General features: G+C 43.0%; 7 protein-coding genes and 5 long non-coding RNA genes across 22 annotated transcripts in view; 6 read left to right on the forward strand and 6 right to left on the reverse strand.

The window, feature by feature from the left end:
* Positions 1-53,425: 53,425 nt before the first annotated feature.
* Positions 53,426-169,732, reverse strand: LRP6 (LDL receptor related protein 6). 3 transcript variants are annotated; one of them, XM_071422318.1, is made up of 23 exons: positions 169,379-169,732; positions 154,494-154,887; positions 122,707-122,904; positions 111,410-111,606; positions 110,544-110,675; positions 101,475-101,871; positions 100,779-100,950; positions 85,925-86,141; positions 84,159-84,448; positions 82,820-83,046; positions 80,443-80,627; positions 77,985-78,311; positions 73,987-74,189; positions 72,319-72,530; positions 71,949-72,139; positions 67,599-67,808; positions 66,241-66,366; positions 64,649-64,843; positions 62,886-62,996; positions 60,859-61,089; positions 59,960-60,096; positions 58,680-58,777; positions 53,426-56,036 (listed from the first exon to the last, which is right to left on the reverse strand). In XM_071422318.1, the coding sequence occupies exons 1-23, from the start codon at positions 169,431-169,433 to the stop codon at positions 55,736-55,738; spliced, it is 4,806 nt and encodes a 1,601-aa protein (XP_071278419.1). In that variant the 5' UTR covers positions 169,434-169,732; the 3' UTR covers positions 53,426-55,735. The 3 variants fall into 3 exon arrangements, with proteins under 3 accessions (XP_071278419.1, XP_071278417.1, XP_071278420.1); XM_071422316.1 differs by having other exon boundaries at positions 64,649-64,885; XM_071422319.1 differs by lacking the exon at positions 110,544-110,675 and having other exon boundaries at positions 64,649-64,885.
* A 12,404-nt stretch (positions 169,733-182,136) lies between these two features.
* MANSC1 (MANSC domain containing 1) lies at positions 182,137-186,621 on the reverse strand. Its single transcript, XM_071422331.1, has 3 exons — positions 186,254-186,621; positions 185,258-185,398; positions 182,137-183,445 (listed from the first exon to the last, which is right to left on the reverse strand). The coding sequence occupies exons 1-3, from the start codon at positions 186,471-186,473 to the stop codon at positions 182,484-182,486; spliced, it is 1,323 nt and encodes a 440-aa protein (XP_071278432.1). The 5' UTR covers positions 186,474-186,621; the 3' UTR covers positions 182,137-182,483.
* Positions 186,622-190,080: 3,459 nt separating this feature from the next.
* On the forward strand, positions 190,081-250,462 carry BORCS5 (BLOC-1 related complex subunit 5). The gene is made up of 4 exons (XM_071422327.1): positions 190,081-190,241; positions 190,687-190,830; positions 230,295-230,452; positions 246,777-250,462. The coding sequence occupies exons 1-4, from the start codon at positions 190,184-190,186 to the stop codon at positions 247,005-247,007; spliced, it is 591 nt and encodes a 196-aa protein (XP_071278428.1). The 5' UTR covers positions 190,081-190,183; the 3' UTR covers positions 247,008-250,462.
* Positions 250,463-252,921: 2,459 nt separating this feature from the next.
* On the reverse strand, positions 252,922-313,699 carry DUSP16 (dual specificity phosphatase 16). Of its 5 annotated transcripts, none has more exons than XM_071422323.1 (9): positions 313,179-313,699; positions 288,223-288,336; positions 285,254-285,331; positions 278,755-279,349; positions 277,478-277,616; positions 265,266-265,429; positions 261,790-261,949; positions 260,980-261,103; positions 252,922-256,599 (listed from the first exon to the last, which is right to left on the reverse strand). In XM_071422323.1, exons 4-9 carry the CDS (start codon positions 278,983-278,985, stop codon positions 255,465-255,467), a joined length of 1,953 nt encoding a protein of 650 aa, XP_071278424.1. In that variant the 5' UTR covers positions 278,986-279,349; positions 285,254-285,331; positions 288,223-288,336; positions 313,179-313,699; the 3' UTR covers positions 252,922-255,464. The 5 variants fall into 5 exon arrangements, with proteins under 5 accessions (XP_071278424.1, XP_071278423.1, XP_071278422.1 ...); XM_071422322.1 differs by lacking the exon at positions 313,179-313,699 and adding an exon at positions 312,892-313,054; XM_071422321.1 differs by lacking the exon at positions 288,223-288,336.
* On the forward strand, positions 312,225-316,802 carry LOC139587770 (uncharacterized). The gene is made up of 3 exons (XR_011678479.1): positions 312,225-312,811; positions 313,695-313,785; positions 314,775-316,802. It is a non-coding gene; the product is annotated as an uncharacterized lncRNA (long non-coding RNA).
* Positions 316,803-320,221: 3,419 nt separating this feature from the next.
* Positions 320,222-320,892, reverse strand: LOC139587773 (uncharacterized). Its single transcript, XR_011678485.1, has 2 exons — positions 320,615-320,892; positions 320,222-320,490 (listed from the first exon to the last, which is right to left on the reverse strand). It is a non-coding gene; the product is annotated as an uncharacterized lncRNA (long non-coding RNA).
* An 8,938-nt stretch (positions 320,893-329,830) lies between these two features.
* On the reverse strand, positions 329,831-331,503 carry LOC139587771 (uncharacterized). Its single transcript, XR_011678480.1, has 3 exons — positions 330,897-331,503; positions 330,463-330,610; positions 329,831-330,269 (listed from the first exon to the last, which is right to left on the reverse strand). It is a non-coding gene; the product is annotated as an uncharacterized lncRNA (long non-coding RNA).
* Positions 331,504-331,584: 81 nt separating this feature from the next.
* CREBL2 (cAMP responsive element binding protein like 2) lies at positions 331,585-347,301 on the forward strand. Of its 3 annotated transcripts, XM_071422330.1 has the most exons (5): positions 331,589-331,749; positions 338,776-338,812; positions 339,989-340,186; positions 341,253-341,400; positions 346,170-347,301. In XM_071422330.1, the coding sequence occupies exons 2-5, from the start codon at positions 338,810-338,812 to the stop codon at positions 346,172-346,174; spliced, it is 354 nt and encodes a 117-aa protein (XP_071278431.1). In that variant the 5' UTR covers positions 331,589-331,749; positions 338,776-338,809; the 3' UTR covers positions 346,175-347,301. The 3 variants fall into 3 exon arrangements, with proteins under 3 accessions (XP_071278429.1, XP_071278431.1, XP_071278430.1); XM_071422328.1 differs by lacking the exon at positions 338,776-338,812 and having other exon boundaries at positions 331,585-331,749; XM_071422329.1 differs by lacking the exons at positions 338,776-338,812; positions 346,170-347,301 and adding an exon at positions 342,119-343,980.
* Positions 347,302-352,647: 5,346 nt separating this feature from the next.
* Positions 352,648-363,983, reverse strand: LOC139587766 (probable G-protein coupled receptor 19). The gene is made up of 2 exons (XM_071422325.1): positions 363,601-363,983; positions 352,648-354,087 (listed from the first exon to the last, which is right to left on the reverse strand). The coding sequence occupies exon 2, from the start codon at positions 354,050-354,052 to the stop codon at positions 352,823-352,825; it is 1,230 nt and encodes a 409-aa protein (XP_071278426.1). The 5' UTR covers positions 354,053-354,087; positions 363,601-363,983; the 3' UTR covers positions 352,648-352,822.
* A 5,800-nt stretch (positions 363,984-369,783) lies between these two features.
* Positions 369,784-376,018, forward strand: LOC139587772 (uncharacterized). 3 transcript variants are annotated; one of them, XR_011678482.1, is made up of 4 exons: positions 369,784-370,000; positions 373,011-373,218; positions 373,442-373,535; positions 373,632-376,018. It is a non-coding gene; the product is annotated as an uncharacterized lncRNA (long non-coding RNA). The 3 variants fall into 3 exon arrangements; XR_011678483.1 differs by having other exon boundaries at positions 373,096-373,218; XR_011678481.1 differs by lacking the exon at positions 369,784-370,000 and having other exon boundaries at positions 370,008-373,218.
* A 36,676-nt stretch (positions 376,019-412,694) lies between these two features.
* Positions 412,695-429,339, forward strand: LOC139587775 (uncharacterized). Its single transcript, XR_011678486.1, has 6 exons — positions 412,695-412,826; positions 416,384-416,474; positions 417,183-417,253; positions 417,846-417,897; positions 425,697-425,838; positions 428,456-429,339. It is a non-coding gene; the product is annotated as an uncharacterized lncRNA (long non-coding RNA).
* Positions 429,340-439,248: 9,909 nt separating this feature from the next.
* Positions 439,249-440,329, forward strand: part of CDKN1B (cyclin dependent kinase inhibitor 1B) — a 4,087-nt gene continuing 3,006 nt past the window's right edge. The window contains exon 1 of the mRNA XM_071422332.1: positions 439,249-440,166. Coding sequence (XP_071278433.1) covers positions 439,692-440,166 — 475 coding nt within the window. The 5' untranslated portion in view covers positions 439,249-439,691. The remainder of the gene's footprint in view (positions 440,167-440,329) is intronic.

Raw genomic sequence — 440,329 nt, forward strand, 5'->3', positions numbered from 1 at the left:
CACCAAATGCCATGGCAAATAAACAAACACATCCCTTCCCCAGAAAGGTGCTACCAAATGCCACAGCAAACAAACAAACAAACACAGCCCTGCTTGAGAGAGATACACCAAATGCCACAGCAAACACATCCTGTCAGTGGCACACAGCCCACAGCCAATGCTCTCTGGTGGGAGCAACTCAAAGAATCACAGAGTGGGTTGGGTTGGAAGGGACCTTAAAGCTCATCTCATTCCACCCCTGCCATGGACAGGAACATTTTCCCCTATCCCAGGTTGCACCAAGCTCTGTCCACCCTGGCCTTGGACACTTCCAGGGCTGGGACAGCCACAGTTTCTCTGGCATACTGTGCCAGGGTCTCACCATCCTCACAGGGGAGAATTTCTTCCTAGCATCTAATAAAAAACTATGCTCCTTACACTTAAAGTCATTCCATCTTGTCCCATCACCTCCATGCCCTTGTAAAAACTTGAACTTTCATGTAGGATTCCTTCAGACAAAATCAAGTCTTTTTAAGGTCTCCCTGAAGCCTCCTCCAGGCTGAACAACCCCACTCTCATCCTGTCCTCTTAGGAGAGATGCTCCAGCCCTCTGATCATCTTTGTGGCCCTCCTCTATCTCATTCAACAGATCCTTATCTTCATGGCAGCCTAAAATGTTTGGATCCCATCTACAGCTCAGGATGACCCATGACAGTCTGGCTGATGTGTGAACTAGGAGCACTCAGCTGCTCCTTGCTCAGTATTTGTTTATTTTTTGTTTCCTTTCACTGGTGGTTTTAAAACACAAAGGCAAAAAGTAAGCAGTAAGCAAACCCCTTTCTGAGCAAAGACATCAAGCAAGAAGGAAACAAGGTGTGTTCCACCATAATTCAGTCCCTTAAGGCCATTTTCCTTTAATTTTAGAAGAGGAAATAGATGTATCCTACATCTTGGCACAGCTTTCTTTTGCACTCTGAACAATAGCAAATGCTGCAGGTCAAAGGCATAGTGGAAGAAGTTCTCAGTGGTTTTGGCTATTGCTCCAGTGAGGATTGGTCTCAGTTCAAGAACTAGTCTTGAGTCCAGAGAACATCCTCTGGATGCTCTGGGACAGAAGAGGCCCAGCATGTTCAGTATATCTTCCTTCTCATTTTCAAAACTGACTGAGCTGCAAAGGGAAGCTCCCAGGCCAACACCAGCACAGGGAACATGGACAATGCAGAGGTTTGCAGACTACAGCTGCCACAAGCATGCTGGTGCACGATTCTTCCATCTGGCTCCCCAGCACTGACCAGGAGAGATTTTTGCAAGGGTGTCAAAGAAGACCTCAGTGACTGTCCACACACCCTGAGGACCTACAGAGAATGCTGACAGCATTTTTTAATTATGTAGGAAGAAAGGTTTTCACTTCTCCCAGATGTGACGCCACCTCTGAGACACAAGCAAACAAGAAAACGCTGACCTCAGTTTGAAACCCAAGCAGCTTCCAAGCAGAGCAGAAAGAGCCACTTAGGAAAGATGTGAGGAGAGAAAGGATGCACTGCCACAGCATGAAGCCCAAAACCAAACATGCTTCATTAATCACCTGAAAGAAAAGGTTGGTGTGTCTGTGTAATATTCCAACAGCACAGGAACAGGTGAATCTACCACACGTCAGGTCTGTCCATACTGGATGCCCACACACCCAGGGGTCTGCTAGTTACACTGGGTTCACCACAGGCACACCTTGCTCAGCTCTGCTGCAGCCTTCTCACCATGCAGAACTAGAAGCTGAGCTAAAGTACATCCACCTGATGAGAGAAAGATGCAATTTCATGAGCTACTTCAGAAATGTCCCACTGCACATTGCCATCCTGCCGTGCCCAGCAAGGGGGAGGCTGCAGAGGGAGGTAGGGAAGGTTTGCAGCCTGGTTCAAGCTCTCACCACCCCGAGCAGCTCCTAAGAGCCCACCAGGAGAGGATGAACTTCCCAGGATCCACTTCCAAAATAACCAAGGACATGAGGTGGGAAGAAATCAATGCCAGGTCAGCCAGAACTCCAGCACAAAATGTAAGGCAGGACTGTGCCAATGGTGAACAAAATCGCATCAGTTTCTTCATTCTAGCTGTCCCTACCTGTTTTCCCCAATCAACTGAGAAGTTTTATGTCATTTTGAAGTCAGAGCAGAAAAAGGAGAGGCAAGAGCCTGTCTTCCCACCTTCATCCCTCCATGCTCTTTCCTCACCTTGTTGCCTTGAAAAAAGGGGAATGGGGTGTGGATGTTCAGCAACCAGCTCAGCCTGAGCTGGATCCAACAGCACCAAGGTCACCAGTTAATGCAACAGCCTTTTTCCTTCTCCCCTGTGGCAGTACTGTTGTATCCCTGCTGTAACAGCCCTCACTTGCTCAAAAGGACATCACTAACAGTGCTTAATGACCATCTTCCATGTTTAGTCATAACAACTCGGGCAACCTCTCTATTACCGGCCATCTCTCCACCCCTGGCTAGATGTCCAGTGAAGGGTAAGGCTTAGGTTGTCACTCTGCAGGACACCCATTTCTTGTGATTCTTGGCAGACTGGGGCAGGCTAAATGTACAAATGGGAAAGAAATAATCTGGCAGTTGCTACAGAGAATTGGAGCAGTACACCTGTTTTCTTCAGTGTTGTCCATTTGTCAACAAAAGCAAGTGTGTGCATCCCCTCCATCCTCAGTGCCAGCACAGGAACCAGGCTGAGATATCAATTTAAAACCAGGCAGACCCTCTTTGTGTGACTGCTGTCACAAACTACAACCAACATGTAGGGGAAAAAAAGGAAAACACAGTGCCCTCCCATAAGACAGTAGAGGTCGTTATGGCCGATACGATCAGTTGTAAAACCTGCAGGGACACATCAATCTCTCTGCCTCCTGCAAACACCTCTGCACAAAGTTTCCCAGCATCTCAAAGTGCTGGAGAACAGCCACAACAGGAAGAACGATAACTGTTCAGGAATTAGAATTGATCTCCTACTGCCTGATAAACACTGTTAGCCTGGGGTTGTTGACTTGAAGCCAAGTTCCGCTAAATGGACAAAGTTTCCAAGTCAACCCTTCCTGGTGTTTGACAAGGTGAAGGGAAGGAACTGAAGACAGCTCAAACAAAGCAGGTATTGTTTCCAGTAGGCTGTGGAAAGATGTGAGTGCATGACCCGTCAGAAGAAAGTGAGGAAAAGAAGCAGGGGTTGCGTGAAAGCTGAGGCAAGCCAAGAGTCAGTTTGGATGATCCAGCAAGGAAAGCAGGGAGTGTTCACCACAGGAAGAGCCAAGGTCAGTAACTTTCACTTGGCCAATGTGAGCTTGCAGGATCTGAGCAGGCCTCTGTTCAAAGCCCTGCAAAATGAGGACTCTGCCTCCTCTTTACCAAAGGTTAGTCATTTCCTGCATTAAAATGTGTCCCTTTTTTTTCCCATTTAACTCCATCTTAATTCTGCTTCCAACCATTAGCTTTCACTGTGCTTCTCTTCTCTAACTTCTGCAAACCACGGTATTCCTTCCCACATGGAGATCCTTACTGACTGCAACCAGTGCAACTCTTACTCTTTTTTTCCAGCTAAGTGTCTTAGGTTGCAATGCAAGATGCAACCAGAAGAATGTATTCTATCAGCATCTGTTAGAAACAGGTGGGGCAGTTTTCTTTATCTCTTCCACAGGCATCCTCCCTCCAGGGGATATCTTCTGTTCATGGGCCATTGAGTCTCACTGCATGGCTGATAAAATTCCATTTTCCCATTGTGAGACGCTCCGCCCAAGGGGAGGAGCCAAGCATTTCTACCTGGATGGAATCTGAGATTTGGAGCACCAGAGACAGCCTTTTCCAACTGTATTCACAGAGGAGCAGCTTTTTTTCCCACTGGATTCCCAGAGGAAGACCAGGCCCATCCACACCACCACAGGACCTTCAGAGGAAAACTCCACCCTTCTACAGGATCCCTGCTCCAACAGAACCACACCTGACACTCCAGGAGGGCTGCAGCCACCATTGAATGGGACTGCTACCAACACCCTGACCCATAGGGTGTCAGGTTGTATTTCTGACTCTCTCAGTGGTTTGGGTTTTTGGTTTTTTTTTAACTACTGCATTTGTATTTTAATTGTCCTAATAAAGAACTGTTATTCCTATTCCCATATCTTTGCCTGAAAGCCCCTTAATTTCAAAATTATAATAATTTGGAGGGAGGGGGTTTACATTTTCCATTTCAAGAAAGACTCCTGCCTTCCTTAGCAGACACCTGTCTTTTCAAACCTCGACAGTAAGCAAGGGAGGAACTTAGTGGCTCCTTAGTGGCTTCCTGGAGGGGCTGCTCCTGGCCCAGAGCGCTGCAGGACACATCCACACTTGTTTCTTGGGGTGCTGACCAGCTCTTTCCTGCAGGAAAGGCTCCAGAGAGCGCATCAGTCCATTGAGAGCTGGCTGATATGAAACAGAATGGGGAAAGGTAGGGACGCACATTGAGGTGTCCTTCTGGTCCCATGAGAACCCAGATAACCCAACAATCATGCTTCTTCCAATCCTCCAGCTAGGGTGGGAGGTTCTCTCTCCAGCTGGGAATGACCTGGGGATTGCCTGCAAATACAGTAGCAATCACATCAGCAAAAGAGGCTGCCTTTGTCTTTAATTTATTTTCAAAATATTCTTAGTGTTGGTGAATGCTCTTTGGAACCTGCTGCCTCACAGATTCTTCCTCCCCAACTCACATTGCAGTTCACTCCTAAAATTTCCATGGAATCATCAATCAAGAACAATTAATGGGCAGACAAATTTCACATGGCCAGGACTTCACCCAGCAGTTAATTCACATAATCTGACCCACCACTGAAATTTCCTCAACCTTACACAGAACAGGAGGAAAATGTGCCAGAGAGATCTACCATCCCACACTAACAATTTCATGCATGAGGTGACACCTTTGCTTTGCTAAAGCCAATGGAAATTAGGGCTGTATAAAGTCTGTGCAACATAGAGATCTGAGCAGTGTCCATAAAATATATCCTACCCAGAAAAAATTGAGGGTTTACTGCAAAAGTAAAACTTAACCCTCACAGCAACCTTCTCAACCAAGTCAATTCTCACCCTGAAGTGAAAAAACACAACAATTTGTTTTGGTGGTACTTTTCAGAGACCTGTATTCAGTCTTGACATCCATCAAATCCCAACACAGATGAAATGACAGTACAAAATCAGCCTCAGACCTCTCAAGGACTGAGCATCCAGTGTTGTCAAGTCATGTATTTCCCAACTGGAAGAGCTTCAATAGAAATAATTTCACAGCAAAAGGCTGTTGTACAAAACAAAGGACCCACTTCAAAAAACCAAGCCAAGTCCGTCTCAAGACTTAGGAAACTTCCTAAAGGACTGATTAACCTACAGTTTTCATTGAAGTCAACAAAACCCATGGATTTTGCATGGGAAGGGGCAGAGGAGAGATGCTCAGTCCCTGCTGAAAAGCCAGCAACAGAACATGGCTACAGGTGTGAGAGGCAATTGTGAAAGAGTAAATGGTTATCCAAGAGAATTTCACAAAGAAGGAAACATTTTTCATTCAGCCATAAGTCTTTCAGGAAATTATTCATTTTCCAAATTAAAACATTTTCTTTAAATTCAAAACAACTCTTTTTCTCCCAACTTTTGTTTACAAAAGAGTGAAGTGCTTCACCTCTGTCCTGTTTCATCCTTCCTCCACAAAATGTCAACCAAGCCTTGCGTCTTGGGCTGGGAAGTCAATTTTTGGAAAAAAAAATAAAAAGAAGTGCTGTGAGGCTTTGCTTGAACAGCTGTAGCTGTAGCTGCTGCTGCTACAGAGGGGAAGGGGAAGGAAGAGAAATTCTGCTCTTCTTCACCTGTTAGTGATGGGCACAAGGCTATTTGTAATGAGCTCGTTAGACCCCAAGGCTTACTGCCAGGAAAACAAAGGGAAAAATCAATTCCTTCACCTCTTCAAGAGCCATTTAAGCAGTCCTAATCAGAAAACAAGCATCTAGTTCACTTCTACTTCTTCCACCTTGATTCTTTTTATGTAAGACAGATGCCTCCTGTGGGTCACAGCCACATGTGGTCTGTATGCCATGAGTGAGCAATTTCCAATCCACAAAATAAATGTCCTCTTGTCTTTTGCTCTCTTGATCTCTTGTTTCACTGCAGTGTTGCCAGCATCCCTAGGAAGCCACATGAAAAATTCACAGGCTTTGTGGTAAAACTGAGTCTCTCCCTAAGCGCAGCTTTGCCAGGAGTGGGGACATCTCAGAGGTGACATCTGCTCCTGTCCTCCACCAGACTAAGAGCTGTGGTAATAATGTGACCAGTGAGGCAAATGATTTGCTTGTAATTTAAATCTTATGGATGCTGAAACAAAACAAAATTGAATAAAAATCACAAGCCATGGACACAGGAACTGTCTCTGAGTTTGTCAGCTGCCTTTTACCTCTGTGAAAATTGACAATGTCTTAATGTGTCACCAAATTGAGAACATATTGGTAAATCCATCCAATTACAGGAATGGATGTGCCTGTGTGGGAGAGAAGAGGTGTCAGCCCAGGGGCAACCGTGAGTAGTTGTTACAAAGCAGCAGGAGACAATACACTGCTTCCAGGAGCACCTGAAGAAAGGAGAGGAACACACAGCTCCATCTGAGACTAACAAGGGGAAAAAGGATAAAAACATAGTAAAGAATGAGCTCCCCAGCACTTTTTGCTCCTGTTGCACGTCCTTGGGAGCAGCCAACACAACCTGCCTCACACTAATCTACAATAAGGAGTCTCTCTCTGCAGCCTCAGATGTTAGTCTGATACAGCCAGGTCCTCCCACGTACTCTCACACCCCTCCTCGTGCCAGCACCAGCCCCTTGGCAGCTGCCACACACACTGACCTGGTGAAAATAATCTGCACAGAAGGGAGAGGCTGGTTTTCAGCTCCTCGGGCTGACTCACTGCCCAACCACACAGCAGTGGTGCTGCTGTAAGATGGATACTGGGAAAAAGCATCCCAAAGTGGGGAGAGGAGTGGGAAACCACAGCCCAGCTGGATCCCACTTGGGCCAGCTCTCCGTGGCCATCTGCCTCCCATGGTGCTCCATGCTGCCATTCCCTTTTTGCTTTCTGACATCTAACCCCACACACCCACAACTGTTTTCACTTTCGAGCAAACCAGGCTGGAAAACTGAATTTCTGGGGCAGTCTTTGCACACTGTCAGAGAGTGTGGCTGTTCTGCTGTCTGTGCTTCAGAAGAGCTCCTGTGTGCACAGCTCTCTGAGGCTTTCAGCTGCAGCTCTCACCATTTACTTTCTACCTTTCAATTATGACCTCCCCAGCTGCTCTGTGCAGCCACCTGAGAGTGACCCAACAGTTTTGTTTCAAAGGAGTCTGTAGCTCCTTTGTTGGGGGGTTCATGGGGGGCAGAGGATCAAGAGTGGGGTAGAGGAACATGGAAGACAAGCAGCACTTCCATGGTTCATAGATAACAGGTCCCCAGAGCCAGACCCTGCTGTCTTTCATTGGTGCTGCCCCTTTATTCACCCAGGAGCACCATGTATCTCCAAACAATACTGTTGTCTGCCACTGGTGGCCTCCTGTGTCAAGACAACCCTGTATGCAGGCTTTAGAGAGAAGCCCCATCCTTTCCAAGAGAGAAAGTTAACTTCAGTACCCATTATATCTGATTATCCAAAACACAGCACAGTCTCCTGGATGCTTCCTTGGCAGTGTGACACACACTTCCAGCGCCATCTCGTCTTTGATGAAGAGTTGGCCACAGGAGTAACCACCTCCACACAAGATTGCTGAAATTTCCAGGCCCTGAAATCCCCATGATATTCACTTGCCAGCTCACACCAGTATTTTGATCTTCACAGCCTCAATGAAGATGAGCTGGGGGAAGATGATGCAAGGTAGGTGGGTGTTGCTCTATTCACAGAGGCAGCAGGTACTTTCCTAATGTTCCTGATTGCCCCTGAGACATTTCCCCTCACCTTGAACCCTTCTGGTCCTTTGCTGCCTAGTAAAGTCCAAGAAAGACACTGAAGGAATTTTGGGGGTTCAGTTTTGTCATTTAGCAGCATGTGAAGGGTCATTAATGAATTTAATTTAACTCTGCAAGCTGCTTTTATTTTTTTTTACGTCTTTACACAAGTATGACACTAGGTGTGCAGATCTTTGTTTGCATTGATAGTCAACAACTTCAGAGCCCTACAGAAGAGCACAAATGCCTGCCAAAGACAAATTGCTTTCGTTCTCTTCACTCCCCCTACAAGGAGGCAAGAAGGATAATTGCAGTAGGTGTTGTATTCCCCACCCACATTTTTTTCTCACTGCCAAACACATTGCATCAGGAACAATTAGAAACTTTTTCCTTGTGTGGGCCCTTAGCCTATATATAAAATGCACAAACATTTTTCTTTTTTAAAACTAAGCAAAACAAAATCCCACCTCCTATGTGGACTCACTTTCAGGGAGCCAGTTCAGCTGATAAGGTGAGCAAGTCAGTGGGATGGCTACAGCCACAGAGGAAAAGCTGATCTCCCAACCTTAGGAAGGGAGAAAAGGATGCTCAGGGACTGCTCATTCCATCAAGGAGACAAAGATAAAATGAGAAAGAGCTTTCTGAAAGTTACAGCTGCACACACTCACCTCAGAAGGACTGCAGAAAAAACAGCTTAGATCTGCAACTACTTCTGCTTCTGCCAGTGATGGTGTGTTGTTCCCCAAAGAACTTACCCAGGAAGCAGGGGTCTGTTACTCTGTGTGATAAACTGGCACAGCATGACTGAAACCAGATGGACAGTAACCACCTGACCCCAGATGGGAACTGGAACATCCATTACCAACACTGAATGCAGAAGCACCAGCTCAGCAGCCATCATCAGCATGAGAGCCCAGCTAGGATCAGTGCTTGGCACTGACCAGACAGACTGAGAGCAATAGGTGATGCTTCATATTTAGACATTAAGGCAGATGCTGGCAGCGCCTGTCCAAAGCAACATCTTCATCTAGAAGAGGTGCATCAATCCCAGCTGTGTCTTGGGATGTCCAGTCCAGACAAAAAAAAAGCACAATGCATAATCCTCCACAAGCAGTTGCAGCAAATATTTCAAAACAGCAATTTCATTTTGTTTCATGCAGTCACTTTTTAATGCTGGTTAGTGCTCATGCCTGGTCCCACTACCCCCTGTCCCCCACACAGCAGGAAAATTGCATCTGGTGTGCTGACACAAGTCAGGTTTTGTTCAGGATCAAATATGTGTGATATCTACATTCCAGAGCTACGACTGTGATGAGGTAGAGCAGAGCAGGGCAGAAGCCCTTGCTGGCTGCTCATGTGCACCTTCAGCCCCCTGCCAAGGGCTGAGCCCAGCAGCTTTCACTACCAAGCTGCTGTGCCTGTCCCAGGCTGTGTTCCCCTCACCAAGGGTTCTCTGGGGTCCCCGGCATCTCCAGGCCTCACCCTCCCACCCAGCACTGCTGGTAGCACTGGTGGCCCCAGCAAGAAGCAGGCACCAATCTATCAGAGTGGGTTATCACTTTCTCTCCTCTGACACAAAATAAAATGATCCCAGCCTTGCTGCCAGCAGCAACCACATCACAAACAAGGAGGAATCTACAGAAGTATTCAAAACATCTGGATGTTGTGCCACCACGGCAATTAAATGCATGCTCACTTTCTCACACGGTGCCTGGGGGGAAACCGACAGCACAGCAGGGCAGAGGAGGACATGCCGTGGTAATTTCGGCATCCTCAAAGCCCAGATCTTTGTTGGAACCTCTGAAAACACCCTTAGTGGCAGGCCTTGTCCCAGGAGCTTTGTCCTCACTGTACGGGGGGGCTGCCTGTCCTTGGAGGACATTCCATGTGCCCATGAGGGACTGCAGTGCCCAGGGCTGCCTCTCCAGTGCTGCCTTCAGCAGTCCCTGTGGAGCTGGGGAGAGCAGCAGGGCTGAGGAAGGGGAACGCCCCTCTACTCAGGACCAGCAGAATCATAGAATCATAGAATATCCTGAGTTGGGAGGGACCCACAAGGATCGTCAAGTCCAACCCCTGGCCCTGCACAGACACCCCAACAATCCCTGCACAGACACCCCAACAATCCCACCCTGAGCATCCCTGAGAGCGGTGTCCAAACACGCCCGGAGCTCTGGCAGCCTTGGGGCCGTGACCATTCCCTGGGGAGCCTGGGCAGTGCCCGACACCCTCTGGGGGAAGGATCTTTCCCTGATCTCCAGTCTGACCCTCCCCTGACCCAGCTCCAGCTGTTCCCTGGCTTCTGTCCCTGGTCCCAGAGAGCAGAGCTCAGGGCCTGCCCCTCCTCTCCCCTCAGCACAAGCTGTGACTGCCATGTCTGCCCTCAGCCCCCTCCAGCTGAACAGACCAAGTGCCCTCAGCTGCTCCTCACACGGCTTCCCCTCAAGGCCCTTCACCATCCTCGTGCCCTCCTTTGGACACTGTCTAATGGCTTTATGTCTCTCTGATATTGTGGCATCCAAAACTTGACACAATATTCGAGCTGAGGCTGCCCCAGAGCAGAGCAGAGCGGGACAATCCCCTCCCAGGAGCTGGGCCTGATGCCCCCCCCCAGGACATGGTGCTTTCATGCCAGGCCAGGCTCCTCTCCCTGCTCTGGAGCTGTGGCTGGAGGAGGAGGCCGGGCAGGGATGCACTGTGGGTGGGCGAGGAGAGCAGCGCAGCTGGGGCGCTTCCAGCGCTCTCCCCTCACAGCCTGCCACAACAGGCCCGCCCGCTCCCTCCTTCCCTGCCTGCTCCCTCCTTCCCCAAGTCCACAGCAGAGCTGGGCTCTCCCCACCAACCTGCCTGCAGTCTGCCCCATGGGAGCCTTCTCATGGATCTCTACTCCATCAGTAAAAATGGAGGTTTTGTCACAACACGGCTGCAGCAGTGCCTCGGCTGGGTGGCATCTCAGAGGGTGCAAGGTGGGTTTGCCCCAGCCCCTTGCCTGGGTCCCCTCTCCTTGCACCACCTGCAAGTGCAGTGTGGCTGGCCTGGGGGAGCAGCTGGGCTGTCCGATGCCCAAACTTTCCAACCCTCATACCTTGGACCTGTCCAAAAAAAATCTGCTCGGAAAGTCCTCATCATGACCACCAATACCGACTTTTATTTTCTGCGTCAGGCACACAACAGAAAAGAAACTGTAAATGTTTAAATCATTTAATTGGCCACATTTTGACATCCAATCTTTTCTATCACCAGCACCAAGTTTCCAGTGAGGAAGTTGAGATTCCTGCTGGAAGGTTCCACAGGTTGTCCCTAGCAGTTACTGCCTGTTATTCTTGAAGAAAATCCCAAGCCAGCATCCATAGGTAGCTCACGTTACCTCCCAGTCTCTCACCTTTAGGTTCTTGTTGCTTTCATTGCCTTTGGACAAGGCACATGCTCTCTCAATTATCTTTTCAGCAGAAGCTTCTAGTTTATTTGCAGCCTTCAAATACCTTTTTGTTCCAGCTGATTTCATTACCTGGTGGAAACAAGCTCTTTGCAGCACGGGTGAGCTTGGCTTTGCATGGATGTGCGCTGCCTAATGAAACAGGGCCCTGCTTACTCACTGCAGTTCCTAGAAGTTCATTCAGCAGAAATAAAGAACAATTTGACAACTTGTCTACCAGGCTACAGGCTGCTGGCTAGTTTACAAATCAGTAACCAACCAGATGAGACTAAAATCCTCTGCCTGGGTTCAGCTGGATGAGCTATTTTTGTGAATAGTGTATTTTCTGGGAAAAAGCCATTTCAGATGGATTGTCAAGAACTGCAAGTTCAGGTCAAGTGAAGCAAAGAGTTCCAGCTGAAAACAAGCAGGGAAAAAAAATTGTAGCATTGAAAAAGTTTAGTCTGGCATCCCTGAAAATTATTTGTTCCAGAAATGTCAAATGGAAACTTTTTGCTTTTTCACTTCAGGATGGAAATTTTCATTTAAAGATTGGCCTAAATTTCTATAAGGAAGATATTAATTAATAGGAATAAGAAGGAGACTATATCACTGTGAATCATGTCTAGCATTTCAAGATCATAAGAAATGCTTGGCTTTCTTTTTTTTTATTTTTCAAGGGGAAAAAAATCCTGATCTTCTTTGCCTTCAACCAGCACTTCTCCCAAAAACATTCACCTTAGGCACTGAGCAAAACTATGACCACCTCCCTACAGGGTATTGAAAACACTAAGAACAGCTCATAGCATGTCTTCAAGACTACTATTTTTGGTGTGCACAACAAGGACCACAGAGAATTTATTCAATATATCCAGGGATATGGGATGGGCAAGGAGATTAAGAAGAAAACTTAAGATCTTTTGATACATATTTTCCTGTAATACAGTAAATATGGCTGTCACTGACAGGGATCCTTTTTCTCCAGCTACATGAAGGCTTAACTCTCATTCCAGGGTCCACTTGAGGAACATTTTAGAGTCACAGTATTATCAACATGGGAAAATTAAATGCAGAGGGGTTTTTGAGCTGTGATTATGTAATAAGCAGCCTGAAAATTCGGGGCGCCTGTGCTTTTGGCTGCCCGACTTCAGATACCTGCAGCCTGATTTGCATGAGCATTAACGCACCCAGAACTCCTACTGAGATCAAAAAAACAACTCAGTGCCTCTGCAAAAACAGGTTGCTGCCATCCAAAAGCAGAGGCACGTGCATTTTTCCAAAATCTGGGTCTGCACCTCTCATCTGAAGTGGCCTCTGAGCCAAAAGCAGATTTCAGACTCAGCAGCTCCTGACAGAATTCAACCCAATTTCTACCTCCACAAAAATCCCACAAAACCCCTCTTAGAACTGCAGAGAGAAAATTTACTCTGCTGTCCTCTCTCTTTTGTTTTGGGTGTTGTTTTTTTTTAATCATTCTGATTTGGGCCATTTCTTCTAGAGCCTAGAGGTACTAAAATTGCTCCACACCCATTACAGGCCACTTACATGTGCATACCCATACACAAAAGCAGTCAGTTTATAGGAGACACCCAGAGGTCTCATTGGAGAGCAGACAGGCACAGAAGTTTGACAAGAACCCATCCTATCCACAGGTAGGTACTGAACATCCATGTTCTGCAGCTGATAACTGGGGTTATCATTGCCAGAAAGCCACAGCAAAAGGAGGTAAATGCATCAATGTGCCAGCAATCTGTGGCCAAAAGAAGGGGGGGAAAAGCACTTCCTGCTTTTCTCACAGCAAGATGGACTCCAGAACACTCTGCATCAGCTCTGTGCTGTGTCTACCTGTGGAGTTTTGCGTTTTGGAGGGGTTTTTTCAAGTGGATGGAGCCATCTCTATTTGGCTTGGAGAAGGAGCACACATGGCCAGAGCCTGGAAAGGGCAATGTCATGCCCAGGGAGCACAACATGCTAGCAGCCTAACAGCGACTGGGTTCCATCCAGCTGTGACAGGGCTGCTGGGTGCCTGCATTCATGTGCTTTTTGTTTCATGTTTATCACCCTGGCATCAGAGCAGGGTGATGCATCTCAGTTCAGCAAGTGCTCTCTTCTCAGGAGGAGGGCAAAGGGTGAGAGGCTGAGTGCTTACAGAGGGTGAGGTAGGTACACAAATTAGCCAAGCAGATTTCATCTAGCCTTGTTTTCTGCTCTGATCTTCATCAAACACTGCTTGATAGCAGGCAAATTACTGCAGCCCAGAGAAAAGTCATCACACAGATGCTGCAGAGGGACCATTTCTGAAGATGCTCAGCAGATTTGCACCCTTTGTCTTTCTCGAAGGCAGCATTAAAAGCCACACTTCCCCATGGAAGAGCAATGATGGACAGAAAGCCAGTAGGTGTTGAGCAGAGGAATCTAATAATTTATTAGCAGGTGGCCCAGGTGGCCACAGGTACTCTGAAAATCTGTTCTGGGCAAGAATTGTATTTCTTGTGAGTGTTTTCATTTTGTCAGTCTGTGTTTCAAATTGACTTTGACACAACCTCAGTGACAATGGCTTTGAAGTCTGAACTAAATGTGCTATGGAGAACATTATTCATAACCACTCAGATGGAGAGGGAATATTTTCCTTTTGAAAGGTCCTGCCAAACCTGTCCTGTGCTTTGTTTACTTTCAGAGGCACTGTGGTCATTCCTTAGGAGGAAAGGGGATAAAGGAAAGAAAGGGCAAAAACAATCTGGCAGAGAACAGCCTTACAAAATCACAGATCAGAAATTCAGTAAAAAAGTACAGGGACGATTCCAGCTGGAAACAGCTGCTTTGTGTGGACACAAAGCCAGAAGTCTTGGGTCCACCTCTGTGACACCTTGGATCTGTATCTATTTTACAGAGAGCTAAGCTGCTGTACTTTGTAGGTCAGTGATTCTATTTGCAGTGGCAAGGTGCAACCCAAACAGTGAGTGTTTACATACTTGGAGAGCTCAAATCCTATTCAGTCCCCAGAGGGTGCAGCAATCATCTAGGATTTTACAGTGCAGGGATTGGCAGGGTTGGGGTTGCATTCATACAGATCCACAAAAGCTTTGAAGATACATTATTTTTACATAGGAGTTATGAGAATGAGTTCTGGCTAAAGTCTATGCAACAGTCATTTCAAATGCTCCAGGCCCAAATCTGCTCCCATTAAAGTCCCTGGAAAGACTCCAAGACAGCAAGCCAAGACCCTTGGTTTCTGTGCCTACTTTACTTTTAGTGCCTTTCCTCTGTTCATGTGTCCTCCACTTACAGCTGCTTTTTTTTTTTTTTTTTTTCCCTGTCTGACCATTTCTGTCGTTGGATTCAACCAAGCCTTCCTCTGGCACAGTGTCATTCCTTTAAAGTTTGTAAGAATTTGTTTCCTGAACTCACTATCTTTCATGCCCTTTCCTCTTCCCTTTCCCTTTCCTCTTCCCCTTTCCTTCCCTTCTCAGGCTTTTTAGTATCACAGCTGGCCCTTCTACCCCAGACTCACATTTGGTATCTCTTTGAATGTATCTTTCCTTCCTGGTGGCTGCTTCCTTCCTGCCCACTCCCAAACACTCGGATAAGCATCATATTGCCTCCTGCTGTTCACTTCTCTTTTCCTTCCATGTCTCTTCTGCAGTTATCTTTCCTCCACTTCCATCTCTTAAGTTTATTTGTTCTGAGGATCCTTTCAACTACCTCATCTCATCTCCTGTTCTTCCTTTCACATCACCCCAATCTCACATTCTCATCTCCCCTCAGTTTCTCTGCTTCTTCCTCCCTGTGCCTGCCTTTCTTTACTACACACATCATTCCCCAACACTTTCTTTCTCAGAGAAGAAGCTGGTCATAGAGGGGAAGGGTGATCTTTTTATTATTATTATGATCAGGGGGATCTATTTGTTACCTAAGTTAGATAAATAAGCTCCTTATGCAATTGGTGGAAAAGGGTAGGACAACTTAGGAGGTTTATTATATGTTGTCTTCCTTTATCGGCTCTGTAGGGAACCTAACTAACTCCACCTGATTTAGTAGCCTGAAATTAATGAAGTCACATGAATATCCTCTGCACAATCTCACTTTTGTTTAGGTTCAAGTGAAGGAGAGAGGGAAGGACAAAATCTCAATAGTACAAGGACAATATTTGGCACTGACCAGGCAGCCTCAGCTCCTGACATACCTGGTAGGTGCTGGTGGAGTGTGGGGAGTGGCAGCTTTTCAGAGATCCAAAAGAGAGGAAAATGTTTTTGCAGACACCTGGGAGGAATGTGTCCCAGCCAGAATGGGGTTTTGGGGTGTGACAGCCAGGTCACCTTTGCAAAAGGCCCCTGGGGGATAGATTTGTTTCACATGAAGGGTAGGGCCAGCAAAAGTGGGAAGGAATCATCCAGCAAAATAAGCAAAGAGATGAGCAATGTAGTGGTCAGAGCAAGGAGCCAAAAAAGAGGTTGGTGTTTAGGAGACTTGAGAAGATCAATGTTGCTGGCACCCAGGATGCTTCAGTAAAAGTGAAGGAAGGGTGGCCATACCAAGGTCCCATGGTCTAGATTTTCATTGTGTTGGCAGACAGACAAGGAGATACTGTATTTGAGAGATGATACACAGAAAGCTCAGGAATGGAACACAGTTTGGATGCTGGAGTACAGTAAGAATGCTGAATCTAAGATGAACAGCTTGCTATTTCAATTCCTCACTCTGGGGATCTCTACAGAGCATTTGCAGACCTGGGTACACCTCTGATGTTTCCTCTGCTTGATTTCCTATGTCCCCACCAGGTCCTGGGCTACAACCGCTCTTGTAACATTTAGTATGTGCTCACTGAGGACAGAGCTCAATGGAGTCAGATCCTGCATCCACTTCAGTCATAAAATATTGCTCTAAACAGGATAATGGTTAGAAACCTACTGTTTAGCTTCTCATGTTTTTCACCTTGTTTGCCTTGACAAGCCCACTGAAAACCAAGCAAGTGGGTGAGTGAAAAGGAATATTAGTCTGGGACTACACAAAAGCTGGCAGACGGGAGGGTGGGAAACTCAAAGGCTGTGCACCCTTCCACAGCTGATGTCTCCATTCTTACTGCTATATCTTTAGATGACTTCCAATATTCTAGACAATACTCTCTTACCAAACCCATACCTGTTAAACAATATTCGACAAACCCCATAGCTATATTAGACAATATTCTCTTACCAAACTCTTACCTATCCTTTACTGAGAACCACTTGCAGCTCTATTTGTTTCACCCACATAGAAGTGTTAGAGTTTCCTTTTTCTTTTAATGAAAAAGAATTTGCTAAGGCCAGCTTTTCCCGGAGATCTGATAATATTCAGGGTAAGAATGGTGGTGGGAGGGCTCTCAGGACTCTCAGAGTGAATAAACATGGGAGTTTTTCAAACCAATTAAGAGCCAAAGAGGTGCCAGAAGACAAATACCATGGAACTATGGACATTTCAAGAGTAAATCAGCCTTTGATCTGAGACGCAAAACAAAACTTAAAAGTTTCTCAAGGTAAGTGTTTTTCCTCCAATCCCCCTATTTTCCTTCCCCCTCAGCAATGTTATACAAGCACCTTGCTTTGTAAGAAGTACAAAGCACTTGGGAGAGGACAATGCATCCCAAGTGACTCCAGAATAAAACAAGAAAAACCTTTCAGCACAAGGATTTGTGTAGGCGGGGGCAGAACACGAAGCACAAACAAATGCCCTGTGAGAGACTGGAGGAGAAGCTGCTTTCAACGTGCAGAGAGAAGGAGCCCTCACCCTTTCTATGGCTTTCTCAATGTAGCTGCAAAGCTCCTCTCTGACTTGCAGCCCTGTGAATTTCCACTCCAGCCTCGCTTTTACAACCAGTACACAAAGCCCTTATCTCCCAAGCACAGCTTTAGATTATAGAGAGGGCACGCTGTCAAGAGAGACTGTCAAGGCTAATGAGCACAGGGCTAACCCAGTGCTGCAGCAAAGGGACACCTCTGGAGCAGCTGCTCCAGGCTGGGTTTGCAGCACAGCCAGATGCACATTTCCATCTTTTTCCACTCTCCCTGGCTAGTTCCTATTGCTCTGAAGCTATGGATTGACCGCCTGATCTCCTAATACCTAGGGAACACTGAGAGCCTTCAGAGCCCACAGGGATGCGCCACTTGTTGTGCACCTGGTGGGATGGGGAGGCACTTCCACGGACGGGAGGGATGTGCCCTGCAAAAGATCCTGGCTGTAAACTCTTTTTTGTTGTGTGTATAGCTTTCTGTTTGTCTTTTTGTTGGCATAGCATGGCTTGTAAGCATTCCAATCAAACAATCAGGGCGACTCATTCTGGAGGCCAATTTTAATGGCAAATGCAAGTGGCTCCTGACCCATGTGGGAACTGATAAAAGCCAGGAAAAATCCCCTCCATGAAGAACACCAAGCTGCTTCCCAGTGAAGGAACATCATACTAAGGTGACACCCACTAAGTCAACATGACCACCTTCTGCCCTATGTTTTGGCATCACACACTCAGAAAATGAGATTTTCTGACAAAACTACTGCTTATTTATCGCTTATTCTGGGAAAAAGCCTCCCAGTCCTCTGTGCTCTAAGGTCATTGCTTCACAGCACAAATTAGGAAAGGTACAGTTGGAAGAGTGGAAAAAAGAGGAACCTTTTGGGAATAAATTGGTCTCTCGTTACTATAAATGAAAGGCAGCCTAAGCCTGTTGAATGTGGAAATCACAAACATCCTGGTACATATTTTCCCATTCATATCATACATTCAGATAAATTGAAAGTGATCTTTTGTATCATACTTCCCCCGCCATCCAATGCAGTCATTTCCCCTAATAAACTTCCTAGTGCTTTGTGTGGTCAAGTGTTAGATGTCCCCAAGGAATGAAGTTTCCACCATTTCCTTGCAAGGCATTGCACATCTCTCCATCGAGGAGATTCCTGAGATTCAGTTCAGAGTTCTTTTTATAGGAGCACTTCCATTACTCCTGATTATCCCCCTCCATACATCCTTAAGTAAATCTGTTTAGCATTTACGTTTTTCTAACACTGGCGACAGTTACCACATTCCCTCTTTGTCATCTTGTGACTACTTCATGAAGAAAAAGATTAGGGATGGCATATTCACAGACAACATCCCCCCTGTTTTTTTGGTTGTTGTTCTTGAATCCCCTCCAGCATGCCTCTGTCTGCCTAGAAGTGCAATACACGGGGTTCAGAGCAATATTCCACATGCTCTGCCTTCCCACATGTAAGAGGGTGCCTTCCCACACATTGCCCACTTCTGCAGCTTAAGAAATACCACTTCCAATCAGCTAGCTGCTATCATTCCTAGATCTCCTCAACACAATTTATTCCTGCTGCATATTTCAGTTTCAAGTTGTTCTTCTCCAGTTTGCATTTTTCCAAGTTGGAACTTGTACTGTTGTTTTCCAGACATTCTTTAATCTCTCTTGAATTGCTTCATATCATTTTCCTGTTTATAAGGGTGTTCACAGTCTTACCCAGAGCAGCATTGATGTTTTTCACTTCTTACCAAAATAAAATAAAAAAAAAAATTAAAAAAAAAAGGAAAAAAAGTGTTATTACACAAAGCATCAGAACACTTCGATATCTGCAGTGGAAGACTACATTTGCACAACACACAATGCTCTGCTCTACCTCTACTCTTCCTCTACTGCTCTGCTTGTTTTCTAAAATTCAAACCACCACTACAGGGCTCATGCAGTATTTAAGTGAATACACGACAACCACAAGATCACCCATGGATTTCATGGAGTGCTGCTTACTCGGTTTCCCAGTGGAAAGCCACCACCACCATCACTATTTCCAACAGCATAAGGACACTCAGGTTGGTAGAGCTCATTCCCAAAAACTGACAACACCAAGTTTGGGAATAAAGCTTGGGTGCTCCCTGCAGAACGTGGTAAGTCAGCCTGACTTTGTCCCTGAGCCCTGTAAGCTCTGTGCTTACACACCCACCCCACACCAGCCTGTAGCCAGAGCACTACACTGCCAGGCCTGGCGTTGCAGGCTGGCCTTGACTTCAGGGCTGATCTGGAGGTAATCTGAATGGGGATGGTGTGAATTCCTCACCTGGTGGCAGGAGCTAAGTCTCTCCAAAGGAGAGGTGATGTGTGGCTGCACAGAGCCTGCACAGTGACTTCAACAGCATCTCTGTGTGTGTGTGCAGAGCTTGCTGCAGCACCAGTTGTGCAAAGCACTTGAGGCAAAATGAGAGCAGCTTGCCTTCCACCACTCTCACCAAAAAACCCCACCATTTTCTTCTCTTAAAACACATAGACAACAACGTGTCACCTTCCTTTTGGGATCAGTATCTTGAGGTCTTCTCAGCACCTCTGTCGAGGGATGACACCAACTATCAAAATGTTCAGTGAAGGAGATTGCATATCCAGGGAAGGAAATTGTATATCCATTTCTGTATATCCATTTCTGGAGCACCAGCTGACCAATACAAACCCATTGGGCACGTGTAAGCTCAGAACTCAGCCAGTTTGGCATGTCTTTGTGCTCAGCACCTTAATTTGTAGAGACCATGCTTCAGGATAATTATCTAGACACTAGATCTCTGGCCTTAAAACTCCACCTCAGTGGCTGCTGTCTGGCAGAGGCTGGGAAAGGTCCATGGATAGTTTCAGAGTGGCCCAGGAGAAGCAGCTCAATTTTAGTGTTCACAGCAATACACTTCCAGTGGAAAATATCTAGATATTCACCCCCTTACGTTAAAACCACTGCCCAAAATAGATCTGTACTTGTGTCATAGATGACAATAAAAAACCCTGGGTGGGTGAGCAAAGTAAGAGTTTTCTGAGTAAGCAGTTTCAGAGTTAGCTGCTTCCCTAACTGGTAGGCACAGAGGAATTTTTGCTGCTTTGCCTTGCAGTAGTCTATTTGATGAGCACTGTTACCCACAGCTGGCCACTCACCTCACCTTTATCACTTCCCAGGGTCCTGTGAACATCACCTTGCCAATTATTCTTCAGAAAGAAGCACAAAATAGTGTTGAGGGGTTTTGCGGTTTTTGTTTTGTTGTTTTTTGGGGTTTTTTTTTGTGGAAAAGAAAGCATCTGTGGAAAATGTGTATTCCCTTCTGTTGTGCAAGTCTCAGAGCTGGGGAGACTGGGCTTGCAAGAGGCTCTCTCCATGTGCTTCCTCATGGCAAGCACAACAGGTTTTTTAAAGGGTGATGGCTACTGCCAGCAGCAGTTTCAGAAATGACACCACTTTCAGTTCAGTTTCACAGGCACACTTTGGAAATGGATCCCAAGGATGTGAGATTAACAGGCAAGAGAAACAGGAGCTTTCTCCTTCTCTTCCCCCACGGCTACCAGGGCCCTCCCCAGGCTGCTGTCCCATTGTCTCTTTCGCATTCTTTTCTTCTCAGTGATCTCTGCAGTGCCCTTGCTGCCTGAGGAGTTGGTGGAGGAGCTTCAGTGTCTTCTCCCCAGGAGGTGAATCCCACAGGGTCTGGGAGAGCTATCCTTGCTGTTTGTGAAGCAGTCATGCCCTTCTGGGGGACAGGTTTTATGTTGGAGTTAGTGGGGGTTGTTTGCTTATTTACTTTTTCTCTATCTTTCCCTCCTCTTTTTCCATTTCCTATTTATCTTTCCTTCCAGAACCCTTCAAACTGTCTCCCTCATTAGAGAAGGCCTCCAGCTCTGGAGTAGGAAATAACAGCTGAAGAGCAATATTGCCAACAGTTTGGAGCCAGGGCTGAAGAAAAATACATTGTCCAGCAGGAAGAAGCAAACCAAATACAGACACCCATCCTGGGACTTGCGCAGGACAGTACCTTTGGACTTGTGCCCCTATGTTTGTTTGGGGTTTTTGGTTTTTGTTTGGGTTTGTTTGTTTGGTTGGTTTTGTTGCGTTTTGGGGGTTTGGTTTTTGGGCGTTTTTTTTGGTTGTTTTTTTGGGGTTTTTTTGCTGTTGGTTTGTTTGGTTTTGATTTTGGGTTTTTTTTACCTAAAGAAAACTGCCAGGACATGTTTTGTTAACGTGCTTAAAGCAGCAACAGCTTGCACCCAGGCAAGCAGGCCTCCAGCAGCAGTGCAGCATGGCATGGGGTCCTCTGGCAGAGCACACAGTACCACCTTTTGTTTAACAGCATCTCTGCCTGCCGTGGGTTCGGTGGCAGCCTGTCCTTGGAGTCCTCCTGTCCACACTCTGATCCAGCCCAACAAGGCCCAGCTTTGACAGGATCACAGCACAGGGACACACGTGCCTGCAGGCAAATTATCACACCAGAGGCTGTGACATGACAGGGCCGGGAGTTAACCCAAGCACGGGGCCTGCCGTGGGTGCAGCTCTGTGTCATCAGAATTAATGAACTGTCTGCAGCACAGCTGGCACGTAAAGGGGATCATTCACACCCTCCTCACATCCACAGCAAGGCAAACCCAAGCAGCCTGCTGTGCAGAGGTGCTGGTGCCCATCTGCCAGCCTACCTGCCACAGGCAGCACAGAGACCAGCAGCACAGCCAAGTGTGAACCAAGAGACCAAGACTGCACCAAAATGGAAGACAGCACATTAACAATGCAGCACTGATCTTCCTGAGCTGCTGCTGCTGATTTATAGAGCCAGCACAATTCATTTATCCAGGCTGCCTTCATTTTATTGTTATTAATTGTTACGAGGTTTTGTTGGCAGGGATGGAGAAGCTTGTCTGATTAAAAATAGCTTTGGGGACGGCAGCTGGCAGAGTCACAATGAGAGAAGGATCCAGCTCCAGATCTTTCTTCAAAGAATATGTTCCTAGCAAGTAATTGGGTGCAATCAAATGCAGAGATAAACACCAGCACTTCCCAAGGTGTAGCTCAAGGCTCTGAGAGTCACTGTTTGCTGGCACACGTTCAGAAGGGTCAAAGACCTGTGCTCAAGTCTCTCAGACTTTCTGGCAGGACCAGTGTCCTACTGCTTTGCAAGGCTGGAGAGAAGAGAGTATTCTACAGAGATCAGGATGCCTGAGCATGGTGGGATTTCAGCTGTACAAAACACATCATAACAGTTTCAAAAATGTGCAGCCTTAAGGGCTGAGAATCTGGTTTCATGTATGTGGATCTTCCCTCTGTGGATGGTGCATGTGTGCTTCTGCAGAGCCCCTATCCACATGCTCCAAGCAGTTTCCACAGCTTTCTCACTTTGCATTCTGTATTAAGCAGGTTTCCACAACTGGAAAAATAAGCAGGATGCTGAAGAATGGACACTGTAAGAGAACAGTGAGTGTGCTGAGAGCTACAACTACACTTCCCCCATTTTTGATTCCAACTGACAGTTTAACTGCAGATCCTCACTCCCCATTTTCAGTACACATCAGACCCACCTGAACACAAATATGAGCTTGTTCCTATGTTGTACACATTTTGATTTCTCTGCCTAAGCTACCAGTGTGGTGCTGCAAGAATGGCTTTCAAACACTTTGAGTGAGCCAGTGTTTCAGCTGCAGGAGAGCTGTGCTGGTAGGTTCTGGCTGATGGAATCCAAGATCCTTGCTGCAGGACGGAGCAAGCCAGCTTTCCAGCATCCAAGTGCTCACCCCATCATCCAGCTTCACTTCCAGCCAAGCCAGAGAACAGCAGGACTTCTGGAGAGCTGCCCTCATCCATAGCCTTTGAACTCCTCATGAAGGACTCTGCTGCTGCCACCACTCACTGGCTCTCTGAAGAATTTGCTTCTTATGGCTCTTGGGCTCAGGAAAACTATGTTTTGCAGTCCCACAGATCAGGAGAGCTGGTCTGCCTTTAATATGTTGCTTTCTAATGCATTTTTGTGCTCACTTCCAGGAAAGTTTTGGCAATCTGTGAGGTTCATTCTTTGGAAAACATCTCACACTATGTCATTAGGTGAAAATGGCCTCTGGAACAGCTGAAAAATCAAAGTGCTTGCCCACATATCCTATTTGCAGGAGGAAACTGCCATGCTGCATCTTTTTGCTGTTTTTTTTTTTGTTTGTTTGTTTTTTGTTGGGGTTTTTGTTTGTTTGTTTGTTTTTACTCCAGCATGTATGAGGAAAACATCTGAAACTCTTAGAATTTATATAGGCAGATCTGACAGCCTTTTGAATTTTAGTTGAACTGTACACAACCACTGAATTTCTGAGCTTGCTTGCTTCTTGAATATGCACTCAGCAATCAGACCAAGTTTTAGCAGCTCCCACAGAAAGCACGGCTGCCGTGGTGACAACAGGCTGTAAACCAAAAACCAGTGCAGCAACACGGAAATCAATAACCCACAACAATTCATCATCATTGCTGAAGTTCCGGCCCTGTCTTTTGATTTTTATTTTTTTTTTAACGGTTTTCTTCCTTTGGCACTTTAGCACGTTTGCTCAGGACTGCCTGGATTAAAGGCGGCAGCAGCACATCGTGCCCGGGAGAGCTGAGCCCTGATCCAGGGCAGCGAGTGCCACCTACTGAAACACGAGTTTTCCATCACCGGCTACTCCCCCACCCCGCTTCCCCCCCAGCTTCCTCCGGTGCCTGGGATACACTTCCAAAAAATACAAAGGAGCAGGAAAGAGGATTTAAGTTGTTTATAAGGCCATAACCCCTATCTTAGCAGGCAAAACCTGGGGGGGGTGGAGGGGGGAAGAAGGGGATTTGTTTTCCAGGTTTTTGGTCTGCCTTAAGCAGAAAGGTACACAAAGAGGGGAAAAAAGTCCCTGCTTGAAAAACATTTCCTTTTAAATGGCATGATATGCCTTTAAGGGGTAGGTAGTAGGCAATGATCCATCTTCACCACATACAGACTTGCCTTGTTCTTCCATTCTGGCTGAGTGATAAAACGTTAAATGTCATTTCCTGTATCAGTGGTTAACCACTAGATGCTGGATCAGAGATTTACCAGAAGTGCAATATTCAAAAGTGGACCTGCTGCTTTCAATAACCCTTTCTTGCACCCTGTGGGAACCGTTTAACCTTTGAGAGAGAGGAGAAGAGAAAAAACATAAAGGGATAACAAAACAAAAATACCCTGGATTTTGGTAAGGAGAAAATTCTTGAGCTTGGTGTCAAGGGCTCACACTTCATACAGGCACAGGGAGAAATCCTTCCCCAGCCCAAACACCAAAGTTTGTGAGACTGGGCTGTGCCTGAGCCCACAGTTCTCTTGCAGCAGGTGGAGATCAGGCACTGGGGGATGCGGCTCTTTGTTTTGCACTGATTTTCCTCCACTAAAAGCCATCATATTTAGCAAACAGACTGATACTGGAATCTAAAACATGCCCTCCCTACCAGCCCTTACTTTCTTTACCAGCTTTACATTTTACACTGCAGAGGAGAGCAGTTTATCTGCCCAGGCTGTATTCATTTTATCACCGTCATCACAGTTTTGGGGCTGCAGGGATGAAAATTCATTTTGGGAAGAACAGCTGGGAGAGTTAGGAGCAGATAAGGAAATTTCAGTTGAGGCTGCATTTCTGAAGGCTGAATTTTGAACATGTGGTTGTGCAATTGCCTGCGCAAATAGAGGGTTATTTTCCTAATTACATAATATTTGTAAAGCACTTAGAACATGAAATGGCTGAGCACACATCAAGAAATACCAGTTAGAGAAAGTCGTGGCCAAATAGTGGTGGACAAGAATATAGAAATAATAGCAGCAGGTGTTTGGACATACACCTGATGTCCAAACTGCCTGTGTATGGCACTTGGCTGCAGCAGTACCCCTTGCTTTACACTCCAGCCCCTGAATCCCTGCTCTCAAAGGGCTCAAACAACTTGCCTCAGCTGGAGAACAACTTTTTTCAGGGTGGGGAATGGCTCTGCCTTTGCTGTGTGCATGTACCTTGCACAACACAGCCCTTGCCCCTGAAGGCAGCCTGCAGGGAGTATTGCAATGGAAATAATAAATAGTAATAACTTCAGAGTTGAGGTACTTCACTCCTTTCTACCTCTGCCAACAGGAAACCCCCACATTTCTTCTGTCATTCCTATTTGCTCGTTTGCACGGCAGCAGCAGCCAGCTGACTCAGCCATGAACCTGACCCCAGCCATGGTAGGTGCTGTGCAAACACTCTGTGGCCACACAGTTCCTCCCTGGCAGGGCTGGTGCTCTCAGACATGAAAGGAAAACACTCCCAGCATCCCAGGCCAGGCACAGCTTGACCACAGGTACCCGTGCCCTACGTGGAGTTTAGTTCCTGAAGCAGACTCGAGGAGGCAATAGGAATTGGGCCAATCTGATCCTGGACTGTCCAGGCAAACAAGGGCAGAGCTCAGTGTTTGCACAGCACAGCTCATGCTGCTGCCACAAACAAAGCTGAGTCCAGGGAGGAGGCTTCTGTGCCACTCAGGGAAAAACTGGGATAGTGGAATATCCAGGAAGATTCCCCCAAAAGGCGAAGTGTTTTTATTCCTCGCTCCGAAAGTAACAGGAAATCTCCAGATTACTCATCCTTTCCCAGGAACCCTGGCTGGAAAAAAATCCAGGGGCCTTGCTATTTTCCTCTACACACACAGACACACACACACAGACACACACGCACAAAGGAGCCCTGCAAAGACCTTAACACCAGCTGTGCTTGCCCTTGCCAGAACTTCCTGAATCCACCCCCGGTTATACCCTTGCTTGCCAAGCAATGCAAATATTTGAGAGGCCACCTCAATTCTGCAGGGCCTGGTGTAAAAATCCGCATCAAACCCAAGCAGTAAAGGCTGAGACTCACAGCAACTTGGCAGCCAGAAGTCTTGTCAGGCAGGCCAAGGTTTTATATAGCAGGAGGTCACTGGAACACACTCTGGCTCACCTATCTCATCGATCAAAAGAGTGCAACTGCTTAGAAACATCTCCTGCTCGCCTTCCCTTTTTAAAGTCCAATGCTAAAAAGCTGCTTGCTAGTGGGCAGAGAACAAGATGACACAGATACGGTATCTCAGGGAAAGAAAATGTAGTTTCATCTCAGCAACTGCTGAAACTCACAACACAAATGAATTCTGCTGTGCAACCCAGAGGCTGTAGCCAAGAGAAACTTGAGTCAGAAGACCTGATTTCAGTTCCTGCCTCTGCTACTGACCCACTGTTTGATCTTGGGTTAGTCACTTAACTGCCCCTGGAAATAAAGACTTCCTTTGATGACTACTGCTTGGGAACAGCCTGGACATTGTCAAGGACAGGGAAGGGCTAGGTGACATCTGCAGCTGAGGCACAGACTGGCCTGTTGCTGCAAGGTATACATGGAAGGTGGGTGGTGAGGAAGGACTAAGGTAGAATAAGGTGTGTGCACAGCTTTTGAGGAGTTAAAAAAAGATTTCACAAAATGGGGACACCGCTCCTCTCCGCATACATTGGGAACATGGAGTTTCTGGGCTTCCAGTATGCAGCACAAGCAAGACAAGTCTCATCAGAGAGCCAGGAGATGACTTGCCTGCCATGCTCCAAGGGTCAAATCTCTGACCACATCAGCAATCCCACACATTCAGGAACTGTGAATCAGGGCTTCAGAAACTGCAAGTCTGACTTCAACTTCCCAAAGTTTCCAAAGCATACCCTTGCTTACTGTTTCTTTTTTTCATATGAGTACACAGATTATTTTCCATATTTAATTGACTCCAGAAGCTGGAATTAATGATCTGTTTGTCAGCATGTAATGCTCAGCACAGTATGGCCACCCCTTCATGCTTCATATTTGAAAAGCTTTTTCTGCTCCTCTGTAGTTCTGTAATGGACCACACCTACTGCACAGAGGAAATAATTTCTGACTAAAGACTAAGAAGAGACATAATCTCTTGAGAATTTTATTTTCTTTTTATTTTAGGTCTGATTTATACCTCAGAATTGTATTGATTTTAACTCAGTCCATGGCAGACTGAGGACACACAGATTCATTAAACCACGTGAAATCAAATGTCTCAATTTTTAGAACCAGGAGTGGCAAATTTAGCCCTCAACACCTACATCTTCATGCACAACCTTTCAAGGTGGTCTCTCCCCACAGCACACAGTTCCAGGCTGCAGCTTCAAGCCTGGCTTCCCTCTTTGCTCATACAAATGAACCACACAGATCTGTCTCAGAGGTGAATATGCAGCCTCTGTCCCACGTGTGTGCTGCCTCTCAGCAGCTTAGCTGAATTCTGACCCAGCCACACTTCTCCATGCCTTCACATCTGTCTTTTCAAATATCCCCTTGCCAGCTGCAGGAAGGGGTGGCGTTGCCATCTGAAGGTGTGTGGAGGCCAAGGAACCCAAGAGAAACACAAGGTGAGGCTGCCACACCCCTGGGGCTATCACGAGTAAGCAACCCTTTGAGCTGGCTTTAAGCAGGGAATAAAGGAACACAGAGCTGCCTTGTCCAGAGGTTGTTTCCACAGGTATAGTCATAATAATCCCCACAGCAAAAGTAGGGAAAACCCAACAACATTATGCTTATTCAGGAAGACTTGTGTTGATGTCCTCCTGCAAGGCCCCAAGCTGAGCTGTGGTGGTTTTTTATCCACCAAAAAGCAGCAGTAGAAAGCAGCCTGGTGTGTGTGCCTTCTACCTTATGCACTGTGTGTAAAATTTAGGTTTATACTCTTTGGATGGTCAAGGCTTCAACATGTGAAAACAGCTTTGAGGGCATAACGTGGATGCAAAAGACCCATTTCCATGGTCTAGACTTCCAGGAAGTCTAAAGTCTAACTATGGTCACCCGTGAAATATAAATTAGTTTCTTGGTCAACAGTTTCTGATGTATAGAGATTTTTGCATTAGAAGATGACAGGTTTGGCTGTCTTGAGGTTATTAAACTAAGGGTGAGAAGCTGAGTTATGCTTGACAGTTTTTAATTTCCCAAAGGAATGTAAAGATAGTGTTATGGGGGAAAACACAGAGCTAGGGTTTTTTAAGAAAAATGTCTTGCAGAAGGGACTCAAAATTAGAAGTTGATACTCTCAGAGATTCTAAGAAATTTAATTTTCCATTATACTCTCTATAAAGGGCAACATTAGTGTCATTTTTTCTTTTAAATCTAGATTCTTCTTTATTGCTGCAGACCATGCTTTGCAGCATGGCCATTCTTATCACTGTGCATGGATTCAACTAGTAGTTTGGAAAGCACTGTAGGCTGTGACCTAAGCAGACAGAAATGTGCTGAAATGTAAACTATCAGATTTGGTAGCATCTGTCTTAAGAGATTGGACTGAGCTGGGGCTGTCCAGCCTGGAGAGGAGCCCCAGCTGAGAGGGGCCCTCAGCCCTGGGTGTCCCTGTGTGCAGGGAGGCTCAGAGCAGGGCCCAGGCTCTGCTCTGGGGGCCCAGCAATGGCCCCAGAGCCACGGGCAGGAACTGATGCCAGGAGGTTCCACCTGGACATGAGGCAGAACTTCTTCCCTGGGCAGTGCCCAGGCACTGAACAGATTGTCCAGAGAGGGTGTGGAGTCTCCTCACTGGAGATATTCCAGACCCCTCTGGACACAATCCTGTGCCCTGTGCTCTGGGATGGCCCTGCTGGAGCAGGGAGGTGGGACCAGATGATCACTGTGGTCCCTTCCAAACTGACCCATCCTGGGATTCTGTGTAACACAAGAGAGTGACAGAAGTTATTATAATTTTGCAGAGAATCAGTTCCTTCCATGATAGTGCAAACCCTCAGGGCTTACACATCATGAACTGGTTCCAAAAACTAAAACACAAAAATAATTTCCATAATATTTTTTTAAATTCACTTGCTACAGTTTACAATTTGAAGATTTTCTCTTTAAACACAAGAGTTATGAGTTTGCATTAAAAATAAAGTGGTAGTTTAATCGGGTGATTGCAGTAACAAGGGTGTAATGGGAGAAAACCCCTACACTTTTCCAGTATGTAGCTCACACAAGACAAGCACCAATACCTCAAAAGTAGTGCTGATTGCAAGCAGATCCTGCTATAACCTAGAGACAGAAGCCAGCAGTGCACTGCAAGAGATGGGCAGACACAAACAAGAAGTAAACTGGGGAAACTGGCCATTTGGGGAAAGGAGGTGTACTGGGCAAAACTGGGAGTGTTTCACTGTCAGGGGCTCACTGTGGGGGTGACCTGTGGAGCCCATGAACTGCCTTGGGCCAGGCACAGCCACCTCCTGGGGCTTTGAAACAGACGGGACCAGTCCACAGTGAGCAAATGTCCAACCAAAGCAGAACATGGCACCTCCACTCAAGCATATTTAAGCGTGAGTGGCAGCTGTTAGGAGAGAAGTGAGGAGACCTGTTTGGATTCAGGTGAGGAGATGCAGGAAAAACACAGAGAAGATTTGTGTAGAAGAGCAATAGAAGGACGTGGAGGGTGAAAATGTTGAGGGCATGGCTGAAGACTCACTTTCCAAGAAGGCAATTTTCACTGAGTCAGAGCTACCCCTGAGTGATTGCCTTCAGTGGAGGTCCCACCCCACAGCAGCAACTGTGGGAAGGCAGGAGGAACACTGCCTAGGAAGCAAAAAGCAGCAGATAAAAGCCATTGAGCACTCAGCTCCAGTGCTGTGTGCCACCATTCCCTCACTGAAAACACTGGGAGGGACTGTGTGTAACCTGTAATGAAAACTCATTTCAAAGGCAGCTGAGCCTTTGGACCAGCGAGGAAAAAATCTTTGGCAGAAGATCAGCTTGGGGAAGGAGAAAGAAAGGTGAATGACAACAGGGGACAACTTCTTTTCTCTGTTCCTAAAAACAACAATAGCTCATAGCTTATTACACGAGCTGAAAAACTGTTTCATCCTGCTCCCTGACTCAAGCTGCTGTAAAATGCAATTATCTAGGATGCCTTTCTAGGTCTAATGCTCTAAACTTGGTAAGGCAACCATCTATTCCCTTATAAGGTTCACTTTGCAACTACCCACTTCTTGCAATGTCTCCCTGCCTTCCAGCTGGTTTATTTTCCCCAAACTTTCCTTACTTCTTTCCAGCAAATGGGATAAAGTCTCTCAAGTAGCTTTACTTCTCTCAATTCGTCACTCATTCCCTCACAGACCTGAAATTATAAACAGCTGTCTACAAAAACACAATTGCTTCTAGAGTACCCAATGTTAAGGAGTCCTGGAGAGGGTTATGACTTCAGCCTGTGTACAGGGAGAGGGACGGGGTGCCGGAAACAAAGATCCTGTTGCAGTGTAGTTTCCCCTCAGCCTGAACAATAGAGGGACACGTGGGATGTACAGAGAATTCCTTATAAAGAAAACGCCTCTGGGTTTACTCAGGAAGCTCCAGGAAACCAAAGGGGAATAAAAAGCCCAGCAAAGCAGGTCTCCCACTGTGTCCCCCAGGTATCTGTGACAGCAAGGAGAGCGACCCATGCAGATGTCCAGGGAGCCTGCCAAGGAGGAGATGCCTGGGGCAGTGAATCAGCTTCTCTGGGGCCAAATGACTCCATCCAAAAACTCTGAGGTGAGGGGGACAGGGTCACTGGCAGCAAGCATCGTCAGAGGAGCACCTGGCCACTGTCAGCTATTTGGGCAAGAAATGTTGTTGCATTTACCCACATTAACTGCTCAGGAGTCAAGATTTTCCAGACTTACACATGAGCAAGTAGAAGCACAAAGGTTATTTTTGTTAGCAGAAATTAGCTCCAAATAAAACCCAAAGCTACTTCCCTGCAAACTGTCAGGAACTTCCTGTGGAGAAACCCAAGTGCTGAATGAGAAAACAAGATTGACTGTTAGTGTGAATGCTTTCAAGGTTTAGCTTCTCCATAACTGTTTACGTGAGTGTATTAATGTAGACTTGAATTTTTCCTACTCGGTGGCTGATGACTCTGGCCAAGCAAGACTCAGTGGTTCCAAAGTGCCAATATGTAGGTGACCTCAGCATTCCTATTCACAAAACCACTGTCCACTCTGGTATTCCTACCTACCCAAAGAGAGCTTTTCCCTTGCAAACAGAGCATTCCAACTTACAAAGAATTGCAACAAAATCAGCAGCAAACATCACCATAAAAAGCAAAGTCTGTTGTCCGCTTTCACACTTTAAAAACTCTTTGTATTTTTGGTCGTGAGACAAAGCACCTAATCTTGTGCAAAAGGTATTCCCTAAATGCAAACCACTGTCTGCTAGACAGATCTCTAGCAAATTATTTTTCTGAAACAAATGAGCATTCATTTGTTTTGCATGCAGGCATGAATCTGGATGCAGATTTCATCAAACTATCCATCACAGCACAACTGCCTCATGATAAAGATGATTCCAGCCTTGGAGCGTAGCGCCATCTGCAGAAGTGCTGTTTTCCTTGGGCTTAGACAGGCCATACAGTGTCTTGAGAAGGGAAGAAACATCTGTTTTCATCCATGATGCAGTAACAAAGAGACAACCAAAGCAACATCTTCACAAGAATCAACACAGCACCTTTCCCCCCTGCCCCTCTCTTTAGGTCCATCTGTATTAAGATGCTTCTGTATTTTGCCACAGGAAGAGGGGAGGGGAAAGGGAAGTAGAAAAGGCTTCTCCATTCAATGGTGCAGCACTAGAAAAATAATCTAGGAATAGAATGACCATATTTTTTAAACTGAGGATTTTGGTTTGTGTTCCTTCCTTCCTTCCTTCCTTCCTTCCTTCCTTCCTTCCTTCCTTCCTTCCTTCCTTCCTTCCTTCCTTCCTTCCTTCCTTCCTTCCTTCCTTCCTTCCTTCCTTCCTTCCTTCCTTCCTTCCTTCCTTCCTTCCTTCCTTCCTTCCTCCCTCCCTCCCTTCCTTCCTTCCTGTTGTATTCCAGGGAAAAACACGCCACCTTGTGAAGACATGTTGATACCACCACTGCCAGTTCCTCTACTTCCACCTCAGTGGGTAAGATCAGGAATATCTAGGTGTGGAAGATTATGTCTCAACTACTTTCATGTCAAGAGCCCTCAGGGTATCTTTTGACACACAAGTTAGCAGTACCAGTTTTAGCTGATATGGACACTGTGTTCCCTCTGTGCCCACGCTGTTTGTTCCTGTGCCCAGGCCAAGTCCTCTGTTTCACTTATGCAAGTGTTTGGAGCATGGAATTGATCCCACTGAAGACTAACTTCCCCCCTCCCTGCCCTCCTCCACTTTCTGTTTTTTCTGGCTCTCAGATCACTTTGTGTGCAATCACACAAAGGGTGGTGCCAGCAAGTAGAGGTTGGGAAGCAAGGAAGGGGTTGCTCCTCTTGATGGCAGTGGCAGCAGCTGGACTGACAGTGACACTAGAGGCACACACAAACCACCACCCAAGAGCAGGAGAAAAAACATCACTCATTGTTCACTCACGCTGAGGGACATCCAGCTCCAGGCAAACAACCATGGCAGAGGAAACTGTATCACATAAACACTTGAGAGTAAGATCAAACAGTTTTAAATGGACCAACAGAGGACACTTCACATGGCAGCAGCCTGAAGCCTCTGAGAGAGGAGGGAAGGCCACGCTCAGCTGTGAGCTGTGATGGAACTGTGCAAACCCCTCTGGGCCCGCTCTGCTCCAAGGCTCCTCTGCTGCACCATCCCACAAGGAAGGCCCTTAATACTTTGGTGATAGATCAGCTGCTCCAGCTGGGTACAAACTGCCCTCCGTGGGGTGAGAGGTGTGAGGAAGGCAAACTTTGATCCTAGGAAATCTGTGGAGTGAGGCTTTAAATTAAAATTGGTAAGGGAACAGCAAAGCACAAGGCCGGAACAGATGAACAGACAGCAGGCAATGGCAGCCACAACCACAGTGTGTGAGGCAGGAGCAGGGAGGCTGGAAAAGCTGCCTGTGGCTAAGCACACACATGAAACAAGGCAAGGTTTCCTTTCCAATGTAGAAAAATAAAAACACCTGTTCTCCCCTTTCTCTCCCCCCTCACAAAAATGGTTAGCACTAAAGTCTGTCTCCCTAAAGCACACCCACCATACCTTGTCTCCCTCAGCTTCACTGCCGCTTTTGAACTGATGCAGCCCATGAGAGGGAAATGTCACGGGTTTGTGTTCTCCAGACAGAGGATGGGATCCTATGGGAGCACGGAGGGAATTTGGGGGGTGCTGAGGAGGGTGCACAGGACCCGTGAGGCCCAGGGCAGATGTGCCTGTGTGCAGCTGAGGGGGACAGCCCACACTCGGGGTGACCAACACCCCCGGAGCCTCCTGCTCCCCAAAACTGCGCTGTGGCACCGCTGTCCCTCACGGCCACCGCCCCGGGATGGCCCGGGGGTACCCAGACGGTGTCCCGGGAATGGCCCGGGTGTACCCAGACGATGTCCCGGGCTGTACCAGCACCGTTCCGAGGGTGTCCCAAGGGTATCCCGGGCTGTCCCAGCGCTGTTCCGAGTCTGTCCCAAGGGTATCCCAAGGGTATCCAGGCAGTATCCCGGGTGTATCCCGGGATGTCCCGGCACTGTCCCTATCACGCTTCCATGGCGCCATCTGGCGCCGCCGCGGGAAGGGGCGGCCTCGCCGGGGGCCTCTCCGGAGTCAATTAAAATGTAAAAATTAATTTAAATGAAATTAAAACAAAATTTTGACATGCAACTAAAAAATAATAAAAGTTAAACAAACCCTTGGCCTGAGTCGTGGCTTTTGCTGAGTCCTCCAGACTGTCAGCCGGCTGTCAAAGCAGCCGTGTCACCTTGACAAGTGGTGGATTAAAGCACCTAAAAGTGATCTTGGTCTTTCTAGGAATTTTCCCAACAGCACGATGTATTAAGAAACACAGTGCTGTCACCTGAGGGTGGGTAACACCCCGAATCCACAGAGGAAAGCCCCCAAAGAAAGGGGCTTACCTCCCATCCCAAAGCCTTCTGGTGGGAACTGCACTGTTACCTTCTATGTCAGAGCATCCCTTCCTCAGGAACACCCACCAAACCCTGCCTGTTCGGCTGTGTTTGCAATATTGTCCACATTATTATTCAGCTAAGAATTTCCTTTTCCTAAAACATGATTTTAAAGCCATGGTGCCTAAAGCTTGCTATATCTTTGGAACCAACAGCACCCAGTTATGGAGCTTCCTAAGCTGAATTCTAGGCTGCAGGTGAAACTTCAGTGCAGGAAACACTGCATGAATTTCTGCCCATGGTGGCACCTAAATAAATACCCCGGATCTGAGGATGACAAGGACACGTGCAACTCCCATGTAAATAATTCATGGATTGATCTATGGCCCTGTGGTCTGTACAAGGCTGGCCATTACTACACACTGTGCTGCCAGTTTCTATGGAAAACCAGGGAAATAGACGTTATAAAGCAAGAACTTATGAACATATATATTTATGATAAGTATAGATATGGAAAGGTAAGATATACTTGCAGGACAAGTATATCTTACCATTTTCTGTAGAAGCAATTGTTTCTTCTGTTGTCTCTGTGCTGTTCTCTTCTGGCTTTCCAAGATGCATATGAAGGAAGAGAGAAGTAATGGAATTTCCTCAGGCATCAGTGCTTCATGACACCAAAATGTTAATTTGCTCAGCACACATTGATTCTACTCACCAGCATCCAAAGTGCTGCTCACCTCCCCAGACTCCCTCCAGTTCTGAACAGAGGGCACAACAGGCAGCTGAGACTGGTCCTGCCTTGAGTCATCACAACACATTCCCTTACAGCCTTCAGGAGGTTACAGAAGGGAAGGGTAGGAGAGAGAGCACCGGTGAGTGAGTTTGATGTAGTTTACGTGGCACAGGGGTAAAGGTGCACCCCATGGCTGGCTTTTACTTCTACAGCCTACTGCCACGGGAGCAGCTGCTGAAAGATGTCAGACAAGTTGTGAGAGTGAAAAATGGGACAGCACCTCTTGCTGAGAAGCGAAGTGCCAAGCAGCAGAGTGTTGTGCGTTCTGCCAAAGCTGTGAGGAGAAAGAACGCTTTGCATTCTGCAGAAACCTGCCACAATGAACATTTAATAAAGTGCTTATGTCCATGTTTAGAGATGGGCTCCCACAGCTGCGGGTTACATTTTCAAGAAGCAAGAGCATACGTAGCTGACTGTGCTTGTGAATGAGCAGTTGCTGGATTTTTGCAATTCTGTTCACTGCACACAAAAGCCCGGTGCTCTGCTGCTTCATTCCTCACCCTCTGTGATCTGCACAGGACTGATGCTCACTGAGAATATTCATCTTTGCTACTTTTCAGCTGTATGCACTGTGACATCTCTCGGGATCTCTTGCCTTTGCCAGGCTGGAATGTGCCCGCTGGTATTCGCGCTGGGGAGGAGTGGGCAGAGCGCACGCCGATCTGACAGCAGTTTGCAGGTTGTGCTTTATCTCCTAAAATTGTAAAAGATGGTATTTGCCACATAGCCCTTGAGCTGTGATTGGGGCTGGCAGGGACCTCTCAAGGTCCTTCATACCATCCTTCCTGCTGTCACAAGTGGGCTGAATATATCTTTTTACTGAAAACAAATTCACAAGGTAGAACCTCCAGGGCATGAGGGCAAATGCTGTCATGAGAAAACCGTCACTGTCAGTCTTCCTGGCGTGGAAATGTCTGTTGGCAGAGGAAAGCAGCACTGGGAGTGAGCTTGGATGTGGGAAATGAGGTGTTCCTCCTCCTGAGATGAAGATGAAGAAATGTAGTGGATGGTCTTACTCAGGCTGCAGTGACCAAGAGCCATTAACAAGCTGCTCTTTTCTCCCTGCTGTGATACAAGTGCAAAAATGAGTCTGTTCCCAGCTCCAGAATGGGGAGGTTGATCTTTAAAAACAAAAGGCTAAGGGATTGTGGGGAAGGGGCTCTGTGTCTTTAAAGCCAGGCATGGACGAGGCTACAGGTCATTACTTTATTTTTATAGCCATTATTGTTTTCTGGATTGTTTAAAAAAATGCAGATGTTTGAAGGGCTTAAGCAGCCCTCAGCAAATAAAATGCTCTTTTTTTTGCCAGTGACTGTAAGATTTTCAGGAAAGGACAAGTATCCTCCCATGTGTGTGGATGACATTCAGCACATGATAAACATAACCTGAATATAAATGATTGGTATGAAAACTGGTAATAGCCTGACAGCCTGACTCCTGACTTGGTTAATAGTTGTTCTTACTAACACATTCTAGACACAGAAAAACAATGCTTATGTAAAACATGTATATATACATATACATATATATATATATACATGTGTGTGTGTGTATATATAAAGAATCCATTATAAAGCTAATCTCAGGCAGCTTTCAGAAAATCTCTTCAACATTTTCAGCATTTCTATTTGGTGAATATAACTTATTGCATATCTCTTTTTTTTTTATCATGTCTTAAGAAAAGAAAACAATAGCCCTCAAAAATTGTACAAATCTACTAGAAATAGTGACACCTGAAAATCCTAGGAGCTGCCAGATATATAATAACAACAACAACAACAAAATCTTCTTACATATAGATGCACAGATTTCTGTTAAAATAAATTGAAAGTCACTTTGAAATTCAGATAGTTCTCACCACATCTGTCAAGAGACTTCAGCACAGAAGTTGACTCACACCTGATATTCTACTAATTAAATCAAATAGAAAGTCTTCTCCTAATAACTAATTAGGACCCTAATTTTTGTTTTCAGTTTTTTGGGCACTCCTGACTGCAAGGTGCTTCAGAAAGTGAGACTTTGCCTTGGACCCTTATGAATGTAAATACCCAGCACCATTTCTCAAAAAAATCCCAAACCCTCACCTTGATCTCCAGAGCACATATCCCTCTGCACCCTGAAGATGACATTTCATTTATGTTGTACCAAAAAAGAAGCAGCACAAGGCACAGAATGGGAATGGGGACAAATGGAAAACAGAGTTTGAAAGTTGTATGAATTTCTGTTATTTAAGTATCTTGCTTTCTCCCAGTTTTGGAATGATTACTGTAGACAATTTTCCTTGAATAAAATATTTTGGGTCAAAGCAAAGGTAAGTGTTTTACCTAATTCCATTTCTGCATTTCTGGATATTGTCCCCTGTGTAACCAGCCCAGCCAGAGGGGAGAGGTTGTTCCTTAGGGAACCAAACCCAGGGCACAAAATGTGACCTAAACTACAACTCCCAGGAAGCAAAGCAATACCTGACCAGGCAGTTGTAATGTAATTTGATTTCAGTGTCATTGAAAACACATGTCTGAACATACCTTAGACCAAAGATAAAATACCACAATTTGGTCTGGGAGGAAAAAGACATTTCAATTTCATATCCCCTTCAAAAAGGATTTTTTCAGTATTCACTGGAATAATACCAGTGAGATGCCACTCAACCAACTTTACTGGTGAGCAAGGTGTTCTGTGTCTCCATGTAAGTAAATTGGGTCATTAAATAACCCTCACAAAGAGCCTCAGATCCAGTTTCAAAGGACAATAAAGCAAGTCTCAATGCTCACTAAAGATCTCTTTTCCTCCTTGAGAGACCAGAAGTTCCAAACATTGTTTGGAATGACAACATTGACTCTTCTTTGCCATCAACTACATCTTGGAGTTTCCATCTGGAAAAACACGTAGAGTACAACACTGTGATCAGGAGAGACCATAGCCCAGGCCTCAGACCCACTGACATTCCCAGGAATGTTTTCCACAGGCCTCCACCCAAGCCCACTGATCCACCCCCTTAAATTCATTTACAGAATGAAGTCCCTCATGGTAGCAGGGAGTTTTGGAGATTTACAGCACCACAGGAGTGCTAAACCTTATGATTAATGGAGTAACAAGTGCCAGAGAAGTAAGAAGATTGGAAACTCAGTATCCCTGTCTCAGATGAAAATACCCTTATGCACAAGGATGATTGGTTTCAACTTAAATGGAAAAAGCAGCTTTTATTTTTGATCTTTACAAAAGGGCAGTGAGTCCAAAAAGGATTGCTTAAAATGGATATCCCAAAATGCAGAAACCATGGTTCTTTTTGAAGAAGTAAAAGATTTTATCCTACATTTTCCTTTGGGAAGTACTATCTTAATTTCACACAAAATAATAAATTATTTTAATAATAATAAATCATAATAATAATAAATTATTTTAATTATTGAGGCTTATAGATCTGCCGTGTTGAGGCTTATAGATCAGTGTTATCCACCATGGCTTCTTCCACTTGCTAGTAGCTGTGCAAATCGTGGCAGTTTAGCTCACTTAAGGGCACTTCCTATTCTGATACAGCATTTTTATCTGACTGGAAATCTTGCTAAAATACTGCTCTTTTTTTTGAGAAAACTTGATCAAAGAATTTATTCCATTATTCCATTTGACCTGTGAGGAAAACTAACCAACACAGACTGCAGCTGTGTCAGCCTCTGAGCCTCTTGATTCAGATGGTTTCACTCAGCCTATGATTTCCAGTCCTACTCAAAACCATTTTTACATTCACAACCATCAGCTGTACTGTGTTGAGTTGTGTAAGAACAGTGTATATATTTTCTGCTTGAAGCTCATGAAAGTCTTCTCTTCTACAAAGGAATAAAACCAAACCCCATGCACACTTACACAAGGATGTGTTCACACCGTCCCAAACGTCAGCAGTGAACAGGAGGAATGAAAACTTTCCCTTGGGCTGAGTTACCTGATGGACAGTGAGTTCACCTCTGCCTGCTGAGCCGTGGTAGGCACATCCATCTAGGCAAATCTTTTTATCTACATGTGCCAAGAAAATACTTAGGAAGTTACTGAAACTCTCTCAGTGTGCCTCAAGAAATTAGCCAATAAATGGGATCACAGAAGAATCATGGAATGTTTTGGGTAGGAAGGGACACTGAAGATCCTCTAACCCAACCCCCAACCTTCCACTATCCCAGGTTGCTCCAAGCCCTGTCCAACATGAGCTTGGGCACTTCCAGGGATGGGGCAGCCACAGCTTCTCTGGGCAGCCTGTGCCAGGGCCTCACCACCCTCATCGTTAAAAATTTATTCCTTATATCCAATCTAAACCTGCCCTCTTTTTTATAACCACTGTCCTTTGTGCTGTACTGCAGGATCTGGTAAAAAGTCCCTCTCCATTTGTCTTTGCCCCTTCTATACACTGAAAATTCACAATAAGGTCTCCTCAGGGCCTTCCCCAGGTTGAACAGCTCCCAACTCTCCCAGCCTATCTTCACACAGGAGGTGCCCCAGCCTTTTGTCCATCTTCGTGGCCTCTCCTGGACTTGCTCCAACAGATCCATGTCTTTCTCCTGCTGAAGGCTGGATGCATCACTCCAGGAGTGGTCCCATTACAGTGGAGTAGCAGGACAGAATCCCTCCCTCCCAAACAGGAATGTACAGTAATGGATAGTTCAAGAATCTGAAACAGCTCAATGACGTCAGGAAATTCAACTCAGATGAGAAAATAATTTCCACAGACAGCTGTATATGACTTTTTAGTCAATGCCTCTCTCATATTTCACTATTAATCCAGAAATTTACATATTTTGTGGTTTGGGTTTATTCTTATAGAAATAAAGGAATTAAGAAAAACTTGCTTAGAGGGATTTTGTCTCAGTGGCTTTTAGGGAAACACTGCTAAATGTCTTATTGAAAAGGCTGGGAGAAAAGAGGACGATAGTCAAATGTTTTGCTGACTCCCATGCTCTGGAACATATCCTTGGCACTCAGGACAGATCACAGCCTACAGTATCCTAAACCAAACTGGTTAAAGGGCACGGTGGTGGAAGACTGCAGTGTCCTTACCTTATACCACCTGAACTGTGCTGAGCTGCCAGTCAGAAGAAAGACAAGAAGTGACTGTAAATAACAAGAAAAATAAAAGAACATGATTTCCACCATGCAGTGTACCAAAAGAAATCCAGTCCAGGATTACTTTTCTACTGGCAGCATCATGGCACAACTGTGAGGTTTCTGAGAGCCTGGGTGTCACCAGAGCAGGCTGCTCCATAGGAAAAGGGAGCCAGGAGCTGGAGATGACAGCAAGCAGCCTGGAGTAGCATCCTCATGGGCACAGGACAGCCCCCAGTACCTGTGCAAGGTGGGCAGAGCTGGCTTGGTGATCCTTGGGACAGCCAAGAGGCTCAGAGGAGTCAGGTCTGGATAGGCAGAGCTGCAGCACAAAGAGTGAGGGCCTGAGTGAGATGTGACCCTGAGCACACCAGGGAAAAGCCTCCTCCCCAGTGAAGGCTCCTACTGTGGCTTTCCCTGGCATCCCATCTGGTGTCACACCACATCTGGTGGCCTGGAGCATCAGTGCCAAACCCTGGGGAGAGGAGGGAATGCCAGAGGGTTATAAGAGGAGGAGGAGGAGAGCAGTGCCTCCCTGACCCCCAACCTCACTGTGCCACACCACTCACTCCATTGCTATACACAGAGAGAAGATGAGACAAAACACTTTGGAAAAGCTCCATCATTTGGTAACTTAAAAAAGGAAGAAAGTTTCCATCTAAAAGTTTCCATCTAAACCAAAGAAGCAAGGGTAGCAGCACCTCTCAGAAACACGCTTTAATGCGCGGTGTATCTTTGTGTGATCTCCCCTTGCACGTTTCATTTCAGGTCTGGCACAGTGACAAGGGCCAGGAGGGGCACTCAGCCGCTTTTCGGAGCCTCGGGCTTCCCTGGAGCTCAGTGTGTGTTTCACGGCTCTGGCCGGGCAGAACTGCCCAAGCCCCTCACGCCGGGTCGGGCTCTGGCCCTCTACGGAGCCATCAGCCCGTCCCGGGCTGCGAGTGCCCATTCCGAGCCGAGGGAGGGCGGCTCTGCCGGGCCCTGCAGCCGCTTCCCCCACCGGGTGTCGCTGCCCGACGCCTTTTCCCGGCCGGGGCCGGGGCTGGGTTGGGGCCGGGGCCGGGTTGGGGTTGGCGTCGGGACTCGGCCAGGGCCGGGCCGGGGCCGGGCTGAGGCTGAGGCCGGGGCTGGGTTGGGGCTGGGGCAGTCCCGGGGCCGGGGCTGAGGCCAGAGCCGGGCCGGGGCTGCGTTGGGGTCAGGCCGAGGCTGAGGCTGAGGCCGGGTTGGGGCCGGGGCCGGCCGAAGGCGCTGCTCCAAACCCCCCCGTACCCCCGTGAGCTCTTGCTGAGCAGCCCGAACGCCCATGGTGGCAGCTGCTGGGCAGAGATGCTGGTGTGAAAAATGCATGTATTTTATGACTGGCTTTTCGCAAATATTAAAATGAATATTATATGTGTTGTGTTAGAAAGTAATGCTGTATTAATTCTCTTAAGTAGTGTGTTAAATATAATTTTAGGTTATAAAAAATGTTAAAAGAGAAACTATGCTATGGAGGATACTTTTTTTAAAGAAAGGACTCGCAGCGAGATAGCAGCCACAGGACACCTAAATCTTTCGGAGAAAAAGAATTTATTGCCCTCTTATCAGAAGAAATGAACTTCTTCCCGCCTCGAAGGCGCTGTTAGGATTCGGAGGAAGATGTTGTCGATGACAGAATCCTGTATTTGAATGGAATTTATGCATCATGTGTGAGGTGTATGAATATGCAACAGGCTATTGTTTTTAAGGGTTAATCCTCTGTTAACGTGGGTCCTTTTTCGGGCTCGTGCTGCCCAGAAAAAGGTACCCAGACATCCGTAACTCTTTGTCTCTATTGTCTCATATTGTCCTAATTCAAATTGTCCAAATTATTATTACTCTAATTGTATTACTATTTTCATAACCATTTTATTACTATTAAACTTTTAAAATTTTAAAAACAAGTGATTGGCGTTTTTCACCCTGGCATTCGTTGGCAGATGATGCGCGGAGGCACCGCTGAGCCGCCCGTGCCCAGCTCCGTGCCCTTGGAAAGCCCCTGGCACTATTGTTGCTGGTGAGGAAAAACTGTAACCCAAGCCTTTCCATCTCTCAAAAGAAGTTCTTTCCCTGTTTGATTTATTTTTCCCTCCTGGAAACAAATATTTCCTCTCAGCAGAGCTCACAGTCTCCTCCTATTTTTAAAGGGAATCTTCTTACACTTTTGGCTCGATACATATCATAAAAATCAACATAGTTTTAGTCTTAATGTGAGAAGCCTCATGAAGAGACTGAGAAGCTGAAAAGAAACCAAATGTGAACATCGTGGAAAGTGGGGAATAATACTGCCATTATTCAGAATGTCTGCTCTTCTATTGTCTTCCAGGAAAGGCTCTTTAAATAAATTTTCCTTGTGAGACAAAGCAGTGGGATGAAAATAGATAAGCACAATGAAGCAAAAATAATTAAAGCACATTAAAAATTATATTGTATTGTCTCTATCAGAGTTTCCCCTTTACATCCATCTTGCCTACTCTGGGACAGTTTCCAGTTCTGTTTGAAAAAGCTACTGCTGAAATGAAAGAAGGAGTCAGATCACACCTTTCCTTACACCCACATCCACCCAGGCTGGCTTAACACATTTAGAACTAACTCTGTTCTTATATTGCTCCATAATAGACAAAGTCAGGTCCCTCCACCCAGAGGTTTTAGGAACCCAGAGCTCCAGGCAAGAAAGCAAGCTGGCTACAGCTTCTCCTGTGTGCAGCCAGCGCTGGCAATTTGCAATCATGGGCTGATGCACTATTCCCTAAATACCACCAGAGATTTAAAAGAATCAAGCTGTTTTGTTTTGATTTTCAGTTTAAAACTATGGGTAGAATGGCCATCTCAAGGGTATATTCTGAGGTGGAAAGTGGCAGAAGATGATGGAAGTAGCGGGTTGGGTTGGCTGTATGTCAGAGGAGGACTTTGCTCCGTGGGTAGTGATGCTGCCTCAATCCAATCCAATCCAATCCAATCCAATCCAATCCAATCCAATCCAATCCAACCAGATGAAATTTGTTCTTTGTCAGTATATTTCAAAAGTTATGCAGGACTATAAATACAGGTGTGGTTATAAGATCAACACAAATGCCAAGTGGAAAATGGCCAATTTTCCCCTTTTTTGTCGTGATAGGACACAGAACAAAGCAATAATTTCTATGGGAACAGGATAGATAAAATGGGGCAGAGTTGACATTAGCTTGGTTTTGCTCAGTCTTTTCTCTTTCTGACTGTTTCTATAAAATACAAAAGTACAAAAGTTCACCTTTAAACCTGTGGTTTAGTTCTTTTTTTCCTGTTCCCTTCAGGCTGCCCTTCCCTTTACTGGGCCTCAAGTACCACTTCCCTTTCCCCCCACCCCCTGCCCTCCTTTTAGTGTTGGAGCAAATATATTCTGCATCAGGATATGGGGTATGTTTGAAAAGAAAACAAAATTTGAAGTTTTTGCAGTTCAGGGCATGACAGATCATTAATAATCCTTAATATCCAAGCTTTCCATCTGCTATTCTTGCTCTGAGGTCAGCTGGTCCAAGGAAAGCAGGAAGGAAATAGGAAGCTTCAGTGAACATGAACAAAAAGCCTTCTATAAGCCTGCAATGTATATGTGAACTCCAAGCTGCTATTCCCTGGAAAATCCAAAGTTCATTCTGCCCATATTTCTGCTCCTACTAGTAAATTCCTCTGTTGGCAGGAAAGGCACCAGGATGAGCTCATCCATGCAACAGCCTCAGATGAAGGTGCAGCCTCAAGTGCTTTTGTTTTCCTCTTGGACCTGGACAAAACAGAGAGATGGGCAGTCAACAACCGTGTGAAGTTCAACAAGGGCAAGTGCCAGTCATATTTCAGAGTGACTGGCCGTGCCTTCATTTTACATTAATCTTTCACAAAACATCTTTGTGTTCTGTTGTAGGACCCTCTGGTGCCTATTTGGGGTATTCCTGCAAAAGGTAGAGAGGTTTATTGTTAATACAAGTGCCAGTTGGGATTTTTTCTTGTATATCCACCCAGATCAGCATCAGTACTTGTTGTATCAGCAAGATGAGGTTTAAAACTTGCTGACTGCATGGCCACAGTGTTCCTTGCTCCAGCAAGTAAACAGGAGGCAGAAATACTAGAAAACAGCCTTCAGTCAAACCCAAATATTTTACTTGCCTGTTGCTTACCTTTGCTTCAGCTCTCAGGAAATGATGGTAAATCCAGTATTTCTCCAAAACCAGGCTGATGAGTCATAGAAGGCATCCTTGGTTCTTCTCACAGCATCACACAGTTTTCTGTTGTAACATGACATGAAATGAACGACACTCACACACTGAGATGTCCAAGGCAAAAAAGGCATTTATTTCTGGACCTCGGTATTTACAGAATTCCAAAAGTGACCATGGAATGGAGGATGAAATTGCCACCTCTCCAACCACACTGGTCAAACCAACAGTCCATCAATTTTCTCTTCTTCCAGAAAGGAATGCAAAACAATCATTATTTACATGAAAAGTGAGTGAGAAACTCCATTACAAAAATGTAAGCCTCAGAAGGCTTAGAAGAACTTTAGAAGAACAGAGTGACAGTCTTCCCTTTCTTAGGCTGCCCAGGGGTGAGCAGGATGCTGCTCCCAACTCCTGTGTGAGTGGGCAGAAAGGCAGCAGGCAGGAGGGAGGTGAATTGCAGGGAGGCACAGAGGGGAACAGCTCCATTCCCCTGTGCTCAGGCACTTGTCTGAAAGTAGATTTACTGCCTGGGACTTGTCTGCTGCACAGGCTCACAATCTGGAACAAGTTCAGGGTTAAAAGTTCACAGCTGGGGTGTTGCAGTGTGAGTGAAGGGTGAGAACCAGGCACAAACCATTAGAGCTGATGCTGTGCTTGTTTGTTATCTGAACATGGGGCACTCTTGCCAGGGGTGGTGCAAACTCCAGCAGCCAGTCAGGATTCTGGTGCTGTTGCATGAAATCCCACACAGCAGGTTGTGGGCTGGGGTTAGGAGACATCTGGGCTTGCAGCTACTGCAATCCTTCCTAGCCAGCCCTCAAGAGGGTTTCTCCTGTGTCCCATGTCTTGCTCCACTGGGTACCTGCTGCAGCCAAAGTAGAAAACTTTTCATTGTACAAAATGCAGAGATGATGCATCTTCCTGCCTGGGGAGGTGGAAGTGATGGGTTCCAAAATTTTCTTGCTGGAGTCAGCAGCTTTACTGACTGATATTATCTCTATGCTGACTTTTAAGCTAGTCTGCCCCTCACCTTTCCACCCCAGAGTCCTTTTGGAAGGCCCATGCCAAACATGGCTCTTTTCTCTTAGGGGAAGCTCAGATGCTTCCCAACCAAAGCTGGCATGCTGAAAGAGAAACCAACCAAATTCATCCCTGGTTGCTGAAGGGAGATAAATTTCAGAAGTCTAAAACCCAATGTGGAACTTTCTGTCTGCCACTGCAGTGGTCCTGCCTTAAATATTAATTACACACAGCACTGCAATGGAAACTTTGGATTATGCTTATGATACCTTCCCTAGAGATCTGAACCTGGATTTCCTTGAGTGCCAGCATGGGTGGTTTCCATGTGCCTTTTCCCCAGGCAGTGCCAGCACAAGGACAGCCCAGCTCCAGAGGGGAGTGTTCCCCACAACCTCAAGCCTTAAAACACAATACACAGAGCTCCCTTATTAAGCTTAATATCTAATTAATAACTTCCTAATATCTCGCTAGATAAACTTTTCTGCAGCTTGGAGAGTTATTCTAGACAAGTGTTAATACACAGACCATTGTTCTATTTGTCTTTACTTTTCTACTTTTTACATAATTTTTCTGCTGACCTATCTCATAACTGCTACTTAACTCTAATCACAGTTCTGCTGTCTCTGAAGCCTACCTTTTGCAGCTTTCCCAAAACCCTCTGATTTTATAGATTCCCACAACTTCTATACCCCACCCCTTCAGCCCCTGCTGCCTCCTGGTTTGCAGCATCTGTACACCAGTTTGGGAGAGCGAGGCTTCCTTTGTTACACTTCCACTGTGGCCAGGCCAGGGTAGCTACTGCAGAACCCTCCCAGTTCTCAAAGAAACCCAAGGGCTGCTGAACACCAGAGGTCCTGTGCTGAAGTAAGTGATGGGACCTGAGCACACAAAGTCCTAAATTTAGTCATGGAAAGATGGAAACCCCAAACCTTGAAGGTTTAAGCACCCGACTCCAAGCCTGAAACCCAGACTGGACATTTAACAGACCACAGAATATCTACTAGATCCTAGGTCCTGCCTGAAAATGGAATTCTGTCCCCCCAGGAACTTGCAGGTGCTCTGTTGTGCCTTAGCATGAAGCAATATGTGAAGGTCCTAGCAAGGGCAGAGTTCAGGGCTGAGGCCACCCCTCTGCTCTCAATTAAGGCAAGTAGGAAAGAAAATATCCTATTTTTGAGTGCTAGAGCCTGTCATGTTGGACACAGTGTCTGCATTCAATTAAAGAACACAAATTGGCCCTTAGTGCCAGAAGAAAAACCAAAATGAGGGCAAGCTTGATGGACCAAAATAAAATGTGAGACAGGAAAGTTTTCTTACCCCCACAAAAATGTTTGGAATACACACTGGAAAGAAACTTCAAGAAATTAGTGGAAATGCTTTGAAAGGGGTGTGACTCACCATCACTTTGAAGGCTAAGTTTTCTTTTTATTTTCTGCCTTAGGAAAAGGTTTTAAGATTCAGAAAGTGTATTTTGCTCTAAGTGTGGGGGCCTGGGGTAACTTTCCTTTCCCCTCAGCACCCCAGCACCTTGTGTTTTGTACCTCAGCTTTGGGGAAGGGAAGTGGGTTGAGGCTGCCACCTCCTCTCCTGCTTGGACAGAGCACAGGACAAAGCACAGGAGACCTGTATGGAATCACTCACCAGGGCTCTCACACAAGGAAAAGGAGCAGGAAACCTGCAGAACATCCTAAGTGCCAGAATTAAATACTAGGGGTGTTCAAATAAAGGGGTGGAAGGGGTCATATTTTACCTACAGGTAGTGGCTCAAGCAAAGCAAGGATGAAACTGGAAACAACTCTGGGAACAAATCTGGTGTTCATACCATGCATGTGAGCTGGAAATTTATTCATGAGGATTCAGTAGGGACATTATCAAGCATCTCAGCCTTAAAGTAAGTCAGCTAATTACCTTCTGGCCTCAGGGTCCCTCCTTCTAGCAGCCCAAGGATGGGTGAAGATTGGTGCTCTCACAGCTAGCACAGAGCTGAGCATTTTTGCTGTATCTGTTCCCAAGAAGGATGGCACATCAGCTTCTTGTGCACATTCTGAAATGAACATCTACATAAAACCAAAAATCCACCATCTGTGATTTTTTCTGAAAAAAATGCAATGAAAACAGTGGAGATGGCTGTAATTACAAATAAGGCATTAAGTTCTTCTAGGCATATATATATTTAATATAACATACACTAAAAGCCCACAAAGAAGTAAAAGATACATCAGATCACTGAACTTATTATGTCTGGAAGGAACCAAAGTAGAAATCATTAACTATAAAACTATCACAGTAGCAATGCAGAAGGAACAGAAAGAACATTCAGAGGAACATTCTTCTCTTGACGCTGCATGTGAAATTCAATTCCTTCCAAGGATTTTTAGATTTACAAGAAGCAAATTACTTTTGGACATAGGGGAGGGACCTTCACATTTAATATAATCTTTGCCTGCAGTGCTTTTTGCTTTTCACCAACTCTTCCATGTCACAAAATAACACAGGAATAGGACTGGCTGGGGATACTCTCAAATATGAACTGGTCTCACACAACTGTGCAATAGTGAAGATCATCTGCCAAAAACAAAGCCAAAAAAAGCTCACCCTAAATCCTTTTCTCTGGAACAATCTTTTTAGTGGCTTACAGCTGGCTTCCAGTGCATGCTGGAGACTAAATCCACCAAGAAATCCACCAACAAATCACCAAGTACCTGCTGACAGCAACTGCAGTTAAATGTGCACAATGACAAGTGCCAGCTCCGTTGGGAAAAGATGTTGGAAGAAATCCTACATTCAATGATGGATCTGAATGGCCAAGCCCTCCCAGCTCTACAGGTGCTTTGCCCATTATCTTTTACTCCCATGGAAAGACAGAAGTTTACTAACATAAAATTAACTGGGACATGATGGTTGCATGTCTTGTCTTTTTAGTCCTCATTTTGGAGCCATCCAAAGCTGAAGGACAATACAAACATTAAATGAGAAGAGGAAAGAAATTCCCATGTGGTCAAAGGAGCCAGGTATCCCAAACAGCAGAACTCCCATCTCTCCCTTTCCCCCCTGTTCCCACATGCCTTGTGCTGACAGAGACCTGCAGTTCTCCCTTACCTGCTGCCATTTGCCAAAATCTGTCCCTCCAATTCCAGCTTTATCACAAGCCCATACTTCTGATTTTTTACTCCTAAGCATTTTTGGATCTTTTTAGGAGTCAGAGGGATGCCAGTGAAGGAGACAATTGGTAACCCTACCCTTCCTTTTTCAAAATTTGAGGAAATCTGGTTTTCTTCTTCCACTACTTAAGCTGCAACACAGAGTGGAGTGGACCTGTGGCCACTTACCATCACACTGAAAGGTAAGAGAGAGAAGTGAATTTTTTCAAGTACATCAACCTACTTTATTAGTGCTGCTGGTGGAACAGTTTTTTATTAGAAGCATCTGAAATTGGGTTTTCTTCCATCAAATAATGAATCCCTCACAGCTGTGCTTCAGAAGATCAGCCCACATGAAGCCATCTGCACAGCAATTCTGCAGCCACAGGGTTTCTTAAAACATTTGCAGGATGGAAAGAATACAGTGGCATTTAGGGAGGAATCACTCTGTCTATATCAAACAGAGCATTCTCAAAACCCACAAAGTTAGGAAAAAATACACCAATGGATTTTTATTTTTTAAGCATCTATTGCCTCATGAGCCATTTAAATTAAAAATTCATCTCCAAACTCTTCTCCTGTCCACAATGGGTGTCACGTCCTGGTAGTTTCTTCCCTGACTTTTCAGCACAGGATGTGTTTATCTAAAATCTGGCTCAGTGTCAGGACTCCCCTGCTGCTCCCTCTGCACAGGAAGCAGAATCAGTGCCAGCAGCATTCCCAGGGGTGTGATTCCAGAGCCAGGACAATGGCTCGTGCTAAGGAAGGAGCCACAAAAGCTCAGGGAATGCCCTTGGAGGCCAAGGTCTGGTGTTCCTTAGAGAGGCGGGGGGGGTGCAAGGCAGGAGGGAGGCTGAGCACAGGTGCAGCTCACAGGGGAATTTTGGGAGAAGGAAGGGCTTGCTCAGATCATTCCTGATGCCATCTCCTCTTCTAGCTTGCCTGCTCCCCCCTCTGGCTGGCCCCAAGCTCTGGCAGCTGGTCACCCTTGGTGTATTACACAACAAATTACAACTGCACAGACACCAAATGTAGCCACCATCATTTCAATGAAGAAAAAAATAAATAAATAAAGGAAGGGCTGTTGAGCCTTTTGCAGCCCAGCAGCAATTCCCAACTGGCACTTTCAGGGAAAAACACAGCACCCTGCAGCTCCAGACTAAAGGCTTGTTTTCCAAGGTGAAATCACTGTAACACCTTGAAACAAAGTAAGCACAGCACCCTGGCTGAGAGTGAACAGGAGGTGTTTTTACACTGCTCTGGGAGATTGAGAAATGCAGACCCTGACTTCCTGACATGGGAAGTGGGTGACTTGTCCAGGCCTTCATGCAGGAAAACTGGAGCTGCAAAAGAGTCTCAGTAAGCCAGACACAAACCAATACAAAAACATGCATTTTTTTTCCAAGACCAGTGGATGCAAGTGGAGTGGGGAATTCCACTCCAGAACTGGTTCTTCTCCAATTACTTGTTACAGCAACAGGATGAGGGGCTGGGGGAATTTCTTTTACATTTTGAAGTTAAATGCTTCTCTCTTGCTGAACATTTCAATAGAGATTTAAAGAATCAGCAGTGTCCAAAATGGTCACCTGGCACCTGATAAAGATTCATTTGGTAAAATAATCTGGTTGGTTTTATCCAGTCAACCAATCTCAGGGATCAATAATTGAGACTTTAAGCTTTAAAATATCATCAGTTGCACTTCAAATCCATGTGTATGCAGAGCCTTCTACAGCATTAGAAAACTCAGCTCATTGTGACTTTTATGGAGAGCAAAGACACACATTGTACCTTTAATCACCTGTCCTCCAGATGCTGAAATAAAATGAAACATACTTCTCCTTTTTCACTCTTAGTTTTATTATAAAAATCAACATTTCATTTGTTACAACTCAGTTTATAGTAATAATTGGAAAGGATTTTTGTACAAGGTTTATATACACCGTACAAGTAAAGCACTTTATTTTACAAAAAAAAAAGTTAGTGAATGAGTGAATAGGGCTGGCCAAATGTTGGCCATTATAATATAAATACATCCTTGCAAAGCACCATCATACTGAAGTTGATGAACAAGAGACACCAGCTGGCTTTAAGACAATGACAAACAGTGATTAAAGCTTACAAAAAAAAAAAAAAAAAAGAACAAACAAAACAAAGCAAAAACAAAACAAAGAGTTAAAATCTGAAAGCAGCACCAGATCCTTCACTTGCAAACAAGGCTAGTTCAGCTTAAGCCTGGTGGTATCCTCTTTGCAAAAAAAACCCTTCCCTTTTCCACTGACTCTTCCCTGCATGGCTTAAGGCTGCAGCCATTTTAATCAGGACTTCAGAGCTGCTCCTGGTTCATTTAGTGGGGAACACTGGCTCTCCAACACTTTGTAACAACTAGGACAAACCTGAATGAAACACCAACACTTTACTTACCCTGCCCTGCACAGTTCTGGTGTGAATCATCGGTCCCTATAAATGCTACAAATCCCTTCCCTTTTTAAAGACGGAAAAGAAAGAAAATTTTGGGTCACTACTGTATTTTGACTTTAGAAAATAAATCTACTGTTTTGTAACCCTTTTCAAGCTATTAGTTCATTCCTAACTTAATGGCAACATTTATCTGTCACCTGCTGTTAAGTTAAAGGTTAATTTTCAAGCCATACCAACACCAAAATGCAATTTAAAAAAACCTCATTGCTAAGAAAGCAATTTCTGAATAGCAATGCATAAATTATTTTTGCACTCAATGAGCCAGTTATTTTTCTGCTGCAGAACTAATCACAGTACAGGTTCAGAAGCAGATTCTGTCACTAACAATACTGTGTGACAAACATGCTCAAGGCAGAAAGGTCAGGAAAAGAAAGTGATTGATTTCTTCTAAAGAGGTATTTTGAAGAGGTCACCTGATCCAACAGCATGTGTGACCAGGGAGTTCTGTAGCTCAAGCAGTTCCCCCAAGAATGGTCCTAATTAATTAATCTGACATTTGCCAAGCAATCAGGAATGGAAATAATATTCAAGACAGTATCCTTCTCTTCATCTTAGCACAGGTTTAACACTTTAAAGCTTAAACTGTGTTTAGGACTTACCAATGAAGCCATGTCTAGAGAATAAATAGAGAAGCAATGCAGAGCTGGAGACAACAACACTATCAAGGCCCATTAGTGTAATAAATAGGAAAGACAGGGATTTTCCATGTGCACCTTCACTTGCAGCTGACTGCAGCACCTGCCCTGCCAAGCAGTTTGGGTGCAATTTTCATCATAATTACTCTAGGGCTGCAGCAGACTGCTTTTCCTGTCCCTACAAAACACAGAGGAGCTTTACTCATCTGCAAAATGGACTCCAAAAGTAGGGGAGCAGTTTAAGAAATGTGCTTCCTCTCCTGCCTGGCCTGACAGAGCATTAAGGATTCAGGTGCTCTGCTGTCTGTTGTAAACCTGGCCAAAAGGAGCCCAGGGCAGATGAGACACAGCAGGACTACACTCTGGGAGTCAGGGAGGCACAAGAGAAAATGACCAGCTTTGGGTAAGTGCCTGGTACAAAGATTTGGGTACCTGCACACCCACTTGTACTTGCACATGAGGAGGGAAATGCTGGGGCAGAAATCCGGAATTTACAGTGCAGAAAGTTCCAACTCACAGCAAAGGGAATCCTTTGAGATCAAATGGCTCACTTATGTATTTTGCATTACTGTAAATATTTAATTTAATGTATGTGCACAGGTTGCATGAATTTATATTCATGGAAATCATTCTTTATTTCAAATGCAGATGCCATGTGCCTGTTCCCTTTATCTCATCCAAGTTATTTGCTAACAAATACCTTGGTATCCAAAAGCAGTAGCCATGAACTGCATGCACCATGACACCCCAGGTATAACTATAAAAGGTAGACTTGGGTCTCATTAATGCTGCCATTTAAACATGCAAAGTTAGTTTTCAACAAATGATGCTGTAATTTGTTGATTATGCTGTAATTATGCTGTCTTGTTTTGGTTTTTAGCTACAACAGACTGGGCATTCCAGCTATTCCCATCACCAGCCAGCCAGCTCAGAGCTGCCCAGTATCTACAGAGAGAAAAAAGTACAAAGGTTCTCTGTGTTAATGCCCTACTGAACCTGATGCTGCAGGATAAGGAGCTTTATGCTTAACTGGAAGGACAAGGAACAATTTCCACTGCCATCAGTGAGATCTAATGCTACCAACCCACTTCAGCAATCTCCTGGATGGGCATGTCTGGGTTATCTATGGTCCCAATACCTCAGTCAGCTGGAGAAGCAGGAGAAAAGATGATCCTCACTGAGGGAAGGAGAGAATATGAATCACAACTGGTTCAGTGCCAAAGGGGAACAAAGAGAAAATGCTCAGTCTCAGCATTCATCCATTGATAAAGTGTCAGGTGTGGGTACTGGTTGCATCAATACTTTTGTAATTTGGAGATCTGCCCAAGGGGAACTTCACAGATCAGAACCTCTTTCAAAAATTTACTCCACATTTATTGAGAAAATACATGTATTTGCAAGATCATATCCCAGCTTCCTGCTCAGAAGAGGAACAGCCTGTTCTCTATGCTGGGCATTTTCACTGCAAAACCCCAGCCTGTCCACTTCCCCTCTCATGAACCTCCCAGAGGCACACAAAATATTTGATGCACAAACTAAAACATCTGTATCAGAAAAACCTGATCAAATCCTACATGGAATTCTATGGCAACCCCACTGACTTCAGCTGGGTTATGTGGATGTGAACCAGCATAGGAGGCAGCATGATCCATATGCAGAGAATGTCTTTCTTTTAAACAAATCCTTGCTTATAATTAACATCCAGATTTACCTGCAGGAAGCTCCCTCCAAGGGGATGCCTCAGTGAGGCAGTCCAGCTGCACCAGAAAGAGGATACCACTCCTTAAGCTCAACCATCCTGGAGTTTTTCAAAAAGAAATTGGCACACTGAGAAAAGCATTTTGCAAGAAGAGACCATTGCCATTGCAGTACAAGCACTTGGACTGAAATACAACAATACAATATTCTTCTGAGTTCATTAGTGCAAGTTTCCACATGTGAACCCCACACGGAATGCTGCACATGAAAAAATGTAAACAACAGAGAAATTCTAATTCTCATCGGTGTGCCAGCCTCACCCCCACCCCGACACACCCGCCCTCCCCCCCTTCATATAAAATGGTTTGCAGTTCCCTTATAGTTCACAACACCCTCCTCAACACCCACCCTGCTGGACAACACAAGGAGGCTTCTCCACCAGCAAGGAAGAGCCAGAAGAACAGCTACCACAATTCCTAGAAACCTAGAATGAAGCTGGGCAAAAAACCCCTTAGTACACCATCTTCAGAGACCAACAGCAAGAGCCTGGAGATCACCAAGGCTTTTTAAAGGTATTCTGGACTAGTAGGAAAAACCCTTTATTACAGATGGAGTCCCAATGAGACAGTTTTCCTTGGAGCTGAAACCAAATGAGGATCCAGTGCTCCAGATGAGTGGCAGCTAGCAAGAGTAACTTGTCACTAATTTTGTCAACAGTGTCAACTGCGAGCCCATGCCGTATTTTCAGATAACTTCTCTTTTAGGTGAAACTGGCTGGCAAGGAAGCAACAGAGAACAATAAAACCCCAAAGGCGCCTCTGGAAAGTTGCCATCCCCATTCCATAGCCAAAGGTGAGGAGGCAGGAGCTCTCAGGACCTTTGTTTTGAGAGAGAAGACTCAGAGGGCCAGTCTGTGAAGGCACTGAGCACCTTGAGTGGATGTGATGTCAGAAGAAGGTGCAAATGCACAATGCCATCTAAGACCAGGTATACTGTGTGCTCTGCTGCAACAAAACAAATCCAAAGCACTGCACTGGAGTCCAAGAGGAGTTAACAATATCCTAGGTTGCCCCTTAAACTACACAAATAATGTTTTCACTTGATTAATAATCTCCCTGTCAAAACCACCATGGTGAGGCTGATGGGAGAAGGGGCTAAATATGACAATATACAAAAATAGAGATGTGAATATAAAATGGTTTGGTTAAGAATATCTTAAAATTTGACATTCACAGCGGTTAATACCTAAGTATTAAACTCACACCACGCAGAAGAGGAGGTATGTCAAAATCATACTGAGAAAAACTGGCTTTACCTAACACAAAGAAAACAGAGCAGTTAATACAGCAGGGGAACCCCTTCCAATGATCAAAACATCTATTTTTCTTATGGACAGTTGTTCCACTGAAAGTTAAATGCTTCCTTACTAGGAAAAAATAATATATATATTTATATATATATGATTTGTATACTGTGATATCAATATACACTGAAAGTACTGCAAGGATATATTATTCATTTACAGTAAAACTAACAATCCATGGTTAAATTTATAGATTATAAATATGCTGTCTATATTATATGTGGTATAAAAATATTTGACATTTTGTGGGCACTAGGTCAAAATAAGATTTTCTTTTTTAAGGGACTAAAAATCATTCAGGTATATGCATATTACCCTTGTCAATAATGTGAGAATTGTACTGACCTGGTACAAAACAGAGTCCTACCATGCTGGCAAAATGAGGAGGGTAATGTATAGCATGATTAGCATAATAATCACTGCATGACAAGGCTAATTAGGAGAAAACCCGGCATTTACAGCAGCCCAGTTCTAGCAGTACTTTAAATAGAAATACCATGAATTTAAGTGACACGGGCAGGAGGAAAGGATGAAGAAAAGACAAGAAAACCTAACTGGGATTAAAAACCAAATTTTAAGATACACCCAACAAAAATAATTGAAATTCCAGAAGCGGGGAGAAAGCTTTAAACGCTCTCATTTGTTAAATGCATTAAGGAAAAACAGAGGTGCATTCATTTAAAAAAGTGTGCAATTGATTTTCTGGATTCACTGCTACGACTGCTGTATTCCTGTAGAAAACAAAGCCCTTTGTGTAAGGTTAATATCTGTCCTGACTGCATTTTCAAGTTTAACTTTAGTTGCTGGCCCTCTGCAGTTAACATAGAGGTTATTTGGCTACTTCCAAGTATCTATGGTATGCTGCTCTGAGACGGACTTCTTTATTATTAATTACTTTAAACATTTTTGGTATTGACAAAACCCACGTATCACCTCACCGGACAAGAAACACATCCCAGTCCTTCCATTTCCTTATGTGCTCAGTCACTTCACTGGATTAAGGCATGTTTTTGTGTTCCATTTGCAAAAATAAAAACTTTTTGTACAAACGTCTGGGTTCTTTTATACAAAAATTTCTTTTCTTCTTATGGCACAAGCAGCAGCTGCTGTTTAAGAAAATATATAAATATCCTTTTTTTTTTCTTTTTGTGTTTGTGTTTTTTTTTTTAAATTCTTCTGTACAAATATCTTCAGTGCTCCTCCTCCCCACATTTACCTGTACACGCTCGGCTCCCTCCCCCCGTCCCCGGCGGAACCTTTCGTATTTACAGCGCGGCGGGCGCGGGGCGGGGGGGCCGCGCCTCAGGACGAGTCGGTGCAGGGCGACGGCGGCGGCGGGTACAGGTGGTGCGAGTAGCTGCGCTCGGTGTACGGCGACGGCGGGCAGCTCTCGCAGTTCTCCTCGGCAGACAGGTACTGGCTGCGAGGCGTGGGCGGCGGCGGCACCGGCTCCGAGTCGTAGTTGAGGTCGCTGGTGTAGCCCTTGGCGGCGGCGATGGCGGCGGCGGGCGGGCGGCGGCTCGGGCCGTAGTCGCTGTCGCACACGTCCGTGCTGCAGGGCGTGGTGGGCGGCGCGAAGTGCCGGTAGCTGTAGGGCCGGTAGCTGTGAGGGGACATGGAGCGGGGAAAAGGTCACTTTTCCTTTCTCAAGGTGGAAAGAGAAAGCAGGGTGACCTCTGCAGAAATGCACAGCATCTCCTGTCTAAACTTCCCTGAGTGAAAAAGGCACCTATTTTATGACTGGCTTTTCGCAAATATTAAAATGAATATTATATGTGTTGTGTTACAAAGTGATGCTGTATTAATTCTCTTAAGTCGCGTGTTAAATATAGTTTTAGGTTATAACAAAATATTAAAATAGAAACTATGCTATGGAGGATACTTTTTTAAAGAAAGGACTCGCAGCAAGATAGCAGCCCCAGGACACCTAAATCTTTCAGAGAAAAAGAATCTATTGCCCTCTCATCAGAAGAAACGAACTTCTTCCCGCCTCGAAGGTGCTGTTAGGATTCGGAGGAAGAAGTTGACACGGACCAGACAGAATCCTGTGTTTGAATGGAATTTATGCATCATGTATGGGGTGTATGAATATGCAACAGGCTATTGTTTTTAAGGGTTAATCCTCTGTTAACGTGTGTCCTTTTTCGGGCTTGTGCTTCCCAGAAAAAGGTACCTGGACGTCCATAACTCTTTGTCTCTATTGTCTTATATTGTCCTAATTCAAATTGTCCAAATTGTTATTACTCTAATTGTATTACTATTTTTATTACAATTTTATTACTATTAAACTTTTAAAATTTTAGAAAGAATTGATTGGCGTTTTTCACACCTGCAGAAGTGCTGCAGCACTGGGCTTTACTGGTAGAAAATGAATTTTGTGCTCCAGACTGCTGGGATTGGACAGCAGGCCGCGTTTGGTGTAAGTTTTCTCTCATTGTGTTCGGGTTAATTTAATCCATAATACTGTGGGTTCCCCATCCCTGGAGGTGTGCCAGGCCAGCCTGGAGTAACCCAGTCTAGTGGAAGATGTCCCTGCTCATAGCAGAGGGTGGAACTGGATGGGCTGGTCATTCCCACCCAGTTCCCTCCCAGCCACTGCGTTCTGTGATGCCAAGATCACTGCAGAGCCCAGGTTTGCTGAGTGCTTCCCGGTTTCCAGCTGTTCCCAGTGACCCTGGCACTGCCTGCTCAGAGATGCAAGGAGCACCTGTGACTGCTTGAACAGTCTCTCACACAACAGGCTCCCTAAGGACTTCATTCAGGTAGAAAAAGTTGCTCCTAAGACAGTGGGGCAGGGGTGTGCATATGCCTCTGTAATAGCTGTGTTCAATTATGGAGAAGATAATTCTGTTTCCATTACAAAGTTTCTGGATACTAACTTCCAAAGCCAGACAGAAGGACTGAAAATTACCTGGGCACACTCAAATCACTCAGGAGAAGCATTCCTTAGAGAAGTAACAGGGATGAAATTCTCAAAGGCTGCTACCACAAAACATCTTTTAAAACGAGCCCAAGATAGTTTCAAGGAAACAAATTAGAAAGGGAAATGCATGGTAACTACAACTCCCAGCATCACAGTCAGTGGCTGGGAACACCAGGGGATGCAGCTCCTCTATAGTCAAGTCAGAATACTAGGAAAGAAGTAAGATCAGAAGCAGCAAGAGCAGTGTTTACTTTTGGGTGAGGGAGCATTTGGAAAATATCAAACCCTCTGCTACATCCCTAATATAATTTATAATACTGAAAGTCACATCAGCTAACCAGCAGATGACCCATGCTGGTGCCTGAATTTGGTTTCTTTCATTAGAAAATTACTTGTAATTTAAAAAGATTTTTCATATGGCTGCAAGGGATCATTATAAACATCTGGTCTGACCTTCTGCACAACAGAGGCCATATTTTCTGCTAATGGAGAAGAGATGTCTGCTCAGCCCCAGAGACCTCATTACCCAGAGCCCCCAAAGGCTCTGTGTTAGGGAGGCACATCTTTCAGACAAATACAGCACACTCTTCTCACTGACCACACATCTACTGGTGATTTGGGAGGGGAACCTTTACACCCTTGGGTAGCAGGGGTCTGTTGCTCTATTTTTGGTAACTTGTTATAAAATCATAACTAACTCCAGCATTCTTACAGGGAAAGTAAGAAAAATACATTCAAACAGAGATAAAATGCATGCTTATAAATACTAGTCAAGAGAAAATAAAGCAAAAGATAAGCAATCTTTTCCAGACATTAACCCTTCATGTGTCAACTAGAAATTCTGTGCTTTATCTAGACAACAACATTAATGTTACTTATGACTTATTAGCCTTTATATTGCCAACTTTTCCTCCACAGGGTATTTGCTTATAATTTCTGATAATTACATAACAAATTATTTATGGCAGAAGCCTAAAAAAGGCAGGGTTCACTGCAGGGTAAGTTATTTTGGCTCAAAATTCTCATGGCATTGCATTTCTTTTGGCACATAGCTTGTTTTGTGATGAGTGCTCTCACTCTCCCTAAGGAATATACCCCAGGGATGTATCACTACCCCCTTAGTGTATGATTTACCTCAAACAGTGCTGCACTTCCACACAGGCAGCAGTGCCATGGTACACGTGAGCCCATTTAAGCACCAGTTTAGTGCTTGCAGAATTAGGGCCTTTGATTGTAATTCTTGCAGAGCAGAGGCTGCCTTTATTCTGCATTTTCTACACTAACTGCTTTGATCCTGACAGAAGCTATTGTAATAGTAATTACCTGTAGGATCTATGAGTGGATGGGCTGTTTGAAGAATAACCAAATTCCATGGTGTAGTGTGAACGTTCAGTGGCTGGTGATGGTGGTGGGTTCAAAATCTAAGGAGTAAGAAAGAAAAAAAGGCACTTTTAAAAAGGGAAGCTACAAAGGGAACTCGAGAAAACACCAGTTTATAGTTTTTAGTACTGTCTAACAGGAACCTGAAGTAAAGAACTGCATACATAGCCCACCCAGCAAATGGGATTTTTTCCTGTTATTGCCCAGCTCTTAAGCAGACCCTGGAAATGCCATTTCTTGCCTTTCCTGTTACTTACTTGCTACTAAGCTCTTCTCAAAAAACATTGACTGCTTTGGCCATTTTGACATAGCCAGTGCTGAGAAGTAAAGTTGCAACAAGCTGTTCAATTCTAGATTGTCACTAGGGCCATCACTGCCCCAGACTGTCACTAGGGCCACCACTGCCCCAGGCAGACTGGCAGAGCTCTGCTCCTGCCAGCTGCAGTCCCCAAGTATTGCTCTGCTTACAACACTTGCAGCGTGCTGGCCAAAGCAAGCATTCCTCCCCTATGCAGGCATGTTCTTACTCCATGTGTTTGGATTAATTTAAAGCTGATTTAAAGCCTGATCAGTTGATTCTCAGAACTGAAAACCAACCATTGGGAGATTCCAGCCTTCACAGACCAAGCATGGGACTCTTTAACACTCCACAGTGGTTTGGTGAGCTCCATAAAAATTCCCATCACCACAGATGCTAGAAGTGAAGAGGCAGGGAGCCCTCTAGGGCTGGCACCAACTGTTACACAGCAGTTAGTGCAGCACACTACACATTGGTGATGGAGCTGCAAAACACTTGTTTACTTATTTACCTGTCACTTGTAAGACACATGACACAAAGCTTCATTTTAATTCCTTGAAAGGTCTGTACAGAATCAACCTTAGCTTTACCTTCACAGCACATGGCAGAGCAAAATGAAAGGAGATCTCTCTGCCAGAGCTGCTCAACATCTGCAGGGATTTTTTCTTCTCCCCTGACAGTCAATCTTATATTTTTCTTCCTGGCACTGAGCTCTCTCACAACTTTTTTTTTAATTAAGTGAAAATTTCTAGACCATTTTGGAAAAGACAATCCTCTTCCCTTTCAAAATCACTCCATATCCAAACAAGTTTATTAGACTAGAATTCTAAATCAAAACATTAATCTGTCAATTGATTAACCTTTAGAAAGACAGTGTGACTTCCCTGAAAGTTATTAAAGGTTTATGAACAACAGAATGACTTACTGGAGGAAAGTAAGTGCCTTTGGTACTTGAAGAACTGCTGGAGGAGGCTCCTGTAACATGGGCCCTGTCATAGGGTGGGCCACTGCTCCCTCCCATGATGCTGAGGGAGCTGATGACAGATTTACCTCGAGACATACCTGAAGAACAGAGATGTATGTCAGTATTCAATTTTTCCTCAATTCACAGACAAAAGGAAGCTTAAAAAATAATCTGGAGGACAACAGCAGTATAAGCACAACTTGCAAGCCCAGAATTAATTATCTTGGTATTAAAACCAAGTTATGCTCTGAGAGGAGCCTGCTGGATCTAAAAGCCACAAGGTACAGTACATATTTAATCAATATATACAGAAGCAGTGCATACAGATGAAGTGCAATGTTGTGGTTAAGTTTTACTTTTTAAACAGCAGTAGCATCATGTGCTTGGACTGATATTGGAAAATTCATCGTTAAATGAAATAAGCTGAGACCAAAGTTATTGCTGATCATTACAGACTTGGCAAGAAGTCTCACAAGCATACAAACCTAGACTGCAAACCCACCAAGAATGATTACATAATGTTTAAAATCCCGTGAATATAACTCTGTGTAAATTTACCTATACTGTTGTGAAAATTTGCTGCTGCTACAATGGCCCAAAAAGGGGATTCCTTAGTAGCAAAAGAAGAATATGCACAGTGCATGCATTTATTTAAACTTAAGTTCTGCTAAGTACCTAAATGCTTGGGTAAAATAGCAGTTCATTAGTGTGAAGAAGGATGGCAACAAGCCTTGGCAGTCCTGGCTTCCCACAGCTTCCAAGAACTGCATCTGGAGCAGATTCATTTCCTGTACACAGATGCACAGCATCCTCAAGTACAGCTGTGGGGTGCCAGGGACAAGGATCAGCCCTTGACTTACCAGGCAGAGAGCCTGACAGAGAGCTTGGGTGAGGCACGTAGCCCAGAGGCACCGGGGCTGGCCCGTGCACCACGTAGTCATTGGTCATGGTTTCCCCATCGCCCTTCATGCGTGGGCACAGCACCCTCTGGCAGATGAAGTACATTGCTCCCACCACAAAGACTGTAAGGATCACACCAATGATGGAGCCTATGGTGTTGTTGGGCTGTGGTGCAGGTTCCTCCGTTGTGTCTAAAAGGGAAAAGAAAAATCAGACCATGGAAGTTTAGACCAACATTAGTTTTTCTTGCATCCTGCCACTTTGCTCCTCTTCTGTAGGCAGACAACAACTTTCAAATTAATATATGGGAGGAACAAACAGGCCCTAGGACAGGTCTGTTCAAAGACTCTGAGTGTCCATAAGGGCTACCTGCAGCCTCCAAGATGAGCTCCAAACATGCCATGAGGTTTTTTGGATCACAAATGACACAAAATGAGTAGTAAGTGCATGCATGTCTAGGGGGAGTGATGGCCCTGCTCTTGCTTCAGGCTGACAAGCAGAGCTTTCCTTTGAACTTGATGAACAAGACCTGCAGCCACGTCTCCAGATAACACTGTGCAGGGGACTCCTCTTGTGCTTTTCTTGTCACTGAAGATGGCAACAACTGCTTTTCATGTCACCCTCGGCTATCAGGGTAAGAGACTGGCACTGCCTTTTCTCAGCAGTGTAACAATCACTTATGGTGCACCACCTGGACTGTTCAGCAGTGATGAATTTGGGGAGTGCTGCTGTTTATTAAGCTACCTAAAGTATTCCACATCTGACCCACCCTTCTGGTTACAGATACAGCTGAGCATCAGCCTGAGAAGTGCCATCTTACGAGGAATCTGTACCCAAAACAATTATTCAACAGTCAAAATGAGTGGATTTCCCTACAAGACCAGTTCTAAGCAATGACATTTCTGGGAGTAACTGACAACCCCCTGCCTGTGCTCATGAATTTGACAAGAAAGGCAGACTTTAAAGTATTTTCTGTTCTAGTCAGTGTTTTACATCTTAAGCATTACTGAAAGTTTTTTTTCTCTACACATTTTCTTCTCCCTGAACACCAAACCCACACTTGAACCAGCTTGTCACAGTCTACAGATATAAGTAAACAGACTTCTGATCATAGTGAAAGAGGGATGGTGACAACTGCCATCTTATTCTGGGTGGGCCAATTTTCCATCCTCTGTTAAAAAACTGGAGAACATACAAACTCTAATAAAGGGAACTAGACAAGCCTGTGATAATGTCACTAGTGACTTGGTAGCATGACAGAACATCTCTTAATACTCCTTCTTAAGATCAAGGGTCCAACTCTGGCTTTGCATTTTCAAATTATCTGTGTGCCAGCTGTGATATATGGATCTCTAACACAAGACAAGATGTCCCTATTTACAATTTCTTTTAAAGCACCAACAGTGAAAGTGAACTTTGGAGTTTGAATTTTAAAGGCAGTGGCTTTCTTGTAGAGCCCTGGAGATTTCCAGGTAGGGGATATCACATGTTACAAATCAGAAATCAAGCTCAGAATTACATCCTTCCAAGATTAAAAAAAAAGAAATTTTAGAAGGTTTGCTCTATAAACAGAGTGTTCCTCTGATTCTAAAAGCACCTGCTATTAATTCTCTGGATGAGAAAACCATGAAGCAGAGAAGTTACAGATGAACGCCTCATGCCAATAGATATTTTTTAACATTGCAGGAACTCAGCATATAAACATTATAGTAAAACAAACCTTTTACTTCTTTTAAAATTTGAAAAAGTAAGAAGAAAAATAACAGGCATTCTCTGCCTCAGAAACTACTTGTTCAGAATACTAATTATTTTTGCTATTCCTATTCCACCATGTTGTGCATTAATTGCATGGCAGCAGTTACGAGGCATTAACTATGGGAACAACTAATTCAGTCTGCTTGGCAGAATAAAATCAAACTCATAGGAAAGGTGAGAAGCAAATTTTGGATGCTGCAACCAAGTCTCCAGTCTCAGGCAGTACACTTACAACATCCTTGCTCATCAGAGCTGTCACTGCAGTCCAGGTTGTGATCACACTTCTTGCTTTTCCCGATGCACTGCCCACTGGCACAGCGGAACTGATCCGTTAAACACAGCACTGCAAAGAGCCCCCAACCAACAGTCAGCACCAGAAACTGCTCTTGAAAACCATTAAGAAATAAAGACACCAAAGCACACAATCAGGAGTATCTTGGGAGAGCTTGGAGTGCTGCAAGCTTCATTTCTGGAAGTGGCCAGCAGCACACAGAGTCCCTCACGTGAACCAAGCAGATCAAGTGACTCAGTGTTCTGTTGAGGATGGTACCTGGGCTTTACTGCCTGCCCACAGTAAGAACACTACAAGATAAAGTGACCCTCATCTAAAATAGCTCAGAGGCCATTGAGAAGACAGGCACTTATCCCAGGATATGGTTATTGCAATATTACTATAAGAATCTCCAAACCCAAGCATTTACAATATAAAAGAGAATAGTTAGGTTATGAAAAATAAATCTGCCAAACGACGATAATAAAATTGTTTAAGAAAGATCAATGTCCTTCTTAATGTCCTTGTGCTCTTCCTGTAAACCAGAAAAGTCCTCAAACATGAGACAATATATTGACTTGATATTATGTTTTTAAACTGAAATGAAGGACAAAATATGAAACTGAAGCTTTTCTAGTACCCTGAAAAAATAAAAGGTGCTGCAGGCAAGATGTTGGCTGCTGCTGTTTCCACATATTCCTGCCTCCTGTTTCTCATAAATCCAGAAATCCATTTTTGTCTTCAGCTGAATTAAGAAGTTAAAGTAAAGGCTTTTCTGATTTGTAATGAACTTGAATACTCTCAGTAACAGGACCCCTTTGAAGGTGATAAACAGCCCCTAGTCTGACATCTCCAGTTGCTGAATGACAACTGGAAGTTAACTTGCACAACAGATTTTCAGATGTCAGCATCTCAGCTGGCTAATAATCACCTTTCAGCACACAGGAATTTCAGCTCTATGTTTTTGTTTGAGCTGGAGCATATCTTTTGGAAAGAAATTTAGCCTTGATTTAAAGTCATTTCAACAGTCTCCACAAAGAAGGAATATGCACTGAAAGGATATAAAGAAGAAGCATCCTTTCAAGCTTACAAGCTGTCCCTACAACTCTTCACTACATCTGCAATAGCGAAAAGATGAGTTTGCTCAGATTTCATGTTTTGTAGTGGTGGGGCAGTTCAGATTTCACCAGCAAAACCTTTCCAAAATGAACTAAATACTCATTGTGCTGGCAACAGCACTTCCCTCTGTAAAGACAGCTTAAATACTCTCTTTTGCTGTGCTCTACAGGAAGAAGAGGTTTCCAGAAATCTCCTGTCTCTCACTCCTGCTTACTCAGAAAAGCTAATTTTGTTCAGGTATTGTAAAATAAACAATTCCAAAACCTTTACTCGGTACAAGGCACACAAAAAGCTATGAGAAGGATTTGCTCCACTTTGTAGTTCAATCCCAGATACTAGGTTTTTAGAGCTTAAAATCATGCCATTTTTGATAGTACTTTTCACAAACAGCATTTAAGCCACTCTGCTGGAGATCACTCTTAATTTCCACTTCACATGTAGAGAAACAAAAGTATGGAGTTACGAAATAACTTCTATTTAACAGAGCAGTTTAAAAGCTAGCAGAACTTTGGATTTTTTCAAATCCTACTCAGCAGTAACACTGGTACTCATCCCTGTTCCTGTGACAGGTACATTCCCATCCCGGTGGGCAGCATCTCCCGTACCTTCGCAGTTCTTCTCATCTGAGTTGTCCTGGCAATTGGCTTCCCCATTGCAGCGCAGGGCACTGTCTATGCACTGCCCACTCTCACACTGGAACTGGCTCTCAGAGCACACTGGGCAGTTCTTCTCATCACTATGGTCCTCACACTCAGTGAAGCCATCGCAGCGCCAGGCCACCGGGATGCAGTCAATCTCACCTGTGAAACAGGTGAACTGCTGAGGGGAGCATGTTGGTGGTTCTTTGGAAATCAAGCAAACAAACAGAAGTTAAGAATCCAGGTGAACAAAGAGCAGGACAGGTAAGGACAGGTAAGCTGCTTTCCTATATCAAAGCAACTGATGAACAGTGTGCCACATCATAAGGTCACTTCCACAGCCACTGCATTCACAGCCACTTTTGCAGACCTCGAGGCCAGTGTGACTGATGCAGGCTCACAGCAACAGGGGCTTGACAGATGAAGAACAAGAGGAACAGAGAAACATGCACACTCAAAACACAATTCTTTTCTTCCCTTCCCACTTCAGACTGTCACACCTTTCTCATAGTAAGACTTCATGTCAAAGTCATCACACTCTTCAACTCCCCCTTTCCTGCTATAACACCACTGTGTACATAGCCAATGGCTTACCCTCTTTTTCAAGTTTGACAGCCATTGTATAGAAGATGTTAAAAGGATGTAATTTGCTGCAGATGGATGCACTGTGTGACTCAGTGTCTAGTTATGTGCCCTTCACAGCTCCATTCAGTCAAAATTATTTAAAACAAAAAACTGCTCCATCTAGTCAAGTTCCACTACCTCGAGACATCTGTTAGCTGTTATTTAACATTTACTACATTAACTGTTAATCTCAGGCAGTAAGTAAGTGTAGATCTTTTTCCTTTTTTAATCCCCCTTTTCCTCCTGCAGCTTTTTGGCCTGGTATTAAACTTGCTCTGAGAAAATATCTGGCTTATGTTCGCTCTTGTTCCATTGTGAGACCACACGTCGCCTCGATGGCAAGATGATTGCATAATAAACCCATTCAGTCCAGTGGCACCAAAGTGCCTGTCCTCTCCCCCATTCCAGCCCCACCCCTGGAGACACCAGGGCGTGGGCTACAGTGGCCATGGAAGGAGGCAACTCGCCCTTCTGGGATTGCAGTTCAGAAAGACACGCACAGGGGGAGCTTGGGAAGGACAACAGAGAAGAACAGAACAGCACAGACTGTGCAATGTGCCAGAATGTGAGAATCTACCACTGCCTGAAAAGGCAGAACATGGGGAGTGACAGCAAAAAGTAATAAAAATCATAAAATTAAAGAACCAAGTTGAAATAATTCAAGTTAAGTTGAGTCTTAAGTGTAAGTCTTAAGTAGAAAGGGTGAACAGAAATCCTTATTCAATAGTTAGGGATTCTTTTCCTCTTCCCTTACTTCTTCTCAATACTTGCAAATTTAGCTGGAGGGTGGAGGGAAAGAGGTGAGTCTGTACAGGTGTGTAACAGCACCTGGTGCACTGTCACATTCCTTGGCTCAGAAGCCATCCCTGAAGATGGAGACACTCCCCAAAGCTGAAGCTAAGAGCTCAGGGACACAGAAGTGGGGAAGGACTCACCTCCACAGGACAGCTCATCCTGCAGCAGCACCAGGTGCACGGGGCAAGAGCAGCGCGTGGAGCCGTCCCCCTTCACAATGCAAATGTGGGAGCAGCCACCATTGTCCTGAGAGCATGGATGTTGTCCTAGGGTTTTAGAAATAAATAAGAAGTAAGAAATCCACAACTATTTTATGACCTTTCAGTCATTTCTTCATTACCTCCTACCCCCTGGGGAGAGGATTAATGAAAAATCTCTGGTAATGTTGTATTTTGTACTGTGTATTTCTCTCTACACACATCTAAAATCATACATGGGTAACTCTCCATGATCTGAAACTACTCTAAGAATTTATACTAAAATGTACTCAAAGCATTTTGCTTCTTGTGCGAGGTAGCAGTAGTTCTCTGCAGCAAATGGCACATTAGTAATACAAAAAGATGTCTTGGATTCCCTACTTCATTTTCTCTACCAAAGACCATTAAAAAAATAAACTTTTCTAATTTACGAATTCTGAAGCTTCCCCACAATCTCTGAAACTCAAATTAACATGCTCTAGATAAATATGTCTCTTCATTTTAATGTTTAATAAGGACAACATACTTCTCTTGGAACTCCTGACAGATTTACTGAGATTAATAGCACACAAAACTAGTAGTAGTCTGCACTGATGTTTTAATTAAACATCCCCAGACATTTTTCTACATATTTCTCCAAGGCATGCACCAGAGCCTACTAACCAGGCCTATTTCCTCCAGGATGACAGCAACTCCACTGCTTTAACCATTCACCTCCCACCACTTCAAGCATGTGTGTGTGGAAAGGCCTGGTAAGCAGAAACTTTTTAAAAGTGCAGCCACAATCAACACAAATTGCTATTTAATACACACTTCCTTTGTGCAATGCAACATTGCTCCTCTGTCAATTCACTTTCAGTATGAAATACCACCACCAAAAGTTGTTCACTTTGCCTTCAAGGCAGGCAGTCCACTGAAACATTGACAGCTAGTGACAGGCCCTGAGAGCTGTGCTTGCCTAAACAGTGAACACCCAATAGCAATGCACTAGCACGATCCAGAAAGTCCTCTATTAGGGATAACAGGATGTTTCCACTGTGTCTAGAGACACTCAAATGCCAGGTGCCTGCATGGGACTACCAATCAAGTTGTCATCAGCAACAAAACACGATGCTGGGGTTGTGATAGATTTCCAGTCTGTTGCCAAGTGCCTGAAGGAAACAACCTAACAGCAGCGATACCAACTCCTCACCCCCTCCATCTGCACTGATGTGGATCAGCAACAAGGCACGACAGGCTCGTGTCTCTTGGCTCGAGTCTCACAGGCCCTGTTTGCACCTGCAAGCAGGGATTGCACTCACTGTATTCCTGCAGGTTGAGCTCCTTCACAGCATGGATGTCACTGAGTTGTGCAATGCGAGCCTGGACCTTTGTACGTCCTTCTCGACCGGTCATATCAATCTTCTCAATCATCTGCTGCTGCCTGTCAATCCAGTAGAGCCAGTTCTCAAAGACAGTCAGTCCCACAGGCTGCAGGATATTGGAGTCTTCCAAAACGATCCGGTTAGCACCTGCAGAAGGGAGACAGGGCTTTGGTTCAGCTAGGCAAAACTATCAGAAACATCTCCATCACTCACACCACTATTTTTCACTCCTTTTATGCTATTGGGTAAGCCTACTACAAAACCCCAGGCAATTCTGGGCCCTCTGATGCAAGACTGATGCATTTTGCAGACAGATGATCAAATTTTTTTTTCTGCTTTCACCAAGAAGAGAGTTTTTGTGCACAAAAAATATCTAGCGTATTTAAGAAGCACCTGGAATGGAGGGGCTCATCTCTCATGAGCCTTTCCAGTCTCTTATCAATATGATGGAAATCAGGAGCTCTTTTCATTCTTCTTTCTCTTTTTGAGAGATTAATTGCTTTGTCTTGCCGTACAACGGGGAATAAGAAGATGGATTATTGGCTTCAGCTAACCCATACAAGATAAATTCCAAATGAAAGGAGGGTAATTAGGACTTCTCACATGAATGATGAGATTAACACTTTTGACTTCCTCATGTTCTTTCCTTTCAGCTATGTTACCTTCACTAAGCTATTAGTGCTAAATTGGGAATGCTCCTTTCTTTCTAGCAAAGACTTACTTTCCTGAGTTCCTTTAGCAATCACCAGGAGCAGACAAGAGGCCTTACACCTCTGAAGAGTGGGTGTTGATTTCTCTGCCAGATTTTCCGGCATTAAATACAGTCAAGAGCAACTGTCACATTTCATGGTTTACTCTCCACATGAACAGAACACAGCAAACAGTTGTTTTAAAAGTATCACTAAGGTCTGTCTGAAGACAGTGAAGACTTTGTAACTCACACAGAAGAAAAATGTTAGTCAAAACCTGAGGGCTCAGGAGGGAGGCTTAATCCATGCTTCCTTTATTTAACATGACGTGGTCATTAACAGTCAAATATTCAGTGAGTGGATCAGATTCTGAGCACAAAATTACTTGCAAAGCACATGGAATCTGCTTCAGTTTTGAGAAGCTGAAACAGGATCACACAAGTCAAGCTAAAGCTTGAAAATTTACCTCTAAATCCTGGTATTTCTGATATGTAAGCTCACTGCTGTGCTTTTTTTTCACTTCTACTACAGCAAACAATAGCTTTACATTGTTCATCCATAGAATGATTTACTGTATTTTTTTTATATTTTTGTTCTGTACAAATATACTGGAATTACTGAATACCAGGGGGAAAAAATCTACCTTAGCCACACAAGATAACCTTAGAGGACAAAAGACACATGTACTTCATGATTTTTTACTTCAAATAAATTCTGTCCCTCTCTGCTTTGATTAGTAGCATGAAGGGTTTTTTTGCTTAAGTAACCTTATGTCAATTATGGTGACTTAGAAACAAATTGAGCTATGAAAAATATATTTCTCTCCTTTTCACAAAATGCACAGAGAGCTCAGAAGTTAAGTAACATTCCAAACATTTACCAAGCATTAAAACCTGAAGGAAAACATGGGAATTCAAATCAGCTAGGCTGGGCTCTCACCACCACTTTGGAGCAACACCAGCAATGATCTGATTAAGAAAAGACGTTGATGAATTCTGGAGGAGGTTATACCCAGACTGACGTAGAAATTAATAGACTGAGTGATGTAAGTCAACCTAAATAACTGCAACCATCTATTACAAACTCCAATAACATGACTAATTCTGTCAGGAAAAGGTAAGAAACAGAAACCTGCATCTTGAGAAATAAAGTTAAGCTGGGAATAGGGCAAAATGCAAGGAAGACAGGAAGGAACACAAAAGGTAAAACCTTGACCTACCCAAATGGAGTCTGTACACGCCCTGCTCTGCCATGCCCACGTCAATCAGCATGGCATTTTGCACTATGTTCCTAAAGCTCTGAAGCTTAATATTTTCATTCCCTTAATGTCTTAATCTTTCTTTTTAATATTTGTGACCAAGTGTAACTGACTATTTCTGACTAAACTGAGACATTAAATCCCTTCTTCCATAAACCAACAATGAAACCCGAAGCTGACTCATCAGGGTGCTAGTCTCCTTTATTGGGAATGTCAGATGAAAGGGAGACATGATTAAGAGGAGCTTTGTCTCCTGGCATCACCATCCCCTTTCCAGCAATACCATTTACAAAAAGACTTAAAACCAACCAAATAAATACAAAAATCAGGACACACCCGTAGCTCATTCTATTTCCAAATAAAAATTACTTAATTCCAGAATCATTAGACATTTCCAAATCACACTAATTATTCTGGAATAGAAGAACTAATTTCCAAATAGTTTCCATGGTAGGGAGCTAATTCCAGTCATCTTTTCACAAACAACCCCTTAATCATGTGAAGAATCTGGTTAACTTCAATAGGATCTCCCATTTGGGCAGAATAACCAAGTCCTAACTGCATGCCTGAAGGACAGGGAGGAAAAGAAGGACTACATCACATAAAAGGCATCCTAGCTGTCCTTGTCTTTATGGGCACTGGAATCTACAGAATTGACAGAGCAGGAGACTGAATGTTTTAAGAAGCTAACATGCAGAAAAATTACTCTGCTGGTCAAAAGAGCTTATTAATCAGCATTCCTAAGCACAGGAATGCATCTTAGCAGTTAGCAATTTATCCTGGTGATTATAGCAATCTATCTGTGGTGCAAATGCCAAAAAGCAAGGGAGGTTTTGGAACATTTTTTCTTCGAAATATGGTTTGTAAAGTAAATCTTTTACTACATAACATTGGTGATCCAACAGCCACATCTTTAAGGAAAAAAAAAAGAAGCAGAATCATTAAACCTAGACTGAATTAGAATTTAGACCCATCTCCTTGTCTGATGTCCTAATTTCAGGCAGAGAACAGACAAAGACAGAAATAAAGCACAGGTAATATTCTCCTGCCTGTTACTCTACTCATGCAAACCCTGGATCTGGGACAGCTTGGAACGTACTGAGCAACACCACAGCACTTTTTTGTTGTTGTTGTTGTTTAATAATTCACTAACTCAGGTTGTGTCTGCATTTTAAAACAGTAAACAATCATGATATCACAGTTCAGTAGTGACCATGAATCTTCCAGTGACACACCACTGAACAAAAATTACTGTCTTTCTGAGCTTTAATTCCAACCATCTAGGAAAAGCAAAATGTTTTCCAAACCAAAAGCTTATTCTAGGAACTTAACAAAAGGCTGAAAGTCCAAGTGGTGTCAACAGGGTTACATGCTGCCACTTTGAATGAAGGTGCCATGTCATAAGTGGAAGACATTACTACAAACATTACTGCAAGCTGTCATAACTCCTTTTATGTTTTCAACTCTCACTTCCAGCAACAACATCCAGCCCAATCTGTATCACAAATTGGTACTGATGTTACATGAGGCAGCTGAGCTGATCCAGCACTTTGCTGGATTAGGCAAGTAAATGAAAGACATTTGTCTTTCTTACCCAATCTGGACCATATAATTTTCCCCTCTTCTCTTGCTCCACTTCTGGTTGCTTGCTGGACTCTTTCCTGAACTAGTGCAGCTTTCCAAGCTAACAGAACACCATTCTCTATCTGTCTTTTTCTGTATAATGTTGTTAGGTTATTGTTAAATGGGCTGAATGAGCTCATAGAGGAGGTCAGACTAACAGCATAACCAATCTTGGGGAGCAAGCAAAGAGAATTCCACAGCTGGAAGAGGGAGGTTTTTGTCTTTTGAGGACAGAGAGATGTTACATCTTCTCTATCCTTCTCACATCTTTTCACCCCATATGACAGGTACAAAAGTAAACTGGACACCTGCTGCTTCAACTCTGCAGGACATATTTTTCCACTAACAGGGAATTTTCCTCTGATTGACAGATTACTGCACCAAAAACAATGCCTTTGAAAAGCAAAGCCCTTTTTCTCCTCTTTCCAAAACTGCTGCTATTTATTTGTCAACTGACTTTGGGAAACTACACAAAGGTTTTGCAGTGAGAAACCAAAGTAAGTAGCATGTGTAGCAATTAATAATGCAAATCACAGAGTCATGAAACTGTAAAGACACGCTGCATGAATCATGCACATTCCCTGGCTGGGAATTCAGGGAGTGATTAGAATCATAGTACAGACTGTTTATAGTAGGAAGGAAAAGATGACACCTTTCTCTGCATTCCCCCACACCCACACCACACACATGAGTCACTGAATTAAGGTGCTACTCTACCTGAAAGGTCACTGCTTTCAATCCTGCGCAGATCTGAGTCAGCCCAGAACAACTTGCCCAGCTGGCTGTCAACAGCTAAGGCGATGGGCTTGCTCAAACCACTGAAAAAAAGGACTTCTCGCTCAGTTCCATCCAGTGCTGCTCTCTCAATTTTAGGAGATCTCTCCTGCAGGTTGGTGAAATACATGTATCTGGAACAGGAATGATTGGAGGAAAAAAAAGGTTCATTTGATCTTTCCACATTTTTGCTACAAATCCAAGACATCTTAACAAATGTCAAAGTTGTTTTTCATTCTGCCAGACAGAAAACAAGCTGCAGCAAGAAAATAACTTGATTCTCAAAACCCTGGGCCTGAGTTTTCCCACATACCCTTTCTCTGGATTGACCACAATGGCTCTGGGCCTATCCTGATCCCCCTTGAGCACCACTCCCATGGGTCTCCCATCCAGGCGAGTGACGTTGATGACGTTGGTGGCCTCGCAGGTCCAGTAGATGTAGCGGCTGTAGATGTCAATGCTCAGGTCATAGGGCTGCATATCCAGGTTCTGATTGGGAACTGGACTTGTCACAACAGTGAGGCTCTGCAAAGGAAAGAGAAGCAACATACATCTTAATCTAATGTGAATAACTTTATTTGCCATGGATGCACCATTTCTACTGCTCAGAAAAAGGAGACAGTCAAAATATTAGCATAAAGTAAGGAGAAACCCAAGTTCTGTTGCCACACCAACACCTTTGATAAGATAGAGACATTTAGTCCTGATAGTTTGCTGTAATGGCAATCACACAAGCTGACTGCAGCTTGTAAAACTTTGCAAGTTTGACCAGTAAGTCCAAATTGTCTCTGTGTTCAAGGTCCAGAGTCAGCTCCTGTATTTCCTCTACTTTTTTGACTATTCAAGAGTTTGGATAGACCCAAACCCAGCACATTTAACACTCTACAATAGAAATGGACCACCACTAATTCCCAAAGCTGCAGTTGAGCAGAGAAAAACAAAGGCAAAGTGAGGCCAGAGAGCACTTGAATGCTGGCCTCATTCTTCGCCACCATTGCTGCCATCTCAGTTGGAGGACATGAGGGTGGTTAATAAATGGAAGGCAGCTGTGCCAAAGATGGAAAGGACATCAGCTAGTGTACAACACTGACTTCAGAGCACTTCCAGCTAACACCTTACTTGTTCAAGGTCTTGCCTTCTAGTGGTCTAGACTTCTGGAGTTGGCATGCCTTTTTCTTCTTTTTTTAATTATTACTACTTTTAGAAAGAACCTCATCAACATATTTATGGACTTCTCTAAAATTCTGAAGAGGATTAATAAATCAGTAAACATGGCCTACATAAACATTTTGGAAGCAATGGTTATGAAGTGAGCAGCACATCTACCCTCTCATCCCCAAATTAAACTTCACCAGAAAATTTGCCTAACTTTATTTGGCTTGTCACCTCTATGGAATGGTGTGCCTGCAAGTCTTCCATTTGTTTATTCTGCTGAAGCTGGCAAAAACATGGTGGCTTTGACTAGTTTTCGGTATTATTTAGATATTCCAAAATTAAAAGCATTGCTAAATTAAGAGTCAAGGCTGAAGGGCATACAGCAGGATCCAACTACTACCACACCCACCACCAGAAACCACACTCTTAAAATTCAACTGAATATGGCACCTCTCCTGTGTTGTGTTGCTCATCTTAGTCTCTCGCTTGCCCCACATTCAAAAAATCAGGAAGAAAAGATCTATTTTTAAAATGCAAAATTGAATAAGCAGTCACTGGTCACACTTAACCTCACTAAACTTCACCATTCTACGTTTGGTAGCTACATACCTTCCTTTCTCTTCCTCCCTCTTTTCTCTTATTCTCCCCTTTTTTCCTCATTTCCTCCCCAACTCATTTTGCTGTAGTCATTCAATAAAGGCACATTGGTTTTTGATTAATACTGCTAAAAACACCACGGTGTTTTTTTTGCACTCTGAGATCAATCCACGAAGCATCACGAAACCCATTTGTAAGGAGGGCTCCTGACAGCACCCCCTGAGGATACCTGGCTGCCATCTTCCTGTGCCTTGCGGATGATGTTCTGCCGAGAGTCGATCCAGTAGAGCTGCTTGTCCAGGGGGTCGTAGTCGATGGCGCGCACGTTGCGGAGGCTGTGGATGGGCAGGATGATATCCGGGCTCTGCTGCTCGTCGATCACCATGCGGTTAATGGCGTTCTTCTGGCTGAACAGCAGAAAGGTGGTAGGAGCTGCATGGGTTGAAAAAAGAAAAGGGGTTGAAAGGGTTACATGTGGCAATAACATTTTTATGTTTAAGAATGACAACCACAATCCATAACCAGACATTCATTTCATTCCCCTTTTCCCTCTTCCTTTGCCAAAACTAAACAAAAAATCAAAACGTAACAAGCCCAATCTCTGTTGAGTACGAATAGCCTTTCAAATTAACTCTTTTTACAATAAATGTCTGTATGTGAATGTGATAGGCAAAGATCAGATTTTTTAAGTGGCAGGACTTGTGAATGTGAAGACTTCTGTCAAAGGCATCTCAAAAAAGAATGGTCAATTATGCCTCTCAAAGAACTGTCCATTTTCTTTCCAAAGGGATCTCAGGGAAATGCAGCTCCACAGTATTGAAGTGAAACCCTTTGCTAGGTGCACTTCTACGTGCAGAGGAAGGTAAGAAAAAGCCAGCACTGGTTCCTTATTTAGATGTTTCAGGGAAAAAGAGATTGAGAGTGGTTCAGTCCTATTCCTACAAATCCTTTTTCTGCCTGTACTGGAATGAAACAGCTAATTCATAGGAAAATTTCTGAACTGTGTGTGAGGCTGTGTTTTGGAGAAAAATGCATGTGTTCTTCTCAAAGCTATGTATCTTTACTATTTCTAGGTGGTTGAGAAAAATGAGAAAAAGAGATCCCATGCAATGAGAATGAGATCCCCCTGCAAAGAGAAAAAGAAATCCCATATTCTGTCCTGCAAAAATTTCCTGGACAAATGTTTGTTCTTTGTAATTAGAAACACCATCAAAGAGCAGAAGGTAAGATTTCAACACCCCATACAGCTGTAGTTTACCAGCTGTAACTTACAATAAATACACAAAACATTTAATACATCATTGAGAAAAATTATCTGTGTATTACATAGCTGGGTCAGAAATCAGAGAAGGTAGTGAAAGCATTTTCCTTTTTCAGAGGGTTCTTTTCAATAATGCTCTACCTGAAGCCACTGCTGTGCAAGATGGTACAAGAGCAAATTGCCAGAAATGCAGCTTGAAGCCTCCCTGAAGTTTGTACAATCAATTCTCTACAGCCCAAGCCTGTAGAGAGATTAGCAGTGGGACACTGCATTCATTTACCAGCCTGTAAAACAGGTAATGCAGCACCTGGGAAAGGGGAGGAAGCAAAAGTCTCCTAGAGAACATCATCACCTTGCTTTGTTATTTTAGCATAGGCTTTGAACAGCTATTCTGACTGCTGGGAAAAAAAAAAAGGCAGGGAGGAGTTTCCTTGGAAACCAACACTCTCTCCTAACATCCTATAACAATCAGGCCTAATTGCAAGGTATTTTTGCTTTCTGGAAAATCTCTATTTTCCCTCCAAGCACTTCTCCAATAATTTAAGCTGCCTTCTACTTAACTCTAAACTGTGTAAGAAAGCACAAAAAGAAATAAAGTGAAGACAAGTTAATATGAATGTGTACAGCAAAATAATGGATTCAGAAACATCAGAATTCTTACCAAGAAATTATGATAGAAATGGAAAGGGGAAAAAACTTAAGGTAAAACAATGCAGGTAAACATATAAGCACCTAAAATTATTTCTACTCTTCCCCAAAGATACCCTCTCACTTTCTAAGACTGCCTGGCTTACAACTTTGAATTGATGGCTCATTATAAAAAGCAACAGTAGAATTTCTCCCCTTGAGACTCCACATCTCTGAAACAGTACCAATTTCAGAAATCCCTTTCCAGTTTTCATCATTCTCCCTCCCAATAGTCACATATTTTAACTGTATTTTTGGCAGCAGGCAAATGCAGTGCATTGAGTATGTCTCCTGTGTAACCCTGCCTTCCAACTTCATGACACGTGGTAGGTCTGAAGAGATCTCACCAGAGTATAATTAAAAGAACCTATGCATGCATGAGCAGGGGATTCTGGAAGGGAGGATCTCTAGACAGAGCCTGGACTAATAATGTTCAGGAGGTACATAAGCAAGTAATACAGGCAAAAGAAAGTTAAAACAATTCATGCTCCAATTATGGTGTCCAAAAAAAGGAATTAAAATATACACAGAGAGGCCTAAATCTCCAATTAGCTACAAATGAGAAGCTGGAAATTTCCCAGGTTTGAATATAGCAGAGGAAAACTCCAAATACCACACAAAGAGCCCTGAACTGTACCATGGGGAAATGGTTCTATTTGTTCACAATATATTTCCTATATTTTGCTCCTTGCTCTGTTTCCAGGAGCATTTTTGCAAGAAAAACATGACCTTTGATCTTTCTGCTACTTTTTCTCCACTGAAAGTCAAATTCCTCCACCTAGAAGATCACAGTCACTATCAGAGAGATGCCAGCTCTGCCTCTAACTTGCACAAACACGTGAAAGTATCAGGGTGCAAGAATCCAGCTATCATGCAAGGGGCCATTTTAGTAAAAAGGAGAGGAGAAGTACAGAACACATGGGGAGTAGAAAAGCACAGTGTTTTGAAAAGCATGGTTTTCAAAAAATGCCATGAGGTGGCATTTGTGCAACAATCTGCCCAGCTTTTGGCTTTAAGACAACAGTTGGATGTCTCTACTCATGCATAATGTGGATGAGATACAATCTGTCTCTCTGTACCAGGAATCTCTTCACCCACTGACTAATGTGAATGACACCAGTGGAAATCAGCCATCCAGAGTCGCTGCCAAAATTATGAGAGCTTCACTGCAGCCAGTTATTGAGAGATGGATAAATTATTTGGTTAGAAACTAATTACACACAGCCTGAGGGGCGTTGTGGTTTGTATTCTGCACAACAATAAAGAAAAATGGGGCTTGGCTGCACTGAAATCAGGAACCAGACTGCTGGGGAAGCCACGGAGCCCAACCCATCCTCACTGAGGAAAAACACTTGTAGAGGTCTGAGAGTGGCCCACCTCAGCACCTCAACAGCCAGCAAACACAGCTACTACAGAATGAAATCCTGACCCCATAAAAGCTGCACAAAGTCCAGAATCCAGACTAAAGTATCACATACCCTTTATGCCAGGCAAGACTAGGAATATATAAGCAGATACATAAACAAGCAAGCAAGCACTTGAAGAGGGTCTGACAGAGACACAGAACCAAAACATTTTTAGCTTTTGTGTTTATACAGATGTAGCCAAGCCACCAGAAAAGTTCACTAACAGCCATTCTTCTTCTTTAATTAAGATATTGGTATGTTGCAAGATTATTTTCTTGGGTTTTTTTTTGTTTTCAACCTCCTATGTTGTCTTAAAACTCAGTAAGATATTACTACTGGAAAACTGTAAAACTCTTCTTTCCTCCTAGTACAATGCTGGCATGGGTCACTAAACACATGTGCTCCTGCATTTCCTGTTCATTCCCTATGGCTTACTGTCAGAACCCAGGAAATTCCTCTGGCTGCCCTGGAGGACTCAAGCCCCTGGCCAGGGGGCTCAGAGACCTTGGCACAGAGCCCAAGACCCCTGTGCCTTTGATTTAGCCCTTGGAAAAACCAATTACCAACCTTATATGAAGAATTACAAGCCACGAAAGTTTAAGTAGAACGATAGTGAATTTATCATGGGGTGAAAAATAGATTTTTGGGGTTTTTAGAATGGGGGTGCAGGGGGCAGGCAGAGTGCCTCTGACTGTCTTGCTGAGCGGACCTCAGCAGGCCAGGAGAAAGAATTTTATGGATAAGATACAATAAACAACCTTGAGACTGAGAAATGAAGAGTTCTGACTCCTTCTTCGACCGCCAGGCTGGGAAAAGAGACTTTCTAATGTATCTTGGGGTCACTCTGACCAGCGAGAGACCCCTATGGCTTACCACTGCAGGTCCTGTTGTCAGAGTTCAAGGAATAGTGAGCTGGGCAGCCACAGACAAAGCCTCCCACGGGGACAGCCAGGCACAGGTGAGAGCAGTGCCCGTTGCTGGAGGCACACTCGTTCCAGCCCGCCTGGCGGGAGGAGTGGAACACCAGGATGTCCATCACGTAATCCAGGTGGCCCTGGATGATGGTTCGGTTCTGCCCGCTGGTCTTGTTGGCCCGCTCGATGCTGCGCCGGCTCCAGTCTGTCCAGTAAATGTAATCCTGGTACTGGGTCAGGCCAAAGGGGTGAGGCAAATCATCAGCTATGATCTCACGGTCCAGGCCTGTGTCCAAAAAGAAGGGACAGAAAAGTGAGGTTACATGGGCACAAGCAGAGTACTGTTGAACGTGTCCCCTGCCCAGAAAGGTTACCACACAATTACTTTAAAGTTATATTTCATCGTTGCAAGAGTAAATTACAAAGTAATGTACAGTAGTCAAAAGGAATCTCAGCCTATCACAGAAATGTGCTAATCTTGCTTTCCATTCACAGAAAAAAAATGTAGTTTACTGAAGAAAATTTTGAAAATTATCAGGGTTCTCAGAAAGATTCTGTCCTTTCCCTCCTGTGGTATTTTTTGGGGTTTCCTGTGGCAGGAAGGAATGAATTTGACTCTATGTTTTTAGAAGGATATCATATATCGTATATCATATCGTATATCATATTGTATATCATATCGTATCTCATACTAAACTACACTAAACTATACTATGCTATACTAAACTATACTCAAGAATAGAGAAAGGATACAGACAGAAGGCTTAACAAGATAATAATGAAAAACTCGTGACTCCCTCCAGAGTCCTGACACAGCTGGACTGTGATTGGTCATTAAGTCAAAACAATTCACATGTTGGATTAAAAAATCTCCAACCACATTCCAAAGCAGCAAAACACAGGAGAAGCAAATGAGATAATATTGTTTTCTTTTTTTCTATGAGGTTTCTCAGCTTCCCAGGAGAAGAATCCTGGTCAAGGGGATTTTTCAAAAAATATAATGGTAACACCCTCCTTCCCAAAACTGACAGGATGCCTCTCAATCTAATGCAGGATCCTAACACTGTATTTCCAGTTGAGCATCTCTTGCACCACACTTTTCCCACTGCTTATAAAAAGAAAATTGTTATGAACTTAATGAAATACTCCATTGCATTATGAGAAAAATTAAATGTACAAGGCTAATATAAAGTGTCTATGGAATGTCACAACATTCCAGAGCAGCCAGAAAGTCAGGACAGGGAACAGCTAATTGTGTATACCATGGAAATGTTAAGAGACCTTAAGGAGCAGGACATGGCGGGGGATATTATTTTAACTGTTTTATTAACTACTTCATTACCATGGTACCTCCTGCTGTGTGGTCACACAAAATGAACAGGAGATTATGAAGCACAAAGTCATTCCCTCTTTGCATACAGGAGTCAAGGATGCACAGCCCCACACTCCGCTGTCACCAGCCACAGGCACAGGGAAAAAGAGGCTCTAATGCTGTTTCCAATCCCACATTTCAGAGGGAAACATGGAGCAGGCCTCTACAGAACATCAAAATATATGAGAAGCTGAAGGAAAATTTTTCTATCACACAATTCCCATATTGCATTTTGCTGTTTTGATCTCTTTCTAGCTTTGTTCCACTACTGCAAGCATACTGCTTAAAGCAGACTAATTCTTTAGCATTAAATACTGGCTAATTATTAATGCTTAAATATTGACTATTGTTAATGCTAATCTGAATAATTTAGCACACAACAAGGCAGTTCACTCCTGTGGGTGCTAAGAAGTTAAAACAAGGTACTGTGTAAATCTGAGAGGGCCTAGGTTCCCCACACAGTACTCTGGAGCAGTGAAAGAACAAAATATTCCACCTCCATTTAGCTGCAATTACCAGTTTATAAAATCATCACAGACCCCAGCACAAGAGAACTCTCCTGCTGATAAGCACTAGCCAGGCAAAGGTCCTTAACATGCAGAATACACGGGGAGAAAATGCCTGAGGATACTTACAAAGATATAAAACCAAATTGTATTAAACTGCATGTTGAATAAGATGTTATCTTCTTGTTGACTTTCTTTCTACCTTTGTTATGTATTTTCTAGTGCTCCAGAGAGTAGCAAAACAAGACCCTCCAAAGCACTGCAAGATGATGTCTTTGTCCTACATATAACTGGAAATATGTACACCTTGTGTAATTTTAACTTTCTGAGCAACCCAATCACAAGAAAATTGAGGCCTTGCTAACCAGTGTCACATGAACATGAATTACAGAAGCAAACATTAAAGGCGTGCGAGGTTGGGAAATTTTATTTCTGTCTTATGATGTGTAACTTTGCATTATTTAAGCCACAATTTGCCACGAGGGAGCTGCAAAAAGCAGCATTGCCCTGAGGATGCTGCCCAGGGCTCTGGGGCTCACCTAACATGTTGGAGGACTCGATCAGGTTGGTGTCCAGGTCGGTCCAGTACAGGCGCCTCTTGGCGTAGTCGATGGTCAGGCCGTTGGCGCGCCCCACGTTTGGGACCAGCGTGGTCCTCTCACTGCCATCCATGGCAGCCCTGTCAATCTTGGGCTTGCCACCCCACTCAGTCCAGTACATGAACCTGAAAGAAAAATAATTGCATTCAATCCAAGAGAACTCAAGAGGAAAAAACCAAAACCAAAATCCTTAGAAAGCACAAGAGAAAAAGAAGAGCTGTAAATTCAAGCATTTATTAAGACCCATTGTGGTAAATGAGGTTGGCTTTTTTTTCCAAAGTAGAGGCAAGAAAGTGAGTCAAGTTTCCTCAAAATGCTTCCAAGATTCCAATATTTTTTCCCACTTGGACCTGGATTTTCACCAGCAAGTTCTGTGTGACAGCACTTTGCTAGTAACTAATCCAGGCATGTCATTTAAGAGGCAGAGGCTGGCACTCAGGCACCTTCATTTATACCTGGCTATTTAGCAGGGTGTTTTTGCAGAGCACTTACTTATCTTCTATTTCTAGTCAGTTGTCTCTCAAATGAAGGAACACAAAAAGGTAGATTTGCAGGGTACTTTTGTTAATAGGTGCCACTACTCATGTCCAAACAACTAAGTTAACCAGCCATGTACACAAGTGACTTACATCTCAGCCAGGACACACAAATCTGTATGGCATTTCCACTGGAGCAAAAATACAATTATTACATACTCACATGCCAGCTTATGCCTCATTTGGAAGAAGGATAGACTTGCACATGTTTACATTTTCTTTAGGCACTGCACAGTAGAGTAGGATGTATATGTGTTTGTTATATATTTGATGGCTAGTTAGTAACTTCTTCCAAAATATGAAGCTGATACCATTCAAAAATAAAAGTGAGAGGCAGCTATCCAATATTTATGCCTTTGGGTTTTAATAACTCTAGTGACAAACCCCTGGGAAGTCTTTCAGTTCCAACCAACTGCACAATAGGAAAGGTTGCTTCAGAAACTGATGATCAACAGGGAGAAATTCACTAGACACCAGGAATACTTGCAAATTTTTCTTAAAAATTTTGCAAGTATTTTGTGTATAAATTTTGCAAGTAAGTCACAGCATGGAGCCAAGTGTTGGAATTGCCCCCATGGCAGCAATGCCTTGAAAACTTCCATTTAAAGTACAACTATACTATATGTATATTTATATAAGTATATATACATATATAAGTATACAGCTAGACTATTGCTGTAAGGAAAAAGAGGCATTCTGACCCAAGTAATTTTTTTTCTTATCTGTAGTGAAGACACAAAGCACTGAATGATGAAAATCCTTGGGAAAAACCTACTTCCAGTATAAAACCAGAATCATCCATCACAGCCTTTTGTTACAAATTAGTAAATGGATCTAAGAATCTGATGTTGAATTCTTATCCAGGCAACCCCTGGCACATCTGAGCTGAATCCAATCTGGGATCCCACTGGAGGTGACCATTGCCACCACTTTGTTGAAATAAAACAGAAGGAATATGTTTCAAGTTCTCTGTATTGCTGTAGCTCTCACAACGTGACTGGGAACTGTGATCATGTCATAACCCTTGTAAATGAAGTTCCTTCATTTGAAAAATAATGCAATATTGGTATAACCTCAAAAAGTTTTTGCAGTAATTAGTTACTGTCAAGTGAGTGTTTCAGGGTAGAAGAGCTATTTCAGAAACTGAATAGTTAGCTTGATTTGCCCCATTCCTTCCTCCCTCTCCCTGTTTATTGCCCTACTTTTGCTATTCCACTTCAATCCAACTGAGAAGTTTCTTCTCAGAAAATCTTTCATTTGGGGCATAGGTGAATATAATTGTTTCTGCTCCTTCTCTGTCTCTCTTCCTTTGTCTGTACAAACTAAAAGGTTTCTTATCTGAAGAAATAAGTACCTTCCTCATGCTCAGACTATAAACTTTGCTCTCCCACCCTCAAATTAAATCATTTAATACGTTTATTGGACCCTAACTTGTGATAAAAAGAATCGAATCCTAATTTCTAAAATGATAAATATATTCCTTTCAATGCTATAGTCCTTTTCTGATTAATGAATTCCATAAACCTAAAACTACTTTGATTCTGTGGTTAATTAAAAATCTAAATATAAATCCCTTTCTAATGAGCTGCTCTGATTTTTTTTTTTATATTTTTAACAATTATTCAGGACACTAAGAGTGTATTTCTCTAAATTACCAGGTTGCATTCCCCAGCTCAGTTCTCTCAGGGTTTACAGGCAGCGCTTAACTACCATGCCCTAGAGGAAGCATGACAACGTTGTTTTTCTCTGTTCACAAGCACAGAATTAAATCAGTGAGTTACCCCTCGGCAGGGTCGAGTGCCAGCGCCCGGGGACTGTCGAGATCCTTCCAGACGAGCACCTGGCGGTGCTGCCCATCCAGCTTGGACACCTCGATCCTGTTGGTGCCAGTGTCAGCCCAGTACAAGTTCTTCCCCAGCCAGTCCACAGCCATGCCCTCGGGGTAATCCAGGCCAAACTCCACCACGTGTTCCAGCGCACTGCCATTCATGAACGCTCTGCTGATGGTCTGCAGGGATGCAAAGATACACAGGCAAATTAGAAAACTTACCAGTCTGTCACTGGGCTGCTCGTTTTCTTTGTTGGATTTTAAACACTTGCAGATTTTAGACATCTCATAGGAAAGAGGATCTTACAATATGCTACTTATTTGCAAAGCAAACAATGCTGCTATTCAGAAGTAATGATTTACTGCACTCTGTGAATGTATTCTGTGTCAATTACAATAGCATTTCACTGGGGAAATAAATGGGATAACTAGTCTGTTTGAATTAAGCATCTACATGACAAAGTGACCTTAATAATTCAGTGCCAACTTCGAGGGGGAAATATTTTGGCTCTCCCAGGGCTATACAAAAGCATCAATGTTATAGCAGGGAACACTATTTAAAGCAGCCTAATGAAAAAAAACTGCAGGACAGAACAGCAAATAGAAGAAAACAACCAAATGACTGATGAGCTCAGTAGCTTCAGTACTGATGGCTAAATTTAATTTCACTAAACACAAGCTCTTCCTGGACTTTTATTCAAAAGACTTTTTAAAGTCTGCCATCAGGATCAACCTGTGATAGCAGATACAGCCACAATTCCATTTTAATAATATAATAGAGTTTAGGCATTCCCTGATAAGCCTGAAAATGTTAGAATAGTACAGAATTCTTTTGGCAAACATGGGCTACCTTTCCATGTCCTCAATATTTTTATCTGCACACACTCCTCATACTCACAACCAATCAGAAGTTAACAAATCACTGATTTTGGTTTACTTCCTAGTTTGAACGCAACCTGCTAATTATGCCAGTTTGTGACAGCACACTGCAGGGCAGTTTACAGATGAGTATTCATGTGTGTCACTTATGCAGCTCAAAAGAATATCATGCTTAGGGGGTTCAGCCAAATCACCTCTTGCAGACTCATTTAAACTTTGTGTTTTTAACTATTATGACTCTCCAATTGCAAAAGTCCATAAGTTATTGTTGGCACATGTCTCAAGTCAGTTACAGAAAATGTAATTAAAAACGAAACTATTTTACATATCCCTTGAATTTTGTAAACCCTAATAATCAACCTACTCTTGAAGACCTCAAGGAGTATAACAGCCAACATGGACTGAATCCCTACCTTCAGTGAAATGTCAGTCCAGTAAATGCGATTGTCTGTCACATCAAAATCCAGAGCAGAAGCTTCCTTGACTCCGGTGAGCGGGATAGCAACGTTGTTATTGTTGGTTTCTAGGGAGATGCGCCTGATGTCTGCTCTCCTGGAGAAGAGCAGGAAAGCTTCTGGCACGATGCAGGTCCTCATGTCACTGATGAGCTCCAGGCCGATGGGGCAGGCGCAGCGGAGGCCTTGGGGTCGGTACAGGCACAGGTGGCTGCAGCCGCCGTTGTCTTCTGCACAGGGGTTTGTACCTAAGCAGGCAGCAAGAGGAAAAGCAACCATGGCAAACTGCCTGCAGGTGAAAGGTGAAGCTAGTCCTCACATGCATCAGCCACACTATGAGTCCTCCAAGCAAACATGCAGTTTTTCTCCTTGTATTCTCTGATCAAATTATTTTTCATTCCTTTCCTGTAATCCTTTAGACAGACCTTACTCTCCTTTCCTCACACCAAGAAACAAACCCAGCACTAGGGAAAGGGATCTGGGCTTCAACAGCTGCTGATGATCCCAATTCACAGCACAAGCAGTGAATGCATGGTAGGTGTATGTTCTGCTGCCTTTTACAGTACACTGGTCCAGCTACATAGCCCCTTGCATTCCTGCAGATAAAAAACTTGCAGAGCTATTTTCACATCCATTCAATGGTCTCTCCAGGATGCAAGGGAAGCAGCTCTTTGCAATACTCACTTATGTACATGCTGGAAATTGAACTAAGAGAGGCTTGGCACTAAGGAGTTCAATTGGCCAAACAGTTGCAAAGAGGGCTGCATTCAAAACATGGTACCTTGGGGCATCATCCACACAAAGATACACATCAACTATATTTTACTCCTTTCCTGCAGTACAATCCAGATAGCAAGAAGCTGCAAGCCTTATCCACATAGCAGGATACTCAGGTACTGTGATGAGTTCTGTGATGCTGCAATTATACTGCTACTAGTGCTTGGATAGCCTAGGGTAGGCAATTTAAAGCTAGATGCTGCTTTTTTACAACACAAACACTACAGGGCAGGAAGTACTTCTAGGTATTTTTAAAGATAATTTTCTAATATTAATGTAAAAGCTACTGAATGGACTGAAACTGGCTCATTCTTAGCTTTTGCATACTGGGAGCACATGTTCAGCCTGATATTCTTCCAAGCTATAGAGCTGAAGCTCCTCTCAGACGACCTAGCCTATTGTATTTCCTGGGAAATGTCCTAACAAAGGCAGGAATGATGAATCTGACTCCATGTTCTCAGAAGGCTAATTTATTATTTTATGATACTATATTATATTAAAGAATACTATACTATACTAAAGAATGCAGAAAGGATTCTAAATTACTAAATACTAAAAAGCTAATAATGAAAACTCGTGACTCTTTCCAGAGTCTCAACACAGCTTGGCCCTGACTGGCCAATGAGTCAAACAACTCACACCAGAAACCAATGAAACAATCACCTGTGGGTAAACAATCTCCAAACACATTCCAAAGGAGAAAAACACAGGAGAAGCAAATGAGATAAGAATTGATTTCTTTTTCTCTGAAGCTTCTCAGCTTCCCAGGAGAAAAATCCTGGGCGAAGGGATTTTTCAGAGAATGTCAATGCTACACTAACTCACTTTATCGAGCTGCAGCCTGCATTGCCATAGGACTGAATTCTGCCCATTTCTAAAACTCTGCAGGACAGCACTGCTGACATTTTCTCTCCCTTTGTCCCTTGGCTGATTAGCAGCCCACTCACCGATGACCTGGTGGACGTTGGTGGCTTTCAGGCCCATCAGATCGGGCAGCTGATCGATGATGATCTCTCTCTCTGCCGTGCACTTGTGCACGCGCTCAATGCTGCGCCTCTGCCAGTCTGTCCAGTAAATGTAGTCTCCCAACAGAGTGAATCCAAATATATGAGGCAGCTTGTCCTCCACCAGGACTCTCCTACCAGTTCCATCAGCATTCATGACCTGTGAATACAGACAAACTTTTTAGATATATAGAATTAACCTGCCACTATTTGGCAGATTAACAAACAAGCTACTTCATGCTCAGACTTCAAATTAAAAAATAATCTCCTATGCATTATGATGCCATTAATGTTACACAGCACCCTAATAAAAAAGAAGAGACTCTTTATTAACAGGTACTTACTCTAAAAGCCTTATTTAGAGGTTAGTCTTGTAACCAGATCTTAATGTGGAATTCTGACACAACACTCGTTACCTTTGCTTTAGGAACTATTATTATGTAATAATAGTTACTCCTGTTATGACTCTCTCATTTCTGACATGAGTTTTGGTTCAGTTTTAAAGAGGAGTCACTGTGTTTTACACAAATGAAGACAAATTTATAATGGCGAAGGCATTCTGGCTCAGCATCTTCTAGTCCACAGTCCCTCCCAAGTGAGCTTTGCCCATATTACAGAGAGCATTAAGAGGAGACCCCACAAAAATACTGGGAGGCAAACAGTGAAGAGTAGAGAGTATATTTATATTCCCCAGTATATTTATATTCCCCAGTCTGAATATGGAACCAGTTTTACATTCTTCAAAATTAAGTACAGTAATTTTTTTTTACTACAAGGAACAGCTGTAGTCTGTAAATAATTGCATGCCTTTGATCAAGACACTTGAATTTACTGTGTCATTTTTCTCTACTGCTGAAAAGGAGTAATACCTAACTTCCTCAGTGAGGAACTGAAAGGATTAATTAAACATATGTATGCATGTTCAAGTGAGTGAGTGCCTTATGAATGCCAAGTATTATTATAAAATGTACCATACTGACAGGAGTAAAGAGTCCTGTGTTTTAAGACAAGCTTAAAAATGGTTCAGTGCTGCAATTTTTCAGAAAAAATCTATCTGAAATATTTCTACTTGTTTCAAGGCCATAGCTTAGGTTTACAGTATGTATACCACCCTTCCAAAATCAGGAAAAAACTCCAACCAACCTTAATATAAAAACTTTCAGAAACAATGTGATTCATAAAATCCAAGGTAGCATACTAATTCCTGAAACATTAAAGCATCCTTCCCACCACCCAAGCATGTTCTAAGTGAATGACTGGAAAAGGGGTGGTTTATTAAACCACTGTTTTCAAATCTCTCTCACTTATGGAACTGAGATAACCACAAACAAATCTATATGGCTTCCCATCCTTCCCATGGCTCAAACCCAAAGATTTATGCAATGACAACCTTCAGGATCAACTGGTTTAGTACCTCAGACTAGACTGATGATAGCTGGTGGCCAAAATATCTTCCCAGATCACAAGAAATGTAAAGGCTAGTTTGGAGCAACTCCTACACAGACACATATGAGAAGAGAGGAAAGCAATAGAGAAATGGAACTGAAACATACACCTTTCCCAGGACACAGTATAATAAAATATTTATTAACTGCCTTTAAAAAGTGGAAGAAATGCTATTACCTTCACAATAATTCAATTCCTCCTTAAAACTGTACCTTGTCAAACTTCCCAACATTTTGGCACTTACTCTCAGTATCTTAAAATAGGAACTGAATCTTTATGTGCACATCTCCCTAAAGGGACACTGCATATTTGCTGGATTGTAGGAATAAGCTCCATATTTACTTTTGATGAAAGGTTATAATTACTTGATGGAATTACCAAAACCCTTCAGTCCAGCAAAATATACAGCATGCTCCTACAAATGCATTAATGCATATGTATCTCAAAAATAGATGACTTGTCTGTGGTGACTTGTTCCCCCTCCCCCTTAAACTACAGAGATAAACCATTTGTTTGCAACTAATTAATACATGGAAATTAGTGCTTGCTGAGCAGACCAAGAAGATACACAGAATGGAAGGATGTTGAAAAGTGAACCAACTAAAACCACACAGTAAAAAGCAATAAAACATCACCACACAAAGTGACATTTTTTAAAATTATATTTTTTGCCTTGTATTTAAAAAGAAAGAAAATTCTCTATTTAAGGGAGTGCTTAACTACTGGCAAAGGAAATTAGTTGGAAGGTGTGTGGTGGGAGATGAACTTTCTCTGGCAAACTTTAAGAGATGTTCAAATAAGCTTCCCCCTATACTGAAAAGAGTCAGGAAAAGAGAAGGGACTTAAAGATTAAGTATCTGCTTTTAGGTTTGATACATAAAGGCTATTTTGAAAGACAGCTTTACATCTCCTAGACAAAACATGCAGTTTTCTGAAAGTATTTACATATACCTGCCACTCTGCTCCCACTGCAATTTTACCTGATATACACATATACATATATATATATATATATATACACACACACATACATGGTAGCAGCCAACTACCACCATATATATGTATATTTCCATGGCACTAAGTTGTCTGCACTGACTTTGGCTGCCTGTTAGGTGATTTCAATAGAATTACATCCATTGGCTACAGAATCAAAGAGTCTGGTGTAAGGCAGAAGGGAAGTGGCAAGGGATATAGGGGTGATACGTTCAAGAAGAATAAAGCAAAAAGGAACAATCACTTCACAACCAGTTTCAAGGGATTTCAGCATCATCTTTTCACATACTCAAACTCAGACAACAACCAAGTCCCAGGCTAGATTCTTTCCCCTTCCCCAGCTCCACATGGATCAGGCTCCTCACAGTGAAGCCCCACAGAATCCCCCACAGAATAAACCCACTTTCAGCTGCTATGAGGCAGTGTCTCCAGAGGTTTTATGCTGCTTTTAACCACAATGTGGTGTGAGTTTCACATTCTGAGGCCATTCTGAATACTGCAAATCACACTGAGAATATAGGCTGTAACAGGAAACAGATGTGGTGTAACCACAAACACCACCTTTACTGAAAGAGCGAGTAGTTCCATGAAAAAAAACCCTAAAATTGCAAAAATTAAATGGCCTCAGACAAAATACCAGATATCCTGCTTGAAGAATAAGGGCTTTGTTTATCCTAAAACAATAATGAATGCAAACCTATAGCCTCATGAACACACAGTTTATTCAAAGTAAGTGAATTACTGCTGAGAATGTAGTCACATTTTAAAATGCTGTACTTAGTGACCAGCAGGAACAATAAAATAACAACTTTGAAGCACTGCTTCTAATTTAAAGTTACAGACTGGAATGCACAGTGACATATTCTAAGGATCTTTCTTGTTAGAAAGATACCTTGCATTCAATTCACTTCTAAGTAGCAGTAATCACTGGGATAAATAGGCTAATGCAGTGAATTTACCTTTTTGATAATCTGGGATTTGAATATATGGTAGTTTAAACTTGTCACTTGACTGCTTTAGGTCTAGAGTTTCATCATGAAATCTATCTCATTTATGAAGACCATGTTCAGCTCTGTGTGGAGGTTGAGCTGGGACCCTGGCAGAACCACAGACTAGCAGTTGCAGTGCACCAAGGGCAGGGGCAGCAGACACTGAGCAGATGTGCACAGGTTTATGTGCACAGCACTGAGGAGATGCCCACCACAGAAAGGGTCTGCCCCCACCAGGGATGCTGAGATCAATTCCAAACTAAGAGCCCAGTCCTACAAGGTGTCAAGACTGAGATCAAGGTGACAGAGGGCAGAGTGCATTATCTTTCATCTTAACTCATAAGCACAGTTGAATGTTCAGTACAGAACCACAGAATCATAGACCAGCCCAGGTTGGAAGAACCCCTGAAAGATCATTTGGTCCATTTTTCTGTGGGAAAGAAGCCTAGATAAGATTATCCAGCATCCTTGTCCAGTTACATCTTGAAAACTTCTAGTAAGGGGAGGGACTCCACTAGATGCCCCAGTAAAGTATTTCTTTCTTACATTAAAATGAAACCTCCCTCAAGGCACCTTGTACCAGTTGTCCCTGTCCTCTCCAATGTGGCACCATCCATGTACTGGGAGAGCCTCCCTCCTCCTCCAAAAATACTGGAAAATTGTGAGCCTTCTCTTCCCCATGGAGAAAAGACCAAACCCCTTCTGTCTTTCTTCACAAGGTGGGTTCTCATCATTCCTTTAGGTGCTCTCCACTCTCCCTGCATCTCTGTTGAATTTGGGGACCAGAGCTGGGTATGGCCTGACATCCCTGGGAGGGATGATCCATGTCCCCATGGATGCAGCCCAGGATCCTGTTTGCCTTCATTGCACAGCATCACTGGCATCATTTGCCCTCAGTAAACCTGCACTGGCTTGTCCCAACCCCCTGCTTCCTTTGCCTTGCAGGTTTCTAGGAGAACTCTTTCCATGGACTGGAATAGGACTAATGGGCCTGGAGCTTCCCAGGTCCTCTTTTGGATGTACTTGTAAATGATCAGGGAGCAGGTTAAATAGCATGCATGCTAAGCTCTTTCTCTGGCTGACAGGAGCAGAGCAGGGCAACAAGCTATGAAAATTTATAAACAACAACTGGTAACACTATGTTAAAAAAATATATTACTTGTGAGCATGGAATAGGCCTCTGTGATGGACTGTAAGTCCCCAGCTACACTACAAGATGTCTCCAAAACTTTATTTCTTTCACAGACACACATCAGTAAAACAAAAATCCAAGCCCCCCTAAAACAAACAATCCTTCCAGTAAAATCCATAAGCTCCTCTAATTTCAGATACTTGAACCTAAGCCCTGATTTTTAAAATCAATTTTTTTAATTTGTTTTTGGACAAATGACAGATACCTTGTCCATTACTGATTCTTGAACTTCAGCATCTTTACCAGCACCACCTTACTCATCCTCAGAGAGGCCAGAAGACCTCATTTAATATGCAGGACCTCAATTGCTCTGCTCAAGTACTACTGCCATCACTGCTCCAGCTCTACAAAATTTTTATCAGGCATCACAGCTGGAAAGGGTCTTCCCCCACTGAGAGACAGGAAGCATGCAATTGTAGCATTCACTTTTCTTCTGGAAGGAAAAGGAATTAGAAAGCCTTCTGACCCCATGGTAATGCTTGGCATGTCATATGTGCCACAAGTGCAGAGCACACTGGCTTGTTGTTTCCTTGGAACATGTTGAAATAGACTCTGGATATATAGGTGTGGTTTACCTTACAGATGCACAAAACCCCAGACATTTGGCACAGGCTTCTATGGTGGAACTGTCACCAAAAAAAAAAAAAAAAAAAAAAAAAAAAAAAAAAAAAAAAGCTAAACCTTTTCTGAGCAGATTTTAAATTCTTAACTCATTCCAATGACAGCTTGGGTTTCTCCCAATACTCCCAATAGTTTTAAAGCAGCAGAAAAATAATCAGAAAGCATTACCACCTTCACAATTTCAACGTGGGTCATGCTAATGCACCACAGGAATAGATACAACTTAGAACAATGAGGTAAAAAGGAAAATTTCTCATGAATTTGATCATTAACACTGATCTACCCAAGAGGCATTACTGTAGAACACCCTGAAATACTGAGTTCAGTACAAATGCCCCAGATATTCCAACATACCATGGTAAGCAAGGCTTGCATTATACCTGAAATAATTTAGGAATGCTCACACTCAAGGCTTAGTTACTTCAGCCCTGATTATCCAGAGGTAAATGCCTACACATGCTGTTTGATGCAACAAGTAACAACTCAGTTCATGGCAATGCTCATCAGGGATATGACTGTTCATTGTCTACCTAAATGCACATGAATCTTACTTTACAAGGAAAGTGAAAACCAACACTACATTAATTAGATTTATTTGGTTAAAGAAAAGAAAAGAAACTTGGGCAGCATCTCTCTTAAAAATAACTCTAAAAGATAGCTGGAATGCCTTATAATCATTATATTTGCATTTTTTCGGACTGGGTTTAAGAACAATGTATTTTCAACTTCTCTAAGCAACATAAAACAGACTAGAATTATTTCACTGTTATGGCTGCAGTAATATCATATAATTAACATATGTATTTACTGCAAAAGAGCTGCTGTAAGAGAGAAACAAAGAGATATCTTGTCTAAATTTCCAATTTTATTAGTCAAAAAAGTCTTGATCAACTATACTCTCTTTAAGTGAACAACTGAAGCTTTCAACTCAGTTTGAAGAAATCATGCTGTCAGTGTCATTTACTTACTATTAACAGCATTTCTCCTCAATTCTAAAACATTAAGGAATGAAACGGGAAGTCCTCTCTTCATTGTGGTGAAATCCTGAGCAATCAGCAGAAGGGATCCCTGGAACCCTTTGGATTTGCTCCAGAAACCAAATGCCTCCAGCCAAGTCCAAGATTTCTTACTGTTAATTATTTTATAACAGCCGTTAACAATTCCTAATTTAACAGTTCCTCAGCACCCTCAGTTTCCTTTAGAGCTCTAACAATTTTTCCAAAGAATTCAAAATATATTTTTTCTGACCATGGATAATATTCCTAATAGGACTGCTGTGAAGATAAATATGTACAAACAGTAGAGAGATGACTTCATAAACACCCTTTCTATCAGGCTACACACACTCTGTAAGCTCATTTCTTTCACAACAGGATAACTTTCTTAGCTCACTGACCAATGCCAACAGCAGAAATGTTTTCTCTGTGATGGAATTTAATTTTAGAAACAAGTGGTTCAGTTTTTAATGGAATGGTTAAAGTCAGGTAAAGTTACAAGTAGGCAAGGAAAAGATTTTAGAACCATTGTGACAATCACAGATGACATCTCCTAGGCAATTATATGCAACACAAAAGAACCCCTGCATTTGTAAAGAACAGGCTAAGACAAAAAATGAGCCAAAATGACAAATAAGATGAGAAGAGAGAAGGAGGTCCTCTGAAAAGATTCAGTGGTAAAACAGGTAACTAAAACCACTTTACTATGAAGATTAATTTTGGTATGTAATCCATAGGGTGGAGAGGCAGCAGTCAGGGAGTGTTCTGTTACCTGGGCATAGGCTGTGGGGGCAACAAAGAAAACTAATGACTGCATTTTGCAACTTACTATTTAGCAACTAAGACCTGTGGGCAGCTGTACAAAACACTTTGGAGAATGTAAACCAGACTAGCCAAGACCAACCTGAAACCTCACAGTGGGTTTGGGGGAACAGTTTTACAAGTTCAGCACAGCAACACCTGATGCTCTTGCATATGGGCAAAAGCCTCTGTGCTCTTCTTTACCAGGGTTCTTTCTTTCAGTGCCTTGCCCCAGAAACTTATTTTTCATTTGTTCTCTACCTAACCTGATGTTTTCCACACTCTTTAGTGAGCAACTATAATTGTTTTTTTATAGAGGAGAAAAAATGTGGAAAGTTTTTTACTGTTTTACCAAGTCCAAGTGGTTCAGGGAATAGTGCAGTGAGAGACTCAGCCAGTTATGAGATACTTTTCACCTTTGGTGGCAATAAGCTTTCAAGCTGATTCAACTGCTTCTATTCACTAAATCACTTCAATTCCAAGGGTCTTGCATGTCCAAGAGCTTGGTTTTTCACCTTTTTCCACAGACTCTTTGCTACAAGATGATGCATGGTACCAGAAAAGATATTCAGGTTAAGACGACAAAATCTCCCAGCAAAGTAAGAAGCCTGTGTGAAGAAAGCTAAATCATTATTGAGAGTGATTGGAGGTCAGGTGAATACTTCCAAAGAAGCCAAGGTCCAAGATCAGTACAAGGTTTTGCACACCAATGCAACTCAGCTTGTGAAAAGGGGAAAAAAACAAAGCCAGAATTTTGGAGACTAAGGGATAATAGTGGACTGACAGACAGTACTCAGCTGACTCAGAAACACAGACAATAGCTCAGTATCTCTTCACATTGCTCCTCAGCTTGCCATGGAATATTTGAAGCATGTCAGACTCAGCTGAGCTGATGACTCTGGCTGGCTTGGTTTGAGGGATTTCAGTGTTTTCCCTTGGGTAACTGATACTGGCTGCTAGCAGAGGCTTGTTGCTTTCTAGGTGAGACACCTGGGTAAACCAAAATACAGTTTCCTAACTGCAATGTGAAAAATCTGGGGAGCATGTATGCCATATGAATGTGGATCCAGCAGTTATAGTCCCATCAGCTGCATGCTGGGCCATGGGGACCATGAGGCTTTCAGAGCTATCAGCAGCAAACCAGGACTGCTCATCTTTTAGCAAAGGTTGTGAGAAATGTCTCTGAATTCCCAGGGTGAGCCAGTCAGCACAACTTTCTGCTCAAATGGGTCTCAAGCATGGATACTTGCCTCTGATATGGTGATTCCAGGCTCTGCTTAGAGGTAACAGGAAAAAACTCAATGCTTTCAGAGTAGGACTCATCTAATCTATTCCAAACATTTTCAGTGTGGAAGTGCTGATTTCCAACATTTTTATAAAGGCAACATAAAGGAATTTAAATGAGCTGAATGTATCTACATCTCATGAGATGAAACCCACTACAGATTTCAGGATGAACTGCAGATCTGTGACAGAAGAACCATTTGAAAACTGAATGCCAAAGTCTTCTCCACATAATTTTTAGGGCAGTAATTTCACTTAGAAAATTACCATGTTTGGTACTCAGATCAGAGAGTCAAGTTACTCTTGGGCAGGAGTTCTGGCTCCATCTCCCCAAGAGCTTCCCTCAGTAGCCTCTTTGGTAGGAACCTCTCCCTGTCCCATGAAGCATGACAGCCTGGGATAGCAGATCCCTCAGGACTTCTTGGAGAACTCCTCAGCACAAGTGGCTTGCAATGTAAGGTCTCAATATTCATACTTTCCATATCTGAATTTTGTTTAGGTAATCTCAATTTATCAAAAGTTAATTTTTTTAATGTTCCAAATTTGAAACTACCATGGATGTTTTAAATGTTTCTTTTTTATTTTTGCATTAAAACACCTGGGGTTGACAAAATGATCTCTAGAGGTCCCTTCTAACCCTCAAAACTCAATGATTCTAAGTGATAATTCTGTAGCCCTATGTTCAAAAGTCAAAATTAATTTTTTTTTTTTTTTAATGAATAGTAACAAGCTTACAATGCCAGGAGGTCCTAACTCAGCATTGGAGTCCATGACAAGGGACAATTCAAATCCTTGTATCCAGCTCTGCAACAGCCAGGAGACCTTACTAATATGTTGTCTGTAGCTGTCATTTGTTTGCTTTTCAATAAAGCTTTACTATCTTGGTCAGCATCACAAAATTTCATTCAGAAGTTCAAAAGAAACCTCTCAAATGAAAATAACACCAAGTATAAACTAATACTGATTTGGAGGTTTTTTAAAATAAATCCTTATTCTACTACTAATTTCAAAAATTCATATTTTTTCTTAATACAGGCTTAGCAGATGTTAAGAAATAGCTGGAAATATCCCAACAAAATAAGCTTTAAATTTCTGAAAGTGGGATGGAGTACAAGAATCTGTCCCTACCCTCTACAGTACATGCTTATTTTTTGTTGAATGAAATTCCCAAGTGCCACAACTATCCAAAGCAAAAGTAAACAGCAAAGCAACTTCAGGTATTTGTTTCAACTACCTTACTTCTCATACCTGCAAAAGTTTAATGCAAGTACACAAAAGCAGCTGTATTCAAGAGCTAGGAATATAATGGATTCTGCTTCTCAATTTTCAAACCTGTGCTTCAAGTAGGCTGGATGGGGTAGGATCAGTAACCAGGCTTGCAAGTCATCAGCATTTCACAGTACAAAGACTAATGGTATGAGACAAAAATTCTCAGTCAGAAAATAATTGGTGTATACTTAGAAAACAAAATTTCCTTATTAGGGTGGCAGTAAAATTGAGGGAGTTGTCATCAGAGGAAAATATAGCCCTGCAATTTCAGGATTAAAATATGAATTAGGGCATTCTCTAGATGCCAGACTATTAGCTCCTAGGTCAAAGACAAAAATGTCCTCTCTGTTCAAGATTTCTGTGCTCTATAAAGTCTTAGCAGCATCTGCTTTTCTGTTGTCCAGCAAGGCTGAGTTCTGAACACTGGTGGGTACTTAGGCTGAAATACAGCAGGATATAATACTTTCCATGTTAATCATGAGGATTAGAGACAGTAATGCCAGGCACAGCCAATAGATTTGGGAATGCACAAACACTTCAAGTTGGAGCTGCACTCAAAAATCACCAGATAAAGGTTGGCTCTGAGCAGGAGGCACATCCTTTCTTTGCACTCACCACTAGTAGGTGTTAGTGGGTGCCATCTCCGGCTCTGAGAATGGAGAATAGGAGAGGATGAATAAAGAAAAATGAAGCAGAGATTGAAAAACTATGAGAAATCAGCCATATCATCATGACTTCCCCTTAACACACACAGCCACACATGCATGCAGCCATTTATAATTGCTTTATCAATAGCAGCTTTGCTGACCATTTAAAAATCCAACCTATGCCTTAAAACAGGTAGCGTACGTGCCAGGAACACAAATATTCACTAGAGCAGGAAAACACAAGACCAATTCAACAGAGCAGATCATACATTTTTAACCTCATAGCACGGCAGGAAAATGCTTTAAACCTGTAGCAAGTCAATGAGAAATCTTCCCCACTGGTAAGCACAATAGCAGCCATCCATTTCAATAGAAGTTTATCAGCAGTGAAACCTGACCGAGATAAATGACGAAGCTGTTGAGCCACAGCCTGCTTCTGCCTGCTGCAGGCTGCCAGATAAAATGGGAACAAAAGCTCCCTGCTGTACCCCCCACCAGTCTCCATTAACCCCTGCTGATGCTTTATTATCGTCTGGGGGCTCCAGAACAGCATAGCATGAATCAGTGGGTAAAAAATAAATAATAAAAGCTCCTATGTAGCACAAACAAACCAGAAACGTGGTTTGCAAGAATGACATTCAGTTTGGTACCCCTGCAATTAAATAAAGACTCTGAGGAATCCCACATGCAAAGGCGAGAAAAATGAGAAGAGCACCAAGTATGTAAAATCATGTATGAAAAAGGCAATAAAGGCAAGTACACAAATGCATTTCTCCTGCTTTTACCCCCCTTTTCAACGATACACAAACACATGAAGCAAAGCAGGGACCAGGGATTTTATTCTGATGCCTTCATGTCCAATTCCAAGTTTCATCTTAGGAACCCGTCACAAACACCTTTCTTCTTGCACCTACGCCAGTGTCCTTTCTTCAAATATAAGTTTAAAATATTTACTGAAGGCCAAAGCATCTTCTATTACACAGATATAAAAAAATGGATGGTGAGGGCATGGAAAGTGCAGCAAATCTCCTCAAGATTCCTGGCTGTCATTGGAGAGTAGGCAGTGTGAGCAAACTTGAAATGTTAGTAGTATTTTAGCTATCATAGATTAAGATAGGAATGTACATTTAGCAAAGGCCACCTGGTTAGTTAACACCAGAGGCTCTACCAGTCCAGCTGGCCCTGCCCAATCGAAATCTCCACTTACTGTAGAAGGGGATAAAGTCCTTGTGGTGTCTATGAGGAATGTGTTAGGGAAGACAGTTTGGATCAGCTCTGCCTCAAGCAAAGGCAAACCCATCCATGGGTTTGTTTTTGGTCAAGACTGGGGTACACTTGGTGAGTGATGTGGAAACAAAATGGGTACCTCAGGGGGATTTATTTTTTGGGTGAGAACAGTGTGTGATGTTGAGCTGTATAATATTGGTTGCCAAATGACACTGTCACTGCATGCCATAACTCCATGGACAGTGAGGATGGACTGCCCCAGACACACCAGTCACGAGCTCCTGATGTAACTTGCAAGCAGCCAACATCACAACAGTCCTCTTGTTCAGGAAGACACTTGGGACAGATAAAACCCACAGCCATGGACTAAATTAATAGACCTTTTGGGGGGGATGGCCACTGACTACAGAAATGAGAGCTGTACTTTGTGTGTGTATATAGTTGGAAGGAGTAGGACTGGGGCATCATGTACATGGTATAAAATAAGGGGTAGGACATGTCCTGGTTCTGGCCAGGACAGGATTAATTTTTGCAGTAGTCAGGAGGGGGCATGGCCAGGACCTGGAGGTTATTCTGTACCCCCTCAAGTCATGCTGAGAGTGGGGAAAAGGGACTCTCTTCCAGGGAGAAGTGGTTCCTTCAAACTGAGGAAACACAGCAGAGGAAGCCATCCAGTTTTTTCTATTGTCAGGGATAGTCTGAATGAATCATTTCTTTCTGTCATTACTATTGTGCTGTTACTGTTAGTTTTCTTATCTCCTCACTGTTCTCAGTAAATTATTCTTATCCCAACCAGTGATCTTTACTTTTAGTGCCTCCAATTCTCCTCTCCATCCTTTTGGGGGAAGTGAGAGGTGTGTGGTTTGGAGAGTCTTGGTGGGAGCACTAAATTGGGGAGCACCATTCCTTAATCATGACAGGTGTGGATAAAAAAAAAAAAAATCCCCTTTAGACTGAACCATTCTCTTGGACACCCCCACTGCATCCTGCAGAGCCCTTCCATGCTTTACTAACTGCAGAAGCCACACTGAACATGTGTGCTGATCATTACCAGGGTAGGGTCATTGATTTTCAGCCCCTTTCTGCCCCTGTGAAGTGCAGTTAGCAAGCAGCAACACTGCATCTAAGGAAGAACATGACAGAATGGCCTCAGCACAGGAGAAGAGAGGCTGTATGGGTTCCTTCCCAAGGTCTACCCATCCCAGTATCCTTTCTCAGAGAATAATCAACACTTACACTCACAGAACTGTATAACAAAGGAAAGACATACAGAAACTTTTCAAGAAGACTCCTTCCTTCTACAGCAATTTACAGTTCAGTGATTTGTAGAGGCAATTTTATTTGCCACTAAATTGCAGTGGAATTCCCTTCCACAAACCTACTCAATCTTCCTAGTAGCACGTGTAAGCTTTTAATATCTACAACCATTTCCACAACTTACAACATCTGCTTTTGTTTGTTCTGCACCCACCACCTAACATTAGTTACAAGGACCAACATCTTGTGTCAAAAAAGGTGTCCGTGTGGGAAGTGTTGGTCACCTTACACAAAATTTTATAGATCTGTGTCACATATGCCTAAATGAACACCTTCAGGAACCAAAAAATACAAACCCACATCCTCAAACAAAACTAAAATCCAAAAGCACCAAAGAAAAACTGTGGGAGAACTTCTCTGTTTTAGCCCAACTGTTTCAACATTTACTGCAAGCTGATAAGAGTTAATAAATGTTAACTTTTTATAAAAAGCAGCAGCAGTAATAAAACTCTAACACTTGGAGACTCATAGGAAAAAATAACTAGTAATTCTGAAATTCTTAGAGTGATAAATCTTTTCTGACGCCCTGCAGAGATGGTACATGACAACCTGGAACAAACTCATTTTGCTGGCTTACACTGATTTAAGAACAATGAAATGGAAATTGTCCCAAAGAACCTTTGTGCCAAATCAGATATCTTCTGTCCTGCCACAGACACTGTAATGTTGATATAAACATTCTATGATGTGTTCTAGCCAGTTTGACAGAATTGCAGCAATGAGCTCATGCCTGATCTAGATGAAAATTTCTGCCACAAACTGATCCAGCACTGAATAGAATTATTATTAATGAATAAGGAATCTCAGTGTTCTGGCAAACATGAGGGTGAAGAATGCCTAACTTTCCTTTTGAAAAACACATTCAAGGCTGAGACAGTATCAAAGCTGAAGTGCTCAATAAATAAATCTCTACACATCACTAAGACTATTGTCTCCTCTTTTTTTCAGAGCTGGTGTAATATTAGGAGAATTACAGATTATAAATCTTGTTTTCAGGACAAAGAAAATTCTGCTCCCTGAGGCTCTCTCAAGGACTGCTTCAAAGCAACTCACCTTGCAGGACTGGAGTTACTTTGGCTCTAAAGGAGAGCTAACAGTTATGTGACCTTCAGCACATGACTGTGACTTCACCTTGACTTATTTGTAGTTATAAATGAGTAAAACCAACTTTGGAAGTCTAGAAAAGATATGATTGTGCCAAATATGATAAGTGCTCAAAGTTATTTGCAACGGTTAGGAATCAACAAGGAAAGCCCTAATTTCTCAAAGGAAGGCAAATCTACCAGGATACAGCACAGGCAGACCTGAGCACCAGGTAGCAGTCAGGTCTTCCATTTCCATCAAAAGCTTTTGACAGCAAACTGATCAAATGCTAAACAATACCATTTTCTCAAAGACTGACAGATAATAAATGCCAAATTTGTTTCGTAACTGTTACACAACAAAAATAAATGCAAGACTTTCAATGTGGGAGAGAAGAAAAAGTGTCTTTTTTTTAAATTAAAAGTTTCAACTGGACTTGTCAGAAAAAAAGGAAAATCTATGCTCTTGCTGAAACTCTAATTAAACAAGGGAGATGCAAAGTATAAAGGACTTCTGGAAGTATAAATAAGTACATGTGAAAGAAGATTTATTTCTTTAAAATATATTTTACTAGGCTCTAAATTGAGCAGTGCAAAGACTGAAAGATAATTTTTTTTAAACTACATACATTAATCCCAGTAAAAAGCTTTTTCCCCTGATGACCTAAGAATTTACTTATTTAACAAGTCCTTATCACACATTCTTACAAAGACAGCTCTACTACATGGATATAATTTCTATTTTATGCAAAAAATTGTGGGAAGAATAGCAAGTAACTTGCCCAAAGGCTGAGAAGAACAGAGTTGTTTCTAAAAGCACAACTCAGCCACCATCCCATCACCCTTTCCGGCTGTATCAGAACATGAACACCTAGAAAAGCAAAACTACATTCTATAACTTCATGGAATAAAAAATGCAGGTACAGTTACAAACCTCTATTTTGTCTGTTTTGGCATCTCCCCAGTATATTTTGCTTTCTGCATAATCCAGTGCCAACCCGTTTGGCCAGCCAAGCGAGGTGTTCACCAGCACAATTCTGTCTGAGCCATCCAATGCTGCCCTCTCAATCTTTGGGATTTCTCCCCAGTCAGTCCAGTACATGTACCTGAAAAGGAAACAAAACCTTATTAATCCAAACCTCCAATATTCTTATAGCATCTTCTGGACTGCTCTTCCCCAAAACCACATAGCACACAAAAAGTTACATCCCTAAAACAAAAATATTTCCTTACCTAGGTAAGAATGCCCAAACCATTCAGAAAGAATTGGCATGCAAACACACAAAATTCCTGTATCAGTCTGCTCAGCAAGACAATATAACCAGTGCTATTAGCTAGAATAAACAAGCTGATTCACGCAGTCTACAAAAATATTTTTAAAAATAATAAAATACAGACACATAAGGTGACTACCCAGGTGGTCAAAATAGAGCAGCAGTGCTTGTGCCTCAGAGCCTTAACTTTCAGAGAATCCCAGTATTTTCATTTGGAAAGCTCAGAAGTTTATCACTACACAGATAGTAGATAGATAAACTATGTAGATAGTTTACCACTATCTACACAGAAGCAGACAGAGGTATCTTCTTTGCATGATCAATATGTTACAAAACGCTCCCAAACAGCTCCTCACCCAACCATGGGATCCAACACGATAGCTCTGGGTTCTTCCAGGTCTTCTGATATCAAGATTTTCCTCATGGTGCCGTTAAGCCTGGTGACCTCGATGCGGTCCGTGCCGGTGTCCGTCCAGTAGAGGTTGCGGGCCACCCAGTCCACGGCGATGCCGTCGGGGTGCGCGATCTGCGCCGTCACCACGAACTGGCTGCCCGAGCCGTCCAGGAAGGAGCGGCGGATGGCCCTCACTTCGTCGTCTGTCCAGTAGATGTATCCTTCCAGAGGGTCGAAGTCGATGGCGATGGCGTGGCGGATGTCCTCCAGCGGCAGCACGATGTCCGTGAAATCCGGCGTGTCCAAGGAAATGCGCCTCAGGTCCGTCCGGCGGGCCAGGAGCAGCAGCGCGGTGGCACCTGCAGGAACAAGACAAAGCATCTTGGAAACACTCCTGGAAACAGAGAACCTGAGTCTGTTCTTTCCCAACAACATGGTCTAGCCACCTTGATTTCACAGTGTTAAAAATAGGTTAGATCTTGGGATTCTGTGGTTGAGATGACCCCCGAGGTATTAGAAAGGTTTTTTTCCCAGCCCCATGACTGCTGAAGAAGTTGAGATTCATTGGTTCTGTTTTTCAAGGTTGTTTATTTTCTCTTATCTATTACATTCTTTCTCTGATCTGCTGAGATCTGTCTGGCAGGTTGGGTTGTGGCACAGTGGCTGCCCTTGGGGTGGTGATAACTTTTTATACTACGAACTACGAGTACTTTATTTACAATAATTTTCCAATACCTATCACTTATGTCAGACAGTCTGTCTCTACTCTAAACCAAGCGAAAAGTGTCACCATCCCAGCAGAAGATGGAGGACAAGAAGAAGGAGAAGAAGGACAGGACACACCCAGATTCCTCCATTTTGCCTCTTGAACCCCCATTCTAAACCCCCAAAATTCTACTTTTTCACCCTGTGACAAATTAATTATCATTCTACTCAAACTCTTGTGGCTTGTAAATCTTCACACTAAGTTGGTAATTTTTTCCATGGACTAAAATCAAAGGCACAGGTGTTTTTGACTCCATGCCAAGGTCTCTGAGCCCCTTGCCAGGGTCTCAAATCACCCAGGGCAACCAGAGGAATGTCCTAGGTCCTGACAGTTAGAAATCGTTGTAAAAAATAGTTGATAGATTGTTAAGCATATACTATTCGTTTGGTTGTTACATTGTAAAAGGGGTTAAAAGAGTAATACACCTAAGTAAAGTGCACCACCCCCCAAAGGAAACCTGCCAGCCTGGACAGAACTGTAATGGGCCAATCAAGCACCTTAAACCTTCATGCAAATGAAGAATCCAAATAGAAACCAGTCCAAAGGGCCAAAAAAAAAGGATAAAAAGGGGCTTCTGACCCACTGAATCTGTGCTGCTCCATGCTCCATCTGGGACCGCTGGGCCGTGGGCCCCCTTGCTTTAGGCCTTTCTCTTTTTTTATATAATAAAAGCTGAAATCACTTTAGTACCAGGAGCCTGCTCTTGTTTTTATCAACAGGACCCAACCAAACTGCTGGATATCAGCAGAGAATTCCACACTAAATGTGAAGCTGCTCACAATATCTCTGCTTATTCTTCAGAACAAGTCAGATGTGTTTACAGAGAAAATTCAGTGGTCCTTTCCTTTCCCAGAATGTATCATGTTGCACATATTCTCGATCCATATAGTTCCCTCCAAATTACTGAAACAGATATGCAGCAACTATGCTGCTATTTTATGCAAATCAACAGATGGCCTGCAACCTCTTAGATGAGAAATTAATTATTTACTGACTGTTTGCTGTTGGTGAGAGGACAACCATGACAAACAAGCTGTATATTTCAACAACGCCTGATAAATGGAGAAAATGTAACAGAACACCACGAGTAAAACTCTTTTGAGAAACTCTTATTGGAGAAGTCAGATTTGGGAACAGACCACTGTGCAATGACCATGCAGAGCAGGAGGGCTGTGACCTTCTCCCACATTTGCTAAGAACAAGCTTATTGAAGACATAAAGATAAATAACAGTGTCTTATAAAGTAATTTTGAGCCAAAGCATACAAAAGCCTTGCTGGCTTTTGGGTGAAAAGTCAGAATCACAATAAATAACTAAGATCAGCTTGCAGTGCAGAAGATGTTTTCACATAGGCAACTCAGCATGTTTAATGGTACTATCAACGACAGTTGCCTTTATTGTCTAATCTAGTTCATTTTCATTTAATTTTCTATTCTATGTCCCCAGTTTTCAAGGTAATGAAGGATAAACATGCACCACACCCCATTCCAATTAAACTGGCTTATCAGTTTGGAGTCTTAGGGAGATAAGAGCAGCTTAGGCCCGAGGGAAGCCTGAGCTAAGGTGAAAAATGCATGTATAATTGCAGGGAAAGTGTGGTGCAATGGCTCTCCTCAAAGAGTGAGAGGACAGGCTTTGGCAGGGACTGATGGAGGATGAGGGGGAGGGTGGAGAAGGCTTAGGAAAACAAATGCATGAACATGCAGTGAAAATGAGCAATTGCCAAGCCACATTGTGTCCATGTCTCGATTTTGATGTGTAAGAGGTATAAATAAGAGCTAGAAGACTGAAAGAGCTAAAACTGAAGTAAATTGCTGATGAAAGAATAATTTTGGTGTCTGATGCCAAATTTTTTTTTTAAAAACAGTAATTGATGTCAGTGCTAGCTGAAATCTCACTGCATGCTAAACCTTGGAAAGATGCCAAAGCAGCCACTGCTTCATTTACAGCAAGTTTTAGGTGTTAAAAATCTCTAAGACACTTTCACAGTGCTGCAGGAAACAGCACCTTTCAACAACTGAAGTTGAGGATATTATTACAAGTGTTTCTGATTGGTTGTCCAGAATGGACTAAGACCAGCTTTGGGATCCTCTGTCCTAAAACACCTTGTGTTCAGAAATACATGTACACACTACTCAACTGTTCTTCTAGTGAGTAACTCTTATGCATTAATTAATCAGGAGGGGAGAACCTGTAATTACATGCCTATGTATCCTTCAAAATACTGTAAAAGCATGAGACACAGCCAATGGAAAAAAAGGCCTGGTTGAGAGGGGTTTTTTTTTATAATTACAGAAGCAATTAATCTTGACACAGCAGTCTCTGTGTACATCTGTATTTGCTGCTACTACATACAACAAAAAATTCAGCATCAAGATTCAAGCAGACAGGTGTATTATGTTCATAGAAAGTCTTAGTACATCACTAATCCCTACAACTTAGGTTCAAGGAAGAAAGAAACCCCTACCACATTTTCTTAGCAACTTCACAGTTATTTATCCAGCATAAATGGATTAAATATGATAATGACAAACATATTAAAAACACCAAACAATGATATCTTTTGTGCATTATCAAGTAAACCTAAGGTTGAGGAAATGCCCTAACCTCAGAGTTCAATATATATATTGTCTACCATATACAGAAATAGCGTAAGGCATAATTTAAAAATAATTTGTGTGTTCTGGCTGAAGTTGACAGTCATTTCAAAGAACCAATGCCAGGTTTCCAGAAAGACTCAGTTCAGTATAACCATACCCTTGCTCAAACTCACCCTTAAAATTGACCAATTGACCTTCCCATTCTTCCCAAAGTCAACCCATTTCAATAGCTTCAGTATCCTGCTTTCAGCCTGCAACCCTGTTGTTTAGTCAAACAACCCATGTGTTTAAACTTGAATTCAGCACTGGGAAATGAGTGGCTTTCAGCTACCCCGTGCTGGACTCTGGACCCCGAGCTAAGAATTTCATGGTCCTTATCTGGCGGCTTTGCCAGCATTCCAATCCCTCCATCAAACACCAGCCCTGAGCCCTCCAACCAGGCAATAAAAAGTTGAAAGCTTGCTTCAGAGCTATTACCCAAACATTTGCAAACCAACACCTCAGCTGCTCAGTTAGATCAGAAGTCATTCAGCCCAGGAAAAAGAAACCCGCAGCAGAGAAGCATCACACCTCCAGGCAGGTTGAGGGAAAGATGGCTCTGAATAGCTCCAGGCTTGTCCTGACAATAGCAAGAGCTGGGAGTATTTATAGACTGATCCCATTACCGCCTTGAGAACAGCTAGGGAAAAGAACCCCAGGTGGTCTCAGAAGTGTGGCAAACACCAGCTGTGCAAAGTTTACCTGGCTGGGCACTGATCACCACTCAGAAGATGCTCGAGGTACTCAAGGGTATCAGGACATGACAAAACCAATCAATTTTGTTCACTTCTACTCCAAAGATCAGTTATGAAGCAAAAGCTAAGATGACAGCAGGATCTCCAGACCTCTTGCCATGCCTAAGAAAAATCAAGCCTCTAATGATGAGCATGAGGGAGAGAGTATCATGAGTACAGAATCATATTTCAAAAAAAGAAAAAGACAATGCAGGCTGCATGCAAGCATAACTTTATTTTTGGCTTTAAAAAAAATTTATCAGCACTTATTAGGGGAACTGGAACAAGTCACAAACGTATAAAACTCCTCAAACCTCAGCTGGCTCAGATGTTTTCAAAGGGCACATGGAGGCTGCAGCCAGAACTCTGATCTCACACACATATGCAGACCTGAGGCAGTTTTCCCTCTGTTTCTAAACCATTCAACTTGTGGACTAAGCTCGAGATTCTTTTCAGCACTGCCTCAAGTCACAGGATATTCAAGAGAGTTAGCAATTTTTTGAAAGTCAAGTCCCTTACTTGTCTAAATATGGACATATAAGCCTTACTACTCCAGACTCTTAGTTTTGAGAGCTTTAGCCTACTTTTATTAAGCACTTTGAAAGCTGGGATTACAAGCTCATGGACGGTGCATTACATTAGTACTGGAACTAATGCTTGCCTCAAAAATTCACTATTAAAATTCTAAATAATTTAAATCTGTGTGCTAGCTGAAGTCAAGAGAAGGGGGAGAAAGGGGGAATCAGAGCAAGCACGAAGATACATGCAATGGCACAGCTTTAAGTCCAATGCCCTTCTAACCTTTATAATTAATTACATCTTCTCAATGATATACAGGCCTCAGTCATTTGTAAGTTATTGAACTTTAAAACCATCAGTGGTTGCTGAGCTACACAGACACATGCTCAGGAATGCATACAAAAGAAGTGCTAGACCTAAGACATGTATAATGCATTCCCTGTATCTGAGAAATCACGATTATTAATACATCCCAAATAGAATTACTTCACATTTGGCCAAAACATTTAATTCCTAAATGTTTTCCCCCAGTTTTCCCCCAATTTTGTGAATTACTTCACATTTGGCCAAAACATTTAATTCCTAAATGTTTTCCCCCAGTTTTGAAGTCACTGTTGTCAAAGAGTCCCTGATACAACAATACAAACTAGAGATTTTCATGCAAGCTCAACCTTAAAACTACAAAGGCAAAAGAACATGCATCTGCAATTAATTATATATTTATTCTTTCCTTTAAAAAGAAATGAAAGAATGAAGGTATGAAACTAACATCCTGATCTGTGCCTGGCTATTTCTGACAAAGCAAATTAGGCAGTGGACAGCCCTAAATTGCAAAAGGAAATGTAAAATTCTGCTTCCTGCCTCCAGGCCTACCAGGGAAATAGGATGTGAGTATCCATGGGCAAAAAGAAAGATTCCTTTCCTGGAAGAGAACAGAATGGCCAAAGCATGAAGCATGAAGCACTGCTTTTTCTTTGTGAGGCAACACACACCTCCTTGCTCAGCTGAAGTCGCCACTGGTTTTCTCAGTTTAAACCACGTTTCACTGTTGGCAGAAGCAACTGCAGGACACAAATCAAACTCCTTACAGGCAAAGACAGAAGCTGAGCACATGCACAGAGAGATCTTCATGTACTTGTAAGAATCTAACTCCAATGACAAACTCATTGATATAAGAAGATTCAGGTTTGTCTTACAACTATCAAAAGATCATTTCAATGTAGCACTGCCAAACAGGACAGTAGAACACACAACACTGAAAAAGAAATTGCAGTATGTTGTGCAGAAGAGCAATACATTACCAAGAATATGACACAAGGTGCTAAAAGCTCTCTGGCAGAAGACCCAAGTCCTGCCTGGGTGCTCAGAAAGGACTCTTTGCTTCACATGTTACTGAGAGAGGACTATCTGGCCATGAAATAACTTACTTTGCCTCTCTTTTGTTTGAGGGACAGGGATTTACAAACTTTCACCTAGGCAATGGGGGAGCTAAAACCTCGCTAGAAGCCCACATCTCAGTATACTTCACTGTTTTGATTTGTATTATCAGGTATTAGAACAATAGTTAGTTTTATTCTAAGGCATCACCCCTTCCTGAAACGCTGTGAAGAAATATTTCAAAATTGGAACGTGTGTGTGTGTGTTATTGTATTCACAGATCCTACCAGAAATATAAAACTCCTCAAAGGTATGATTAAAAAAAAACCCTACAAAAATGAAGAAACTAGCACTGGCAGAAAGGCAAGGGAGGAAAAGATTTCCTATAAACCAAGATTATTCAAAAACGCTAGGTTGTCATGGAAACTGCTCAGGGAGGGTCAGCCAGCCTCACCTTTGGCTGCCAGCATCATCTGTCAATGCCAAAGCACTGCAAACACCACAAACACACACTCAAAATTCACCCATCAGAATCTCTCCAGCACAGCCCAGTATTCTCCACAGCACAGCATGAAATAAAGCTCTCTCCTCAAAGAGGCTCATTTCACCATGAAACAATTTGGTTTAGGAACCAGGCTGATTTTAGTCTACTGCTAGAAAACAAAACCATCTTAATAAAGAGAAACTCAGCCTAATTTTTCACCTTTCTTCACTTCTCAGTCACCAGTCTCTCCCATGGTCATGTACACATTCTAATTGCAAATGGGGATTTAATCAGCACTGCAGCATTAGAGATGTATACTGAAACTATTTGAAGTAAAAATGTTCAGTTCTCAGGGTTCTGCTCTACTTTCACAGCAGATATAGAGAACAGGCAAGTACAAGGGGAAAAAAACAGCCCAAGAATCAATCTGATCCCACCTCTGCACACTTAAAAATGAGAAAATAAATTTATTTCCCAGGGGTCCTAGAGGAGCCTAAGAAAGGAAGTCCCCACAGAGACAAATCCAGATTTACATCTTGAACTCTGGTCCATGACTACTCTGGCTCTGTTCAAGTGCCCTGCTCTCCTCCCTCCCCCAAATCAATAATTGCAGCCTTTGCACCTACAGGAAGGAGTTCCAGGGGATCTGTGCCTTGAAGAGCTCTGGAAAGTTGTAAGTCACTCACAAAAGCCCTAAGTCTGCTTAGGGATCTGCACCTCCCTTCAGGGAGAGAGGAGTGAAAAAAAAATCAGTTTTGGAGCATGCTCAGCTCTAAATGCTGAACTTCTTGCATGAGTATGTCAGAAATTAGCCCTGCACAGGATCAAAGCTGCACAAAACCAATGGACCTGATGAATAATTTGAGTAGGTTGTTTCATCTGGGTTATGTGCTGTCTCCTTTCTAAGACCAAGTTAAATAAACAGTCTCAATTTTCTCCCCTCTTCCCACCCTTTTTTTTCCAGAAAAGGCAGAGGCAGAATGTGCCCAAAAGATAAAGCAGGAGAATGGTTGTTTAAAATGCAACATGATATTGACAAGCATAAGAGAAATGCTCCTGTATAAAGTTTTTTGCATACAACTGGACAAAATACTGTAGCAATTTGGTTAACAATATTTCTAGTACAGTGGGGGCTTATATTCTGTAAATCAAATACGTATTATGACTGACTGGGAACAGAAAATTTGGCTTCTCATGTTCAAGGAGTGGAAGAAAAGAGCAACAGTTCTAAATTCTGAGACATCAGAAATGGCTAAAAAAGTGAAATGATGATTCTGAATATCTCTGCATGAAAAATCCTTTTAATAAGGTTCTGGGGTGGATTTTTAGTACCATTCTTCTACTTACCCTTGGTAATTTACTTTGATACACTGGAATTTATCTGTGCATATCAAGTATTTTTGAAAAAGCACATGGATTTGTGTCACATTCTGACTGCATACAACCAACCCAGAGCAGTATTATTAAAGCTTCTCCTTACACCAAGGGAAATGGAAGAAAAACATCTTGTTTGTGTATTGGGAAATTCTTATAAACAATCCTGCCAGGCTAAATTGGGAGCTGCTTTTCACATAAAAGCAGCAATTTATTTTAACAAGGTTCACAGAGACACTCAAAAATAATCAGCAGAGAGCATGAAATAGCATGAAATTAAAGAAAACTCTGAACATAGCTGACAAACCTGAAATAATTTTTGAAATATAGAACTCCAATTAAAATAATATTTCTGTATCCATTTTATTTGGCTTCTTTACACTAAGCTCTGCTGTATCATTTCTTCTTCTATTTACTTCTGTCCTAGGGAGATGATCTGCATGAAAGATGGTTATTTATGATCCAGCTAATTATCTCCCAGTGTTAATTTTGAGCCTGTTAGTGTACTACAGCAACCACAACACAACATCACAAGACCTACACTTACAAAATGTAACAATTTAAAATCATGTATATTAGCCCACAATGAGAAACTAAAAGCAGTTTTTGGTCAGAGATTGCAGCTCTAAATCTTGATCATGTCTTGAGTTTTAGGGCTTTTAGCGCCTCTAAAAACATGTCATTATTTTCAGAGAGAGATGTCAGGTGTGTGTATAATAAATGGACATCAGACTTGAAAAAAAAATTAAAAGGAGCTATTGTACAATCTAATTAACCAAATACTTCATGATCAATGTCAGAAATATTTTAGAGACAGCAGAGGATGTAGGTATCTTTTTCTCTAAGAAAAAGCAACAGCAGAGCCCCCCAAAACTTAAAGGGAGTTAGTGACAGAGATAGAACTGCAACTTAAATTTTGTAACTGGAGGTAACCTGCCCTTCAGTCATGAGAATTCTTCCTTTTTACAATGTAGAGGGCATTTTCCAAGCACTTTTATCTGTACTTCAAAATCATACATAGTTTCAGAATTTGCCACCCCTAACACGCATCATTCATATAGTGCAGCTGGAAGAACCCCTTTCCCTCCAAAAGCTACTTTGTGCTTAATCTAAAGGATTTTTTAAAAACAAAGCCTACCATCTTTGCAGGTCTTTCCATTCTCAAGAAGTCTCACACCAGTGGGACATGCACATTGATAAGAGGGCTTGGTAGGAGACATCAAACACAAGTGGGAGCAGCCACCATTATTAGTTCCACATGGGTTTGTAGCTGTTAAACATAAATCACACAGATTAATGCTTCTGATAACGAATGACCTCATATCATGTGTTAAGACACAAATGGCATTTGAGTGGTAGAATCAGTGGCAGCAACACAGATTAAAGGAGGAAATGATAAACACAGAACAAGTAAAAATTACTTCCAAGTGTTGAGTAGTGGGGTACTTATGGTACCAAAATGCACGGATGTTGAATGTTTCCCTTCTTGGGAAAGTAGCACTTGGCTCTAAACAAGAACTTTGTTTCAGCTCTGCTCTTCTCATTTTTACAAACTCTTCAGCATGCTGGTGCTGAATGTATATATAAAAACAAAATACAAATACAATAAATTAACACAACGGTTAAGACAGTGAACAGAGCTAGTCCTGCTTAATATCATCTGTCAGATTAACACTCCTTTCCACTCAGGAGCTACCACTTAGAAAAATAAAAATACTGTGTTGCCTGAAGTTATGGTACAGGAGACAGAAAAATACGACAAGAGCATAAATGTGTCGGGCAGAAAAAAAGTGTAAGAGATGGGGGGGTTTCTTGCACTTAAAAAGCCCTACAAAAATGCAGAGAATATCTGGTTTTCCTTTGGGTCTTTTGCTATTCTCTGCACTGGAAAAATTGCATCATGACGTGGTTGAAGCCACCCAGCACCATACAGAAAGACTAATTAAAGATTTTTGCAAATCAGTTCCAGATTGCAATTAAAAAAAGAACAGCAAGACAGCTTACCATTTGGCTGCCTCTTCTGGCTGAAGGCATGGATATCCATGGGGGAGAAGATGTTGGAATGGATCTCACGCAGGTCCTCCCCGGAGTACTTGCTGCAGGCCAAGATGGAATGCGTGTTCCAGTCCGTCCAGTACAACGTGTCCCCAAACAGTGTCAAAGCAAAGGGATGTGGAAGGGAGCCTTTAACCACTGCTTGCCTAATAGAGCACAAGGAGAAAATGAATGTTCAAACACAATTCATGTGACAGTTTTGCCCGAACACAGCTTCTGTGAAAAGATGTTTGGGTATTGTTGATCAGAACTTTGTGTTTGTTTATTTCTGGGAAACAAATATAGTGGCCCTGCTTTGGGGAATGATATGAAGGAACAGCACAGGAATGCTATTTTCAGGCTGCCTACTGATGCTGAGAAACTCAAGAGATGCTAACTGAAATCCTTACTGAGATCTGTTGGTACTTTTTATCTCTGGAACAGTCCATGCCTGTAGGGCTCTCTGCCACCACATGAACACCAGCTGATTTTATGCAAGTCTGACTGCTACCTGCTGATACACCATGTCCACCAATTCCAGCCTCAGCAGATTTCACACTGAGACAAATTGGTCAATTAGCTATCCGTCCATCTCTTCCAGTTCTTCTTTTCAACCATCAAAAAACACTATAAAGTAGTTTTTCACTCTAAAGAAATCCTTAAAGTTACTTCTATTATTATGAAATTATTAAGCTATTGTTTTTACTGTAAGCAGTGCCATTAAACAGAGTTCTAGTGATTTTCTGCCATGGTAATGATATAATTTCTGAGCAAACTGGGTCACTGCCTCTCTCCAGGTTCACAAACAAAATTAAAGCATATACTCATATATTTTATGTATATATACAAAGACATGCTCATTAGCCATCACAAAAATGCAGCACAAACATTACTGAAGACAGTTTTTCCAGGTTCTTGTGATGTAGAAACTAATTATCTGTACCCAAGATTCTCAGAACTGGAATTAAGTAGCTCAAGTCTTATTTTTATTTTATTCAGAATCACAGAAAATTTTAAGATGGAGAGGACTACAGAGGTCATCTACACCAACACAAAGCATGGTCACCACACAAGTACCACTTACAGGAGTGCTTCTTCCCACCTCCTTTCTTAACTGCCTAAGTGGAAGTGTGTTCCCACCTAGGCAAGGTCCTTCTGAACAGTGGGGATCACCATCCCTTTCCTGAACTGGAAGCACAAGGGATTGATACACAGCCCTGCTACTCCTTCAGAATAAGACCCACTATGAACACCAGCCTCCCATTTTTCTTCTTGCAGAGAAGACAGTAATCATCCATACATTTACTGAGAAAACACCCCCACACCACAGGCATGACTTCTGGAAATAAGTCTAACTGAAATGGTTTAACAGATGACAAAAATACTCTTATTTTCCAAATATTTGCTGTTAAAATGTAACAGAAGAGTACATTAAAGCAAGAAGATTGAAGGTGTCTTCTGAATACAAAGAAACTACAGTCATTACTGTCCTTTCGCCTTAGCTTCTGGAAAAAAGATGCATTATCTTGAAAGCTTTTTTTTTTTTCTATAGATTCCCTTGCTTATCACTCTAGCGTTCCAATTCTACACGAAATGAAATCTTCTATTTCTTGGTATTTTGCACTCAAAAGTAGGACATAGTATCTTTTCTTTCTTATCTCTGTCTGGAGTCAGGTATATATTTGCTTCTAATTAAATGCACCAACTAAGCATCTTACAAAAGACCATTGTAACATAATTTAAAGCTGAAACCTGCCAGCCAAACAGTGAAGCCAGAATGACACAAAACATTCTGGTACCAAGTATAAAGGCATTCTAAATCTGCAAACATTTTAACCAACCCTACCCCCAAACCCTAAATATCTTCAGATTTGAGTTTTAGTCTAGAGCAGGCTAGGAGACTAAGTCTTTATGTATGACATTTGACAAATGACACATACAGCATTTTGTCATATGAAACAGAAGCAATCAAAGACTCTCACTATACCCAAACCTGCACCAAAGACAGCATTCCCATAATAAAGAAGCCACATTTTTATGAAGCATTCTGGCTAACTTACTTTAAAACAAAACTGAGCAGCCAAAAAAAAAAACCCCAAAAAAACACAGAGAGGAATTTTACATGGGATTTCTACCCACCAGTAGTGGGAATAAATCTTTTAGTACAATAGCTGCTGTTAGACATACCTCACTTTCAGACAAGTCTCAATTCATATGACAATGCATCAGGTGAACTGTGACCCTTATTCAAACCAGCCCTTATCTGGAGAGATTCAGAACCCCTTCATTTGACTGTGCTGTCAGTCACAGTCTTGAAGCAATTACTCCTCAACTTGTATTATTTTTCTCAGCAATATTTTTCTCAGCAGCCTTATACCATTGCAGGTATAAGGTTGCAATGCATGAAGATGGCTTTGGGTCCAAACACAAGAGTATATTTCTTGCATCTTATTAAGATCAGTATTACCAGTAACATGTACTCTGTAATCTTCGTTTCCAGCAAGCCAGTACAAGGTGATAGCTCACTTCCAACCAGCAAAACCCGCAGGGCTTTTTCCCAGGGCTTGAGTTGAGCTCAATGAGTCTCCACACCCTAATGAGGAGCAGGAGGAAGGGGCTGGAGAGCCCAGCTATTAGAAAACAGGAAAAGAGAAGGTGCAAGAAATGACCTTCTGATGGCTGCTGTGAGCTGCTGTGCTTCAGCACAACCTGCACTAGGAACTGCAGAGCTCTCTCTGCTTTTGGTGAGCAAGATGAGGGGCCCTGACTTCTTCCTAGACCAATTATTTATTAAACACACCCAGGTGGATGAAGGTGACCAGTGTCACCTGTAGCACTCAGCTGCTGCACAGTGCTGATGGGAGCCTGCAAGAGCTGAAATGAGGGATGTGGGACTCCAGGCAGCTCTTCAAAATGCAGTTTATTACATCCAAGGCATTACAGCAGTCCAGGGTCATGGGTGACAGAGCCTGTGCCTGTAGCTGTCAGCTCCAGCTGCAGGCAGGCCTGGAGACCCGTAGTTTAGGTTACAAATGCATTTTATACTTTGCTGAGCATCTTAATACAGTAGAAACAATCTATATTTTAACTTTTATCTATAGCCTATCATAACTACTATAATTACCATATTCATGTTACTATTCTCCAATCACTAAAAGTTAGTACATTACAGTTTAAGCTAGAAGTTATTTTTCAGTTTTCTTGCAGTGGAAAATTCTGAGACCTTTTTTCTACTTGCAACATCTGTTAACTTGTTCACCTGTGCTATCTTTCTGCTTGGTAAAAACATCTTCTTGTTTGAGGTGGGTTTATCCTTTGCTCTAAGCCATAAAAACCCCTTCTAATTAACCTACCCTTTGCTTCCTAGGTTACCCAGTAAGATTAGCTCAGCAATTCTTCTATATCAAAACTTGCTTGCATCTCTATTCCTTCTCCAGATTCTACATTCAAAATCTTTCTGCTAAGCATACACATCTGTGAGACTTCCTTGTCAAACTTTCATCCTTCCCAACAGAAGCAGGTGCCTCCCACCTCCAGGGTGGTTCACAAGCACCCATACAGGGCTGGGGAGCAGAGAGGTCTCCCCATTCCTGGCCCTAATGGGTTCCAGGTACAGCTCTGCAGGTGCAGTTGGGCTGATAGGAACTGACAGACAGCTCCTTGCCAGGCTTCACTGCAACAAGTGACAGGACAGCAAAAGGCTCTCCACCCTATTATCCTTCATCAAGCTCCTTGGTTCCTTCAGACTGCTGCACTTGTGTCATTAGTCTCGTTTAAAAGAGACGCCAGAGACAATGGGAAAGTGAGAGCTGGGGATAAGGAGTAATGTTATTCATTCAGGAGACATCTCCAGGGCCTCAGCAAGATGCAAATTGGCTATATATTAGATGGAACTAAGCACACACAAACTTTAATAATCTTCCCTGCACCAGGCATATAATCACATAAATTTGCTTTAAAAATCTGGATTGTGATTGACATTTAAAAGGCCAACATCTCTGTTGAGTTGGCTGGGAAGGAAATGTGTAAAGGGACAGCAGAGAAGGAAGGGGAGGAGAGAAAGAGAGAGAGAAAAGAAGCAGTCTCCACAGAAATGAAATTCAGTCTGTGTTGAATGTCATGATTTCCCAAACACAACTATTTATCATCATGGTAATCAGAGATGCCATTACAATAAATATTGGCTATGGTAGAGTTTTCTACTGTCTGGAGAAAATATAGATTTGATTTAAATATATTCACCTTTGTTCTATTCTTATTCTGTTAAAGAGTCCTGTGAAACACTTTGTGAAGATAAAGGAAACAAACAATAAACAAGTAAAGCAAGAATTGCAAAAGGAGCTACCAAACTCTGAAATAGAACAGACACGTGAAACTTCATAGACAGTCTATCCAGTTTTATATAAACAATGACAAAAAAGCTTTTGCTTCAGGATAATATGAATTTCAAAGATGAAACACACTTGAAATAAAAATTAACAGCAAAATTACCAAAAACCATTAAATTCATATCTTTTATTTTAACCAGGATTGCCTCAGTCTGCCTTTATTTCTTTTTCGACTAATACTGGCATTCAAAGCTATGTTATAGCTATGAAATTTCATAATTCAGATCACCAAAAGAAAGCCAACAATAATCAAGATAATTTAAATTTAAAATATAATAAGAACTACTATTCCCCCCGAGAATATTAACAGATGTTTTATATCCAAGCATAACAGCATTTTTCCATCAAAGTAAACAAGTAAACAGCATCCATGAACCAACTGCCTTTTATTCTTGCTGCATTAGTGTCTTCTAGTCTCAAGACCTGATCAGAACACCTGCAGAAAACCTGGGGTACTTGAGATGTTCTGGCCTGTATGTCCCTGAACCATCAACACTCCAGCTCCACAGTAGCAAAACTCCTTTCAGGTGACCCCTGAGGCTGCCTTTGTTCAGTCTTCAGTACAGGGTGCAAGCATTTTTGACATTTATGTTTCACTCCATTTCTCCAGTCTCCCTATAGGCTATCCCATACCTATTACCATCTCCCAGGCTATCAGAAAGGGGGGGGAAAAAATCTGCTTTTAGTGGTCATCATATTAAAGAAAGCATATAAGAGGTTTGCATGAAGCAAATTAAAATATTTTAAACAAAACCTTATTTACCAACTACAGAATGCTTATTGATTTGAGTATTAACAAAGCTGCAGGAATACACATCTTCAGCTTGTGACAATTGGAAATATTAGCAAGTGGCCAAAGCACTCAGAGCATGAATCAGATGAAGCAGGATCAAAGACTAAGATGCACCCAAAAATACCACACAAGGGATGCCACAGGGAGGGCAGGGAGCTCTGGTTCCCTCAGCTCACAGGATCTCCCTCTCCTGCCAACCTAAAAACATTTGCAACACAAACTCAGAAAAGTAATGCATTTTTATGTATTTTTACCATGAATGCTTATCCAAATATTCCTATCAGAAGACAAGTCTGCTTTTAATTAGCTGAGAAAGTAAGCAAGAAACATGATTTGTGGGATATAATGCTCTCTTTTCAGACTGAAGTGTTTTTGCCTTTTGCCACTTCTTTAAGCCACAACTGCCATGTGTTTCCAGAAAGAATATATAATAAACAGGTCTAGCCATGACATTTCAAATCCCACCTGCAATCAAAGTCTGAAAAAGTCAATCAGAAATCGAATTATGGTCAAGAAATGAAGTCATTCTGTGGGTCATTTTTCAGGCAAACAGATGCTTTGAAGCTCCAATTTCCAGCATTTTTGTCTTCAGAAATACCATGGGGAAGAACCAAGAAATTCAACCTAGCTCTATGTTCAAATAATCTAATTAATTCTGTTTATGCAGGATTCTCTAGCAGTTTTAATTAGGGCATTATTTGGCTTCTGCACTGGCCTGTGTTGGTGAGGTATTGAAACAGGCTTCTCACCACTGACTGGTTCTTCATTGCTTGAAGGTAAGCAATTTCATCACCCAGAAATATACAGAAAGATATGAACAGAACATGAGATTTTATACCTTGTACCTAATGTCATGTACTGTACACATTATAGGCAAATAAGGAAAAAATCCTCTTCTAAATGCAGGGATACAATATTTTCAGTGTTTCAACACATCTGCAACTAATCATCTGGCAGACAGACATGAGCTGATGCTTGAAAAGAGGAACTAGAAAAAAAATCAATGCTCAAGTGCAAACTTGAAGACATTCACCTCTTGCAAGAGCTTCCCAGCTTTCTGACAGTTGCTGAAAGTATGTTTTCTTACAGTGGCCTCAAAAACCATCTCATTAGCACAAACACTTCCTGGGGGACCTTGTAAGTGCATTTCCCTTCAGCCAGTAACGTGTTAACTTATTAATTAGAACTGCTGCTGCAGGGTAAAGGAAGGGGAAATTAATTCAAGAACTGCTTTAGCAGGCCAACCTATCTTGGGGACTCTACTCACAGGAGAGCTGTCTGCATTTCAGTTTTGATTAATTAGTCCCACAAAAAGCAACTGTTCCTTCTGATAAGAGCAGGGCAAGAGCTGCAAAAAAACAAAACCACCTCTTCTATGCATCAATTTAGTTCTGTAATTATTGCATTCTGACATGAAAAACTGTTCATTCCTTTCTCTCACTGGCAAATCAAGGGCATTAGTCATCAAGTTCTTTGCTCTTCGTCTTTATTCTAATGAGCCCAACACTGGAGCAGCTAGGGCTAGTAAATCCCAGGGCTAGCAGGTAATGAACCATAATCATCCCTGTAAAATTTGCTAGAGAGGTTTTCTCACGAATTTATGACTCTACCACATATTTAACTGAGTACTACTGCCAGAGCTGTCACGCACACTGCTTTAGTGGCTCACTGTGACTCCACTCCTACTGGAATGGGTGAAAAAAACTCCACCAAACCCCAAAATCAAGGCTTATAATTTGTTTCTCTCTCTGCATAATCCTCCCACCAGCCTATTGTACTCTTTCACTTTCCAGACCTCTGCAAACAGCAAGTAAAGGATTCATGTCCATCATGCACCTGGGATGGGGCAGCCCTGGATACACTGGGAGTGAGAGGCTGGAAAGCAGTGCCAGGGAAAGGGACCTGGAGGGGCTCCTGGTCAATGGCCAGGTGGACCTGAGGCTGCAGTGGCCTGGAGCCAGGAGGGACATCCCTGTCCTGGGGGCACCAGGCCTACCTGGGCCACAGAGGGATTGTCCTGCTCTGCTCTGCTCTGGGGCAGCCTCAGCTTGAATATTGTGTGAAGTTTTGGGTGGCACAATGTAAGAAAGACATAAAGCCATTAGAGAGTGTCCAAAGGAGGGCACGAGGATGGTGAAGGGCCTTGAGGGGAAGCCGTGTGAGGAGCAGCTGAGGGCACTTGGTCTGTTCAGCTGGAGGGGGCTGAGGGCAGACATGGCAGTCACAGCTTGTGCTGAGGGGAAGAGGAGGGACAGGCCCTGAGCTCTGCTCTCTGGGACCAGGGACAGGAGCCAGGGAACGGCTGGAGCTGGGTCAGGGGAGGGTCAGGCTGGAGATCAGGGAAAGGTTCTTCCCCCAGAGGGTGTCGGGCACTGCCCAGGCTCCCCAGGGAATGGTCACGGCCCCAAGGCTGCCAGAGCTCCGGGAGCGTTTGGACACCGCTCTCAGGGATGCACAGGGTGGGATTGTTGGGGTGTCTGGGCAGGGATTGTCGGGGTGTCTGGGTAGCGATTGTCGGGGTGTCTGGGCAGCGACTGTCGGGGTGTCTGGGCAGCGACTGTCGGGGTGTCTGGGCAGCGACTGTCGGGGTGTCTGGGCAGCGACTGTCGGGGTGTCTGGGCAGGGCCAGAGGTTGGACTCGATGATCCTTGTGGGTCCATCCCAACTCCGGATATTCCATAATTCAGATCAAAGTACTTCTTGGAGATATAAATCTTAAAAGTTTTAATTCTTGCGTAGTGTCAGGTGTAGAGAGCTAATATTCAGAATATAAGAATAAAAGAACAAAAAAGTTTTGGATTTCTTACAGATTTAGAAATACATCATAAATTTCTGGAGAGAACTTCCAAATTTTAGATCTCTGAGGTCTGAACTTCAATACTTTAATACTGTCAGTGACATCAATTAAAATATTTTCCTATTTACACTGCATTTTTTCATTTTCCAAACCACAAAGTCAGTTTTCTCTAAACGGTTTGAATTTTTTTTTAATAGAAGGATATTACTTCCTAACAAATTTTTCTCCCAAAGCAATTAAAACTTATGCCACCCTACTTTACATGAAGGTTTTACAATTGCTTACCTGCTACAGACTCTTTCCCACCTCCTGTCATGCAGCAGTAAAAAACTTGACAGATCACCTCTTTACTCATCTGCTTCCTTTTCTAAGTTACCAAAATTATCCAGCTCTACAAGATCCAATTTTTATGAAGATATATGTCTTTCAGTAACCCATTTGCCTATTTCAATAGGGCCAACTTCCAGAAGTTTTTTTCCAGAATATTTTCCCAGACATGACATTAGATAAGGTATCAGAAAAATTAGTAACACTTCACAAGGATAAAAGAATCTGTTCTGATCAAGAGAAATTTAGAAACAAAAACCTCAAACCAACTAAGTATAAACGTAAAGCAGCAATTTAGAAAAATGGTCTAAATACCAAGAAAAAAAATCACCAGAACTGGCAGTTTCTAAATAAACCAGAGTCTGGTTTAAGTGAGATTAGGCACTTGATAATGATCTCCTCCACACTTAACTCTTAAGGAAAAACCCCTAACTGATAGCCCTCTTAAGAAGTGGTGGAAAACTGTAGGTGGGGTTATTTGTAGGTTGCTTTTTTTTTTTTTTTTGAGGAGTTGGAGATGGCTAGGAAAAAAGACTAAAGGCTTTGTGGATTTTGGGTGGTTTGGCGGGGTGATTTTTTCCACAGAAAAGTAATATCTAAAAGGCTTTTGCTTTGGCTGCAGAATTAGAAACTGTGTTTTCTTTCCTAGTATTGGTGAATCAGTTAGTGAAAAAGATGAACAAAATAATTAAGAGATAAAATACGAATTACAGCTATAAAATATCACATTGAAAAAAGCTGAATTTCTTGGATAGCCAAAAGACAGTATCTACACAAAAAAAAAAACCCCAACACTTTGGACAGCCCCAGAAGATGTTTTTTCTTAATACAGGCAGAGGCTAAGAGGTCACAGCAGAAAAGCAACCATCCCATAAAACCCCACTATAGAACAGCCTAACTTCTGCAGTTCTTTTTTCCCCCCCTTATGATGTAATGGCAAAAAGAATAAAAAATGAAACCAAAATGCCTAGATACAGATGTTAACTGCTTTTTGAATCTTCAGAACTTTCTCACATGCCTAGGGAAAAACACGTGCTGTTAGAATTGGTTTGTGCCTCTGAGTGCTTAAGGGAAGTCAAATGTGCTTTCCTTTCTAGGAACGACTTCCCTTTCTGCCCCTCAAATAGTAATATATTAGCATACTGCCACGACATATTGCTGATACTGAAATGTATGAATTTGAAAAAGAAACTTAACCTAAAGCATTGGACTGCTTAGGGTTTTATGGCTGCATAAGAAAGAATTAGTAGATCTAAAAATCTAAATTACTTGTCTATACAAGTCTTTATTACAGGCTTAAGTAATTCCAGAGAATTTAGTGTGGAATGAGATAACTGCTGGGACTCAGGTGATTCCAATTCTGTGCCACGAGGCAGCTGCTGGACACAGCTGTGTATGCACAGACAAGGCTGGTCAGCCCCTTGCACCCAGAAAATTCAGCACCTCCCCAGCCTCATCCCCCAGGTTAACCCAGGGCAGACCAGGGAATAAACAGCATGAAAATAAAAACAGAATACCAAACCCAAATATATTTACACCACTGTGCAGCAGATCACCAGCAAGAGAGAAACTGCAAAGAAGTCAGCAGCAAAACAAGACTGAAAAAGCAGAACTGTCAGCAGGAAAGTCTGAAGTAGCTCTGGAACAAGAAAGGCTGGAGACACCAGATAAAATTAAAAATACTCAAATTTCTACTGTATATGGTAATTTCTATCCTTTGCTCTCCATTACTTGAAAACTTATGTGACAGTCTTCTTTTTTGAAAGAATCTCTAGGAAATATTTCTGTGTTTTTGGTACTAAAGTTTTTTTTCTTGTGAAACAAACAGCAAATGAAGGACTACTTCAAAATACATATCCACAACCCATGTTTTTTATTAATCAAGCTAGTCATAATACTAATACCCAAAGACACAAATTTAAAACTGCATCCAACTCCGGGTACTTTCCATGAACCATACTGCATGAACTTGTGATCACTTAAAAGGCAGAACTTAAGAGAAAAGTGATGTAACCTTTCAAACCAGCATTACAAAGACATTGTGGAGTTGAAAATAAATATCACAAGAAGACAGTGGGCATGTTTCATACATGTTGCCTGTGGTCCTACTTGTCAGTCCATGCAAAAGCATGATCTTATCAATAGAAATTATTTCTTTATGTCAAATTAACATTTGTGGTGAAAGGTGGGCAAGTCCCTAAGAGGCCAGAACAAAGAGCATAAGAAAAGATATTTCACACCCATCTAAACTAGCTGAAACATCACAAAAATTTGCAAAGAATAACCCCACAAAAAATCATCTCTCCATATGACACCTTGGGCACAAGCTGTGATTTGTGTGTGCAAGCAGTAATCATCAAACCCATCTAATGAAGAGAGTCATCAGCCAAATTCGAGATGAACACATATACACAAAGTACCAGTTATACCATAATTAAGAAGTAGCCATGATTGGATCAAAAAGAATCACTTGATTGCTATAAATCTGTTCAAGAAAAAGTCATTTTAGCATAGCTCTTCTTTAAGGACTGTTTTCCACTAATTTCCCAGCCCCTAGGATTAATGAAATTGAAATATCAATATATGCTGATACATTTTATCATATTATCTTCTGCATTTCTGAATACCACAGCAACACTGCACAGAAGACCTACTGAAAAGAGACAATTTTGCTATACAGTCTTACACTATTAAGAGCAGGATTTGAGGATTTTTTTAATGGAACTGGTTCCGAGAAAAGTCTTTGGGAGAGTTACAGGGTACCCTGAAGAGAAGGACACATTCCACTTCACAATGCTGGAAAGGTGAGGATGGTGAAGGATAAGTTTCTGACAGCACTGGTTTGCTTCAAATTTTGTGAGTGCTAATGTGACAATTCGCTGCAACAGAGATTAAAATATTGCTTAGGCAGCATCTTCTAAGAAAATCCCCACATTACACCCATAAACCAAAAACCTCTTACCTATGACTTCCATCCAGATTTGATTTGTGGATGAAATTCAGTTTAGCATCTGCCCAGTAGAGTTTCTGTTCCTCATAATCCAGGGTCAGTCCGTTTGGCCAATATATGTCCGTGTTAACGATGATGGAGCGGCTCGAGCCATCCATCCCAGCTCGTTCTATCTTTGGTGCTTCTCCCCAGTCTGTCCAGTACATGAACCTGCAGTTATTTGAAAAAAAGACAAAAAAAGAAAGCAATCATGTATAAATCTACACTTTCAGTAAAGGCACTCTCTGTTCTGCAGAGACAATGTCTGTGGAGCTCTGCTCTACTGGGTAAAGGGCACATATCCTGGGAAACAAAGCCAAGTTACTTTACAAAAAGCTGAAGAAAAACAACTTAAGACAAACCCACAGTACTGTATCAGGTTATACTTCCATATGTTTCTTTCTTTCCTTGGGTCAACTAAGAAAGTTGGAGATATCCAACAGATCTCAACAACATCTCAAAATGAATCATTTACCAGCAAATGCAGATATTACAAATTGTCATAAAAGTACAGCAGCTTCTCTAATATGGGTCAGAATTTAGGGGGGCACAGAAGAGGGTGTGCAGACTTATGGCAGACATAGTTGCATGTGATGCAGTAAAGTGGTTTTGATGGAAGATCAATTCATGCCCTTTTATTTCCAGAGAAATTCTGAGCCAAGCAGCTAAGTCAACATGTTTAGAAGCACAGCTTGCATCCAGTAACTGAGAAAAAACACTCTATAAAATCTTTTAAGACTAGACAGGTAAGTTCTAAAACATGTAACATGCATCAATATTTAAACATTTAACACCTAGTGGGGAGAGGGAAGCTACTCAGTTGCATTGAAGATTGAGGCAAAGCAAGGGAAATCACTTTGTTTTGGCTGGAGACCAGCAGGGGGTAAGAATATTTGTCCTTTTTCTGCAGGTGGTAGAAAATGGATTTACTTTTGCAGGTTGTTGACAGAATGCATAATTCTGAAGTAACATAGAATATAAACTGAAGTAACATAGAATATAAACAGACCAGTCGAAGTGTGTCCATGGTGCTTGCTCTGTTTTGTTGTTGCAGCTGGAACAGACTACTGTCCTAAATTGCTTCTCATAACCTCATGACATCTGCCAGCATTACCTGCTTGTATCTGTGCTCCAAAGCCTGGCTCAGTCAAAACAATCCAGATTAGGAAAGACCTGAAGCCTTTAATCAAACTCAGATCATCACACAACCACAACAGGTCAGTATATGGTAGCCACATGTGAAGAGGCCTAGCCACCCATCCTCTAAAGAAAAACAAATGTGCAACACATGTAAGAAACCCTTGCAGATGAAGTTATTCTTGGCAAAGGTTTAGTCTTATTCTTTTAAAGAGTCAAGAAATTCCATGTCATATCTTCCCCCTTAATTCATGTCTACAGCATGTTTGTTTTAATGTGCAGCAAAATCTGTGGACTATAGAAATGCAGCTGATTAACACAAATATTGTCCTATTTGATCCCAAGTGAGTAATTCTTCACGGAGCAATACGTTTATCCTAACACAGAGCACAAACATATCTGAAGAGAACATGTGAGATTTCTGTAGGCATAAACAAATGCCTCAGATAAATTGGTTTTTCATCAGGAAGAAGGACAAACCCCAAATAATTTTCAGATGGGTAGCACAGTAGCAAGGCACCGGGTCAAGCTATGCAATAAGAAATCACACTTGAAAAAAGAAATGTTCAAAAAAGTCAGGCAGCATTTCACCAGTGAGCATGTGAGAAAGAGAAGAGAAAAAGAGAGATTTACTTATAACTTCTTTAAGACAGCTCTGCTTTGCCCCAGCTGTCAAGTCTTAGACTTCCAAATCAAGGTTAATAGGTTCCAAGGCTCTGACCAGCCTGCTGGACTGATTTTTTTGGGGTTGAAACAGCTCATTAATTGCTGTACAGCCTCATATTCTTCCCTGTCTCATTCTCACCTCTCATGCACGCTGCAATTATTCAAGCAAAAACAGGTAAAGGTAGTTTGGTAAGAAAGTAAAGGCTTCCCAGACATCACAAAACCAGCCCTATTTCATTTGTCAAGAGGAAGACACATACACACACACACAGAACTGGTTTTAAGATTCAGTAATATTTCCAATCAGCTCCAGTGACCTCTGTGCACTTTCTTCAACGGTTTGGGTTTTTTTCACTATCAGGTTTGTTTTCCTCCACCTTGTTTGAAAGCCTGTGGGTCTTAATGTCTCCATTAAAAAAAACTCTGGAACCAGCCATGCTCCAGCTGATGACAGCCATGCAGACAAGGTAAGGGCCATTCTCTCTCTTCCCCATCCTCTTCAAACACATTTAGTTATTTCAATTAAAAAAAAAAAAAAAAAGCCACCACCCAAGCCCATGGGATAGAGCAAACTATTAAAAGAAAAGTAATGTCTTGTGCTAAATCATCTAATTATACCTTGCAATACAATTCAAATCCAGGAATCTAGATTTTAATTTTACCAGCAGAGTCTGAAAATGGTTGTGAGCTGTTATAAAAATCTAAAAACAGAAGAAAAAAAACAACAACAACAAATGTATTTCTTTTTATATGTGCTTGTAACTTTCAGTATTACCGAGGCATGCCCCCCTCCAAAGAGTTAAGGAACATCAAGTATTTGATATACTTATAGAAGAGAGGAAGGTTCTTAGACTTAAATAAAAAATATTAGTTGGTGTTTTGTTTGACTGTGGCCAAAAATGTTGGTTTATCTTAAAGTTTATCCCATCATTAAAAATTATGAACAAACAGAGAAAGAGTTTTGATAGTTTTTCCCTACAAACTGTTTTCTATGCCTCTTATGCCTCTAGCATTTTTTGATTTTTGCATTCTGGTGCATAAGGTGAATCCAGGCAATAAAACTTCCTTCTAAAAGGCCCCTTTGTACTGTATAGTTGTAACTTCACAGTTTTGATTTGCCTCAAATAGAAGGTTTTGCCACAGGAAAACAAAAACCCAACCAAACAAAAGGATGAAACAGCATGTCACAGTTCATTTTGCTTGATGAACAAATCTAATAAGTAACAGAGCTTTTTTCCAAAAAGCCCATGAAGTCTAGGCACTCTGATTGCAGAATATCCCCCATCCAGAGGAGGAAGATCACAGACTACCAATGCCAAGATTACATTTAGCAGTGATTTCCAACAGTAAGCAGAGAAGGAGAGAAATTTATTGCCAGCACCCATCAGCTTTGCAACTTCCTGATCCACAAACGTTCACTTTCCTGAGTGTTACTCAGCTGCTTAATTAGGGCAGCTAATTATTTGGTGAGGTCCTTCACAGTGAAGGCCCCAACTCTGCAATTATGCTTGGTTCAGGGCCCTAAGAACTTGTGAGCTCTACCGGGAGCTTGCAAACTTCAGAGCTTACAGCAGCCCCTGTGGAGCTCATCAGCTCTGCAGTGGACCCTGTGAAACACAGCCTGCTCCAGCACCAGCAGGACTGGCACTCCTGTAACCAATAAATACACAGTTAAACACGAGGCACTGGAGTAGTTCAGGAAAACTATGCACAATAAGTATGTTTGGTTCTTGAAAATACTGAAATTTCTTCTTGGCTCAAGAAGAAATGTTCAGGAGTTTACAAAAAGACATTTGAGTCAAGTGACCCTCCAGGTAGCTGAATGGAGACTCTTTCTGAGGCAAGTTCACAAAGGGAGGGAAATGGCAATCCAGAAGCACACAGCAGTAATGAAAGACACAGAAAATGGATTTTCAAATAAGTATGACAGGAAGGTTTTAATAACAAGTTTCTCAACTGACTGCAAAAGTCAGAAAATATTTTCGGTCCTCCAGGAAAAGCAAAAAATGTACATATAAATTAAATATGGAAATAATTCTCCATAAAAGAGAGGAAGAAATATCCTTTGGGGATACAATCAAGATAAACATGAGAGAAAATATGTTTTTAGCTAGCTGAGAACTGTGCTCTTTTACAATAGCTTGTCTCTCTAAATAAGTATATTAGTTGATTGACTAGATTAGTTGAATGTAATTTTCAGAGCTGCTTTACAATAATATCTTATGTTAATATTCAGTGCAGTCAACATAATTTTCTGTGCAAATTACCCTATCTGCAGCCTTTTGGTTGCCTCTACACTGCTCTTGCACATACTAAGAGCAGCTATGTGAGGAATGGATGTGAATCAAGCAGTAACACACTGAATCTTTTACTTTTTACCCTTGTTTTGGGTTCAGAAGCCAAAGGGTTCCCAACAGAGCTGCAGTTGCCCATTTCAGGCAGGTTTTACTCCCCTACTCAGACCTTATCTAGCAGGAGAAATAAAATCATCACAAGACCTTCCCTTTTCTTGGAATCCATTTCTAATATAAGGGATAAATGCAAATATTCCACTTTTGGAACGAAGAAAAGCTGTGATGAAGAGATCAAAAGGTGATGCTTTGTTTCTAGCTCAGTATCAGGAATGAAGTATAAAACTAGAACGAGATTTTGTAGATGGCATTCATAAACCTTGAAAATAATGCTTTAGAAAAGCCACTGACAATCTTTCATAAGAAATCAACATAGAAACATAGACCTACATGATACCTTCATTTCATAACCAAAAAGACAAAACTCAGTGTTCAAGCTAGTTACCATGGCCTCTGTTTTCAGGTATTCCAATTTAAAGAAAATGCTTGGCAATCTAACAAAACAGATGAGAGATTGTTTTTCATTTTCCCCCAGACATTTCTGAGGCTCTGTAGGAAGTAAGGTTTGACTTAGCTGTCAAACCAAACATACACTGATGCACTGCAGAGTCTCATGCCTATGGTTGTCCTTTTGGCCACAGATCCCCAGAAAAAAGAGAAAGATTAAGAAACAAGAAGCAGCTATTTTTTGCTGAATGCTCACAAAGGAAGAATTTTAATTGTTTGAGCAGGTGGAAAGGTCTCCTGCTCCTTGAACTTGTAAATTAACCTTTGCTATCTCCTGACACAAAAAGTCTAATGACATGCCTTCCACAGTTAGGAAACAAAAGCTATTTCGTGGTTTCTCCTAGAGCAAGCAGGAAATAAAGCTTGTCAAAACTTAGCAGCATTTGAAAAACAGTATTTGAAACAACAATTTTCCCAGTTTATGCCAAAAAAATAGAGAGGGATACAATTTCCTCTCTCTGCTAGATTAACACCATCCCTAGACTCTTGCTGACCTCAAAACAGAAGCAAGATCCAAATGTGCTTTGGAAGACTCCAGCCAGCCCCTTGCACAGGAGCCTCTTCAGATATTATACAGCAGACCCTGCCAAATTCACACAGCAGGTAAGCCAAGAGAAAAACAAAACATAATTAATGCAAGAGGAGATGGACAAAATAAGAGAAGAAAATTCCTTGCCTTCCAACCTACCTTGGTTCTTCAAATATAACAGGAAAATAGAGGAAAGAAAACCAGCTGGCACACTTTCAAAAAAAAACAAGCACACAAACAAAAATACCACAAACCAACAACTGTGACAGAGTCTCTCAAGAGACCAGGAGAGAAGCTGAGCCAGGAACATGTGCTGGGTAACTGCAGGGCTGAGGAGTCTCACAGAGACTCCAGCATTGCCCAGGAGGAGCCCACATACACAGAAGGACATTTTCCCAATAGTTCTTCAAGAATCTACCAAAAGGTGCAGATCTCTATGCACCTGTGAACTGAACAAAATTGTGAAAGCTAGTATGAAAGAATATTTCGCTACATTAAAACTACAAGTGGGGGAAAGCAGTGAGAAAATGGTGGGATCACAGTTCTCCATATTTCTCAGATAAAATTTACCTTCTTCATACAATGAAAAAAATCTGTTTCTTTACAGGGACTTGCACTAAAAATATAAACATTTGCATTGCACATATTTAGTTGGTAATCAAAGAGCTTTGGGTTGAAACTAGACAAATTAGCTGCTACAATAATTTTTCACTCTTTGCTTTTTCAGCTCAGACAAAACCAAACTTGTTTCTTACACTTCAATAAAAAAATCTGGGAGAATTGTTCTCCATATCTCCCTATACATCCTGAATGCAGGAAGGGCAGAAAGATTTTTTTCCCTGTACTTGTATCTTAACTTGAAGGCCTAGAACTTCTAGAATTGAAGCCCCTGAACTTCTCCATGGCAAGAGAGCACAGTCATTTATGCCAATTGTGTTGCTCAGTGAATGAGGGCAAGAGATAAAAATCTGCCATTTGGCATTCTGGGCTGTTTCTCAGAAACAACAACCTAGGCATACCCCACTGCTGTGCAAGGCTTGGAGTGATGAACTCCTCCATTCCAGCTGCTCCACAGATATGTCACCTACACCCAGCAAACAGAACATACTGTTATCACCATCCCAGCAATGCAGAGTCATCTTACAATGAGAACAGTTTTTAACCATGACCACTCATTCAACTTTACTCACTGATTTAATGGATGTTTACTCTGAGTCCCATCAATCCAGCTGCAGTTCACCTCAACATCAGAAGATACCTGTGCTAAAACATGGATGGGCAGGATGGCACAGCCAGGAACAAGAGAAAATTAGGTCAAAAAAAATATCAGAGATACGACCTGTCTACCACCACCTGAAACTGGGGAACAACATGTTCAGTATCATGAGATCTTTTTGCAACTTTTCCTCTGTGAGATTTCTTTTTTAACATTCCAAGACTTTAATCAGTAAAATACCCTCTTGTTATTCAGCCCCTCTATCAGTAGACAGCTACCAACTGGATGATTTTTATGTTCTTGATTCCTCACTCCTCCAAGAAGCCCTACAGAACTTTAATGTTCTGCTGAGCCATGCTGAATCCTACACTCCATATCACATTTCAGCACCCTGCTAATTCTTTTTTCATAGTTTTCATCCTATTGTCTGCTATGTAAATCAGGCTTACTTACACTTACATCATTCCTTAGGCTTTTTTTAAAATTCAATTACCTCACGTCATCTAGGGGTTCAGTACATTTTCAGTGCAGCTCCTGTCCTTGTGATTTATCAGTTTGTTGATATGGAAACCAACCTGATGCCACTTTGATCTTCCACCAGAATCACTAAATCACTTATTCTCTTGTAAGAAAGTGGCACACACCAATTAATCTTTTCACACCACAAAATTACATGAAATATGGCCTTGTTTTTAACGAAAAGCTACATGATATTCATTACAAAACAAACCACCAAAAAAGGGGGTGGGAAGAGGAGAGATTCCTCTATAGCAGGTAAGAAAAATAGAAATAAAGGATGCATTGTAATTAATGCATAATTAGACAGGTTACATTACACAAGATTTGGTTAGAGATCTAATTCTGGAGATACAAACCTAGGTAGACTTGGCTTTTATTAAGAAACTATGTTTGCCCATAACATTTAGAAAGGTCCATGAAATGTGGTCTGAATACTGGCCAAAGGCTTCATACACAGATGGAACAAACACCACTTAATTTCTATACTGAAAACATTATTATAGAAAACCTTATTATAAAAATAATAATAAAACAACATTATTATAAAATAACTGAGATGTCTGAGACTCCACTCAAGCTTTTTCTAGGTTAGATTTTGCTATAAAGGAAGTAAGAATGCTTCTACTTTTCCATTCCTACTGAAAACAGCTAAATATTAAGTACTTGGATTCAATTTTTATGTAAAAAGTGGCTATGCATTCTACAGCAACTATTACACACCTGGAATTCTGAAGTTAAAAATCAATTAACACAGCTTTAAACCCAGGTCATTAGCTTTTTCTCCCTACAGGTTTCTTTTGCAGGTCACTCACAGCTCTTCAAGTAAGAGCCACTTACATACAAATTGCTTCCAGCACAGAGATACATCAAAAGTGGGAAAAAATTCCAAATCCTTGCCCTAGTACAAACCTCATTCACAAGGCACACAAAAAATGCCCACCAAATATTACAATAAGGGAAAAACCCCAAGTTTGTTTCCAGTCATGCATGACTGGTCACAGGGTCTCTCACTTTCATAAGTTCTGGTCCATTAAGATATTGGAGTTAATGGTCCAATGATAGCTTTAGATTATGAAGTCCCATCCTTCTTGTTTTTCTCTCTTCATTCTGCCATTGTTTATGCTCTTGGACCCGACATTTGGATTGGTTGTCCTTGGTCCCCAGCTAGAGAAGGAGTTGTTTTGTGTCCCTACTCTGTGAAGAGAGCTTACTATCCCTTAATATGAAGCTCAGAACTACACACTAAAGCAGTACAGAATCTGAAAAATATAAAAGCTAAACCTGAGGCATCACTACTGATGATCTTTGTTACAAACATCTTGATACAACCCCCCAGAACTACTGCACTTCAACAGCGAGGACCAAGCAGAAGAAATACCAACTTAATGATTAATAATTTAATCACAGAGAAATTGCATTTCCCAATATGTAAACTTGTGCCACATTCTGCCCTGTAATCTTCATGCTAGGCAAGATCAACTGTTCTCTAAAGTAGAACTGCAACAGGAGTGCAAGAGGAGAGGTGCTGGTGTCAGCTGCCACAGAACTCCTTCCTGACCACTGACACACAAAGGTGGGGTGCAGTCCTTTTTCCACTACAGAATTGCACTAGTGGCATGACTGAGTGGAAGGATGCAAATTGTCAAATTTCTCATCCCTCAAACCACACTTTATTTATTATTGCTCTCCCACTATATCCCTGTTACACCCAAAAGCAGATGTTTTAGCACTTGGTGTAACACTGGTCCTCTCCACTATAAATTAGTTGTTTCTCAAGCTGACTGAACACAGCATCTATTTGCCATTAATGCAAGTCCACCAAGCAACCATGATTCACTCTCTTGGAATCAGGACAGCATTAGCACTGTTTTATTGAAGAGGATAAAGCACTTGTATTCCAAAACTCTTACAGTCACAGTCTTCAGATTTGCAACCAAGCTGTAACTTACTGTAAAACTTACAGGTTTTGCTGTATATTATTTCTTCTGAAAGCAAAGTATGGTTAATATATCTGTGTTCTGGGTTTTCCTTTGAGCTTACATCTTTCATGGAAATGTGTAACATACTCAGCCAGTGCTTGTAGAAAAACAAACAAAATCCCCCATGATGTGTACATATGTATGGATGTTCTTCCCCTCAGGAGCTGAGCTTATGTCCACCAGCGATCAAATCAAATCCCAAGTGCAACAATTTCTGAAAACTGACTGCATACACTTCCAAAAAAATTGTCTTTTGCTCTACATTTAATTTACTCCTTTCATATCAGGTCCCCTTTTAGTCTGTCCATTCCATGGTCTGCTTCAGATAATACTTTCCTTTGTTATAAGTCATGAACAGTAATCCCTTCACGGTTGTTATCCAATTTTACCAAAGGCTTTAATCTGCTTATTGACAATAACTCTTTAACTACTCTTCTCTGAACTGAATCGTAGTAAAATGCATCTCCAGTTCTGCAACTGAACAAAAAACCCCAAAAACCCAAACACATCAACAAACAACCCAGAGTTTAGAATCACCACTGAGGACAAAAATATGTTTAGAAAATCAATTATATGAAGCAATTCAAACAGAGTATTTCTAATAATATACACAAGTGGTAGCAACAGTAAAAATTTCCCCCCAAGTGTTTAAGAAATATAGATGGTTAATTGATTCAAAAGAGACTTAACTCTTTATAACCTTGCTCTTCTTCTGTTCCATGGACTGCTGTGAGCTGCCAGGACAGGTTGGTTTTGCATGATTAGCAGTGAGAAAACAGAGGACCAACCCTTTAGATAACAAATGGCACAGGGACTTGTGACACAAGGAGGTGACCAGACACTCAGAGACAGCAGTGACAGCCCCCAGACTGTCCTGCTCTTAGACTGAGATGGTATAAAAGGCCAGGGTTTCCTTTGTTCAGGGCCTCAGTGCTCAGAGGCACTCAGCTCCCTCTGTTATTTAGCTATTGCACCAAGATAAAATAATTTAAGGATTGACACCGTGACACTGTGCTATGGGAAACCTGGTCTGCCTGGGTGAGTGTGGGGCTGCAGCTGCAGGGAAGGAGGTTTGCTCCCAGCTCAGGTAGTGCAAGAGCTCAGGTGGTGCCAGAATGGTCCTGGATGGTCCAACAAGGAACTTCCCTCAACACCAGCCATTAAGAGCTTGATAGAATCACACCAATTGTATAAAAGGGATGGCTAGACCACAAAGAAACTCTGTTACTTGGTAGTGGAAACAATGCATATTTAGCTTAACTTTACTAATTAAAAATGCAAGAAAACAGGCACTGCAGCTTTGTCACAACATGAGGAAAGAAAATTGAGTTACTGACAGCAGTAGATATCTCCTAAAAGCTTCTTCTAATCAATTCCCTTCCCACCCAGTAGCAATACCAATCCCTGAGTCACAACTCAGAAATTTGAAGAAAGGGGGTAGGGGTATCAAGGTACTTTTTCCACCTCAAGTCTAATTGACTCATTTCTACAGGATCAACTGAGTGAGCTGACATAACTACTTGCTTGAGAAAGGGCTTTTCAAGCACAGCAAGAATTCATTCTGTAAACAAGCCCTTTTCTAGGATAGTATTCAATACCATGCTCTGTACTCAGGGAAGCTAAGAAGCTGAAATTCCAAGTAATACATAAAATTACATGGTTGTACATACTGATGACTTTATTATCCCCTTAAGATTTTCAGTATAAAAATCTTCTCAGAGCTCTTCAGTGCTCCTCTACACTGGGCTGCAATGCCTAAAAGAAGATTTTCCAAAGCAAATTCAGACATCAGTGTATAACAACCATGAGGACTCCCATTAAAAAGGGGATGGGGAGACTCCACACCCTCTCTGGACAATCTGTTCAGTGCCTGGGCACTGCCCAGGGAAGAAGTTCTGCCTCATGTCCAGGTGGAGCCTCCTGGCATCAGTTCCTGCCCGTGGCTCTGGGGCCATTGCTGGGCCCCCAGAGCAGAGCCTGGGCCCTGCTCTGAGCCTCCCTGCACACAGGGACACCCAGGGCTGAGGGCCCCTCTCAGCTGGGGCTCCTCTCCAGGCTGGACAGCCCCAGCTCCCTCAGCCTTTCCCTGCCAGGGAGATGCTCCAGGCCCTAAATCCTCTCTGCAGCCTCTGCTGGCCCCGCTCCAGGAGCTCCATGTCCCTGCTGTGCTGATGATGCCAGAGCTGGACACAGCTCTCCAGATGTGCCTCCCAGGGCTGGGCAGAGGGGCAGGATCACTGCCTGCCCTGCTGGCACTGCTCTTCCTGAGGCACCCCAGGGTCCCACTGCCCCTCTTGTCCCCCAGGCACTGCAGGCCCAGGGACAGCTCGCTGTCCACCAGGTCCTTCCCCACAGAGCTGCTCTCCACCAGATCAGCCCCACACCTCTACAAGTGCTCAGGGCTGCTCCTGCTCCTGCCCAGGACCTGCATCTGCTCTTGGTGAATGCCAGAGGGTTCCTCTCTGCCCATCTCTCCAAGCTGAGTCCCTCTGAAGGGCTGCACAGCCCTCAGGGCTCTCAGCTGCTCTTCCCAGCTTTGTGCCATCAGTGAACTGCTGAGGAGGCATCGACCCCTCAGACAATCCCTGATGAACAAGTTAAACAGCACTGAGCTCAGAACAGAGCCCTGGAGGACACCACCAGTGACAGGCCTCCAGCTAGACTCTAGGCCACTGATCACAACCCTCTGGGATCTGCCACTCAGCCAGTTTTCAGTCCACCTCACTGTCCAGCCATCCAGCCCACTCTTCTGGAGTTTGGCAGTGAGGATGTCATGAGAGGCAGTGTCAAAAGTCTTGCTGAAGTCAAGGCAGACAATACACACTGCTCCACAGCTACCATCCAAGCAGCTGCTTCACTGTAGAAGGCAATCAGGTTGGTTAAACATTACTCACTTGCAGTGAACCCATGCTGACTGCTCCTGATCACCTTATCTTCCATGTGGACAGAGGTAGCCCCCAGAATGAGGCATTCCATCTCCTTTCCAGGGATTGAGGTGAGGCTGACTGGTCAATAGTTCCCAGGGCCCTTCTTCTTGCCCATTTTGAAGAATTGAGTGACATTTGCTTTCTTTCAGTCCTCAGGCACTTCTGATCTCCATGATCTCTCCAAGGTGATCATGAGTGGTTTCACTATGATCACCTTGGAGAGGTCATGGAGAAAGCAAGATTCCCCTCTTCTTCAGTCTTTTACATCACATTAAGAAATTGTCTAATAAGCTCACATTTATGGTGTTTGCTTTATTGTAGGGGCATTTCAATTTTTCAACTCAATTGTTAAACTATAGTAATTCTTCAAAATAAGAACATATATTTTTTCCTCCATTGTTTTCTCAATCCATAGAAGCAACTGTACTCAGCAAATCTGGCACTGAAACAAATAGTTATTAATTCTAAATAATCAGAGTCCTTTGAGGGTAAGTGGCATTAATCACAAGGTCCAATTTTAAAACCCAGTTTCAAAGTGTGAGCTCACCAGCTAGACTTCTCAAACAAAAGGTGGAAAGTAGCTTTTTGCAACTGCTCTGAGTCAGCCCAGGAGTCAGAGGAGAAAGGAGAAAGCCACCCTGCTCCAGTGACTGTAAAGGCAATTGAGGTGGCTGTAAAGGGAGTTGAGGTGGCCAGCTCAGCTCAGGGAGTTGGGTACCTAAGCATGGCAAAAGAATATCTCCCCTCAAAAATTGCTTTCTGACTGTCAAACAGAAAGGCACAAATCCTGTTTCTTTCTTGAAGTCCCAGATAACAGTGAAAGAAATAAGGCTGGCTTAGAATTCTTGGCAAGAATTGAACTTTCATTTATATCCTAATGAGAGATAACCATGTGGGTTTTTTTGCTCTTTTCAAAGGTAAAGAGTCATCAATCCAAACTGATGTCACTGAGGCACTTATACCTGGACCAAGTGAAGTCATCAATTTCTGTATTTAAGCAGGGCCATCATCTCCTCTGTGGATAGAGAGGTATGGAAACTTCTGTCAAGGCAGAAACTAGAGGGTTTTTTCAACACAAAACCCATGTGACTGTGTTCACAGGGGTTCTTGGATGAGGCAAGAGACGAGAAGGTTGACTCCATGTTCAGAAGGCTTGATTTATTAATTTATGATAGATATATATTACATCATAACTATACTAAAAAGAAATAGAAGGAAAGGTTTTGTCTCTCAGAAGGCTAGCTAAGAATAGCAAAGAAAAGAATGATAACAAAGGCAGCTGGCTCGGACAGAGAGTCCGAGCTATCTGGTCTGTGGTTGGCCATTAATTGTAAACATTCAAAATGGCCCAATCACAGACACACCTGATGCATTCCACAGCAGGTTATTTGTTTAAACAGGTTAAACAAATAACCATTGTTTACATTTTGTTTCTGAGGCCTCAGCTTCTCAGAAGAGAGAAAATCCTAAGAAAAGATTTTCACAAAAAGATGTCTGTGACAAACCCAAGCAAATCTTTCCTAGATTATTTAAATAAAGTTCACATAAAGAGACTGTTACAAGAAAACACAGTAGAGATCTATTATGTTTTCTGTTGTGCATCCCCTGCAATGAACTGGATGTTGACTCATGTTGACTAATGGGCAAAACCCCTGAAAACAAACAGAAAAAGCCCATAAGAACTTTCTCTGTGAACAATGGAATGAAGACAATTTGATCATGTAGAAAGAGGCACATCAAGCTAGATTCCTTGAGTTTAAGCTGTGAATACTGCTTTTCTCAGCTGCACAAACCTCAGATGCATAAATCTGTAACCTCAGAGGAGCTAATGAAGAGTACCACAAAGTTGTGCAGCAACCCTTTCCTTTGCACTCTTCCATGTGACCCAAGGTCAGGAGGGAAAACTGCAATCTATCACTAACAACTTCTGGCTTTTAATCACATGGGCAGAGGTAGCAAGAGGCTCTAGATATCCATGCATGAAATATGTGGAAAGCTAGACAGCCAGCAGAGTTCCAGAGTTCTTGATAAAACTTGGACATAGCAACATTAGCTCCTGTAGTACTCTCATGGGAATGGCTTGCTGCTCTTTGGTTCAACCCTCCATGGGAAGCACTAATCTGTGTATATTTAAGACAAAACCATCGGAGAAAAGAGGTATTAGTTTGCAGAATAGCCTGTCACTAACTATGCCACTCCACCACAGCAGTATCCAATCCCCACACCACTAAGCAGCTGAAACACTCAGCTAACAGTTGCTCTGACAAGACTGGAGTGGTACATGAGGCCCATGAGCTATTTATTTTGGCATAAAGTGATGCTACTTCTTTTCTGTTCTCCCAATCCCACCTGTAGAAGCAAGAATGCATCCTGTGCTAGAAGCTGATGGAGCAAGAACATCTAAAAAATTATTAAAAGGGTCTGTTAATAACTATGTATATTTCCTCTTTTGCATCTGCTCCTATATTTAAAAGTAAACTTTCACAAAGTAAGCTGCTTAGTGCTGAGACAAAAGATGAACAAATCAAAAAGTGAATTAGAAGGCTGCTGTAGCAATTTAATGACATTGCTTTTGACAAGTAATAAAGTTAGATGTTTCTGCATTTCATAGTGTGGACTTTAAGCCAGCAAGAAAATCAGACCTTTAAATAGGGATACCATGTAACTAAAGTGTCTTCAAGTCTGCAATAACCTAAGAGAAAAACCACCAGTGAGCAAAAATTAGAAAACTGATATGACAGCTTAGTACCTATTAAAAGAAAGATTGCCTATGAGAACAGCAAACAGATAAATACCATTCCTGTATGTCAACCAGATTATACAATGGAAGTATACAGGTCAGAAGCACTGGAAGCTAAAACTTCTGCCAAGGGGAAGAGGCTCTATCTCTCTTCAGCTGCTTTGTTTGTATCTCATGAAAAAAGACCTCAAACCTATAGTTTTATCACCCTCTTGGCCTTCTAGGGTCTACAAGACAGGTATAAAAATTCTGGTGAGCCTGACAAGCCTCGATCCTGCCTTCCATCTAGGCAACAGGCAGTGTAGGACAAACCACAGAGCCAGAAATGAGGAAGAGCTGACAAAGGAATGAGGACTGGGGATGTGGAAAGGGCAGTATGTTTTTTTAGAAGTAGGCATTTCACTATCATCTAAGCATTGCTTAGTTGTCACTGCAGTGGAACAGCATGTGACAATAACATTTAAAACTGAAATATCAGTGTGGATAGAAACACCTAAGAAGGGTAAGATCACAATGCTGCCACAGCTGAAAATCCTCATCCACCTTATCAGCTACCCACTGTGGAATGACTGGAAGAGAGCAGGAAACTCAAGGCTCCCTCCACGTGACCCAGGATGTCAGCCTTATGGAAAGCTGTCAGAACAAATGCTCCACCAAAAATGTCGATTTTGATGAATCAGCATTCCAACTAAAATAAATGGTCAGATAATTCTACACCAACTTCAACTAACTTCATTAAAATCCTTTAATGAAAGCTTTAGCTCTTACTACACCATTTAATGCAGTTTATATGATTTATCTCTTCATTAAGAAAAGATAAATCATATAAAATTAAGACAGGTCAGCACCTCTGTTTCTTTATATGCAGTTCAGCAGCACATTAGCACCATGTTTTATAGTCATAAGGATGCAGCAATGGCAAAGAATGCTTTTATCACAAGCATTCCTAGAGTTCATCTCAGAATCTCCCAAAGCATTCCCAAAAGTGTTTACCTTAATTCTAGGTTTTGAAACACATTTTTACTTTTGCCTTTTTAATTCATCTAAACTGTTTGACAAGCAGTGCTGTTAGAATGAGTACATAACAGCACAGCTGCTTCTCCACACATTTTAAAACCATCACAAAAGGCTGGCACAGCTTTGGCCCAGGCCTATCCCATTCAGGCAGAGAGAATCTCAGTACCTCTTCCAGCAGGAATCTGCAGGAGTGGAAGATGAGAAAAAGAAAAACAGAGAACCACACTGTGCTCACAAACCAGCTAAATAACATCAAATGTTTTGAAAAAGAAGGTTAAGTCAGAAATAGTGATTTGCTCAGGATTTGTCATCAAAAAAACCACCAAAACCACAGCAAAGGCACACAAAGAAGAATCAGAAACAAAATTCTCAGTTATCCACCCCTTGAAAAATGTTGTAGTACACAGAGTCTCTGCTCTGTGATACACAAATTACTCACTCAGCTATAGTGATAGGGCAGACTGCACCACTACTAAAACTCTTGTCTTTTAATATCACACCACTAAATATGTGATGTTTTTGTAAAGTTCCATGCTTGTAACTATTGCCATTTCAGGGCATATAGTCTTCATCCTAATCAGTACCTAAACGTTCCTTATCTAAAGAAGTTCTGAAGCTCAAATGATGCAATGCTACCATATACAGTTATTATTTTCTACACACTGACTTCCTTGTGTAAACCAGCTGTTGGCATGTTCAGAATTATTTCAGATTATGCTGTCTGGATGCCTGATACTTTATATCATGGCCCACTCTGCTGCTCATCACAGGAGCTGAATATTCATTATAGCAAGAGTTACGCACAGACACCTTCCTTTGAGACATCATTTGTTTATCTATGCAAGTGGTTTGACAGCTTTTAACTTAGATTTAATAGCATCTCACCCTCAACTAAAATATTCAGTTGCTAGATTTCCTGACTTCATTTCCCAGGTTACATTTAGACCTTTACAACACCAAAACCTCTCAGCCTATGCCCTTTTGGGTGACAAACCATCAATTAAATGCTCTCTTAAGAAATTGTCTATTTAAGGCTTTGTGCTGTTCTGTGATTTTAAAGCTGTCATTGATATAAAACATCAATATAAAATATATTATAATAAATATATTTTATATTTATTATATAAAACCACTACCCACCAATTCAGAACCAAGTGCACATGACAACAGATGCCTCCAAGCAGTCCCTGGTTCCAGCCCAGCAGCCACCATTTCCATGTGTTGGTGTAACATTACTCACAAACATTCCACAAATCACACAGCTAAGTGTTTCTATGCAAAAAAGAACCTACACATAAAAAAAAAAATGTGCCTAAGTCTCTGTGAACAGCACTCCCAACAGAGTTTACATTTACCTCACACGCAGTCACCTTGGCAATGGTCACAGATTTTATTACTGAAAATACACATCAAAATGCCAATTCAATCAAATGGTACTTTTTTTCTGGTAGCAACAAAAATTTGTCTGTAGGATTATTCAGCTTACTTTTGCTGACATGTTTTGCCCAAAGAGATAAATAAAAGAACTGCTTCTCTAAACAAATTCATCCAATGCACTCTGGAACACGCCAAGAGTGACACAGACAAAACACTACAATGCACACTAAAAGCCTGAAAGAGCAGAGGGAACTCTTAAAATATGATTGGCAAAAAAAAAAAAGGTTTTGCTTCCTCTTATGATATGTGAAAGCAACCCTACTTCTTACAAGAAGAATAGTAGTAAAACACTTATGTTGAAAAGAAGTGGCAGAAAGGAGGAAAAACAGAAGTTGGTGTTCACATGTGTTTGTAAAAACATCTTTATCAGGTCACACTGTCTTCACTACTACTTAGTTTTATTTAATGTAAAACTAAACTTCCTATCTTCTCACTCCAATTTCATACCTTCCCACTTCTTACCATGGTGATAGACACAAACTTAAATTCAGTGAAACTTGTGAAAAATAGACCAGGACCAAGATAAAACTGAATTCTGAAAGAACCAATTCAACTCCTCCACTACTAAACTGCAGTCATACCCTCACTGAAGGGCAGCTCTGCCCCAAACCAGAACGCTGTCCATGCCCACTACTACCTCCAAAATCACCAGCTGACTACAGAGAATTTCAGTTTCTGAAAACAACTTAAAACACCTTGAATCCTAAAGAGAGTAACAAATCTATCCACAGAAAAAGTAAAGGAAAAATAAGACACTCTGAAATAAAACTGGGCATGGCCATTCCTGTCAAACAGTTCCTACTGCTGAAACACTGAAACACTGAATGAGGTGTTGTAATCAAATTAACTATATAACAGGGCATGTGAATTGCATAACCCAGTCTACAAATGTCTAGGTGGAGACTGCACCAGGCCCTAAATTACCACTTTCTTAACTTACATGATTTCTCATCAGGCATAGAAACACAGCTACATTAAAATGGTGTTGTCTTCAGTTATGCAAGACAGGGTAATTCTAGGTGAAATAAAACTATTTAAAGTCAAAAGCTTTATGTACACGGTTTGCCTAGGAATTTTTGTTGACTTTCTAGATATATATTAATCAATAAATCAATATCATTCATATCTCATTATGATTTTGGAGCATTAAATGGTTTTATTTTTTTCCTTAAAACTTCACAGTTAGTGACACAAAGAAAACACCAAACCATCTCTGTGAAGATTAGTACACAGCTCTCAACAGTATTGAGAAAATAGAGCCAGTGACTTTGTAATTCCAGAGGGACAGGCTGAAATGAAGAAACAAGTCATGTAATATCTTCAAAGTCAGACATAAAAAGGCTAATTGTTCCCATTGATTTTTCTTATTGTTTCATAAAAAAGGACCCAGAACTTTTCCATCATAAGAACATTAGTCAAGCATTCACTCAATATATGTTTGACAAGCTTTGTCTTACATTCATGTGAATTTCTTGACCATGCTCCCACCAAAGGAAACCTACCTAGAAGCAATAGAATATCATGAAAATGGCAAGTTTCATGGTTCACAATAACCATACATTTGCCACAAAGATACATGTGCAAAAGAAAAAAAGTAGCCATTCCTTCTGTTGAAATGAATTTTTAAAAACTTCAAGCATAAAATTAATTACATACTTGTTTCTAATTACGTAGCTTAGGCATTTTTCAAATTCCCAGCTAAACTCTACTTCATTAACCAATTTTGGCACACACATAGGGGAGAGCAGTCATCACACTTTTAAATGTGATTTTGGTCAGAAAAAATTCATAGATTAAGCTTAATTATATCCTTTACCATCTCAAGGGGAAAACCCTTGAAGTTCATATTCAGCACTTCCTGAAAAGGAGTTTTATAGGGTATCTAGGGTCCTGTACTAAGAAAACAATCATTCAAGACTGGACACTGGAATGCCATAAACTCTTTGTACAAAACCAGAGCTCTCTACCTCAACAGCATGGTCAACACTGCTATGGCAAAATAAGGATTAATACCGTGATTTTATCTGTCCAAGCTACATGGTCTACCAAAACAAGCCAGCCTGAAAAACCAGACAGGTGACAGGACAGATTCTAAGGAGCATCTTAAATATAGTTGGGAAAGTAGAACTTGAGAAAGAAAAGCACTCAAAAAGCCACAAGCCCAAAGGATATCCCTAATGCTTACATTACACACATTCCCTGCAAAAGCTGATGGCAAAGCACACTTTGAAAGTGGGAAAAGTGGATGGTGTACATGGTGGAGACAAATGGAGGGGAGAGAAGGAAAGAAGAATGGCACAATTAGATGATCTTGGTAAATATGTATTCTAAAATAGTCTCATCTTCTTCAACCTTAAAACCTAGTTATATTTGCTTATAACTAGGTGTTTTTAATGCAGAAACTTGACTGAGTAACCCTATTTTCAAAATACTGCATGCTTTTCCATTAGCAGAATTTTTTCTTTTAGTATATTTACTCCATAAATTTAGTTTATAGATAACTGGCTCTGCAGATTCTTTCACTGAGACAAAACATTTTCTTTTCCCTAGCTAAGCAGGTAGTTGTAAATTTAGGAACAACAATCCCTAATCAAATTTAGTCCTGAAAATCAGCAATAGAAGAATGATGCCAAGCCACTCATGAGTTTAAGATTAGACAGGCAGTACTCAAGACAAGGTTTAAGCATCAAGTAATTCCCATAGATGACTTTCCACTAGATTTCAGGAGTGTTATCAAGCCTGTTTAATTGTTTAGGGTCACTGCATTTGTTTTGTCTTTTCTTACCTTAAATATAGGACTTCTGTTAGTCTATGAAGAGCTGCCAGGCAGCATGTTCCAATATGACAAATTTTACTTCTGATCTTTATGAACTTACTTTTAGAGTATCTTAGGGAGTTTCTCTCTCTTCCATCTTTTCCAAACATCCTGATAGCTGTTCCAATCCCTTAGCTCCAGGACCACAAAGTGTGAGGTGAAACAAGCAGCAAGGAAGGATGCTTGTGAAGGCTTCCAGATAAAAGTCTAAAGGCTTTGTGGACTGTGAAATAATTACACCCAAACCAAGCTGTTCTGCAACTACATTCTGTTTTTAATGGGTTGGCTTCTGTAACACATTTCAGGCACTTCTTATTCATAGATCATTTGGTGTATGTACTGCTAACATTATACTGGTGAACTCTGCAGATAAAATATTCAGCAGTTGTTTGCAGAGGTCACTCTTTGCAAGCAAAAGAATGACAAAAAACTTTGAGCCAAGGCTCAAAAATCTAAAACCTCCCACCCTGTTGCACAGGTGGCCCTTGGGCACCTGGAATCCTATTCATACTGGAGAAAATGTCAAGGTTATCTCTTTATGGATGACCATAAAGCCCCAAAACACAAAAATTACCAAGCCTTTCTCCCAGTCACTGCTTGGCTCTATTTCAGGTGTGTCCTGCTGGACATTTAAAATTGCTGATGCATAGAAGTCCTCCAGGTTCTGGATTCTCCTTTTTTAATTTTCATAAGCTAATTATCTGTGTGTGACAGCAGTCATTTTATTCTGAAGAGGGATGCAGAGAAGACAGGACTTGCAACAATAGGGCCACAGTTTAATGAGAACCTGCCCCAGACAGGGAAACTTGTGACTGCAAGCAAGGAGAACCTGTTTACATTTCATGGCTATCAATAAGGCTGCCCTTTGTCTACTTAAATAGTGGGCAAAATGCTCTGGTTATACAAGCTGATGAAAGATTACCATTTTTAATTACATTAAAACAAATACATTTATATTAAGGACTCAGCTTTCCAAGTCTCATTTCTTTAAATAGAAGAACATTCTTTTATGCAAGGAGACAATTCTTCTCAAGTTAAGTAACACATTTCTGTCAAACCTCAAGAACACATTGTACTTTCATGCTTTCATAGTATCCATCATTTAAATCCAAATTTGGTTTGTAGTTATAAAATGTTGATTAGGACTATATAATTTATTTAATGCTAAAGCTTTTAGTGGTTATGAGCAGCAATCAGAGCTTTACTAAAACAAATCTCTGGTTACAGTGCTGACTGGTTGGCCAAGCCATGCTGTGCCTGCCAGCTCAGCACTGAGGGCTGGCTTGGACACCACATCCAGCAATGCTCCTGCTCAGCCAAGAAATTGCCTGTACACGTGTTGAGAGACAGGGCAACAGAAATGCTCAGCCAGAACCTCCAGCTACCACTGCTGGCCACAGTAAGCACATTAAAAAATACTGATGATTAAAACAGCACGCCATCCTATTGCAGTAAAACAACAAATTGTTTAATCAGGAAGCACAGTAAAATTACAGCACAACCTAGACTTTTTATACAGCTAATAGAGCGTTTGTGTGACATCTCATGATCAGGTGAAGCACCAGTTCAGCAACGTAAGCAGGGACAATAAAACCAGACAGCTCTGGACTGTTAACAACTGCTCAAGCTCCATCACATTTCAAGTGTTTTCAGTAAGAAATAGGCAGGTTTTGGTTTATGTATCTGAAAGTTCTTCCAGGATGTACTTACAGTTCCTCTACATTATAAACTATATAATCCTCTGGAGTAATTTCCCTCCCCTGCTTAGTTTTTACACCAGGCTAGCCAGGCTTATAACCAGATCTAAACCTGTACTTCACAGAAACAATTTTTTTGCATATACAAGAAAAATGCATGCTAAAAAAATCATAGAAATATCAAAATAGTATATTTTAGTACAAGAGTAAGTTTGTCAGAATTTAACCTGGAGGTTAGATCCTTATATAAGGCACAGTTTTATTCTATGACAAACATCTTGTTTATAGTAAAGGAATCTGCTTCTACTCGAGAATTAAAGACTTTTATATGCTTTGCTACAATACACAGCAAAAGAATCACACAAGCTTACACAATCACACAAACAAGACTATTTTCTTGAATTTTAAGGGAATTTTTAAACAATGGGCCAGAGCAGAGATCTTACTTATCCTTTGAATAAGAAAAGCAAGTTTCACACTTAACACAGATTTATTTAGGAAAAAAGCTCTTAGACTTAACAGTGCTCTTAGCTGCATAATTTCCTATCTTTACTACTTCTTGCTTGAAGTGACAGAGAAAACTTAATACAACTAATACTTTATGCTGAAACATGAAATTAAGATGTAAAAGTGAGAAACTACACGGTTCCCATGAGAAATGAAAATGAGAAATGAAAATGTAAAGTATGTGTTAAACAACCCTGGGGAAAGAAAGGAGGCGGGGGAGGAGGGTGGAAGAGAGAGGCCCAGAGTGCTGACTTTTTTTTTTTTTTAGGAGAGTGGTATTAGAAGGATTCTAATTAAACCATTAAGGTCCAGAAAATGTGTTACTATTCTTTATATTTCCACTCATCAGTTCAAGGGGAAAAAAAGGGTTCCATATTTATGGACACTTATGGTTTGCTGTTTGTGTTTGGTTTTTTGGTCAGGGTTTTTTGGGGGGTGGGAAGGAGATGTTCTGTCAGTTTGTTTGGATTTTAGGTTTTAAGGTACAAACCAATTAGACTGTTTCAAGTATGAGATACAATTAACTAGACACAGACACCACAAACACATATTACATATACATTCTCACCCACACATATGCATTTAAAGTACTCTAGTCTAAAATCTAGAGCAATACCATGGGACAGCATCACTGGCTCATCTAAGTGACTCTGCTCACACCTACAAGGCTCAGGTTTTCTATTACCTTCCCTCATTACAGAACACCCACAACTGGGCCAAAATGCTTTAAAAACAACCTAGAAGGGGGAATCCACTACCAAAGAAACAGACTAACCAGAAACTCACAACTTAGAAATTACTCCTTTTAGCTCCTTTTTGCTGTACAGCTATAGCCTTTCTCCAAGTGTCAAGCAGAAATCCAAAGCAGTAATTTTTGTCTTGCTCAAGCTGATTTTTAGGACATATATACACAGATCCTAAAATGGTAAAATAGTACTGGTTCAGATATAGGCTCAACTAACAGCCCTGACATCCTGTAATGTGAACCAGCTCTAATCTGCTCCTGTCCCAGGGTCACTGCACAAGTTCTCAAAATGCTTATTTAGGCCACCTCAGCATTTGTCCCTGCTATGTCCTCCTTTCTCACTGGCTGCACTGTAAAAGCTGCATTTGCTAAACATCCTCCATACAATGTATTATCCTGTAACATTTTATCTGACCACTTTACAGAGATGTCAGAACTGGAACACATTCATTCTCCACAGGGACAGTCTTATTTTTTTCCAGGAATGCAGCCAAATAAAGATGGTTCTTCTGCAGACTATTTTCTTTGTTAATAATGCCAAAAATTCATACAGCTGAGTGCTCTGATTTCCATTTTTTAAAAACATGTAATCCATAGTTTACTTAAAGAATATTATCAGTCTGTTTCAAAACAAGCTAGCAAAATAATTTATCAGCTTTCTTCAAGAAATGAACCATAAATCAATCCTTTTTTTGTCAAACACATAAATCCCATCCCCAGTTATCAATGTCCTCCAGAGGAACAAAGGCAACTTTCTGCTCTACTTTCTACAACAGAGACCAAAACCTTTGTTCTAAAGTTTGGACCAAACTTTACACCCTAAAATGACCACATTTCAGTAACTCCCCAAAACATGGATGGAGGGCAGACCCAATCCACAACCAACCAGTCCTACTTTGATTTTAAATGAAGGAAATGTAAGATTTCTTCCATCTGTGCACCCCATGAAAAGGCCAGACACCACCACGCTCCTCTGACCTGCTGTGACTCAGGCTGGTCACAGCTCTGCACAGCCACAAATGCCCCTGGTCAGCTGTACAGGTGTATTGGCTGACACAGCACAGCAAGAACTGGGAGTATCATTTCATTTTATGGCAGAAGGTGTGTTTGTGGTGCTGCAGCTCACCAAGACAGGCATGAAGATGGTTGCAGGATGCAGAAAAAAGTTTAAACCTCACAGCAATGAGTTGTAATCACTAAAGGCTAATTTTGTCTTCTGGTGCAGATCTGCCTTAAGACACACTGTGTGCAAGGCTCATCATAATTTCTGAAAAAATCCCCTCTGTAATATCCTGCTTTGAGATAGTCAAGAGATTACAAACAAAACTTTTTTCCAAGATGAATTATAAAAGTAATTCCTTGTGATTATTAAGCTCAGTCAGCTGCAGTGGTTTTAGTGAGCAATCACAAGCTCCCGGCTACGGGTCTTAACAGCTGTCATGGATTCTGAAGTTATGATTTCCTGACAAACACTGCCAATTTATCCAAGTTACATTTGAGGGAGGGAAGGATTATTTGTAGAGTTTTTGGTTTGTTTGGGGTTTTTTGACTTTTTTTTTTTTTCACTCTAGCCCTTTCCTCAGAAACTGCAGGGACTTTTTTAAAGCCTCTCCACTTCCTTCACAAGCAATGCTACTTTGGACTTCTCAAGCAAGAACATAGAATGAACAACTTACCAGATTATAACTCTCTGCTGTAAATTAATATGGTCCCTTTGAGTTCTTGTTAAGTTATTAAAAGTTATCTTCATATTTTCATTTTTAGAAGTGCGTGAAAAAACATTTTTAATTAACATAATGCATAACAGAAGCTTAAAATCATGATTTTTCTTTTTTTAAATACAACAGGTCTTCATAGTCTAGACTTGGATGCTAAATTATAATTGCAGGGACTGAAAATGCAGATACAAAGACTCATCACCAGATGTTATTCATGCAGAGCAGAAATTACTACCTCACTTTAAATACTTCATTCTAACTTATTAAATAAACACTGCATGCAAATCTGAAGTATACTTTGATACATGAATACTTTATAGCAAGATGCATGAAGTTAACTAATTCCCGTCACCCTTATCACTACAGCACTGACCTATTAAAGGACAGGACAAATCCTACTCTTGAAAGTCACCTTAAATTGCCAATAGAACATCATTTTATACATGTCTCACCCAAACAAGTCTGAAGCTGAAGATAAAGTGGGGAAAAAAAAGCCAAAGAACTTGAAGTGTTCTGACAAACTCTACAGTGCTGCAAGATGCTATTGACATTCACAGGAAGGTTTGCAGGAGCTGGAAAGCACAGCTCTCAACTGATCCCCTCCACAAGTCTTGTTTTCTAGCCCAAGAACTGAATGAAGGAGGTAGGGATGTAAGACTATTTTCCAACTTGCCTACAGCTAAAAGCATCTACAACTTTGTTATACAAGTCTATAAGAAAAATGTTTGTCCTGCACTAATCAATTCTGTGCATTCTGGTTTGATTTTTAGCAAGCCAAATCTCTCCCATCTCCTCCCACAAGGAAAAAACTAGGTAAAACAAGTGCAAAATAAAGAAAATACATCAGCAAGCATGTTCCTCTGAGCACTTGGCAACCTCTGGCAGTAGGGTGAGGACAGGCAGACAGTGGCAGTAACATCTAAAACCAGCACAGCAAGATTTACAAGAGAGGTCACTCTCCAAGTCCTCACTGTTTTAAGTATGTGGGTTTCTGGTTACCTTCCTTCACCTCCTCCTTCACACAAGGAGAAAAAAGATGATGAGGAAGAAACTAACATTTTGAGCAGTGCAATAAAATGACACCTTTACAATTTCTGCATCAATCCTACCATAGGACTAGAAACTAGCATGGACCATACAGGACCAATCTCAGACAAACTTTGCAAAGTTTTGCCTGTCAATGAGATTAAAACTAAGCAAAAAAACCCCTAAATAATAACAAACAACCCCCTAGAGTTAAAATTCAAGGCTATTACAGTAAATGAATAATGTCTGCTCTTGTTCCCAGTAGCCACAAAGACCTTCATAGGACCAGGAGCCAAGCTCCAAAGAGCAGCAGTTGAGAAGCAAAGGGAGCTATAGCAGCTCTGGGGCAGGAGATGGCAAGAACATTCCAGATGCTGTGCCAGGCTCTTGGCAGTCTAATCCTGGCCTAGGCAACCTTCTCTGCTCTCAAAGGCCATGCCTGGAGATTAAGGTCAACCAGCAGAACAAGGATCACCCACCTATGAGTGACAGCAGAGCTGCATTTTAGATCTTCCCAGAGCTACATGCAGCCCCAAGAGGCAAGGTAGGCCACTCCTGGTGCAGTCTCATCAGGACAATCTCTGCAATGCTGTTGCAATCTTTTAGTAATGAAAAAGTACCTTGTGGTTTGTTTAATATCCCAGCTATTACCCGAATTTAGTGATGTATTTGCAATCATCAACATCAACTGATCAACAGAGCCTCCTTAGGTGAAGAAAGATGAAATACACCTTATAAATCTCTGTGCCATAATCAGAGGAGTCTGCAGATTTCATATCACCTGCCTACATGTCACCTGTAAAACCTCAAAATTACCTCCTTGGTACACAGGCCAGGCTGTACAGCAAATGATCAGCTGAGTGCACTGATCTGTCACCTGTGAAACATTACTGTCAGGAGAGGAACAGCAGAAAGATTTCCAGTCAGAAATCACCTGCTCAAGGGAGACGTGGCATCAAGCAACAGAAGGTATGAAGCAAAGCCTTCAGTTATTTGCCTTATTTTTGCAATTTACATCCAAAGTGCCATTTTATGTAATGTTAACTTGCCTGAAAGCAAAAGTATACTGTACAAGTGAATTTACTGGGAAATCCTGATTTTTTTTTTCCCAAATCAAAGGTACTGTAACTGGTAATAGAACTGTTCATTTCCCTTTTCTTATTCTGTTGTATAACATCTATCACTCAGCAGAAGTACTACCACTTCCCACAAATCTTTTGTTGCAATGCTAAGATGTAAGCCCTGCTCTACAGTTGCTTTTGTGCTTGACATGCTCAGACACCAGTTTTCAACTTTCAAAAAACCAACAGAAGTGGGTCCATTTAAAAAGTATATGTTCCCTGCAAAATTTTGCATGAAAAAAAATGCAAGTGTGCTGGGGGAAGGGTACCCATTAAACCTGAAGATCTTCCCCAACATTCAAAGTACTTCATCCAGAAATCAGCTTCAGCTGCCATAAAAAGTGTTGTAGCTCTTTGTACTCTAATTCCATTCATTAACCAAAACCCTTTACAACCCAAAAGTTTTACAAGACCTTAACAATTAAGGTAACTCTATATAGTCACTTGATTTAAAACATGTACTGAAAAGCAAGCAATTAGTCACCACTTCTAGGAGACACTTAAAATTCCCTTTGTGGTGAACAATACACACATAAAAGTGAGAAAAGCCAGCTCATTCTGATAGTGCTCCTCATGAAGAAAGTTGATTGTCTACAGGGTAATTTCGGGGGAACTGAAACTATGATAATGAAGTCTTTACCATAAGGACAAAAGGGCTGCTCAAATTAAAAAGCAAAAATAAACAAACATACCAACCCCTCAACAACAGAAAACCCCAAGACAACAAGAAAACAGCAGTACAAATATACAATACTGCACTTTAAAGCAGTACTTGCTCAAGAATCTGGATATGCCTTTTTTTTTTTCATCTTGAGTGCTCAAGCAGAAAAATCTCTTTTCTACTTGCTCAACTTTCATGTGAGGTGCTCTTAAACACAGTGCTCTCCTGCACTTGGTGATCTAACTCCTGGTCTTCTCCTGGAAAAAGTCACCACTAAAGTGTCAGTGTTATCCCCAGCTGCAGATTTTATTAGAAAGGGTCTTGTGTTTAACACCAGTCAGGAAAACAGTTCCAGAAAGGATGGATAGGACCAAGGAGCCTTCCTGGAACCTGCCAGCTCACTTCAAAAGAAGGCTAAACTAACACCCCATTCCCCTCACCTTCATCTTGGGCCCTTCTCTCTCCTGCTACACACAGAGCATTTTATTGAGTATCAAGACAAGTAAAGCAAGGAAGTTGTAGTGTATGAACATGAGCAATGAGAAGCTCCAACCTCAGAGTGTACAAAGGAGATGGCCAGTGAGAAGAATATAGATGTTTCAGATTGTAATGCCTTCCTACAGAAAATAAAACAAAACAAACCCAGACTTGGCTGATGTGCCTCAGTTACCCAATAAGAAATATTTTCCATTAGTAAATCCACTGCATTTCTTATTACTGATAACAGACAGGGGAACCAAGTCCAACTTGTACTCCAGTATCTCAGTTACACATAGAACCTCACACACAATCACCTGATGGTTTTGGCAGTGAAGTAAATGCTGCCCAAACCACTTATACTTTAGTGCCCCAACTGTTTCTGTAATGTGCTCTGAAAGAGCCCAGTGACATTGTTCCAAAGCATCATCAAGCAGTGACCTTCACAACCCTGGAGTACCCTACAGCAGCAGCTGTGAGAAAGACCAGAGCACTGGTGAAACACTGAAATTTTACTAAATTTCACTATGTGGGACACTTCCAAGAAAATGCATTATTCATCACTGTGTATCTCTGCTAGCTTATACTGTTAACATTTCATTTCCAAGTAGGCATTCTCATGTTTTCAGCAAGACAGATACTTTTAATAAATATACATCCAACCCCAGAAAACACTAGTAAAATAATAGTTTGGGACTTACATCAGCTTTCAGCTTTTTCATGAAACACTTGATGCATGCTATGTTAGATAAACTATTTTTCACAATTTAACTTTGATGAAAAACTGAACTAATTGGTAAAGATGACCTAAGTGTAAGTTTTGCTGCTAAATTATTTCTTTTCATGAATTGCAAGTTTAGAAAATTTTATCTGAAACAAACATCATCTGAGCATAATAGAAGGTGGATTAGACTGCAGGAAAACATGAGGGGGTTTGCTTTTCCAGGTTTCATATTTTATTAACTGCTCTTAGAATTTTTTATGGCTTACTCCTACCACTATTTGCCAGGCAATATCTTGAAACCAGAAGACAATTACAGGACTAAAAAAAAATGTAAATACTAGTGAAAGAAGCATCCATACATGAACAGTTTGGGGAATTATTTTTCTTTTTAAATTTACACCTCTGTGCTCATGCCACTCTTCCACCTATATTTCAAGCTTTGGACGGTATTCTGAAATGAAACTAAATTTATTAAAAGCTGAAAGGTTTTCTGCTATAAAATTGCATGTGAGAACTGCAATTTTTGCACCTGCAATATGGTAAACCAGAAAGTGGATTTACTGCTGTATTACCTTCTTAAAACATACCCTTCACATAACAACTTAGAAAGTGACCTTCAAATATTTGGAAGAAAAACTATTTTGTCCTTAAATTACAGTTGTTGGAGGGATTTTTTTGCTTTGGTCAGAGGGGTTTTGTTTGAGTTGGGGAAGGGGGTTTGGTGTTTGCTTCTTTTTGCTTATTTTGGTTTAAATTTCAGCATATTTTTAGAAGTATTTACTCCTACTGCTTTAACAGATCATTAGTATGGAGAAAGCTACAGGTTTGCTTTACGTTTGACCTATTTCATTTGTCTTCTTGTATTTTCCTCTTGGTGTAAAGTATTAAGAAAGAGTAAGGAGTGTGCAAACATCAAGTTGGGATTACTGAGCATACTACTCTGCACGTTCAGAAAATACAAACACTGTTCTAAAAAAAGACCAGCTGGCTCCACAACAGAGCTTTACTCCTAACCAACAAGAATCTCATTCTCTCTGGTTACAAGCCAAATCAAAGCCACTTTAAATGTGGGTTTCCTTCCTTTTTCTCTCACTTTCAGGATGGTGGGTAGAAAATACACGAACATTACACTTTCTTTACACTCTTAAAGAGTTTTAGAATCTAATAAAATACACCTAACACTATCATTGCCTCCAATTTACAAGTTGGGAATACATGGAAAAAGCATACATCCTTTTGTTATTTCCAAAGCTTGAAATATAGGTACAAGGAAATAAACAGGTCTTCTGTTTATAAATTGACAAATAACTATTCAAACTGTAGAAGAAAATACTCAAGATATAGTGTTTCTATGAAGTTCAGGAAAGAAGCTGTGTTTTGCAGAGATTTTCTTCTTTTGGAGGAAAAAAGCCAAACAAAAATTAGAATGCAAAGAAATGGCAAGCAGTGAAACACAATCCTCATCTTTCCAAAAAAACAAGGCACTAATTTGTTGCCCCCCAAAAAAAGAGTTGACTGAAAACCACATGTGAAATGGCAATACAACAGATTAACTTGCTTGTTCAAGGAAAAAAAATATACAGTAAAAACTCGTTCCATACTACAGATATAAAATATTTCCAGAAGGTGACACAGCATCAAGGACATTCCATTAGTATTCCAATTTGGCTCTCCCAAATGCTTTGTCACAGATGACTGCCTTTGGGGTAACCTCAAGCCAGCCACTCATGTAACATCACCAAAACCCCACTGAATTTTCCACTGCTGGCAACCACTGCTTTGTCCCAAGAGCAGAGCAAAAAGAGCCACATCCAGGGACTCAAATGGGAGCTGAGAATATAACATCAGTTCCTGAAGGAGCTGAGACAAAACCACAGCATTTTTAAAACAGGAGTTCCCCCAAGGGTGGGGAAAGGAGCCTCTCTTGTAAATTTTCTGATTAAGCTTCAAAACACATCTCAAGTTGTTATTAATACAGTATGTTGACTTCTCCTATTTCTTCAGATGCTTCAATAAAGCATGAATATCAACAATGAGTAAAGCTCCAAAAAATTTCATTTCCTGACACTTCAGAGAGGCACAAGTCTGTCTGTTCACAGGCAGCTGACACAGCTTTTTAAGGAAAGCAGATTTTATTAAATTTTAGGTTAGAACTTCTCCATTTCTGCTAATCTTCTGCACTACTGCCAAACTAAGTTTCTAGTGCTGTTTTCTGAAGTCTGATGATTCCTGATTGCTCACAAACCAATATGAATGGAACTTCACAAGTCTGCAAATCACACCATTAGAAAGAGAAACAAATGATGCAAAATGGCTTAGGATAACTTTGACAACAGCATTTGAAATCATTCAACAAACAAGTGTTATAGTAGCCTCTTTGAGCCAGGTCTCATAAGCTCTCAGAGGTCTAGAACACACCCAAGATACCTCAGCTACCCTTGGAGGCATAAAAATCAGCAGGATGGCTTCTGTTGCAGTGTTGAAAATAAAAAGGTTTAATAAAAAGGCAAAATAAAAAACAGAGAAAACCCAAGCCAGGTGGCAGAGGCTCTTGCTCCTGGTAAAACACCTTACAAAAGCAATTAGTTTCTTTGTTCACTTCTTTTTCTAGTAAATTGCACAAGTGGGACTTTTTGCTTCTGTCCAGCTAGCTATCCTTAAGTCTGAGGTGAAGTCCCCTAGTGTAGCCATGATATTTTCTGAAAAATCCTTTCCTTAGGATTTTTTCTCCTGAGAAGCTGAGAGGCCTCAGGAACAAAATGTAAACAATGGTTATCTGCTGCTGTGGAATGCAACAGGTGTATCTGTGATTGGTCTCATGTGGTTGTTTCTAATTAATGGCCAATCACAGCCCAGCTGTCCAGACTGTCTCAGTCAGTCACAAGCCTTTGTTATCATTCCTTTTCTATTCCTTGCTAGCCTTCTGATGAAATCCTTTCTTCTATTCTTTTAGTATAGTTTTAATATAATATAATATATATCATAAAATAATAAATCAAGGCCTTCTGAAACATGGAGTCAACATTCTCATCTCTTCCCTCATCCTGGGACCCCTGTGAACACCATCACACCCCTAGGCCTATAAGGTGGCTTTGTCACCTAATCAAAGAGAGAAACTTCTGGGCTTCTTTCCTTTTTGAGGAGACAAGGGATAGTTTTGTCACTCTGTCAACAAAAGGCACAGTCCTATAAACAAGAAACAGTACAAACTTAGGTCTTTGTAACTATTTTAAAAAAGACTTACCCTCTTGCAGGATCTAAGGCAATCGCTCTGGGTTGATCCAATTCTTGCCAAAACAAAACTTTCCTCAGTGATCCGTCTAAGTTAGAAACCTCAATCCGATTTGTTTCCGAATCTGTCCAGTAGAGTTTCTCCCCCAGCCAGTCACAGGCCAGCCCGTCGGGCGACAGAAGCCCAGAAACCACCACGTTTTGCACGCTCCCGGACCTGTTGAACTCTGTCCTTTTGATGGCTTCCTCGCTGACATCACTCCAGTAAATCAAGCCCTTGAGGAACACGAAGTCCACGGCAGCCGCGTCCTCCAGGCCGCCCACGATCACCGTGGCGTTCTCCTTGCCGTGGGCGGCGTCCACCAGCCGCAGGTCCCGGCGGTTCGCGTACAGCAGCAGCGGGGCAGCTGCACACGGGACAGAGACGGGGGGACACACAGACAGACAGGTGTTAGCATCACTCACATTCATCACAGCTTGCACTGTCAGGTCATCTGTAGCTACAGGTTTAAGGTATCTTTACAAAATTAAGAAATAAGGGAGAGCCGTTTTGAAGTTCGACTAAAAAGCACCGACTCAAACCTTTTCAACTTGGTTACGAGTCTTCGTAATGGGCAGCTCGCTATTCTGGGTTGTGCATTATTAAAATAACATTAAAGAAGAAGGAGAGAACAAAGAAAATGGAGGTTTGAAGTGCCCAAATGACACTGCTCTGTAGAGAAGGATCAGAAAGACAAGAGTAAAGCAGTTTTCTAAGCACTCACGACTGGCTCACCTGAGCAAGGATTACTTTTCTTGATAGAATTTAGTAATATGCACCCCATCTCCACAGAAGCATAATTCATGTCAAGCTATCAGAGCCACCTGCGTGTCAATATTCCCTGAAATTATGTATCTCAGACATTTTACATTTAATACATAAAAATACAAAATTCATTGCACAGCATGAGGCAAATGTTGGTTTAGAGTGTTGAAGGTAGTATGAAGAGGTAGGGAGAAAAATAATTCTACAGGAACGGACAATACAGTTCTTTCAAACTCAACTCTACAATTTCTGCTTAGTTCTCTAACATAAAGCCTTCATTTTATATGCTTTATTTGCTTACCCTGTCTGTATATTTTTCATAACACCTAAGATGACTAATGTAAAGCAGTAACCATGAAAAAAGACAGCTTCTTAAATGTAATATGCCTGCTTAATTGTCCTTAACCACAAGCTATATATAGCATTATGAAAATTCCAGCCTCATTCCTACTTCAACAAAAGGTTCAGAAAAACACTACATTTGTATAAGGCAGACAATTACACACTTTAAAACCCACCACCAGAAAACATTTCTGCCTTTCCCTGCATTTACTCAGAAACTGTAGCACCAGAGCTCTACACAGGCATTTAGATCTATAAATGCTCCTCTATGTGTCACCACACAAGTTTCATAGGAATCTTGCAGATTTACTCTTCAGCATAGGTGGGCACTTCAAATCTGCAGCAGGATGGATATCCTAAGCAAAAGGTCAAAATTTACAGAGCCAGGGACATGCATAGTTCAGTAATGTCAAGGGCCACACTGCCAGAAGAGGAACAGTTCCCTGTAGGTCAAACTCACACTGAAACTGGAAATACTCACAGACTTCAGTAAACTCAAAAGCTGGTTTCCAAGATTGGACTACTCCCCTCATTATCTTATCACAAAGCAATTTCTCAACGACCCTGTCACATGTGAATTGGGAGAAGCTGAAAGAACTAAGAATATTCCTTCACCTACCTGCAATTAAATGAGTTCAATATATGTTTTGGGGTGGTGGGAGTTTTGTTGGTTTTTAAGAAAACTGAATTGCTTAGACTGTCATCCTAAATTTAGAAACACTGAATATAACTTGATTTATGCTGAACTTTAGCTAGAACAAGGGAGGGGTGAAACTTTGTTGGTTTTAATAATACCAAATTTGTATTTGTATTCCCTTCTCCAGAAAGCAATTTTTTATTGTGGAAAAAACCATGCAAGTTTAGAGATTATCTTCCCATGGAGAAGGAGTAGACTTTTTAAAATTAGATGGAGAATCTTTATAGTAAAGTAAGTTAATAATAAATTCTTAATATCTCCTCCCCTTCCTTGCATAATTTCCTGCCCCCTAAGATTTAAAATTAATTACAGTACATTTTCTTGAAGGGCAGATTGCTTATGAAGACCACATGTTCCAGAAAAAAAAGTATTCAATAAACTGCAAGGTGTAAAAATTTGTAATACAATAAAAACCTTTGCTTTTTAAAGCCTGCCTACAACTGTAACCTGAAAAATCTAGTTAACAGCCAGCTCAGCGTCATCTAGTGCACACAGGGGTGTGCAGCCAGCTGGCACAGCTTTCTCTGGTAAGACAGCGTGCCCAGCATTTGGAGAAAAGTAAATCCACGCAGCAGTGAGTACAAACTTCATTATTATGTGCACCATGAAGCACCCATGCACACAGCATGCACTGAAGTGGAACACCAGGTAACCAGCCAGGCCTGGAGGCACTGCTGAGCCTCCCACAGCCATGTGCACAGGTTACTCACTCCCTGCTGGAGCTCAGACTGGCTGAGCAGGGACCGCAGACAAACACCTCTGCATCAACCAGACAGCTTAGCTGAATGACAGCTCAGGAGAAACACAGCCACACTCAGGATGTGTAGCTTCATGCAGATTGATACAAAGCCTCAACTTGTAACACATTCCAAAGGGCTGGCAGATGAGCGCGTTAAGCTTTCCAATTTGTTGCGACATTCAGGAATGAAGCCTGCATCACCAAAATAATAAAAACCAGGTTTGTTCCCCACTGTCTCCAGCCCTTCCCAGAACACACTAAGGCTTCAATGGGCTATAAAACCCAGTTACTGAAGTTGGCAGCATTAGGACTGTGAGTATCATCTCTGCATTTACTTCACCCAGGCAGCGGTGCCAAGAGCAAAATTGTGCCAGAAGATCCCACCCTGTCCCAGCTCCAAAAGCACAGGCCACTGAAGAGATGGAGAGATGGCTTTCTTGAATAATGAAGTTATGACCTGTGCTAATAATCTGGGAAGAAATCCAGGAGCATCCCCTTTCAAAGCTGGGCAACTATTTGGCAGTTAAGTTACAATGGGGCAAAAAGATAAAATTCAGATTTTATTTTAAAAAGCTGAACTCTTTACATGTTTTTATATCTCTTTCTATAGACATAATAATAAAATATAGTGTAACTACAACAAACTACAATACATTGAAGAGAACCACATATTCTTGAAAGATAGAAACACCTATCCTGGAAATCAAGAACAGAAATACTAATGAATATCACTATGTCCTCTATGACCTGAGAGGTCTACATGCAGCTAATTCTTCTAATTAAAGTACCCAATACTTTGGGTACTCTTACTTACAAGAGTAAGAGCTATACTTAGTTATAAACTAAGGCTTTTTTTTTTTTTTTGTATCCACCATCAAGAAAAAATATTTCCTTAAAGAACATAAAAATTACAAAAACTCAAGTTCAACACATTTCAACCACAACAAAAATAAATTTCATGGTAAGAAACTTCTGCCAGTAGTGGTCACTGAGTCTGTAACTGTTTCTTAACTCCAATGTTCAGGTAAAACCTTTCCTAAGTTTACCACATGCAGTATTAAACTCCAGATTTTAATATCTTTTATCCAGACTTTAATTATCTTTTTTGCCTTACTTGTACATCTAGAATTCTACCAGCATCCTTCTTCCCACCACCAATCTCCAGTTCTTACACCATGTATTTCTCTTGGCTGCAGCTCCTGTCTCTCTTACTGAAAGTTGCTAATCCCCAGGACACTCAAGTCTGCTTTCCCTTGCACTTGTTTACTCAAGTCTTGCTTTGTACATCTGACTTACGAGCATCTGTTACAGGCATAAAAATGCTACTGCCCACAGGATGCAAAGTGACAAACCAAGATCAAATGAGCATTTTACCAGCTAAAAAGGATTCTTAATGTTTTTGGTGTTTCAGTGGCAATTTTAAGCTGTCAGAATTTGTCATGCTTTTCTTTAACTAGTCCAGTGGCCTTTTCCACAAATTCCCACTTTCTCCTTTCTACCTTCAGTGATCCAGGACAGCTCTGGGTGCCATGAGGTGAGAGCAGTGTTACCTTCAACATGCTCATTCTCTTCCATTGACGTGGAGTTTTGCCTGGCTAAAACAATTAGCACACAGTCATTTCCCCCAAATCCTTTTTTCTCAGTCCCAAACCCCAGCAGTACTGTTCTACCCCCTCCCTCAGTTAAGGGCCCCCTCCCAAGCTGATCCAAATCCCTACGTCAGCGAAAGGTTTGACTGGGTTAGCAAGTTGAATCAACTCAAGAAGTGCTTCAGCAAACTCCAAAGCTGACATAAGGCGAGCAGCAGGGAGCTGGAAGGGGGAGCAGCTCTCCCCCCTCCACTGGCAGCCTGCTGTATCTGCTCAAGATGTGACTGCAGCCATCTCCTTTCTCCCCAGCTCCACTTCCAGCTGTCGGTTCCGACCCCTCTTTTGCGCTGGCTCAAGCACTTGTCCCGTGCCACAATTGCAGAAGGGACAATGCAGGGAACTAAACCAGCAGAAGGATACTGAGCTCTCCCTACCACCTGCCAAAAAGCAATTTTTAGCCAGCCATCATCCAGAACCAGTTCAGACCAAAAATCAAATCAATATAAGCAGTAGCACAGCAGGGAAAGAAAGAACTGCATCAGCTTTGACTAATTAGCTGAACCAGTTCCTCATGAACCTCCAGTTAAGGAACAGGACTCAGAGCAGAGGTGGCCACTGATAAGTTGTGGCAACCTGCCACAGAATCAGAGTGTGGATACCACTGAGCAGCTGCTGACATTGTGAAAAGGAATATCCATGTTGAAGTCACGGGAAGAAGCCCCCTGGACTGTCACACTGAAAGATGATGTTGTTGAGTTGGGAAGGGAACACTCCCCCATCTTTTAAAAGTCTTGCTGAAGAACTCTGAGTGTTTAAAGTGAATTGGCACTGCCAAGCACACTGCTATGAGGACTGGAGAGAAGAGGAGACAGTGATGAGATGTACCAAACAAATACATGCTGACCTGGATGAGGCACAGTAAGCAAGGACTCCAAATGCCTTGCCAGAATGACAATGCACTCACATTCAGCTCACAAGAGAAGGAAAAGCAGAGGAATGGACATAGATAACCAGCAAAGAATTGCAATCTCCCTAAAGCCATTCAATACACAAAACTCCTTGTATGCAATACAATAATCATCCCCAAGATGTCCCACAGAGAACCAACACAAGAATGTAAGGAAAAGTTTCTGGACTGGCACAAGGACTCTGGAGCAGTCAGTTGTGAGGACTGTCCCTTCACTCCTTAGGTTTCTAATTTCTTCTTTGCTGCTCATGCTTCTAAGAAATTCTGTATATTTATTTTCTGCAAATGTTTGAGCTTTGCTGCTCACTTTGGAGAAGCAAGAATGCAAAGATTGAGGCAGCATTGGGAATAAAGCCTGGGAGACTTGTATCAAATAAGAAGAGAAACAATTTGAAAATTAATATAAATTTTTCCAAATAGCAGGGAGCCAGCCTCAAGAAACTTATACAGAGATGGTTTATATTTTCAAGCAAACAATAAAATCACCAGGAAATATGTAAGAGTTTTAAAGCACAGCAAGCAACAGGCCAGGATTTTGCACCCAGTTATCTGTTACAGCACTTTCTCAGTTTTTTCCACACGAGACACAATTCCATACATTTTAAAAAATAAAAATAATTAACTGACTTACTAATGCCCACCATTCCTCTTTCACTGTGAACAGAGAGCACTCTACTCTGTGAAACTACTTATTCTCACAAATAAACTTGCAGAACACAGCAGACAACCAGGAATTTAGTAAACAAATATGAGGCAGCCCAAACTTGGCGGAAAGGGATCTTTCTCCTTTCAGCTAACCTTAAATCTATTCCTCAGGTTAAAGCCATACAAGAGCTGTTCAGATGGTAACTCAAAAGGTCACAGGAGCAGCAGGCCAGTGAAGGAGATGAGTAGCCATATCAGTGCAACAGCAAACACACCAAGCTAGGCAACAACAGCACTTGGATTCTGCACTAAACTTTACTTTCTTCAGGCCTTTGGCCAGATACCAGCCTTATAGACCAAGACATCCTGCAAGACTAGCTGGTACAGAAGCAGTAAGTCATCCTTTAGCCTGCTAAATGCAGGGAAAAAATTACCTTACTAAAGCTAGAAGGATGGAGACATGAGAATGAGAGGAGGAAAAAAAAACAAAAGAAAAGAAAAAGGACTTCAGGAAAGAATAGAAATACCAGGTCCAGGCATAAAAAGCCAGTAGACCTGCCAGATTATAGCAAAAGCACTCATGATTGAAATACACCATGAAGTCCAAGCCTATGACAAGCAAAAATCCTTCTGAATAGCAGGTATCACCTGGCAAATCATCCCACTGGCAACAAAGCCATAGAGCAGGATTACCAGAGCTTGGCTCTTCTCAGTGCTAGGTAGCACACTCACACAGACCTTTTGTCCACCTTTCTGTAACATGGACTCCCCTGTTCTCAAGTTCTTTTGACTGCACTCTCATGGGGGTGGAACACAGCACTTTAGTTCTGACATTTTTCTATCTTTATATTCTGAATCTACCTGGCTGACAAGAGGATAAGCAGAGAGCTGATGCACCATCTCACAGCTGCACTGCCATGAAACACTACTAAAATGTAACACCACACAGTACCACCTTCTTCCTTGACCCTTCTGGTTACAGAGCAGCAGCAAAATAAAGGTGGCTTGGCACTTTCCAGAGCAAACTGCAGGCTATGGAAAGCAGGAAGGCTCCTTAGGGATGTGCCATGGAGTACTTCCGTGATCCACATTAATGTCTGCAGAACTTCAACATTATACAGCTCATTTTCTCAGGTGTCCTCATAATTTTCCTTCAACACTCTTCCAGCCTCTCAAACAGTTGTCAGAATAACACACAGGGCTGCAGATGAAGTCATACCAGTTCTACACACATTGGCAATAGTTCCCCAGTTCTACAGGCAACACCCATGTTTAAATCGACACGATCTGTTTAATGAAAACGTGAGTTAAAAGCACCTCTGCTCCTGCAGAAAAGCCTTGTTGGGCTCCACCACTGAGAGTCCCACATCTCAGCAGGGATGGTATTCTGCAATCTAAACTAAGGGAGGAGAACTGGATCACACTGAAACAAAATACTGCCCTTCACACCTTCTGGCATCACCTTTTCCTACAGTGCTCCTTTTCCTAACAGTGACAAACAAGCCAAAAGCCTTGATCATATTCCTCAGGAAGCTGTTGAAGCTGAGTTCCTCTACTAAAGGACAGCACTGAGACACAACACTGTGCTGCTGGGACAGCTGGAGCCCATTTTCCAAATTCTAGGAAGGCTAAAGGCCACAAGACACACTTTGTACACCCTGGCAAGCCAGGGTGGGAATGCCCCAAGGTTTGTTGCTACTCTGGAGCAATTGCAGCTCATGATGTGTTCCAGCCTAAACAGCTTATGTTTGAGGGTGCACATCCAGTCAGGAATGGCCTGAAAGTGTCACTCTCTGTCACTCACCTCCTTTGCTGGAGTGTAACCCAAGCACATGGGAACAGCCCAAGCCATGGGGTCCTATCCCAACTGCTCTCAGTTCCACATGGATTAAAGAATTCACACCCTCAGCAGCAGCACACCTCCAACAAACAAGGCTTTTCTCCACACTGACAAGAAGCTCACAAGCAATGAGCTACTCTCAGATGACTTTTCCAACAATTTATCCAAGTTGCACAGCAGTCTAAAAGATACTAAAAAAATATTTCCTGAAGTGTGTCAGTTTGTCTCACCAAGTACAAACCAAATCAAACAAAATGGGTTATTTAGTCTGTTTGAGGCTGGGGATTTTGCTAGTTTAGATTTTTTAAGCACTATCAGGAAGCTGCTGTAAAGCAGGAACATAGAATTTAGCACAAAAGACCCCATTTAGAATGAATAGTTATGGACTGGTTTTAATGGGTAAGGAAAGATATGCACATACGTCAGTAATTTTGAGAATTACTGGACATTTAATTTTTATTTTGTGAAATAACTGTTGTAGCATACTTTTAACTCTCATACTTTTAATATCCCAGCACTACTAATGTCAAATGTTGAACAGGCTTACATTAGATGTAATGACACATAGGGAAAAAACCAAACAAACGACCCCATGAAACAAAACACACACACACACACATAAATGCAGGATCCCTTGGAAAAGGTGAATGACCTTGTCTTTTTCAAATTGAATGGGACTCATTTCTGGAAATTCAAAAGAAAAACAAATAAACCCATAAATACAAAACCACCCAACTTGGAATTACATTATCCTTTTACCCTGTAGGTAATGGTAAAATGAGTAACTGCTGAGCTTCAGTTAAGTTTTTGAGTTACAAGAACATCACTGCATTTTCTAAATGGACATAATAAGACTCAAGGTCTTAGAATATTAAGAATAACAGAGGAGGAGGAATTTGTAGACCTTGTAAATTATAAGGTCTACAAAGATCATATAAGATACAAGGTCTACAAATTCCTACTCCTCTGTTATTCTTAATATTCTTTCTCTATTAATTTGTGCATAGACAAGAGGATTCTTGGATTTCCAAAGTGTTAATATTTTAATTAACACTGTAATTAATTTATTTTAACTAATACTATGAGTATAAGTAGGAGTTTTATTCCCTGCTTTGATAGAACAACTAAGGGAATATAATTCTATAACACCTTAAATTTCTGTTACTTTCCACATATCCTTAACTTCCAGAATTCCAGCAAACATATCAGCTACTTTCTATAAGCCTGAACTCTGACAATGGACAGAGGAGAATCTTAGTTATTAAGGAATTCTAAAGACATAAATGGTTTAAAAACCCCAGCACACTACATACAAACTGCATTTTTCCTCTGGGAACTAACTGGGCAGAGAGGGGAGGAATAACAGGAAAAATATAAAGGTATCATAGAGAAGAAAACAAAGCATTTTTGATTATGCAAAATTATATAGCTAGCTGATTAAAATTTTCTGTCTCAAATATGATTACTTTTCAAATTGGACATCAAGAACTCACACATGGCCCTCAAACAGAGTTAACACTATAATCCCATTATTGCTGCATTGATTATATCACAAGGGAGTAATTCTATTTAGGTAATGTGATCCTGTAACAAGATACTAAAAAAATCTGTATGAATGTTGCCATTTTCCATGTCTGTTTATACTAAAAACGTTTCCTTATTGTTCTCTCCTTAGAAATACTGAAGCTCAAAAGGCATTCCAGCTTTTAAACTAACATGCTTCTATCTCCAAGTAGTTTATATAACATTTTGCAAAGGAAGCAAAGTTTTACTAACTAAAGCATTGCCTCTTTTAACCTAGACTTTGACTGGTTAGTTTCTTAAAAGTCTATTAAGAATAAGGTATTACAGACAAAGGTATTAGCAGCATTCTCTTTCTATTCATAGACTGGTATGTTTGACTCCATTTCAAAGTTGGTGGGGAGCTGCTCCCACTACATGGAAATCAAAAGGTCTCTAGCAAGATAATAATGAGACAAAAACCCCACCCTATTTTCATAACCATTTCACCAGAGAATATATATCCAAAAGCAGAAATGACAACAAGATCATTTCTACTTGCAAATGCAAGCACTGTGTTCTGAGTAAGTTAGTCCATGTGGAGCAAATAGCAAGCCTTTCACATTGTGAATGTCCTGACATAAATATTTATCAACTACAAGGATATCTAGAGAGTTTAATGAAGGCTTTGTCAGCTTGCCTGGTAAATATATAATTTGGAAAAGGTTGATTAATATTTAGGGTGTCAATACCCAGCATTTATGTATAATCTGTTAAAGATCCAAAGCTTTCCCCTTTCAAGCCTTGGACAATGACCACAAAAGAATGACACAGCCTCTTTGTTTGGAGCACTGTGCATTCTGTAGCTCTGCAAGTGGTACATACTCTGAAGCCACACCTGATGTGTGAGCTGAAAAACTAAAGGTTATTAGGAGAGTACTTCGTTCACTGAACAGCAGTTACACTTTGGAAGAGTCATCAGTACAAAGTGCTTGGCACAGAAGAAGTGGAATCACTGGCTGCTGGCCCATCCCAAACTTCATGTGCACACACCAATAGCCACAGCATTTAAAACTTCAGGGCCCAGTTTTAAGTGGGGAGCACCAACTGTGAACACGAACAGACCATCCCTGAAGCCTGCAGGGCAGCTGCATCCCCCTCCACATCTTTCTAAGCAACTTACACCTCTGACTGGTACAAGTCCACCTGAGGGAAATTCCTTATCAACCTAAAGTCTGCCCAAGGCTCTCAGGTGAGGGGGTTGAAGCATGAGGGCTCCCCAGCAGGAGAACTGGAGAAGGAGCTGAGCAGGCTCCCAGACCCAGCAGAGTCACCAGCTCGGCCAGAAGCAGGAGTGTCCAACAAAGCTTTAGTTCCAAAACTAAATGAGGTCCATTTCTGGCATCACAAACAGTAATATGGACCCCTCCCTACAGTACAAGTAGCTTTGGAAGATAGCACCAGCAAAGCAACCCAAGTATTTTAGATTTCTTAGGAAATTAATGAGGTTAAATATGTGGGAGACAAAGAATACAGTATTTAAGTCTGCAGACCAGCTACCAGAGGAGATGAATGGTGACAAATCAGAAACCGAGACCAGTTTGTCCCTGTTTTCCTGCCTTAGCCCACTCCCTCAGAGGGAAAAACAAATATCTTCACTGTAGTTGGTTTAAACTAAAAAGTAAATCCCATATTACATGCACTGCAGCAGATATTTTTGAAGCTGGCATTTTTGAAATGCGACATCATCATAAAGGTGAATTGCAAATGTCCAAAGGAATCAGATTTCTCCAGCTCCCAAAGACAGAGCTTGAAAGGTTCCTATATGCCCAATCCTTAAAAACAAAACAAACCAAAAACAAAACAGAAACAAAGCCCTTCTACATATTCTATTGCTTATAGCCAAATTCCTTACCTAGAACTCTGAGAATGCAGATAGAAGCAACTCTTTAGGGAAAAAGGAAACACAAATACAGTTCATGCCCCTCTAACCAGTATTGCTGTGAAACAAAAACAAAGCTTTCCACATGAATACTTTCATATAACTCATGCTGAAGGATACAAGAAGTCCTTTACCTGCATAAACCCCTGACCAGAACTTCCCTATGTCTTGTCAAAAATGCTACTTTACCTTACCTCCAAGACAGTAAAAACTGCCACCAAACTTTTTAAGTCCTAATTTTTCATTTTTAAATAAAAGCTAAAGCAATCTGATGATTACTAAACTGTATCAGAGAGATGCAATTGAAAGAACTGTAAAATTAATAGTGGATTTTGGAACAACTTAGATCACACTAATTTTAGACTATTCTATGAAAAGATGAAAGAGGAAAATGGCAGACAAGGGCACACTGATTTCTGAGGAATCATACAATGAAGAAACATGACTAGAAAATTGTTGATTCAAGTTTGGGAGAAGAAATAGACTATGATTATTTAAAAAATTATATTTCCAAGTCCTACTGCCATAGTATTGCACAGTCTCTAGGTGAAGAGACCCTTCACCTGAATGCAAAAACACAGCTCGACCTGGAAATGCCACACTTGGTCTCCAACTTGAGTGCTTCAGGAGTAAAAACCTACTCTGTATCCCCTTCTCTGATTTCTGGTAGAAAAATATGTGCACACAGCACCAAAGTTTAGCAAAGTTTCGAAGACACCATCACTTAGCAAAGTTCTGAACATTAAACTCTTCTAAACAACACGCAAATGGATCTAAAAAAAAAAAAACACAAAAAACCAAGGATGTGTTTATGAAAACAGAAACAATGGATTAAAATCAATTTAAACAGTAACAATATTACAACAATAATGGATTCAAACAAACTCTCTTCTGAACTCTAGGAAAGCATAGTTTGAAAATACCCATTACCAAAAAGACATTTTCATTTCTTCACTATCTGACCCTAAACACAGAGGTCTGTAACATTCAGTAGGTTTTTACAAATGTCTTTTATAAGATTTCTATTCAAGCAAGAGCTTTATGCACTGCTTGCACGATCAGGGTTTAAAGCCAAAACAAAGCAGCAATTGCATGCTGACTGGAGAGCTATTTCAGGAAGAAAGCAAGTCATGAACACTGGTGGAGGAAGAACTCTATTTATTACTTTTAAAAAAGTTGAAATCTCAGTTCCACGGTTATCTGTAGTGTCCTTACAGATGTGATGACACTGCTTTTGCCTCTCTGCAGCTGAGAGTTATCTAAGAATTCTCTCTCTCTTTGGTGTCAGAGCTGTCCTGAAGAACACCTCAGAGTGCCATGGAGCAGCTCTAACTCCACTCCTCTGGAATACCCTGAGGGAGTGGCTTCACTGTTGGTCAGAGAGGTGGAAGCCAAATCTCCCAAATCAAATCATGGGCCAAGGGGAGAGAAGAGACCAGGGACATCTTTCTTCTAGCAGCTAGAACATTAAAAAAAAACCCCAAGCCCAAACCACAGAACCTCCACAGCATGCTGTCCTAATGGTAACCTCCTGTCTCAGAAATTCAAACACTTGCCCTGACAACATCAGTAGGATCTGGTTTATTGCAGTCCTTGGATGATTTTTGAGACAGGTGCCTCGCCCTGTGCATCCATTTCTAGCCAGTAACAGCTTTATACTTCTTCAAGTCCTTATGCATTTCCAGGTACTGATTTTTTCCTTTCCAGGCTGGTAAGCAAGTCTAGCACAGTTTCTTCAGAGTAATAGGTCAGTTGTCATAAACCTTTTTCCATTTGCCTTTTCTATGAGAATGGGAGGCTGGCTCTGGAAGCAGAGAGGATGCTGCAACCCACAAACACACACCAACTACATTTGCTGAGTTTCTGTCTCCAGCACTGTCAGCCTGGCATCCTCTACAGCACTGAATTCACAAACTAAACAGTGAACTTCCTAACTTCAACTCTACTTTCATGTATAAGCTTATTCATACTCATGCTGGCACTGCCTCTGCCTCATTAAGGAACTGCTGACACCTCTCCTGAACTCAACACATCTTACTCCAACCTACCCCTCTTGCACAGATGCTGTTTATTAGGGAGGATGCGTGCATTAAAATTTGATTTTTGTTTCTTCACGGTTCAGCTGTTCCTGCTATTTATCTCTATCTAAAGTAACAATTAGACAGTAGGAAAATTACTGTCATGTCACAAACAGAGGATTACAACTTCAGGTAGGCAATCAAACAGCAGGGCACCATGAACACAGAAGAAACAGAAATGCTGCTGGGATACAAATGTCCTTGGCAATAGACAGAGGTGAGAGACGAGAAAAGAGATGACAGCCATATGATTTATAGACTTAATGCTTCTTTAAAGTGTCCCATTAAGCATGAATTATACAAAAATTTGCAGATGCACATACCGCTATTTTGAGGTTAATTTGCAAAAATGACTGTAACAATATTGTGACATCACAAACAACAGCTATTTCTGTGCTGTCATTTGAACTAGACTGAACATCAAATTAAAGCCAAATAGATACAAATATTAAGCATGGGTGTGATTGTTACTTATTAAAATAAACTAATCAGGAAACAGTTTCTCCCTATACTCCAGAGCCAACTTAACTTTTAAAATTTGGGGTTTAACAGCCACATTGTAAGTACGAAAAGTTACACATGCCATTTAAATAAGTATATTTGTATCTCTGCAAACAGGATACAATATGGCAAACAGATGCACAGGGTAAAAAAAAAAGGCTATGGATGAGATGAAAATCTTTGTTTTCCAGATTACTGAGCAACTGGAGACTGAACACTTACTTCAACCTACACCACCTTTAGACTAACTTTCCTCAAAACACTCTAATGGAGAGGAACTCTCTAAATCAAAATGTGGATGATTAACAGTTAGCAATCAATCTCTTGCTCATCTAGTATGAAAAAAGTCAAAATCAAGTAAACAGAAACATCATGTATGCAAGCACCGCGGATGATTTCTTCCCAGAAAGACTGAACACAGATAATAGTTACTGTAGTTAGGTCTACAGCATTTAAAAAATATATAAATAAATAAAAATCCTGTTTTCTTTCAGAGTGTGTCCCGTAAGACAAGAAATTTTGTTGGAGCAAAATTCTCAGCTACTTTAAGTAACATCCCCTCGTAAGGCACTCGACTGCTCCTTTAAAGCTGCATGGACATCCGTGGTGTTTCACCAGAGAAACACAAACTTCTCCCAAGTCCCAGCACAGCAGCGCCAGCCGAGCCGAGAGCTGAGCCTTCCCTGCTGCCCTGGCTGCGGGGCGAGGGTCGGAGCAGCAGCGGCTCCCGGGCATTCCCCGCTCCCGCAGCCGAGCCCGCGGGGGCTCCGCGCTCCCCGCACGATGGAACCGCGGGGGGTGAGCGGGACCAGCCCGGCCACGGGCACAGCGGGACCAGCCTGGCACCGGCGGGGCCGAGCTCTGCCCAGAGCCGCCGGTGCCCACGGACTGCTGGGCTCGCAGAGAGACACGGCGGGAGCGTGCGATAGTTTAGAGGGATCCTTAAAAAATAAAAGAAGGAAAAAGAAAAGAAAAAGGCAAAACTTGAAAACAACAATGGGGCGGCTCGGGACGCGGCCGGTGGCCGCTGGCAGGGCGGGCTGCTCCCGGCGCGGCTCGGGAAGTTGCTCAGGAGCCGCCGGGGAGGCGGCAGCGGCCGGCAGCGAGGGAGGGAGCGCTGCCCCCGCGCCGGGCCCCGCGCCCCGCCGGCAGCCAGGCCTCGCCGCTCCCCTCCCGCACGCCCAAACATGGCCCCTCGCCACCAACCCGGCAACTTTCCCCCTGCCCCTCCCGCCGCCGCCCGCCCCGCTCACCTCGCATCAGGGAACAAAAACTGCAGGCGAGTAGGCTGCGCAGGACGGCCCCCATCTTCCCTCCCTCCTCGCTCTCACCGGCGGGGAGGCGGCGGCGGGGAGCAGCACCTCCGCTGCCAGTTCATGCTTCCAGGCGGGCGGGGGAGGCGGCGGGGAAGGGGAGGGCGGGAGGCGGGGAAGGGCGGCCGCGGAGATGCCCCCTCGCCGGTCCCTAGCAGGCCACCGGCCCCGGCGTGCCGCCGCGGGAGCGGGCGCTGCCCTCCATGCCGGCTGCTGCTGCTGCCGCCGCCTCACCGCGACCGCCGCGGTCCTTCCCCCATCCACCCCTCCGCCTCCGCCGGGCGCGCACAGGCGCAGGGATACAGTCCTCCTCCTCCTCCTCCTCCTCCTCCTCTTCCTTCTCCTCCTCCTCCCGCGCCGTGCCCGGCCGGCTCCCGGCGCAGCGCCCGCCCCCCGGCACCGCTCCCGTCGGGGAGGGCGGGAGCGGAGGGGCGGGGGCGCGCAGCTCCCCTCTCCCGGGCGGGATCGCGCACACCCCCGGCAGCTCCGCAGCCGGCAGAACCCCGGCGGGGAGCGCGGCCCGGGGGGGTTCCCTAAGGGAGGGAGGTGAGCGGTGTTACGGCACCCCCCGAGCGCAGGGACGGGGCGAGCTGGGGGGCAGCCGCATTCCAGCGGGACTACTTTGCCTCCCCTCGCCCCCTCCGCCGCCTGCGATGCGCTCAGCCCTGGCCCGTGCGGACGGGACTACTTTTTGCCACAGAGCTGCGGCGGCGTCCGAGCGGCAGCACAAAGGCTCCGATCCCGATCCCCGTCCCCATCCCGCTCCCGGGACGGGCCGTAAGGCCGGAGCATCGCCCGGGGGGCGGGCGGCAGGCAGAATGAAGTTACGGTCCGTCCCCCCGGGGTGCGGGCTGAAAAGCGATAAATCCCGGCCTTTCCCAGAGCACAGGGAGCAGGCGTTCCTTATCAGCAGGAATTGCTGCCCGGCTGATGTAATGATGCGTGATTGATTTCCCAGAGATTTTGGGGGGTGCCCTGCGTTATTGTCCCCCTTGCTAAACTAAATGTGGTGGGCTGGGTTTGGTGTTACCAATAATATGAGTTTAAACGTAGTCTTTTTCCCTTTTGTATAGCTCAGATTTTGTAATACACCCTCAACTGAAAAAAAAACTTCCCTCCTTACCTTCTTTGTTTGCTCCTAATAAACAATGTAAAATGCAGCTTTCTTGCACTTCCTCTAGATGAGAAAATCTACTTCATGATTTCAGCGTTTTCATTCAGTCTAGACGTCTACATCACATTCTCCCTCCCTCACAGAATGTGACAGCTGCTGAGTAGAATAATGATATGAAGCAGAACAACTTAGAGCAACATTTGAGGCACTTCCATTCCAAAATTGGTATTATTTTCTGGATTATTAGAAACTCACAGAAACATTTAACTTTTACCTTCATATGTGTTCGACATATATTTTCATAGCTTTTCTTGTTATTACAGTAGGAGATAACATCTGGGCCAGATTAAAGGCCTGGGCATTGTAGGCTGACTCTAAAGGGCTCCTGGTGTCATGTGATATTATCAGACTCTCAGCTTTTACTGGGGAAAAATTTTTAAAAATAGAAGAAAACAGAGGAATTTTTAAAAGTGAAGTGTATTTCGAACCTTCAAGGTTGCAAAAAAAAAAAAAAAGTAAACAATTCAGCTCAACAGCAATATCTGCCTGAGGCCAGGTCTACATTACAAAATTTGTCCTTGACTGTCTGCTGGGTGAAATAGCCCCCTCTGTTACAGTGCTGTCAGCTGGGAGGATTAGCAAACTCGAGCAAGATCCACATAGATAATGGATGGGAAGAATTGCCATACAAAAATGTACCCTGGAGAAGAGAGAACCTGTGTCCAATCCTTGTCTGTCACCTCCAGATTTTGCAGGAGCAGGCAAAAGGAGCACACTTTTATATTTATTTTCACTGTTTAAAAGGAAAATGAAGTTGTTGTTGTTTTGGGGTTTGGGGTTTTTTTTCCCCTCACAGTGTTTCCTTATACTTTTTCCATACTCACAGTGTTTCACAATCTGTCATTAACCTCTTGAGAAGTATGGCAGATCTGTAGTGAATTCTTTGTATCTTAATCATACAGTGCACAGCTGAGGAAAACCTCAAGCCTGCACCCCTGCATCACAAAACCACATTTCTCCACATGCCATTCCCTCTCACATCTTATCTGTTTCTGCTGGAAACACTCTGGCGTCTTGACTATCTCCCTTGGGAGCCTGATCCCCCGCCTGGTTGCTCTGACTCTTAAAGACATCTTCCCTGCTGCCCAAGCTGACTGGTTTTATTTTTAGCTTTTGAACACTTCTATGCTATCACTTGTGCATTTTGCCATTTTTCTATAATTCAAACCCTTTCCTACTTGGATTTCCTCTAAGCCAGTTAATGATTATTGGCTTCACCTCCCTCAGCGTAGCCCCTTTCCCCACAGCCTGCCTAGAATCCTTCTCTGTCTCTTCCAGCCCAAGTATCATAAAATCATAGAATCACAGAATGATTTGGATCAGAAGGGGCCTTAAAGAACATCTAGTTCCAGCCCCCTGCCATGGGCAGGAATACCTTTCACTGTCCCAGGTTGCTCCCAAGTCTAAGTCCAATCTGGCCTTGGATGCTTCCAGGGATGGGGCAGCCACAGCTTCTCTGGGCACCCTGTGTCAGGGCCTCACCATCCTCACAGAGAAGATTTTCCTGATGTTTGACCTAGACCTGCCCTGTTTCAGTTTGAAGCCATTGTCCTATCACAGTATGTTCTTGTAAATAGTCCCTCTTCATCTTATCAGCTCCCTGCAGGTACTGGAAGGCCCCAGTTACATCACTGTCATGGTTTAGGAATGGTGCTCCCCATTTTAGTGCTCCCACCAAGACTCTCCAACCATGCACTGTCATTCACTCCCCAAATCCCTTCTCTCCTCTGCAGCAGGATGGAGAGGAGATGGCGATAAGAACCCAAAGATCATGGGTTCTTATCATGGGATAAGAACAATTCACTGGGAACAGCGGTGAGATAAGAAAATGAACAGTAACAGCACTATAGTAATGACAGAGAGTACAAAAAAGAAACATTCTTGCTCACTGCAGGAGCCCCAACAACAGACCAGACAATAAATTGTTCCCTCTGGTTTAGAACCTGGGCCTCCCCACTTCTCTATTCAGCTTAGTAACTTGACTGGAAGGAGCCCCTTCTCTTCAGAAGAGTTCCCTTCCCCTCACCCCTAGCACTGACAGAAGGTGTATGAGATAAATTCCATGTCCTTGCCATGACCTCTCCTGGCTACTACAAAAATTTACCCTCTTGGGTGGAAGCAGGACAGTCACCCTGAAGCCTTCTGTTTTCCAGGCTGAACAATCCCAGTTCTCCCAGCCTCTCCTCACAGGAGAGGTGCTCCATCCCTTTATTCATCTTGTTGGCCTTCTCTGGACTCATTCCAACAGGCTGATGCCTTTCCTGTGCTGGGACTCCACTTCCCATGGGCCGTTTCTGGGGCTCATCCAGGTCCCTCTGGACTGGCCTGTCCTTCAGGTGTGTCCCTGCCCCCTCAGCTTGGTGTCATCTGCAAACCTGCTGAGAGTGCACTTGATCCCTTCATATGTGTTATTAATGAAGATATTTCAAGAACTCTGGTCCAATGTGCACTTGTGCACTCCATCCCTTCATCTATGTTATTAATGAAGATATTTAAAGAACTCTGGTCCAATATGGACTCCTGAGGGACACCACTTGTCACTGAGGTATATCAGGACTCTGGGCCATTGATCACTACCCCTGCAAAAATGGCCTTTTTTGAACCCTTTTCCCCATCAGTGCTTAGGATTCAAGACCAAGTCTGTCTCCTAAATGTTTGTCAGCTTTACTTCTAATTCATCCATGTAGCATTAACTTCATAGCAGAGGCTTTTACAAAGTAAAATAGGAGGCAAGATTACCACACACAAAAAAGCCTCCAACAGGCATGATTTCTCTGAGGTGATTATGTTCCTTTACTTGAGCTTCAAGTCAAAGTAAGTGGAGAGGGAATGTCTCTTTTATTTTAGTAAGAAGCTCCCCTTGTTGGTCACAGTTATTTTCATTCACCTTAGAAAGAGAAACCTTGGTTTGCTGGCTCAAATCCAGCTGAGGTTGAGAAACCTGGACAGCTTTACTCTTACCTCTGAACTTGGATGGTGGCTCGATGACACAAGAGTTTTCATGGGATTTTTTTTAAACTTGGGCAAGTTCCCTGGTTTAGTTGGTGGTCCAGCTTCACGAGGAGTTGTGTCAGCTCCCAGGACAGCAAAGGACAGCAGCTGGAGCTCATGAAACCAGCAGTGACTGCCAAAGTCCCTCTGCTTTTGAGATGTGCCTTGAGTTTGAGTGGAGTCAATGGGATCTTCTGTAGAACCAGAAACAAAGTCCCTAATGAGCAAAAGCTGTTAGAAGAAGATGGATGCTCAGCAACTGAATTTGTGGCTGCCCACATCACAGAAGCCGCTATCATAATCAGCTCTCTCATGGAATGTTTCCACAAGAATTAATGGGCATAGCATGCTGAAATGCTGCTCCCTCTGAAGGCAATGGTGAAGTTCTCACTGATTTCAAAAGGGCCAGGGTTTCATACTGAAACTCAAGCTCAAGTCCTCATGCCCCCAGGAGGAAAGTCTCCAGCACAGGAGATGGGGAAATGGGATCTAATGTTGCCGTCCAGTGATGCCTGTTACAAGCATTTCACAGAATAAGATAGGACACTCTGAATTGTGACATCATCATCATCATCTTGCCACATTGCTTAGATCTTACAGTTTATAAAGAAAAATGTTTCATCCAACTCTTCCTCAAAACAAGGTCAGTTCTAATAAATGTGATAGAAATGTCTGACACAGTTTATCCTATTCCAGGAGAGCAATGGGTTCACCACAGCACTCCTTCTTCAATGAATAGAGGATGAGATCATAGAATAATAAAGAATTTCTTCCTAATATTTGCATTCTTCCAGCTGGAAGCCATTCTCCCTTGTCCTACCACTAATGCCCTTGTGAAAAGCCCCTCTCTACCTGTAAGCCCCCTTCAGGCTCTAGAAGGCTTGAAGCCTCCTCTTCTCCAGGCTGACCAACCCCAGCTCTCTCATTCATGCAGAGGTGCTCCAGCCCCGAGCTCATCCCTGTGCCTCCCCTCTGGATCCAGCAGGTCCACATCCCTCCTATGTGGGGGGGCCCAGAGCAGGATGCAGGGCTCCAGGTGGGGTCTCATGAGAGCAGAATCACCCCCTCAGTGATCAAGTTTTCCTTCTTGAAGTTCAGCCACAAGCATTGATTCTTTTCCCCTCACTTTTCCTCCCATGCCATATGAACTGCCTCTTTTTACCAGGATATAGGTGCCTTATAAACAGATTTCCTTGAGCAGAGAGTCATCTCTCTAGTCCAGCAATTTTTTCCAAGCATCAAACCTGACTTGTTTTTGCCATTACTATCACCACAACCAAATAAGAGCAAAAATTATCACTTCCACTAATTCTGGGGCAATTTTCCCATCAAATAGCCCATCAAATCCCCTTTTTTTATCACACATGGCATTGCATTTTCTCCTTGCATTTCAGTACTACTTTATTATTCCCCCAACTCTCCCCTCCCTTTCCCCCCATCCTTTCTTTCCCATCTTCTCTACCAGAAGAGGTTGCCTGGTGCCCAGGATGAGAACTGCATTTCTTTGTGGCTAAAAAAAAATCCTTGCAACAAAAACTTCACAGAGGAGAAGGTGCTTGAGTTCAGCAGCCTGTACAGGCAAGCTAGTCTAACAGAAATCCAGCAATATCCCCACAGGGAAAAATGAAATAAGATGACCTGGAAGGCTTGGGCATTTTCTTTGTGACTTTGGAGGAGTGTTTGGACTCCTGCTGGTGGTGCATTCAAGGTCAGGCTGTCTACCTAGTACCTCTTTTCTCCTCTCCCATCTCCCAGGGAGTTGAAAATAGCACTGCCTGAGGATACCCTTCTTCAGCAGTCATGTTTTTTAGTGTGAACCATGCAGGATTTTGATTTTAATTTGGCACTGCCCACCACCAGACCACAGGGCAAGTCCAAGACTTTCCTTAGGAATATTTAGCTGTGGCTACATTTCAAAGCCATATTACAAAAATGTCATTTGAGAAAGTTACTGTTCTAAAATTTGTAAAGTGCTTTAATGCTATGTTGATACAGCAAAAACATCCTTTTAAAAGAGCTCACATTTCAGGCTGACAGACACCAAAACACTATTTTGTTTTAGCTTGCTCAGCTTTTCAAAACCAGTCAGCATCTGGGCTCTATTAACCATAACGTGCGTGCCTTTTAAGCAACAACAATTTAAGAATATTTCCTTTTCAACCCCCTTTCAAACCCCTTCAGCATTTTGCAATATGCATAATATTTAAGAATTCTGCTTTGCACTGCAGCCTTTGAAGTTTAAAAATTAGTTACTGGTAAATCCTTGTACATTTTCTTGCACTCTTTTAGTCACAGGGATTAGTGACTAGAATTTATGCCTATAGAAAAGACAGGTAAGTCACTGTGTCACAATAATTAGCAATCTTTCCTCCAATAGTTTTCAATCTTTATGTATGTCTTATGGTGTGGCACACCATGTGTGTGCAGAGAAGAGCTCATTTGCCACCTGCAGTAGCCACTTCTGGGCAAAAGTACTCTACCACAGAGTGCAGTGTATGGCAAGGAAACAGACCCATCCCTCTTCATTCTGACTTTGTGAGGAAGAGTCATATTCGTATTTCCTATTTGTATTTCATATTTATAGCTCTGTTCATGTTATATTTATATCAATATTAATATCATTATTTTTATGTTCATATATAAATTAGTCTGCAGTTCAGCAAAGACACTAAGCACCTCAAGAATATGGGTGTGGAGCATCAACTATGGTATCTCTTCAGGGGTGTTGTTTTTATGAGCTGTTAGCCAAGTTCTCAATATAGGCTAGAAAACCATGCTGAGTTCCTCAGAGCAGGAAAGATTGCCCTCTAATGGTTAATCTCTAGGTTTAATGTCTGCAGTGTTTTATGAAGTGCTCCTCTTCTACGTGATTTGTAAGGTAAGGCCACACAAATGCAAGATGTTGGAACAATTTATTATTTCAAGGAAAAACCGAATCTTTCTTATACTCTTAATTGATGAATAAATAAATTATTAAAAACAAAGATGAAGGCATATTCTTGGTAACATTTTCATTAAACTACCATTAGCCAGGGTAGAAGGAAGAGGAAGAAGGAGGAAGAAGGATGCCTCTGACAATTCAGAGCTATTACTCATACTGGATTTGACAAATTTTATATTTCACAGTGGGAAATGTTTCAAGGTCTGAAAAAAATGGCATGAAATATATCCAGTCTATTTCAGTATCATAAAAGTTATTGTGAATGCCCTAGAGATTGATCTCACTCTTGCAGGAGTAAACTTCAAGGAACAAAATTCTTAAGAAAGTCTTTAAATCAACTAATCACAAGGCATTGCCTGTTAAAACAGGGATGCATGTGGGTCCTTAAGCTTGCACTGGCTGCATCTATAAAGGTTTCTGTGGCTTATGGCCTGTAACTCATTCTTCATGTGGTGAGGGGATAGAAGAGGCAATTATACAGGGCTGAAGTGTCATTCACTGCCTTTCCATTTTCATCAGTTCTTAGAATAATTTCCTTGCAGTGTAGATTTCAATAAATGCTCTTCCAATGTAGCCGGCAACTAAATGTAGATAAATGACAAAGGAATACTCAGAAAAAGCAAGACCCAGTTCCCAAATATATTTATTAAAAAAGTAGTGGCTGCTATGAAGACATTATTGAAAGATAATATATTTTGGAATAATTAGATTATATTTTCTCCTTTCAAGAAGAAACAGTGATTAGAGTGAGGTTACCCAATCCATTCCTCATCCTTCCTTTTTCTACCCTCTCCCCAGTCAAAACCACAAAGACAGTATTTGGTCACATGGATCTTTGCATAAAAGACAGGGAATTGTGTCTGAATAGCCCTGACTCGTAAAGCTCCTTCCAATGCCTTTTTCAGTGTCAGAGCTTTGCAGTTAATGCAACTTCTACTATTTTTTTCCTTATTTCAATTGTGAAAAATCTAATACCTTTACAACAATTTGAAAAGGGCTTACACAGAGCAAAATCCCCGTTTAATCTCAGCATATTAAGAAAATTTTTCTTAACAATACATTTAAAGTGCTATTTTCCCAAAACACTTTTTTCTTTCAAGATAACCAAAGCTCTAAAAGTGTTGAAAGGAACTATGATTTAGAGTCCTATCTTCACTTGTGGTTTAAGAATCCTGGCACTTTAACAGGAAGAAACAGCTAGTTTATGTGTGGCCTAAGGTACACTGTAGCAGTAAATAATTCAGTATAGGAAAAGGTGTTCCAGTCACCACAGTTACAAACCCAAAACAATGAGAACCACAGACCAAAACCACTTAAAGACAGGAGACAAAAATGTTTGCAGACACTTGGCCTTGTCAAATTTCTGACTCTGACATTTGTGATTTAGGCACCCATTGCTTTCACCCTGTGCACCCCAGAGACTACAGCAGACTCCTTGGCACTACATGGGAGAGCTAAAAAGCCCTTCCAAGAAAAGAGAGTAAAATGAGACAGCTTTGGCTAAACCAAGAGCTGATTCCAACTGATGCTGGCTTTAGCTGCATAAGCCCACTGTTGGGTGGAAAGGTTTGCAGGCTTCTGCAGCGTGCACAAATTATCTGATTACTAATCCTGGATATTATTGATATGACAGAATTTTCAATTTTCTTCGTCAATTTTCTATTAAAACAAAGTGAACCAAAAAAAAAAAAAGGATCAGAACAGCTTGAACATGGCATATCGAAACTCTTGCCACTTACAAAAATGACATTTTATAGGCTGGAAGGAGAGGAGTAAGAGAAAAAGAGAAAAGAAGTAATGCATGGCCCTCACACCTTTTTTTTTTTTAATTAAGTGAGCCAATATACAGGAAACAGTGATACAGCATAGTTGTACTGAAGATTAAAAATACTTTTATACATTGTTTATAATACCAAACACACAGGTGACAAACAGCAGCAGTTTTATGCTTTGTGCTTTGACATTCTCAAGAAGTGTAGAGACCTAAAGGAAAAAAAGCAAATTTAGACTGTGAGATTGAATGTAGGCTTTCTGAAGAGGAAGAAAAATGTTCAATATATCCTAGCCCTTCAGGGGACATACCTATCAAGACACTGGGAAAGCATCTGGGAACAACATGTATGCTCCTGAAGGGATGTGCAAGACCTCAAGGATTAGGGGATGCAGCTATCCCACAACTACCAACGAACAGGAATTCACTGAGAATTAATGTAGAGAAGTGCATTAGCTGTGTGAGAGGATGAGTAATGCACAGGGAGAGCACAGCTGTCTAGGCCCATTTCAGGAGGGTGACAGAAAGAATTCTACAGGAGTATAGCTCTCTGTGTGATGGGACACTGCCTGGGAACTGCTGACTGCAGCACTGGCACTTTAAACTCCACATTTTTATCAGCATGGAGTGTGGGATGGTGGGATCAAAGCATGTCATCAGATTCAAATCCACTAAGATGGCTTTGCAGGAGGCAGGAAAACAAGATCCAGTTTTGAAACTGTCTTCTCATGTATTTTTTTTTTGGTGGTTTTATTTCCTTGTTTGTTTGTTGGGTTTTGTTAGTTGGTTAGTAACTTACTTGAAATAATCCTGAGTGTAAGCATTTCCTGCTCCTACAGGAGTTAAAATGAACTGAAGCACTATTTGCAGAGAGCACACCATGCTGAGTTTGCTGCCCTTTGAGGTAGGGACTTTGCACCCTCCTCATCCATCTCAAATAGAGCTACAGTTTATTTCTTTGTGATTGTTTGCAGTGGTAATAAAATTTGGGCTATTTGCTTTACTGTGCAATACCACAAGATAGTTTTGCTCATGACAGTCTATATTTACACACCTTGTGTTTGCTCAGCACTGTAAAGCAACAACATGAAAACAAGCAGCTACAGGATTTATGACACTCTCCAGGTGACAAAAGTCAATCAGCTTTTGGCCTGCTGCCATAACAGAACTGGTTATGGCCAGAAAGAGCCACCCCAGTGTGAGACTTGTCATCACAGTGTGGTGATTAATGATCCACTTCCATGTGTGGTGCACAGTGAAGACCACAGGAGATGTCAGAGGAAAAACAGAAGAGTGCACAGAAGTTTTAATGTTGGAAAGCATAAAAAACTGGGTGGACTTTTTTAGTTACTTTGTCTCACTCCTTTCTGATTCAAAATACAAGTGCATTATCCAGGCAAATAAATAAGCTCCAAAAATGCATATAATAAAGCATCATAGTCAAAAGGATGATGATGGGAAATCTCTTTCTCTATTAACTGGAAATGCCAATACATAACTAATAATGCAACCTGATTCAATTTTATTGAAATAGAGAATATGCTTAGTTTTGTCTTCTATGTTATATGATGCAGTAAAAAGTTTTAAAAATGTGTGTATATAATCCTCCACCCAAACCCTTTCAATAAACAAAAACCTTTCCTATAAAACCTTTCTGCAATGAAATAGCCATAGTTTGGGAAGTTAAAAAAAACAATCTTACTAAAACTTTTAAAAATCATCAAAAATCCTCATAACTTGTCAATTCTATTTAATAAACTGTTGTTGCCCTCTAGTGTTCAAACACAGCTTGTAAAGGCCCCTCCAGAAAGATCCAGACTGGCCAGCTATCAATTAATTCCCTGTTAGTTCTTAATCCAACATGACAAATGGATGGGAAAAATAATTTTTTAAAAGTGTTTCAGTACACCTGCCCAATGCCTTGATTTCTTTACTGGATCATAAAAGATCTTTCATGTAATGACTTCTAATGTTATTTGTTTTATTCAAATGTTGTGAAAGGCCACTGAGGTCAGCATCCTCACCAAATGAGTGAGCACCTCTCAGCTTTACCTCTGCCAGTCACTGTGCTGGGTGTGCACTGCTGACTGGGCTGCAGGGCAGCTCCTAATGACATGGGCCACACTGAGGAACCAGAGAGTGCTGTGGGATTATTTTGGAAGGGATCTTAAGGATTAGCTCATTCCAACCCTTGGCCATGGGCAGGGACACCTTCCACTATCCCAGGTTGCTCCAAGCCCTGTCCAACCTGGCCTTGGGCACTTCCAGGGATGGGGCAGCCCCAGCTTCTCTGGGCAACCTGTGCCAGGCCCTCACCACCCTCACAGGGAACAATTTCTTCTCAGTATCTAATCTAAACCTTCTCTGTTTAATTTAAAGCTATTGCCCCTTGTCCATCACTGCATGTCCTTGTAAAATGCCCCTCTCCAGATGAATGCATGACCTGTGCTCTGAACAACCCTGAGATACATCTGCTGGTTTCTCTTGAATATTTTGCTACTGTACTGTAACCATATCAATTAATACCAACCATCTTTCCCTCCAACAAATTATTTATTGCAGCAGAAATGCACAGTGAGCATTCAGGGATTGTTCCCAGCACCTCTCCTGCTGTGATAACACCAGCAACATAGAAAGTTTCTCATGAAGGTTGCAGTTCTTATGAGAGAAAATTATGGTGAACCTCAGATCTGCATCTGCATTTTTACAGCTAGGACTAGTACTTATCATTCTGTGAACTCATTTCCCAAAAATGGTCCTCCTTGACCAGAAACCTCTGAAAATAGCTATTAAAATAAAAAACAAAAGAAGAGAAAATTAAGTTAAAGCACAGTCAAAAAAACAAGCTGATAAATTTGAGGTACATTTCTAAATTTGAGGTACATTTCTTCAGTAATTTCGTTCACTTTTAAGAGGTTATCCAGACTACTTTTCTTTTAACCATTGTCAGACTTAAACAATGTAGCAGACCAGCTGTTTTTATATATATAAAGCAATCTGCAGCCTCCATATAGTAAGAATTCAAGTTCTTGACACAAGGAACACTGACTTTTCTTTGATCTCTGAATAACGGAATTTTCAGAGAATTTTCTGCATTTAGTTATTTAGAGCTTTCAGAAAACTTGCCTTGAGGCCATTTTTTGGATCACACCTGCTTCCCACCACACTAAGCTCGACAGATCTAAGAAAGTCTTGGATGTGAGTCAAATTTCATATTTTGTAATAGAATTGTTTCCTTGCATTTGTGAGACACCCTTCCTTCTCTGCTGTGACATTTGCTGTTGATCATGCCACCTGACATGAACACTTTGAAATCCAGCCTTTCATTCTAAAACCAGGTTTAGACTGAGTGCACATGAAGGGAAATTTAAATAACATGAACTGGAAGCTGTGTGGCAGTAGATGCTCCCACTTACTCTCCCTGCTGAAGGGTCAGGAAAACATAAAACCATAGAGTTGTTTAGGTTGGAAAAACCTCGAATATCAAGATAACTGTTAGTAAGCAGCCATGCTTATTACCAGCCACATGAAGGGGATGCTGGAAGTGAAGAGGGTGTGCTTTGAGAGCACTCACATTTGCAGTATGTAGTTTTAAGGATACCTGTGATGTATGCAGAAGAACTTTAGAGATATGTATATAACTGTCAACTATATTTTGATAAGGAAAATTAAATTATGTCATATGTAATATAATTTTTTCCTGTTTGTACCTAAAACCATTTGGATGCAAAGCTCTATTACTAAGTATTCCTTTAAAGCTGCAAATAGGGTAAATAGGATTGCACCAGCATTTGGTGCAAATAGCACTGAAAACACCCATGTGCTGCACAGGTACTCAATTTATTAGGTGTACTTCAATTTCACTAATCTTGTCACAGTACAGATTAAGCTCATGAAATGCTTTTTCTCCTTAAATATAAGACCTTCTTAGCTTAAGTTGGATTTAGATGTTTACTCTCAGGATTTAGGAATAAATCAAAAATGACAGACATTATATACAGACAGAGCATTCCTTCTCACCACCAAACCCATCTCCTGTCTCCTGCTTTCCCATTAGAGCCCAAAAAAGGAATCCATCCTCTTCTGAGATTTCAATATCTACTGTTCCATTTCAGAGTTCTCCTCTCAAAAGTGAGAGATGCTCCCCAAAATTTTTTCCCTCTCCCAGTCAGACATCAGAATAAATTCCATTGATCAAATAATCCAGCCTGGTGTAATGCCTCTTCTGAAGAGATTCATGGATTTTCTTCCCCGTCAGCACAATAACTAGCAACAAGAACATCACCCCAAAAAACAAAGCTGCTACAAGGCTGCTCTTTTCCCCCAGCTGAAAGACAGCTTTCCCTCTCAGAACATCTTCTGACAGGGAGCTCTCAGAGTCAGATGGCTCATAACCCTGAAGGTCATTTTGGGAAGATGTGGGGGAATCGCTGGACAGAATGAAACCTGGAAAAGAGAGGAGGGTCACATAGCTGGTATCGCTGGAAGTTGTTGGCTCAGGAGCCATGGCTGGAGTCCTTAGCCCTGACAGGGCAGTAGCAGATCCAGAATTTGTGGTCACCTGCACAGTTGCAGAAGGAGAAGCAGAATTTGTGGGCTTGGAAAGAGGGACATGAGTAGCAGTGATGCTGGTGGCAGGGACAGCAGGTTTAGCTGCAGTGGCTGCAGCAGGTGGAGAGGCAGCTGTGGTTGGTTTGGCAGCACCAGGATGCAGAGAGGTTGTAAGAGACTCCAGCTGGGCTGTGCCTGTTGGCAGAGCAGCAAGAGAAGCACTGCTGGTTTCAGGGACACCTGCCCGAGCAGTGGTGAGGATGGAAGCAGTGGGGTTTCCAACTGGAGCAGCAGAAGGAGTGCTTGGTGGCACTTTAATTACCTGCTGCCTTGAGATGGGGTCTAAGCCCTCAGATTCTTTTGCTCTTTGAGATTCAGGAGCAACTGTATGAAGTTCCATGTTGTCCAAATGCTTGCCTATGTGGTTCAGGAGTTCAGATGCCTGATGAAAGACAGACTGCTCCAAACTGGCAGTGTAATTCTGATGGATGTCCTGACTGTGAGAAATAAAGGTTTCAGCATCCGAAGGCAAAGAATGCTCATTTGAAGAAAAGTTCTCAGTTTTGATGGATTTATCTTCTGGAAACAGAAATACTTGTATTTAATTATTAAATCTACTTTTGACTAATGTAGGCATACTCTATTTGTATTTCTTAGAAATATTTATGTAAGGGGGCTCTAAGAGATAATGACTAATGAAACTTCCTTTCTTTAAAATATGCACAGTGGCATTTAAATTCTATGTTATAAAAGCTGTCAGCCTCAAGCCTACTCACATAACAATGTTCTGTGCAGAAACACCATACAAATAATAATCCTAAAAACTACCTGATTTTACAGTATTTTTTCTACAGTATTTACCTCAGGTACTTAGGTAGGTATTCACAGGTATTATAGAAGGTATTTGGCTGAGTAATTGTCAATTCATATTATATATATAATTTTATAATTTTATTTATAAAAATATAGAAATATATATAATATATTCATGATAACCATTCAGCTGCTGCACAGAATATTTAAAGGGGAACATGCTCTCACATAGTTCTGACTCTCACTCATCTCTTTTTAATATTGAAACAAAAAGGTTTGTTAAATGCACTGGAATTGAAATAAATAAAGTATCTTTCCCCTTTTCAGCTTGGTTTTCAGTGTAACTACATACAGATTCTCATATGAAAGAACAAAGTTTGATACATTTGTTGCTACCGACACTGCTCAGGTGCTACCTTTGAAAACTTACCAGGAACATTAAACAAGCTAGCATAATCTTTCTGCAATTAAACGTTCACAGAAGATCAAGTCTCCAAAAAGAAAAAGAAGTGTTAAATGCAATCACGTTGTTCACTCAGCATTGCATTACAAAGAAGTGTTAAATGCAATCACGTTGTTCACTCAGCATTGCATTACATGCCGAACAAAAGCACAAGCATGATTGCATTTCTTGTTTCTTTGTTTGAAATCCCGATGTTCTTCTAGTGGACAAAAAGCTGGAGGGAAATGTAATTTTAGTAATTATTTTACAGAAATGCAGTTCATTTGTTGCACATTGCTTTTGCATGATTCCTGTGAGACTGTGCTTGCACAAAAATACTTGGTAACATTACGTGAGTAATATCATACTGTTGCTCCTTGCATAGTTCCTCTTGGAAAAGTTCTCTTTTTCAGCAAAAGTTTGGTCTCTCAAGCAGCCATACAGAAACCACCTTGGCAGGACATTCCAATTATCAGTTTCTTATTTGAGCTGTTCAAACAGGTCTGGTGCAAGTCAATGTCAATCAACAGGTAGGCCTTGCTGTTAAAAAAAAACAGCACAGGCCAGAGAGCAAGAAATTCCTGAGTGTGCAGCCCACATGCCATAAAGGTCTGAGTTTAGAAAATTTGTTTTTGCACTTCAGGTTCCCTAACTGAATGCAGAAAATAATGATTATTTATTATTATTGCAAATTATTCATCAGTGTAGCATGGGTCCTTTAAATACACAGCTGGCTACAAGGGTGTGGTATTTTCATTGGTTTTTGTGATATTTCTCAGTATTATGTACAGGAAATTTTCCTTCCTGACTATATCTAGATGGAAGCAGCTTCTTTTTGTTTTAAGCAAGGACAAATTATGAGAATTTCTGACTCTAACGTGAAGGAATATTATAAGGGTTGGGACATTAATCCAAGCTGGAATCTGGGCCCACAAAGCAGCTCACTACACACCTGCCCATCCGTCCTCCACAACGAAAAAGAGCAATATTTTTAAATCATAAAGCTTGGTTTAGAACACTTTACTAAAAATATGACCCCCCCCCCCAAACAGTTCCTGGTCACTACTGAAAGTTCACAGGTGCAAAAGTAATTTTGCAGTGTGGTGTGGGGGCTGATGGCTCTCACTATGATTTACCTGTAGTTATCTTGTAGGTCACAAGTCCTGCTGCAGGTTTCATTGGACAAGCTTCAGTGCTAGGACAGTAAAACAAGTAGCAGTTTGGATGTGTACTTGTTCTTGCAGCATAAAAAATAATCAAATTACACTTCTTGTCTCCTGCAAAACAAAGTAAATACCTGTTTCAGCAGTAGGAACTTTTATAGCAGTATGGTAATGAGATCCAGTTTGTTAACTTTTGCTCATGTGAGTAAGAGGAAAACTACTAACACATAACATTCCTACCGGAAAAAACCGCCAAGGACTGCAGAAGAATGGCCCAGGGCCAAAATATGAAAGGTCACACCTTCCTTTTCCTGTACAAATAAAGTTGGGGAAATTATGAGTCTAAGCTCTCATCCTCCCCTCACGCATACCACACTGGCACCACTTTATACAACAATTGCTCGCTTACAAATCCTGATAAATCTGAAAACCTCCTCGATATACTCATGGGAAAAAAAATTATTTAGACATTTTTCCTTATTACATCCCAGGAATCGCTTGGCTAGTTGCTGGTTCAGGGAGTCACCTTCACCACTGCCATTTCTACTTGCTTCTTTGCCTCCTACTGCTCCAAGAGCTTGATTCAAACCAGCTCTCTCAGAGGAGGGTGAGCATTCTCATTTTTGGCTAAAATTAAATACAGTGCAAAACGTCAGCTACTTTTAATGCATCTACTAAACACAGCTTATGCACCTTCGGGGTTGGGGATCTGGGAGGTTTTGACGCCTAAAACTAACGCTGTTTCAGTGATGCAACTATTTTCCTGAACATTTTAAGGAAAGTCTTGCGTTAAGTTTTAACATCCACTGGCAAAAAGAAGGTAGCAGCTGCAAGCTGGAACTAAGCGCAGCCTGAATGAGAGGGTAAACTCCGTGCTGAATAGGGAGAACACCGGCAGCTGACCATCCCGCGAGCCCAAACTCCAGAATTATCCTGCCAGGCGGTGGCGGAGAAGGAGGCCGAGGTTACCTGAGAGCCGGTGCCCCGAGCAGCAGGCGCGGACACACGCACCCGCGCCGGGGACGCGCAGCGGCTCCGCGCCCCGGACGCCGCGGGGCAGGGACAGGTGTACATCGATGATGGAATTCTCCATCTTCTCCGCCGAGCACTCCTGGCTCAGCGCCGGCCCGGCCATCAGGCAGGCGATCACCAGCAGGCGAACCGGCCAGCGGCTGCCCCCGCGGGACATGGTGACCCGGGCCGGTCCCCGGGGGCTCCTCCGGGATCGGCGCCGGGAGGGCTCCGCTGATCCCGGGGCGGGAACGCGTTCCTGGGGCACCTCCGGGCTACCCCTGCCCGCAGCGCGGGGTCGGGAAGGCAGCGGCGGAGCCTGGCCCGGCTCGGGGGAACCGCGGCTGTCCCGGCACGTCCGGGAGGAGGGGCCGGGGGAGGCGGGCCCGGGATGCCTGGTGCCCTTCTTCTCCTGCCTGCCTGCCCTCCTCCTCCTGGAATTCCTGCTTACCTGCCTACCTGCCTTCCTTCTACCTTTCTCCTGCCTTCCAGCCTGCCCTCTTCCTCTCTTGATTCCTTCTCACCTGGAATTCCTGCTTACCTGCCTACCTGCCTTCCTTCTGTCCTCCAGCCTGCCCTCCTCCTCTCTTGCTTCCTTCTCACCTGGAATTCCTGCTTACCTGCCTACCTGCCTTCCTCCTGCCTTCCAGCCTGTCTGTCCTCCAGCCTGCCCTCCTCCTCTCTTGCTTCCTTCTCACCTGGAATTCCTGCTTACCTACATATCTGCCTTTCTCCTGCCTTCCAGCCTGCCCTCCTCCTCTCCTGCTTCCTTCTCGCTGCCCACCATTCTTCTGTCCCATTCCTGCCTTTTCTCCTGCCTTTTCCCTTGCTTCCCCCCTCCTGCTCTCTTCCTCCTGCCTGACCTTCTCCTGCCTTCCTTCCGCCTTCCTCCTCCTGCCTGCCTAGCGGGGCTGCAACTACTCGCCGGCACCGAGGGTCCTTCCTGAGCGTCAGACACAAGGCAAAACCACCTAGAGAAGCTCTTGGTGGTCAGGCTGAAACGGCTTTACCCACAGTCAGACTTTTCCTCCACCTGAGAACTGGTTTTGGGAGCTGTAATGAAAGAGATTAATATGCATATCCTGGACTAAACGGATGTGGACGTATTTCTGTGTGGACTCCTTGCTACCTGAGTAATCCTGTTCAAATCATAAGCAAGCACAAGGTGTTTGTGGAATGGGAAAAAAAGTGAACAAGAAAGCCTGTCTACTGGAACCCTGACTGGTGTCTTGGCCATTCTTCTGTCAGCTGTCTCAGTGCAATTGCTTGCTTAAGTCATGGTTTTGCTCGGAAAATTTTCATTTCCTCTTTTTAGTTTTTTTTCCTTAATATTTTGGGGTAGTGTTTAGAAGTAAAAGTAGACCAAAGGAGTGCAAAGAATAAAAGGATTATAAGACAGATTCCTTCTTTTTCAGGAAAGAGACCATTTTCTTTTCAGACATGTGCATTACCTGAAGAGATCCCAAAGGGCAGGTTAGTTTATGTATGGTAATAGTTAGATGCCAAGGCATGGGTGGCTGTCTTGTTTTTCATGCCCAGTCAGTCCCCTTTGTCAGTACTGTTGGGTTTTGGCTTTTATTTGGACATGAGTGTTGTAAGAGACTGAGCCCACCATCTTATTTTGCATCACATGGCCATCTTGGGGCAATTAATAAATGTTTGTTTGTGATTCCCACAGTCTTGGTGGGATGGTTTCTTCTAAAATTTTCAGCTGCACTTGTTTAAGAAAATATTCCTTTCTATGTAAACTGGTGACGTTATTTTCACTGCTAAAAGAAAAAGTCCCAAGAGAATCTGAACATTAAGGTGTTGCCTGCTAACTGCATCACCCAGTGAATGAACAGGAGAATGAATAGTAAAGGCAAGCACAGGTATTACCCCTGCTATGTATTAAACAAAGTTGCAGCTTCTACCTGCCTTTGCTTAAAGTAGAGGTGGTGGAAGAGGCCAAGCAGAAAGAAGCTGAAAAATAAGGCTAAAGGTCTGGCTGAGGTGGTCAGAACAGCTGCTGAAACTGGTTTTTCACCTGAACTGTTGGGATGGTGAATGTGAGAATATGCACAGAGACTGCTGGGGTCAGACAGGCATAGATGACCGTGGGGAAATGAGAAGGGTTGATGTCATCTATCATATAAGCAGGGCAGAAGAGATACTGGGGATAACATGACTGCCCCAGTCCAGCCACCGTGGCAAATTTCTGCTCTTCCTGGTGGGGAAGTTACATATCACTCCTAATATTATTTCTTTTGCTACCTTTAATCGAGGCACCTTGATATCGTGCACTGTTTTATGTTATGCTGTAATCTACCCCTAGTTGTTTTAGTTTTATACTGTGTAGTAAGTAATTCTGATTAAGGTATTTTGGCTGTTTATCACTTGTCTGCTCAGTAAATAATTCTTATAAATTTTTTTTTCTTATAATTTTTATAAACAGACCTGATCGGCCATCACTAGAACTTGCAGGCCAGAGTTGAGTCCTTACATTTAAACAGTTGCCAAAATCTGAGCTAGGGCAGAACTTATCTCAAGCTGCCGCTCCTCCCATGGCACTCTTCTTATAGGAGAGGTGCTCCAGACCCACATCATCCTTGTGGCCTCTGCTAGACCCTCTCCTCACCACAAACTGGGAAATGAGCTCTCTCACCTGAGAATACCAAACTCACCCAGTTTATTAGGTTAGAAAGCTGACATTACTTTATTCAGCACACAGGTACATGGGTATTGCCTCGCCAAACATATTAATCAGTTATCAAAACTTTTGACTATTTATACATTTTGGTAAATAAAGGAATTAGTATTCCTTGGTTACCGGTAATGTAGTTCTCTAATTGATTAGTATTCTATCTTCTATTAGTTAATGATTCACTTGCTTTTCATGTTAATTAGTCCACATTCTCAGTTTTTCTCTTCTTTTGGGTCAAGGAGTTTCTTGGGTCAGTGGCCTGTGATCAGTGGTCGGAGATCCCCCCCTACCAGAATTACCTTTTCCCAATTGGAGCTGATTTCAGCAGAAATACTGAGCATCCCTGGCCAGGCCAGGGAGGGATTTTCCTGCTCTGCTTCAGGCTGGGGCAGCCTCAGCTCGAATATTGTGTGAAGTTTTGGGTGCCACAATATCGGAGAGACATTAAACTATTAGAGAGTGTCCAAAGGAGGGCAGGAGGATGGTGAAGGGCCTTGAGGGGAAGCGTGTGAGGAGCAGCTGAGAGCATTTGGAGGCTGAGGGCAGACATGGCTTCTGCTGAGGGGAGAGGAGGGGCAGGCCCTGAGCTCTGCTCTCTGGGACCAGGGACAGGAGCCAGGGAACGGCTGGAGCTGGGTCAGGGGAGGGTCAGGCTGAAGATCAGGGAAAGGTTCTTCCCCCAGAGGGTGTCGGGCACTGCCCAGGCTCCCCAGGGCATGGTCACGGCCCCAAGGCTGCCAGAGCTCCGGGCGTGTTTGGACACCGCTCTCAGGGATGCTCAGGGTGGGATTGTTGGGGTGTCTGGGGAGGGATTGTTGATTGTGCAGGGCCAGAGGCTGGACTCGATAAACCGTGTGGATCCCTCTCAGGATATTCGGTCACAGGCTCCTTTTTAAAGAAATATAACTTGTCCGGCAACACCGAGGAGCACAGAAGGGGACACAGCACTAGAAATATTGTCCTCACTAGGGCCGAGCAGGGAGGACGAGCATCCTCCCATGCCTCACAGACCGGCGCTGCTCTGCCGCCCCCCGAGGCCCCGGGCCGCCGGTTCTGGCGGGGCAGAGCCGGGCAGAGCCGAGCAGCCCCGGCCCCGAGCGGGGCCCCGCCCGCCGGGCGGAGCCGCCTGACCCGGCGCAGCCGGAACCCCGTGGGCGGCGGCGGCGGCCCCCGCGCTGCGGCGGGCGGGGGACGGAGGCAGCGCCATGGGCGCGGAGCAGAGCGCCGAGGCCGAGAGCCGCCCGGGCGAGCCCGGCGCCGCAGGTCGGTGCCTGGCGGGGAGCGAGGGCTGTGCCGGCACTGTGGCTGTGGAGAAGGGCACGGCTGTTTCCTTGGGAGGGACGGCGGCTGTGGAGAAGGGAAGGGCTTGCAGAAGGGAAGGGCTGTTGCTGCGGGAGGCAGCGGCAGCGCGGCCCGGCCCTTCCTGTGACGGCGCGGGGGCACCGCCCGGGCCGGGGGAGCCGAGCCGGGGATGGGCAGCGCCCCGGGCGCCGTGCGGAGCTGGCGGGGCCGTCCGTGGTGCAGGTGTTCGGAATCAGCTGTTCCCCCGTGGGGAGAGGGAAAGGAGCTTAGAGCCCTTCAGTGATCTCGGCGATACGCTATAAAAAGCGTGCCTTTGCAATGTTAAATAGAGCAATATTCGCATAGGGTTGGGTTCTGGTGTAATCTGCTTGTAAAGTTGGTTATTCCCTCTCCATCCAATATCCAGCATCTCCGTTGCCAGCCAAGCAACGAGCAAAAATGGACGACATTGTGGTCGTAGCCCCAGGAACACAATCCTCACGGAATGTCAGCAATGATCCAGATGTCATAAAACTGCAGGAAATTCCAACTTTCCAGCCCCTTTTGAAAGGTAAGTGATTGTTCTTCCTCTGTTTTTAAATGCCTTCTTTTTTGTACTTAATGGCATTTATGTATCCTGAGGTTTCTACTGAAGTTCATATTTCTGTCTCTGTTTTTCACTTCCCCTCTTATTTTAAACCTTACTCTCTTTTGTTATGCCATAATTAATCCCAGCCTTCTAAACAGTAGGTGAACTAGTTTAGAGGTGTGCTGGTAATGTTCTCTGCAGTGGAAACATCTACTGTGGAGACAAAACAGCTCCAAGCATACCAGCTTGCCCTGTACCACTGGTTGATGAGAGATGCTGTGTTATGTTCTAATATATAATAGATGACATTATATATAATCCTGTTTTGCTCTAGTTTTTTTAAAAACAGATTGTGTGTTACTCTCAGAGTCATAGCTACCTGTGTGTGCATTCAGCTGCTTGAAATCAAGGTACCTTGTGGGAGTTTTCAACACAGAGCAGGTTTTATTCTTGTTTTTTGTAGTGGGGTAGATGGGCTGAGACTTTTCTTTGTTTCTTTTCCTCCCACTCTTTTTTTTTTTTTTTTTTGCTTTCATCCCTTGCACTCATTCTTTGTTTCTTCTGTTCAAAGGAAAGTGGTGAAGATTTCAGTCATAGTTGTTGAGCCTGCAGTTTAACAAAAAACCTGGCCTGTGTGTTTTGTGGCCTGGCTTCTAGCTATCTCTTTTTGAGGAAAATGCAGAGTATCTGAAAAGGCATCACTAGAGGTAATCTACGAGAGGTAGCATCAGACCACCACTTTTTGGGCAGAAAGTATTTACTTTTTGTTTGTGTATGCCTACTGCATGAGGGTACTGAAACCTGGTGACATCTGGTGACTGCTCAAGACTTTTGCATGCTGAATTACTTTGGTGAACACCTTTTTCAGCCTCAAGTACTTGTTATTACTTGAACAACCAGACTGTGATGCTTGTGTTCACTACAGAAAGCAGTGTGGGCCTGTTGAGTGAGTTGGCTCTTGAGAGGTGTCAGATCTACCACAGGCCCACTTGAGAAACTGTTCTGGACTGGTCTCTTATCTTTATTCTTCCCATGCAAGATTGTTTCTGGAAGGGTTGCAGAAGTTTCAAGATCTTATAGGAGTTCATTCTAAAAGCTTGTGTCTTGTGATCTACCAGCTTGCAGGTGGACTTATAGTCCTCAGTGAAGTGGACTTCATTGTTCTATTCAGTTTCTCCTTGCCTAAGCAAAGCCAGTGGGTTTTATTCTGCTTTTGAGTTTCAAAAGGGGAATAATCATTAAATAAATGGACTGGCAAAGTACATGGTCATGTAAACACTGCATGTTCTTAAAAATAAATGCCCTTGTTCCTCCTAGCTATAGTGAGGTGAGCTTATGATCAGTGAACCTGGAAATCTTTACCATTGTGTGCTCTCACTCGGAAGAAAATGCCAGTGTCCTGTCCATTACATCTTTCATGCTTTCCCTTGACTTCTACAGGGAGAATTGCACCTCAGAGGTACAGCTAGGACCCCTTCTAAAAAGTTCTTCTCTGTATTTCTTGTAGGCTCACTTCAGGAACTGGAAAGCTGCTGGCAGGTTGCTCAAAGCTCTGTCCAGCTTCACCTTGAAGAATCATGGTCTGGACAGCCTGTTCCAGCCTCATCATAAAAAATTTCTTCCTTATGTCCATTTAAACTTACCCTCTTTGGTTTAAAACCTATGTCCTTGCTCATTCATTGCAGGCCCAGACCAAAAATCTTTCTTTCTTACAAGCTTTATTTGTCTCTGGAGGCTTTTTGGGGAAAGAAACATTTTCTTGCTTATGGCTAGAATTGTGCACTTGTAAAAGGTATTCAGCATGAAGAAGCAATAGAAACAGAGCTTCCTATATCACTGCAAAGGCACTGTGTGAGCAGCAGAACCTTCTTTACATACTGTGCCTCCTCCTGTTCCCATAGGATTTTGTGATTAGTTTCCTCTCCAATCTCATTTCATGGTTCTTCAGGTCAGCCTGGTGTTCTTGTGACCATCAGAGAATCCTGACTGTTTGACAAAAGCTGCCAGGTAGGCAGTGACTGCCAGCTGCTGCTGGCAGGTCAGGGAGGATTGTGACCTCCCTCTCGTGGATCTTGTACGTTAAAATTAACCCCCAACTAAAACAGCACCTGTAGTAACTTGGAACAAACTTTTGGTAACTGATCCACTGTAAATACTGATTATGTTTTTGTGCTGCCCTTTCCCTTGTTGTTTCCTTCTTGTTTGCAGGAAGCTGTTATGGCAGCATCCCTTGGAAGTATTAGAGATAATTCAGCAGCCCCCTTTTGTGTTCTGACTTATTTCTTAGTACTAGTAACTTTAGTACTAAAAGAACAATTTTAATGCTAGATATTTAGCTGTTGAAGCTGTTGGTGGTGCCTGCTTGGCTTTCTGCAAGAACTGTAGTGATGTACTAGTTGAACAAGTAGTGATGATACTTTTCTTTCTGTTTTGTTTTGTCTGATGGTGTTTGGATTGTTGTGTGCAGGTTCCCAGGAGAGCAGGGATTGTTTCTGTGAATTAAGCAATGTGCTGATGTGCTGCTGAAGACTGGCCTATGAACAGTCCAGCTATGTCACATGCAAATTACATTTGTCATGTGCAGCATGCCTTCTCTCATAGGAACTCCTGGTGCCTCAAACACTGAGAGAAAAAAGGTCAGCAGAGGCTGCTGAGGCTCACCTGCATTCCAGATGTATCACATAAATGTCTTTTTTGTAGGCATTCAGCAAGTTACTTGTGCACTCCATTCCCCTTTGTTTTGAAGACCACTTTGTCTAACATAGGTGGTCTTCATCTGACTGCCTTGTGAAGGGTATTGTGTGCAGCTCATTAGCATCCTCTAGCCCAAAATAACTGGATTCTTGTCCTACAAATAATCTGCTGTTTTTCTAAGAATAGCAAGTAATGGGAAGAGGTTGCTCAGTAAGGTTGTGGCATTTCTGCCCATAAAGTTTTTAAGGGCATGTTAAGCAAAGCTCTGTCAGTCATGAACTGGAAGTAAATTAGCTAATTACATTAAGGAGTATGCAGTGAGAACTTTACTTACTGTGCTGCTTGTTACCCATATTTATTATTGTCATTTATTTATTAAGAAAGGCATTTCATAAAGAACACAGTGAGACTTTGAAAAGTTGAGGCTATAGGTTACCTGGAAGTAGTGCAACAAGGAAACCCAGGTTGCATGGCAGAAAGAGTAGGTCCAGCATAAGGAGTTTCCTTTTAGGCTCAATATATTTTGAAGTGGAAAACTTGTCATATATTACAGCTGGTGTACATCTTCAGCTGAGAAGAGCAGGGAGATGCTGAGAAATCTGGGGTGGAACTTGTGATGCTGTACAGATGCTCTGTGGATCTTCCCTTGTCCTCCAGGGTAACACAAGCTTGTGTTACCTTGAAATGATTGTTTATACTTTTATAACTTCTTTTATGAAGTCTTTTTTCAGGTAGGAAAGCTACTTGTCTAAAAAAATGCCAGTGTATTTTTCTTTCTAGCATAGTGTATAAAGGAAGGATGGATGTTTAGACTTCATTGCATTTAAAGCAAGATTTTGTCACATCTCACTCCTCAGTATTTTCCTACATCCTCTCTTCTTCCCCTTTCCTCACTGTATGCTCCTACTGCAATTTATAGGGAATTTAGCTAATAGCACATGTCAGTGAGCTTTATTCCTATAATTCTCTACACATGGTACTTGAATAGTTTTATAATTCTGTCCCTGTGTCTTACAAGGAGAATCTGCTGCTTGCAACTGCTGAGGTTATAGGCCTCTACTAGAATTTGAAACATCCAAATTTGTTGGATGCACCCCATGCCCAGCACTTGTAACAAAATGTGCATGTTGGGTGGAAAGAGGTACCAAGAATGTGAGTACATCTGCCTGGTGAGTTTGAGGTTTTTTAATTGTTATTTTGTTTGTTAGTGGGGTTGTTTTTTAGGCGTGGGTTTGGTGTTTCTTTGGGTTTTTTTAGGCTTGTAGAGCAATATTCTGTATTGTAGAGATCTGTCTCTCCATTTTGAATTCATGACTTGAAAGTAGCACCTGAAATCAGAATCTAGAAGGTGCTTCAGTTTTGAGGAAAGGAACTTTCCCTTCAAAGGACAGCTGAAGGAGTGGATGAAGATGTCTGACTTCCATGTATTCCTCAGTTGTTTGTTGGCTCTTTGGAGACCTGAACTGAGTTTCCTGTGCGAGGGGACTTGAGTCTGTGGTTAGACATTTTCCAGTCAATATGCTCAGCACCCACAGGGAGAGCATTAGGAACTGCAGATACTGAGTTCTCTACCTTTCTACCTTTCCCTTCCCCTTTGCCAGCCGTTCCACACCCCTTGGTGTAGTTTGTGTGTTGGCTGATGAGCAGAATGAGTGTAAGCTTGTCTGCCTAGGGGATGAGCCTGGCCTCTTCCCTGGCTGGGGACCTTGAAGCTCCAATTTCTACTGAACCCAACAGCTGTGACTCTTACCTGGATCTCCTCAGGCACACACTGCTCCTCCCCACCATCTTGCTGCATGGGAATGAGCCTTGGTGGTCAAGTCTCCTGCAGATCCTCCTTCCTTTACCTTCACAGAGCCTGGCAGAGCTCTTCAGCTGGCAGTGCTGCCCTTGGGGATACATTAGAAGATGTGCTGAGCAAAATAACCACGTGGGAGGGAGTTAACTGTGTCCTGGCTTATCAATTTGCCACAGACTTTAATGAGGCTTTATCTGCATGCTGGCCAGTGTATCTTGAAATCACTATTAACAGGCTAAGGTGAAGGGCAAATAACTGCTTATAACATCCAGAATATCCAAGTGTAATCATAAATGCTAACAGAATGTGTAATCTCTTTATGTTGGGAGGAGACTGGAAATCAGATGCATCTGATTGATTTGGCAGAGGAGCTGGAGTGTGTTCTGCTGGAGTGTAGATGGGGAATCTTTCCAGACAAGGATAAGCATGTAATGGGAAAGCACATGGAGAACTCTTTTTTGTCCTCAAGGATTTTAGGCATCAAAATCTGGATGGATTTTTTTCTTTTCTCTATCTCTCCCCTTTACATTTGTGTATTTTATTCAGCATTACTGCCTTGCTCATAAGTTAAGACTTGATTGAGGGGCCACGTCTTTCTCTGATGGATGTCCATCTGTTGAATGTTTCTATAATAAAAATTGCAGGCAATGAAATGTTCATGTCAGAAACATGTCTAGGAGATACATTTATGTATCCCTGCACATCTGTACTGCACAGACCTGTCTTTACCTATACAGTAAAGACCTGTCTTTACTGTATATACCAGCTGTACATGTGTAGGTTGCTTCATGTGATGCTGTGTGACCCCCCCCCCCCCCCTACCCCTGTTAATATTTTTTCTCTTGACTGGTGGCTGGTTTTGGAATGTTTCTGTCTTACTGCTGGACCAGCAGCAGCGTTGCATTGCATCACTTTTGAAAATTGAATGTTTCTGTTGGATCTCAGGCTTTATAGGAATTAATAAGTTTATCCAGATCCAGAAGGTTATTTGGTTTTGGGCCAGTTAGTTTATTGAGAAATGTTATGCTTACCCAAGAGGGTGTAAATTATTGCACCCTAATTATTGATTTTTTTTTCCCCTATGGGTGCTGATTCAGTCAAGTGACTATGGTAGAGGTAAAAGATGAGAGGATGCTTCTGTATGTTCTGCCTGTCTGCAGTTAACTGCACTTTCTGTAACATCGCATCATTCAACAACTCCACTCTTGTATTTATTTCCTGCCCAAACCCTATCAGCAGAATAAAGAGCAGATTCCAGAAAGTCATATGTGTAAGTAATATGTCCCTTTTCTAATTAGTGTTTGACTTACTAAAATAGTATAAAAATGAAAAGGGTTTTAAGGTACAAATGAAAAAGCAGGTCTGCTCCAGCCCTTAGCCTTGTTATCAAAGCAGTGTGGTGGGAGCTCAGCTTTAACCATGTTCTCTCTGGATGATTGTGTAAGATGAGATCAACAGCTGACCAATAAAGCACAGGTCAGCAAGCTCATTGTTATGAAACCTTGAAGTTTAGAATCAAATTTGATCTGCCTCTATTCCTTTCTTAGGGCATCTTAACAAAAGGGAAAATAGGAATTTTGTGGTTCATTTGGCTTAAACAGTGAGGTCTGACATACTGAATATTCCCTCTATTTTCCATGTGGGGCTGGCCATGGTATGCTTGGCTTGTTGACACCCTTGCATAAACCAGAACATGTGCAATTGCAGATTGCATATGGAACCCTGAGGTGCAGATGATCTCCTGGACACCCTGATTATCAGTTTGCAGTAGTAACAACAAAGTGATGAGTAGTAATGTTAGTAGGGAGTGGAGTTGCTGCCTGTTGTAGCTGTGCTTAGGCACCACTCTGCCAGCATGCCTGCAGGCTGAGCTGAAGGGCTCCAGGCAGCCTTTGGTGGGAGCTGCTGAGACACTGTGGTCATCCTTGGAATACTGTAATGCTTATTAATGTGGGAGATGTTTTTCCTTTTTATGGTGGAAATTCTTATCTTTCAGCAATCTTAAGCCACTTGAGAAGTTCTGAGGACAGCACTGAAGCGATGTGAGCACCTTTTGTGTGTGAGCTGGTTATCTTGGATGCTTGTGGAGTTTTTTGTTCAAGGTTTTCTTGTGTGTGACTGTTTACATGGATGCTTTTACCTGTGTTGCACATGTCTACTTCTCTCATGTTTCAAAATATTTATAATATTATAACTACGTGTGTGATTGCGGCAGTAATTTCGGAGAAGACACAATATGCCCAGGCTGCCCCTTGATGTGTTCATTAAATGCAAAATGTGCAATATTTCCTGCCTTCCTGTTGTATTAAAGATCCACTATGAGTATATTTCTTCATGTGGTAAAGGGTTGAAGGGCAAAATTAAGTGCACTTGCTACTTATGAGAGCTTTTTTAATGATGTTACGGGCAAACAGTAAAAAATACCAGGCTGCTGTTTGAATACATTTGTGTGGGGGTTTTGGTTTTGTTTTTTTTTTTTTTTTTTTAAATATGCTCATGCATATAGAAATTAAACTCTTGAAAAAGGTAGGTGAGTCTGTACTAACACAGTGAAAACTGAGACTTTGGGATCCTGTGCTGCAGTTGTTAGTTAGGATGTTCCCTGGAAGTCACTTGTGGAACTTAGACAGCAGTATTGCAGTGTGAAGTATCATTCGGTGTTGCAGTAAAAGACCTGAGAAGCTCAGGCATTAACATTAGGTTATTTTCCCCATGCTACATCAGCATGGCAGTGAAGTATTTGTACCCAAGGGAAAGGTGTAACAGCAAGTGGGATACTGGGACAGCAGTGGGTAACTGCTGTGCAGGAGAAATCTGTGCATTTGGTGCCTTGGGAGTAAGGAGTGCACCAGCAGTCCTTCAATTCAGGCTTGCAGTGTCCTTTCTCTGTTTTCTGCCTTGCTGTTTTTTACCGCTGTAGTTAAGGAAATGGATATTGAGATTGGAAAGCCTGCAGTCTAGGTAAGTGCCACAGGGTGTCAGTGGAATACAAAAGAAGTAGCAGACGTGGTTGAAAAGGGGTGGAAACCTTGCTGAAACAGTACGCTGGAAGCTGCTTTCTCTTCAGGCTCTTTCCATGAATATTTGTGTTCTGTTTGCACTGGTACCAAGTGACCAAGGTCTTGGTGACCTTGCTGGGTTTAGTAGCCGTTGGAGCTGTGAGTTGAGCCACACAGTGCTTTTTACTGAGAGGCAGCTACAGGCTGAAACAGTACTAAGTCTGTGAGGAGGAGTGGTGCAGTGATCTTCAGCTGAAAACCTTTCAGAAAGCTTTATGGCCTTGAAAAATAGAAATTTTGGGTGCCGCTTATTTTCGGTTGTTGTTACTAGCGGGCTTCCAAGTGTATGTGGTAAGAAAATGTGAATATAGATCAGCAGTAATTCAGGTGAAAGAATTTGAGTTTCAGAGGCTGTCCATGGCTCTTGATCCTCACCTCAGTACACCATCTGTAACAGGGAGTTCAGTAAATTTTTTTTGACAACACTGTTTTGATCATAGGTGTGTTGAAGACCAAGGTGATCTCATGCCAAGAGTGGTGCATAGTAAGTGCTTCCCTGGTGGCCCATTGTGCTGAGAAAAAATGTTTATTCAGCACAGGGGATGGAGCTCCATAACTGTGTCTGGAAAATTATTGCAACACTCTTCCCTTCTCCCCAGCTCAAAAATGTTCAGTTCAAGGAGATCTTCTTTCCAGTTCATCACCAGCTCTACAAACCAGTGTTGCTGCAAGAGTGCAGATCATGGAATAAATTTCATGAGGGGAGAGACACAAAGTGAGAAGGGGAAAGAGGAAGAAATAATGTGTCTGTTAAGTGATAGCATAAAATCCCAGGCTTTTACCCCACCTTCCTTGTGTATGAGTACAGGTAGTCTCACATAAATGAAGACATTTGTTTGGGAGAATCTTTGTATTGATCACATATGTCTGTTCAGCTAAATCCAGTGCTTTGCTAATTCCTAAGTTATTTTTAGGAGAGGGAGTGTGGAAGAGGAATGTCTTGAGCCTTAATCTTTCTTGCCTTGGAAATGTCATGAAGGTATCTTGTGTCCAGTCTATCATGCCAATAAAAGCCCTTTGAGTTGGCAGGGGATTTATGTGATTCTCTTCTCATCAGTGCATTAAGGGGAGGTCTGTACCACAACATCTGGACATCAGCTGGGGAGTCCTGTCCTTCACTATATGCTGCCCAAACCTGCTGGTGCTTGGGAAGGTTGTTGGTGCACACCAGGAATTTAAGATTATAACCTATTTGCATATAACCATTTAAAAAAAATTAAAATGCTAATATAGGCAATGTTACTGCTTGCCTAAAGTTGTTCTTGGTGAGACACCATGCAAAATTACTTGGGCATGTTCTTTTCCCCCTGATCTCAGCTGTCCAAAGTGAAATCCCTGGCAAGGCATGCCTCATCAGCACATGGACTTTGGTGTAAAAGTACTGGAGTCTGAGTTTCTTTATTTAAAATTCACTCTTTCTGCAGACTTTTTCTAAACTCCTGTGCCAGCTACCATGGATGGGAAGCCATGTTTCAAATTAAAATAAGAAGCATAGTGCCAAGGAAAACCCTTATCCTAAAGAATCCCTTTCCTTTTCAGATATTAGCTGGCCAGACAAGTGATTGTCTCTTCCTGCTGTGTTTTTACTCTGCTGTGTCCTTATTGGGGTGGGTTTTCTGCTGTGCATCCTCCACCTTCTCTCTGACTGTTGTGTGTCATTGGAAGCTGACCTGGGATCTGCTGCAGGTACCATTTGCAGTTGTGGTGCTGTAAATGGAATGCTTCCAAAGAGCTCCTTGGAAAGTGTGATATTATGGACCAGGGAATTATAAATCATGGTCATCAAGAGATTTCAAAAAACATAATTTTCATCTGGAAGTATTTCAGTGAGTAACCCTTTGATTTTAGTTCTTAGTCAAACTAAGATGGTGTTGACAAACTGGGAAGAACAAATCCTGGTGACGCTTCACAAATTTTACATCAAATTAAAGGGTTCCTTTTGATACTGTATCAAACACAAATAAAACTGCTGGAAAGGCCCTACTGGCACTCCTGGTGCTGGCTGATTGATCTCTCTGCAAGGAATGGCTCAGGTTTGGCCTCAGCTGGCTCAGGAGGAGGTTGGGAAGAAGGTTGGTCAGAATTTTATCCATTCTCATTCTTTGTAGGAATCTTGGAAGATTTCTGTCAGCTAAACAAAGCCTGAACCTAAAGGGGAAGCTTGATTTTCCTTTTAACCCTGAAGTCTTGACTTCATCTGAATAAACAGAACCTTTAATAGGAAGTGGAAGAGATACTGGAAATAAAACTTCTTAAATACTTCATGCTGCTTTGCCTCCCATGAGAGCAAATCTCACTTTTTCTGTGATGTGAAAGTAGCAAGATGCAGGTGACTGAAATGGAGGTACATGTTTGCATTTATACATTTGCAGAAACAGGACAAATCAGGATAGAATACTTACTCTTGGTTTTGGTTGTCTCCCCTTCAGGGAGTTTGTCACCAGTTTTAGTATGAACTGAAATTTGGAGTCACTTTGGGTGGTGGCTGAATTGCTTTTTTTTGCAATAGTTTGCAATTCTCCACTGTTGTACATTCCCTCAGTTATTCATCTGATTTATTATGTTCTGTGGTAGAGAAGACAGAAAGAATTTGTAGATTAATCACTTGGAACATAAATGATTTCTTTTGTCTAATGATCTCTATTATGACAACTGATGATTAAGCTACAGTGGTGTTTTAGACTTTCACTTCTTTATTTTAAATGCCAAATGCCTTTTATTACTATCTGAATCCAATTACTTTTGTGGTCAATGTTTGCATATGTATTTAGATGAGGAATGTAAAAGCTTGGCCTAGATTTTAATGCCAGGCAACGGGACAAATGTGGTTGGAGCAGAATTATTTTTCATGTCATAGCTCTTGCCTGTGCAGAGAAAATGGTGGTGGTATGGCAACCTTTGTACCACCTCAACTTGCAGAAGGAAGCATCTAAAAAGGTTAAAGTTTTGATTGCATCAACTATTTAAGATATAAGTGAAAATAAAGCAGTTTTCTGTGCTGTGGAACACAGGAGTGTGAGTTGGATACTGAAGTACTGTACTGCAGGAGTAGGATTGATGTGAAAAAAGGTGGTCTCTCCATAAAGATACAGTGAAATGGTTGAGTGAGTTGGCTAAAAATGGGCTATGCTGATCTGCCATCATGGTCAATGTGCAACAAAGATAAGGGCAGTGCATTCAGGACAAAAGAAAAGGTAGAAATTGTTAAATATTAACAGACTTGGTAGAGTTTTGGGAAAAGGTGAGAAACTGAGGATGTTTGTTTTCCATCCTCCAATCAATTAATATTTAACCAGTGGTCCTGAGTGACTCATCTCTACTCCTTGTAAACAAAATTTTAAGATGAAAGGAAGATAGGGTGATCAGTGTAACCAGGGAACTCCCTGGGAAACAAAAAAAGAAAAACACTTCTGGGCAGGCAAGGAACTTGATTTGGCTCACCATGGGATCTGGCAGGCACTTGGGCAGGTGTGGGGAGCAATTCCAGGGGTTGTGGACTGAGGTCATGTGGGCACCAGCTGAGGTCAGCTCTGCCAGCTGTCCCAGTTAGGTACTTTAGGACTAAGGCAAGCACATATCCAAAATTAGTTTCTGGGCTTGGTGCAGGAGAAGATAACATGTGCAGGATTTATTGAGGCACTCTGGCCTCCCACAGAGTGTCCCTTTTGGATTCACTGATGCTTTGCTGACCAACATACTCCTCAGGAAAGTGGGACAGGGTGGTTTTGAAGCCCTGGGTGGTGATGCTGTGGCAGGAGCAGAGACAGCTGGACTGGTGGACTTGCACCTTTGGGGCTTCTGTACAAATATTTTGTATTCTGCTCTTTAATCCTCAGTTCTGTTTGGTGATTTTTCCAAGAGCAAGGGTGAGCAGAACAAGCTAAACCTAATGGCTTGGGACTCTTTTCCCTAAAACCAGCAGAATTGGTCTTTACTTTGGAAAGCTGCCATCCAGAAGGAACTGAGGTTGGAAAAGATATAAAACATGCTGAGACTGTTCATAAACTTTTTGTTTAGAAACTGTTTTGATGCCAACTATTTTGATGGTTTTGATTTTCCTGCTCCCTTATCTTCTTAACTGAAGGGGCTTGGTAAGAAAACAAAACCTGCACTGCTTCTAATTTTTAATCCTACCAAAGTTTTGCAGAGGACTGATCAAGTTCTCTGCTGTGCTAAACTGCCTCTTTATTATCCAGATTGCTAGGCTTATTTTTCTTGCAAATCAAAATAAGGTACAGTGAAATCAAGATAAGATAAGATAAGGTGAGGAGCAGATGGGCTGAGGGGCACACAGGTTGCTGTCCCCCTCCTCAGGCACAGAGCTGTGTGCCTCCTGCCATGCTGAGCTGGAGCAGAGACAGCCAGAAAAGCAGAAGTAACATGGGGTGAGATGCAGTGAAAAGGGTCAGGATCCCCTTTTTGAGCACTAGGGAAAGAATCAGTGCTAAAGTTCTAGGTTGTAACAAGCCTTAGTGCATTTCTACTCCCTCTGTGTAGTGGTAAAGTAAGGTAGTACAGTCACAAACTCGCTGCACAAACTCTGTTGTCTCTCTAGAACTGTAATTTCAGGGAAGAGTGAGTTCTGCTGGTGAGCTCTTAAGTACTGCTTCATTAAACTTTGGTTAAGAGCTATTGCTGTACCTCTTTGGATTTTCAGCTGTGGGATATTTTCTCTTGAAATTAAGCCAGGCTGTGCTCACTTGCACAAAGTTGTGTGCAAATGCCTTTTTTTCCCCTTGAGTCTCAGTTATCAAAGTTTGGAGTTTACTGTACCTTGTAACTATTTTTATTAATTTAACACACTAGGGTTGTTCCAGCCAAAATGTTGGTCATGAAACAGTGCTAAGAAAGAAAATTTTGTATTTCTTCCCCAGGAAATGTAATAAGTGACCTTAAAATAGTGTCTTATCTCATGTTTATACTGAACTTCAACTCTTGTTTATCAATATTTTCTTATGAAAGGAATGAACATTCTTTCAATCCTTAAGGATCAGAGAGCTGAAAGACTCCTATGTTTGTATGTTGTTCTTCCTTGTATTTTTTTCTTCACAGTGACATTTTAGGACTTGCCTACCTGAAAAGCCTTATCCTTAAAATACAACTGCATTAGGATGTGTCTTGGTGAAGGAGCAGCTGCTCCCTTTGGAGTTCCCTGTAGTTCAGGGACACTCAGAGCCAAGGATGCTGCTGCTGCAGGAGACCCTCATCTGAGCTGCTCCCTCACAGGTGATGGTGTAGGTATTGCTCTTGTTAAACAGGTCAGGAAATTGAGATGTGCTGCATCACTGCCCTGAAAACCTTAGTTTTGCACATAATTTGGGTCAATACAGATGATTTCTTAACAGATTCAGTGCCTTGTTGGGTTTTGTTGAGTTAGGTTTATTTTTTGGTTTTGGTTTCAGCAGTGAGCTTTTGAAATGAGACCTGGGATTTCTGACTATAGTAGAAAAGCAGTTTAGTAGCTGGTTTTAGTTTTCATAAATATTTACCATTAGTCAGAAATGGTTCATCAAGGTTTCTGCGCATTAGGAAGCAGTAGGACAAATGACAGTGCCAACATTTTTTTTTTTTTCCTTATTCTTTAACTATATGCTCCATGGGACAAAAGAGAGAACCACTTAACAATGGGCCCTAATGTGCTAAATGGCCTCAAGTTTCACTGTGGCAGCTTTTTATGTGGAGCTGAGCTAGGGAGCTCACCTCAGTACTCTTGTCCTTGGAAGGGCACTGATGTGCCTTCACTGAAAAGCCCTCACAGGAGGATGATTCCATCAAAGACTCTAAGATTTTAAAGGCATTTGTTGCCTGAATGTAGGTAGGGGTTAACCTGTGGTAAAATGTACAGATTAGTTCACTGCCTTACTTTCTCATTCTCTTGTGAAGTGACACTGAGGGGATCTCTTCTGTCCAGGAGGGCATACTGCCCAAACCTAGAAAGGGAAAAAAAATCGTTAGATTGATTTTTTTTTAATAGTGGTTTTTTTTTTTTTTTTTTTTTTTTTTTTTGTTTTTTTTTTTTTTTTGGTTCATACAATGTAGAAGACAATTAATTGCTGTAGCCCCAAAGAGCTCTGCTCTTCTGAGGTGTCATTGAGGAGTTTGGCATGACAATAAATAGGTTTGCCCTCAGGCATGTTCTTGTTCCACAGTTCATGATTCTGTCTAAAGGAGATGCTGTAGCTAATGGATTTTTTAAAAACTATGTGAATGGGTTGTACTTATTCCTGTCCCCCTGCTTTAGGATAATAACTATAGGTTTGTGTTAGGAAGCTGTTCTGTATTGAGAAACTTGTTCCTCAGGTGGAATAACTGACAAATCTTTGACATATCTCTGTTGAATTTATTTTTTTTGGGATGTTGGCGTCTTGCAGTGAAACACATAAAGGTGACTGTTTGTGATGTGCTTTGCTGTCTCTGCTTCTGGGAACAATTAAATTTAACCAAAAAGAACACTTTCCTGTTAAGAACATCCTAAACCACTGTAGTCTTTTATTCAGCGACTATCTATCCCTTTTCAGTGAATGTTAAAAACACAGTCACAAAGTTGAATTTTCACTGTCCCCTGCTTCAGATACAAATAAACAGTCATTGCATACTTGTTTTCAGATGTCTTTGAAAGGAAGCTATTTCTGCACAGTGAATACAATCTCTGTTATCTGAGTGAGCAGCTATCCCAGTGCATGGCTGCATCAATCCCTGCACAGAGAGGATGCCTGGAATACAGTTCAGAAATGTTTTAATAGACAGATCAGACTGATGCATTAGTTTTGCTTTTTGGGCACATCTGATGAACTAACCCTCATGGAAGATGTGGAAAAATAAAATAAGGAAACATGCTACTTTTTTTCCCCTTAAATGAACATTTGATTCCTATCAAAATAACATTTGTTGCCTTGCAGTCATATAGCCCCGTGTTAAAGTGAGGCTATCACTGAAGAACTGCAGGTTTAAAGGGTATTTGCTCTGCAAACTTGCAGAAAGCAAAATTCCTCTAGCCTGTGTATGGAAGTGCTTGGCTTGGGCTCTGCCTGTAGGATGGGTACCATGGGGAGGGACTGTTGTTCACTGCTTCTGTGCAGGTGGTACCTGGGGTTCCTGGAGTTCATTTGCCTGTGCTGATGGATGGGAGAACATTAAAATGGTGCTGAACACTGCATGGAGAGGCTGATAAGAGAGGCTGATGGCCCCTCCAAGGCAAAGTGAGGCAGTCTGGCTCCTCAAGGTATGCAGTGTAGCTTGAGCTGATGCAATAGCTTAACTCTCCAAGGAGGAGAGTACACCCACCCACATTCCTCCTTGGCATGTCCTCCATCCTCACCCAGTCTGACATTGATCTGACCTGTGTGAAACTGATTTGTGCTGCTAACCTGGCAGACAACTCTTGTTGTGCCAGGTTAATTTTCCACTGTTAATAATCTGCTTTGGTCTATTGGTCTATCAGACAAATGCCAGGGCTGGTAGAAGAGAGGAGGTGGGTGCAGGGCCACCACCCCTTTGTGACAGTGATGAACCTTTGGGAAGGAGCTGATGAAGCTTCATGCCAAGGCTTTGCTCCTCTGGTACTGAGTGTTGCTGTTTGATGACCCAGTCCTTTCCCTTTACTCTGTGCTGGTGCCAGCTCTTGTTTGGGTGATGTGCTGAAACACACTGACGCTGCCATGAAACTATGGGCTCCAGGTGTGAAAAAAGAGCTTTCCTTGTTTTTCCCTTGGTGGAAATCATGTTTCACAGAGAACTGAGCTCCACGATGGCATTAGCCTGGCCATGTGTGTTCTGGCATCCTGTGGCACACATGTGCTGTTCCTGCTCAGAACTCCAGGGTGCATCCATACCTTTAGATGAAGTCATGGCTCCCACATCTGATTGCAGCATTTGCTGAGTAAAATAGGTCTAGTAGATCATCTTCTGCCATTTATATTATCAGCCACGTGTATATTGTCTATTTCAGCTGAACTGTTTATTTTTATCAGCAAACTTCAGTAAGACATTTGGACCCAACAGTGAGTCCCTAGTGGAATGAAATTAGATTTTTTTTTTTTGGCCATGACTGCAATTGTTCTGGATATCAAAGACACTCTTAAATTCTTTTTTGTTTTTAATGACATTGAATAGCCTGTTCATTCTTGGCTGTTGTTCTCTATTTCTCCCCCTGTTAAGTGATTGCACAACTTGACATTAAAATCAATAATTCCTCATTGATAATTGCTCTCAGGCTATGACATCAGGATTTTCTGGAAATATAAATTCATAGTGCTGATAGCAGACTATATGATTTCACTCTGGAAACTGGCCAGTACAGTTGGGTTCCCTGATGTGCAGGAGATGATACAACAAGAGTCTGTATATGTGCCTGACACATTTGGTCTGTGTTTTTGGGGGACTGATGTGTTACAAGAGCCCAGTCTGTAATTCAGGTACACTCTGATGAAACCAGAGCACCTCCTTGCTGTTAACTGCTGGACTATTTTGCTGCTCTTATTCAGCTGTCCTGTTTTCTGCCTTTGCATTATTTATTTTTGCCTAGCAGAGTGATTAAGTGCTTCTTCCAAATATTGCTGCAGGGATTAGTCTGCCATAGGCTTTTTCCTTCTGGCATTCCCACAGTTCCTGGCAGTTTAATACCTTCAGGAGGCCTGGTGCAGACCTGCATTGAGGCAGTGCTCTGCTCTGAAGCAGATGTGTTCACAAGGATTATCAGGAACATTCTTTGCTTGCACGTGGGTGGAGTGGGCTCAGTGTTTAAGTGAGACAGACCGCGGCAGGCGGCTCCAGAAGTTAGGAATTGCAATTAGATGCTGGAACAGTCAACCACAGGATGCTGCTGGGGCCAAGAATTTAACAAGGTTCAAAAAGGAGTTGGATGCTTGCTTAGGGGTTAGGAATAGAGGGAGTTGTCAGAATAAATGATTACCAAACGTTTTGGAGGGAGTCTCATGCCTTATATTTCTGAGTCTGTGCTGGCAAGGTTACCTGTCTTCTGCTGATGCCTGGGCTCCTAATATTCCTGTTAAGGAGTATTAGTGTGACCAGAATTATTCATTCCTCCTAGGGTACGGTGCAGCACTAGTCAGTCCTCTAGTTATGATCCACTTTGGCAGTTCTCTTTTTGAAAACTATGCCTGAGGCTTTTGGGGAACTGGGAAAATTAAATTTGCAGGTTTGGCGTGCGATGCAGTTACAACCTTTTGCTTTTATGTATTTTAGGGGAGGGCTGCTTGTGGTAGGGGAAGGTACATACACCCCCAGCAGTAATACCATTGCTGTGAACACCCAAACTGCCTTGGCAAGGAGTAGATTTGGTGTTAGGGACTAACTTTTGGGCCATGCAAGGCAGTGTCAGGGAGTCTCAAACCAGAGCAGTGGGGCAGAATCACTCTCAGCTAATAAAGTTGTTGCCCTGAGCTTGGGCTGTGTATTTCCCCCAGACCTCAGCCTGTATCTTTTGCAAGAGCCTATACTGGGCTCTGTAGCTTTGCCTGCTTGTTCAGCATTGACTTGTACCTCTTCACAAAGCTTTTTAGTTTTACACATGTGCATTGTACACACCTCAGGCACTGCAGTGGTCTTTGGGGAGTGGCATGAGCACAGCAGGTTTCATCTCCTGACCTTCCAGCTGGCTCGCCAAGTTCACTTGGAGCTTAAAGCTGCTTGAAGGCAGTCTTGTTTTCCCTACTCCCCTGTGTTATCCCTGCCTCTCATGCAGCCAGACAGGCAGCTGAGCCAACTGAAAACTTAACCCTACCCTCTCTAAAACAGCACTGGTTTCTCTCAATCTCATTTCCCTGAGCTAGCTTTTCACCTAGCTGTAAAAGCAGCAGTGATGTGAAGGAGAGGTCAGTATAGTGTATTTGGCTTGCATGTGGGGATGTAGGACAGCAGTTTTGGCTTAAATTTGCCTCCCTTGTATGCTGAAATACAGAGTTTCTTCCAGCAATCCTGAGCACAAATTCAAAGGAGAAAAAAGTTTGGGGGTTTATACCCTTACTTTAAGTGTTTGAGCTTAGGTTTCCATGAACTGTCCTCATGCCTCAAGGGGTTATTTATTTATTTATTTTCCTGCCAACTTTAAGAGAAAAGAAAATAAGTAAAAAATCCTAAATCCTATGGGTTAATTCCATTGCATTTGGATAAGAGAATTTTCATTCTCTTCCTATGCTTGCTGTAAAGACCTGTTGCAAACAAGGGCAGTGATGTTGTCGAGGGCTGCTCATTAATGTTTTCTACAGCATCAGTATGATTTCTTGGTAGCTAAATGGTAGGATTTTACACTGTACTTCTACTAGTTCTAAAAATTTTCCTTAGGAAATAAGAGTAGGATGGAAAGAGACTTCCAAGATTTCAGGGTGTACAGCACCATGGATGAAAGAATGAATGAAGCCTTGCAGAATATGGTCTAATGGTTGTAGGGAAGGTGACATTTGGAAAGTCACCATTCTTTAAATAATTTCAGTGATGTGAGTCAAAGACGTGGTTCCTTCAATATAGTGTCATTAAAGAAGGAAACTTGACTTTCTTTACATTGTGATTTTTGTGCTGCAGCCATAGCTGAGAAGTGATTTGTTTCTCCAGAGTTAGGGTTTTCTGCCCTGTGTTTCCAGCCTGTCTTGGTGTCTGGCAGTGGCTGGGTGAAGGTTAACATCTGGGATGCAAACTGCTTCCTCTTGTCCAGGTTCTTTGCTGACATCACCGTTCTCTCAAATGGAATTCTTGCAGTGAAAGCTCAAGGATGCAGACAGAACTGCTCAGCTCCTGCCCCAGCTGGTTAAACCAGGACAGATTGGTTAAAGCATGCACAGAAACGATGGTGCTATTGCAAAATGTTCAGCCCTTGCTTCTCCTTTTTAAATTGTACTGAGACATGAGAGTGTTTTGGTCTCAAAACTGGTGAAGTCTGCCAAACATGTTTTGTGGTGTTAGTCTGGTGGAGAAGAGATTGTCTTCTTAAAGACTGAACATAGGCAGGTTGGAGCTAAATAGTTGTGAAATTTGGTGTGCTCTGAGAGGGGAGAGGTTGGGTTAAATGAAGCAAAGGAGTGGCTTTCAATCATAGATCTTGGAATGATTTTGGCCAAGAGGACCAGAGCAGGGCTTCATGCTCTTTGCTTGGAGGAGAGAAGGGTGAAGCTGCTCCTGTTGGAAAGACAAGCTCTGTGTGATTGCTGAAGCCAGTGGGTGCAGGTGGCAGGAGGTGCATGACTCATGCAGGAGGGGGAGTTGTAGCTTCTTCCTGTGTGACCTCGGGGGAGTGTTCCTGTGCACAGCTCCTTTGGATGATAGTCACGCATGATTTTGAAGAACTTACGTGGGCATCACAGAAATTTTAAGTTGAAACGCCTGTGTTTACCTTAGTTCTCTCTAAGAAAAGACTTGATGTGGATTGAAGTGTTCTGGTTGAATGACAGTTGTCTATATCAGCCACAAGCACTGAAGAGTTGCATGCTAACCACAAAAATTGCCACTTAGACATTTTGCTTTGTAGACAAAAATCAGAAGGCAAATGGAGAAGTATGGGAAGAACATGTGTTTTCAAGCTCTGTGAAGCCAGCATGTCTAGAAGGAGAGGAGCTAGTCCTATAACTTTGCTAATGCTGAAAGAAAAAATACTAACCATCCTGAAATTAGCAATGCAGTTATGGAAGTAGCACTGAGTCTCAGAGTGGGTGATGGGTGCATGCACACATTCACATGTACAGTAATTACAGTGGCCTGATATTGTGTCCTGACCACAGTGAGCTTGCTCCATTTCTCAGTAACTAAGAAAGGAATTTGGCCCTGTGAATGAATTTGAAATGCTGTCAGAAGCATTATTTCATGTTACAGGAAACATGTGCATTCTGTGGTTGCAGGCAGTGATGGCCACATACCAGAATGCAAATGATGTGCTCCTTGCTGCTGCTTCTCCCACCCAGGCTGCCCTTGGCCAGTTTGCATTAACCAAGTGGGAGAAAAGAGGCAGAGTGCAAACACTGAGTTAGAGCTCAGTGTGAGTTAAAAGTTCTGTCCTGGTAGCATTTCTGTGGAGCTCTTTGTTGGAAGGATATAGAATGATCCTACTGCAAAGGCGTGATGTGCTCAGAAGTTTTGTAGTGTTCTTTAGGAGTAGCAGGGATTACAGGAGCACTGTTTTCAAGTCATCAGTGCCCTTAAAGACTCTAACATTTGTCTTTGCCTGTTGCTCAGAATTGCTGAAGGTGGCTGGTGCCTCTGGAGACACACTAGTCCAGTTTCCCTGTACAAAGCTAGGACAGCAAAAGTGGGTTGCCCAAGACCCTGTTTAGTTGTGTTTTAAGTACCTCCAGGGATGGAGACTCCAACTTGGTATCTGATCCACTGTTGGATTGCCTTCATAGTAAAAAAAAAAAATCAACAAAACAAAACCTAAAGAAGCTTATGTTTGTGCATTTCAATTTTTGTCCACCATGTCTTATCCTTTCACTCCATACTTGAGAAGAGCTTGACTCCTTTTCTACCTCCCATCAGGTGTTTATCGTCATGGGATTCCCCTCCATTCTTTTTCTTCTTGAGGATCAGCAGCTCCAGCTTGCTCAGCCTTCCCCTGTGGGACAGTTTTGTAGCCCCTTAATGATCTCTGTGACCTTCACTGCACTTCCTGCCAGCATGTCCATGCCTGCCTTGTACTGGGAAGCCCAGCACTGGACACAGCACTGGGCTGTGCTGGGCAGAATGGAAGGACCACCTTCCTTGATCTGCTGGCAGCTCTTGCCTGTGCAGCCTGGGATATCTTGGCTGCCTCTGCTGCAGAGGCTTGCTGTTGGCTCATGTTCAGCTTGCTGTCTGTCTGTCTGTGAGTCCTTCTCTGTGAGGCTGCTCTCTCTCTCCCCCAGCATGAGCTGGGGCTCGGGGTGGCTGCTCCCCTGGTGCAGGACTCTGCATTTTGTGTTGCTGAACTTCATGAGATTCCCATCAGCGCATTTCTCCAGCCTGTCAGGGTGCCTCTGAATGGCAGAGGTGTTTTCAGCTATTTTATATAATCTGAAAATTTGCTGAGGAGGCTCTGTCACTTCATCTGGGTCATTTATAAACATGTAAAACACTATTGGCCTCAGTAGCATAGTCTGGAGTCACACCACCAGTAACTGTCCTCCAGCTGGACTTCATTCCACTTACCACAACCCTTTGAGCCTGGCAGCTCAGCCAGTTTTCAATCCACCTCGCTTTTCTCCAACCCATTTAGAGGTTGTAAGAAGTTAAAATCTGTGTCACTAAATAAGGACCCATTGAACCATTGCTAATTAAAAGGTCCAGATAAATATTTTTTGAAACAGGAAATTAAAAAGAAATAGTAATGCAGAGACAGAAGGTTGCAGAAGAGCAGGGAGAGGAAAGGAGGTGTGGATAAAAGTATGGTTTTGGGTGGGAATTCTCTTAATGAGCTGTGGCTTAGCTTTTCCTTTGTCTGTAAGAGACTTTGGAAATGTGGACTCATTTTTGGAGGAAAGTAAGTCAAAATGTTAGGAAGGAAAAGTTCACAATCTTGTTTGGAGATCTCAAAAAGCTGCACAGAAAACCTGAGCTGTGCCATGGCTCAGTTTCACAAGGACAACTGGCTGAAATAAATGTACTGGATTCAAACCCTTCTTGTCCCCATAGGAGAAAAACTTTCCTTTGATTATTGTTGATTTATACAAACTTTTCTCTCTTGAGTATGGGAAATGATCCAGTACTTAATTATTAGGCATTGTGAACCTCAAGGTTATGCATGCTGTGTACACGTTTATCTCAGCTGGTTCTGTTTCAATTGATACTAATTGGTTTTGTTGAAAGAAAAGCTTCTGATAAGATGTCTTCTTATCAGGCTTCATTTGAAGCTAATTAAACCCCTGAGACAGCACTGCTATATGTTTTTTAATTCCTGTTGCGAAAAAAAATGTGTTTATTTTGTTCCCAGGCATGCGAATTGCTGTATTGCAGCTCTCACCTCCCTCGTTGCATGGCCTGCATCCTACTGGAGGAGAGCTCTGGCAATTTCTGCAGTCTGTCTGTCTCTTGAAACAAGCCAGCCAGGGAGGTGTCGGTCAGCCAAACGCCACTAAAATTAGATGGTTAATTATAGTCAAGGTCATTTGGGAATTTGTGTTCCTGTCAGTATTTCTGTGACCAAACATCCTATTTCTGGGTACTGGAAATGCTCACATACTTCAAATGCTTTAAAAAAGATACCCTAGAAAAGAACTCAACCCTAAAATGAGCACAGGTGGGACCTGGCACTCAAGTTTCCTATGGAGCTGCATCCCTACTTGTCAGCCAAGGTTTGTCTCACCTTTAGGACAGCAAAACAACCACTGATGGGGTAGCATCAAATGGACATGCTTCTCTATTCCTCCAGAAACATTTCCCCCTTTTCCACTCAACTCTGTCTGGACACTGTATTAAGATATGTTTCAATGCAAATGCTTGTAAGCAATTTTGTGCTAAAAATGTTCTTTGTGTCTTCTGGAAATCAGTCTTTTTAAAATTTTGCTTTAAGACTGGTGTGTATGGTTTCTGTTTGTGTGGGGTTTTTATGGCATGCTTGTCCATATTTGGTTAAAGGTTTGTAGTGTTTCTGTGTGAGGTGTTGGTGCATCTGCCTGCCTGTTTAGTCATGGAAAGGGACAGGATAACCTTGAGGGCAATCTGTTACAGTAGTGGTGTAGCATCTTATCAGGCCTTCAAGGCAAGAGGAGAATTTCTATTTATTTAGACTGGCTGTTTTATTGGAAAGAGAGAGAGGATCCCAATAAGATTAAGCACACTACTTTGCAAAATTTGTATTCAATGGTTTTGTTTTTCAGCTGCTACTAATATTTTACAATTTTGAAATAACTGTTAAGAAAAGAAGAAATAAGACCTTGATCTTCCAAACACTTCTCTACAAGATGACAACCTTCTCACTGAAAATGGAGATTAAAAACTCCCATTTGTTGATTAAAGTTAATTTGAGAGCCTGCATGTTACTTCCTCATGGTTTGAGAACATATTTCTTGCCTGACCTTGATTATGATTGTTACTTGTATTCTGCCTTTTTCCATTATAGCAGTCAAGGCTTTTAGAAAGTCAGGTGATGAGGAGGAACTATCTTGTTTGTTAACATTTTCTGTGTGAACTAGGGAAAAAAAAAAGGGAACTACACAAGAACAGAGGTTGCTGTTATTATGTGAGAGGATGTTGCAGGGACCCCTGTGGCAGCAGTTACCACTGGGATTTGTGAACTTGAAAGTGCAGTTGGATCCAAGTGATGGTAGAGACACCACTGAGAACTGGAAAGGTTGAAGAACCCAAGGACAAGTTGAGTGGCCTGTCTAACCACTGGATTCCTGTGCTTTGTTTGAAGCCAGGTTGTCATCTTGCCTTTCCTCCTTCTAACAGCCTTCTCTAAGTTATGGTAGCAGGGCAAGGAGTAATTTCCTGTGGGTTTTTCTGGGTACTTCTAATGCTCCAGTACAGCTGGCATATGTTCATGGTAATATTCAAAACTAAATTTTTTTCTTTACTTTCTTTCTGAAGGTACTTGTTGTTCATTGTGTCACATAGAAGCTGAAAGAACATTGTTTTCATGAGCTGTTAAGAACAGCTCCAGCCTTTTCCTGAACACTGGGGGAGATTTTAGGATGGGTTTCCTGGAAAAGCGGGAGACTGTAGGTTGGTGCCAGCAGAACATCTTCCATTTACAGCAGACCTTTCCTTCTGGATAAGTGTACAGATGGATTTTTCTGGCTCCCCAATGACCCAGTGAAGGATGCAGTTCTAGTTGCAACATATCAATTATCCTGTAAGTCAAGGGTTTTGTAGACTGCTTGCTCTTTGATGGAATTATATGTAAGAGCCAGTCAGGGTAAAAGGTGTCTGTATCCAGTCTTTATTCACTGCTAGACATTTCAGGGCTCTTGACCTTTAATCAGCCCTTTAGGTTTTGTCAAAATTGACTCTGCTTCTTGCTTTAATAGATTGTCCATGGGCCCATGGACAGACAGCAATGCATTTCATTCAGCACTAGTTGTCTGTAGGCACAGGTTGATGTACTTCAGATAAATGTCAGCTTGGTTAAAGGGGATGGGGAACATGCCTGGAAAAGGATCATTTGCTCCCCTTTTCTCCAGAAAGCTGGTGGCTTGTGAGGAGAGGATGGATAAAGGAGGGAGAGGAGAAGAGGAAATCATAGGTTCTCCATCAGGTGGGAGGAAGGGACACCAGCCCATTAATCAGCTATGGCTCTTCACTGACTTTAGAGCATGCTAGGAAAGGATATAAGAAATTATCTTAAAAAAAAAAAAAAGAAACCTAAGGTTAAAAATACATAGGTCTGCTCTCCTAATTTTTTTTTCATGTTTGTCCTTTTTTTTTTTTTTTTAGCTTCTCTGCAGTATCAGCTTTTTCTTGTTCACAGAGAGACAAACAGACTCTTGTTTCAGGGGAAGGGGGTGGTGGGAGACCCGGGTAAGCAGCAAGGAATGTCCTGTTCACTGCTCCAGGTCGGAGACATGCAGGGGGGAGGATTTTAATGTATAACGAGCAGCAAAGTGTCAGCAAACAAACAACAATGAAAGCAAAACGCAGCCAGTAACCTTGGGGCTCTGACACTGAGCAAATGTTTATCAGAGGAAGATTCTGCTGGACATCACCGGATAAGAATGAGTTGATGTCACTCTTGGCAAGGGCGGGAGCTCGTTTTTTTCCACACAAACAGCACAACACAGCAAGAGGAAGGAGAGGGAACGGTGGGAAGGAGGGGAGGGGAAAGAGGAAGAGGAGGAGAGAGCTGTTTGCTGTAAATTGTTCTAATAAAAATGTAATAAAGCATGGCTTGTTTTGTTGGAAGGGGTCTCAGTGCTGGGACATAAATAGACAGAAGTTAAGGATGGACCAGGGCTCCTCCTGCACTGTGGCTCTGCAGACCTGTACACAGATTCCTGACAGCTGTTGTGTAATTTGCTTTGACTTGCTCCCAGTCCAGAGTGTGCTACAGGCTTAATTCCTGTGGCCCTCATTCAACAAAACCTCATTTGGCTTCAATGGGAATTTCTGCTTGAATAAAGAAGTTCAGCTTTTGTGACCTCTGGTAGTTTCTGTGCCTGGCCAATGAATAGGAGGACATCCCCTCACCCTCAGTCTCTGTATGTCCTTATTTTGAAGCTTCATCATATTTTATACTTCAAGTAATGCAGAGTTTTCTCTGTAGAAAAAGACTTGTATCACAGAGGCAGCAGAACAGTGAAAACTGCCTTTCAACAGGGACCACTTGCTTGCCAAGAAGCCACAACTGGTAGGTATTTGAATTTCAAGGTGAGCAGTCTTGGAAAGCACCTCAGAAAAGATGTAGGTATGATGAGTGGATGTAGTGATAGAACAGTTCTAGAAAAAACTGCTCCTAGAAATGAAACAATCTTCTAAAACCAAAAAACCATGGGAAATCTTTAACAGCATTTAATCTATGGGTTGTCCATGCTGAAACATGTACTGCTCATCATCCCCTGTGTGAATGCTCCTGCAGAGCACAGAAGTGACAGGAACTCTAAGAAAAAAATGTTTTAAAACATATAACAAGAATAGGAGTTGTATGGTGTTTGCTCTGTGTTCATGCACTCTAGCTCAGAGCAGACCATTTCTAAAGTGGCTCAAGTTAAACTAGAAAAGAGCTCTCCTGGGCTGGAAGAGATGCCAGTACTGAGCCTTCTAGCAATCTGTCATGTATCCTTCCCTTTCTCAGCCTCACCATGTACACGGGTTTCTATCAGCAACTTGAGCTATGCAGACATCTCTAAGGTGTTTGTGGGGTTACCAAACAGCCCTTCAGGATACTGAGCACTTGTGAGAAATGGGGCCATTCTCTTCCAGAACCTTACAGGATTTAAGAGCTGGGTTGTTTAGAGCCCAAACTTTTCAGATCAGTTCAACAATGTTAACATGTTCAGCTGGCTCTCACCACCAGCCTTGTAAGGAGGCAAAGCTTTACATTTGACCCTCTTACCATGGGATTCCCTTAGGTATTTGTGACCCTCTGGAAGCTTTTCCATTTGATCACTTCCTGCTAGACCACACTGTGTCCTTCAGAGCACTCAGCTAGCATGGTGTGGAGGGAGCAGACTGGGGTGTTCTCTGCTGAATGACCTTACTGGACTCGTGTGCACTGGAGACCTTTGCAGTGACTCAGCTCTGGGCATGAGCAAAGAACCGTGCATCAGCCCTCGAGGCACCCTGGACAAGGAAAAGAAAAAGCTGTTGTGTTTGTATTGGCTGGAGCCTTTCATAAATGCAGGCAGTTTCACTTGGGAAGGAGGGAGCAATCAGGTTTGTTGCATGTTCCACTCCTTCACCAAAAGCTTTCAGAATCGAACAAATAATTTAGCTGCTGCTGCAAGTGCTGTCCTCCTCTCCTAAATTAAGTCAAAAGAAGGGGAAAAAAAATCACACATTCATTACCTACACAGTTGAATGAAAATATTTAAGGTTCTAGTGAATTTTTAGGAGAGTCTTAAGAAGTCAAAGCTCTGGGCTTTAAGGTTCTAACATGTTACAAATTATTTTATACTTAATTTTAAATAAGTTCAATAGGCAGATGCTGTTACATGTTGCTGTTGCTCGTGTTTCACGTGCTGTTGCTCGTGATTTTTAGAGCTGATTTTTCTATTCTTTCTTCTCCAGTCCAGGAAGAGATGCATATGTGTCTGCACTACCACAGTTTGTTTTCTTATTGCTTTTAGACTTTCATTGTTAGAGCAGAGATGTGGAGTCAACATGTTGATATGTATTTATATTAGTAAGAAATGCTTCATAATTTCATAATTGGTTACAGATGATCCCAAATGATCAAAATTTCTTCCCCTGCAACTTCAGAAAATGTGTGGCCTTTACTGAAATCTACCTGTCAGTCTGTTTTTGTGTTGTTTGAAAAAGCAGTGCTAAAATCTGCTAGAATCTCCACTGCAAAAGTGGAGATGTTTGCATATGCTGATATGAAAACAGCATCTGGAACAGTTGCTTTCTGTTAATAGCTGCAGAATTAATTGTTGTCAGTGTCACAAACCAAGAATTATTTCAATGAAGAGAAGGTGAGCTCTATGGGCATGTATATATATTAATATTAAACTCAGCAGCTGAGTAACTGTTCAGTGTTTTTAGTTCTATTTGGCTGTTGTGCATGTTTTCTAGTACGAGGAGCATCTGGTATTAGTACGTCCTCGTGTACCACAATTACTCTCCCTGGTGGTATTCCAATGCTCTATGTATCCATAACATGATCTTCCTCACAGTGCAGGAGGATTATGCCAAGAGTGAATTCTATGCTCAGGGAGGTGCTTATAAAATAAGTTTGCATGCCAGACTCTGCCCCAGACTGTGGAAGAATGTCTGTCTGTCTGTCTGTCTGTCTCCAGATCATCCCCAGAGCAGGAGAGTCGATGTAACAGCTGTGAGGAGGGAGGACATACCTATGGCTTTGTGTGAGCCAGCTTGGCTCAGGGGGATGAGGAGAATCCAGGAGGGACAAGCAGGAAGTTTTCTGGTAGGTCGGTGGCTGAATCCATCTCTGCAGGAGCTCAGTGAGAAGCAGAACTGGAACAAGAAAGGCAGGGAGGGGTGGCAGAGCAACAAGATGAATTCCACTTTTGGGACAGCACCCCAAGATCTACTCAGGGTGTCATTCTGAGAGTGTCTTTAACAGGGACAGGGGATTTTTCCAACTGCTAGGAGCCTTTTCAGTTAGAAAGGCTTTATAGGTATTGTAATGGACCTTATAAGTACCTTTGTGGAAACTTCGAGTATTGGAAATATTTTTGTTTGTTTGGGGTTTTGACTTTTAGGGAAGCACTGACTTGGACTTTTATTCATGGCGAAAATTTCTTAGACTTTAAGACAGACTGGAATCTATGAAAGTGTAAAATAGATTATAGAGAGTAGTGTAGGCGTATCACTTAGATGAAATATTTAAGTTTTGAGATTTTTAGTATGTTGTAAATAGAAGCAAGATAGAAGACACAGAGTGTTGTCCTAGGTGTCTTCTTCATGCTTCTTCTTCCTTCTTCTCCATGGGTTTGAGTAGCATTTTGTAATTAAGCAGAAAAGTCTGCATTACAGACTCTTGGGAGTCAGTTACTGGGTTAAAAGAAAAAATAATCTAAGTGTCACTTCTTAATTAAATTGTTTAGTCTTAAAAGACCTTGTAACAAAAAATTGTTAACCATTTTGTACCTTCTAATGAAAAGCTGCCAAACTCACAGTAATAAAACTATTTTACTAACAAAAATAATAAACACTTAAGTCCAAACAGAAACTACCATCTCAAGTGCCTTCAATCCAAACCCAAAAAAACCAACAACTAATACCCCAACATACCTCGAGGGAGATGTGAATTAGGATGAGCAAAACTCCACCTGCCAATTATTTAAAACCTTTGTGGTGACATTTTGCTGTAAAGTGACTGATACTTTCCATGACAGACATAGGAAACTGGTTCATGCTGTGTGTGAGCACACCATCAGCAGGCTGGATATAGAAAAATAAAAAATAAGGGGGGATGTTTTTACAGCTGCCCTGTTTTGAGGGGGCTAAGTGGAGGAATGAATGAATTGTTATATTCTGGCTATTTCTAACTGCAGAGAAGTGGTGCACATGCTCCAGTCAGGCTCAAGAAGCTCCCAGGCTTCCTGAGCCTGGGCTGTTACTTTTGCTGTAAAAGCAGCACTCCTAGATTGCAGTTGCCTAGAAGGACAGGATCACACAAATGTTGTCATTAGGTATTCAGAGCTTGCTTAAGTAGCAGCTTATTTTAGTAGTGAGATTACACTCTTTCATAATATTTTTACTAATGAGTTCATTTACTGAACTGCAGAAGGAATGTAAACTGAGGAGGTGCAGTTTGCTTTATTTTTCCCCCCCTCCTCTGGGAATTTTAAAACACTTTATGCTAAGGATTCCTTATTGTGCTTTGCCTTTCTTCAAGGCACGTTGCACTTGACAGTATTTGACAGAAGATGATAAATACAGAGGTAATACAGAGCACAGAGGGCCACTTACTTCTGTAAGTGTAACTGTTGAATGTTTTAGGTGCCATAATAAGGCCGTCCAAGCTGAGTGATTAGTTTCTTAAAAATACTGTCAGAAGTAAACAGTGTGTGTGTTGTAGCCTGTTTCCCTCCCCAACTCAGCTTTTAGGTCATTTTAGTATCCTAAATTTGGTTGTTATAATTTCATGCCAGCTCCATGTTTCTCTCTGAACTTTTTAGTAGATAACCACTTACCCTAAAAAACAAGAGAATCCAGTTAAACTTGTTATAAGAAAAAGTAAGGAGCCATTTCTTAATTTCTGTAAAGTATATGATGTATGAGCTATGTATGTATGGATTATAAAATATCAAATGTTTCCTCAGCCCCACTTGGACTTTGCTACTCCTGAGTAGTGCAGCCATTTCAAGTCAGGCTGGTAAAGCCTTCAGAGTAGAAAAGTGTCATTCAAATTAAAATTGCATGTGACATGGCAGCCCACATTGCTAGCAAAACTGCTGAGTGACAAGTTGGGTTGCATGTGAGAAAAGAAGATAAAGTAGAAATTGTCAACTCTGTTGCATTTACAAGTTTACTCCTGTTCTTTGCTGTGTTTTCCTGAATGCACATGGTAGAGATAAATCACTGTTCCTAGTACCTGTGGATAGAACATGCCAATAGTATATTTTGGACAGTGCTTCTTTAATGTACATTTTAAATAGTGCTCTTGAAAAATAGGCAAAGGCCACAATATGGCCATAATTCTTTTTATCATGGCAATGTGCCATCATTCTCTCCACTGTATTGTGTGGGTACAAAACTGGTAGGAAGTAAATGAGTTGGAGTTGATGATTGTTTTGAGTCCCTTCCAACTCAGAATATTTTCTGGTTCTGTGAAAAGTACCAAAGAGGAACTGGGTTTCATGAATATAAATGATGGTTATACCAGCATCAGCACCAGACTTGGTTTGCAATTATACAGTACTGATAAAACATTCACCAAGAGATCCTATTACTTATATAAAAAGGAACTCTTTTTGTGAAGGTTTTCTCTACCACTTTTAAAACAGTTTTCTCCATGCATGGAAAAGAACTGAAATCTTGGACTTGCTGAACCTGTTAGTAACTGGCCTGTTGATCAGTCTTGCTCTGTACCATGCTGTGAAAATTAATTGCAAACAAGACTCTGAGATTTACATCTGAACTGAAGAAAATGCCCAAAAGTAAACTGACACTGCTGTCTGTTAATTTTCTCCAAACTTCTGGGCTCTTGGTGTCAGCAGCACAGTGCGTGTGTCCCCATTGTTTACCTGGGGTTAGTGTGTGTACACAGGCTAGAACAGCAATTATTATTTGTTATTGTGGAATGTTATTGTGGAACAGCAAGTGTACCCCAACTTCACATGGGTGCCCTTGTGCTTAGAAATGATTTTAGATGTCACCTTTTCTCTAAATCACAAAATGCTGATATTTTGGGGCTTTTTTTTTTCTGTTGGTATGGGCTGTGTTGTGGATGAACACCCCTGCACTTTTGCCTAAAATAAAATAAGCATTGCTGTGAGGCTTATCTTTAATACTAGTAATAGAATCAATTGCATGGGGTTTGGCTTGTAGATTTTTTTTTTGTAATTCTTTAAAAGAAATTGAGTTTATTTGATCCTGCTGTCCCATTTCTCATCCACCTACAGCCTAGAAAACTTTGCAGCAAGAGAGACACAAAAGATAGTTAAGGTCACATTATTTTAAGGAAGATGGATGGGCAGGTAAAGTTGAGACTCACTCAAGGCTTTGCACACATAAACTCACTCACTTTGCACACATAAAATAATTGAAGTGACATCTTGTTGCTGCTAGAACAGAGAAGTTCTCCTCTGTCCTTTCCTTCCCCCTCTCCTGCCTCTCCTGGGACTAGCTCTAGCATTTGATCTTGTGGTGCTCTGATTCCTTTTGCTACCCTAGAGAAAAGAGAAAACCACAGGATTAGTTGTCTGTGGTTTCAGTGGAGTGAATAATTTTCTGTGCAAGAGCTGTGGTGAGGCACATGATGAGGAAGGTGGGAGTTGGACCTTCCTTTCTGTGGAGCATGAATTTGGGAGTCAGAAGGAAGAAGCTGTTGATTTGGCTCTGGCTTTTATGACCCTTTAGTAGGTATCTGGGAATCTGTGTGGGAGAGGCTGTGTCAATGCTCAGTGTTCAGCCCTTTTGTAGGAAATGAGGCTCCTCTGCTGCCTGTCCCTCTGGTGTTTGGAATTTGAGGGTCAGAGAAGGGGGAGGGATGTTCTGGTGCTGAAGTCATCAGGCCAAGGGACAGCAGCTTCCATTTGGTCTCTGATAAATAATCTAATGTCTTGGTGTCTCAATTCCTCATCTTTTAAGGTGATGTTAGTCTTTTAGCTTTTGGGTTTGCCAATTAGTTAGAATAAAGCTCAGAATATCAGCTGCAGCCCTTGGCTATGACATGCTTGTATGATCAGGTGATTGTACCCCATGGGTCTCTCTCAGTGTTTTCCAGAAAAAAAGGGTGTTGCAAAGCAAACACAGTTTATTGCATAGCACAAGAGCATTGTGTCTCACTTCCCTGTGAATAACCCTGTCCTTTTTTCCACCCTTGTGTCTATTTTTATACTTTGAGGTCTGTTGCAGGAAGTTGGCCCTATGATATTGGAACTGTGTAGTCAAAACCACTTCTTTTCCATATTACTTCTGTGCTCTAGAAGTGAAAAGTTCATGGGGAGATGGACTAAGTAGGATCTTGACACTTTTAGTTGACAAAGTGCAGCTGTGTGCTTTCTTCAGAGTATATTGTGTACCTTTTTCCCTACCTGAAGCTTCCAAAGAAGTTTCCAGTTTTGTGGCAACCTCTAGGAACTTTTTGAAGGTGTAACCCCTGGGCAGTCTCCTACTTGCAGAGAGGCACATCTTTAGTGACTCCAGACTGAAATCTCAGCACCTGCAGATGGTGCACTGTTTTTTCCTTTTCTTTTGGACATTCTAACAACCTAAATGAGGCAGCATTTCTGATTTATTTCAGCTTCACTTCTTTTAAGTATCACAAACAAATACTTAATGTAAATAATAGTAGCAGCAAATTCCCCTCTGAATCACAGTTTCTTTAATGTAAGTTATGTGACCTCAATAGGTGGAAATGTATAACAATGTGGGGGTTTTGTCTTAGAATGGTAGCAACCTGCATTTTTATAGAAGCCTAAATGTCCTCAATCCTCTTAATGCTTGTTTTTTAAGCACATGGTGGAGGGACAAAAGGGGAGGTGATTTTATATTTATATATCTCAATGACTAATGTCTTGCAGGCTGTAACTTAGGGAGTGTTAGGAGACCCAGGTGGGGAATTCACACTCAGAGCATATTTGGGCTCTGTGGTCAGAAAAGTTGCCTCTTAAAAGATTTGGCAAGAGGAGAGTCCTCAGCCCATGTGTCACCCATGCAGAAGTAAATGGTCACATGGTACCCACTCCAAAGAAGAGGGAAAATCTGCTGCTGCAGCCAACATTCTTTGCAACAATACAAATGTGTTCTTTGCTCACACAATAGCTATTCAGTTTGCCTACAGTCGTTGTGCTCCCCCACTAAAGTTCAAAGGAATTGAAAATATACACAGGCAACAAAGCCAATTTTGTTTTGGAGTGAATAGGTGTTTTAGTACAAGGTATTTTTTCAGGGAGATTTTGAGAAAATTAACTGCTCTGCGTAAAAGATCATGTAGTCATGAACACTTCAGCTTAAAGATTTCTGGATGAATAGTAGTGATTTTATTTTTATTTCATTTTTCAGCTTCTTTATTATTGACTTTCACTAATTGCCTTTTTCTTAGGGGTGGCCTGAATTTTCAAATTTGAGTGTATAAATATTGATGTTTCCTAACTCAGGTGTTCTTAAAAACACACAAACAAAACCTTCCTCAACCAACCAAAAGCAAACCATCCAAAACCCCACAACAAAACTAAAACAACCTTCAGAAAAATTATTTCAACTGTTCAGGCTTTGCTGAAAAATTTAGTCTTTTCTTGGTTTTTGAGAATGAGAGAGGAAGTACAGAATTAGAATTCAAAGCATTTAGTCAGTAAGAGTCCTGGAAATCTGATTACAAGATCTGTATGCAAATATTTTAATAACTTTTATTCTGCTGCACGTAGGTGTGCCATTCTTTCTTTTCAGTGGATGATATTGAAGTGCACCTGCCTAGAGAATATATGGAAATGAGCTCTCTATTGCAGCTAATAACAAGCTGCTGCCTCCAAACACGAGCAAGGAGCAATGGTCAAGAAACAAGACTCTGTCTTCAGGGATGTAATTTCATCTGTTTCTTGTGTGGATCTTTTTTTAGTACTTAGGAATCTTGAAGGTACTGGCAAAACAATCTTGCCATGCAAATAGCAACAAGGAAGACAACGATGACAGTTAATCTGGGGCCACTGAGGCCAGACTTTATTTAAGAAGCTGACCAGACTGGGTAGCTTCTACCTAAGAGCTTTGGAAATGCTTGATGAGGCAAGTTGTGGGGTTGATAGTTTTTAAATACCCTTGGAACACAGAAAAATTCCTGGAGACTTGAAAAACAGTTATTTTTGAGCTGGAACTAATGTTGCCTTGATGATAGTAAATGAAATTACTCTATTATATATATACATTATTATTATTATATACTATAGTAACTGTAATCTACTCAAATTCATGTGGAATAGAAGAGCTGTAAAATTTTACTGTCTTGGATTAATTTTATGAAGAGGAATATCATAAAAAAAATGAGAGTGTCAGGAGAAGTGGGGAATGGCTATAAGTTTCAGGCAGTACAGGTGGGCTTGAAGAATGGTAGAAGGAAAAGCAGTGTAGTTAAAGCAGTATGAAGGGACGTGTAGGCAAAAAGATACCCACACTCTAAAAACAAACAAAAAAAACCCTCCCAAACACAAATAAAAAGAAGCTTGTGTTAGGAGAGTGAAAGGTTAAAACTGTAGTGGATTACTTAGAAATTACTTTCTCATCAGAAAAGTAGAACAGAAATCTCCTTCAAAATGACTTGAAGGAAAACCATTTTCTACTTGTATGTACTAAAAAAAAACCCTAAAAGCTTTTTAGGTTCTCTAGAAGCTTGCTGGAGAGTCTGTGGGATTGTCTTCAGAAAGGACTTTCAAAAAAGCATCATTCTTTAGGAGGATGAATGAGAAGTGTTCACAGAAGAGGTTTTAGAAAAAATGGTAATGCCCATTGTAACAATCCTCCAAAACCAGGTACCAGCACCAGGAATGCCTCTGTAAAGCTGACAAGCCATTGCTAAGCATGGTGTGCAATCTGATGCTTTATTTAACCTTGGGAAGAAGTGATGATGTGCACTGGAATGCACACTCTTAAAAAGGGTGTTGGTGATTGGCAGGTCCTGCAAAGGGGTAGCAGTTATAAAAGCATCTGCATTTTTAGAGGTGTGACTAATATACTCAGGAGAAGAATTGACTTGGCTTTTAAAGAGAGAAGTAAGGCCTCAGGTTAGAGGTGTTTGAAGGTATTACAGAGGTAATAAAAAAAAATCAGTTATCTGTGGGAGAGGAGACTGATCCAGTGGGGTTTTTGAGCTTGGAAAGATATTGGAATGAAGTACAACCTGCTCAGATTTCTGTTGTTTCACAGCACAACTACAGAGCATAAAGCAAATGAGAAGGGGTTTTTTCATGCTGTGTAAATAAGCATCATACTTATTGTCACAAGACATTGTGGAGATAAAAATACACCTTTCAAAAAGGAGTAGTGAAATTCAAGTATCCACAGCTTCACTGAGCACAGTCTTTTCTGCCTGAAATTTTTATTAATACCTTGTGAGGCATGAAAAAGATGTTTTTTTTCCCTAAATGTCCCCTGTTGTTAGATGTTGGAAGCAGTATTCTGGGCAAGGCAAACTTCTGGTCTGATTAAGGAAGGCCTAACTTCTGAAGTCCTCTCTTATATTCCACAGAAAGATTGGTTAGCTCATGACAGCAACTCCTTCTGGCCTTAGAATCAGTAACAAGACCCCACAACAATCATATGCTTTGCTGTCTGTAATAATAAATTAACAACCTACTGGTTTTCTTTTTGTAATGCCTGCTGTTACTGGTTGAAAAGGGGATTGACAAGTGGAAGTGCAGAAGTCAAAAAGAAATATTAATGCTTTTCAGGTTGGAAAGCACTCAAAATGTTGTTGGGATTGCCCACTAAAGCAGCAGAACATGACCATGGTGGGGTCCTGTGTTCTGTATGTGTGTAGAACCAGTATTGCGTGAAAAGCTTGCTTTCAAGAACTTCACTTCTAGTCATAAAAATGCTTTTTAAACTAACAGCTTTCTTCTGCTCAGTAGGATATGATTTGTTGGACGTGTATGTTGACCTGGAACCAGCAAGGAGATGACTAAGTAGGAGGAAAATGGTTTTAACATGCCTCTGCTTTGCCAAGGAATATGGAAACAATAACAGATTTGTCAAGTCTGTGGGTCAGCTAGCCTTGTAGTGATATATGATATTTCTCTGTGCACGACATACTTGGTGTATTGAGCTGGTTTCTTCTGTAGCATCATTGTGCTTTAGAAATGTGACTCCTTCTTTGTCCCAGCTGCTGTTTGTCACCTCCTGGTCGTGCTGTTTACTGACCACATGTGTGGGTAGGTGGGAGATTTGCCATCTCGTCATCATGGCAGGCACAGAGGTGGTCTGTGGTCTTCCTTGTTTTATGGCGTAATTGAAAAGCCAGGACTGTGCAATGTTTGGCACTTGCCAAACCCTTCTGCTCCATGCACTGGAGCTGTGCAGGCCTTCTCCTCTTCTCCCATTCCTGTTTTCTCCAGCCACGACGCCCCCGTGGAGCCCTCCCTCCTCATGCTGGGGTGTGTTGTATCACTCATGTGCCAAGGAGCCTCTTCCCAAGGCTCCAGACAATCCTCCATACAGAGGATTCCTGGTGTGCTTCCTTCTTTGGAAGAGAACCAGCAGCTTGAAAAATGAGCATTCGGTTTAATAAGAAGTGAAAGCTCTCGATGCTGTTTTCTTTCCATTTAAGAGCAGAGCTGTGCTCTTGTGGGGCTGGGGAGTAATAATCCCACAGAAGAAATCACAGGAACACCATTTCCTCAGTGCAGGAGGGATAGTACACCAGTGATTGGTCACTCTGAGATATGCCGGTGGCCAGGTTCAAGTTCTGGATGTTTCAGGAGCAAGCCTGAGCCACTCAGTGACCTCTGTCTCTCCCCTTTTTGGCACTTGTAAGAGTGACCTAATAAATATGTTATTGCAACAGATGTGATCTCATATCCTCTTACAAAGCACATGTAGACCAGCCACTGAGGGATGGCCCTGTTCAGTGGAGAGGTCAAAATGTGGGACAAGGCTTCAAGAAGGAAGCAATGATTTTCAAAAGGAGATATTTTTACTAATACATTATAGTAATATAAATAAGATTTGCTAAAAAACAAAAGCAGCAAATTAATTAAATCATGGAATGGTTGTGGTTGGGAGGATGATCAGATGGTTGGGAGGTTTTGGTTGGGAGGATGACAAGATGATCTTTGAAGATCACTTAGTCGAACTGCCCTGTCATGGGCAGAGACATCTTTCACTCCCTTTCACTAGATGAGATTGCTCAAAGTCCCATCCAACCTTACCTTGAGCACTTTCAGGGATGGGACATCCAACTTCCCACCACACTCATGTTTACCATGTTTAAAGACATGTTTACAGTGTCTTCCTTATGTCCAATTTAAATTTCTTCTTGTTTAAAACTATTGTCCCTTGTTCTGTCACCTGGTAAAAGTCTCTCTTTGCCTCTTGGACAAGCCCCTTTCAATATTGACAAGGTCTCCCTGGAGGTTTCTGTTTCTCAGGCTGAACAACCCCAGCGCTCTGTCTTTCCTCACTGGAGAGGTGTTCCAGCCTTCTGACCATTTTTGTGTCCCTAATCCGTGTCTGTCTTGTGCTGAGTCCCCAGAGCTGGATGCAGTGCTCCAGGTGGGGTCACACCTGAGCAGGGCAGAGGGGAATGCCAGTAAGAAATGTTAACATTTATAGTGTGGTTAGTAAGTGGTTCCTGCCAGGCTGCATGGCCTTTTGGGGCTCTTGTTTACTGTACTTTTTCCTTTCTTGCAAGTTGAAAATAAGCTAAATTGTTCTCTGGCACTGTCAGCATTACCCCGGAGCTCTTTGGAGAAGCTAAATCCTTTGGTTTCTCCCTACTGCATCACCCAGAATAATACCATAGTCTATCTTTAAGCAGCATATGATGTTTGTTTCTTATCCCTAGTCCAAACATTTGTACTGGATTGTATTTCCCCCTCTGCTTCTTATGAAGGAATTCCAGCTGAATAGGGAATGTCTCCCTTTGCTCGAGCTTGTGTTTTTCAGGATAGGAAATGAGAGGCTTAGGTTTATTAATTTTTGTTTTAGCATTATGTAACCTGTGCAAGGCTATAAGTACATGAGTTTAAGTAGCATGTTCTTTATTAGCTCATTTTACAGCCCTTGGCCTGTTCCACTTCAAAATTCTCATAAGCAGCATAAGTTGGCCAAAGTACATACTTCATGTTAATTAAATCTCTCAAGCACTGTCTAATTTTCTTTTTCCTCTTGAAGTTGGTGAGAGATTAGTAATAAAAGAAAATTAGTTGGCTGATAGCATCGTGCATTTGATCAGTGCAGAGACAGGATAAGTGCCTCAGGTGTATGGTGAACTCTTCATTCCTGTGTGAACATTCAGCATATTAAAAGTTGACAACATTATTTGAACATTCATCCTGACAAGATGATATTGTAAAAGATCCCAATTTGTGAACTGAGGAAGCACTAGAATATGAAACATAAACAATTTTTAAAAAGTCTTATTTCATTCAGTGGGTTTGTTCCTGTCAGTTTTGTACTTTACCTGAAAATAGATTTGAAAGATCTTCATCTGAGATTTTGTTTGAGATTATTCCCTCCAAAATATAAAAAATAACTTGACTGTTGCTAATTCAGGGTTTTGAGACTAAATGGTTTGTTTCCTCTTCTGACCTCTTGACTGAGGCAACACAATTGTAGTGGACAAATCAGTAAAACAAAATTACCTTTTTTTAATCTCTTATGATGAGGTTTTGTGTAGAGAGCAATTGAGAGCATCCAGGGAGAATAAGATGTTGAGCGTTGATAAAATGTAAACCTGATTCTTCTTCATATGTGATGAAGTTACTGTCCTAGTTTTATTTTCATTTTGGTCTGCAAATGTTTTCAAAAAGGTTTAACTTGCTCATATTCATAAGATATTTCTGACTTGCTTCTTGGTTTCTATTTTGTTCTTGTGCTTTAGCTAGAACTCAGTGTCACCAGTTGTAGCTTCCAATAGGCACGGGGGCCATTCAAAATACTTTCCATTTTCCACTGAGGTACATTCTTAGAAGAGCTTTTCCAATCCAAATAACTGGCATTTATTACTTTTTAATTGCTTAGTGTGATACTTGCTTACATTTGCTGTTTTAATGTCTTTTCCTGTCTGTAAAATGAGAGTCCCAGAGGGCACATGCGTGCAGTCACTGAATTCAGTTTACATAGCTTGATGGATGTTTTGGGAAAAGCACATTGTGTGTATGTGCAGTTTGTCACAGATGGTGTCCCAACAAGAAAAGAGTTGTGCTAATGCTGAAGGAAAATCTTTTCCAGCTGCTGTGGGGAAGGTGGTCAGTGTGGCACACAAATGCTTGAGCTCAGCAGACGTTCTCAAGTTGCACTATGTAGGCAACAAACAATGGGCAGGAGAAATTTCTCTGGGCAATTTTGCTCCTCTGAATATTAACCAGTGTCCCACTTTTAAGTCCAATGTCTTTTTTTTTTTTGGTGAGCTTTTTTGTGAAACCTGGTCATGAAAGTATGTAGGGATCTTAATTTCAAACTAAAGAAACAAAAAGAGGTATATTGCTAGTCTTTGAGAGTGTAAAGAAAGGCCTTAGAAGGTAGAAGAGTTTTGAAGCTTTAAAAAAGGCAAGGTAGGCAAAATGCAGACAATTCACACCTAATAATTTACCTTAAGGTGGGCCATTTGTTTACCCAGGTTTATTTTGAGGGACCAGTGAATTTTTAGAGCTCTGGTCTTGGCAGTGTGAGTCTGGTGAAAATAGTATGACTCCAGTGCCCTTCTGAGAATGCAGATTTCAACTCCTTCCTCTGCTGTTTTACATAAATTAGGAGAGGGCTCATTCTTCACAGTTTAGGATTGCTTGTGGAGGAGAAAAAACAGGACTTGCATATTGCTGAAAACCGAGGAGATGTGCATGATGGACCTGCATTTAGGCTCTATTTAGGCTCTGTCAGGGAGGACCAAGCTCTGTGGCAAACTGTTCTATGCACTGCTGTAAATTCAAAACATCCTTAAATGATTCTGAATTAGCTTTTCATCACTCCTCATAAATCTTGTCCGCTGGGTTTGTTCTGCTGTATTGTATTTGCAGGGTGCCCCATGGCAGGAAGGAATGATGAATCTGACTCCATGTTCTCAGAAGGCTAATTTATTATTTTAGGGTACTGTATTATATTAAAGAATACTGAAGAATACAGAAAGGATACTTACAGAAGGCTAAAAAGATAGTAATAAAAATTTGTGACTCTCTCCAGAGTCCTGACACAGCTTGGCAGTGATTGGCCAATGAGTGAAAACAACCCACAGCAGAAACCAATGAAACAATCACCTGTGGTAAACAATCTCCAACCACATTCCACATGTGAGAAAGCAGAGGAGAAGCAAATGAGATAAAATTGTTTTCCTTTTTGTCAGAGCCTTCTTAGCTTCCCAGGACACAAATCCTGGAGGCAGGGATTTTTCAGAGAATGTGAGTGCCACGCTGCTGTCTCTTGGATCGCAGCTGAACCAACAGCATGAGCAGTCAGATTAACTCTGGGCCTTCTTTGCTCTGCAGGGCTCCTCAGTGGGCAGACATCTCCAACCAACACCAAGCTGGAGAAGCTGGACCCGCAGCAGGTGCTGCAGCTGTGCCTGCGCTACCAGGAGCACCTCCACCAGTGCGCCGAGGCCGTGGCCTTCGACCAGAACGCGCTGGTGAAACGCATCAAGGAGGTGAGGGCAGGCTGGGGCTGGGGCTGGGGCTGTGCTGCAGGGCTGGGAGTGGTGCTGGATGAGCTGCTCTGTGAGCTCAGTGCCCGGCATGGCACTGTGGGAAGGATGAAAGTTTGACAAGAAAGTCTCACAGATATGTATACTTAGCAGAAAGGTTTTTAAATGTAGAGTCTGATGAAGAGATGGAAGCAAGTTTTGATATAGAAGAAAAGAATTGCTGAGCCAGTCTTACTGGATAACCAAGGAGGCAAAGGGTAGGTTGGTTAGAAGGGGTTTTTATGGCTTAGAGCAAAGGATAAACCCACCCCAAACAAGAAGATGTTTTTACCAAGCAGAAAGATGGCACAGGCAAACAAGTCAGCAAAGTTGCAAGCAGGAAAAAGGTCTCACAATTTTCCACTGCAAGAAAACTGAAAAACAACTTCTAGCTTAAACTGTAATGTACTAACTTTTAGTGATTGGAGAATAGTAACATGAATATGGTAATTATAGTAGTTATGATGGACTATAGATTAAAGTTAAGGTATAGATTGGTTCTACTGTATTAAGATGCTCAGCAAAGAAAAGTGTATAATGCATTGTAACCTAAACTAAAGGGTCTCCAGGCCTGCCTGCAGCTGGAGCTGACAGCTGTAGGCACAGGCTCTGTCACCCATGACCCTGGACTGCTGTAATGCCTTGGATGTAATAAACTGCATTTTGGAGAGCTGCCTGGAGCCCCACATCCCTCATTCCGGCTCCTGCAGGCAGCCCTGTGGCTGTGCCCTGTGAGCTCAGGGCCTGGGCTGGCTCTGCAGCTCCTGCCAGGCTGGCTGTGCCCCAGGAGGGCTGGCCATGAACAGCGGCTGCTCCTCTGTGGGAACGGCAGGTGCTGCAAGCAGCTCTCCAGGAAGTGAAAGATGAGTGAAGGTTTTAGGTAGCATTCCTGATTTAGGTCTGTACAGCATTGTGGTGGTGTTCACAGGGGCCCCAGGATGAGGGGAGAGATGAGAATGTTGACTTTATGTTTTAGAAGGCTGATTTATTGTTTTATGATATATATTATATTAAAACTATACTAAAAGAATAGAAGAAAGGGTTTCATCAGAGGGCTGGCTAAGAATAGAAAAAGAATGATTACAAAGGCTTGTGACTGACTGGGACAGTCCAGACAGCTGGGCTGTGATTGGCTATTAATTAGAAACAACCACATGAGACCAATCACAGATCCACCTGCTGCATTCCACAGCAGCAGATAACCATTGTTTACATTTTGATCCTGAGGCCTCTCAGCTTCTCAGGAGAAAAAATCCTAAGGAAAGGATTTTTCATAAAACATGTCTGTGACACAGCATAGATTTTATTGTGCTTCATGGTTAGGCTCTAATTTAAGGAAGGAAGCAGTTATCTGAACATCTTCTGTGGCTGGACAAGGTAGTACTTCAGGGGATTTGTTCTCAAAGTCCATAACATGCCATCTCATTTCTGACCTCTATGGCAAAAAGGTCTCCTGTGCTACTGCTTTTATCACTAAACCATCATTTGGAACACTGATCTGTTTAAATATTGAATGATACTGTTTGGGGTTGAATTAATTCCTGGGATGAGCATCCTGCAATGAGATTGTCTTTCTCATGTGTGACTACTGATGTTGGAAGCAGTAGAATGGCTGCCAGATTTTTTATTTTTTTGAAATCAAGAGTCTGGCGTGACAGGGAAATGTTGCTTGAGGTGTTTCCTCAGATACTCCCAGATGTGTAGAAGAGCTGGTGAATTCTGCATATCTCAAAAGTCCTTGAGACCAAATACCTTTTCAGTGTCAAAAAAATGTTTTTGAGCGTGTGGTTAATTTTTATTCACCAAGTATAAACACTGACCTTGATTTGTTGTTGCTCTATTGGCTCAGAGTTAAGAAAATCCCACATGACAAACTGGGTAATAAATTTGATTCATGTGCTGTTTTGAGAAGCTGCTGTCATCATGAAGTTGTAAGTCCAAAATAATGTGGGAAGCATTAAAAAGGCCTTTTTACTTTGGTCTATCAAGATCTGAGGCCAGCTATTACACAAGATGTAAAGATATTTGCAGATGTTGGTGACTCAGATCACACAATCTCAGAAATGGGATTTAATTGCCAGCCTAATGACAGTGTACTGCATTAATCCAAGCAGATTGTAATTCTTTTGGCTGTTAAAGTGTGAGAGGGAATAGTGACATGATTTAAAGTCATGGTAGACACCACCAGAGCAATATTCATTAATTGGGTCTGCCTTCTGTAGGGCAAGTGGCAGAGTCCCTTTCAAATTAGCTATGATGGTTTTCTTCTGGTTCATAAGGCTTGTGATTATCTTTCATCTAAAATAAATTAAATTGTGATACTGATATTCTCACTAGCTTCTTTATAACAGCCTCCTCTGATAAAGTGATGGAGAAATGGGGGATTCTGTAAGTCTGAGAACTGAAAAATCAGCTGAGGTTTGTTTTTGGTTGTGGGGTGGGTTATTTTTTTTTTCCTTTTTCTTTTCTTTTTTGGGTTGTTTTTTTTTTTCATTTTCCTAATAATTTTAAAATATTTTTCTTGCTTTGGCTGTTCCACATGTGTGTTCTGGAGGATCTGGGTGGGACCCACTTGGCTTAAATCATTCTTTCCAAATTGTTTGGGCTCTCCTTGATGCACTAAATTGAACCACTGCTGACAGTTGTTGACAAGCCAGGGTGCAGCTGAACCAGAGCAGGGGATGTCTCTCCTTACAAGTGCAGACAAAGGAAATTGCCTTTGGCTTCACCCATTTGTCAGCAATGATTTCGTTTTGCCATGTACACAAAACTTTGACCCTTAGTAAAGCATGAAAATGAAAGAGAAAATCAAGTGTATTGTGAAAAGCAGAATGTGTGCACAAGCTGGGACAGTAAATTCTTTTATCCTCATTTTGGTAGCCAGTACTTCCCTTTCCCTTTCTTTAACCCTGTAAATACTGAAGTGTTTTTCTTCTGATAATAGATTTGTCAAGTGACTGATGGTTTTAACTTTCTACAAAATGTTGGTCAGCTTCAGTCTCTGATTTCCTACCTTTTGTCTGAGGTCTGTTCACTTCTCAGACTCTAACTGTACTAATAGTCCTGCTGTATAATATGCTACACTCACACTGCTTGCAGCCAGGATTTTTTTAGCCTTTCCTTGACAAAATGTCCAAGAGCAAATATCTTTTGTTCATTGTCTGTGTCACCAGGAAAGAAGTTTCCTGGATTCTGTCAAAACCCAGAAGCAGTGCTGTAAATTAATTGGCCCTCAATAACTCAGAATTAACTGTGGTGGTTTGCACAAATCAGCACACAGTCTGAATTACAATGGTTCTGAATAGGAAAGAGAATGAGCTAAATAAAAAAACCCTACTTGCATGGCAGTGACTGCAGGTCTGAGCAGAGCCATCTGTGCCTTCAGGGAGCAGTGCAGTCTGGCTTTGCTCTCCATCCCATTTCCCAGCGTAGCCAGAATTTCTTTGCAGTGTTGGCTGGATCCATATCTGCTCCTAAATGTAGAGCCCTGTGCAGCTTCCAGGTGGCTGTGACTGTTCTCTCTTGAGCAGAAATCCATTTATCCAAGAGTTCCTTGAAGGGGGAAGAATTGAAGAGAGGATGGAAGGTGATTGACTCAGGTGCCTTTTTTCATGCCAGAGTGAGTTTTGCTTTTGGGAGGCAGTGATTTACTTATGACAAGAGGCTTTGTCTTCACTGTCAAGAAAAAAAAAAAAAGGAGGATGTGCTTGCTTCTTTTTAAGGAAAATACTACAGATTTGGACTGTAACTCATTGGAAGTTTTGAGGAGCTCCAGCTGCTGTGGGTTTGATAGAGCCACATGTGCTCTCTTCACCAGGAGTGTCTGCTCCAGTTTTGTGATCTGCAAAACAGAGGTTTTGACAAGATTAGTTTGAAGGCAAATGTTGACCAGCTCTAAAGGTTTGAATGGGGGGAAAGCAGCAAATAAGTGGGGAGAGGACTACTTTACATTAAGTCCTTACAAGGGAGGATATCTGTTTTGGGTGCCAGGGAGACAATTTCAAGAGTCATGTGATGGAGGATGGTGAATACCAGGGAATGGGAAACAAGTAGAATAGGGAAAAGCTGGGGAACAGAGCTAAATTTTCAGAAAGTGTCCATGATTTTTTGTGCCTTCAAAATAGTCTAGTTTCAGTGCCTTAAAAAAGGATTATTGTGTGCACAATGTACTAAGCTTCTCAAAAATCACATCTTACAAAATATCTGAAGGTAAGCTTATAAAAATTGCTTGTCACACATGAAAATTGAGGCCTGTCTTCTTTCTGTGAAAGCAGAGAGGAAACTGAAAGCCCTCTAAGCTCCTTTCAAAGAAGCTCTGAGTGAAAAGATCTTCAGCATTTCTTACTAGACCTCCAGCATTGTCAATGGGGTTGTGCTTTTGAAGTATTTGATGTACCCTTAAAGGCAAATGTAATTCCTACATACTCCATGCTTAAGATGTATTTGAAAATGGGTTAGTGGGAGGGCTCTGATGCTTTGCCTTGAAAACAAATGTTAATGTAGTGTTATTTGTAGCTTTTATTACCACCACAGGAAGCCCAGACTGCCAGTAATTTTGAAAACAGAGCAGTTTTTATAATACAAGGTGAAATTTCAAATGTCTCAGTCTAAGCTGCCACGCATCTATGGGTGGGAGTTGGGGGAAACCCCCCACATTTTTAAATATAATAAATATTGCTTTTATATTAGTGATAGTTAAATGAATCTTGTCCAGGCAGGCATTATGGCTTGTTTCATACCTGTAAATGCTTTGGGAGGGCTGGCTGTGGTAGGGACAGCTTGTAGCAGTCTGATGTTCCTGCTGGAAATTGAAGGGCAAGGTCCCTTAAGGTGGTGGTAAAGGGGAAAGCTGTCCTAAGTGCAGGAAGCTGTTCCACCACCAGGAATGAATGAGATCTGGGCCAGAAACTTTGGCTGGACATTGCCTGGCTGGGGACTGTGTCAGCCACAGCTGCAGTGAGACTCAAGGTGCTCCTCTGCTGTAAGCACACAGAGCTTCTACTGTGTGAGACACCACAGACACTTCTCCTAACTCCATCCCTCCATGGGCAGAAAAATCTGAAGTGCCTGGGATTCATCCCATGCTCCAGTCACAGCTGAGCTGTGTCCCTTCAGGGAATAGACTCAAATGAAGAGCAAGTTTCAGGGAGGTGTTTTTAGCCTGGTCTTTGGTTTGTTTTGTTTCAGGACTCATCTGAGTGAGGTGTTTATTGCTATTTCCTCTTAGTTATGGTTTCCCTGTAGGTGGTTTCAGATCTGAATTTCCAAGACTGTTTGTGAAATCTGTTTTCAGCAGACGTGCCCTGAGAACTTCTGACTAAACTGAATTAGGCCAGGAAAAGATGAGTGGCTTTACTAAGTCCAAAATGCATCTTCAGCTTCAGGCCTTTGCTTTAAGGCTCATATGGACCAGCCATGAAGGTACCTTTCAGCTCATTAAAAGGGAGGGCTCAGGGAATCAAAACTAAGCCTGTTGAAAGAAGCCTGGCCAAAGTGAAAATGGAGATGTGTTTAATTTTGACACTACATATAAAGATGTTCTAGATGAAGCTGTGTTAACTTGCAAGCAAAATTGAGCCTTTTGGTTCACAGACTTAAATTACCAATGCCCCAAATCCAGGGAAAGGGGTCTGAGATCCCTTGTGCTATAATATTTCTGAAAAGGGGAAGAACCTTGGTTGAAATGCCACTTGTATTTTCAAGGGATTTAATGCCACACTGCCCTTTAGAAAAAAACTAGGGAACGTTGTGTTCTGTAAGAAATAAATAGCTTAAATTTAGTCTTTGGCATCTTGGAATTTGATGGATGAGGACTGTGGCAATCTATCCAGCTCTTTATGTCTCCTCTCATCAGCAATGAAGTGTTGTTTATAAAGACTGGAATCTCAACAGGCACCATCATGCAGAAATAAGTGCACAGGATTATTAAGCTGGAAACATGTTAATCTTCATGTCCTTTAGTTGATCTTGCTCATTTTTCTCCAGTCTGCTGTGCAAGTAGCTTGAATACCTAAGTGGTGGGGTGGTGTCTTAACCAGCCAGCACCAAAATGTGAAAATGCTCTTGAAAAGGCTTCACAATTGTTACTTAATATAGAGAATTAATGTCTAGAAGTGTATGCCTGAGGCAGATGGCCAGTGCTCTGCTGTACCTGAACTTTATGAAGGGATCTAGCAGTTTTTAAGGAAGAGGAAAGATTGTTTGCACTGGTGGCAGTCTGAAATCTGTTTTGCTGACATGCACTGCTTTGTCTGGTGTCATAAAAAAGACCAGTCCCTTGCTCCTAGAATATATGTGTGTAATCAGTTCCAGCATGTTCCCTTGTCTTGTGCTTTATGGACTTTTGAGAAAAGATCTAAACTGGAATCCTTTCCACAACTGAATTTCCAAGGAAGAAAATTAAGCTTGAACAAGCATCTAGCAGTCGGAAAGGTTTGTATTATTATAGAGTTTAAGTGCTTAAGAGACTGTCACTGAAGTTCCCAAGTTTAGCATGCAAAGCCTTTTAGTAACACTTTCATTGGGATTAGTGCATGGAGTTTATGTTCATCAGGTACCAGAAGGAACATCATTCACTTCCTTCTCACAGCTTACTTAAACTAGGAAACTGCATTTCTTATTCTAGCCTTGTTTTCCCAGGTGGAAAAACTCTCCAACAACCCCCTGCCCCAAGTTTGTAAAACTTCAAATAGGAATACAAAGTGCTAGATTTCATTACAGAGCTAGCAGACTTGATGGTGGATTTGGGCATGAAAGGGGTTTGAGATGGGAAGAAAGCAAGTATTAACCTGGGGTACATCCCAGCTTGCACTTGCAGGAGAAAGGAGAGGATGCTGACTGTCTTGCACAAAGATGAGGGATCTCACCTGACACACTGTGTGCAGCTCTCATAATGCTCAAACACAAGGAAAGGGCTGTGGGGATGTGTGGGGAGTGGAGAACCTCGGGAAGGAAACTGGAAAAGCTTTGCTCATTCGGCTTAGTCAAATGATGACAGAGATCTTTAGAAAGATTTTTCTTTCTGAATCAGTTTGGCATTAATGTAGACTAAAAATGGCCTTCTCCCTCCCTGAAGGATTGTGTTGATATAGGAAAAGCCAATTCACAAGTTTCATTCTTAACTATTATGTCCTCTTGCAGGGTTGAATTGAAATTTTCAAGGTGTCAACTCTGCCCTTAGGTGAGAATTGGACTGGGGTGTGGAGGTGCTAGGAATGTTGGCCAGAAGCTTTTCAGCACTTTAATCTTTGTTTTAGACAGGTTAGCCAGCCTTACTTGCAAATATTTGGAGTTGCACTGATGACTTTTAGATGGTGGTTGGTACTTGGGGGAGCAGGGTGGGCCTTGTGTTGGCAATCCCATAATGAGCATTGTGGCAATATTCTGATGTGATCTGCAGAGATGACTTCATGTTGAAAGCATTACAAAACCTTAGTGCAAGTAATCTGCCCATCTTGCTTTTTATGGAGGGAAGGGTTTCCTAAATGTTTCTGTGCCACTGGGGCATGAATGCCTCTACATGAGAACATTTATTTGCCATTATTGCAACACTGCTCTGAGGTATGAAACATATGATTTACTATTAATTAATTCCTGTGGGCATTGCTCCTAACTGGATGTGTCATCTACCTCTAGAAGCCTGGATAAAATGCTGAACTATAATATAGTAGAATTCCCTGTAATCACATGTATGAACTGTGCCAAAACTGTAGTGAACTGGGCAAAAAATAAACCTTTTAAACTTTGTTGTTTTTTTTGTTTTTTTTTTTTTTTACCTGGAACAGCAAGTGATGCTTTTGAAGAGTGGCTGTTGGACTTGCTGCAAATTGTCTGAAAGATAAAATCCCCAATCAGATGAGTTCCAGCTGAAAAAGAGGCTCAGGTAGCAGTTGTAAAAGAAATCAACATAACAGCAGTATATGGTAAAGAATTTATAGGAGTTTTTAACATCAGAAAGGATTCTGGGGTCATAGCTTTTCCTTTTGCTTTATCCAGTCTAGAGAATTTAATTCTTCCCTATGCCTGACATAAGACTACACAGAAACAGAAGTACTTATTTTTCAAGTACAAGTTCTTCTACCAGACTGTAGTACAAATTTTCAAATGCCTTCTTGCATTTGATCAATTTATTCTAGAGATTCATTAGTAGACATAAAAAAGAGGAAATAAATACTCAGCTTCCTGTGAATCTTGGGGCCACTGCAGCTGAATACAATAAAAATGAATGCTCAGAGTGGATCAGAGATGACACTACTGCCACATTGAACTTTTGTGTGAATCACTGATCTCTGATGGTTTGTACTCTTCTTACTGTATTTTGAACAACAGTCTATAGCCTCAGAAGAGCTTGGTCTGTAAATGATATACAGTGCTTGAGATTTCCTTGAGGCTTTCCTGAAGCTGGAGATTTACTGTCCAGATGTTGGGACCTCTAGAAAATTGCTGGGATGTCTGAGCTTCAGCACTGTGGAAGTTATGGTGGAGTCAGCCTTGGAAGTCTCTCTTCTGGGAATGAAGGAGTAGATCCTCCCCTTAACATAATGGGGTGTGCTTGGCTCATTTCATGTGCTTCTCAAACATGGAAGGAAGAGCTACAAGTAAATATTTCAGGTTATCAGTGACTGACTTTGTTAGAACTGACATGCCTTTGAGTTTCCCTGGTGAAGGGAAGTTGATTTGGGCTTTCATTGAGAAATGCAACTGGCAGGAGAAGAGCAAAAGCTTCATCAGGGCTCTCAGGTGTCCAGAAATCCCCAAATCCTGACTGCTGGGCTCATGTCCATGCTCATCTGACACTGCAGCCTTCTTGCATGTCTCCAAGGCATGCAGAGCACATGGAGGGAGGTCTGATGCACCCAGAGGTGTTGCACTGGCAGGGTGAATGTGTCAGGGTGTGTGAACCCAGCTTTGTCTGCAGTTCCCCAGAGAAAAAAGAGGGAGTCCTAGATAATCCTTTTAGCACTTCACACACAGTAGGAAATAGTTAAAGCTCAGCTCCTTTCCATTCTGTGTGAACAGATTTAAGAGCATTTTCTACTTAAATATAATTTTCTTTTAGTGTGTCCAACCCTGACTAAACACAGCAATATCATTCCCTTCTGAAAGACTTCTGTGGAAAAGAAGACCTACAGCTATCAGGTCCCATCTGTGAAGCTGAGAATAAATAGCAGATGGCTTGCAAATGTAATGGTGCTGACTATTTTCACTCTGAAATGAGAACGGTGGTGTTTTCTGAGAAACATCTCATTAATGATAGTGGGCATCTCTTTTCAAATCAAAGCTTACTTGTGATGGGAAAATCGACTTGCTTTAAGCTAGTCATTGTGACATGCTGAAAGTACAAAACTGAAATTTATTATAAAATAACCCCCTACATAACATTTATAATAAATAATGTAAATAACATTTATAATATTCAAATAGTGTGTCAGCAGCATAAAATCAGGAAATGAGGAGATGGAAGGTTGTGTTTTCTAGCAGAATTATTAGGTAGCCTGAAATAAGAGTTGTGCAAGTTGTCCTTTAGGCAATAGATCTGTAACAGATACATATTTTTTCTTTTCCAGGAACAGCTGATTGAAGACAGATCAGGAATGTGTTATTAATTACTGTGGAATTCTATTCCACAAAAGAGAGGTTTTGTGAGAATATTGCACACACAGGTGCAATAATCTTCTTTGGGTGGGGCATTTGTATTTATTTTTCTTAAACTTGGTTATTTAGAATAGGTATGGAAGCATTTCTAATGCTCAGGATGTAACTTAGCATTTTTAGCCATGATAAATTTTAGAGGTGAGTTCTTAGATGGATGTAGATTGATTAATATGAACACCTTTATAGAGCTGTCATTTGCTGCTATTGTAGAACAGAGACAATGAACTAGAAATTACTAGGACTTTTTCTTGGTGACAGTTTAGAAGGCTTACTAATAAAATTGGGTCTTTTGCGTTTTTTCCTTTCTGCTTTTTCAGGAATCTTGTGCATTAAAGTCTGATACAGCCACAGCAAACACTGGGTTTGAAGCCAGGATCACATGCAGGGGCAGAGATGGTGCTTTTAGCCGTGTGACCCTGCTGGTTTGTGACTGTCAGGCTGGTAGCCAGGCCAGCTCATGGGCCAGAACACCAAACCACTGAAGAGAGAGGCTGGGAAGACTGGGAGGTGTGGGAGTGACAAACACCTCCTGTCTGATAACACAAGAGGTAGGGAAAGACTGACATAAAGGTGGAAAAGCTTATTTCAAGAACAAGCCTTCTTATTCTTTGAATTCTGAATGTTTTTGTGTGTCCCAAGGCCTCCCAGAATAATCAGATTTACAGGTGCAGCAGCTTATGTTGATACATGTTTTCACATATCTACTGTAGAACTAAGGGACTAAACATGGATTTAATTTAGATCTTTAGGAGTAAGGGCCTTGATGTACCTATTAATATTGCTATAATTCATTTCCAGAGCCACTTAAAATGGTTGCTCTTCGTTCTCTAGCTTGACTGTGATCTGTGCAATGCTTAGCCAGAATAACCCTTGGCAACTATTTACAGAAATGACAGATCACAGAGGGGGGAAAGGGAATATTTTGGCAGTGCTTTTGATCCTAGATAAGGAAATCCTAAACACAAACTATAGTTGTTTATGTGGCAGTGGGGCAGAGGAAGGGTACAGCTCCATGAGAGCTGAAGCTGGGGTCTGTGGCTGGGCATCTCTGTTCTGTAGCCTGGCACAGAAGCTGCCCAGTCAGGTTGTCACTTCCCAGTGTGTGCTGGGTGGGAGAAACAGGGGATGCTCCCAACCATCAGGAAGTCATTGTGATCTGTTGTGCTGACTTTGCGTGACATTATCAAAGAGAAAGGGGAAGAGAAAAAAAATTTATTCATTGAGCACATTTGTTTTCAGGCAGTAGAGAAAGAGGAGCTGTCTTCAGTCTGAAGTGTGTTGATTGAAAAGTATTTTCACACCAGCACAGGGTGACTAATATTCCATGCAGTCATATTCCTGCCTGCTGTCTTCTGATGTGGCTTGTGTGCAGCTGCAGGAAAATGTTCCTTTAACCCCAGTCAAGCACCTGACAATGGGAAGGAAAGGCTGCTTGTGCTCAGAGTGCTCTTCTAGAAAAAGAACTTTCTGGAATAAGGACTGCACCTTAAGAGCTGTGTGTTTTGGAGGGGCAGCCATAGGGGAAATCCATAGGATGGATTTCCAGCTGAGAGGAAATTGTTGGGACAGAAGGACACATGCATGTCTGCATGAGCTCTTGAAGGCTGTTACTAAATGTGGGGGGAAACAAAAACATCTTCTTGACTTTTGGGTATTTTAGGAGGGATTGGAGAAGCTGGGAATGTCCGAACATCCTCTTATGAGATGTATTTGTTTTATTATGAATGTCAGCAGTGCCTCTCTAGAAATTTGATTCCAAGTTTAATGAACTTCTGATTGCATTTGCATGCTCTGCAACCAGGGAAAATGTGTCTAGCTGCAGTTTTCAGTCTCTCAGTCATTGACCTAACAAGATATGACCTCTGTTTCTGAGAGCTTAAGACACTCATGTGCCCATGACAGGGGTACTGTAAAACCATGCCAGGTAAGAAGTGTGTATATATATATTTGTGTGTGTGTATTATATATATGGGCACTGGTTTGTTTTCAGTGTGGTCTCTTGAAAAGAATTGGGCATTGGCCAGTGCTGACCTCAGTCTTTTTGTGGGCTAAATTAATGTCTTTATTCTGCTTGGCAGTGTGGGCCAAGAAGAATTTTTAAATGAATGCAAGAATTTATGGTGTGCAAGATGTCTGACAGTATCCTCAGTTGTTTTTGTGTTTCACCAGTGTGGTGTTACAAATGGGCCTGTGTAATGCAGAGGAGACTCAGGGCTGACAATGTGAATGGTGTAGTAGGAGGGGCTGTGCTGGGGCCCTTTCAAGTGAGGAAATATCCATCTTGCAGTGTTGTTGGAAGTAATTATTAATCTGTTTTCATTTGATGATAGAAAAGCCCAGTAGATGTCATTTCATGTTTAAATGTGAAGCTGAGGCACAAATTAGTGTCCTGCTGATGATAATCCACAGAGGAGGCATGAGCTTTGAAACAGAAACAGACACAAATTCTGAATGTAACTGGCTGTACAAAAAAAAGTGTGCCATGCTGGAGGGTGAGTTTTAGGCTTGTCTATTTTTATGGACCTGTGCTTCTGAAAGAAAAACTGAAGAAACGCCTCCATCCTTTTTGACGTAGGAAGGGGAGAAAGATCCTGTCTTCTACTCTGGGCATGTCCAGCCTCAGGTTTACTGCTTTGACAGGAAGAATGACTTCTGTGAAGAAATAACATTTGCATTAGGAGCTCTCACCCCTTCATTGAAAGCACATTTTTTTTTTTCTCAACTCCAGATGGGGCAGAACCTCTTGGTTTGATGAAAATTAAGATTCTGACATCACATGCTGGGCTCTGCCCTCTGCTTTGTTCTGTCACTTCTTAACAGGCTTCAAGTCCAATCTTTTAACTCTCCACAAACTCATATACCACTAAGCTGGGGATGTTTGTAGCTTACTGAGTGGTGATGTTTGAAGGACAGATTGGTTGTCAGGGGCTGGTGACAAAGCTGCTGCTTCACATCTGTCACATTTGATGGGTTCAGGGCAGTAGGGTTCAGTTGTCTGCAGCTCTGGTGGCCTGGCATGGTAGGAAGCTTGGAGCAACCAGAGCAGAAACAATGGCTCAAATAAACTCTCTCAGATGGTTTTAGGACTGTGAAGAACTGCTGGCTCTGGGGTGTCTTGCTGGGCTTCCCAGAGAGCTTCACAGTCTGGGATGGGCAAGAAGGCTGAGAGTTGAATGTTTTCCAGATGAGAATGTTGGCAGGACTTTGTGGCAGGGATGTGGGAGTTGATGGGAACTGTTCAGAGAAGGCAACTTCACTCACTGACCCTCAAGGGTGTCTTGGACTGCCTTGGCTGTAGGCAAGGGACCAGACTCTCCTTCAGCTCCCCTTTTCCAGGTTTTTTATTGCTACTGTATGAGATATGGAATTAAATAGATAGGAATGAGGTGCATTCTTATGTGTATTTCCTGCTCATTATGGATTCCTGCAGGCCAGTGTTAGTCTCTGTGGTGGGTAAATAGGGCTGACCCTCAGAACCTGAAAGCCCCATCTGAGTGCCAGAGGAATGGGACTGCATGCCAGGAGAGATAAAAGCACAAGGTCTGGCACTGGAGGAGCTCACTTGGAGGGGGAGGAGGTAGGAAGGATGTAAGTGTGTACTTAGGCTTGCTTCAAGGAAAGCTGAGAGAAACATTGGCATTTATCTCCAGGAATTAACATGTAGCTTCCTTTCTTTTTTTTTTTTAATAGTTAAAAAGACCAGGTTCAGACTGAGTAAAAATTGACCTTTCCTCACAATTGCTCCATTTCAGTTCTCCCTGTTGTGTCTCAGGCTGTGCAGCTGCTGTGGCCTCCCTCAGCAGGCAAACTTGGATGGTAGGTGTAAGGAAACACTCACTTCCACCCTTTCTCTTTCTTGTGAGGCAGCTTTTTTTATGGCTCTTGTGAATGTGTCCAAAGGTAGCAAAGTGCTTGGAGGCCACTTTGCATTTCTTCTTCCTACTGCAGGTCAGTATCAGCTTCTCCCCTTGTTCCCCATCAGTAAGTGGATATTACTCATACTTACTTACACAAGGAGCCTAAAGGCAGCAGATGGAAATAATTGGAATGGAGAGAAAGGGGGGCCTTGTGTGTTTTTTGCTTGGAAGCTTGGTAGGTGCCAGCTTTGCTTCTTGTACAGTGCTGTGAGGCCATGTGGAGAACCTGCCAGTGGAGGAGAACTTCAGAACCAGAGGAGGTTTCTGCCTTGGTCCCCGTGCTGGCCACTTAATGAGGCATGCTGGCTTTTGGCAGCTTTCCCACTGGCTGCCCCTCCAGGCCACTGTCTCTCATTAGGTTGGATGTTTTCAGGCACTGGATTGAACTCGCTGGTTGGTGGTGGTCTGCTTTTTACACACTGCTCTTTACAGAGCTAGCGCCAAGCTACTAAATTATTAAGCTGGGGTTTTAATAGAAACCCCTGTGTAGGCTTAAATTGTTTCCACTCTATTTGGAGTTTCCTGCTCTGCTGGTTTTTATTTTGTCCCGTGCATGAAGGCATGGAGGAGGGAATTCACAGGAAAGCACAGAGGCAAAGAGGAGGAATTCAGCCTGAGAGCAGTAGAAAATGCAGGCAAAATAAAAGGTCAATTGGTACCTTATGCAGCTCTGATGGAGGGGATGGGGGAAAATGCCCCCTAATCCCTGTGACAGTTCAGCAGAAACTTGTGTGGTTTTTTCCAATGCTGTTTGTAGCTTAGGTTTCTCAATAAAATATTTTCTTGCCTGTTTTTGACTTGACCTCTTCCCCAGGGCTTCAAAGGGACGTTGGTGAGCACATCCAGCTACAGCAGTTTATCCCTAGTGCCAAGCCCTGCTGCCACCAGTGGGATGGCGGAATTCTCTCTGCTGCTCTCCCTCCTCAGTGGGGCTTTCCACTGTTGTACCACTTTGACCCAGTCCTCCCTGCTTGCAGGTTCTCCCCTACAGACCCAGAGCACTGGACATGGGGTCAGGGTTGAACCTGCCTGCTCAGTGCTGTGTAACTCAGGTCAGGTCAGCACCTTGTGTTTTCTTAGCACTGCACTGATAACTGTGTGTTGTTGTCCTGGGTGACAGGTACCTGTAGGGGGATACAGTGTGGGTAAGTGAAGGTGGTATAGAATGTAATCTTATCCCCTAAAGAGTTGCAGCTGGGTTAATTACTAAAGATTAGGAGCAGGCCTGATGTTAACAGGCCACACCTGTAGCCAATCAGCAGAGTGTTATAAAAGAGTGGATTGGTGGGAACTGGAGTTAGTTGGCTGCTGTGAAGACAAGGAAGGGTCAGTGCTTAGAGGAGCTGCCTACAAGAAACAACAAGGGGCAATATGGAACCCTTGCAATGTAATGACAATAGAACTCTTGCACTATAATGACAACAGGTACAGTCACTGTCCTTCATCAGATGGGTTGATTCTGTCACACAGTTCAGGAGAGGGATGTTGTTTGAACCTGTGCTTCTTGGTAGACCAGAAGTTCTCAGCATTGATTCCCTGAGGCTGCTTCATCATGAGCAGTGACCTCCTTCCTCTGGGAGCAATTAGATGGGAAAGGTTTGAGAAAACAGTGGGAAGAGGTGGCAGTGGGCTAAAACTGCTCAGAGTGTGTCCTCTCCTGCCCTTCACTCCCAGCCACTGTGGGCTTGTACTGAGTGCCAAGCCAGAGGACTGCTTTCCACAAAGACATCCCAGCTGGAAGAGCCAGTGCACTGGAGTCACTGGGGTTGTTAAGTACAGCTGCAGGGAGCCAAGTAACCGAGCTTGGAGTGTGCACTTGAGGGCTTGGAATAGCCCTGTTACTGAGCTCTTGGAACATGTGGTGCACATCTTAGGATATGTAAAGGATATGTATCTTAGCATGGTTTACAGCTTAAACCATCTGACTGGGCTTGTGTGTAAAGTACTGGCTGAATCCTGCCTGGAGATTGCAGGTCTGGCTGAACAGAAAAATGGGCTGTGAATTATAAAGGCTGCCTTCACCACTCAATGGCAGGAACAGCACTGCAGTTCCTGTCATTGTCATCATGCTCGAGCCATGTTTGGGTACTGACTGTGTTTAATTGCATGGCTAATTTACTTAATGTCTCTCCTGGGGTCACTTATAACACTCTTATTTTTGGGTTTCAGGGAAATTAGGGACACCAGCAATCCATTGTGGTTCTCTCAAGGCAGGAGTTTTCCAGATGATGATGGTAATAACAGCTGTGGCTTAGTTGCAGAGTAACCTGGCTAAACTGAGAAAAATTAGCACTGGCAACTGTGGTAGAGCTTAATGCTGCAAATGAATGATCTCCAGTGAACATATACTTCAGGTGTAGGCAGAGGCCATGGGTCCCCTGGGTTTGGATAACTTGGAGGATGTTTGTTGGTGTATTGGGAAAACCCTGGCAGCACCTGTTGGCTCAGTCATGCAAATGAAGAATTTTCTGATCAGATATTTAGGTGTTTGGGTGGAGAACTGAGGTCATCATATGTCTTCCCGAGCAGACAACTATGAATCATCCCGTTCCATGACAGACTGGTTATGTGCCTTTCGAGGAGCTCCTCTGTACCTGCCTGTTACCTCCTGTTAGTGGAGCATCCAAGGTGCTTGCTTTTGGGAAGGACAGTGTGCTGAAAGGTCTGTGCCAACAGTTGGCCTAATGAGCCCTGCTGTGCTCGTTGTTTTTCCACAGATGGACCTGTCTGTGGAAACTCTGTACAGCCTCATGCAGGAGCGCCAGAAGAAGTACGCCAAGTACGCGGAGCAGATCCAGAAGGTCAACGAGATGTCGGCCATCCTGCGGCGGATCCAGATGGGCATCGACCAGACGGTGCCGCTGATGGAGCGGCTCAACAGCCTCCTGCCGGAGGGGGAGCGCCTGGAGCCCTTCTCCATGAAACCCGACCGGGAGCTGAGGTCGTAGCGCTCCGGCAGCGCCCCCTCCTCACCTTCCAGGCTCCACGGAAGCGCTTCCAGCAGGCTGCACCGGCAGCGTTGGGAGCGGGCAGCGCTGCTGCCAGACTCTGTGCCAAGGCAGCGGAGGGAGAGCGGCGGCAGCTGCCGGAGCCACACAGCCAGGAATCCAGGAGCTCCAGGAGGAGAGGATTTACCCTGCTCTCAGCTCCCTCCTCTTGCCCTCCTTTCTCCTCTGCCACTACACCGTCTGTGAAGACACATTTGTTTCATTGCTGTGACTAGTCGGGGTTTACAGAGGAGGAATTTCCTTTTATCTGATTTAATTTTTTTACTAAAAAAATTCAAAGGGATATAGGGTGTGAAGAACCCTCTAACATGTTTTTTGTGCCATTGGGGTTTAGACAATGAGATGGCTGGAAGGTATTTCTGAGATCCCCTGGCCTTGAAAATATGTGTGTTTTAGAGGTGAAAGTGTGGGAGCCAGGAACTGGCTTACTAAAATCTGGCCATTATCATAATTAACATGGTTTGCACGGCAGGGTTTTGGCATGTCCTTGAGGCTCCTGTTTCTGTGGGCTCACTAATTTATAAGGCTGTAAAGGAGTAACTGTTCTAGATATGTATGTCTGTTAATGTAAAGCAGACCTTATTGTTCCTTTCCCCCTTGCCCTGGCAATGTCCCCATGCCCCAGCTGGTGGCATTTTGTGTCCCTCTGACAGGCACCGGTACCAACCTGCTCACTTTGCATCTCAAAGTTGGACATAAGGTGTCTTTTTTTTATTGGGACACTTGAGTTACCTTGGTGCTGTCTTTTTTACCACTGGGGTGCAGCTGCTTCTTCAAGTCCTTGAGGGTGGAGGGGAGAGACACAAGAAGTCCTCTGGTTCTTTGTCTTAATTTAGCTGCCCTTTGTGCCAGGAGCTGGTGGTGGCATGCTGCTGAATGACTGAAGCCACGGGGCCCTTCTCAGCCACTGCTCCAAAGGCAATGGGATGTTCTTGCTTCCTGCCAGGCAAGCCAAGGCTGAAGAGCTCATGAACCCCAGGGGCTGTTGTGTGTCAGGAGTGCAGCTCCAGCAGTGAGGACAGTCAGGGACAACCCAGCTTCCAGTACAGCACAAGGTAGGGGCACTTGCCAAAGGCAACTTGCTTCCATACTTCTTAGTACTTACGAGCATTTATTAAGCAAAAGGTTGTCTCTGAGCATTTGGAAGTAAGAGTGCAGTAGGTTTTTGACTGTAATAATTATTGCCTGGTGGCAAGAAGCAAGAGGCTGTTCTCTTGTGGCAATCCCAGAGGTGATGTAGTGTGAGTTTTTGTCATGCAGACTGCAGCCAGCTTAGATGTGCATCTGAACCACAGTGGTGGCTGGATCCCAGGGCCTGCTGAACACTGTCTAGATGCAGAGTCCTGTAGAGGTGAAGCCCCCTGGAATGATGCCCTGGGAAGTGGGACTGACTGCTTCAGGGAGGGCAGGGAACTCAGCAGGAGGGTTTTTAGCAAAGGCAGCAGGTTTTCTTGCCTGCTACTCCCACCCCAGAGATTTTACACAGTTGTTGGTACATAGGCATATGCTGTGTGTTGCCCAGGATAAAACATCAGAATTCAATCCTTGTTCAAGCTTCCTGCCATGCTTTAGACTTGGTTAAAAGCCTTAAGTTAAAAGCTTACATGAGACCTAACCTAGGAAAAGCTGCTTGTCATGGCCATGCTCTTGTGGGTCCTCATTGTCCATCATGGAATGTGTCTCTGCCTCCCACCATCAGACACAAGAATATTGAGCTGCTTTAAATAGTGGCTGCAGCCATTTTTGTCCTCTTTGTCCAGATGATGCTGTCTGGATGTTTAAAATGTGCGACATTCAGCTGTCTGCCAGACAGGATCGTGAGTGTCCCACACCCTGCTGTGCTGGAAGCCTGTGCCAGTGGGAAGATCCTGGTACTGGATGTCAAGGCAGATGCTCTCTCCTGTAAGACACTTTTCTGAGGCTTGTGGACATTTGGCCTCAGGCCATTAAGTATCAGATCAAAGCACTGCTCCCTGCAGTGCTAATGAGGGCAAAGCAATAGTATTCCCAGCTGAAGGCTGCAGGAGGAGCGCTGCAAATCAGTTCCTTCCTCATTTGCCAGAAAACACCAAGGCACTGGGCTGGGAATGGGAGAAAACCTTTGTTCCTAGGAACAGTGCTCTTTAAACTTGTAGCATTTGCCCTCATTCTGGCAAATGCTGCTGGGCCTCACACACAGAGCTTCTGGAACAGCAAGGGCAGGTTGTGGAAGGTGTCCTAACTGAACTAGAGAGAAATTAGAGCTGAAATGTGAAGGCCAACCTTTTCCAATGCTCACATGCCACCACCTTCATTCCACAGGTGATAGTCTCTCCTATGGGTACTGTAAGAAGCATGCACCCTGTAAATGCCCTTGAACGATGGTTTACAGTTTTATTTAAAACATTGTCACTGCCTTCAGGAGTGACAAGTCTTTGGCCCTCTTGCTGAGGGGGAGATGTGTCCTGCCACATCTTCTTGAGCTGCTGTTTGTTGCTTGGCTGCTCCTTTGTTGGCTTTGCTCCATGTGCTGCTTTCAGCTTCAGCTCAGATGCAAGTGATGCTCAGGGTAAGACTGACGCAGGAGCTTGGAGATGTGACTGGAATCACCTTTCTGCGCGTGAATTTCCTTTTCCAAGCCAAACGCTCTTGGAGGAGGCCTCAGGTATCTTTAGTGAATGTACCAGCTGTTACTTCTGTCACAAATTTAGCGCTATGAACAGTGAATAATCTGGTGTGCTCCCCTGAAACCAGACACTGCTGCCCTTTTCTGCTTTCTGGTGGTGTGTGCTCTGGGTACAGGCTAAGCTTCTTGATACCTGATCTTGGGAAAAGCTGGGGAGCAGGACGAGTCACTGGAGCTGGGGTTCTCCTCTGCCCTGAGCTGCTCTGGCCCTTCCCCTGACTCTGCTGTTGCCACTCCCCCGTTGTGCTGCCTCTGGTGCTCCTTGTGTCTCACACTGGTCACTGTGCTGCCCAGCAGAGCAGGTTTGCTTTGTTGTTTCTGTTGTTTTTGTCACTGTATGCATTGACAGGGTGCTAAAGTGCCAGCCTACCTGCAGGGCAATTCTGATGAAGGGGAGAGAAAAAGAGTTTTTGTTGTTGCTTTTTTTTTAATATATGTATTTTAAATTAAATATATTTAAATATCCTTAAAATTTTCAAGTGTGTGTAGAAATACATGTTTTCACAGGCCCATTGGTTGCATGAGCCAGCCCCTCTCTCAGACTGTGTGCCAGTAGTTTCCCAGGTACTGCTGTAACATCCCTCCTGTTCCCAAGTGCCAGAGGGTATTTTGATTGCCAGCCTTGTGGCTGAGCACTCCATGGTTTATGGGTGGTTACCCTGTTCAGCTTCCTACATGCTCCATGTTCCACAGCTCCAGCATTAAAACTCCTGGTGTGGCTCTTTTCCAAGTGTGTTGTTTCTCCAATTGCCTTATTGCTCATTCTTCATTCCCACTTCCCACCATGGTGTCTGGGCAGTGCAGGCTGATCTCAGCTTTACTTTGCACCCTCTCTGTGACATGGAGGTGGCTGAATTCAGCTGCCCTGGGACTGCCTCTGCTATGGGATTGAAAGGAAACATATTCCCAGAATGAAAAGAAATGCTGGTTGGTTTTTCCCCCCCGATGCTGTCCCAGTTATGGTTGGCACTGGTGTCCAGTTTGAATAGAAGATGTGAGCAGCAATGCTTGGGGCTTGGCATTGGGAAAGCAGAATGGTCATGAACTCTCACCTGCACAGGTGATACTGAATAGAGAGGCAGATTTACAGGGTTTCTTTTCATTTTGCTGCTGTTTTGTTTTTGCTTTTGGTTTCTTTTTTAATGGCCTGATGCCCCAGCCTTATCGTTGCCTGTAGTGTCACACTTTGGCATTGTACAGCAGTGGAGCACGGTGAGGGTCCCTGGGAACGGCAGCTGAAATCCACTGCTCAAAGTGAGCAATCCCTTGCAGCAGGACAACTCTCCAGGAGTGTTTGGCAGCATTTTACATGCCAGGAAAGCAGCCCCTTCCCAGAGGGGTGGGTGTTGCAGAAGGCAAGAAATAGCTCCCTTTCCTTTTCTATTTATGGTGACTCTTATTAATATTCTTGGAAGTGCAGAACTAGCTCAAGGCTTTACTGCAGAAACATTTCAGTTTGCCTCAGAGCAACCATTTGGACCTGAGGGCCAAGAAGTTCTTTGCAGGCAGCATTCAAAGGGCAAGTGCTGTTGCCAAGCAAATCTGATGGATTAGGAACACTGTTCTACCTGAATTCTCAATTGTGGACTTGTGTGTGTAATGTAACTGTGGTATTATGTATGTTACACTGTCTAAAAGTGCTAGAATAACCACTTTTATCACAGATTAATAACAAATACAGACTAGCTAGGTGTATGGCTGGCTAATTAAGATGTCTGGCTAGGTAAATTTGGTTGAATCACAATGATTTTGGATTTAAAAAGTAACAATCTTATTAGAACCCTAGTGCTGTTCCCCTTGTTCTGGTAGAAGTCAGTTTGTAACTTGTGCTGTGAATCACAGCATATTGAGCACCTAGCTGATGAATACAGGTAGTAAAGACAGTAGTTCACCTGATTACCACATTTCTATTCTCTTATCCTCCCCAGCCCCCTCAAAAGCAGGGCTACCTGATCCCTGCTGGGAGGAGGTTTGCTGTTTTCAGTTCACTTCATTCTAGGAATGCCATTGTGATGGTTACATCAGGAGCCCGGTGACCTTGGGGACCTCTTCCCAGTAATGCCAGGCAGAGAAATGAAAATGACATGTTGGTGACATGCATGAGGCAGATTTCAGTTGCCCCTTGGGTTTTTACTGGAGGTGGAGTTAGACTGTCTCTTCCCAGAGCTGGCTGGTGGCAGGGCCAGGGATGCAAAGCAGGCAGGAGGAATGGTGAAAGCTGAAGTGAATGCTTCAAAAAACAGAATTTGAGGGAACAGAGCTACTGCAATCAGAAGTGGGCTTCAGAGTGGGGTGAGCAGCTAAATCTTAGAAGATTGTCATGTCAACCTGTTGTGTAGGCTCGGCAGCTGATGATGCCATTGAATTTGCATGGTTCTTTTTTGTTCTCTAGGAGCTGCTAGATCTTGTTTGTAGAAAATAAGCACAGAAACTCACACAGGTTGTTCCTTGTGCTCTGACGGATGGTTTGGTTTCTTTTAGAGAGGATGAAGATTTTGCATTTCCCTTTCTGGGATTGTGCTTTGAAATTCTCAAAAGAAAAGGCTTTGTTACTGCACCCTGTTTGAAGCTGCTGTTACATAAGCTCAGAGCTTTCTCCTCTAAGGATACAACTGTGGCAGCCCTCTTTAATTCTAATCTGTGCTATATTTGTGTGAGCCATTCTCTGAAGCAGCAGTGGGGGTGTGCTCCAATCTCAGTGAGCAGAACTTGCCCTGAATTCTTCAAGACTGACAGCATTAGTCAAAACAAGTATTTAAACAAGTAATTAAATTATTTTTCAAATAAGTAGTATGGGAGGGAGGCAAGAAAAAAGCATGGGGTTCATTCTGGGTAGCTTCAACAATTTGAGATACTTGCTTCACCAAGACCACACCAGCTGCCTGAGGACCAGGTTACTCACACCTGGATTAGACAGTGGGGGTGTTAATGCAGGCAAGTGCCACTGCTGCTCATCAATGGAGCAGAAGAAGGGGGATAATCAGGGACAGGTGAGAGCCCTAAATGGTTACTGGTGCTGTAAAATCACTGCTGTCTGTGAGCAGTGGTCTAAAGCTGCTCCAGCCCTGTCATTCATGACCACACCTGCAGGGAAGGGGTGTCCCATAAAGGACAAGGCCCCTGCTCTCCTGGCTGCTGGGGGAGTGGGTCCTGCTGCAGGTAAGACACTCCACAACTCCTTCCCCAGCCTTCTGTATAAACAGGTACCATTTCTGATTTTATTTCATCATAACATACATGTAATGCTCATGACACAACAAGATGAGAAACTCACATCTCTCTGAACCATTTCACCAGCTTGCCATACACCAAACATGCCAAGTATGCCACACACCAAATGCCATACGTTATATTCATTGTGAATATGTACACATTTTTCCCTCTCACATCCTCCACTTTGCTTTTCAGCCTTCTGCAAACCATTTCCAGTATTGTTCAGGGACAGGACTCTAGTTCAGGTATGAGCCAGGGCACCACCCTGTGCAGGACATGGGGTTAAGGCTTCCTCCTCTGGGAACCTGCCCCCTCTAAGTACTGAGCCTACACCTTGGATTCATCCAGAACACACTGGGAATCACGAGGAGCCACCAGACCAGATTTCAGTTCTTCAAAAGGCAATCAACCAAACCAACCCCAAACATACAAAGAAGGGGAGCACACACATGTCTGAGGAAGCACAAAAGAGGAAGAATCAGTTTCTGCCTCTAGGGGTTGATACGTGTTCACTCCCATTAACTGGTTTAAATCAAAGCCACCCGCTTTTCCTGAAATGTGGCTGAGAGGAGCCCTGCTCAGCTGTTAACACAGGCAAACACACACACAGCTGAAAATAGCTGTGATGTCATCACTTCCACTGGAGATGTAAACAGAGACAAGTGGCAGCACGTTCAATGAACAGCCAGCACCTGACACAGTGGCCAGGGTGGTGTCAGCCTCTCCCTTGCCCAGGCCCTTTGTCCAGCCTCTTGTACATGCAGCACAAAGAGCCTCTGGGCTCAGGGACTCCTGGTGCCTCCTCTCTCTGTGTCTTTTGCACTTTTTAGGATCAAGTTAATCAATGCTGTAGCTTTCAGTGCTATTTTCAACGGTCCATTGTAGGAAATTAAAGTCACATCCTAGCCACAAAACAAAACAATGACAAAAATCTTCTCCACTTTTCAGTATAGTAAAACCTGAGATTTGAGTCACAAACTAGCTAAACTTACAGTAAAAAAACCCCAAACATAACCCAAGCTGCTGACTTCAATTAGGGCTTCAGTTTGCTGCTGACAATTTTTTTTTTTTTTTAAAGCTGTTGGTCAGGGTTAATTATTTGTTACTACAGTTTTCAGCTGCCTGCACTGAAATGGGACAAAAGAATGCAGTTTCCCCTCAACATGTTCTGAGGAGAGCTGGGAAGGCCCTGAGGGCAGGAAGGATGCAGCTTTACACAGTGGCTCTGGTACCATCCCTCGCTGCCCATAAACCTCGTGGCAATGAGCACACGGAGCCCAAGGTGAGCAGCAGCCAGGGTGGGAGGGGAAGCAGCTGGGTCGCTGTTAAAAACATGAGCAGGGCTGTGCCTCATCTCCTGTGAAACCTCCATCCTCGAGATGCAGGTGTCTTCCCTGGGGTGCAGAGGGTGAGAACGTGGTAGAGCCTTGAGCATCTGCAGTTCCACCCTGGAACTGCTCCATTAAGGACAAAACCCACCACAGCTCAAACTTTCTTTAAGGTTTCTTTACCTTAAAGAAACCCCAAACATTTGAATTGTTTTTCAGCAATTGAATTGTTAATGGGCAAGAAAAGTGTGTTGTGGCCACTCGTACCAGCCACTTCTCTTGCACGTAGCTCTACGTAGCAACCACTCTTTTATAGCTTAGAAGCCAAAGCAGCTACCCCTCTCCCAGAAGCCAGTTTAGTATCAAAAATACAAATACTTTATCAAAAGACTGGGGGAAACAGTGCTAAGTATGGTTCATTCATCTTTTAAGATTAATTGCTACTGAGCCAACTGAGACACTTGTGCGTGGACAGCTTTAAAAAAAAAAATTAAACGTGGCCAGTCATTACTTGTTCACATTGTTTATGAACTCACTACCAGCATGTGGCAGCCATAAAGCCCTAGTTTATTTTATGTATTTTTGAGGTACTGGGGTTTTTTCTTTCTCTGAAGCAGCTCTCTAGCGAATCACCTAAAGCCTATTCATTAGAACAATAGTTACACCAGTATTTACATTTGTCTGAACGGTGTGTTCAGACCAGCCTTGCTGTAACCGGTCCCTATGGCCTTTGGAATCGCTCCCAGTCTCCTTTTCTTTTAGGAAAAAGGTCTCCCTCCAGAGGTTGGCTCAGTGTCAGGGCTAAGGTGCACTGGTGAGGACGTGGGGCACGGGGAGGGAAGAACAAAACTAGTTCTGACAGGTAGGAGCATGGTTCAGTGGAAGCAGAGAAAGGGTTTGACACCAGAGAGCTTCCTTGTTAAAAGCCACTGAAAGGATGGGCAATCCATTGCACAGGGTTGCTTCCTCTGACAGGGAAAGGTCTGTGAAATGTTCTACCCTTCTACCGGAGAGGAGAGAAGCCCAGCAGCAACCTCGGTCTCCCTGCAGTACCACACCCTTTCCCTGGCTCCCAGCAAAGCCTCCGGTTCTTCCCTCTCCCCCCACCTTTTTACCCAAAGTTTCAGATTTACAGGGACCTCTCACACGCCGGGGGAGCAGCTCTGCCACAGTCACAGGAGCCTCCGCCCCTCAGGACACTTCAATGATTTCCATGCTGCCTGAAAAGCTGGACTGACTGCCCACTTTGCCCAGTTCCTCTCTGGATCTGTTGTCCGCCAGGATGCTCTCCCCGAACTCCATCTGGCAGCTCCTGCGCTTGAACTGCTTCTCGAAGGAGCTCTCCTCGTGCCAGCTGCGCCGGGAGTCGCCGCGGTCGGCTTGGCGGGCCCGGCGGCGCACGGCGCTGGGCTGCTCGCAGCCCGAGGGCAGCTGGCTGCAGCTGTAGGCGGGGAAGGCGCCGCCGCCCCCGAACACCGCCGAGGCCGAGTAGAAATGCGAGGAGGACTCGGCGGCGAAATACCAGCTGTTGGTGAGGGACGAGGGCTGCGGGGCCAGGATGTCCGAGTGCCAGCCCTTGAGGCCCAGCCCTGCGGCGGACTTGGCCAGGTGCTGCTGGCTGGTGGAGAGCCCGAACACGAAGTTCGTTCTGTAGGTGTCCTCCACGCTGCCGCTGCGGTGCAGGGGGTACAGCAGGGGCCGGCCCGCGTGTGGCCGTGAGGCCGCGCTGTCCAGCGGCCACGGGCCCGGGCCCTCCTGGGGCCGCGCCGCCTCCTCCTGGTCGGGACTGCTCTCCGGGCTCTGCTCCGACACCTCCTGCACGGGGGAGAACTGGCACAGCTTGCCGCTACCCTCCAGGGCAGCCGCGTGTTTGTAGTACTCCAGCGTGTCCTCGGAGGAGGCGAAGCCCTGCACCGATGCGGTGACGCAGCTGCTGCTCGCTGAGTAGGACACGGATTTGATGTCCAGGGAAAAGGAGCGCTTCAGGCGGTTGCTGTCCTCCACCTTGTCCAGGGAGACGTGCAGCCCGTTGATGCCCTGCACCAGCGGGCCGTCCTCCAGCGGCGCCGGGTGCCCGCGGGTGTCCGTGGGCTTGGGCTCCAGCAGCTCCGAGGCGGCCGAGAGGCAGAGCTGGCCGGGGGAGAGGCTGCTCTGGCCGCCCTCCAGCACCTGCACCTGCTCGCTGCTCTTCTCCAAGTGCAGCAGCTTCAGCTTGCTGATGGGGCCGGGCTGGCCGCTCTGGTTCTTGAGCTTCTTCTCGAAGTCCAAAAGCTGGCCCAGGAAGTTGAAGTTGGGAGAAATGGTTGGCCTCTTTTCTTTCACAAATCTGGTAAGAGGGGACAAACAAAGGGAGAATTAATTCAAGAGCCTGCTGCTCAGGTATAAGACAACCCTACACTGAATGTTGTGCCATCCTATTCCTAATTTGGACTAAGGTTCAGTCAAGCATAAGTGACTTGAGGATGGAGTTTAAAAAAGGCAAGTTTAAAGCAAAATGATGTTTTCTGCATGCTCTCAATTGTCTCTGTGAAACATGCCAATCACTTCTTTTTAAAATTTTAAAAGTTTAATAGTAATAAAATGGTTATAAAAATAGTAATACCATTAGACTAATTATAATTTGGACAAATTGAAGTAGGACAATATGAGACAATCGAGATAAAGAGTTACAGACATCCAGGTACCTTTTTCTGGGCAGCATGAGCCCGAAAAAGGACCCACGTTAACAAAGGATTAACCCTTAAAAACAATAACCTGTTGCATATTCATACATCTCATACATGATGCATAAATTCCATTCAAATACAGGATTTTGTCATCGTCAGCTTCTTCCTCTGAATCCTAACAGCGCCTTCAAGACAGGATGAAGTTCGTTTCTTCTGATAAGAGGACAATAAATTCTTTTTCTCTGATTTAGGTGTCCTGTGGCTGCTATCTTGCTGCGAGTCCTTTCTTTAAAAAAAGTATCCTCCATAGCATAGTTTCTATTTTAACATTTTTTATAACCTAAAACTATATTTAACACTTCAGAGAATTAACACAGCATTACTTTCTAACACAACACATATAATATTAATTTTAATATTTGCGAATAGCCAGTCATAAAATACGCATTTTTCACATCTCTATAGTTTAAAGGTGGCTAAAAAGTGTGGAGGGAAATAAACATTTAACTCTCCATGATGCCCACAAGTGATTCAAGTGAATAATTTCCCGTATTTACTTCATCACTGGGATCTTTGCTACCTTGGTTTCTGACCAGAGTAAAGAACTCCCGGAATTTTGCATGAACAGCACTTGAGCTTTAGCCAAGAGACTACTTCCCATGTGCTACAGAGAGTGGACACCTTCCCCACCATTCCAGTGACATCACCTGTTCCTGTCACCCCTCTCTTGTCACCACTGCACTGCCCACCCTGTTTGTCACTGTCAGGCAGGACAGAGAGCCCTGGTGCATTCTGACCTTGTCCAGCAAGTCCAGCTTGCTGGATTTCTGCCCCACACTATAACTGACCACTGATGGGGTGACCAAAACTAGAAAGGTGCAAATGCAGCATTAAAACAAAAACCCTCTCTCAAGCCCTGCAGGGGTTCAGCACTACAAGATTGCCAAATCTCTGGAAGAGTTCACCTGTTTTGGGTATTTTTGGGTGCTGTAGGAAGCAGCCTGACTAGCACAGGTGTGCCCATCCATTCATGCACTGCAAGTGCAATAGTAGGGAAAATGTTTTGCTGAACCAAGATTCTAAATGTACAAAAGACTTGTATCACATGATTGCTGTTATTTATTTCAAAGTTAACATAAATGCTTGTTTCCTACCTGTCTGATTTGCAATACAGATAAATAAGTACTTTGCTTTTAACAGGCTGCAAAACAGAGGTGTCCAAATCCCTCCTCCTCCAGTTTTGGTTTTGGTTTTTTTAAGAAACATTCCTGGAACTATGCTTAACCAGATGACAAGAGAATTAACAAGGAAAGAAACCTTGAGGAACTAAATCTTGTACAAACACACATATAATGTGTCACTGGGAAAATTAAATACCATTAAAAATAAAACCTGTCTTGAGGAAGTGTACAGAAGATGAGTGTGCAGTCATTAAAAGCAGTGTGAGAAAAATGGAAAGGTGTACTTGTGTATGTGAGTACATGCTAGCACATGAACAATGTCAAAACTTGCATTTTTTTATTACTATTTTTTTTAATTTGCCAGAGAACAAACAATCCTAGGAGTAGTCAAGCTGACACTATGACCTGGAATACCAGATTGCACAAGCTGATAGTGGAAACTTCCACCAAGAAGTGTAACACTGGCAAGTGGAGAAATCTAGTGAGTCTCCTCAGGAGAAACTCTGTAGTTTGTCCTCTTAGCATTTGATGTGAAGTTTTTTAGCAATTTGCCCAAGAATTCATAGTCTTTGTTCATTTTTTCCCAGTCAAAATTGTTGTACTTGGGTTAGTTATTAGAGGAAGGTCCTTCTTGCCTGTGTTCTGGTAGCATCCTCAACACTGTTCTTTCCACTTTCTCCTCTCTCTCCAAAATACTGGGCAGTCCCAGATTTAAAACTAGAATTTTTAAAAATGAAAAGAGTAGGGAAAGCATGCTGGATCCTCTGCTTTGCAAGCTTTTTAATCTCAAAATATGCATTATTTTTTTCCAATTGGAAAACATGTATAATGTTTAATTCTTATGTTTATTTCTGTTAAATAGTCCATTATACAAAAGATTTTAAAAGTTTATTTCTTTGACTTTGGCTTCAAGTAGTAGTATCACCTTTTTATTTTTGTAATTTTGTCAGACAAACATTTTATCTAATGACTTCCACTAATTCAAAGAAAAGAATTTTTCTTTTAAGCTTGGCCAACAAGAGATCCCAAACCAATGAGTGAAATGTTCTGCAGATGGTTCTCCCTGAGCCATATCAAAGGAAATATGACAGAATATAATCTAAATTTCACAGCAGTTGCTCCCTCCTAAGAGAAAAAGACTTAGTGGGATTAATCCTTCACACTCTGCTCATGCTTTTGATTAAGATACAAACTAGAATTTAATGCAGAGATTTCATGGAGGAATTTAGAAGCTCCCTGAAGAAGTTCCTTGAGGTATGTGCATTTTAGCAGTGTTTGGTTCTCTACAGCTCTGCCCTCAGCCACTACAGCCTCAGACCAGGCAGGTTTTTCACTGAGCTCACACCTTGCACAGTATCTGTCCACATTGACTATAATTCATGCTTGTTATCTGTACCTGAAAAACTGAGCTTTAACTTCTTAACCAAACCTGTTCCCTGTTGAAATTCCTGCACAACACCAAGCTACCAGCAGGCTCTAGTAAGGAAATGTGGAAGTGTCCCAACACAGCAGGAGAGAGCTGTAGCTCAGGCCCCTCTTACATGCAGCTTTTTCACTGCACACACAGCAACATTCAACAGCTTAAAAGAAAATTTTCTGTGGAAATCACACTCCACATGGCAATACCCAGTGCTCATCTCTCTGTCCTCATCCCTGTTTTGGGGATGGTGGTTTGGAATCACACACAGGTGATTCCAAAGGGGCTCCTCTGCCCCTGCTCCAGGGCAAGTGCTCAAACTGGTTCTGTGTAACTCCTTACAGTGATGCACTAGCTGTGCCAGGGAGCCCAGCAAAAAGAAAATCACCATTTTCTGTACAACACAACAAAGCAGTTGGCTAAAGTAAATAAAGTAAGAAGTCAACCAAGACACCTGGTGGAAAGTGTTCACAATCCAAGTATAGAAAAAATGGTATCTGTAAAGGAGGAAAGGGAAGGGGGTCCCCACAAACACTACCAAATGCCAAATGACATGATACTTCAAAATGCTTTCCCACACAGTTTTTGGTTCACTTCAAAAGCAACAAAGAAGCTCTCTCCATTCCTGGGCATTTCACTTTCAGGCAGCTCTTTGTGAGCACTACCAGACTGCAGGAAACAGATCCAGCCCAGTATTTGTCCTAAGTGTGGCTCTAAGTACCAAATTACCCTCAGTTCTCTCTTCAGCCTTGACCACTCTGCTGTCCCTGTGGCTCACAAGATGCTGTTACATGTGTGTGTTTGTACACAACAGCTGTGGGTCAATGATGCTCCCACCAAAACACTCCCAAACCATGCACTGCTCCTCTGCAGCAGGATGGAGAGGAGAGCTGGAGGCACATGGGCTGAGATAAGAACAATTTACTGGGAGCAGTGATGAGATTAGAAAATGAACAGTAACAGCAGCATAGTAATGGCAGAGGGGTGAGAAAGAAGGCAAATGATTCACACCATGTGGGAACCCCAGAGCACACAACCCTGCCTCAGAAGGGACCCTTCCCCTGCTCCCAGCAGTGACAGGAGGTGGCACAGAATAACCTCCAGGTCCTGGCCATGCCTCTCCTGGCTATTTCAGAAATTAACCCTGTCCTGGCCAGAAGCAGGACAAGACACATACATTGAATAGGCAGTTTACATACCATGTGTTTGCCTGCTTGGATCAAAGATCATTCTGCAGTGGGAAATTAATATTAGCTGTGTGATGTCTATTCAATACCATTAATCTGTTTCTGGAGGAAACCTATGCTTAAAACAAATGTGGCCAGTGAACTACCAGATAAAATGTCTGCTTCTACCCTTGGTCATAGAACCTTTTATAATCCACCCTATAAAAACAGGGCAACAGGCACAAGAGTTAGTAGGAAGGGAAGATTTGTCCCTACCTGTAAGCTTCATCCAAGGACATATCCATTCTTTTCATGATGTATGCAATGGCAATTGTGGCAGAGCGAGATATCCCAGCTAAACAGTGCACCAACACATGGCCATTGGATGCTTTTGCTTTTTCTACATGGCAAAAGAAATTGGCAACTGTCAAACTCAGCAGCATCATACCAGGATAAAAAGTTTTTAAAGAAAGCAGTGTTATTGAAAATTATTCAAAGCTTCCAATTGAACTGCTAATTGCAAATCTCATGGAAGCCTTGAAACAAAACTCACTTATTTCCTCTAGCACTGTGTAGTAGCATTGAGTATAGAAAAAGCATGACTACACACAGGAAATATCCTGCAGTCACAGCATAGCTCATTTTAATGTGCACATAAACAGCCCTATTTAGATGTCTGGGAAAGGTGATTGTTTCTAATTTTATATGCAAGTAAAAAGCAAGCATTCATGATGGAACAATCTGGCCAGTTCAGACATGGCTAGTTCACTTCCCAAAGGTAAAGGCAGAAGTTGTGTGTCCAGATTTCTAACCCCCTCTCTGCAGACATACATCAGACATCTGAGAGGCTGCCTGAAAGCAGCTCTGAAGTGTCTTTGTTCTGGAATGCAGCAACATGCAGTGGCACAATCTCCCCACTTTTTGCTCCTGTGCTTATGGAGTGATGCTGATCATGTCCATAGATCCTGAGGATATTTTCACACTACCCAGAAAGAGCTCTGGGCTTCTCCAGCCCAAAACAGCACAGCAGACACACAGAGAAACCCAAAGACTGTTTGAGAGAGAGAATTAAAATTTTCCACTCACCTATAAAATCGACTGATTTATCCAACCAAGGCAGAATTTTCTCACAAAAACTGTCATTCACAGGCACTCTGAGGAAATGGGATTCTGGAATAAAATCAGGCTTTGGACAAGTATTGCTGGCATTCAGGACGTAGCCAATGTCATTCTGCTGCATCAGCTCCTAGGAAAGAGAGGAAGATTGAGCCTAGGAAAGTCAAATGGTACCTTTGGCACATTACAAAGCTAAAGACCAAACTGAAATTTGTGTTGGAATTGCTCTAGCTGTGTAAGGGACATTCTTCTAGGAAAAAGAGAACTCCTCAGCTTTGAATTCTTTTAACAACTTCTAATGAGACATCCAGTGTGTCCAAATAACATATGGCCTGCAAATCCCATAAAAATAAAGTTAACAAAGAACAGAAGTAATGGTAGAATACCTTCTGCTACTCTGAAACATCACTTCCAAGAGAATGAACTTTTTACTACTTTAGTTTAAATTCTCAGCATGCAAGCTGACAACAAGCACTTCCCACATGCAGTTTGCTGACCTGAATATGTGTTTTCCAGATCACATATCTGGGACTGAAATTGCCCCATCACAGATATTGGTGGGAAATAGGAAATGAAATGGATGCTTCCTGCAGTCACCTCTCAAGTCCAGGAGTTTCTTGTTTCTAAGTGAATGTGCAAAACTCTCTCAAAACCTCAAGGAAAGAGGTTAAGATCCTGAATTAAACCATTTCCACACGGCACTGAGTGGCATTTTATAGGAGTCCTGTTCTGTGATGTACAATTTCAGTTTTCAGTCTCTAGGCCTCTTGCCTCTCACAGAAATGTCACAGGAACAAGCAAAGACACTCAGTGTACATTTAAGAGTCAACTGGCCTTTTAAGTAAGTCAGTTTCCATGACTGAAATAAAAGAGAGGCACCTCTTTTCTGCATCTCTCCATATGCATGGTATTCAGAGTTGTGCAAAGTAGTTTGTGATGCAGTGGGCACCTAAGAACAAAAAGAAGAAGTACTGGAAGAAAATATGGAAGAAGTACTGGAAAAGTAAGAGATGGCTCCACCACAAGCCATCCAGTCTCCTCCAAGGAAGCATCTTGACACAGAAAAGCAATTTAGCATGTTAGAGTAATGCTTATCAAACTGCCATGGTTCAGAGAGGATCTGGCAGTAAGTGACATGCAACACGGCTTGGACACTACTTACACTGAACATAAATACTGGGGAGCTTTTGGCCAGATTTTTATGGAAACTCTTATCTCAAAATAAACATTAAGAAAAAGGAAACAATGAAAAATCTGTTTTTAATCCTTTTTCTTTCATAGCAGATATATAATAAAGTTTGCCAATCTATAGGAGCAGCAGCATGAACGAATTCTTACAATGCTGATTTCAACTCGAGACCTACCAGCAGAAAAATACAAAGTCAAAAAGCCAAATGGTTGATTCTTCCCCAGATTCTTTCTACAAGCATAGACATCTTTTAGTGAGGAGAAACAGGGAGATTCTTATTGAGCAGAAGAGCCAGAACTCTGTCCTGTTCTGTCAGAGCAGTCTAACCTGTGATGTTGAGCTCTGGTACCCCACACTCATCGCACAGTATGGACAAATGGACTGCCATGGTCAGGTTTGTTAAGAACATAGCTAAAGGGGGGGTGATGAATTGGGAAGAATAGAAAACCTTATTATTTCTTTTAAAACATGATCATTGATGAGCTGCACAGTCCAGCCATCACAGTTATGCCAGGTTTTTGATGTAGGATTGATTATTCGTATGGAACAAGAGGCTGCAGATGCCAAAGTCCAAAATCTGCAAGCCAAGAAAACCACCCCAAAATATTAGTGCTTGTCTTTCAGACTGAAGCTAAAGAAAGAAGTTATGCTTCCTTCTGTTCTGAAGAATCAATCATTCCCACTGTGACATGCTCCAGTGCAATAACCATAACAGTGCCTTCATTGTAAGGCACCCAAGAGGAAAAAGTGAATTACGATGGGAGGAAGATCCAGAAATCCTAATACTAACAACTCTGTGACAAGAAGGTAAATGCTCTTTTGTAAGCTTATTTACATTTTATGACTTGTTTAATCTGAAAATTAATAGCACCTTAAAATGCTATTTTGTTCCAGGAAATCAAATCCAGGTCTGGAAGAAAAGAATAGTTATGCAAGTGGGAAGGCAGAAAATTACACATTTTAAATGCTGGCACAAGCCATGAGGTATAAGTAGGAAGCTCCTTCAGGGCCATAACCACACTACAGATTGCTTTCTGTCACACTAACTTTCAGAAAAGACACTGCCACTCCTATGTAGGTTAGAATGCAATTTTCCTCTCTTTCACAAAGAGCAAGGAAGATCTTCTGTAAAAGTAAATACTGTCTTGCAATGCCACCAGTCTATCACAGGAAAATAACCACAATGTAGCACACTGAGAGCCAAAATGAGCAAACTTTTCTTAGAACTCTTAGGGAGTTTAAATGCTGTTTTTTCCTAGCACTTGAAGGAAATACTAAAACCAGACAATCTTCCTTTGTCCTGCTGTAACCATGAATATAATTGTGTCAACCTCCAAGACCTGCCAAAACAAGCGGGTCAGAGCTGTGACAGGAATGCACTTGACCGCGGTCATGGCAGATGTGACAGTTGGGTTGATAGGTTCCTGAGGAATGTACCATTCCATCTGCCCCAGCATGAAGGAGAAAGACACCCAAGTTTCATATTGCATGACCCAAAGATTAATTACATGGTGTGGGGATCACTGTTTCTCCCACAGCTTTCCATGGCTTGTGCATTACTTGCCTCCGCTGCTGCTGTTTCACAGCTGTAACGAAACCCCATGATGGGAGATCCCTGGAGATCAGATCCTCCTTCCAGTGACCCACATGGCACCCAGAATGCTCACCTTGTTGAGGACATCGCCCTGAGGACATCCAGTGACCCACATGGTGTCACCCTGATTTTTTAAGTTCTTCTAAACCTTCTGATGTTTACATTCTTGTAACGAACTTTCTCACACACTTTCTGTAAATAACTTATTGTTTTTCATTCTTTTATGGAGGAGGAGAAATTTGATGGACTGTTGGTTTGTCCAGTGTCATTGGAGAGGTGGCACTTCCACCCTCCAATCCACTGTCACTTTTGGAAATCTATAAATGTTGGAGTCAGAAATTAAAAGTGCTTTTTTCACCTTGGGAGAGCTGCTTGCCCACGTCGTGTTATTTCGTGTCCTATAGCGACAACATGGCACCCAGAATGCTCACCTTGTTGAGACATCTCACTGACAACATCCAGTGACCCCATGGCACCCAGAATGCTCACCTTGTTGAGACATCTCACTGAGAGCACCCAGTGACCCCATGGCACCCAGAATGCTCACCTTGTTGAGACATCTCACTGACAACATCCAGTGACCCCATGGCACCCAGAATGCTCACCTTGTTGAGACATCTCACTGACAACATCCAGTGACCCCATGGCACCCAGAATGCTCACCTTGTTGAGGACATCTCGCTGACACCCAAGGTAGAGATGAGGCAGGATTCTAGTTGGGCCAGTGTTGGAAACAGGTAGGCAGGGTTGAGAAATGCAAGTAGGGATGAGTGTGGATTTTCCTTCACAAAGACCAGGGAAAGAGCTGGAGAACTCAGCAAATCCACCTGTGAGAGGAAGAGCAGGTATTTAATCTACAAATGTGGTGGTGCCCATGCCAGTTCTAAGAGAGCAGCATTTAGCATGGGAGATGGGGAGGCACTGAGGGGCAGCAGGAAAGCCTTGGCAGAGAAGCTGTGCATGTGCCTTTCCTTAGGTCAGCTTTGTGGTTCTCCAGACAAAAAGGGAAACAATAATCCTTGGTTTTTCACTCCCTAGAATATGAGAAGAAATACACTTCTTTCTGTGGAACCATACATCAGCAGCCAAGGCTGGCTACATATTCCCACTCTGCCTGGAATATTTATTTCTCTCCCTCCACTTCTCAGAAGTTTTTGATCCTCCTTCACATTCTTAATATGTGGAAATGATTCTTCAGAAAAACAGGTACAGCACCCACCACACCATAAGCTGGCACACCTTTTAGTCTCCACCCTACCAAGGTGCTTTCTAGACAGTTCCTTCTCCCATATTAGCTTTATACTGAGAGCTCATTAAGAAAAAAGTCATGTTTACTCCATTTGGTAAAAGCATTAATATGCATTTGGTAATGCTTACTTTTAAAATCCTACAGTACTAATTAAAATCCTGCAACTATTTTGTGTGCTGCTCCACAATTAATGTATTTCATCCAGGACACTGGAAGAAATTTCATCTTTCAAAACCACAGCAAGCCAAGGCTTCTCAATCTCGAGTGGGGGAGGTGAAGCAGAGGGAAGACTCACAAAGCACAGTGAAAATCCCCAGCTCTTTCCTCCCAGATGAGCAGAGTTTTAACTGAAGGAAGAGTAATTATAGCCTATTCAGAATGGAGCACCTTTTTATCATCAAGGAATTGAAGCACTGACATGCTCAATCTGCCAAATGCTATGTTCACTATGATTACAGTTTGAAGATGTGAATTAAAATTACTCAGGAATAAGCTAATGTACTGTTTTGCCAGGGCTTGCATTACCATTGCCTGAATTATGCCTATTCTTTAGCTTTTAAAGCCTGTATCATTAGTAAATGTTGAAATACCAAGGCAATAGTGTGTAACAACCCATTTTATCTAATAAAAAAGCCAGCAAGCAGATTCTAGAGCAAGCATTTTATGAATTAATTCCTGCTCAGTCTCCTGAATAAATAAATAAATGAATGAACAAACAAAATAAATAACTTGACTATTTTGTGAGACAAGCTAAGGCACTGCCCATCAGAAGCACAGATCCTGCTAGTTCCATCAAATGAGAGGAAGAGTTTGCAAAACAATTCTCTCACATACTTGCTAAATTGTCTTCTGTATGGCCCAATGTTTTCCTTTCTGTTACAGGAAGCATTCCTTGAATTTATAGGCAGTATATACCTCTGAGATTGAATGTATGCAGTTATTTGAGAGGATAGTGAAGAAGAGGAAATCAAGTATTTTCCTTGCTTTCATTTGCTTATCCTTTATTTTCTGGGAGCATTGTTGGCTGCTTTGTGGATCCTCTCACTGACATGGCTGGAAATAGCAAACTCCTTACAAAGAAGCTGCAAAAGCAAGGATTTTACATCTGTGCTGTCTTTGCAAAACACTGTATGGGAAAAGTTCAGCAAAAAAGGCCTTCCCAGCTACCTAGGGATTGGTCTCATTTCTGTGTGAAACCTGTGGCAAGAAATTAAGCAGGAAGCTAATGTGCAAAACACCTGAGATTCTGGGGAGATGAACTCATGCTCTGTCACCCTAAGATAAGTAGCACTCTTTTATTTTATTTTTTTTTTATTCCAGAACTCTTTCAAGGCCAATTGAAATGATTCAAGATTAGATGCTTCAATACTTCCTCTATGGCATTCATCCTTTCAAAGTCATGTTTTGTCTTTTCTACTCATGCTTTCCTAGTAACATGTTGCTTCAGGATCTTTACAACATGAATTACACTCACAAAACTCAAATCTTCAAAGTCTGACATTATACTGCCTGCCTTTACATGTGCACCAAGTGAACCCTCCTTTCCTCTGAGCATATTTTAATCTGGTTTTAGTATCTGTACTGAATTGATTTGAGAAAGCACAAGCCCTGTGATTTTTTTTTGTTTCAAATATTAAGCTGTCTTCCCTGCCATCCTCTAGGACCAAGTTCCCAAAAGGTTAGCAGCTTTTGAAGGAATCTGCCTTTGATTTTTGGCACTTCCCAATATGAAAAATCCATTCTAGGTTAATGTGTATGGAAAAATTGCTTTAAAAGCCCACAAGCAAGCAAATCCCAAACCAAGAAAACACACTCACATATGCATCCTGTTTAAGTACCAATTTCTTTAAGTGCCACAAACTATCAGGGGTCTGGAACAACAGCATCTACATGTACAATCTCTGAGCTGTCATGGCATTATGAGACTCATTTCTGTTCAAAAGAACTGTACTCATCACTCTTTGCTTGCACTAACTTACAAAATATACATATTTTTAAAATACACGGGAAATGTATTAAAAAACTCCTCAGCATCTAAAAATGTACAGAGTAAAGAGATTTATTTCAAATGTCTCTGTTTTCTAACACAGATGGTGGCTCCCCAGATGAACTCTATGACCAGTCTACATGAGGAGCCTCTTATGAGGAAAGTGTTTTAAGCACTCAGACCACCTGTACACTTCTGCTGTAAATGAAGCACTTTTCAAAAAATAAACCTTAAACACTTGGAAAATTAATTTAGTCTACAGGTAGGAATGCAGAACAGAAAATTGAGCCTTGAAAGAAAAATGGGCCAGGTTTTGTTTCATATTCCATAATTTGGGGATGACCTTTGCAAGAAGGCAATTTTTTTCCTTTAAATCTCGTTACCTACCTCAGTTGGAACAGGGACATTGGCAGCACTGTGCAGTTTGTTTTAATTAGAGAAAATACACTTTTCTTCTGGAGCTAGTTTTTAATAACACCCTTTCTCCCACCACTGCTCCAGCCTCATGTGAATAATAAATCAATTGCAAGAGCATGTTGAAACTATGGGGGGGAGGAAAGCAAAAAATCCACACATCATTAACAGAGCTGCTGGGTTAATAGAGTTTCACTGAATTCTTTGATAAATGTCACTGGGCCTTGGAAATACATGACTGACAAATAACTCCAAAATATTCTCTCCTCAATAGCTCTGAACCACACAGGTTTTCTGTATTCTTAGTGGTAAGCTGAGCTGAAACAGCTCTCTTGACATTCAACAGGATGTCTCTACAAAAGCATGTCAAGGTGCCAAAAGCTCTCTGCTTTTGCAGCCCTTGTGTGTGGCAGACAACCCAACACCTCCCAGTCCTTACAGCAAAGTGTTTCTTGCTTACAAGCCTCCACATCCATTAGCAGAAATCTGGCAAGAGCCAGTAAACCACTTGATTGCCCTGTTGCTATGGTTCTGCAAAGTGGTGACTACAGACTTCCCTTTGATCAAGGCTTCCCTAACTACAGCTGGGATCATAAAGGTATGATCTCTGAGGGAATCTTGGTGTCAGAAGTGTCAGCTCCCTTCTCAGCCAGCTCAGGAAACAAAACGGGGCCAAACCCAGAACGGATGAAAAAAGTTTCAGCAAAATTCTGTGGTAAAAGTTAGTCCTCCTTATAGATTCACTGCCTAAGTCCTTATATAAACAGAATTCCCAATTAACTTTGCTAGAAACAGGAAGAGGCAGGGAAAGAATATGGGATCAGGAGGCAACAAATGATAAATACTGTTGATTTGGGAAGAGCTTCCTTTCACTGAGGGAATGGAATCCATCCAGATCCTTATGATTAATTAGTTTAACTACAACTAAACACAAATCACAAATTAATTCAGAGGAATGACTCCTGGGAAGCACAAGCAGTTACAGCAGCTCATTTCTCTGTTCTGTGGAAACAGAGCAGGAGCATTCCAGTGCTGCCAGCTGCTCTGCTGCAATCACAGACAGAACTCTGCAAACCACTCTGCAGCTTTGCAAATGAAGGATCAGCTAAGCCTCAATGGTCTGGATTGAACACTTTGTTGTTCAATCAAAAGTTGTGAAGTGCAGATCATATTTCATTGGTTTTGTCCAATATTTAATAAAAACTTTCCAGTTAAATGACACCCTAACAGGACAGATGGATGGTTCTTAGGTTCATTCCATGTTACACTGCTTTCTCTTCTTCCTCCTGGTCTTTATATTTCCTTCAATGGGATGTCAAACCAGAGATGTGACCATAATTAGATAAGACAAATTCACAGGGACCATACTAAGTATTGATTTGGCCCAGGGAAGAACAAAAAGGTTAAATAGAAGGATCAGTTTTCAAAATGCAAGCATTATTCCTCATTCACATCACAAACCACAGATGCTCCCTCATACATCCATCCTATCTCTCAACTTACATTCAACTTACATGTATTTCTAACATATAGAAAAAAAAACCCCAATAATCAGGAGGCAATCCTAATATCTCTTTATAGTTGCTCATAACATTAATGTTGAAACAGCCAATTCTTGAAATAGGCAAGTTCCTTTTCATCATCAAGTGTCTGCAGAAATGTGCACCAGAATTTTTATCTTAATCATCTAGAGAGAGCTGTTCTTGCTAATCAGGCATGTGCATACTGGCAAAGCAGACAAAGGAGCAGAGATCTGACTGCGCTTCAGAGAAAAGTGGGTTAAGTTTGTGTGTGAAACTGAAGAGCAGCAGCTGAGGTGCAACTCTGAGTTTCCACATCTCTGCAAGGAAAGGAAAAGATGAAAAGAGGGGACCTCGGCATTAGGTGTGATTTGTTTTTTCTAACTCTCCATCCAAGTACAGAGACAACTCCTACAAAGTGACAGCTCCATGCATACACAAATCCTAACAGTTAAAAAAGTAGAAACAAGCTGACAGTGCATTTGTACCATGAGGATTTTGTACTATTTCTTTGCAAATGCAGTCATGAAACCTAACTTGGAATGAAAGAAAGGTGAGAAAAGAGGTGTTCACATCCCTTCACGTGTTTGCAGTGAGCCTGGCCAGCTACAGCTCAGTGGAGAACCCCAGCAATTGCTCCTGAGCCCCAGAGCCTGGCAGTGTGGCGAAGGCAGAGGGGAGAGGAGATGTAGCTGGAGAAGAGGTGGTAACCAGGGTGAAAGTCTCTGGCATCTTCTCCAACTAATGGAGACTAACTCCAAAGACCAGAGGAGCAGATTTCCACTTTCAGGCTACATAAACATGTTTTTCATCCAAGTACCTGAGGGGCTGCAGAACCAAGGAATCCCACCTGCCACCAGTGCCCATCTCACAGCAGATCCTTGCATGCTTCCAGCCTGAGCTCCCTGAGCTGCTTGGTCACACCAGCAAATCCACTCCCAGCTCAGCTTTTCAGGGAGAGCCACTAATTTGAGGCTCTGCACTGTACCAATGCTCATTTCATACAGCTCACAAGAACTTCCATTATTTTTTTCATTTAATGACTCCTTTTGTCAAGCCTTATTGAAGCTGAGGAATAAGCTTTTGAAACATCTTTTGTGGGTGACAGCAGAGTCACAGACAACATGGCAACCCCTAAGAGCTTGGCTTCCCTAAAACTCCAGGCTAAGAAAAGCCTAAGAAGTGTTTAATACAACATCCCTGCAGCTCCATGTGCCTCACCCAGGAGGCACAGAAAGATCCTGTCTGGTGCTCCTGATGGAGATGTAAGAGACAGTGGATGTGTCCTTTTTTCACACTGAGTCTGCTGGAAAAGACCACAGACAAGGCACACTGCTAACAGAGTAAACTGGCATTTTTCTGAAGTGACATTTAAATCAGAGACTGCTCCTTTCCCCCCGTTTTGGATTCTGACTGTTCTGAAAAAGCCAAAGAGAGAAATTGGTTTTCTTCAATGAATTCTTGAAAACAGACTAGAAGCTACTTCCTTCCTTTTCCCACAAGACCTAATTGTCTGCCAGTAGTACATCAGTGTTAATTCAGCATCAAAACCCATTATTTTAAAGCAGGGAGTGGAAAAGGTCTGAGACCCAAGTGATGAGTCAGAAAACCAAAGACTTCATGCATGTACTCAGACAGCATTGCAAGAAGGAGAATATGAAGCTTGTGGATTTAACAGACAACTTCACCTTTTTAAATCCAGTATTTTCTTCTTCATTAAGGGCACTAATTATTCACAATTTTATATAATCACACAGTAATAAATATTATATTGCTATCCCTTTCTAAAAAGGAATATTGCCATACTTTTTTTTCCTTTTTCATTTAATTTTACCTTTTAAAGGAAATAAAGAATAAAAAAGCAGGAAAATTTTCAACTACCTCTAAAACATAATATTTAGCCCCTATGATTCTAAGTAAGCCTCACCAAACGCCTGTATTCACCAAAGGTATGTAGTGGAGTAACTCATATTTAGCTTTTGGGGCTTTCTTTTCCTCTTCTAAATAGCAATTAGAATTTGTTACTGTAAATACTGATTAGTGCCAGGGCAGTAAGGTAACATTACCAAAAACTAGGCTAAAAAAAATAAATCAAACAACACTACAGCAAACACAAAATATCCAAACCCTGAAGTTTTCAGTTTGCTTTGCCTCGGAGTCTCTTGGTGCTCTTTCCCAGTCACATTCCTGTTGAACATTAACATGTTTATCTAAAAGCTGCAGTATAGATTTTTTCCCTTGCCTTAAGGAAGGAAAGCTGTAAACTTTCTGACTCACAAGTTTTATGAATCTGCAATGTTTCCACTCTGTTTAAACGAGGCACTACAATTGCCGCATTCCAGCCCCGCTCCGCAGGGACCCGTGCCATTTTCCATTACATAAGCTCAGGCTGGAGAGCCCTGTTGGGAGGGCTCCCATCCCATTCCTGTCCCTCCTCCTTCCACAGGATCCAGGGTTTCAGAGTTTGGGGAAGCCAGGGGTGTTTTTATTCCAGTGGTGTTGAGAAAGCGGCCCCGTTATTCCAGGTGTTTTACAAGCACAGTAGCCGGGGAAGTTCTTTGCCCTGGAGGGTTTCTGCCTTTGGTAAGACAAGTTTAATAGGCAGGTTAAGCAAACAAGGAAGGGAAGATGTGTGAGAATGGGCTCAAGCTTCCCATCCCACCCAAGTGCCATATTCCATGTGGCATGGCAGGTACAAAGAGCAGAGTGGACACCCTCACTCTCCCTTTCTGCCTTTAAGGGGGAAAAAAACCCAAAAAAACCTTCACCATAATTTCAGTCAATTAAATTTCACAGGCATCCAGAGGTATCCAAAACAAAAGCAAACTTAACAAGTTATTCTTGGGTTTGCGAAATGTTACGTGAGCTCTATTTTAGTCAAACCTTGCTCTCTCTCAAAAGACAGGATACACATATGAAAGTAATAAACCCTACTCCCATTCTTCAAGTCCTTAAAACAATTATGGCACTAAATGAACACTGAAAACTGCATTTTAAGTACAGAGGGTGGGAGGATAGTCAGAGGCCTGGCTGTAGCCAAGGGTACTTGCTTTTCTAGGCTCTCTTAAAAATTGCTGGAGAGGGTAACTTTTCAAGGGGGTGATTCAGAGCTAAGCTCCTCTCTCACTCTCATCTCCTCCCTGCCAACACTGGCTGTACTCCATGGGTTATGGGACCACTTGGGAATATTGCATTCCCTCAGCAAGATTTTACCTCTCTCAGTAGAGGTTTCCTTCTGATGGAATCAACCAGTCAGAATATCAGGAAAGCTGGCATCATTGTGCCAATCTCTCCTCCTCCAAATGGTGGCAGGATATTTAACAGCTCATTCACACTATACTTATTTCAATTTGCAGATAACCTGATTAATGTAATTGATGACACCACCATTTTAAGGTGTGCTGGGGTACTCTGCAAAGACTTATATGTAGGAAACACTCAGAACATCAGTAAGCCTCAACTGAAAGCTCTAAAGCTCCAAATCCAAATGTTTAAAAGGTGTCAGGATGTTTGCCAGGACTTTATCAAACCCTGTGCCTTCTTTCAGTCCACGCTGAACCACCCTTACTTGCCATAGGGGACTGCAGAAACTTGGAATAAAGCCCTTTGTCACAGCCCTGGTCCCTTTAGCACATGGAAATGACCAGCTCTACCTACAAGAGAATATTCTTCAGATTTCCTGCTCCCCTGCCACAGGGAATGCTTCCTTGGAGATAAAGCAGGGAGAAAGCACTGGGTTTTTCTCATCTGGGCTTTTCTTCAGGCAAGTAACACAACACAATGGTGAATATACCCTAGAGATACTTCAATATTTTTACACTAAAGATTTCTTTAAATGTGAATATACCCTAGAGATACTTCAGTATTTTTACACTAAAGATTTCTTTAAATGGGCTTCCAATTTCAAATATTTCTAAAACGAATAGCAGGATAAAGAAGACTGAAGAAGAGTTCCTGACTTGCTTCCTTCTCCTCATATCTTCCATGCAAGTCTTCCATTTGTCAGGTGAGGGACAGGTCAGGGGAAAACAAGGAGTTGGGAAGTTTCAGCAAAAACGTACCTTTTGCCACACTCCCTGGGTAATCACTCATGGCTTTGTTTCCAAGACCTTTGTCCAATCTCACTGAACTCATTCTGCCTAGGATGCCCTTCACTGTCCATGCATATGACCCCAACATTTGTCACTGAATAAAAACCCAATAACTTATTTATTTCTCCTTATTACTCCTTCTCCTAGGAAGAATCCACTACATCCCATTACTGCTGATATTTTTCATAGGCAGAAGAGATTAGAAGGCAAGTCCCCACCAACCACTGTTTTGAGAGAGAGGCACACAGTGTTTCAGTGTTAGGCTATCACAGTTTTTAATGACAGTTTGTACATATAGAAGGGTTTTGTTTAAGTTTTTTTCACCTTCCATTTAGACAAAGTGTTCTCAACACAGATCAAAAAAAGTTTTAAAAAAATCAACGCAAAATGAAAAGCTGGGCTTCACCTTCTTCATAGGAAACATTTGAAAGGTGACTGTCATGAAGACATCTGTGCTTGAATGAGCAGAACTAAGCCACATTAAAAGCAGGGGAGAACAAGTAAGGAAAGCAGAATATGAATGCTTCCATTCAGAAAGTGGAATAGAATTTAATCAAGATGTTTACTGCCTTAATAATGATCATTCAAGCAAAAATTACTAGTCTCTCCTAAATGTTTCTGCAGAGCAAGCAGGAAAATCATAACATTACTAACTAGGAAAAGGACTCCATTGCAAGTAAATCCAATTCTCAAAATATGAGAAGGAATCAGGTGACATCCCTGTGTTTAAATCTTACTTAAGTCAGAGTAGAAGATGCCAAGATGGGAAAAGCATTAAGCCCTTGGTGTCCACATTTCAGTATTCTGTGCACTGTTAAAAATTAGGTACCACATGGAATATTTAATTCCTGAAAACATTCCTCACCAAATTATAAGTATTTTTATGAGGTAAGATCTTAAACTAATTGGTAAGGGTTCCTTTGAGGTCTTTACAATAGTTACTTCAATCAAAAACAACCTCCAGGGCAGAGCACACCTTTATGCACAACCTAAATAAAAAACCATCTTACTGAGTGCTCAGTAATGGGGGGTTTCAACAAGAACAGAGGCAGGAATTTCAGATATTTGTTAAACACTCCTTATTCCATCCCAACAAAAAATATTTTCCTACCCCAAAATGTTTATTTAAGGTCACTGTTTTAAATAAACCAGATTTAGTGGTATATGGAAAACTCAAGTCCAAAGGTTCTTCTTTTTACACAGTACACTGACCCCTGTCCTCATTATGGCCCATAAACATTTATTAGATTTCGTCATCAGCTTGCTGAGACAACATATTTTATCTAGTTTCCTATAGCCACATATCAATAAACTCCAAGGAGCTTTCTGCAAGACTGAATTCTCTCTCCAATTCTCCTTCACCCCACATCCTAAAAGGTTTCTTGAGTGTGCATTGAGTAGCTAGATTTTTAACAGATGTAAAAAAAAAAAGTACATGAAATAAACACTTAACTGTAATAGATCAGTAGTAAATAATTTCCTTATATTTCCCTTTTTTCTTGTCCTCCTCTTCCACTGGTTTTAAAGCCATCACTTGTTTCTGCATTCATAAATATCCCCATCCTATTTTTAAACAAAATGTAACAAATATATAAACAAATATACAAAAAATAAACAAATTTCCTCTTATGTAAACAAAAATAAGAGGAAATTCTCAAACCTGATGTTTGCCATTTGACACACTAAAGTAAAAGTCCTGTTTTTTATAAGGAGGATTTTGACACATTAGATTCCCAAACTAACCCTTACCAGCTGTGTGTGGCTAGGTTCACCCCAGCTCATGTGCACTCCCATCCTGCTTGTGGCTTAGGTAACATTTTCATCTTGACTAGAAAACAACCACATGCTGGAAATGAAAAGAAAACCATTTCTCCCAGTATCATCATGATACATGCAACTGGTGATTGGCCAGATGATGCACTGGGAAGCTGGGAACAGCTGGGAATAGCTTCCCTTCCTGGTCCTGTGCATTCCTAGGAGAGCCACAGGCAAGTCTGGGAGTGGAGACTCTGAGCACTTCTTTCACAGGGTCCAGCAGATGAGCCAGAAGATGAAAGACATGTCTCACACAAGTGAGGAACAGAGTGAGGAAGGGAAGTTCATGACACTTTCCTGTGCTTGGCCCCTTCCCAGCACATCCCTGCCATGAGGTCTAATTCTCAGTTGTGAGAGAGGTGTTTCTGTCATGGAAATTAAGTTGAGGATAGTCTGATTCCTGCCTGGAGCTGTTATCTGCTTCAGGTTATTTAAAAACCCCTCAGGACAGCTGAGCAAAGTTAGGAATTTGAACAAGAAAAGGATTTCTGAGGAGATACTGTTTCTAGACTGGCTTCTTTTTCAAATAACAATTTTCACTTTAAGGGAGTATTACCCACTTATTTCAGCACTTTTGCATTAAGCATTTACTGTGCCTACACACCACACAATTCTTGGTAGCTCATATGTAAGATGAGTTACTTAATCTGATACTGTAATCCACCACCCACAGGTGTAATTCTTACCTAGACAGCAAAGAAAACAAAATCACCAACCCTAGCCAAAGCAAAACCCACTTGGCTTACTGTAAGTAAAGCTCACAGGAGCACCAACCTCATGTCCAAGTGCAGAAATTATTGCTTTTCTCTGCAATCACTTTCAAAACAAGTTGCGAAAAGTTCTCTCAGTACCACAACCTCTCACTGTCATGTGGAGTCACTACAAACTGTAGTGAAACCCTGTTGCTAAGAGGAAACATCTCTCAGGAGTTATTTCCTTTCTCTCACCATTATGCAGTCCCTGTGTTTCAGCATTTCTCAGACACTAGGTGTACATTTCATTAGATCACTGATCCAATCACTGCAAGGGGTTTCCTATTTAAATTTGTCATTCCCTCTTCTTTCAGCCTTGAATCTACTTCACACCCCTCCTTGCTCCTTCTTGTGAATACTGTCTGCTGTTCCATGACAGAAATAATGGCACTAGCACATGCTGAGAGCAGCAAATCCTATGTTATAAGGAATTGAATTTCTATAGGTGCTTTGACCTGGGATTTAAAATTAAAAAAAAAACCAACAAAAAAACCAAAAAAAAACAACAACAAAAAAAAACCACCACCAAAAAAAGGAGGGTGAAGGAAAAGACCTAAATAAAGTGCTACCACTTAGGGAGCTGAAGTTTAAAATGTCACACAAACTAATCTCTGTAACTCTGGGAGATCATTTCCTTTGTTCTTATTTTAGCAATTACCAATTCAGTAAGGAAGAGATTTTCTTCCTACCATGTACAATACTTAAAAAACCAGGGAAGCCCATTTTTTTTACTATTTTTTGACCCTAAAGTAGATGACATCTGCGTCTAAAAACCTCTGCATTGCTCCATTTCCATTTACACAGAATAATGGTGTAATATATCCCCTGTAAGATGGAATTTCTAAGCACTGCATGTATTCAGAGTGTCACTATGTGCAAAAAGAACTACAGAAGAGGCTCTGCTGTAACTGAAGTTTATACCAGCACTTGCAAAACTGTACAGGTCTGCTATACCAACAGCATTTTATTTCTTCTCTTTATTCAAGTGTTTCAGAGGTTTCTTTTGGTACATGTCACCTGAAAGGGGTTTCTTTTGTTACATCTTACCTGAAAGCAGATACACAGAGCTGAAGTTCTTCTCCAGTTTGCCCAGGAGCACAGTAAGAAAACAGTCAGATGAGAGAGAGGTCACATCTTTAGAACTTTGGTCATACACCACCACTTCCTGCTTGCAATCAATTTCAATCTGAAACACAAGGAACTCAGAGTAAAACAGGAAGGAGGAAGATGATTAAAAGCCCCACATTATCACCTCCATCAGGGTTCCCACATACTTGCTATAAGACCAGTTCAGATATATAGATTTCTTATGTACTTGTTTCACCAAAGAGTTTTTATTTTATACTTCATAAGCCTTTCAGATTTAATTCCCTGGAGAGTTTGTAAATTGATTATTTGCTGCAAGTTGAAGCCCACTCCATGAATTTCTATCATTTGGTAATTTTATGTCACTTGTGAATTGCTCTACCTTCAGCTAGGCTGGTGAATTTGTTTAAAAGCTGAGCTTTTGAGAAGGTGGCCCGACCTCACTTTCTGCTTCTGAGAGTTTTGTACATAAACAGTAAAGAGACCTGAAACTGCCTCTAAGCCACACACATTTTGGTTACCTGCACAACTTATATATAAAATAAAGTTTCATTTTTAACATGTCAAAGCAAGAACATAGTAGATTATTTTTGTACCCTAAACACGTGAAACAAATATCAATGGATAAAACCCCCCAATATCCCTTCCATACACACACACATTAATTTTAAACAGCATAGCTATTTTCTTTTCACTGATAACACTATTTGGAAAAAACCACACCCTTTCTCCCAAATAAACAAACAACAAAACAAACACCAAAATTCATCAAACTACCCCCATGAAAAGCCCTTTAAACAGCAAGTGGGAGCCAGGACTGACAGAGAGGCAGTTTCTTTGCAAACCAAATGACCACTTGCTAAGCAAGCCCTACCACCACAGACCCCCAAGAATCCTTCAAAGTTTAAAAGAGAATGTTTCCTCCCTTAATTACATACATTTGAGAGACTGTGCTTTGCAAGACACACAAGAATCCGGAGAACATTCTTTGAGTAATTTCTAAATCCCTCCCCTTTGTCACTGATTCTAGAAAGAATCCCAATGATAAAATCAGTAGTAATCAATACCCTCTTTGATCAGGTAACATCTCAGCTAAACTCAGCCCTCTAATCTTGTTGGGTTTTGGTTGTTGGTTTGGTTGGTTTTTTTTATTTAATTAAATATTTACGGAAAAATTATTACAAGTTGCTTTCCAGCCTTTAAAGAGATCCAAGGAATAAGAGGAAAATGATCCTTACCTTGTGTTTTGCTGAGTGCTGAATGAGCTCGGTGATCAAAACTTTGTCCTGCTGCAGCCTGCGCTTCATGAGCTTGGAGCAGTTGATGTTGATGGCATCCAGGATGTGGGAGGTGTTGTACTCCACAAAGGGGCGGCTGTCAATCAGCAGCAGCTTCTCTGTCCCACTCTCCAGCAAAGCCACCAGCTTCTCAGGGACAATGAGCTGGGTCCTGATCATCTCATGGGCCATGACAACAACGAGGCCTCTTTCCCCACCACCCTCTCTAATTTGCTGCGATGATGTAATGGCTGTGTACTCAAAGGCTTAGCCACACCATTGTGCTGGAAGTGTATGAGGTCATGCTGGTAGTGACTGGCAAAAGAAAAGTTAAATCCATTTTCAGAAAGAGCTGTTGGACTGAGCGTCTCCTCCTGCTCCCAGCTGATGTACAAAGGGTTGGATCCACAAAGCGGCCCCTCACGTCTGATTCATCGGGACATGACTACGGAGTGGCCATTGCACAATTCACACAAAAGATGCTTTCTGGCTGCTGCTGCATTACATCATTCTTTACCTTTGCTCCCACCCATCAGCTTTACACCAGATTGAGAGCCTGTAAGAAGGGGAAGATGAAAAAAAAAAACAAAAAACACAAACCAGATGAGGCCATGAAACTTTGCAGAACAAAACATTCAGCTCTGAGGCTTAGCTGTACAGTGGGCCATACATGGAATAAACACATTCCTGAGGAGTTCTCCTCTCTGCTGGATGTGCCAAACACCTAGAGAGAGCATTGGCAACTGCAGGCTCTGAATCCATTCCAAAGATCTTGCCTGGACAATTATCTTGTATTTCAGGCAACATACCCTGCCTTAATTGCAGACTTTTGTTGCCACTAGCTCTGCCTCTTCACAAGACTTTGTTAGAACATAATTAAGAGATGCTGCCCTAAATCATGGTATTCCTTTCAATAGCAAAACTATTTAAATGCATTTCAGCACTGCACCACTTAGTAAGAAGTAAAATTTGCTTTTAAAACGCTTAAACATTTTAAATATTAAACATTTCAAAGTTTAATGACTTGGAAAATATTTCACAAAACAGCACTGCAAGCTGGAAAACTGAAACTACACAAAGGAAAGGACCAAATTTACATCCACCTCTTTGAAGGAAATGCTTGAATAGAAACCAGGACAAGATGCCACATCAGAACACAAGCATTTTATTTGAATTAATCACCAGAGATGGACGAGGTCTCACACTACTGGAAGGTAAAGCAGTGAGCTTTCTATTCTTTTTTTTTTCTGTTCTTCCTAGAGCTGTGTGATGCTTATGGTGGGATGTGTAACCCCCAGCACTCATGCTAAATAATCTTTGAAACAAACTATATTTCTCTAAAATTAGATCCTGACAGCATCTGAACAACATCAGCTGAAAGAGTGGCAGCAGCAGAGCAGTCAAACCCCAACACCTTTACCCCCTCCTTGTAGCACTGCCTCACAGCTGCCTTTAGGCTCCTCAGGGGGTCCCAAAACACGTTCTGATGGCACAAGTCCTCATAGGAACACTCCTCAGAAAGGAGCCACCACAGGGCTAGGTCCTTTGGGGATTTAGCTCACATTTGAACTTAGATTTTATGGTGTTGACTTGCTGCTTCCATTTGAAATGTTTGTTATTTACCTTAATTGCAAGACAAGTAAAGAATTCTAACTATCAGTAGATTTATATTAAAAGTCCTGTTATACCAACAGGCCACTTGCATTTGGCAGTGGGAAATGCCAGGTGTGAAAATGTTTTGCTCTTTAGATATATTGTAAAAATCTACATTTACACAATGTTAATAAATAACAAAATAAATTCTGCAAAAAGTACAAACTTGACGTTAACAACCCAAAAGAGGAAACTGGAAGTTGTTTCATGAGTTTCATGTGGCAATACAAGAAAAACATCAGCTTCCACGTAGACAGACATTAGGCTGACAAAATGTGATCTTCCATTTGTCCTGATTTAGTGCTGTTGTGACAGTGCTGTTAAGCTTGCCCAGATAAATGGAGGCACATAGCAGTGAAATACACATTGCTCTAAACTACAGTAAAAATATTGGGAAATATACAATACCAAGTTTTAATTAAATGTTTTAAAAACCTGGTTGGCAGGTGTGCTCCCCTCAAAGAGCAGTCATTATACACTAGTCTCAGGAAGGTATCAAAAGACCATTGACTATCAAAATGACATTTTGCAAGTGGTGGGGGAGGTGGGGGAGGAATCTTGATAGTTATGTCAAATTTTCCCCCCCCAGGAAAAGAGTATTCTGCAATTTAAAAAATTTCTCTCAACATGTCCTGTCACAAATTTTGATTCTCTTTTATTCACATCAAAGGTTGCCAGATACCAAATCCACTGAACTCAATGAAAACTTTTCCACTGGCTCTAGTGGGAATTGGCTCCAGCTCCTTTGCAAGCTAGACAGTTTGTTCATGAACTAGACAGTTTGTTTTGATGGATAAATTGCTGACTTAAAGCTCAAGTAATAACAGGAAAATATAGCAGCTGAGAAAGTACAGAACTCTAAAACGGATGCTGTTAGAAATACTTAATCTTTAATTTGCAACTTTCAGTTTGGGTATGCTTCTTATCTTCTAAAAGCTTGCTGTTTGCTTTCTCAGCCTTCACTTTCAGACAACAGAGGTTTGTTTCAGAAGACTCTTGTGAAGAACTCAAACCAGTCATATCTGGTGACAGAGTAAAGAGCATGTAAAGAACATAAGGCAAGTGGGCTTCAGTCAAGAATCCTTTAAAATATCCTTATTATCTTAACATACCAAGTAGCTTGAAAGGATTCTGCCCATGGTTTGAAAGCAATAAACTTAGCAGTAATGTCACCTTAAGTTATTGCAACTGAAGTCCTGTTTTGACAGGAACATCTCAATGGTGCTGGGGAGAAACAACATTTTATGAAGTACAGGATTTTATTTTAATTCTCTCGGTTTCTGGAACTATCAGTATTTGGGAGTCTTTCCTGGGACCTATCTAAACAAGAACTGGCAGCCTCTTGCTTTAGATAAACACTTGAGCACTCATCCCATTCCTCATGACTGCTCTTATCATTCAGCTTCCATGAGGTGTTGAAACATCTGTTTAATTTCTAATGCATTTGTAAAACAGATAAAATTAAATTTCTTGACTGTTCTCTTTCTACTTGTGACTTAGATCTCAATGGTATAGGATCTCTTAAAATGATCTCATGTAATGCATTGCCCCAAACAGGCCATTGTGCTGATGGCCTTAAAGCTAGGAAGCCATCCTAGTCACAAGGTGTTCCATGCTGAAATCAGGATTATGAAAAGTGATCCATAATTGAGCCATGAGAATCTCCCACAGGTTCATTCATGTACCCACTGGGAACACTGCATGTCTGCTTCCTCCTTCTAGAGGGACTGCAACACTGGCACTTTTAAACAAGAAAATTAAACATCTAACTCACTATGAAAGGAAAAAGGTCTGTTCTGCACTTTTCCAGTACTTTTACAGCTTTTCCTTATTGTTTAAAGAACCAAACCAACAATCCTCCTACTATCTTGCACACAAACAACAGTGGATGACTAATGTTTACATGTATGTTTAATTTTATAGGATCTCTTGCCTCAGGGATTCCTGTCCCCATCCCAACTGGTTCAGATGCAGTGAAATAAGCAAGTGCCACGTTTTTGGTTATGTGGTTGTGTTTGGTTTTTCAGTCACTATAACTCACATTTTGTATGCACTCCTTTAATTTCTACTGCTATCACTTTGACTCCAAGCAATTCCTTTCCATCACAACAGGATGATTGTTTGAGTTCTCAGGTTTTGGCTCATAGAGAATCACAGAATTATTTAGGTTGGAAAAGACCTCCAAGATCATTAAGTCCAACTGTTAAAGTAACATTGCCAAGTCCACCGCTAAGCTATATCCCTAAGCTCCACATCTCCACATCTTTCAAATACTTCTGGGGATGAGAGGCAGATGTGTTAGGAATATATTTTAAAAACTCTCAGAACAAGAGTCTCTAATTCTACCCCAATTAAGGAACTAGAAAAGAGCTTCTCAAAGCCTTGCTGCAATCTCTGAAAGATTCTGCCTCACTTAAGATAACCTTGAAGTTGAACCTTGCTGTCATAAATGTGTGGCTATGTCACTAATGCCTGCTTTGTCAGGAGCCTCAGCAGTGCTCCCACGTCATGCATAACTCTGACAAAATCACTTTACAGCACCTGAACAAGGTCCTGATGGGCAGCCTTTATGGACTCAGCTGAAACACCTGACAGAGTTGGCTTTTTTTAAACTGTGTATTTTTCTACTTTTAACAGGCAAACACATGTACAAATGAGAAAAACGTTATCATCCCCTAGAGTCCTTTTGATGGTTCTTAGGGTGGGCACCCTTGTAAAAGAAATACTGAAAAGCTGAATTAAAATGCAAATGTAGAACATCCCAAACTGCAGGACTCCAGCTACTGCTGGCTGTTACAAAAGGGGTGTTTGGCTTCAGGGTTACTGGGAGTGGCAGTGGTTCATAGCTGGTCCCAACACCACCAGCACCAGAGCCTGTTACCACAGCCACACCTGATACTGGACAAAGAAGTGTACACAAACCAGAGAGAAACTCCAGATCCAGGGACCAGAGGGTGAATTCCTACTCCTGCAAGAACCATTCCCTCACCAGCCTCAAAAAGATGGAAATAAATTGTGTTCTGGATGGTTCCTTTTCCCAGTGCTACAAGAGACTAAGTGACAGCTGAGAGAGGTCCAATCCTTGCTCAAGATGCTACTCAGTGTTCAGAAACACAGAGTGTCTATGGAGCACAAGGGAAATAAAATTTTTAATTGAAATTGAGGAATAGCTGTTCTTTTGAATGCAGCAAGCAAGCCAGTAAATTACAGAGATCAACAAATGTGTAATAATGTGCAAAGACTGGGGGAAAAAACAGTAGCTGAAGTTAGAGAAGCACATATGTATTACCTGTCATTGTGCAGAACACATAGGAGTGAGATAACAAATGCTCATCAATTCAAAGAGCTCTGTTAGCAAGGGCTCGTGTCATTCCCTCAGCTCAGGGGAATGAGGGTGTCTTGGGCTTTTTGGATGATTCAAATAAGCATCACTATCTCATAAACACATCATTTCCTCATGCTTCCTGGCAGGGAGGTTGAAGAACAGACAGTTTCCACCACCCTCTGAGCACTCTTCACTGTGGTGCAAGATTGGACAGCAGCAGAGAAAGTAATTTAAATAGAAACACATAGATTTAACATTTTTTTAATGTCACTAATGTACCATGTTCATGAAAAAGAAGCAGTTTAAAAAATTTCACCCTGTTTTCCCTTGCTTATCTATGGGTGCTCCCTCTTCTACTTTTAACATACCTGTACTTTTATCCTATATATGCAGTCAAAATGCAATGTGTTAATTTTCTCTTCCTTGTAGAATAACCAGCCTTATGCATTTTAGATTACACACTCTACTACCATGAGAAAGACAAGTGTAATGCATTGGCAAAACCATAGATGAGGGTGGATTTTCTTTTCAGTACTCTTGTCCTTCATCCTGCTTCACTAATCACTCAACTTTGATTACTAGTTCTAAAGAAAAGTCTCCCCACTTCTTTGTGCTCACCAATGTGAAAACAGATGCAAAGAGAGTCAGAAAGGAAATCAACCTCCCACAAATACACTGCATAAAAGATGTCCAGTTAAGATTTTTAAGCTCACTCTATTTCTACACCTATGGCTCAGCAACATTTTACCACTGGCACCCTGAGACAGCTGGGCTGACCAAGGGGAATAGGCCTTCCATTTAGATAACAGATATTTCCTGTCACACAAATAATCATATTTGAAATAATATATTATATTATTTCAAAATAAAACCAAAAAGCACACCAAACCACCACGTTTTGCTGACCTACTCAGCATAGCTCTCAAACATCTGCAATGTTCTTGCAAATATCATCCATGCACCATCACTGTCTCTAAACAATAAGCCAGATTATCATCACTTGTTTTTACCAAGGAGCCAATCTCTTTGACATTCCCAGTGAAACAATAAACATTTATTAAATGTGACTGCAGGGAAACCTGACTGGCAGAACGTGGCCTCCTGGGAAGCATTAGAAGATGCTGTTGATATGTTACATCACTGTATTCAAATGACACTCAGACTTAATCTGGGGACTCCCTTCTCCACCCAATCGAGTGAGAAGTTCTTTCCATTTCAAAATACTTCTTCACTGCAAGTTCACAGCATATAGGTCTGTGGCAACCATAATGAAAGATTAAATAATCTGCTTCAAACATATACTATAATACATTACATTTTTAGGTTCCTATTGCCCAGGACACTAGACAACCAGGAAAAGTGTCAATGGATTTTTAAAAAATGGTTTTCCCTCTATGACCTCCAAGTCAAAGCAACATAAAATTTTGGAGTATAAATTTTTTGTTAATTTATTATTATTTCATGTCAAAAGCTGTTACTCACCTACATTTAAGTCACAATTTATATGGCCTGAACAGGACAGAAGGTGGTCCACATACAAAGGCCGGCAGAAGGAATTACCTAAACACAGGAAAATAATAATATTAATAATAACAGTAATAAAATCCTTATTACAAGGTTAAAAGACACCAATAAAAATCCAAACACCCCCCAACCCAAGCCAGGAAATGGATTTTACACTTTCAGTGCAGTCATTTGCTGTACAACTCCCCCAAACACATGAAAACCTAGGTGAGAAGTTATTTATGAATGCTGGCATTCATTTATATGGAATGGGTCCAAAATAGAAAGTTACACTACACTGACTTTCTAAAAGAAAAGAGAAAAAAAACACCACAGCAAATCCCTGTACTATATTTAAATTGAAATTTTAAAAAAAGTTGGAGATGCTTTAAAAACCCCAATAAACACAAAACAACCATCAATAGCCTTCCAAACTCTTTGACACATCTCACTGCTAGAAAACCAAAGTACAGCTCAGCATTAAAGGTGATGCATTTGCACAGAATTAAACCAATTCACAATCTCCTGATCAGTACCAATTAATGTGAAAGATTGCCACAAGTAAGTGTGAATACAGCTATATTTTGTATGGACAGAGACCAATGAAACAGGACATTTGTGTAATTAAGCCCACCTCTCCACACTCTAAAAAAGGCAGCACTAGTGTCACCAATCATTACACACAGTCATACCCATACAACTTCTACCCAAAGCATCTGCTGTTCAACGGGAACAAATTAAATTACAGCTTTTACACAAGGAAGCAAAGACAAACACATCAGCATCAGTTCCAAACTGTTTCCTGGGCAGCTAAGCCCAAGATTCAAATCATGGCTGCCAAGAGATGACGGCTTCCCTTAATCACTGTGATATAAACCATGACAAGAAATTATTGCCAAGCAGTGCCTTGCTGTGAGATCCAGGAGAGGCTCTGAAGCACAGAGTAAAGGATATGACAACTGAGAAGAGCCACCCCAGCAAAGGGCTGGAGGTGTTAAGGAACAGCCTGAAAACCCACAGCATCCCACAAGGAAAAGAACTACAGGGATTAATCACCTCCCTGTCTTTTTCCATAATCCAGTGGCAAAAGCCTGGCAGAAGGCAATAGAGAACAAAGAGAAAACCCATCCTACTTGTTGTACTTGTGGCTATCCCTTTTTCTAATCTCATCCCAGAAATGAACACTAAACTAATGCTCAGCACTGATGAGGCTCTGCCTAGAGACAGGGCCCTATGATCTGAGACCACCTTGTGACAGCCCAAGAAAACAAAGTCCTGAGCCAAAAAGCATCTCCTCTTTTGTTCCTCCTCACATGCAGCTCCTGAAGTCCCCCTGAAAGCTGTCAGGTATCCTTCACACTCACCAGTGCCTGCCTCTCTGGGCCATCCATGCCATGCCATGACTCCTTCTGCCAGCCACACCTCTCTGATGTTCTTACAAACAAACCAGCTCTCATCTCAGGACACTATATTCTTTTTTCCCCACTTTAATAAATACATGTAAATCAAGTATTTAAAGCAGCCCCCAAGAGGCGTCATTTCACCACAGGGAATGATTAATTCTGCTGAAGAGCAGATGAGAAACAAAGCATATACTTAATTTCAACACAGTTTACTGGAAGGAGGTGTCACATTTTAAGAACAGGATCCACTCATTATTGAAGACTGAACTGGTGTAACTTCAGCCATAAGCATTAAGCATATTTGGAAATTCCCTGGCAAAGCTGTTTAAGGAAAAGACATTTCCTGTAATTTTCAGAAACATTTTATATCCCTCTCCCCTCCCCTTTTCAGTCTTGGTGGTAAGGAAGGGAAGAGAGAGAGAGAATACCATATTACCATTAAGAGAAATATGAATGAGCCACCCAAGTTTAAAGTGGAAACTTCAGCCATTTGTGCTTAGAAGAAAGTTTAAAAAAAAGTCTTTCATCATTAAGAGGCCAGGATTTTTCTGCTGACTTTAGAAAAAGAAATATACATCCTTTCAATTAGGGTGAGTTACAGAAGGATATAAACTTGTCTTTATACTCACTTCTGGCAAATAAGAAGTCCTCCAGGCCTTATTTAAATACCTTTTTCTCTTTTCCAGAATTAAAAATTGAAGCCTTTTTTCTCCTCTCTTGCTCAGGGCCTTCCCTAAACTGCAGCTAAACAACCCAACCAGTGGGGTCACGCAGAGAACTCCTCCCACGGCACAGAGTGAGGAGAATTGAGCAAGAGAGAAGCCAGGGAGAGATGGAACAGTCAAATGTGACAGCATCTCTAAGGACATCACCACCTTCCTCTTTTTTCCAAAAATCTAATCTTGTATGAAGTATCTGATATAATATTTATAAAATTTACAGTAATTTAGAAAATTATTTAACTTATCTATGTAATCCAAGTCTGAAGAGATCCAATCCAAAACCACAGCATATAACACATGAATTCACAAACCAATTTAAAACTGAAGGACAACTGAATGGCAACTGCCTATCCCCACAAAACACATCACAAGTGCTACTTTGGCCCTGCACACCAAGTGGCAAAGATTGATCGTGTAATTGTGACCAATTGCCCACACCTGCCACCCTCTACCAGCAACTGTATGGTAGCTTTCAAAGGCACAAAGAAAACAAAGTAATGCAATGAAAAACTTAAGGTGTTGAAATAATTCATAAATCCTCAAGCTGTTGCAATTCCAGCATATCTTTGCTATTTGTATGACACAGTTGCTTTACAGCAGCATCTTTCATGACACCAAGGTTTCCATCTCCTGCACAAGCTGCACGTTCTGAATCACCTGTTCTGCAGCTCTGCAGACCAACACAAACAGTGACTTCTGTATGTTCATGGTCATCTTTTTGCTGAGAAACAGATTGAAAAGAGGAGTGCTCTGAAGAGTAGTGCTAAATAAACATCAAGCACAGCTGTTATAATAGTCCATGCTATTTCTTTAAAAGGCTTACCAGGAAAGAGGGAAAGATGGGATCTCAGAGTCTTCAGAGAGTGGTTAACTTTTAAACATAAGGCATTCTGCCTAATGAGAGCCTTTGAGGGGGAGACATCCAAATAATATGTCCCTGCAAATAAGGAGCCAAAAACTAGATTTAAAAAAGGGTAACTCTGATCTACTTCGTGGTCACTGTATGATAAAAACAGAAGGTGGATCAGAAACCAAGAACTAGGATGGATTAAAGACAGAGGATAATGATGGTAATTCTATTAGGGAAATTAATCAGAAATTCATCCCTGCCTTCTGGGCAAGGCAGGGATGAATTTCTTGCAGCAGACTTTTTATTCACTTTTCTCTTAAATTAAACTGAATGACTAAAATGAGTCAATCTCCTTTAAGAACAGAGACTTGTAATCTGCTTGTGTGGTATGGAACAACGTGGGTTAAAACGTTCTGGTCTTTCACCCATTTGAGGAAATGACTCCAGCTCTCCCGGAAGGCAACATGCACATTCAACCCCTTCACATCAGGGCATGAGAAAGTTTGAAAGGAATTTTTTTTTTTTTTTAACTGTCAACATTAATACTTTGTTTCTTCCTGCTTGTGTCTGAAAACACAGTGCTGCACTGCGCTGCATGCATGTCCTGTCAGCTGTACAGGGAAATATCTAGAAGTTAAAAAAAACCCTAATAAAAGTGTTGATTAAGTTTGCTGTCAAACTCATTTTAAAGCCTTCTGCATGCTCTATACAAAGTAAATATTTCCACCGGTGTATGCTTCATAGTGATAAAAGCATGCAGAAGCATCTTCAGAAGGGAGGCTGGGCCAAATAAACATTGACATTACACATATGTAAGCTCAGTCCTACCCATTACAGCAGTTAAATTTAATTGGGTTTCTCCTTAAATGACATTTACATGGCAAGGAAACAGAATAGATGCGGGAAAACTGCGAGTCCACAAACAAGGGACAGCCCAACTATCTTCAAGTGGGAGTAGAAGAGGAAACTTTGAGGAATATGCTGTACAGCAATGGCTCGCAATTAACAGGGAGAAATAAATCAAGTTGTTATAGTTCCCAGAAATTAAACAGTTGCAGTAATCCTGCTCAGAGGCCTCCCATTCTGGGCTGTTCAGAGTACTGAGTGGTTCAGACTATGATATGGAGTGATGGCTGAATTGCAGATGAGGCACAGAAAACAAATTAACAAACCCCTAGATCCAGATGATTGTGACTCAAATCTCTCACCATGGTATAAGACAGCTCACACTCTGGGAACAGAACATGTTTTCATACCTAATTTGTACCCACAAAGGTAATTATGATGGCTTGCTTATTACAATTGCTTTCAAATATTAACTCAATTGACAAGATGGTACCAACAGGGCCTCAGTCAGGAACAGAACCAAGAGTCATGGTACCTCACTGAACTGTGATCCCAGTCATGTGCTCTGGTGTGTCTTTCCCAAAGGATCCCAAATGTTTCTTTGAATTTGAACCATGAATTTTACCAGACCTGCAGTGGTGCCAAAGTCACATTTCTAACATGGTAACCACGTGGCTGAAAAGAGAAGCCACACACATCTCTACAATGAGAGAAGGAGGGCAGAGGATGACTTCTGTTCCCCAGCTGTGCCTCTTGCATCACTACAAACATTACCACTGAAGTAGGATCACAGAGTCAAAGAATGGTTTGGGTTGGAAGGGACCTTAAAGTCCATCTAATTTCAACCCTCCTGCCATAGGCAGGGACACCTTCCACTATCCCAAGTTGCTCCAAGCCCTGCCCAACCTGGCCTTGAACACTTCCAGGGATGGGGCAGCCACAGCTTCTCTGGGCACCCTGTGCCAGGGCCTCACCACCCTCACAAGGAAGAATTTCTTCCCAATCCCTAAATACACCCTGCCCTCTGTCAGGTTGAGGCCATTCCCCCTTGTCCTATCATTCCATGTCTTTGTAACATCTCTTGTAGGTTCCCTTCAGGTGCTCCTGCCTGATGTAGAGGATGAAAAGTGACCTAACCATGAAATACAGAAACCCCCTCAAGAACAACTGCCAAAATGTGACCACTGTTTTATGTAGTGGGAAAGAACCAAAAGGGACCAGGATTTTTGTAATTTTGGAGGGAAAAAATGAACAATACCAAACCAAGGGACTTAATTATGTAGTTATTATCTGATAGGCATCTTACCCAAGGACCAGGGTCAACAAGCAATGTTTTATAGCAACCTCTCCGGTTTATAACAGAATTCTGAATATCAAAGAGGAAACTACTCCCTTAAAATACACCCATATTATCCCATTTGATGTGTGCTTGCATGTATTCACAGCTCTGTACAAAACTATAAATGTTACATTTCTTCAGAATCTGTAGAGGTGTCTTGTTTTACAGTCCTTTAAAAAGCAACTGTTGTCGAAGTAATCCCAAGCTTGGAGAGCTTATAATATTTCTGCAAAAACTGAAGTAATACATCAACAGAATGGATCAACTTCAGGGCATGCAGAGCCAACTAAAATACTTCGAAAGAAGTTTATTATCTGCAAACTGCAAGATCCTTGTATTTCTTAAGTATTCAGCAATGGAAGAAGCATTGGTTCCTTGTCAACAATCATGGATACATCAATAAATGATACTGATTGGTTTTATAATAGCTTACTCATTCTATATAAATTCCTCCTGATACCCTTGGCACGTGTTCTGGCAATTTGCAGACAGACTTCCAGTCTGCATGTGAGCAGCCAATAAGAAAGAGTTGGGATTTGGTAGCAGTCCTGAGGTTTTTACCTCCAGAAACTGATCCTGAAGGATGAAGGTATATGATGGGTGGTCCTTAATCACTTCCTTTATGTGCAAACTGAGGTCAGAGTAGAAAAAGAGCCAAGGAAGGAAGTCTGCAGCACCCCTCAAACACCCCCCACCTTCCTGAACGACTCTTTTAACAGTTTAGAGGGTTAACTTGCAGTTTAAATGAAGTAGTCAGAGGTTGGGATAGAAATAAACAGCTTGCACAAGCAAGATACTGTGCTATTAAGTTTTTATAAGTGACTTAAAAATTAGGTCAGTCTAATTTGTGGCTGATACTTTGTTCTTTCACTACTATGAACTCACAATGATGTCAGTCTCATGTTCAAACATGCCACATTTAGCAGCGCACAGGCTTCCTGAGAGACTCTCTCAACCTTCCTTTGTGCAAAAGGCTTCTGCCAGGTTCTTAGCTCATACTTCACTGACTCAGGCATGCCACTCCAGTTTCAAGGCAGTTACACTGGCTTCCCGTCAAATACTGCACAGTTTGGAGGTTTTTTTTTTCTTCCTTTTCTATTTTTTAAATTTTCTCTAACTTTACTAACTAGAAGTTTAGGAATATGTATCTGTACTCAGGTTATCATTTTAGGCCTCACCTTCCTCACAGTATCCAGAAAAGAACCACTCACTAAAAGGTGTGGGAAACAGGTGTTTTTAACTAATTCAGCCCAATAATTTCAATAATTAAAGGGGGCCTACAAAAAAGTCAGGGAAGAGCTTTTTACAAGGTCATGTAGTGATAGGACAAGAGAGAATGGCTTCAAACTGAAAGAGAATAGGTTTAGATTAGATATTAAGAAGAAACAGAAATTGTTCCCCTGTGAGGGTGGTGGGACCCTGGCACAGGGTGCCCAGAGAAGCTGTGGCTGCCCCATCCCTGGAAGTGCCCAAGGCCAGGTTGAACAGGGAACATTCTCCCAGACAGGCACAATCAGGTTTTTGTGTGAATATCCTCTTAAGATGAGAGCACAAAAATTCTTAGGTGAGAGTAAAGGAAAGCCCTCTATAAATATAATGGGAGGTTAAAAAAACCACAAACCAGGTCACTGTTGAAAACTGGTCACCTGCAAGTCTGTTCTTAGCAATTCCAATTCTCACCATTTGACTCAAGTTTGTGCCTGTCACTAAACAGCTATACTAAACATTACTGCAGTGGAGATGCACACAGTCTATGTTTCCCACTGCAGAGACTTTACCTATAAACACCAAGCTGGAGCAGAAGGAAAAGAGGAAAAAGTGGCCATTTTTATGCTGCTAGAGCATTTCTCTAGGGGCTATGCTATGAGACATGTAATGCTAGCCCAAGCTCTCCCACTCTCATTCATGAGGTCATGTTCACAACTTATACAGACATTTTTATTTTGTCATAAATCTATTTTGTAGATTTTAAAGCATCATGCCAGTATGTTCAAACCTGTATTACATATTCATGCAACAATGCTATTGCATGAACCCTTAACATCCTTAGAAAAGCATCTCACTCTGTCTCAGGAAAAGGCACATCAACCCAGAGTAATTTCCAACACCACAGTAAATCCCAGGTACTTTATGAAAGAAAACAAACAGATGTAGTCCACAAGAACTGCATATCCAACAGATCCCTGCTGTTCCTGCTGCATCTGCAAGTGCCCAAGGATACAGGAAAGGCAGGTCTTGCAGGGAGAGGTGATATCTTTTATGAGAGAGGTTAATATGAAGTGATAAGGAGAGGGAGGGCATGAACTCCAGAATGCACAAGCCCTTCCTCACATGCACTGACGTGAAACAGAACCAAACTGTGACACAGAAACAGCAGCCAAGGCTTCCAAAACATCTCCAGAGCCTGTCCCTCTTCCCAAACAGGAAAAGAAGTCCAAAGCACATCCCCAAGCATGTAATAAATTACACAGTGAATCATATTCTTATGGAAACTGTCTGGCTGAAGTCACACCACTGGAAATATGTGATAAAAGACAGAAAGAAACCTAAAAGATAGCCTCAAAAAAGAACACTCTCCCCACCCAAATTCTTGAAGTTAATACCAAGACAGGAAAATCCTGGAGTCATCATGAAGTTACTAGATTTTTGGTAGATTTTTCCCATAAACAAACTTTTCCCTGGATTATAAAGTTGTTTATTGCTATTAACTGACACTTGACCTAGCTTTATATTCACTGTTTTTTTTTTCAAGATTTAAGTGAAGTTTGTGTTCCTGAAATCTTGCCTGTTTCTGCCAAATAAGTCAGTTGAAACTGAAAAAAATCTTCTCCTTACAAACCCTTCTTGCAACCTGCTTGAAAATACAAAAATATTTGTATTTTCTGAAAAATTAAACAAACAAAAATCCACCCAAACAAATAAAAGCCCTCACAAAAACACCATAGGAAAATTACTTTCTTTTAAAGTGTTTTCCAGGTTACTGCAAAACTTTGACCATTTCTACATACAACTTAAAATGTCGTGCATTAATCAAAATTCTAGAACTAGAAGTTTCATCCTGCAATGCAATGAGGAGACAGTAACTTAGGTCTTTTAAAGTAAAACAAATTTTCTTCTCCTGGAGTTCCAAGCTGACTTAGGTAGCAGTGAAAAAGACAGCAGGTGAGATTAAGCATATTTAATAAAGATAGCAGGGGAAATTAAGCACATTTACCTTTATAAAGTCATGACAGAGATAGATGTAGTTGATGTGTTTGTTACCTGGGGTCATTCTGCTCATTTTTTAAACTTTATCTGGAACTGATTTGCCCCGGGGAATGGTGTATGCACTTAGGTTCTCCCCAGGAACACCAAGTGGCATGAAAAGATTAACCCTGGTGCTTTGAACCACAGAGCAAAAGGAGCCAATTCCTACCAATGAACACCAAAAGCAATTCAGACCAAGGCAAGAAATGTTTTCCAGCAAAGACTTCATCCCTGACTGCAGCTGCCCTCTGTGATAGGATTCTAGCACGGGTCAGAACGTGCAGGAAGAGAGCTGAGCACACGCACAGAAGTGGAGGTCACCAGGAAAGGGGGGAAGGAGAAGGGCTCCTCCCACCCTCTTCAGCCTTCTTCCTCTGCAGCCACACCACCGGGCTCAAGTCAGAGCAGGAATGCCTGGGGCATGTGCTTCCAAAGGCAAGTCATTCACAACCTAGGAGATGGGAAAGATCAAGCACAAATCCAGATAATTCTTGAGAACATCTATGTTTTAATGTAGATTCGACTGCCTTGGAAGAGGCAAAATAAATAAAACCTATGACTTAGTTCTAGAAGAAAATGTATCTAGGCTACAATGCCTATCCAGGACTAAAACATTCTTCCTAAACTTGTTCTCACCATCAGCTTAAAGCCCAGTCTTGCCAAGGTTTAGCTTTCTGGCACTCTATTGAAAGCATAACCACATAAGACCTTACTCAGAACCAGCTTTAGGTTTGGCAGGGAGACCACCTGACATCAAAGGTATGCTTAAGGCCATATCCATGAATTTCAGTGAAAAAGCAAGAAGCTGCAGGTTTTAGAGGTTTTTTAAATGGGTTTGGCAGCTAAATTATTCTGATATTCCATGCATGCTTCGGTGCAGGACAGCATGCAGGGGAGATGCTTAAACCAAAGACTTATGAGCTACCTCTGAGCTAAACCACCAGAGTAGAGCTCAAGCCAGCCTTGATAAAAAGGAGGGTTTATTTGTGCAAGCTCACCTCATGGCACAGCTAGAGAGCTTTACATACCCAAACTAAACCCTTCCTCCTTGGCAGATGGACCAGGCTGAGCATCTCTAGCTGCACCATCCCAGAGTGCCAGGTCCAGAATGATTTGTTCAGCAATTGCTGCCATTACAGTACCAAACACTGGACAAAGCAGAGATCTCAAAGCTCCTGCTCAGATACACAAAGAGTGTAAGGAATGGAAAATAAACCTGCCACCAGCACAAACAGGTTGCTGCAGACAGCAGGGGCTGCATATGGAATTGAGTGAGAAGTATGTTGGAATAACTGAAGGAGAGGAAAAATACCCTAGTGCTCCAAGAAGATCAACCCAGCCACCAGATCTTAGTCTGTAAAATGTACAGTATTCCCCAGGATACACCTTTGGTTTTAAACAAAGTTTGCACTGCTTGGATGGGAAAAGGGAACTTGGCCACACAGAATTCCCACTCCACTGGTACAAATGGATGGTGCCAGGGCATGAAGGTCCAAAGTCCTGCTGCAGAGTATGAAGTACGGTATTGTCCCATATGCTGGACTGCCATGGATTTTTGGTGTGTTTGAGGTAAAATTGAAGTCAAGAGTGCATTTCAGCACAGGTCTGTAGGGTCAGGTATGAGCCAGCCCCAGCGTGATGATTGCTCACAGTGTCAGCACAGCGTCCTTGTTCTTACACAGCACAATAGGGACGCTCATTATTACATGAGCACCTCCCTCAGGGCTGTTCCCTCAATCGAGGAGAGGAGTAATTATTTAACCGCAGTCCCATCTCCTTTGCATTCCCGTTAAAGAAATTCTCATGCAAAAAGGTAAGAGCTTGGCTACCAGTCCTTGGCCCAAATATTCTCCTGCTAGAGCTGTATTGCTTGCCAAGCCCTCACTGTTTTTACTTCAGGAGTTTGCAGCAGACAGACTGTGCCAAATCCAAAGAACTTTGTCATTAAAAGAAAAAAAAAAACCTAACAGTAGCAAGTGCTCTCCATGCTTTGCTAATCTTGTCAAACTGTACGGGCAATTACAGTTAATAAAAATTTTCTGAGGAAGCTTAATGACCATTTTAGAGCCAGACCAACTGTGCTTCAGGTAGACTGGTATGAACAAAGCAGCAGGGAAGAAACTATCTCTTGCTGTACCTTGAGCCCCTCTCAAACAAGAAAAGGACTCCCCAGGGAAACTGCCCTACTTTAGATAGCAATTTAAGTAGCACAGATCTACCCAGGAACATCAGCTTCTCTCTCTGCCTGCCCAATGAAAACACCCTTTCTACCAGCACCTGAGCTAGTAACCACAGAAAAAGCATGATCCTTCTCTGCATGAGCTGCTTAAAAGCACTTGAGGTCCTTCTTCCAAAAGAATAAACAAAGTTCACCAGCTCCAAGAAGAACATGTGCAAAAACACTCACCCTATCCCAACTCAACAAAGATAGAGATGTGCAGTAAAATGCCCTGCTCCACTACACTTGGCACCTACTACTGCATGTGACACCTACCACTTAAAGCAGTGGCTCCCAGATGGGGCAATTAATAGGCTAGGTAAGTATTTTTTAAGATGTCTAGCTTGGAAAAATCATAGTCATATCCAAAATTCTTTTGGTGAACAACTGACATCAAGTGAAAATTTACTGACTTGGAACTCATGTTTCTTTTTAGGGATAAATGATCACAGAGAACCAGACTAAGAATTCAAATATGGGTGCCTTCTTTTTGTATTTTTAAGGCATGGTCAAATTTTTAAGGCATGGTCAAATCCTCCTGAGGCCTTTCACAGGCTGTATATCCATCCAGCAAGGCTAAAGGCAGTTCCCATGGTAATCCACCCCACCCCTGGGTTTTTCAGACATTCAAATGCATTCAGGTCTATTCCTGAGAAAGCTTTTCTAAGGAGCAAGTTCCCTGTCTGAACCCAGCAATTAGATTACCAGCACTTACAGACACAGACAAAATTGCAAAATCCACCTCCAGACTACTGATGCCCCAAGCAGGAATGGTGATGCATCCACCATGGCAGAAGCATTTGAAACTCCACAGAGAGAGCAGCCTGGAGGAAACAGTGCCATCAGGTTTGCTGAGATAGGCATCTTTTGATTGTCTCACAACAATTAAGAAAACCTTAAAGTTAAATAATTATGAAGGAGAAGAGCAACACTGGGCCACCCTTTATGATTCACAGATCTCAACTAAACTATAAAGAACAAGAGATTAAGCCTCCTAGAAGGACTGATAATTTTGTTACCCTATTTACACTGTCATCATGATCAACTGTGATTTGATTTTAATTTTTGAATCCAGAGGAATTATTTATTCTGCTATAAAACTATAAATATAGCTTAATTGTTTGAGGTTGACATCCTCACTAAGAGATAAATAAATCTGTGGCAACATATACAAACAATTCAGTGAACACCTAGCATTACATATTAGCACCCAAAAAGACACAGTCAGATCTGAAAGTTCCACCAGAAGACTTGGCCATTTGTTGTAGCTTTGAGTTTTCTAAGAAAAACAACACCCTGAAAATAAACCTCCATTCAACACACACCATATGCACTAAGTTCCCAAGATAACACAGCAGCAACACTGCTCAAGGGATTTGTCCTGGTAGAGAAGAAAAAAGTTTACATGAAATGTTTCAGGGATTGTCGGCAACCATCAGGTGTGAACCAATCACCTTGAAAGCTCATCTCATCTTAGACTGGGTGTCTCAATATTTAGCTCTGTTAAAACCTCTACAGCAAACCTAATCACATGTTAAGAAAAACAGTACTGCTTGTAATACAGTCTCAAGAGAAAAAGCAGAAGGACAGGTATTCACACCAGAAGTTATAGAAAAAAATGTGGGTTTGTTTGTTAAAGACTTACTTTGAAAATGTCATCTTGTGCACGTCAACTGTTGGCATCATCAACAAAAATACATTTTTTCTTTTAACAGAAGTAACTGAAAAGACAAATAACTTAAGATGTCATTACACTTTCTCCTGGATTTCAACCACCACATGTTGCAATAAAAGCAGTGACAGAAAGAAAACATGATTAACTGATGGCCAGTCTAGAAAAATGCAACACTAAGTAATGGTTTCACCTTCAAATCAATGGTTTCACCTTCAAAAAATTTCCAGTACCCTCCTGAAGGAATTCAGCTACCTGCTACAGTCAACAGGTTCCCCTTTTTCAGTTTTCTTCTCTTATACCATTTTATGTGATGGATTTCTCCCCAGACTTCCACATTGAAGTTAGAGTTCTTATTTTTCTACTTCATCCTAAGACACTTCAAACACACAGAAGATGAGAGATGCTCACCTAGGCATATGATTTCTTCTCTAGTAGCACAGTAGTGTTTCTTTTTGCCTTAACTATGCTGCTCACACCTACACACTGCAGCAAATATAATTTTTCAGACCTATTCTTAGACCAGATGCATCTTTATTTTCTTCTTAAGCTATATAAAACAACATTAGACTGTCACCTCTGTCACACTCCCTCCAAACCATCGTTTGCTGAATTGTCTACAAGGACTTTGGCATCAGTACCAAGACTATTTGTGCTGACCAGAACTGCCTAGGTGAACACTTTGCCTCTGAGACCACCAAACACAGCAGTCCATGGTCTGTGCCTGGCCTCCTGGGTTCTGTAATAAATCTCTTTAATACTGTACGGAAGGGATACTCTAAAAAAAGTGTACACTAAGTAAAAATAAGCTGTGTCTTTGGTTTTGCATGCCAAAGCAAACAAGATTAGTACTCCACAAAGAAAATAACCAAGTTATTTACCACTTTGGAGTTTTACCAAGTATTTGATACAACCAAGATAAAGCTGAGGATTTTAGCCTATTTTCATTACAACTTGTTTTTGAATAATTGAGTCTCAAGACAGCATTATTTTGCACAAAACAATGAAAGCTCCAATACCTTTTCTCTACTTTTGGAGTAGAATAATTCTTAATCATTTCATTTCACAACAGTGATCAAAACAAGATGAAGAAACAAGTATTTTGATAGCAAGGTCTCTGTGTTCAGCGTTTCATAACAATTTTGTGGCTGCAGAGATGCTGTGTCATTCCAGACAGAGTGTATCTCAAAATGGAAACCTATCCAGAGGGAAAATGAAATGAACACAAAAGAAAGAGTTGACTCTACTGCTGTACTGCAGCCCAGCCTTCCTTAGTTCCATTGGTGAAATGGCACTGAAGTCAACTGAAGCCCTCTGCACACAAGGAACCATAAATTGCCATGAGGACTGATGAGGTAACGTCTTCTCCTAGGGGAAATAAGAACAAACCAGCTCCCAAGAGAGTCCATCAGGGCAGGAGGGGAGGAACAACAGGAAGGAGGAAGAACTCCCTACGAATCTGGCATCTTTAATTCAGAAAAACATCAGAGCTCTTGCAATTCCCACAAACTAAACAAGGAATCACACAGTTACTGTGGAAAAGGGGGAAGGGTCCAGCCAATTCTGTTTAGAGAAGGAAGTGAGGGGAACACTGAGCCAAGCACAAGAGGAATTTAATTTGGTGGAGAATCTACATTTCAATTTAGCCATTGAACCACTGCAGGTCATGCCAAGGGACATTTTTTGTTCCGTGTTTGTTCTTTACCTGGCAATAGGAAAATAAGCCTTTCCCCTGCTCTTCACTAGAAGGATCTTACAATATGTTGGAAAGGCAGGTCACTGTTTGCATCAGCTCACTGTGAATGACAGTGCCCATAACACAACCAGCTCACCACGTTCCTGGAAGTGCTCCCACCAAAACCCCTGCCATGCTGCTGTGCTTCAGAAACAGTGGTTTAGACACTGCTGGTCGGTCCAAAAGATCCTCAATTCGAGAAGGGAGAGGAAATGAAAAGCTGCGTGTTTAGCTCCCAGCTGAGTCTGGAAGTTGTGGAAGGTATACATACCACTTCACAAGGAAAGGGAACAGGAAGCCATGAAAGAAAAGAGTCATTATGTTGAAATGGTAACATTTTCTTGAGGTTACACAGGCCAAATGAGCATATCCCAGAAAAATGTGAATCAAAGCCTTGGTAAAGAAACAGAAAGCAATATAAGTGACAGCAGATAGAAAAAAAAAGGAAAAAAAGAAAAAAAAAAACTTTAGAAGAACAAAAAGTATCATATATAAGAAAAATTCTAAGCGCTTATACACAGAAATAAAAGAGTGCAATTAAATTTGATATCAGGAATTAGATAATAATTGAGAAAGCAAAAAGAGGTTTCTTTGCAAGGGCCTGTCCCACACACGGTGCTGGCAAAAGGTAAGTTCAAGATGGATTAAGTCAGGACTGACACAGCACAAGAGGAGGGGAAAAAATTGATTAACTAAGAGTAAAAACGTTGATTAACTCAGAGTAAAAAAGTTGATTAACTCAGAGTAAAAAAGTTGATTAACTCAGAGTAAAAAAGTTGATTAACTCAGAGTAAGGCACCATGTTCTCAACACTTATGAGGGGATTAAGTATTTAAGGGTTGAGCAGAAAATAGAAATATGTAATGGTCACTAATGGTCACAATAGTCACAAAGCAAGCTATTCAACCATAGGTACAAAATGGTTGTAGAAAGTATTATACATGGCAGAAAAGAAGAAAAAGACAGACAGAAAAGATTGCTGAAGTTCAGTACCAGAACAAGTTACTTAAGAGCAGCCACGCAGAGCTTCTGACAGACCTTATGACAGGCATAAAGGAGGATATGGCAAGAAAGGAGGGAGGACACAGAACAACCCTTCTCTCCCAGACCCAGAGCCACCATTAAATTTCTTCATGTGTCTTTGAGCATGTCAACTCCATTGTTTGAAGGGACTTTATGTAGACTTTCTGGAAAGCTCACTTTGAAGTCTATAGCAAAAAGTTTTAAAAAATATAAATTTTAAGATAAATGTAATATTTACAACCATATGCATCCACTCCCTACCCGAGGAGATGGGAATAAACCCTCAGTAGAGTGGTAGAGGGGAAAAACCCCCAAATTTATGTGTCTGTTGATAGTAGCAACATTGGATGAAGCCAATGGGAACTAACCACTTTAGATCTGCACCTGGCTGAAGGGCAGAGCTGTGCTGACATGACAGACAGGCTACTTCAGTTAACTGGTTTGCCAAACCCACATGCAAATTTGGCACAAGTTAGCAAAATGCAGTCTTAATGATCTGGCAGGGGAGGAAAAAATCTCTTCCCTGAATGACACAAACCCTTGAGCTGACAAAATGTCACCAGTAACATGACTAGTCCCAACATGCTGTGGGGATGGCAGGCTCACCAGTAGGATGTTCTGGATTCCCATCTGCATAAGACAAGATTTTCTGCAACACCACCTCTTCCAGTGTGGACACCATCCCATTACAGCAGTGCCATGCAGCACCAGGAGCTCAGCAGAGCTCCAGCTGAACCTGCAGAATCCTTTTACTCCAGGCAGGACTCCAAGAACACGGTCCTGGTATCACCATGCTCTTACTTAGAGTAAATGTAAGGAATACTCAAAAGCCCCAAATGACTGAGATTGAAATGATATAAAAATACAGCATTAGGATTAAAAAGAATCAGACACCACCACTTGAACAGGAATGGGAATGCTAAATGGAGTTGTAGGTTTAATCAAAACTTCCCCCAGAGCAGTGGGCAGAGATGACACAAGCTATTAACAAGTGAGAAAACTGACAACTCTGAACACACTGGCAGCATTTAAGTTAATATGAGAAGGGAAAAAAAAAAAAACAACAGGGTAAAATATGAATAGACATTACTAGCTATCCATTCTAATGTCAGAAAAGAGATTTTTCATTTTACCAAATAAGTATGATACAAAGCAAATTCTTTCCAGTAGGAAGAGGTTTTTATTTCACTTTCCTTTGAAAGATAAGTAATGAATATTCTTGTGATTTCTGGTGAGACAGACACACCATAACCTACCAAATGTACAAAATTTACCTGCCTACTTCAGATAGCTATGACAATAAAACTACCTCCTACATAAAGACCATGTAACCAGATTTTCTCTCAATTCATTATCCCTAGAAAGAGCCTAAGAAGCCTTATCATCTGCAAGGCTATTTTGTTCTCCTAGCTAATTAATTACTTCACTTAATAATTTTTCTTATCCTATAAGCCATCAAAAAACCCAAAAAGAAAATCACATTGAGTGAAAGCTTTATAAGATACAAACTCTGGAGAGAGTATATGGGTATATTATTCACATGTGCGTACATTCACATTCATGTAAATAGCTTGTATGTGGATGTAAGTATGAAAACACTTACACATGTATGTCTATATTCTGGCCATGTTTTAGAGCAAAAGTAGAACCCAAGCTCTAGAATTGTCAGGTTGCAGACAAGGGTTTCCAATGGAGCACCAAGCTCCTGGAGCCCTGGGAAGCCAAGACAAGCCAACTTGAATGTGCACTGGCAAACAAAGAGTAATCAGCTTAATAGCAATGGCTCCAGCCTTGGTTTCCAGCGGGTAAATCCGTGCCATGAATATACTTCTTGCTGCCTCTGCAGAAGACAAGCTTGAGGGGGTACATTCCATGGCAGCTTAAAACAAGTGAAGTCAGGGCTACCAGTGAGCAGCCTCCCTCATGCCAGCTCACAAGTTAATCCAGCAAGCTGACTCAAAGAGCTACATCAGTCACAAACCGACTGCACAACCAAGTAGAATAAACAAATGCAGCAGTAAACGACAGCCAAACAATCTTCAGGCATTTCTGGTTCCCAGCTCTGGCTCACTGTGGGATCCTGACAGCCATTAGAAGAGTGAGTTTGAAAAGACAGTGGCTGGGAAGACAAGAAAGAATCTCAGTACCTGCAAGGCTTTGGTGTTACTTGCCACAGAAATGCACTCTGTGTCATCCTCACGTGAGAGAGAGAGTTCCACTACTTTCAGCAGATCCATGTTAATGTTCTCCAATTCCACTTTTACTGTGACTGAACCCACTTTTGGACAACAAAGATAACAGCCAGCTGGGCAGAGCACTGAAGAAAGGAAAAGACAGTCTACAAAGTATTTTACTTCTAAGATTTTGAGAAGGCAGGTAATTTAAGGTCTGGCATGGAGCAAACAACCACCTAGAGTCTATGGAGCAAACAGTATGATGGATTTCTGGTCTGCTTCAAACCAAACAAAGAAAATAGGCTGCTTGTGTATTTATTCCCAGACTTGGCCTCGAGTGAAGTATGAACAGTCATACAAACTACCCTAAGCAGCAGGCTTAGGGTAGCAGCTACAGGCAGAGGGACTGGGTCAAGCAGCCAGCCATGGTAACCTTCTCTACATGCACAGCTGGAAAAAGACACTTTGTCAATAATCTTTAGCTGCTGTTCTTCTGCTTTGTGTATTTAGGTTAAGGCTCCTTGGGGCACTGACTACTTGTACTTACAAAGCACTCCCACCAATGGCACCATTTAGCATAACCCCAAAATGTTAGAAGAAAAACAGCAAGGGCCTGGGGGAGCTGGCACATTTGTACCTACGATGTATTTAGAGGATATCAGCCTTTTGTACTCAACATATTCTAGAGGCAAACACAAAATTTGCCAACTTTCTTCTTTAATATAAGTTTCTCTTCTGTCTAGAATAACTCCATACATACCAGACCCTAAAAGAGCCAACAATAAATTACTAACAGCACAAAGAAAAATAGCAACTCGCAATAGAAGCATTCAGACAGATCATTTTCCACACTTCTTCCCATCCCCTCAGTTGCACTGACAGACATGTCTTTATGTGAACACAGGAGCATGCTATTTGAAGCTTAAGGCTCTGAAACTGTAAACTTTTCAACATGAAGATATGGTTTATAATGAAAAGTTCTGAAGTCAACTCATGCTTAAATATTTACAAATCCCTAGTGATAAAGACCAAATACACAAACCCACACAATGTTTTTTTCTCAAAAGTCACCACATAATCTCACCCAACATTTCTAGGTTTTAAGGTGTATCTTCAGTTCCATGAATTATAAATCAAACAAACAGTTTAACAACCTTCAGAAGATATTTTCTAGATGCACAAATAGTATTTACTACTATGAACTTCTTAGAAATTACACTTTTCCCTGTATTTCCTGAAACTTGTCACTAAGACTTTATTTAGACAGCCTGTCAAAGACTTCTCCTCATACACACAGAAAAGAACTCTTCTGTTATCTACTCCTGCAAGCCTAGCATTACCAGCCAAAGTGGAATGATCCTATTCTGTTGTCAGACAGAACAGACATTAGAACTACAGCTTCTGTGATTTAAATGAAATGTCATTTTCATGTGCAATTTCTTCCTTCTTCTTAGTAATAGTTTTAGTCTCCGTTGACTCTACCTTCTTTTATTTAACAAACATAGGTATATTTTCTCAACATCTGATCAATACCTCTTCTTTCTATTGTGCCCTGTCCTTTCTCTCTCTCTCCAGTTCTGTTCCTTACACATATTCTCCTTTTCTAGTATTTTCACTATGACAGAAGTTGACCTTTATAACATACAGCTTTTGAAACTGGATAAACCGTTTGAAATTTCAGCTTGAGAAACTGATAAGACTGAGTATTCCACTGTAGTACAATTTAAGTGCATTTTGAGTAAAAGCAGGATCACAGCTCTGTCCACAGACATCAGAAAATAGAACTAAATTTCAAGTTAAACATTTAAACATAAATCAGAACAAAATGTGCAGAATTTGGAATTCAAGGAAGCCCATTTTCCTGCTCTTGGAGAACCTGAAGGATGTGGTTACATGTTGATAGTTCAATTTCTTTATCAACATCTTGTCCCAAAGCAACTGATCTACTTAACACCCATCCCACTTCACCTTAAAGAAACAGTAATTCTATTTTCTGGAACTATTCCAGCTGTGCTTTCATGTATAACAACTGACAATTGAAAGGGAGAGACATTTCAAGGAGGAAGTAAGATTTGTATATTCTCATTTTGCTACATAAATTACAAAAATAGGTAAATAAGTAATAAATAGCTAAGTAAGCACAAGGTATGACTGTACAGAAAAGCAGCACCACAAGCTGAGCCAAATACTAAGCACTCAATAAAAATGCCTTACTTTGGTGGGTATAACAAAATGATTTTTGTAAGTGCACTTAATAATTCAGTTAAGCTAAGATACATAAAAATGCTGCTACTGGATATCTACTCCAGAATCAGGCAGGTTCTACATCAGGGCAAAAGCATATTAGGTAATGTCTCTTTTTTTCCTTAGGATCTCTAATATCTACCTTGTACTGAAAGGTTTGTTTTCTTTCTTTTCTTTTTTTAACCAAAATTGAACTGGAGATCACATGTCAATACTGAGGTGTACATATATATATATATATGCACTGAGCATGTACATACACAAAAATTTATATCCCCAACATTGCTCCCAAGTTAATTCATGACAAATTCTTGGCTTTGAAATAGTGAAATACTTAAATCATCAACACAGTCTTACTTTTTTTTTTAATTATTCATCATGCCATGAAAGCAATTTTTCAGTCAAAGTAGACAGCCTTTACAGGGGAAAGGGGGAGGAAAATAAAATGAAAAAGAAAGTGGGAAAGCCACTATCAAACAGCTTAGGAGCCTTTAAAAATTTCCAAACCAACTCATCTCTCTAAGGCAGCATTTGCTAAGAGTGTCACTGTATCCACTTTTATCTGTGCCAGTCACTAAGCAGCACATTCAAAGATATAGTCCCAAAGGCTTCTGAAAGACCAAGACCTGAACCTTTACCATGAAGCAGTCCCCACTTCCCACCCACCCACCTCTTCTACTGCATTACCCCCCTATTGCTGACTTAAACAGCAATAGACAAAATCAGTGACTGAAAAGAACATTCTGCCTATTTTAATGCTAAATCCTCAAAATCCTCACCATGACTCAATTAGAAAGATTAGATGATCATTGGTTGAACCCTCAATATCATGGAAGTAAAAGAAAAAGATTTAGTGTTAAACAGCAGCTGTATTTTCACTTAGCTATGCAGACATTTCATAGCCACTTTGCCATACTGGCTTATGTCTGGGGGTTTGAATAAAAATAGTTAATGTGCTTGCTTGTTACACCATGAAATGAAGTGCACAAAGCAATTGCCAAGACTGGTTTTGCCCATGAAAGGCAATGGTCATTAATAGCTTGTATTTGCAGAAGGCTGTCAGAGGAGCAGTGTGCCTGTGCTTCCTCCAGTTTTCTATAGTTTAACCATACATGAGGCAGCAGGAACAAATGCACTACACATTTCCTCATTTCACAACAGGTCATGCCTGCAGGACAGATGACAAGTCATGCAAGCCTCAGTTGCAGAAAAATATTCAAATCCTGTAAATTTGAGGGGGTGGAAAGGTGTGTGTCTCTTCATGGAAACAGTATATTGGGAAAATGTGCAATGACAGTAATAGTTAATCAGTATTTCATCACTTTCTTTTGCTGTCCAGACCAGTACCTTGGAGATTTGAACTCCTGTTCTTTTTCATACCTGTTTTTCTTGAAGGAGATAAATTTCTTTCAGTAATATTTAGACAGGAAACAGGCAACAAATGGACTACTCATACAATCATGTCTGGGCTGGACAGGCAAATTTTTCAGGCATCTTCAAATAGGTCTACCTGGAAATCCCAGCAGACAGCAAAGTGAGCCACACTGATTCACCTGGATGGGAATCACACATGGATCTGTGTCCATGGTTATTAAAAGTGTGGCATTCTCTCTCTAAGATTATGAATTATCTAACAAGCAGAACAGAGGACTGAGAAGATGACAGCATGCCCACACTGTGTCAGCCATGAGAAGTCAGGGATTTTCAGCAGCTGGACAAGGAAAAAAATAGACCAGGAAAATCAGACCTATTCAGCTGAAAAGTTACATGCAAGAAAAACCAAAACAAAAAAAGTGACATTCTGAGAAACAAACAATGTAGCAGCAGATAGTACAAGTACAAGCAGCTCTCTTAGCTTTATTAGACTTCAGTGTAAGTCTCCTACTAGGCAGGAGAACATGAAGTTTACCAGCTCTCATAAGGATGGCGCCTTCAGCTGCCCCTGCCTTCCTGAGACACAGGACTGTGAACATACAGACCAGTTGCTGGAGATGACCCTGCTTCAGTAAGGCCTCCCAACACCCACTGTGTAAAAGCTGGAGAGCTTTTAGGAAACTGAAAGGACATGGGAGTAGCCTGGGAGAAAAGGGAAGAAGGTTCAGGGTCCTCTTGCTAGGAAAAGAGACTTACCATCAATGCAGAACTCTAAGCAGACTATGGGAAGAGAGTCTTTCACAGCCTATCCTCAGTTTGGAGCACACCTGCCTTAAACACAAGGTCTTCTGACAGGTGGAGAGAGCCCTCCTAAAGTGGTGACATCATTTACCTTCTGCTGATCTGGATTCAGTCTATTGCATATTTTCAAACTTACCAGAATCCAATAACATGTCAACCCAATGCACTAAGATTACTGCTGTACTCCTCTGCTGTAAGCTGCAATAGTTTTTCTTGCTTAAAAATTGGCAAACATTTATCAATCTTTGTAGAAACCAAGCTGAAGCTTATTCTGTTTTCTCCCCAACTGTTCTTAGTAAGAGGCCTCTACCTAAATTCTCTTAGTTTGGAAAGGCACTTCTGAGTATGATGGCATTAGAATGACATGTAACACAAAGTTTCTTCCCTCTCCACCTCTCTTCCCCCACAGTTTTCCAGAGTTCAAACAGATTCTCATGAAAGTCAGGGAGAGCAAAGCTGGAAAGCAAGAGAAAACAGTGTCCCAAGCACAAATTTTCAAGTAGGGAGGTATGAAACCCCAACACCTAAGCACTTGTAACAAAACACCTGTGGGAACTGGCTAGGTGATAGGTGCTATACCTATTGCAGGTGACATTAACAGAATGAGCAGAAAGTAACCCCATGCCTGTTCTTCAGGTGATTTCAATCCACCTCTGACATTAAGGCTTGTTTCAGTGGCAGGATGGCTGAGAGAAGCCCTGTGAAGTGTAGTTCAGACTCTTTGCATGTATTTGTAAGATGGTGTTTAGAAGATGGGTGCCTGTCCTGCTTGAGGGGCTGCACAAACTTAGTGAAATATGCACTGTGGAGAAAGGCACACCCCTGCAAGGACCATCTTGCAGGTAAAACCCCAAGTTCTGCCATGGGATTTGAGTCTACAAAATCTGGGATGAATGATTCTTACAGCTAGTAATCAAGAAGCAAAAACAACATGCATGCTATTAAAAGTGTGGCATTTATATCTCTAACACTATGAACTATTCAGCCTAAACAGAACTATAAAGCCTAAACATGCTTTCCTAGGGGTTCAGTAGGAGCAAAATGCAGCACTGAATCAATTTTATCCGGAATAGCGTGGGAGGAGGGAGAGTTCCTTTCCTATTTTGAGAGCAACATCTATGCTACACATGCAGAGCCAAAGCCTTCTAATCCAGCAGGCTGAATACATACTAGTTATTCAAACTCAAGAACGTGTGCATAAAAGGAATTTCATACAATTAGTCCCCGTTGTCCTCCTCAGTTCATGCTCTCTGTAAAGTTCTTATTCCAGTGTTGCTACATTACACACTCAGACCCATCTTTTTGCCTCCCACATTGCCTTCAGTAATGTAAAAACATTAGATAAGCAGGCAGGGATGTGTAAAAAGAGAGTATCTGTACAGCCACTGATCTATCATTTAGTCAACAGGCGCCATTCATAGACCATTTTAGCAAAGCAAAAATCAAGTGAGGCAGAATGAAAATGGGTAATGCTATTTCAGTCTCAATGTTAGGAAATGTGTCAATTTTCTGCCAAACTAATGTAATGGAACACAGTTCCACTGTGATTTTATAAAGATTTTTTTCATACTATTTTAGCAGACCATCACTCTGACCAGTGTGCAAAAAGATCTTATGGAGAAAAAAATTACATTTATTCTCAACTAATGAAAGATTCCGCACATCTCTTTTATACAAAGATACAAACTTTTGTATCTTTATTTGCTAAACAAATGACAGAAGTTTATATCTTCAGCTTGAAAGCAAAGAAGAGTGCAAATGAGGAGCACTGAGCAAGGAACTGATCCTGGTTTATGAGAAACAGCATGAAAACTAACACAGCACAGGGAAAAATTAGTTCCAAAAACACACTTAGAGAGAAGCTGTGTAAGTCACTGGCAACATAAGTATCATATTGTAACCAGGAAAGAGAAGAGATAACTAAATTCCCCTCAAAGAAGAACCTTGTTTCAGGAGTTCCTTTGATACCTTCCAGCTTGGGACAGTGGAAGTACAGAAAAGCAGCACGAAGGGAGCTTGGGAATGTTCCCACTGAATCCCTGCAGCCCCACTGGAAACCTCCCATCACTGAAACAACACTCTTTCCCCTCTTTCCTAGCTTCCCCAATTATTAATTTTGGTGGGGTTTTTTCAGCTGCTGGAGCATTTCATAGGGACACAACATGGAAGGCTGCCAGCCTTCCCAGAGCCAGCTCTGAGTAGAACACTCTTGGCTCAGCAGCAGACCACAAAGTGCAGCAGAAGGAAACACAGGGCCTTGAACTCACACCCATCTTGCTCTTGCCCTCCATACACACCCCCTAGACGCAGGTCTGCTCTGAGTCCTGAGCAGTAACTCACTGGTGCCCAACACCATCTCTGCTGGAGACCATGGTACCTGCCAGCAGGCCCTACCCATGGGCAAACCAAGAACTGCTCAGGTTAAAACTAGGCAAATCTAGAAGTTAAGATGCCAAATATGACCATTAATATGTACTTTTTGCTTCCTTCAGGAGTTACAAGAACTTACAGAGTAACTATAATAGAGACTCGTTATTTAGAGCTGACAGGACAACACCAATGCAAAGATCAGGCATGGTGGAGCAGAGAAGTGGTGATAGGAGCTGCCCTGTTGTCCTCAGACAGCAGGAATACTGCAGGAGTACAGGGCATCCCAGCCTCCTCCCTTGCTCCAGAGGCAGTTTGATCTCCATTGGCTTTAGTATTGGGGTCAGGATACCATTACAATAATGATAAATTCCTGGGAATAGGGTCTCCCAAGTAACAACTATGAAGCAGCATGAACTTAGTGTTCACTTCACTTTCATGCCAATGACCCCTGGTCTTCAGTCAATTAAAAGCTTTATTCTAGAACAACATCCTGACACATACCACCAGGCCAGCCATCACCAGTGGCTTTTGATTTGTGCAGAAATAGAGGCCATGTATGCAACTGGCAGCCCTAAAGGATGATACACTTCCCTTTGTTTATAAGGGGAATACAAATAAACCACAGATATACTAGCAATACTGATATGTACTTATTAGTATTTAAAATATTCTACAGAAATCCTCCATGTCACAACGATCATTCTGGAAGCCATCCTTAAGGAATTCTAGGGAAAGTGAATGTGCCATTATTAGGGACACACTTTCTTCCCTGTTACCAAGAAAACCAGCTTCTTGAAAATTCTTAAATAATCAAGGATTTAGCATTACACAACCATGCACAAAATACTACAAGATTGCAAGAAGCATTCAGTCACTATCATAACAATAAATCCATAGGGGCGGATTCAGTGGAGTCACAGACCAAACCCATGTTTCTTTCAAAGGCTGGAAAAAAACGTGGAAAAGAAAAAGGAAGGGATGTGTCAATCCTTCCACACCTCATCCTTTGACAGTAACTACTCTATGCCATCTGGCTATTAAGGACTGTCAGCACTTGAAGAATATCCATGATGCTTTCCTGACTGCTTCTACAGAAAAGAAAAAGGAAAAAAAAAAAGTCCTAGAAAATTCAGCTGACATACTACAAAGTGAAAGCTATCATCCTGCTGCCTCCTTTTTCTTTGGGGGGAAAAAAATACCTCAGCTGTACTTACTGTATTTCTTAGCAAAATTGCATTTTGAAAACAGTGAATATTGCTGAATTGGTGTGAGGATTATGGCACTGAATATTAAAAACCCAGGTGACGGAGCAAAGCCCTCACCCCGCGTACACCTCTTACCGCCCAATGCGTTGGAGCAGAGCTCACTTGAAGGTAAATGCAAGTAACAGAAACCAACACCTAACTTGTCTATTTGACATTTCTTACGAAGGCCGGCCTTACAAAGAGAGCCTGAATTCAGTCCCCGAGGGCTTCGGCGGGCCTACGTGAATCTCTTACCTGATAGGCAGAGGAGCGACTGGCCCATCTCACACCCAGTTGCCAGTGACTCCGAATGACTTCACTGCCGCTGTGGCAGCAGCACAGGGCTCGCAGGGCAGAGCTGATTTGCCAGGGAAGGTGCACGGGCACATGGCAGATACAACCACAACTCCTCCCACGGGCTGAGGGAGGGCTGGCATCCCGCCGGGGCTGCCTTGGGAGACAGAGCTCCCAGCGAAATCCATTTAACACATTCCTGCACAGCTTCTGCCGATACCGTCCCTATGGTCAGGCCAAGCTAAAAACAAACACCCCTGCCCGGCCAGCTGTCTTTGCTGGAAGAGGAGCGTGCATTTTTACAGAAACAAAGATAACTGAGCTCGCTATCTTCTACAGAAGTTTTTCTGGTGTGATTTTGTTCCATTACATCTGCTTGGGTAGCTAACAAAAGCAGAGCTACTGGAGCAGGAATGTACTCAGGTATCTTCATACAACATGTTACATTTTTAAATGCTTGGTTTGTTTTTCTGGACCTTCCCATATGTATTAAACCAAAGCATTTCGAAGCTACCATCTGTAGCACAGGAACTGACACATTCTCTGCTGCTTTTATGTATTTGTTCATTTAGAATTGTGTATTAAGATTTACTAAAACGCTATTGTATTAAGCAAGCGCAACAAATGGAACTTACTGCAACTCAGATATTTCTTATAGATTCCATCCTCACAAAATATTAATGAGCATAGTCAGTAAGTGCAAGATTTACTTGTGAGTATCACTATTCTTTGTATCTTTTGTCATTAAAAATGAAAGCTAAAAATACATGTACACCTCCCTGCTGCATACTTCAGTCCACATTCAAGCAGAAACTCCCAGACAACCAACATAAACAACTGTGATGAATGTTTCAATCTCCAATGGGCAGTGGGATGAACACCATAAAAAGAAATTAAGACTTACTATTTTCCACCTCCCCTCAAAACACAAGAGTCTAAACCAACTCCTGTTTGGTCAGTTGTGACTTTGTAAACTCTGTATCTACCAAACCACACACTGCTAGGAATAGCATAAATCTCAGAGCAAGGATTACAAAATCATTCTCAGATTTTGGTTGGGGTTTTCTCTTTTAAGAACCCTAACAGACATCCCTGCAAAGAGAAACAGTTCAATCTGCTTTTAGGTTTCAAAACTAGCACAGATCTATTTTTTTCTGCTGGGTATACACTGAATGTTTGAACAGAAGATTAGTCATAGGTCAGACAATATAGCTTGTTATCACTACACCCTTCATTTGAAGGAAAACCAAATAAATTGGGTATATATTTCAAACAGCTGAAACGATGGTAAAAGAAAGTAAATTCTCCTGGGTTTCCTTTTCTAAAAAAAAAAAAAAAAAAATTAAAATAAATTTTTTAAAAATTTAAAATCCCAGCTTCTCATCTGACATGTAACCAAATGTTTTTTGGCCGCTGAAAAATCCTGCCATTGGTCAGGCTCGGCAATAGGCACATCCCCTACACCTGGTGATGCGCGCTCAGCCCCGCATCCCGGCCCGGGGGGGGCCAAGCCGGGAGCGGGGATCTGTCAGGCCGCGTCCCGGCGCCAGCCCCGGGCCGGCAGCTCAGGCGAGCGCGATGCCAGGTTAACAATTTGCCTCCCTCCTGGACGCCGCGGCAGCCCTCCATTTTGTCAGCCGCCTCAATTTAAACGTTTTCCAAGGCGAAGGCAGAACTTCAGCATTTCTTCGGGAGCCTTCCGGGGCTTTAAAGCATCCCCGACCATTTTGCGGAGCCAGCGCTCCGGGCTAAGTTTAGCAGGGCAGCGGCGCACGCCGCGGCTCACGGGCAGCGCCGAGCCCCCCGCGGGGCAGCCCGCGGGCTCCTTCCCATCGCTTCTCCCGGCGGCGCCTCCTCCCGCCCCGCGCTCCGGCGGCGCCCGGCTTCCTCCCCGCACGGGGAGAGGCAGGTGGATGTCGGGAGGAGGGCAAGGAAGGGACGGGAGGCAGGAGCCGCCGCGGGCAGCAGGGTGCCGGCAGCAGGTAGGGAAGGCACCGCGGGGCGGCCGCCGGTGCCGTGCGGTGCCTGTGCCGTTCCCCCTCCCTCCGGCCCCCGTTCTTACCACCTGCGGAGGCGGCCGGAGCCCGCCCGGGCCGGGGCAGCGACCTGTCCACTGCGGGCGCTCTCCTCCGGAGGTGAGGGGGCGGCGGGGAAGGGCATGCGGGAGGAGGGAGGGAGGGCTCCCGCCGCCCGCCTCTCCCTCACCTCCCTCCCCCTCCTCCTCCTCCTCCTCCCCGCCCAGGCTGGCCCGGCCCGGCCCGGCCCCCCCCGCGCCCCTCGCCCCCCTCCCGGCTTGGCTTCCGCGGTGCGGCCCCGGGTCGGGGTCCCCTGCGCTGCTGCGGCACTTACTGTGTCACCCCTGTCAGTCTGGCTGCCTGTTCCCTCGGCAAGGATAGGAGCAATTGCCCACTAGCCTCGCCGCTGCCGCCCGAAACAACTTTGTCTTCTTCCAGTCGCTGGGAAAGCTCCTCTTTTTCCTTCTTCTTCAATAAGGGGGGAAAAAAAAAAAAAAAACAACCAAAAAAAAGTCCTCCCAAAAACAACAGCCAAGCCTCAGCAAATTTAAAAATTAGAAAAGAAAAAATATATTCGGCTTTTTTTTTTTTTTTTTAAGAGTGGGAAGCGTGAAGGTGGGAGGGGAGAGGAGCAGAAAAAGGAAGCATTTGGAGCTTTGGAGCTCTTTTCCCTCTCCTTCCCCCCTCCCAAGATGGCTTGAAAAAATTAAAAGGGGACAGTGGTGAGGGGGGCACACACACGCCGAAAAGCTCGGGAGGAGGGAAAAAGTTCGGGAGGTTGGGGGTTTTTCTGTGTGTGTTTGGTCTTTTTGTCTGTTTGGGGTTTTTTTGTTTTGTTTTTTTTTTAAAGCCTTAGAATCCCAGAATGACAGAAGCGACTACAAACACCCGGGAAGAGCAGGCACAAGGAGAGGAACGAGCGAGAGAAAAGAGTTTTGCTGGTCAGTAAACTTCAAGCTGCTGCGATGAGGTCATTGGTGTAAATATAAAGCGATGGCGTCATTTGAAACCAATCCCAGTGAATGAACTCAGCCGGGGGGTGAAGGTGGGGGGAGAGGGTGAAGGAGAAAGAGGAGGAGCAGCGAGAGAGGATCCCTGCGGGGCCCGGCGGCAGCGGCGGCCGCGCAGCCCCGGCGGCGTGAGGCGATGGCGGAATGGGGGGGGGGGTCTCACTGTCCCCAGGGGAAATACGGGCCCCGCTGCCCACGGCCTCCAGCGACAGCCGCCGGGCCGCCCCTGGGAGGAGCCGCGGAGCGATTCAACCGAGCCGCCGACACTGCCCTTCCCCGCCCTTCGCCCGGCCCTCGCTCGGCTCCGGCCTCCCCGCAGGCCCTCCCCGCCCGCGGCCCCTTCCCCGCGCGGGCCGGAGCCCGCCCGGCGTGTGGCGCCTCACGACGCCTCGGGCCCGCAGCCGTGTCCGCTCGGCCTTGTCCGCTCGGCCGCCTCCCCTCTCCTCCCCTCCTCTCTGCCCTGCGCCAGCTGAGGGGGCATCCGTGAATACTGCCCTGGCCTTTGCTTTCACGGTGTGCCGCTGTGCGGTGCGATGCACAACCACCTGGGTGTGAAGGCGTCACATCCTCCTGTGGTAGTGCTATGGGATCGTACAACCACAGAGTGTTTGAGGGAAAGGAGCTTAAAGTCATCCAGTTCCAGCCCCTGTCACTGAGGTGGGCAGAGCACCCTGTGGGTCATGTGGAACACTGGGGGCCTTTGCCCTTTCAATAGCCTTCTTAAGCTTAAAAATCTGAAGCCACACATTGAAAATCTATGCAGATCCACAGAAGTAGATGTTATTTTTGCCTGACATGTATCTGTTTGGGCTAGTGCCAATCCGAACTGGCATGGTACATCCTTCAGGGGCTGCATGGGTCCTGTGTGCCATGCATCCCTCTTCCAGACAGAATATTCTGCAGTACACTTTCTCCCTTAGGGACATCATTACTATGGGGAACTTGCTGGCACTGCTGGGCATGCAGGACAGCTTGCACACCAAAATTCAAACTCCAATCCATCACCTCTGACGGCTTTGAATCCCTGTGCCAGAAACCCTTGGAAGACAGCACCAGTAAGAGGATTAACTGCATGGATCCTTACATTCTTGGTGGCTGTCTCTTCCAAAGTGCCATCGGAAAAGCATGTGGCTATCGCTCACAGTAAAATGGTTTGGGTGTTTGGTGTTTCAGGAAGAAGGTCATTCAATAAATTGTATGGGGGGGAGGAGGCTCTGTCCTGTCAATATTGACCAAGAACCACCTTGATGAAGGCCCTCGTGCTAAGGAGTTGTGAGCTGTGTCATGAGAATGCCTCGTTGGCACTTGTACTGAACAGTCATGTCCCGTGTGAGGGAGTGCAGAGCAGGCAGGGAAGAGAGAAGCCCAAGCTCCACGACAGAGACAAAAGATCAAAAGCAGTGAAGAAATTATGGTCAAGCAATTAACATTGGGATGTTCACTGTTTTGCATGTGTCCCTTTCCAGTAAATGAAAAGCAGTTTTGCCCTTCTGTCTCAATAAAGCAGTGGCCCCAAAGATGCCTTTCTCAAACCCCCAAAGTGCCCACAGCATTAAAAATCTGCACAATTAACTGCTGGTTAATGGAGCTAGAAGTGACCCATTTTGACTAAGGGGATCAGAGAGCGTGCCAGAGGAACTGGAGGTGACAGCCAGTGCCCCAGCTCTTTCAGTCCAGAAAATTGCAGGAACAAACAGTTCCAGCATGGTTATCCTCACAAAGAGAAGTGGGGAGCAGTGGAGAGAGGTGCGTGGTGAGGAGGAAAGCCATTTCAATTCTCTTTTCCCTTTTCTCATCTCAACTCAGTAACACCTTATGTAACAGGTTTGGGTTTTGTTTAAATTGTGAGGCTGTGAAAATTTCCTGACTGTAAAACTGTAACAATAAGAAGTACTTGTCATCTTTTGAAAATATTTTTCTTTTCAGAAAAAAAAAAAAATATATATATATATATATATATATGCAGAAAAGCCTGTACTAGCACAGCAAATTAAAGCTTTTTCAGTATAGAGTCGGGATATTTCTTTTCCTAATATAATAAAAGATGTGACAAAACCAGTGGTATCACAATTAATTCCTGCACATTGAAATTATTACTAAGAATAACTTTTCCTTTTCAGCCAAGCTTGAGCCAAAAGTCTGATTTGGGAGAACATTGCAGGGTGAAACTGGACAGGTTCATTGCTAACCTCAAGACACAAACAGGAGGAGTCAGGAAGACTCAAACACAGCAGCATCAGACCTCACTTCATTGAGAGTAGAAGCTGCATCCTTTGCCTCCTGTTTGCAGTGGCCAAACTGTGAGCTTGTTGGCAGCTGACATCCCTCAGCTGGCCATGGCCACTTGAGTAGCAGCAGAAACTCCTTTGCATGTCAGAGTTTTAACATCACTTAACTCTTTTTTTCCCCCTGTCAGAGCCATCTGGGAGAGAGAGTCCCTGGCTTTGCTGGTGTCCCTGGCTGCTGACCTCCTCTCCCCAAGTTTTTAAAGTCTGTCAATTCTATGAAACGTATTTTGCTGCACTTCTGGTGATGCACTTTTTGGCCTAAGTTCACTGTTTTTGAGAAAATGGTACTGAAAGAGTTAAAGTTAGTGTTCCTTTCTTGTGCCTCCTTATGAGGCTTATGAGATAAGAAGATCAGAAGTGTCTATATGGGGTGAAACAAGGGCAAAAGACATTGTGGTGGCTATCCAACCAGCTATGCCACAGCCCTTGAACTTTGACACTCCCCCCTGTCCTACCCGTTCAAGCCTCACTTCTGGCAGGAGTGGCTCCAAGTGTGTCACCCCCTGTTCCTGGGGGCCAGGGAGGGGCAATAGCTGCGTACTTTCAAGAGCTGGAGGTCATGCACCTTTTTTACAAAGGTTTCTCTTTCTTTATTACTAAAAGCTAGTGCAGTTTTTTGTTCCTTTTCCAGCTAATGGACTTTGTGGCACTTCATTTGGTTAATCAGTTAGCAGTGATTAAACAGGGGAAAGATAAATGACAGCCTGAGTAACGTCATCATGGTTTCTGCGTGGTGGAAAGGAGTGGTTTGCCAGGGAAACCTCTTGTGAAATAAGTGAGAATTGAACTATAAGCACGGAATTTACCATGCTTTAAAATCCCCTTGTGGGTACTCACTTCCTCCAGAGGCTGAAGTGGAGTTGTTGAAGAAGTTGCCATTCCCACACAGCTCCCAGTCACCGTCATGGCTGTCTTCTGCCAAAGGCCTCCCCTCCCTACCTGCAAGCTGCTCACTCAATCCCTCCCAAATTAGCTTTGGCCAAAGTCAACCAGAGCAGCTTAAGAAGTTTAAATAGTAGAAGTCTGTTGCACTGGTTTGTTTTGGCTGAGATGGATTAGGGGAAACCCAAGTCACCAGATGGGAAGTGAGGTGATGACTTTTTCATGGACAGCTTCAGGGGCAGTGGGAAGTTGGGCCTAATCTGCTTTCAGAGCAGGCTTCTGTACCAGACATAACTGCTAGCGACTGTTCCTCAGGGTATTTAAAAGTAGAAGTGTTGCTGAGATACTCACATTGAAACATTTGTAGCATTTTTAGATACCACTTCCTTTGTTGGCATGGAGAGCAGGGTGAAGCAGTCAGAGCAGCACAGGTTTGTGGGAGAGCAGCAATGGGAACACGAGGATTTGGAAACCAGCAGCTATAGGAGATGTAGGACTGAGGGTGGGGAAAGAGCAGAAGAGAGAAGCTTGTGGCTATAGATCAGTGGGAGATCTCAGAGCTCAGTCCAGAGAGGAGGGATTTGAGCAGCATGGGAAATGCAGAGATCAGAGACCTGGGGTGGCGAGCAGCAATGCTCAGGGACAAACAGCGATTCTTCCCTTCCATGTGTGCATCCGAGCTTGGAAGCTCCATCCCTGTGGAAAATGGTTGAATGAGAATAGCCTCACTAGTCTGACACTGCAAGTAGTTTTCATAGCTCTACTTCCCTGCAGCTTCTCCAGGACTGCCAGATTCACAGCCCATCCAACAATCTGGGGATGGTATGCAAGTGGAGGGGTCTAGGTTCGATGCAGATATGGGCTTTGGGCTGGAATACAGGACAAAATGGAGCAATATTCTTGTTGTCTGAGAGAAAACAGTGGGTGATTTGAAGCAATGAAAGAGAAAAGAAGAATTACAGGAATGGGAGCAGCAGAAAGTACACAGAACAAAGGAAGGAGAGCATCAGCTGTTTGCTTCCCTGTAACTCCTTACTTCATAAACCCTGTAACCATTACTCAATAGAAATGTACATTACTCCTATCTCTACAAAACCCTTTATTTTTCTAAGCCTTTTGTGGGACAGAGTAGCATCATGAAACCATGTTTTATGGATGTAAGATTGAGTTACTGACATGAAGTAAGTCATCCAAGGTAGTATAGCAAGATGGTTACAGATCAGAGAAATTAACCAAGTTCTCTTAAATTCCAAATCTAACCACTAATTCATCCTTTTCCCTCTCCTCTCTTGCATCTCAGAAAAAAAAAAAAAAGGTAACTTTTGCTTTTCTTACCTGCACAGGCAGTTATTAAAATTAAGCACTTGCACAAAAGTTTGTTGGTTAGCTTGCAATTAAGGGACACACACAAACACACAAGGCTATAGGTGAGAGATATAACATAAGACAACGTGAAAAGACAAAGGAAGAAGTAATAACAATTTCTGGTTCTATGGATGGCCTTTATCAAGCTTAGGGGGTTTTGCTAAAATTCTAGTCATCTTGGAAAAAGAAGTTACTATTTTCACGGTCAAGCCACTTCTCTATGAAACAGCAAGATGAAGTTTCGAGGAGGCATTTGAAATTGGAGATCATAATAAATATTATTTACAGAAAAGGAGCATAATAACATGTTGTCATCAGGAAACAGAATAATGAAATACTGTTCTCAAGAAACATCAAGTTCAGACAAATCTATAGCAACTGAAAAACTTAACTAGTAACATTTCTCACTTTCTAATATATCCAAAGAGAGAATATTTAAATAAAAAAACCAAAAAAGCTGATACATTAAAAAAGATCACAAACACATTCTAGAAATTAAGATAGTTGTCACAATAAACACCCACCTCACTTACTTTTTGCTCTTACTCACTGTTAGTCACTTGTCTGTAGGCTGGTACACTTCTATGGAAATGAACTGCTAATGGGCTGTAAGCACAGATGGTGTAAATCATCATTGCTCAACTCACACTTCAGTTGCTATCCTAATTTATACTATCTGAGAATGGCTTTGTGTGTTCATGTTTTGTTTGTGGCCAATGATGAATCAGAAGTAAAATGTATTTGCGTTTATTATGAGGGCAGGAGAAAACGTATGAGGTCTTTGACAATTCATAGCCTCTTTTTAACTGCTTGAGTACTTCAAATTATGTGGGATATAGTAATTACCAGCTTTAAATAAATTTTAGACTTCCTGTTTTTCTAATAATAAATATTTTCTTAGGAATACCAAGGATATGATAAAAAAAGTACAGCATTCATAAAATGCTTTAAAGTTGTGATATGTGAAATGTCATCTGGCTCAATATAAACCATTAAGTACAAAGTTACTGTCTTGACAGCATGCTAAAGTGAGCTCACAACCAAGAAAATAGTTTAAAAGTCTCATGTAGGAAGAGAATATACAACCTGTGGTAATGAAGACCAGATTATTTATGTTTATTTATTTTAAAGTACTTTATTTTCAAGATATGTACACAGGAAAGGAAATCTTCAGACAGTTTTAGAATCTTTAGCATTTCTTGTAATACATTTTGTTGTTTCTGCCAACTTTTAACATCTCTTGACACTTACAGGTATCCTAAACTTTGTGGATTTGATACACTGCTGTTTATTTAATTCTAAAGTGCAGTTTGGGTCTTGCAGTAATATGCCAGTGAAACTCCATTGTTATTCAAATGGATTGTGAAATAGATTTAGATTCCATGGGGTCATTAAAATGTACTTAATCGATAAAAAAAAACCTAATAGGAAAAAAGAAAAGACAGACAAACCCGTACTGGACATGAAAAATAAACTTGAGTTATAAAAGGGGAAAGAAAACGAAGTTAATTACAATTTGTTGTTGCTGTGGGAAAGAAGGGCATGAGCACCACAGTGACCTGCATTTATAAGCTCTCATTCATATAAACTTTTAAGTGGATAACACCCAGAACATCAATATTTTGGCCTAACAGTAATAACATTCTTAGGATAAAAGACTGTTAGCTCTGAACAGAGTCTTATTTTGTTGAATGCACTGGTCAGAAAATTGTCAGTCTGAGATTAGCTAAATTGTCAACCATAGAGAGCAGAGTTTGTTGAGAAAGTCAGGTGAAAATATCAGGTTACAGAGAAAAGAAGCATGTGAAAATTTCAGAGCGTGTCTTTCTTTCTTGTTTTTTTTTTTTTTAGATGTAAGGTGGAGGTGAGGTGAAGGACTGCTGGTTTATTTTTATATTGCCTCCTTGACTACCCTTCCATGGTCAGGAACAAGCTGGCTTCTGTGTGTTAGCTATGGGTAGAAGTCTTTTAGTTCTGCAGAGGAGTTGAAAATCTTGCAAGAGCATATCTGCTTCAAAGCAGTTTGCCATTTGTTCCCCTTGTAGCCAGGGAAGAATCATGATTGTATTAAAAATGTTTAAAACCCTGGTTTACATTCAGCCTGCAAAAAGAAGGGGAGAAGATCAATGAAGGTGAAGCACAGGGCTACAAATATAATGTTTTATTTTCTTTGTGAAGGTCTGCCTCAGACTTCTCATGACTTATTTGAAGCTGCTTGTGCTTACCTCAGATATAAATTTGGCTTGTTGACTCTCCAGTCACTAAAAATTGTTTCAATCCATTGATGAAATGATGATGAGTTCCAGATAAAGTTAAGCTGAAGAATGTGCCTCTTCATGACCATTTAAAAATCTGAATGGGATATTATAAAATCAAATAGGGCAGAAGGTTTTTTAAGAGGGGGAATTTCAAGTAGAGGATGTGACTTTCCAAGACATTTTTTCTCAGCAGCTGTGAAAGCTCAGAAGAACTTCCTAGACAGGAACATATGAGGACACAGTCTTTTGTGAGCCAGTCAGTGGAGACATTTGTGGGAAAATGGTGGATGCAACTTGAGTTCCAGAATATAAAAGGAAAAAGAAGCCCCTGTTAGGAGAGCCTGTCTAATTACTAAGTTGCAGAAATTATATGTTTATTCATCTGTTATTTTGTAGTAGGACCTACAATTAAATGATGTCAGCCACAGTTTAAGAAAAATGGCTATTATAACTGATGATTCATTGAAAATACCTTCTTACCATCTAATGCCAGCAGGACAGCAGGCTGCAGTTGCACTAATGCTGAAAGCTGAAAAAAGAGCAAGGTTCTCCTTTGGTTAACAGCATGTGAGCAAAGGCTTCAGCCACAGGAGAGGAGATGGCAAAATAGGAACAAGGCTGCCCAGCAAGTGGTAGGGAAAGAGTGAACCAACATCTGTCAGTGGCATGGGTGTAGAGAGCTTGGGAAGGTGCCTTGGCTGAGCCCATCTATCAGGTGATGTTCTGCCTCACAATTTCCTGCCCTCAGCTTCTTACTGTGTGGTCCTGACCCTTCCCTTTCTGTGGATCTGGCACCGTTATAATGCAACATGAGCCAGTCCTTCTTGCCAATCCAGCAGAATTAGAGTGAGTTACTCTTTTTGTCAGTCATTCAGTTGACATCTGTTGTCTGACAACAGAGAAAAGCTCTTTAGAATGAGAGTGGTCAAACACTGCAACAGGCGCCTAGAGAGGCTTCCCCCTCCTTGGAGATAGTTAGTGCTGGAACAGACAGGGTCCTCAGCCACCTGGTCTAACTTTGGAGCTGGACTGAATGTTAGCTTGGCTCTGCTGGGAACAGGGAGTTAGACCAGCTGGCCTCCAGAGGCCCCTTCCAACCTGATTTGTTAGAGGGGGCACTCATGATTCCTGTATCTTTTATTTATTATTTATTATTATTTATTATTTTACATTGAGAAATCTTAGTGCATCAGTGTCCCTGGCTGAAGCTTTATCTGTCAAACATCAGGACAGTCCTGTCACTATTATGAAATTTCAGTGCAGGAATTTCTGTGTTTAAATTGTTGTGAGCAAAGGGATTTCAAGAGGAAGTCAGTTCTTTTCAAATATAGATGCTGTAAGGTTAATCCTATTATTGCTAAACCAAATATTCTAAAGTCAGGTTATTGAAGATGAATTTATGCTGTAAAAATTACTAAAGTAACATGTACACAAAGTTTACAAGCAAGCTTAACTTTATGTTAAAGAGACTGCAATAACCATACAATAATACACAATGTATTTTAACTGATTCATCTCAGTGGGTGTTAAAAACATACTCAGATCCTGTCTCTGCCTCTCTGAGGCATGCCTGTGATGCAGTAAGGCTTGTAGATTTTATAGGACAGATAAAAGTTGTTGTTGTGCTTAGCAATTGGATACTTTTATGGTAGCAAATCACATTTACATCCATAGGGAGGATTTTTTACATTGGTAAAGGTGTGAAAAAAGGCCCAGAACTAAAATGAGTCAAGGCCATATATAAGTAATTTAAGGAATGAAGGTTTAAAATCCTTCAACAACAACAACACTACCAAAGTCCTTAGTAACAAATGGAAAGGCAAATATATCTTCAAAAAAACCCAGAGTCTTATTCTGAATTACATACCTCACTCTCCATGGCTGTTCATAAGCGGACAATGTAGCTGCACAGGGTATATTTACTTCCAGTTAAATGTTTCTCAACACTTCTAGAGTGATGCAAAAGGGCTGTATTGTATTAGTTTCTTCTCAGTTGTGCAGCCAGATTGTGAAATGTATAAGCCAAAACATACAAAGACTAAGAAACAAAGCCATCTGGATTGTTTATGAATGATTTGTTATGTCAAGGAGCTTTATAGTTTTTTAATAATTTTTAACTTTAATAATTTTTTTCATTTATTTTTGCAGACTGCCAGCACTACAGAATCAGGGACATCTGTCTTTTCTGCAATCCATAAGGCACTTTTTTTTTTTCCAGTGGTTTACACAGGTATGCTCAAGTAGTTTGAGATTCTTGTCTTTCAATCAGACTTTTCAGCAGGTATGTGCTTCCTAATGGCACTTCCATGTATTTTGATGGGAACACAGCTATAGAATGCACATTGTGTTCAGAGAGGATGGCAAACCACACTGTACATTGTCTGACACCAGGGATTTGGACCAGAGAGGTGCTGGACAGATCATGCATGATTACCCCACAGTGCCCACCAGACACATGTGTTGCAGATAAATTTGCCTCAGGGTACTTGCGTGCAAAGATTGTGTCTGCCCGGTGAGAATCTGTACCACACTGATAGTGAGGGCAACCTGTCTGGCACTATGTGTTCTTTGCTGAGAGTTTTCTGTATTCACAGGGAGTTGTTCCAGGAATGTACACAGCAGCACTTTTCTGGGATTCCCTGTGAGTTCCTGTCTCACAGGATGCCCTGTGACACATCCATTAAAAGTCGTAATCTGCTGCCAAAACTGATGAAAATCATCAGGAATTGAGGCAGATGGGACTTCCAGTGTAACTCAGAAATTCCAGTTTCACTCCTTGAATTGATGTGTAGGACATCAGTCACCAACCTAAGTTGTGAATCAACCATTCGTTCTTGAAACTAGGAATTAAAAAATAATTTTTGTTTGGGCTTCATTTTGAAAATCCCAGTTGTCTCTGAAACATGCTGGGTCTAATCAGGTTTAGAGCAATTTAAGATCTCATTTATCAGGTGTGGATCTGTGCTGCCTCACAGCTTCTACACTCAGTTAAAAATTATGTCTAAGTGGGAGTCAAATGCTGGCACTAGAAGGCAGGCAATTGCATCTTGGTGGTATTCAACATTTGTGAGTCCCTCTTTTTCCTGGCCAAAGCTGTGTGGAAGAGGAGATTCTGCCCATAAAGCTCCTCATGGAGCAGAGCAAATAAGAATCTTTCAGTACACAATATAGTACAAAGAGACAAAATAATCCAGTTTATTTTGGATGATTGATTAATGGGGATATTGCTCATACACCCAGTGTATGACATTTCCTATTACTTGTTCATATCATTGGAGACTTAAAGGATATAAATATTTAGGAATTTCCCAGCAGTTGGGTTGCCACATGTCTGCTGAACACATTAAAGGGGGAAAAGGGTGAGTTGTATTCCATTTATGAATGCTGTAGCTATCTGAGCAACTCTGAATAACATTTCTGACACTGTCAAGGGAAAATTTTCCACAGCAGTCTCAATACAGATTCAGCAATAAGGTCTTGTCTCCCTGACACAGCTAGACATTTAAAGGATGTTAACAAAGGCAGAGGTAGTGGGAAGGGAGTGATGGCACTGAAGGAAGTTTACAGTGCTCTGAAGCTGATGCTTCTTTCCATAAGACAAGTCACAAGAGAGCTAAAGCCTCTGTATATGCAATCAAAGTGAACATTTAGCAAGCAGCTGTCAAGCTCTGTATAAATTCATCACTTCCTTGGTTAATGTTTATACCTGGCACCGTAACAGTTAGTTAATAAATAGCTCATTTGTGTGAAGAACTGGAGATGGTAAAAACCAATAAATATCTGTAACAAACACCCATGCAAATCCCCCACCTGCATTTCTTTTTGTGAAACACCTGTTGAACTGATTGCAAAGCTATTCTGTGGCATGACATCATTCAGTTCTATGAAGTGACTACCACTGGGTCTGCTCACAGCATCTATAATTAGCTCCTTACCTCTAAGTTTCAGTGATTTGAGCAGCACAGTGATGTAAATGTTTTAAATCAGCTCCTGGAAATGCCTTTGAAACCAAGCAGCACCTAACATGGGCATCAGCACTACACATGTATGTCAGGCTTTCTCCTGCAGCTTAACCTGGGCCTTACAATTGTGGGAAATACTTGGAGAAAACTCCAGAATGTTCTGTCTGTGAACACATAGCTGTGGATCTCAAGGGATCCTGGAGAGGATGAAAGCTCTGCTTGCTCTAGGTTTACCACCCCTGAATTACCTCAGAGCATCATTTAGCATTTTTGTAGAGATATGTTCCAGTAGATAAAAGCCAGGAATGGTCTCTCATGGGGAGGGGGAGCCTCTCAGAAATTGGTAAAGCTTTAATGTCCACTGCTCCTGGGTGTGACAGCAGAACTGCTGGACACAGTGCAGGAAAGGGGCACAGACAGAACCACCCTGCACAGCCTGACCAGGAGTGGTTTGTAACACCAGACCATACATCATACATCATATTTTGTATAGTTTCTAAAACTCTAGTCTTAGTTTCCAGTTCTGAAGAGACAATACAGTCCCCAGTCACAAATTCTAACAGGAATTCATGAAGTAGAAGTCCAAAACAGACCACTTGCTTAAAAACCAGATACCTTGATTTCAGTGCTTCTGTTTCACAGAGTCTGTTTCCTTCTTCCCTTGGATCAGTCTTGTCTGACATTTGTTTAGCAGTCTGGTAAAATTCAAAAGAAAGAATAAGAATTCAGTGTGTGGTTTTTTATTATGGTCCTTTTAGATGTAGGGGAAACAAATACACACCCACCCCACCCCTGCCCTGATCTTGTACTGAAATGCTTTTTGCAAACTAGAAAGTATTTTCTAATTTTGATCTTATAATTTCAACTAATCCTTCAAATCTTCAAACAGTTGCCACAAATCAATTATGTTTTCAAGTCAGAGATAGTATGGAGCTTACAATTGTTTTGTGTCCAATATGTGCGTGTGAATGAGAAAATTAGATATTTATGTGCATTTGTAATCAATCTTCTTGGTTGTTAGATTTTTGATATGATAGTTTGAGAACTATCAGCAGTCCGACTTGCAAATTTAAATGCCATTTCTTCCAGTGGTGCCAAGATCAAAGTGAGCAGAGTTAGAGGCATATGCCTGACTGAGGAGTTTAACAGAACTTCTAAGTCTCTCATTTTAGTTGTAACCTAAATTACTCCAAATACCTGAGAAGCCATTCCAATTTGCTTTGGATTTCCAAGAGAGAGGCATAGGGGTATTTACATTCATTGTTTAAGTGTCAGTAGTACTTTTCAAGGAATCTGACAAAGCATCAGGTTGTGTAAAAGTAGAAAAAGAAATTCAAGAGTATCTTCACATTTTTAGTGGGTTGTACATGGCCCACCTGATAGGCAAATTTTTGCAAGCTCAGTGAAGTAAAATGCAAAATTTTATCAGCCTATTTTTTGAAATACATGCTTAAAAGAAACATTCTCTAAAACCAACCTACCCATGTGACTCAAACTGTGGTAGCCCCAGTCATGTTAAAAAAAGTGTTACCTGTTATTGTTCTTCCCCTTTCATCTACTTGGAGCCTTCTCTTCTCCAGGATGAACAACCCCAGCTCTCTCCAAAGGAAGGGAAAAGCTGGTGGATTTTTTTTTCAGGAGATATTGTTGGAATGGGAATGCTGGGACATGACAGGAACATTTTGGGAGCCATGAAGAAGGGAGCTGACAACAGGCTAAGGGGTAACAGTGCTTTTTGCAGTGTATTTCTGAAACAACCCACTTTTATTTCCCCTGCATGGATATAGATGGGTGAGGCAGGCAGCCTGTCACCTCCCAAGTACCTGCTGCATATTTTCCCTGTTGCAGTGAAATTCCCTGTGAATTAGTGTGTGTTATCCAGGAGTGTATCCTTCATTTACATTTATTACAAATTAATGCAACACTTTTTGCAGTGCAGATTTGATGCTGTAACTGCTGTTCACATGAGCAGTCTCATTAAATACAAACCTCATTAAACACAAATACAAGGCTCATGGGCAGCTACAGCAACACAGGAAATCCAACACACTTAAACACAGTTGCAAACCAGAAATTAGTAGGTATGATGCTGAATGAAATGGAGTGAGCAGCCCAGACCAGGGCAAAGTGCTGTATATGATGCCCCAACCCTTCACATAAGGGACAATGGCATTTCTGACAGTAGTCAAGGTCATTGTGGAAGTCCTCTGACCCAGTTACAGTGCAGAGATCCAGCTTGCCATACAAGTCCTTCAGTTTTTTCTCAGGCTGTGCAGAAACCTTGTTTATGCCCTTGGACAAGGCAACAGTATCAGACTTAGATTAGTAAATCTTTTGAATGTGAGCACAGCCTATGCCACAGAATCTGGGGCTGGACAAAAGTGTTTAAAATGATTTTCTGTCTTGTGGAAAGCAACCAAAAATGCTCTTACCAGAAAAGCCAGCTACTGACAGCAGTTTTGAGTGGCTCTAGTAGGTTTGCATATGCAGACATATTTGTTTGCGTAGGCCAAAGGGGAGTAGCATGTTGCAAAATATTTTAAGAACCCAAAAAAAAGAGACACTGAGCTGAAGTGGATTTGTAAACCTCTTGAGAATGAACAATATGCCTTTTTAGTAAACCAGTTGTGCATAGAGATCAATGTACACAATTAAAAGACTAATCCTGCTGTAAGTTCACCTCAAGTATTTCATGAATTTCACATGATCCACCCACTTTTTTTTCTGTACCTCTGCAATTACCATATCAGCAGCAATAATTCTCTGTTGTTCAAGTGCCAGATACAACATGGCTCTCACATTCCTGAACATGGCACATTGTGCTGTTCTGTTTGTTTGTTGTTTCAGAACAAGGTAAAATTTTACTCACTTGCACACCTCACTGAACTTCAACCCACTCTTTGTCATCTTCTTAATCAGTGATTTGTTTGTCTTGATCCTTGGCTCTCCGTTTCTTATATTTAGTTTAAATTTTGTATGAAATCCATGTCAATCAAATGACTTTTTGAACCACTTCTAGTTTTCCCCTCTGATCATAAGTGTGAAGTATAGGATCATCTAACTTCTTTTTCTCCCTTCCACAAGCTAGAAAATATGAAGCAGCTCCTTTCCAACTGCAGCATAAACATTTTCATGCAATATTTTAATTTACAGATACTCTTCAGCAATATAAAAGCATCATGAGCACCGTCTCAAGATTTTGCTTATGTAGTAAAGTTAGTCTGGGTAGATAAAGCAGTAACTTTCCTGCCTGTGTGTATGCACAGGACAAGAGCTGATTATTCCAAATTATCTTACTTCCAGTCCATTTTAGTTGAGAAGTACATTTGCAATAGCTGAACAGAAAGAACTCCCCTTGTAGATGTGAATTTACACATTTGCAACCACAGAAGGCGCTCATCTTGCCACAAAGAAGAATTAAGCAAATATGAGAGTAACCCCCTTATCAACATTTAATTATACAGTGTATAGGAAGCAGTTGCAGATCAGGCTTCCAATGTGCTGTGCTTTGTTCAAGCACTGAATTAGGTTTTAAAAACCATCTTTCAAAGAACGTTTGTTTTAATTTTTTTTTAATCATACCAATGAGGTGATCAATCACTGAATTTGTGATCATGTGCTGTTCATGTGTTTACCAGGTCTTCCAGGTCTTTAGCATATATAGCTGATTTCTCTAATGTAAGAAAAAAACAACAAACCAACAACAAACTGGTATATATCCTAGTTATATAAACAACAATAAGATATACAATATTAGGTAAACAAACTTTTTTGGGTCTCTCCTCAGTGACAAATACTTTAACTGGTGGGTTTAAATGACAAGTTAAAGGTGTTCTTTCTCTCAGTGTGAACAGAGTCTACAAATTGAAAGATAGAATTTCTCCTATTTCCAGAAACATTTCTTGGGTATCATAGTAAAGGATGAAGAAAAGTGCAATTTCTCTATCAGTTCCACAAAAAAAAAAACCCAAACCCCAAGGGATTGAAAGACAGGCTGTTCTTGCACTGTCGTTGCCCCATGGCAAATGAGTTAGCATCTCTATTAAAGCAATTGACATCTCAGTACATTTGGAAAACAAACAAGAGAATATCTTAGCTTTATCTTTGCCTGTGCATCCATAAATGAGCTCATCTCAAAAGCTCTGAATCTCTAAAGACTCCACAAATCTACAGTGGAGCAATTTCAGCAAAATGCTTGATACCAAAAGATTGCAAGATTTATTTTTATTTCAGGCAGGATTTCAGAGGAACAGATTTTGAATTGCCTGAATTAACACATTTACAGATCTGGGGAGAATAAACGCCCTGTCGGGATGTGTTGAAATATGAGCACACGGTGCAAAACCACCCTGTGAGTTATATCTCTTTTTTTAGTCACACTGACATAAGCAATGATTTTTTAAGCTATTGCCTGATTGCTGAACTCAATTTATTTAGCTTCCTCAAAGTCTCTCTGGATCTCAGAAGCACAACCCTTCTTTTAAAAAATATTACTGATTCCATCTGGGACCTGCCAATAGTTATTGCACAAAACAATTTGTGACAGCAAATGTAACACAAGGTAGGATTTCCTTGGTGTGCATCACTATGGTTTAAATGTTTAAACAGTTAAAATCAGTTTAAGATGTCATAATTTTATCCTCTCTCTGTGCATATATATATATAAATAATACCCAGTTCCATTCACAATTGTTCTTTCTGACAGACTCCCACTCAACTCACAAGTCCGAATTCACCCAGGAGGACAGCAGAGCCAGAGTGGAAAAGCAGAATGCAATGCTTAGTTTGAGTTGTTCCCTGCTAACATACAGAAGCTCTTAAGTGCTGAGGCAGGGAACTTGTGCTTTATCCTGGTCAGAAGCTGGGAGCTCTGCTTCTTACGTGACATAAAGCAGGATGGGTAGTGTGGGGCAATCGAGTGGGAAGGAAAGATGCAGCTATAACTTTAATTTGCTGGTTAAAAGGATTCTGGCCTTTCTGAATCAGCACCAGGTCTCTGTCTAATCTTCTTCCTCCACTCATGTTGCAACAGAGAGTTGCCTAAGTGAGCTATGTTGGCTCTTTGCCACTCAATATTTCCCTTCACCGGGGAAACCCCCAGCTGGCTTTTAAAGCCAGCTTTATGGCCCGAGGATAGTGCCAAAGGCAGGAGGAGGGCCTCACCACCCTCTGGAAGAATTTGAAGGTAAAGATGGGGGTGGGATCACAGGAGACAAGCTCATAGCAAGCCATTCCTTCCACTTTATTAGCTGATGTTTGACACATTGATCATCCCTGCTTTTTTTACTACTATTATTTCAAAGGAGAGTTGCCAGAACTGATTCATTGTGTTTGGACAAGCAAATAGGAAGCATTGTGCAAACTGCCTTGTCTTTGACAACATATAAGCTTATAGAGGAAAAAAAAAAAAAAGCTTCAGAAAGTGCTTTGTCTCTGCCATCTAGCAAGCATATCCCTCCAAGAGGAAGGTCTGTGATTCAGGGGGAAAATCCCATGACAAAGCCTTCAGCCCTAATAATTGCATGTAAAAGAGATTAAGTCATGGGAAACTCTTGCATGAATAAAAAGAAACATGCAGCAACATGAAACACGCCAAACTTCAGGTTTCACCGCCAGCTTGAAACGTGGGCCGTGCTTAAGAGCGTTGTGTCCTGGGGTACCTGTGAAAAATGCATATTTTTTATGATTGGCTTTTCACAAATATTAAAATGAATATTATATGTGTTGTGTTAGAAAGTTATGCTGTATTAATTCTCTTAAGTAGTGTGTTAAATATAGTTTTAGGTTATAACAAAATGTTAAAATAGAAACTATGCTAGGTAGGATACTTTTTTTTCTAAAGAAAGGACTCACACTGAGGTAGCAGCCACAGGACACCGAAATCTTTCAGAGAAAGAGAATTTATTGCTCCATTATCAGAAGAAACTAACAACTTCCCGCCTCGGGTAGGACGACACCATTGGGATTAGGAGGAAGAAGTTGACGATGACCAGACAGAATCCTGTATTTGAATAGAATTTATGCCTCATGTATGAAGTGTATGAATATGTAACAGGCTATTGTTTTTAAGGGTTAATCCTTTGTTAATGGGTGTCCTTTTTCGGGCTTATGCTACCCAGAAAAAGGTACCCGGACATCTGTAACTCTTTGTCTCTATTGTCTCATATTGTCCTAATTCAAATGGTCCAAATTATTATTACTCTAATTGTACTACTATTTTTATAACCATTTTATTACTATTAAACTTTTAAAATTTTAAAAACAAGTGATTGGCGTTTTTCACATACCTGTGTCCTTCCAGCGAGCACAGGGCTCATTTGGAGGCACAGACACAGGAGGATGGCCTGGATTTACCTCAGGCATTCCACAAGAGCCCTGTGCCTACATGGAAATGGGGGCAACTGGGTATTCTCCAGGAATTACACGACTGCTGCTCCACGCTTGGGGGAGCTCAGTGGTGTCCAGGTGGCCTGGAAAATTCGGCTGTGTCTTCAGGAACTCTTAGGGCAAAGCAAGGCAAAAAACAGCAGAAAACTTAAATTTGTTGTGTTATTGGTTTGGATTTTTTTCATCTAGCCCGTGCTAGGGTGGGAGCCGGCAGCCCTGGCCCCACCAGCCCCTGGTCATCTTTCCGGAGCCATTGCGGTTGCAGCAGAACAGCCGTGGAATGGTGTGAGAGATAGAGAAAACACAAACAAACAAACAAACAAATAAGCAAACAAACAAAAGCAAAAAACACCAACAAAACAACAAATTCAGTTTCGATGAGGCGGGGGAGCGCCCGGAGCCTCCTGGGAAATGTAGTTCGCCCAATCGGCGAGACGAGGACCAATTGCCGCACCACTCCTCTGCTGGGTGTGCTGGGAGTTGTAGTTTTCTCCGTCCCCGTCAGGGCGGTGGCCAATAGCGACGGGGCCAAGCAAGACTACACTTCCCAGCGTGCACCGCTCTGCCGGCGCTACCGCTCCGCTGATCTGTAAACAAACATGGCAGCGGGTGATGGCGGCGGCCGCGGGCGGCCCTGAGACTCTGTGAGCGCCGGTGTCTGCCGGGACTGCGGGCGGGCGGCTCCGCCTGCTCCTCGAGCAGGGGCTGCGGTGAGGCGGATCGGGGCTGGCGGCATACATGGATGACAGCAAGGTAAGGGCCTGCGGGGCCCGCCCGGGAGCTGGAGCCGAGGGCAGCCGGTGAGGCTCTTGGTGCAGGGAGCCTTCTGAAATCTGCTCTTGTTGAGCTCTGCTTGCCGCAGCTGATAGCAAGGAAGGGTTGCCCGCTTAGTTCTTGCTTGCAGCGCTTCGGTGCTGCTTCTGCCGTTTCCTTAAACCTCCAGGCATGGACAAAGGCTGGGTACCAGCAGTGGTGTGGTGCAGAACCTCATGCTCTCAAGAGCAGCCTGGATTGATTAGATAAATAGCAGCTGTGCACAAAAGATGAGGTACGAGGGCAGCAGCGTGGGCTGCAGCCTTGTACTGCGTGCTGGAGCTTGGATTCTTCCAGCATTGGAAGAATTTCATGAGAACAGCACAATAGCATCCCTGAAGGTGTGAGGCTTCCAGCTGAGCAGAGCCGAATGTGAGAAGATGCCCAAGGAACGGATCTTCCTCCTGCTTCCTCCACCCTCCTGCTTAGGGTGCCCCTAAAATTGGGCCTGCAGGGACAGCGGCTGTGCCTGCTCACTGCAGGGCTGGACAGCACAGATCCAGCTGCGGCTGGCTGTTTCAGCTCCCTGGACTGCTGGTTATGGCTTATCCACTGGAATTTTGGTGGAACAAAATTACACTGCCTATGAAGATCTGCTTTAATTCAAAGCAGGAAAAAATGCTTGACACGATTTCTTACGGAATAAAGAAATTTAGAAGTGATCAGTAATTTGACACTCCACGATCCACAGAATGGGTTGTTAGGCTGTGAAAGGTTTACGGTGATCTGTTGTTTTAACATGTATGCTATTTTATTTTATTAAGGCTTTGCCTGAAAGCTGTGAAGGAGGTTGGGGGAAATCTGCATCACTGATGTCTCACAGCTCTGGGAATTGCATGAAAGTTTGTGTAATTTGGGCAGTAGTTTAGAAGATCCAGAAGATTTAGTTCTGGAGGTGTATATAATTCATGAACATTATCTGATTTTTATTTCTTTTTATGTTCTTCTCTGAATTAGGCTCTTTTTATTACCCAACTTCCAGATTTTCATTTAAAAATAATTTTTGGTCTACCATTGTGTCATGTGGAGTCGTGATAGTATGCCTTTTATTTTTTCCCCTGAAACATTTTTTGACACATTTACTAAATAAAATAAATCTTTTTACCCAGTCAGTAAGTCAAATCTTTGGTCTTTTTTTTTTCTTTTTTAAAATGGATGTTGAGTTGAATAAAAAAAAAAAACCAGAGTGGAATATTCACTCTTCTTGCTATCTTCACCCCCAAGTACAGTTTTTATAGTTCATGAGGCTGCAGTTCACCTTGAGGGGTTGGTGACTCCATTCAAGAGATGCCATTTCCCTTAGGGGGGCTCTTCCTATTGCAGGTTGCTGTGTCAGGATGAGGCAAGCACTATTTGTACCTCATTTTATGGCCACTGGAGTCAGCATGCCCTTGAAATCTCCTAAAAATTCCACTGAGTCATGTTTTCCTCCTTGCTGAGGGGGTTGGCCTGTGGAAGGACTTTCCCTGCAAAAACTCAACCAACTAAATTGTGTTGGTAGTGTAGTGACCATTCTGTAACTGCCTGCAGCCAAGTTCAGTGTTTGCCTTCATCTAACTGGCGCAAAGAATTTAGAGCTGAGCTTGCAGGCTGCAAAGTTTTCCCTAATTCATAGTGCATTTTAATTTAGCCTCTTGTCTGATTTAAGAGGGCATTAGAAGAATGGTTCTTGTCAACACATTCCTCAAGATTGGAAGGAAATAGCAAGAAATAAAGGGAGAGGTAGAATATCTTAACATCAGATCTAGAAAAATTTCATGTTTCATTTCAGAAGGATGTTCTTTAATTATTCCCACACAAAAAAAAAAAAAAAAATCAAAAACCAACCAAACAAAAAAACTCCAAACCTCCCAAACAAACAAACAAAAACCAAACAAAAACCCAAACAAACAAAAAACCCCAAAGAACCCCCACCCAAAATAGGACCTCCTTTTCTTCTATAGAACTGCTTTTAACCTAGGGATTGTTCAGGTACTGGCCTCACTTCTCGCTGTGATTTGAGCTATTGGGTGTGGAAGGGAAAGAATTTAGTGATGTAGCTGTTACTTGCAATTAATTCATGTTAAAACATCAGTTGTGCATCTCTGAAGTCTTTGGACAGAGCAAAAAAGAGAAGCTCTGTTATGGTGGCTTCAGCCTTTATAGGTGAAATTTCTTGGTTATTTTACAAGACTACATATAACATTTGTATTTGTTATCTGCATTGGGAAGCAGAGAATAGAGACTAGGGTAAGAACTTGATAACTCTTGCTAGTCAACATTAAAATACTGTTTTATACAGCTAACTGCAATCTTTTGTATTAATTACAGAGTTTTTTATAGGGGACACTGACAAGACTTACTTTAGTAATTAGCTTTTCAAATGAGAAACAGAAGTTTGTAATGTCACTTTTGTTATTCCAGTGACGTTAAAACAAAGCAAACAAAAACCAGACCACCACCAAAAATGGTTGGGGTTGTTTGTCTTTTATTACAAATATTCTTGTCTTGCACAGAAAAGATATATTACTATATTTGTGGGTCCAGCAAGTGTTGATTTCTTGCTCTGGTGTTCATGCAGCTTTCCTTTCCAAGGGAGCACATGGTGTTCCAGCAGGGGAAGGCTCTCAGCAAAGAGCTACACCCAAAGAGCTGGGTTGCTTTCCACACAGCCTGCCTGTGAGACATCAAATACTCAGTCCTGTGGTCCTGAGCCATAATTATGGGGATGCAAGTGTCCCTTGGAGGGAGTGTGGGAGCAAGCCAGGTGTGAAATCTTGTGTTTCAGATACAGAGCTTGAGGGGTCTTTGGCCATGAGCTGTCTTGTAGCCCCTGACCCTCACTGCTGGGGCTGATGGGGATCAGGGAGAGAGAGATGTCCCAGGCAGTCCTGGAGTCAGCTCTGGGTAATGCTCTGAATGCCACAGCAGGAACACAGCTACTGTGGAGATGACCTCAGTTGCTAAGGGGGTGGGCTGCTCTGTCTTCATCCTTCAGGGCTTTTTCAGAGTGTGCAGGTTCTCAGTGTGCTGGAGAAGTCTTCCAGCCAGGATCATATCTGTGAGAAACCATGCCTCACGTTTTAGAATTTTAAAAGTTTTATTGAATCATAACAAGGGACTGGATAAGGAAAAAAGGGACAGTGCTGGGTGCTTAGCTACAGCCAGAGGCACACCACCCTCACCCCTCACAACCCTACTTATGCTATTGGTGAGCCAGCCCTCCCCACACTTGTACATCTGTCACTCCTCCAACCCAGCTTCTCCTTCCTCCTGCCTCTTGGAGTGTGCAGTCCTTCGTGCTTCAACCTTCCCAATGGTTGGAGATCAACTTTCAACATTACAAAACTTATTTATAGATAAATATTAAAAAAATACATAAGTATATATATAAAACTAGGTCTTAGCAAAACTTCTTTCATCCTTATAACATACAGTCAACATTCATGAGAACTAACATCCCACTATCCATTTATTACGATGTCCAAACATAAAGCATTCTCATTACTGCTTGCTTGGAAATATAAAACCTTAACAGCTTTGGTTATAGTTTGATAGGAGCAATTTCAAATCATTAAATGTTTTAAAAAGCTCCTGCTCAGCATTGCTTAGATGACACATCTGCTCATATTTGCAAGGAGCCATTAAAATGGAGGAGGTTCAAGCCTCTAAACAGTTTTATTTCATTGTTACAGTGGACTGGGAGGATACACATGGTAGAGTTAGCTGACCCTCCCTGAGCCCGAGTTCTAACAGAGACAGCTTTAGGACAGTGCCTGGTTTCTGTTAGTGAGAACTGAGAGAATGTGTAGGGCCCAGTGGTGGACATAATTCCTGTGTGAGGCTGTAAGTCCTTCCTTGGGGAAGAGCAGGGCTGTCACCTGTGGAGTGGCAAGGTGGCATCTGAGTGACTGCTGCCCTGAACTTCAGCACTTACCCATCTGGATGCCTGCCTAACACTTCATGAAAACTTGACATTTATCCCTAGCTCATGCTTTTTTGAAACAGACCTTGCAGCAAAGACAGACGGTATTTTTTATGCCTCTGTGCTGAACATGGCATTCTTAAGACATGAAGCACTTTGTATGGTGAGAGTTTCAGGATTAATATCTGTTGACACATCTGCTTAAGACTTAGATTGTGTTTGCTCACTAAATAGTATCTTACATTTTTGGATCATTATCGGATGCAGTTTGTCTGCCAGTGAAAGTAAAAGAATTGTTTTGGGCATATAAAATGTCATGAAATGGAGGAATAACAAGCATGCTCTCTAGCTGGGTTTTGTACTGCTACTGTGAGTGGTATGCTTTGAATTGGAAGATCAGAAAACTTCATCTTTGTTAGCAGACTTGTGCCTGGCTTAATTTACTTTCTGATTTTGTAGAAAATGTTTGCAAGTGGGAATAGATTCTTCCCCCCTCTCCTGTAACACAGCCCTTAGGTTTTATTTCTTACTAACCATTTTAATAGTTTTATATAAATTCTGTAGATGGTCACCAATTCCATGCTGCATTAAGTTCTGCAGACCTAAACCTTCAGCTGCCAATGCAATGCAGAGTTTGCCTCAGATGGATCACAAGTACTGGTTGATGGGGCTGCTTGTTCATTGGTAAATGAGCTCAGAGCTTGTGGGAGATGCTGACCTGGTCAGTGTGGTCAGCACTGCTGGTCAGTGGTGTGCTGAGCAGTGCCTGGGCTACTGTTGCTTTAATCTGCTAAATTGATTCAAACTTGCAAATGTCATGATGAGGCCAACTCTAACCCAATCTTCTATCTGAGGGGCTCAGCTCCTCAGGGCTGTGAGTGAGGAGCTGATACAGTGTAGCTCTATTATGTGGGCACCTCCTTCCTATGGAGGACCCCTCTGCAGTGCATTTTGGCAAGGATTTTGGAGAGATCTGCTGCAGGCTTCTAATAAAAAAACCCAGAAGTCTGAGGAATTTTCTATATCAGGTCAAGTAATTGCAGCTATTTCCAATTCCAGGTCAAATAACTTTGTGCCTGAACACTGATGGGAGGCAAGAATGAGGTTATGATCTAAGCAGAGTATTAAAAGGAAATTGTGGAGTCACAGAATAGGCTGAGGTGGAAAGGACCAATTGGGATCATCGTGTCCAACTCCAACCCTGTGCAGGACACCCCAAGAATCACACCATGTGCCTGAGAAAAGAGTTATGTTCTTCTATTTCTGAAGTCTGAGTGAACTGAAATGGGAGCTTGGTCAGATCTCTAACTATTGCATGCCTTTATTAATATTTCTATGAAATTTTTTATGATTACTGTTGTTCTGAGTCTTGATTGCATATGACCCCCTGAAAAAACCCCAAATCTCCACTGCTGAATGCTAATAGATCACATTTCTTTATAAAATGCAGAGGAATACAAAGGGACAAAAAATGTTTGCTTGGTCTGTTGCCATGTTCAGCATCAACTATCACTTCTGCTTTGTGTTCTTTCTGTCACATCAGCACAGCAGTTGAGCAGGCAAGCAGGAATGGAAGCCAGGGAGATGTGGTAATGCTGGATGGGGGCAAAGGACTTCTCAGACCTTTTTTCAGCTGGGTTGCTTAAGGTTCCAGCAAGAGCTTCTAAATATTGGTGAGGCAAAACTGATGAGGATGCAGGGTTTGATTAAATTGCTTACCATTGCTGCCTTTGCAGGGTGATATGTAATTGTGTGGTGAACTTCAGGAGCCATGAAGACAGTCTGAGTCTTTGGGGATGGTGTGAAGGCAGATTGTTAGGGTGTTAGTGCTTGGAGTCAAAAGGGAAGGAAGCTTTTCATTATCTCCATAGTTCTGGTGGTTAGAGCATTGGCAGGTAACCATGGTTGAATGGTTGAAGAGGTACAAACCTTTTTCCTGCCCTGAGGGAGCTTGTGTGCAGGGCTAAAATATCTTGTAGGGAGAGCAATTGGCACAACTGTCTGTAGAAAGGTCTCTGGAGTGACCAAAGGAAAAGCAATTTACAGATAATGGTGGATCCAGAATGCATTTGCCATGTGCTAAGCAGTCTTTAATTTGCTGATTGTGAGAAATGGTGTGCTGGGAACCATTCACTGCCTGAGGCTTTGGGGAGAGGGCATGGCTGTCAGTGCTCCTGTGCAGGATTAGGACTCAGGGTACTTTTTGGTTCACACAGCAGTGTGGTGTGTGCTGGGGGCCCAACCTTGAGTGGCAGCTCACTCTCGTTCTAGAGGGTCAGAACCCAGAGTGGCCAGGGCTTTTTGAGAGAGCTGCAGTGTATGTCTCTACAAGACCTTATCTAGCTCTTGAATTCAAAGATTTACTTTGAAATATCTTGCATCAGCACAGAAAAAGCCTCAGGTGCTCAAAGTCTTTGAGAACTGAAGTACTTTGGCTGTGGTGTGTGTAATGTAATATCCATCAATCTTCCAAGTGCAAGTAATAATAGAGAGCAAATTGTGCCTACAGCCCCACCTGGGAAGATTCTGTGTAGTTCCACCTTCTGCTGAGCTGGGCATGTGGATCACACCATCCATAGCCAGGAGAATGTTTCCATGAGAGGACAGACCTTGCCATGCCTGAAAGGGGACAGTCACTTTCCCTTCCTTAGAGCTCCTGCCCCCTGCCTTGGCCACATCTGGTTAGTTTTATCTTACTTTGAACTACATTAGATTTTCTGAACTAGAAAATCTTAAGGGGAGCACCTTGATAAAGAATTATTTAAACTGTATTCATCAGTTCAAGTGTAAAAGAGCTTCATATTTTTCCCCTTTGCTCTCCTGAATGTATTGTGTTTGTTTCATTATATAGATGTCCATTAAGTACTTTCTGTTCTTTCATTTGCTTATGGTAGGCAGCTACTCCTGAATAAATCAGGAGGGACAATACAGAGAGGGTAGGATTATGTTGGCATGTGATTGTTGACTCACTTTCCAAAGAAAGAATAGGCTCAATTGTATAATCCTTTCTTTCCCTCTTCATTCTGGCACATCAACTCACTATGTTATTGTTTTTATTGCAGCTTGCTAAGTTTGCAGAACAAGTGACTTCTTTGAATGGTAAAAATTACTTGTTTTGTAGCTTTTCACAGTAATAGTGCTTTTTTAAAAACGATGAACTCTGATATTTTAAACACTGCCTGTCAGAAAAAGTCTGTCTGTGTGCAGGATGGTGAAATACTAAGGCAGCAGTGAAATTCTTGTATGCAGGTGTGTGTGTTAGGTGTATTTCTCCACACCCCCTCCAGTCAAACAGTGTGGTCAGAATGCAAATAAAGAGAAATCCTCACTTCAGAGGGAGCTGGGGTGTGTGGCTGATGTAATGTTTGCTGGGTGATACTGCCCAATACCAGTCAACTAATCTTCAGACCATATTTAAGATTTTCTTGTGCCATGCCCCCATGTTAAGAATAAAATATTTGAGTGGGGTAACACAGAGTAAACTGGGGTTTATTTTTTTTTTTGACTTTTTATTTGTAGCAGGAAAAGCTCTCAGACCTGTAAAAAGGAGCTACAAAGAAGAGGGGAAAGTGATTGCAAAACCTGTGTTCCATAGGGCAAGAAACTAGAGAGTTACATTTCTGCAAGGGGGATCTACATTAGGAACAGGGAGAGCTCAGCACTGGCAGGTTGTGTGAGGAGACTCACTAGGCTGTGGAGTAATGTTTTGAAGGTAAATATGGCCAGAGTGGTGATGTACTGCTGGAGCAGAGGCAACAGAGATAGGACTTGGTGTGACTGAGTTCCCTGTTTAGTAAAATTCCTCAAGATTCCTTTGAAAGAAATCTAGCCCAAGGAAGCTCAGGTCTAGTGAGGAATTCTGAATTTAGTGTAGGCTGAAACTGTTGACTGCAGCAAAACTAAGTTTTGCATTATATTGACAGAAACAAATACATTTTTTTCTAAATTTGAGTGTTAATCTCTATAATATAGTGTTTCCAGACCTGCTAGAGCAGGGGCTGTTGGTGATATGAAAGCAGTTTCACTACAAGCTGATTATGCCTCCTCAATAACCAGATACCCTCATAGTGTGTTCAGTTCTGGGCTCCCAGTATGAGAGAGAAATAGAGCCACTGAAGAGAGTCCTGAAAACCTCAGAGCTCAACATTCTTATTTCCTCTGTTGCTCCAGGATGGATATGCAAGATTGTATGCTTGAGACTCCTAGTAGTTACTGTCACACGGTTCCAGCACTGCCTTTGCAGAACAGGATCCTTACTGTGCCCTTCCTTTCCAGGTGGTTGGAGGCAAGGTAAAGAAACCAGGCAAACGAGGTCGTAAACCAGCCAAAATAGACTTGAAGGCAAAACTTGAAAGAAGTCGTCAGAGTGCAAGAGAGTGCAGAGCCAGGAAGAAGCTGAGGTACCAGTACCTGGAAGAGCTGGTTTCAAGCAGAGAGCGAGCCATCTGTGCTCTCAGAGAAGAGCTTGAAATGGTAAGGAACTATCATTTAACCTAACCCTCAGTATTGTCTGGGACCTGTCCTCATGAACACCTGTTCTCAGGACCACAGTGACTGACAGTGGCATTTGGCTGGCCAGGAGGGATCAAAACATCAGATGCATCCAGCTGTTTGCCTGCTTTGGTGTGTATAATACAAACTGATATCACAAGTTATCTGCTGGTTATGAGCTGGAAGAAAGCAAAGGGAGTGCCATTACATTTGAGTCTGTTGTCTTTGAAATGTCTGCTTTTGAAAGACCTTTGACAGAGGTAGATTGTGGGAAGAGGTGTTGAAATATCAAAGGGCAAGCATATATCCACAGAGTGTCATTGCTTCTCTGTTGGGGAGGTGGATTCTTGCAGCATGGTTCTAGGATGTGTAAGATGGGGGTCTTGGCCAAATAAGCAGCATTAACCAAAGAGAATGTTTCATCTGGAAATACAGACACAGTGGTGTCATTGAAACATCAACAACGCTGAGAATGCTGTATTGACCTGACTTTAGGTTTGTTTGAATAGGCAGGGCTAATCACTACGAGTCAGCAGGTTTAGGATCAGGTGAAAAGCCAGCCAACTGTCCACAGTTTTTTGATGTGCCTCAGGGTTTGGCAATGAAGGATTTAAGATGAAGGAAGTAGGAATAAGGCACGTGTGCTTCCACTGTGCCTTGCACAATTGGAAAGGACCGCTCAGTAGTCCATGAGCCCCAGAGTCATGTGAAATATTTGTTTTTAATAGGCCATGAACTGGAACGGTATTCTCGCATGCCAGCAGTGCGAAGTTGCACAGAGTGTTCCATGTTGTTTAATAATTACAGCATTCTGTCTAGGGCTGCCTCTGAGTAGCAGTTTATTGACTGAAAGAGGCTTTGCTGGGGCCAGGTATGCGGCCGTGGCCACGTGCTCAGCTCATTAGGGCTCTGCAGTTTCGTAAGAGGCTTCAGCTCAGTACGTTCAGACCTTACATGAATCTACCGGAAGGTAAAGGTTCCAGCCCCGTTTTGGCTGCTGATGTGATCCTGGCAGTTTGCTAAGGCCTAATGTGTTTGTGTGTTTCAGTACAAGCAGTGGTGCATGGCCATGGACCAAGGGAAAATCCCCTCGGAAATAAAAGCCCTGCTAACTGGAGAGGAGCAAGGCAAAGCACAGCAGAACTCAACCAAACTTGCCAAGGCTGCAAAGACAGAGGCAAACAGCAGCAATCCCTGTAAGTATCCAGCCTGTGATTAATTCCTGTTTTGTTACATCTTTTGTGGTGTAGGAGGGTGGCTGTGGTGTAGGAAGAAACATAAGGATGTGCTTTTGGGCAGAAATAGTTGATTGAAACAAAGAGCTTAGTGGGTGGTACAAAGACTCTGTGTAATGTTTACATGGACAACACAGAAATTCCACTATAGAGGAAGCTGGGCAATTATTTTAAAAGACTCTCTGTGTTTCAGCAAAGCCTGTGGAGACCTGTGAAGACCTTAATTTCTTACAGCATTTTCTGTTTTTTTTTAATGCAAGCTAAATGGAGCACATTAAACATAATTGAACTTTAAAAACTTTACTAAGAAAAATTTATTCTAGCTGCAAGCACTTCAAGAGAGAAATGCTGGACTGGGATTTCCTATGAAGTCTTCTTTCTGACTCCTTTGTGCTTGTGCAGGGAATGGAATGGGTTTCTTCTGGGAATTGGAAAGTGAGACGACCATGTGATATAAAGTCATATTCCTGATAGATATATGCAAAGGGAGAGAACTAAGATGTGGCATGGGCAATTCTGTATCTTACTTCTAATTTTGTAATAGTTTGTGCTACAGGCTAAATTACACTTCTCTGAAATTTTTAAAAAAATAGGAGTTTTTAGCTTTATGTTTTTAAGGATCAACATGAAAACCACTTTTCCAACCATATCAATTTTCCCCCCCGTGCATCATTCTCAGGAGGGCGATGCAGAACCTTCCACGCTGCAGCAGAGGTGGCCTGGGAGCTGGCAGGAGGGAGAATGCTGTTCTGAAGAGTGGATGCATCCCCAGGTGCAGGGGAAAGGATCCCAGTCTGTTCTCTTCTCTTTGCTCCTCCCCACATGAAATTCTTTGATTATGGTGCTCCTAAGGCTTTGTGGGTGGGACTTTTGGAGCAGCAGGTGTTGGTGTAAGTGGAGCCTTGTTCTTCCTTTCTCTACACTGCCCTCCCCAAATACAGCAATGGCAGCTTTGGGGCATTCCCAGCACAAGAGTGAGGCTGCTTTTATATCAGAGCCCAGAATTAGGCTGGCTTTGTGTTTGGTGGTTATGTGGTTGTTAACTGTTGTGGGAGTGTGGGAGGTTCTGTAAAAGAAAACCAAGAGAAGGATCTTGTAACAGCTTTGCTAAAGCCAAACCCGGTATTGTAGGGTGAGGAGAAGGAGCTGGATCAAAATGTTTCAGTAAGATTTATAGCAATGTCATTTGTAACCTAAAGGCAGGTGTTGCTCTTGCCATCCATCTTTAAATCAGCATGTCTTTTGTGTGACTGGGATTCTTAAAGAGATACTAGATACATTTCCTGCTTGTCCTGGTTTAGGGCAAATTTGGGAGGAAACTTCCAAACAGGTCCCTCTAGAAAGCAGATTCAAGCGACCCCCCTGCCCCCCCCCCCCCCCAACTGGTTTGGGAAAAAATTTCCTTGGAGAAAAGTGGAAAAAGTCTGTTTGTTTAACAAGCAAAGTATTCACAAGCATTAAAAAAAAAAAAAAGAATAATATTAAACAATAAAACCTCTCCCTGTTGTGAAGAGATGGCAAATTCAGAAAGTCCTTTTCATCGGGTGTGGCTTGGCTCGCCCAGGCTCTTCTCCTCCTGCACTGCAAAATGCTCCATCCCAGGCCCTGGTGGGCTACAGGTATGAGCTCCTGGTGTTTTTCTGGGTTTTCAATTCAGAGCAGGGCCAATGACTTCCAAGAAAAAGAAATGCCACAGTGTGGGGAACTTTTCTGCCTCAGCTAGCTAAAATAGCTGACCAAAGGCAAAGGAGAGCTCTGCCCTGCTGTCCATGCTGCAGACAGCACAGTCTGTGAGAGACAATGCAGGGGAGCAAGTGCAGTTTCTGCAAACAAGCTGTGCTCTGCTTCTCCTGCCCTTTGCTCTCAGAACCAGTCTTAAAGGTGCAGAACTTAATATCCAGCATAAACAGAACAGACAACTGGGGCTACAAGCATCATAAAGTCACCTTAGGGCACTGCTTCTGCCCGTCCTTCTTCCAGCGGGTGCATTTTCCACGCACTGTGCTCCTGGGAAGACAGTCAAGGTGTCCCTGCAGCCTGCTTCCAGCAGGGGAACAGCTGCCATTCCCTCTCACCCACTGCCCTGATACCTTTCCATAGCTGCCTACATTTTGGGCCCTGGTACCTCTCTGGACAGCAACTTAATGTGAGTTCTGCAATGCTGTCCTGGTTTCCCAGCCGAAGACAATGCCAGGAACTGGGAGCAGGGAAAGCAAGTGGAATCAGTTTGGTTTTGTAGCAAGAAAGGTGATGGCAAAACTCTTGTGGGCTGATGACCAAGACATGTACTCATCCAGTTATTGAGAGATAACCTGCCACTTTCCTCAGACTGCTCTTTCTCCTGGATATGCTTTTTGTATTCATATGATGCAATATGGAGAGTGGAGCTCCTGGGATTTTCAGAGGGTGTTTGGCTTGCTTATTCTGTTTTGTTTATGACTGTGTCTTTCTCTGTATTTTATGAAATGCATGGAACATTTTTTAATCTTATATTTTCAGCATTGTTTCATAGAATAAATATAACAATGAATGACTTTGCTAGACTGAGTGTTGCCTTTTTTTTGTGGAACTAATTGGGTCTGTTTAGCATTGTGTCAGTTCAGGATGGGGTGAAGACACTGAAGATAATCAAGTGCTGTATTTCAGTGTACAGCACAATTGTTTTCAGATTTCCATTTGAAGCACCTATATATTGAACCTTAACACATGGGTTTAGGATTATTCTTTAGACCCTGCAACCAGGCACTCAGTTAGCAATTACTAAAAATGTTGCACTGACACACAAAACTATTAAGAGAGGTTGAGTCTCACTGAAGTAGAGATGGGGAGGATGTCATGTTGTGTTGTCCATGTCCTATCCTGCCCACCCCATCCCTATCATCCACCCTCTGTATCTGAAGATCTGTGCTGCAGTTTGTCCTGAAAGATAGTGATAAAACCAACCCCTAAATTTGGGATTTTTGTTGATGTTGAATCCTTACCTGTTCATTTTCCTGGATTTTCTGGAAGAAGAAAAACCGTAGGCCAAATGTTCAGAACTATAGTCTGCCAACCTTGAGGCTGGCCTTTATAACATGAAGTGTAATAGATTATTTTGGCTTAGAATTAGTCTTACACAGACCACTTTCAGATGTAAACCATGTCTTGTAATTAGACACGTTTCAAATGTTATGCAGATGCTTAAGTGTCTTTCAGAATCAGGGATGTAGAAAACATTGCAGAGCAGTTGTGATGTGTGACCAGAACAGCTCTGCCCAGCACTCAACACGACAAACACAGCTCTGATCTCGCCAGAAACACCCTGCTTGCTTTCTTCCCTCTTTGTTTCACATGCTGTGAGACCAAACAGGAAGCCTTTCAGCAGAAAGGTTTCTTTTCTGGAGGAAATGGAGAGTGGGAATTTCTCATTGTGGTGAGCAGCAGTTTCTTCTGTTCCTTGTCATGGTGGCTCCTGCTTCTTGGCTTAGTCAGCACTTGACATTACAAGGCTGTGTTTGGCAAGCCTGGCCCCAACTCTGTGGCACAGATAGTGGTGCCCATGCTCTGACAGGTTCCTTGTGCTTTGTGCAGATGGGCAGGAGGTCTGTTACTGCCTCCATCATCCTTGATTGTCTGCAAGCAAAAAAATCTGTCACACATAGTTACAGCTCTAACTGCACCTTTTCCATCTGCACTAGATGCTGTAGTCCATTACCAAATGTAGGATTCCCAGCAGCAATCATTCATTCAAGTTCTATGGCTTCCATCATGTAGCAGGTCGTGCTGTGTTATACATTTTTTGGCCTAGCTGGGTTTCTGGGAGTCCTTTATTTTGAAACTTGAAGTCTAGCAGTTCCCCTTGAAAACCAGCAAGTGTTTGTGGTTCATGCTTGTTTGCTGCTCTAATGCTCATACTCTTCATCCTTGTTAGGGTGGCTCCTAGGAGTGATACAGGCGAGTCCTCTGGTCAGGAGTCTCATCTAGTTCCCTAAATAATGTAGGGTGGTATAGTCTTACCCTCTTTTTGTGTAGGCTGGGTACAGCCTTTCACATGTTTCTCCTCCAGCAAGTGAGCACAGCTGGTTCTCTCTCACAAGTGCTGAAGAAAGCAAATGAGCCTGAAAATGCCATTCATTTTCCCACTTACCATGGAAATCTAATCTTCAGCCAGACTCATTTGGCAAGCTAAAGGTGGGTATCTCTTGGAAACTGTCCACAGTCCTAAAAATTGCTATCTGTGCTATTTGGTGTTTACACCAACCCCACAAATCATGTTAGGGTTAAGTGTAGTAAGACTGAATTCAGTGGATGATGATAGACTAAGCACTGCACTAATCCTTTTGGGGAGTGTAAAGCAAGGATGGACCAGATAGTGGCAGCTTCATAAGACAAATGTGCAGTAGGTCTTGCCTTTTTGTTGCTGTATATATGCTGCATGCACAGAAACCTGCAGTGAAGGGGATACATTTAATTGACTTATCACTTAACTGAGAACATTTTGTAATTATGTGTTAAAAAAAAAAAAAGAAAATAATCACAGTCTGCTTTCACAATCTGATAATAAGTGTTTGTCAAAGAATCAGTATCCTGTTAAGTGCTTTTCAAATACTATCTTAACTTATATCGGGTTTATTTTAATGTAGTAGACAAATTTCAAAAAGCTTCTCTCTTTCTTGAAAGCTGAAATCTGGCCAACTTTGAGAGTGCCTGAGACTGATTGTTTTTCCTTTTCTTTCCCTTTTACATTTTAGGGTGAAGACTAACTTACATCAGGAGTGAATCTAGTTTTTTCTGAAGAGGTAGAGAAGGTTTGGGATCATAACTCCAGTTGCTGCTTTCCAAGAAATTGTAATCTCTATAACTACCTATAAAATTACTGTTTATATAAGAAGTAAATGTTTGAGACAAGTCTCAAAATGCAGACAAAGCAGAGGAAAAGCTGAAATAAGAACCATAGTCCTCCTCATTGTGCTCAAGAGTTACAGCAGGGGTGACAGAGGATGGGCTGATGTAGAAATCCCTGTTGGAGGTAAGCTGGGCAAAATACCAGTTTGTCAGTTCCTGCTCTTTGTGTCACTGAGCATTAATTTCTCCAAAAGTCATGTCAATAAATTAATTTCTTACATGACTCCATTGTGAATTTGTATGAGAAAACATAAGCTTCTAATCCACAGTGATACCTGAGGTGTCCCACACTGAATAGCACATCAGTGGACTAAAATTCAACTGATGCTGATTTTTGGATTGTGCAGATTTTTGTATGTAGATCTATCATGGCCTTCCAGTGCCTGAGGGGAACCTGCAACAAAGATGGGGAGGGACTATTGACAAGGGCCTGGAGTGTCAGGACAAGGAACAATGGGTTCAAACTGACAGAGAGGGTTTAGATTAGATAGCAAGAAAAAATTCATTACTGTGAGGCCTATAAAAGATTGCCCAGAGAAGCTGTGGATGCCCCATCCCTGGAGGTGTTCAAGATCTGGTTGGATGGAGCTCTGAACAATCTCTAAATTTCAACTAGAAAATGCTGTCATTGGTCAGCTAATGATTTTCAGCAGTGCTTAATAAAAAAACCCAACCAACCAACCAACCAAACAAAAAAAACCCTAAAAAACTTAAACTGCTTTTCAGTTTGGTTTTTTCTTTTTTCTCCATAAAAAGCATTTGGGAGGCAGGAGTTTTGCTTCCATAACTAGTACAAGATTAACTTTGCTTTTTTATGTATTAGCCTGTATCTCACAAATGGCTGAATCAACACAACTGCTGCTTGAAGCAATTCTTGTGTATGATCTCTGTGTTTGGGTGGGTATTGGTGGCATTCCTAGCTGTGCTGCAGCTGATTAAATAAATGTGTGAATAAAAGACTAAAAGTGAATTATAAAATGTGTGTTTTCATGAGACAGGCTGTTCAGTGTGAATAGAAATAGCCCATGAAAGGTGACTTATTCCCATACCTTCTTTCTCATGGCAACTTTCAGAACACATTTTGATGAAGTTGAGCAGTGCTGCCAACAGAAATGCTGGTGTTTCCAGCTTTGCCATCCTTCCATGGCATGCTCTGAGTGCTTGCTGATGTGAGAGCAGTCCTTTCCTGCTCCCTATCAAACACACACCTGGCCATGTTGCTAGGTCAGTGTTTTCTGCTTTGCATTTCTGGGCTTTTTCTTTCCTCTTCCCTTTCAAATCTCCTTTTTGGAATGCATTCCTTCTTTGGTACAGAAAAAGACTATTCTGTGAATCTCCTTTCTTTCCCAAGTAGCCTGGCAGCTATTTTCAAAAGCTGTCCAGGGTTCCTTTTTCAAAGGACTGTGGATGGGTAACCCTGAGTTACTCTGCAGTTTGTGCCTCTGCACATGTGTACCATACCCACCAACTCCCCCCTTCTGCATTTCACACCCTGTGACATCTGTAAATACCCCTTGTGCACTGCACTGAATGATAGCATCACCCTTTGTAGCACAGGAGCCTCTTGTTTCTCAGCCCAGAGTGGTTTTTGCTTGCTCAAGCATTCTGATGAGCTGTGTGGTCAGGAGGAAGGTGACAGCATTAGCAGACAGCAGTGATGTTGTTCAGTAGATGCTGGGTGTGCATTGAAACAGTTCTGCAAAGGGTAATTCTTCTTGCACTTGAAACACTGGGATTTAGATGGTTCTGTTACTTGTGTTTCTGTACAATTCTAGGTTGCCCAGCATTTTCAGCAGTGGTTTCAAATGAAAGGGTAAGTTCAGTTTAGGTTGATGTACCTGAAATAGCCTGTGGAGTTAAGGGAGGGATTAATTTAAAACATTTTGGCCCTAAGTAATTTATTTCATGAACATAGCCCAGAAAAGGTTTCATCAAAGTAAGTACAGTAATAGTGTTAATTTTCCATTTGAATCTGGAATCATATCTGGCATCTCAGATAGTGAAAGGGGAAGGAGGTATTTTATAGCTTTCTAATTAGCTAATTACTCTTGTGACATGTCTGTGTGCAAACCTTCCCAAGGTGATGGTGCTGCAGGGATCTCTGGATGACAACAGTGTTACTATTCTCACTTCAGCAAGCTGCATTTCTCATTACTTTATTCTTAGGGTTCCTCACTTTCTGAAATAAAATAGTAATTAGCTTTTTAATTACTGGTACACCAGTGGAGCCAATGTTTTTTGATAAACAGCCAATTAACCAATTAACTGTTTCAGCTTTTTGGATTTACGTAATATTTTTTTTTCCTACTTTTTTTTTCATTATCCACTTAATGTTGTCATTTCAGTCCAATGCCACTAAATGAGTGGCATTGTTAATGGAAATTATATTGTCTACACATGCTGGCAGATAAAAAAAAGGCTGACTGACAGCTGGAGAACAATTATAAAGGTTGTCTGATTTAATCCCTCCGCCCTGAGCTACTCATGGAATGAGCACAGTTGCAGTTCTGTGAATGTATTCATAAAAAAATGTAGGCAGAATGATGAATGGGCTCTTGTGATTTCTTGCATTCACCTTGCAATTTTTTTCTCAATCGTCTCCTTTGCATGAAACAGGGCATTCAAAAAAACCAAATGTACCTATTACTAATACAGCTTGGCATTGATCTGTCAGAAATACTACCACCAGCTGTAACTTTAAATATCACCTATTAAAATTATTTTCTTTATTACTCTAAAACTTCTTTTCCCATCTTTTATTAGCATATAACTGTTATTGGATATCAGTGAGAATTTTATAAAGTATCAATTTCAAATTAATTATAAGAGATAGAGAGAAGTGCAGGGATTGACAAGGATGCTTCTAAGTGCTAATTTGTTCCCTGTGTGCCATTTTTCTGCCATGCTTGGTTGGAAGACCTGCATGGGGGTGGTAAGACTGGTGCACTCCAGTTTTTTTTCTGATGTCAGGAGCCTTCCAAGGAGCACTGAGAGCCTTTGAGGACACAATTTTACTGTAGCAAGGGATAGGGAAGGCTTTAGCTGGTTATGTTTCTTCTATAGTGATCAGGCTACAAGAAGAACCAAGTGAGGGGACCAGTGCTTGGCAGCAATTGTTTCTCCTGGATAAGGTGGCATTTGGAAGCCCGGCTCCCTGCAAACTCCTCTTCTGCCCTTCAAAGAAAAATGGAACTTGAGTTGCTTTTCATTAAATATTTCCCTTGAAGACCAGTCTCCAGTGATTTGTTATCTGGTTAGGAATTTCTTCTGGCAGTAAACATGTTACACGTGCAGGAAGTGATCTTTGAAGATGCAGTTGTGCTGAGGGCCACATGCTCAGCATCCCTCTTACAGAAAAAAAAACCAAACAACCCTACAAGCCCAAGAATGACGATCCTGACAAAGATGCTCTGAGTGAGTGTGAAAGACCAAGTCAGTAATGTGGCAAGAGCTGTTTCAGAGTTTGCAAAAAGCCAGAGAGGGCAGATGAGCTCCCAGCATCGAGTTAATACAATCAGGGCTACTCCTGCTGCATTTACAGCTAGCTGGTGGCTAATCTGAAATCTTGCTAACTCTGGATATTTCTTCATCATTTTCCTTCCTGTGTTTGGATCAATATGGGGAGGGTCTCTGTGGAGTGTGTGTAGAAGTGGAGATGGTAAATCTCCAGGGCTGAAGAGAAGAGCTGTAATGCCTTTGGAAATAGGTGGGTAATTACATCCATCTGTATGTGGCTTCTGCTGCCTAATTCTACATGGCTTCAAAAAAATCAAGTCCTTGATCAGTCCCTCTTCCCCAAAAGCATCTCTTCCTTTTACTGGTGCATGCAGAGAAAAAGCTTGTGTCTGCCCAGTCATGAGACAAGAACAAATCTAATTATTTAGTGGTGTAATATTTTTTTCTTTTTCTATTCTCCTGCAAATGTAGGACCAAATTGAGAGCTGGTGTAAAATGGTTGTGATGCTGCTCACAAAAGAATTACTGCCATCTTTGTCACTTCTGAATATTATCCAGGGACCAGTTTCATGAAACAAATTAAAGACTTTGTGTGTGTTAGCAGTAGTGTAGAAAAAAAATCTGTGGTTTAGTCCAGACTGCTCATCAGGAGGTGACATTTATACAACAATCTTCCTGTAGGTGTGTTATGTTTTACTAGAAGCCAGTTCAAATAAAGCTTCTGTAATTTATAATGGCCTATTCCACAACACTTGCTAAGTTGAAAAGAGCCAACTAATAAAGACATATTAACTTAAAGAATCACTTAAGGAGTTAATAACCCTTCCTTTGAGCATTTGGGTCTGGCTTTAATAAACTTCAAATCTGCTTTTTGTTCTTTAAACAGGAAGGATCTGATATTGAGAAGGGCTGAGCACTCAGAATTTCAGCTGCAATTGATGGCGTGTGTTCAGCACCTTGGAAAACCAACTCCTAAATCAATGTCAGTTAAATCTGAATTTAAATGGGTTGAGTTGAGGAGACTGAGAAAACTCTGGGGATTCTTAAGTGGGCATATGGAAACCCTTAAGTCCAATTATTGGTGATAGCTACTTTGGTGTCACCTCTGTGAGGCTGATGGAAAAATAGGTACAGGTGAAGTGAGTCTCTGCTTCTCACTAGCCCCAACCCCTCAACTGGAAATTTTTAAAGTATACTTAACTGAAAATCCAACTTTCTGCTGAAATAAAAAGGAAGGGACATAATTGGACAATTTGTAATAGGAATTCCCAAGGGCAAGCCACTTAATACTGAGTATAAACAGCAGTGATGGAATTTCTACTTAATGTATGTCTGCTTAATGGAAAAAAAAAAAGCCTAATGGTTGGCACTGTATAATGTTCTTACTCAGGAAACATTTAAAACAAAGGAATGGATGGGCAAGAGGCCCAGGAGTGCTTTCTCCCAGAACCTCCCCTTTGTAGATGGGCTTGAGATGTGTTTGTGGAGTTTATTCTGTTTGTTTTGTGTCTATATTGATCAGGCAAATCCTACAGAATTTTCCATTTCTTGCTTAGATAATTCATGCTCTATCTGCTGTCTCTGGCACCTCTGGGGCCTTGGCAAACCAGGAGGTACCTGGCATTGGTGCTACCAAACCCATCTGTCCTAAACCTGCCTGTCCACCAGTCCATCACCTGTCCTGAAATCATGGAAGGAGTGAGAAAGCTTTCTCCTTGCTCTTGTGGTTTTACCAGGGTAGTCTGGGTTAAAAGAAGCCACCGCAAGCAAAGCCAAGCTCACTCTGCTACAAGTGGGATTGAGATTTTACTGATGTGGAAAGGTGGTTTAAGAGACCCAGCCTCCAGACTTCACTCATGGTTGCACGGCTGGTTAGAGCCCATGATGTCAGTTCAGAACTATCAGCTCTAGTAGAGGAGGGACATTGTGTCCCTAGCTGGTGTGTCAGGGCAATCCTGGACTTTTCCTGGCCACCTTCTGAAGTGAAAAACCTTTTGAAAAGTGAGGAAACACGGTAGCCTTGAAGAAACAAGTGTCCTGTGTGCCTCTGGACTCTGACCTAGCAGGAGGTGGGTAACCATGAACTGTGGTCCTCTGTGACATCAGGACTCATTCTATCCAGTTCCTTTATTGTTTCTCTAATGAAACTCCTAACCAAAAGAAGAACTGTTGTGTTTCAATCTCCAATCCAAAGTTGAAAATCATGTTGCAAAATTGCCTGCTTAGCTTAGATCTGATTTTTCTGTGTCAGAGGCCATTAAATGTCAAAGGAAAGCTAAGCATATGGTGGTGTTTCAGCAAGAAACAGCCAGGTCAGAATCTGAACCAGACAGAAAATACTGGTCTTGACTCACTTTCAAGGTCCTCTCATCTCCTAATTCATGGGAGTTTTTTGCTAGTGGCTTTAATGAGAAATATCAGATCCTTCTTTAATGGGGATTTCTGAATTTGTGAAACACATACTGTAAGTGTCCCTGTGGTCAGTAAGGGTTCTTCCAACCCTACTTTGTGTCGTAGAGGATGAGGAAGGAAGTTTTTTACCAGACATGTAGGATTATTTCTCAACCAACAGGGCCCCACATATGGACATCTTACCTGTGGGATCTCCATAGGATGGACAACCCCAGCGCAACTGTGTTTGTGGGGACATAGTGGAAGGAAGCCTGGATGGCTTTGGGTGGATTTAGGCATTTATGCACCGTGGCCCATCCTGTAAAGGGATTAAAACAAGCAGTTTTTCTTTCTTCTCCTTTTCTCCCTACAGACAGAGAGTGTAAGGACTCTTGTTTTGCAGATAAGCTCTGCTTGTGATTGTAGGAGAGGAGTTTCCCAAAGCAGAATGTAGTAACCGAAATGAAATTGAACGAATGCATCAAACCCAAGGCATTTAATAAAATAAAACATCTCTTTTCCACCCTCTCCCCCCTCCCAACCCCTCCACAAAAAAACTGGGTTAAAAATATGTAGCTATACATTGGTTCCAAAGGAGAGAAAATTCCTTCTTCTGGGGGTACAGAGTAACTTTTCAAAACAATGCAGCCCACTAGACAAACGTATTTGGGGGGTTGGACGGAATAGGCCAGGCGAGCTTTCTTTCCTTGGCTTCTCTGTTAAAAGCGTCATAGGTGGAGTCTTTGGTGACACTTTTGGCTGTAGCTGGAATATCTGCAATACCAACATGATTTTTTTTTGCTATCCTGGAACTGGTGGTGATGGTGTATGCATTGCTTCTGTAGCATTTCATGGCAGACATGCAAAAAGTTTCTTTCATCCCTCTTCTGAAGTTTGCATTATAGATGGAATAGAGAGTTGGCTTGGAGGCTGAGGAACTGAAAGAGATCCAGGTGATGGCCAGGAAAAGCAAGGAGCTCTTTCTGTAGTCTGTTTCCTGTGGGTGCCACAACTGTACCATGAAGAAAGGCAGCCAGGACAGGAGGAACATCGAGTTTAACATTAAGAACATCTTGATAGTTTTCACTTTTGTTCTCGGAACAATATTTGTTGTTCTCCTGACAGTCATTCCATCCGTGCCTATTCTCCAAATGTACTTAATGACTTTCTGGTAAAAAAGGATAATAAAGAGGGATGGGATCATAAACACCAAGAGGAGGTGGATGATACTGTAGGCAGATCCTTGCCAAGAACTGGGGAGAAAAAAGTTGCAGTGCTGGTTGCTGTTGGAGCCGTAGAGAAAGCAGGCCGGTGACGCAAACAAAGCACCACAGAGCCAGGAGGCCAAAATCATCTTTTTGGCTTTCCCCCTGGACACTTTGAAGCTCAGGGGGTAGACAATGGTGTAGAATCGATCCACGCTGATGGCGAGGAGCACGTAGAGCTGGACCCCGGGCGTGAGGTACTGGATGTACCTGGCCAGCCGGCACACCCCGCTGCCCAGCACCCACCGCCCGCAGCTCAGCTGCAGCAGCAGGAAGGGCGCGCTCCCCACGCTGCTCACCAGGTCTGCACACGCCATCGACGCCACAAAATAGTTGGTGGTGGACTGTGTCCTCCTGCTCCTGTGGATCACTAAGCAAACCAGGAAGTTTCCCATGACAGAGATCAGCCACAGCACTCCCCAAACCACGCTGGCAGCTGCGATTTCCCCCAGCTTCAGCCCATACTCTACCAGAGAGTGGTTCCTGCTGGGGCCGGCGCCTGGGAATGGAGGTTCTGCCATCTCGTAGCCAGCAGGAGGGGAGGAGGCTTTGGGGCTGCTCGTGTTCTGCATCAGGAGCAAGGTAAAGAGAAGAACAGGACCACTGCTGTTATCCATGCTGCGAGAAAACTCAGCTACGTCTTTTGCTCAGGCTGCGGACAGAGAGGAGAGAAAACGTTCTCTTGAACAGCTGTCTATGAAAAGCCCTCCTTAACCTACAAAAGAATATTCTCAGTAGTAGAAATATATCCTGTATTTCTGTATATTGTATATTCTGTATATTTCTGTATATTTATATTGTATATTTCTGTATACTGTATATTGTATAGAAATATATTCTGTATTTCTCTGCTAACACCGAAATACAGTTTCTGGGTTCCAGTGTAGCTGGTGGTACAACACGCTGTGTCAGGGCGATCCCACCCCATTCCCTGGTTTGAGGTGGCTGCCAGCCTTTCATGCCCTTTCACATCCTTTCACTTTTTTTCCTTACAGCCCCACTCCACCTCTGCATCATGTGCACCATGACCCCAACACCTCCATGGGGAGGATGAGAAAGGCAGGATCCCTTGGCCAACACAGAGGGTCCACAGGTAATAAGAGACCTCAGTCCAGAGAAATTTCTGGACCATTGCCATGTATGTCCACAAGCCCTGACCATACCAGGTTATGGCCCCCTTTTTTGTGTGGTTTTCCTTGGAGCAGGATGTCTGTGGTTGGAAGCCCTTCTCTTGGGGCTGCCCAAGGAGACTTCCCGGGATTGAGCACCCTCACCAGCAGCCCCACACCTCTGGAAGAATGACTGTTCTAATCTTGAATGATCCTTAGACCCTTGTGGACAAAGTGAGCTGAATTTCTGGAGCCCTTCAGTGAGAGGCCTTCGGGGTGTGCACTCTGGGCCATTGTTCTTGTCCATGGAGTAACAATGTCCCCGAGTGGTGACACCGAACCTACCACCTGTCAAATGTCACTGCCTGTGAGTTACAGTTTGTCTGAGGGTGTTACCTGTGTGAAATTGTTCTCCTGCACCCTCCTGGCAGACACACCACAGATTGTGATGGGTGTGGCCTCCCATTCTCTGCCTATATTGCTAGATAGCTTCCAGTGTTGAGTTTAGCCAGATGGTTGGGTTGGTTTTAGCCTGTCGCAGGGATAAAATGGAAAAATAGCTAATTTTAGTGGCTGTACATATGCAAACACCCTGCTGCTGTCTGATGTCCTTCCAGTCATCATCCTGACATGCAAAGCCTTTTACTCACTAGACATACAAAGCCTTTTCGATGGGTCTACTGCGAGTATGCTGAACTCCAGAGCCTGATGCTGTGCAAGATAAATCAGGATTAAGTTAATGACTGGAAGATCAAAAAGTTCATCCAGGAAGCCAAATGAACAAGCTCAAAAAGCCACCACCATCCTCCTCAGCTTTCCAAGTGATCCAGATTCCCAGGTTTGCCATCTGATGGGCTTTTTCCAATGCTTCACTGATGCTTTTTGCTATGCCTACTCTGGCTCTGCATCTACCACCTATTATTTTCTCCTTGTCTTCCTACTCAGAGTGAGGCCTGAAAGCACAAAGCCACAGGATGAATTTGAGATCTTGCCCCTTGTGCTGTATTGCATGTCTCCTTCAATAATGTGGTGCAAAAAAAAATGTCAAATGTGGAAGAAGAAAAGAAGTAACAATTTCTTGGTGTGGTTATAGAAGATTTTTGTCCCTCTAGCTTTTTAAGGCCTGGACTTACTGTGGCTGTTTGTGTCATGTGAGGGGGCACTGTCAGCAGGTCATACATTGCCCCTTGACCCCTCCTCTGCTGCAGGGCTGGGGGTGCTGCCCAGCCTGGCCTTGCCTTCCCTCTCATCCTTGGTTGCTCTCCCTCTTAGTTTCCTTAGTGGCTTTGCCTGGCAGATGATTCCTGATTTCTCAGAGGGCTCCTGCTTGTCTTTCCCCACCCTCCTTTGGATGGATCTGCTTCCTTGGAGAAATCCAGCTGGCAGGGCATTTGGGCTGCTGTGTCTGGCAGCGTGGCAGCATGCATTGTCAGTGCAACCTGCTAAATTACCTGTTAGAATTATCTGTAATAAAATAATACACATGGAGGCTATTAACTAGATAGAAAGGAACATTATGGGATAATTTTCTTCCTTAATTTCCCTTCTTGCCATGCAGAAGTATGTGCCATTTAAAATTAGCCAGTTGTACAAATTAAGCCTCGTAGAAGAATAATCAGATAAAATGTCTTGACCAGTACTGAAAAGCAGTGGAAGTCTGGTACAAGAATGAAATGGCCTTTCCAAGCTGTTAAAATAGGCTGAGTTGCTAACACTGTTCGTGTGATATTTCTCCTTGTGATCCAAATCTGCTCTCTGTGTCTGCTCAGACTTGACACATTTAGTTTTGCAGGTGGGTAAACCCCAAAACAGTTATAGGGCTGCAGTGCCAGATAGTACTTTTTGGGTTTTTCTGATGCATCTTCTCTAAGAGTCAGCCTAACCACCGTTCAACCACTGAGCCTGGGTTACCTGCAAACACACCTTGGAGAAGAGAGGAATTGAGCAGCCCTGGGCAGAGAACAGCATGACCCCAGTGGAGAGCAACCAGTGGGTGCCCAAAGGAAGGAAAATTCCAGGAGAAGAATCCAGCTGCCCTGGGCCAGTGCTTGGCTGGCAGAGGAAGCAACATGGGGGTGGAAGAGCTGCCCATGTTCAGCACAGATGGTTCTTGTGTGCTGCTGCTGCTTTCCTCTCTATCTGTGGAACAGGAGAGGCACCCAGCAGAGGGACAGCTCATGCTGAATTCCTTGATTCTTCTTTGGAAAACTCCCAGGTCATTTAGCCCACTGCCCACGAGGCACAGGTGAAAATATAGTGGCAATTATAGGGAGTTGAACTAACTTGAGCCTAGGATTTCACTGGTTTTACAGCAATTACTTGTTTTATTTTTCAGAAAAGTAAAATGCAATCTGATTAACCACTGTACTCTGTCATTCCTGCATTCCTAGTCATATGGAATGGACCAGAAACTAATCTCTTTTATTTTAAATGCTCTCTATTCAAGACTATTTTCCTTATGTGGCACTGAGATCGGGATCATGCTCTGATTTAATACTAAGAATCTGAGTGTCTATGGTGCAGTATGTATTTTTCTTCAGTGAGCAATTCTGCTTTTTATGAGTCTGTTTTTTATAGTGGAGATTTGAACTTTTGCATTATGAGTAATGCTCCAAAAGGAAACAGCATCATAAAAAGTTCAGCATAGGCACAACTCTGTATGGATCTGAGATGCAAATAACTGGAGATACCATGGCTTGCTACATTATTTATCCCCAATTCCCATGTCTATATTTGCTACATTGTTTGCTGAAATATGTTTAAGTGTTAGTGAACTATTCAGCTTACAAATATCAGGTCCATAAAAACCAGTGATGAGTTCTGTCAACTCCCTCTGCCCTGAAGGTCCATAAGCAAAAATTTAGAAGCACAACAAGTAAAAATTATGTATAGCAAGTAGGAGAGGCCTAATTCAATTTTAAGTTAACAAAAATGCTTGTATTAATTTCCCCTTTATCCAATATAATACTGACCTGAATGGCTGCTTTCCAGTAATTGTGGGTTTGCGTGGATTCAGCAGTGCCAAAAATCCCACTTTGTCTTTCAAGCATTTTAGATTGGGAATTCTTTTAAAACTGGTATGAGGGAGGCCTTTCTGTATTTCTGTTTAAAACCTACTTCTTTGTGCATTAGCTTTGGAAAAGAAAGAGCATGAGAGATGACTCATAATCATTGAAGAGGGATTTCCTGGTGCCACAGTTCCATTTTACTGACCTTAATTTGCAGTTTGGAAACCAAATAGCTCCATTTTGAGCTGATAGCTCTCCATAACAGATCTGTTACTTAGAGATTAACTGTTTGAGCCACAAAAACTTCATGCAAGCACTGCCACGTCTACTTGGCTATTGCACAAAGCTCCTGTGGCATAGTCACTGTGTGTTTGTATGTTCACTGTCCTGCCTAAAATTGCAACACCCATTGCAACTTGGAAGAGCAAAACCTACTAAGATTCTAAAAGGAATGCAGTAAATGGGATTTTTAAAATGTTTAATCAAAAGAAAAAGTATTTTGTTTCCCAAATAGTATTTTTCAATATTAGAAGTGCAGCTAAATAAGCAGATCATTGTATGTTACTTGACCTAAGCACTAGCAGAGGGGCTTTTTTATTCAACATTTTTTACCTCTCTGTATCATAGCTGCAAAACACCAGGCAAGCATTGGCCCAGCAAATTATTTCAAAAGCATTAAGCTGGTCATTTACTGCATAAACTTCTCTCTCTGGAGAGTATCTCGGGAAGAGCTGCCAGGATGGAGGAGAAATGCTTCATCTAACTGAGTGTAATCAACATTAGGAGTGTGAGTTAATTGAATCAGAGTGGGGGAAGGGGGCTTTTGTCTGGCTGTGAGATGCTAGAAGATGACATCCACCCTGCCTAAATTCAGATGAACTGCCCTGTGAGTGCAATGTGCCAGTGCAGAAATCCCTTTGTAGAAGAGCACAGAGTTTTAGCCTCTCTCTGTCCCTTGCTGTGCAGAGATGCTGTTGTGCATATTGAGGCCATTTAGTCCTCCTGCTTCCTGCAGAGGGATGCAGATGCACATGCTTCTGTAAGCACTCAGTTTCCCTGCCAGTCCTTTCCTCTGCTCTGGTGCTCATAAAAATCCTCAGCTCTTTGCCCTGCTTCTCTTATGAAGGCATTTCTATTCTCTGGGCCTTGCTCTGAAAAGCTCTCCAGGTGAAGTGTGTTCCTCCTCACTCTCTGCATTCCACCATGTGGGGATAGGAAACATCTGCCCCTATTTTATCCAGAGAATAACATGTTTTGGGTGCAGCAAAGCCTTTGAGATCCATACCCACACCTCACGTGCTGCTGCCTGCTCTCTAGCTTCACCCAGCCGGTGGAGATCCTTGTCCCACAGCGTGGATAACCAAGGATGACATGGCTGTAAGCAAGGATTGGCTCATGGATGGAGCTCTCAGTGCTGGTGTGGACATGGCTCAGCTGATGGTAAAAGCTTCTGAGCTGAACTGATGGAGTAATTCCAGTTCTGGGCCCTCAGTTTGGGAAGGACATTGAGATGAGCACATCCAGAGGGGGCAACGAGGCTGGTGAGGGGCTTGGAACACAAGGCCTGTTGTGGTATTTTCTGGGTCCCCAGGACAAAGGAGGAATTGAGAATCTGACTCCATGTTCTTACAAGGCTATTCTATTCTATTCTATTCTATTCTATTCTATTCTATTCTATTCTATTCTATTCTATTCTATTCTATTCTATTCTATTCTATTCTATTCTAGAATGCTATACTAAAACTACACTAAAGAATAGCGAAAGGATACAGACAGAAGGTTACATGATGATGTACAAAGAATGATGATGAAAACTTGTGACTGCTTCCGGAGTCCTGACACAGCTGGATAGTGATTGGTCATTAAGTCAAAACAATTCACATGAAACCCAGCAAACAACCACCTGTTGGATAAACCATCTCCAGACCACATTCCAGAGCAGCAAAACAGTGAGAAGCAAATCAGATAATTATTGTTTTCATTTTTCTCTGAGCCTTCTCAGCTTCCCAGGAGATGAAATCCTGGCAAAGGGATTTTTCAGAAACTATGACAGTGACACCCTGTGAGGAATGGCTGAGGGAGCTGGGGGTGTTTAGCCTGGAGAAAGGGAGACTCAGGAGTGCCCTTATCACTCTCCACAACTCCCTGAAAGGCGGCTGTAGGCAGCTGGGGGTTGGTCTCTTTCTCCAGGCAGCACTGACAGAACCATAGGACACAGTCTCAAGCTGCATCAAGGGAAATACAGCTTGGATATTAGGAAAAAGTTTTTCACAGAAAGAGTGATAAAGTTCTGGAATGGTCTGCCTGGGGAGGTGGTGGAGTCACCATCCCTGGATATGTTTAAAAACAGACTGGATGTAGCACTTGGGGCCAGGGTTTAATTGAGGTGTCAGGGAATGGGTTGGACTCGATGATCTTGAAGGTCTCTTCCAACCTTGTGATTCTGTGATTCTGTGAGTAAGCTGATCTGTGTTTTTGCATCTTATATCAGGATCTGAAGGCCTAGCCTGTACTGAGGGGTGAAGTCATGGGAGCAGGAAGTATGGATGAAATCAAATAAAAGAAGGAAATGTTCAAATTTTCAGCATATCTGAAGAATATCTGCTGCATGTTGGAGGAAATTCAGGGCACCCAGGCAGAGTCAGCCATTGGCCTTCTTTGGCTCTTCAAGTTCTTTTCTGTTTTAACAAGGTGTTGAAACTGAGGACAAGGATATAATACTGCAACAGCTGCTGGGGCTGCAAAAATTTTTTATTTCTTGTACTGGCTGCTTGAGGAAGAGTCCTTTCTCAGCTTCATCCTTCTAACTGAGCTTAGTGAGGAGTGAGACATGCAGTAGCTAACTGGAACAACAGGGTCCATCTCTTCCTTCTGGGTCTGTCAGCTCACACCTGGAGCACTTCTGTGACCTGGGGTAGTTAATTGGTTAAGGGCAATTCCACAAAGTATGATTTTGATGAGAAAGCAGGATTCCAACCCCTGCACAAGTCCCAAGTCACTGCATTTTGGCTGAGTCTCCTTAATAGATGTTGCCATCTCCTGAAGTTCATTTTGGTTTTAAATGCTCTGGGAGCAATGGCTTTTCCCTGCATTTGGAATGAGTTTTTCTCATGTATTTACTGGGGGTTAAGACTGACCTAGAGGAAGTTACTGCAGGTCTCTTAACCTGGGGTAAGTTGCTAAAACCCAGTAATTATTCATGCACCTAAACCTTGAGATGTTTATTCTCTTGGCACTGAGAAGGAGCCCTCACTGTAACTGCAGATACACCCAACACCATGCTCTGGTCTAGGTACAGGCAGTGGTAGAATGTGAGCCAGGTCTGTGCTCAGTGTTACCCAGACAGACACCCCCACCTCCTCAGAGGGCACCACACAGTTTACAAACAGGCACACAATGGCTGCAGGTCTCTTCTTGGAGATGTAACTCTTGCCCCCAAAGGACAGCCCCTCAGGTTTAAGTGTTTCAGGGCTTTATTTTATCCTCCCACTGCTGGGATTAGTATGCAAAACTCCAGATTAGCTCTAAATGTCTAAAAATGATGATCTAAAAATGGTGGCAGAGCCCAGATCTGTGCCCAGTGTGACTGTGGGGGCATGAAAAAGTGGGAGCAAGCAGAAGAAGGACTGACCTAATTTCCAACTCTGCTGTCACAGCTTCCACCTACTGGAATTGTCCAAGAAGAGTGTAGAGAAGCTTGAAATACATCTTTGGAGGCTTTTTGTCCTCCCTGATGGGGATGGAGTGTGTCCTTGGGCATGGCTAGCCTGTACCCTTCCATGATTCAGAGGTAGAAATATAGCTGCTCTCTCCCACGGGCTTGCATCAATTTTTGGCAACACCAGGCCCTGCCCACAGCACAGCACATCCTTCTGCTCCATGTGAGGAACATGGTGCTTACCAGGGCTGCTTTGCCATGGTGGGTGTTGACAGATAAGCACTGGTGAATCTCATGCCTGGCTGGTTTCTCTGCCCATCTCTTGGAAATTCTCACCCTCTCCCCCACAGGGATAATGCACCAGCAGCTGCAGTGGGCAGCTCTCTCACCAGCAGGGAGCACAAGCTTTCCCCCTAAGAGAATCTTAGGAATTTTTTTTTTTTTTTTTATTGTTGGTTTTGTGTGGAAAGGTCATGTAGAAAGAAATTCTTGAGAGGACATGAAGTGAAAACGGGTTTCTCATCACACAAGGTGTTTGTGTGGCAGCAGGATTTTTGCACTGGTGTGAACATTTGGGAGAGTTCCTGTCATGGGGCTCTAGACCCTTCTTGGTAACATGGAACTGGTGCTCACAGGGCACAGGTGACAGGGAGTGGGGTGGCAGTGGTACCTTTATAACCAGAGATGCCTGAGGTGCTTCCAGGAGGACTTACCTGATAGGAATGAGAAGAGCAGGCCTGCATGAGCAGTAGAACAACTCTCACACAGGCCTCTGCCTGAGGATACAGCCATTAGGGAGAGCATTCCAGTATTCCCACACCAGCTGGGCTGGAGAAGCTGGGAGGGCTGAAGGTCGTGCACAGCCCAAAGTTGGGTTGGAAATGCCTGATGTGGAGAAGATTGTGGGAAGGGATCTCTCTGCTGGGCAGGGCTCAGGGAGGATAAAAGCAGCCACTGAGGCAAGGTGTCAGCCCCTGACCTGGAGATGCCTTCATGGAAAGGGTGCCAGTTGCAAGAACTGTTTGCTGCCTCCCATCTTTCTAGGGAAGGATGGAAGCTGCTGGAATGCAGAAACCCCAAGCACGCAAGGGCTGCGTCATGTTTTGGTGCTGGGAGAACTGGTGGGGAGGGAGAGCTGATTCCACTTGAGGATGTTGGGGGTCTGTTCTGCATGGTTTGACTGCAATTGCTCTCTGTTAAACACCTGAGAGAGGGTGCCTGGTGAGGCTGCAAAGGAAAATGCAGGTGGAGGTCATGGGGTGAGAGCCAGGTGTGGAATTGCACTGCACAGCTCTGCAAACAGGGGACTCACAGGAGAGCTGGCGGGAGGGAGAGTCTGCGAGCTCTCACTTTGAGACAAGGAGCACAGCTCCCCAAATGGGTCTAAAGAGTAGAGATTCCTCCCCTTACTGACTCATCTGAGACCAGAATGCTTAAAATAAATCAGAAATCAAGCTTACTCATAAATCAAGTTTCAAAAAAATTCCATATTTAGACACCCAAATAAGCTTTTAGGATGCTTCTGGGTTGGCAACCAGTTTTTCTGCAAACCAAGCCACTTGTTTAGGTGGTTAAGAGCGACTTTAACAACAAACCTTCAAGAACCACATCTGAGAAGCTTTGCCAGAGAGAACTGGCTATGAATCCTGCCTTATACACACAAATGGCCTTTTGAAAGCAGAAGGCAGCTTTGCTTCCCCCTTACTCCGTGGAGCCAACATACTGTTTGACATGCTGGAAGCCAGCTGGATAAATGGGAAATATTGCTATGCATTCTTAGAGAGTCTGTGCCTGAATTAGCTAAACCAGAGCAGCCCTCTTGCCTGTGCTGGCTAGGGATAAACAAAGATTGCTCTGCCTGTGGGGTTTCCCTGAGTAGCTGCACCAAGGCACCCACAGAGAAAAACGGAGACAGCGCATTCAGAAAGGATGTTTTCAAATTAATGACTGAAAAATACAAAAGCAGCTGTTCCACAGCAATAACGTGAGGAAGGAAGAAGCTGCTTGAATTTATTCAGAGACAGAAAAAGCCAGATGAGCAGATCGGTCTGCTCCATTGCTGTAAAGTAATTTTCTGTTTTCACTGAACTGATTGTTTCAAACAAATAAGTAACATAATCGAAAGATAATGAATATAGATAGAGAGAATGTAGATTTGTCCAGAAAATATAGGTACTTATTCTGCAGTAATTCTACACAGCCCCCTGCTTTCAGCACAATAAGATTAAAATTCAAGCCCCACAGAACATTTTCTCCTGAGGAATGAGTCCTCCTGGCTAATCCCCAAGTGATTTAAATGCACATCAGATAAATTACCGGGAAAGATCGGCAGGGAGAATTACCCCTTCGGCTACAGCAGCGCTCAGCACAGCCCCCATGCACCCACATACCTGCTCCAAAGCATAATCCCAGAGGCGCTGGTCTCCTCCTTGCTCTGCTCGTTATCCCAAGTGAAGTCCCGCTCATCCTGGGAACCCCGGGCTGCCTCCAGGGCTGCAGCTGCCTCGCAGAGGGAGGGACGGGCTATTCCAGCTCTCTCCTGCACCGGAGGAGAGGATGACGTTGGCCAGGGGTGGCCGCTGCCCGGCCGCTCTCGGTGCCGCGCGGGATGCGGATGGAGCGGCCGCCCCCGGCACTGCCCGGGCGCCGCTCCCGCCCCGTCGGGGCATCAGCACCGCGGACAGCGCCGGAGCGGCCGCGCCGGGGACACCGTGGGGACACCGTGGGGACACCGGGGGGACACCGGGAGGGCCCCAGGGCTGGGCCGCCCCCGGCCCGCGGCGGGGCCCGGCTGCCGGCGCTGACGTGCCGGTTGCCATGGCGAGCGCGGCGGCGGGAGAGGATGCTTTTCACCCGCGATGGTCGCCATGGGACCCCGCCGATTGAAAGGAAAGGAGCGAATGAATAACAGGAGGGAGGTGGGGAGAATGTTTAACTAGTTTCCTCCGGGAATTCGTGCCTTCTTTCTTTTTTCTCCTTCTTTTTATTATTTTTTTTAATTTTTTTTAAATTCCCATGTGGATACTGAAACTCAGGCAGCCTGGTCCGTATCCCTGCTCTACCCCCGATTTAAAATTCAGCACATTTTTATTGTTTGGGGAATGTCACTGGCACAATCTCCTCATGTTCTCTGTCACATATACTTTATTATGCAAGCTGGAATAATAACAACCCACCCCCCACCCCAAATCTTAATCAGCCCTCTCTCACAAACATTTTTCCCGCAGCTCCATAAATTGGATTACACTGGAAGTTTGAGGAAGGAAGGGATCATTTTAGCCTTGGCAAACTTTCTGCCTGTGAACTAAGCAAGAAATTTGTTTGGAGTATGGATTTCTATTATTTCAGGATTTCTGACTTGAAGTACATTGGTAACCTGAACCAATAAAGGCTGGGCATTCTCCTTTGTTTTCCCTCATTTTTTCAGTGAGAACTCCAAGTTCTCTCTATTTTATATATCTCTCCAAGAACTCTATATTTTTATAATTGCTTTTAAAAGATGTCTTTAGTGGAGAAAAAGCACAGTTTTTTATTGAAAAATACTGTCACGGAAGAAATAACCAATGTGGTTTTTCCCCCACTAACTGCAGTGGTGTAGTTCAGTTTCCTATATTTTACACTTTTAAGATACACTACTCCCAGTGAAGTGGGCAATCTGGGAATCAGGTCAGAAACATGGAATAATAGACTGGGCTAGAAACAGGTGAGGTGTGGGCAGACTTTTTGACTGAATGACATGGAGAGTGTCAACGAGAATTGTTTGTTCATCTTCCAGTGGAAAAAATTGGAAGGGAGCATCAGATGAAGGGACCTGGCTCAGAAGACAAGGAAGGGGAGTAGGGGGGAGTTCCTCAAAGTGTGGGTGCAACCTCCTGGGGTTCCTTGCCAAAGGATGGTGTGGGTGCAGAACTTCACGTGAAATTGAGGAGAAATTGAACAAATGTTAGGAAAAATGCTAAATAGAACCAAAATCTCTAAACTAGTAAAACATATTACTTTCAGAAAATCATCTACACTCAGTGCATTGGAGGCTGAGAAAACTCCTGGAGAAAGGATTGTACTGAGGCCCAGTGGAAGGTATTTTTATAAACAAACCACTTATTTTATGAAGGAGCTGGGAGTGTGACTTTTGGAATACACCTACAATATGCCTTTGCCCTGTTAGAGAGTGACAATAGTGATGGCACTACACCAGCTTCGTTACCTGGTACTTCACACAGGGCTTGTCAAAGTTTGGTGGGTTTTTTTCCCAGCAAATTGGGTTTCATGTGTTGTTGTTGTTGTTGTTGTTGTTGTTTTTTGTTTTGTTTTGTTTTGTTTTGTTTTGTTTTTTTCTCTTTTCCTCCCTGTGATTGTCAGTGTTAGAGGAAGATAATAACTTTTGCCTACTTTCCGGCTTGGTTTTCCTGCAGGAGGGTAAAGGAAAATTGACATCTGTGTCAAGGAAGTGTTTCCCAGGGAGATGGAAGCTGCTTGACTGACTCACACCTCAGTTCCTCCAGTTCAGGGGTGGAACCTTTAGCAGCTCTAGATGCAGCATGTTTTGAAAGAAAACAACCCTGGCAGTTGTTTTGGGGTTCACTTTCTCCTACTTGCCCCACAAACATAAGGATGAGGGCTTGAAGTATTTAGTGATGCTAATTTTTCATGAGCTTTGCTTACTGTTGGATCAGTCAAGCCTTTATAAAATTCCCAAAGCACACCTGTTATTCCAAACCTGATGTCAGTTGTCAAACAGATGTCAAAGACACTGTTGCTGTTGATTATTTTGGAACTGCTTTTGCAGGGCAAAGTAATTTTCATTCAGCACTGATCTGATTTTATTGTGTGGGGGTTTTTTGACCAATCCTGGAAGTAAATATCAGATTTTTATATTTTTTTTAATTTTTTTTTTTTGTTACACCTGCCACATTCCTGGTATTAAGGAAGCTTTTATAATAAATCCTGTAAAGGGATGAGAGATAATAGGTGCAAGTTAAAATGTATGGAGTGTTGTGCCTTCCATGGATTGGGATCATTATGGCTGAGTTAATCCTGGGGTGCAGCTCCACGTGGAGTCTGTGTTTGCAGGGGAAATCATTGTCATTTCTGCACAGGGCAGGACTCTGATCTGGCCTTGATGGCCCCTATGGGTCCCTTCCAACCCAGGATATTCTGCCAGGCTGAGTTTTCCCTTTTGTTCAGGGGGACCAGGCTCTAGGGCTCAGCACCCCAAGGTCACCAGCCCTGGGCTGGAGGCAGCTCTGGGTTGCACCAGGAGAAGTCTGTTTTAGCTTCCTGCCCCTGTGGGTGCCCCAGATGTGCGGTTCTGGATCCATTGCTTAACATCCCTGGGTCTGATCAGGAGAATCTGCACTGGGGTGAAGTGAAGCTGCTGCCCAGTCTGTTACTGGTCAAACACATCTCCACTGGCTGTCCTGGGACTGAGTTTGGCTCAGGGCCTCAAGAACTTGGCCCAGTGCATGAAGCACTCCAGGTTCTCTAAGAACACTGCATTTCAGCCTGGTTTTGTCCCAGGCATGAACGAGGATCCCTCAGTGTGAATTGTGCCACTAAAAGGGAGCCCTCCAAGAGCAGGGCTTTTTGTGTTGTTGTTTGTTGTTTTCACCTGTTTAAATCCCAACAGTGGTTCAGAGTGTAGTGGGAAATGCCCCACAGCTGAGCTAAAACCATATCTTCTCTTGGCTGTGTTCAGACCCCTCTAAGATCTGACCTTGCCCCTCTGGGGTCTGAGCACAGACATGTGAAAAGAAAGTGAAATTCTGGGATAACAAGTTCTGGGAACACCTTGCATGGGCTTGGTGTGGAAAATAGCAACTTGCCTGGAGGAAATATGACTCACTCTCACTGGTGTTTGGGAAAGCAGGGGGATGTCTGGGTTTCTGTTCAATTAAAGCTCGTTATGAACTCGTTTACTTTGCCTCCTCCCCAAGCACTGCACGCAAAGCAGGAGGCCCTTGGAGTGAATATACTGCACTGTGCATCCTGATGGATGTCATTCCACATGACCTACATGCACAGAGAGCAGCTGGGATGAGTCAGATCTCTGTGGCTGAGGCTTCCACAGCTCCTGCATTCTTGAATTAAATGTGTTTGAAGAGAGCGGGGCTGATGTGGAACCATTCATTGTGAAGCTGCAGTGAGGTCTGTGGCAACTTTAAAGAGGAACTCATTCCCTGGAGACATTGATCCCTTGCCTCTGATTCAGAGAGAGCTTCCAATCATGTGGTGATGTCCAAGTCAGGTCAAGAGGCTGAGGGCAGAAAGGATTGCTGGCAATGCCAGTCAGGGAATCCTAAACAGGGAGGGAGCTATGGCATCAGGACCTATGACAAGGAAACCTGGTTATCCCCAGGAAACAGGGATAATGCAGTGCTAAGGAAAACAGAGTCACAATTTATTATTTCTGTGCACACTCCTGGCTGAATATGACTGATTTGGTTGTTGGGGTGGCTACCTCCTGCCCAGCAGAGCAAAATCTGTTCTGCTTTCCTGATAGAGCCAGAGAGCCCAGGATGGCTCAGATGTGGTCAGTGTAGTCTGGGGGCCTTGTATAAGCAGAACTGGGGATGTGACCTTGCCTTAAACCAAAGACCCCAAATTCATGAATTGCTCTCATCTGCCTACCTCCTGATAAGAAGCCTGGATCCCTGCAGGCTTCCATGGCTCTCCCTGGCAGAACTATCCCCACCAGAAGTTTAACAAGCTTATCAATAGGCAGGATTAGTTGCCCACAGTGCCAACCCCACTTTAAAGCCCCACCTGAGGGGCTGCAGAAGGAAATACTCTTCCCAACAGCAGATCTGATTTCCCAATAACATGGAGGGTGAGAGGAGTTGGTTTTTAGCTGCTGTGTTACATGCCCTGGCTCAGGCCAGGGTCATGTCCAGCCCTGAGTGTGTGCTCCAGCTTGGCACAGCAGCTCAGGGGTCAGCCTGGCTCAGTAGGACAGATATTTAAACACATAATCTTACCCAAAACTGTCCCTTGTGCCACACAGACTGTGCAGACACAAAGGCATCCTGCCAGACAGCAGCCCTTAGTCCTCAGCCTCTTTCACCCAGCTAAGACTTCTATAAAATTTTGCCCTGTGAGCCAAAAATGAAGTAAGCACTGAAGAGACCAAGCCTTCCTTGCAGTACAGGGAATTGGTCTCTTTGGTGCTGAAGTGACTCCTGAAACGAGAACGAGAGGCTTGCTATGTTGACAAGAGCAGTGGTAAAATAGATTGCCAAAATCTGGGCTAAATTCTGATGAGCTCTGTCTTATGCTTGGGGAAAGAGAAGCAAAAGGAAATGAAATGGTAGAACTGTGAATTGAGCCCTTATAACCCAAGCCAATGTAGAGAACATGCTTCCTTGAAATTCTGAAATATTACTATTTTGAATAATCACCAAGATTCTGCATATAAAAATTCCCATAAACATTTTTACACATTCACATTTAATGCATTGGCTATTTTCAGGTATTTTTCAGAAAATCCCTGTCTTAGCTCATCTTTGGTGAAGGAGAGCAAGGGATCCCCATAAAGTAATCTCATCTTAGGTACTTTTCTTTCTCATGCTGCCCTTTTAAACACAAAGACAATTGCCTATGCTGTGATGGAGTCTGTTCAGCAGATCTGGCATTGAGCTTGGGAATTCCATGTGCTCCAGCTGTCCTTGCTCACACTCTGATCAGGGCTGGTTGCTGCTGATGGCTGGAAAACCAGATCCACCTGTTCCCTCCAAAAGATGCAATAGAGTGGCTTTACAAGGAAAACACACCCAAGAAGTGCTGCAGGTGTGTTTGCTTTGAGCCTGATGGCAATCTCATTAAAACTATCAAAAAGGCTCCCCCCTGACTTCAGGAGAGAGATAATCCCCTCCTCTGGAGTTATCTGTTGACTTGCACAAAAGAAGCAAGGCCAGGCTTTATCCTGAGGGTGTTTACACAAATAACTTATTCCAGGTTTAATAACTGGTGGTTCAGCTCTTGCAGAGCCCCAGAGGTCAAAGGGTTGCTCATGACAAGTGATGAACCAGCCCTGGGGGGTGCTCTGCCAGCATCCCTGACCATGCTGCTGATGGGCATGGCATGCTTATCCATCAGCCTTTCATGGGCTGCCTAGAAATGATTTTTGGCATTTGCAGAACGCTCGGTTGGTGGATTGAGCGTTGTGAAATGTATTTCTGGGAGAATGTGAGAGCTGTTCCTGCCGCCAGGCTTCCTGATGTGCAGAACGAAGCTCCCTGAGCCGCCCTCCCGCGCTCCGGATCGCAAATCGCTGCTGCCCTCCCGCGGCCCCGGCTCCGCGCGTCCCGCAGCATCCCTGAGCAACCCTTAGCATCCCTGCACATCCCGCAGCATCCCCGCATGGCCCTCAGCATCCCAGCATCCCCATGTGTCCCGCAGCATCCCTGAACAGCCCTCAGCATCCCCGCGGGTCCCGCAGCATCCCTGAGCAACCCTTAGCATCCCTGCACATCCTGCAGCATCCCTGCATGGCCTGCAGCATCTCAGTACAGCCCACAGCATCCCCAAATGGCCCTCAGCATCAATAATTGTTGTTTTAATGATTGTTTTTCTTTTCCTCTGAGGCTTCTCAGCTTCTCAGGAGAAAAGTCCTGGCAAAGGGATTTTTCAGAAAATATGGCGACACTGCTGTGTTGTCCTACCCAGCGTTAGTACATTGCCTGTGTTCTTACCCTCCTTGGACTGACCTGCAGCCACTTTGCCAGCTTGGAAGGACAGCTGATAAGTGTATTTATGGAGCAATGCTGCCTTTATAAACAAGCTGTGAAGCCCATGGTGAGTATCTTTCAGATCTTGACTGGGTAATTGAATGGGTGCAGGTCTAATCAAGTTGTCCTGCTCTGGGTTGGAGGTGGCTGCCTGCAGCAGGGTGATGGATGTGACTCAGTTGTGCAAGCCCTGCTTCTGAAGTGCAGAGCTAATGAAATGGCAGCGGCAGTGATGGACTGAGTTAGAGGCAGATGGGATTTTGGATCTGCTCCTGCCAGTGCTCTCCTGTTATCTGCAGTGAATCGTGCACAGCTGTGGCTGCTGGAAGATGAGCTCTGGGGTCTGAGCTAAAAAAGGAGCAATGAGAAGTTCTCAGCTCCTGCTCTTCAGGCGGGAGAAAAATTTTTTATATGGTGAGTGAGATGTGCTGCCTTGTGCTGAGTTACTCAGAGAAGGGAACAGAATACAACTCTTATTTCTTTTTAATGACTCCTTGCAGGGAGCCAAAGCCTGGCAGCCTGAGAACAGGAGGTCTAAACACTCCTTCAGTCTTCAAAATCACAGAAATATGTCTATTAGAGATGCCTCAGTAGGTGGTTTAACGATAGCTTTTAATCCTCCTGTGCCTCAGCTCCCTCTTTTTTGAGACACAGATACGCTTTGCAGTATAAATATCTCAGGGACTGTGATATTTTCTGCTGTCCTGTTACTGTGGTGGCAAAATATAGAGGCAGGGCATTACTCTTTATTGTTAAATTCCCAGAGCTGGTGTTTTAAATGAGTGTATGTTTTGGAAAGAGAGTGAGGAAGGGCAAGAGACAGAGGGGACTTGCTCAGCCTGGGCAGGGAATGGGCAAAAAGGCTGCTCCCAATCTTCCCCTCTGGTCATGGGGCTGTGCTGGTGGATTTTGAGGGGAAAACCTCAAATGTGGGTCTTCCAGGCAGTCTCTGCTGCAGCACTGAGCTTGGAAGGTCTGGAGCTGAGGAACAGAGGTGTCAGACAGCTGGTCAAAAACCATCATGAATCTGCTCAAAGAACCTTCATAAAAAAATAGATGCACCTTGACATTTCTGAGCGTGAGGGATGAGAGGAGGTCACGGAATTTTGGGGTCCTGCAGCAATGCCCTTACAGGCCAGCAGTATTTTGGATGTTTTGTGCTGTACCCATAGAAGTTACCTGTGATTAATCCACTTGTGGGAACCAAATGCTTGACTTAAGGAGAGAAGGGATCTAATGTGGGGCTTAACACCTCAGGTGGAATTCCTAGCAAGCCTAGGCATGAGATTTTCCTTACAGAGATTAGTTAGATTGCTTGGTAGAAATGGAAATCAGAAGACAAGGGCATGGTTAAAGAAGGAAACAAGGAAGGGATGGTGTAACTTCACGTTTTTCTATGGGCTACAGGAAGATAAGAATGAATTTTGGGAAGTGGAAGGCACTTATTGTAGTGATGGGAAACAACTGTGCTTTGAAAAGTTTCCATCCCTCATGATATGAGAGGGATGGAAATGGAGGATATGTGGAAATAAAAGGCTCTGAGACCAGGAGAGTTCATTTATGAAGTGTAGCCAAGTGAGGAATAATATAAAAATGAGAAAGAAAAGAGGCTCAGCATTCATTCATACAGCTGCTCATTCTTATTCTCCTTTAACATCTTCCTGGCATAACATGGAAGAATCACAAAATAAAATTTCCACTTCGTGCCATGTTTCAGCTTCTACCTGGGACAACACTTGTTCTGCTTCTGATACAGAAATCTCCAAAATCTGCTGTCATTTAACCCCTGTGTTGGTAACAGCATCTCTGCAGGTGACCAGAGGGGTTTGAGCAGCTTTTGGCAGCTCCAAGCCCAGGCTGAGCCTCACCCTTCAGTGGAGCTGCATCAGTGGTGCTACACCAGGATTTGGAACTGTGCTCACAGCACAGGACACGCTGCACACGCTCATCCCAGGAGAATTCTCCCTGCGCTGGCCTTGTCCTGCTCTGCACCCCCAGCTCTTTGTCCCCCGCTGGAGGAGGAAGATGAGGGGTCCTCCTGTGGCTGCCGCCTGCCTGGAGGCTGGGATGAAGCTCTCGGAGCGCTGCGTCCCGCAGACATCGCTTGTGTGGCAGGCTCAGCAGAGGGAGCCCCGCGTTCAGTCCTGGAGCTGAGGAGGGCGCAGAGCCGATGCCTCTCGCAAAGGAAGGTCGCCCTCCTCTTCCTCCCTCCCCGGGGAGCCTGAGCGTGCCGCTGGAGCGGGAATGCCCCGGCAGGGTGGCACGGATCCATCCCTGTGGCAGCTCTTTGTGCTGCTCGTGGAGCTTTTTGGAGCACTCAGAGCCTGCCCCTGTGATGCTGTGCTCCCAAACCTGGCTCTCCCACCACATCCCTGGGGCAGCATTCTGCTGGAAAAGTGATGGAGGAGGAGGAGAACTCTGCATAGAGCCTGAGAACAGGAGGTCTAAACACTCCTTCAGTCTTCCAAATCACAGAAATATAAGTCTCCTAGAGATGCCTCAGTAGGTGGTTTCACTCCAGCCTTTAATCCTGTGCCTTGGCTCTCTCTTTTTTGAGACACAGATATGAGACATGACTTTGCAGCCATGCTGGCACTATAAATATCTCTGCATTGTCCAAACTTGTTTGCTACTCAGTGGAGTCCTGTCACCCTGAAGCTGCCCAAACATCCTGCAGCCTGCCACTGGCTCTGCCACCAAAGAGCTGCTGTGTGCAGCCTGGGGAGGGAGGTGATTCTCCTGTACAGCCCCCCTGTGTTAAATATTAACCTATTACTGCTGATCTTCCAGGCCATTTTGCTCTATCTCCAGTTCTCTTGACACACAAGGAGAATATTTGGAGTGTAATTTGAATTTTATATGCCTGGCTACTTCACTGTTAATTTTTTAATTGAAAAATCAGGCTTTCAGCTAAATAAATATTTTTAAGAAAACATCTTACTACTCATAAAATATTTTTGGCCAAAACCTGACATGTTTTAACTTTCATCTGCAAGGCTTTCATATTTGTGACAATTGTTGTGTGAAAGCATTTACTTCTCCTGTTAACAGATTTTTTTTCCCCCAACAACAATTAGGATTTTATCTTGGAAACTTCCTGTTTTCCAAAGAGTTTTCTGTTTGAGCAGCCTGTGTGCCCAGCAAAAGCTGTTCCTATTCCAGGCCAAGAGGCAGAGGAGAGGATGGGCAGCAGTGGTGATTTTGTGGCTGTGCATTGCTCAGGACAGCAATAGTTAAGAGAAGCTGACTCTAAAAGAAAACAAGCAAAGAACCAACCTCAGTGAGGTATGTAATGAACATTTCTTGCTTCTTTACCCCAGAACTTCAGGGTCTGAGACATTCTCAGGTGGGTGTGTTTGTTTGTTTGCACATCCATGACTTAGCTGAGTGAAGGAGTTGCTGTCCCTGGCAGGCAGGAGGTGAAGCCCCAGCCCAAGGCATCAGACAGGATGTTCCTGTCACTCACTTTTTGTTTTCCTCACTCCTTATCTCTCTTTTCCCTTTGCAGTGAAGGAGGAGCCTGTCCTCTATGGGGTCCCAAACTGAGTTTTGACACAGTCACCCTGCAACTTGAGCTAAAACTGGTTTGCCTGTTCCAGTAGGTAAGACTGAGGAAAAAAAGGCCTACCAGAAAATGCATTGGCCTGCCTATGATTTTAAACCCAATTTGGCTTGTCATTTGATTCTCATTGAAACAGGCCAGCTGGTAAAAGTCCAGCTCCAACAGGCACTTGAGAGGAATCTCAGCAAGTGAACATGCTTTAAACACACCCTGCTCCATCATTCATAAGGACCTGCTGCAGAGCAAGCCACTGTGCTCTCCAAAAGTGCTGGCTGGTCTGCTGGAGCACACCAGGCACTTTCCAGTCTCCAGCACCACCCTCTCCTCTGAAACAAAGAGCCACAAACCTGAGGAACAGCTTGTGAGCCTCTGTCTCATGTACAGCTGTGACCTGATTGAACAGGACAGTTCAGTCCTGTTAAATAACCTTAAATAGCAGCATCCATGGATGGATCTCCAATAACCTTAAATAGCAGAATCCATGGATGGATCTCCAATGACCTTAAATAGCAGCATCTATGGATGGATCTCCAATAACCTTAAATAGCAGCATCCATGGATGGATCTCCAATAACCTTAAATAGCAGAATCCATGGATGCTGTGATGGATGGATCTCCAATAACCTTAAATAGCAGAATCCATGGATGGATCTCCAATAACCTTAAATAGCAGAATCCATGGATGGATCTCCAGTAACCTTAAATAGCAGCATCCATGGATGCTGTGATGGATGGATCTCCAATAACCTTAAATAGCAGCATCCATGGATGCTGTGATGGATGGATCTCCAATAACCTTAAATAGCAGAATCCATGGGCTGGATCTCCAATAACCTTAAATAACAGCATCCATGGCTGCTGTGATGGATGGATCTCCCTGCAGAGGTTTCACCCTTGATCAGAGCAGGTCAGCCATGACCATCATGGAAAATTGCTGTCCTGGGAGGACAGTAAGGACTCCAAAATGCTGGTGGGAGAAAAGAGGGACCTTGAATCCCCTGCCCCCTCTGGATTAATACAAATTGATTTTCCCTGCAAGCACACCAGGTCTCCTCAGGGGACCACAACAGCTCTCTGAAGTTGAACTGGCTGAGCCCATGGGCTAAAATCCTCATGGGCTGGCAGGCAGCTCATCCCTCAGAGAGTATTCATCCCTTCATGCCATTCCCTCCTGGATATGGAGAACTAGCACGGATTTCTCCCACGGAACAGGCAAGGTGGGAACACTGAGGTGGGCTGTATGGGAAACAGAGGAAATTCAGAGGCACTGCTTGGATAAACAGGAGGGAACAGCCAATTTTCCCAGTACCCTGCAGGTGCTGTGCTCCCTTGGCAGGGGCTGGACATCTCTGCCAGCTCTTCTGCTCTTCTGCTTTTCCACCAACCCAGCCAACATGCAGTGCAAGGATGCCTTTGGACTTCACCCATGCCAAAAAACCCATCCAAAAACCAAATTAAAATTCTGTAGGGCTGACTTGCCCCCTTGACTGGACCCCCATGCCCTACACATCCCCTGCACAGCTGGGCAGACCCCCAGGCACTGCTGGCAGGCCCTAGTGCTGTTTGCTTTGGGGTGAAGAGCACAGCACTGCTGGAAACCCCCGAGGGGAAGGAGACCAAACCAATCTCTGGGTCCTGGAAAGCGTGAAGATGTGACCAACAATTCCAGGAGGAAGATGGCAGCATTTCAAAGTGAACAGCAGTGCACAGCACCAGCCCAAATGACTTTCTTTAGCCTGGTGGCTGCATTGAGTCATTTATCATATCCTGAGCAACCAGCCACCCTTCAGCAGCAATTACTGCTCTGTAACAGCTTCCAAACAATGCTCCCTGCAAGCTGTGCTTGCTGTCAGGACCTAAAAAAACAGAGGGTGAAAAATCCCTAACCTAACCAAACCAAAACACTGCTTTGCAGGGGGTTTGTGCTTTTCTTTTAAACTCAACAGGTGTTCCTGGTCACCCTGCAAAACCACAGGGGAAATATCTGCATGCCACTGAAATGAAGCAACTCCAAACTGATCTCTGTGAAGATAATCCCATCTTTTGCTTTTGTTTGGTAGAAATGAATGGAGAAAAAAAAAAAAAAAAAAGAAACAGAAAAAAAGCTTCGACTCTGGGTTTTCATGATGATAGAGTGGGGGCTTTCACCACCATTCCAGTTTTGGACTGCATCTGATACAGGCTCATGGAGACAGGGGACTGTTATTAGAGCTGGGTGAATAATCTACAGCAAGGAACTGAATGGAAGTGTTTGGCCTTTTATCTGTTTGCAAACTATCTGTGAGCATGCCTGGATGTTCTTGAATGTGTTTGTTGTTTGAGATAATGCTGCCCGTGATTTCTGTGAATAATCATTTATTTGTGGCCTGCCCACGAGCATTTAGATAGTCAAAATGTCATTTTTGTTCCGTGGTTACATGAGTGCAACCCTGAGGCTTCCACCAAGAGTGCTCACAGTCAGGAGTGGTAAATTCACTTTCTGTAAAACCCTATTGAAATCTTCATGGGAAATGTGAGTTCATCTGCAATATTGGGAGGGGGGGGAAAGGGAGAAAAAAGCAGTTAAATAATGGAGGGGGGAGAGGGGATTGGGGGTTGTGTTAAACAAAAGTGTTGACCACCTCTGATGTTTGTCTTGATCCACAGTTCATTGGTTACCCTGTGTGTTTGGATGGTTTTGTGGGGTAAATTGCAAAAGGATATTAAGGAAAAAATAGTCAATGCTATAGACAGGCTAAGTACCTGCAGCATAAATGGAGATTTGTTTTTTGGAGAAAAACAGTATTTTGCAAAAAAAACAAGCAGGGCATGAATTCATTTTGGGTGCCTGTAAAACTTTCTTCTTCAACTCCTTCAACAGAGGCTTGTTGTTTATCCATTGCTTTCTGAAAGCAATGTGCCACAGAAAATGATTTCCTCTGCAAATATTTCCTGACTTCTGAACCCTCTGCTTCCAAATAGCTTTTCACTGAACTATTGTATGTGGGTAAGCATTTCCAAAACATTAGATCTCTTTTGGCTCCCCAAAGAGCAGTGTGGGGAGCTCCACTTGTCTTGTACCTCATTACAGGCTGCTTAGAAAGCTGATGGACAGCACATCAGAGATGGTAAAATCTAAAGCAGTGTGGGCAAAGGTGTGAGCAAAGGTGTGAGCTTGGTTTTGGGAGATGAAATAGGCTGTGAACCTCATGCAACTCTACTCTGTTTCCTTTCCCAGGCTTTGTCTTTACCACTTAAAACTGAGAACATGTGGGGTTTTCTACAACAGATAAAGAAAAGAAAATTAAACTTTCTGTAATGGAAAGGGAAGAAAAAAAGTAACACTGTTCTTTCTTACCCTTCCTTCTTCTCTCTCTCTGTGAAAGTACCTTTTACTAGGTACTTTCATCTTCTTCTGTTCTACCTCTCATTGTGACTCATTTATTGCCCCTTTACCTTGTCTTATTCCTTCTTCCCCAGGCAGATTTTAGTGGAGGAGAGTCATTTGAGGGAGTAAATATCTGCTCATCCAGCTTGGGACCAGTACAGACTGAAATAAGAGTCGCACTGAAGATGAGGCATTTTTGTGGAAAATGAAAACAACAATAACTTTTTCTCATATTATTGACATTTTTCAGAGGATATCATCATTGGTAGAGTAAACTAAAGCCAGAATTTAGGCTTTGGCCATTGAAATGTTTAGATGAAAATTTGCCAAACTCTTAATTTATTTTTCCAATTCTCCAATTAAAGAACCCCCCCACCATGATTATTTAAAGAATCTTGCCCACACAGCTCCCTCCTTCCCCTGTTTTTTTTTTCCATTTTAGTCAAATAACCAATTTTCCACTTGCACTAATTCAATACACTCATTTTGTTTCAGAAGCCACATTGCAGTGATGCTGAGAAAGGAGTCCAGAACCAGCTGATTTAATGCTTTGCTCATGGTTGTTTGTATTGTACCCTTTTTATTTTGCTTTCCCTGTTTTTGAGCTGCATTTTCTGGGGAATGTTTTACATGCCCAAGTACAGACAGCACTCTCCAGTCCTGCTTTAATGCTGAGCTGTATTTAAACCTGAGCTGTGGCTGCAGGGGGGCATTGTGAGGTCACACCATCAGCTGATAGCTGATGGTGGAGGTTCATATATGCATGATCTGCAGTTTTTTCCTCCTATGGAAGAGGAGAAAAAATATTTTAAAATTGTTCTCAAAGAGTTGGGCTGAAAGGCAGTCTGTCATTTTGGGCACTACATGATTTGTGTGTGTGTGGAGGGTAAAGGAGAGTTGAGATTGATTTGCAACCTTTCATACTACTTTTGCACCTGACAAAAAATGGTATGAAAGGTTGGTAGTGAAGTCATGGAGCTCAAGACCAATAATTAAGCTGTGAAGCTTTCCTCTCCTGCAGAGGAAATTAATTAATGTAATTTACTTCGAAAGCCTCAGGTTCTGTTTTTTAAGTAAGGCCTTGGGGTCATGTTTAAAACTGAGTGCTGTGAGGGGATGTGGTGATGGAATCCAAAGCTGTTGTAAAGGACATGCAAAGACAAAAATCAGTGGCTGAAATGCTCCTCCTGAAGAACCTACAGATCTTGTGTGCTGGCACTTCATCACCCTAGGAACGCTGTTGAGGGTTGGCCCAAAACCAGCAGTGCCTCAGACCAGGATGGAAGTTTGCTGACCAAACCATGAGGAAGAACACTTGACTGTGCTCTAATTTACTGTCTTGCACTGCTAGCAAAGCTAGGTGCATAAATCATAGTGATTAATAAATCTGACATGTCCTCCTTTATTTCCTATTTGCAAACTGCCCGAGCAATTTTCTCATCTGCATTTGTTATTGAGAATTTTTCACTCAGTAATTTCTGGAGATAATTCTTGTGTTTTTATCTTGTCTGGGAAGTTGTGCTGAGTCTGACATTGGAGCTGTTTTCATTAGAGACATAAATCTTTCTTCTGTTGTTTCAAAATCACATTTCCCATGCTACCATTTGCAATTACAGATATGAAACTTGCTTTCTTTGACTGCTCTTCAACATCCATTTATCACTGGCTGCTTCAGCCGCTGTTGAAATGCTGGTAAACTGTATCACCCTCACATTTGGGACCAAACACCATAAACACAAGCATGAGTTTACTTGCACAGAGGTTTAAAAGAGTCAATGAGCATCTGTGAAATTTTGGAGATGGGGGGGTGGGTAAAGAAAAAAGAAAGTGAACATGGACTACTATTCACTACTATTTCACTACTATTTCATTCTGTGCTTTAAAAGAAAGTGTTGGCTGCCATGGCTTTTTGGAGGGGGAAGAATCCTGAAAATATACCCTGAGAATGGCATCTAGGTCAGGAGTCTCAGGGAAAAGCAGAGCAGAAACATTTTGTTCCTTCCCCGTAACTCAGCTTAGGCACTAACCAGCTCAGAGAGCTTTGGGAAGGCAGAAATGGAGATTACTTGTTTCTGGGATCAGGATTCACCTAAGAAAAAGGTTCTCCAAGACAATTTTTGCAGCAGTTGGTGGAATAAGAGTCTCTGAACTCAAAAGGCAAGCCAATGCATGCATGCAAAAACATTTGCAATTGTTTAGTGGAACAACGACAGCCTTAATAGCACAGCATTAGGCAGAGGGCCAGGAGGCAAAAATATTTGTAAATAGGGTTTGCTAATTTTTTCCACTGGCAAACATAGCAAAAGAAGGAGGGAGGAGTTTAGTCCTCTGAAGAGACAGAGTTGGGAGCACAGGTCCCTCTAGGTTTTTGAACAGAATCCCTCTGCAATCCACATCCCAAAGGCAAATAAGAAGTTTGTCTCTGGGTGTTCATGTTTTTGTGTGTGTGCGTAGCAGGGGAATATAAATAAGGGGTAAGGAGACATTCCTCCAGCTCAGAAACAGGAGCTGTGGGGTAGCAAGAAATAGAGAAGGAACTTTCCCTAAATGGATGTCAGGGACTAATTGAGAAGCAGTCAGTGCTGGATATTTCCTCCTGGAGGCCTTTGGAAGACTCTCTCATGTGTTGGTGGTAGGGAGCTGGTGGGGTGGCTGTGTCCCTACCCCAGCTCTCCTCCCTCCTCTCCATGGCTTCCTCCTGGCTGTGGAAGGAATTGTCATTCTGGAGTGACTGAGATAAAGGGATTGGGGAGGTTGGCAGCAGGACCCCTCAACAGCTGGGCCTGGGGAAGGTTTTCTGTCTCCTTCTTACAGATGGCTCAGAGATGCCCCTTCCACCACCCCTTTTCATTTAGAGAGAAAATCTTTTGCTCAGGTTCTGTCTGTTCTGTGCTGCTGCTGCTGCTCCCACCTGTGTGGTGAGCCTGAGCCATGTGCTGTGGGCAGAGAAACACAAGGAGGCCACCAGTGGTGTCACTTCCATAGAAACCCAGAAACTGAGTCCAAGCTAACAGAGCTCTTCCAGTTGGTTCTTGGCTGCAAACAGAAGGGCTTTTCACAGGAGTATCAAAGGATGGGCTGAAATTTTGTAAGAGCATTCATTTCTCTACATTCTGACACTTGCTCATCACATCTACTTTTGCACCCACCTGTGCTGCTCCTTGCCACAGCAAGAATAGGCTTGACCGAGACCCAACTTTATTGCAGAAAAAAACAGGCTGTAAAAAAATCTTTACAGATTTTTCTAAATTGAATGATCTCCTCAAATTCAACATCCTGCTGTTAATGTTTCTTCTTGACCTTGAAGCACAATAATTTGTCTCTTTGATGTGCACAGATTTCAGTGTCCAAACAGGTGATACTTGTATCTTAACTGGACAAACTGAAAGCTTTTGAGGTTTCCTTTTGAGGTGGAGCTTATCTGAAGGCTGAAATCGGTTTGGCTTCAGATTAGACAAAACTCAACCTGTGAATAATTTGTATCTAAACAGTGGAAAAAGGAATCTTGCAACACACACTGTTCATGTGAATAATATAAACTCTTACAAAAACTAAAGGTGGTTAATGATAAACCTCCAGTTAACATTTACCTAAAAAAAAAGGCATCTTAAAGGTGATGAGAAGGAACTAATGTTTTACACAAATAATGCCAGTAGTTCAGCAGAACTCTCTAAATCAGGATCTGCTCTTCTCCCTTCCTCTGAAACAGCCTGACCATGTGCAAATGAAAAATAAATGAAAAGAAGAAGAGTCCAAGGAAGGGAGGGCTTGCACACATAGCACCAATTTCAGAGGGGACTGGGAGCAGAGGAAAACCAAAATGTGTTAAGCTAAAATCATCACATGTTGGCTAACAATGTCCTGCTGGCATATTTAGGTTTTCTGTGAAATATTTTGCACCACAAACGCCTTACTTACACAAGAGCCAAAAAATGTGTGACTGTGACAGAGCTTTACCTGTCCCTCCTTTTTAAAGCCAAACACTGTGCTGCATCCTCAGTGAGGAGTGAGGAGTGGGTTCTTGGGGCAGTCAGACAGCTTGGTGAAGGCCCAAGCACAGGTTTTTACATCTCCTTTTCCACTTCTCCTGCTGCGTGCCTGAAGACTTCATGTTTTACCTATCTGGTTGTGGGAGCATGAGCCAAGCTCCCTCTCCAGTTCACTGGTGTTCACTAATTAGGGGAGCATGCAGCACCTTTGCACCTTCCTGATTTGGGAGGGGATGTGGGAGCCACACAGGAACGAGGCAGGGGAGTTAAACACCTTTGGCCTCCACCAGACCTCTCCTGTTCTTCCAGCTTGGTCTGGGGGCTCTGCCGCTTGTGTTTGCCTCCAAACTTGGGGCTGCAGAAGGAACTAGATCCTGTGAGCTCTAGTTGTGCTTATTTAGTGATACATTTTATAAATATTGAAAGAGGGAAAGGTCATGGGTTGACCCTGATGTGAAGGTTTTGCTCTTTTCAGAGAGCACAGAAAGTTGCTCACAGGGAGATTGAGAAGGAACCCCCCAGCTCACTGCTTTTGTGGCTTGTGACAGGATCCCACTAAAAACAACTTGTGATTTATTTCAGCTGCATAATAATATTACAAAGTAATAAAAATAAAGGCATATTTAATGATGTCCTTCCATTAAATGGTATGCCCTGGCTGTCTACCAATGGCTCTACAGACCTACTGGCGCCTGTGTCAAGACTCTTTTCTTTCAGCATGGGGAGAGACATTAAGTACCATGATAGAGTCCTATGTACCACCAGGTTATGCTGCACAATTCATTTCCATTAGGCAAGTCATTTTTTCCTTTCCTTGGCCATTGCTACTTTGTTATGCCAATAAATATGCTTGTGCAGTGGGACCCAATTTAAACAAAGACTTGACAGTAACTTTGCTGGACACAGCCAGGATGGGACATTTGGGTCTCATTACAGTCAAAGGTCTCTTCCCTCACCCTCTCATCTTCACAGCATATCAGTGCTCTCAAGCACTGCTCTCTTCAAGTCTCCAGAATGCATTTGTTATTTTCATTATTAGCTGGAAAAAAATCAGGCAATCCCCGTTCAGAAGAGGACAGCAAGAAGGATTTTCAATTGTAAAGGACACTGGAGAAAAAATGAGGAGAGGAATCACTACAGTGGGATAGAAATAATTTGTTGACTTCCTCGGAAGCATTTTACAAACTGCATCAGATCATTCCTCCAAAACAAGCACAGAATGCTGCTCTCTCTTGGGCAGGAGCACAGGGCTGTGCTTGCTGTCCTGGTGTGCAATGAGATGCATGAGGTGGATCCTACCCCAAACAGCAGCTCAGAGCTGGGGGAGAGCAGGCAGGACTGGTGCTCACCAAAGGCTCAAAAACCCAGTTTCTGGGGAAAGTTCACTTGCACGTGCTTGTTGGAATCTCCATTTTCTGTCTTTCCTGAGCCATTGGGGAAAGGCTAGAAGCTCCTCTCAGAGTGAGGTGGGCATCTTGTACTCCCATGTGCTGACTGGCTGCAGAAGGAAATGGATTTGTGTGTTCTCACATGTTGTGCAGTGTGAGGTTAAAGCCATGAAGGTCCTTTCTGCCATGGAAAGGGCTTGGCTCATCTCTGGCTCAGGGATGGTTTCCCAGAGTTACCAGAATCACTCTGGTAGTGCTTGTGCTTCCCTTGAAGGTTTCCCATCCAAGGATCCAGGAGTCTTGACCTTGGTTAATTATTCCTAGAGGGAGCCTGCACACACAGCATCCTCCCACATGAAACTGCTCTGCCAGGTGAATCCCAGCCTGTTCCAGAGGAGAACAAGGAGCCTGGGGGCAGGTAGAGGAGCTCTGCCCACTTGCTGCATCTTGGTTTCCCCCATTCTTAAGCCAGACCTCGAGCTACCCATGCTTTTAGGCTGAAGAAGAGAGTTTGGCACCTGCCACTTTTCCATTTACAAATTAGTAGCCAATGCTGAATGTGTTTTGTTCATTTTTATCCTCCTCTCATAAGATATTTGTTTATTATTTATACTGTTCATAGAAACAAAGCATAAATGATGACAACAAGGTTTCTGCCAAGCAGTTTTGGTGCACTCCAGAGAGAGCCCCTTCTCATGCCAGGATGGTTTCCAGTTATCAGTAGTGGAGACCTTTTTGGGAGAGGCAAAAAGATGAATTCTTCAAAGAGTCTTCTGGCTCTTCAGGTCCTCAGCTGGGGAGGAGGAGGAGAAGAGGAGGAGGAGGAGGAGAAGGAGAAGGGGAAAGGGAAGGAGGAGTGAAGAAGGAGAAGGGGAAAGGGAAGGAGGAGTGAAGAAGGAGAAGGGGAAATAGAGAAGGGGTAGGAGAAGAAGAAAGACAGAAGGGGGAAAGAGGAGAAGGAGAAGAAAAAGCAGAAAAAAAAAGGAGGAGAAGAAAGGAGAAGAAGGAAGAGAAAGTGGAGAAGGAGAATGAAGAGAAGGAAGAGAAGGAGGAAAGGAGAAAGAGGAGAAGGTGGAGAAGGAGAAGGAAGAGAAGGAGGAAAGGAGAAGGAGGAGGAGAAGGAGAAAGAAGGAGGAGAAGGAGAAGGAGAAGGAGAAGGAAAAGGAGAAGGAGAAGGAGAAGGAGAAGGAGAAGGAGAAGGAGAAGGAGAAGGAGAAGGGAGAGCCCAGCATTTTTCCCTTTCCACTTTTCATGTTAGTGGAATTGCAGGTCTGCCCAGTCCTTTGAAAAACCCCAAGATCCCGAGCAGGGGGTGTGTGACTCAGTGAGATTGGCTGTCTGGTGCAGGGCCTGACCTTTTATCTGCCTTGATCTCTCCTCCACGACCTCTTTCAAAAGCTCCTTTTCTGCACTGTAATGTTCTGCCCATCATAATTTGCATTTCTGAACGCACGAAAGAACCGTTTCCTGTCTCTGGTGGAAAAAGGGACCGGGGGGGGGAGGGTAAAAACTATTTAAAGTCAAACTGAGATTTTTTTTTCTTTTAAAGCCTGCTACGGGAAAACAAAAGGCGTTTCCATTCTGGGCACAGCTCTGGGAGCCGGCAGGAGGGTTACACTCCACTGCCACCCGAGTGCCAGGTGGGTTGGTGATCTCTGGCTGAGAGCATCGCACAGGTCTGATGGCACACTCCATCCATCCATCCATCCATCCATCCATCCATCCATCCCTGGTTCCATCCATCCACCCATCCATCCATCCATCCATCCATCCATCCATCCATCCACTCACCCATCCATCCATCCCTGGTTCCATCCATCCATCCATCCATCCATCCACCCATCCATCCATCCATCCATCCATCCCTGGTCAGTCCTTGCCGGGAGGGCAGCGCAGACCCCCCAAGCCGAACCGCTGGGAATTCTCCTCTCTCCCGCAGGTTCTGGGGGGAACAAAATCCCTCTGGAGATGCCGGGTCCCGGTGCGGAGGTGCCGCTGTGCGCGCAGCAGCAGCAGCTCCCCCAGCGCTCGGCTAATCTCTGCTACATATCTACAGACAAAACAGCCTCTTGGCACCGTGCAGCGGATGTCTGCAACTTCTGCCAGGACGCTGAACAGGGGCCAGGAACTTGGGTGGAGACAGGAGCCAGGAGGTCATCTGGGGTTGCTGCTCTTTGTTAGAGCTAAATAACGCTGTGAATGTATTAAGCTCCTTTCCACGCACCGATTTTATTTTTTTTTTTCCCAATGCCTTCAATAGTCTTTCTTTTTTTTTTTTTTTTTCTTTTTCCACTAGGCTGGATTCATGTACAAATACGCAAGGCAGAGCAGTCTGCTCATTTGCACTTAGCATGAAACCCTGAGTTTGAATTTTTTTTTTTTTTTTTTCAGACAAATGAACCAACATACTTCCTGCAAAGGTTTGCTCTGTGAGAACAGCAGCTTGGGTGCTTTGTCATTTCCTCACTTTTAGACACTGATCAGACAGTCACTTTCACAAAGCTATCAGGTGATCTCATTATTGTTTCCTAAGATAATAAGTTTTTTTTTTTTTGTTTTTTTTTTTTTTTTGTTTTTTTTCCTTAATAAAGGTGGGCTGAAGCAAATTGTGGCACCTGGAATTGCAAAGCTGCTGCTGGATCCCAAAACCCTGCTGAGCACAGGAACATTGCTGAAACCTGTGGGGACTGAAAAATGGCAAGAGTAAGATCTGCATTTAATACAACTGATGCTATTAAATGACTTCTGTGGCTGCATGGACATATCTGCTTGCTCTGACCTATTAGATGCCAGTGTTTGTGTATATATATATATATATATATATATATATAAATTGAGTCATTTTTGTGGATCTCCTTCTTAAAACAGCCTGCAGGTGAAATCACAGCTCAGCAATCCAAATGACAGCTTCTTTCCATGTCAAATTACAGGAAAATGGTTACTTACATGGAAAGGGTAAACCATTTACTATCAAGAAAATCAAAGTGCCTGGGTGGGTGAACACATGGAGTTCAGGGTTTCATGGCAAAGTCTCCACTGCTGAGACTGATGCTCCCATGGCTTCTTCCTTTTTTTATTCAGGTATTCTTTTACCCAAAACCTGTGCTGTTAGTTGAATTTCACCTACCCCCTGCTGCCCTGCCTGAGGTTCACAGTCATGGGAGATGTGCTGTTAAGGTTGACATAACGAGGCTTTTTTGGTGGTGGGCAACAGCCCTGTTCTTCTCCAGACTGGACAACATGTGTGAACATCCCCATTCCATTCTTCCTTCAGCCCTGTTATTTTAACCCGTCCTTTCCCTGACAGATAGCACAGAGTAAGACAGGAAAATCACAGGCCCTAAAACATCACAGGTATTCTCTGCAGTCACCTCTGCCGAGCTTGGCACAACGTGGTTGGGCTGGGATGCAGAAAATGCCACTGGACACCACAAAAATCCCATCATGGATGTGCTTGGCAGTCCTGGGGGAGGTGGTAGCACATCTCCTGCAAGGCTCCTCTCTCAGGAAAAGCTTTGTGTTGTTATAAAAAAGGCATCACAAGCATTATGAGCCACCCACCTGCTGCTCCTGTTCACCCCTGGAACAGGATTGCTACAAAAAAATCCTTGAGTCTTAGATGCAAATACACCTGTTATCTGCATATGTTTATATAATCATATAAAACATCTTATTATTTCTTAAATAATAAATACATGCTTTTATAGCTTTTTCCCCCCTGGAGCCTTGCTGGATGAAAGGGGTCGTTGCATAAAATATTTTATTCATGGCTATGTTTATCCAGACTGTGACACCCTTTTCCAGAGACATTATCTAATTCTAGCATCTGAGAGAATCTTTGGATAAGATTTTGTGGTAACCACAAATAACAAAGGGAGGAAGATTGTGGAAAGGTAAAAAGGCTGATCTTGATTTGCAGCAGGCGAGCTAAGAATTCCCTGCAGTCCCTCAGTCCTACATCCCAGTCTCTTTGTGCTGCTTTGCTCTTTAATAATGGCTTCTTTTTTTTTTAAAAAAAAAGGACAAGACAAATTGTCTAGCCACAAGAATTTAAACAATGCTTTTAATCTGAGTGAAGAAATGTACTGCACTGCTTGGCTGCCTTTAAAGCATACTATTGCAATATGTCAGCAAAAGGTGTATTTGTAGAAGGGAGAGCTGTAACTTAATGTAGCTGCACCATAAAGTTATTTATCCCTGCTGTGCTTGATTTACAATTCTCAATAAGTTCCTTGACATTTTTTTTTTTCTGCTGAGAAACCTTGAGGTGGTGCCTGCAGAGGTGGAAGCAGGGGGTGATTCACTGCTCCTCACCCCTGGTGCTGCCCTTTCCTCTCAGCCAGACAAGCTGGTCCATGATTAATTTTAATTCTTCTTTAAATAACCCGAGTTTTAGGAAAAGGGAAATTTCACTGCACCTTTTCATCTGAAATGCACTGAACAGCACACATTTTTTTCTTTAATGGAAATAAACATTTCCACCCTAAGGGCTGGTGACATCTTGATGCTCTTTTTGCACAGATCAAGTGCCTGACATGGGTCTGCCTCTCCCCCATTGGTCTCCAGCTGTGTCCTTCCTCCCTCAGCCTGAAACATTCTGCTTTACAGGGCCCCCACATCCCTGATGGGATCTTGTCTGCACATCTCTCTCAGGCCACACCAGTGGGCTGTGGAGGAGATTCCATAAATCCATGGAAAAGGACAGGGACTCTGATCATGTCTCATTTCCCATCAGGGGAGCCAGTGCCAGATGGTGCTCTGGGACTCAACTCAGCCCCATACCCCAACAGACTGGTTGGGAATCAAAAAGTGTTTCCCATTAATTCCTGGAGTCCTCAGTTTCCTGGACACAAAATGTGCACAAAATGTGCATCTTGTGTTCACAGCCTTTGCAAAGAACGTGATACATGGCTTGTAAGGCCAGAAAGTTTGGCTGTTCCTGGGTGCACACATTTTCTTATCACACATTTGGGAGGGTCTGTGCACTCCCTTAGTGAGAACAGCTCTGCACACAGATATAAATCCATGTATTGGAAAGCAGGGAGACAGATGGCCTCTATTACCCCATGTAACCAAACACAGGATGCAGATGATCTGAAACAATTAGAATGGGAGTTTTCCTATCTTAGAGTTTTAAAGAGGTTTCATTCATCATGTGCTTAGTGGCATGGCTCTAGCTCCAAGGACGTATCTGAGGCAGAGATTTTAAAATATTAATAATAAAGCTTTTCTGCTCACTGTACCATTATGATTGTGAAGTGTTTGCATGAGCACTTAACACCAAAGAAACTGATATGCATCACCCCAAATCCTTTGAGTTTCCCTTTTTCAGGGGATTCATGAGAGTGCTTCTCCACTTCCTTCATGCCAAAGCCACCTTAGTTTTTAGGAACAGTTCAGCAAACACTTATCTGGGACATTCCAATGACCAGCTCACCTTGGCCCAGCAGTGATGGAGCAGGGAAGGCTCCTGTTTTCAGGTGTGGGAGGAATTGGCCTGTTCCAGGGAAACTGGGAGAATGTTTGTTTGGCAGGTGTGTGTGTGTGCTGGCTTTACCCCTGTTTGTTTGGCAGGTGTGTGTGTGTGTGCCAATTTACCCCATCCACAGAGGCTGCTCAGCCCTCTGGAATGCTCCTGCCTGCCCCAAGGGCATTACTGGGCAGGAGGAAGGTTTTTGTCCTATAAACACAGCTGATCACATGGAGCCACCACTTCTCAGCACCACCTTATAAGACAAAGGGATGAGCTGGGAAGAGATCATCTGAAAGAGGGACCGAGAGAATCAGAATCCTTAAATCCATATTTAGTTCCTGAGCTGATTTTCTCCTGAGTGTTGCTTCTGAGTAACTCCTCCTGTTCAGCAGAAGTCACTGTGAAAAGAAAACCAGTGTTTGTGCACGCCATGTGTCATAAATCACTTCATCACACACTGAAGTGTGGCCAGTCCTGGGTGAAAAGCAGGCAGATGTTTGACATGCCATGGCACAGCAGCTCCCCAGAGCAGATTGCAGTGGGGCAGGAAGAATGCCACAGAACTGCAAAGAAAGATTGAGTTAGGAGAGTAATTACCAAACCTGGACTATGTCCAGGACACTGGGGCAAACCCTCCTGCCTCTGCAAATTTGATTTTAACAACTTTAATTTTAAACACCTGATAGTCGTATTTCTTGCCAAGGGAACAGATTGCTGAGGAGGCAGCATTTCCTAAATAGAAAAAAAAAAATCCTTAGAAAATTAAGAAAGGAAAGAAGAAAAACCAACAAAAGTTTCCTCCTATAAGATTTGTGACACCTCAGTGGGAAACCCATGAAATATCCACTACAAAAACACATTTTCTGGGTTGTAGGTCAGTTTAACTTATAGCACCCCACTGCTCAGGCCAATATTTTGTGCATGGAAGTGATGAACTGGAGAAAGTGAAACCACACAGGGGCATCAGCAGAGGGAGTCCAGGTTAGAGCAGTACAGAAAAAAACCCAAGAAGAACCTGCCTAAAATAGGAAGAAAACTCAGCTTATTTTGCTATTGAGACATATTTGTGCACCAGCATTTATTGGTGACATTGCAAAAATCCACCTCTGACAACCAAATGGTTCGACACACCAGGTTGCTTATGTGGAATTCAATTGTGTCTACAGCCCTGCAACAAAACAAGCAAAGCAAAATGAACACCTGAAAGAAAACTTCTTGCATAACACAGACTCTCAGGATATTGGGAGGAACACTGCTGACCTTGGCTACCCCCGAGATTTGCCATGTGAGCAGAGCAAATCAGTTCTCACAGCAATTTGCAAGCTTTGGAATAAGCAAGTCCTGACCTTGCTTCAGCACAGGGGGATGGAGTAGGTGATTTTCTGGGTTCCCTTCCAGCCAGAAATTTCTGTGATATCAGGGCCCACTCCCAAAACCTATAAACCAGGTTCCAAAAGATAATGGAAAAATAATAAAGCATCTACTACTGCAAGTTGTTAGGTGCTGCAGGAAGCCAGTGCTGCCCTGCAGAAGGGTGCCCCATAATAGTTTGCAGACAAGTGGCTTTAAGTAGAAGAAGCTGTACTTGCATCACCCTGAAGTAACTAGAAGCACATGGAGAATCTATTTTCCTGGCTTTTTCACCCAAGTGAAACAACCTTCTCCAGTTGCTGCTGAAAGGAATTTAATGAAATAATCTATATGTGAGATTATTTCCATGTTTGCACAAAACATGAAACAAGTGTTCGGGACTTGCTCCGTCCCATTTTCAGGCTCTGCTTGTGTTGCACATGGGACACATTTATTTCAGATGGAAAAAATCTGCAGCACTGATTTCCCTGGTGTATGTGCTGCTCACACCAGGGTGCTGGATACCTCTGGAAGAGCAGAGCCTGAGCTGTGGCTGCTGAGCACGTGGCCCTGGGTCACACAGGAGCTTCAGTTCCCAAAGGGAAGGAAGAGGAGGGCTCAGGCAGGTGCAGCTGTACCTGTGTGCCATGCTGAGGATGCTGCAGCCTCCTGCTGTGCAATGCCCACACCAATCATTACACCAGACCTTCAGTTCAAGGGCTGCATGAAAGCTTGCACTGTCACTGAGTCATAATGAACTCCTTGCTCACAGACTATGAACTGTGGCTCGTGGGGTGAACATCCTCACACCAGACCTTACACCAGCACTTCCACCCTGCTCTGAACACAGCCACCATGAGAAAGTGTCACTTTGGGGTTTGGGGGGTGGCCACAATGCCCTGCAGCCAACCAAACCCAGGGCTCAGCTTTGTTGTGGGGTTGGCTTGGCATGTCCAAGGCAGTGGATGCCCAGGGAATGCAGCAGAGCCAAGCTCTTGTGTGTTGCATTTTTAATCAGCTCTGCTGCCTCAGTGCAAGAATGGGAGTGTTTACACTCACTATCAAAAAAGGCAGTACTATTTTTATAGCTTTGCTACATACTGGCCTGTTCCCAGGTGCACACTGTTAAGCAAGAAAGTACAATTCACAAGTTGAACAAAATAACAAAGTGTTCCATGTTCCACAGTTTCTCCAGCAGCCTGGGAACAAAACATACTTATATTTTATCCACCCTGCTGGTGATGAAACTCAGACACTCATCACAGGTTTGTTATTATTTTTTAGCCATGACACAGAGAAAACTATAGCAAAAACCATTTTTCTTTCCCTTTTAAAACCCTTTTATATAGAAAAGAGGCAATGGCTTTACACAGCTATTTGTCCATTACACAGCTGCTTGTCCAGAGTAATGAAAAGGACCAGAGCAAAACTTCAGCTTCAGTTCTCCTCTGGTGTAAATCAAGACAGTTTCACCACAGAGCAGTGGAGGTGTCAGTGCACACCAGGATGGGGTTAGGCCCTCTGATACAGATGTAAGAGATTAATTGCAAACACTGGGATGAAAACAGCATTTCCCTCTTCTTTTGTGCTACCCTATATCCTCACCTCTGATAGTCTGTCTCTTCTAGGACTATTAATGAATTGGATTTTTTAAATGCAAAGATGACTTTAATGAATTGGCAAGCAGAAAGACATCAGCTTCTCTGACCATCAGGAAACCCCAGCCCTGAGCTCTCAGTCACACCACAGCTGAGGCTGTCTGTAAACATGGACAGGCCCAGTGTCCAGCCAAGGTCTGCACCTTGCAGTCTCAGCACACTGAAATTCAACTCTCAGCCCATTGGTTTCTCTGGGTCTGGATTGAAGGCACTTGAGATGGTAGTTCATGTTCAGACTCAAATGTTTATTGTTTCTTATCAGTAAAACAGTCTCACTACTGCTGTGAGTTCAGCAGCAAGGCACAAAATGGCCAACAATCTCTTGTTCCAAGGTCTTTTAAGACTAAACTATCCAATTAAGAACTGACACCTAGATTATTTTCCCTTTTAACCCAATTACTGATCCCACAGAGCCCCCAATGCAGACTTTTCTGCCCAATTACAAAATGCCACCCAAACCCATGGAGAAGAAGGAAGAAGAATCATGAAGAAGAAACCAAGGAGGACACCCTGTGCCCTCCATCTTGCTTGCATTCACAACATACTAAAAATCCCAAAACCTAAATTTCTCACCGAGTGATACACCTGCACTACTCTCTATAATCTCTATTTCACACTTTTGTGGGTTCCAGTCTATCTTGAAGTCCGGGAAACTTTCTCCATGAGTGAGGGTCAAAGTAAGGGCTCCCCTGGGGGTCAGGGCACCCCAGAGCAGAGAAATATTCCCAGTGCCCTGGGTTTCCACATAAGCCCATTACCTGCACTGGTATCCAAAACCTGTGTTATTGATGACTTAAACAGTTGATTTACTAACTCCTATGACACTTCACTGTCCTGGTTTCAAAATATCTAAGGAGATAATTCCTTTTAAATATAGCCTTAAGCACTGAGGTGTTTTGGAATTAATATGAAAACCAAAAATACCTCTCTTGTTTTTTGGGACAGCAGTGCATTGAGTCATTATTTTTCCCAATAAAGAGAAGCATTCCCTTTTCACTTAAAGACTTCATGATAACCTCATGCATGGCCAACTTTAGGGCTTTTATGCCCAGCTCATATCACCCCAGTCAGAAAGTAATTCTGCAATTAACCCTTCTACAACCCCAAAAGGTGCACAGTGTCATTGATGTGCTTTAAAATTGCAAACACATGGAGAAACAGTGGTGCAATTTTTCTTAATTAGAGAAAATGACCACACTTGAGAAAAAAAAATAAATTACACTGTTCTAATCACAAGCAATGCTTAAAAATTGACCCAAATATACAAAAAAGCCCAGCTCCACACCTTCATGCTACACCCCAATAGTCTGAAAGGCTTGTAACAGACTGGCCTAGCCCACAAGGTCTGTTCAGAAACAACAGACTGAAATCACTGTCTTGTGCCATTTGAGGGAACCCAACTGACTCCTTTATTTATGTCTAAACACTCATAGCTTTTATTGGGAAAAAAAGAAACACAATAAACCCTCAGGATGTTGCCCATAAGGTATTGCTTCCAGCACTTCTCCTGCACACACCTGACACACACACACACACAAGCATGTTAATTTTTAATTTTTACTGCTCAGGAGAAACCTGACTTTGTTTAGATTTGAGACAAAAAGCAGCAGTCCATCACCTCCTGGCATTCTAAACCCCTGACATTTACAGAGCTCCTTCCAAACCAGTTCATTAAACACTGCATGCATCTTAAGGCCATATGCAGCAGTATAATTTAGAGTGTATATTTTATAGGTTTCTTTTTCTGGTTTGCCCGCTGATTATTATGTGCTGTAAAATTTCAATTATTCCAACCAGTCAGGGGAATAAAAAAGGGAAATAAAAAGTAGGTGATGGAAAAGTGTGTGTTAACAAATGCCACAGAAAAGAAGCCAGTGCAACACTCAGATTTCAGTGTTATTAATGCCCCTTTCTCTTCTCACAGACAGATGAGCAGTAGGAATAAAAAGCACAAAACGACAACTAAATCATCCCCCTCATTCTCACATGCAGCAGATATTTCAAACCCATGTGTGAAATTTTTCTTAATGTGGACAAACCCATGGGTGAAATTTGTCACAGCTTTCCCTGTGCAAGCTCATAGGTCTAGGAGGAACAGCACAGCCCAAATTTAGGGCTGAATTTGGCCCAGCTAGTAAAAGGAAAGACTCAAAGGAGATGATAATGTGCCTAAAAATTTTCCACATAACATCTAAGTTAACCCAATTCTTGAGTGTGGGGCAGATGTACAGGGCTAAAATGGCTGCTGATATAGAGGGAAATGTTCCCAAATAATTTCACCTTTGTCCATTTACATCATTTACATTGACACCCAATGCCCTTAAGAGCTGCAAACACAAAGTGTTGTACCTGAAAAAATAAATAAAAATATCACAGAAAGGGCTGGGAAATTTTATTCGGTGTGCCAAACCCGTAAAGCTGGGATGGTGAAACTTAGTAAGGTGTCCCTGCTAAACCCAAAATAGAGGGTATTTAAACATGTGACAATATGAAAGGCCCCAGCTGTATAGTGACTTGTCCAAGCAATTTATTACACTTATGCAGTTGTTTTAACTGTGTGCCACTTTCTCATGAACAGTGATTTTTAATGCAGGTTCACCTGGTAATCTTAAGCAATTTCTGTAGTGTCCAAGCTTGTTAAGGCAAACAATTTCCCACCAAAGGGATTCCAGCTGATTGGGCCTGGCCCCAATCCAATGTGTGTGTTTTCTGTTGTCACTGCTGCTGTCAGGATCACACCTCTGTGGGATGCCCCTAAGTGTCCACAGCCTGCACACCCAATTTTTGAAGGCTGGGGAAGCTTGGCAGATGTTTCCAATCTCTCCCTGTTTTCAAGAAGTTGATTTCTTTGCAGCAGCTTGCATATTCATTCTGACTTGCTTCTTTGCTGAGTAGTAACCTGGAAAATGCACAAACAGAATTAGGGCAGGACACTGAAAACAACTGCTTTTCAAAAAATCTCTCAATTCTTGTTTTCGTGTTGAAGAAATAATTTTGACTTCTCTACAGCTCCTGAATGAACGAAACTGATACCTTTAGCATGTCCCACATAAAGTTATGTAATACCAAGCAAAACAAAGGAAACGTGCTGGCCTTTATCCAGTTGAGATCAAAAGCCTTTGGACTCTCTTTTGGAAGATGAGCAATGCAACATTTCACTCTAGCACTGAGATCAACTGCTACAGTGCTTTCCTGGCAGGAATGGGACTGGGGATTTTCCCCTCTCCTTAAAAGTAGCAAAAAAATGTAATATGTAATATGTAATATGTAATATGTAGTATCAGAAGAACTATGTATATGTGGAACTTTATTTCTGCTTATTAGGTCAAACTGCAAATTCAAGGGCTGCATAAAATCTTGCACTATCACTGAGTTATAACCAATTCCTTGCTCACAGACTATGAACTGTGGCTCATGGGGAGAACATCCTCTGCATTTTTATCTGTAAGTGCAGCTGAATCTTTGTTTCAGGTGCAAACTTAAGTCATCCTTAACTACAGAAATGTGATTATAACACAGGAGTTCCCCTGTGAGTTCCTCCTCTGCTTCCCAATCTTGCACAAAAAAAATCCCCCAACATAATTTTTTCAGGTCATAGGGCAGAACTAGCTGAAATGGAAGGTAGGTGAGTATTTATCTTTAGAGTTCATGGGGTTTACCTGGTATAAATTGTTTATATTCATAGCAATGCATTTGTTTCAATTTCAGTTCAGGATGATATTTAAACCTGAGCTTTCTACACTGTGAAATTGGCAACAGCTATCAGGTCCTCTCAGCATGAAGTCTTCCTTTCATTTCAAAGCAGAACATTACTGGCAGCATGACTGGAATTCTGTAGGCTTTGACTGCCAAGTTTGTGCAGAGAGATTCCTGCAGCCAACTTCCTTCAGCATGTGTCTGCATGGCACAGTGGTACCTGAGCTAGCCCTAAGGCAAATTTCTGGAGCAGGATGTGCTCCCGAGGAGAATGCACTGTTAACTCTTGGTAGAAAAGCTAATCCTGCTCTTACCATAACCCTCTGTAGTCTCTTGGTGGAGTAGTAAGGAAAAAAACCAATCTAAATTACCAAATGTGATCCTTACTATTTATTTCTTCCATTTAAAAGGCTTCTCTATAGCTAGCCTTCATTTTGTTTTGGGGAAGGAAATGCATTAGGAATTATGCTTAGCAGACGAAATTCAGAAAAGACTGAAAGAGTTGGTTCTCAGGGTCTCTAGCTGGTCAGAATGACCCCAAGATGTGTTGGAAAGTCTCTTTTCCCAGCCTGGTGCTCGAAGAAGGAGTCAGAGCTCTTAATTTCTCGGTCTCAAGGTTGTTTATTGTATCTTATCTGTAAAATTCTTTCTCCTGTCCAGCTGAGGTCTGTTCAGCAAGACCGTCAGAGCCACTCTGCCTGCCCCCAGGGTGGTGTTATGTCTTTATACTAAAACTACATGTACAATATTTACAATTACTTTCCAATACCTATCACCTATGTTAGACAGTGAGCTTCTACTCTAAACCAATCTAAAAGTGCCAACACCACAGCAGAAGATGGAGGCCAAGAAGAAGAAGAAGAAAGGCTGGACACACCCAGATCCCTCCATCTTGCCCCCTCAACCCCCATTCTAAAAACCCCAAAATCTACTTTTTCATCCCATGATAAATTCACTATCATTCTGCTTAATTTGTCGTGGCTTGCAGATCTTCATCTAAGGTTGGTAATTTGCTCCATGGGTCATAGTCAAACCCACAGGCATTTTGGGCTCTGTGCCAGGGTCTCTGAGCCCCCTGGTAGGGATCTTGGCTGCTCAGGACAGCCAGAGGGATGTCCTGGCTCCTGACTGTTGGTATTCCCATTTCTGCCAGTGAAGGTTCTTAGCAAGAGCCCAGCAGCTCAGGTGCCCACAGGATGAAGGCTGATTTCAAACCTAGGCAGCCAGGAGGATGCAGGTTCCCCAGAGCCTGTTTGGATGGTGTAGCCTCCACCTAAAATGCCACACAGAGTCCATGGGAATTGGCTGGTTTGCCCAAGGAGCCTCAAGGGGGAATTGCACTGGCACAGATAAGTGAAGGGGCTGGAGCTTCTCAGAAAAAAGCCTGACTAGAGAGACCCAGGAGGGAAAGCTTCCTGTTGTTGAAATAAACCTGCCCAAATAGCTGCTTCCCTTTCTCCCCAGCCATCTTGCATGGACTCTCTGCTTCACAAGTAGGACAGCCTAATGAAAACACAGGGTTTTTACCAATTTTCTCTTTGACTCTTAGCAGAGGAGGCAAGGATTTATGGATGTCTCCCAGGAGAGCCAAGGTCTAAATGTAAGAGCCAGAGGCAAGCCACAAATGTTGGAAGGGAACAGCTGGCATGGAGCACCAACCTTGCCAGTGGCAGGGGAAAAAAAAAAGGAAAAAAGGAAAAAAAGCTGCATTGGACCTGCTTTTCGAATTTGAGACTCTCCCAGAAAACAGAGCAGAACCATTCTGAGTCCACATCAAAAAGGAGCAAATGGAAATGGAATATATCTATATAAAAGGGTTGGGAGTAGGAGGAAAAGCCTACTTTTGTGCTGGTTGTCTCTCTGCATGACTGAGGAGTCAAAAGCAGCAGTAAAAACTCTGCTTCTTCCATTCTGGAGGCTCCAATGTCCACAAACCCCATGGCTGGGTTCTAATATATTGATATTTATTTATTGCTGCCTTTGGTAGCCTAAATTAAAAGCACATTGTTGGATCTCAATGCAATGCATTACAGTGTTCTTGTTGACCAGAGCAGGACACAGATAACCAGGATCAAACCCAGCCTCAGATCCTAATCCCAGAGCAACCTTCCCTCATGGGATGGCAGAAGGTGAGCAAAGGGATGGAAGCAAGGGGTCAGACCCTGTCTGTAGGTGTGACTTTCCCTTTCCCTCCCTGAATTACCTCAGTTGTGCCCAGAGGGACAGGGTGACACCAGAGGGACACACCTGATGCCCCCCTTTAGCTGGCAGTGAGGAGGATCTGTGCATGTGAGAGAAGGATTAAGAGGCCTCATCTCCAGGCACCACCAAAAGAGAAGGCTGCAAATGATTTTCCTGGCCCATCTTGCACACCTACAGTCCCTGGGGACAAGAGGACTGGTTGCAGGACTAAAGTGCTTTCTCTTATGAAAACACATGTGAGAAAGTGTTAAACTGCAGCGTGGTATTTTGGTTTCTACATCCCCTGATGAAATGTTTCTTGCCTGGGGAAAGCAGAGCGGAAGAAAAATATCCCCTGGAAATATCTGCATAATTTACTCCCACACACCTTGTGAGAGATTTACAATTGAACAGCAGTTCCCCTGAAACCATCACCACATTGTGCTCTGAATTACACTTTTGTACTCCTACCTGCAAATTATACTGTTAATTAGTTAATGGCTGTAAAGTGCTTTGGAGAAGAAAAGAGCACTCATTAAATACCATTGTTCTGCTCTCCAGTGTGCAATGTTCCACTCTTCATTAATCTCCAGCCTCTTCCCCAACCTCTTGCTGGCAATTAAGTTTCATAATCTCAAGTAGCAAATTAGTCTGAGATCTGCATCACTGTTCAGAATGTGTTTCCTGAAACTTTAGCTTCAATTGTATTCTAGAAAATTTCAAGCTGCTGTCTTACGTGAAATTCCCAAATGAATATCCTAGACCTATGTCTTAAAAACCTCCCTTTGGATAAACCAAAACTTGGTTTCCTTTCCTTGTCCTTTCCTATAGACAAGGGAAACCTAATATATGGGATGAGATTTTTCAGAGAAGTTCAAACAAGGGCTCAGATGCTCAGAAGAGCTCAGCATGCAGAATACTGGGAACTAAACCTTTTTTCATAGTGCTGAAACCCACTCCTGGCAGCACACCCTGGTGAGAGGCATTTGAAAACTTAGCCCCTTCTGCCACCCAGCCAAATTTAAGATCGATTTGCCCTTAAAATTCCTGGATGCCTTCACTGAGTACAATATCCAAGCTGAAGTTAGCAGGAGACCTGGCTGCTCTCTCTGGTTTCTGCTTTAGATGACTGAACTGTGCTCCTTGCTGGACTTGGGAAAAGATGCCCACAGCCAAACCTACAGGCAAGCAAAAAAGCCAAAAAGGAAGTGAAAAATGTCCTTTAAGGCAGAGCAGCAAAAGACAGACAGCACAGAAGTTGTACCTGGAGAAAACAACCATGATTATCACCTTAGACAAGGGAAAGGGCCTGAAAAAATAAAGATTTCCATGACAACAAAGTCTGGTGGCCACCAGTAAAGTACAGGAAACAGGTTTAATTTACAGCTGAGGTGGTATCTCTGTTCTGACTGCTTTTACCACAATTTATTTTGCCATGTCAGCCAAGATGGAAGTTGAAGATGATCTGGGCAGTCTCTTGATTCTTTCCTGATATTTCCATTCCCTTTTCTTTTAAGCAATTCTTGCCTGAGAAATGGTCACAGTCCACAAAAACAACACTGCCTTTCCTACAATGGCAAATCCCATGCAAACAACCAGTAGGTGGATTTCCTATTTCCCAGAGGCTGCCATGAGGACAGAAGAGATGAGGTTTTTACCTCCTCTGGCTGTTGAGATGGGGACATGGCAAGACAGAGAAAATACAGGCATTTTGCAGGTTTAATAGACCAGAAGGGCATAAATATACCAACACAAATTCCTGCACCAGGTCTTCAATTTCTGGAAGAGCTTAAAAATATATCTTAAAGGTCATTAAATTCTTTCTCTCTCTTTGGATCAACAAAATTCAGCCCCCACTCACAAGCAGTGGATAGTCTAAAAAAAACTAAAAAAAAAAAAAAAGAAATCACAGAGAAATATTAGCAAACAGCCAAATTCCAGATTTGTTGTGCTACTGAATTCTAAAGAGCATAAAGAGTCTGGGAACAGAGCTGAGAGCTATTAACTGGTGATTTGTTTCCAGACCATGGAGTCAGGCAGAGTTCCTGCAGAACCTGAAGCTTCAGCTTTGGTCCTCAAGACCTCAAAGGGCTCTTCTGCTACAGCAAACACAAATGCACCTGTGGCTGGAATAAACATCACCCCATGTTATCTTTAGATATCTATCTTTAGATATCTCATCCTCCTGAGCTCTGGGCATCCCCTCACAATCACACCCCAAGTGCCTCTGAGAATGTCTCTTGGTGGTTTTGGTACCAAGGGCCTGTCAGGGACAGGGCAGTGCTGGCACTTAGGTGGTTCTGCACAGAAAACTGCCACAGAAAACTCAGGTACTGAGGGATTGGGCTCCTCCTCTTAGGTGGATCAGTTCTGCAGCTGATGACACTGATTGCACACCTAAGCAGGAGGTACAAAGAGGTGGACTGGCTCCTGCATCATTTATAAATCTTATTCCTCAGTCAGAGCCCTTATTCAGAACCCTTAGTGGCTCTGAACCAGCATCCTGCAAACACATGGCACACAGGAAATGCAGAGAGGGGCAGGTCTGGGTCACCCTTCTGGCATGTGGGGCGATTTCCAAATATTACTTGTGGTTCTCTGGAGGTGGCTGGAGCTCCAGGAGGGAAAAGGGAGTGTGAGACACCATCTGGGGCTGACCATGAGGTGTGGTGGGACCCCAGCCAGGTCCCACTGGCGATTCTGCATCCTTCTGCATGGTTCCACCAGTGTAAGGATGCTCCTGCCCACGGAGCAAAGCTGGCAGGAGCCCACAGGATGTTCCTCACACCCTGCAGGGCCTAGGGAAGGTGGGGAGGCACTTTTCCTAAGGAAAAGCCGCAGAGAGCACAAGGACAAGGATAATCCTCTAGGTGGCATCCAGAGACTCCAAACTTCACGCAGAACTCCTGCCGGGGCTGGGCACAGCCTTGCCCTTCACCATCGGATCCTCGGCACGCCTCGGATGCTGCTTCACCCCGTGCCAGCCCTCGGCAGCTTCAGCTGAGCTCATTCTGAGGCAATCAGCTCTTAGGAAATGGCAAGAGGTCGAAGGAAGGGTGCTTAACAGGATCTCCGTGTCAGAAATTGCCCTCCTTCATAGGAGGAACTGGTTGAAAGCAGTGGGTCAGGGCTGGGAAGAAAGGGGGTGTTTGTCAAACAGTTATGGCCTTTCCTATTAGCACACTTTAATAACACACAGGAAAGAAGTAGAAAAGATCTTGTTTTGCTCTGTTAATGACTGTGAATAGATTCCAGCACAGCTTGTGAATCCAGTGCCTTGTCTTTAACACTGTCTAATTCCAGGTGTTTCAAAAGAAGATGAAATGCCTGCAGAGAGGATAATTACAGAACAACCTTTCCCTATGGAAAGTTTCCTCCTAATGTGCTTGGTTATGTCATCAATCACAAAGGTTCTAACTCCTCTAAGCTTACATCATCTGCATATAATGCCTGCTGTCATTGCCATTATTTGAGGTGGCATGCAGGGTGAAACCGTGGCCCTACAGAGTCACTGGGAGTTCACTGCAGCAGAACCAGCATGTGGCTCCTCACTTTTTTCAGGACTCTTTCCATGTCTGGGCTCCAAAGCTGCACCATCACTATTCCCACAGCTTTGTCTGGGTTGTGTGGGTGTATTAAAACATCTGTAAAACCAGACCAAAGTGTTTCTGAAATGCAAAGGCTTTACTGGTGGGGTCCTTTCTTTCTCAGCCCATGATTTCTGTGCCACCTAAGAGCATGCTGTCAGGTGAACTTTGTGGGTTGAGATATGAACAGGTTAACAGTGAAAACAAGATAATACCTACTGCTGTGACTAATTGTAATGAAAATGCAAGTGAGAGATAAATAAAACCCAAAGGAAACAATTAATTCCCAGTACAGCTGTTCCCCACCTGCTGATTGATGCCCAGCCTGTCCCTGAGCAGGGGTGGCTCCTGGCCAGCTCCCACCAGTTTCTGCACTGACCATGAGGTTCTGTGGTGTGGAACATCCCTTTGGCCAGCTCAGGTCACTGTCCTGGCCATGCTCCAGCCCAGCTCCTTGTGTCCTGCTCGCTGGCAGAGCATGAGACACTGAGAAGTCCCTGATTGCAGTGAGCACTGCTCAGCACCAGCTCAAACATCCTTGTGTTATCAACATTCTTCTCACCCTGAATCCAATCCACACCACTGTGCCAGCTACTAGGGAGAAAATTAACTCTATCCCAGCCAAAACCAGGGCAATATCTACCCCTTATTCCATGGCATTTAAGGCATGCCAGCTCCCACACTTCCCAATACCTGACCATCTTTCCTGTCTTTTGGTATATATATATATACACATATATATATATACCAAAGTCCCACCAGCTGCTTCCTTCATGCCCTTTGATCCCTTGGGATTGTCACTTTGGGATGCGATGCTGCCTTTATTGTTCTAGATGGGAAATGCAGACTAAGAAAGGCAGGGGCACCAACACAGTAAGGTCTTTATAAATACCCTTTTTTCTCCTCAGTTTTGTCTGGGTAGAGTTTTGCAGCTTCCTATTTCTTACACCAATAAGATTTAAATGACAATTAAAAAGTGCAGTGTTTTTATTCCTGGATATTGTGTGACAACTCAGACCAAAACCCAAAGAAAAATGAAGGATGATGGCAGGTTTGTTAACTTAAGGCAAGTGTGATAAATGTGAAGAGAGACAGCTAGGTTATTCTATCAGTTCTGGTCTCTGTGCAAAGCTAAGGGCTTGTATATTCTGTAACTTGTAGCCTTTATGAAGTGCCAGTGAACCCAAAGACAAATTGCTGCATGACACCAGTGCTTTCTAATAGTGTGTGCCTTGAAAAATGGTGCTGAGTGAGTTCCTATTTTCAATTAACTCTATAAGTGAAAAGATAAATGGAGACAGAGGAATCACCACTCCATTATCTACTCACCTGTTCGCTGGAGATTAATTTTCAAATAGGCTTAAGAGTATTGACTATAACATAAAACCCAGAGGTAAACACAGGAAAAATTAGGGGCTAGGCAATCTTTCACACTCCATTTATCCTCCTGCATTTAAAACTCACTCTAAAACCTCTAAGATTTGGAGGAAATAGAACTTTCTCCTCCCCCCCACCCACCCCAGAAACTGATTCCCCATTAGGTTTCATATCTGCAATGTCCTTCACCTATTGAAACAAAGCTACTTTTGCCTTCTGAAGAGTATGTGATTTAGTTAGCCTTTAGAAAATATAGCTAAGTATATTTCTGAGCAAGTAAACCCCATTTTGGGGATGGTGCAGTTACTTGACCTTTTGCCTGTTGACATATCCCTGAACAAATACTGAAAAGAAAGCATAGGTATAAAACAAAGAGGAAGGTTGTAGCTATAAATATCAAAAATACTTCTGTAGATGTAACAGAGATGCTAATGCAGAGAAAGCTTGCACTGTATGGAGTAGAGGAAAAATGCATGCTCACGTGGAGGGGTGGTAAATGTAAAAGCACAGCCTCTGTTATGGGAGGGAGGTGGAAAAAACCTTCATTGAACCTGTCCTGCACACCCTGGCAGGACAGCTGAGATCCAGGAAAACAGGCAAAGTTCTCTTCTGCCCATGGACACAGGGCTTCCCTGGGACTGTGAGTGTTTGAAGGGGATGCCTGGAGCTGCTCAGTGCCACCTTTGAAGCAAACTTTGGCCCTCAGTCCTTGAGCAGCAAAATTCAATAACTCCTGCATTCTGGTCATCTTTTTCTGAAGTGACATTCAGCAAGACTACACAACAAAACTGTGTGAATTGATAGTGTCCTTCTGGAGAGGAGTTCTTGAGCTATTTATTTGTAATTCCATCTGTCTTCATTCACTCCTGTGCAGAGATGCCAAAGGTGTGAACAGGAGATGGAAACACAGTGGTGCTGAGCTTTTGCTTTTCTTCTTCTCCTTTTTGGACAGCAGGAGCTCCAGCTGCTCTGTATGTGCAGGTGTTTTTTGCTGGGTCATGAAGGATGATGGCAGGTTTGTTTCCTGAACACCATGGAAAGGGCTGTGCAACCTCCCAGCCATTGCCAGATGGCAAAGCATGAGCATCAGGAATAGGTGCAGTACCCAAGGAGCACTGGCATGACCCATTGCTCCTCAAACTGGTGCATTCTGAGCCATGAGCTCAGAAGTGATTAGGGGACAACTGACAGTTGACATCACCTATAGCTTGTATTTTTGTTTCTGTATTAAAAATACTCTTACTTTTACCTTCACTTTCAATATTGTAACCTAAAATTTAACTCATTCTAATATGGTGGAAACTACTGAGTGAGCTCTGCAGATACAGCAACACCAAATTTATATAAATTGGTTTTGTAAAGAAAGCTTTTGGGCAAGTTTAAACACTATGGAGATCCAAAGAGTCCCCCTAAAGCTGGGCAGCTGGAAAAAAGCATCAAGTGGTAGGAGGGAAACTTTTCCAGGCAGGCTCTGTCCCATGCTTGTCCTGCAGTGAGAGGAACTCCACAGCTTCTGTTTGTTTCTAATACAACATTAATGTTTTTCCAGAGAAGCTGGGGATGCCCCATTCTTGGAGGTGTTCAAGGCTGGTCAGGGCTTGGATCAGCCTGGTTTAATGGAAGATGTCTCTGACTGTAGCAGGGGGGGATTGGACTAGATGATCATCAAGGGTTCAGTCTGACTCCAACCATTCTTTTCTCCTAATCTGACAGCATTTCTTGCCCTTTTTTACCCACTCTCCCTTGAGCATGTGGAAAGCCAGAGGGTTTCAGTCATTTTCTCTCAGATGGACACCAGTGTCACCACTGTTCCACAAGTGTCAGAAGAGATGAGCCTGGTTCTGAAGGATTTGAGCCCTTTGCCCACCCTCTTGCCCAGAGAGCTGTGACACACACACAATCAAGGCTAAAACTGTGCATGCCTTGCCTGAGCAGCTGGATGCCACTAGATTAGAGTACATGACTGAGCTCTGTTTGCCTTCTGCACTGGCACTTTCATTTGGGGGCATTTCCTTTATTCAGCTGCCAGGTTTTACAAAACTTGTGAAAACATAATTTTTTTTAAAATGTGTTTTTTTTTTTATCTTACACCAAATGTGCCAAAGCTGTGAGGGGATGTTTGGGGTGAGGAGAAATTTCACTGGCTGTTCAGCTGTGGTCCTGGATTTGTAAGAACAAACTGTGCTTGGCCAAAGTTACCTGTAATCACACAAATGAGCCTATCTAAATCATATTAAATATATTTTCTACAACCTCAGGAGCTAAATAGATTTCAATTCAATTATAATCAAGATGCTGCATAGGGCAACTTGGGCCAGCATTAACAGTGAATGAGGTTTTAAGTGATAAGGGGATAAACATACTTGGTGTGAACACAGCCAATGTCCTATAGCAACTTCTCCTCTGATCTAAAACTCTGAGAAATGGTCCCATTGTAGATGTTGTCCTGGAATTACATGTTTTTCTACTTGCTAAACACAGTGCCCAAAAGGGAAGGATTGGTGTTTATTACATACATTAAAAGCATGATTTCTTAGAACCTATGGGATCTGGGTTCAAAGTTTTTGGTCAGTGTTTGTAGCTCTGTTTGTCTTTATGTCTGTACTTAAGAGGGGGCCATATTTTAGCAGAGTGGATGTGGTATTTCTCACAGACTGAATTTCTGCTAAAAGGGCTGTTTTCTGTGTGAGATAGAGAGAAATGTGCCATATAAACATGGCAGACAGCCTTAACCCAAGAGACACTCTAGTTTGGAGTTTGTACTGGACTCCATGATCAGGCTTTGGAGGGACTTGGGAATGAAACTGAATTCCTTGAAGCTAGTGTGGATAGGATGGGCAGAAAAGGGCATAAAGGGAGAGAAGCACACAGTAAGGAGCTGTCTTGTACAAGTTACAAACTCTGACAGGCAGAAGACATCCTGCATGGTCACCTGAGGCTGACAGGAAGGTAGGGAGTTCCACTGCAGTTCTCATTTTTGGCCAGCCAGAAGAATCCAATTTCTGTAGCATCCCTACCATGGAAACAGCCCCAGCTCTGCCAAGTTACTGGAGAACAGCCTGGTCCTCAGAGACCACAGACTCATAGAATCAGAATGTTAAGGGATGGAAGGGACTTTGAAGGCCATCCAGCCACAACTGGATGTGCAGGGACATCTCCCACCATCCCAGCTTGCTTAAGGCCTTGTCCTCAACCTGGCCTTGGACACTTCCTGGGTTGGGGCAGCCACAGCTTCCCTGGGAAACCTGTCCAGATGCTTCAGAGCTCCCACTAGGAGTACTACCAACATCACTGGGAGACCTCTGCTCAATTTTGACCACTTTTCAGCAATTTTGCTCTCACCTGGGGCCAGGGTGTGTCTGCTTTTGGCCACCAAGCTGCACCGGTGGCTACGCTGGCCAGAGTGAGGTCCCAAAAAATCATGCCCAGCACAGTGTCTGACAGGGCAGGGCTTCCCTGCTTGCATGAGGCTGTTCACATAGGGCTGTGGGTGGTGTTTTCTCCCTTCCCCTGGAGCACCTGGCCCTGGTCACTGTCTGGGCCAGGCTGGGTGGGTGAGGCACGGCTGCGCTCCAGCGCTGCACTGCCGACGTTGCTGTGTCCCTGGTGGGCTGCAGTCCTGGGATATCTCTCCAGCTGGGAACATGCCCAGGACAGAGTTTTAGCACCATCCAGCACTTGAGCTGTTTGCAGCTTTGGTGTAACATTACCAAAAATAAGGCTGTTTGAATGAAACAAGTGTTGGGAAATGAGCTGTCTCCCTCCTGCTCTCTTTATCTCTCCCTGCTGAGGGTGGCAGAGTGTGCAGGAGCAGAGGGAGGTGAGGGGTCTGGTGAGGCCTGACCAGGCACAAGCTCTCCCTCTACTCCCTCCTGCTCCTTCTCAGGGAAGCAAAAATCCTTCCACCTCCCAGAACACGCTCACTAAAACACTCGCCCTGATTTCCTCTGCCAAAAGGAACTCTCAGGATCAGGTTCCCATCCCTTAACCCATCACCTGACACATTGAAAGTGAAGAAGGGGATCAGGAGCCAAACACAACATTAATCAGATTAGGACCTTTCTTGGGACACCGTTATTTTTGCTTTGGTTTCCCCGTTTCAGTTACTTACCTCATCTCTCCTCTACACCAGGGGCAGAATCCCAGACAATGGCCTGTAACATCCCTCATGGTGTAGATTTTCTAATCTCCAGCCCAAATGTTTACTCCTAGTTCTGGCTAGTCCCCAGCTGAAGCAGTTAGTCACTTGGCTGGGTATCTTTCTGTGCTGTTTGTGCTTTCATCAGGGGCTGCAGTGAGCCTGCACTGTCAAGGCAGACAGCAGGTTTTTTTATGCTGTTTTCACATTATGAGCTCTGAAACAGCTCAGCTGGGACAAGTTAAGTCTTTGGGGCATGTGCATTGCTGCAGAAGTGTCAAGGAAGATTAAAAACAGTCACAGAAGTATGACTGCTAGACTAACCCCCAGAAAATGCTAGAGGGGAGCTTTTTGTCTCCATGCAAGGTAGATGGAGGTTAGAAACTCTGAGCACAAGACCACCTTCATCTGCTGCCTTTTCATTCACACAGTGGGTCTGTAGGTCACAGGTATTTATGCCTGATAGTAAAAGACAATTTTGCCTGTTATAGGGGAAAAAAGGAGGAGCATCCAGCCAGCTGTTCAGGTTAGAAAACACCATGGCAGGGGTGGTGCCATCAGTTTATCAGCACAGGTGTGTGATGGAAACACCACAGTGAGGCTTCCTGCACTGCTGTCCCTGGGTTCCCTGTCTGGCTGAGCAGAAGGGATGGATGAGAAGTGACATCAGCATCGTTTTGTTAGAAGAGGAGGGGCTGGAGAAGGGAGCAGTGGGAGGCTGGAGCAGCCTGCTGGCATTTCAGTGCAATAAGGCAGAGGGGGAGTGTTTCCCATGGCACATCACGAGCAGTGAGGAGTCAAAGGCTGGGACAGAGGATACACAAAAGGAAAGTTTAGTCTCAGTCTCAGGAAAGATGTTCCATCAGCTGCTGTATTGTTGACTGCTTTCCCAGGGGAAATCATGAGGACAGGATTTTTTTAAAACCAAATGGGATAAAGAATGAGAAAATTCACAATCAAAACCAGTCCTAAACTGGCTCCTGCGTGAACAACCGACGTTCCTTCCCTTCTCTCCTGACCTCTGTTCTTGCTCCCAGCTAATTCCTCCCTTTAACCCCTGCTCATAAGAACAGCCTCAGTGTCTCTGTGGATGTGCCATGCCTCCTGCTTGTCCCACTCCCCCTCTGCTCTGTGCTCTCCATTCTCCTTCCTTCCCTTGTTCTCTCATCCTCTCCCACCCTGCTGCCTGCCACCAGGGTCCAAACTTCTGGGAACCTCCTGCTTCTGCTTTCATCTCTCCCCCAAATTTCCATGAATTTCTCAGTGTGGAGGACTGCAGTGTTCCCAGTCATGGGTCACTGGCCAGGAGACAGAGTTTTCATCCCTGCAGCTCCATGCACCTGGCTAGGAGCAGAGAAGGCTGTGATCCATATTTTGCTTATATGAAGAAGCTGAGAGGCAGCCAAGAGAAGAGGTTTACTTGAAGTGGGATGCAGGAATGGACTGACTCAGTTCTCTGGTATTCCATCCCAAATCCTTTCCACTGGCTCGTGGTTCCTGCACTCCTGCCTGACCTATTCATCAGGAAAGCCTGTAATGTGAGAACACTCCCACCATGGTAGGCAGTACAGAGGGAAAAACATGATAAAAAACACGATAGAGAAGGACATCAGACTGAGGTGTGGGGCTGGAAACTTCCCACTTCCCTCTGGATCAGGCATTTAAACCATTGTTGCCATTTCTTGCACTAAACAATAAACAATAAACAAGGCACATGTAGCATTATTTACCAAGTAAGGAAGTCGGAAGTCTCCATAAAACATTCCCCAGATTTGAAGTAATCATGTTTTTCAATGGAATATTTTTTTAAAAAATAAAAATCTGGCACACAGCATCTTTCCTGAAGTCTAGGCAAGAGGCACATATTTATTTGCAGTAGCAGCACAGACAGTACTGACTGTAACTAGGTGAGAATGCTAAACAGACCCAGTTTCCTTGCTGGCCTCTGAAAACAGGGATAAATTCTTCTGCAGACAAAAGACAGATGGTGTGGGCATTGCTGAGATCCTGCCTTCCCAGAATCAGGAAGCTGGACAAACCCAGAGGTTCAGAGTGCGAAAGGTGGTTAATTAATTATTATCTTTATTGGGATGTTGTCATGCTCTGCCAGTGGTGCTGAGGTCTGGCAGAAAGCTCAGCCCTCTGGCCAAGCAGGGTATTTCTGGGATGGTCCTGATTTATCTTCCCTGGGTGACTCATGTGCTGTTTCTTGTGCAGAGGAAGAGCAGTCAGGCTGTTGTTCCAGAGGCTGGGGATGCTAAAAAGGACCAGAAAGCAGGATCTTTGACAGCTCTTGTCTTCTTGTTGGACTGTGCTGTCAGAGCATGAACCAAGCAGCACCAAGGTGGGGAATAGGAGCAGGTGATCAAATGTGGAGCTGAATCAGTGGAAGGCTGACTGGTGGCCAGACTGGGGAGGAAGGCAAACTGAAGAAGGGCAGTGAAAGCAGAAGCACAGAGGGAGAGTGGGAATAGAGCTGGCAGGTCTGGTTGTCTTGCTGGGAATCGGAGATGACAGAGCTACTTTAGCTAACTGGCAAAAAAAGGCCTGGAACAGGGAACCAGAGAAAGAGAAGGGATAAAACAGGACAACACAGGGAGGAGTTTATGTCTAATGGTTTGCAAGAAGTACCTGTCCAAGGAGTACAGTGCCCTCAAACCCTGGAGGGAACCAGAGTTTGCTGTTCTCTTCCAGCTGACAGGTCTCAGTGGGACCTGAGGGCAGCATGTCCCATCTGTCTGTGGTACAGGGACAACTTTTGGACTACCTGGTGCTCAGTTCAGGTGACAGAAGTGTCCTGGGCATCAGGAAGCTTTTTTACCATGAGGCAGACTGAGCACTGGCCCAGGTGGCCAGGAGGGGTTGCAGAGTCTCCCTTCTTGGAAATATTCAAAAGTCATCTGGACATGGTCCAGGGCAACTGGCCCTAAGTGATTCTGCTTGAGCAAGGGTGGCTGGAGCAGAAGACCTCCAGAGGTGCCTCCCAGCCTCAAGGAGTCTGTGATTCTGTGGTTCTTGAGACTCTCTCATCCTCACACACTGCCCTTCTGCCTCTCTCTACATCATGACCTGTTATACCAGCTGATCTCTCCTCCCTCTTATAGCTGGACTTGAGTGCTTGAGAGGCCCTGAGTATTGAGGAAGACTCTTGAGAGGTCTGTGGTACATAGATGGTATGTAGACAGTTGAGAAAGTGCACATGTATGATTCTAGTTGTTTCTTTGTGTGGCCAGCAGTGTTTCTGGAAAGGTTTGTTTTACTTCAGTGCTCATAGATAAAACAGCATCCAATCCTGCTAAGGGCTATATCTGGAAAAACATCAATCATGGCAGCCAGATGGCCAATTGCAGTGACTCACAAGGGCTTCCCAAAAGGCTTCTTAGTGCACCTCATAAGGGTGACATAAACATTCCTTTGATCCTCTCAGAAGTTGTATTGTGATTTCTGCCTTGTTTGATTTGAAAACAGCCTCTGTCCCATTTCTCAAGTACTCCAGGCTTTTGCTTCTTCTAATTTTACAGCATATTGAAAAGCTGAAGATTTACACGTGGCTCCCAAAATTTGCACAGATTACAGGACGGGGAGGAGGTGGAAGAAGGAAATACATCCTTTCACCACTTCTCCTTCTCATGCTGGAGGCTTCTTTCCAGTCAAAACATGGCATTGTCAGCTTCACTTATCTCAGGGATCTGAAACGTGTTGTGTGTGCTTCAACAGCCTGCAGGCAAGAGACCTCACTCTCCCTGCTGGGCTGCAGGGAAGTGCTGATATTCTTGGAGCTGATGCCTATTGCTCCACTTGAGAGGTTTTACAGCACCAAAACATTGGCTCATTTGCCACCTGCTCCCTCCCAGCCTCTGAGGGAGGCTTGTGGGTCACTGCTGTGCATCAATTGTGTTCAGTATGACTGCTGTGGCATTTCACTGCTGTTTTTCTTAGCTCTTTTTGTCAGGGTCCTGAAAACTTTGCATTCGTCATCTTGGAGGGAGGAGAAACCTCAACCCTCTCCCTTCACATTCTCATGGTGAATTTTCCAGCCTGAATTTTTTTTTTTTTTCGAGATGCAAGCTTTGGATACACACATGAATTTTTTTGCAGTCATGAACAACCAGGTCAGGAAACCATGGTTTGTGAAAAAATTGGGTCATTTGGGCTTCCAGGTTTGTGGCTCACTTCATTTTGCTGCCAGACTACATAGCACTGTCTTGGCTCTGCCATGTGAGCCACGACTGCTCAGCACTTCTGGACATGTGGGCCATTTACTGGTAGGGGATTGAGAAACAGATTTAAATTCCTGATTTCTAGCTCTCTCATTTTAGAGAAGGTATCTTTGGTTTTTGTGCAGGACACCTAACACCAAACAGTCCCTGCTATTTTTAACAAAATTGTGAGAATAGGGCAAAAACCTGGAGGTCCCCTTGAGGTTCTTTGGAAAATCCAGGGTCTCTAAACTGAATTTTTATTTTTCTCAAAGGGATCCTTAGGTACTTTTTGCACTAAACTGTGGAAGATGAATCTCCAAGCTATTGTGGATGTAATCTCTTAAGGGAATCAGGGCTTGACAAGGCATTTTTAGCCAAAGAGCACCACCTTTCCTCCCTGTCCTTGCTGGACAAGTAGATGTGCAAGGTTAGAGACACCCAGCACTGGGGCAGGTGCCAAACTCTGCCCAGATGCTGATTCCAGGTGGCTGCTCACTAGAAATATTAAGTGTAATGCATAAAGGGCTGGGTAAATCAGGCCTCTGAGGTGCTGGGGAATCAACACCATGGTTTGGGGTGGGCTCAGCTCTGGGATCCAATAAAGAAAGCAGAAGCACATCCTAAACTGTGCCTCTTTCTTATGTGTTAGTCTTCAGCCCCCCTGCCTGTGATCCCCCCTGGCTTGGTCTTTGCTTCACAAACATCATATTCAGAGCCACAGAGGTTTCAAACTAAACCACTAAAGGAGGGAGTTATTTGGCCATTTGGTTTTTGGTTATCTCAGAAGAGATCAGCACTGTTGCTGGTTAGGACCACTACTCATTTCCAGGTTTTCTCCCACATTGCCAGGTTTCTCTCTTCTCTGCATCCCCTCCCCAGTTTTCTCACACTTTCTGTCCTCCCTGGCCACCCTTCAGTGCACGTGGTGTGCCCCCATTCTGGCAGCAGGACAGGAGCTGGGTGGGAGTGGATCAGGGGCCAGGAGGATGCTGACACCTGTTGTTCAGACAGCCCCAGGGGCAGCAGTGGGTTAGGGGAGCCAAGCTGTGCCTGTTTTCATGCCTGTGCTGCCCCTGCACTGGCCTGCCTGTGTTTGGGGTGCTCCCACTGTGCTCCTGGGGGACCCTGCCTGGCCTGGTGTCAGCTCATGAAATCCCTGCAGGGCACTGCTGTGGTGTCTGTGTCCTCTTGGCTTTTCCTTTCCCTCTCCCTGGACATTTGCAGATCACACAGGCTTGGCATGACCATGGCTTTCCTTGTTCCAGGTTTTTATTTAGGGAGAGATTTCCCAAAGTGGCCCAACCCCTGCCTTTGTCCCCTCTTTGGGTGACATGTACTCTTTATAATGGGAGGATGGTGGCCCCACCATTGAGGTCTTGCCTCCAGCATCACCATGGCCCCACATCAGCCCCCCCATTCCCTCTCATTTCCCACTGAATCATTTCATACAATTCAGTGGGGATTGGGATGAAGGTGCTCATTGTCTCTGAAAAGAGGGCATGTTGTAAGCAGAGAGAGGGAGAGAAAACCACCAGCACTGACCTCCTTACCCTGCTAAGCCATGGCACCATCAAATAATGAGCAGGGAAGCGCCCATTAAACGCTTGGGATCATGCAGGGATTTGTGTGGTTGGTGCAGGAAGTGAAAGGCAGAAGAGCAGGAGACCTGGCTGGCGTGAGGTGAGCACAGAACAAAAAGGAAACCCAGCCCTCCCTGATTTTTCCCTAGAAATGCACCCATGGGTGAAAAGCAGTCATGCCCATGGCACAGCTTCATGCTGAGGGTGAATTCCTTTATCCCCCTGCAAGGTGAGTTCTCTGCAGTCACAGTGTGCTTGAGCACACTTGGTATTTCCAAACCAAGCCCTTCATGTGAGACTCTGAAATCCTCCACTGAACACACAGGAGATAGGATCCCCTTTCTTCTTACAGCCTAAGACTAGATAGGGCATGGTGGAAGGAGAGGTAATTCAACACCCCAATTCAACAATTTTTTTATAATTATAAGGTGTCCAAAGGCTGTTTCTAAAATTCATATTTCCACATCCCTGCAGGTGAGCCTTTGCCAGCCCTGGCTCCTCTGTGACCTGCTGGTTCAGCTGTGCCTGGGGTGCCTGGAGTCCCTCCCTGTGCCCTGCATGCACTGAGGGCTTCTCCCCAAGCTCTGGGTCAGAGCCCTCTCCACTCCTGGGTAACTGCTCCAGGACAGGCTGGAGCCTCAGATGCTTTGGTAAAAGAAGGAAGACAGTATCAAAGTCTGGAAAGAAAGCTAATTTTCCATTAAGAGCCATCTAGAGTCTAGAATTGTACTTAGTGTCTCATTAAATGACACTACTGTGTACTGCTCTAGCACAGAGCTGCCTAGAAATAGCTTCAAAGGAAGAAAGGGAGAATGAATTACAGAGCCCAAGGTACAGATGTCCAGCCAGCAGAAATCATCCTTCTGACATGGGAGCTCATTGAATTGAGCACTTTTACAGCTGCTGATCTTCTGACCATCCAAATTGATTTGCACAGAATTAAATAATTACCATAAATTAGAACACCTAAACAGATATTGGGCTATGCTTTACTTACTGTTAGAAATCTGTGGTGAGCTAGAACAAGACCCAGCCACCTGAAATTGGTACCACAGCTGTGGTTGCCAGTGGAGGAAGCTACTGTGGGCTGTATTCCCTCAGTTCTGAAGAAAAGGGACCAGATTTGACAACTGCAGTGCTGGAGGTGGAGATCTGTAGGTGCCAAATGAGCACATTCTTCATCCTGGCACAAAAGGCAAAGCCTTGGGCACATCTGCTGCTGCAGCAGCAAGGACAAGGCTGGGTCTGGTGTGTGCTATGGAAAAGGCTTTTGCTAAATGCAGGGAAAGCAGGGAGAAGGAATCTGTTAGCTCCTGGAGGATGAGTTTGCACGACAGAGGAAGAGGTGAGTAAAGAAAGAATGGGTTTGGAGGAAGGAAAATGCTTTTGGTGTTGACTGTATTAATCCTGATTTGTCAATAACAAGCTTATGAAGGGTAAACAGAGACAGGGGGCTGGCACTAAGAGATGGAGATGGGATGGGGAGGCCTGGGCATCTGTGGCCCATCAGCTCCAGGGGTGCAGCTAAAGCTGGGAGAGGATGATCCTGAAGGACAGTGATGCCCCAGGGCAGGGCTGTGCTCCTCCAGCTCCCCTCTCTACCCTTGTGTCATCTCCTCCAGCCCAGGGAATCACTCCTGGCACCCCCTCAGCAGCATTTGGCTTGGTTTCCACCACCTCTGCTGTGGCCCATCCCACCATCTGGGATGGAGGGGTTTTCCCAGCAGGTTTGAGGCTTTTCAGGGCACTCAGCTTCCACATGGTGGTTCAGGTCCCAGAACTGTCTCATTACTGGGGGGGGGTGTCAGGAGCACAGATCCCTTTGAGGGTGCTGGATCTCCCCATTTGGATGTGCTGTGGATGAAAGGGAACAGTCTAGAGCAGCCTGACTGATTTGTTCAAAACCTCTCCCAATCTGAAATTGAATTAGCAGGAGATCTGTGCTTTGTTTTGGTTCTTAAGTAGAAGCAGCTGGGTTGAACGGGTGGGGAGGGGGAATAAAAAGAAGCCTCTAAATCAGCCTTGCTTTTGGGCAACTGCTCAGAGATCTCCTCCCAGGGCTGGGTCCCTGCTTCCCATACTCATCTAGTACCATGTCTTCCCAGGGTTTTTCTTTTTCACTTTGGCAGTATGGGTCATGGAGAGAGCAGGAGTTACAACACGCTGCAATATGTAGGTCAGGAAAGCTGTACCAAGAAAAGAAAGGGGAAAAAAAAAATTTACAACTGCTTCCAGCAGGAAAAGGCCACACTGGGATTTGGGCTTTTGAATGGGATATCCTCTCCTGATCCAAGTGCCCCAGCTGAAAATGCCCAGCAGTCTGTGGCCAAGAATAACAGGAAGATCAGAGAAGGGGGAGGGGGGAAAAAGGCAAAGGCAGGGGGTCTGACCAGCTCATATGACCCTCCATTAGAGACTTATAAAAAGGGCTGGTACGAGCTCATTTTTCATGAGTTTTAATCCCTCCTGCTTATGATGCTGAGCCAAGGGTTTTTTCTGGAGAATCTGAGTCACAAGGCTTGCAGCTGGAAAGAGAGGATTGATAGCAGAGGCTCAGCAGGCACAACCACGTCTGGAGAGCTGGGAGGGGAGCAGCAGAGCCACCAGTTTTTAACACCACCACAGATGTCTTTGAAGGAACGGGGCAAAAGTGGGATGAACACACCAAAAATTTTAGGAAGGCAGTGGTAGTCCTTATGTCACTGTTCCTGTTGCTCTCAGGAGCTTCTGGAGCAGAGGATTTTTACCAAGAGGGTTGTGCATGTGTGTGTGCATGCAGGGGAAGCTGGTGCTGTGATTTCACAGTAGGCTTAGCCAGAGGCATGCTTGGGAGCAAGGAGATCTCTCATGAAGACTGGTGTCTCAGCTTGTGTTTGTCTGTCTTTGGCTTCATTTAGAAATTGATGTGAAAGTTTTTGGTTCATTTTTTCATAGAAAGAAGGTTTTTTTGCTGGAGCTTGACTGACTCTGGAGTCCTGTCCCCTGTGCTGCCAAGTCTGATATGTGAGCAGGAGAAGGGAGGAGCAAGGAGAGATGCTTTTGTCCTGGCTCAGCCTCAGCACATTCCCTCACGGTATGGGCTGGGCTTCCTTTAGGCAGGAGAGCATTAAAGCTGTTTGGAATAAAACACAAGGCCCTTTCCCTGTCCCAGCTGGGGATCTGTGTCTTTCAGTCAGTGTTTCACTATCCTGTTCCATAGCAGATGCTGATGAGGGACACGAGGTGCCTTATGTCCTGTTACACCTCTCTGCCTGCTCTTGCTGCCTGACAGGCCCAGTCCTTATTTTCTGCTATCCTTTTCCCAAGATAGGTGACAAACAAAGGTCATCATAATAGCTGAGTCTTGTTAACCCCAACAGGAGTGTCTTGGATTGAATGACTTTACTATGGCAGTGGGAAGAGCATCCTCCTGGGTGTTAATCAGAACATGTCTCTCCTCAATCCTCACTGCAGACTGATGTGTGCAGCTGGTGCTTTCTAATTCATTTTTCATTGTGAAATCTGATGAGGGGTATCTGCCAAAGGGCATTTACACACTGGCAGGGCCCTTTCTAGAGCCCTGTGTGTGGTGAGCATTGCTTACAGTGAATGAGTCCCTGACAGGAGGGGCACATGATGGCATTACTTCCCTGGCCATGGTGGCATTACTGTCACCTGAGCAAAGCAATGTGCCCAGACAAAAACACTGCAGCTCTCTTCAGACAGTCTCTGCTTGAACCACTCTTTTCTGCCCCTTAAAGGAATTCCAGTTCATATGGAAGAAGGAATTTCATTGTCTGTGCCACCAGAGCTGGCTGAACAAGGCAAACCCCAGGCTGCAGCCTGCCTTCATTTCACTGCAGGACCTGGGGATGCCTGTGGGGGTTTCTTTCACCCTCCTATCCAGGCAAATCTGGGAGGGGGCTGCTGCCTCCTCTGGCAGATCTAGGAGCTCCAGACCCCTGGAGGAGCAGGGCTGGGGCACACCAAGGGTCTGTGCTGCAGTGCAGGCACAGTCAGAATGCTGGACTATGCACAGCAGTCTCTTGGCTCTTCCCATGGGCCTGCACCCTACTCAGCTCCTTCCCATGGCATTCCATCACAGCTGACCTCCCCCAAGCATCCCCAGCCCTACAACTCAACTGTGCTGCTCTTCTCATCCCAGACCTTCCTCCCCATCCACACCATACCATCACCATCACCTGAGCTTCCCCTGTGACACTCCTGGCTCTGCCCTTTAGTCTCTGCCCTCCCTTCTGAACCTGGCAGCTTCCCTCTCCTTCCTACTTAATTCTGCCAGTCTTAGAGATTTCAAACTGCTCAGTTATATCCCAGTGAGCATCCTGAACCAGCACCTGGTTCCCTTGCCCCTGGTTCGAGGCCAGCTGTGGCTGTAGAGCTTATTGAGAGATGTTTTGAGCTATTTGCCCAAAAAGGCTGAAAATTTTAGGAAAACATGGTAATTGCATGGAAACACCATGGTACAAACTTTCCTATAGCATTTATAAAGCAGCTTTAAAAGAATCCCCACCATTACTCTTGAGCAGCTGTTGCTGTAAAATTTCAGGATCTGAGCCATGACCTGCTTGATAATTTATGTTTACTACAAGCCTGTCAAACTACAAATTTTTCTGTTATTTAAAAAAAATCCTCCTTTGCTGACCCATCCCTTCTCTGTCCTGTATTGAGAACATTCTGCATTAGGGGCTGACTGGAGCTCAGTTTCCATGAGCACACCTGTGACCTCAGGAATCACCAGTTTATCAGTGTGAAAGGCTGAATGTCTCTGGGTTTAAAAGCAGATTCATCTGGCAGACTTTAGGTCTACTGTTTTACCCCAGGTGCTGAGTTAACTGTAAAAGTGGTAGCTCTTTTCCAAATTCAGATTTGGTCAGAGTTCTGAACAAGTGTCTGCATCTGCAGGTGGTACCATTGCTGTACATCTAGCTGGACTCTTCAGGTGATGAAATAAAGTCAGAAAAAAAAGGTTTAAAGTTACTCCTGCCATCCACAGGTAAGGTGTTAAGTCATGTCTACTCCTGCTCCTTGGGAGGTGTTTATTAGGGGGCAGAAGATGTCAAATGAGGAGAAAGTTTCCCTAGAGTTTGTAACCATCACCAAAAGGTCAGGGGCAACCAAAAGGACAGCCAGAGATTGATGCTGCAGCCATGAGCTGCTCTGGCCAGGCCATGGGAGAGTCAAGAGGGAGCCCACTTCTCTCTGGATTTTTTTTTTCTTTTTTTTTTTTGTCTCTTACTACAGAAGAAAGCTCAAAATAACACTGCTTCTTCCTCAAAGCAGCAGCCCCCACGTTCCTTCTCTGCCCAGCTGGGCATGCCCTTCCTCTTAAAGCTCCTACTGCAAATGTCTGTCAGACCTGGAATCTCAACTCATTTATAAGTGACTCACCCAGGAATTGCTCCATGCTAGGAATATCCTGATCTTTTGTTCCAACTATTTGATCTGCCCATGCCCTTCCCTTCCTGGCTTTCTCACCCCAGGTTGCCTCTGTCCTACAAAAGTAAAAAATTACACCCTCGACAAGGGTAAAAATGATGCACTAATTTCAGGCTTCTCATCCTGCAGTGAGCCCAAGGTTCTCTCTGTAGAGTAAGTCTCTGCAAACACTCCTGGTTCTGACAACAGCAGGACAAAAGAATTCAAATTCCCTTGTCATCAGCTCTCAAACCAGGTATTTCTTTCTTTCCCTCTGTTTTCCCAGCTCTGAAAGGAGTGAACTTGCTAAGAAGATACAGACCCTGCTGCCTGCAGTGGAACGGGGCTGCAAGTTAGGTAAGAATGGCCTGAAGCAACCTGCACGACTTCAGCTTGCATTTCTACCCAGGGAGGTGGGGTAAAGTCTCCTTTCATGTTACTGTGGTGAGATTAGAGGAGATGCAAGGTGTTAATTAACAGCCACTTTAGATAATTTTGACGTTTTTACTTTACAAGGCAATGATATTGAGGCTCCTGGGTCCAATACTTCTCATTAGTATGAAAATCAGATGAAAATGGACATCTATTTTTTCTCTGCTGGCAGATGGAATAACAGGCTGGGAGTGTAGCTGACAGGATGATGCATAAATGCCATACAAAACAAATTTTGTTTGTAAGTGGGTTCAGGCTGTTACATGCAGGAGATTTTTCAGAACTGTCCTAAAACAGATTGCCCCAGTTTCACTGAGAGTGGCATGGCAAAGCAGCTTGGAGGAAAGTCTGGTCCATCCATGTTATGTGTAAATGCAGTAATTGGCAGCTTGTTTGGGAGTTGAAGGCAATTCTTGGTAGCCATGAAGGGAGTGGTTATGTAGTATTTCTTATTTTCAAAACAATTACTCATCCTCTCTGCACACACAATTTGTAAAGTGTGTTGTATTGTTTACAGCTCATCACTCAAAAGGGAGCAGCTCCCCGAGGGATGGAAGCAGAGGGGGAAGGTAAGAGGAGAACACTGTAAATAACTGGGTATTTTCTCATTCCCAGTGTCTGGAAGGCTAATCCTGAGCTACCTGGGGTAGGGATCCCATGATGTAAGGGGGATTTTTGCTGCAGCAAAGAAAACAGAGTTCAGATCTTTCCTTTAGTGTAAATAAATATGTGGGGGAACTTCCAGAATCAGCAGAAGCAGCGGGCATTGTGGAGCTGAGCAATTTTGTCTGTTAGGAAGATAATATCTAAATGGTCTAATTATAGCTCCAGTTCAGCACACTCGGGGAATCCCCACCATTACTCTTGAGCAGCTGCTGCTGTAAAGTTTCAGGATCTGAGCCATGACCTGCTTGATAATTTATGTTTACTACAAGCCTGTCAAACTACAAATTTTTCTGTTATTGAAAAAAAATCCTCCTTTGCTGACCCATCCTTTCTCTGTCCTGTATTGAGAACATTCTGCATTAGGAGCTGACTGGAGCTCAGTTTCCATGAGCACACCTGTGGCCTCGGGAATCACAAAAAGATCACAGAAATACTGATGATGCTGTGCCTCCACTCGACACACACAGAAAGCCTTGAGAGCTCCCCAGGGCACTCAGACCTTTGGGCCACGTGGATGGCAACACATTCAATGCCTCCACTGAGCTTTTCTTGCCTTCCTCAACTCCTCTCCCAAGGGTGGTGATGCCTGAGAGCTTCCAAAGTGAAGTGAGCCTTCAAATTATTGGGCTCAGTTGATGGAGGACCCCCTGCCCTTAATTCACTGCCAATATTCTTCTCTCCCTCTCTCCCCTGTAGCAAGGTGCCAAAGCAGGGCAAGCCATGGGACCAAAGTGCTCTGGGCTGGCTTGTGGGTTATGGGGCTGCTGAAGCACCAGTTTGTCCAAGAGGTGATTCCAGAGTCCCACTTTTGCACCAAGGTGCAGCTTCCACCACAAAAGGAAGTCTCCCACTGACAGATCCTGGCCTCATGGAGAGTAGGGGCTTAACTGAGGGACTGACCACCCCTTTCTGAGCCCCCCCACCTCAGCTCATTAATGTTTCTTCCAGAAATCCCTTGCATGGCACCTGCCTTATACCTCCTATTTCATGATCCTCTCAGGCCACTGTGGATCCCATGGGAATAGCAATCCCAGTACTATTAATAAATGCAAATCCCAGAAGAACCTCTTGGCAAGGCACAAGTTCTCAGACCAGCCATCTCTGTTCAGGCCTCAGTGACACACAGCATTGTACTTTGCCCCTGTTATCACCTACTTGTTGTAGAACAGGAGATTAAAACTTGAATGAGATGCAGGGAGATAACAGGGCTGGGATACAGTTCAGTAGGAACTGGTTGATATGGAGTCACTATCCATGCTGGGAATTTCCACTGGCAGAGTCACTGAGGTCCTGTTGCTTGAAGGGTTACAGGACAGGGGCCTCTCTGCTTGTCTGCCTTCCAAAGTTGCCCTAATGCAGCTGCAGTGGACAGGAGAGGCACAAATCTCTTGTGTAGGCAAGAGGGAGGAAGGCACGGTTACAAGAGCATTGGATCTGGAGAGTTACTGGGCGATCCTGGACAAGTCACTTGGACATCTGAGTCTCTGTTCCCCGCGAGTTAATGGGTAAACAGGACTGCCCTGCCTCACAGGAGTGTTTTCAGGATAAATATAGCAGAAATGTGTGGGTGACACAGCATATTTATCCTGATAACATCATTAGAAAGGCCTAAAATCCACACAAACCCTGAGTGCATCACAGAGTTTAACAGCTTCCTTGTACAAATTCCAAATGCCCTACCGAACATCACTTACTTAAACCCCTTCAATATGTCCCTTTGGTGTTTAGATTTTGGTGGTTTTTGGTTTTGTTTGGTTTTTTTTTTTTGTTTTTGTTTTTTTTTTTTTTTTTTTTTGTTGCCATTGTTGTTGTTATTGTTGGTTGTTGGGGTATTTTTTGCTTACACAGTTGAGGAGAGCCAAAGCAGCCCAGTTAGAAGCTGAGGGTGCACTTGCAGTGTGCCATGGATGGAAATATTGAAGAGCACCTACTGTATTTGGGTTACCCCCAGACAAAGGTGGGAATGATGAATCTGACTCCATGTTCTCAGAAGGCTGATTTATTATTTTAAGATACTGTATTATATTAAAGAATGCTATACTAAACTATACTAAAGAATACAGAAAAGATACTTACAGAATGCTAAAAAGATAATATTGAAAACTTGTTACTCTCTTCAGAGCCCTGACACAACTTGGCACTGATTGGTTTCTGCTGTGAGTTGCTTGACTCAATGGCCAATGGAACAATCACCTGTGGGTAAACAATCTCCAAACACATTCCAGAGCAGCAAAACACAGGAGAAGCAAATCAGATAATTATTGTTTTCATTTTTCTTTTGGCTTCTCAGCTTCCCAGGAGAAAAATCCTGGGCGAAGGGATTTTTCCAGAAAATGTGAATGCCACAATCACTGGTCTTGAGCCAGAACCCTGAGAGGCACCACATGCCACCAGTGTCCACCTGGACATAGAGCCCTTGACCACAGCTCCCTGGCTGTGTCCATCCAGCCAATTCCTTCTCCACTGAATGCCCCACCCTTCAAATCCATGTCTCTCTCCAGTCTGGAGATCCAGGATGTCATGTGGGACTGTGTCACAGGCCTTACTAGGCCTTAGGAGAAGTCCACATGGATGACACCAGCTGGACTTTCCCTGTTGAGCAGAGCAGTCACTCTGTCACAGAGGGCCACCAGCCTGGTCAGGCACAGCTTGTCCTTAATGTGGTTCTGCCCCATGACCTGGCCAGGCACAGAGGCCAGGCTCTGTAGCTCCCCAGGTCTTCCTTTTTGCCCTTCCTGAAAATAGGAGTGATGTTTCCCTTTTTCCATTCATAGAATCAACAGAATATGTCAAGGGTTGACATACCCTAACCCTAACCCACAAGGATCATGGAGTCCAACCCTTGGCCCTGCACAGGACACACCAACAATCCCACCCTGTGCATCCCTGAGAGCATTGTCCAAACTCTTGTTGATGCTGTGACCATTCCCTGGGGAGCCTGTTCAGTGCCCCACCAGCCTAAGGGGAAAGAACTCCATTCACCAGGCACTTTGCCTGACTGCCATGCCTTTTCAAGTGTGATGGGAGAGGGACTTGGATCCAGTATCAGCCAGCTCCCTGGGATGCATGGCATCAGGCCCCAGAGATTTGTGCCTGTCCAATTTCATCAGAGGGCCCTGAGCCTGCCCTTTGCTTACAGTGGAAGATCCCCTGCTCCCAGCTGATGATATCAGAGCAGGGTCAGCTCAGGCAGGTTGTGCAGAGCCTCATCCCATTGGGCTTGAATATCTCAAAAGGATATCTCAAAAGCCTTCTGACTTTTGGAGAGGAAAGTATAAACTTTAACTCTGGAGCAAAACTAAATCAGATCACCTGAGCTACTTATGCAGTGAAGCCCCGTCTTTTAAATTTACATTCAGCACAAGATCACAGTGGGCAAAATAGTTTTGATATCTGACAGAAGACTACTGAATGAGTGTAGTTTGTTAACTGACTAGGTAGGGTGACAATCCACAGAGAGGAAAAATAAATTGTAACTTCATCCTAGACTCAGAGAGGTAGGGATATTGAGGTGAGCAGCCTTGTTTTCTCTGTGGATACCACCTGGGCAAAGCAGAGCTGACCCTGATGCTTCTCCTCACTGGCAGCTCTCTTCAGGGTTGTAGTTACACAACATGTCACAAGGAGAAGAAAAACAAAGTCTTTTTTTATCTCCTCACCCATCTGTACTTCCTCTTTCTAAACCAGTACTGCAAACAAAATTATCAGAAACATCACGTTAGCAGTATTTTTAGTAAACAGCAAGAGACTCATGTGAACTTGTTCCTCCTTGTCCTTGTCCCCTGTACAGACAACAGACTGGAGAGTTTTCAGGGCAGAATCTTTTGAGGTTCTTCTATTTCTGCCTTCCAGGCAAAAAAGCTGGACTGTACCAGCAGGCCTAGAGCTGACTGGAGAGGCAAGTGCTCTTCAGTTTTGAAGAATAATTCCCCCTTGAATGGTAATGCCAGGTTAGGATTCCTGGAGTTCCAGGGATTGCCTTGCTGTTGGATCATGAATGGCTCTGTACACAATAGCTGGCAAAGGAAGATGATGGAAATCCACAGGGGAATACAGGAAAAGAAAATAGAAAGTATGTTTATTAATTAGGAATGTTCCCAAGGGTTTCCAAATTGTCCTAAAATAGGCACACACATTCCTAAGGACAGTGCAAATGTGGGTGGCAAGATCCTCCTGCTACTGTTTGGGGGAGAAATGGGGAGGGAGGTGGAAAATAAACTGGAAAAGGTGTTTTCATTTGGTTCCCTGGCTTGGCTGAAGCAAGGCCACCTCTATTGACATTTAACCTGCACTGTTCCAAGAGAATTTCTGCCAAGAGTTGTGTCCTAAGACTGGTTTGCACTTTGCCACTGGTCTGACACTCAGCCCCACAGAAGGGAAGAGTTGACTGAGCCAATTCCTGCCTAGGGCTTCAGGAGCACAGACTGCATTGCTCCCTGTAACCTCTCTCCTCTGCTCCATGAAATCCCTTTCTTTCACACTTTGAGCTGCCACATCCCCAGCACCTCTGGTTTTATAATGGCACCTGTGCACCCAGCCATAAAGTTCCTGGTGTGGAGGGTGGCTGCTTGTCCCCACCTCACCTTTATGATGGAAAATTTTATCTTGGTCATCTTCATTTTCCCCCTAGTCTTTTCCTTCCTCTTCCTCACAGTTTGGATTGACTTGCTTTAATAAAGAAATGTAGGCCTTGGGCTGGAGGAATTTATTCAGAGAGGTTGAAGGAGAACATTGGCTTGCAGCTCCTTCTAATCTACTGTTCTCTATCCATCTCCCTTTGAAATTCCTTGATTTTAATGTGAGCCAGGCTACTGCTTAAAAAGCCCCATTATTTCCTCTCCCTTTTGCTCACAGATTTTAAGGTGCATCTTCCTATATTTCACCAGAGAAATTCCATGTATCTCTATAGAGCCTGTTGGTTTTATTTTGTAGAGGTAGCAGGTATTCATAAATAATGAACATAGTCTGGGCTAAGCTAATTTACTTTTGTTTGCTCTAATTTTTGTGACTCGTGTTCCCTTGTTGAATTGTTTTGAATTAAGCAAAACAAATGAAAAAGTAATTACTGAGCATTTCCCCACATTTCCCAAGCTTCCTTTTTGAGTCATTGTTTGTGTGCCCTCCCTGGGAACTTAGCTCTGGACTCTTCTGCTTTCTTGCTGACATGGTCTGAAATATTTTGAAATCTGCATAATTTAACCTACACACTTTTCCACCCTGGCCTTGCATTTAGTATCATACTGACTTTAAAAAGATGCTATTGCTTTTTACCACTGCCTTTTTTTTTTTTTACCCTGCAGTTTATCAATAAACTGATTTTCCAAGCCTTTAATGACTTCATGAGTATAGGGGGAGGGATTGATGGGGGTGATTTAATTTAATACAGATTTGTGTTCTGTTTGGCTTTTATCAGCCTTGCTCTGAAACAATACAGATAAAATATCTTACAATATATGGGTTTTCTTTCATTAGTCATGTCTTACTTTCGTAGAAAAATGGATCTTGTACCAAGTAATTCATATTTATGTGCACTGTAAAAATTACTGAGTAGTCACTCTACACACAAATAAAGCATGTGCCTGTGACACAAATTAAAACCACCCCCAAACCCTTCATGTCCTATCTCAGCATCTCTCTTTGGCACGCTTAGCCATGGAAAGTCTTTTTAAGCTTATTGGATATGCCATGTGTCTGGTAATTCTGGTTTCTCTATATAAGCCTGGCTATCTGCATGTGGCCAGAGATATCCCCCAGCCACAACACTCCAGAGCAGGGGAAGGGAAAACAGCTCCCTTTTTCCAGTGGAGGCACTGGGGCTGGGTATGTTCTTAAGGATACTGCAGCAGCTGAGTGCTGCTCAGCAAGGACCCCAACAGGAGCTGGTCAGCCTGATTTCTGTGGATTTTCCATTTGACCTAAAGAGACAACAAGAGGTGCACATTGCAAAAAAATTACTTGTAATAAGAATAATTTCAGTAAACTGGTGACTGCAGTAGGGTGGGTAATAGGATAAAGGTGGAAATGTAGAGTTTGTAGCCATGGCCATTTGTTCCTGAGAGCTTCTGTTGGAGAGAAAGGTCCAGGAGCAGGCAGTTGCCTTTAGCTTTGGTCAGAAGTGGCTCATTCTAGCTGTGAGGAGCATAGTGTGTGTGAAATGTGAGGAAAGGAGGAATGTGAGCCCAAGGCTCTGTCTGTGCCTGATAGTTATCCCCCCTGTGACCCCTGGGCTGGGCATGCTGCCTCCCTGCCTCTGCCTTGGTACCTGGATGAAAGGCACCCTTGAGGCTGCAGCTCTCTCTGTGCTCTGCTGCCAGAAGGAGAGGGAGCTGGGCAGGAGCTCTGAGCAGCTCAGTGGGAACAGGCAGTGTGGATACATTATTAGTGTCACTGTGCATAAACACTGGGTGATGCATATGGGAAAGGGCCTCCCATGGAAAACAACGAGCTAAGTGCTCACCACTGTCAGGGAGGAACAGTTGTGGGATGTAGTGCAGGAACAGGGGTCAGCAGGGGCCAAAGACCTCGACTCATTTCACAAATGAAACCTTGTCAGAAATCAGAAATGTTCACCCTGCCCCTGTACAAATCTGTGGGGTGCCCACATCCACGAGCAGTTCTGCTCTTCTCAGCTTGGAAAAGGCATGTGGAAATGGAAAACAGTCAGAGAAGGGTGACAAATGTGGTCCAAAGTATGGGATGGCTTGCCACTATGCAAGCATTAATTGAGCTTGTTCTTTGAACCTTCCCATATTCTACAGCCTGGAGAGGATTGACTGAGGACATCTATGATAAATGCCAATAAATCATGAATGTCTTGGAGGGGAAGATTGGCCACTGTCTCTTGCTGGACATAGCAAAAAGCTGACAAGGGGACAGGTCAGAATAAACAAGGGTGAGAAGCTTTTTCCATCAGGTGTATTATCCCAGTTCCCAAATGTACATGTTTCCAGTGGAATTCCCTCTGATAATCACCAGAATTTATCTGAGGTGCTGTTGGGCTTTTTTTGTTTGTTGTTGTTTTTTTGTTTTTGTTTTTGTTTTTGTTTTTTTTTTTTTAAAAACCAACAAAAAAAGCTACAACATAGAGTAAAATATGGCATGGAAAGTGATCTCTCAGGTCCAAGTGGCTCATCTTCCCTTAGAAAACTTTTCTGCTCTTAGATTTATAGTCAACAAACATATTTGGTCAATTTGCATGAGTTCAGACCCAAATGAGTTCAGACTCATCCTTTCCAAATGAGGGCTTTCCATCTGCATATCCTGGCATATTCTATTGGAAAAGACAGTCTAGTGGTCCTGTAGCAACAGCCTGGTTCCCTCAGAGAATCTTTCTGATGCTCCTCACTCAGATACCCCCAACTCCTAAAGGTGGAGATGGAAAAGGTCCAATAGTTAAGCCTTCCCGAGGTGGGATGTCCAAAAAATTGCTGCAGCTATTCTGTAATGACACCAATGGCTCAGTCCCAGCTCCTGCCCACGGTCAATAATTCTCATTTGCTTTTTAAATCTTTCTGAAGGCGCTGTTAAGCCCATGCATCCTTCTAACACAATACATCTACTTTCCTACAGTGGAAAGCTGGGCATATCCACAATTGCTTTTCTTGAGACAGTATTAAAGGCTCTCATTCTGGGCACAGGTGTGGATCCACTCTACAGTCTTGTCACAAACCAGGAGCAGAAATTGTCTTTTCTTCCTTTGCAGGAACTCTAACCTACGTGAAAGTGCTGAATACTTACAAGCAGGGAAAGCCTGTGAGCTTGGTCCAACACCCTGAACCCCTGGCAAAGCTTTCATTTTTATAATGTGGCTTGGAAGATAAATCACTCTAACAGGAGGTCTGAAGGTAAATTAAAACAGGGGTGTTAATTTGGGCTGGGTGTGACTCTTTTGAAATGGATGAAACTGCCCTTCCTTTCAGTGAGTCTGGATTTGCTGCCTGTCCCCACCCCATACCTGTGGAGGAGCTCAGGTGGGAGCCTGGGTGTGTGTCCTCAGCTCTCAGTCCTGCCTTTACCCCTTCTTTTTACCAAATCAAAAACAAGCCCAGAGGAATTTCAACCTGCTGGTTTTGTTCTGTTAACAAACACCAACCACAAACCTGTTTTTCTTGCTTCCTTGATGGAGAGGGAATGACAGTACATGGAGAGAGAACTGATGTTTGTGCTTGTGGAGGTCAGGAAGGCTGGAAGGGTTAAACAGGCCTGGGTTTGAAAGCAGTGGAGAAAAAGAGCATGACAGCAAAAATTATTAAAAAATAAAGCCAAAACATGAAAACCAAAGACAGACGTGGGCAAAAGCTTTTTATGGGAAGAGTCATATACACATATGGGATAAATTACAGAGAAAGGGCATGGAAAAATCCCCCATAATAAATGTATATTTAAAAGCAAAAGAGCAAGGGGGAGAGAAGAAGAGACATGGGATGTTGCTAAAGAAACATGATGAGAAAAACAGTGGAGGAGCCAGCAGGAAATGGCAGTGGAAGAGCTGCCAGCAAAGGACTGGTGGGGCCAGAAATGCTCTGGTGTGTCCAAGGCCTTTGTAGCACCTTTCCTGCTTGACTTCATATGGATACACATGGAAAAGAGAAGCAAAACACCTGATCCTTCCTTGGGGGAGCTCCTGTGGACTGCAGGGGAGGAGGGAGAAGCAAGAGGAAGGGAGCACAGTACTGATTGCAAAACACTCCCCTTGGCTGCCACCCAAGAATTCCTATGGGAACCTAAGGTGCTTTTGGCATGTGTGGTGCTAAAACAAACCTTATCTATGCCACAGAAAATTAGATCTGCACTGATTATCAGCACGCACTGATGAGAGCAGCTGCACCCTTGACTGCTCTGGTTCCTACCTGCTCTGCTCCCCAGGTTTATCCCTGCTTCCAGCCAGGTCTCATCGTGGCTGCAGCAACGCTGCTGAGCTTAGCTTGTCCTTGCCTCCACTTGCAGCTAATTCACATTCAGCCCTGTTCAGCCGCTCCTGTTGCTGACACCTGTTGTCAGCAGTCGGTAATTTCTTTTTTTAGGACAAGCCTTCATTGCCCTGGAGCTCAGAAAGGGCCTTAAATTAGACTTAATTCTATTCAGATGTAGTTAGCAGTATTTAATTAGCACAGTCCCAAAGCAAAAGTCAGTCTATTCCTTGGATCACTGGAGTATATTCTGGATACTTTCCATACTGCTGCAGGAGTCTGACTTTTTTTTTTTAATTTATTTTTTAAAATTTTCTATCTTAAGCCCAAGAAATGTGCTGGGGCTTTTCAAGCACTTCCAGAATGGGGGCCACATCTTAATAGACAGATTCCTTTGCAGATGGCTTCCTGCTCGTTTGCAATTGCAAAACTCCACTGAGGCAATTACCATGATTGCAGACATGGGAATGTGACATTAGGAAAGCATTTAATGTATTCTCAGCATCTGTTAGAGTGCTGCTGCAAATGGAAACCTCGGGGAGATGCCAGAACTATGGGCAAGACTCATTTAAGTTGGGCTGACTGGAAGCTCACATCCAGTCTGAACTCAACGTGCAGGTACCCTCCAAAGCCCACAGACAGACACAGGCACATCCAGAGGGGGATTCACCCATCCCAGCTTGTGTCCCAGAGAAGAAGGATGACTTGTCTTCTCATGGTGCTCCATTGGGTGGGAAAATGAGCAGTTCAGGTGAGGAATCCCAATTTTCTGCAGATGAAATGAGGTGACTCGAGCCCTGTGCTCTGTAATAGCTGGGATTTTCATATTCCACTGCAAACTGCCCCAGAAAGGATGAGCCAATGCTATTTCACCTCCATGGACTTGAAAGCTGACAAACTAGGAGATCTGCTTGCCAGAAGAGCTCAGTTTCCCAGAATGTGATGCAGGAGCTGGCAAGAAGATACTCTGTAGGAATAAGGAGAAAGGGGGATGTATCAGCAATAATGGAGACAAATCCCAGCTTCAAGATAAAAAGCCTGAGCTGTGTTATCCAAGTAGAGAATGATACTCTGGAAGTATTTCTTTTAACTTTGCTGCTTTTTCATCTATTTTCTCCCTTATTTCTATGGAGGTGCCTAAACCACATGGCTAGAACATTGTGCTACTCGGATCCATTTTTAAATGGATGTTCCTAGAAGACTATTGAACTGCTTATCTTAGAGCCTTTTAGCTCTCCTCTAGTGAAATATTTTCATCTTGCATGACATAAATAAATATCAGAACAAAAGAAATAGAGAGAATTAATAATATATATTCATTTAAAAATAGAAACATATAAATATATATTTATACTAATAATCATATAATAATATAAATAAAATTTAATAACTATGTATTTATAATTATAACTTATAAAATATATATCTATTATATATATAAATATATATATATTATATATATAAAAATATATATCTAAATAGATATATATATGTATCTATTATATATATAAAATATATAAATATAATATATATAAAACCACCTGTGTTTCAGGCCCTGAACTTGAAACAATCCCAAAAGACAAGCAGGAAGCCCTAGGCTGGATGACCTGGGAGAGCTTGTTGGTTGGGATGCCAGTGGGATCTGAGATGGGAGCTGCTGGATGGGCTTTGTGCTGTGGGAGAGGACACAGACGTGATTTGAAGGGATTGATTCCTCATTTCTGGAAAGGAAGAGTTTGAGCATCTCCATGGCTGCAGATCTTGAGAGGAAAGGCTGCTGAAATGGTGCAGACTCACCCAACTGAGATGGGTCTCCCACACAGGCTGGCTTCCACAGTTTAAAGAGATTTCCCTTCCCTCATCCCCTCCTCCTGTGGGGTTTGGGGCTTGTGCAGCAAGAGCTGAGTGTTCCTTGCTGTTCCATGGTTTCCAGAAGAGCCTGCAGCAGCCATGGCTGGTGACTAGAGCAGACTCCTCACACATCCACTCTCATTGTGGGGGGCACTGGGATCCAGTGGGACCTCACAGCTTGTGAAAACATCTCATTTCCTTTGGGGGATGTCCCTCTTATGTTGCATGGAAATACCAGCTGAGGACTGGGAATTCCCTCCATGGCTGAGCACCTGGGGCCAAGATTTAGTGCCTACCATTTACTGACCTGTGGCTCCTACCAACACTGCTGTTGGTTGGTGCTGTGAACCAGACCTGGCAGCTACACTGAATATTAAACAAAGCCCCACCCTTTATTTAACCTGAGGCACCTCCCAGGCCTAGCTAAAACCTTGCCCAAGAGGAGGATCCACTCAACTGAGAGAGAAGGTGAAACCAGGGTGAAAATGTGCAGCTGGAAATGGTGATGGTGGGAAAAAAGTGACTTTAAAGAAGTTTTGTTTTGGTGGGCTTTTTTCAAGAGTCTAGATTTTAAGAAGTTAGCCTGAAGCTTGGACTAAGGTGGTTAGTTTCAAATCAGTTGTTAAGGACAAACACACTGCTTCTTTGAATTGAAAGTATTTTTGAGTGCCCAAAGTACTAAAAGTACTTTTGAGCCTTTGAGTATCTTAATCTGTCTGGGAGAGGGAATCCCATCCCCTACAAACTGATGGGGCCCTGCCACAGAAATCACCCAGCTCACCTTCCCCTTTCTCCAGCCCTCATTCCCTCTGCCAGCACAAACACAAGCTCTGTGCTGACACAGGCTGGGGAAGTAGTCCTGTGGTTACTACTGAGTTTAGCATCTCCTTTCCTTCCTCAGAAAAAGGCCACTTCTTGACCTCCCTTTTCCTCAGTGGTGAAAGTGCAACAGTTTATATTGATTTTGTTGCTGCAAAATCATCTGGATTGTTTCCCTTGCACAACCCTTTTATTTCTGTTCATTTCTTTCCTTACATTTCAGTTTCATTTTAAAGGCTTTGCTTAACTTGATGTAAGAATAAGTGGCAAAGGATGGAAACCTCTTAAATTGGCTTTGTGACATTGTAGTTGTGGAGGGGATGGTGCAGCAAATTGTAATGTTTAACATTACAATTAACCCCTAGCTCAGCTAGAGGTTGCTTTTGGCACTGAAGCCCATCCCTTTGGTGTGTGCCCATCTGCAGGACACCCCACTCCTCCTCCTCCAGGATTTTGGGGAGCTCTCTCAGGCCTTGCGACAACTCGCTTATGCAACACAGGCTGTATCTGCTTGCTGCTGCCAGATTGGGGAAATCTGCAAATAATTGCAAAGTCTGCCAGTTTAATTGGATTGTGGTGTATTTGCACAGATGGGTGAAGTCTTCCAGGCCAGTATTTTCCAGAGTGACTTAGCAGTCTCTCGGCTTTAAGGTTCTCAGTATGAGAGAACATAGAAGCAATGGGTTTCTGTGGATTTTTTAAAGAGGAACAACCCCAAACTGAAGTAATCCAAACCATCAGTCGCCCAGAAATCCCTTGCCATAGAGACCTTGAGATGGGGGATCTTTCACAGTAGCTTGATGTAAGCCAAACTAAATTCATAAAAATAATACAAAACATCTTAACACATCACTTCTTCAGCAGAAAAATCCAGTGTGAATGTGTATGTGTGCAGGCACTTTTACAGGAAATATGATGAATAAATGAATATTTGTAAAACAAAGGGAGGAGGACAAGAAGGATGTTTTATTTCATGTGAGAGTCGGCTCTTGTTGTTGTTGTTATTTTTTTAAATGAGATACAAAATGTTACTGTGGAACATTGTCCCTGTGTGCTCTGGCCCTTTGCCACATTTAGAGTTCAGTCCTTGCTGGGGAAAAGAAAGCCTAGTACTTGACTTTCTGAAAGATAGGCTGTTATCACTTGGTAGAGGTCAAAAAGGAAAAGAATCAAATGATTTATTAATTAAATACAAATTCTGTAAAATTGCTCAGAAGTAACTAGCCCCCAGGTGGGCGCAATATCTGAACGTACAAAAGAAAACCAGTTTATTAGCATTATCATTAGCTTTATCTACCAAGAATTAGCAGGGAGGAAAAGCTGCAGAAGATGCTTCTGTTCTCACCAAGAGATTCCACTAAATCACCCTTACAAAAATCTGCAATTTGGAAGAAGAAACAAATGGCTCTTTTAAAACATTTGTCAGGAACATTCACAGAAGCGGTAGGACCAACTTAAAATCATTTCAATTAAATAGAAACATTTTTCACAGGCAGCAAAATGATGTAGTTACATGATATTGATGTAACTACTTTTGAGAATGTTACCTTGTCTGCACTAATGTAATGAAGTTGAGGTGCCCTAGTGCTAAAGTCACTCTTGAAAACAGGACTTGAGTAGCTTTGAACCTAACCTAACCTCTGAACTTTTGGAAGGTTTTCCCAAATACTTCTCCAGATCAAATGTCCACTAGAGTGAGCACTTATCACTGTTCTGCTGTGTCAATTAGCTTTTGTCTTAAATCTCATGGTCCTGAAGCCATGCTACTGCCAGCATCCTTGAATCTTTCCTTCCATGCAGAATGAGCTTCTGGTTCCTGTGGGTAAGGAGGAAGCCTCAAAAGAGCAGAAGAAATGATAAAGAACCCCAACATATTATCTTTTTGAAAACCCAGCATTATAAAGTCCCTGAAGTGACTTTGCACCTTCAGAGCCATCCCAACCTCCCCCTTCCCACCAGGCACCCTGAGGAGGCTTCTTGCCAACCACCCTCTGGAGCATTACAGAGAGGTTTTCAAAGGTGCTTACACACTTGGATGCCTTGGAGGAGCTGGCCCTGGCTGTGATCAGGTTCTTCAGCCCCCCTTGAAACAACAGGGTGCTGTAGGCTCAAAAAGACACCCACAGGGACAGGTTAATTTTTAGCAGTTTTCATTTGTTTTGAAGGGCAAAGGAGTTCTGAGAAGTTGACCATGGCCTGAGAGTGCTGGAGACCACCAGGAATAGAAGAACTTCTGTAAGGACATTGTTACAGAGATCCAAGGGACAATTTTTGAGTAAGACCATAGCTTTTGCTGCTTTTTTTGATTTCCCACCTGTCTTTTGCAGGCTTGGGGTGGGGAGCAACAGAAGAAAAGGAGGATTGCCAGGGCCTCTCATAGTATTAGCTATGTTTTGTTGCTGTCATTCAAGTCAGTTATTAAATATAAACTGTGATATTTGTGATAACTTTGTCCTTTGCAAACATCCTGAGTAGATGTTGTTCTCAAAAAGCCTTTCAAACTAGAGATAACAAGGTGACAAATCCTTTAAAGTGATGCTTTCAGGTACTCCCCTTTGAATAGATGTCCCAATTTAGCTGCTGGCAGCCAGAACAAACCAAGTGAGAGTCAAAATCACAGCAGATTAGGCTTCTGCCCAGAGAAACATTTAACTCCTTATGAGGGAAACCCAGGACAAGTGCTGGTAAATGAAAGACCTCTCTTTTTCCATCTTTCTCATGAATAGCCACTGAAATCATGGCCACAGTGCATTTTGCAATAGGCTGGCTTCAGTGAGAGAGTGTTTGCTTTTTGACTTGCCAGCTTGCTCTACTTTTTTAGGCTTGGCTGGCTTAGGTCAGTCATGAACAGGGTCAGGAGCACTGATGCAGCCCCTTGGCAACTGGGCTCAGGTGGCTCTTGCCATGGCAGGACCCTCCTGGTGGGCATAACTGGAAGCATGGTGGTGGAGCACTTCTTTTTACAAGGGCCTGGAGTCACAGGAAAAGGGGGAATGGCTTCACACTGTCAGAGAGCAAGTTTGGATTGAGTATTAGGAAGAAATTCTTCCCTGTGAGGGTGCTGAGGTCCTGGCACAGGGTGTCCAGAGAAGCTGTGGCTGCCCCTGGATCCCTGGAAGTGTCCAAGGCCAGGTTGCACAGGGCTCTGAGTGACCTGGGATAGTGGAAGGTGGCCCTGCCCAAGGCAGGAGGGTGGAAAACTGTATGATTTTTAAGGTCCCTTCCAACCCCAGCCATTTTGTGATTCTATGATTCTCTGAAATGCCTGTCACCTACCTCATAGCAATTTTCCCACTGCCAGATGCTTGCAGAATCCACTTTCCATCTTCCTCTGTAATAACATCCCATTACTGTAGGTTAATGCCCTGGTTTTTGCATCCCAGAGCTGCACAATTGCCTTGCTAGGTTGGTTAACACAAACAAGATGTGGTACTGTACAAACAGAGTGTTTCCAATGGCTAAAAGTCTAAACAGATTAGGAAAAGGGTGAGGGAAGAAATGGAGGTGCCAAGAGTTGCAGCAATGTGCATGACATGGCCAAGGGAAGCCAGAACCAGAACTCAGATCCCAAGCCCTGATAGTAATCTGTTTCTTAATGCCATCATTTTGGTATGTGAGATGGGTCATCTTCCTTAAAGGGTTTAGAAAGTAGCCAGACCAGTTCCTCTGTTTATATAAGGAAGATGTTTGTAGACCTCTTGATCCTAAGGCAATTAATACAGCCCATTGGGGAAAGAAAAAAAAAAGAAAAAAAAAAAAAAGAAAAAGAAAGTCCAAAGTAAAAAGAAGGAAAAACAAGAAAAAGAAGAAAAAAAGAAAGAAAAGAGAAAAATAAAAATAAAAAAGAGAACTGGGCTAGATTTTCATGTAAACAGCACCCAGAATGCCTAAAATTCTGACATATGCAGATGTTTTTATGTCGGGGTATTTTTTTGGTGAGCGGCCTCTTTGTGGTCAGCTGTAAGCACCACATTTACATAGTTCTGTATTTCTGAAAAAGCCTGTTGCATGAAGTTGGGATCCTACTAAATGAAGACAAAACACAACACTAACGAAAAATAAAAAGCTCTTCCAACAACATTCAGTAACTGACTTAGAGGTTAGTGCCGTGTTCTGGGAAAAAAAATTACCCAGGCACCATATAATTTCAGGCACTAAAAACGTTAAACATTTCAGAGGAACATAACACATGACACAGGGTGTTTTTATTTAATGAATGGCTGTAAGAAATGGGGCCAGCATCCCTTCTCACAGATGAACGCCTTGTGCCAAGAGCATTGCTGTACAATGTGTCATCACTCGGGAACCTAAAGAATTGTACTTGAGAAAACATTGCTACAAAATATCATTCCCTTCCCAGAAAGGTTCACTTCAGGCTTTGTAGAAAAACAGGACAACTCATTTCCACTGCACATAATTCTTCTGTTGGGAAACTTTCTTAAAGGCATAGGTGGCAGAGCAAGGGGCTGGAAAACTGTTTAATCTCATTGTGACAATAATAGCTCCTGGTTATTGCTGGTGCTCAGCTCTTGCTTTGGGCTTTTGATACTCAGAACTTTATAAACACAGAGCAGGTTAATCCTCTCCACACCCTGAAAAGGGAGAGGGACAGAGGGAGAGGGAGAAAGAAAGGGAAGGAGAAGGGGAAGGGGAGGGAGAGAGGAGCAGAAGGGAAGGGAAGGAGCATGAAAAGGGAAAGGAACTTTAGCTGCTATAAGAGGCCTCTACTTAAGACTCTTGTGTTAAAAACTTGCTATTCTAACAAAGTGGCATGAGTTATGTGATGTATTAAATGAGAAGTCTTACAGACATGGAGTTAGACTGAAGATTACTCTTTTTTCATATGGTGTGTTTTCTTCAGAGGAATTAGAATTACTTACTTCACAGCAAGTAATCAATTTACTGATTTAGGCCTCACCTCTACAACAGTAGTGTTTGCTGGGATAACTCAACATAATCACGTGCAAGTGTGTGTATTTATTTTTAGGGACTGTATATTAACATCCTCTTTCTTGTTCCTGGTTTGAAAAAGGAGAAGTTGGTTACCCAGAAAAGTGCATCCATCACTGCTGGCTGTAGGACACTCCTGGCTTCACCTGGGCTTCAGGGGCAGTTCAAGCTTGTTCAATTTTGCACGTCAAACAAAATGAAAATCAAAAATGAAATTGTCTGAGCCAGACCAGAAGAGTCTTCCCTGAGACAAAATCAGGGTATTGTGGAAGGACTGCTCCTTTAGCAAATCAAGGGAAGCTGGCCACAAGCAGCGAGCTGTAGAGAATTCTCTCTTTGGAGAATGAGTTCTCTCTTTAGAATGAGTATTTTCAGTGCTAGTAATTTAACCTGTATCTTCTGCAGACATAACTGTGTAACCTGCCCTGTGGTTACAGCACAGAAGAGGCATTTCTGACACAGCACCTGCCTTTAAAACAAATCCCATTAAGGACACCCTCAAATCCCCTTAAGGACACCCTAAATCCCATATTGAGCACACTGCCAAGCTGTACCTGCAGCCAGCACTCCCACAAGGAGTACTCAAAATCCCCTGGGCTGGTGCTGGCACCTGAGCCCACCCAAGGCTGCTGCAGGTGCTGGCAGGGCTGGGAGCCCTGGCAGAGCTTTATGAACACAGGGGGGAGCGGGAGCAGAGCCCACAGCAGGGATGGCAGCGGGGATGGCAGCGGGACCTGCCCGGGGACAGCCCGGGCGGGCACTGGGGACGCTGCCAGCAGCAAGGCCAAGTCCTGGCGCTGATCTCTGTCCTTAGGCTCCCTCTAGAGTTTACAGCAAATGAGCAAAAGGTCTCAAATGCCACTTGCACATGAGGGTAGCGTCTTCTTGCCCCTCTAGGCAGTGCTCTGCTCCTGGGCACTGCTGGATCATGTCCCAGAGCCTTTGTACACTGAAGTGGCTCTTTCCTTCCTGACAGTCTCTGCTGCTGAACCTCACCGGGCCCTAATCCTGCCCAGAAAGGAAGGGCTCCTGTTAAGTGAATATTATGGTGAATATTTGGGGCCTGCCCCCCAAATCTCATGGCAGGCTTGATCTCTTGAAGAAATCAGCACTTGGCCTGAGAACCTGGAGAGGTGGGTGAGGAACAAACCTCCAGATGGGTCATGCCATATCCCTACTTTCCTCATCCTTGACTCTGGAGGACACATCCTGGTGGAGCAGCTCAGGTATGATTCCCAATTTCCCCCCTGTTTGCAAGGGAATGAATATATAAAATCCCAAGCAGCCCAGATGCTTTGTGCGTGTGGTTCGGATGGGCTTTGCTGGCTCACTGGGCAGCCTTATAAAGTGCTGGGGAAGGAGGGTGGCCAAAAAGGAGACGGGAAGCTTGCCTAAGCGATTCTGAAGGAAAGAAAAACAGCGAGCAGCTCTGCCAGTGGAAAAGCCCAAACAAGAGCGAGGAGAGGGGCAGCGGGCAGAGAGGGGACAGGGTGTCCCGAGCCTGTCACAGGAGCCAGGACATTCTTCACCCAGACCTCCCTACAAACACTCCTCCCTCCTTCCTGCTTCACTCCTCCAAGTTTTGTTTGGGGTTTGGGGTTTCGCGTCGCTGTTTGTTTTCCTTTCTTTCTCTAACCCTCTCCTCCGATCCGTGGCCGCATCTCCAGCAGGACCGGCCCCGGAGCGGGGCAGAGCCGGCTGTGGGAGGCTGCAGCTCCGCGGGGGCGGCTCGGGGCTGGCCCCGTCCCCACCCCGCACCGCCTCCCCCGCTGCCCCACTGCTGTGCCCCTCTTTTGCAAGACGATGGCGCTCTGATCTTTTCCACAGCTTCGCTCCGCCACTTTCGAGTATATTTTTTTTCCTGTATTTTTTTTTTTTTCCACGCTTCACTGCTACTACGGGCGGGCGCCTGCCTCTGTCCCGATTTGCTGCAGCCATCGGGGGTGCCTGACTGTAAACAAAACACTTTAGATCATGGCAAGGTCGCTGCAGACACAGCCTTCTTTTTTTTTTTTTTTCCCTTTTTTTTTTCTTTTTTTCTTTTTTTTTTTTTTTTTCTCTGCAGCCGCAGCGATTTAAGGTGGATTGCCGAGATCGCAGGGGAAAGGAGGGGGGACGAGGACGAGCCGAGAGAGCCGAAAGAGCGGCGGGGACCATCCCCGAGCACGGCCGCGGATGCTCCGGGGATGCCGATGCTCCCACTCCGGGGGAGACACTCTGAATTTAATTTTTTAAAATTTTTTCTCCTAAATTTTACCCCTTTTCCTGATGATTTGTCCCAGCGCGACCCCAAGGTTTCCGGCGGTGCGGGCTGGGGGCTGTGCTGCCCCCCGAAAGCCGCGTAGCTGCCGCGGCTGCGGGGGTACCCCCGTCCCCTTTCCCTCCCCCCAGAACCCCTGGGAGCGAGGCAGGGATAGAGGAGAAGGGATACAGGGATAAACAGAGGGGCAGACCACTCCTCTTTCATTTTCTCCGTTGCTTCCATCAGAGACTTAAATTATTCGCGCCCCTCTTCTCCTCCCCCACCCCTCCTCCTCCCCTTTGGATTTAATTATTCGTGCTCAATATACTTGTACAGCATCCAGGGACTCAGTCTCAGGCCCTTGTGCTAAGGGAAGTATAAACAGAACAACAACAAAAAAACCCCCAGAAGGTTCTTGTCCTACAGTAACTTGTTTTTTTTTCTTTTTCTTTTCCAAAGGCTTCAGATAAATCAGTGCTCTCAGTTGCACGGCCGTCGTGTTGCTGCTGCTTTACTCGTGGGGTAGGGAGTCTTTTTCAGTATTTGGAAACCCACACTCCCCACACTTTTTTTTTTCTATTTCCTAGTTTGTGTTTATGCTCTGGTACAACAGACAAGAGGGCTGCCTTTCCCTTGTGGGTTAGGGAGACAAGCAGAGGCTCCCAGAGAGCAGAGAATGGGAGCTCCTCACCTGGGGAGTCTGGGGTGGGACACTCAGCAGGTTACCAGCAGGGAAAGCCCCATCAGCAGGATGAGCCCTGGGCATCCTCAGACACTTTCTGCAGATCGCTTAGTTACAACTTCCTCCTGTGGATCAGCAAAACAAGCTCAGTGTCCCTACACCTGACAGAGAAAGTGAAGCTTGAAATGGAGCTTCCTTGCTGATGGCAATGGAAGTCAAAGACAGGAAAACCTAGAGAAATGGAGATGAAATCCTGCAAATACAGCAGACACAGGCCCACTTTTTCCAGCTGATGGAGTTTTATCATGGACTTGCAACTTCAAAAAAACATCTCAGGTCCTGCAGGCATGTGAATATCAGCTTTAATTTTCTGCAAGTGAATTGCTGAAACTTGTAGTTTCTGAGAGCAGTTGAAAAACAACTTCCAAGTACTAAAATCCCCAGCATATAAATAAAAATAATGTGGCTAATAATGTATTTCAACATTGTGGTTTTTAAACGAATCTCATTTGTTTTGTTTTTGGGTTTTTTTTTCCGGTACACATAATTTTCTTTGAACTTGTGTCTGATGAAAGTGAGATTACTCTGCTGAGTGGTGTGAGCAGAAGCTGGAGGCCTTGAGTCTGATGATGGCCAGCAAAGTGCTGGTCTGGGCTTGAGCACTGTGGGAAGGTTGTGTCCTCTCCCCAGTGTGTAAAATCTCCATGTCTTCAGGGCCAAACCTGCTGACTCTCCTCTCAGCCAGTTCAACCCAATTCTATTGACCTTGCTGAGACAGCTTGCTACTTGTGTATCCCCCTCACCCTCCCACCGTGCAGTTCGGGCAGGGTTGCTGTGCTTGCAGAGGAGACCTGCCCAGAGGGATTGGTGTGAAGAGCCTTCAGTGCCCTCCAAAGATTCAGACACCGCATCTGGGCACCTGGAAATGTCATAACCTTTAGTGCCTGAGAGAACCCACAGTGTCACACAGCACATTGGGGGATGCCCTGCCTGGTGAGTGAAGATGCCTGTGGAAAGGGCTGGAGAAAAGGGGACCAGAGAGGAGTGCATGATTTCTCTTATGTCCACCACACCTGCTCTGACCATCTGAGGAAATTGCTTAGAAAATCCCTGGCTGTGACTCTTTGCTCATCTAATCTCCTGAGCACACAAACAGGACAAACCCCAATGCTATTTTTTTTCCCCCTAAGTAGCTGACATCTGAAATCCCGGCAGAAGTTATTTTAGACACATTTCTTAACAGAATCCTTTCTCTGCCGAGAGGGCAGGAGATCGTTTTGGCACTAGGAGCCACCAGCCCATCATCTCCGCCGGCAGTGGGCTCAGGGTACTGCGGCTCGGGGTGCTGCGGCTCGGGGTGCTGGTCCCCGCGGCATGTCCCGGGCTGCTCAGCCTGCCCGCTGGCCCCGAGCTTGCCCCCAGCCCCGGACCTCGTCGGGGACGTGTCGCCAGAGCCCAACCCGGGCAAAGCAGCGCGGTGGGACGCTGCTGTCACAGCCCCGACTCAAAGCCAGCCGTCACCATTCCTCAGGCGCTCGGGCCAGCAGCGGGATGGGGTGCGTGTTTTTGTGGGGTGGCACAAACCCCGCCGGGCTTTGCGGGCTTTACAGAGGGATGAGAAGAGCAGGCTCGGGGGTGCCGTCCCACCCCTGTCGCTTTTCCCCTCGCTCGCCCCGTCCCACCTTTAGAGCCGGCGGCGGGGCAGGGCAGGGCCGGGCGGACGGGGCGGCGCCCGCCGCTGTGACCAATGGCACGGCTCCGCTGTTTAAATCGACTCGTTGCTGTCAATCATTTTCTTCTTCGTCAGCCTCCCTTCAATCGCCATATTGGGCTCGTCTCCTCTTGTTTTTTTCCGTCTCGCTTTTACTACGCGGCGGCGGTGCGATCGGCAGGGGCATCACCGGCACTAGCGCCATCGCCACCGGCGGCGGACCGGCACCGCGGGGGCAGCGCCGCGCTCCGCTCCTCTCCCGCCCGGGGCTCCCCGGCGGCGGCGGCAGCGGCGGCTCTCGGGGCTCATCCCCGGGCCGGCGCTTATGCAAGGGCGCCTCCTCGCCCCTTCTCCGCGGGCCGAGGGCGAGCGGAGCCGAGGCGGGGCCGCAGCGCGGGGCAGCGCGGAGCGGAGGCGCGGAGCGGAGCCGCCGGGCGGAGCCGCCGGACGCCGGGAAATAAAAGGCGTCGGAGGCCGCGGGGAGAGAGCAGCGAGCACAACAACCTCCGCCTGGAGCCACAGCGTGCGGGGAGATGTCAAACGTCCGCATTTCTAATGGGAGCCCTACCTTGGAGCGCATGGAGGCCAGGCAGTCGGAGTACCCGAAGCCGTCAGCGTGCCGGAACCTCTTCGGGCCGGTGAACCACGAAGAGCTCAACAGGGAGTTTAAGAAACACCTGCAGGAGATGAAGGAGACATACCAGAGGAAGTGGAATTTCGATTTCCAGAATCACAGGCCGCTGGAAGGCAGGTACGAGTGGCAAGCCGTGGAGAAGGGGAGCTCGCCCGACTTCTACTTCAGACCCCCCCGGCTACGGAAAGCCGTCTGCAAGTCCGCCGGCCGCCAGAGCTTGGATGTAAACGGGAATTGCCAAACCGTGGTTTTTGTCGGTTCTCAGGGAATCTCAGAGGACACTCACTGTGTAGCTCAAAAGACTGATGTTTCAGAAAATCAGACGGACTTAGCAGAGCAGTGCACTGCCCAGAGGAAAAGACCCGCGGCCGATGGTAACGTACCCCACGGCTCTGCCCCGCGTCCCACTCGTGTCAGCGCCGGCGCTCCGGCCCCTCCGCCCCTGCCACGCGTGGCACCGGCTCGGCGTGCCACCCCCCCGCCCCTTTCCCCCTAAAAAAGCCCGGGTAGTGTTTGCAGTCCCGGGGGTCCCGTCTA

This window comes from Agelaius tricolor, unplaced genomic scaffold (assembly GCF_023055355.1).
Source record: "Agelaius tricolor isolate 1412-34295 unplaced genomic scaffold, bAgeTri1.0.p SCAF_3, whole genome shotgun sequence".
NCBI lineage: Eukaryota > Metazoa > Chordata > Aves > Passeriformes > Icteridae > Agelaius > Agelaius tricolor.

Coding starts and splice junctions, on each gene's coding strand:
- LOC139587766 (XM_071422325.1), bottom strand. CDS start 354,052: ATGGATAACAGCAGTGGTCCTGTTCTTCTCTTTACCTTGCTCCTGATG.
- MANSC1 (XM_071422331.1), bottom strand. CDS start 186,473: ATGTCCCGCGGGGGCAGCCGCTGGCCGGTTCGCCTGCTGGTGATCGCC. Junction 185,399..186,253: donor CTCGGGGCACCGGCTCTCAG/GTAACCTCGGCC, acceptor TTTGTTTTGCAG/GAGACAAGAAGTGTAATTTG. Junction 183,446..185,257: donor GACCTACAAGATAACTACAG/GTAAATCATAGT, acceptor TTCTGTTTCCAG/AAGATAAATCCATCAAAACT.
- DUSP16 (XM_071422321.1), bottom strand. CDS start 278,985: ATGGCCCATGAGATGATCAGGACCCAGCTCATTGTCCCTGAGAAGCTG. Junction 261,104..261,789: donor TAAATCAGTCGATTTTATAG/GTGAGTGGAAAA, acceptor TTTGCCATGTAG/AAAAAGCAAAAGCATCCAAT. Junction 256,600..260,979: donor TCCTTGGATGAAGCTTACAG/GTAGGGACAAAT, acceptor CCCTCTTACCAG/ATTTGTGAAAGAAAAGAGGC.
- LRP6 (XM_071422316.1), bottom strand. CDS start 169,433: ATGGGGGCCGTCCTGCGCAGCCTACTCGCCTGCAGTTTTTGTTCCCTG. Junction 78,312..80,442: donor CGAGTCCTCCAACATGTTAG/GTGAGCCCCAGA, acceptor TTTTGGACACAG/GCCTGGACCGTGAGATCATA. Junction 66,367..67,598: donor GCTCAACCTGCAGGAATACA/GTGAGTGCAATC, acceptor CTAAAACCCTAG/GACAACATCCATGCTCTCAG.
- CREBL2 (XM_071422328.1), top strand. Junction 340,187..341,252: donor TCAGAGAAGAGCTTGAAATG/GTAAGGAACTAT, acceptor TGTGTGTTTCAG/TACAAGCAGTGGTGCATGGC.
- BORCS5 (XM_071422327.1), top strand. CDS start 190,184: ATGGGCGCGGAGCAGAGCGCCGAGGCCGAGAGCCGCCCGGGCGAGCCC. Junction 190,242..190,686: donor GGGCGAGCCCGGCGCCGCAG/GTCGGTGCCTGG, acceptor TCCAATATCCAG/CATCTCCGTTGCCAGCCAAG. Junction 190,831..230,294: donor TTTCCAGCCCCTTTTGAAAG/GTAAGTGATTGT, acceptor TTTGCTCTGCAG/GGCTCCTCAGTGGGCAGACA.